Source organism: Eupeodes corollae, chromosome 1 (genome assembly GCF_945859685.1).
Source record: "Eupeodes corollae chromosome 1, idEupCoro1.1, whole genome shotgun sequence".
Classification (NCBI taxonomy): Eukaryota; Metazoa; Arthropoda; class Insecta; order Diptera; family Syrphidae; genus Eupeodes; species Eupeodes corollae.
In genome coordinates, this window is record NC_079147.1 from 73329118 (window position 1) to 73905833 (window position 576716).

General features: G+C 33.0%; 2 protein-coding genes and 2 pseudogenes across 7 annotated transcripts; all 4 read left to right on the forward strand.

Moving 5' to 3' along the window:
• Nucleotides 1–25801: 25801 nt before the first annotated feature.
• On the forward strand, nt 25802–456365 carry LOC129942950 (probable serine/threonine-protein kinase fhkB). 6 transcript variants are annotated; one of them, XM_056052143.1, is made up of 7 exons: nt 25802–25946; nt 116572–116705; nt 282872–282934; nt 288637–288666; nt 343281–343371; nt 448218–448677; nt 454834–456365. In XM_056052143.1, exons 2-7 carry the CDS (start codon nt 116606–116608, stop codon nt 454990–454992), a joined length of 903 nt encoding a protein of 300 aa, XP_055908118.1. In that variant the 5' UTR covers nt 25802–25946; nt 116572–116605; the 3' UTR covers nt 454993–456365. The 6 variants fall into 6 exon arrangements, with proteins under 6 accessions (XP_055908118.1, XP_055908135.1, XP_055908093.1 ...); XM_056052118.1 differs by lacking the exons at nt 25802–25946; nt 116572–116705 and adding exons at nt 243888–244619; nt 265669–266129; XM_056052138.1 differs by lacking the exons at nt 25802–25946; nt 116572–116705 and adding exons at nt 243888–244619; nt 265719–266129.
• Nucleotides 296355–296656, forward strand: LOC129942992 (40S ribosomal protein S14a-like; annotated as a pseudogene).
• Nucleotides 456366–470755: 14390 nt separating the features above from the next.
• On the forward strand, nt 470756–471852 carry LOC129941909 (adenylosuccinate lyase-like; annotated as a pseudogene).
• Nucleotides 471853–560998: 89146 nt separating this feature from the next.
• Nucleotides 560999–562358, forward strand: LOC129940459 (fork head domain-containing protein FD4-like). The gene has a single exon (XM_056048805.1). The coding sequence runs from the start codon at nt 561334–561336 to the stop codon at nt 562243–562245; it is 912 nt and encodes a 303-aa protein (XP_055904780.1). The 5' UTR covers nt 560999–561333; the 3' UTR covers nt 562246–562358.
• The last annotated feature ends 14358 nt before the right edge of the window (nt 562359–576716 follow it).

Consider the following 576716-nt stretch of genomic DNA (forward strand, 5'->3'; position numbering starts at 1 on the left):
TTGTTTGTTGACTTTTTAACAGCTGTTGAGCTGTCAGACAAAGCAAATGTTCAGCAAATTTGAACTAGAGCTTCCTATTTCCTTACGATTGTCAAATGAAACGTGAGATCAAGGCTTCATTGTTATAGCATGCATTGAATTCCTATGGATGAACTCGTATGTAAATGTCAGGCAAAGCTGAAGCGTGTTTGTGTTTCAGAGATAATGATTGCGGAATTGGTCCCAAAAGCTTCGAGTTATTTTTGGTATACCGATATTCTTAATGTCAATTTGACTACGTGTGCTACGTACTTCAAACTTTGAAAAGCTGCATAGCCATACTATCGGGGCTGCTTCTGTCAAATTATATGCCGTTTAATAAATCTTTTCTACGAAAGTTGGTTTGAGGAATGAATGACAAATCATGTACAGCTGTGAGGCTCAATTCTGAACGAGGGAATGAACCTCAAAAAGCAAAGTGATCTAATTGGGTATAATCAGAATAACACAAATTGAAAAGTATATAATATTAATTTTCATTCAAACTTTGACAAGCTGTGTAGCCATATAGCTAAGGCTTCATCTATCAAACTAGCTGTCTTTCGGATTTAAAATGCCAAACTGAGTGTTAGATGTTATTTATTCATATGATCAAAATTTTTTTCAAAATATGGTTTTCTGAATGTTAGGACAATAGTTTTTTTTGAAAAATTTTGTACAGCTTTAAGGCTCATTTCTGAATGAATGAATGAGTGTCAAAAAGCCAAATGATCGAATCGGGGGTAACCAGAACAACAAGAATTAAAAAGTATAAAGTATTAATTATAATTTACTCTTTTACCACGTAAACCAAAAAGAAGAACAAGATACAGAAACTCCGAAGTATAAAATGACCCACTCATCCACTGGCACTTCACCGTGTTATCTACGACTATATCTATACACCATCTTCTCACTATCTTTTACTAGACTACAAGTCGCCAATATAATTCTATTCGAGATACAAACTCGAATCTCCAACTCAGAGCTCTGAGAAGTCACATGGAATTCAGCATCAGCATCAGTAACAACTTCAGCGCATCGTCCATCATGACGACGATCAATCACTGACATTGACTGACGAGACTCAAGGAGAACTAGGATTACCTCTTCTTCACCTTGATTATCATCTCAGAAAATTGTCCGTGACAGTAACCAGATTCCTTGTTCCTTCCCGATCTGCCCCTTCTCGATTCTTGAATCTAGAATCTTGAATCTCTCTCTTGATATCGGTTAAAGGAATAAATAAGTGTAAGCGACAAATTATGTAAGCTCCCTTTCAGTGTATCCCCCATCTTCACGTCCACAAAACAAGAAGAACACCGAACAGAAGAATCCGCATGACCACAAAATTGTTCTCCTTGCGTTCTTTTTGTGTTACACGCTATCAATAAAATTATGCAGTTGTTGTTGGTTTGGTTGTTTTGCTTTGAAAATCCTGGGTTAACTATAATTTTAAAGAAATCATCTTAAAGTGACGTAACATCCCAGGGTTAATCGAGGTTATTCCCCTGAATTATGTATAGGTTCTGGCACTGGGTTTTGGTTTGCGATTGGGAAGCTCGCGCTCATCGCTGGTCGTTATCGTCTTCACCTTCGTCTTCGTCTTCGTTCTTGTTATTGCTATCTCTATTGCCATCAAATCAAACTTAATTATCCCAAACTCTGGAGATCCAAGAGTATATGCAGCGGTAAGAGAAATACCATCAGAATGCGAGACCTTAACATGGTGCACCACTTTCAAGCTGCTTCCTTGTTGCATTTCAATTGCATCAGAAAATGTTGGGTAGGGTTGGGTTCTAGTGGTTTGGTAGCACCGTGCCTAAGCCGGGCTAATGGACAAAAATTAGTGTAATCTAGACAATGAGCAAGGTGAACACGACATGAATATTAAATGATTTCGGACACAACCCTATGAAATTACCCGGTTTTTAATGGCGTACATATTTGGATATCAATCAGCCGGAGTCTTTTACTTTGTTGTTGTTCGGAATGGAGCTCTGATTTAATGCAAGATTTGCCAAAATTTATTGCAGATGCATTCCTGAATTTCAAGTTGGTATTTCTGATAATGTTGTGAGTTTGCTTGGAAAGAAGGATCGAGGAAGACAAAATTCTGAGTGCTTCGTCGCAGTCATCGTCGTCTGCGAAAGTACTGCAAGTTGTATTTCTTCTTCAGTTTTTATTCTTGATGCCACATCATGCGCGTTGATGCTTTGATCTCAAGACTTAACATTACCTTCATATTCGTAAAACACACAATTTTCTTTGTGTGGCGATGGCGTGAGAAAGTCCACGGAACATGGAAAAAAAAGTTTGATTGATGGTTCTGGGTTGTTTAAACTTATATAAGGCAGCGAATAAGGAAACCCGTGTAAGGACAATCCGTTGGGTGAAATTGGAGTGCTGTTGACTTTCCCTTGTTAACATACAAAAGTTTGTGGTTTTTAAACATAAACAATGTATGTTTTTGTTTTTAAGGAACGTAATACATATAAAGTTAACCTAATTAATAATTTGTCATCTGTGAATAAGATTTTCAAAAACATCAAACAACTTAACTTTAGAAACACTAAGTCATCTAAATGATGTTATCTTTCAGGCCTCAGAACCCTTAACAATATGTCAAACTCGAAACTGATATAACATTCCTTAGAAATTATTGTTAAAACAAACAGTACTTAATGGGGTTTTCCTAGGTAAATACAGATTTCCTTCAAAAATTTATTGTTTTTCGTGGCGCATGGAACACAATTGGAGTGTTTTTATTTCTGTCATTGTATTAGTTTTATTTCGTGAACATGTTAACGAGTTCGGTAGAACTGGCAAATTCCCAGCTAAACATTATTTACAAATTGTATCAGTATAAGTGCAAAGAGGGGTAAATCTGACGTGATCTTAAATACAAAATAAATCAATTTATTTTGACACATGGAGGGACAAAAATGGAGGAAGTTTGTGTTTTGGCAGATCAAGAAGAAATTGATTTATTTGCCCCTTGGAAATCCCCATAACTTTAAGACCGTTTCAAAACAATGGCAGATTTACAAGGATATGCATCTGCAAACAGGAAAAGTAAAGGAAGATATACGCCAAAAAATGTAAAATCCGAAAGATAATTGCAATAAAATGAACATGTGGACATTTACATCTGTCTTTTTGCATTTTAAAGTCTACTATCTCTATGCAAATAATATTTTGCATTATTTTTTTCAAAGCAGAGAACGATGTAAATTCACCATAATGCACAAAATGTCAATTTGTAAATATATGTAGTTTTAAGGCCTCTCTTCGGCCACATGTCAATAATAAGATGACTTTAAGTGACATTAACTGAAATTTACTGACATTTAGAAATTGCGTTTTCAAACGAAAAATAAAAATTTCGATCTTAAAATTAAGATAAACGTTTTTGTATATACAATCTATGTATGCTGTCCGTTGATATTTGACATTCGGATTTAAAAAGGTTTAAGTGTCTTTATATAAATTTAGTATATCGTAACAATTGTTCCATATTTTACATTTAAGTATGTCCAGTACTATTTCAATTACTGACTTTTACCGAAATTTGGTGTTGAAGTTTAAGACACAGTTGCACGTAGAAATAAATTGGAATGTCAAATAGCATCGATTTAACAATCAAACGAAATGTATATGGTGAAACGTAACTAAATTTCTTATCGATGATTTAAACTTAGGAGCTTATTTCAAAATGTTTATAATTTAGAAAATCAAATAGACCTTTTCGAATAAGAGGTTTCATTGAATAGCTTGCAATTTAAACAGCTGTCACTATATTGACATTTGAAAAGTAAAGTCAATATTTGACATTTGACAAGTAAAAATTACACCCTTTTTCAAAGTAAAACCACGCACGCATCAAAAAATCATATACCTTTTCTAAAATCACTAAATACAACAGCGAACATTTTGCAGTAAAAATTGACACAGCAATGAAAACGAAGTCCTCTCTCGAGCATCTAAAATTACCATTCATAAGACACTCATCATCCCGGTTCTCATTTATGGCGCTGAGGCCTGGACCCTGTCAAAGAAAGATGAGAGCGTCTTAGGATGCTTCGAGAGAAAAATGTTGGTCCCGTACGCATAGATGGAGAATAGAGGAGAAGATATAACGAAGAACTGTACGGGCTGAACAGCGACACTGACCTAGTTAGCAGAATTAAAGTCCAACGGCTTAGATGGCAATGTCATGTAGAGCGGATGGACATCAACGCTCCAGCCCGGAAGGTTTTCGAATCCAATCCCGAGGGACGGCGGCGCAGTAGAGGAAGACCGCGACTCAGGTGGCGCACCCAGGTGAGAGATGAGCTCAACCAACTTGGCGTGCGAAACTAGAGACAGCTAGCTATGGACCGAGCTGGCTGGAGACGCTTGTTGGTTGAGGCCCAGGTCCGCCCCGGACTGTAGCGCCACCTTAAGTAAGTAAGTAATGAAAACGAATAAATAAAATAGTTGAAAAATAAACAAATGCAAAATGATTTTGACATATAAGTTACAAAGACTGTGTGTACTGCAATGTTCTCAATGAGATCGCTGGAAGCAAAAAAATAAGGAAAAACCAAAGTAAATATACGAAACAAAAAGATTGTTGTTGATTTGATTTGAGTGTTGATGAACCTTCGGCTATCTATTCATCGATTTCAAGGCTGCGTATGTCAGTATCTGTCAAAGCTGTGTTCGTTTGTGTAGATTGACGGTGGAGTATGCATGCTGCTTTATCAAGGTCGGAATACATCTCACCGATGCTTTTGATGTAAAAAAAAAGGTTTAAGACAAGGCGATACGCTAATCATGCGACTTCTCTAACTTGGAATTGTGCAAATCTCAATCTTCAATAACTCGGACACGCCTTTGATATTGTCATAGAAGGAAGATCGAAGCGTTATGTCAGTGACCATTGGTTATTGAGCATTGCGATGGAAGCGGCGAGGATGGGCTTAGCAGTCAATGAGGGCAAGACTGCTTCTGGTGTTTTTTGGTCGGACTGCATTTATAGTTAAAAGGATAAAAGTCCAACTACTAAGATGGATGGGTCATGTAGAGCGAATGGACATCAATGCTTCTTTGCGAAAAGTCTTCGACTCAGATCATAGGTGGGAAAGGAATTGTAGACGGTTATATAGGGACCGAGCGGGCTAGAGATGCATGTTCGTTGATGCACAATTCCGTCCCGAACTGAAGCTATCTTAAGTAAGGAAGCAAGTTGATAAACCTAAAATATGTGGAATTAAAAGTTAGAAGGATTTGTTCAGCAACATCGAATCTAGTGTAAAGTGGTTGTCAAAGTTGCTGATTTAGATTCTATTGACTTCGTCAAACAAACTAACGTAAGAACTTAAGACTAATATTACATTAAGCAATTTGCAAAAATAAGAAGCTGAACTGAAGTATTGAACAATTTTACTTTAAATGTTATTCTTTTAAAATCACCGCTTACGGAATATACCAAAAAGTAATACTTGTTATAAACTGAAATCAATTGGTTGAGGGGACTGTGTTTACCATAGTTTGATTTGCTTGATATGGGACGTAAAGGAACTTATCTTCTAATACTTGTACGGCTATAAATAAAGTTTAATTGTTCCAAAGTTGATGGTGATATTGTTGAGCCATTAATTAATTTTATAATAAAGCACAGCTGAATGTACTCTCTGTATTTATAAAGCAATGGAAAATTTATGAGCGTGGGTCTATGATTGCACGGTGGAAGTTCGACGATATTGGACCATGGGAAGAAACGTAGGCAGAAGCGCATGAATATTCTTTGTACTACTTCTATTCTGTTTATATGGACTGAATTAAAGGGAGCCCATGTTATGCAGCTATATTCCAATATTGGTCTTACAAATGATATATATAAGGAAGTTTAAGAATATAAGGGTAGCGAAAATCATGTGAAAACCGTTTTATAAATCCGAGTGTTATTATTTGCTTTTTTAATAATATAATAATAAGAGTTAATTTTGAGTCAAGAATAATACCTACATAGGTCAGATAAAGTAGAGAGTTTAGTCAAATAAGAAGAGTCTAATTAATAACTGAACGTCAAAAACACATTGATTTACATTTATCTATGTTAAGTAAAAGCTTATTTATAAAACTCCATTCGCGAAAATTATTTAGATCATCTTGTGGGAGTAAACAGTCTTCAAGTGAGTCAATACGTTTGAAAATTGTAATGTCATTACAAGTCGTTCAATAAACAGTAAAGGTCCTAAGTGGCTACCTTGTGGTACGCCAGAGTTGGTATAAAAATATAATGACCGCTCATTCCTAAAAACTACGATGTACATATGATATATTATATAAGTACGACGAAACCCAACTAACGAATTTATCGTTAAAGCCTTGGGATTTAAGTTTGGAAATCAATGTTTTATGACACAATTTATCAAGGGCCTGTCAAGAGAGAGTCAACTTGTTTCCGTTTTTAAAACGAATCTAAACAAAAAGAACTGAAATGAAAGAGGTTTGTAACTGTTCACTTATTTGAACAACACCATGTTGACTCTCACAAATTATAGACTTACAATTAAACGATATGAATTTACAAATAATGGACTCAAATAACTTACGAAAACTTTCAAACTTTTAAGCTAGATAAATCGACAGACGGGATGGGAAGATATCAGTGTGGGTCGCATCCCAGCCTCTTTTTTATTTCATTTTTACTACCCTTTTTATGTATCTGTATTATGTACGAACTCTTCCAAATTTCAGGAAAAATTGAAGATTTGAGCGATTCATTAAAAAAAATATAAAGAGGATAGGATAAATAGGATGCGCCTTTTTTTAAAGTATAAGAAAATACACCATCTGGACGAGGGCAGACAAACGTCCAGTTCTGAATCTTTGCGAACGATTTCATCTTCAGAAATCCGAAGACTAATTGAATTCAAATGATGGAAATTTTGTGAGAGTCCCAAAAATGCAGGCGTTTGACAGGAGTTCGCTACTTCAAAAGCATCTTTGATAAAATTTGCAAACATATGTGAAATTTATTCAGAGCCGTGCAGTTTGGATACCCGTCAGTATTTCTCTTACTATTGACACAACTCCAAAAATTGTTTGGGTTGCTTTTTATGTCGGTTTCAGTATTTAAAATAAAGTCATTATAAAGAATATATGAATAGTCAATAAACATATTTCTTAGCTCATTGTATATTAACAGCTTTTGTTTTATTATATTTAATCCAGGCCTTGTTTCTTTTATTTTTTAAGTTGTTTTGGCATGAGTCAAACCGTGGATGAGATTTAGAAATATTGTGCGGTTTTCTCAATGGTGTGGTCTCATAAAATAAGTTAAAAAGAACACAGTAGAATCTAGAGCACATAGCATTAATGTCACAGTTCTCAAACAAATGATTCCAGTTAAAATTACATAACAGGTTGAAAAGTTCATTAAGTCTGCATTTTTTAAAGTTAAATTCAAGATTTTCTTTGAAGCAATTAGGAACATTTTATACATTTAAATTGAAAGATAGGTCTAACGCTGGGTGAGGCCGGTCTTTTTCGCCAAGTAGGGTATTGGCTTAATTCACAGCATTATCAGTATTGACACTCAATACTGATAATGCTGTGAATTAAGCCAAGAAAAACATAAGATCCAATAATTTTGCCTAAAAAACGAATGATGACATTAGATCTTAAATAAATTCATCTGTGATTTTTGTTTCAACTAAGAGATCTTATGTTTATTTCACATTTAATATATAAATGCTATAAATAACAATATTTAAAATTGAATTGTTTTTATGTTAAACAACAAAACTTTAACAATGAATCTTAGTTAAAAGCCATTTGAAGTGAAGAAGGTGAAGTGCCAATTAGGTGCTCTTTCCTTAGAAAGAGTTCAAATTATTGATATATAACCTCAAACATAAATTTACATTTAAGATAACAATACCAACAAAATCAAAATATTTCAAAAAGCCATTAAACGTCATTGGTTTTTTATTTATAATAAGTGAACTTCAAGTCATAGAGCAACATAAGCTACCAATTATGTTACATCAATGACCCCGACTGATAGTACTTACTTATTATGACTTGTGTTGTGTTATTATTATCATCAATGGTAAATTCCATGACTAAGCTTAAAGAGGTTACTGACTGCGCTAGCTTATTTTGCACTATTGGCCTTAAAGACCGATCAATCACACTGTTGTGTGTAGAAGACCCTGCTGAAAACAGATACAGAGAGCCAATATAAATGGTCAGACCAATGTGATTATAATGGCATAATTAATGGCACTATGGCACTATACAATATCCACCTGCATTCTTAACAGCGATTGAATTGACTCTATGGCCAAAGCAAAAGCATGTGATTAAAATTTGTAGTTTTAAAAACATTAAATATAAAGACGAAGATTGAAACCTAGGTAAATATGTAGCTTCCAAACAAACATACAAAATCGATTACTACTTTATAAAAAGCTTAACGCTTGGTTTTATTAAAACTGCAAGAAGAATATATAAATACTTTTGAAGATTTATTGATAATGTCAGGAATTTATAGTTATGTGAGTTCAAAGTAAAGTACTTTTTTCATACCATGATCGAAGCACTCTACAGCAGATGTGTCTTTCAACAACCACCAAAGAACGAAAAATTGAAATAATCATTATATTGATTAATTTTTCAATTGATCATAATATTTTTAATAAAAGTGATTAATAATACAATTGGTAACGACAATAAAATAGGCAAATAAATAATTAAGAAAATACAAGATTTGCTTATTCTAAATTTTGCACTTGATCATCGTTCTAAGCTGCAAAGCGGTTAAGACAAAATTTACATAAGCAATTTAAAAAAGAGGCTGGTATGTGACCTACACTGATAACTTCCCATCCCGTCTGTAGATTTGACTTGCTTTAAAGTTTAGTTTTTTTGATTTATAAAAAAATCGTTAATACAGAATTTTATAAGTATATACACCATATTACATAATATGAAATTTAATTCAAGTCGCTATTTTGAGTTAACAAAAATTGTTATGGAATAAGTCTAGCGGGGTCAAATCGCATGACCTTGGTGGCCAATTCACATCACCCCTGCGACAGATAACCTTAGACTTCAATGGTTTATGCCACATGCTGGAACCACATCTCGTCTAGATTCACATGGTTCGATTTGGGCATGAGAAATTTTTCATCATCGTTATGTAGCCCTCGCTGCTGACATGACGGCGGCCGCCAACCTAACGTCGTTTTCAAAAAGTACGGAAGAATTACACAGCCGCGCCGGCCTAAAATCCACATCTAACGGTAACTTTTTGAGGATGCACTATCACCTGGTGAAACTCGCGGTGGTTGGTGTCGTCCCATATACGGCAATTTTCTTGTAAACACAGACATTCATCCAAAAATGCGCCACTAAAGAAGCTTTTTCGGACAAAATTCGGGTCCTCTTCCAAACGATTCGAATCCCAGTCAGCGAACAAATGGCGTTGTCTATGGTTATAAACTGTGAGCTCCTGGGTCAGTTAGATCTTGTACGGGAGTAGGCCCAAGTCCCGACGCAAAATTCGACAAGTTTAAGTCTGCGAAAGTCCGAGTTCTTGTGCATGGCGAGGAATAGATTGACTTGGGTCTGCTGTACACTTTCACGGACGGCGGCAATGTTTTCGGTCGATCTTACGTTTCTTGAACGTACTGAATAATAAACAAAAGATTTGACAGATGTCACCAAAACAAAATAGCCGCCACGGTGAACCAAAATCTACCCGCTACCATTAAAGAACCCTGACAAAATTAATTTCAAGTTGCTATCGTTATTGATTCGTCAAATAATTTTAATTAACCAAAATTGTTATGGTAAAAAAGCACCTTCTCAATTTTTTGAAAGCTTATTTTGAATTATTCTGCATTATTATATGTATAAAAAAAAGAGGCCGGGATGCGACCCACACTGATAACTTCCCATCCCGTCTGTCGATTTGTCTTGCTTAAAAGTTTGTCCATATGTACTCGTATCAATTTTTACCAAATTTGCGTACTTTTGTAGATTTTATTTTTTATGAAAAAACGGACTGTTGGATTTTTATATAAAAATGACTGAATATCGAAGACAATATTTTCTGTGAAATAAAATAAGTTTGAAGCCAATGTTTCAAATTTTTGAAAAGATATTTGAGTCGAAAATCAATTTTTACCAACTTTTGTTGAATTTTGTTTAGGTTTTTAATTTTTTGTACACAAACTGTCAAATCGATATTTTTCAAAATTTTACTGAATGTTAACAACAATATTTTTTGAAAGATAAAAGTAGTTTAAAGCCAATATCTTCAATTTTTGAAAAGATATTTGAGTCGAAAATCAATTTTTATCTACTTTTATACATTTTTTTTTAGGTTTTTATTTTTTGTAAAAAAACTGTCAATTCGTTTTTTTTTGCCAAATTTTACTGAATGTTGACAACAATATTTTTTAAAAAAAGATAAAAGTTAATTAAAGCCAATATCTCAAAGTTTTGAAAAGATATTTGAGTCGAAAATCAATTTTTAACAACTTTTATTAATTTTTTATAAAAAAAACTGTCAATTCGATTTTTCTAAAAATTTTATCAGATTTCAAAAACATTATTCTCCGTTGCTCAAAATTGTTTTGGAGATGAAATCATATTTAAGTCGTTAAATTTTTTAGGTGACAATTTTTTTTTTTCCAGTTTTTTTGATTTATAAAAAAATCGTTAGATAGATTTTGTTCAAAAAATATACTTCTTTGAGATCACGTTACAGTTTATTATATAAAATTTAATTCAAGTCTCTAGCGTTTTTGGTTCGTAAGATATTTAGGGTTAACCAAAATGTTCACCTTTTTTTCAAACTGCTATGGTAAAAAAACCACCCACGCAATTTTCTTGAGAGCCCTTTCTCCATCTTTCTGCCTTATTATCTGTATATCAAAATTTATTTGAAATCGGTATCTCTTCTGGTTCTTGAGCTATGGACGACGAAAAAAACGTCGCGAACGTACGGACGTACACGCACGCACAGACATCTTTCTAAAAATCTTTTATTTCGACTCTATGGACCTTAAAACGTCGAGAAATGTCAAAATGTTCAATTGGACAGATCGGACCCATTACAATAACTTTCTATGGGAAGTTAAAAATCATTTAAAGTCGATATCTCTACTGGTTCTTGATAGAGTTTGGCACCAAGCTCTCTTATCGAAAATGCGTGCTTTTGGTTTTGATGAATCCCTTCTTCGTTGGGTTAGAAATTACCTTTCGGACCGTTCAATTCAAGTAGTATTGGACGGGTTCAAAACTGATGTTCACAAAATAAGCGCTGGTGTGCCCCAGGGCTCTGTTTTGTCTCCGAAGCTCTTCCTTATTTTTATAAATGATTTTTTGTATGAAACTTCTAACCCACTAAATTGTTTCGCGGATGACAGTACTCTCAGCCTTTCAAATTCGTTTTTAGATTCTCATCCTTGTCCTTCGGATGTGGAACCTCAACGGCAGTATATGATAAACTCATTAAATTCTGTTCTCGACAGCATTGTACAATGGGGAATCAAAAACCGTGTAGAATTTAATGCTTCGAAAACTCAATGCTGTCTCCTGTTGTTAAAGCGTAACCCACCCCCGATGCCGCTATCTATTAGCGGTACTTGCATCCAGGAAACTAATCAACTCAAGATCACTTCTTATGGAATGATCACATATTCTATATTGACAAAAATGCTGCTAAGTGCTTCGGATTTCTCGGACGGTGGAAGAAAATTTTCACCTCTTCTGATCTGGCTGTAATTTACAAAGCCTTCATTCGTCCAAAACTTGAATATAACTCGCATATTTGGGCAGGTGCCCTTGAAACAAGTTTAAGTATTGTGGACAGGATCCAAAAAAGAGCTTTGAAAATGATAGGTGATAGAACTTTAACCGAAACAATTACGTAACTTGAACACCGCCGCAATGTTTCATGCCTTTTGTTGTTCTACCGATATTTTTATAAATAGTATTCTGTTGAATTATCCAGTTGCATTCCCCCCTCAAACAATTCAGCCTTAATATTCATACTTCTAGGAATGTATATCAATTTAACTTCAATTTTTAACCACACATCGAGAATGTGGAATGCTTTACCCAGGTCTGTTTGTCCCTATCATTTTGATCTTCAAAACTTTAAAAACAATGTGCATCGGTATCTCCTCTTTAATCCTTCCCTATTTTCCTAAAGCTCGCACTGTGTTTAAACTTTAAACATGTTAAGGGTATTAATAACCCCTTGAGTGCCCGTTTATTTAAGGTTGGGGTCGTTACATCAAGTATACTATAGCTGCAGAAATTTTCCTAAATAATTTTACAATTTTTGGCTCATACACCCCAACGTGCCTATTAAAAAAATTGTCTAGTAGAAGGTTTGCAAGCGGGCGAAAGAAAAACTAAAGGGTGATTTGTTAGCTATTATTGTTTCTTGCTTTTATCTTTTTGGCAATACTAGTTTAAATAGCTGAAGCGGATATTCGGGCTATTGTGACTGAATTTCGCACCAAATGTACATTGTTGGACATTAAACCACCAATAGGCTTACGTAGAGTGAGAACTGAAGAAAATATCGCAGCTGTATCGGACAGTGTTAATGATAACCGTCAATTATCGATTCGTTGCCGTTTGTAGCAATTGGACCTCTGTAGCTCAACAACGTGGAAAATTTTGCGGAAGGACTTAGATGTGATGCCTTTCAAAACACAGTTGGTGCGAAAATTGAAGCCGAACGAGCTACTGCCACGTAAAGTTTTTGGTGAATGGGCTCTTGGAAAGTTGGCCGAAGATCCACTTTTTTACTGAACAGTGTTTTTTAGCGACGAAGCTCATTTTTGGCTCAATGGGTAGGCAAATAAGCAGAATTGTCGATTTTGGAGTGAATATCAGCCAGGAGTATTGCAAGAGCTACCGATGGAACCAGAAAGAGTCACAGTTTGGTGCAGTTTATGGGCTGGTGGCATCATTGGACCATACTTCTTCAAAGATGATGCGGATCGTAACGTAACTGTGAATGATGAGCGCTAACGTATAATATCCAACTTTCTTTTGCCCAAAATGCAAGAGCTTGAAGTGCATGACATGTGATTTCAACAAGACGGTGCCATATACCACACAGCACGCGTGAGTGAGTTTGGTCAACATTTTATTTCACGTTTGGGACCGTGCGGTTTAACGCCTTTAGACAATTTTGTGTTTTATGGCTATGTTAAAGCTCATATCTATACAGACAAGCCCGCATCAATTGACGCATTGGAAGACATCACTGAAGCATTTATTCGTGAGATACCGGCTGAAATGTTGGAAAGAGCATGCCAAAATTGTACTAAGCGGATGAACTAATTGGGCCGCAGTGAAGGTGAACAGTTTTCTGAAATAATCTTCAAACATTAAATTATATGGACCGTAAAATAAATATTTCATGCATTTTTCTGAATTTTATTTTTTTAATCTTTCCTATAGCTTTTAAAAAGCACCCTTTACCAAGTTTTAATAATGTTTTTTACGATATTAAGATAAAGATAAAACCAGTTATAAGTTGATATCCTAAATCTTTAAACAGATATTTGAGTCGAAATCCAAATTTTACCAATTTAGTAATTTTTTTTTTGTAAAAAGCTGTCAATTCGATTTTTCTTAAAAAATCATGTTTTGTTCGTAAAATATGCAAGGAGGCAATTATTTTTTTTGTTCATGTTTTTGATTTATAAAAAAACTGGTATCCGGATACCATTTCGTTCATGTTTTTGATTTATAAAAAAACTGGTATCCGGATACCATTTTGTTAGTGTTCTACGTGGAAAATAACAGCTGATCAAAAACAGCTGAGATGGCAAAAAAGGAATCCTAAGGTATCCAAGATTTTCTGGGGTATGTAGGTATCTGACAGAACAGCTGTTTCGACACATGGTTAAATTTCAAGAAACTTGAAAATTATTTTAAGCTTTTTGTATTTGTTGGTAAACAAAAAGATACAATATGTTATGTACATAATAGACGATAAAGAAGCTATTTGCCTCCGAATTTTAGAACGTAATTTTGATCTATTTTTTAAACTTCAAAATTGACGTATTTTGTTCTCGTTTTGTGCCAATTTGCTAGGTCTTGTCTTCAGTCTAGTGTCCAGCATCCTGAAGTTGAAGCACATCATCCTGTTTCAGAGGTTCAACAATATACAGGTAAATATGAATACGTATGTATATTAATCTTGTGGAAATAAATAAATCTAACTTTTTTGTTTTCATGTATAAAAGCCGACAGAGGCGGACAGCTTGTGGAGCTACAAGCAAATAAGGTCGCTGAAAGGTAAGTTATTCTTTCAGATGATTCAAACCCCCAAAGAAGAAAAAATATATTTCCTTTGTTTAAGGTTGGGAACATAAATCCATTCTGCTCGCCTTGGACGAGTGCAGAAAAAGAAAGAACGGAGCTGGTCCTGGACCCAAAAATCCGGCGAAGAACAATTTTTCAAGAAATTGCAAAAGTTCTTGAAGAACATGGGTCAATTTTTGATAAGAAGGAATTAGAACTAAAGTTTACAAAAAAATATGAACATTTCTCTGCTTTTTGTTTTTATTTTTTGACAGCTATCTCAATACAGCTATCCAACTCGTTCAACAAGGTATCTTAAAATCCACCTATCCAAGATACCAAATCCAACACGAGGTTTAACGCAGCCATTAAGATTCTATGAACATTAAAACGTCGATAAATGTCAAAATGTTTTATTCGATAAACGGGTCCGATTACAAAAACTTCCTATGGAGAGCTAAGGTAGATTGCTTAGAAGCGCAGGGATAGATAGAGTGGACCTAAAGAATTAAGACATTCTCCAAGAGTATATAGTTCTCGTCATGAAAAGTGCTTTCTCAAGTAAACCGTTTGGATTCTGCTTAAAACTGTAGGTCCCCACCTTCCCTGACAACATTACACGCCTCACCACCTAATTTATTTATATTTCCAAAGATGTTTCGCTGCGTCAGAATCCACTTTAAAAATAAATTCGTGGTCCACAAGCTTGCAAACAAAATTCTTTAAAATGTGGGCTTCTTGCTTATTAAATTGTTTCGTTGTTTTTTGATAAATATTAATTTACGTCATCATCCGGTGAACCCTCACTCAAACAAACCGTGAAAATGACTGACCTTTCCCATTACGCAGTTCCCAATTAGCATCACAGTAATTTAGAGTTTGTATTAAAAGTCATTTAAACATTCGCACTAAATTTACTCCAAACACGAAAAAATATCTCCTAGCTCCTTTAAGAATCCAATCAACATAAACAATTTCTTGGGAAAATTCCATTCATTATTTTACATTTTTAATGGCCTCTTTAAAATGTGCATCAACTACCTACCTCAAATAAGATATTTATACGTTAGAACCTATAAAACATTACACTTAAGAAGTACAAGGTCTGGAGCAAATAACTTTAACTATCTAGGCACATTCTTGTTACAGATAGAGACTCCGACTCCAGAAAGTTATCTTCCACTCAACTGAAGAATTGAATATACGATACGATAGATAGCTTCGAGAACACACCACGCCACAACACATTCGTCAAACCTATTTCCCGAGGCAATCACCCTCTCCTCTCCTCTCTCTCTCTCTCTCATCTAATGTTTTTAGTTAGTCAACATAAGATGCCACAGCGAACGAACCTCTTTCTACCCGCTAGATGGCATTAAATTGACTGCAACTCGCAAAATAACAAATACCTGTACCGCTGCCAACTTCAATTCAATAAAAATCTACATGTGTAGGTACAATGTTGTTAGAGTGTGTTGGAGTGTGTGTATACTTATGTTAATATTGTGCCAGATTTCAAAGATGTTTTATTTTTGTTTTTGTTTTTACTCGCAATTTTCAGTTCTTTTTCTCTTTTGTGCAAGGGCGGATGCAGTTTTTAAGTCGGAGGGGGTTTCGTATACAAAAAAATCGGCGTATTCTACATAAGCACCCACAAATTGTATTTAGCTGGAAGTTTTTGAAATATTATTTTTTATTAAAACTTGAAAAATAAACATATGCATAAAGCTTTTTGAAGCTACATATTTAAATTCACGAATATAGGCGTTGGATTTTTAGGAAGAAAAAAAGACAGAAATAATTATTTTTTGTTCTAAAAGAATTCAAAACCAAACAAAAAGCTGTAACTGTGTTAGTTTTTTGGCTGATAACGTTCACTGTGACGATGACCCAGAAAATTATTGTGAAGCCATGAACAGTGAAAATGCAAAAATATGGTCAGAAGCAGCAAAATATGAAGTTAATTCATTGGAAGAAAACAAGACAATATCTACCAGAGAAAAGAAAGACCAAGCGAGATGAAAGGTGAAATATAGAGATACAAGGCACGAGGATGTCGACAACGTAGTGGAGTGGATTATCAACGGATTTATTCACCAATTATTAGATACAACTCGATGCTTTAACTTTTATCATTAGCACTGCACAAAGACTTACATATTGATTACTTATAGCAGTAACAGCTTTTTTGGAAGGTGATCTTGAAGAGGATATTTATTTAAAAGCTCCAGAGGCTCTCGATATACCAGAAGGCAAAGTCTTAAGGCTTCACAAACCATATTACTGACTTAAACAATCGTCAAGAATGTGGAACAAGAAGTTAACTGAAGTATTGAAACTATTTGGATTCAAGCTGTTGAAAAAAGATCAATGTATTTATGTTTTTGACTACGGTTTTGCAGACTTTTTAATTTTGATGGTATAAATACGTAGATGACATTTTTTTACTTTGGAAAGATGAAGTTTTAAGAAATAAATTAGTACAACATCTTCAAGAAAATTTTAAACTGAAGGTGCTTGGACCAGCAAAGTCTTTTTCAGGACTACATTTAGAATATGATTTTAAGAAAAAAATATCAATAAATCAAAAACAATACATTTTCAAAATGCTTGAACGTTTAAGCATGCAATCATGTAATCCAGTTAGTACACCCTTAGATTCCAATGTGAAACTGGGCAAAGAACAAAGTCTATCAACAAAAGAAGAAGAAATGGCTAACATTCCCTACCAAGAGTTAATCGGAAGTTTGTTGTTTGCTGCACAGTTAACTCGTCCAGATATATGTTATGCAGTAAACCTATTCTGTCGTTTCAACAATAACCCCGGACATGAACATTGGAAGGCAGCTAAACGTGTGTTGCGATACCTAAAAGGAGCAATTGAGAACAAATTAAACTATTTCAAGTCAGAAGAATTTCATGTAAAAGGTTTCTGTGATATGCTGACTATTACAATGATCCAGATGAGAGAAAATCAATCACAGGTTACGTGTTTTTCAGTCAAAGTGAATCTAAAAAACAATCTACTACAGCATTATCGACCTGCAAATCTAAGTATATGGCTTTAGGATCCTCAATGCAAGAAGCGTTGTGGTTAAGAGGTCTTGAAGAAGAAAATTTTAATACAAACCACCATTTTTTGTGATAATCGAGGAGCGATTGATCTTGCTATGAATGAAGTTTATCGACAACGCACAAAACGCATTCAAGTTCGTCATCATTTTGTAAGAGAAACAATTATTATTAATAAGCAAATCACTTTAAGAACAATAGATACAAACAATATGATTGATTGCAGACATTTTTACTAAACCTTTACCTCTTGCAAAGAATATTAAATTTTCGAAATTAATGGGAATTAATTAGATTTTATCAAATAAAGCTTTAGTGAGAATGTTCCAAATGAAAAATACTTAATATAAAATCTACTGTTCTAATTATATATGTTGATTGATCACATATGTTTTCTGAAATATGTTCAACGTACAAAGAAGTTGTTTAATTTAAAAAAGGAAAACTCTATTCTATTCTTTAAGCAGTCGAACATTTCATCAATTTTGAAAAAAACTATTATGCAAGTGGCTGCTGCGGCTGGCACCGAATATTCTTATCCAAGGTGTCAATTTTTAGGGCTTATAGGTGTCGACAAGACTTCACATAACTCCACATTAAATAGTCCAGCGGTGTTAAATTTTGCACAATAAACATGCTTTTTATTGTTAAGAAATATAATTTATTTTACCTTAGTCTTAAGAACACCGATTTTTCAAGAGTCATGTTTCAAAATAATGATATAAGAGAAATATTATAAAAATATGAATTCAGAGACAGAACAAAAACTTATTTTGAAAGAATGAATGAAAGAATGAATGAAGAATATAAGCTTCAAAAGTTGATAAAAACTGAAGCTAGCACATTTTAATCAAAAAGAAGTCAACAAAACTTAGAAAATAATATTTTTTGATTTAATATCTTTTGAAATTTTAACAAAAACAAACTAAAGGTGAAAAAAATACCACAGAAGTGAAATTACTTGAGATATCCAAAATATGTAATATAAAATGGTTTTTGTAACAACTCTGACACATCCAAAGAAAATTCACTTTTAAATTAAATGGATTGATGGTTAGTGCGTTGGACTGTTCGGTATCTGGTTCGATCAGTATTTATATTTCGACAGACACATAAATGACGCTCTGACCAAGGCCAGAGGAGCCTTCGCTCTGACGAAACGGCTGTTTTTTAGCAGTCGGCTTTACCCCAGAGTGAAGGTAATTTGCTACATGGCCCTCATACGGCCGATGATCGTTTATGATTATCCTGTGTGGTTCAACGTTGCCCCTTCCCAGATGGGAAGTTTTGGGTGTTCGAGCGCAGTGTTTACGACGCTGTACCGGCTTATATCGAACAGTCGAATCTTCTTAGGTGCATTACTATTCCAACGAGGTCCTTTACAACGGGGCTCGAATCAACAGAATTGACAATTTCGTGATAAAACTCGTTCGAGGTCACATTGCAAGAGCTATGACTTTGACCAACAATTTAATTTTCGGGGCGTTTTTTCCGAACGACGAGTATTATGAAAGTGCACGCTTGGGCGGCTTCATTCCACCAGAGGCATTCCTCTTTTTAGATAAAACCGGTCTGATACAGGATTTATTGGCAGTTCCGCTAATCTACCACGTCAGACGACGAACCGTGGATAGGCGACTCCTGTACAATCGGGAAGTCATGGCACAAGGCGGAACAGAGCTCCTTCGGTTCAGTAGGGCTATGTCCGAACGGGACCGAACTGATAGGATGAACTTGATAGCAAGTAGTCGGGATGGGGTTTTAAGCCTTGGCTGGCTTACATACTTGTTTATAGTTTTATGGTTTAGTTTTAAGTAGAATAGGCATGGTGGCACAAAAAGAAATATAAAAAAATACAAAAAAAAAAAAATATAAAAAAAAGACAACAAAATATGAAAAACAAAAATGTTAGATATTTAGTTAGATTTGCTGCTATGGTTGTTCTAGTTTTAAGTAGTTTATAGGTAGTTTAAGTTAGCTTTAAATTTTATATTAAGGACCTTATTTTAAGTAGTTTTTAATTAAAAATTAAAAAAAATCTTGATATTAGTTTTTTTTTTTCAAATTTTCTAATAAATTCAAAATAAATACAATTTAAATTGAAGTAAAATAGATCTTAGGGCCGAAAGGCATTATTATTAAGTGTTATAGTGTAACTTAGAGTGTCCGTATGGGACCATTCAGTTAGTTGTAAGTTATGGTTATTTAGGCTAGTTTTATGAATTTTTGTCTAGCTTTAAGATAGGTCTAAGATTGAATTAATAAAAATGAATTAAAAAAAAGTGCGTTGGACTGTTATGCCAGAGGTCTTGGGTTCGATCCCTGCCTATGCCATCTAAAGACTTTTCACGGGTACTGCCTCTTGCGAGGAATTGACAAATTCTCCAAGAGTAACTCTTGTCATGAAAAAGTGCTTTCTCAAATTAGCCGTTTGGATTCGGCATATAAACTGTAGGTCCCCTCCATTCCTGACAATATTACTCGCACACAGGAATGGTTGAGAGTAGTAAGTCACTAGGCCATAGTTCTCAACGGACTGTTGCGCCACCCAATTTATTTATTTTTATTTAAACTTTTAGATTATGTTTGGGTATACGGAACTCAGTTTCTGAGGGATGAATAGAGAAGTTAAAACTGTCAGTGAAATAGAAGGTATTTCGTGTACCATGAGCTTAATTTTTCATAAAATATCTGACACAAATGTTTTATTAGCGTCCCATAGGATGCTATTGTAATCGGTCCGATTTATCACATTGACAATTTTGACATTTCTCGTTTCACCTTCAATATTTTACGAACAAAAATGAATTTATCTCAAAAATAATTTATGCAACGAAGAATAATGTTTTTGACATCTGGTAAATTGTTACAAAAATCGAATAAATAAAAAAATATACAACAAATTTTATTAAAACTTGATAAAAATTGATTTTTGACTCAAACATCTTTTTCATAATTTAAGATATTGGTTTCAATCTTCCAACAAATTTCATTTAAAAGAAATATTTTTTTTTGACATTCAGTAAAATTTTTATAAAAATCCAACAATCAGGTTTTTCAAACAAATTAAAATCTACAAAAATGATTACACACAAATTAATAAAAATTGATATTCGATTCTTGATCGTTAATAAATTAATGTATTGACTTCAAAATAATTTTATTCTGTGCTAAATTGTGTTGTTAACGTAAAATAAAGAAGACCTTTCTGATCTCCATAAGGGTAGAGCATACTGCTATGAAATGGAATACGTCCTCGCGAGCTTTAAGATTAAGTAAGGTGCAAAATAAAGAAAGATGATCTCTGTGCGGTTTAAAATTCAAATTCTTCAACTTTCCTCTAGCTTTAAGAATTATTGATATGTCGTAGATACAGTTTTCATCCCGCAAATAGTTGAGTTCACTTAAGTCATAGTTAAGTTTGCAGTAATATTGTCTGTAGAGTGATGATTGCGCTTTGTCTTTAAACTCATCTCTCGTTTTTTTTTTCCAGACTCCTTATGAAGATGTACAAAATATCTTTCCAATCTTCCATATTGTTGACCGAAACATTAAGTTGTTGATTGAATCTCCTTCGTATGTAAGGTCCCACATTTTTATAGAACAAACATTTTGAAGAGATATCATGTGTTACAATAAGTTTTGTTAAACGGTTTTCTGGTTTCAGGATGAGATGCAGCCGTAATAATATAATCGATATGAAGCTTCAAAGATGAAATAAATAGAGGAGACATTTGAGTCTCCAATAAAAGCATATAATTTCGAGTCATTCGCGTCTCCAATAAAAGCATATAATTTGGAGAACTAAACGGAAGTTTAAATACTCGTTTCAAAAAAAAAAATTAAATAGATTTTCAACTTCTTTATATTGCTGATAACCCCAAAGTTGAGCGGCATACAAAAAAATGATTAAGAAGTTGCCTCGAACAGCTTATAAAAAAATAAAATAAATAAATTAGGTGGCGCAACATTCCGTTGAGAACCAGGACCTAGTGACTTACAACTCTCAACCATTCTTGTGTGCAAGTAATTGCAGGGATAGAGGGGACCTACAGTTTATATGACGAATCCGAACGGCTCGAACAGCTTATACTTCGCACTAAAACTGAATTAATTTGTACCTACTCACATAGTGCTATTAAGTGCTGTTTTTGCTAATAGAAGCTTGTTTGAAAGAAATTCTATTAAAATTGGTAAGGATTGGTTTTCGACAAAAATCTCGTTTACAACAACAGATTTTAAAAACAAACTTATTTTATCGTATGCAAAATATTGTTGGCAATATTAAGTTAATTTTTTAGAAAATCTTCAAATCAACTGAAAACTTTTTTTTTACAAAACACGATAATCTTAAAAACTAATAAGAAATAGTTTTCAACTGTCAATATTGTAAAGAATATTTTGTTAAAGTTTAAATCAAGTCCAACCGACAGGTGGAATGGAAAGTTATGAGTATGGGTCGCATCCCAGCCTCTATTTTATTTGTTTCAAAATCCTTTTATTTAGCGATGAAGCTCACTTTTTTGGTACGTCAATAAATGAAACTTATTTATTTGTGGTGATGATAATCTTCAAGTGTGCCCGATTACAATAACCGCGTTTTGTTGGAAAATCTATCAATAGTATAGTAGGATTTTACACGAATAACAAAAACAATATCTGCAGTATACTACCGGTAAAAGTAAAAGTAGAATCTTAGTACGGATGGGTTTTTGACATTTATACGAGTCTCTAATGGATCTTATGTGATTTCGTTCTCAAATGTTGGTACGATTTATATTCCATTTTTATCTCGATTGCTGTGTTCGTTGAATAGATATGCATTTCGGATCATGTGTTTTCCATTGGGGAAAAAAGCAAACAGTACATCTTGATTATATTTAGTTTTGTTAATGAAAATGGACTTACTGAGCTTATTTCGCAAGAAAAACAATAGAAAAGACAATTAAATTCTGCTTTGTTGGCACCAAAGGTTTATCTCAGTTTAGATAAAATTAATCTTTTTGGTGTTTCCACAGCACAAGAAGATTCATAAATTATCTGTGAAACCAACTTATCCCCACATGCTTTTCTTTTATAATTTTGACTCGACTACGAATTTTTTATTTTATGTCAAATTGTTTGATCAAAGCTTTGAATCTCAATTTCCAGATGTTTTCTTATAATTTCTTTTTGAAAATTGCCCATTTTATTAATTTTAGTTTTTTTTCTGATGTTAATTTTAACTTTTGATTTTAACAAAACTTTCTTCTATTTGTGTTTTGTTTAAAATTATTATTCTGACATTTCTTCTTTCAGTTGTATCAATTTTTAAATATAAAAATATGGCTACTGCCGATGGGTTTTCTTGGGAAATTTCTACTATACTATTTATGGAATGCCAAAAACACTCGGGTAATAGATTTACTATGGGAAGTTAGTAAATCATTTGACAGCTGACAAAACGGTCACCAGTTATAAAGGTTAAAATAGTGTTGCCAACTTAAAAAGTTATATTGCCCCAAAAAAACACCTATTTATAACTAAAATCTATACATTTTATAACTCAGGTGGGTCATAGCCCTCACGTACCCCTCCCCTTGTATCCGCTATTGCTTTAATGTTGCATTGATCTTTCAACAAATAACAAAAAAAAAACATAACATGAAAGCCGGCGATAAATGTCGGCAGTTGGCATCAGTCAAGTCGGCGAGGCGGCGGCGTAAGGCAACTCAACTAGCTCTTCAACAAATTAACTCATAATCGTCCGAATGGGTATATTGACATCAGACACAACGTCTCTCCAACATTTGCCCAAGTCGAAGTCTGTGTCTCTCTGTCTGCGCTGTCATTTGACAATGACAAGATCAATACAAAATGACAAAATGAAAATCCAATAAAGAAGAGAAAAAACAACAACAACAAAAAGAAGAAAAAATGGTTTCACCACCCATTAGACATCTACACCTCAAAACACTGTTAAGTTTTTAGGTGACATTCTTATGTTTACGTTTCTTTTTTGGTGTTGTTGTTGTTGTCTTTCTGACAAACAAGTGTGGTGGGTTGGTGGGTGACGTTTGAAAAAAAAACTACAGTCAAGTCGACCAGTTTTCAACCACTTTACTAAACATATTCACTCAAAATCCCGCTCTCAGTTTAAAAACAGAAAATAAAACAAACAATCTCTTAGCTTTAACTAAACGACCGACTAAATTTTATAGCCACTCGCAACTTGCATGGCAAATCATTCGTTGGTTGCATTTTCACGAAACAAAGTATCAGCATACTGGACGGAACCGGGAGCTCAAAACCTACGCATCAACCAGCCAGCAGTAGCCAAAGCAGCCAGAGCCAATGTGCCTGAGCCTAACTAACTGCTTTAACTCAACTAAACTAAAACTACCTGACTTGCCTGCCTGACAACCTCCACTGCGACTTCCATAGCCAGCCAGAGCTACAGCCAGTGCCACAGCCAGTGCCACAGCCAGTGCCTCACTATAGCTACTATGAGAGTTGAGCTTGTTTGAATGAATTAAAATGAGTGTATCTTGTAGATACGTTTCGCTAAGCTATATCAGTGCTTGGTAAACCTTCACTCTGCATTGACATAAAAGTGAGAAAACAATCGTTCGGTTTCTTTATTTTTCATTTATTTTTTCTTCGATTAACAATTCGAATTTTCTTTTATGCTTTTTCCTTCGATTTCTCATATACTCATATTAAAAATATTAAAAGAAGCATTTTCCCTTTTCTCTCGGAATTTTTGTCGAATTCGAAACTCGATTGGAAATCACGTTATTTCGCATGGACGCCAACACCGCCGTTGAAGCATATGATAGTGATAGCAACTCACGATCACGATCACTCTCTCTCTGTTGATGTTTTCTTATTTCTTCTTTTGAAAGACTTGAAGTGTGTGTGCCCCCTTAAGGGATTTCACTGGTGAGTCGTCGTCGTTGTCGTTTTTATCACCGTAAATCGTTAAACTATTGACCTACGTCTCTATTGATTAAAATTTCTGTTTACACCACGCATCATAAGGAAATTTTTCTTTCCAATCGTGATAAAAAACAGTGATAACACCAGTGAGTAAGTAAGTGAGTGATCACTCAAAATATTATTCGCATTCGAATTCGCATTGTCTCAGGGTTACACAGCTGATCTCGATCACGATCTCTCTTCCTCTCACTCTCTCACGCGCGCGGTTTGCGGCAGCGGTAGCGGTAGCAGTTGTGTGCAGTGTGCGGTGTGCGATCGCATTCAATTGAGTTGAGTTTCGAGTGTTCTCTTGTGTGAAAATCAAGACACAGATTTAAAAAAAAAGTGAAGGTCTTATTCAGGCATTTTGATATGATCGTACCGTGAAACGTGTTCCTTGAAGATCACGCGATGCTTGTTACTGATCTTTCATTACTTAACGATCTTCCTTAAGTCCATATTGTCATCGTCTTTGTCATATTGTCTTGTCATTTCGTGTGTTGATCATTTTTATCTGTTTTTCAGATATTTGTACTTTCTTATTACAAAACCAAAAAAACAATAATTTCGAAAATTTTCGAGTTTACAAGTCTCACTCTCACGGTTTTGTTTTTCTGTGCGGATTACTACCTTTTAAAAAGTATCTTTCCTGCGGTCTATAGCCTGAATACGATCATCAATTTGAATGCCAACCTATTATACACTAATTGATCATAAGAGAAATTTTTGCGGTTCAATTTTGAATTAGTGGATACCAGTTTTAGTTTTAGTTTAAGTGTTCGTTTTTGTTGTTTTTGATAAATAAATAAATAAAGTAAAGTGGAAGTTGTGTAACTGACTGAAAAATAAATTGCATTCAATGATCTTTTAAGTGATCAAGTCTAAATTAATTGTTTTTGTTTACTTTATTTTTATAGGTATATTTTACGTGTGTCATTTTTAAAAAGTGAAATCTTGTCATTTGTTTTTTGAAAACAAAATTCTGCGTAAAGTATTGAAATATTCTCGAAGTTACACACGCATAAAAGTTATAAATTGTGTCAAAGAAATTTTTCTATAGTGCGTGCACTACTGATCCGGTGATCTTTTGTTGTTGATGTTGTTTCGCTATCAGTGAAAAATTTATTGTGGAAGAAATAAAATTGATGAAAGTTGCATTGATGCTTAAAGTGATAGATAGTGTAATTCACCGGTATTTCTAATTTTTGTGTATTTTTAATTCTTCTTAAAAAGTGTACATATGTATGTGTACATTTTTATTATTTAATTTTTAAATTTTTGGTGAATTTCCATACTTGATTTCTCAAAGTCAACAACAATACCAATTGGTGTTTATTTTTATCATCATCTACGAGCGACGACTTGAGGATACACAATTCAACACAAAAAAAAATCTCACCTAAACACAAAGATTGTATTTGGTGTTTTTTTTTTATTTTTCAAATAAATAATAGTTAATTTAATTTGTTACTGCTTTTGTTGCTGTTTTTGGAAATAATTAAATAACAAAAATCAATAAAAAAATAAATAAAATAATATATCACGACGAAACATCTAAGTAGGTGAGTTTGATTAGAGAGTAAAGTAACGTTAATTGGCTTTTAGCTTTAGTTAGGTATTTTTTGAAATGATTAGATAAATAATAATCTATCTATTATGGAGAGTTGTTAATTTATTTGAAACTTGTAAATAGAAAAAATCTCGGTTTATATTACAGATAGAAAAGAAAAGAAGAAAGCTATTTAGATAGTTGATATTTTTGTTGAAAATGTTTCCTATTTCGGACCTTAGTGTCAAAATTCATATATTGGTGAACAACAAAAATTACATTCCTAAACAATTTCTGACTTGATATTTTTGTTTGAAAATAAATAGCATTTTGTGTTTACACAGTTGAAACATGTACTATTTTCTAAAGAAAAATAAAAGCATGTCTAAGACCTTTTATTACCATAAGGTATCAAACCTATAATAAATATTGTTTTAAACTGACGCAATTTTAAATTTTAAACAACCTATTGTTAAAGGCTTAACAATTTACTTGTTAGGAATTTGCTAAATATTTAGAAATTTACTAAGAAAGTCCAACATTTTTAACCATTCCTTTCGTTTTGCTTACGAATAAATTAAGAATTGCTTTTTATTAACGAACAGGCATCCAAACATGTCCAAAAAGTGACAGTTCGTGAAAATAAACAAAGCAAATACGCTTAAACGGACATATTAATTGGAATTGTCAACTTTTGACTGAAACATTTCATCCATTGCTCTTAAAAAAATAATTGTACGGATGTCATGTTTAGAAAATTGCTTAAAGGAAAGGTGGCGATTCCATGTTTTAGTTAAAGCAAATTGTTAAAGATAGTGAGATTTTAAAATCGTTTAACATTACGTAAATCATATTTTAAGTTAAGTTAATTGTCAAAAATTGTTTTAACATTTTACTAAATCTTTTAAAATTTCGAAACCGAAATTTCTAATGGTTGTTTTTATTTCGATAACTAAAAATCGAAGAAATAAAATAAAAATCGAAGAAATAAAATAAAAAAATCAAAATAAAAATATTAAAAGTATTTTTTACTTTTCTATATTTTACCATAAGCCAGTCAAATCTTAGAAAATAAAGGATTTAATTGTAATTGAGTTTTTAAACTGTTGTATATGTCAGTAATACCCGGTCCGTATAAATGAAAGATCTCAATCAAGTTTGGGATCAGAACAGAACTGAACAGGTCATTCCTTTTGAAAGGGAACAGACTCAGTCGATTTTTGATCAATCTTTAACTTCAGAATCAATGAAGTTTGAAACTAAAAATTAGCAGATATTTGCTATTAATGTAAGTTAACGTAACAGGTTGTTAAAAATATTCAAAAATCGGCATATTTTTCAGTTCAGACTTGAGTATTTAGGTACTCGGTTAGTTTTTAAACATTTATATTATTAATCCTTTCGAATTTGATAGTTTCAAAAATATGCTAGCTTGAGGATTTCATCACATCTAATGATGTCTGTAGTACTGGATTCGAAATAATTTGTAGTTCCAGGACTTTTAGACCTCGGCGTTGAATGGAACTGAGTTTTTTTCCTATTTTTTGTAGCCCCTAGTTAATAATTTTGACATGAAATTCTGAAATTTTAAGAACAAAATTAAAATCTATCAGCTTTTGTTCGAGCGGTTTTTTTTTCGAAATACAAATTGTGTTTTTCGTGTTTTATTTGATTTCGTTTAAGATTTATGTTATTTAAAATTATTCTTTTTTAATAAATGTACACACAACTCATTTACACGTGTGCATGTTTTTTTTTTGTTGCAATAAATATTTTACTTATATAAAGATCAAAAGAATTTGGTTTCGAGTAATGCAAATAATAGAAAGTATTATATTGAATAGTTTCAAGGCATCGTGTGTTCAGTAGATTTTTAAAGATTATTCTCTAGATGAAATATGTAACAATATTGATAATATTTTAGTATTTTTAAATATTTCCTCAGATGCAAATAATGTTAAAACGGGCATCTTCACTATCTGTTCCTGTTGTAAAAGGGAATATTGATTATTTTACATTTGATGTTATTTCCCGATAGCCGTAATCTTTAAAAGCCCTAAAATGTATAACGTCCCCACCCTTTGAGATACAACATTTGTAAATAATTTTATGGGTTTAAACGCTCATGTAAATTTTAAACTATTAGTCATCTCATATTTACTTTTCATTTACTTATTTTCTAAAAATATTTTATTATTGCTCATACAAATCGTTTTGGTTAAAAATTGTATCCAAATTCGGAATTAATCTAAAAATTAGGCCTTTTGAAAAAGTAAAAACATTGCTTAACTGAGTTCGTATATCCCACATTCCCAAATTTGAGGGACTAATAAATAAAAGTTCTATCTTAAACTTAGATCAAAATCAAAAGAATTGAGTTAGAATTCAATCGAGTTCTAATTTATCAATAAACCGCGTTTAAGAGCCTAAAAATTTGTCAAGAAATTCTCCGTAAGCAATTATAATTATAGGAAAATAATGCCTTAGTATTGAAAACCTTATATACATTTCAAATGCATAAATTTTCCTGTCTGAAAACTTAATTGAAATATTAATATCTTAAACATCAATCAAAGTTTAATTTTTGTACGTCTTTTAATATGATTTGATTTTATTGATGAATTTTTTGTGTTACTGTTTCGGTGGCAGACATATCATCGGTCATGAAATTTTCTTATTTATAAAAGAAATAATTTTATCATAAAACGTAGAAAAACGTGTCTTCATAATTGTGAAAAGCTACATCATATACAGGGTTATGAATTTTGCGGTTTTGAAAGTAAACGTAAATAAAACACATATAAAATATTTTTTTCATGATATTTCTTTTTCGTTATAAAGTTTGAACGTTTTAATTATGTGTGAAATAGTACATCACTAAAATAGCCTCAACGCGAATTATTGCAACCATCGATACTATTAACGTAATTTTTTACCACTTTTTGACACTATTGGGTGGCATCTCAGTCATAACTTGACGAATGTTGGTTCTTAAGTGCTCAAGAGTTAAAGATTTATCCAGCGGTGTCGAATCGCATGATCTTGGTGGCAAGTTGATATCGCCACTAATGAGAAATTACGCAACTAAATCTTGCAATAAAGCCAAGAAATCTTTGTTCTAAAGGTTTTGTTTGGAAAGCTTCTTCTAAAAGTTTTTACTGTCTTGAAAAATATCATAAAGTCTAAATAAATAATGATTTATAGTAATTTTCAGACAAGATTCGCATTCTTCTCTTTGAAACACAAAAACAAATTGTTTTATTTATTTTTGTCTTCATATTAACTAATGCGGGAACAGTTAATGTGAGCTAGTCAAAGACTGGCTTAAATTATAAATAAATACCATATTTTGAGCCTATTTAACTACTTTGTTTTTAAGGTAGAATTTTAAGTTTTAAACCAATTTAAGGCTAATATAAAATACTTCCATGTTTTGAAGATTTGAATTTGCAGTCATAACCCTTTAATAAAAAATTATAACATTACCCTGTTTTGTTGGAAAATAGTATAGTAGGATTTTACACGAATAACAAAAACAATATCTATAGATTGAATAACACCCATAAAAGTTAAAGTAGAATCTTACTACGGATGTGTTGTGAGTCTCGAATGGATCTTATGTGATTTCGTTCTCAAATGTCCTCAAATGTTGGTATACGATTGATATTTCATTTGTATCTCGATGGCTGTGTTCGTTGAGTGTTTGTGCATATGGAATTATGTATGTGTTTTCTATTGTGGAAACAAATCAATCTGTTACTGTTGATATTATTTAGTTTTGTTAATGAAAATGGACTAACTGGGCTTATTTTGCAAGAGAAAACAATAGAAAAGATAATTAAGTTTTGTTATGTTTAAACCAAAGGTTTAGATTAAATAGCACTTCCTTAAATGCAAATGGTGTTTCGATGTTTCTTATAAAGTGCATGTGAGATAAATTGATTCGTGTTTAACAACGAAGAACTGATTAGTTCTGCACCATATAAGAATATGCGGCCTACTCCATGTCCATTTTTTTGTAATTTGATTAATACAAAACTATATTTTTTGTACACAAACATGAAAATAAACAAATTTTGACTCGACTCCGATCTCCAACGGATATAAAGAATTGAGGCGATCTTCAAGCTCGCTTCAGCATCACATGTTAATGTAGTAGTCTACGAACAAACCCCTCCTCGAAGCAATTGTTAATTTAACTTTTTTTGTATAGAATCTCAATTTCCAGATGTTTTCTTACCATCTCTTCTTGAAAATTGTCCATTTTATTAGTTTAAGTAAGTTTTTTTTTGCTAAGTTAATTCTAACATTTGATTTTCGCAAAACTTTTTTCTTTTTGTGTGTGTATTTTTTTAAAAACGATTTTCAGAGATCTTCTTTCTGTTGTAATTTTTAAATACAAAAATCTGGCTACCGCAGATCGTTTTGTTGGCAATTTCACACTGTACTATATATGACAAAAAAAAACGCGCTTATTGTATACTTTTCACAGTTTCTTAAAGCTTTCTGTGAAACAGAATTTTGCAATAGTTTTTTTTTGTATCCTTATTGAGATCTACCCGAGCAAAGATATTTTGACTTTTTGAATGATTTTCAACAACATTTCTGATTCGTCTTAATATAAAGTATTTGAATAGGTACTTAAAGTTTGTCAGAAATAATTGTATTTTGTAAGCCTTTTAAAGTTAAATTTATTTGAAAAAATTAGGAATTATTATGAAAAAATAAGTTTTTAGTCGTCTGTTGTATTAAAGAATTAAAAAGTCAGTTTGACGGAAAAAATAGAAAAATAGCATTTAAAAAAATATCTCTTAGAAAAAAATAAATGGTTTTCTAGTAAAACCGTAAATCTGTAAACAATACCTGAAATACTTTTATAAAAATCAACCAAGTAGGTAAAGAGTAAATAATTTCGAGATAATACATTTATGGATATTGTACTATCTATAATTTCTAAATTCCACCTACTTGAAACAAAAAAGTATCTTAAAACATTTTGTAAAAAATCACTTTTATTCCTGGATGGTACTTTAGTGATATCTTCGTCATGATGTCCACGGCGCAGGCGGCGTTGTCATAAGAAATATCATTTTTGAAGTCTGATACAATTTTTAGAAAACTCGAAGTGATAGTTAAGATAAATTAAAACTTAAATATAATACCACTTTAAGTTAGTAAAAACAGATTTCAGGTCGAATTTCATCGCAACAATAAAAGACATTGACTTCAAATTAATCTTATTTTATAAATAAACTGTAATTTTTGACCAATCCAATTGAAATTTTATTTTATAAAAAAAAATCGAAAAATTTGTAAAAACTGATTTTCGACCTAAATATTTTTTTTTAATATTATTAGTATGGGCAGCATCCAAGGCTCTTTAACTTCCCATTTGAAGTTATTATAATCGGTCTTATTTGTTGAATTAAAAATTTTGGCATTTCTCGACAATTCAAGGTCCCTAGAATCTGTGTGCGTGTGTACATAAGTTCGTACTTTCGTGAAACTTTTTTCGTCGTCCATATCGAGATATCGACTTTAATTAAATTACCCGTGTTTTTTTTTGCATTCTGCAGTAGCCAAATTTTTGTATTTAAAAACTGGTACAACTGAATAATAATGAAAAAAACGCAAATAGAATAAAGTTTAGTGGAGATCAAAAGATAAAATTGACTTCAGCAAAACAAAAACGCTAGTACCCGTAGCGTAATGGTTAGTGCTGTCATGCAAGGGGTCTTGGGTTCAATCCCTGCCTGTCCCACCTAACTGGCAAATCCTTCAAGAGTAATTCTTGTCATCCCCGACAACATTACTCGCACACAGGAATGGTTGAGAGTCGTAAGTCACTAGGCCCTGGTTCTTCATGGACTAATGCGCCACTTAATTTATTTATTTTTTAAAACAAAAAATAACTAAAACTAATAAGAAGAAGAAATGGTAAGAAGACATCTGGAAATTGAGATTCTATAAAAAAAAGGTCATTTAACAGCTACTTCAAGGAGACGGTTTGTTCATAGACTACATTAACATGTGGTGTTGAAGCAAGCTTGAAGCTCACCTCAGTTCTTCATATACCTGAATCGAGTTGAAATGAGCTTGATTTAACTTTATTCCGGTCGGGGATCGGAGTCGAGTCAAAATTTGTGAAGAAAAACCTGTGTGGAGGAGTTGGTTTTACTTGCACTTCATAAGAAAATTGAAACACCATTTGCATTCTAGAAAGTGCTGTCAAACTCAATCATTTTTAACTCTTCTTGTGCAGTGGAAGCATCAAAAAGTTTTATTTTATCTAAACTGATATAAACCTTTGGTGGAAACATAGCAAAAATGAATTGTCTTTTCTATAGTTTTCTCTTGCGAAATAAGCCCATTTAGTCCATTTCATTAACAAAACTAAATAAAATCAACCGTAATAGATTGATTTTTTCCCCAATGGAAAACATATGATTCCAAATGCATAACTTCTCAACGAACACAGCCATCGAGATATAAATGCAATATTAATCGTATACCAATATTTGATAACGAAATCACATAACATTTATTCGAGACTCGTATAAATGTCAAAAGTAAGATTCTACTTTAACTTTTACCGGTAGTATTCATAATGCGGATAATGTTTGCGTTATTCGTGTAAAATCCTACGATACTATTGATAGATTTTCCAACAAAACACGGGTATTTTGTTACACAGATAATAATGCAGAAAGAACTGCAGAAACAAATTGAGTGGGTGGTTTCCTTAACTTAGCAATTTTGAAAATTTTGGTTAAAATATCTCATGAACCAATAGTGAAGATATTGAGTTCAAAGTGATTACATTCTGTGCTTAATTTTCTTAGAAAAATCTAATCTGTCTTTGTAATTCAGCATACAACTTTTTTTTAAAAAAAAGAGGACAACCGATAAAAACTATTGAGAAATGCTTTTCGGCTCAAGTATACTAAATGAGTAAAAAGAGAGATATTAACTTACCTATAACTTTTTATATCATACACAAAATGTTGGTATTAGTATTTTGTTGAACTTTTAAAAATATCGACAAACGGCAACGAATGGAGAGTTATAAGTGTGGATCCAATCCTCTTTTTTAGTATCAATTTTGTCTTGCAACTTTGTAAAGTGCCTTATTACATGACATATGAAATTAAAAACCTTCTTAAAAAAAGACATATTTTTAACTACCTGCTCCCTATTCTTCTATTAAAAAGACACAGAAAACAAACATACTCCTTAATATATAAATAACTCCAAGAGACAGATCATCAAAATATGACAATAGCTGTGTAGAATGTCTAAATTGAAACGGAAATATTTTTTATTGAAACTTGTCATGAGAAGAGACACTGTACCATTTTTTCTAATTCTATAGATGATCAAAAATAATAATAAAAACACCGAAGTAAACAAAAATTCAGTTTAGCTAAAATCATTAGTTTGGCTCTATTTTGTCTAGTTGTACGAAAAACATTGAAAATGTGTGATAATTTTGTATTTAATTTGGTAATTCCTACAAGGGAAGACCCCTTGACACAAGAAGACATTCTTATAAAACAAGTTTTTAATTAATCAAAAAATCCATCACTAACCACTAAGGTCACCCTCGCCATTCATAAAAGAATAAATAAATTCCCATTAACTTTAAACCACCACAGCTTAAATGCCCAATAGCCTTTTTGTATTATCAAAGAATTAACAACAAGAAATCTTCACTTCTCCATAATTGTGACACGCCTTGTTCTTGGACCAAACAAAGAATCAAAACAAAACGAAACATTCTTTTATCTGTCATTCTGTCAATACCAAATCTAATTCACGCTTAAAAACCCACTTAAGTGCTAGAACCGAAAATACTGAATAAAGGCGCGTGACTATGAATATAACCTTACCAAAGAAAAAGAACTATTTCATAACCTTTTTCTATTATTTTATTCTCATCGTAAATTAAAAACTAAATGTCACACGATCTAGATAATTATCCCATAACTTTAATCTGATCCTATATAATTTTAAAAACGCGTTCAAAATATTATGCGGTGCACCGTTAGATACAGATAGCTCTGCGACTGGAATACCTAAGCATTGAGAAAGATACAAATTCATATAAATTGCTTTTAACAAATGTATCGATAAAGTACATATGCGTCTGAAAGTAGGGGGGTTTGGGCACCTACCCTAGATCAGGACTAAGCTTCTTATATTTTAATAAAATTAACTTTCATCTGAGGACTTTTTCACTTTTCTTTTGAATTTTGAACCTACCTTAAAATTTTTCTTGAAAGACTTTCCACTTAATTGTTTTAAAAATGTTTCCCCCTTGAAAACATTTTATGCGGACGTCTATGGCATCAATTGAAACAAGTTAAGAATACTTTGTTAAATTTTGTATTTCGTCTATAATCATCACTATGAGGAAGACTCAACTCATAGCCGTTTTGGAAGAACCACCATCACAAAACGAAGACGATTATGTAAATTGACATCTCGACGACGTCGACGACGAAACGAAGACGTTTAAACAAGTATTCAATATCAAAAACACTATTTTATTGGATTCTCTGTTTCTGGTCATTTGCGCTAAGATTTGTTTAGAAGACACTTAAATCTTTGTTTCTTTTATTTTTTCATTCTGTCAGCAGTCAGCACACAAATCGCAAACAAATAACCCGGCTTAAGAAGCATCAGAGAACAGAGAAGAAAAAGACTAAAGCCAAATTAATGAACGACTGACGCGACGACAAGACGAAGAAAAGACCTTTTTAAACCTCAAAGACTCAAAGAGGAAGCTTTTCTGACATTTCACCATTTAGAAATCCAGTTTTTCTATCCATTTTGTACAGATTTTATCATTTGTTCGGATCTATCTACGAATTAGTAAAGAGCTTAATTACCGTACCAAGTCGATAGACTAGACATTCTGGGAGAAGTTAAGGAGCCATAAGAAAAGTTAATTATGGAGGAATTAGTGCATCAGAATCCCACCTACTCAAATATTGGATGGTATTAAGGTATAAAGAAAGATTAAACACAAAAGTTATTACTTAAAGTAAGATTTTATTTAAACAAAAATATCACAACACAATTTCGACTTACTGCCTGAATACTTAATTGAGATTTAAAGGTTAAATTTATTTTGTTAGCTTCATTGTGGTGGGCGGTTTCAACTTGTGTTATTTTGATGGTTTTGGTCTTCTTCGAAGGTGAATTGTTTTTGTATGCAGCTGATGGGGAAGAATGTTTCGCTTGAAAAAGCTGCTGGCATACAAAGTTTCTATTTTCTAATATTTACCTATTATTGTTTATTAATATTAATTCAATATAAAAATGTTATAAGAAAAAACAAGATGAAGAGTGAAGGTAATTTAGCCCGCAGAAATATAAGTTCTGTTATGAAGAATTTCAATTATTAAACTCTATTTCCACCGTAAGACTTCTTAAGTCCAGAGAAAATTGTTCTACAAAATGTCATACAAATTAATATATTTTAATTGAAAAAAAAAAAAACAAATATGGGGAAACTTTTAAAATAAAAGGTTTCCTTTTGAATAAGCCGATATTTTGGTGGTTTTTCACTTTTGAAGAAAAATTTAAAACACTTTTTTAAAATGTACACAAAACTACAGAACTTTTTAGTCGGCTTTTCTCTTGCATCTTCTTGTCTGCCAAAAGTGAAAAGGTCGGACAAATTTAAGCTTTTGGGACAAGTTAGTGGTGTAAAGAATTAAAACCGTTTGAGACACTCAAAAATAACTTAGAATATTGCTGTTGCAGTCCTTAGTTGTGAATTAAAAGCAGGTTTTTTTTATTCATGGTTGATCTTTGCAATGAGGAAAACATTGGATCGTATTTTCAATATAGACTTAGGTTTAAAGAGTTTCAAAGTTTATTTAACACGTGTTGAATCGCCGAAGGAGTCCTTGAAAAGCAACACCATATTTTACTTACTTACTTTACTTAAGGTGGCGCTACAGTCCGGGGTGGACCTTGGCCTCAACCAACAACCGTCTCCAGCCAGCTCGGTCCCTAGCTAGCTGTCTCCAGTTTCGCACGCCAAGTTGGTTGAGGTCCTCTCCCACCTGGGTGCGCCACCTGAGTCGCGGTCTTCCTCTACTGCACCGTCTCTCGGGATTGGATTCGAGGACCTTCCGGGCTGGAGCGTTGATGTCCATCCGCTCTACATGACCTAGCCATCTAAGCCGTTGGACTTTATGCTAACTAGTTCAGTGTCGCTGTACAGCTCGTACAGTTCGTAGTTATATCCATTCTCCATCTATGCGTACGGGACCAAAAATCACCCGAAGAATTTTTCTCTCGAAGCATCCTAAGACGCTCTCATCTTTCTTTGACAGGGTCCAGGCCTCAGCGCCATAAATGAGAACCGGGATGATGAGTGTCTTATAGATGGTGATTTTAGATGCTTGAGAGAGGACTTTACTTCTCAATTGCCTTCTAAGTCCAAAGAAGCAGCGATTTGCAAGAGTTATTCTTCGTTTGATTTCAGCGCTGGTGTCGTTGTCGGTGTTTATAGCGGTGCCTTGGTAGACAAAGTCCTTAACTACCTCAAACTTATAGCTGTCCATGGTAACGTTTTGTCCAAGACGTCGTCGTTCAGTGTCCTTTTTTGATGACAGCATATACTTAGTCTTGCCCTCATTGACCACTAAACCCATCTTCTTCGCTTCCGTCACCATGCTCAAAAACACTCCACTGACATCACGCTTTGGTCTTCCAATTATGTCAATATCATCTGCGTATCTGAGTAATTAGATGGACCTTTGGAAGATTGTGCCTCTAGTGTTGACGGTTGAGTTTTGCACAATTTTTTCCAGAACGATGTTGAAGAAGTTGCATGACAGTGCATCGCCTTGTCTAAACCCTTTTTTGACATCAAATGCATCGGTAAAATCTTTTCCGACCTTGATAGAGCAGCGTGCATTCTCCATCGTCATTCTGCACAAACGGATACGGATAAGTTTGACAGGGATACCAAAACTAGACATTGCTCTGTAGAGCTCTTCCCCATAGACGCTGTCATACGCGGCTTTAAAATCGATCGATTGAAGCTCCTGGGCTTTTTCCAAGATATAAGATACACAATATTTTAGATTCCCATAAAATAGTCTTCTTCACTGTTTCATTTGGATTTTGGGGTGTCGGGCTCTGTGATTGGACCTGTTACGGTAGATGAATTGCCTAAAGATCTTTGATTTATGATGGTCGAAATTTAAAGATATTGATGTAGAGGTTGTTTATTTTCAACAAAATGGTCCTAAGTGCCACAAAAGTAGCTAAATAATTAAAATTTCGCAAAAAATTCACTAGCAGTGTGATGAACATAATTGGTCTCCCAAAACTTAGGATTGAGACCCAGAATTTTTTCTTTGGATCCACGGGAAAACATATGAAATTATTGAACAATAGATTGAAGATATCGAGAACGTACAACCGAAAATTTGTAATGTACCTTGGGTTCAAAGGTTGGGATAAGCTTCAGGATCTAACTAAAGAAGTTGAACAAAAACTTTAGTATAAAGGTCTTTTCTTTAAATAACTCTGATTTAACTTGATTCATAACTTTAAATAATATAATTTAATTTCTTTGGTACGGTTTTGGTGTTAACGTATTTGTTCAAGAGGGCTAGTCTTCAGATTCTTAGTCTCCTTGTTGATTCTCCTTCGATTGATGGCTTATCCCTTATGTCTCAGGCGCTTCGACTGCCCTATCAACGGTTATAAGCTTCTAAGTAGCTTATTAACACCTTTTAACAGGTTTATCAAAGGCTCCTAACTATCTTATCGACGGCTTTTAATTGAGTTATCAATTACTTCTAACCGGCTTATCAACGGCTTTTAACCAGCCTATCTAAAACTTTTATCATCGGGCCTTAAGCCGGCTTATCAACGGCTTTCAACCGCATTAACTGGAGCTTTTAACTTGCTTATCAACAGCTTTTAACTGGCTTATAAACGGCTCTTAACTTGAGAGTTGTTAATCACTAGGACCTGAATTTTTACGAGCTGTTGAACTACCTGAATATGTGCAAATTGAACGTGGAAATTTTCTGACAAGGCAGTTGTAATCGTAGCCCCTTTTTCTTCTTTACAATTTGGTTTTTCTTTACAAATTCCAACTCAATTCAATTTCCCTTAAAACTGAATTTTCCTTTTAAAGACACTTTTATATTTTTAGTGTTTAAATCAATCATTTAACAATTATGTGAAATTTCAAAGACCTTAAGGTTATTTTAAACAGGATCAACAACCGCAGTTACTTTCGCCAAAATTTATTTGAAAGACAATATAGTAAAAAATAAGGAAATATGAAGCGTTTTATTTTATGGAAGTCCTTTTAAGACTGGTATTTGCTCTGTTTAAAAAAGCCACAAATAGTTAGTACAATGATCCAATGGGTCTTAAAGCAGTTTAACCTCAATCCAATCCAAGTGTAAGCTTACATTTTAGTCTTATAATAGTCACAAATGTCTACCTTTTTATGGGTCTCAAATGTAATGGTGGATAGGTACTTTTACTGGTTTTTATGCAATTTTTATCGATCTCAATTATAATTCGTATTTAGGACTCGTGATGATGAAAAATTAAGAGATAATGTTTTATGTGTTACGAACTTCTATTGAAAATAATAATGAGTAGTTATTTATAACAAAACAAAATTTAACAAAGGTAACAAAACAACACAAAACAAAAACAATAATAAAAATATGCATATATTGTATGACAACAACAAAATAAATCAAGTAACATTTTTCAATTAGAGATTAAATTGTTTATTTAACTTTTGAATAACTGCTACTTGAAAGATTTTATTTGTAAATTATTTGGGTCAAGACAGTGTTGGATTTGGATGTTTAGGATTAGGAGTGTCTTATTTTCAGAGTTTGCTAAACTATACAAAAGTTATTCGTCGATCAACTGAAATTGTACCAACAATGAAATGGAGTATTATTTCTGTAGCTGGAGGTTTAGGCTTTCTTTTATTTGAAGCTTTATTTGGCACTAATTATATAAGTTTGTATAGTAACATGTTTTTTTGGAAATATTCAACAACATCTCAATGAAACAATCTAAATCATTATAAGAGAATTTGAGTGATACATTTGTTTGCACTTTTTACAAACAGTCTTAAAAATGTCATTGTTTTAATTTCTTAGACTTTTGCTTTTTATATAAAAATTGAAATAATATAAAAAAAAAAATTGGAATCCTTCTCTTAAACTTTAACTTTGTCTATTTTCACAAGAATCAGTTGCTTTTTGGTGACGCGAAGTTGCGATATTTAAATTAACACCAACTCAAAATTTAAAATTTCGTCAATTTTGTATAGAATGTTCTTTTCTAAATTATCGATCGTAGCGAAGACCAGAAATTTGACATAAACTACAAAAATGAGTCTATAGGTGTTAAATCATATGATCAATGGTAAGAATCTTAAGTTGATTCGGCCACCAAACGTTAGGTCAACAATGTGATGAAGGAACAATGATTTTTTTTAAATAAAATAAAATTAAGTTTTATGATGACTCCAAAAACAGTTCTGTTTGTTTTGGTACAAACTCCTTGAGTCAGAAATGACTCCCATCACTAATTATGACTTTTTAATAAACATTTCTATTCATTTGACGAACGATGGAAATACATTTTATAATCGTTATTCTGGTGTAAGTCTTTGAAGAGTAGGTTAGCAAAATCATACTGATAAACAAATCAAACACATTGCATTGTTTGACAGCTAACCTCTTTTATCTCTAGAAAAACACCCGAAAAAATCATGTGGTTATTAATTTCTGTATGCAAAATATACTGCTGCAGAATTGCTAACAACCTTAATGTTGTTATGTGCTGAGCATTTTACCAGATAGAAATTTTCTAGCAAATAGCTAGGTCAACTTTTTGGTAACAAGTATCAAATACTAATTCTTTTCTATTTCAATTGTTGCATCTGAGCAAGATGACAGTTTGTGAAATTAAAAAAAGAAAGCAAACAAACCTTAATGTTGGGAACGCACCCATAAATTTAAAACGTCAAAAACTCAGAAGACGTTTGGATTTAGCCAATTATTTATTAATTTAGTAAAATCTAGAGAGAATATAAGATGTAAAATGGCTTCAAAATGTCTTAGTAAGTTAGTTAGTTAGAGTTAGATTTATTAGATTTTTCACCACTTTGTTAAAGACATGTCAAAGCTAAGTTTTGTATAGACCGATTTTTAACTTTTGAACAGATCTGCAAAAACCCAATTGATTATCTATCAGCTATGAATAAAAATGATTGTCTATAAATAAATAATTTAGGTGGCACAACAGTCCGTTAACTATAGTGACTTATAACTCTGAACCATTCCTGTGTCCGAGTAGTGTTGTCAGGGATAGAGGAGACCTACAGTTTTTAGCCGATCGACTTATATGAAGAATCACTTTTTAGGACAAGAATTAATCTTAGAGGATTTGTAAATTCCTCGCAAGAGGCAGTAACCTTCAAAAAGGTCATCAGGCACGGGTTGAACCCAAGACCTCAGACATGATAGTCCAACGCACTAACCATCATGCCACGGGTACATATGATTTTCTACATTACGTAAAAAGTGAACTGTAAGTTAAAAAAAATTCCAATTTCCATTACGGTTTCAATATTTTTCAAATTAAAAGTCAATATTCGAGTTAAAATGAAACAAAAAATAATTCATAATCTTAACATAGGTTTTATCAATAATTTTTTTTGTGTACGAATATTATTATAATTCTGGGCGCGATAAAAGAAGAGAAATATTATTTTTTACCAATTTTAAGCCTAGATTTTTAGTAATGCTCAGTTCATCTCATCTCTTAGTCATATCTAACCTGTTTGCTACTCATTTTCAATTCGTTATACATCTTAATGATCAATTTAATTACTATGAACATTTGTTTGGAAATAGATTTTTTAAACCTTTCAACTTCTAGAATTGAAAAAGCCTTATTTGAAATTAAAGTTTACTTGGGGATGGAATCACTGATATTATCCTACAGAGATTTGATAGTGTAATTGCAGTTCCTTTGAAAAAAAATTGTTAGCGTTCACTTTTGAAAGAGATGATTAAAATGGAAACGTTTTTTGATAACACCAATTTATAGGCAGGAAGGTTTTAACTATCTCTCTATTTGTAAGATAACTACAGTTCCAAAAGTTTTTGAAAAGTTAATTTATAAAAGATGAACTTCTGATCATAAAAGCATTCTTTTTTCCCTACCAATATGGTTTTCTTGCTGGTGCATTCACTCGTACTAACACAAACCTTACAATGTTTCCTAATAATGTATTAAACGGAGTAAGAGTATCAATTTATTATATAAAGGGTAATTTTTTAAAAGCTATAGGAAAGGTTTTCAAAAAAAAAACACAAAATTCAGAAAAATTCATTAAATCTTTATTTAAATCGATTGTACGGTCCACATAGTGCCTGTTTACACGAGCGCAAAAAAGAATTAATTCACGAAAGAAAATAGATGATTTTTAGAAAGAAGGAAAGAGATAAAATAAAAATGCCAAGTTTCGTCTTTTTCCTCATTTTCAGATATGAGTTTTGCGTTAAAAATCATGTTTTTTTCTCAAAACGTTCTCCTTTTGTCAGACATTTTCATTTCTATTTGCCGGCGAAGTAGAATAAAAAAAAATAAATTGGGTGGCGCAACAGTCCGTTGAGAACAACTCTCAACCATTTATTTGTGGGAGTAATGCTGTCAGGAATGGAGGGGATCTACAGTTTATATGCCTTTTTCAAGACAAGAGTTACTCTTGGAGAATTTGTCAATTCCTCGCAAGAGGCAGTACCATACTCTTTCATTTCGGTCGGTATTTCACGAATAAATGCTTCAATGTTATCTTCCAATGCGTCAATTGAAGCGGGCTTGTCTGTATAGACATGAGCTTTAACATAGCCCTTAGGAAAAAAAATAGTCTAAATGCGTAAAATCGCACGATCTAGGCGGCCAATTGATCGGTCCCGAACGTGAAATAAAATGTTCACAGATCTGGCCTCTTAATAAGTCTATTGTTGCGGGTGTTGTGTTACATGTGACACCGTCTTGTTGGAACCACATGTCCATCAAGTCAAGCTCTTGCATTTTGGGCAAAAGTTTGGATATCATCTCACGGTAGCGCTTATCATAAACCGCACAAAACTGTGACTTTTTCTGGATGCATTGGTAGCTCTTGCAATGCTTCTGGCTAATATTTACTCCAAAAACGACAATTCTGCTTATTTATGTACCCAATGAGCGAAAAATGAGCTTCTTCCCTTGCTAAGCACGCGATGAACTTTCTTAGCAGAGCACTCATTTAAAAAAAAAATTGATTAATTTGCAAGCGTTGTTCGTTTGTAAGACGATTCATGGTCAGATTATACACCAAAGTGAAGATGTGTGACAGTGAAATATAACACGAAACGTGAGTCAGCTGTTTAAATCAGTGTTACCCTTTAGAATGGGCTTCCACTCTAACTTTTTAAACTAAATAGAAGCCCACATAAAGGATCGTATTCAATATGTTCGTATTAATAATATTCTCCCTTCACCTAGAACTTCTGCCTCGGGAGTGCCTTAGGGAAGCCATCTCGGTCCTCTTTTTTTTCGTATTATTTATGAATAACTTTCCCAACATATTTGAAAATTAAAAGAGCCGCATGTAAGCTAATGATTTGAAAGCCTTTTGTTGCATAAAAATAAAACAGGATTGCATTTAATTGCAAGAAAATCTTGAAAGGTTATCGAATTTGGTGTTTGATTAAATCCTTAGACCTTAAAGGCCCAACTTTAATAGGCATAAGCTAGCATATGCGCGCATAAGTAAACGTGCGAATACAAAAAATCTCAATACGAGTAAACATAATGGAGTCTAGCTTCGTTTCGTTCAATTTTTCTCAGTTTCGTTAACTTAAGCACACTTAAGCAAGAGCGATCCCAGTCGCTCGCCGCATAAGTAAAATCTGACATGTAGATACGTTAGCAAAATTGCATTATGGCTATGCAGAAATTTCGCAAACTTAAGTGAATTTTCGTTGGGTTTTTGACATAAGCTTATGTTTGCTTGTGCCTGTTAAAGTTGGGCCTTAATATTGGAAATTTTCAAAGTTTAACCTTTTCTCAAAATAAATATAAACCAGCATAAGTGTTCTTATATGCTATTCGCCCCGATCGATGTAATGGTTGGGGTCATCAGAAGAAGACCATTACACCTTGTCTTGATGCATATTATCTCGAATAAATCGAGATTCCATATAATCCGAGCTACATAGAGCTACTGTGAGTTGTGTAGTCTTTGAAATGTCTGTTTTAAACGTATGTTAGATTTACTCTTGAGTGTTGAGTTTAAAAATCCAAAAAAAATTTAATAGAGTATTATCGGAAAGGTATAATTAAAGTTTAGAATTATAGATATGCCTTCTATGGAACATATTACGTATTTTGAATCATGCCTTTCCACATTCGAAGAAAGCTCTCTGGTGTTCGTTCGTGGCTTATTGGCCAAACATGTTAATATTTTAGCTTTAAATAACTTCAATGTTCCTGCGCGGTTGCTTAGGACCTGTTTGGCTTTTAAGAATCCGTACCACAGAACAAATTATGTAGCCAAAAAATCATTGCCTAGGTGTAATAACGTGTCTAATAACGTTTGCGATTTGATTGATTTTAGTCTGAGTAGATTTTCCTTTGAAAATAATTTGTTTTTAATTTCAAGTAACCTTTATGGTGGCAATGATTAATATAATTTTAATTTTGATTTTAAATTATAACTAAACATAACTAAATTTTAACAAACAAATTCCATTGTTTGTTCAAATTTTTGATAACTTTGGTTTTCTTTCAATTTATTGGAATTTTTGACAATTTAGACAAATGTTTATAAGTTTTTATGTTCTTGGGCTCGTAGACACCTTTAAGAAACAATATGTTCCTTAATTAACAAATTCAAGTGTTATAATTTCTAATTCAAAATATGTACGTGCGAATCCATTATAGTATTTTTAAACATTTTAAAATGTTATAATATAAGAAATAAAAAATATTGTATAAGATTAGGATTTAAAATTTTGAAAGTTCTTATCAACAGTTATTGTTTTTAAGGTTAATGAGAGAAATAATACGAAATCAATGCACATACACTCGTATAAAAGTACTAAATTAAAATTTGCATTAAGGCATCATCATCATTATTTTGACCGGTTTATCAATTAAAAATTGTTTAAGAACAAATAAAAAACAAAATTCATTATAAAAGTAATAAAGAGGACATTGATACGAAATTTTAAATATTGATGGAAAAGGTGAAGGCTGAAAGGGGGCAGGGGAAGTTTATGTTTAAGAATACTTTGAACTGATAAGAGAAAAATATACTTATATAAGTTTCAATTACGTATAATAATGCTTTGTTTAGTGACGTCAATATAGATTTATATATATTGGACTCGAAAACTAGATTCCACATAATGTCATTTTTATAATATTATTCTTTAGCAATGGTTGACTTAGTGAACAATAAGTATGAGTAATTAATGTATAATTGCATTAATATTCAAGAAATCAATTCCCACTCTATTTTTATTTCTATTCATTCAACTTAGAATACGACCAAAAAGGCAGTCATCAGTCTGACGTTTTGGTTTTTATAATCGAAAAAATTATTATACTCAATTGGAAGAATCATTTAAAGACATTTTTAATATTTTTATATTTATTTATTTATTTATTTATAAAGCAAGTTAAGTAATAGTAGTAGCAAGTTACGAGTACATAACTTAAAAAATAAAAAAAAAATAAAAAGCTGGTGCGTTGGACTGTAGCGATCTGAAAGGTAGTCTAACGAAGGCAATTGAGTACAGCGACGATCTTATTGCGTACAGAACGGCCCGGAAGGTTGAGGTTATTAGAATTCTCTTGCAGCTGGATCTCGACAAGATTAAGCGATATTGCGACGACTGGAAACTGAAAATAAATGTCCAGAAGTCGGAGACAATTCTGTTTCGGACTGCGTTGGCTAGCGCCAAGAGGAATACGTGCAAGAATTGGCGCAAAATGGTCATCGTTGATCTTCACAGGCAGCCTTTAGCGAGCAAAAGTGTAGTGATGTACCTCGGTATCTGGTTAGATCAGTATTTATATTTCTACAGACATATAAATGCTGCTCTGACCAGGGCTAGAGGAGCCTTCGCTCTGATGAAACGGCTGTTTTTTAGCAGTTGGCTTGACCCCAGAGTGAAGGTAATTTGCTACATGGCCCACATACAGCCGATGATCGTTTATGGTTGTCCTGTGTGGTTGAACGTTCCCCTTCCCAGATGGAGGAGGTTCGGGTGTTCGAGCGGCAGTTTTTGCGATGCTATACCGGCTTATATCGAACAGCCGAATCTTCTTAATGTACATTACTATTTCAACGAGGTCCTATACAACGGGGCTCGAATCAACAGAATTGACAATTTCGTGATAAAACTCGTTCGAGGTCACATTGCAAGAGCTATGACTTTGACCAACAATTTAATTTTCGGGGCGTTCTATCCGAACGACGAGTATTTAGAGAGTGCACGCTTGAGCGGCTTCATTCCACCAGAGGCATTCCTCTTTTTAGATAGATGCGGTCTGATACAGGATAGATCGGCAGTTTTGCTAATCTACCACGTCAGACGACGAACCGTGGATAGGCGGCTCCTGTACAATCGGGACGTCATGGCACAAGGCGAAGCAGAGCTCCTTCGGTTCAGTAGGGCTGTGTCCGAGCGGGACCGAACTGATAGGGTGAAGCAGGAGAACCAGTTTTGGTGGCTTCAATCGGCACTTGATAGAGGGTAGTCGGGATGGGGTTTTAAGCCTTTGCCGGATTACACACTTGTTTTATAGTTATAGGGTTTAGTTTTAAGTAGAATAGGCATGGTGGCACAAAAAAACATGGTATATAAAAAAAAATTAGAAAAAGACAACAAAATATGAAAAACAAAAAATGTTAGATAGTTAGATTTGCTCCTGTGGTTGTTCTAGTTTCAAGTAGTTTATAGGTAGAAAAGGTTGTTTAAGTTAGCTTTAATTTGTATAGTAAGGAATTTATTTTAAGTATAAATAGAAAAGGAGATTGATATTATTTTTTTTTAATTATTTTATTATTTTCTAATTAATACAAAAATAAATAAAATTGAATTGAAGTAGAATAGATCTTAGGGCCGAAAGGCATAAGTATTAAGTGCTATAGGAGTGTCCGTATGGGACCAGTAAGTTAGTTGTAAGTTATGGTTAATTAGGCTAGTTTTATGAATTTTTGTCTAACTTCAAGATAGTTTTAATAAATATTAAATAAAAATTAATTTAAAAAAATAGAAAAAAGTGCGTTGGACTGTCATGGCGGAGGTCTTGGGTTCTATCCCTGCCTATGTCATCTAAAGTTTTTTTTTCACGGGTTCTGCCCCTTACGAGAAATTCACAAATTCTCCAAGAGTATTTCGTGTCATGAAAAGTGCTTCCTTAAATTACCTATTCGGATTCGGCTTAAAACTGTAGGTCCTCTCCATTCTTGACAACAGTACTGCACACAGGAATGGTTGATAGTTGTAAGTCACCAGACAATAGTTCTCAACTTACTGCTCCACCCAATTTTTTTTTTTGTAGACAGACCTTATATGACTTGGAAGATTATTCTACAGTCTGACAGCATGACCACAAAATAGACTGCGCGATATCAAACACGCAGACAAAGAAAATAATACAACACCAATACTTGAAGTAAACTTCCAGTTTATAGTTAAAAAGTTGACTAGCCTAAAAAGAGACATTATGAAATATACGCTGTTGAAAAACAAATCAAGCAGTTGCATTAAATGCTACCTTTAACTTCTGAGCCGAATGATAGTCAATACCTGAAAACAGATCATTAATAAACAACGAAAAAAGTAAAGGCCCAAGGATTGATCCTTGAGGAACACCAGTATGAACAGGAAGGAACGAAGACAGTTTACCATTACAAGATAGAGTTTGCATACGATTGGTCAAATATGAATAAATAATGTTTTTAGTTGAGTAAGAGAAGTTCAAATAAGAAGTCAGTTTATCACATAGAAAATTATAATTCACGCAATCAAATGCCTTCAAAAAGTCGAGTAGGGTTATCTCAGTAGTAAATTTGTGTAAAGTCTGACTTATATGTCATCAGGCACATTGGGAAAAGCTGAATCGCAACTATGTCCAGAATGGAATCTTGACTGCAGAAGAGTCAAGAGTTGTTTGTCTAATAAATTTTAAAATTGTTACTTATAACAGTTTCAAAAGCCTTAGATAAAAAAGAAGAAGAAGAAAATTTAGAGAAAAAAAGCAAATCATTTAAAGTGTTCATTCAATTTTTTTAAATTTATTGTCACTGAAGTAAACTTTGTGAAGTGAATTTGCAAAATGTGAAGGTGTTCATTTTTTAACATTTTTTGAATGCTTTATTAAAAATTGTTCAAAGGGACTTAAACTCAAACAAAAATTTTTGAGGTATTTAGTCAATCCCTGTTCTTAACTTTTAACCCTTGCATTTCAAACATCAAAATAAAAGAAAAAGTACCGAAGTGTTTTAAATTCTCTATTGATATCAAATAAATTCAGTCCTCTAACACCTTTTTTATTCCTTAAATTTAACAATAGCTTTACTTCAAATATCATAGCCTAAGCACTTATTCAAGCTATGTACCATCGTGATATTATTTAATACTGTTTATAAAATGCATACATCAATTTCTATTAAATTACAAAAACCATAAATTCCCATTAGCAGCACTTGAAAAAACAATAAAACAACAAAATACTTTATTAAAAGCAGGTGGTCTTTTGAGTTATACTTATATTGTATTTTTATAAATTCTTCATTTTATATTTAATTTTGATACCTGAACGGACACAATAGCCATAATAAACATTCATTAAAAGATATACCCGAGAGATACACAGTGCACAAAAAGTTAGATAGATAGAGAGAGAAAGAATTCTTGCATAAATAATTTATAACAAGCTAAAGTGATTAACAACAAAACAATAGAAGAACAAGTTAACAAGTTTAAATGACATTTATAGAAGAAAAATCGAACAACTGAAAAAATAACGAGCTATTGTATTACAAGGAAATAATTGCAATTTATTGAGATTATGTGATCTGATTTTTTTTTCAAATTTAATAAGACAACAAAAGAAAATCAAGAAGAATAAAATAATAAGTGAAGCTTTGAATGCAAGTGTAGAAAAAATCATTGAATCGTATCGGAAAATAATCGTTTTCTTTTGTTTTTCTTTATAGAAAGTGTTTCAAGTAAGATGAATGTTGGAGTAGAATTATTTTTCTGCCCCTAGAATATTTGAAAAAGTATTTCAAGCAGGGCACTTTTTGTATATAAAGGGCAGTATTTGATTTATTGGAGAAGAGTGAGTATTGTACACTTTGCATTCTCTACTTAAAATAACATCAACTTTTATATTCAAAAAGGGTGTTTTTGTGTTTAAACTAATAAGATAAGATTAAGATCACGAGCTAAGGTCTTGAACCTTAAAGCTTTCTTTCTAAAAACAAACATCACGATATATTAAATGAAGTAGTTGGATTCTCTACCCTATCTGATTTTTGTGAAAATGCAATAAATTTCCGAAATAGTTTCTTAACTTAATGCTTTTGACCAGTTACTGTAGTTTCAAACTCAACGAACGTAGTCTAATCTGGACTTAATGACTTTTTCGAACATATTATCCTCGAAATGTTCAATCGTTTCAAGCTTATCGGGGTAGACTAGAGACCTCCAATATCCTTATAGAAAATTGTCAAGCGGCGTTAAATCGTTTGATCATGGAGACCAATTTACGTGAAACAATGCGGTTTTAAATGTTTCCTCCAAAAAATCAATTGTTGCACTAGCTGTGATATATGGTGTTGAACAAAAAGGTCAGCGATGATGGCTCTATATAGCGGTGACTCTTGACTGTAAAGTTCTTGCCAGCATCGTTTTCAAAGAAGTACGGACCAATTAGGCTACTAGCCCATAAAGCACTAGTTTGACGGTTATTATCACTCTAAACACAGCAAGTTTCTGTATTGGTGTATGCGTATTCAACAACTTAAAGTTCGGTTTTGAACATTTCGAAGAAAACTATAAGAAAAATTTGCACAATTTGAGCGCATTTTTACTTCACATACTTTTAACAACGTGTCGAATTTTGTATCGTCTAACAGTCTAAGAAAGTTGTCTTAAAGATTGGCTAAACTTTAAAATATTTAAATGAATGTATAGGATCAACGATTTGGAAATTACTATAAAGTTTAACCAAATGTAGTGCCCGTAGCATGATGGTTAGTGCGATGGACTGTCATGCGAGAGGTCTTGGGTTCGATCCCTGCCTATGCCACCTAAATTTTGTTCACGGGTACTGCCTCTTGCGACGAATTGACGAATTTGACCCTGCTCAAGTGTGTCCTTTGTGGAAACCAAGGGCACCAGGCTAACTATAGTGGTTGCCCTAAGGTCCAAAAAATAAAACAAAAGCAGGCCAGTAAAAAGCCAAAAGAAGTCCAACAGTTCGACAGGCTCCAACACAAAAATATGTGGATCCCAAATTTTCCTACGCCCAAATGGTGTCAGGGAATGGGAACACGAGACAGGCTCCACCAACGGTTGCCCCAAAGGTCTCTGTGCCTAAGGCACCAGAGTTGCAGCCTGACATTGTAGCCTTGTTGTTGAGCATTCAAGGTCAACTAACAGGACTGCAAAGTCAGATAAAGGAGCAAGGCAAAAGGGTAAATCATCTCTACTCTTTGTTGCCTGGCCTGGCGCAATTTAGACCATAATGGGCGCGTTGCCGGAGACGCGCCTTAAAGTCTTAGCTGTGAATGTAAATTCACTGATTAGGATTGAACGAAGAGCCAATATGTTCCAATTGGTGAAAGACTACAGTCCCGATGTGTTTATGGCTACCGAAACTAAGCTAAACCACAAACACAAATTGACTCATAAAAATTACAATATCGAAAGAAGAGACCGGCCCGACACCACTCAAGGGGGCGGTGTCGCTCTCTTTATACGAAAAGGCATTAATTATAAAGTCATATACAACAATGAATTGCGAAAGCTCAAGACGCTAGAAGTTTGCGTTGTATGCATCTCTCTCTCTCAAGGGAAGCGGATGTACATGATTGCGGGTTATGCGGCTGGAGCTCCGCAGGTCACTTACTTTGCATCAGAAATCGAGATTGTTTTTAGGGAACTTAAACTGAGCTTGGAAGAAAACTATTTCATCTTGGCCAGTGATTTGAACGCAAAAAAAAGATTGGGGAAATCAACATAATAATCCCAGAGGTAACCATCTTTTTAATTTGATGAATCTTTACAGCGTTGAATATAGCGTCGATCTGCTGGCTACTGAAAGGCCATCGTATCCAAGAAGCGGCTCCTTTCTGGATCTTTTGCTGTACGACACCAGACTGACAATAACAAACAAAGTAGGTTATCACCCTCGAAACTGCTTACAGACAGTCGAGTACGACAGTGATCAGTGCGGACTGGCTGCTGTAATGCAGATTCCGAACGAACGCGTGGAGTTGGAGGAATACGCAACGCATTCTTACAATTACAGTAAGATGCGTTGGCCTCGTTGCACCAATGCCCTAGCGAGAGAACTTCGTTCGAGTGGCATAGCCCCACCAAACAACAGAAACCTGACAAATACAGAAATTGACCAACATTTTCAACAGATGGACGAAACAATAAAACGAACGATGGAACGGACAATCCCAAAGTACAAAGAACGGGACCAAATGGACGCTTACAGAAAAGCGACAATTGACGCACTACGTAGGCACAAGAGTGGCTTACTGACAAGACTCAAAAACTTGCACAGACGATTTACAGACCCACGCGATTTGGAGGTTAGGACACTGAAGTCGTCAATAAAAAATGTCAATCTGTTGATTAAGGAGAACTACAGGCTATCAATTAACAAGTACTGGGACCGCAAGATCCGGTCAGTTAATTCGAGTGACCCTAGTATGTTCCCTTAAATCAACAAGATATTCAGGAAAAAGAACGACAATGACCTTCCGAGTCTGAAACTCCAAAAAACAGAAGAGAACAGAGACGTACTCAGGACAACGCAAATAGATCCACAAAAAGCCATCTTCGACGATGACTTTTATATAATTAAAGATCCGAAGGAAAAAGTGGAGGAGGTGGGAGCTGCTTTCCAGCAAGTGTACAAGGTGAATGTTAGCATTCGCTCCAACCACGACTTGGAAAACTTTTACGTTTTGCTTCGCACCACTTGAATGGCGACCATCTTAGGGAGCCGGTGATCAGGCGATTGCATGATACGGAGAACATAGTCAACTTGTAGTTTGAGTGTTTTAATTAGTAACGGAGGCAATCATAAGCATATTGTTCGGTGCGTTGGGGGGGAGATAAAATGCTCGTTTCAGGTAGTACCTTAAAAGTTTCTCAACCGATTCATATTCTAAACCTCCCCATGCCTGTGCAGCATAAAAGATGATTAAAGAACCGATATTTCCTACTGTTCCTTATGTATTTGTTGTTGAAGCAATTTTTCCAAGTAGCGTTTATTGCATTTATTTTTCAAATGCGTATCCATTTTTATATTTTGTGTGAATATTACACCAAGATATTTGCATTCTTTTACAACCTCAACAGCATTCCTTTCGTAAAACCATTTCTCGTTTGCGCTAGTTCTGCGTCCTCCCTTTTGAATTACCATAACTTTGGACTTATCCGAATTAACCATAAGATTTCACAACTTACAGAATTTTTGGAGCTTATTTAACATTAACTGAAGAGTTTCAGGTGAGTTTGGCATCATCACTACATCATCTGCAAAAAGAAGGGCTTTAATTTGCAGTCCCACGAATTCTATGCCATCAGGTAGACAATAGACCAAGTCGTTTATAAAAAGTGCAAATAGATCGGGGCTAAGAGGACAGCCTTGTCTGACTCCTGTTTTGGTTGCAAACCACTCTGATCTATTAGCATCATTCCAAACTGACGATTTCGTATCTCGATAGATATTTTGAATGAGTTGATTAAATTTCTAGGACATTCCAAGCCCGTACAGCTTGTACATTAGGGCATCCCGGTCGACCGTGTCGAACGCTGCTTTAAAATCCACGAAGATGAAATACAACTTTTTACTTCTTGCAAGGTATGAATCAGCAATACTTTTGAACACGAAAATGTGATCAATAGTAGAGTAGCCCGATCTGAAGCAAGTCTGAAATTCACTTAAGAGATATATTAATGAAATCCACATTTTGAGCCGATTCTGAAGTACTGGGTTGAAAATTTTATAGAAGGCATTTAGAAAGGAAATACTTCTGTAGTTCGCAGGATTCATTGCACAACCTTTCTTGTAAATGGGGAGCACTAAAGCTTCCTTAAAGTGTTCATGTATTACACCATTTTAGCGTCTGAATGAGATTATTCGATCCGTACTTGTAAAATTCTACAGGTAACCTATCCGATCCAGCTGCTTTGCTATTATCGAGTCCATTGACGATAGAAGAAACCTCTTGCATAGTGATAGGTGAATCTAAAATAGACTCTTGAAAGTTAGGTGGGGCGTAGTGGTACTTGGATATCTCGTTTGATGTTGGGTTTAAAAGTTGCTGAAAATGTTTCCGCAAAACTTGCGGGCTTCAGCTGATGTCAATAATATATTTCAAAAAAAAAAAAATCAAATGGGGTGGCGCAACAGTCCGTTGTGAACCAGGGCCTAGTGACTTACAACTCTCAACCATTCCTGTGTGCGAGTACTGTTGTCAGGAATAGTAGGGACCTACAATTTAAGGCCGAATCCGAACGGCTAATTTGAGGAAGCACTTTTTCATGACAAGAATTACTCTTGAAGGAATTGTCAATTCCTCGCAAGAGGCAGTACCCGCGAAAATTAATTTTTTAAATTAAGGTGGCACAGGCAGGGATTGAACCCAAGACCCCTTGCATGACAGTCCAACGCACTAATCATCATGCCACGGGTACTACAATAATATATTTAGTACCATTTAAATTGCGAGCTAAGGTCCAAAATTCTGAAGAGTTCATAGCAAGAGTGAGTTTAAGCGCCTTAGATTCGAAAAACTGTTTCTTTTTTTCTTTACACATCTCTTGCTTTTTTACAGCTTTCATCAAACCAGCGCTCCTTGAATGCTATGCGTTTTTTCTTCAACCTGCTTAATGGATTTGCTTGCTTAATTATTTCCTCTAGATCGTTGAATTTCGCAACTTCATGATTTTGTAGGGCCTCATCTAAATTCGCTTTGTAGGAGTGTTCTTTGCTACTATGCCAAACTATCTTTGGGAGGAGTTCCATGTTTGTGTTTGTGACATTAGCAACCTCTGAATAGTTGAAGGAAACCACAATCGGCATGTGGTCTGAAAATGGCTCGTTCCATACCTCGAAATCGACAACATGATTATTCCATTCGCATCCTACAAAACAACAGTCAATGACGGAAGAACCTAGCCCTCCAACAAGCGTGAATTCTCCATTTTGATCACCTAGGCTAAATCCGTTTAGCAGTTTTAAATCAAAAGAGTTACAGAGCTCGATAAGCTAATAACCATTGGCGTTTCTAACATTATCCTTTGAGTTTCTCTCGATTCCAGCTAGATTGTTAACAGCACCTTCTTAATCACCCACTCTTGCATTGAAATCGCCTATAAGTAGTACATTTGAACTATCACCTCCACATGTCATCAATTCTTGTAGGTTCTCGAAATCATTTTGCAATGTGAACAATTAAATATGCTATGAAATAATTGGCTGCTATTAATGCTAATATTATTTCTAAAAAGTTAATGAAGGTTAGCTGAAGCGGAAATTTCTTTAATGAACATACCTAAAATAATATTGGCTTCCCCAAAAATATTTTTCTACACTAACCTCTGCTTTATATCTGAAAACTATTGTTTATATATATTTTCTTCTTTGTTGTGCATTTATAAAATGTAATCTATGGAAGTATTTATTATATTAAGAAAATAAAAATATATACGTAAAACTCATCAATTTTTTTCATTATTAGCAGCACTTTTATTAAACATACCCTTCAAACAATAATAAGTAAACTTGAACTTTGGTAACAAAACATTTTTAAGGAATGAATGAAAATTATATTTTGCGTTAAACTGTGGGAATTCACTAAACACAAACTTCTGTACGTCAATAATAAACATTAATGTCGATTACTTGATCTATTGAATGAGTTGTGCATGAATTCAAAACGATTTTAAGACTTTTTTTAATTATGTGATAAAAGTCAAAATTTTAATTTTATTTGCTGTGCATTTATTCAACAAGTTCGCTATAATCGTTCTGATTAGTTTTTTAAACATTGGTATTCCTTTGATGCATATTTTTTTTTTGATAGTAAATAAATGTATGCTTCCATTAATCAAGAATGTTATTTATAAGGTATTTTTCGATTATAACTTTTTTTTTTAATTTAATATTTATTAATCAAAATGGAATTGAAAAATAATTGCAAGCTTAAATCATTAAAAACAAACTATAAATATACTTGAATTAGTCAAATTGATATAGATTTTAATTACTTGGAAAATTTATTAGAATTCAATAAAAAAATTGCGCTCGCACCCTTAACTTGATGGTTCTTCGAACGCATCTTTGATACAATAATTCGAGGTTGATTAAGAAATTTAAAGAATTTCGTAGTGATTACTCTAAATTAGTGAATTAATTTTAATAAACTCATGTTGAACATGTTTTTTCCAAAACAAAAATGTACATTGGTTCGCTATTAACAAAATGACTGCAAAATTAAAGCTTAAAACTGACTTTTTCATCGAAAAAAGTTAAAAGAAAAACCTAAAAAAAAACTGTTTAACCTCCCCATTTTGTTTTTATTTTCCAAAGTGCAGTAGCCCACGGCATCATTTTTTTGTTTGTTTTCACATCTATTCATGGATTGATTGTCAAAATTACAAATACAACAAGGTAAACAAACGGGTTTTGGATAGTGAAACGTACGAAAGATTCCGATCTTGGTAAATGGAGGAAAGATAATACCCGATGGAGTGTGTGCAGAAATATTCGCTGAGTTGAGCCACCTAACTCAGCTTGTCAACGAGCCAACCCGAATATCGGACGTTGAAGGTCGAGCAGAAAACACTCTTGACTTGTTTCTTACCTCTGACCCTGATAAGTACACTGTTAGTGTTCTATCTCCTCTAGGCACATCTGACCATTGTGTTATATCAGCAAATTTCTCGTGTCAAAACTGTTCAGTTAAAGAAAGAGCTCCTAAGAGAACCGTTTGGCAATACGAGAAAGCCAACTGGGACGGCCTCAATAATTACTTCAGGATCTTTAACTGGTCACTATGCTTCCTCGATAGTGACGTTGACGCCAGCGCTGATATGATCACAAGTTTAATTCTCCTGGGAATGAGAACTTTAATACCAAACAGGGTTAAAAGTATCAGACCCAAGGAAAACGCTTGGTTTGATGCGAGCTGTAAAGAGGTTATTAGGGCCAAAGAGGTCAGTTTCCGTTGCTATAAATCCAACCGTACTGAGGAAAACCGGAAAAAGTTCAAAGAAGCCAGGAAGGCCTGCAACGCCCATATTGGATGGACCAAAATTTACGGCAAAAAATACTGCAATGACCCAAATGCAGTACAAATTTTTGGTCATTTGTAAAAAACATGAAGAATTCTTCCTCTTCTTCCGTTCCTACGCCCGTTGTCAATGGCACTCCTTTTGTTAGCTCTTTAGAGAAAGCTAATCTCTTTGCTAGGCAGTTCGAAGCCTATTCTACGCTGCCGGTGAGTGTTATGACTCCGCCTGTACCTGAGCAAGTTAGTGATTCTATGGGACCAATCTTTTTTCACACTCGTACTGTAGCGATAGTCCTAAAAGATCTTAACATACATAAATCTGCTGGTCCGGATGGTATCCCCGCTATATTTTTGAAGAGGTGTTCTTCATCACTGGCACAACCATCTATCATCCAGGTCTCGTTCCAAGCGGTGGAAAACGGCATTTGACCAGCCTATTCCCAAAAAAGGCGAATCTTCCTCACCCTCTAACTACCGACCGATTGCACTTACGACCCTTCTTTCCAAGATAATGGAAACGCTGATCAATTATCAGCTCAAGAAATATCTTGAAGATCGAAAGCTTCTTAATGACCGGCAATACGGCTTTCGTAGCTATAGGTCCACTGGTGATCTCATGGTTCATCTCACCGATGTAGAGAATAGTAATGACACGTTTGGGTTGAGGTTCGTTTGTTGACTGCTGGGCATTGATCAAACATAATATTATGCATCCACAGTGGGTTCACTGAAAGTTAGAAAGCTCGTGTGTATCTGATACGCCTGGAGAACCATTAGTAGGAATGGTTCCCAAGATGTAACTGAATACTGTTTTGGGGGTTTTATGTTAGTTTCCGGGTAATCTTTACATCGTTTTGGAGAAAGTAAGATTATTGCACTAGATATTTCAAAGGCATTTGATAGGGTTTGGCATCAGATTCTTTTATCGAAAATGAGTGCTTTCGGTTTTTATGCATTCATTGGATTAGTAATCACCTTTCGGATCGTTCAATACAAGTAGTATTGGATGGATTCAAGTCTGAGAACCATAAAATAAATGCTGGTGTGCCCCAGGGCTCCGTTTTATCTCCAACACTCTTTCTCATTTTTATTAATGATCTTCTGTCTGCAACATCTAATCCAATACATTGTTTCGCTGACGATAGTACTCTTAGCTTTTCATATTCGTTTCCAGACTCACATCCCTCTTCTTCGGATGTGGAACTGCAACGACAAAATATGATAAGCTCATTAAATTCCGATCTAAACAGCATTGTTCAATGGGGATTAAAAAACCGCGTGGAATTTAATGCTTCGAAAACCCAATGCTGTCTTGTATCGTTAAAGCGAGATATACCCCCATTGCCATTATCCATGGATGGCACTTGCATCAATGAGACTGAACACCTCGATGTTCTCGGTATGTGTGTCACCAACCACCTCTTGTGGAATGATCACATACGTGATGTCGCCAAAAATACCGCAAGGTGTTTGGGTTTCCTTAAGCGATGCAAGAAATATTTCACGCCTTCTGATCTGGCTGTTATCTACAAGACTTACATACGTCCAAAGCTTGAGTATAACTCCCATCTCTGGGCTGGTGCTCCTGCAACTTACTTAAGCCTCTTGGATAGTATTGAACGTAGACCATTTAAATTGATAGATGATAACATCATCATAAGTTCATTTACTTTGCTTTAACATCGTCGTAAGGTCTCTTGTCTGACCCTTTTTTACCGTTATTTTAACGGCTTATGTTCTAGTGAAATAGCCAGTTGCATTCCTCCCCTTAAACAGTACAACCGTAATACTCGCGCTTCTAGGAATGCTCATCAGTATACCCTCGAGACCAACTTCGGTCGTACTGTCAAATACAGAGATTCGTTCTTTAGCCGTACTACCCGAATGTGGAATGCCTTACCACACTCTGTCTTTCCTAGTCATTGCAATATTCAGGAATTCAAAACCAATGTGCACCGACATCTCCTTTTAAACGCTCTCTCCTCTTCCTAGTGCTCACACTGTGCCTCTGCATACTAAGGGTAGTAATATCCCCTTGAGTGTGTGTTTATTATATTTAAAAAAAAAAAAAATGAGACCTTGAGGCATTGTTCAAGAGAAGCAAGATAACCATCTCCTATATTTTATGTATCCAAAGGACTCAAATACTTTAACAGCTAAAATATAAGAATTGTACTCGAGTTTTGGACGTATCAAAGCTTTGTAAATTATAGCCAGATTAGAAGAATTAACAACCTTCTTGCATAGTGCTACGGAGAAACCCTAAACACTTATTTATAACTAGGATTTTCGGCGATGTCGAATATGTGATCTCTCCACAAAAAGTGGTTTAAGATGCACATACCTAGAACTTATAGGTGTTCATTATCCTCGATGGTAGTACCACCCATGGATAATGACATTTGTGGGGGGAGGGGGAACAGCTTTTGGAACAGTAGTCAAAAATTTGAAAACGAATATAAAAAGCTGAGGAAATTGGAAGTAGCGAAACAATTTAGTGGTTACTTACAAAAATAAAGAAGAGCGTGAGAGAAAAACGGAGCCCTGGGGCACACAAGCGTTTATTTTCAGGGACAAGCTGGATAAATGCTGTTTTCCATTCACTCGGAAAGATTCCTTTAGAGTAGGATAGATAGAAAAGATAGAAGAAAACCTCTTGAGAACAGTAGTGGGGATACTATCCGGGCAAACGGATTTGTTTGTGTCAAGATCTTTAAATACTCGAGCAATCGTATTATTGCGAAAGAATATTCGTCTCGGTCTGCTAAAAATGTTCGAAAATATTTGAGGATACTTTCAACATTATAAGAGCTATTTTGTGCAACACAGGTAACTGCATTTTATTTTCTCTCCTATATAATATACAATTTTCATTTTGTGTGCTTTTTGAATGCAAGTCACGTTGAACAAATAAAACAAAATAAAAAAAAAAACAACAATAATTTGAATTGGGTATTTAACTTAACAAATGGATGCAATATTTAAATTTCGTCTGATGAAAAATTTCTAAAGGCTTAAGAAATGAGTTCATTTATTATTCGTTAACCTAGGTTTGTTTTTTTTTTTTGTAAAATTCCACATAAAAGATAAAAGTGTTAAGTGCGTTTCATATCATTCACTACAAGACTACATTACATATAAGAGTGGGTATATCTAATTTGTCATAATAACTTCATGCGTTTGCTTGCGGAGGCGGCATGTAGAATTGTACTTCAGAATAGGAGGAAATATATAGGAGTACCTTTTAGAAGAACGACAAACGAACGAAAAGAATTTTTTAACTTTTCTTCAAAAATGTGATTGGAATTTTAATGTGGGAAACTTTTTAAAAAAAATATCATTCAAGCATATTTTATAATTTAAATGATAATGGGGATTGCCACGCGTGCATTATTGATGCGACGTGAAGAGTAGTGAAAAGGTGTGTTTTATGTAAAAATAGAAAACTTATTAAATCTAGGCTTTCAGAAAGAGGTTGTTCTATTTGCAATATCCGCTCTTATTTTGAAAAAAGTCTTAGAACCTACATAAATAGTTTGATTTGAATGATTCAGTCAACTGTTATAAAAGAATCCTCAACGTCAAAAATCCCTTCAAAGTCTCGCAATAAATTCCTAATACAAGCTAATACTTGTGCTAATGGCACGAAGTACTAATGTAAAGAAGTCAAGAACTTCGTGGGACTCTAGAAGCCTTTAAATTGATCCTTACTTACTTACTTAAGGCGGTGCTACAGTTCTGTGTGAACTAGGGCCTCACCCAACTAACTTCTCCATCTAGCTCGGTCCCTAGCTAGATGTCTCCAGTTTTGCGCTCCAAGTTGGGTGAGGTCACCATCCAATTGTGCGCGCTACCTAATCCGCGGTCTTCCTCTACTGCGCTGTCCTGTGGGAGCGGATTCGAAGAATTTCCAGGCCGGAGCATTGGTTTCCACGCACTCTACGTGACCCCCCCATCTAAGTCGTTGGCCTTTTACCCTTCTGGCTAAGTCTACGTCACTGTACAGCCTGTACAGCTAGTCGTTCCATCTTCTCCTCCACTCCCCTTCGATGCATGCGGGACCGTAGATCATACGAAGAACTTTTCTCTCGAAACGACCCAAGGTGCTTTCATCCGCTTTTGTCATAGTCCATGCTTCTGCACCGTATAGCAGGACGGGGATGATAAGGGTCCTATATAGCAACACTTTGGTCCCTCGAGAGAGGACTTTACCACTCAATTGCTTTCTTAGTCCAAAGAAACAGCGGTTAGCAAGAGTCATTCTGCGTTTGGTTTCAGCGCTGGTGTTTTTTTCGGTGTTTACAGCGGAGCCTATAGGTAGACGAAGTCCTTGACTACCTTAAAGTTACGTCTGTCGATTGTGACGTGTTGACCAAGACGTCGGTGTTGTATGTCCTTTCTTGATGACAGCATGTACTTTGTTTTGCCCTCATTAACCGTTAAACCCATTTTTGGCGCCTCTGCCTCAATACTCACAAAAGCCCTATTGACATCACGCTGAGTTCTTCCGATTATGTAAATGTCATTGCATATATTAGGAATTGGACGGACTTTTGAAAGATAGTGCCTCTAGTGTTGACGTGTGAGCTCTGCACTATTCTTTCAAGCACGATGTTAAAAAAATCGCATGACAGCTCATCACCTTGTCTAAAACCTTTTTTGACATCGAAAGGCTCTGTTAAGTTCTTTCCAACCTTTATGGAGCGATTTGGTGTTCTTGGGCTTTTCCAGGATCTACAGTAATGTGAATATTTGATCGACTGTAGCCTTTCTTGGTCTATGATAAGGACCTATTAGGTTGTTGACGATGGGCTTTAGACGTTCACATATTACGGCAGAGAAGATTTTATATGCGATGTTAAGTAGACTGATTCCTCTATAGTTGGTGCAGTTTAGAGGGTCTCCTTTTTTCAGGATCGGGCAAACAATACTGAGGTTCCATTCATCGGGCATGCTTTCTTCCGACCATATCTTACAGATAAGTTGGTGCATGCTTCTAACCAACTTATCTCCAGCCAACTTATAAAGAGCTCCGCATTCTAGCCCTTCGCTCCAGCGGCTTTATTAGACTTCAGCTTAGATATGGCAATCTTTACTTCGTCTAAGTCGGGAGGACGGGATTGTTGGCTTTCGTCGTCTATGTTGAATGGATCATCTTGCCTGACAGCGGAATTCAGTTCGTCGTCGCCTTTATACAGTCTGCAGAAGTGGTCCTTCCATATCCTCAGCATTGACTGCGGTTCCACTATGATATTTCCACTTTCGTCTTTGCAGCCTTCGGTTCTAGGTTTATGTACCTGTGAATTTCGTTTCACCTGTTCATAAAACTTTCGAACCTCATTCCTGTTTTTATACCTCTCAACATCTTCGACCGCTTCTCATGCCCTCTCTTTTTCCTTCTGAGAAGTCGGCGTTCCTCTCGCCTCTTCTGCTCATAGAGCTCATGAGCAGCTCTCGTCCTTTTATGCAGCGCCGCTTTGCGTGCCTCTTGTTTGGCTGCATTTGCCTGCCGACATTCCTCATAAAACCAGGGGTTCCTTGTTGGTGGCTGTTTGAAACCCAGCACATCAGAGGCGGCTTCTCTGATTGCATCTTGGCAATGTTGCCACTGGTTTTCGATACATTGTGTTGGTGGCAGAGAACTTCGAGAGAGGTTACTTGTAACTCGGTCGGAAAAGGATTTGGCGATCTCTGGCGATTGTAGCCGTTCGACGTTGTATCTTCTCCCAGCACCTCCCTGTTTTGCCTTGGGTCTGGAAATCCGAAGTGCTACCTTGGCTACAACGAGGTAGTGGTCCGAGTCGATGTTAGTTGCACGGAAAGTTCGTACATCCATAATGCGTCGATCGTAATATGTTCAATCTGGTTGACGGTAGATTGATCTGGAGAAGTCCAAGTTCCTTAGTGGATGTTGAGGTGTGGAACACGCGTACTGGCTACCATGACGTTTCGCCCTGCAGCACAATCGATGAGCTTGAATCTGTTATCGGAAGTTTTGTGGTGCTGTTTTTTCCGATTATTCCACCAAAGATGTCTTCCAGTCCTAGCTTGGCATTAAAATTGCCCAGGACTATTTTAATATCGTAGCTAGGGCACTGCTCATAATATTTTGTCTAGGAGCTCGAAGCACATATCTTTGGTGTTGTCGTCTTTCTCTTCTCTGGGAACGTGCGCGCATATCAGGCACCTATAGCTCAAGACTTCTTGCCTAAGTCTGGCTCCAATGACGAAGCCGCATCCAGATAAGCGCTGCTGGTTTTCGTGGTAGCAGTCACCATAGTAAGTATCGCAGTTTTTCATCCTCTTTTTGCCCGGCCCATCCCATCGTATTTCCTGGATGGCGGTGATATGTGCTTTATAGCTGTCTAGGGCCTCCGCTAATTCTTCGGCCGCATGTGGTCTGGTTGTTGTCCTTAATTCGTTTGAGTTGGTTGTCAACAGTAAATCCGTCCGTATCCGAGGCTTGTTGGTGCGTCGCAATTATGAAAGCTTTTACGTGGTCAGGAAGTCACCGAGACGGCACAACACCCAGCCTGGAGGGCCAGATCCTAAATATAACTCCAAGGATGGGGAGCCGGATAAAACCGATCCTTGTAGGCCTGGGCTCCGAATAAGTCGAAGAAGCCCTATAAGGTGTTCACTTTGTAGTTCAACCTTACTGGAATTGTAGACGCCAGCGTTGATTCCATCTCGGCAATTACTCCGCTGCCGTCTGGATAAGAAGAGGTGCCTTAGTGGAAACACATCTCTCGTTTTAAATTGATATTTATTTTTAAAATAATCCGAAAAGTGTGAAGAATTAAAAGTGAATGAAATTTCAAATAAAAGGTTTTTGTTTTTATTTGAGGAAAAAAACAAAATAAAGAAACAATTTATTAACAATCTCGATTTCGAGATCAAATTAACTTCCTCTGTTGAGATGATAGTTGGTATATTTATGATATTATTTATAGCGTGTTTGAAAAATAATCTTTCAATTTCTTAATTGCCATTGATCACGCATCTTGCTACTATATTAAACCAAAAAGAGAAAATGTCTTAATTTTTTAATGGAAGCATACATTTACACACGTTATAAATTAAACTTTTCCAAACTAAACCAGATCATAAACCATTTTTGTCCATTAGTAGTGATTTATTATTGTTTTACTATTTTTTCTTCACCTTTTAACAAATACTCGTAAAAGAAAATTGTTGTTAATTTGTTTCGATACGATTTGTAATTTCTTAAATATTTGATATTAAAAAAGAGGCAACAAAAATTTTATTTTATTCAACTCTAAATTTAATCATTGGAAGCAATTAAGCTATTAATCACAGAATTCTAAATCTCAATACAAATATTTCTTAAGCTTAAAGAATATAATCTTCTTCCTTGTTTGGGCCTCAGTCTATTTGTTTTGTCTTTGTTATTCGGTTTCACTTTTTTAAAGATTCAAAATTTAATTTTATTGGATTATAGGTGTACACTAAATTCGTAATAATTAGATAATTATTATTCTGATGATATACCAACAATTTTAATTCTATAATCAATAAATTATAGATGGTTATCGAAATATTCTTTTAAGAACACGCGCGCATTTAAAAAAAATATTTATCATTTTAAATGAGGCTTCAAGCTTAAATTGAATTGATTTTTAATAGTAATAGTTTAATATGTGCGTAAGAAAAAAAGTAATTTTTGAAAATTGACTTTACTGTTTTTAAATGTTAATTTTTCAAATTGGTATGATATAGATGTATTATAAAGTTAAGTAAAAGGTAAACATGTTGTTCTTTTGATGCTTTTGTGTATGAGTTTACGAAAAAATAATCTTCCTCATAATCCTAATTTTACATGAAGATTTTTTACGAAAATTTAAGCTTAAGAAATGTGAGATTCGGGTCCCTTAACATCTTAGCGGCATTATTCACTTTTGATTGAAAATAAGACTTTTTATGTGAATAATAACAGCAGCTTGATGCGTGACGATGCTGATGGCTTAATCATGATCTACAATATTTCGACGAAGTGCAGTGACAAGGCTCAAATGACAGCAAGCTTACAAACCATCAACGTCGATAATGCAGTGCAACCTATTGGGTTCATTTGTGTCGGTAGCTGTAGGAATTACAATGTTTAGTATCAAGGCCGTCTGCAAAATAATACTGGTAAAACAGTGCAAAATAACATAGTCTTAAAAAATTAATAATTACAAATTTTATCTTATAATGTGTCAGGTCTTTGTAATAAATCTCTGTATAATGACTTTTATAAATTCATCAATAATTATGACTTAATTTTTCTATGTGAAATTTTCATTACCGAGGATAACTTCGCAAGAAATAAGTTGCAGCAGACAATCAAAAGATCCTTGTTCTAACGCACAAGGAAATAAACTATTAGAGTTTTGTAATACGCTTGGTCTGCACACACTAAATGAAAGCAGTGCCGGTGACTCGTCATGGCATTTAACGTTTGTGGGCGGCCATGGGACATCAGTGGTCGATTATGCTATCATAGGAGAAGATTGGGAACCGTTCGTGAAAAATTTTAAGATTAGTGAAGTATCATATTCAGACACCACCTTCCTTCCTGTTGTTGTGACAATACAACTTCAAACTAAACATGATGAGGAAGTAACCTTTATGCGGCTCCTGCCCAAACTGAAATGGAAAGAGGCTAAGGCTCAGGAGTATCGACGATCACTAGACTTGCAACTTAATCACTTCAAACCGAGAACTTTTCCATCTTAGAACAGATTATGAACCTCATACCCACAAGAAGGACCCAACCAAAAGAAATAAAATACAAAAAAAGAACCCTGGTTTGACGAAGAATGTCTAAAAGCTCGTAAACCATCATTTGCGTGGTTGAGGATCGTCCGTAACTCCACCCAAGGATTATTTAAGGGTTTTTATATAGAGGCCAATAAGATCTTTGTAGGACTAAAAAAAGTTATACGCTGAAAAGCAAGCAGTCCAATTAGTATCTTGTAAAAATTCCGCTGATATTTGGAATCTGGCTAGGGAGCTGAATGGAAAACGTTTTACTATTTCCACAAAACTGTCTTCAAATGTAATGCTTTCCGATTTCAAGAATCTTTTAATTCCTGTAATAACGATGACAAAGTAGAAATTTGCAGCACCTGGCTTCGTAGTCGACTCTCTTGACTGTGCATTTACATTTAGTGGGTTGGATGAAACGCTGAAGATGCTTAAAGGTGGAAAAGCAGCCATTGCACACAGTAATGGTTGAGAGTTTTTAGTCACTAAGCCTTGGTTTTCTATTGAGTTTTGTGCCACGAAATTTATTATAGACCAATTACACCACCTGAAATCTCGAGCCCAAAAACTGCAGGAAATAGGTGGATGAAAATGCTTTTCAACAATATTTCTTGAATTTTGCCAGTTTTTTTGTAACAATTCTGTTTATCCGAGTATATGTAGCTTTCAAGTTCGATGAAAAAATCTAAAGGAAGTTGCTTGTAAATTCTTGTGTTTACTGAATTTTAAAAGCCTCAAGACCTAAGATTTTATTTAAAATACAGCATAATGTCGTTTGTGGGAATCCTAATTGCAAAGATCAACGAGAAATCCACAAAACATGGGGTTGCGTTAACCCTTTGGGCTACAGCACAACCATTATCAGTTGATCTTGTTAGAGGCACACTTGTGCCTATAGTTAACTTTAGTGTTACCATTGGCGGTAAAGAAGGTGCTTCACGACGAAGTGTTTTAATTTAATGAAATGTGATATGTCAAAAGTCAGAAGATGACCGCTTTAAAAGCGAAAACTGCTTAAATCAATTACGAAAAACTGATTAATTGCCTAAAATTTAAGCTAAGGGGTTTAGTGCTTGCTAAAAGTAATCCTTCCAATGCTAACGATATATTTATAAACATTTTTAAAGTCATATACAAAGAAATACAATAAATTCTAAAATCATTCAAGAAACATAAAAAATATAAAAATGGTTGAAGCAATAAATTTAAATAATAAGTTGAGCATTTTTCATTGCCCCACAAGTCAAGAAAATATATTTTAAAGAACTGACTCCTAGAAAAATCCATTGATCTGTTTTTTATTAATTCCTCTTAGTTTTTTGATTCTGGATCAAACTCGAAAGATTCTTGCCACTTCCTAAACTTCAGTACGAATAATGTCAAAAACTTCAACTGTTCGATATATTTTTTTCTTACTTACTTACTTACTTGGCGGCGCTACACTCCAGGCGGTTCTGGGCCTCAACCAACATGCGTCTCCAGCCGGCTCTATCGCTAGCTAGCTGTGTCCAGTTTCGCACAGCGAATTGGTTGAGGTCTTCACCCACCTGAGTCGCTGGGGCGTTGATGTCCATTCACTCTACATGACCTAGCCATCTAAGCCGTTGGACTTTAATTTTGCAAACTAGGTCAGTGTCGCTGTATAGCCCGTACAGTTCGTCGTTATATCTTCTCCTCCATTCTCCATCTATACGTACGGGACCAAAAATCACCCAAAGAATTTTTTTCTCGAAGCATCCTAAGACGTTCTCATCTTTCTTTGACAGGGTCCAGGCTTCAGCGCCATAAATGAGGACCGGGATGATCAGTGTCTTATAAGATGCTGATTTTAAATGTTGGAGAGAGGACTTGCCTTCTAATTCCAAAGAAGCATCAATTTGCAAGAGTTATTCTTCGTTTGATTTCAGCGCTGGTATCGTTGTCTGTGTTAATAGCGGTGTCTAGGTAGACAAAGTCCTTAACTACCTCGAAGTTGTAGCTGTACATGTTGATTGTTGACGTTTTGTCCAACACGTCGTTGTTCAATGTCCATTTTTGATGACAGCTTATACTTGGTCTTGCACTCATTGACCACTAAACCCATCTTCTTCGCATCCGTCAAAAACGCTTTACTGACATCAAGCTTTGATCTTCCAATTATGTCAATATCATCTGCGTATCCGAGTAATCGGATGGACCTTTGGAAGATTGTGCCTCTAGTGTTGACGGTTGAGTTTTGCACAATGCTTTCCAAAACGATATTGAAGAAGTCGTTTTGAAGCATATTTTCCCGAATAAATCAAGATTCCATATAATCCGAGCTACATAGAGGAACTGCGAATTATATAGTTGCTACAAGTCTTCAAAGAAAATAAATTGTATCCATTTTATTGCCTTGCTATGGGACTCTTTCAAAAAGAAATATTTGACTGTTAACAGTCAAAATGTTTTTCCTGAGCATTTTAAAATATAACAAATATAAGTGTTCATATATGCATTTCGCCCCGACGTAATGGTTGGGCTCATAAGAAGATGACCATTACACCTTGTCTTGACGCAAAGCAAGGCAATAAAATAGCTACAATTTATTTTCTTTGAAGACTTGTAGCAACTATATAATTCGCAGTTCCTCTATGTAGCTCGGATTATATGAAATCTCGATTTATTCGGAAAAATATGCGTCAAGACAAGGTGTAATGGTCATCTTCTGATGAGCCCAACCAATACATCGGGGCGAAATGCACATATGAACACATATGCTGGTTCATTTTAAATCATATTTACCAGCAGCTTTGTTTGACTTTAGTTTAGATATAGCTATCTTCACTTCGTCGAGGTCGAAATATTTTTAACAACGCGAGGACAATATAAGAATAAGTAAAGTTCCGAAGATATAAGAATCCAAAAATCAGATATCAATGGAGACACTTTTCGATATTGTAGAATTTTTGAATTTAACGCAAAATGTTATAATTATGAATTAAAAATATCGCAATACAGCCTGTGTTCACATATTTTGAATTTGTTTAACTAGAATGGCGGGTTTCAGTCTTTTATTTACTTCCTAAAAGAACCGACATAAAGTGAAGTGTTTTCTTTTTAAAGTTTATATTCATAGTATTTAATTTTCTGCAATGAAAACCTATTACACATTATTTAAAGCAATTTTAAATTTTTCGTCGAAGGAAATTAAATTTTCTTAAAGGACACCCTTTTGCCTTCAACTACGCCCCTTTTGAATGCGTCTGGAAAAAATCAATATTAGAATTTTGTGGGTTTTTGGATTTTTTGGTTCCAATATCTAAAATTTTATAGATTATTTGGGACTTCATTTAGTTTTATAATCAAAAATAATTTAACATCTTTATAGTAAATGACGTAATTGTCTAAACGTTACGCAAAACTTCAAACCAAACCAATTGAAATGTCACCTATACAAAAACTCCATTAATCAGAGGCTTCACCATTAACTCTCTTCTTAAGGAAATATTATGCATTATCTTAATTGAAAATATTTATTTGTTCGATCTAAATTGTTTTATTTTTGTACATTTAAATGTTTTGTATAACGAAGCATGTAACTTGTTGTTGCATAATACAAGACAAAAAAACTAACTACATAAACTTCACACCTATGACTTCCCCATTCACCAATATTCCCTATAAATCGATCTTTGGATGAAGTCACTATAACTCTTTTTTACATTCATGCAACAAAACCAATTGAAGTTACTTACAACTTCCACAATGTACGTATATACATAATGCTTCAACATGGCAAGCAATTACGCACAACGAAACGACGAACGACGAGGTACGAAGAGATTATGTCAGTACGGCGGAGCGGACGGGGCGGCCGGTACGGCGGCGATCAACTTCAACCGTGCTGCCGTTGTTACCGAGTTTAAAGGAAGCAAAACTTATGCAAATCTCATCCGTACCGCTACCGACTGAACTGACATACAGCGACTCACTGTACACACCAGATACAGTTCTGGCCGCACTGCCCTGCCATCACGCCATCCACCGAGCTGTCATTTGTTTATATTACATTTTTTAAGTTTATTTATATTTATTATTTGTTTTTGTTTTAAACATTCCACATCGTCCGTCTGTCGGTCGCTCGGTCGTTGCTGGTTGCATGAACGGACTTCCAATAAAAATAAATATAAGTATCTATAAAGGTTGATGTAGATATGTTCATATGTTCCGTTTTTTCATTTCCGGATGTGTAAGTCATGCGAAGTCTGTTCAGCCGTTCAGCCGTTCAAGCCCGGCTTTATGAAACCCCCAATGGGTAAGCAAGCATAAGCGGTTATCCTTGTGAAAGTTCATTGAAAACATCAATGCGCGCTAATAAAAAGGCATGACTCGTGCATGTTATTGTTCCAGAGATAGGTTCTTTATTCACTGCACTTGGACGAACATAACATAGGTACAAACGGGTATATCGGATTTAGGTTTATTCCTAGTACATGCGTGAAATTTAAAACCTTCATCGTTATATTAACACAAGTCGTGCCGAGCCGAGCCAGGGCCTGGCTCCAGGGTTGGGGCGTACTGAGTCAACTCAAGCCAGACCAGCGCACCAGGTATAGGTATACTAATCAGGCGGCTTGTGATGGAAGAAGTATCTGTATGTTTTTTTTTATGCAATGTGTCATATGGTCAGTGAATTGAATAGACGAACTGTGTTATCTACACTTCAGTAAAAGTATCTCAGCAGCAGCAGGGTTATAGACGTTAGATGTTCATGTTATTGAAGTGTCACCCATAACCACCAAGCACTAACCAGACCAGGTTACCAATGAAGTGTGACGCACTTCTGGGGATTGGCCTGTTGATGGTTGTCGAGGTCTTATGCAATTGGCTTTTACGCAAAAAGCAAAACAAAAATATTCACATTTTTCTCTGGCTAGCTACAGGTATATGGTTTTAATCGCTTACTACGCTCACGCTCACGCACTGTACTTGTAGCCTCATTGTATATTTACACAAAATAGTGATATTTTCTATATATTTCGTATCTACGAGTATCTCTATCATCGACGACTCATATAGTCGTTGTGGTTGTCGACAGATTTGAAAATGAGGTGAATTAAAAAAATAAAAATCAAAGATACAAATATCGATATCTATAAGTTTATAGATAGTTTTTGTTTTAAACCACACATTGCATCTAAATGTGGTGTCGAATGTCCATTGCTAAGTGGAGTAAGAAAATCAGGTCGATCTTTAGTTTTAAATGACACCGCGTTTTGTTGTCATAGTTTTGAGTTTTGTTTTATTATTTGTTTTCTTATACAGGGTGCGTCAAGAGTGACTTTTTTAATTTAAAACGATGATATATTTTATTAAATTTGGAACAGTTTTTCTTTTGCTCAAAAAAAAACTATGCTTCATTAAGGAATTTAGCTGTCTTTAAAGATATTAAAGAAAACACAAAAACGGTGTTTTTATAGGCTCAGGTAGGACACAACATAATTTTTTTATAATAAGTTGCTTTTATTTTTCATAAATCTAATTAGTTTTTTAATCTTTATTTGACTTTATTTGAAGTTTTGAGAAACCTTAAATTAAATGCTTTCATGGTTTTTTAAAATACGCTTGGGACTTGAAGTTTTGTGCCCATTTTGCATCCGAACTTAAATTGTAAGTGAAGGTTCTAATTTTATGTATTTATTTGTATATATGTTCAATATGCTTAAAGCTTCAATATGATTAAAACACTAAAAAGGCTGAGATGCGACCCACACTGATAAATTTCCATACCGTCTGATGATTTTTCTTGCTTATAAGTTTGCTGTTGAATAATTCTTAAAAAATTGTATAGTTTTAATAGTTTAGTTTCTTTAATAGATTTTTAGTCGAAAACAAATTTTTAATAATTTTAGTAGCATTTCTTAAATTTTTACAAATTTGATGAATGAAATTAATTTCAGAGAAATTTGCGTCCTTTTTTTGTGGATTTTATTTTTTGTACAGAAAAACGGTCTGTTGGATTTTTATAAAAAAATTACTGAATATCGAAAACAATTTTTTCTGTGAAATAAAAAAAGTTTAAAAACAATATTCTTAAATATTGAAAAGCTATTTAAATCGAATGTAAATTTTTGCCACGTTTTACTTTTGTTTTTCCTGAAGTTTTTATTTTTTGTTAAAAAACTCTCAATTAGAGTTTTGTCAAAATCTGGAATATGAATATTGACAACAATATTATTTAAAAGATTAAAGTAGTTTAAAGCCAATATCTATATCTATATGTGTCTAAAATCAGTTTTTACCAACTTTTGTTAAATTTTATTTTAAGTTCTTTTTATTCGATTTTTCTCAAAATTCTCAAATTTCTCAAAAAAAAAACGTCGCGAACGTACGGACGTACACAAGCAAACAAACATCTTTCTAAAAATCTTTTATTTCAACTCTAGCTACCTTGAAACGTCGAGAAATGTCAAAATTTTCAATTTGACAAATCGGACCCATTACAATAACTTCCTATGGGAAGTTAAAACACCTTCAAACTTCTTAGTCTTGTACTGTTAAAAAGCATCTTATGATGTGAAGAGTTTCTTTAAGACTTATGTAAAATGAATTTAGATAGCTTCAAAGAACCAAATACGTGAAAATGTATTTATTTTTTGTAAGTAGTTTCTGAAAACCTGAAGTGAGTGATTTTGAAGTAGGATTTGAATAAAAGTTATCGAAACTATTTCAAAAGTTTAATTCGGATTACCAGAAACAAAACCTTATTGTTCAGTGATTTTTATTTTAGAATGACAAAGTATGTTTAATGGATATTTATTGGGGAATGTATGGATGGTAATGAAGCCGATTTTCATGCTTAAAGAAAGGTCTCATTCTAGAGCGTTTCTTATAACACTTCGTCGGACATCTGTGCTCAGCACTTGTATTTCAGCCCAAATATTCTCTTTTAATTTGCAAGACAGTGATGGGTAAGTGAAAGGTTTATTAACGTACGCTTTAAGCTTTGAATAATCCTACAGAAAAAGATTTGGTTATGTCAAATCTGGAAAACGTTTAGGTCTGTATTCTTGTGAAAATTACTCAATCTTTGAAAACTTTCACTTTCCCTAGCTTTCCATTGTGTCCAAATCACAGGACTATCAATGAATTTCAATACCCGGGTTTTGTTGGAAAATCTATCCATCCAGCGATAAAAGTTAGAGAAGAATCTTACTAGGGATGGGTTTTTGACATTTTTACGAGTCTCGAATGGATCATATGTGATTTCGTTCTCAAATGTTGGTACGATTGATATTGCTTTGGTATATCGATGGCTGTGTTCGTTTAATAATCGTGCATTTGAAATCATGTGTTTTCCATTGGGGAAAATATCAATCTATTACTTTTGATATTATTTATTTTTTTTTTAATGAAAATGGACCAACTAGGCTTTTTTTCTAGGAATAGAAAAGATAATTAAGTTTTGCTATGTTTCCACTAAAGGTATATCTCAGTTAAGATGAAATAAATTTTGGTGTTTCCACCGCACAAGAAGATTTTTGTTCAACTTGACAGCACTTTCTAAAATGCAAATGGTGTTTCGATGTTTCTTATGAAGTGCAAGTGAGATAGTTTCATTCCCCCACCGGAATCGAATCAAATCAATCTCATTTCAACTCGATTCAGTTATATAAAAAATTGAGACGAGCTTTAAGCCCGCTTCCACACCACACGTTAATGTATTAGTCTACGAACAAACCTTCTTCTTGAAGTTTTTATTTTATGTCAAAGCTGCAATTGTTAAATAAACTTTTTTATACAATCTTAATTTCCAGATGTTTTCTTACCATTTTTTCTTGAAAATTGTCCATTTTATTAGGTTTAGTTAGTTTTTTTGCTAAGTTAATTTTAACTTTTGATTTTCACAAAACTTTCTCCTACTTGTGTGTTTTTGTTTTTATTATTATTCTGAAATATCTTCTTTCAGTTGTACCAATTTTTAAATACAAAAATCTGGCTATTGCGGATCGTTTTGTTTACAATTTCTCATTGTTCGATATATGGAATACCAAAAAAATGCAATTAATCAAAATCCAATTAATTTCAAAATATATGATTTCAATATTGTCGGCATAATCTTCAATAAGAAGAATTTTCCAAATCTTTGTTTAAAGCTACACCATACCAGACAGTGAACTTAAGTGTATGCAATTTCCGGTCATGAATCAATCTTGGGTTCTCAATACCCCAGCACCTTGCCATTTCTTGGAAATTAACTTCGTAAACAACATGTTTTTGAGGATTTCTTTGGCCAAATTGTATTTTGCATGGAAACTGCTGAATTTCGGTTCTTAGAACAATTCACCAACTGCGGAAAACACCATGTAGCCCACAGCGCCTTTTAGTCTTGATGTTTTTGGACTCTCAACAATGTTTTGAAGAATGTGCTACGCATATTTTTTAGTTTGGACAGGGCGAGGTTATTTAGCCAGCCTTCTTGTTGAGGAAATAGTGCCATCATGTGTGCATAGGGTGCCTAAAAAAGTAAGCAAATAAATAAAAATTAAAAACAAAAGAATTATATTTAAAAAAAAATCAGTATGAAACTTTTGATTCACCCTGTATAAATGTACTTACTCCTATGATTGTATATTTTTATAAACTACATAGGTACCGTATAAATCTACGCGAATATAAGTTTATTAACAAATCCGCAAATTACATCATATTAAAAAAAGAGAATCGAACGGATAGACTTACATTATGTATACAGTATAGAGCAATGCAAGTTTACAGTACTATGCTGTAGTCGTAGGTTTATGGTGTTTACGCATATAGCGCACATGTTACTCACAAAAGTGAGGTTTGTGGCCGTGCTGTGAGCTAAAACTGATGCGGTGTGTGTGTGAGATTATTGTCTGGTGGTGATGGTGATTGTGATCTGTAACAAGTTTCACTTTTATCGCAAAGTTTGTAGAGTTTTTCTTTTTTTTTTTAAATTAATTTCTTACCTATTTTTTCACCCGGTTTTACACTCAACTATTTATATTAAGGTTTATATGGAAGAGGTCAGCTATTGCTCTTCGAATTGAGAGTAAAAATGATCAAAATACGTAGATGTTTTCTTTTTATTTTTGATTCTTTTTCGTTTTCTCAGGGAAGCACTAAGATAGATTTTTCTATGTCAAACCGGAGCATATGATTACGTTTATAGCATGATAAAAAACCTTTTGAAATGTAGTAAGTGTAAATAGTAATTTATTTTACTTGAATCTAAGAATTCCGGAACTAATTTAAAACTTAACGTTATTCCGAATCAAATGAGGCCAAAATCAGCACGATCGGAGCTTCCTACATATTAATTGGGTATAAAGTCAGGATTGAAATTAAGTTTTATATCAAATTTAAGGCAGGAAATTCAACTTGCCGTTAATACAAGAGAAGTATTGGTTATCCCTCATTTTTAATAAACACAAGCAGCATTAAATAGCTATAGAACGAAATTATTTAAAAAAAAGAGGCTGAGTTTGCGACCTACGTTGACAACTTCTCATTCATGCCCATCTGTTTATATTTGTGTAAGATTTACAAAATATTAATACAAACATTTTTTACGATACAAACAAATTAAAGTCAATATGTATTTTTATTCGTTTTCAAGACACTTATTCGTTTTTACTTGTTTTTGTAGGGTTTTGTTTTTTGTTAAAAAAGTTGTCAATTAAAAACCATATTTTGCATATGATAAGAGATATTTAATTGATTGTATTGAAAATAGGCTCTTTTGGTCTTTTTGGTTTGGGAATGCAAATAAAAAAAAATTATATTTTTGCAGTATTTTATGTAGATTTTAATTTTTTTTATTAATGGTCGGAATGATTCAGAACGGAATCAGGTGTCAGACAAGGTTGTGCGATGAGCCTAGGTTAGGTTAGGTTAGGTTACCGTGGTTGCGGATTTAGAAGCCACACATTTAGGCCAAAAAAAAGGCCCATTGTGATACCACATGAATCTAGAAAAATACTTATTACTAGTCGAACCAATTTGAGCTTTTTATAAAGCGAAGAAGATATTTGATATCCTTTTTAGCTATTTCACTGGGAATATCAAAAGAGTAGTCTCCCAGATGAAGTTATTTGAGGCTACACCAAGTCGTATTGCGTGTCTGCCTATAAGACAGTGTACCAAAAGGACACCTATTACGAAGCTAATATAAAGTCTGCTTTGAGATAACAAGTCTTTAGAGCGCTTTAGGTCCAGTGAAGGCCATATGAGTTTTGTTGCTGCGCATGTTGGTAAATTGTGAAACCTAGAATTTGCTTTCGCAAAAGCTGTTTCTTTTAGCATGAGTTTACATGTAGCTATAGGTATACCTATTTCCTCCCTTTCAGGTGAAATAGGCAAGACGGTTCCATTTTTAGCGAGTTCATCGGCTCTACAGTTTCCCGTGATGTCTCTGCGGACCGGCACCCAACATAGGTGAATGTTAAATCGCTGCGCCATCTCCATAAGAGACGATCGACAATCGAGGGCCGTAAGAGATTTGGTTGAGACACCGTCAAGAGATTTAATATCAGCCTAACTGTCAGAGAAGATGGGGATATCAGAAGTTAATATCACGTTTTCTTTCAGCCAAGAGAGAACCTCTTTGATCGATTAAATTTCCGGTTGGAAGACGCTACAATGATTAGGGAGGCAGAATGAGATGCTTAGATTAAGCTTTTCTGAGTACACACCACTACCAACTCCCTCATTTGTCTTGGATCCATCTGTATAAAAATGAATACTTTTGTTATCCAGGAGTTTTTTGTCTTCCCATTCACAAATACCTGGAAGTTATTTCCAAATAGGGGTTTAGGAATAGTGTAGTCTATGTACTTTGGTATAGAACCAAAGAGGTTCAAAATGATGGAGTCCCCACATTGCTGTTATTCCATTGAGATGAGGCGTTGAGTCTTATCGCTATACTCGCTACCACTTGTTTACTGAAGATGTCGAGGGGTGTCAGATGGAGGAAAGTGTCTAACGTTGCTAAGGGTGTGGTTCTCAATGCTCCGCTTATGCAGAGACTTGCAGTGCGTTCGACTCTGCTGAGTTTGTCGTAGTATGTGACTTTCTCCAGTGCAGTCCAACATACTGCAACCCCATACAAAAGTATTGTTCGTATGACCAATGTTTAGCTTTTTTAACTCTTTCCTGAATATAAGATTTCCAACTTAATTTTTTGTCAAATATCAGACCAAGATATTTGGCTTCATTTATAAAAATTACTGGTACACCTTTTATTGAGGAAGGCGATGAGCCTAAGTCCATTGGCTTTCCTTATCGAACACTTAGTCGATTTCTAACCTGCTGGTATCGAACACGCTGGAGAATATGAAACCTAATAGTAAACATGGAAGTGTCCAAAATCATGATTTTCAAGAAGGGAGGAGGTAGAAACTGCCTTAATAAAAAATGGAAAAACAAACTATCCAAGAAAGGTCAGGAAGATATGCAGAATGGATGAAACTTGATAGGGAGTGTGATATGGACCTTAACACAGATTACTTTGATTTCAATCACTATAAAGAGTCACTGTTCCACCTAATTGCAAAAATAGATGTTATAGATAAAATGCCTTAAAGAATTAACTTTTTACAGAACAATTTACAGTAAACTCAATCACAATTTCGATGATAGTAAAGCTGCGTAATTTACGCGTATCTTCTTACTTCATTCCACATAGAAAGGATTTATCAATATTATGCTCCTTATGTAATCTATTCGTACAAGTGAGAGAAGATGTACAGTACATATTTCACTTCATGGGTAAATGGTCACTTCTTAAAACATCAGTGAAAATGTTCTTGCGAAGGGTTTTTTTTTTAATTAAAATTAAATTGTATTATTGTTGAATGAAGGCGTTAAGTGGACTTTAAAAAACTATGCATGTATTGCAAACTGGATTTAAATTATAGGAGTAGAATTATTATAAAGAGTTTCTGAATACAATATTTAATCTAAACAGTAAACTATTCAAAATATCTTTTTTATGTCATGTACCAAATTTGTTTATACATATGTAAATTATATTTCATAAAAAAAGTATGCAATTCATGTTCTGTCAATTTGGTAGACGGTAGAATGACATGATTCTTTTGATTTTTGTAAACAATATAAAATATTCACGATGAACTATACAAATCTTATCGATCTACATATCTATCTATTGCTTATTTCATCAAAAGAAGCATACATATCTTTTATAGACTACTTAAAATTCCTAAAAATCATCGAATACTTAAGTTCAGGTAGATAACGATTTTTCTTTACAACTGTTTTACTTAAGATCATATTAAATTCAAGAACGCAACATTATTTCCATAATTAACCTTGTAAAAAGGGATACAAAAAAGGCCATAAGAGCGAAAATCTCACACAGAAAAGTTTTGATTAAAAGCAAACAAGGACAATTGATTTTATAATTAATTTGATCTCTAACCAACATTGTTGCAAAATTAGATCGTCGAACCTCCAAATATTGGAATCCTAATAGTGAACATCTCGAGTTGTAAGAGGGTATATCGATGTTTCAACGTGAAGTTCTAATACCTATTCTAGTAAATAGTTTCTGGATTCTTTTAATTATAAACACACATATACTACAATATGGATTCCAAACGATACAACAATATTATAAAACTGATCTAAAATAGCTAAAATAGTGCGATCTCAATGTGAAATTATCAGTAAAGTCTTTTGAATTGCTTTAAATAAAACCATGCAACTCGCTTTGGCTATGATGTAGTAAAACTGCCCCAAGATCTTTATCCGTTGCTATTGTTAATAAAGTACCATTCATTTTGTAAACGAGCTGGATTTTCGGCTAAATGAGGAAGTTTGACATTTAGAAACATTAAGATGATGATAAAAATCAGTTACATAATCGGTACTAAATGGCTTTTTAGGGAAACACCAGAAGTAACAACAACGTGATTAGATTTAATGTTATTAATAGGAATATACTTAGTTTAACCTTTGAGATACGAACCAATACTTTTTTTAAATTTGAATGCAAATCTAAGTTTTCAAGTAAGGATAGAAGAATTGCGTGATTTACTCTATCGAACGCTGTTTCATTCACACTGAAAATCGTTCTCTAAAAAATTTATCACATAGTTACTAGAAACAGAATTTGTTAAAGTAGATATCCCAGAAATAAGGCCATGTTGCAGAGGGGAAATAATTTTCTTTCAAAGAAAAACTAATTAGTTATAAACTATTTTTTGAAAAAGTTTTTGAACTGCTGTTATTCTGCAAATAAGGAGGAAATTAGTTGCTCCAGAAAAAAATCTTTCCAATTTTCCAAGAAAACACCACTTGGACTGTAAGTTTTGTCAAGAAGAATATTTTGAGATGCACTCGTGAATGTCACAACAACTTTTTGCAGAGCATATATTTCACTTCTTATATCACAAACACGCTCACATAGTTCAGTAAATCGGTTATTTGAGTTGAAAAATTAAAAAAGAAAGCAACTGTTACATTTCCAGAAGAAAATTTTAGAATTATGACGATAGCTTCTTCACAGTCGGATCTAATAAGTGTTTATTTTAATTTTAATTTTAATTTAAATTTAGCACAAGTTTTAGATATTTTACCATTTTATTTGGAATTTATGCGTGAAAAATCAAACCGTTCTGTAAGAAAAATTATGTATGTCTTTTATCAGACAGACTTTCAAAATAAATAAATAAAGTATTGTATTGCTCCAGCAGAGTAACCCCGTAGAACCGTCATTTTGTCTTTAAATTTATCAGGAACTAATGAGCCGCTCTAATATTGTCTAAATAATATTTGATAATCGAAAATCTCTTATTCAAATGTAAAACGTATATTTTTAAGTAATTTATAACAGCATACAAAAAAATGCAAAATTTAATAGTTACAAAGTTGGTTTTAAAAAAGCTTTATCGAATTTTGAAAAAAATTATCTTTAAATAAATTATAAAATTTTTGAGACAACATTTTGTAGGTATATTTTTGTATCTCAAACTTTAGGTTTTAGTCTTTGTGATTTACAGTCGTGCATTGCATTTAATTTAGTGTTCATTTATTTAATTTCGAGATTTACTAACTACAAACTAAGAAACTTAATCTTGAAAAAAATATGCTTGCACGTAAATATGTATTTACATCAAAAATTTGAAAATTTATTTTCAAACTAGTTCAATTTAGTTTCTTTTAAAATCTCGTATTGTTTTGTCAAATATTTGTTAAAATTCTATTGCATTAAAATTTTGTGTCAGTAGTGATTTTGATTTTTATGTAGCTGCAACTCAGTTTTTTTCAAAAGCTATTACTAAAAATAAAACAAAGTTGAAGATGGATGAATCCTTAACCATTTCGAACTTTACATAGGAAGTTATTGTAATGGGTCCGATTTGTCAAATTGAAAATTTTACGTCTGTACGTTCGCGACGTTTTTTTCGTCGTCCATAGCTCAAGAACCAGAAGAGATATCGATTTCAAAAAAATGTTGTTATACAGATAATAAGGCAGAAAGATGCAGAAAGGGCTCTCAAGAAAATTGCGTAGGTGGTTTTTTTACCATAGCAGTTTGAAAAAAGTTGAAAATTTTGGTTAACCCTAAATATCTTACGAACCAAAACCTAGAGACTTGAATTAAATTTTATATAATATATTGTAACGTGATACCAAACAGGTATATTTTTTGAAACAAATCAATATAACGGTTTTTTTATAAACCAATAAAACAGAAAAAAAAAATTTGTCACTTCCAAAATTTTACGACTGAAACATGATTTCATCTCTAAAACATTTTTGTGCAACGAAGAATAATGTTTTTGACATCTGATAAAATTTTGAGAAAATTCGAATTGACAGTTTTTTTTATAAAAAATAAACTTCTAAAAAAAACATTACTCAAAGTTGGTAAAAATTGAATATCGATTCAAATATCTTTTCAAAAACTTGATAGGCTTCAAAATTATTTTATCTTATAAAAAATATTGTTTTCAACATTCTGAAAAATGTTGAGAAAAATTGAATAGATAGTTTTTTTTACAAAAATTTAAAAACCGAAAAAAAAATTAACAAAAGTTGGTAAAAAATGATTTTCGACTCAAATATCTTTTCAAAAATTTGACATAATAGCTTCTAACTAATTTTTTCTTATAGAAATATTGTTTTCAACATTAAGACAAATTTTGAGAAAAATAGAATTGACAGCTTTTTTACAAAAAATAAAAACCTAAACGAAATTTATAAAAGTTGGAAAAAATTGATTTTCGACTCAAATATCTTATCAAAAATTTGAAATATTGGCTTTAAACTAATTTTATTATTATAAGAAATATTGTTTTCAGCATTCGATAAAATTTTGAAAAAAATCGAATTGACAGTTTTTTTACAAAAAATAAAACTCTAAAAAAAAACGATACTAAAACTTGGTAAAAATTTACTTTCGACTCAAATTGCTTTTCAGAAATTAAAAATATTGGCTTCAAACTTATTTTATTTCACAGAAAATATTATTTGCGATATTCAGTAATTTTTATATAAAAATCCAACAGTCCGTTTTTTTCATAAAAAATAAAATCTACAAGAAATAGAACGCAAATTTGGTAAAAATTGATACTAGTACATATAGACAAACTTTTAAGCAAGACAAATCGACAGACGGGATTGGAAGTTATCAGTGTGGGTCGCATCCCATCCTCTTTTTTATTTAGACTTAAATCGTATTGAGAAATTTCAAAAATCAAAATGATGTGCAAAAATTATTTTTGCATGTACTATTTTACTTTTATAACTAATTCAAAAATGATACCAATCGGGAAATGGAAAGAATACAATAGAATAAAAAAGTTTATGATAGTATAAATGAAAACCATTTAATACGAATATTGCGCTGTAAAAGAAAATTAACAAAAAAACTCACAAATGACTACAATTAAATAATTGCGGGTTATAATCTTTTTCATTTAAAATTAATTATAGTGATTTCAGAATTATATGATTTACGCCAAAATTCAAAGTCGATCGGCAATAAACACCGTCATTTATTTATATTAAGGGATTCTTGATTGTTAGGTTCGTGCTTTAATATTTATTATAAAATAAATAAAATAACAAAACAATATTATTATTATTAATAAATTCTTTAAGGTGAATAAAAAATAATTTCTTTCATTCTATTTCAAAAAAAGTAATAATAAAGTTGTGACACTTTATAAGTCAAAGTGTATAAATAAGGTTAGACTTTTAGACCTTTTTCCTAATACTGTTTTTAGTTGAACAATAAAAATATCCCTTTTACACTATGGCGTATACGTACTTTTTGTTAAAATTCAATTTTAAAAGAAATTTAAGTTTAGTTTTGTGTTTAAATTAATTTTGCATACATTTGTCGTTATTACTAAAACACACATACAAAAACTAAACGTTACTTGAAATATGGGGTAAAACTTAAGATTTTCAAAAAAATAAACTCATTATTTCAAACGCATTTAAAATTTAAAAGTCCTTAACGTTTATTGTTCACTCTTCTCAAGTAAAGGATTAAAAGTTTAATTCTTTTGCAGCATTGGATTTTATTAACAGTAATTTAGCAACTTTTAGTCAGAAAGAAGTTTATTTTTCAAACTGACTTTTCAAAAATTACTTCAAGAAAAATAGTTTCGGCTATTTTAATTTTTTTTTAATAACAACTAATATTGATATAAAAGATCTTGAGGTTTAAAAGATGTTACAGTAGTACAAGAACCCAAGGGAGGGTTTTGGGATTAACAGAAGCATCACAGATGAACGCCAAAAATTACATTACATTTTTTCTTATTATAAGCTTTCAAATTTGTAAGGTCTTCACAAAGGTTGAGTAAATCTAAATTATAAGTTTTATTTTTATTATTCCCATAATAATTTATTTTGTCAAATTGATTTTACATTTCTCGATGTTTGAAGGTCCTTAGAATCTAAATCAAAAATTTTAAGGAAGCACTCTGCGTGTGCAAAATTTGAACATTCTGGCTGAATCCAAGTTTCTCATGAACCAAAAATGATATTGCATTCGAGAAAAATCCTAGCAACAATTTTCACACAAAAAATAAAAACCTGAAATAAAACACTATTGTAAGTCGGTACAAATAGTTTTTCGACTCGAATAACCTTTCAAAACCTAAATATGTGGCCTTCAAAACATTATTTTGTAAGTTTATTATTTTTTTTTAGAAAAAATATAACAGTTAGTTGTTTTGTAAAATTAAGAATCTACAAAAAAAATAATAATCAAATTGGTAAAAAATTATGTTCGATTGGAATATTTTACGATTAGATGAAAGTATTGATTTTAAAGAACATTTTGTTTCTTAACCAATTCTGATACATCAATTTTTGAAACAGCTTAATGTAAACTCACTCCAGATCAATATTTTTTTCTTTTTTAACTATATGCAATCAGTTCTGTTAAAATAAAAACTAAAAACTTAACAACTTCTTTTAGACTTTATGTCCAATTATGTCCAACAAAAAACCCAACATCGTCGACGACGCACGTCAAGGCAAATAAAGTAAAAAGATAAATGTGAATAATAATTCTTATTATCGTTTTGCAATCCCTAAGTATATAAGTTGTTGTTTACTCACTCGCACGCGAGAACCCATTTTTTAAAGTTTCTTATACTCCTTCATTAAACTAGATAAAATAAACTATAAGAAAATAAAACAAAAAACAAAAACTCTTTTGTTTATGTATTTTATTTAAATTTCCGAGGAGATTCCCCGAACGACAGCACTGCTTTTAAAGTCGAAGTCGTCGTCGTCTTAGTCGTAGTCGGGCGATTTAAATTAGTTGAACCAGTTTCTCGGGACATGCAGACTTGCATACATTATTATTCAATTTTTGTTTCACATTTTGTATTTTATATTTCTTATATTGGCTCGATCACAGATGGAAAAACTTTCAGAAATAAATCGAGTTAAATCCGCTAAAAACTGGATTTGTCAACTATACAATATCGCATGCGGCTTTTTGCGGCTGCGAGTCTTTAGTAGCATTGACATATAATTTAGTCAGCGGTAGTGCAGTGCAGCGCGGCAGCGCAGAATTGCTGCAGCAGCAGTCCAAAATGGGGATAATCTGAATTTCTTTTGCCTTGAGGTCCTGCTTATACTCATATGAATATCAATGTAGGCACGTTTATTTTTGTTTAATTGAATTTAATCTTCACCGTGCTGAAATAATTGATATCATAAATTGAATCATTTTATGTACATAAGTGCTTACCTACCTCAAGCTCGAGCCACAATAAGTATAAAACTATAAAAAAGATGAGAATATAGTGTCTTGAAAGGGTTCCTCATCAACTTAACAACAACAGCAACCTTATTTTTTTGAAGTACTTGATTTAAGATAAGGTATTGACATTTAAGTGGAACATATCTATATAAACTTTTCAAGAGCTAGGCAATACCCTTTTAATAAAGAAGGTATAGAAATCAACTAATCATAGAATAGATATTGGAGTATGTCTTTAAGTACAGATGGATAAGTCAAGCTACATCATTCATATGGATAAAGCCGGTTAATGGCATTTTGTTGATGATGTCTGAGACATCAGACAACAAAAGTGTTTACTTTTAGAAACACCTATTGAGGTTATTTGCTGAAGAAGTTGGCAATTAAGAACTAAAGAAAACGGGGTTTCACCATATCAGAAGAAGCTATACGGAAAGTAAAACTAGGTATACAATTTTTTTATGATTTTAAGATGGGTAATTTATGGTATGCTACCTTATCGAAACCAACCTCAATATACCTCAATTGAAGATAGTAACTATATAGTGTCTAGATACTTGAAGTTTGAGAACAATGTTGTCATGAAGTTTATGACGCCTTTTTGTGATCTATGATACTTCAATTTCGTGCTCCAAATTCATTGATAGAAAGTAATAAAGCATGTAGGTTGCTGGCCCTAGAGAGTTTTTCCTTAACCACTTGCTAAATGATTTGGAATTCCTTTGAACCGTTTGGAAGACTGTTAATGTGTTAATTACTTAGACCACTATGATAGTAGAAACAAAAGTTTCCTTTGATCTTTTTAAAAGTACGTATGATCTGAGGAAAGTGTTGCCACTGCCATTTCATACAAAATTCTTTACAATAAGTACAAATATTAAGTAAAATTAAAGGCCTACAAGTTAGACAATGCTCATAGTTAAGACACTTCTTTCTTTAACGGAAGCAGAACTTCTTTATTCAAAACATGTTCAAACACTGGTCCCTACTTTTTGCATAAGAGAAATATTCTAAAAGAGACATTAAACCTTGGCTGGCATTCAAAATATTGTTTTTGGAGATTTTGATAAGGCCAATACCTTAGTTATGTTATCTTCATTTGGCTTCAAGTTTTTCAGAAATATTTGTAGAATACCGGTTTTCACGTGAACGGCAGTCTGAAAATTCTTTGCAAAAAATTCCTCTGAACACTTTCAAGTTCTTCCAATTTCTCTATACTTCATCTTTTTATTTAAGCTGGATAAACGAAATTGTTATTGAAAAATTTAGGCCACACGCTTTTTAAAGTCACTTTCGCCGCTTCATCTTTTCTTTAACATGTGCATCTTTGACATATTGACTTGTTACGCTATTTGAAAACAAAGACTTTTGATTTTGAGCTGTTAATTTTAAGTAGTCCCACGAATTACAATATTATCGAAGCTTGTTTATTTGAAGCTGTAGAGTAAGTGAGTTGTCAGACAAGATAACTTAATCGTCTGCGTAAAGAAGAATTTTGACAATTGCATCACCGATCCTTATTACCCTGTGATGTGAATTTTAACATCATTTATACAAAGGGGGAAAAGCAAAGGATTTAAGACACAACCTTGAGGGAGGTTTGGCGTGTAAAGTTTCTTGATTTTGTTGGACCGTAATGAGTGGCTTAATACCCGATTACTAAAAGCTTTTCAAAAATTAATCTAAGCACTTTCCAGTTCTATTAATTTAGCGTTTATTGCTAAAGGAAAGGCAACTTTTTATTAAAGCGTTAAACACATTAAATTAAGAAGCTCTTTAACATGTGCTGTGCATGTACGCTCAGCTATTCATTAATAAACAACCAAGGTATTTGAATTCGTCAACTACTTCAATAGCATCGTCCCCAAGGTTCCAGTTACGACTATAACCTATTGAATTGTTATGCAATCTGAAAACCATTATTTTTGGTTAAGAGCTGTTTATTTTGTAGTAGACCCACGAACTACAATATTATTGAAGCTTCTTAATTTGAAGCTTTAGAGTAAGTGAGTTGTCAGACACTATACGTACACGTTTACGTAAAGGAGAATTTCGATACTTTCATCACCGATCCTTAGTCCTTCAGTGATGTCATTTTCGAAATCATTTATAAACAGGAAAAAAACAAAACACCTAAGACAGAACCTTGAGGAACTCCTGTTTGGCATTTAGAGTTTATTGATACCTCACCGATCAAATCATTTTGTTCTACCCAATTTATAAGACCTACGTAAACAATTTGGGGTAGATTACAAAAGGTCTTCAAAATAGGTTGCGAGACTATTTACATCCATAGTAATATTACTAGCATTATTCTGGCCATTTAAGAAGCGAACAGTATTCCAAAAAGGATTTCGAATCCTTAGATAGAATCAATTTCAAACGAAATGTGTTCTTTAAGTTATTTTTGTTTGGCACATTTGAAGCTTGTCTTACCGTAGTAAGTATCGTGATTAGGATTTCATCAGAGTTGGTCGTACCAACGAGTAGTAAACTCAGTACGTACGCAAGGTCTATCGAGCCTTGATGACTGATTTTTTGTTTAAAAAATAATAAGCTGATCATAAACGTAATTTGGTTCCACCAAGAAGGCAAATTTTACGTTCAGGTAAATTTATAAATAGCTGAAAGAATTAAGACCGCTTAACATTTAAATTACGTTGTTAGGATGAGGAAACGCATAAGAAAGTCCTGATATTTTCTACGAATTCTCCATTTCTTTCAATGCATTTCTGTTACTATTGTATCACAGTTCTGCTAAATTCCCATTGTAAGCATTGAGTGATTTAAATGCACGCCAATATCATGTTGCTATTTTTATTGAATTGAGAAAATCCAAGGAGAATTTGCAATGGGAAAAGGTTAAAAAGTCAAACACATGCTACATCTATTATCTTCCTATTAAGACGTATGTAGGTATAAATAATTAATGTGCCCTCATTTCCAACATGCTACACACTATAACTTTGATGAGCATACCTACAAACAATACCGTCTTTTTGTTTATAATCTTTCAATATTATGCTGCAAGTTATTTATTTTAATATCAAATATGGGTAAATATGTTTAACTTCCACCTACACACCTCTTTTCTTATAGGAAACCATAAATATTAAAGATAAATCATTTTAAATGAACATAAATATTATGACTCGGTTTTATGATTATGAACGTGTATCATGTATATTTTTATTGATCGGCGGTGTTTTTTAAATTATGCAAATTTTAATGTAAAAAACATTGTTATTCATTTCCGTGAGATGAGGTGCATCTCTTCATCGCTTCATAGAGAAGCAATAATTCCAAGACAGACCAACCCATTAGTTTAAGCTGGAAAAAGAAACATTAAACTTTAGTATAGCCATCAGACTAAGCTGGAGTTTTGATTGTTTAATCATAAGAGTTGAGTAAGGAAAGAATAAACGTTAACATTATTTTTAAATATTTATTGATTCATATGTTGTTTTATTGTTTGTGTTTTTATGATGTTAGACAATTTATATTAATGTTTAATTTGTTTTACTTTCTGTCCAGTTTGAAATTGAAAGTCTTACTATTAAATTAATTATTATTGAAATAAGACGATCTTTGTAAATAAAATATTCAAGTAGTAAAAAATTATGTTTATAAAACGATACTTTTGTAATAAAATTTTATTTTTCATACTTAAATAGTTTTTCAGTTACGAATATAAGGATTCTGAAAAAAAGTTTTTTAGATGTAAATGGTTTAATATGTTTCTTCGAGTTTTATTATTTTGATGAAATTTTGAAAAACGTCAACAATGACATTGTTGATTATCAAATATTATTGAGGCAGTACAAGCGCTTTTGCAGATAAAATCTTTGAAATCGGTTGATTAATTTTTGAGAAAACAAAATAACGGTTCTACAAAAAATCCACATCTGAAGACTCTTGTTATTTTTGGTCTTAAAAAACGATTAACGCGAATCAGTTCAAAACCATCATTTTCAAGTTTTACTCAATCATCCCAATTCTTCGGCCTGTAGGGTCATGGACAGGCAGACAGACGTACGAAATCGAGGGACCCACATATTTCGGTTTCTCTACTAACGTAATGTTGATTAAAATATCCAGTTCGAAATTTTTTGAAAAAATTCACATTACGACAGATCCTGGAAAAAACCCAAGAACACCAAATAGACACCCATCATCTTGTAATCGATTTCAAGGCCACTTTAAAAGGGACGAGCTGTATAGAGAAATGTCTAGTTTTGGCATCCCTACCAAACTCTTCTGTTTGTGCAGGATGACCATGCAGAAGTCACGCTGCTTCATATAGGTTGGAAATAACTTTAAAGAACCGATTTTTTAACATCGTACTTGAAAGAATAGTGCAGAGCTCACACGTTAACCCTAGAGGCACTATCTTTCAAAAGTCTGTCCAATTACTGGCATATGCTGATGACATTGACATAATCGGAAGAACTCAGCGTGATGTCAATGGGGCTTTTGTGAGTATTGAGGCAGAGGCGGAAAAATGGGTTTAACAGTTAATGAGGGCAAAACAAAGTACATGCTGTCGTCAGGAAAGGACCTACAACACCGACGTCTCGGTCAAAACGTCACCATCGACAGACGTAACTTTGAGGTAGTCAAGAATATCGTCTATCTAGGCTCCGCTGTAAATGCAGAAAACAACAGCAGCGCTGAGATCAAATGAAGAATAACTCTTGATAACCGCTGTTTCTTTGGACTAAGAAAGCAATTGAGTACCAAAGCCCTCTCTCGAGGGACCAAAATGTTGCTATATAACGGTGCAGAAGCGTGGACTATGACAAAAGCGGATGAAAGCACCTTGTATAGTTTTGAGAGAATAGTTCGTCGTGTGACCTATGGACCCGTATTCATCAAAGGGAAACGATTAAGATGGCTGGGTCACGTAGAGCGCGTTGAAACCAATGCTCCGGCCCGAAAAGTCTTCGAATCCACACCCATAGGACAGCGCAATAGAGGAAGACCGCGCACAAGTGAAAAATGACCTCACCAAACTTGGAGTGCTCAGTGCGAAACTGGAGACATCTAGCTAGGGCCCGAGCTAGATGGAGAAGTTTGTTCGGTGAGGCCCTAGTTCACACAGGACTGTAGTGCCACCTTAAGTAAGTAAGAAAGATTTTATTAAATTAAGACGGCAAAGTGATTAATATTTTTTGAATTAATTTTTCAAAATTCTTCATTTCAAAATTAAAAAAAAACTACTTGTCTACCCCCTTAAAACTTTCATCTGATATTTGTTTTTTTTTTTATAAACGAAATTAAACCAAATTATTATTTAAATAATTTCAAAAATTCTTTTTTAATTATTGAATTTTTAGCTCCCCGTCCTTGGAGTTAAACTAAGGATCTAGCACTACAGGTTTGGGGTTTTGCCACGGGGTGACTTCCCGACCATGTATAAATATCTTAGTTGCGAACAACAACCCACGGATTTACTGATGACGAACTAAGCAAACGAAGAACTTCGGATCTGTACATTAAATGTCAGGTCCATTAATAGGCCACGTGCAGCCAAACATTTAATAGAGGTTCTAAACAGCTGCAAGGCAGATATTACTGCTATCCAAGAAGTGCGATGGGATGGACTTCAATTTGATACTCACCATCTCTTTATCGATTTTAAAGCGGCGTATGAGAGCATCTATAGGGAAGAGCTCTACAGAGCAACGTCTAATTTTGGCATCCCTATCAAACTTATCCGTTTGTATAGAAAGGCGATGGAGAAGGCACGCTACTCTATCAAGTTCGGAAAAGATCTCACATATGCGTTTGATGTCAAAAAAGCTTTGAGACAAGGCGATGCACTGTCTATGCGTACGCATAGATGGAGAAATGAGGAGAAGATATAACGACGAACTGTACGGGCTGTACAGCGACACTGGCCTAGTTAGCAGAATTAAAGTCCAACGGCTTAGATAGCTAGGTCATGTAGAGCGAATGGACATCAACGCTCCAGTCCAAAAGGTCATCGAATCCAATCCCGTCTTACGGCGCAGGTGAAGCACCCAGGTGGGAGAAGACCTCAGCCAACTTGGAGTGCGAAACTGGAGACAGCTAGCTAGGTTCCGAGCTGGCTGGAGACGCATGTTGGTTGAGGTCCAAGTGTATCGCCATCTTAAACCTAGAAAGATAATGATATTTCATAGACCATGAGTGATAGGTACACATAATTTATACGTCAATTCAACGTAGGTTATCTTTCTAGGGTTAAGTGAGTAAGTAATTTTCAATTTGTATCGATATTTGATAACTCGTCATCCAGCCAATCTTTGTATTGAGTGTCTAAGTCATCTTCTTCTTCATCAAGATCAGTATTACTTTTCTCTGTAAAAACAAATAACGTAATAAAGAATCGAACAGCTATAAATTTATAAAAGAAATTTTAGAAAAATTGTCTAGCGATTCACTGACAAAAGCTTGTAATTGATCTCCATCGAACCAATTGTCTTCTAACTTCCATCCATTATTCTCAGGCCTGAAAATACCAAGCATCTTCATCTGGGCACTATTGCAGATGTTAGCGATGCAATATGCTCTCCGAAACTGCTGTTAAAGTTCCGTCTTAAACGGACTTAAGTTGCTCGCATCAAAGATTTTTTTTTTTTTTTTTTAAACTCTTCATTTACGTCGGAGGCAGTCTAAGTGTTGATAAACAATTCAAGTCTTGCAGCATCTATATCAATGACTCCGTCTACGTTACAAACATCACAAATACATTTCTAAATGGTATTGAAGGTTTTATAGGAGTAGTACAGTGGCTTTGACATAAAGAACCTCTTATGAGATTTAAACACCAAGCTGGGACGAGAACACACCATTTCCGACAGTGTATTCAGGCTTACCGATTTTGCCTTAGGCCGAAATGTTTTGGAAGCTGGGTATGGAAAGATTTTTTCTCAAATTGTATTACCACGATGACGAATCGAATCATACGTAATGGAGATAGAACCACTCACCTTATGCGACGCAAAACAACAATTCCGCCTACCTGACCTTTTTGTAAGAAACGTAAACAAATGTCCCTTACCCGTTTTTGTAAGATTAATAGAAAATTCAAATAATTATATTAATGAGGAAGTGCTGTTAATAATTTGTTTTTCTTCTTAAATTGTTTAGAACAATATATTACGTTTCAGCCGAATAATAATACTAAGTTGAAGCTATTAGTTAAAAACTACAATTGATATGTTTCACTCAGTTAGACTTGGTTTTTTTCAGGTTGAACCCTCATTTTATTTTGTTTGTAAAGTTTAGTTTTATGTGTCTCACAAAAATATTAAATTATTTTTGTTTTTTAATGACCAATATTTTGTACCCATCTTAAATTTACATAATAGTTACTTGAATATGAATTCTCATAAATTATACAAAATTGGCTTCCAAATATTTAATAAAGACTTTAATTTCAAGGGCAAATCTTTTACAAATCACTTTTTAACTATGCTAATTGTTTGAAGAAATCTTAAAGCAGACAAAAATAAATAGAGGTACGAGTTTGTGTTTATTTTTGCAAAGTTTTTTTTTTTTTTTTTTAAGAATAGTCATAATGTACCATATGGTATGCCTTCCGGTCTGAGATTCACAATTTACACTCCCAAGTCAAAGTCTCAGCTCTCAGCTTTCAGCTTTCAGCTCTGAACAGAAAAAAAACACTTATAATAATTATTTTTGAATCAGACATCTAATTTGGTAAATTGCTAACAATTTATTAGTATGATTGTTAATTTTTTGTTTTTTAGCTGTTATTGTTGTTGTTGTTGTTATAGAATTTGCAAAGTGAGACGTAATAAATTACTATTGGGGTTATTTTTTCAACCATACAGAGTCGAGGTGTGATTCGATTTATTTACGTTAATATGTTTTTAAAGTAATGCCGTTAAAAATTTGACGTCAAAAATATAATTTAAACAAATAAATTGCTTAATTTTTAATTTAAATAAATTAACCTACAAATATGCACACGACAGAAAAATAAATTGGTATTTTAAATCAAAATTTAAATTGATTGCTATATTAATTTATTTATTGAAGCAAAACAAAAATTAATGAATTTATATGAATTTAATTTATTTTGTGTTAGCAAAAATTTACTGTTAACTTTAAAAATATAAAATATGAATACATGTGTATATACGAGTGTCTATTGGCCTTGAAAGAAAATTAATTTGGTTTCGTTATTGGTTATTCAGAAGTAGTTTATCAAATAGAACATTTTAACATCTTTGTAAGTTAGTAGTATTTCTCCATATTTTTGTTAACATTTATTGTGATAAAGAGGTACAAATTTTAAGTCAACATTTTTTTAATCGAATTCATTTAACTTTGTTTTCGAAAATTGTTACTTACTTACGTCTTGTGTAAACTAGAGTTTTACCCAACAAACTTATCTATCTAGCTCGGTCCCTTACTAGATGTCTCCAGTTTCAAGCTCGAAGTTGGGTGAGGTCGCTTTCCACTTGTGCGCTCCACCTAATCTGCGGTATTCCTCTGCTGCGCTGTCCTGAGGGCATGATTTAGAAGACTTCCCGGGCCGAATTATTGGTTTCCATGCGCTCTACGTGACCCAGCCATCTTAATCGTTGAGCTTTAACATTTTGGCGAAATCTACGTCGCTGTACAACCCGAACAGCTAGTCGTTCCATCTTCTCCTCCACGCAAAACCACACTGATAAGGTTGTAGACGGTCTTAGACTTTAACATATTTAAGAAGAGAAGATTTTATTAGGAAACTGTTCCCTAAAAAGTTGGTGCAGTTTAGAGGGTCTTCTTTTTTTCAGGATCGGGAAAACACTACTGAGGTTCCATTCATCAGAAATGCTGATAATTATTTTACGGTTAGTGCTGCTGTTCATCGTTGCCGTTACACAGTCTGCAGAAGTGGGCCTTCTATATCCTTAGTATTGACTGCGGTTCCTTTATGATGTTTCCACTTGCGTCTTTGAAGCCTTCGGTGCGAGGTTTATGTACTTGTGAATTTCGTATCAACTGGTCATAAAACTTTCGAACTTCATTCCTGCTTTTAAACCTCTCAACATCTTCTACCGCTTGCTTTTCATGCTCTCTCTCTTTTTTCTTCTAAGAAATCGGTGTTCTTCTCTACTCTTCTGCTCAATAGCTCCTGAACACTTTTCGTCCTTCTATGCAACGCCACTTCGCGTGCCATTTGCTTGGCTTCATTTGTTGTTTTGTTGGTGCCTGTTTGGAAGCCAGCACGTCAGAACCGGCTTCTCTGACTGCACCTTGGCAATGTTCTCGGTACATTGTGTTGGCGGCAGAGAACTGCGAGGGATATTTCTTGTGACTTAGTAGGAGAAGGGTTTTGCGATCTCTTATGATTGTAGCCATTCGATCGTTGTATCTTCTCTCAGCATCCCCTTTTTTTTCCTTGGGTCTAAAGAAACCCCAAGTGCTACCTAGTCTACAACGAGGTAGTGGTCTGAGTTGATGTTAGCTTCTCGGTAAGTTCGGACATCCATTATGCTGGGAGCGTATCTATGTTGATGTCAATATAGTCAATCTGGTTGACGGTAGATTAAATTGGAGAACTGCAAGTTTCTTTGTGGAAAACGCGTACTGGCTACCATGACATTTCGCCCCGCAATAAAATCGATGAGCGTGAATTCATTGTCGAAATTTTTGTCGTGCAACCTGTTTTTTCCCCTTATTACACCAATATTGTTTTCCCTTCTAGCTTTCCATTAAAATCCCCTAGGAAAATTTAAATATCATAGCGAGGATACTGCTCATACGCATTGTCCAAGAGCTCTAAGAAAAAATACTTGGTGTTGTCAATGTCATCCTTCTCTTCTGTGGGTGCGTGTTCGCATATTTCCGAATTTAGCCTTGATGCGGATGGTCAATAGGCTCTCGTTGAGGCACCTAGAACTCAAGACTTGTTGTCTAAGTCTGGCTCTAATGATAAAGCCACATCCAGAAAAGCGCTGTTGATTTTCTCGGTAGCATTCGCCATTGGAAATAACGCAGTTTTTCATCCTCTTTTTGCCCTTCCCATCTCATCGCATTTCCCAGATGGCGGTGATATCTGCCTTATAGCAGTCTAGGGCCTCAGCTTATTGTTCGATTGCACTTGGTCTATTAAGGGACCTTACATTCAATGTGCTTGTTGGTCCTTCCAAGGCCAATAGCCGGCACAACCGCTCATCACAGGCTTGAGCTCCGAATATTTCGTAGCAGCCCTATAAGGTGTTCACTTAGAAGTTTAACCTAACTTGAGTTGTAGACGACACCGCTAATTCTATCTTGTTAATTCCTCCGCTGCCGTCTGGATGAAAGGAGAGGTGACTTAGTAAAAACACCTGTAATAAAATATATGTATTTTTAAAATCGACTGGATTTTTTTAGAGAATTTTTGAGTCAATTACTTGATCTTTGAGTAATATTTTTACAATTTTAACCATGTACAACTAAAATATTAAAATATCAAATTGTTTAGTTTAAATTTTGTTTGTTCAGTTTGTACCTTAAAAACTTTAAATAAATACGGAACTTATTTCTGCTCAATTTAAAACAAACAGATAACAATTTATAAGTCATTTATTTGATTATCGTACAGGTAAGTACATCTCAGGACTGTTGATTTTGTTATTTCGGGAATTATTTTAAGCACAGCTCTTTAAGAAATCACCTATTCCAATGTGAACTGTTTGTTGTTAATCAAATGTGCAAATAATTTTTAGAGTTTGTTCAAAAGTATTTAAGTATAATCAGCTGCATTTTTCATATTGTTGGTTTTTGAATCAGCTTGTCTGTTGCCAGAAATATTTTGGCTTTAAACATTTTTACAAATTCTATATTTTACATATTTAAAGTTTTGTCTTAATTTTTTCTCAAGTTATCCAAATTAAAAGAAAGACCTTCTGCAGTTTACTTCACGTGTGAGTTTAAAAACTTTATTGGTTTTGTTAGAAACAAATTTTAAACCAGTTGCTAATGAGACATTTAAATAAAAGAGTGCAACACAGAATTATAAATGTACAATCTTTTGCAAACATCATTAAAAGCAATTCATGGTTTTTTAAATTTACTTTTCATTTAAATAAAGCAACAATTGTTTTTGTTTTGTATACAAAAACAAGTCTTTGGATGACAAAACGTATAAAGTTGTTTCTAATACAATAGAATTTTCTTAAATTTGGGAGTTGATTGCAGCTTTATTGTTGAAACTTCATTTTCTAAATGGCGTTCATTGTTATTAAGTCTGTCTTTTTAAATCAACATGGAGAAATATAGCTTTTAAATGAAACCAAATTGTTTTTCTAGAAAGGGTTTTGTGTTCCATAAAAGTTAACGAATTTTTAATGAACACTTTATGCATCAACTTTCTATGCATCCAAAAAAGTCACTGTTTGATAAAATAAACGATGCACGTTGGCCGGAATATCGCCTTCAAGGGGGAAACCTTTTATTCAATATAGAAACCGACTACATTGGTAAACAACAGAACCAAACTAATTGCGACAAAGACCATTTCACATTGGAAACTCTTCTCTAGTACTTCGTGTTAAATTTACACTAATTTGTTGTTTATTCATCTATTTAAGTAATTTTGGTGTGAAATTAATTTACTTTACAACATTAATTGTATTTCATATTTTTATTGAAGCTTTAGATCTAAACACCCTATTGAAACATTGATTGTCTAATTATTTTGTCTGTTGTTTACCTCAATTAAATTAAACAATTGATATTATATTATTATCTTTTTTTTTGCAAATCACACGTTTGATTTAATCGCGAAAACATACCATATTGACATTTCAAACTTGGGTTGTGGTATTCAAATAGATCAATTAAGCCATGTTTAGAAGTATTTAAAACGAATTAATAGCTGAAAATGAAAACCTACAGTCATTCATATGAATAGATTAGTTCAAATTTTGTAGTTGAAGATGTTATCTGAAATATTTAAACAATAGATAAATTGTACATTAAACTTTAAAAAACTCATAAGAAACGTAATTAATAAATCGTTCAGGAAGTTATTTATGGAAAAAGAATTTAGAGGTTTCGAAGAGGATTTTAAAATTGTAGGGTTTAACATTTAAAACATTTAATATGCTGATTATACAAAGTGTAAATTGTATAATCCTTTCATCATAGTTATTTGATGAAAATCAGTTCCATCAAAAACTTTATTAAGGGGGCTTCTGAGAATTCTTTAACTTTAACCAAAAATCTTGAATAGTTTAATTTATGGCACTTGAACATTTGTTCGATATTCATGACCAAGCAGTTTTTATAAGAGTTATATACATATTTTTACGGTGCTGTGAAATTAAACTAAGTAAAAAAAGAGGCTGGGATGCGACCCACACTGATAACTTCCCATCCCGTCTGTCGATTTGTCTTGCTTGAAAGTTTGTCTATATGTACTCGTATCAATTTTTACCAAATTTGCGTACTATTTTTTGTAGATTTTATTTTTATATAAAACTACTGAATATCGAAAACAATATTTTTTGTGAAATAAAATAAGTTTGAAGCCAATATTTTAAATTTTTGAAAAGCTATTTGAGTCGAAAGTAAAATTTTACCAAGTTTTAGTATTGTTTTTTTTAGAGTTTTATTTTTTGTGAAAAAACTGTCAATTCGATTTTTTTGAAATTTTTTTCGAATGTTGAAAACATTTTTTCTCATAAGATAAAATTAGTAGGAAGCCAATATTTCAAATTTTTGAAAAGATATTTGAGTCGAAAATCAATTTTTACCAACTTTTATACATTTTTTTAGGTTTTTCTTTTTTGTAAAAAAAACTGTCAATTTGATTTTTCTGAAAATTTGTCCTAATTATGAAAACAATACTTCTTATAAGTAAAAATTAGTAAGAAGCTATTATCTCAAGTTTTTGAAAAGATATTTGATCAATTTTTACCAACTTGTATTAATTTATTTTTTAGGTTTTTATTTTTTGTAAGAAAAACTGTAATTTCGATTCTTCTCAACATTTTTCAAAATGTTGAAAACAATATTTCTTATAAGATAAAATAAGCTTGAAGCCTAAATTTCAAGTTTTTGAAAAGATATTTGAATCGATATTCAATTTTTACGAACTTTGAGTAATGTTTTTTTTTTTTATTTTTATTTTTTATAAAAAAAACTGTCAATTCGATTTTTTCTCAAAATTTTATCAGATGTCAAAAACGTTCTTCGTTGTAAAAAATTGTTCTGGAGATGAAATTATATTTTGGTCGTAAAATTTTGGAGGTGAAAAATTTTTTGTTCAGTTTTTTTTTGATTTATAAAAATAACCGTTAAACGGATTTTTTAAAAAAAAAATATACTTCTTTGATACCACGTTACAATATATTTTATAAAATTTAATTCAAGTCTCTAGCGTTTTTAGTTCGTAAGATATTTAGGGTTAACCAAAATTTTCACCTTTTTTTAAAACTGCTATGGTAAAAAAACCACCTACGCAATTTTCTTGAGAGCCCTTTCTGCATCTTTCTGCCTTATTATCTGTATAAAAAAATGTATTTTAAATCGATATCTCTTCTGGTTCTTGAGCTATGGACGACGACGAAAAAAACGTAGCGGATGTACGGACGTACGTATACACGCACGCACAGACATCTTTATAAAAATCTTTTATTTCGCTCTAGGGACCTTGAAACGTCGAGAAATGTCAAAATTTTCAATTTGACAAATCGGACCCATTACAATAACTTCCTATGGGAAGTTAATAAGACCAACTTACAAAATGTTGGCCTTATTGCACTTTACAAAAGTGAAATAAATGAAATATTCAGCAATGAGCCTTATCGCACTTTGATAAAGTGAAATAGGGCCAAATTTTTTGGAGAAATAACACACACTTATTTTTATATTGAGGCATATTGTCCACATTATAGGATTTAGAGTAGGTGCGACGTTGAGTGTGTGCAAATTTGTTAGTAAAGTGAAATTAAACATTTGAAAATTTTATATATATCTATTTAAAAATTTGGCCTTATTTCCCGGCACCAATTGTTAAAAACTACAAGAAAGGTTATAAGTATTATCCAAAAAATAACTAAAGGTATTTAAGTTACCACAGAAAAAGTAAAAGTCTTTCAACTACCAAATTGGCCTTTTTACTTCCCACATTCAATATAAATGTATCCCAATAAAATGTTGGCATGTTTTAAAGGCACTTAAAATATAAATAAAAAGATTTTAGAGAGATGTTCGTGTGTTCGTTGAGTACTTACACCTGAAATATTTGGAGACAAAAATTATATTATCTCCAGAATTCTTTTTGAAATTTTAAGAAAAAATCAAAGAAATACGTTTTTTTCAAATTATAAGATTCTAAAAAAAAATGATTTAGACTCAAATATAATATTAAGTTGTATCTTATAATAGTTAGTCATCTATTAGATAGAAATCAACAAAAAATTGGTTAAAACTGATGTTCAATTGGAATATCTTCAGAATAAATGAACTTCAAAATAATTTCATTCAATTCAAAATATTGTTTTGAAAACACGAAAACCTACAAAGGGAAAAAAATCTTAGATAAATATTTTTGTATCTTGTCTCAAATATTGTTAGAACAAAGGAAGATATGGACCTCAACCTTTTTTATCTCCCATTTTTCTGAAAATTTGTCAAAAGTTTTAAAAATCTTACCTTCTTGATTGAAATGGATAAAAGTGCACTTTTTCTCTCACAAAACTGAGGATACTTTTAAGAAATATTTAGGAACAGATAAAAAGAGTTTACTCCAAGACTTAACCTATTCGGATTTATTTTGAGTGAAGTTAATTTCAGACAATTTCAAATCTTACAGCTGCCAATGAACTAATAATAGCCAAAATCCTTTGTTTTATAAATTGTCACACGGTAGGATATATTACCAAAGTCTTATAATTTAATTGCTAAATCAATTATAAGCTAATTAAAACTTAAAGCAGCTCCGTTTTACATTCGATAAGTTTAATTTTTCACTGCTTTTTTTTCGGTTATTGGTTTCCAATTCTTGAAGAGTTTTTGTTTTTTTAGCACTTATTAATGCTGAATAAAAAAAATTAATGTTACAATAAATTGATGTGTAAGCGAGTTGTCGAACAATTTGTTTCTTCTTGTTGGAGCCAAATATTGTAGATGGCTCCTTCATTTTTACAAACAAAAATCTATCAGCATTCTTCTCCATTTCAAAAAAAATAGCATCTACTCGTAATCCGCATTAACGTATCAATTTTAATGGTTTAAAAGTGTTGTTGGGGCTTTAAGCGATTTTTGATAATACATTTGTGAACAGAAATGTAAGCATAGTTTAACATTTTCAACCAAAATTCTCATTTATCTGAAAAAACACCCTTTGCTTTTGACATCTTCTGATGTAATAGGTGAAAATGATCATTCTAGCAAAGTTTCTCTACTGTGAGTCCACATGATAGTAAGACATTTAAGCGAATTTTTTTAATACAGATCTGGAAACATTGCTAGATTATACAATCGTCAATACTTGACTTTAGGAAAATTTATATCTAACTACATTTAATTATTAACTCAAAAATTAAAATCCATTCAAAATAATATATTAGAAACAGTTTTCTATATTAAAACCACATTTTGACGATGATGTGACATAAGGCCCATGATTATCTGTCAAAATTTGATAAATAAATATTTTTGCTTAAAATATTGATTTATTGAACAATTTGTTCATTTAAATGCTTTGTTTTCTTACTCAAAATGGTATTCAACAGACAATAGAAGTAAGTACATTTATAGGTATGATCGCTCAACCCATTTTGTGTTATGTGTTATTTTATAAATACCATGTTTTATGTTATGCTTTTTGAATTTTATTTGTTATAAAGTAAATACGCATGTTTTATTCATACCTGCAACATTTGTTTGGACACTTTTAGTTGTTTTAAATCAGGTTACTGCATCGCAGCTTTGCCATACGAGTACAAGTACAGGGCACTACAAAAGTGTTTTCCTAATTTGAAAAAATCATAACTCAACAATTTTTTTTTAAACTTATCAAAAACTTGACAGATTTACTTAAATGAACCACTGCGGCTTTGAAGGATCAAACTTAATTGATGTTCGTGCTGAAATAATGGAGTTGAGCCCAGCTATTGTACGAAGTGTCATGAAAACCGCCCTAGAAAGAGCTTGTCTCTGTTAGCATGAAGCTTTCAATTTCAACTATGACATCTCCGTATAGCCCGAGAAGTACGATTTATAATAATTCATCAGGATTTTCCATACGATGTATTCGCTTTCACTGAAACATGGGTTTAGTGCCTTTTTGATCAAGATTTCTTAATATAGAAAATTCAGTAGGCGGTGGAGTCTTAATAGAAATCATTTTTGTATTAGTTCCATTACATTCCATTTTAACCATTGCAGTTAAAATATTTATTGTTTTAAATTTCTACATTTCTCCAAAACGCCAAGTCTCAGCTTTTCTTGAACTCTCTCTTGGACCATGTCATGAACATCGCTGGTTTGGATATTAATATTCTACTTTTGGGTGACTTTAACCTCCCTCTGGGTCACATCAGAAGACTGGTGATTGTTAGAAGCATCATTGTCATCAATTTTCTTGTGGTTTTTAGTATATAACAATTAAAAATGACGTTGACGTTGCAATTCCACACATTTATAATCTATCGGAATCCTGCAAAAAAAATTTCGTTCCCCTTAAAATATCCAAGTTTTATAATCCATGGTTTACGAAAGAGCTCAAAATGCTTCGCAATAATAGAAACAAGGCTTAGGAAAATCTTTAAAAAACCATGTCAGCTAAAAATTATAAAGTATCTGTTACACTTTTTGAAGCTTTTAAATTCCTCCAATTATTTATATGTCCTCTCCAATTATTATTATGTCAAATAACTTATAGATATGGAAAGTTCTCTTAATCTTGACCCCAAAAGATTTTAGAAATTTTGGTTAGTCAGTAAATTGTACTTATAATAAAGATAATAAAGATGAAATAGTGTACTCCGGAAATTTGTAACGCATTTGCTAACATCTTTTAGCAATCTTTTATTTACACTCCTGTAAAAATAGATGATAGTTTTTGTCTATACTTGCGAGGCTGTTCACAGACTACTCTTAATAATGTTCAAATGACATTGGACAAAATCTTGCAGTACTTGGCCTTACTTAAAGATGAATATTCCTCTGGTCTAGATATAATTCCTCTAATTGTCTTTAAAACAGTTAATTCCAAACCATATGGAAGAAGGCATTTTTTACACCAGTCTTTAAAAAGGTCAACAAGTCTGTAATTAGTAATTACAAACCAATCTTTAAGGTGTTATGTACACATAAACTTTTTGAAAAAGTTGTTTGTGATAATTTAAATGTTAACTGCAAGAATATTATTTGTAATCAACAACATGGTTTTATGGTAAAAAGTTTGATAATTACTAACCAACTTGCATTTTTGCACAATTGCTCAAATACCCTCAAACTCAGTAAAGAGCATAACTTTATTGATAATGATTATTTTAAAGCTTTTGACAAACATTCTCATGATGACATCATATTTAACTTAAGCCAATGGGGTTTCCTCCTTAGGAATTCAGGATTTAATCTTATCTTTAATTCAGGTTTTATTAAGTTAAATTTAGAAGTTCCTTTTCTAACCCTTCCATTTTCAGAAAGAATATATGGAGAGTGCCTCAGGGTAGTCATTTAAGACCTCTACTCTTTATCTTAGCTATAAATGATGTACCCTTTTGTACACGATAGAGTAACTTTTTAATAATTTTAAGGCAATGACTTTCTTTAAAAAAAACATACTTCTAGTTCGATTGATTATAAAATATCGCAGCACTCTATATATTACTTTGAAAGATCTTGGATCTTAATCCGTTCCTTAGTAACGCCAACCCTATGTTAGGATTTTAAATATTGGTTTAAAGAATTTCAGGATCCCTATGTTACTCTTGCTTTATACAACACTATGGTCCGCTCCCATCGCATGCGAAGTATAGACTTTTTCTTACAAGATTAACAAGCATAGAATAGAATCTGTTCAAAGCAACTTCATAAGTTTTGACTTTAGAGTGCTAACATATCTGATCCTTATAACTTCTCTTAAAGGAGGGTTAATAATGATATTGTCTTCATTCTTCAATTTTTAACTGGTGTTTTAGGTAACTACAATCTCCGTAGTTTTCAAATAATTCACGTTTCTTAACACCGCACTTATTACGGCACGTCTAAACTTTTAAATCAAAACTATTTGATTTCGGTATAAGTAAGAATGTTCTTAAAAATAGCTTGAACTAAGTCAAGATTTGATAATGTATAAAAATAATTAATTTTTGACCCACCCTGTATCTGTAAACATATGTTTTACATTACACTAATTTATTTAATTTTTGTTTTAACAAAGTTTATAAAACCGGAAAAATAACGATGTCAGCTGTAAGTTAATTTGGCATGTAATTAATTCGTACCTAATTGAAGTACGCTGATGATGAATACCGCGACGACCGACCGACGGGACATACCTAAATACATGCATTAAATTAAGTCTTGTCTTAAATGGAAAACAGAGTTCGAATTGGAATTTATTTTTTTGGCCACCTTCCATGACACTTGAGGTGACATTTTTAAATTCTCCTATTTGATATTTCACATGTATAAAACTTTAACGAAAAACCAAAACTATTGAGATTAAAGTCATGATTTTTAATGATGCATAACTATTTAAATGACATTGAAAAGAAAATGAAATTATTTGGATTTTTGTATCTTTTATTTTTTGAATAGTGAAAGCTTATTTTTTATTTTAAAATTTGTAAAACAAAATTATAAATTTATTTAATGACTCATATTATATTAATTGATATTCAACATGCGAAAAATCGCTAGCATATTTGGCAACTAAGGAATTAATTAATTGAAAAAATAAAATAATAAATTGTTCATGGGCGCGCATGGATTATAAACAATTAAAATAATTGATTCTTCTTTAGTTGGTTTGTTAAAAAACGGGTTGCCAAAGTTGTTTTTTGTTTCTGAGCATTTGTCAGAAATCACCTAGAAAATCAGCTTTAAGTGTTTTTTACTTTCACTTTTGAATCATACTTATGACAGATTGGCAGAATATCAAGTTCAAGAGAATACCCTATTGATAAATAAAAAGATAAGAAATGTTAATTGTAGTAATTTTATTGTTAATACTTGTTAAAAAACCGAAAATTGTTATATGTTAAAATAACAAGCTAAATAACCGGATGTTATTTATACGCTGTACTGAATAAAATGAATTTACACAATAAACTTTTTGTTTTTACATTTTGACCCGCAGATAGTACCTACCTAAGTGTGATGCCATGACAATACCTGAGTTTGAGCTTTTTATTTTTTATTTAATTTTAAACCGGCCAATGGCATTCCGCTGCGCTATAACCGGAACAGATGCAAGTTAATTTGTTGGTCTGATTATTTAAATGAAAAAATACAAAAAAATGTTAATTGTTGTTGATTTATTCAATGTATTATATTATAGTTGTAAATATATAGATCAAATAATGGAATGTATTTTGTTTTGTTGCTCAATGAGTTCGACTCACAAACCTCTGCTATGCATTCAAGATGATCAAGACAAGCTGTGATGCTTTGATTACACGAGGAATTAACATACCATTATGTGACCTCTAGAAAAAGGTTTCCTCTTGGGAGTTCCAGTGGAAAATTTTTCGTCTTGGAAAATTTTCCTATTAATAAATATTAACACGAGAACGAAGCTGTATTATATAACAGAAAAATAAACACTAAACAGGTTATGCGTTTCAGGTGCACTTTTTCACGAGGCAAAGGTTTCTTGAACTTTAGATGACATCTATATGAACTTAGAAAGAAAAGTTTTATGTCAAAAAGTAATTTGAATAAAATAATTAGGTTAGGTTATGTAAGGTTAATGGTCTGACGTTTAGTCTTGTTAGCGTTACACTAAGATCAATGTAGATCCATTGTAAAACTGTAGGTGAAAACCTATGATAAGAGTCAAATGACAAGGGCCGCTAAAGGCGGGGCTTTAGTTTCGCGAGGTGTAGTCCGAAATTTGTTGTCGATGCTAGTCGCCATATTCACTTAGGTGAGGAAAGATTATAGCACCAGTTATTGGGGTATGTTCCCCTACTCTACCTCCACAGGGTAGACCATTCGTAAACCCCCCCCCCCAGACTGGTAGGAGCAATGGCACCATGCAGTCTCTAGTGGGTCATTTTGGTAAGCCAGTGGTTTGTGTATGTACTAGTTAAGTTAATTCGCATTGGCTTATTTTAGGTAATGTAAAAAGCAAGGACGGCAACTAATGGTGTATGGGCATGGTATCTGTACTTTGGCTATCACTATCGCAGTGTAAAATTGATCAATCAGCCATTTGTCCGTACTATCAATGTCGTCCTGTACCATTATTTGATGTTTTAAGGGAGAGATTTCTTGCCTGTTGGTCGGCTGGATAGAAAGGTATTCAAAATTTATAAGCCACAGATTTGGTGAAGTGAACAAGTTTCTGCTTGGAATGAAAGAGAGCTCATTCAGGTCATCGAAGAAGTGTCATCCGAGAAAGATGTTTCTTAATTTTCTATTACCTGTTTTAGATTACACTGAACGTATGAATCTGACTGACTTAGGTCAAGTCTTGAACCTATTTTTTTTAAATTTATTACCTTTTTCTTGTGACCAGGAACCCAACAGAGCCCAAAGCGACAGCAAGTCACAAGATTTAATTTGATTTCGTTGCCAAAAATTGTTTTGATTGCCGTTTGGCGGCCAATGAAGAAGGTAGGATCAGTTTTTGGTATTGCCATCACAGCAATTTGTCTAGAAGTTTTCGTCACTGCTAAGATCTTTGGTTGGAAGACACTGCTGAAATAAGGACGTCTAAATGAGTTAGTTCGTGCAAACACCAGTAACATCTTTCAGCCGTGCGTCGGCGTATAATGCAACCATCGATTCACAGGTTTAAGTTTTCTTGTTTAATCAACCCTCTCTACTGGGAAACGAGGGGGCTACACCTTATTCAATTCTAATACCCTTATTATACATTAAACATGCTGTAAATAATAGGAAAGAGGGAGAGGTTTTGATTGGAGGTTGGAATGTAAATTCTTTTTTAATTCCTGAAAATTGAACTGACTGCAAAATACAGAGTGTGGTTCCACATTCGTATAGTACGGCTGAAGAAAAAATTTGTATACTTGACAGTATGTCTCAATCTGAACTACCGGGTATATTAATTGGCATTCTTAGAAGCACGAGTATTATAGTTGAACTGTATTAAATGTACCCCGTAAGAAATTAAGTAAAAGTGATTGGACTTAGATTTTTTTAAAATTAAATGTTTATTATTTAACGTACCGGTTTCTGCTTAAATATGCTTTTTTAATAAAAGTTACATAAGAAATAAATTTCTTTGATTTTCAGATTCTGGACAAATAGGAACTTTAGTGGAATCAACTAATTTCGGTTTTTATCGAATATGTACAATAAATTCAGCAGATCCCATAAAGATGTACTTTTGAGTCTTGATCTAACGTAACTCAACTGACAGGCCTTAGCTGAAGCTTGTTTCTTCAAACTAAGAAAGTATAGTTTTTATGTGGTTTTGTTTTTGAGGATATTACTACAAATTATCATTGTTATTTCTAATAAAGCTAATATAATGAAGGTCAAACGGATTCATAACAATGGTTAATATTTCTTTGGCATGGATCCTGTGCTCTATAGAAGCATGGTCTTGAGTAGGCTAACAAGTATTAAAATCTTTTGTGAATGCAATTAATTTATAGAATTGAACTAAAGAATTGCATTCATTAAAGTCACTTACCCCCAATTTCACAGTAGAAGTTTAAACTTCGGTTTTGGTTTAAACTTCAGTTCAACAATTTATTCGGTTTCACACTTTCGTTTAAACCTTGAACTGAGTTCATTCTGTAGTTTAAGTTAAACGCCAGTATTCTGCCGTTTAACCTCAGTTCAACGTTTAGACACTACAACAGTTGTCAGAATAGCTGCCATTTTCATATTTTCAGATTATTCAGATAAGAACAAGAAATTGTGTTGAACGCTCGTATGGAGTATGGAAAAGAAGGTTTCCTATATTATCAACAGGATTTTTTTCATTTTAACAAATAAAATTTATTGAAAAAAAAGGAAAAACAAAACACTGAACTTCATTATAAAAAAATAAATAAATAAATTTTCCCCGATTGTCAACAAAACACAAAATATCTGTTGCTGTTTCACGTGTTCCTCGCTTCAGAGCGAGAAAGAAAAAACGATGAACAGCTACATATTGCTTACATTACGTTACATGACTTACAATGCTACCAAATTCTTTTCATACAATTTAATTAAACTACGTTCAATTGAACTGAAGTTCAGAGCACACTGTGAAACTAGAGGAGTTGAACTTCAAATTTAAACTTAAGTTCAGGTTCACCTGATCTTAAGTTTAAACTTTCACTGTGAAATTGGGCATTAGAGATTGAGACTTCAAATATTGATAGCAATCATTTTTTCACAATCATTTGGCAGCAATCAATTGATTGTAATCATTTAAATGAAGTAGGCATTATTTTAAAGGCTTTGTATCTCCCTGTTTGAAATAACACTTTATGATTCACATCATCGCTAGAACATCAATGTCTGTTGTCTCATCCTTTAACTTTTATCTCTATGCTTAAGCCATTCAACTGTTGTATTCACACATCTGGGAGATCTTATCAGTATACCCTGAAGCTGAATTTTCGTAAAACTGTTTAGCGGAGAGATTCGTTCTTTAACCATGTAATACGAGTATAGAATACCTCTCGAAAATATTTCTGTTCTTGTTATTGCAATATTTAGGAACCCGAAATCAATATGCCTTAGCCTTCCTTTCGAAACCTCACTAATAATAAGATTAACAACATCCTTATGCACTTATAATAAAAAAATTGCGACATCCAATTAAAGCACGACTAACTAATTGCAAAAACAATCTTATCCGGCTTTTGACCCCTCTGAGATACAGTACTTCACAAATCAAAAAAAAATCTAACCGATTGATTGACCATCATCTTCAAAAGTTTGGAGACCTTCCCGGTATAGCAGAATGTTGAAATTTTTCCATAAAAGAAGTGATGCAAGGAAAGGAAGAAATCAAAAAATTGTGATTTTTAATTTAGAGGGCGTGGTTTCCACCCACAAAAATATACTAAACATTATTTTAAAAAAAACTTCTAAGTGTTGTAGAATAATGGAATTCAGTAAAATTTTCGGTGTGCATATTAAAGCACAAACATTTTGCACTCAGTAGGAGTTCGTTCATAAACCAATTATGAGTTGATATTAACACTTCTGAATGTTATAAAACAATTAAATTAGGCAGAGTGAAAAGAATTGATGTGTGCACGAAGAAAATAATCGAAAATGTGAGGTTATTCAATTATGAGGCGTGATATCCACCTATTTTTCTATTAATTGGTATCCTTTTTTTAGACGTATTTCTGATTCATGTAGAATGATGAAATTCAACAGAGTGCAAGTTGTTGATGACTTGTATTAGAAGGTGTAAAAAGAACATCTGAGAATATATCCTCAAGGGGTGTGGTATGTACCCATTTTTTACGCGACAGTTTTAAATACGAAGAAGAATTTTCTATGATGGCAGGATTAAAAAACAATAATTGTTATACAAATGGTGTGACTGTTTTGCTATGCAGAAATATTAATTGGAATCTAGGTTTGGTATGAATGTGTCTATGGGAATTGTTCAAAAAGTTTCGTGGGATGTAGATGGTAATAAAAGAGCCATTCAAAAGCAATTATATTTCATTTACAAAACGTTGCTTCAATATAACCTTTCAAAAATTTAATTAATATTAAACATTAGTGAATTAAGAACTAGGCGTATTTTTAACTTTCATTATCTTTCGCGGCAGACTCAAGATTTTTGTATACAGAAGATCTTGAGTCCTTTTTCAACACTTATGATTTTGTTGCAAGAGTTTTATCGTAAATATATGTACTTTGATATTTTCTGTAATTAAATTAATAAATAAATTGGGGGTCGCAACAGTTCGTTGAGAACTAGGGCGTAGTGACTTACAACTCTCAACGATTGCTGTGTGCGAGTAATGTTTTCAGGGATGGAGGGACCTACAGTTTTAAGCCGAATCCTTTTCTTGACAAGAATTACTCTTGCCAAATTTGTCAATTCCTCGCAAGAGGCTGTATCCGTGAAAAAACTTTAGATGGCATAGGCAGGCATCGAACCCAATACCTCGGGCATGATAGTCCAACGCACTAACCATCATGCCACGGGTACTTTATAATAAATAATCAATTTTAATTAAAAGTTTTGATCCTAAATGATCAGCAGTCAAATCCCCGAAAATTGTATAAAATAAAAAAATTTGCATTTAATTTCGGTATTTGAAATTTAAGTATGTTGGATTTTCTGTTTTCTAAGAGCAATACAAAAAAAATGAATTAAAATAAAACCAAAAAAATACATACAGAATATTTTTCAGCTCCAAAATTTGTATAAAAAGAAACAATATTAAATTCAAAACAATTTTTAAATCTGGCAAACATTTTAGAAAATTTTAAAGGAGAGTTTAATTTAAACAAAATAAAAATAAAGTACTAACAAAAATTAACAAAAATAGATTTTTGGGTCAAAATTGTATGAACTTGAGTTCAAATGATTTGAATGAACAAAAATCAGTATCAGTAAACAGTTAAGAGTTGTATAACTTGAAGAATGATACTAAAGTTGTTTAAATTCTCAAATATTTCGACAGAAAAAACTTTAACTTCAATTTTATGTTCGTTGAATCTTCAAAGTTATTTAAAAGATAAACGATTATTGCCAAAAAAATACAAAGCGCATCTTTTAATTGGCACCAATGCAATGGGGAGTCATAAGTATTGTTCACATAACAGCCCATTTCTGATAATATGATTCAATGCTCACTAATTCTTGCGTTTTCGATCCAGAACAGGGCATGTACAGAGAAGATGAAGAACTGTTTCCTCCTCTTCCTCGTCCATACAGCTTCTGCAAAAGTCATTTGAGAATACGCCTAGTTGCTTGGCGTGCCTTCCTATTAGACAGAGTCCGGTTATGACACCTATTATCGAGATTATATGCGATCTGCTTAGAGAAAGCAAGCACCTTGAATGTTTTAAATCTAGTGTTGGCCGGATGTTTTTTGTGACCTGACACGTGGTGATGTTGTTCCACCTGGTGTTTGTTTTCATTAGCAACAGTTTACAAGTAGCGAGTGGTATGCCGGCATGATCCAACGTGGTAGCATGAGCTGCACTGTACCGTCCCTGGCGAGTTCATCTGCCTTACAGCTACCTGGAATGTTTCTATGGCCCGGCACCCAGAAAAGGAGAATATTAAACTGTTGTGCCATCTCCATTAGAGATGATCGACAGTTATCGACTGTTATAGAGTTTGTAGAGAAAAGAGTTAGCATCAAATGTATTTATTAATTTTCGAATCATTAAATACAAACACATATATTAAATTGATTTGGGATGAATGACTTTTAAAAATTATGAAAGTTTCGCAATAACATTGTTAAAATTTTGATTTTCAAATATATCAAATAAAATTCACCATATTTTAACGCCTTCGCACTTCAGAAACGGATATCACATTACATAAGACAAACATTAAATTCATAAAGTAGCATAGAAATTTGGTAATAAACCATTAACTGTTTTCTACTACAAAAATGATGACTTATTACCATAATCCATAAGGCCAATTTGTATTACCAAAATATTCCCACATTTAAGGAGTTTTATTTGTTTGCTTTTTGATAATTTGATTAACTTTCTATTTCTTATTGATGTTTGCCAAAAATGTAGAAGATTGAAATTTGTATTTGTTTTGTCAAAATTATACAATCCTCTTATGACCACTTTGTTTTACAAATATGTACAAAGAAACAACATTTATTCGTGTTTCTATGATCATTTTAGAAATTGAATAAAAGTTTTTTGTTTTATGCATCAATGCATTCATCAAATTGTTGTTTTTATTGACACTTCATATAAGTTAAGTGTTAACTTTCTTTCTTGTAAATTTCTGTCACCTTTTTTATAAATATTTTAATATTGATTGACGACTCTATCTCAAAAGTATGAACGTTAATCTACTTGAATTTAGAGTAGTATCGTTAGGATTTAAAAAATATGGTAGTCATCTTAAAGTAGATAAGTACGTGAAGAACTCGTTTCAATATAATCTTATGAATAAATTTACGACCATAGATATAAAATCTATTGTGACAATTGTGACGCCAATGATCATTATTCTGGTTAAAATGAAAGTAAAAGTTTGATCGGGTGTGAAATGATGATGATTTTATTTTTCATAGGTATTTTTGTATATTTTCAAAAAATTTAAATAAATGAATATGAAATTTATGAAAAATAAAAGCACTGTCATAAGGCAAATTTATGAGGTTGAATATGACTGATCCGAAAGATGAATTAATTATTATTATTGAGTTTTTATGTTATTAAAATAATGTAGGGGAGACATGAGATTAAAGTTTTAATGAATCGATCGGAAATTGCATATTTTTCTTTATTGATGTGTGAATTTAAAATATAAATAAAATAAATGTAGATTTTTGTATCAACAAAAAACCCTTAAGAACAATTAAGCCCCCGGCAAGGTCTTTGAGAAATTAAATATATCATCAGTTTAATGAAAAAGCCGACTTTCAGTGCAAATTTTATGAGTTTTGAATATTGGAAAGTGAAATTTTGGGAAGTTAAAATTTGTTAGTGAACTTATAATAGTAGAAGTTGCATAATCTTTCAAGCTAAAAACTTACAGCCTTCACACAAAAACCTCTTTTCTGTGTCTTAAACGTTTCAGGTATATTTGTTCAATTATTTTTCAACAAAAACAAAAATAATAGTTATATTATGACAATTTAACATCATAAACAATTTCATAGTTCGTACCATCACTTATGTCGTTTTTGTTTTAACAAAAAAAAAAGAAGATACTTAAAACCTGTCACTCACATCGCAGCTCGCACTGACGCTGTGACCTTCGTTTTCTTTGTATTCCTCTCAACACATCATTTGCTCTAGATCTCGTTGAAAATCCATAAATCACCTTTATACCTTACTCTATATACCTGAGTCACTGTACAAATAATTTAAATAAAAAAAATAAACAAATAATTTACATTGCATCATTGCGGATGCTCTTATCTTAATTATTCAAACTACTATAAGGCTTGGCTTATTCGATTTCACAGCATCATATTCATCATCATCATCATCAGGGCATCATCTCAATCTCAATATTTGCAATATTCAGCAAACATTATTATTTTATAAGTAAATGACCGATCGGTAGCCCCTATAATGACATATGTAGATACCTACGTATGTATAAAGGTACTTAGTGATAGTACATCTTGAATAAATAAATTGTATTTTTTTGCTGTTGTTTAAAAGGCAAATTTTATGTATCTTTATAAAGATTCATTCGCATGTCAACACAAAATTTATAATTAACTTTTTAGTAGTCACACAGTTAATAATATTCCTATACAATTTATATTTTGTCTACAGTGGAGTAGTTTATAGTCCAAAAATTAACATTAAATTCCTGTATGTCAAAATTTTGAGTTTGCAAAAATAATCTTTAGGTAGGTAAGATACTTAACAACCAGCAAATAAGAAAGAATGAAATAAAAGTGGTGTAGCTGGGCGTAAACGTATTTTTATTATTTTATAAAAAATTGAATTCAATGCTTTCACACTAAAATTCATAAATTACCATCTTTGATGAAATTGTAACAAGAAAGCTAGCCTTGGAAAGGCAACTTTTAAAAAATGAAAAACTTTTTCCTAGAAAAAATTCCTACTCTAATTTTAGCAGTTTAATCTTATCGACTTCTACCAAAAGGTAAATGCATTTTTTAATAGAAAAAATAGAATCTATAGGTTTTGTCCCCAGAATGTCGTTTATATCTACAAATTAAACTCCATTTGTTAGCTCTCTTGAGAAAGCTAACCTCCTTTTTGCTGGGCAGTTCGCTTAGCAGTTCGTGGCGAGAGTCCTGGGGATGATATCCCTTCTATTGTTCTGAAGAGGCGTTTTCAACGCTGGCAAAACCACTCCGTAAGCTTTTTCATCTGTCCTACTCCTCAGGTCTCGTTCCGAGTGAATGGAAAACAGCATTTGCCTAACCTATTCCCAAAGAAGGCGAATCTTCCCCACCCTCTAATTACCGACCGATTGCACTTACGTCCCTTCTTTCCAAGTTAATGGAAACGCTGATAAATTATCAGCTCAAGAAATATCTCAAAGATCGAAAGCTTCTTAATGACCGGCAGTACGGTTTTCGTAGCAATAGGTCCACTGGTGATCTCATGGTTCATTTCACCGAAGAGTGGAGCAAATCGTTACATCGTTTTGGAAGAAGTAAGATTATTGCACTTGATATTTCAAAAGTATTTGATAGGGTTTGGCATCAGGCTATCTTATCGAAAGTGCGTGCTTTCGGTTTTCAGAAATCCCTGCTTCATTAGATTAGTAATTACCTTTCGCATCGTTCAATACAAGTAGTATTCATGAGTTCAAGCCTGAAAACCACAAAATAAATTCTGGTGTGCCCCAGGGCTCTGTTCTATCTCCAACACTCTTTCTCATTTTTATTAATGATCTCCTGTCTGCAACTTCTAATCCAATACATTGTTTCGCTGACGATAGTAATCTTAGCTTTTCAAATTCGTTTTCAGATTCACATTCCTCTTCTTCGGATGTGGAACTGCAAGGACAAAATATGATAAGCTCAATAAATTCCGACCTAAACAGCATTTTACAATCTGGAATAAAAAAGCGTGTGGAATTTAATGCTTCAAAAATCCAATGCTGGCTTGTATCGTTAAAGCGAGATATAGCCCCTTTGCCATTATCCATAGATGGCACTTGCATCGAGGAGACTGAACATCTCGATATCCTCGGTAAAATCTGTTGAAAAACTGCAAATATTTGATCTCTGTATTGAAGATAGGAATTATATTGATTTGTTTATTGTGCTCCTGGGCCTCAAGAAATAACTTTCGCCAGCTTACTCGATCTCTAGCTTGCTGCCTCCAGTTTCGAATAACAAGTTGACGTGCGTCGGCCTCAACTTGATCACTTGACCGAAGATAAGGCCTGACTCTGGTTCTTGTTTCCTCAGACTTGGCGTACAACACCTTACGGGCTGGAGCTTTGATGTTCAACATGCCCCAGCCATCTTAAGCGTTGGGCACGCAGTTTTTTGAACAGTGGCAAGTCGCTCGTATAACTCAGGATTATATCTTCTCCGCTAGATGTTACTTTGCCTGTCGACACATACCCTATCATAGATCGTTCCCTTCCACTCGAAGATACCAAGAGATCTTTCATCCATCCGGGAGAGAGTCCATGCTTCTGCACCATACAGCAAGACTGGGAAGATTAAGGTTTTGTACAGTGTCTCTTTGGTACTTTGCGATAGGGCCTTATTCCTCAACTCCTTACTTAGGCAAAATAAACAGCGATTAGGAAGGGTAATTCTACGTCTGATATCTACGCTGTAGTCATTTGCCGAACTAAAAGCAGTGCCCAGATATACAAATTCGTTTACCACCTCGAAGTTATACCAGTCAATTGTCACGTTTTGACCAAGTCTACGGTGTAAATCAATTCTATTTGACGACAGTAAATACTTTGTTTTGTCCTCTTTAATGTCAAGACCCATTTTTTTCCCCTAAGACTCGATATTAGAGCCTGCTCGTTTGGTTCTTCCCATAATGTCGATTTTATCAGTATGTTCAAGATAAAATGTCTCTTTCATTGGCGCACCACTATTTCAGGAACATTATTGAAGCAGCTACATGACAGCGCATCGCCTTGTCGAAGTCCTCTGGTGGTTTCGAAGTTTTCAGTTGAGTCTCTTCCAATTTTGAAGCAACAACGAGCATTTTCCAACGTCATCCTGATAAGTCATATCAGTTTGGCAGGGATGCCAAAATTCAACATGGCACAGTATAGTTCGTTACTGTCAACACTGTCATAAGCTGCTTTAAAATCAATGCAAAGATTGTGTGTTTCGATGCAATGTTCTTGGGTTTTTTTCCAGGATTTGGCGTAGAGTGAAAATTTGGTCGATGGTAGATTTTCCAGGCCTGAAGCCACACTGGAAGGGCCAATAAGTTCGTCAGTAAATGGCTTCAGGCGTTCAAATAATACGCTCGACAGGATATTGTATGCGATGTTTAAGGCTAATGCCTCTGTAGTTGGCACAGAGTAGGCGGTCACCTTTTGTATGGATCGGGCAGATGGTGCTTAAGTTCCACTTGCCGGGCATGCTTTCTTCCGACCAAGTTTTAGTAACAAGCCAGTGCTAGATCTGCTCCAGCGTACTTAAAAAGCTCCGCCTGCAGACCGTCATCACTGGCCACTTTGTTCGACTTCAGCCTGGTGATGGCTAGTTTGATCTCACTCTGGTTGGGTAGGTGGAACTCTAGATCGTCAACCAAATGGATTTGACGTGGCTGCTCGCTGGCGGAATCGTTGACTTCATCACCATTAAGCACCTGGTTCAAATGATTTCTCCAGATTTTAAGCATTGACTGCGTCTTGACTACAGTATTCCCCTCCTTAACTTTGCATGCTCCAGGATGGCTAGTGAATTCCGTTGCTTTTTGTACTCTTCTATAAAAGCCCCACACATGTTTCCTGTTAAAACATTGCTGGATCTCCTCGACTTCAAGCTGCTCATGGGCTTTTTTCTTTCTTCTGACGAAGCGGTTCTCATCCCTTCTCTTGTCGTCGTAGAGCTGGCGGGAAGATCGTGTCCTTCTTAGCTGGCACAATCTGTATGCCTCTGTTTTGGCTTTGTTTGCGTGAGCACATTCGTAGTCAAACCAAGGGTTCCTTGGTCGTGGCTGTAAGAAACCTTTCACCTCTTTTGCAGCATTCCTGATGGATTGTTTGCAGAGCTGTCGGTGGGTCTCTGGGCACATCTCGTCCATTGTAGGGTTTCTCTTAAGCTCTTGGGATATTCGGTTTGCAAATTCATTGGCGGTATCCTCCTGCAGCAGTCTTTCGACGATGAATCTTCTACTCGTGGTTGTAGTTCGCCTAAGAGCTTCCATGGATATTCGTACGGGCAGTGGTCGGAATATATGTACAAACATCAAGTATGCTAGAGGAGTGTCTTCCGTCAATAGCAACATGATCAATTTGGTTGAAGGTTCAATCATCGGGTGACCGCCAAGTAATTTTGTGGATATCTGAGCTAGGGAATCTGGTGCAACTCAACTGTTTTTCTCGGCTAGGAAGTCGTTTCCAGACGTGATATCGTTTAGACTATGTCTTCCGATTGACTTACGAAGGATGCTTTCCTTACCAACGCAGTTTTTGGGACGTTTCTTATAAGTTTTTGCGAGGAGCTCGTAGAATTCTTCTTTGGTATTATCATCTATCTCTTCCGTCGGGTTATGCGCGCTAATAAGACTCAGGTGGTGGAATTTGGCCTCAATGTGGATTGTCGTCACTCTTTCGCTTACTTCCGAAAGCTTAAAACTCTTTGCCTTAGTTTCCCTCTGACAGCAAAACCACATCCAAATAAGCGCTTCCTCCCATCCAGTAGACACTTCCCGTGGTAGAAATCACAACCTTCAATCTTCTTACTGCTTGTCCCATTCCATCGCATTTCCTGGAGAGCTGTCACTTCAGCTTTAATTTCAGCGAGTGCATCTGCAAGCTGCTCTGCTTTGCGTGGCCGGTTGAGTGAGCGCACATTCCATGTACATACACGTAGATCGTTGTCCGTTTTTCCCTGCACAAATTTCACTTTAATTGGAATATTAATTATTTACAAAATCTTTTAAGATTCAATTGGTAAAGAACGACAAAACCATTTTTATATTTAAACTACATTTGAAAAATAAAGGCTGTTTTGTAGAGGTGTAGAAATTTGAAATGTAGAATAAAGCAAAGATGTTTTTTTTTTTAAATTGACATTACTGTTTTTGTATGTCAAAGATAATCTTCTGGCAATATAATAAATACAGGAAATTTCTGGCATATCACGTTATCTTATAGGGGTCTTATTTCCAATGGCTATTTAACACTTCTGACACTATATCTGACCATTTATTCGCTTATGAAAATTGGGATCAACGTCAATCTTGTTTTGGGGTCATTCACTAGATCAACATCTTATTAGGTGAAATTGTGACCTCAATTTTTGAAATGCCAAACTAAACTAAAAATAAAATACTTGACAGCTGACAAAATGGCAGTTTGTTAGCACAATGCCTCCAACACCCGCTAAAAGCTTAAATTGAATACCTAGGGTGTTCCAGTAGCCCCTGTACATTTAGAATCATTTCCCAAGTAGATATCTATAATAGTTCAAAAAAAAACTTAAATTTTGATTTTCTATTGCAAATAAAACCCTTTTCAATTTTTTGATAGTTAACATCCCACTGTAAGACCGTAAGGAATATCAAAACTTGAAATCTCGTTGATAAGTCAAGGTCGTGTTTATGGTTGGGTAGGTTTGGTGCGGTGTGGACGTGGAACCAATAATTTTGATATCTCCCCCATCAATATCAGTATTATTACTGCAATAAGTCAAGACAGGAAAATCCTGCTTTGAGATCGCTTCAATCCGATACGAAAGTTCTCTCTCTAGACATAATACATAAATTTGCAATCACTTATCATAATAATAAACCAAAGGCAAACCAACAGATCGCGCATCTCTTTTGAAGTTTGATGTGATGCGGCGAATGACTATTCGCTATGCGATGGTGGTTTAAGTGAAGGTGCGCTGTTAGCACCTGCATTGCTTTTTTATTGTTGTTAGTGAATTTCTCTCCCAAAGGAGATTTTCTTAATTTAAAACCTCTTGTCAGCTTAATGGTTTTTCTGTAAGCCGGCGTTGTATTGCGGAGATAAATTAATTTCTACACAACCACCTGAGTATAGTTGTTGTCATACATTTTCTAATGTCATAAATCTGAAAGCTTGTTTGTTTACCTAGATAAAGCTGCTTCAGACGTTAACGTCAGAAGACAGGACTCAAAAAAGTAATCTAATGGCTAAACTAAGTTAGACATGGAGATATTTCATTTTCATTTTCGAAATTTCTCCATTTAACAAAACTGAAAACAAATATACTCATTTTCAACTTCAACGACATAAGTTCAGGGGCGCGGGCGGCAGGGATAAGTGTTTAACTTGAACCAGACTTAATTTTTTGTTTGCAAGTTCAGTTTAAGTTTCAATTTCGTGATTGCTATTACGATTTTCATCACAAAATTATCGCATTAACATTTTTAATTTATATTTTACGCAACCCATCTCCGTGTAGCAATTAAAGTTAGCACACGCCTGCGCAGCTCAGCTTAGCTTAGTTCAGCGCAGCACTATTCACAAAATTAAGATTGGCCACATCGCGCATGCGTGCAAGTTTAAGTTATAACGGTGCCTGTTAGTTATCGGGGCTAATGGCTATACTGGACTTGACTTTACATATACAAATTTTTATTTTTATTTTGTTATTAACTTTAAAGTTAAAAACTGGTTTCATTTTTTCGTATAGACTGACTGACTGACTGACTAGCAACTAATGGATACAATTATTTTGACAGTTTATTCCAGCAGCGTTATGCCGAGCCGAACTGAAACCCAAAAACGAACAACAAACAGCTCGGTTCGGCTCAGGTCACACTAAGAGCTTAACGAGTGTCATTTTACGGGCTGTGTGTCTTAAGTAATATCCCAGTAAACCCAAACCAGTAATGGCGTTTTAATGTACTTTTCGTTTATTTTTATTTTTGTAAATCTTTTTGGCGGGCAATGAATGAGACTTTTATTGTTTTCTTTTTTTTTAATTTTAATTTTTGTTTCTGGAAGAGAAATTTTATAATTTATTTGTGTTTTCTCTTTATTGTTGTCATTTGCAGGGAATCATAGCCAAGATTAGTAAAGTCTGGAAAAATGTTAAATTGCACCGATTTGGCATGTGTACTGCATCATCATCACTTCTATGCGCATTTACATCAGTTGAAACATCATTTGCAAGATGACGATAATAATGGTGAGTTTTGTTTTCTTTTATAATTTTTTTTTTTAATGTATTTTTATTTTTATTTTTGGTTTTATCTATGTATGTAGGTACATACGTCTACTGTACATGTTCGTAATAGTTTATATTGTTTATTTTTTTGTTTGTAATTTATTGTTTGCATATCTACTTATAGCTTATCGTGCGATTGTACTATTATTATTTGTTGTAGGATTTATTGCAAAATTGTTGCTTGGTTAGAGCTCAATTGGTGTTTTATGATTTAATCTGTTTGATCAAATGAGCTTTCTGCGTTTGGTGTGGTCGTTTATTTTGATTATAAAAGTGTTAGCCTAGGGTAAATTTGTTTATGTTTTTTACTTTTTTTTTTGAACAGAGATGAAAGTCCAACATCCAGCTTCAAACAGTTTGTTTTTATGTTTGATATTTTATTTAAACATAAGATATTTGAACATCTTAAAGCAACTATGAGTATTTAGATATAATTTTAACACCATACGTGGCTATCTAATAATAATATGACTTTTTTACATTCATCGATAGTAAATATTAAAATATAGAAAACAAAAAGCTGAACAAAATTGTAAATAAAATTAATTAACGGAAACCGAAATCTGCTACATTCGTATGTGTAGCGCTTCTAAAATATTTTGTCTATAAATCGATTATGTCAAGACAAGTACTTTTAATCAGGAGGAGTGTTAACCTTATATTTAAACATTTCAAGCGCTAGGTAACAACTTTAGTAATAATATTATTTTACAACGTTATTGTCCAGCAAGGTATGGTCTAACTTTTTAATTTGGAAACTCCCTACATATGTAAGCATTTCAACAGTTTTCTAAATATGCCATATTTAAGAGCTAAAACACAATAGTTTAGAGAGTTTTCGGTGCATTTCACGCAGGAATGTAATGTAATTGTTTTGACCCGTAGCCCTTTTTTTAAGAATGTATACTTTTTAACTTTCCATAGGAAGTTATTGTATAATGGTTCCGATTTGTCAAATTGAAAATTTTGTTATTTCTCGACGTTTCAAGGTCCCTAATAAAAGATTAAAAATAAAAGATTTTTAGAAAGATGTCTGTGCGTTCGAATGTACGTTCCCCATGTTTTTTCGTCTTCCATAGCTCAAGAACCAGTAGAGATATCGACTGCAAATAAAATTTGTTATACAGATAACAATGAAGAAAGATGCAGGTAGGGCTCTCAAAAAAATTTCGTGGGTGTTTTTTTTACCATAGCCTTAATAGACTTAAATAGACCTAAGAGACTTCAATTAAACTTTTTAATAATATATTGCAACGTGATACCACACAAGTATATTTTTTGAAAAAAAATCAATCAACTATTTTTTTTAAACTAAAAAAATGAATAGAAAAATTGTTCACGTCGAAAATTTTACCAAATTAAAAAATGATTTTATCTCCAAAACAATTTTTTTCAACAAAAACTAACGTTTTTAACAGTCGGTAACATTGTGAGAAAAATCGAATTGACAGTTTTCTTACAAAAAATAATTAACAAAAGTATGTACGTAAAAATTGATTTTCGACTTAAATATCATTTCAAAACTTTGAGATTTTGACTTACATCTAATCTTATCTTATAAGAAATATTGTTTTTAACACTCTGTAATTTTTAACAAAAAATAAAAACCTTAAAAAGAATTTCTAAAAGTTCGTGAAAATTGATTTTCGACTCAAATGTGTTTTCAAAAATTTTAAATTTTGGTTACAAACGTAAATAAAAATATTGTTTTTGACATTCAGTGAATTTTTGGTAAAAATGCAACAGTAAGTTTTTTTCATAAAAAATAGAATCTACAGTAACAGTACGAACATTTGGTAAAAATGATGTGTGGTTCTCGATATTACTTGAACAATAGAAGTAGAAGGTATTGACTTCAAATTAGTTTTATTCATCCAATTTGTATTTGTTTCTATAAGAAATAAATTTTTTTCAGAAATGCTACTAAAATAGGTAAAAAATGGTTAACGACTAAAAAATCTCGTTGCCGAAAATATATTTTGAAATCAAACTATTTCATCATATGAAAAATATTTTTATTAATTTTTAAATTTTTTAGAATAATTCAATTGACAACTTTTTTAGCAAAAAACGAAAACCTGTAAGCCTTTTAATCAAGAAAAATCAACAGACTGGTTGGAAAGATATCAGTGTGGGTCGCATCCCAGCCTCTTTTTTTGTTTCCATTTCTATTAATCCGAAGAACGCTACCAAAATTTAAAAAAAAAAAAAAAATGAGACAGAATCTGATTTGAAGAAAAAAATAATGTGATAGTTTTTATGTTTATTTAACTAAGATTCAAATTGTTAGACTCTGAAAGGGAACACAAATAAACAATTACAAAAAAAAGCATTTTTTGTCTTAGTTTTTTTCGAATTCAATTTTCGAGAATCAATAAGCGTATCAGTGTGCTTTCTCGTAGGTGCCAGAAAATATTTAGAACTTAAAGGATTCAACAAAACTTAAAACAAAAAAACTAAAAATTAAATAACAATAAATCAAGGTATACAAATAAGTTGGGAAGAAACTTTTGTGTGACACTAACAAATTATCCATCCAAAGCAAATTCACTTCAAAAAGTAGATTTATTTAATTTTTTAAGACCTTAAAAGTGTTTGTATTCAACAAAGAAATCAATTTTTAAAGAAATAAAATGCACGACTGAACTTACTAAAGCCTTCCAAAAGTCTGTTTAAAAATATTTGTTACATTTTAAAAAAGCTACGATTAATTTTTTTTTTTTGTCAAGATAGCGTGTTTTTTTAAATTGATTTTTAAATTTTTAAATTTTTATATTTACATTTTTACAAATTTTGTCTTACAATTATTTTTGGTATGCAGTTGTTTAGTGCTAATAATCATACATTTTACAAGGTTACCCCTTTCTGAGATATAGAATTTTGTAAACACAAATCAATATAACATAAAAAATCTAAAATTTAGATTTTTTTAAGAAGAAAATTGTATGGGGACTACTGTTTTTTTTTTATTAAAAAAATTAAAAAAAGGCTTACGCTAATCGGCGTATAACCTTAATTTCCCAGTTTGAAGTCAATTGACACAATGCTTTGAGATCGGTGTAGGGTCCAGGACAGACAGACGGACGGAATCGAAGGACCCACTTTTTTCGACTTTTTTACAATCATAATGTTATGTTTAATTAAAAGCTCGAGTTCGAAATTTTTTACGAATTACGAATTTTTTAGAGGCAATTGAAGGCAAGTTTCAGGAATTAAAAGACAACTGAATATCAATTTGACGATTAGAAACAAATTTTATGAAAACAATTTAAAGCATTACTAAAGTTTTTCCAAATTCTAAATTGTGTGAAACAAAAATTGTAGTTGCTTTTGACAGCATCCCGGTTTTTGGAATATGCCGTTAAATTACTAACTAATCTTTCGATGAAATTTGTTATTATACATACTACTTAACTGTATAAGCTTTAACGCTCATATAACCCCACTCCCCTGGATCTTCCATTGGTCAAAAGTTGATGAATTTGTGATGACTTGTTGAAAAAGTGCTGAATTTACGGTTTATATTATGTTCTTGGTCCAGTCCTCAGTTAAAAGTAGTACTTTCAACAAACAACGTTTAAGGATGTAAAATACAAATTATTTTTTCATAGTATCCAGTTACGAAATACGATAGTTTTGAATTTAACAGAGTTCCTAAGAAAATAAAAACAAAATTATCTTTCAGGGGGGATTCATGACACCTACACCTCTCCCCTTTCTGTCTACCATTGTGTCAACAATATCGTCACTTATACAGACAGATCTCAATATCCATAGACTTATTTAAAAAAAATTGTGCCAATGCCAAGGTCATGAAAACGCTGATTAGCTATCAGCTCAAGAAATATCTTAAGGAACTAAGGCTTTTAAATGATTGACAGTACGGCTTTGGAAGCACTGGCGATCTAATGGTTTATTTCACGGGATAATGAAAACAAATCTTTACATCGTTTCAGAGAAAGTAAAATTATTGATTTGTTTGTCTCTAGGCACTCTTATCGAAAATGTGTGCCTTCGGTTTTCATGAATCCCTCCTTAGAAATTACCTTTTGGACCGTTTATTTAGATGGTTTTAAGTCTGAGAAACACAAAATAAGTATTGGTGTACCCCAGGGTTCTGTTCTGACTCCGACACACTTTGTTATTTTATGAATGATCTGCTGGATGAAACTTCTATTGCACTTACATTCATTTCTGACAATACTACCTTCAGATTATCACATCTGTTTTTCGACTCACAATACTGCTCTTCAGATGTTGATCAACAATAGAAATGTATGGTAAGCTCATTAAATTCTGACCAAACAGCCTTCTTTAAATTAGGAATAAAAACTAAGAACAATTTAATGCGTCAAAAACATAATTTACCTTTGACGCTATTCATAGGTAGCACTTGTATCAAGAACACTGAAAGTCTCGAAACTTTTGGTATGGATCACACACATAATTTCGTCAAAACGTCGCATTCATTTAACTTACTGAGGTTTCTGGTATAGTATTGAACGTTAAGCTTTCAAATTGATTAGTAATAGTATCATCAAGTGTCTTGTCTCACCCTTTTTAATTTTTTTAACGGATTATGTTCTAAAGAAATATCCATGTGAGCTGCACTCGCGAATGAAGAAATGCTCATCACAATGCCCTCGAGTTCAACTTCTGTCATAATTTCAATTACAGAGATTTGTTCTTTAGCTGTACTACGTGAATTTAAAATGCTTTACCACACTTTGCCTTTCCCAGTCATTGCAATATTCAGGATTTCAAAACCAATGTGCATCGACATTTCCTTTCAAACCCTCCCTTCCTTATCTTATGTTCACATTATGTCTTGTCATATAATGGGTACTGAAAATCCCCTTGAGTGTGCCCTTAAGAAGTTGGGCGTTATTTAAATAGCAATATTTGGGATAAATCAAATCGCGCTTAACTCAAAGCTCAATTAGTATTTTTTCTTGGCATACAAAAAAGACATTTTTCGATGACCTTTGTATCCATAGACATTATAGGTATAATTTTTGGTTCCAGTCTAAACTATAGAGTTTTCCAACAAGGTCTTCCACTATGACTTTTGTATTTTTAAAAGAAATAAATGGACGCTTATTTAATTGTAAAGAGAAATGCATGCCCTCAACAATGTAAATAACCGCCACGGCTTCAGTACCATTTCCTTTTGATAAAATCAATTCGCACAATTGCAACTGTTTTATATCTATAACTTCACGAATTTTATTTTAAAAGTCTTGAACTTATTGTGAATCATTTTAATAGACCTTAGCTTTCACTTGGAAACAAATAAAAAAGTTTTGCGGTGAAATATTATGGTTAGGGAACTATTCCTATAAAATAACTATTGTTTCATTGCCTATAAATATAAACGTAAGTGCAATCAATTCGCAACGTAACACATACACTGGCCTTATTTTTTAAATGTGTTTTTGTTTGAAATTGACGTTTTAAAATGTGTATATAAAATCACGTTTATTTTTCCATTCGCTGTTCCTTGTTTAACTTTACTCTTTAAATCCGGCCATGTTCATTACATTCCGGAGAGTGCGAACAGATAGACTATATTTTTTAAGTGATGATCATGGTTCAATATTTTACTGATTTTCGTCTCAATATATATGAACATCATGTCTAGTGTAAACAGTTACAGTCATGGCTTAATATTCAGCAGAAAGTGAAATCTTTGTTATTCAATTTTCAAAGAATCACGTTATTGTAATAGCTTAATGGTACTTATCTCTTATCAATTTACGTCCTGACTTTTTGTATAAAAATAAAGTGTTTAGTGTCAAAAACGGTCTTACTTATTCACTTCTTTCTTTCTTGAGAAAAAACATGAATAAACATAAAACTAAAATCTATTTATTCGTATACTATAGAATAATAGCTAACAGCAAGTTTTGGGTGGGAAGGTTAACCTATTTTCCTAACAATTTAACTGTTTTTAAGGCTTACAATAACCCCTTTAATCTCTAAAAATTATTATAAAAATGACCCATTTTCTTGCAGTTTTAAAACAGTTTGTTTGTGAGTATCTTATGGCTGAATCACATACACGCTTCAGCTTCGGCTTCGCCTGACGTTTACGAGTTCAGCCATAGGAATTCAATGCATGCTATCACAATGTAGCTTCGACCTCACGTTTTGTTTGACAATCGTAAGGAAAAGAATGTAATGTAACGTAATGTGACTCCAAACGGAAGCTCTAGTTCAATTTTCTGAACATTTGCTTTGTCTGACAGCTCATCAGCAGGAAAAAAATGTCAACAAACAAAATATTTGCTCTTTGGAGGGATGAAATAATAGAAATGTCATTCAAAGCAACCTCGAAGCGGGCCTAACGTAACGGAGACGAAGCCGAAGCTGAAGCGTGTATGTGATTCAGCCATTATGTTCCTGGACTATTTGCTAAGGAATACAAATCAAAAATATCGATAAGATATTATATATATGTATGTGCAGATATGTATGTACTTAAAAAAAATAATCTTTCTCTTAGTTTTGCCAGAAAACAATTATTTAAAAACTATTCCATTAAGAAATCTTATTGACTTTACAAAATATTTTTCATTCGTGTATTTATTTACACCAAATCCTTTCAGTATGACTTGCAAAACAAAACCCTTATCTTTGACATCCACAAGGCTTCTTTAAAATTTTTCAATCCGTGTTTCATATTTAAGTGTTTTAACAAGGACAAAAGACTCTTTATAATCCTCCTTATAATCACTTGACTCCCATGCATTTTTTGATTTTACAGAAGAACCAAGTTTAACAAGGTACTTAATCGTGTCTTTAATCTTGTGAAGTGCATCTTGAACCTGTGTAAGATAATCACTTGGATCATTTTCATTCTATCTCTCTTAAAATCACCCACAGAAATATTCCAAACCATAAATCACTATAAATTGAGGTATGTGCGGCATATACGCATATATCAACACAGCAGTGACAGATTTACTGACGCAAACCTGAAACTGAAAACTATAATTATTGCACTCAATCATCAATATTTAAAATGCTCAATTTTGGTTTGAAATACTGGCTTTTATTTTATCTCACCTACCTTCCTATAACTATGTACTCGTACCTATGTATCTATCTTTACTCACTCTCGTATCTCAATAACTAGGGTAACTTTTAACTTTTTTACACGCACATTTTAATTAAGTCAAGGAGATCATGCAAGCTACATATAAAAACGAGTGGTTGTACTTTACTTTTTAACATCAATTTTATAAAAATATTTGTATTAATTTTTTTTTCAAAACTAGGCTTAGAAAAAGCTTAATTATTTTTCTTATTAATACAACAAAATCTTGGCATACCTACAGTCATAAAAAATACAAATCAGTAAACAACTTGAAACAGAATAAAAAATAAAAATATAAAAGTTAACCTCTGGCAGATTGAATTGAAAACTTAATTGACATCTTTGAACAATATTTTTTTTTAAATAATAATATAGTCAATATAATTTTATATTGACTATGATCACTATTGCACAGCAAATAGCACATAATATTTATTTATATGTTTCAGCTCCAGTTAGCTTGAAGTACAGTAATTTTATAATAATTGTTTTTGTTTTGTACTTAAAGACCCTGATGCGAGGGTCATATATCACAAAATATTCATATGGCATACCTATGCTCGTACTTATAACAAAAATTTTATTCATTTTTGATTTAAGTACTTCGGAGCCAAAACGTCAATAGCACGATATTTTATGTATAATTTTGTGTGTGATTTATTTTTGAATTATTCAACAGGTTGACCCATCCAAAGAGTACTTGACCAATGTGGGCACCTAACTAATGGCTCCACAGTTGACGTAGTCAATTTGTTGACTTACTCAGCTTGCAGCACTTTGGTAAAGCATTCGTGTCATCAAATTACTAAGTACTCTTTTTATGTTTTTTATTTTCATCATAAAGGCGAGTTATTGCCAATTGAATTATACAAAAACATACTCGTGAATATAGCTAATCAACAAATAAAAAATATTTATTTTGGAGTTTAACAATTAACTGTACGATTTTCAAGGACCAAGGCTAATAATAATGTTTTTATTGACGACTAGAGTCAATGACTTCGACATGCAGCTGTTTTAAAGTATGTCTCTTATGTTGAAGATATCGGAGGTCAGCTGCATATAAAACTGGTTTATGAGCAATCGGTTTATTAATCTCTACTAGCTTCAATAGTGTCTAAGGTATTTCTACAATGATGTAGTACTTCTTAAGTCTTAGAAGCTATCCAAAATTTACTTAAATACTCAATATGATTAACAACTTCTCGAGTGCTATTACATCAGTGTCTTGATGTTTTTTTTGTACAAAAATCAAGTATCAAGTATCAAGTATCAAGTATCAAGTATCAAGTATCAAGTTTCAAGTATCAAGTATCAAGTATCAAGTATCAAGTATCAAGCATCAAGTATCAAGTATCAAGTATCAAGTATCAAGTATCAAGTATCAAGTATCAAGTATCAAGTATCAAGTATCAAGTATCAAGTATCAAGTATCAAGTATCAAGTATCAAGTATCAAGTATCAAGTATCAAGTATCAAGTATCAAGTATCAAGTATCAAGTATCAAGTATCAAGTATCAAGTATCAAGTATCAAGTATCAAGTATCAAGTATCAAGTATCAAGTATCAAGTATCAAGTATCAAGTATCAAGTATCAAGTATCAAGTATCAAGTATCAAGTATCAAGTATCAAGTATCAAGTATCAAGTATCAAGTATCAAGTATCAAGTATCAAGTATCAAGTATCAAGTATCAAGTATCAAGTATCAAGTATCAAGTATCAAGTATCAAGTATCAAGTATCAAGTATCAAGTATCAAGTATCAAGTATCAAGTATCAAGTATCAAGTATCAAGTATCAAGTATCAAGTATCAAGTATCAAGTATCAAGTATCAAGTATCAAGTATCAAGTATCAAGTATCAAGTATCAAGTATCAAGTATCAAGTATCAAGTATCAAGTATCAAGTATCAAGTATCAAGTATCAAGTATCAAGTATCAAGTATCAAGTATCAAGTATCAAGTATCAAGTATCAAGTATCAAGTATCAAGTATCAAGTATCAAGTATCAAGTATCAAGTATCAAGTATCAAGTATCAAGTATCAAGTATCAAGTATCAAGTATCAAGTATCAAGTATCAAGTATCAAGTATCAAGTATCAAGTATCAAGTATCAAGTATCAAGTATCAAGTATCAAGTATCAAGTATCAAGTATCAAGTATCAAGTATCAAGTATCAAGTATCAAGTATCAAGTATCAAGTATCAAGTATCAAGTATCAAGTATCAAGTATCAAGTATCAAGTATCAAGTATCAAGTCAAGTGCTAACAAACTCTATCCGAAATACTTAAAATATAGTAGTTTTCGGAACTTACAAGCTGACCTGTAGAATCCCTTAGTGTACAAATTTTTTGATACGGTACTGTTGAATATTTTTTGAACTCGTACTTGAGAATGGTTATAAAGTGTGATTTTTTAAAAGCTATGAAAAAGTTGTTCAAAAAAATACACATACAATTCAGAAAAATGCATAAAATCTTTACTGAATCGATAGTAAGGTCTATATAATTTAATGTTTCAAAATTATATTATGCAAATGTTGACCTTGACTGCGCCTGAAATATTCCATCAGCTTAGTCCAACTTTGGCATACTCTTTCCAACATTTCGGCCGGCATCTCAAGAAAAAATGGTTCAATGCTGTTATCTAATTCGTCAACTGAAGCGGACTTGTCTGTATAGACATAGCTTTAATATAGCCCAATAAAAAATAGTCTAAAGGCGTTAAATCGCTTTTTTCAAGTACTTTCGATTTAATTTGTACTGTAAGGAATTAGTTGACCCTAGAATTTCCGAACTTGAAAAATTATGTCTCAAAAGATTATGACGGGAAAAAATCGGTTTTCGAGTTTAAGTTTTAGGAATTTTAAAATACTGTTTACGATTTTCTACTAGTCAAAATCTAAAACACTGTTATTTTAATACTACTTATTTTAAGTTGGTCAGACTCATAATTTCCAGAAATTTTTCAACCGATTGACTTCAAGTTTTAGAGTTTATCGTTCTTTTATTTTTCGTAGTCAATTTGTTGCATATACTTGTATTGAATTCACCGACGATTGTTAAGCAAAGTTTGTCGTATTATTGCTAACAATAATATAATATAAAAAGTCTATAAAATATGAAAATATAATCAAAACAACTTAAAGTGGAATTTTTTCAAACTCATAGACTTTCCAAGAGTGATAAGCTAAGACTTATGTCTTTAGTATTTTTCCATTTTAGATCAAGTGAAAAATTAATAGGTCACTCTAAAAACCTAAATATTTGTATTTACTTTATCTTTAATGTGTATTATGAAATTGTAGGCGATTTTATATAAAGTAATATATTTTTAACATATTTTATTATAAGATATCAGATTAATTATAAACCGAGTAAAAACATAGAAAAATGAGGCTAGATTTAATTGACACTGATATTGCCCTTAAAAATGTATACCTCACAATTTGGGAAGCGACCCACACTAATAACTTCACGTCCTGTCTGTCGATTTGTCTTGCTTAAAAGTTTGTAAGTTTTCGTGTTGGGTTAAAAAAGTTGTTAGTTGAATTATTGTTAAAAACTTAAAAATTACCAAATATATTTTGCATTTAATGAAATACTTTGATTTCGAAATCATTTTTCGTATAAAAGAGATTTTAAGTCAAAACCAATTCTTACGAATTTTAGTAGCATTTCCTAAAAATTTCTTTTGTAAACAAATAAAAACTGGATTAATGAAATTAATGTGAAGTTAATATCTTGTTCTATTGTTCATGAAATATGGAGAACCGATAAATTTTAATTTTTATGGATAAACTGAATGTTGGACTTTTATAAAAAAAAAATTACGGAATGTTGAAAAAAATATTTTCTGTGAGATAAAATTAGTTTCAATCCAATGTTAATAGTGTTTCAAAAGGTATTTGAGTCGAAAGTAAATTTCTACCAAGTTTTAATAATGGTTTTTTAAGTTTTTGTAAGAAAATTGTCAGATCGACTTTTCTTAAAACTTTACTTAATATTGACAACAACATTTTTAAAAAGATAAAAGTAGTTTAAAGCCAATATCTCAAAGTTTTCAAAAGATATTTGAGTTGAAAATCAATTTTTACCAACTTTTATTAAGTTTTTTCATTAAATTTTTATTTTTTGTAAAAAAAAACTGTCAATTTGATTTTTCTTAAAATTGTATTGAATGTTGACAACAATATATTTGAAAGATAAAAGTAGCTTCAAGCCAATATCTCAAGGTTTAGAAAAGTTATTTGAGGCGAAATTCAATTTTTACCAACTTTGAGTAGTTTTTTTTTATAAAAAAAAGCTGTGATTTAGATTTTTCTCCAAATTTTATCAGGTGTCAAAAACATTATTCTTTGTTGCACAAAATTATTTTGGAGATGGAATCATATTTTAGTCGTAAAATTTTCGAGGTGACAAATTTTTCTTTCAGTGTTTTTGATTTATATTTTTCCCCAAAAATAAAATTGTTTTGTTTTTATTTGAAGTCGATATCTCTTCTGGATCTTGAGCTATGGACGACGAAGAAAACGTCGCGAACGTACGGACGTACAAACGTACGTTACGTACCTACACACGCACGCACAGACATCTTTTTGAAAATCTTTTATTTCGACTCTAGGGACCTTGAAACGTCGAGAAATGTCAAAATTTTTTAATTTGACAAATCGGACGATCTTCCTATGGGATGTTAATAATACAATAAGTTCCGCACTTTTTAAATCAAAAGATTAAGAAAAAAGTAAATATATTTTTGTGAAAAACGTTTATGCATATTTTATTGTTAAATAAAATAGATTTTAAGCTTACTTATCACTTTCCTGAAGTAAAGGCATATCTCTGAAAACAATGAAAAAAAATTTAAAGAATGTATTGTTAGAGATTCGCGAAGCTGAAAACACCACAATCCAAAGTCTCAAAGCAGTATCATTGACTATATTACTGGTCTTAGGTCATACAACCAAATTTAAAATAGCGCCCAAAAATTGCTCTACCGCCCAAACAAAAATGTCAGAAGAGAGTGCTACAGAGCATAAAATCAATGTAGATAATATTGCCCAAATCAATTTGAAAATATCATAGCTCATGTGTTTCAACATTTGAGCATTCTTCCAGCATTGGGCACAATGACATTTTCAGTTTTAAATTTTATCGCCCAAAGACGAACATTAAACGAAAAAATGTCAGACCGCTCGAAAACTTGGAATGTCAAGAAAGCATAACAAATATTTTTGGCTTTGTTTCAATTTCAGAAAGCAAAATAAGGCCAATTTTCAAAGTGAAATAAATGAACAGTGCTAGCACCCAGTAGTATAGCGTATAAACAGTGAAATGTGTATGGGAGGACGTTCTACCACTCTGCATTTTGAGTCTCAAAACCCAATCACCCAAAATGTTCCCTAAATCAAAAATTATCGATTGGTGTTTTGACCCTACTTGGTTTAACAAAATGCTATCAAATCTTAAAAATAGGAAAAATAAAGCCTTTAAGAATTATAAAAAGGATAGAACTATTTTGTTTAATCTTCATAAGTATTTAACCCTACGAAAAGAGTTTGATGTGCTTAATAAGTTTTTATATAATAACTTTATCTTAAATGCTGAATCATAAATCAAGGTTGACTGTAAACATTTGTGGAAATTTATTAATACAAAGAAACAATCAACTGGATTACCAAATTCCATGCATTTCCAGTGATTTGTCAACCCTATGCAATCTTTTTGCTGATTATTTTGAGTCCGTATATTCTCTTGCATCACCTAATGTACTGCCACAGTTTTCACCACCTAATTTTGTCGATGTTGGTAGCATCAATTCAAGCATAATGGAAGTATCTGAAGCCTTGAGAGGTATTAATGAAAATAAAAGTGCTGGACCGGATGGTATTTCTCCTAAGATCATTAAAAAATGTGCAACCCTTTTGCTGTATTTTTAAAATTTCTCTTCGAACTGGGCAGTTCATAGATGAATGGAAAACATCTTTCATCTCTCCAATTTTCAAAGCGGGATCGAGACAAAAAGTATAGAACTACAGACCAATTTGTAAGCTATCTGTAATTCCAAAAATATTTGAAAATATATTTGTGATATACTTTATTTTTTTTTATTAAAAATGTAATTGCTGAATCTCAGCACGGTTGTGTCAGGCAGATCAACAATTTCTTATCTCACTGTTTTATGTAATTCCGTAGTAAAAGATTATGATAAAGGTTTTCAGACAGACATAGTTTTCACAGATGTTGCTAAGGCCGTTGACAGAGTAAATCATGAAATTCTTGTTCATAAGCTTTCTTTGCTGGGATTCCATTCTCATTTTTTAAAATGGATAAGCTCTTATTTGAGCAACCATACCCAATTCGTCAAAATAGATAAATTCAAATCTAAAACTATCAAAGTTACATCAGGTGTTCCACAGGGGAGTCATATTGGACCTTTGTTTTTTATACTTTTTATAAATGATATTCCTGATGCTGATGAATTTAAAATTTTTTAAACCATTAAATCTGTTGATGATTGCCTACTATTGCGAGAGGATCTAAATGAATTGGCATTGTAGTGTAATAGAAATTTACTCTTTCTGAATGTCTCTAAGTGTCAAAGTTTAACATGTTTTAGGAGAAAATCATACATTTTGTTTGATTACTCAATTAATGACATTGTTTTGGAAAAAGTTACTCAAAAAAACGACTTAGGAGTCATATTAGATCATAAACTTTCTTTTAATTTCCACATTGATTTTGTTGTAAATAAAGCTTATAATTTGCTCGGCTTTGTACGAAGGAACATAAAGGAATTCACTGATCCTTACGCACTCAAATGCCTGTACTCTTGAGTATTTTAGTGTTGTTTGGAATCCGTACTATAACACTCATTCCTTAAGAATAGAAAGAGTGCAGAAATCCTTCACTAGATATGCTTTTAATAAACTTAATTGGAGTATTGATAGACCTCCATATCCTGTAAGGTGTCAGCTCTTTGGTATGCAAACGCTTGAGTTAAGAAGGAGATATTTTTCAGTAATGATGGTAAAAGATATATTCAGTAACCACATAAATTATTCTTATTTGCTTGAATGTATTAATTTGTATTGTATATAGAAGTCTTCGTATGGTTTTCTACCTACGTGATGAATTTTTTTGAAGCAACTGCAGTAGGAATAAACCAATGTCCAACTAATCTGGACATTGCTAAATTTATCCTTCACCATATTGAACGTTGGTTCGATTGACATATTATTTGGAGTTTGTGAAGTTTCATTAGTGATATTTTTGACGATGTTTCTCTTTTTGAAGCTTATGTCGTTTTATGATTTGTGTTAAATATCGTTCGGTGATAAGAACTAAGAAACGATAAAAATCATAACCGTCGTAATAGCCAAAAATAAATATCACAAAGCCCAACCCCCTCATGAAACCCAAATTAAAAAGTAACAATGCTTTTGGGCAAAATGGTAACTAACAATTTGGGCGTATTTTTATTAAAAATTTGTTTGGGCGTTAAGACATTCGCTTTTTTTTGGGATTTGTTTTTTAACTTTTTGTTCCAATTATTGGCCGTATGCCATATTAGGTTTTGGGGTTTATGGTTTTGGGCGATAATAGGTAGGTAGGTAGAAATGGCGATCTCAAAGCAACCTATCCTGAGATAAAATTAGCGCTGTAGTGCGCCGTTTTGATACCAAAAACTCGTTTGACCTTTGATTGAAAGGGATAGATTGATAGAGAAGCTTCATAGCGATTATGTTAGAGCCATTTTGTCGCATTGAGAAAAAAGATTAGGTCTTTAATCTTTGTCTCAGATAGCTCATCGAGTTCTTGAAAGAATGCTTTTCCAAAGCATTTCATTCTGGTGTTTGCCAAAGCAGGACATTTGCAGAGGAAATAGATTATGGTTTCACTTTCTCTTTGGTCACTACAACTACGGCAAAAGGTGTTGTAAGAGATACCCAACTTCTCTGCATGAACTCCTATAGGCCAATGTCCGGTACAAACCGCAACAATCCTGGCTATGTCTTGCCTTGGCCTGCATAGAAGATCGCTTGTACGGGTTTTGTTATAGGTTAAATTGCTCCACCTTCGGTTTGATTCAGTTTGGTAGATAGAAAAGATTTTACTCTTCAAAGCAACAAGAGGAATGTTAACCATTTCCGCAAGTGAGCTATGAACGGCCGATCCTTGCCTGGCTAGCTCGTCAGCCCGTTCATTTCCCACGATACCACTATGGCCCGGAACCCAGATCAGGGTGACACCGAGGTTAATATTCAGGTTCGAAAGCTCATCGCAACATTGCTGTACCAATTTAGATGAGGATATGGCCGAGTTAATGGCTTTGACAGCTGCCTGTCTGTAAAGATAGCCACATTTCGGTTTTGGTTTGAGTTTTGTTTAAGTATCTTACATGCCTCCCTTATTGCCAGCAGTTCAGCCTGAAAAACGCTAGCAAAGTCAGGAAGCCTAAAGGATTTGGCTACATTTAGAGGCTCAGAAAAGATCCCAGAACCAACTCCGCACTCCATCTTTGAGCCGTCAGTGAAGATGGTTGTGTCGAAACCTATCGACACGATATCATCCTCCAATCTTCTCTCGATGGGAAAATAACCTTAAAACCCTTACTAAGGTTTAAAGTAGGAGTGCAGTAGTCAGTGTCTACCGAGATAATATCTGAGGGAATTAATTTCGTAAATTTAATAAAAAGGTCGATTGGTAGAAGATCCAAAATACCGTTTAAGGCGTCCGTTAGGCAAGTACGCATGGCCTCTGTGGTGCCCACGCAAGCTGTTCTCTGAACCTTCTTTAGCTTATTAATGTTATAGGCTTTGGTAGGAGCAGGCCACCACACAATCGAGCTGTGTACGTCCATAAAATCATCTTCGACTGAAGTCCCCACTTTTTGCCGAAAGTTTTGCTGCAGGCGTAGAAGGCAACACCGGCCTTCTTAAACCGTACTTCAATATTTAGTTTCCAGTTTAGTTTAGGGTCGAGTATAACTCCCAAATATTTTGCACTGGAAAACAATGATAGGATTTGACCGTTGAGTCGGGGTAACGTGAAGGGCGGTACTTTAGTTTTGGTGGTAAAGAGCAACAGTTCAGTTTTACTTTGGTTAACTCCTAGTCCACAACTCGTGGCCCAGTTGCTAACTTTCTTCAAAGTGGACTCCGTGATTTCACTAATAACAGAGGTGTACTTTCCTGACATCAATAGCACCAAATTATCCTCGTAGGCTACCGCCTTCACTCCACATCTCTTTAATTTAACGAGAATTGTATCCATGACCAGAAGCCATAGAAGAGGCGAAAGGGCACCACCCTGGGGTGTTCCCCTACTCACGTGTTTTCTTGCGATTGTATTGCCTAGAGAGGCTCGAATCTTCCTACCACTGAGCATGGAAATAATCCATTCTCGAATGAAGTCTTCTACACCGAATTTAACGAGCGATTCTTCTATGGATTCTGTAAGGACGTTGTTAAAAGCACCTTCTATGTCTAGGAAGGTGGCAAGAGTAAATTCTTTAAAATGGATTGTTTGTTCTACAGTACGCACTACCTCATGGAGGGCAGTCTCCGTAGATTTGCATTTAAGATAAGCATGCTGAGAGCTTTCGAGAGGACGTCCAACTAGGATTTCTCTAATATGGTAATCAAGAATGCGCTCCAAGGTTTTAAGCACAAAAGATGTTAAGCTTATTGGTTTGAAATTCTTCGCGGATTCATGACTTCACGTACCCACTTTCGGGATAAAATTTACTTTGACCTATCTCCTCGACATAGGCAAATGTTTGAGAAGGAGGCATCCTTTGAAAATTTGTTCCACCCATGGAGCTGCCACATCATGCAACTTTTGAAGCATAACTGGCAGTATGCCATCCATGCCTGGGGATTTATATGGAGAAAAAGTATTGATGGCCCACAAAATATTTTCTCTGGTTATAACGGAATTGACTTGCTCCATATGAGCTACGTTTAGCTCTGTGGTTTCAAGCGATCCAGGGTTATCACTCTCGCAACCCGGAAAGTGCGTCTTCATCAGTAGCTCAAGAGATTCGGCTGGAGAGGCTGTCCAGGTTCCATCAGGCTTTTTTGGAAATGAAGGATTACAATGTTCCTTCGATAAAACTTTGCTGAGCCTTGCGGAGTCCTTGATGACTTCGATTGATTGACAGTATTCTCTCCAGCCTTGTCTTTTGGCTGATGACAGGGCTTGTTTGTAAATTTTAAGAGAGTCTTTATAGGGTTGGTAAAACTTATGTTTGTGGCAGATATTGAAAATTGTCCTCGTTATTTTTCTAAGTCTCGACAGTTCTTCATTCCACCACGAAGGAAGGGTCTTACGGCTATATTTAACTGGGCAAGAGACTCTTAAAGCTTTACTTATAGAAGTTTCAAAGGTTTTCACCTTTGATTTCAAGGGCGATAATACTTAAAGCAATTTTTTCTACTGCGAAGTTCTATTGCAAAAAAGATTAAATTCATTAAGTTATTCCCTCAATAAAATATGTATATTAAAAAAGTTCAGTTATATATAAATAATTTTAAACAAACATTCCCAGAACATTGACGAACGACCTTAATCTATTCTTTTGTCGAAATTAAATCATTGAATTGAATTAAAAAAAATCAAAAATGGATTCACTTTCAAATGTTAATTTAGTCTACGCGCAAGCCGTTTTCTAATTAAAAAACAAACTGAATAAATGTAGACCAAATTTTTAACTAATAATTTTCTTATCTCTGCTTCAGTGCATCCCAAATTTCAAAGACTTTAGTGCCTTTCAGACAAACATAACTTTGCCTATATTTTTTGAATAGATTATACGTCAGTTTTTTCATAAAATGTTTTCTAAATGAATTTTTGCAAATGTTTTAATTACAAACACACATATATACGACATTTATTTACGTATATTATAGAAATCACCATTTAGTAGTAATTTCTATTTGAAATATCGTCACTTTTAATAATTTATTTCCATTTGGTGTTTAACAAAATTCCCAAGAAATACCCCATCAGTAAATGGTTATTCACTACCATTTAAACTATTTGACTATCTGAGACAGTTTGTCTTTTTAAGAAGCAGGGCTGTAGCCAAAATAAAACATTTCCTTAATAAAAAGGGGGCACATGTTTGAAGCAGTTTATTTTTGTATATATAAAATGACAAATATAAAAAAGAGGCTGGGATGCGACCCACACTGATAACTTCCCATCCCGTCTGTCGATTTGTCTTGCTTAAAAGTTTGTCTATATGTATTTTTACCAAATTTGTGCACTATTTTTTGTAGATTTTATTTTTTATGAAAAAAACGGACTGTTGGATTTTTATATAAAAATTACTGAATATTGAAAACAATATTTTCTCTGAAATAAAATAAGTGTGAAGCCAATATTTTTAATTTTTGAAAAGCTATTTGAGCCGAAAGTAAATTTTTACCAAGTTTTAGTATTGTTTTTTTTTTTTTAGAGTTTTATTTTTTGTAAAAAAACTGTCAATTCGAATTTTTTAAAAATTTTAACAAAACAATATTTCTTATAAGAAAAAATTAGTTAGAACCTATTATCTCAAAGTTTTTAAAAGATATTTGAGTCGAAAATAATTTTTTACGAACTTTTGTTAATTTTTTTTTCGGTTTTTAATTTTTTTTACAAAAACTGTCAAATTGATTTTTTTCAAACTTTAACTGAATGTTGTCAACAACAAAATGTTTTGAAAGATAAAAGTAAATTAAAGCCAATATCTCAAAGTTTTGAAAAGATATTTGAGTCGAAAATCAATTTTTACCAACTTTTATACATTTTTTTTTAGGTATTTATTTTTTGTAAAAAAACTGTCAATTAGATTTTTCTCAAAATTTTATCAGATGTCAAAAACATTATTCGTCGTTGCACAAAATTGTTTTAGAGATGAAATCATATCTCAGTCGTAAAATTTTGGAGGTGACAAAATTTTTTTTTCAGTTTTATTGATTTATAAAAAAAACCGTTACATTGATTTTTTTCAAAAAATATACCTGTTTGGTATCACGTTATAATATATTATATAAAATTTAATTCAAGTCTCTAGCGTTTTTGGTTCGTAAGATATTCAGGGTTAACCAAAATTTTCACCTTTTTTTCAAACTGCTATGGTAAAAAAACCACCCACGCAATTTTTTTGAGAGCCCTTTCTGCATCTTTCTGCCTTATTATCTGTATAACAAAATTTATTTGAAGTCGATATCTCTTCTGGTTCTTGAGCTATGGACGACGAAAAAAACGTCGCGAACGTACGGACGTACAAACGTACGTACACACGCACGCACAGACATCTTTCTAATAATCTTTTATTTTGACTCTGAGACCTTGAAACGTCGAGAAATGTCAAAATTTTCAATTTGACAAATCGGACCCATTACAATAACTTCCTATGGGAAGTTAATAAACTTCATGGTGTTAAAAATTGTATATTTTATAATATTTAATTTTAAAATCTTATTTTTTTGCTATATTTTGGAATATTGTTTTTAAAATAGAAGTATAATAATTGTTTATTTATTGTAAGACCAAAAACTCAATATAGCCAACAAAGAAAGAATAATTTCAAACAAAGTTCAACTATAATTATATTAAACATAATGCCTCACTAAGAAAATAATGTTTTTCAAAAGTTATAACTCATACCAGCGCAATATTTCTAGCCCTTATATTTTTGAAGATCTAAAAATCATATTTTCAAATCCGATTGTAAGTTATTAGGAATAATATATTAGATTTCAATGAAACATTTAAAAATTGGAAATCCATTTTCTTAAAAATTAATAAATTTTTTAATGTAACATTACTTTTTATCACTAAAAGGTTTTTGTTAAATGTTTAAAACAACTTACATTGGAAAATTAATTATAACTTTTAAACTGTAAAGTGTTTTGATTATAATTTTTCTAAATATAATATATTAACATTATTCCCCTCCTCATAAAGTTTTTGGAGTACTGACTTTTTTAAGAAAATACAAAAAAATATATCAAAACACACAAATAAATACGAAAGAGGTTGGCATTAATTAAACTTAATTTATATTACTAAAATACAATCTTTCCAAATTGGTTTGATGACCTTTAATTTGTTTTGAATTTTTAATTAATTTATGAAATAAAAAGAAATGGCGTAGTATACCAAGAGTGAAGATTGTGAAAAAGAAAACACAAAAAATACTGTCCGCATAATTGAAATACATTTTTTAATTCAATCTAAAATATGAATCATCTTTTTGTGGATGGTGAAACTTATTTACTACAAAAATGTATGTTTATGTTTTTCAATCAATCATTTTTTAAATAATAATTCCAATCAACTTGCACGAATTATTATAATTTGATTTTGTAATAATTGTTGGAAGTGGGTTTTTCAATCGGAAGGAGACTTATGCTTTTTTGAATTGAGGGAAATTTGCATACTCTTAGGCGGGAAAAGGAATTTCAAACTGAAAAGCTTACCTTTAATTCACCACAGACAACCGCCTCGAATTGTGGAGAAAATTTATAAAATAAATATCGATAAGTTCACAGGGCAATGCATATAGAGTTGCCGTGTGTTGTTTTTTAAGATTCGGTATCTATAAATTTTGTATTTAATTACACAATTATTTATCAAACAACATCAATTTAAATTGTGTTGAAATTAAACTAAAATACAAATGTTTTAAGAAAAAAGATAAACATAAAATATTAACCTTTCACAAACCAAAACCAACCACTTGATCTTGATAAGATTAGTTTTATTTATTTTATATTTTCTGTTTTATGCAATGTATGTTTATATTATTTATAATATTTCAATAGACTGGATTTAATATATTATCTCTTATCATTTTATCAAAAACAAAATAAATAAAAGAAAACTTCCTCTGACATTGACCCAGAAAGTAATAACTTTTAATCTGTTTGTGCATTTCATGTGATATTTTATTTGAGGAAAGAAAAAAATAAACAATTTGTGTCTGCTAACTATTTTATCTTTTTAATATGAACTAAAAAAAAAAACATTGATTTAATGTTTCTTTTATTTTTCTTTTGATTTTAATTTAATGTTGGAATTTTAATTAATAATAATAACAATAGTTTGGAACGCGATAGTAGTGGAAGATTGTAAATTGTATGGTCAAGTTGTCAAGACTTCAAGATTTTAAGCTTTTGTGGATAAGTTGTGGGAGTATTTATATTTTGATTTTGAAGACGTTTTGATTGACAGAAATGCTCTAAATTAGACCTTTTCCAATAAAATGAACTTTTTGACCTTTGATTTAGACTTGTATCGATGTTTGAAGAAAAAGTAGCTTTATTAAATATTGATATAAAATTTCGACAGATTTTTTGGAGAAAAAGCGTGGAGATATTATTTTTACAAAATTTAGGAAAAAAGAGACACATCCTAATATTTTTTTTAAAATTATATTGAATGAGTCCATATAAAATAGTTTATAAAAAAAAGTTGCTAATATCGACTTTCCTCGGTGAATGAGTGGTAAGGGTTTTAATTTTGTGTAGTGCTTCATATTTGTTTAGGTTCTAAGATCTCCAACCATTTATATTTAGAAAGTAAGGAAGTAAGTAAGGAAGTCACTTCAATCGATCCGATTTGTCGAATTTGTCGGTTCTTTCAGAGTTGTCTGTGTGTGCGTGTATAAGTACTTTCGAATATTTAATGTATCGAGGAAAAACGTTTTAGACTTCCAAAAATTGTCAATCCTTCTGACCTATTCTTAAAAATAAAGTAATTTGAAGCGAGCACAATTCTGAAATAATTTTTTAAGCAAAGAAAACGAAAAATAACATTTTTTTTTAATTTTTATTATATTTTTTTAAATTGATGTGAACTTTGTATTTTTTTTAAAAATAATTTTTGTTGTTTTTTTAGAACGTGTTTATTGTTTTTGCAAGTTTCTTCTAGATAATCAAACAATTTTTTCTTGTGGAAAACAAACCCGTATAAAGTTTTTAAATGGATTCTTTGGTAAAGTTTTGATGGCCAAGATAATTGGATTAAGTTTCCCAAGCTTAATATTTAGCCTGGAAAATTATGACAACATTGACCTTTTGTATGGAATTAATCAGGATACCCTTATTGTGACGGAATGAAGTAAACTACTTAAAACAAAATAGGGCCCACAAAGTTTTTTGGCATTTGTCGGAAAAAAATTAGTGTTCACAATTTTGTTTTTGGTTATTATGTTTCAGTTAAGTAAAAATTAATAGTCTACATACTTTTTTATAGGAAAATTTACAAAAAATAAAAAAAAACTTTACATAAATTAGTATTATTTGATATGATTTCGGGTAAATTTCTTTTGCCCAGCAGCAAGTAGGGCCTCCTTTATTTTGTATGCACTGTAAAAACCTATTTGGTACGCTTTCAAGCAGATGCCTTACATTTTGTTTGGGTATACGCTCCCAATTGGCTTTTAACTCGTTCATGAGGTTCTGTTGAGTGTTGATACTTCTTTTTAACTGGTCCCATAATATGTTCTCTAGGATTGAGGTCTGGGTTCTTTGATGACAATTTCAAAAGTGTAGAATTGGCGTCAGAAAGGGTAGCTTGCGCGTTACGGTTCATATGAGGGTGAGCATGGTCTTGAATAACAACAAACCCATTGTAAACTCTTTGTGAAACTGGGATCACAACAGGTCATATTACAATTTCAGTGTAACTGGCGGCGGTAACGGTGTCCTCATCAAGGATAATCAGCTCTGTTCTGCTTAGCTAACTTATTCCAGTTAGCTAAGTTCCCATGCTATAATACTGGGCCCCCAAATTGGTCACTTCCGTAAATTCACGGGTCGCTTAAACGTTCGCCTGGGTTTCTGAACACTCGTACTCGCTTATCATTACTTAAAAATTTGATTTTGCATTCTGTAAAAGAGTACAGACCTCCAGTTGTAAAAGCTCCAATTTAATTTCTTACAGGCGTACGGGAATACAGCACGCTGTGGAACGTTGGAAATCTTAGTGGAGTCGATTGCGAATGATTTGATCACTGACTTGGGTGCCAGTTGACTGCCGCAGTTGAGTTTGTAAGGCCCAGGTGGTTAGGGTACGCTTCCGACCGGCAGTTATTCGAATGTACTGATCTTCTTATTGAATGGCCCGAATTCTTTTTGATCCTGGTCTCTTTGCTACACCCAGTGTTTCATGGACGAGTTCCCACACGTTTCGGACAGCTCACCTTGACACATCGATTCGATTTGCAGCAGCCCTTTGAGATACTCTTTCCTTCAGCATATTTACCGCTCTAATTGGGTTTCTAGTATCCAAATGGCGCCCAAAACCGGACATTGTAATCGCGTTTAGTCACTAAGAAATAAAGAACAACAATTCAATAAAGAAACACTTACCAACAACGCTAGAATCGGACTAAGAAAACGTATGCAATAATTTTTGCATTGATTGTTTTTTCGACCGATCAGCTTTTTGTGCCTATTCACTTGGAGGTAACAGTAAAATTGTTATTCAAAGCATCGATATGGAATCATATATATGAAAATTTTTAATAAAATGCTGGGCTTCGACAATTTTCACCAACTTTTTATTATTTAGGCAAAATACAAAATAAATCTTGGGCCCTATTTTGTTTTGAGTAGTTTATAATCATTAATAAAAGAAAAGAATTGATGTCAGTTACATATTTTGCGGTTTCAATGCTTAATTAAAATAAAACACATATAAATTAAATAAATTTTGAACGTTGACATTAGTAGTGGGAAATACTACAACATTTAAATGACTACAACGCGAATTGTTGCAAACATCGATTCTTTTGAGGTAATTTTCGAGCACGTTTTGAAACATATTGGACGTTATCACAGCCATTACTTGGAAAATGTTGGTTTTAAGTGACTCAAGAGTTAATGGTTTATTTGAATAAATACGGTTTTTCGCGTAGCTCCATAGAATAAAGACCAGTGGTGTCAAATCGTATGATCTTGGTGCCCAGTTGATATCGCCTAGACTAGACTAAAAGTTGTGTGGCATGTGGTACCATTTTGTTGAAACCACTTACTCTCCAAAACACATTCTTCAATAGCAGGCAAAAAAATCGCTTAATCTAATTGACCGTAACGCTATAAATTGACGGTGACGGTCGTACCATCGTTTTCGAAGAAGTAGGAGGGTTTCAAAGTGATGGCCTATGCAGATGACTTTGATATTGCGGTTTCAGGAAAGCATCTTAACACCTTAAATGAACTCTGAAAAAATGCCTTAGACAGACTAGTACTTTGGGCTGATGGGTTATCTGGGTGTAATTCCACACAAAACCGAATAAGTCAAATTTTCGAGGAAATACAAGGAAACAAAATTAAGTTAACCTTTTCTATATTAATGAATTTCAATTAAAGTTCTCAGAAGGGTTTAGTACCTTGGTCTTATTTAAGAAAATAAAAACTAAATTGGAAACGCAATGTATCACGTATCACGCATTGAATATACACATCGGTAATCAGACAGATTTTAATGAACGGTGTAGCAATATGGTGGACTGCTTTAGAGAAAGCTTTATAAATCCATCGTTCAGCTTGCCTATACATAAACGGATCACTTCGCACCTTCTACTTAACACCTTTTGATATATTTAACAAAAAATTAGATGCAAGCTCTGCTATTCGCTTCAAAGCTTCGTCGCAGTCGATCAACAACCACTCCGTTTAATTCTCAATTATTTAGAATCAATTCCAAAGCACCTAGACTATACCATCGAATCACAACAATTTGACAGAAACTTCCAGATTACTATAGCTTCCAGATCTTTTGGGATGGATAATTTTATGATGATGGATCAAAAACAAATAAAAGGGTATGGTGAAGGTGTGTACTCTGAACGACCGAAATTAAGCCTCTCATTCCTCCTTCCCAATCATCGTAGCGTGTTAAAGGCGGAAATTTGGTCGATAAAATAAGTCTTGTCCTGGATTAAGGAAAGCGTGACAACATCTGATATCTATATTTTCTCAGATAGTCAGGCTGCCAAATCCCTGGACTTTGTCTATACAAACTCTATAACAGTTCCTAACTCTTCATCTGTAATGGAAATGGCACATCATTTTAATATTAACCTTCGCTGGGTGCCGAGTCATAGAGACATTCTAGGTAATTGTACTGTAGACGAACTCGCCAGGAATGGTACAGTATAATCTTTTCTACCACGTTTGGCAAATTCTGGCTTACCAATTACTATAAGTAAACTGTTGCTAATGCAAGACGATATGAAGAAGGTGGAATCACATCTGGCCTACACTAGATTTAAAGCGCTCGAAGTGCTTGCTATGATCATAACTGGGCAAAATGTATGTGGTATCACAATGGACCAACCCGTCATATTGCCAATAACGATTTTATATGTTTTGAACAAATAAATACTATGTAATCCCAAATTTAATGTATAATCGTACCATGTCCAATTTTGACGTCTTTATATTCATTTCAAATGTGTTACAATTTTATTTTGAAATCAACTCGGATCCAATTCACACGCTGCCTCAGGCTTTGCTATTTTTTTTTATTAAATCTGATTTGATGCGTGAACAATGTGATTTTAGGGAATTAACATTTAAGTTGAAGCAGGTTATCAAATTGTTTACTCACATCTGTAATTTGATTGTAATCCTTAATTATAAATGTGTAAGAATACAGGGTGTCCCTTAATTCATAAATGATATTTTAAGGCTTTATTTTCATTTGGTTTTAAGGTCTCTTGACTTGTAATGAATGTTAAAAAAATAGTTTATTCTTCTGAAATAACAAATTTAAATAATATTAAGATTGTACGGAAAAGCTCCTATCATCAATACATCTTTCCACTAAAATCTATAACAGGGATCTAGCTCACAAAATCATAAATGCTGTTTAAAGCTCTTGTAACAATTTTTAATTTCACACTCAAAATAAAAATTTACTAAATCCATGCCAAATCTAAGTCATTGTCAAAAAAATTGAAATCAAATAAATTAAACCCTTCTGGGAAAAAAATGAAACAGCCTTAAAACTAGATGCATGAAGACTGACAAAAAATATAAAATTTATTTTTAAAAAGGTGACCTTGTATTTCTTCTAAAAATAAAAGCCTAAATAATTTTATATCATAAGAACTTACAGTGCAATAATCTTTAACATCTTTCAAGGTACAAAGAAGAAAACCTTTTCTAAAATCTTTGTCGAATGTTTTCAAAATTGGAAAATTGTTCAACCATTTAATTTTCGCAAACATCAATTTTTTCATATTTTTTTTGACGAATCAACATACACCCTGTATATTGACATAAAATGTTTTTAAAGCTTCAAGCTTCGCTTCATCAATGTGAGGATACCCTACGAAAATTAAAGAACGAAAATAATTTTTGGTTGATGCGTAGTAATATTGAATGCTTATTGTTAAGTTAAAAAGGTAAACAATTATAATTGTGTTGATATACATTTTTCACTTATTACATAGATACCATAAAAAAGTTTATATTTCCTGTGAAGTGTTAAATTGAAGAAATATTCACAAACTCTAGGTTTAATATATTTATGTATACGTAAGTTAAGTCATATGAAGAATGAAATAAAAAATATAGTTTACAACAATTTTTCTATTAGGTAATTTTAATGTTTTGTTTATGTTACCAAAACAGGAGTAGCTACTTTCTCACTCCTTTTTCAAGTCATTCTGTAAAATTCTAAACAGCACACATTTAAAAAAGAAAAATCATTTAATTATTATTATCTTCTTAATTGCGTGTATATAATTTCATCACGAAATTCACATTAAGAGCAAATAAAACTAATGAAATGATCTTTTAAGACAATCGTAATCGTTAAATCTTTCTCGATACGTCATAACAAACAAAAAAACTAAAACAAACAAAATTGAAAAGAGTTATTAATAAAATACTTTTGTTTTTTAAAACGGGTGCGAGAATGTAATTAGGTGCATTATGACAATCGTCTTGTTACTGTTTTAAAATTAGCTTAGCTATTATCTTCAAAATTCTGCACTGGTTGACACAATAAGACTTAAAAATCATATTTGAACATCTGTTAACTTAAGTAAAGGGTGTTTTATTAGCAGAATGAGAAGTTTGTATGGTTCTTATCTATGGTTTGGTTCTTGAGAATATCAAACTGTTTTGATATTACGCCTCTGTTTCGAACGTTGTTCCGAAAAAATGAAGGAAATCACAAAAGTTGTAACAAATGTGATTCCAACGAATTTTCTGTCTTGTATTATTTTTTAACGTCCCCAAACTCTTTAAAAAACATCCACTATAAGAAAGGGTTTAATTTCGTATTCAAATTATTCATACTCAAGTTAGAAATTAAAACTTAAATTAAAGCTGTGATAAGATCCTATAATCAAACAAAGATGAAAAGATTGCATGTGGCAGGCAGATGGTTTGAGATGTTAATTTCGAGGTCTGCTTTTATCATTTGTAAACTTTTAAATAACCTTAAATTTGGTTTCATTATATATGAATGGTTAATATCTCTTTAATTTGAAGATGCGTCTATAAGAATTTCAAATCATATGCTCAAATACAAAAGAATACTGACTCCTTTTAAAAGACACAACAAATCAGGCTTGAGAGCTTTAAAAAGCACTCTCCCAAAGCTTATCGCGTGCCATCAAAATTTATTTGCCATAAGACAAACTAGAATATCTTTAATAAAAAAAATATTTAAATTTATAATTTATATGTTATTGTTATTTGAAACCAGATCTAAATAACCGTTAAATTTTGTTAAGCTTTACAAAACCTACAAAAACATAACCCAATATGTTTATATTAATTTTTATTTTTGTGTTAAATTTAAAATTATTTCATTTACATAAATTTTATTTTTGCTTAAACGAATATCCATTTTAATTTGAGTGAAAAAGTTTATTTAATTCAAATACGATACTAGTTAGTATAATTATAAATATACATCATGATCTTTCTGGCTGGTTTGTGCTTTTTATTTATTTTTTTTTGTTTAAATGGTCAAATGTCGATATTACCATAAAAAATCGGATTAATAAACTTTCATTCTGAATGAATTTTAAGGAAAAAAATAAGTTTAAACAAGTTTTATATATTTTTCAACTTCTGTTTATCTGAATATTTAATTAGTAAACAAAACCACAAAAAGAAGAAGAATTAACGAAACAAAATATTGTATTTTCTCCTCTGTTGTTTTTGAGTTAAACTTTAAGATCTTGAAAAAGAATCCTCTGTGTTTTGTTATGGTTTAAAGGTGTTTTCGTAAGGAAAATTGAGTGCTGAGTTTCATATAAACGATGATTTTTTAACACGCTTTTATTGTCTTGTTATTTTTTTTCAAAGAAATCAACTCAAACATTAAAATAATTCAACTCTGCTTAGAAAACACTCTTCAGCCTGTAACTTTTTTGGTACAAATTTTAGTCAAATTTTAAAAATACCATTTTCGGGAGGGTGTCTTCTACTACTCTCAATTCCAATTTTTCCCTTAAGATATGTTTGCTTAACTTTTGATTTCTAATTTATACTACTCATTGATAGTATAGTTAATAAACTTTTTCACTTAAAAAAAAATCCAACAGTTTTGAAACTTGGCACACTTACTAAGGGATGTCTGGGGATAACCTTTGGGTCATCCCCAAGAATCCGACGTAAGCTCTAGCGGCAGTAAAGAGAAACACTATGAGGGATAAAGTTACGTTTCAAGACTCGTGCTATAAAAAAAGCTTATAGCTACGATTAACAAATCATTATTGAAATAGTTTGTTTTTGATGGAATCTGGTTATTGAGGTACCTATAGCTATTCCTGGTTGTTGTTAGTGTTGTTCTGGAAAGATGTTGATTCTTTCGTCAATTTTAGCAGTAATATTGGAAAACATAAGAATCCATTCATTTTCATGAGACTCCATTAACTTTGAGTTAGTATCATGTAATTCCATTCCTTGAAAGTAGAGGCATTAGATTGAAGTAGGCTTATCATAAACTATCTGTGAAGAATGCTTTCACCTCGTTTCATCACTCTTATTATGTAGTCGTAGTAAAATTTGAAAATTGTCGTTAGCTATTCGGTGTCAAGTTTGGTAATTTAAATATGCGATTGAAGAAACGTTTTTGAAATGCTTCAAATTTCACGAAAGGCAAGTAACCAACAATCTGGCCCCATGGCACACGCATGTGTTGACAGTTGCCTGAAATATGAGGTATTTGGACACTAGGTCAATTTTTATATTTCCAAAAAACTTTGGCCACATCAAATTCAAAGCTATCTTCATTCAAAAAGTTTAAATTAAGCTATAGTAAGACTCCAAGATATTTACACTATTGCCTCAATACAGACATTTTTGAGAGACCAATTCTCTTTGACGTGCCTCAAAATTTATTATATTGGTTTTCTTTGTATTTACATGTAGGTTAGGTTAGGTTAGAGTGGCTGTCTAGATATCATTGACACACGTAGACCTCAAGGGTCCATTGTGATACCACTAATGAGGTTACTCATGGGAGTAATGAATTTAAACAAACCATTTTGTGCTTTTAATAAAGTTAGAGAGACGTTTTGTGTCAATATTTGCCAGTTCACTGGTATTATCGAAGAAGGGATTACCGAGAAAGTAATTCCTTCTAATGGAGAGTGCTGGACATGTACATAGAAGGTGTTGGACTGTTTCCTCTTCCTCCTCGTCCATGCAGCTTCTACAGAAGTCATTTGTGTAGACCCCTAGCCTCAGAGCATGTCTACCTATGAGGCAGTGTCCCGTTATTACTCCAATTGTAGAGCTTATACTTTGTCTGCTTAGTGATATCAAGCCTTTTGACCGTTTTAAGTCAATACTTGGACATATTTGCTTAGTTGCCAGGCAGGTGGTACTTTGTGACCATCTAGTATTTGTTGTTTCTAAAGCATATTGCTTGAGAAGATATTTGCATGTAGCAAGTGGTGTTCCTATGTTATGTTTTTGTCTAACATAAGGCAGAAGTGTTCCGTTTTTGGCGAGCTCATCGGCTTTGCAATTTCCCGGAATGTCTCTGTGGCCCGGCACCCAAATGAGGTGAATGTTAAACTGTTCCGTCATCTCCTTCAGAGATGATTGACAATCGTGGACTGTTCGAGAGTTTGTGGAGACAGACGCGAGAGATTTAAGAGCGGCTTGGCTGTCCGAGAAGATTCGTATATCCTTACAAGATATAACGTTTTCTTTGAGCCAGGATAGTGCTTCTTTTATCGCCATTACTTCTGCCTGGAATACACTACATTGATTGGGAAGTCTATAGGATAGACTGAGATTCAGTTGTTCTGAAAAGATACCACTTCCAACTCCGTGATCGGTCTTTGAACCGTCAGTGTAGAAGTGTACCGCATCGTCTTCCAGGGGTCCCTCTTCTTCCCAGGAGGATCTTGAAGGGATGGACACATGGAATCTTTTACCAAATACCATTTTTGGGGTGGTATAGTCTAAGCGATCTGGGATAGATCTGAAATTATCTAGAATGGTTGTATGTCCAGTATTGTTACTGGTCCATTGAGAGGTTGCTCTAAGCCTTACACATGAGTTGGCAGCCACCTTTTTAGAGAAGATGTCAAGTGGTGTTAGGTTTAAAAGCACTTCCAGTGCTGCGGTTGGTGTTGTGCGAAGTGCTCCTGTGATGCACATACCTGCTGACCGCTGGACTTTAATGAGTTTATTTAGATTTACCATCTTATCCAGTGCGGTCCACCATACGACGGCTCCATAAATGAGTATCGGCCTGATTACCGAAGTGTATAGCCAGTGGGTTATTTTTGGGGAGAAGCCCCATTTTGATCCTATGGCCTTTTTACAAGTAAAAAGCGCTACAGTAGCCTTTTTGACTCTTTCATCAATATTTGCCTTCCAATTTAGTTTTTTGTCTAAAATGAGGCCCAAATATTTAGCTTGGTCGGAAAAGCTTAATGGTATTCCTTTAATCTTTGGTGGGCTAATCTGAGGAATTTTATATCTTCTCGAGAAGAGTATTAATTCTGTTTTGTGTGGGTTGACGTCCAATCCACATTGATTAGCCCATTTAGTTGGCCTGTTTAGGGCATTTTGTAGGAGTTCCGAGAGAACTTAGGGGTGCTTCCCAGATACGGATATCGCAACGTCATCAGCGTAGGCAATCACCTTGAAACCTTCTGTTTCCAATGTTGTAAGTAAGTCGTTTACTACCATGTTCCATAAAAGAGGCGAAAGGACTCCACCTTGGGGAGTGCCTCGATTCACCGATCTGGTGGTAGTAAAACTTCTCATGTTAGAAATTATTGTCCTGCTTTTGAGCATGAGACTTATAAGATCTATGAGTGACTTCTCTAATTTCAGCTTATCCATTGCTGTTGTGATCGCCTGGTAACTGACGTTGTTGAAAGCTCCTTCAATATCTAGGAACGCTACCAGGTTATATTCTTTGTATTCGAGGGAATGTTCAATAGTACGTACCAGTGAGTGAAGTGATGATTCTACTGATTTTCCCTTAGAGTAAGCATGTTGAGCTGTGGAAATGAGACATGGTTTTAAATTATGTCTGATATAAATTTCAATCAATCTTTCCAAGGTTTTAAGAAGGAAGGATGATAGGCTGATTGGTCGTAGATCTTTAGGGTTAACGTGTGAGGGTTTCCCTGCTTTGGGAATGAAGACTACTTTTGCCATTCTCCAGGCTTTGGGAATATATCTCAACCTTACACAGCTTGTCAGAATGATTTCCAATGGTGGAATAATCATGTCTGAGCATTTTTGTAGTTCGGCCGGAATGATTCCATCTGGTCCTGGAGATTTATATGGATCAAAGCTGTCTATGGCCCATTGCAGTTTTTCCCGCGTTATTAGATCAACTAAATCGCTTGTAGAAGCTTGAGACTCTGATGTTAAGTCGTTGAGTATGTTAGAACTACCTGGAAAGTGGGTGTCTAATAACAGGTTAAGAGATTCTTCATCTGTGATAGTCCATGTGCCTGTTTCTGTCTTTAAAGCACTAGGTATTGTTGGACTTTTTGAGAGAATTTTCCTGAGTCTTGAGGCTTCTGAAGTATTTTCTATTTTACCACAAAAATTTCTCCAAGAAGACCTCTTACTCTTTCTTAATTCTTTTTTATATTGCTTTAGAGCTTGTTTGTATAAGTCCCAGTCAGAAGGAGATCTAGTGTACTTAGATCTATTGAACCATCTAGTATTTGTTGTTTCTAAAGCATATTGCTTGAGAAGATATTTGCATGTAGCAAGTGGTGTTCCACTTCTGGAGGAGGCTTCTGAAGTATTTTCTATTTTACCACAAAAATTTCTCCAAGAAGACCTCTTACTCTTTCTTAATTCTTTTTTATATTGCTTTAGAGCTTGTTTGTATAAGTCCCAGTCAGAAGGAGATCTAGTGTACTTAGATCTATTGAAGAGTTTACAACAGCTCTTTCTGAATGGTTCTAATTCTTTATGCCACCAATGAGGTTTCTTTTTACCCTTTAAAATGGTTACAGGGCATGAAGATCTCATTGATTCATTTAAGGCTTCGGTGAGATGATTTACAGAAAGGTCTAGTTCATCTTTACTGGAGGAGCTTTTAAGAAGGTTATGATTAAGCAGTTGTGCTAGTACCTCCCTATAACGCTCCCAGTTGGTATTCCGGTGATTTCGAAATCCCGTAGATATATTTGCTACATCTTTAAGCTCAAACTGAATGTATTTGTGGTCAGAGAAGGAATTCTCTTTTGAGACATGCCAGTTTGAAATCATATTGTGGATCGAGTCAGAGGTAAGTGTAATATCAAGTACCTCTTTCCTATTCTTGGTTACAAATGTGGGTTCATTACCAATATTACTTATGAGTAGGTTAGTGCTTAGTAAATAATCAAATAAGTACTCACCTCTCTCATTTATATCAGAGCTACCCCATACCGTGTGATGGGCGTTAGCGTCTGAACCAATTAGGAGACCAACTTTTTTCGATTGCGCGTCCGCAATTGCCTTCCTCAAGGTGTTTCCTGGAATTGGGCTGTCGTGGCCAAGGTAGGAGGATATGAGCCAGTAGGTGGCTTTATCTGTTGTTAGGACAGCGGTGGTGGTGTCCTTGTCGCTGTAATTGGGGAGTAAAAATATGTTTAAGTCATTTTTTACTAACATGCATGACCTTGGTTCACCTTTCTCCGATGCATATAATATTTTATAGCCAGGAGTCCTGAGACCTCTGATGATGGAGTTTGAGACCCACGGCTCCTGTATTAAGACGATGTCTTCCTTGTTCTTATGCAGTCGGAGTATCAGGTTGTTTGTGGCCATGATGGCGTGATGGAGATTAATCTGTACTAATCGCAGCATTGCTACTATTAGTCAGATCAACCTCCACCACTGTTTTGTCGGCGTTTTCCTCGTCTGAGGAGGACCTAAGCAGGTCTTCCTCACTCTGGGTGATGCCTAAGGTGGCGTCTTCAGTCTCCATGTCGGAGTTACTGTCGACTTTAGTTTTAGCCTCCACGTCGGATGGCTTATTTGGGGCAGTGGATGTCGATGGTTCCACTTTTGGTGTTGCATCGACCTCCATTTTCGTTGCCAATGAATCGCTTCCCTCCGCTGAAGAGGCTTCTGTGGGGGGCGTGTTTAGCGTATCTTCATCTTTTTTATAAATACGCATCATGATTTCATCGAAACCATACCTAATCACACCTTTGGTCGCGGCCAGTGGAGCCAGTGATTCCCTATTGATTAGCACGAGAGCCGATCTATAGTGACCCACTGTCTCCTTCTCAACCTTTGGTACTTTCCAGTCGTGAGTAGGCAGGTCCGGATTACTTGTTTTGATCAGTTTCATGATCATGTCTGGACAGTTGTGAAGAGCCGGGACCATTATACGTGCTCTTGGCCGGCAAGGAATATTCTCCCTTGCAACAACCTCGAGCTTGGCACCCGGCCAGACTTCTGGCAAGCCATTGACAGCAGCCCTGTATAGATCGAAAGATCTATGATCACCACAGGCGATGAGTTTGATGCGATTTTGGTACCATCCTGCATCGGCTGTGTCTGGGAGAGGCCCCGGATTTTCCTCGATAACAGATAAAAATCTGAAACCGAGGTGAGCCTTGACCTCTGCCCAATGATCATGAGAGATGTTACCATCCACATGACTCCTGTCAATGACCGCGGCAATGATCTTACCTTTGAGCGCGTCGCTGAAGGAGAGATCTTTGTTGACGGCTGATGTGCTGTTGGGAAGCACCTTCTGCCTTTTTGGTTCGGGCTTGTCACCCTCGAAAGACCTATCTCGCTTTGACGTTGAGTCGCCGCAGGTCGGTTTAGCTTTTTTGCTAAGAAAGCCACTAGCCCACTCGAGTTTACGCGTTTGCTCTGGGGTTCTTTCCGCCGCCGGTATGACACCGACTGCGGCTAGAATAGTTTCGGCGTTGCGTTGGTCTCGATTGGCCTGTGACTTCTTGGACTTCTTTTTGGCCGGCCCAGAACTATGTCCGTGTATCACAGATGTGGGTCCACCTCCAGATTTAATCGCTACCGATGCCAATCCGGGTGTGCCCTCACCCTTTGAGTCAATTCCACATGTCGCAGATTTTGTCTCTCCGGATGGGGTGTCCCTTTTTGGGGTCGCTTGCGACGTCCTAGCAAGAGTGGGGAAGAGGTGGGGTGTGGAATTTCCGCCATTGGGACTGCCGAGCGTCACAGCTGTTCCACTGACGGGTAATTCCTTTAAGTATATGTTGCGGCTAGTAGAGGGAGAAGGACTCTCGCCACTAGTTGCAACCACAGGGTTGACAACACGTTCACACACCTGATTTGGCTCGACAGCCTTTTCAGGTGATGTAACCGCATTGGCAGCCTTGGTGCGATTTTTTTGTTTAATAATTGTTTTGTTTGTTTGTTTATTTTTAAATTTTTTCATTGTATTCCCACGAGTAAAGCGGAAAGACGGTCAGCCCCGGCAGAGCCGCTTGCCGGGGTAAGGCAGAAATATGACGGACCTTGCCACAGCATCCGAAAGAGCTCGTTAACGGCTGGTTTATCCCCCAGCCTTTCATTCTTCGGCACGGTTTTCGTACTAGTACGCTCACACCACCACTGAAATTAGGAACCTTTAAACTATGATTAAATTGGGTTTCCGAACGTTGCACTATTGAGGAGTTACAACAATTCAGCGATCCAACTCAACCTTAGCTAATCACCATCCTGCCAAAAACGCACAGGACTACTGTGGTGATCATTGCCCGCCTGGCACCCACTTGGAGGGTTTGAATGAGGATTTTGCCGGGCGTATTTACATGTAAGGCCCATTTCTTACAAAAGGTATTTAATTTGTTGATTTGTAGCTGCAAGTGAACGGATTGTCAACTAGAAACAGTAAGTCGTCCACGTAAAGCTAAACTTTTACTTGACTATCGGCAAACAAAACAAACAAAACAAACATTATTAGACTTAAAATGCAGCCCTGGGGAACACCAGTTGTTGTTTCGAACCAGTCTAAAAATGTTGATCCTTCCCAAGCCGAGGCGCTAGATAACTCCAGAAATTGGAAATATATTAACAGTAATCTGTTAACCTTGTAAAAAAAGGCGCTTGGAAGTCTACAAAACAAGCGTATACTTATTTTTATCAATAGATTTACTGGCAATACAAGATAGTTAGTTATGTTCTCAATCCACTTAGTAAGCGTTAGTTACGGAATTAAAGTAAGAATCTTTCGTAAATTACTTTGAATAGAAATCCTTCTGTAGATTTGAATCATCTTTTTTGAAAACTGTAAAAAAGAATATTTCAGAAAAGTATGTGTTTGAGCTTCCTCCAGCTCTCCTCAATCTCGCCAATTCCTCCTCGACTGTTCTTCTCCACGTGCTTCTCGGTCTGCTAATTTTTTTTCCTTCATGAGAGATTAGATTTTTTGTTTGATATACTCGTACTTTTAGGGCAGTGGCAGCTAACCCGTGAGATGTTTAGTAGACACCTATTAATGAAGGTCTGCAGTTCCCTGGTAATCGATAGTATAAAAGTACTGAATTGACGTTTAAACGGAACAGTTGTAGTTTTGTAGTAAGGCTGAGGGAGTTGTTTTTCCAAACATTGGATTACATCCCGAACGCAGCCAGTTCGTTTTCCCAATACGTCTAGTAATACCTTATTCGGTTCCGCTGTAGACAAAGACCATACTTCCAAGATACTGAAAACTCTCTACTTTTTCAACTGGTTGCTGTGCTATGGGGATGAGTAGGAAGTTCCGACACTGAGCATCTTAGTTGTTCCCGTGTTAATTTTCAGCCCCACGATTTCTGCTTTTCTCCACAATTGTTGCTTTTTGATAGAGATCCATTATCATGGGGTGTGCTGCGTATTCGGGAAGAGTTGCATCAAAAATAAAAAACAACAAATAAAGTTGCTCTTGTTTGGACCGACACTGTATATACGTTTTACATTTAAATTTGGTTAAAGAAATGTTGCCCCTTTGAGAGGTATTACATATTTTAAGAATCCAACAAATGTAGGTATTAGATATTTTTTTGATTATCAAATATTGTAAATAAATAAATAAATTGGGTGCCGCAACAGTCCTTTGAAGCTAGGGCCAAGTGAATCACAACTCTCAACCATTCCTGTGTGCAAGTAATGTTGTCAGGAATGGAGGGGACCTACAGTTTATATGCCGAATCCTTACGACTAATTTGAGTAAGCACTTTTTCATAACAAGAGTTACTCTTGGAGAATTTGTCAATTCCTCGTAATAGGCAGTACCCGTGAAAAGACTTTAGATGGCATATGCAGGGATTGAACCCAAGACCTCTGGCAAGACAGTCCATCGCACTAACCATCATGCCACGGGTGCTCATAGGAAAAATTGTTTTCGAGAAATTAAAGTCTTATTTGAATCTACTTTAAGCTTGCATTTCTACGTTTGAACTTAATTGAATCAATGGTTAAGGTTGTTTGAGCAGTCAGTCAGACAATCGGACGGACGGAATAACCGGACCCCTTTTTGTGGCTAAAAATCAAGAGAGGCTTGACAATCATTGTAGAGTTTTCCAGGCGGAACCTGACTTAAAGAAAACGTGATATAAACATCTGTTATCCGTATTTTCTCAAATAGACAGGTCTCTATCAACTCCCTGGACTCTATCTCCACAAATTCTTTAAAATACCATAACTGTAGATTATCTGTAATGGAGATGACAGAACAGTTTAACCTTCGCCGGGTGCTAGGTCATAAAGACATTCCAAGAAATTATAAGACAGATGAACTCGCCAGGTACAGTACAACCCATTCTACCACGTTTGGCTAATGCTGGCCTACCAAATGCTACATGTTAAATATTATAGCTATTGGAAGACGCTATGAAAGAAGGTGGAATAATACACCACATGTCAGGTCACGAAAAATATCTAGCCTACACTGGATTTAAAGCATTCAAGGTGCTTGCTATCTCTAAGCAGATCGCATATAAGCTAGGCTCATTCTCAAATGACTTTTACAGTAGCTGTATAGATGAGGAAGAGGAGGAAATAGTTCTTCAAATCCTCTGTATATTTCCCGTTCTAGCTCAAAAACGTATGAATTACCTAGGAGAATTCTTCTATAACTATCTAAACGATCTCAATGACGTTTAAGGGACTTAAATTGATTTTATTGAGCTCAAAAGAAAGCCTAGAGATTTATGTGGTATATTACAATAGGATAACAAATATGGCCTAAGTGTGTCCTATTGTTACGGACAGCCACTGTAATCTAACCTAACATGACCTACCATTGTAATCTTGAGTGTGACATTTTAAAAATTTTTGTAAGCCGTTTCTGATGAATAGTTAATCCCATTTCTGTAATTTCGCTTGATTTTGTAGTAGTTCTTAAAAAAATCTTCAAAAGGAGCCTATTTTTTCGGCTTTGAAGGTGGCTCAAGACCATAAATAAAGCAAAATACAAAAACATCAGTAGTATGTTCCCATTTTTCTCAAGTGAGCTTATGATAATTTGGTAATGTGAGAGAAATTTTCAACTGAAAAGTCACCAAAAATGTCATGTGAAAACACTAACTATTTATTTATAAACATGTTAATGTTAAAGTGTTGTAAAAAAAATCAATATGATTCAGAAAAAGTTATGCAGAACAGACTCTGATTTTATAAAATCATTCCGAATCCGTTTACAATTTACAATAATTATTTATGTAAATGCACATTCTCATCTTCCTCCGGTTTTGTGGGCGGGCACGGGTCTGGGCCGAACCTTGGCAATGAAATTAAATTTCTTACTCATTTGATTAATGGAGTTTTTGCATCCTCATTTATTAATTTTCCCAAAAAGGTACGATCTGATTAAGATCGAATGAAAACAAAAAATTCCAACGTCACTTTAAATATAAAATGCGGAAAGAATAAAACCTTTTTTAATAGTTTGTCAACAAAAACATGCCGACAGGAATTCTGCGTCATTTTTGTTACATTTTTTTATTTTTTGGTTATATTCGAACAGATGGGTTATTGGATTTTTATTTTTTGGTAACTCAAACAAGGGTCAATACTTTTTAAATGTATTTTAAGAGTTCATCGAACGTTTTGGAGGCAGATGCAATCACTTTAAATAAAAGAACTTGAGACGAACATCAAATAAACTATTAAACTTTACACAACACAAAACACATTAATTTAATTAAATTGTAAATATAAATTCAATTGAACTATAAGTTAAGTTAAATAGTATGACAGTCAATAAAAGAATGCAGCTGCTGATGGAATTGTTCTGTAAATTCTGTTAAAGTTCTTTAAATTTATTTGTTTATTATTTTCTTCTTTTGAAATCATACAAAACCTGAATGAAAAAGTTATTTATTTCAATAAAAATTATAGCGATAACATTCGACGTAGTTTGGTTCTTTAATGTAAATAAACTAAACAATACTCTTTTTAAATTTCTTAGAAGCATAAATGAAATTCAAAGTAGTGGTCACATAAATTTATTAATTAGAATCAACAAAAGGCGATTAAATGATTGACATTTAGTCTGTGAAGCAATTAACGTGATTTGTTGTTCTTTCGATTATAAAGACATAATACAAACAATATAATTAACTTCCAAGTTATGGAAAATAAAATTCTTTACTTTACAAACAAACATTAATTCAGTTGTAAGGAACTAACATACCAAAGTGGTTACATATTGATTGTTGATACTTATCCACTTATCCATATGGAAAAAATTACTCTTCGAGTTTCATAAGATAAGACTTTTTTATTTAAAATTTTCATAAACATTATTTCATCATCGACAACTTCTATTTTAAAAAATTCTTGTAATTTTTAGAATAATTCTATAAATTGATTTTCCTTTAAATGTATACCATTCTGAACAAAATCTAAAATTAAACAAGTTTTTAATTTGTTGTAAGTGTTGTTTTTATAGTTTTTGAACCTCCTGTTTGAACTTTAAAAAATTAATTAATGAAAGTGTCTTATAAGTTATTTAGTTCAGTTTTTTGAAAATTCAAATTCTCTTGTAACATTGTTGGTAAGGTTATTACAATAACAAGCAAATGCTTTAAAAAACATGGGTCTAAAGCTATTCACTTCTACAAAAATATTCTAACAATACTGAGTTTAAGTTAAGGGCTTAGATTTTGTCAGTGTTACAAGTTCCATTTTGAGAAATCGGGGCACCTATTTTGCGCTCAGTTTTCTCATGTTCAAATTTTCAGTCAAAATAACATTTACAGCACTTTTTGAAATGCTTACCATGTCTACTAGCTCGCGCACTTTCGGTCACAATTTTTGGCGTGGTTATTTAATTTGCTGAACCACTACGATATGCGTCTTGGCAGCGAGTACGACCTCGTTTAAACTGGTGCAAACGAAAGAGCAGACGCCTTTAGAGTAGAATCTAGCTCCACTTTCATATTGGTTGCACTGAGGCCCTTCAAGTGCAAGTATTGTATCACATAACGATGACCAATACTAAACAACGTAGCGTCGTCAAACATAAACTTTAGCTTTATAAAGTTGGTACTCTCTAACATAGTCATTCTTTCAAATGACAACAGCCATCTATATACATTTTTGGGTCAAGTACTTTTGGGACTAATCTTGTATTTCATTGTATCATTATGTTTATAGAGTCATTTGTAATTCTTTTTTTACGGTTACCAAGTACATGATTAGTTTTCAAAAATTAAGTGATTTTTTCAAAATGCTGTATCAAAGTAAAAAAATTCATACAGAATTAAAAAAAAAAGCCATTTTCAAGTCTTGAAAAAGGCACAACAATTTTTGGAAAGGCATATTCCGTCCAATTTTAAAAACTTGAATTTCAAACAATTCATTTTCATTCCCACTCGTTCAGTTCCTAGAGTACTTAGAGTACAAAAATCCGCTTATATAGTATCCCCGCTATTGTTCTGTTACAGTTTTCTTCAACGGCTCTATTCCGTAGGTTTCTTTTCTAGGGAATGGAGAACAGCATTGTGCAGTCTTTCCCTAAAAAAACGAATCTTCATCATTTTTTTACTATCGTCCAATTGCAGCTACGTCCATTCTTTCCAAGTTCATAAAAACCCTTTCTTGGGTGTATTATAGTGATCTTATGGTTTATCCCGCCTAACTACTTACTTAAGGTGGCGCTAAAGTCCAGGGTGGACCTGGGCCTCAACCAACATGCGTCTCCAGCCACCTCGGCCCCTAGCTAGATGTCTCCAGTTTCGTACGCCAAGTTAGTTGAGGTCTTCACCCACCTGAGTCGCGGTCTTCCTCTACTGCGGCGTCCCTCGGGATTGAATTCGAAGACCTTCCAGGCTGGAGCTTTGATGTCCATTCGCTCTACATGACCCAGCCATCTAAGCCTTTGAACTTTTATTCTGCTAACTAGGTCAGTATCGCTATACAGCCCGTACAGTTCGTCGTTATATCTTCTCCTCCTTTTTCCATCTATGCATACGGGACCAAAAATCACCCGAAGAATTTTTCTCTCGAAGCATCCTAAGACGTTGTCATCTTTTGTTTAACAGGGTCCAGGCCTCAGCGGCATAAATGAGAACCGGGATGTGCCTTATAGATGGTGATTTTAGATGCTCGATAGCGGACTTTACTTCTCAATTGCCTGCTAAGTCCAAAGAAGCAGGGATTTGCAAGAGTTATTCTTCAATTGATTTCAGCGCTGGTGTCGTTGTCTGTGTTTGTAGCGGTGCCTAGGTAGACGAAGTCCTTAACTACCTCGAGGTTAAAGCTGTCCATGGTGGCGTTTTGTCCAAGACGTCGTTGTTCAATATCCTTTCTTGATGACAGAATATACTTAGTCTTGCCCTCATTGACCACTTGAGCCATCTTTTCGCTTCCGTAGCAATGCTCAAAAACGCTCCACTGACATCACGCTTTGATCTTCCAATTATGTCAATATCATCTGCGTATCTGAGTAATTGGATGGACCTTTGGAAGATTGTGCCTCTAGTGTTGACGGTTGAGTTTTGCACAATTCTTTCCAGAACGATGTTAAAGAAGTCACATGACAGTGCATCGCCTTATCTAGAACCTTTTTTGACATCAAATGCATAGATAAGACCTTTTCCGACCTTGATAAAGCAGCGTGCATTTTATATCGTCATTCTGCACAAACAGATAAGTTTGACAGGGATGCCAAAACTAGACATTGCTCTGTAGAGCTCTTCTCTATGCATTCTGTCATACGCGGCTTTAAAATCAATAAAGAGATGGTGGGTATCGATTTGAAGCTCCTGGTTTTTTTTTCAAGATCTGCCTCAGTGTGAATATTTGGTTGATAGTGAACTTTCCTGGTCTGAAGCCACACTGACAAGGACCTATCAGGTAGGATTCAGACGTGCACATAATACGGCAGAGAGGATCTTATACGCAATGTTAAGGAGACTAATGCCTCTGTAGTTGGCGCAGTTTAGAGGGTCTCCTTTCTTATGTATCGGGCAAGCTATGCTGAGATTCCACTCATCGGGCATGTTTTTTCTGACCATATTTTGCAGATGAGTTTGTGCATGCTCCCTACCAAGTCATCGCCTGCAGCTTTAAATATTTCGGCATCGATGCCGTCAGCTCCATCAGCTTTGTTTGACCTCAGTTTACATATAGCTATCTTCACTTCTTCTAGGTCGGGTAGGAGGAATTGTTGATCTGCGTCGCCGAGGTTGAGTGGTTATATCTCACTTACAGCAGAATTTGGTTCGTCATCGCCGTTATATAATTTGGAGAAGTGGTCTTTTCATATTCTCAACATAGACTGCGGTTCTACTACGATGTTCCCTTGATCGTCTTTACCGGGTTCGGTTCGTGTCTGGTACCCTTGGGAGGTTTTTTTTTACCTTTTGTTAAAATTTACGAACCTCATTCCGGTTGTGACATCCCTCTATCTCCTCGATCTTTATTTTTTCCATCTAAGAAGCCGGTGTTCCTCGCTCCTCTTCTGCTCGTAGAGCTCGCGAGTATCTCTGGTCCTTCTGTGCAGCGCCGTTTTGAATGTTTTATTCCTTATTTTTACATTTTTCGTAATTTTTATAAATGATCTTTTGTCTTAAACTTCTAACCAAAAATTAAATTGTTTCGCCGATGACAGTACCGTCAGATTTTCATATTCGTTTTTAGATTCTCTTCCCTGACTATAATTTCCAAATTCGAGTGTTATTATTATATTTGGAGTGGTGTTTAACAAACTTGAGAATTTTTTATGAAATTAAAAAGAGAGCTCTTAAAACGATAGCCGATAGGGAACGCTTTACCAGGTCAATATTTGCCATTCTTTACAATGTGCAGATGTTCAAAACCAAAGTGCATCCGTATTTCCTTTCCTAATTGCTCGCAATGTGTGTAATCATTATAAGGGTATTCATAGCTCCTTCAGTGAGCGAAAAATAAAAAAATACTTTACCAATCTTTGAATTTGGAAAAATAGTTTCCATCTAAGTATTAGTCTGATATCATTTCGATGATTTTGAGGGTTTAATTTGATAAATTAAAACGTTTCGTTGTTTACAACAATCCTAGTCTTAACCGAAAAAGAAAAAATCAAGTTGTTTGCTTTAAAAACTTGATTTGTGAAGAAAGAAAAACGCGTTTTTTTTATCTCCTGGATGCTTTTCTTCAAACTTTGATGGAACAATTTTACAAGTAAATTTAACATTTTATTTGTATTCCTGTTTCGAGAAAATGACTTTTGAAGCTTGAATTTCATTGTTTTCATACAAAAGTTTAAATTTAAAAAGAAAGTGATACTAGAATTTAGTTTTGATTTAATTTCGAACTTCATTATGAATATACAAATAAGTCAAGGTGATTTTAAAATTTATGGAAAAGCCGCCCAAAACTACTTTGTCATTCTCTTAGAGGTTATATAAAAGCAGTGAATTAAACATGGGCAAACAAAAAATGGTATTTCTTTTGAAGTGCGACCTTTTTAAGACTAATTTTTAGTTAGAAAAATTTGTTGCAAGTTTTTTTTGGTTCAAAGCAATTATTTAAATACTTTCTGAATTATCATTGATGTAAGTATTTATTTTTGCACATTTGTCTAAAATTAAATGTATCTCTTGTGATTTTTAGGGACTCCAATTAGTTAGTTAAAGAAACACATTCATATGTCAAAAGATACTAAATTTTATTAACATTAATAATAAAAAGTAATGAAAATAGAAATAGAAAATAGATTAGTAACAAAAACTTAATCACACTTGCAAACAATTCAATGGTATTAAAAAATAAAATAACATACAAATTAAAACAAATAAATTTAAAACTGTTTAAGCTCATAAAACGAACAAATACAAAATATAATACAATTTTGATGGAACTTATTTTTCAATCACTCTAAACGAATATAAATTATCTTCAATCGAAAAAAATAATTGCTCCTACATTCAAATAAATAATATAATAATAAAATAATAATAAACTATAATTTCTAGGTCTCAACCATGATGGTTTTATTTGAACTAGTTAATTTTTCAAATCGATTTGTTTTTAATTTTGTTTTTATTACCAACACGCAATATTTAAATGTATTAAATTATTCGAAACATTAAAACAATTCCATTAGGTTAACCTAAAATCAAAAGCACTAACAACAGAACACTGTTAAAAGCAATAAAAAAGTAAAATGTAACCAAAGTTCATTAATTAATCAATGAAAAATAAATATAAAATAAAAAACAATAAAACCAAATGAATGGAAAAATAACAATAAAAACAAAAACACAAATCCCAAACAACAAGAAATATACATAATAATAATAATCAACAAATAAAATTATATAGCATCACTCGTTATTATATTCAAACTCTCTGATAAACTGATTTAACAATTTATTGAATAACTTAGTTTTCTCTCACGCAAAATAATTATAAACAATAGCGAGGAAATATAGTCTGGTGTATGCCTCAAAACACACCCTCTGTGCTTCCCTTACTGTATTATATGCCACCTGCTTTAGGTACATTTGACGGATAAATACCTTCTGACCTTGATCAATAACACCGCACATAGGTACAACGGTAATTACAATTACAATGAATGATTTCACGTTATAAAACGCAATGTAATTATTATTGTTTTTTTTTTTTTGAAATAATAATTTGATCCAAAACTAAACAATCGCACAGCACAAGCTCAACACAAAAATAAGCAGTACCTACAGTTTAAAAAGTATCTACAATACGCGAAGGGAATCTAAATTTTTAACATGAGACTGATTCAAATGTATCTATACAAAAATAGCTGATACAGTGCAGTGCAGCAGTAGTAAGCAGTAGCAGTGGAGGGGTGCAGGGAAATAACGTCAACACTCTTACCGACTTACGTGATTGAAAAGTTTTATTCTTCAATTTGTATCTGAAACTATTGCAAATTAGTTATTTAACTTGTTTCGTTTCGAATAGGTTAGATACGAGTATAGGCACAGTTATAGCCAAAATATTAGGAACAAGACTTAAATTTAAGTATGTATTTTATTAATTTTTGTATTTTATGATTTTGTAATAAAAGGTCTTCCATTAAAGACTATTCGATTTTAAAATTGAATAGTTAGTATAGTATAAGAGATATCAATAAGGTTTTAAATTTATTAGAGAGCCTTATCAACAACATAACATTGTCTAAATGGTCGCAGCACTTTAGCTCAGTTTTCAACTGATCCCAAAATCCGATTAACAAACGCACGACTCTCTGTATGGTCGTTTGGTTTTATATTCTGGGTTAGTTGGGTTTTGTATAAAGCATGCCCACGACGCCATGTTGTGGTCAGTGACAAGTTCTTGTGAAGGACGCGGAATTGACTGCTTCAGATACTGATTCACACAATCACAAACTTTGGCGATGTTTTCGGTAGATCTTGCGTTTCCCTAAGGTGCGGGTATTAGGTTTGTTCACCAAACGTTGGATAGCTGACTAAGAAGGATGACCAGAGCATGTTCCCTAAAAAAACTGCGCAAAGTGCGTATTGTTTTCAAGTGTTTCTTAACGTTGTAACTTGCTATGATAATTGGTTTGTAGTGATTGATTAAACAAGCATATTTTGACAGAAAGTAAAAGAAACAATATCGACACCAAAATTGCCAAAATCAACCCCCCCTTTTTCGAAAACCTTTTATTTAATATTTAGTTGAAAAATCTTTACTTTAATTAATTGAAATTGTTTCTATTTTTCAAGAAACTCATCACATAACTCATCAAGTGTTTAGTGTTTGTCAAAAGACTTATAAAGGGTGATTTTTTTGAGGTTAGGATTTTCATGCATTAGTATTTGACAGATCACGCGGGATTTCAGACATGGTGTCAAAGAGAAAGATGCTCAGTATGCTTTGACATTTCATCATGAATAGACTTACTAACGAGCAACGCTTGCAAATCATTGAATTTTATTACCAAAATCAGTGTTCGGTTCGAAATGTGTTTCGCGCTTTACGTCCGATTTATGGTCTACATAATCGACCAAGTGAACAAACAATTAATGCGATTGTGACCAAGTTTCGCACTCAGTTTACTTTATTGGACATTAAACCAACCACACGAATGCGTACAGTGCGTACAGAAGAGAATATTGCGTCTGTTTCTGAGAGTGTTGCTGAAGACCGTGAAATGTCGATTCGTCGCCGTTCGCAGCAATTGGGTTTGTGTTATTCGACCACATGGAAGATTTTACGCAAAGATCTTGGTGTAAAACCGTATAAAATACAGCTCGTGCAAGAACTGAAGCCGAACGATCTGCCACAACGTCGAATTTTCAGTGAATGGGCCCTAGAAAAGTTGGCAGAAAATCCGCTTTTTTATCGACAAATTTTGTTCAGCGATGAGGCTCATTTCTGGTTGAATGGCTACGTAAATAAGCAAAATTGCCGCATTTGGAGTGAAGAGCAACCAGAAGCCGTTCAAGAACTGCCCATGCATCCCGAAAAATGCACTGTTTGGTGTGGTTTGTACGCTGGTGGAATCATTGGACCGTATTTTTTCAAAGATGCTGTTGGACGCAACGTTACGGCGAATGGCGATCGCTATCGTTCAATGCTAACAAACTTTTTGTTGCCAAAAATGGAAGAACTGAACTTGGTTGACATGTGGTTTCAACAAGATGGTGCTACATGCCACACAGCTCGCGATTCTATGGCCATTTTGAGGGAAAACTTCGGAGAACAATTCATCTCAAGGAAAGGACCGGTAAGTTGGCCACCAAGATCATGCGATTTGACGCCTTTAGACTATTTTTTGTGGGGCTACGTCAAGTCTTAAGTCTACACAAATAAGCCAGCAACTATTCCAGCTTTGGAAAACAACATTTCCGAAGAAATTCGGGCTATTCCGTCCGAAATGCTCGAAAAAGTTACCCAAAATTGGACTTTCCGAATGGACCACCTAAGACGCAGCCGCGGTCAACATTTAAATGAAATTAACTTCAAAAAGTAAATGTCATAGACCAATCTAAAGTTTCAAATAAAGAATCGATGAGATTTTGCAAATTGTATGCGTTTTTTTTTTTTTTAAAGTTCTCAAGCTCTTAAAAGATCACCGTTTAGCAACTCTCTTTATTATCTCGCTCAATGGAATGGTTCTCAATTAGTTTGATGTCAATGTAATGAATATACAAAAACATACATCTTTTTCTTTAAAATCAAAGTTTATATATATATTTGGATTCGTTATCCTGCTTAAAACGAAATCTAGGGGGGTGCCTATTTTTTAGCATGTCTAAATTTATGATTTTTTTTGAAATTTTTCCAGGCATTACGAAAATTAAACAAACATTCTGTTCACCCAACAGAAGTAACTCTTAAGTATATTATAATATAACTTAGCTCTTAAACCCTTCTCACATTGGGTTGGGAACAAATATTATATTTTAATCCAATTAAAAATACAATAATTTTAGGCTTTTTAAAAGTGCAATTTACGCCCCTTTTTTAGACATCATTGTTTGTATACTAAATTTTTACTTCAAAAAATGTTTTAGTCTAGTGCTTCGCGTCATTTATTGCTATGTTTCATGTTCAAAGAAATCTGTAAAGATTCAAAAATATGGATTTTTATTGTTATCAGAGATTTACAATTTATATCTACAGGTTTTTCAACAGGGGTGCTACAAAAGTAGAGCGACAGGGATAACCAACGACGCCATAGTTCTTGCCGTTCTTTTGACCTTACTCTTCAGTTTGACATTTCATAATAGAAAGATTAACGAGCCTACAACTATTCGAAATTATTAAAATTTACTACCGAAATTCAGAGTCAGTGGCCTCAATATTCAGCGCTACGTAAAATGTATGTTCATCATAAAAAGTGGAAAAATTTTAATACAAAGGCACAATGCAAAATGTCCTGTGACGTCGTTTTGGTGAATTTTGCGAACATATCTTGGCCAACATACTTAATAGATTAAATTGACACAAGAACTGAAGCCGCTTGAACACCAGAAGCGTCGTATTTTCGTGAGATGGGCTGAGCAACAACTAGAAAATGATTCGGATTTTCATTGAAAAATCATTTCAGTAATAAGACTCATTTCTGGCTGAATGGCTTCGTCAATAAACAAAATATGAGTTATTGGTAAGGGAGCAATCCCCACTTCATGAGTCATCATTGCATCCCAAAAAATAGGGTTTAGTGTGGTTTATGGGCTTGCGCGGCGGCGTCATTGGGCCATACTTCGTCCGTGATGATCAAGGCCGGCACGTTACTGTGAATGAGGATCGCTTCTGTTCAATGATAACCGAATATTTTTGGCCCCAATTGGATGGTATCGACTTGCAGGGCATGTGGTTTTAACAGGACCTCGCCACAGCGAATGTCACAACCAATTTATTGGAAAACAAGTTTGCAGAACGTGTTATCTCACGAAATTGTCCAGTCGCTTGGCCTCGGTTGTGCCAATTGACGCCATTAGAGCATTTCCTCTGTGCATTTAAGGTCTATGCCAACAAGCCAGTGACGATTGATGAACTTCGAAATCGAGTTCCATACATAATGGCATCGAAGTAACTTTCATAGGAATACAAAATTTCTTTGATATCCAAAACCGTTTTTGTTTTATTTAAAACAAAAACTTTCGAGTCCTTATATTGAAAAACCATATATAAAGTAAATGCGCATATCGTTTGTGTACTCATAAAATGCCTTATTAAATAAAACATACTTTTGAACTCAAAAGTTAGAAATGTGTCTTTTATTTTGCCCATAGCTGTAACTGTAACAACTTGTTGAATGATACAAAATTCAAGCTGATGTCGGTGTCGCTGCTGTTGTAAATTGTCAATGTACAGTGTGTGCCTTTTGCATCTGCCTTATCAGCGTCCTATTGGAAACGTTTTCAAAACTTAACTTTGTATATTTGTCTAATGATAGCTTCACTCTTTCTGCAGCCTTTGCTCCACCGTTGTTGGCTTCTGATTGCATGACTAAACGATCAGATTAAATTGATTGATTGGCACAAGTGTGTTTGCATGTCATTTTGGTTTTGGTTTAGGTTTTTGTATCGGTGCTACAGTCTCTCGAACCTAGGCCGGAGCCATAAAGCCATTGATTTAAGCACTATTATTTGTTGGATAGGCATCAGTTAGCGGATTTAAAATTATTTTTAAAATATATAGGTTAACGGTATAAAATCCTATGTACTTATTTGTGACGTGCTCTCAATTGCTTATGCTCACGAAATAATTCTTATTTAGTTTCTTAGGATGTGTTATTTGAACTTTGTCTTGTGAAATACATATGAGTCAAGATTCATTGAGGCTGGTGCTAGCTGATAACGCCGTCAATCAACAATATCACACTAAAAAGGATGATTTGCAAAATTTGTTTATTCGCTGAATGGATACAAAATTAGTTTTATGTAATAATTTAATACATACAATTTTGATGCTGTAAATTTTTGAAAACCCGGTCTCTTTTTAATGTCAAATGACTCTTGCGGGTTTGCGCATCTTTACAAGGGTTTTTATTGTGTACTCATTCAAAATGAAACTTAAAAGATGTTTTTTAATAATGCTCATAACTAAAATATGATTCCAATTTTTCGAACTATACACCTACCCAACAAAAATGCTAAAATTTGTAAACTATTACACTTGGGCGTATACGTATTTTTTCATTTAATAAATGCTCCCATTTTTGGAAACAAATTCTTAAAAATGGTGATTTGGAAATAAATACCATATCAGTTCTTTAATGTTCCTCAAGGTAGTCATTTAGGTCCACTCCTGTTTCTGTTAATATACAAATGTTCAAAGTTATAAAGAATTATTATGATAGAATTTAACTAAAGGTATGTGCAATCAACTTTAAGACATGATGCAACCAAAATGATTTTCTCTAAATCTGTCTTAGTGCTTTGTTTTTGTCGTTTATCAAGTCCAATTGGTTTTAACACTCTTAAGGAAATTATTTTATGTAAAACTTACATTTGAGTCACATGTTTCATACATTGTCTTTTAAGGTAGTTAGATGTTGGGTTTTTAAAAATTAATTCTGCTGATTAGATTCTGAAATCAATTTTATGCTAAATCGTTCTTGTTCTGTTGGAGTATTGTTCAAAAAAAAATCGATAGGGTTTAAAATATTCAACAGAAGATCTGCTTTGACACAGTTCTCAACAATTGGTAATACAATTCTGAATTATAATGGCAGATGTTTTTTTATTTTTAATAAGTGCACCCTCAAGGGGGATTTTACTAACCTTATAATGCAGGGACACAGTGTGAGCACTACAAAGAGGAGAAAGAATTTGAAAGGAGTTATCGATGCACATTTGTTTTAAATTTCTGAATATTGTAATGAATAGGAAAGACAGAGTGTGGTAAGGCATTCCACATTCACGTAGTACGGCTAAAGGTTGAATCTCTGTATTTTACGCTACGTCCGAAGTTAGACTCGAGGGTATACTGATGAGCATTCCTAAAAGCGTGAGTATTACGGTTGAACTGTTTAAGGGGAGGAATGCAGCTGGCTATTTAACTAGATGATAAACCATTAAAATAACGGTATAAAAGGGTCAGACAAGAAACCTTTCGTCGATGTTCAAGCGAAGTAAATGAACTTATGCTCATATTATCACCAATCCATGCTCTACGTTAAATAAAGTCCAAGAGGCTTAAGTAAGTTGCAGAAGCATCAGCACAGAGATGGGAGTTATATTTAAGCTTCGGACGTCTTACGGATAACAGCTAGATCAGAAACATTTCTTGCATCACCTTAGAAAACACAAACACAATATCGAGATGTTCATGTTCAGTCTCATTGATCCGAATGCCATCCATGGATAATGGTAATATCTCTCACTTTAATGATGCAAGACAGTATAAGATTATCGAAGCATTCAATTTCACCCGATTTCGTACTCCCCATTGTACAATGGAGTCGGAATTAATGAGCTTATCGTATTTTGTCGTTGCAGTTCCACATTCGAAGAAGAGAAATGTTAGCCTGAAAACTAATATGAAAAGTTGAGAGATGGCAAAAAAATGTATTAGATTAGAAGTTGCAGTCAGAAGATCATTAATGAAAATGAGAAAAAGTGTTGGAGATAGAACAGAGCCCTGGGGCACACCGGAATTTATTTTGTGGCTTCTAGACTTGAAACTATCCAATACTACTTATATTAACCGATCCGAAACGTAATTACTAATTCAATGAAGGAAGGATTTATGCTTTTTCTTTTATCCGTTTATGAAGAGCAATTGTTTTTTTTAACCTATAAATTGGTCAGACTACTTGAAATTAAATATCTTGGTATTATTTTTGATGTAAAATTTAGTCCCTAAATCTAGTTCCATATTAGTTTTTTTTGAAAATAAAATTCTTTTGATTTTAAGGACCCTTATACCTGAATCCTGCTACAAGGAAACTTATTGATTGGATTGAATATATTCAAAAGAATTTTCTTAGATCTCCTTTGAGACGGTTCTCAACAAATGGTAAGAATACAGACTCTTGAGACAAGACGAATAATGTACAGTGTTTAATTTGTTCGCGATATTCTGAGTGATAGCACTGTTTGTAAGTTTTTGCTTTTCTAAAATAGTATAAAAATGTTTATTTAGAGAAACTTAAAATACAGGAATTATGTTGGAGATATTACATATCCGTTTCTAAAAACAATGCTTACAAATTTGTGTGTGAATTAATTTTTGTTATAAATTAACCCGAATGTCAAAAAGATTGTAGTTCGTTCTATATTATCGAAAATATTAAAAATTGTAAACGATAGAAAAATATAGTTATTTTTTATTTTTAAAATAATATTCACTACAATGAAACCAGGAGGTCAAAGTTGTTAAAACATTAAACTAAAAGCCCCTATATTCATTTTTGGTCCAGAAACAATGTGCTGAAAAAGAAATAAATAATACTTTATATGATAATCACCTCTTTTTAAAGTGTTGTTGTTTTTATTTGTATTTATTAGTTGTACAATTTAAATATACCCTTAACCAATCCCTCGTATGCTTTTATTTAATTAAAATAAATATTCCACCCTGAAGATAGATAAACCTGCTGCCCTGAACTTGTCTTTATTAAAATACATTTTCTAATTTAATTTTTGAAAAATAGTCCTTTAGCTTATAAAGATAAAGGTAACTACAAAAATAATTTTAATTTTCTTCAATTTTTCTCAATGGAATGTTTGTATAAAAGATTTCGATTTTTTGTATACATCTTTTTCCTTCTTTCCCTCAAAACGTATGCAATGTTAAATAACTTAATTGTAATAATGACAACTGCTGAAAGATTTTATAAATAACCTTTCAAAACCAACTATTTCATCACATTTAAATTCTATCTAAAAACAACTGCAAAACATTATGGTTAACTTGGGCGTATACGTACTTTTTTATAAATAAATTAACTCAAGCAAAAAAATCAATTGAAAGATATTGGATTTTTTGACACTATTTATTTTAAAATAATTCTCAAAAATCTTTCACCAATTAAAGCACATTGCTCCTTATATTTGAAATCACCAACTGTTTTATTTGTCTTTTTCTTTTTTTTCAAGGTTGTTTGCATTTTACTCTACAAAAATGGCGACAACTTACAATCGGGGGATAGCCTCTTTAGACAAATTTAAACCCGTGTGTTAAGTCACTCGTGAACAGTAATGAAATCATAAATATTATTCCTAAGCAAACAAAAATTTATTAGAATTTAAAGACCTTAGAATTTCAACATACAAAAGCTCTATGTTTTTATATAATCATAAATTCAAGCATTATTTTTTCAATGTTTGAATTATTTGGTAAAAACCAATGTCAATTAACTAAAAACCAATAACCATACAATTTTTGTATTTACATTTTATTATACTTATTCAAAATTTCCGGAAACTTTTCCATAAAATTACCAGATATCCAATTTGCCAGGCCACCCAACCAAAATAAATTTTATTCAATTGTGAATTTCTGATGTTATTTGTTTTCAATACAAAAATTAACATGCGAAACGGCTTAGTTGGGAGAGTCAATATTTAGAATATGACTCTGTGGAGCTTACAAAAAATAAGTAAAAATAAGTAGAAGTGGGTAATATTTACTTAGTCGCGAAAACAAAACACACTCAAACACTCATGTAATAAAAGTCATTAACTCATTTCAAAACGCACACAAAACCACATCACACCTTGAGATACTCCCTTTCACTCAACATCCCTTAAATTATAGTAATTTTTAATTTGGAAAAACTAATGAATTAATATAAATTCTAATGTTCCAAATATAAAACACCATGTCCATAACATTAAAGCACAATCATATTTCATAGAGATACCCACTTAACTTACATTTTATTTGCGAGTCAGAGTGTCGGAGTATCTTTCCTTTGGAAGATAACATTCAAAAGCCCACCCGGCTTAACGAGACGAGCAGACTTGCCAAAGCTAAAGCTACAGCTAAAGTTAACCCAACAAGTTGTCTACCTGTTTGTTTTAAAAGCCCCTCGAGTGCTGGTGCTGGAGCACGATATATTGGCAAGACAGACCGTCAACAGAACCGAAATGACTGTCACTCTAGAACTCTAGAGTGTTGAGGTGTGTGTCGTCATCGTTTGTCGTCGTCGTCGTCGACGATTTTAGTTGAGTTGCGAGAATTTAACATCACAAAATCCAAAATAAAAATTATACTCAACTCCTCTACCTGAAAAATTCAGTTGGATGCTCTGCGCAGCACTTGGAGCACAATATTAGTTCGAGTTCTTATTGAGTTGTTGTTCAGTTGTTATTCAGAGATTCTCGTGTTGTCACGATTTATAGAATTTTAAGACAACAAAAGCTCGAACACGAAGTAGAAGGTCTTACGACTCGTTTTGTGCATTTTGTCGAGTTTTTGTATCAAACTAATGCGCTCCCAAGCTTCAAACCAAGTGTCGGTCGGTTGTTTTTAAATATCTACCCTCTTAGCCAGTACTCGTATCTCTTGTTCTTAATGCGTTTTTAATTTATTTAAACAAAATTAATTTAAATAAAATTATTTCAGCTTCAATTGATAGTTTTGTATTTGGTTCCGATTTTGATTCTGATTCTAATTTCGATTTCAAGTGTAGTCACGTGTGATTTTTGTTTCTACTGGAAATTGTTTAAGTCTTAATTTAAATATTTTTAAATAATAAATGTGTAAAGGTTAAAAATTATAATTATTTTAAATTAAGAAAAATCTTAAAAGTATCTTAAGTTAAATATTGAATAAATTGTGTTACACCAGTGGTTTTCTGCAACTTTTGATAAAAGTTGTAAAATTGTCAAAAAAAAGTTGCAAAAGTTAATAAATAAATTTGCAACCAACCGAGTTTAATATCTTTTTGTGAATTTGTGTTTAATTTTGGATAAATATTCTTCCCCATCAGGATCCCCTTTCCCCCTTTGGGGTGGAATTTACATCAATACTGGATCAGTATCATGTCCTGGAGAATAAAACGAGTACACTGGTGCCTCCAATTGGTGGGTTACTTGTTTTTAAACAATTTTTTGGGTTCTTTGTGTTAATATTTTGGCGGGCGGGTTTGCAATAAATTTTGATTATATTATATATATATATTTTTATAAGGTTTATATTACCAGTTTGTTGTTTCGTACTTGAATAAGGACCAGTTTTTAGGATGGGTTAAGACAAAGAAATAAAATTTGATGTTTTTTTGATTTTGCATTTTGAAACAGTTAAATTATTTATAGTTTTTTTTAAATGTTTAAAGAAGCATAAAAATTAGTTTTGTTTTTTCTGCAGTAGAGATAGGAAGAGTTGTAACCTTGAGGAAATGTTGACAATGTCATTAAAAAATATACTTTTTATATATGTAATATTATTATGTCTACTTCTTTATACTTTAAAGATACTTTATCTTTATCTAAAGTAAACAATTCATATCATAAACTTGTTTTGTTTTTTATAATTTTAAAGGTAGATACACCATAATACAATATAAATATATATAAATGTTTATATATATATAACAACACGTGTGAATAAAATTTTTGTTTTGTATTCTTCATCTCCACGTCTATATAATAATTAATTACCCATAAAAATGTGTTTTTTTTTTGGCATTCAATATTAAAAAATTACTTTTTAAATCTTGATTTTATAAAATAATTTTATATAATACAATTTTTATAGCAAGATATCATCTGAGTTTTTTTGTTCATTTGTAAAATTGAGAGAAGCTTTATTTATTTAATATTATATTCTGATTCACTATTTTATGATATTGTGCGGTTTTTGTTAGAAATTTTAAATTTGAATACATTTGTTTTTCTTCTTTTTTGTATAATTTGACAACGCAGTTGTTTGTTTTTGATAATTTTTGTTGATGTTAAAATGAAAGAAAACAGGGATGTTATACAACAAATGAATTTGGATTTATGTTGAGTTTATAATTGTAATTCTTTATTTTTTATTTTAAATATAATTATGAAAAGCTTTAAAAAAGGACATAAATCACTTTTTGAAACAATATTAAGTAGTTTTTTGTTACCAAATGATTTTTCCTTTGAAAATTAATTTTTTAAAAGCAAAATGGTTATCATCTAAGCAAAAAAACTTAATATAACTAAAATAACAAAAAAGGTCCCTAATGAAGTTTACTCTTTTAAATTTTGCTTTATTGAGTAAAAAAATATGTTTTAAAATAAGTTAAATTAGCTATAATTTGAGTTTTTGGACTTAACCGTTCCTGCATTTATTCTAAAAAAGCAAACAGCAGTGCAAAATTTCAAATAATTTTTTTAACAAAGTTAAGGGCGCCTAAGAAACTGTTTTATAAAATGTCTTTTTATAAATATTTAGCTTTAAGTCTCTATAAATACGGATGCAAAAATGAGTAAGCACCTTATATCTAACAATACTTCATTTGCTCATTTTGGTCTGACAGAATTGATCTCTGAATGTTTGTCAGTCATATTTACTTATTTTTTTGAAAATTTTATTGAACATTGACAAAAGTTCAAAGATTAGTTGTATTATGAAACTAAGTACTAAATGTTGCAGAAGAAAATATTTTCAGTGAAGAAAATTATGATCTTATTTTCCCACTTTGGTTTTTTTTACGTTTTTTAAATATTTTCATAAATTTTTTGGATATAGAAAAAGTGTTTTAAAACATATTTTAAATACTTTTGATCACAAACTCATGTGTCAATAAAAACCGTATCTTCTTTGCAAATTTTCTAAATTCTGGAGTGAGTTCAAAAGTCATTAAAATATAAACAAAATTTCAAAATAGAGGCTGGGATGCGAATATTTTGTGTTATTTAAATAATTTTAAGTCAATATCTTTTTTCGTTTTCCTAATATTTTAGTTAAAACCATTTTTTTAAATTTTAAGTTGAATTTTTCTTAACAAAAATTATTAACTTATTTACATGTGATCAAATAGATGAAATAGATACCTTGAAAATTGAACATCAAGTTATACCGAATTCGCATAATATTTTGTATGGATTTTATTTTGTATGGAAAAGCCGACTGTTGGATTTTTATAAATAATATACTTAATGTCAAAAACTATTTTTTTTCTAAATGAAATTAGTTTGAATGCAATGTTTTTAGGTTTTGGAGATATATTTGAGTCGAAAATTAATCTGTACCAAGTTTTAGTAGTATTTTTACCTTTTAAAAGGAAGGTATTGTAATGGGTCCGATTTGGTGAATTGAAAATTTTGACATTTCTCGACGTTTCAAGGTCCCTAGAGTCGAAATGGAAGATTTTTAGAAAAATGTCTGTGTATTAACGTCCGTACGTCCGTACGTTAAAGACGTTTTTTTCGTTGTCCATACCTCAAGACCTAAGAGATATCGACTTAAAAAAAAAATGCAGAAAGGACTCCCAAAAAAGTTGCGTATTTCTTTTTTTTACCATAGCAGTTTAAAAAAGTGAACATTTTGGTTAGCACTAAATCACGAATTAAATTGTATTTTGTATATTGTAACGTGATACCAAACGACTACGTTTTTGGAAAAAAAAAAATCCAATTAACGGTTTTTTTTAATAAATTAAAAATACTGAAAAAAAATTTGTTACCTCGAACATTTTACGAATAAACAACGATTTCATCTCCAAAACAATTTTGTGCAACGAAAAATAATGTTTTTAACATCTGATAAAGTTTTGAAATAAAAACCTAAAAAAAAATTTAATTTTGACTCAAATATCTTGAGATTATGGCTTCGAATTTTTTTATTTAATAACAAATATTGTTTTCAACATTCGGTAAAATTTTGAGAAAAATCGAATGAACACTTATTTTTACAAAAAATAAAAACTTAAAAGAAAATTTAACAAAATTTGGTAAATATTGAGTTTCGACACAAATTCTTTTCAAAAATTTGATATAATGGCTTCCAACTGATTTTCACTTATAACAAACATTGTTTTTAACATTCAGCGAAATTTTAACAAAAATCGAATTCACGGTTTACAAAAAACAAAAAAAATAATATAAGTTGGTAGAAATTGATTTTCTACTCAAATATGTTTTCAAAAAATTGGCACTAAAATATTCTCAACATTCGGTAAAATTTTGAAATAAAATCGAATTAATAGTTTTTTTTTTCAATTTAAAACCTAATAAAAATTAACAAAAGTTGGTAGAGGTTGATGTTAGACTTAAATATCTTTTCAAAAAATCAAATTGACAGTTTTTACAAAAAATAAAACAAAAAAAGGTTTTCTAAAAGTTCGTAAAAATTGATTTTCAACTATTTTTCCCAAAATGTAAGTTATTGAAATTTAAAATACTTTTATCTTTTAAAAAATATTGTTTTCAACATTCAGTAAAATTTCGAGAAAAATCAAATTGACAGTTTTTTACAATATCTCAATATCTCATGAAAAATAGAAGATATTGTCATCAAGTTACTTTCATTCATCAAATTTTTATTTGTTTATATTAGAAATAAAAACTAATATTGGTAAAAATATGTTTTCGACTAAGAATTAATTTAACAAAACTAGATTTTAAAACTAAACTATTTCATTATAATGAAAAATATTGTTGGTAATTTTGAAAACTTTAAGAATAATTCAACTAACAACTTTTTTTAAAAACTTTTAAGCAAGACAAATCGACAGTGTGGGTCGCATCCCAGCCCCTCTTTTTAAAATATATTAAAGTCGAAATCAATTTTTACCAACGTTAAGTAATTTGTTTTTATTTTTAGGTGTTTGGTTTTTTTTTGTTTTTAACTGCAAGTTTTTTTTTTTTTTTTCAAATTTTCTTTGATTTCAAAAACCGTAACTTGAATTTTTTCAAAATTATATCAGTTTTGTGTCACGTCTCATCACATAATTTAAAATTTAATGTCGATAGGTTCGAAAGATATTTTGGGTTAAGGAAAATTTTGCGAACTCAATTTTCTTGAGAGTCCTTTCTGCATTTTTTTTGAAGTTCGTATCTCAACTGGTTTTTGATTTATGGACGATGAAGAAAGCCTCCCGAACGTACGGACATATAGACGAAAAGTTCTTTTCTGTTTCACCTTTTTTATAGAAAAAATTAACACAAATTAAAAGTAATAACAATTTTTGAGGATTCTTCAGTTTTGAAAAAAAAATCGCGTAAAATTATCATATTCTGTATCGATTTTTTTGTTTACTAAAAGTCTTGAAGCAAATTATTTGTAACGTTCTACGAGATGTTTAACAAACTTTCATTAATTTTTCTTAAAGAATAACATTTTCACTGTAAGACATTTTAGCATAGATATTTGAGTAAAACATGAATTAATAAAAAACGATGTATTCTTTTTGTCTTATTCATAATCTTTTACATGTTTCACTTTATCAATAGGCTCTATTAAATAACTACCACTGGGTGGAATAAAATATTTAATTTAATTAAATTGTTGAGTGCTAGTTAGTTCGTAATTTGGGAATTAATTCCTTTGCGACTTATTTCATTATGAAATTATTCCCTAATTAGTTAAGACCCAACCTAAAAAAATAAAAATTATTTAATTTTTTCACCATTTGACTTCGTCACCTGTGTGACATAGTTCGTATTTATTTTCGTACTTAGTACATTTCATCTTAAAAATAAGAACAGAATAATAATAAAAGGAGAGGTTCTTTGGAAGCTGTCTTGTATAGCCTCTAAAATGTTAGGACATCTTAATTTTTTCAATTGTTTTCGTTTTGATAACTGTTAATTTTGTTTTATAAAAAATTGTTAAAAATGTAAATTAGTAAAAATGTAAAGGATACAAACTTATATCTATGTAGTGAACCTTTTAATTTGAAGTACCTGAAACTCAGAAAACATAATGTATATGGATTAAGCAATTTTATAAATTTAGAAAAATGTTAAAGAAAGAAGCTTAAATCCTCTAAAATTTGCAAAATCAATCTTCCAATTCGTAACTTAATAAAATGGATGTTATTAATATTTTGACCAAAGTTTTTTAACACATATGTAAGATTTCTCTTCATGGAAATTTTTTAATTTTAGGTTCTCCAGAAAAATTGTATTCAAAAGTCAGAAACAATAAGCACAAGCTAGCTCATGTATCCAAAGAGTCTATTTAAAATTATTTCATGTATTTTAAAAGTTGAAAATGTACCTGCAAAACAAGTTTGTTTTCAAAAATTTAAATGCCCTTTGATTTTTAAATAAAATCTTAATTTTTTAAATTTTGTATTTTAAATTTGACAGAGCTCTTTTTTCTTAAAATCAGTTTTTTTTAATTTAAATTTAAAAATATGTATGTACATATGTATGTTTATTATACAGACATTTAGAGCCTATTAATATATAATAATAAAATTATGACTAATTTTTGAGATATTGAACTTCGAAAAAATGTTGAATACATTTTTGAGGATCAAAAATAAAAACAATTGCGTTTTTGATCATTAAATATTATTGAGACAGCATAAGAGCTTGTGCACAAAAAAAAAACGATTGAACTCGGTGAATAAATTCTTGACAAAACTTAAAATCAAAATAAGGGTTCGGTGGGAGGTACTCTTCTGGAGAAATGCAAACATTTTTTTTATTGAATAAAATCTGTCGAATCATTTTTGTTAAAATTTGAATTTTAGATTTTTGACCAAAAATTTTGTCTATAAAATAAAAACACTTAAAGCGAAAGGTCCACAAGCCTTATTTTCAAATTGGAAGAGAATTGACCCAATGACTTATTGTGTAGGGGTCCTGTGCCCTATGTCAAGTCCCATAGAAAATATCCACCTATTTTTCGACATCTAACTCCAGTTTTCTTTTACTACCTTAACAATATAAATATTGAATTATACACCATGTGTTCAAAGGAAGTTCAATATTTTCTCTTCTTTTTATTTAGAATATTTAAGAATGTATGTAACATTTTTGTTGATTTAAAAAAATTATAAAATCATGCAATCTATATCTATTTATGGTTTATGTATGAATGTTGCTCAATTATTTGTCCTTGATTCTCTTCAATGTTTCACATCCACTTAGATCATCAAGGTCATATAGATATTTGAATGTATATACAAATTCATACCAAGACAATTTTATTTGGTTATAAAGAACAATTTAAAAGCATCCATTTATCAAAGGAAAAAAACGTCCTTTTCTCTGTGTATTTTAACAAGTTAATGATTTGACATAATAACCTAACGCACGCTTTTCAAGACCATTGACCTTCGTTCACCATCATACCAATGACATTACATCCAATTGAACTAATGACTATGTAGTTGATATACCTAAACACTTCCATATCTATACCTCCATCATTTATACCCTAAACAAAACGTTGACATAGTTTTTATAACTTTTATAAATACAAAAACACAAAAAAGCTTTCAGACTCCTCTCTACAATAAACATTTATTTAGTATTTGTATAGTAGATAGTAGTATATAGATACAGAATATATTATAAGGATAAGGAATCAATTATCCTTGTCCTTTTTTATTTATTCCTCTCAAATAGAGAATTTTACACTTCCCAAGGATGATCTAAAGCACTAAACAGAGTCACTATACCTACATACGTACATTTGAAGGTTGTTTAATATTCTTTGTATACTTTTTTGATATAATGCCAGACGTCTGTCTACCATAAGAGGTTCTACTATAGATTGGAAAAACATTTTCTTAAATAAAAAAAGAAAATAATATCAACAAAATAAAGATTATAATAAGTATGAAGTTGTTTTATTTCAAGGACATTGAAAATAAAATAAAACCACAACAAAATATAACCGATTTATCCAAAAGTTAAGATTTTGACTCATACTAAATTTCGACTGATTCGAAATCGATATGCGGAAGGACAAGATGCTACATTTTTTTGTTGTTCAACTTTGAGTCATAAGGAGGACGCTTTTGTATTCCATAATGGGCATTATGCCATTTTCCATAAAAATGACTCAGATATAAATTTGCCAAAAAGGAATAATCCTATAGAGAGCCAGATACCAAGATTCATTGTATAGGGTTTTCGATTTATATGAGGTCTAAGTGTGAGGGGTATTCCAACTGAATGATTGGGGGGTATACACTATGACATTCATTATAGTATAAACATTACTTCATAGCAAGTTGTTTAGGATAAAAAGTCTTATTGAGCTTTCGTGTATCCTTGGGTAAGGCCATGGTTTTTTTTAACAGATTAAAGCATAATTGTAACCAGTGATGCCAGATGCCATTTTTAAAAAAAACCCTAACATAAATGACTGCAGGAAAATATTCAATGAAATTCGTTTTTTTTTTTTAAACTACATTACATAAATTAAAAAGTTCTTTTCAATATTTTAATCATTATAATCATGATATTTAGACATTTACTGTATAGTTGATTATGCTGACTTCAAAAGTTAAAGATTAGAAGTCATTTTAGTGAGTTACAAAGTTAGTTATAAATAAGAATTTGATAATTTAAACAATTTTTAAAACAGAGGCTCAATCCTTGCCTTTGCCATCTAAAGTTTATTTCACGGATATTTGCGAGGAATTGACAAATCCTTCAATGTTATGAAAAGTGCTTTCTTAAATTAGCCGTTGGATTCGGCTTAAAATTGTAGGTCCCCTGCATCACTGACAACATTACTCGTACACAAGGATGGTTGAGAGTAAGTCACTAGGTCCTAGTTCTAATTAAATTTTATTTTAGGACCGTTTTAACTACAAATATCAGACGTTTAAGTGAGCTCAATTTTAGCTCATGGTTTTAATAAAATTGGAGGATTGAAGAGACCTTAAGTTTTAACCCGAATCAGAACCGCTGATTTGAGAAAGCACTTTTCATGGCAAGAATCACTCTTGGAGAATTTGTCAATTCCTCTCAAGAGGCAGCACCCGTAAAAAAAAACTTTAGATGGCATAGGAAGGGTTTGAAGCCAAGACCTCTTCCATGGCAGTACAACGCACTTACCATCATAGAACGGTCTTTACAGGACAGAACAAAATTATAAATGAACCACTGTTAATTGCCTAAGTCGATGTAATCTTACAACTTTTACAGCTTGTTGTGTCTTTTATGCAGAATTTGTCTGATATATGTCTGGTCTAAAAACTTCGAGGGTTTTGCTGTTTTATTGCCTTCTAAACCCGAAGATGCTGTGGATGGCATTTTTTGGATAGCCGAGCCTTGAAGTGGATAATACACTATGGTTTAAGTAAAGGGTCTAAAATGTCTCAAGATGACAGATATTTATGGCAATGGTGTTTTGAAAGCTTTGATGTTACTTGACATTAACATTTTTCACATCGGCAAAATAAAATAGCATTTCCAAGACTGTGTATCCAGTATTGTCGTATAGATTTTGCACGATACTTATTAGGACAACGTTAAAGAAATCGAACGGCCTTGTTAAAAACCTCTCTTAGAACTAAACGTATCGATAGAATTTTTCCTGACTTGAATGGCATTTTGAAAACTACGATGACGACATCGTTTAAAAGGACAACCAAGAACAAAGAACAAAGGACTGATCTAGAAGCTTATTAAAAAGAACTACAGAAATAGATCTGCGTTTGCTAATAGGGCTTTTGAAAGACTGAAGTTAACCCTAATTTCAGTCGAATAATAAGTAAGGAGTTCTGTTTTGATTTGACACAATCAAACTTTTCATGAAATCGACCAAACAACATTGAATCTTTTCATCTTTTATTGGCCTTAAGCTTATGATTCGATTTTGATAAGAGCGGCATGTGGTTTTAACAGAATGAATCGTAATCAAAGTCTATTTTTGATTTTGAAGAAGCGAAAAAGTTATAAATTAAAATCGGGACTATGTGATTTATGATCTCGTTAGACATACAAGTCGAAAAGCATGTCTTCCCATTAACCAGTGTTCTAAAGGACTTTTAAAGGGTGATTTCTTAGCTATTTTCTTTTTGGAAACACTGTTTTAATGTCAAACATCTTCAGTTTGGTCTATAATTTAGCCATGAATCGTCTTACAACCGAACAACGCAACGCTTGCAAATTATTGAATTTTATTATCAAAATGCGTGCTTTGTTAAGAAAGTTCATAGCGGGCTTCTTCTCTATGGGTACATAAATAAGCACAATGGGTACGTAAATAAGCGATTTTGGAGTGAATATCAGCCAGAATCATTAAAAAACCAACAAATCCATCCAGAAAAAGTCACAGTTTGGTGCGGTGGCATCATTGGACCGAGAGGGCTTCTTTGAGGATTAGAAGCTCTGCCTGAAACATACTTCAGTGATTAGGAAGACAAAAAGAGATTTATATTTAGTTTCACAACCCAAGGTTTTAGCCAAATTTGTTTAAAACAAATGTAGCTAAGACTTTAAGAACTTCTGTCAAGGGATTTGTCAAAGAATACCTACCTTTATTCCTTCTGTTGGTAGACTTAATTTTTTATAAACGACTCTACTCGGGTCGATTTGTTCACACCTTTGAACGATTTTCTCGCCACTTTGATACAGTTCCCGTTCAACTTTGGCTACAAATTGACCAAGAAATGTCTACAAGAAATGTTTGCATATGTCTTGATTTTTTTGTCGCTGGCTCTTAGGAGATTTATAGAATTTGTAAACTAAATTAACTAATGAATGTTTGAATATTTAAATAAACAAAAACAAAGCACAGAATAAAAATAAAATAATTACAATCAAAAATAAATCCAATTAATAAAATTTTATAGTTTCACCTACGTCAATTCATTTCTATTTCTGTATTTAAATAAAAATCTCTTGCATTGAATGTAAAATATTATGTTTTATTTTTCTTCAAATTTAACAACCAAGTAATAAGGAAAACAACATTGTTTTTTGTTTTTTTTTTGTTTTAATGTTTTTCCCAAAGTAAGTCTAGTTAATGCAAATAATGTTCATTTTTAATTATCAACTTCGTATATAAACATTAAACATAGGTATAAAATGTGGGTTAATGAGTGTCGTGTCAACATTTTATTATGATGGTGCTTATTGTATATATTCTCCATAATTATACGTTTATAGGACATTCATTTAACAGTTGTTAATATTTAAATGAGTGTGAATAATGACATATCATTAAATTTAAAAAAAATGTAGTAATTAAATTTTTAACACAATGGTGCACACGAATTTTCAAAAAGACTTCTAGATACAAAAACAAAATGTTAAAAAAATTTAAATAAATAATCTATCTATAGTATTTTTCTTGTGACACGAAATTTCATCATCAAATTTTTACTGACTTGAAGCTATCTGACCATCTTATGTTTATACACAAAATTTAAATAGGTTTAGACACATTCTTTCAGTACATTTGTAACTCCCGAGGGTACATATCAGCTCGCCTCCTATCCATCATAAATCATGAACAACTCTTTGGGATATTGTTTTTAACATAATCAATCATTTTATCATTGTTTGGATAACCACGAATAAAATTACAAAATATATAAAACAAACGAACCATGGTTGCGTGATAAGTTCACACACCCTAATTTTGTAAACACGGCATATTGACAGAAGTAAACACGTGCACTTCAAACACTTTTTTTTCCTGCACCGACTCAGGTCTCGGTTTAATAAATTCTTGAAATGTGTCACAATTTAGACTTTTAAGTCCTTTCGTTACATGAAATTTTCAGTTGTAACACTTTATGACTCATTTTACTTTCCAAATAATTCGAAAAAAAAAACAATCTACTTTTCTGTAGGTACATAATGTGATCTAAAATAGAAAGGAAAATATTCCACTAAAAAGCACATCAACATTATCATGTCCTTCGTTTAATCGCTTAAAGTATTATGAACTTGTTTCGTGACTTCCATCTAAATGACATAAGTTGTTTGGTCACGCAAATGGAACTTCCCTCAAGAATAGGTTTACGAATAATTCTTATCAAGGGAAAGTTTTTTAAGTAAGATGTTTGTTTTCAATAAGATAGAGAGCCTATGTTTTTATCTCCTTCAAATTAAAGGTCAACAAGAATTGTTGTCTTCTCAGGTCAAAAAGGTAACAGGACAGTTAAGTTATTACATAGGATGATTTTCTTAATGGAGGTGCAAAGGTCAAATTCAAGCAAACGTTTTGATGATAGAGATATTCGAATATCAAATGTACTATTATGTTTCAACATTAAAAGTATTATGTAATTTTTATTTAAGACATCCTTTCAATGAAATCATTTAAACAATTATTCGTCAAATTAAGCGACTCTTTATATCCTTAACAATTTGTCCATAACTGAATGTTAGAAATTGAAAAAATTGTTCTTTGGTAAACAAATTAGTACAATAAAGTTGTTTTCCTTTTTAAATTTTAATGAGCCAATTAAATCTCAAATTTGATTTAAGTAAGAAAATATTATGAGAGGTGTAGAAGTCACTTAACTGTAAAACATTACATACATAAAATAATGTATATTTTTTGAGAATTTTTTGAAAATTCATAAGGATATGTCAAAAGAAGTGATAAAGAATTTTATTTGGACAAAATTTTTAGACACAACACTAAAAATTTCTATCGACTTCGGCTATTACTACACCCAAATACTTGTAGTTGCTTACAAATTCAACATTTTGTAAATAAATCTTTTGTTTTGTCGTTTTAAACTGTGAACTTCTGATATGCATCATTTTTGTTTTTGATGCATTCATTGCAAAGCCGTAGTCGAATTCTTCTTGAATCATCTTTGTTGCCGTATCAAGAGACCTATGGCCAACTACAATAGCCGTATTATCAGCAAAAGCGAAGGGAATACTCTGTTTCAAGAGTCGTAGCAATTCGTTATTGTATAAGACAAATAAAATTGGACCCAGTTTAGATCCCTGCGGAACTCCATATCTCTTCACTTTTTTCTCACTCACAGCATCTTTGATTTTAACGCAAAATGTTGTGTTTTGCAGATATTCTGTCAACCAATCAGCCATAGAGCCATGAGTTCCAATTCTTCTTAGAACTTTAATGAGATTTAAGTGGTTTAATGTATCAAACGCAGTAGTGAAGTCCATGAAGATTACTCATACGTGATGTCTCTTATCTAAACTTTCCTGGACACAATTCGCAAACTCACCAAGTAACTTCCAAGTTGATTTTAAGTCGATATCTCTGTCGGTTCTTGAGATGTGGTCATTTTTTGTGTTTTCAGATATTTGCATTAAAAGTTTGTAATCAACATGCAAATTAATAGATTTTGGGAGTTTTAATTATTTATAATTTAAAAATGGTGCATCGAAGCTTAGAGAGTTTTAAAAAAAATATAAATTTTGTCATTTGCATTTGGGCAAAATGGACCTAAGGGGTTTTCATAGAACGACGACGATATGTAGTCGTGCCATAAGTTCCGTTACAAGCACAAAACACCATAAGAAAAGAATTATATAATATTTTGTCATAATATTAGTTACATTAAAATAAAATAGTTTTACCCAAAATGACGGTGCTAAGCTTTAATGCTATCCCTTAAATTTTGTGACGAGAGAACTTTATTTTCACGCTCTGTTTCTATTGATATTTTTGACATTGCTTCTATCTTTAGAGTTTAAAAAGAAGTCTTTCAGGCACGCTCTCCAATTTTAACCACAAAGAATTAACTTAGGATTAAAATATGGACTTTCCGAGATCCAATCTTTAGCTTCTTTGAAATCTACTATATTGTCTAGGCTTATAAAGGGTCCACCAAATAACTTTTGTTTTTAAAAATGCTATAAAAATATACTATTGAATATTTTTTAATTTTTTTTTAATTTGAAAGTACAATCCTTCCAATTTAATAATGGGACATAATTTGTTTCATTTAAATGGCTGCCTCGGCTGGCCATGCAGTAGCCTACACGATCGGTCCAATTTTTTAGAACTTTATCGATTCTGTGTAGGTGTAGCACCATTGGATTCACGAATATTGTCCTTTAAAGTGTCAATTGTCGGCGTAACACTTATTTTTTACGGCATCCCACAAATAATAGTCCAACGGTGTCAAATCGCAGCTCCGAAGTGATCAAACGATATCAGCTATGCGGCTGGTAATGCGATCTTCAAAACCCTTGCGCAAAACATCTATTGTAGCTTCGGCTGTGTGGCACGTACCGCCGCCGTCTTGTTGAAACCAAATGTTGTCAATATCCTCCTCTTCAATTTTCATGAAAAAAAATTTCGTTCAACATGGCCCGATAACGATTGCCATTGACATTTTTCGAAGAAAAATGGCCCAATTATGTCAAAACCGTACCAAACAGTGACTAGTTTTGGGTGTATCGGCTTTTCAATGTATGCGTGTGCGTTTTCTTGTGCCCCAGTTGATTTTTTTTGGCAAAATCGGCATCTTCTCTAAGTCGATCGCAGGCCCACTTAACGAAGCGAAAACGCATTTGATGGTCAGTTGGCTTCAACTCCTAAACCAATTGGACTTGTCTTTATGCAAATTCGTCTCAATGATGTCTCCAAAATGTTCAATTGTTGAGAACGAGGGTAAATTGATGTTGATGGCGCTTCATGCACGTTTTCTTTCACAGCAGCAATATTCTATACACTGTTCTTGGCCTTTCACGCTTTGTTTTATCAATCAGGATACCAGTTTCTTTCAATTCTTTCACAAGATAATGAACGTGCGGATCTGACAGTGCTTCTCTTCTTCCGTAAGTAAGTAATTTAATTCTGCAACATTACCATTATTTTCAAAGTAATGTAATAATATTTCAGCGGAAGGATAAAACTAATTATTCGTCAAATAAGGTATGTGCTAAGTGTTACCATTCACGAAATAACCACTTGTTGAAAAAAAAAAAGTTAATTGGCGGACCCTATAGAAGAATTCATCTGTCTGTATTGAAACGGGTATTTGCTAAACAATTTACCAAGCCTTCGATAAGTTCTCTAATGTACAACTTTGCTACCAAAACTTGCGTTATGTGACACTCTGGAGTGAGATTTTTACATCAAACCATTACAGAAGGGAGTTGGTGGTTAAGTTTGATCCTTAGAAAGGTAGTTTAAGTTTAATATGATAATGCTGCATAAATTGTAGCGTTTTATTTGTTTTAAACTTCTTCAACGTTTAAAATATTTGCATTCGAAAAAAAATTACTTCATTCTAATTCTTGCGTACCACAGTAAAGAAAAATTGACTCTTTCCACGATAACTTTTTGGAGTCAAGGTCTTGATCTCTTGATCGTCGATAGCCTTTTTTGAGTAGATTCTCCCTAATCAGCATTGAAATGGATCTGGTAAATATATCCAATTCTGTAAACATTGTCTTTCCCTTTCGATGGGGTTTTAGGGGTATTCGTTCTGGCCCTGATTCAATAAACGAAGAAATTTTAGCAACGCGTAGACAATTACTTTTTGAGTTAGTCATCTTCTCTTGAAGATATGGGAACGTGGAGAAGAACTTCAATTATTGCTACTCTATTATTTTTAACGTATCACTACATGGTAACAGAAGCAAAACTGAAACCAAATTAGAATTAATTCATTTCTTAATGTAAATATTTAGAAAAATAAGATAACCATTTTATATTAAATGAACGTTTTAAGCAATAAGTTCTTGGAGTTTTGTAACAGAATTATAGGCACGCCTGCTTAGGTATCTCAAACGTACGACCGGTTATCCATATGCACACACAAAAATCTCTACAAAAACTTTCGTTTTAGATTTAAGGGACCTTTAACCATTGAAAAATTTCAAAATGCTCAATTAGACAAATCGGACCGATTACAACAACTTCCTGTAAGGAGTTTCTAATTCATGAAAATGTTCGTTTTTGTACACGGCTTAGAACAAAATTTTGTTTACATTTTATTAACGTTTGACTTAAAGTAAAAAATTTTAATTTAAGTTGTTTTAGGAATATAGATACATATAATTAAAAAAGCGCTTAGAATTCAACTTTAAACTTATAAAATACTATTTTGCTTTTAAAAATATTTACAATTTAGAGTGAATATAATTATTTTTTTAAACACCTGACCTGACATTGGCAATTATTTTGAAAAATAATCCTCTTGAACAAAAGATTTTAATTTATAATAAAGTGAAATAAAAACCAAACATAGATTTTAATAAACAATAATGATTTTCATTCCTTAAAATCGAATTAATTTTATTTTTCTTTAAAATAGTTTTTAAAAAATCATCTCGTTTTGTAAAGCAAATCAACACCTGATCTAATGTCTATAGATACAACCCCTTTCCACCTTACTCCATTTTTTTTTAACATTAAATTTAAAATCAATTTTTAATGGAAATAAATTCCTAAGATAAGAATTGCTTTAACATTCTCTTGATAAAGTTTCGAAAGAATCAACTTATATTAAAGCGATTTTTCTAAATTTTCAAAACTCTAACAGAGAAAAGGAGAAAAACATAAAAGAGTTTGATTTTATGTTATTGTTTTTTATTGCTTTAATTTCGTTTAATGAAATGGTTTGGTTATGTTATAAAAGTTGTTTCCCGTTAAATTAAAAGCACAAAGCACAGGATTAAAGTATTGTGATACTGATGTACACCAATCCATACAAAGAATGCAAAAGCACATCCCATCCATACAAACGCAATGCGAACAAGGAAAAGGAAAAAGGTCATCAAACTATATAAACTCTCGCAGACTGATGGAGCCAAAAGATTCCTGCATCCTTTCACATGGCGGGATTATTGTACTGTTGTACGATATAGAAAAAGTTTACTCTGCTTAGAAGGACATTGCTCTCCTTTGTGTGGAAGAGCATAGTAAGTTGTAAAGGTTGTAGTATTTTTGATGTCATCATTTGTAGTAAAAATTAATCGTAATTTTTGAGTTAGCCGATTTTTGTAGACAAGTAGTGCAAGTCCCGTAGGGAATGGTAAAAATGCGTTAAGTATATTCAATTTTGTGTGACGATATTTTATGAAAGAACAAAGGAAGTGAATTATGATTTGATTTTTAAATACATAATAATTTAAAGGACCTTGCACTAAATGATGTATTTAAGTGTGAGTCTTAATATGGAGGAGGATTATGATATTAAAAATTAAGTTATTATGCATTTTAAAATAATGTTTCTGTGGTAACGTACTTAAAGTTTATTAAGGTGTGAAGTGAGCAAAGCAATATAAAAAGTGATCAAAAAAACAGTTGGTTTATTTGTCTATAATAATTTATTAGGGCCTTCTTCTCATTCATGTTTGTCTTATATGACATTATTTGAAATAAGAAGTATGACGTAATTTCTGAAAGCCATTTATTAACTTCCCATAGGAAGTTATTGTAATGGGTCCGATTTATCACATTAAAATTTTTCACGTTTCTTGACGTTTCAAAGTACCTCTAATCGACGAAACGTACGTTCGAACGTTTGCGACGTTTTTTCGTCGTTGATATCTCAAGGACCAGGAGAGATATCGACTTCAAATGAATTTATTTATACAGATAATAATGCAGAAAGATGCAGAAAGGGCTCTTAAGAAAATTAAGTGGGTGTTTTTGTTTACCATAGAAGTTTCATGGTGAACATTTTGGTTAACCCCAAATAGCTCACGAATCAAAAACGCTAGAGACTTGAATTAAATTGTATATAACATATTGTAACGTAATACCAAACAAATATAAACGAAAAATAGAATTTTTAACATTTGCTAAAATTGTGAGAAAAATCGGATTGACATTTTTTTTTACAAAAAATAAAAACTTAAAAGAAAATAGATAACGGCTTCCAACTAATTTAACTTATAAGAAATAATGTTTTCAACATTCGGACATTTTTGAGGAAATTGAATTGACAGTTTTTTTTAAATAAAAACCTGAAAAAAAACATCACTCAAAGTTGGTAAAAATTGAATTTCGACTCAAAAATCTTTTCAAAAATTTGAGATAATGGCTTCAATCTAATTTTATCTTATAAGAAATATTGTTTTCAACATTTAGTAAAATTTTGAGAAAAATTTAATCGCCAGTTTTTATTTTACAGAAAATATTGTTTTCGATATTCAATAGTTTTTTTTTTATTAAAATCCAACAGTCCGTTTTTACAATAAAAAAATAAATCTACAAAAAAATAGTACGCAAATTTAGTTAAAATTGATGTTCGGTTCTTGATTTCTCTCAAATTTATTTAATTCATCCAATTTGTAAAAAGTTAAGAAATGCTACTAAAATTGGTTAAATTTTTGTTTTCAACTAAAAATCTATTTAACAAAACTAGATTTCAATCTTTTTTTGCTCAACACGAAAATCTACAAACTTTCAAGCAAGCCAAACATACAAACGGGATGAGAAGTTATCAGTGAGGGATGCGTCCCAGCCTCTTTTTTGGAATTTATTATTATTATTATTATTATTATTTATTAATTTAACAATAAATGTACAAATTAATATAAAATCAGCAGTAGCTCCTTAGGCTTTAAGCTGGTGGAATTTATTTTTCGTCGTGAAATCACCAAAATTCAGAAGTGGCACTTGTATCGAGAAAACTTATCAGCTTTTAATTCTTGGTATGTGTATCACAGATTACGTTTTATCACAAATTACGTTTTATCACACGTACGTTTCAGCACGTGTTCAAAAATGCTGACAATTGTTTAGGATTTTTACTACGATTCAAGAAATTTTTCATCCCCACTGATGTCTTTTTTCGTTAAAAACTTGAATATAGCTCACATATTTTATCATGTGATCTTTTGACAATTTAAAGTCATTTGGATTTAAAAAAAAAGAGGCTGGGATGCGACGCACACTGATAACTTCCCATCCCGTCTGTCGATTTGTCTTGCTTAAAAGACCAATTTTTACCAAATTTGCGTACTATTTAAGTAGATTTTATTTTTTTATAAAATAAAGGACTGTTAGATTTTTATATACAAATTATTTAATATTGAAAACAATATTTTCTGTGAAATAAAATAAGTTTGAAGCTAATATTTTTAATTTTTGAAAAGCTATTTGAGCCGAAAGTAAATTTTTACCAAGTTTTAGTGTTGTTTTTTTAGAGTTTTATTTTTTGTAAAAAAACTATCAATTCGAATTTTTTAAAAATTTTACCAAATGTTGAAAACAATATTTCTTATAAGATAAAATTAGTTTGAAGCTATTATTTCAAAGTATTTAAAAGATATTTGAGTCGAAAATCATTTTTTACCAACTTTTGTTAATTTTTTGTTCGGTTTTTAATTTTTTGTAAAAAAATTGTCAAGTCGATTTTTTTCAAACTTCAACTGAATGTTGACAACAAGATTTTTTAAAAGATAAAATTAAATTAAAGCCAATATCTCAAAGTTTTGAAAAGATATTTGAGTCGAAAATCAATTTTTACCAACTTTTATACATTTTTTTTAGGTTTTTATTTTTTGTAGAAAAAACTGTCAATTCGATTTTTTTCAAAATATGTCCTAATGTTGAAAACAATATTTCTCACAAAAAAAAAATTAGTTCAAACCTATTATCTCAAATTTTTGAAAAGATATTTGAGTCGAAAATCATTTTTTACGAACTTTTGTTAATTTTTTTTTCGGTTTTTAATTTTTTGTACAAAAACTGTCAATTCGATTTTTTTCAAACTTTAACTGAATGTTGAAAACAAAATGTTTTGAAAGATAAAAGTAAATTAAAGCCAATTTCTCGAAGTTTTGAAAAGATATTTGAGTCGAAAAACAATTTTTACCAACTTTTATACATTTTTTTTAGATTTTTATTTTTTGTAAAAAAAACTGTCAATTAGATTTTTCTCAAAATTTTATCAGATGGCAAAAACATTATTCTTCGTTGCATGAAATTGTTTTGGAGATGAAATCATATTTCAGTCGTAAAATTTTGGAGGTGACAAATTTTTTTTTTCAGTTTTATTGATTTAAAAAAAAACGTTATATTGATTTTTTTCAAAAAATATACCTGTTTGGTATCACGTTAAAATATATTATATAAAATTTGTGTTCAAATTCAAGTCTCTAGCGTTTTTGGTTCGTAAGATATTTAGGGTTAACCAAAATGTTCACCTTTTTTCAAACTGCTATGGTAAAAAAACCACCCACGCAATTTTCTTGAGAGCCCTTTCTGCATCTTTCTGCCTTATTATCTGTATAACAAAATTTATTTGAAGTCGATATCTCTTCTGGTTCTTGAGCTATGGACGACAAAAAAAACGTCGCGAACGTACGGACGTACGGACGTACAAACGTACGTACACACGCACGCACAGACATCTTTCTAAAAATCTTTTATTTCGACTCTAGGGACCTTGAAACGTCGAGAAATGTCAAAATTTTCAATTTGACAAATCGGACCCATTACAATAACTTCCTATGGGAAGTTAATAAAACTTTAAATAGGCGGTAAAACTATAACATAAAATATTAACTTGTCCATCACCTGAACACCGACCGTATCTCTATATATCATGTGTTTTTTATTTTACCGTTGCATTCCATCCTAAATAATTCATATGTAATAAGCCCTTTCAGGAATGCCCACCAGTTTTTTTTTAAATTAAATTTCAGACTTTTAAGAGATTCCTCTTTTTAGCCACACATCAAGAAGGTGCAATACCATATCCAACTCTAATTCTGACCGCAATTTTTCTAAGTTGTAATCATTGCTCTAGCTTAACAATTTATCAACAAATCACAATTGTTAAAATAAAATTGAATTCTCACCACTAATTATAGGAAAATTATTGAACATTTAATATATCAGCTTTCTGATGAACTCCAAACTTGATTTCAATCAAAAATCAATATCGAAAAGCAACAAAAAATAACTTTCCGATTGGTAAATGTTGATTTGATAATTTTACACACTAATTTAGCACTTTTTGGAGTTGGAAACCCTAAATAATAGAACAATTTGACAATTGAGAGTTAAAGGTTAACTTAGGTTAACTTGGACTACCAACACTTAAATTAAAATACAAATTGCGGAAAATCTGAAAATTGCATTGATTTTCCTGAACTTTAAGACAAACGTCAATATTTAGTGTGATAAAACATAAAGTACATGTTTCAAAAATTTCACGAAAAATAATAAAACCCTTATCGTTATTTTTCATTACGACGTTAAACATTTTCCGGGCTGACCAAGAGATAGCGTAGGACTGCCATGCGAGAGGTCTCAGGTTCGATCCATGTCTGTGCCAATCAAAGTTTTTGTTAGGGTACTGCCTCTTGCAAGGAATTGACAAATTCTTCAAAAGTAATTCTTGTCATGAAAACGTGCTTTCTCAAATTAGCCGTTCGGACTCGGCGTATAAACTGTAGGTCCCCTCCATTCCTGAAAACGTTGGTAGCACTAGTTAGTCACTAGGCCCTGGTTCACTATAGACTGTTGTAGCTTATATGTATAGTTTCAGCCATATTACTGCAGCGATAGTTTACGTTTGAGAGCGCACTAAGCGAGGCGCCTCTGTTGCTTTTGGGAAAATGAAGAAAAATTGGAAAATCGTGCCATCATCAAATACTTCTATTTGAAGGGTATTACAGCAACTCAAACTAAAGTAGAGATTCAACAGCAGGACCCAACTCTCCACCATATTAAACTATTAAGCAGTTGATTTTTTAATTTAAAATATGTCGTGTGAGAACTTCTGACGCGCCACGCCCAGGATGGCCCGTTAACGTCACAGCTCCAGATATGGTCGAAACAACTCATAGAATAGTGTTGAAAGACAACAGGCTCAAAGTGCATGAGATAGCCAAGACCTTTGAGAAGTCAGCTTATATAGCAATATTTCATACAACCATTTCAGCACGAAAAGGCTGTGTGCAATAGCCAAGATTAACGAATTAAAGTTGGAATTTATGCCTCATCCTTCCTTTTCTCTAGATCTTACGCCTAGAGACTGTAATTTGTGTCCAAACCTCAAAGAAAACGGCTTGTCAGTATTATTTTTCTGAGAAGCTTTCTACGTTTCAAACTGGTATAACCAAATTAAAACACTTATATCAAAATTTATTAGTCTTAAGGGAGATTATGTTAAGAAATAAAACAAAACAAAAATTATAAACATCGTTTTTCTTTATGTCAGGTCGAGAACTTTTCACCCCACTCTCGAATTAGTAGTTCTTGTACAATAAAAGTAATTTCCTAAAGTTATTTTATAATTGTTATTTTATAGCTGAGCAAACATTTCAAGGTCCAATACATCAACTTAAACCAGCATTTAATTCGTAAAAAAAAACTTTTATTTTGTGCGTTTTGAAATTCCCAGCGTAGCCCAGGTACCTATTTTTTTCACGAATATAATGTCAAGCTTTCCTATAAAAACATAAAGTATTCATCACTTAAATCAAAAACTCTGATTGTTTTTTCATTTCCTCTATTTTGTTTCTGTACAAGTTTTTAGTTTCTTTACTCAATACCGCTAATTAAGCACAACATTCTCAGAATTAAACTTACTACTTATAGCTACATGAGAACTTTGTTAAGGAAATACGCCATCAACCGAATAGCAGTGCAAATAGCAATCAACACCTTTTGCAATTGGATAAGCTTCATTTTGTTGTCTTATTTTTGTTGTTGTTTTGTGTGTTCAATCGTGCGAATATAATATTATTTACTGTTTTGTTGTGGATGCCATTTAATATTCGCATATATTTCATAACTAATCACGTGTGAAGAACTCGCAAACAATTCGTGATGCTTCAATCAAAAATGTTTTGAACTTAAATTCAAAATACAAGTTAGTTTCTAATTACTTTATAATATGATGTATGAGGTAAGTACAAATGGAATGTACGTTAAGGTACCTTCCTTCCATTAGGCTTTATACAAATAAGTTTTCTTTCAAGTTTCAAATCTTCTTAAAACTTCTTTTATTCAATTTTGTTTTGTTTTGTTTTATCGATGTTACAAGTAGAAGACGAGTACGAGTTTGAGTACCTTGTTCGGGCACTCCCTCTTGACCAACTTACAAAAGAAGCTAAGTCAACCCATATACCTTCTTTCGAAGAAGATTAAGTTATGAGTGAGATAATTATAAAACTTGTCTTCAATTGACGTAGGTAATTCTTTGCTTCTGGCTAGATGAGGTGTGTTCTGAGGGATTTAATGAGATAGTAGTAAAAATATCTAATTTATGCGAATCAAAACCAATCAAACATAAGTAAACACAAATTCATGCTTCTCTTTCATTTTTGAAATTAATCTGTGTTGATTGATGTTCTTCTGTCTAAAACTTGATTGACTTTTATTCTAAGGAATTAAAATACCTTTTTTTCAATCTTTATAAATGACTTATAAGAAAAATAGTTTTTACTGACGATTTAAGTGAATTAACATTTTTATTATAAGCTTGTAAAAAATTCATAATTCTAATCACATTTAATGATGAAAAAATTGAGGTAGGTAAATGTCAATTTCATTGCTACATTATTTGTAGCAGTTTGTGTTAATATATGCATTTTTAAGTTACATTTATTTCAAAATTAATTGTTATGCATCTCTTAACGTTGGAAAAATTGACATTTTAAACAGCTTAATAAGAATTTTAAATGAGCATATGTATTTTTACATGTCGTATCTTTATTATAGGACAAATTGTTGACCAACAGGGATTTCCAAAATTTGACAGATGATTGCGGATCTGTCGACTATGCTTTCACTTGTTTTAGTGAGTTTCACTTAATCAGGATGAACAGTCATATTGTTGACGGTCAACTCGATTGTCATTCTAAGTGGATCATTTTCAACTTGTTGAATAGTTTTAAATTGACAGGTTCAGACGAAACCTTTTAAAAGTATCCAAGTTAGCAAATTTTAACTGATTGGATACCTCAGAATTGGCTGTAAGAAACAACGACTTTATTTCGTTAGCGAATGGGTGATTATTTTGATATTTTGTTTCTGGCAGCACAGGTTTTGACAGCTCAATCACTTTTGTATTCTTGTATGTCACTGTCAAACATCTTCAGTTTAGTTTGAAATTTAATGATAAAGCGTCTCACAGACGAACATTGCTTGAAATATTTTTAATTTTATTATCAATATGCGTGCAGTTTAATCGATGTACTAAAATAGTAATTCACACTATTGTGACAAAATTTGTGCACCAAGTTTACATTATTGGGCATAAAGCCCCAGTAACAGTTTAACGTTAAGTGCGTACTAAGAAAAATATCGGTGTTAGTGGTCACCGTATAAATTATCGATTCGGTACCGTTCGTATATGGACCTCTGCAGTCTGCGGTAGGATTTAGTTGTGAAGCCTTTAAAAAACACAACTGTCACAAGAATGGTTTCAGAACGACCTACCACAACGTTGAATTTTTGGTGGATGGACTATTGAAAAGATGGCCGGAGATCGGATTTTTTATCGAAAAAGTCTGTTAAACGACGAAGATCATTTCGTAAACAATCAAAGCTGCCGTATTTATAGTGAAGGTGCCACATTCCATACTAAAGACATTTCAAATGTGCTAAAAATATATAATTCTGTTCTAAGTTAGCAATTGAAAAAACTTTCATTATGAACTCCTTATTTTCATATTTGAATAGGAATTTTTAAAACAAATGTTTGACTGTTTTCTTTTTTCCTGGATTCGTATGGACAAAATTAAGATAAAGATAAGCTTGGTATTTGAGTTTAAGCCAGCAACTTTGTAATTAAGAAACCAATCAAGCTTTGAAGATAACAAATAATTCTTTAGGAACGTTAAGTCTATAGAACTCGAGCTACATATCATCAAGCAGTACAATTAAGCTGACTAAATTCTATAATAAGCTCATAGAGAGCTTCCTACTTAGACAGAAATTAAAGTCTCTGATAAAGTTCTACTTGATCTTGCCACATTGCTTGTGCGTGATAAATACAATATATTTGGCAAGTTGGGTGAATTGATTATTTTACTTTTAAGACTGGTCTACCTGGAATCCTAGCTATTTAACGCTTCTTGACAACTTTTTGTGGTGCAATGTTAGAGCTCACATCGATATTAATTCAATTGAAATTTTAAAAAAGACAAACACAAAATTCTACTAAACGGATGAGCCTTATGGCTGAAACACAAACACGCTTCAGCTTCGGCTTCGTCTTCGCTACGTTGGGCCTGCTTTGAGGTTGCTTTAAATGAAACTTCCAATATTTTTTCTTAAAATAAAAAAAAGAGGCTGGGATGCGACCCACACTGATAACTTCCCATCCCGTCTGTCGATTTGTCTTGCTTAAAAGTTTATCTTTATGTACTCGTATCAATTTTTACCAAATTTGAGTACTATTTTTTGCAGATTTTATTTTTTATAAAAAAACGGACTGTTGGATTTTTATATAAAAATTACTGAATATTATAAACAATATTTTCTGTGAAATAAAATAAGTTTGAAGCCAATACTTTAAATTTTTGAAAAGCTATTTGAGCCGAAAGTAAATTTTTACCAATTTTAAGTATTGTTTTTTTTTTAGGTTTTTATTTATTGTAAAAAAACTGTCAATTCGATTTTTCTCAAAATTTGTCCCAATGTTGAAAACAATATTTCTTATAAGAAAAAATTAGTAAGAAACTATTATCTCAAAGTTTTTAAAAGATATTTGAGTGGAAAATCATTTTATACCAAGTTTTGTTATTTTTTTTTCGGTTTTTAATTTTTTGTAAAAAAAACTGTCAATTCGATTTTTTTCAAACTTTAACTGAATGTTGACAACAAGATTTTTTGAAAGATAAAAGTAAATTAAAGCCAATATCTCAAAGTTTTGACAAGATATTTGAGTCGAAAATAAATTTTTACCAACTTTTATACATTTTTTTTTAGGTTTTTATTTTTTTGTAAAAAAACTGTCATTTGATTTTTCTTAAAATTTTTCAAAATGTTGAAAACAATATTTCTTACAAGATAAAATAAGCTTGAAGCCTTAATTTAAAGTTTTTGAAAAGATATTTGAATCGATATTCAATTTTTACGAACTTTGAGTAATTTTTTTTTTAGATTTTTATTTTTTATAAAAAAAACTGTCAATTATATTTTTCTCAAAATTTTACCAGATGCCAAAAACATTATTTTTCGTTGCACACAATTGTTTCGGAGATGAAATCATGTTTGAGTCATAAAATTTTTGATATGCCAAATTTTTTTTTCAGTTTTTTTGATTTATAAAAAAACCGTTATATTGATTTTTTTCAAAAAATATAAATGTTTGGTATCACGTTACAATATATTATATGAAATTTTATTCAAGTCTCTAGCGTTTTTGGTTCATAAGATATTTAGGGTTAACCAAAATTTTCACCTTTTTTCAAACTGCTATGGTAAAAAAACCATCCACGCAATTTTCTTGAGAGCCCTTTCTGCATCTTTCTGCCTTATTATCTGTATAACAAAATTTATTTGAAGTCGATATCTCTTCTGGTTCTTGAGCTATGTACGACGAAAAAAACGTTCGCGAATTTACGGACGTACGAACGTACGTACACACGCACGCACAGACATCTTTCTAAAAATCTTTTATTTCGACTCTAGGGACCTTGAAACGCCGAGAAATGTCAACATTTTTAATTTGACAAATCGGACCCATTACAATAACTTCCTATGGGAAGTTAATAATATACGTTTTGAGCAAATTTTTAGCCAATTTGAACTAGAGCACTACATACCATTACGTTCTTTTCCTAAAGATTGTCAAACGAAACGTGATGTCGAAGTTTCATTGTGATAACATGCATTAAATCCCTATGGCTGAACTCGTAAACGTCTGACGAAGCCTAAGCTTAACCGTGTTTGTGTTTCAGCCATTAGCCCCGTCAAACATTTGCATATGAAATAATCTTCAATCATTTAGTGTTATGCATATGAATTTTTTTTTAATTGTATGTGTTATTTTTAACTTCCAATAACTTTAAAAAAAAAACCTGTCCGAATTTAGAAGTTAATGGCTAAACCGCAACCACGAGTTAGTTCGGCCTTTCGACAGGAAAAAAAAACTGCTGCTACACCAGATTTTGAAATAAAACAAACAACAGACTGAGAATACAGTTGTCAGCTGTCAAAGCATCACCATAATAGAAAATAGATCTATTCGGGCGTTGAGGTCAGGCTTAAGCAAAAGCTTTGTTAACAGTTCGGGTTTCGTAAAATTTCATTGTTTCTATTCAATTTGTCAAAGTTGGCTTAACGGAACGTGTGGTTGTGGTTTAACTATAAGCGAGGAACTTTTCATGACAAGCAGATAACTGAAATTTTGTGGGATATCTTGTGACAAGTTGCAGTTTTTTTACGACTTGGAGCATCTTGAATTCGACGAGCAATCATTTTTTAGATACTATCATCTTTTTTGGCTACATTCATCTGGTGCTAAAAATGCAACAACGCTATTCTCTACATCGAGAAACCAATGCATCCACAGAGCGACAATTTGGTGGGGATTGTTGAGTATGGGGTCGTAATAGGTTATTTTTTCTTAGAATAACATTTTGGTCAGCAGTTGGAGGTAAAGAGATGTGTTAATCTTTTGTTTATGCAAGTTGGCGTGTCATTTAGCACACGAGAGATTCTTAAATCGTGTTATCAGCCGTCATGGCTGTAACAATTACCAGTCTCAGAGCCGCGCTGACTCCTATATGATTTCAGAACCAAAAAACACCAAAAACATAAAGAAACTCGTGAGCCAAAATCGGCCAATCAACTTGTATTTAACCCACTTCACTTCAAGAGATTGGATATTTTAAAAAAGACAGCCGTAAGTATCATCAGCAATGTCAAACGTTTTCGATAATAACCAATATCTGACGGTAAGGATACCTATGATATGTCTTTTCAACAGTATGTTTTTAACCACAAAAGTCGGTAGAACAAAACTCTTAAAAGGCTATCCATATAAACCGCTGACAATAAAGTTTGCCCAAAGAAAAGTTTAATATCAAAATTGATTAAAAAATCCTTGATAAAAAATATTTAATAACCTTTTTTAAGAATTAAAAAAAAACAAAATATTTGGTGCATGCCGTGTCGCAAGTAATTCCGAGAAAAGATTACGCCAAATTTTGAAAATCTGCTCCATCCTCGGTTACTTAAAAAAAAACAAGTCTAAAAGTTTATCTATGAGTACGAGAAACTCATTTCAATATCAGCCTCCTATTCCTATAGCTAGTAAAAATAATATTCAAACTCATAACTGTATTCCAAAAACGTAATTTCACTATTACGGAAGCAATTTCATAGCTTTAATGGCTAATGAAAGACACTTTCAATTCAACTACGAGTACTCATACTAACAACTTGCTTTAACGAAATGATGGCGATATTAATGCGAAATGTTCTCTACGTCAAACTTTCAATAGGCCAATAATAATAATAATTGGCAGGTGCTGAGAATTGTATAAATATTCGTTAGCGCACATCCAACAACCATCAGAAGATTGTTTTTTTTTTTTTATTTGAAGAACGACACAAAAATAAAATATCTACGAGATGGCAGAAGTTGTTAGGTGTACGTTTAAATGCATGCCATATTATTCTGACAATTAAACGGCTATTGATTTACGCTGAAAACCTGAAAGTTAAGCCTTGAAAGGAGATCGCATTTCAAATGGTAATCAAACTGTCAATATATGTACAATGTTTTGATATAGGATGATTGGTATATTCTTATAAATTTAATTGAATTTTGTTATTGAAGAAATAAAACACACAAAAGGTTTCAATATCAAAATCTTTGTTAGAAAAAGGAATGGACATTAAATCCCACAATTGGGCTTGGATTTGTGTTTCATCTAAATTTGGTTCCATTTAATGGGATGGGATGTTGATGTTGATGTTGGCTTAGGGGCTTACGTGACCAAGTTCATGCAACCATCAGTGTTTGATATTTTATCCTGCCACACCTGCTGACGGAGTATTAATTAGTGAAAACGCCATTGTGCCGGCCGGCAGGTCGGTTGGTTGGGTTGACTGATGATTTTGCAGATTTAATTTTATTTACGTGAGAAAGTTTACAAAGCAAATGCGCTCCCACAAGCGACCTGTCGTGGGAGTTGAGTTGGTTGTCTTGACAAGGAAATGTCGGTCATCATCATCGCAGTTACCACATTAAGGAAGCAAATGGGAGTTCTTATACGAACGGCCTTGGTTATTTTTATAGAATAAAAATACGATTGTATGTAATATTATTTTGGGAGCGGTTTGTTTTTCTATGAATAGAGGATGATAATGTGTTTTTAGTTTTTATGTTTGCGATATAAATTAACGACCCGTTCTTCTTATAAAGAATATACATATATAAAAGATAGGTTAGTTAATTTTAAGGGCTGGGTTATTTACGGCTCTATTGACATTTAATTCTTTTAAAATTTTGTCTAAAATAAACTTTATATCTCTAAAAAAGAGAATCGCAGGTATAAATTAATGGTCCTTAGGTTGAGGACAGGTTTTAGGCGAAGTCCTTATGAAAGGGCGTGTTCAGTTTGAATTATTTAATCACCAAAAATACTCCAAATTGAATCATTTAATAACTTATTCCTTTGTTCAATACAAACACAAAGTAATACCAGTAAAGAATTATAAGTCGACTAATTTTAAAATGTAGAATCATTTTTAAAATTAGAATAATATATTTTAGGAGTATTAAAATATGTGTTGAATGAGTCGTATTTTATAAAAAGAACTAAAGGCTTTACTTGTACGAAGTCTAATGTGAAAGGGTGTTTTTTAAAAATTGATTTGCCTTTTGCAATAAAATCATTTTAAACTGCTATGGTTAATGAACCACCCACTTAATTTTCTCGAAAGCCCTTTCAGCATCTTTCTGCGTTATTATCTGTATAATAATATTTATTTGAAGTCAGTATCTCTTGTGGTTCTTGAGCTATGGACGACGAAAATACGTTGTGAACGAACGTATGGACATACGCACTAATAATTTTTTATTTCGACTCTAGGGGCTTTGAAACGTCGAAAAATGTCAAAATTTTCAATTTGACATATTAGACCCATTACAATAACTTCCTATGAGAAGTGAAAAACACGAAAAAAAGTGAAAAAAAACTGAAAATAAATGGGATTCGTTTTAAGCAAGACAAATCGACAGACGGGAGGAAAAGTTCTCAGTGTTGGTCGCATCCAAGCCCCTCTTTTTGAGTTAATTTTCGTCTACTCTTTGACACATATTGTGCCGTATCTCAGCCATAATATGACGAATGTTGGTTTTTAGGTGCGCACGGTCTTTCGCGTAGCCCCACAAAAAAAATTCAGCGGTGACAATCGCCACCACGAGAAAATACGCGGCTAGTAAATGTGTCACGCAATACAGCCATATTAGCTTGAGTTTTGTCGCAAGTGGAACCGTATTGTAGAAATCACATATTCTCTAAGTCGTATTTTTCATTAGGAGGCAACAAAAGTCGGTTATCATGTGACCATAACGCTCCGAATTCACGGTGACCGTCGTTTTCGAAGAAGTAAGGTCCAATCACACCTCCAGACCAAAGAGTGCACTTAACAGTGACATTTGTGGGTGTAAGTGTGTTTTTTTTTAATTAAATGAGGGTTTTCAGAACCCCAAATACGACAATTTTGTTTGTTAACATATCCAACGGCACCGAGTGAGAAATGTGCTTTGTCGCTGAAAAAAATTTAGTTCGAAAAATCGCCTTCCATCGCCAGTTGCTCAAGCAGCCATTTTAAATATCTACGACACACGTTGTGAATGGTCTTTTGGCTTTGGTTTTTGTGTGAGCTGGACTCTATATGGATGTAGGTGTAGATCCAAATGCAAAGTACGCCATAATGTGCCGTAAGACAATTCTAATTCCTGAGAACGACGAGGAATGGACAAATTTGGGTCCTTGGCAACACTTTCACTTACAGCAGCGATATTTTTAGTGGTACGAGCGGAAAGATGATGGACAGGTGTTACAATATTTGTAACTATTCCAGTATCATCAAATTTCTTCACAATTTTGACAATTGCTTGCTTCAAGCATTATCTGCTCTTAAAGCGACACATGATGCAGGATCACAACTTTTGAAGCAATTTTTAATAATTTGTATGCGTTGTACGATAGTTAAGCGATGCATTTTCGTAAATGTTAGACTCTCAACTGAAAAAAAAGTTTAACAGATGTCGGATTGCGGCTCTATAATTTTAAAACCGCAAAATGGTAACCCGTGATTTAAAGTAACTCCCTATTTCTATTTGTTGTTAATGCTACTACTTACCGATAGACAGGCGTTTCTGTTATCACCTTAACTTAAACTTCCCATAACAATATCAACTGAATAATTATTTTATATTTAGAATGCTTTTAAAATTTCGAAAAACTGAATCTTGACTATAGCCCTAAAGTTCATAAAAAGTTTTCAGATCATTACAAATTTTTGTATGGCAAAATGTATAAACCTACAATTTTGTAATTATTAATAAACGACGTTTTTTACAATACTCCAAAAATATTTCAAAACAAAAATAATTTTCGGAATTAAAAATGTATTAATTTAAATTTTTAAAAGAAATGTATTTAAACATTTAAGTTTACTTATTATATTAAAACAAACCGTTTTTTAACCATTTGTCACAATCTAATGCTTCAGATGTTATTTCTTATTTAAGCTAATGAATTAATTATAATTTATTTTATATATTATTTTCTCTATCTTGTTAAGTTGCTCTTTATTAAATTCACCTTGAAAATTTTCTAGACAATAATAAGGTGTGCTACCAAAATATTAAAAGAGGTGTGCATTTAAAATATCCCTTGATGAGGATTACAAAATACCAATAGAAATATTTTATTTATAACAAAAACTATTAAAGAAATAAAATATTCCTTGTCACGAAACTTTAAATGTATGAAAGACACACCCATTGGTTTCTATCCATATTGTATGAATGTGAACAAAGGTTAAGGTTATACTCGTCTGAAAATTCAAAAAGGATTCTCTCATAAAAGTTGTCTTTCTGTTTTTGTCAATTTTGTTATAATGGTTTGTTTAGATAGGAGGAATTCATTGATTAATTTTGTTATTATTTTAATAATTACGAAAATACTTAAAATAAATAAGAGTTACATACGATGATTTAACTTCAATCCTGTACCAAACTTAAAAAAATAAATCGGTGAATGCCCATTAAATCCAAAAGCTTTGAATTTTTATTTCTTTACAAAAAGTTTAAATTTCCATTTTTTGAAAATTAGCAAAGAAATAATTTCACAAGATAATTGGTTCATGTTTCAAATTTGGTCTAACAAAATTGTTGACTTTCAAAGATAAAACTGTCTAAAAATATCATCTTCCATCATAATAATAAGTAAAGTAAATATTTAGTTTAGCTTTTAGGTGTGTGTGTCACGTGCTAATTTGTTTAATAATGACTTAAAGTCTGTCTGAAGGAAAACAGAAATAAATAAACTTATATACTACCTTTTCAACGAAGAATACTTTTTACTTTTTACTTTTTAACATAGAAAACAACGAGACTGCAAATAATTATTTTCCTAGCGAAATCAATAGAACAAATTAACTCTTAAGTCACTCTTTTTAACATATTATTAATTTGTTAATAATTCTTGTTGTATTATCAACTTTTTCAAATTGCACTTTGTATCCCGGAGGTAGTGGCTTTTGTTTTAAATAAAAATGAAAGACAGATGTTGTTTAGGATTGTTTGTTTGGAAAAGTTAGACTTTGTATACAAAATTTAACTTCCTTTGATTTTCAACTCAAATACGTCAATTTGTTCAGCAGTAGCATTCTTTTTTATGATCACTATTTACCAAGTTTTGAAGCTTTTCTCTCGAGAAATTTTAACAGTATACAGTTATCAGTTAATAAATATTTGTTTTTGGCTATTTTTGGGGTGGATAAACTTTGTACATGTGATAAAATACATACACAAAAATTATTACAATAAGTTATTGGAATATTGGAAAACAAAACTTCGTTTAAAATTAAGTCGAAAATAATTACAATTTAAAAATTCTTTGAAACTCTATACATAGATTGTTAATTTAAAATAAGATAAACATTAAAAAAACCATCAAAACTTGTTTCTATTGCTAAAGTTTGTAAGAAAAAGTTCCATTTTTCAAAAAAACTTTAAGCTCAATAGCTTATGGCTGTAGAAAATTTACGATAATTAAAATGTTAAATAAATGTGGCCTCTCTTCGACAACCGACCGCGACATGTTGAATATTCATATAAATTTAAAAAAATAATATTTATATTATTCATTTGAATTATGGAAGTTGCTAATTTAATAAATCACAATAATTTCTTGTTAATCAAAACGAAAAAAATCTGCGTAGAAAATGATAAATATCAACAAAAATATTCATGTAATTATCCAAGTGTCTACACTGACAAGATGTTGTTTCATTTAAAAGGTGTTTTCTTGGTGGTTTAGGGTTTGATTATTCAACTTAATATAGGCGGAAATAATTTGTGAATATGTTGATTAGTAAATATAGTTGACAAGTTACAAGGAATTAGTAAACATCAATGAAAAATCTTTGAATTTCAATGATTTATTTTATTAGTAAAATTTAGAGACAAAAATCTGTCAAACTTTAACTAGAAAAATCAATATGAAGAAAAGTCCCTGCATAATAATCACAAATACCAATACCTTTATTTTAAAATAAGTTCCCAAATGAGTTAAAAGGTAGGGCTGTGTGAACTAGGGCCTCACCCAACAAACTTCTCAATTTAGCTCGGTCCTTAGCTAGATGTCTTCAGTTTCACACTCCATGTTCGGTGAGGTCACTTTCCAATTGTGCGTGCCACCTGATCCGAGGTCATCCTCTACTGCGCTTTCTTGTGGTTGTGGATTAGAAGACTTTCCATTCCAGAGCATTAAAATCAACGTTCTCTACGTGACCCAGCCATCTCAATCGTTGGACTTTTCTCCTTGTGGCTAAGTCTACGTCGCTACAGCCCGTACAGTTCGGGTTTCCAACTTTTCATCCACTCACGTTCTGTGCATAAGGGACCGTAGATCACGCGAAGAACTTTTCTCTCGAAACGACCCAAGGTACTTTCATCAACTTTTGTCATAGCTCATGTTTCTGTACCGTATAGCAGGAAGGTCTTATATAGGGACACTTTTGTCCCTCGAGAGAGTCCTTTACTACTCAGTTGCTTTCTTAGCCCAAAGAAACAGCTATTAGCAAGAGTAACTCTTTATTTGATCTCAAAACTGGTGTTGTTTTCTGTGTTAATAGCAGATCCTAGGTAGACGAAGTATTTAACTACCTCAAAGCTACGTCTGTCGATGGTAACGTTTTGACCAAGACGTGGATGTTGTAGGTTGTTTCTTGATAACTCTGTTTTGGATTCATTAACCGCAAAACCCATTTTTGCCGTCTATACCTCAATACTCACAAAAGCCCCATTGACATCACGCTGAGTCTTTTAGACTATGGCAATCTCATCAGCATATTATGCTGGTAATTGGACAGACATAAAGGATAGTGTCTCTAGTGTTGACGTGTGAGCTCTGCACTATTCTTAAAAGGACTTTATCGCATGACAGCGCATCACTTTTTCTTAAGCCTTTCTTGACATCGAAATGTTCGTTTAAGTTATCTTTAGATGCTGTCATATGTGGCCTTGCAATCGATGAAAAGATGGTGGGTGTCGATTGGATGTTCTTGAATTTTTTCCAGAATCTACCATAATGTGAATATTTGATCGATTGTGGACTTCTCTGGTTTAAAACCGCACTGAAACGGACCTCTCATGTTGTTGACGATGTGCTTTAGACTTTCGCAAATGATTTTTTAAGCAATGTTAATGAGACTGATTCCTTTATAGTTGGTACAGTTTAGAGGGCCTTCTTTTTTAAGGGTTGCGCAAACAATACTGAGGTTCCATTAATCGGGCATGCTTTCTCTTGAGTCTTGACCCTATCCTAGAAATAAGTTGGTGCATTCTCATGACCAAATTATTTCCAGCTGCTTTGAAGAGCTCGCCATTCAAGCCATCTGTTACAGCGGATTTGTTAGACCTTAGCTAAACTAAGGCAATCTTTACTTCGTCTATGTCGTGAAAAGGGGTTGTTGGCTTTAGTCGTCTATATTGAATGGATCATCCTGCCGGATAGAGAAATTGGGTTTGTCGTCGTCGTTATACATATACAGAGGTTGCTTTAGCATAAAAGTAACACTCAACGATTTTTTGATAGTCCTTTCTGAAACTTTTAAATAAAGGGTTGGGCATAAAAACCTGACACATTTTAAGGGTCCCTAGCTCAGCTGCATCAAAACTATACGAGGTCGGGTTTGAAGCAAATAAAAGTTAACACTTGAAGGTTTTTAATCTTAATTTTTTAAAAATCAAACCGTTCAAATTATGACCATGTCGTTCAATACAATTTTCGAGTTGTTTTTCGCAATTTTTGAAAACTTTTTGCAAAATTGAAAGCGATATATTCCCGATTTCGGCCTCAATATTCGTCCTAAGTTGGTTAAAGGTGCGTGGTTTATTGATGTAGACACGTTGCTTTACCCCACAAAAAGTAGTCACAGACAGATATATCTGGCGAACGGATCGGCCACTGAAACTCGGTTCTGCGCTCTGTATCCACAGTTTCGGTGAGAAGTAGGGGCCAACTATCACCCACTCTGCAACTCCGCACCAGACGGTTATGCGTTCGGAATGTAGAGGTTTCGCGAAGATGTTCTGCGGATTTTCGTCAGCGTAATATCGACAGTTCTGTTTATAAACGGTTTCATTTAAATAAAAATGCGCCTCATCGCTAATCATTAGGAACTCACGTGGAATTTCTCTGTTGTCTAACTTCACTGTCATTTGCCTAGCAAACTGTAACCTCGCCGCATCTTGTATGGATGGAAATACATTGCTTTCAACGTCCAATTGAAAGTTTGGAGAGAAATTTTCAACGCTTGAGAATGTCTTACGGCCGAACGGAGAGGACTTTTCTGCAAAGGACTCCTAACTCGGTCAACATTTTCTGGTGTTCGCACCGTGATAGGACACCCGGTTTTTATCACCCCGGGCTGTTTCCCAAAAGTTTTTAACCCATAGCTTAACCGTATTCCGCTACGCAACTGGATCACAAGAATTTAATTCGTATTTTTTACGAAATTCAGGAATAACAGCAATGTAAGAATTTGTAATGAAAAATCGCTCGCAAACGAACGCACGCTGCAGAGCAGTGCACTTCTCCATGTTGGCACTGAACAACTAAAAAAAATAAACCTTTAACCGTCTACTTTCCGTTCTTGCAACCACGAATATCTCGGGTCTCAGTAGGGCGGAGCCAGGGGTCCTTAAAATGTGTCAGGTTTTTATGCCCAATCCTGTATATGGAAAATATATATATTTGAAAAAAAAATATTTAAAAATCGATATCTCAGCTAGTTTTTGAGATAAACATGGATTACAATATCAACTTGTGTGTTGCAATATTATTGAAATTACTAAAAATTAAAGGAACGTTGGCTGGTTAGTTCTAAAGTTCAAAAAGGTGCTCAAAAGTCGCTTAAGAACAAAATATTAAAAAAATATCTTATTTGATTTTTATTTCAGTAAAAATCCATAAATCAGCATTGTACACGGTAAAATATATTATTATTTACTAAAAATGGTTTTACCAATCAATAAATCAGCGAAGCAATAAAAAATAAACTTTGAAGATACAACAGAAACTAAAACTCGTATGATATGCATTACGTACACCTTGTGTATTCTTACAGACTAAAATAGAATTATTGTGGAAATTATTATACCTTAGCAAATTAGTATAAATTATATATAATATGTTGCATCTTAATGTGTTAATAATTTGATTAAGCACAATAGAAAGCTTTTCAAACCTTTTACTGCATTTCAACCCAGTAAGGAGGATATAATCCAAATTTAACACTTCATGCAGTGCAAAATAAAGAACAAATTTATCTATTTTAAAAATGTTTGCTTTAAGTTAATAATTAAATAAAAAAAGTGCTAAAATTCACACTTTACTAAATATAATATTTTATTTTTATCTTCTTATCTAATTTTATATTTTTTCTTGTTATTTATTTGCAGGTGAGTTTGTCACATTTTTAAATTATAGTCATTTGTAATTGTTATGATGACATACCCCACAACAGTAAGTTTTATTAACTATTTTTAAACCTAAGGTTTTTGTTATTTAAATTCAGTTTCAATGATTTAGGTTGATATAACAATTACAGTCTGTTTTTTGTAAGAATAGATTCTTTTGTCAACATTTTTGGCATTGCAACTAAAAGTACTATCAACTAATAAAACATGTTTTTGAAATCTTCAATTGCTTTTTCTGGCGTAAGGAATAGATATCCACCAACATTTTAAACTTAAATCAACTCTTTTTGACTTGCTGTTAAGATTTAGAAAAGCATCTGTCAGTTTCAAAATAAACTTCGATTTAAAAATGAACCATTTATTCTATATTTTTATCTGTATTTTTATTAACAGAGTTGACATCATTGGGCAGATTCAGACCACATAAGGGACTTATTTTGCAGTCAACTTCGTTTTTTGAAGGTCAAAAGTCCAAGGCAACTAGTCAGTTTTTCATGTGTCATGAATTTTAAATTTAGAACTTTATTTCACAAACCTCTACTTTAAGTTTATAGTACAAAAACTACCAAACACATTAATGTCTACAAAGCACTCTTCAGCTAGCACAAGTCCATCACGATTTGTATTTTGAGGAACTATTACTTATTTCTTTTGTAATTAAATAATGCAAACCGTTTACACAAAACTTTAAATGAAGAAATAAATCATAGAGTAATAAAGTTCAGCTTTAAGTTAAATGAAAAAAAAAACGTTATCACCTGTCATTTTAATAGAAGTAGACTTGACTTGATAGTTAGGGAGATTTTTCTTGACTTACTTTCCAGTCAGCTTTCCATTAAAATTTCCTTAGTTGAAAAGTTATTTGTTGGCATCTGGCCAATCATTTGCTTTACTCTCAAGTCCCTTTTGTTGTCCTAATATGAACTTTGTTTTGTTAGATCTGACATTTGCTGTGTTTACCTAAATACTCGTACGTAGCTGTCATTAGCTTTATGTCAGAAATGTTGGCGAATCCTAAAATCAGGCTTTCAAACTAAAAATTGGCATAAATCCTGATTTCAAGGGCTCAAAAGTTTAGCTCAATTTTGCTCAAAAATTGCATTCAACAAAAAAAGACCTTCATATTTACATGACATTTGTCAAATATATCAATTTATTGTTTAACATTTTTGGAAAGAAAAGCATCAATTGAATCGATAAACAACCATATGAAATAATGACAATCCACTTACCAATAAAGACAAATACAAAAAAACACCCTTTTATTATATAAAACGTATATTTTCCGGATAACTGTAGTAACCTCGCGTGCAGCAAGCACCTTTCAAAGGCCATCCAAAGCCAAACAGCTAAATCCAGTAACAATGCAACACACACTTCATTGTGACTGGTGACGCCGCCGATGCGATGGTCGGTTGCAATGGAAATCTTATATATATCATTCGTATAAAAAAGGTGCAGCACCGGCAGTGGCAGCAGCTGTCATGTGCGCTACATTGCTTGCTACCTTGAACTTGAGACAAGATAATCCGAATTCGGACTTAAAATACGAGTATGCTTAAGCTTTTTCCGTTCCGCACAAGCCACACAGCTCATAACATTTCTATCTGTCTGACTATCTGTCTGACTGTCTGCCTTGTCTGTTGGCCTGTCTAGGGTCTTGAGGAAAAACACAGCTCCCATCAGTGCTGCCACTTGTATTTTAGTTAAAACTAAAATGTCACTCTAGTCGTTTGAGGTGAATTTGCCGCCAGCAGTAGCTGAGCTGCTGTCATCAGACAACAATCGTGAACATGGTTTTCCCATTCCTAAAGTAAGACTCATTCACAATTGAACATTTTTATGTGCATCTCGTAAGCTTGACGGTTCAACAAATCACGTAGAATTTTCTCTAATGTCACTTACCTACTGTCAACGGTGAATGCAAATTACACTACAGTGAAAAAGTAATACCGGAAGCCGGATGGATGCGGCATATTAGTCTCTCACAAGGTGATATTTTATTTACAGCTGCTGCCGCTACAGTAATAATTATAATAGCCTGTAAGCCAAGTGTACAATGGTTGTCGACGGTTTCGTCCGTCGAGCGTCAGACGTTTGGTCATTGTTCACTTTTCTTTTAACAATGAGGTAATTCCATCGAGAGTGAACCTCACAAACCTCATGCTCATAGTGAAAGGGGCTACTAATGGTCTCTTTGATGTCTGCTGAATTGTTGGTATTCTAATAACATTCGGAGAAAGTCTTTTTCTGTCTGCGTCTATTTCTATTGTTTTATTTGTCACTTTTATGAGCTCAAAAGCCTGACCCTGAGGGCATGGTGCGGCGGCGGCGGCGGTTGGTGGTGGTAGTGGCGTTCATGGATTCAAAGTTTAATGGCGCTATTTTTAGGAGTGCTTGTCTATTTTGGTTTAGCATGAGGTTCGAAACAAAAGAGGTTCAAAACAATAGAGCTTCAAAACAATCATAATTCATAATTAATTTTCTGTAGACAAAGAGAGTAAAAGTGATGCCGAACTTGAATATGTAAGCGCCACTACACAAATCATAAAGGTACTGTTGCATATGTCATTTGTCATTCATCGAAGTTCCACAGTTCCACTAAAGTGACATGCTAAGCAGGTTTTCGATTTTATTGAATGAACACCATTATCATACTCTTACAACTTTATTATAGAGGAAATAATTATAGAAACGAGAAACAAAGAAAAATAAATATAAAATAATTAAATGTGTGTTGTCTTTTCGTCAATGCTCCCAAGTGACAAACGACTTTTCAATGTCACTGAACTTGGAAATTTATGATAGATTGTCAATCATTTTATAAGCTAGGTGTGTGTGTTTTCTTTTTTATTATTTTGTTTGAAAGACGCTTTATGACTTTTGAATATGATGGGAGGTGGAATATTATTAATAATAATTAAAATCCCGTTGTGAATTTATCTTATACACTCAATCGGCCATCAGTGGCATCAGAGATTGTTACGACACTTTTCATTATTTTCTTCTTCTTTTGTTAAAAAAGTTCAATGAACACTTTTTTAATGACTTTTTTGAAAATCAATTTAATATTTGGTATTGGTAGTTAAAATGTAATGTGAAGATGACTAACAAAGTTTCTAAATAATGTTTCTTTGGAACCCATAAGTAGTATAAATAAAATGGGATAAAGTTTTATTGGCTACTTTCAAACTTTAATCCTTATTCGAGGTTGATTTTATATCGTAAAAATAAAAATACAAGATTTTGTTGAATTATAATTACTTTACAATATCAGGGAACAGCAAGGGATCAATACTAAAATTAAAATTTGGTTATTAATGATACCGGAAGCTTTTTACAATTTAAAAAAAAATACAGTGGAAAAGATCAGCGACATTTTCCGAAAAATCATTACAAAATTCAATAGCAGAAGAAGATTTGGTACATCGAGAAAACTTTCTCTTGGGGCGTTTCTAAGTCCTATGATTTTTGTTAACCCTTGCTTTGTTTTCTTATGTAAGCCATTTCGATTTGACGGAAAATTGGTAGTTAGTCTTAATGTTTCACAATACAGAAAAATGTTTTGAAGCCATGATTGTAAGTCATACTATAAGTCACTGATACTTCATTACATGTCATGTAACAAATTGATAGTCAAAAAGTGTAGTTTGTGGTTAATCTAGACTAGGATTTGTATTATGAATGAAAAGAATATAAAACGCCTATGAGTTTTCCGTGAATTCAGAATAAATGTAAATTTGTAAAATATTAAATTAACAAGCACGTAGACATTTGTCAATGAGGTTTTTTGTGTTGACGAGTGGTAATTCCAGATGGAACCAGGATCTTGTCGTTTGTTTCCTGAATTAAATTTGTTTTAAATAAAATTGTATTTTAAAACAAACATAAAATTACAGTAATTGGGAATACCTTAAAAGAAGATCACGAAATTCTGCCTGCTTATCGGTAGCCTTAAATTTTTATACATTTTTTGGAAATTTGGTTTTTAAATTTAAAAAAAATATTAATAATCTTAAAAAATGTTAATGTCCATTTTGATAAGAACAAAGGTAATAATTATCCAAGACAAAAAAATCACAAAGGACTAATGTTTTACTCTTTTATTTTTTTCTTGTAAAGTACTAAATTTTAATTTTAAAGTACTTAAATTTTCAAAAAATGATGTTGAAGTCTTTTTAAGCATCCACTCTAATGGGAAAAATTTAAGAGACCAAATTTTTCAAAGAATCGTGAGCTAACAGCCTATTTTAGTGATCATAGTACTTCCACTAATGTACCAAATACAATAATATTAGTTTCGCAATCAAATGTCGAACAAACAGGATTAAATTTAGTAAATCTTAGTAAAGTAAAAAATTTGACTCAAAACGTAAAAACTAAAAAATATCCTGGTACGAACGGTATGGTTAGATTAGGTTAAAGTGGCTGTCCAGTCCATGATGGAAACGGACACACGTAGCCCAGTTTAATGGGCCATTGTGATACCACATCAATCTTGAGGCTTCCTCCTAAGCTCAATGGAACCAGTTTGAGTCCCTTACGAAACGTGAGAGGCTGGTTATGCTGATAAGCTTTAGATCGTTAAAGAAGAATTCACCTAGGTAATTCTTGCGTTTTTGAGCTTGAGCTAGAGCAGGGATGTACAGAGAAGATGAAGAACTTTTTCCTATTCTTCCACGTCCATACAGATTCTGCAAAAGTCATTTGTGAATACGCCTAGTCGCGTGGCATGATTTCCTATTAGACAGTGTCCGGTTGTGACACCTCTTATTAAGCTTATATGCGAACTGTTTAGAGATAGCAAGCACCTTGCACGTTTTAAATCTAGTTTTATTTATGGCTTGACACGTGGTGATACGAACGGTATAAACAACATACTTTTAAAATATGTGACTCTCTCAGATTTTTGAGATGGTCTGGCATTAATCCACAAGCTTGTTCAATTTAACTTTTCTATGGCAACAATAAAAATTATTAAAATCTTTTTAAGCTGGAGAAAATTTGTAGTTTAAGTCCAAAGCGATATGTCTTATACTTTCCGTAATATTTTATATTAACCAAGGCACCGTACTTGGTCCCACCTTCTTTAATATTTTTCTGATTTACAAAATCTTGGAAACAATGTAAGTGGATATTGCAATGTTTTATGAGGACAGAGCTATTTTTACATCTGGTACTTATTTTCTGGATGTCTATTATACATTTTCAATCTCTCTTCAATAGAAAAATACTTTTTTCAATGGAAGATTAAAATAAACCTTTTAAAAAAAACGATTTGGCGTCGAAAATCATGTTTTCTCCCAAACCATGTGCAACTTCAAATCGATTATCGAAACAATACAAAATGATTCTTTATCCTTCAAATTAATAAGAAAGATGCAGAAAGGGCTCTCATGAAAATTGCGGGGCGGTTTTTATTCCTATAGCAGTTTAAAAAAGGTAAACATTTTGGTTAATAGTTGTTACGGGCGATTTCAATGTACACATTTCTTCATGGCTTCATCATTCAGATGGAGTGTGTGCTTAAATCTTTGCTGAGTTGAACCACCTAACTCAGCTGGTCAACGATTCCACACGAATATCGGACGTGGATGTGCAGAAAACACTATTGACTTCACCAAATTTTCACACGACTAAAAATTACGGAAGAAAAATACTGCAATGTCTCAAAGGCATTCAAAATTTGTAGTCATTTGTAAAAAAACATGAGTAATTCTTCCTCTTAATCGGTTCCTACGCTCGTTGTCAATGACACTCCTTTTGTTTGCTCCTTAGAGAAAACTAATCTCTTTGTGAGGCAGTTTGCCGCCAATTCTACGCTACGCTGCCAGTGAGTGTTATGACTCCGCCTGTACTTAAGCGATAGTTTTTTGCACCCGTACTGTAGCAAGAGTCCTTAGAGATCTAAACACACATAAATCCACTGGTCCGGATGGTATCCCCGCTAATGTTCTGAAGAGGTGTTCTTCAACGCTGGCAAAACCACTGCTTTTTCATCTGTTCTAATCCTCCAGTCTCGTTCCATGCGGATGAAAAACCACATTTGTCCAGCCCATCCCTAAAAAAGGCAAATCTTCCTCACCGTCTAATTACCGACCGATTGCACTTACATCCCTTCTTTCCAACGTCATGGAAACGCTGATTAATTATCAGCTCAAGAAATATCTTGAAGATTGAACGCTTCTTAATGACCGTCAGTAAGGCTTTCGGGTACACTGGTGATTTCATGGTTCATCTCAACGAACTGTTTAGGAAATCTTTACATTGCTTTGGAGAAAGTAAGATTATTGCACTAGATATTTCAAAAGCATTTGATAGGGTTTGCCATCAGGCTCTCTTATCGAAAATGTGTGCATTCGGTTTTCATGAATCCCTGCTTCATTAGACTAGTAATTACCTCTTTGATCGTTCGATACAAGTAGTATTGGATGTATTCAAGTCTAGAGCTCATAAAATAAATACTGGTGTGCCCCAGGGCTCTGTTTTATCTCCAACGCTCTTTCTCATTTTTATTAATGATCTCCTGCCTGCAACTTCTAATCCAATACATTGTTTCGCTGACTCTTAGCTTTTCATATTCGTTTTCAGACTCACATCCCTCTTCTAAGAATGTGGAACAGAAATATCAAAATATGACAAGCTCATTAAATTCCGACTTAAACAGCATTGTACAATGGGGATAAAAAAAAACGGCTCATCATTATACCCTCGAGTCCAACTTCGACCGTTTTGTCAAATACAGTGATTCGTTCTTTAGCCGTACTACTCGAATGTGGAATACCTAATAATAAAAAATAAGAACCTAAAAAAGCCATTACTTTAAGTTGGTAAAAATTGAATTTCGACTCAAAACCTTGAGATTATGGATTCAAGCTTATTTTATATTATAAGATATATTGTTTTAAACATGCGGTAAAATTTTGAGAAAAATCTAATTGACAGTTTTTTTTACAAAAAAAAAAACTTTAAAGAAAATTTAACAAAACTTGGTGTAATTGATTTTTGACTCAAATATCTTTTCAAAAAAGTGAGATTATGGCTTGCAACTAATTTAAACTTGTAAAAAATATTGTTTTTAATAAAATTTGAGAAAAATCTAATGGACAGTTTCTTACAAACAGTAAAAACTTAAAAAAAAACAATACTAAAGCTTGTTAAAAATTTACTTTCGACTCAAATTGCTTTTCAAATATTAAAAATATTTTCTTCAAACTTTTTCATTTCACAGAAAATATTGTTTTTCATATTCAGTAGTTTTTTTATAGATATCCAACAGTCCGTTTTTTTAGTAAAAAATAAAATCTACAAAAAATAGTACGCAAATTTGGTAAAAATTTGATGTTCCGTTCTTGATATCTCTCAAATTCATTTCATTCATTCAATTTCTAAAAATTTAAGAAATACTACTCAAATTGGTAAAAATTGGTTTTCGGCTAAGAATCTGGTTAACAAAACTGCATAATGTAGATTTTCCAACTAAACTATTTCTTTATATGAACAATATTGTTGGTAATTAATTTTTTTTAAGAATAATTCAACTGACAACTGTTTTTAACCCAATAGGAAAACCTACAAACTTTTAAGCAAGACAAATCGACAGACGGAATGGGAAGTTATCAGAGTGGGTCGCATCTCAGCCTCTTCATTTTATTTATTTTAGGCAATAAAAATATTGATAACAAGAGTAATGTCAAGTTTTGATAATTTGTAAGTTTTTGCCACGTTTTCTTGGAAGAAATTTCTACAAGAGTGAAGAAATTTTAGAAATTTATAATGTTTAATTTTTTCATTTGAAGTATAGTTCTAGAAGATTTTTTTAATCTACTTAAGTTTAGTTAGACATCGTGAAGAAATTGTCTTGGAATCGTGGCTGGAGTATTTATTACCTTATTTCGAAGCTTGTATGATGAATATGGCAAATATAACATTCATAGCTACCAACTCTTTGAATGTTAATCAAAAGGACTTAACTCAGATGCTAGTCACCACAGACTAATGAACTGTAGACGGTGATTCCGAAACAAATATGTATTTTTCTGTCTTCTTGTCTAAAGCATAATTTAAACAATATTAAGCAGCTGTTCTAGATTCCTGTTGTTAATATTAAATGAAAAAGACAAAAACAAGTAGTTGCACCAAATCAAAACCCTTACGACAAAGAATTGTTGCATTCTATGTAAGTTTAAGAGCCTGAACGTCTTTAACAATTAATTTAAAGGCTTGTTCATATATGCTAATAGAATACTAATTTTTACTTAACGGGATGATACTCAGATATTTAATAAAACAACAGTAGATAGGTTGAAATTTAAAAAATCTAAAATTTATAAAAAGGCTTAAAAATTAGTATTCCAGAATTTAAGGGAAAAATGTGTTGTTTAATTAAATAATCGAAAAATAAAGAAGACTACCAGTAAACTTTGTAACACATTTATTTTACTGTCTTCATTATCATGAAATTCTGCAAACTTAAATAAATTAGTTCAACTATAGATTCCGTTTATAACAATAAGAGTTAATAATATGAATTAGTTATGCACGTGTATGCATAAATAATTATACCTATTTATTATAATTTTTAATAATTATATTAGTAGATGTAGATTGTAGGTACATACTTCAATTTTATTGCATACATATTTCTTGAAAAGGTAGTAGGTTTAGCAATTCTATGATCTGATCACGAATAAATATTTTGTTGTTATTCCTTTCACCCGATTTTAAACTGCACTTGTTCTTGATGCATGAATTAGATTAGAAAGGGATCTTTTGACAAAAAGATGCATATCTAAAATAAATATACCTATACATAGTCATCTGCACGATTTTTTCATAACATTGAGTCATATACTTAATCTTTTTCTGTATTCCTACTGAACGTCATGCCAATTTAAGACTCTAAAAAAGATGTTCGAAAACCAAATAAAGATTAAATAAATAAGATATCTGTCTTAAAAATTACATTCTAATTAAAAAGTTGATATTATTAAAGTTGAAAAAATAGGGGCTAAAATAAAGTGCATCTGATAAGTTTAATACAAGGGAACAATTAAATGCTTCGAAAGCTCTTCACCGAACTGCTTCTTAAGAAATTGTCCCAAAAATTAGGACAAGGCTTAAATTATGTGATATAAAGTGAAGATGTAAATTCACTGCTAAGAGTTTAAAATAATAAAACTTTAAGAATATGTCCTTTTTTCATTTCAACGATATTGCAAACTAATGAAAGTTCGTCGGCTTTACAACATTTTGGGACGTAGAGAAGGTTTCTATCATTTTTACATTACAAAAATTTAAGGAAAAGCTGAACTTAGCAAACGTAAGCTCTTCTTCTTTAAACTTGAGGAGGTGTTTATAGATCTCTAGGTCCAACATTTTTGCCTTGAGATACAAATTTAGACTGAAGCAATGTAGTCGAGTTTAATAATATCAAACTACAAAGTAGATCCACGTGATGATTGTGCATTCCATCAAAGGTCTTAATTTATGAATAATAAATTATTTCTTATCATATATTTAGATTTAAATTAAGTTTAAATTGCTTAAGAAATTTAATTTGAAAAGTGGTAAGCCTTCAAGGCATCTCCCAGCATCACAGATTTAGATTGCCATTAATTCTCCCACATCAACCTTGCACTCTAAAAAAGCTGCCAAGCTATACAAGTTACGCCGGCCGTACTCGAATCATATATCAACTTGATTAGAATTATTTCAAATTTAAAAATCCCCACCTATATAAACCGCCGCGCCGCGTCGTCCAACTTAACGAAATAAACTTGCAAAAATAAAGCAAACAAATCAAATTCGCTCCCAACAATAGGGGGCACAATATTATAAACCCAAACCACAATCGAAATTGCAATCACCCTAACCCCTTGTCCCCTCGTCAATCATCACTCAACTCTGCTGACTGAAGCTCAGATCGGCTGCTGCTCAATTCAGCTCACATGATTCCAATCCAAGTCAATTGTACTCCTTGAACCGCATTTCATGTATTGTGACAAACGATATTATGACATAAAGTTTACTCACATCAAGCCCCGATCTAGCTGTGATGCTGTGGTCAGATTGTCTGCGGCCGCGAGACACCAACTATACTCTGACACCGACACCGAATAATTATATAGCCTTCAGTATTTTAGCATACTTTTGGTCTTGGTTTTGGTTTCTAGAAAATGCTTTTCCCGTCCGTCGTCGTTGCGTCGCATCGGTGTAGCAGCGGTGGCGCAGCGCTGTAATCATTGAACGCGTGCACGCACTCCAAAAATAAAATGCATTGCGTCCCCAACTCTCCCAACTGCAATGCGTGAGCGGCGAGTTTCATTCTATGAAGATTCGAGTACAACTTTCCACCTAATTATTATGCGTATTGCGCACTGCGCTCCATTACCTCCATACCTACCCCAGCTAAAAACTGCTTCTGGCGGTTTTCGAACCCCACAGCCACAGCTGGGCTCTATGTCATCTGTCAAGTTGTATGGGCTGTGATTTAATTTGTATGATTACACTGCGCGGCCATAACATAGGTCATCGTGCGTCGTCGTGGACGTTGTCGTGGTCGTTATCTCGGCCGTTGTCGTTCGTTGGCGGAGCGGCGCGCCTGTGCTGGTATCGGTCTCGTTCTCGGTGTCGTTGTCGTTGTCGTCACAAAAAATACCAATTTGTGTAGATATAGTTGTATGTGACGCTTGCTGCCACTGCTACCAGTGTCAATTGATCATTTGACACAATAATTGAGTTTAAGCACGATGTCGACTTTAAAGATGTGCGATGTGTTTTTTGTGCACTACTCGTATGTACAAAACTTAACAAGCCGAATCGTTAATTTTAGACTTCAACTGACGGACCATTTAGGAATTGATGCTGATAGCTGACGACTATGATGATGATCATCATCATACTCTCGTGATGTGCAAATCTTCTCATCAAATCTTCATTGTTCGGAAATAGCAGAATTACTGGACACTGAGTAATTGCATACGAAAAAGAAACAAAGTAAGCATGACTTAGTCTTCAGGAGTGTGACCAACATAATGGTCTGAATTTGATTTAAAGTGACAACGATTTTTAAAAAGTCGAATACGTCAGAAAATTTAAAAATTGTATCTTATTTTTAAAAGGTCTATTAATAACATGTTGATAACAGTTTGATAGTGTTCCAATATTTTCCACGTCAGAGAGCTTTTTTTTCCAAAGCTGTTATGCCGAACATCTACAATTTCTAAAATTTCATGATATGTACGTAAAAGTAACTGAAGACTCATTGAGTATAGATCAACAATTTGTAAAAACTTCACAACGAACGGTGACGGACTTCAAAAAGTATTTGCTTAGTGGAAAGCTTATCTTGTCTTTGTATTGATCTTTTATTTTATTTTGAAGCGCCTCAGAATTTCCATCACATAAAGAGATTTTAATACCAAAGTAATTATGTTTGAGTCAGTCAAAAAAATTGAAAGATTTCTTCAGAAACGTTCACCTTAAAGTCAAAAGCTTCTTCAGACTTCTTCAGTTTTCTTAAATTATTCGTCATTGATTTTTTAAAACTTAAATTTACAATTGTTTTGAATTCTGTCGTAGTATTAAAACTTTCAGATATGCCAATAAGTTTGTCCTTCAGACGTTCTTTCATCTATGGAGATTCTTTTTGCAGCCACACATTAAGAATATGGAATGTTACACAATTCTTATAAACAAAACTGTGCATTTTTGATTTGATGGTGTGTTTTTCTACAGTCTTAAATAAAACAACATTTTAAATTTGAATACGGACTTGTAAGTAAATTGCGAAAAAAGTGTTACTAGCTAGTAACTATTTAATTTTAAATATTGTTTTAGTCGAAAGCTATCTCGGTTTTGTTTAAACTTATATCTTCCTTTAAATCAAAATTGTTAGAGCTGTTTTTGAGCTGTTTTTGACGTTCATACTTTTTGTTGAACTGTTATTTTTTAATCGAAAGTAAACGGAATTAAAACAAGTATAATATATTTTATTGAACTTTGATATTATGTGCGAAACATTTAAATGACCAACACGTACATTTTTGGAAGCATTGATTCTTTTGAGGTAATTTTCGACAATTTTTTGACACATATGAGACGTTAACTCAGATATAACTTGACAAATGTTGTTTTTTAAGTGCTCAAGAATTAAAGGTTTATCTGTATAAACACGGTCTTTCGTGTCCAGCCCAGCGGTGTCAAGTCGCATTATTTTGGTGCCAGTTGATATCGCCTAGAGGTGAAATTACGTTCATAAATATTTTCACCTAAAAAAACAACAGTTTTGAAACTTGAAACTCTGGTGGTGACCAAAAAAAAACCCAAGATTCGACGTGAGCCGTAGCAGCAGTTAAGAGAAACATGGAAATTGTTTCACTTTTTCACGTTTATCTCGAAAACTATTTGTCGTATCAATAAATAATCTCTTCCAAAATTAAAGCTTATTAAATTTCCTAAAGAAATATTATATTAATTTGTTTGTACTTGTTTTAGTTGTAAATCAACTGTGTAGACATTTAATAAGAACATATGTTAGCTTACACGTAAAGAAAGCTTACTCGTATATCATGAAGAACAAAACGCTAAGCTCGAGATAAAGTTTACCAACTTCTTTTTCGCATAAACAATGCCCAATCACACCTCATTTGGACCAAAAAGCGCACCAAACAGTGACTTTTTGTGGATGTAATGGCCTCTCTTCCATTTCTGGAGGTTTCTCAGAACCTCAAAATCGAAAATTTTGTTTATTACCATATTCACCGAGAACCGAATGAGAAATATGCTTCGTCGCTGAAGAAAATTTTGCTCGAAAAATCGGCATCCAACGCCTCGCCTGTTGTTCAAGCACCCATTTGCCGTATCTATTAAGTTGTGAATGGTCAGCTGGCTTCAGTTGTTGTGTGAGCTGGACTTTATATTAATGTAGGTGTAGACTAAAATGCAAAATACGACATAATGTGCCGTAAAATAGTCCTAATCCCTGAGGAATCGACACTTAGATTTCCCGATATTTTCAGTTGTAAGAGCGAAACGATGCACGGGCCTTACAATTTCTGTAACCAATCCAGTCTCTTTAAATTTATTTACAATTTTGGCAATTACTTCCTTAGGTTAACAATTATGTAAATAATATTCTCCTCTCAAAGCACAATATGAGGCTTGTGGTAGAACTACCATTTTTCGTAAATGTTGGACTTTCAACTGAAAAACAAATTGGTTAAAAAATTTAGGTTGAAAGATGTCGAACACTAGGCCTATACTTTTGAAAGCGCAAAATGGATAACCCGTTATAAATCATTTTTTCAATATAAACTCTCAATATTTTTTTTTTTGAGTTGTTTATATTTCTCAAAGGTATATGATATAAAACTTATACCTTCCGTTGAATTTTTTGCGAGTAGTTGGTAACACTAAACCGCTTTTGGCTGTGTTACAATTTAAGTCGCGAGACTATATCATTCTTGCTTACTTGTTTTTTATCTTATGAATATTAATATTTCTTATTTAAACTTATCTCGGTCATCAAATACACGTATTCGTATACCTCCATAAATATGTATAAATTAAAACATTTTTATTTTTTGTATAAGAAAGAAGTGTTGATCATTGCACTCACGAAGGTCAAACTTTTGCCAAGTTTATAAATTGTTGTTTTTGTACCTTTGGACTTTAACAAACTTACAAACATCTTTTTTTTTAACATCTTATTAAAATTATTACCAGTTCTAATACTCCAGTAGAACTGGTAGAAAATAAAATAAAGCTGAATTATTAAGTTTTTCTACATAAATATTTTAATCTATTGACATTTTAATGGTTTCAATTTAAGAATCAATTTTTAGATTTGACAAATTATTGATGCATGATAAATAAATTGAATTAAATAAAAGTGTTACCATTACAAAAGAGCATGATACACCTTTGATGTCTTGGAATCTTCGGGTAATGTTATGACTTTAAGTGAGGAAAACAAAGTTAAATTAAGAGCTTCTTTAATTTAAGGTAAAACATCTGAAGTCCACATTTATCACTTTACAGGAAAGAAATTAAGATGCAATACGAAGCTTTTCAAAAACTATTTTACTGAACCTCTCTTTAAGCTGATTTTTTTTTCAATTTTTGTTAATTTAATGTGAAAAATTAGTTTTCATATTTCCAAATGTTGGTTTTTCGAAAATCTTAAGGAGACATAATATCATTTAAGTTTGCTCACATTTCAGAATTTTTATGACTGTTCTCAATAATAATTTATTACCTCTTTTCACTATTGTTTTCAAAGTCCTTATTAAAAAAAAAACAATTTTTAACGAAATATTAAAAAAATGGCGGCTGTGCATCGTTTTGGTAACTGGTACTCAGAATGGAAAAAGTCATTAGGATGACTATTTTAGTAGTTGCATTGACTATTAAATATGTACATAGCTAGTCAATTTTGAGCCGATAACCGCGATAGGATTTTGGTTGTCAGTTTTGGTATCCGAAATGTTTTTACAAATTAATAGTCAAAATGACAACTGCGATAGTCAATACGAAAACTGCGGTAGTAAATATGACAACTGCTGTAATCAATACGACAACTATGGCAGTCAATAAGACAACTGCGGCAGCCAACCTTTTTTAAAACCGTAATCCAATTTCACTACCGGATAGTCAATACTATTCTTGATATTGAATATGACAACCAAATTGTCATAATTTGACTACCGAAGGTTTTCTATCGACTTTTTTTTGTTGTCATATTGATTTTCCAAAATTGACAATCGCAAATTGTTCTATTGGCTATTCAGAAGTCATTTAAAATAAGGTTGACACATTACCTATTTTGGTAGTCAATGCTAAAATTTGGCCAAAATTCAAGCTGTCTGTGTTTATCGTCTGAAGAGTCCACGGCTGAAGTCAGAGCACCTTTGTTTTTTTTTTTAATTGTAATGAACATTTTTTAAGGCACATAGGATTTTTTCAATAAAATAGTTTTTGACGGTATTACCCGAACTGTGATGGTTAGTGCGTACCACTGTCATGTTATAGATCTAGAGTTCAATACTGTGGCAACTAAAGTTTTTTTACGTGTACTACCTCTTGCGAAAAATTGACAACTCCCATAAACGTAATTTCTGCCATGAAAAGTACTTTCTCAAATAAGCCTTTCGGATGGGGCATATAAACTTAGATCCTCTTTGACCCTGACATTTCTGGTTACTGTCGCGGTTCTGTATGAGCTTTTGCGCAAACTGATTTTAATTAGTTTTTGACTTAATGACTCACTTCAAAAATGAAAAGTTAAAGATTTACCTTAAAAGTGTGCTTATATTTGTTAATAAGAAAAGAACATACAAATATATATTCGAAGCTATATTCAAAGTTTCAATTATGCCCTGACAATAATATTTGTGTACTAAAATTCTAAAACCGATTTTTTTGCTACGTAATACTTTGGGACAAAAACGATTGTTTTCAAAATTTTAAAATAAAATTCAATTGTGATCGATATCGTGGTTCGGGAGATATTTTGGCTTAACTAATTTTGTGATTTAATTTAAATTGGTTTATTTTAAAACTCTGTATCTTTGGTGAAATTTATTTTGCAAAGTAATTTCCAAAGAGGAAATTATCGAACAGAATAGTTTTCTACCTTGAAAAATAAGTTTCAAAAACATAAATTTGAAAATTTGCAAAGTCTTTTCTGAAATGTAAAAAGTTTTCCGAAATGCTTAGTATTTGTTCTTTTTGTTTCAGCAAATATTTAACTTTGCAAATTGTATTCAGAATTTTGAAAGGCTTGTCAGTAATACGCAAAGAGAAATTTTCATTTGCAAACAAAAATTTGTTTTGAAAAGTTGTCGAAAACTAATAAAAAATAAATAATCCATTTTACATTATTTACGATAGTTGAATACTGCCAAAGTATAATTTGCAATACATATTTGAAAACATTTACTTTGGAACTTTTCAAAGTGCGAATTTATTGCGAACTTTTATTTTAAATTATTGAAACACTTACTTTTCACTTTTTAATTAAAGTCTGAAAAATTGAAAAGTCAAAAGCTTTTTTTCAAAGTAAAAAGTGCTTGTGAAATAGGCTACTGGGTTTTGAGATGTTTCCAACGTAAAAAAGTACCTCACAAGAATCCGTTATTCTTAAAAACTTCTAGAACGCCGAAAAATTTCCTAAATTTCATTTCGAGAAGTCAGACTGATAACAAAAACATTATTCAAGAGTTGTACTTATAACGAAAAATAGTAATATATCAACCTCTATATTGAAACCATCATCATGAAATCTCACTTCGGTTTCACAAGGAAAGGAAAAACGATTGGATTAATTTTATTCGTGCTACGAGCAAATTTTGAGTCAAGAAAATTTAAATCGGTGCAGATTTCAACGCCATTGCTAATTCAAAGTTGTTTCAAATTTAAAACAAAATTAGATGAAAGTTTCATTTTTTTTCACCGCAGTGTTATTTTAATAGTATCTACCTAAAAAAACAAAATATTGTTTAAACAATACGAGATATTTACCTATACGAATGTATTTGCATTCTCAGAATTTGATTAATCTTTACTGTCAATTTTTTAAAATTTGGGTTTTAACCTGGAAGCCATATGACAAATTCAATTCCTTTGTATTGCAAAAAAATACTAAATTTTAAATATGAAGAATAATTTAAAATTTTTAATAACACCAAAAATTAAAATTTAGTAGGCTACAAACATATTTCATTTGAATTTGTTTATCAAAGGCATAAAACAAGAAAACACCCTTATATACCTCCACAAGGCCTGAAAACAAACCTTTAAATCACTGTCATATTTTGTATGTTTTGTTTAAATAATAAAAAAAAAGTAACAAAAATTAAATCAACAATTATTGTTTAAATATTCTACTTGAAAACACGCTAGGTTAGGTATATGTATCTCTGATGTGGGCCGTGTGAATTTGTTTAGTAAATATTATTATGAAAATTAATTCTATTTGTTGTTCTTAAAATAACGCGCTTGCAATAATAATAATAAATAATGGAAATAGAAATGGTGGTAGGATTGTGCTAATTTTATTTCATGATGGTGGTTACCTTAAACCTATAATATAAATGAATAAAATATTTTATGTACCTTAACTGATAATCTAAATTTTGTAAATATTATTAAGTATTTCAATTTTTCATTGTGAAAGGGTTAGATTCTTGAAATCAACAATTGTATTTATTTATTGTGAATTTGTTTGAGTTATTTATCTACTTTTGCGTTTGTTTTTTTTTCTTTTTCGTTTTTTTTTTTTATATAAATTTTTCGAAAATATCTAGAAACTCTTTGAAAATAATAAATTTGTTATCTTTTTCCGATGCCTTTGTGGCTTTGATTCAGCGGATTCAATAGGTATTGAATGACAAGGATTTAAAAAGCATTTAAGGATTTTAACCCGATTTATGAGAAGAGTCATAGTAAAGCCTCTTTCAATAAGAGATTTTATTTTGGCCCGATATTTGATCACTTTTACCTTTGAAGCTGTAACTTTTGACAGCTTCAATCTTATTTATTAATAACTTTTGTTATTAATAAAAATGCTACGAAATATGCTTCAAGATAGTAAAAAATAAGAGAAACACGGTTTTCAGAACTTAATCACTTTGTAGAAGTCGTAAAGAACCTTTTCGGTAAGCAGTTGTCAAAGTTTGAGCTGTTGGGTCGTTCATCAGCAACGTCTTTCAATCTCTAATTATTCCTGTCCCATTTTCAACAACCAATTTTTCGAAAAATGATTCTAGACCATGATATTTTTCCACATACTTCTATACATTGGAGACTTGTACATGGAACTTCATGGACTATAACTTTGCCGATATTGTTTCCATTGTTAATGACATACCTTCCAATGAAATAAACAACACAATTATTGAGGGAAAACCATGTTTATCAGCAATTCAAAAATTCCTGTTTCCAGCATTTCTTCGCTGAAATCTCTGAGTGTGAATTTCGGCAGTTAATCTGCAGTCTTTAACATTTCCTTTAAGAAATAAATCATAAAATCAAAGTAATGCTGACATGAATTTCTGTTATCACCTATCAACTCCAAAAACGAAAATACATTCCTACGCCAAAAAGCTGACTCATTGCCCATTGTTTATAATAGAATAAAATCAAGAAAATTTTGATTGCACTTAATTACTGTCGGTAACATATCAAAGTTAATATTATTAGTTTTATCATGCATTCTCATCAAATATTAAATACGTCGTACCTTTTGATAATTTTGAGATATTGTTTCGTTAATTGCGATAAATTCGCGATTAAATGTGAATTATAAACTTCCGGCTTCTGTTTGATGAATCCGCCAAAAATTAAATTTGAAAAGGTTTTTGGTTTTATCAATAAGAAAATCAAGTCCGTTATTTAAAATGTCCTATTATCATATTTATCATCAAAATCAACTTGACAATTTTAATTAATTTATTTAAACAAAAAATATCTATTCTTTTATCATTTTAAAGGCAAATTCTGGTGTTTTTTTGTTATTAAAAACAAAAGAATTTTTAAACCAACATTTCTTTTCATCTAAGCCGATTTTTAGATCTTATGATCCGGCTTAGATAACAAATTATTTATTGTTTATTAACATTGTTGGTTTATTTTTAATTAAATATATTATTTTTATTCAATGTTTTGACATTGACAGTTTGATCATTAATCTAAACATTGAGGTTGTGTTCTCTAGAAAAAAATTATATTTAAAAACTTGTCAACTATTTACAAGACCGATGAACAGAACATTTTGGAAATCGTCTAGGTCAAATGTTCATAGCGTTTAATACTAAAATAAAGACTGGTCGATAAGGCTAGCTGGGCTGCGAACAAATCACACTTTTTTGAAGAACCAAAAAGGTCTTAGTTTTAACATCGTTACTCTATTACGTTAGGCTTTTGTGATATCACCTTTAAAAGCTTAAAACAAATATAAATAACATAAAAAGACACAAAAGTTTAAAAAACATTTTTCGTTCTTCGTCTTCTTAATAAGATTATCACGTTATCAAGTTTTTGAAATATATTGAACAAGCTTAAAAACAATGCAATATTAAGAAAATCCATTTTAAAAATTTGAGATGGTAAATTGAGTTAAAGTTTGAGTTCGGAATCAGCACCTACAATTAACTTTTTATAACATTTCTCAAATTCATGAAAGCTTAAGATTCAAGGTTTCTTAAAAGCTAAAATAGAGTCTAGTTAAGGCTCATACGTTTCATAAGTAATGAAAATTTCGAGAAACTAATTGAAATACTAGAATACTTTTAAGTGCAGTTACATTTAATTGTTATTGCTTCTCTTGAAAAAAAGCTTTTAGTAATAAATGGGGCTTGCAAACTCGAATTACAAATCGGTTATCAGACCGATTTAAATATTGGTGGATTGCTTAAGAAAAAGCTACAATCCACGACAAACTTAATAAAGTTGAGCCGTCAGCTTGCCTATTTACAAGCGGATCCCGGGTACCCTACTGTACCTAATACATCTTGATATACTTAAGCAAACAAATAGCTTTAAGCTCTGCTATTCTCCTCAAAGCTTCATTTGCAGTGGTAACAACATTGGCCACTCCGTAATTTTTAATTGTTTAGAATCCATTCCAAAGCACAAAGAGTACACCAACCCCTAACTTCATTTCGACAGACACTTCCAGATTTCTATACGCTCCAGATTTTTTTGCTAGGGCATTTCTAAAAGACGAGTCAATACACTTTCCACCGATTGATCAAAAACTAATGAAGTGGTGTTCCAGGCGGAACTTTTGGCGATAAAAGACGTCTTGTCCTGACTTAAAGAAAACTTGATATCAACATCTGATATTCGTATTTTCTCAGATAGTCAGGCAGCTATCAAATCTCTGGATTCTGTCACTTACTTATTTACTTAAAGTGGCGCTACAGTCCGGGCGGACATGGGCCTCAACCAACATGCGTCTCCATCCACCTCGGGTTCTAGCTAGATGTCTTCAATTTCGCACACCAAGTTGGTTGAGGTCTTAACCCACCTGCGTGCGCCACCTGAGTAGCGGTCTTCCTCTTCTGCGCTGTCCCTCAGGATTGATTTCGAAGACCTTCCGGGCTGGAGCGTTGATGTCCATTAGCTCTACATGACCTAGCCATCTAAGTCGTTGGACTTTAATTCTGTTAACTAGGTCAGTGTCGCTGTACAACCCGTACAATTATTCGTTACATCTTCTCCTCCATTCTCCATCTATGAATATGGGACCAAAAATCACCCGAAGAATTTTTCTCCCGAACCATCCTAAGACGCTCTCATCTTTGTTTGACAGGGTCCAGGCCTCAGCGCCATTAATGAGAACCGGGATGATGAGTACTTAAGTAGACAAAGTCCTTAACCACCTCGAAGTTATAGCTATCCATGGTGACTTTTTGTCCAAGCCGTCGTTGTTCAATGTAATTTTTTGATGACAGCATATACTTGGTCTTGCCCTCATTGGCCACTTAACCCATCTTCTTCCCTTCCATCGCAGTGCTCAAAAACGCTCCACTGGCATCACGCTTTGATCTTCCAATTATGTCGATATCATCTGCATATCCAAGTAAATGGATTCTGTCTCTACAAACTCTAAAACAGTCCATAACTGTTGATCGTTTCTAATGGAGATGGCAAAACAGTTTAACATTTACCTTTACTGGGTGTCGGGCAATAATATATTCTAGAAATGGTAGGTACAGTACAACCTTTTCCACTACGTTTGGTTAATGGTGGCATACTAACCGCTACATGTAAACTATTGCTAATGCAAGACTCTATGAAGAAGGGAAACATCAAGTGAAATAAAATCACCACTTGTCAGGTCAAGAAAAACCTCTGACCTACATTAGATTTAAAGGGCTCAAGGTGTTATAATTGGGCCTTGTCTAATAGGAAAGCACGCCACGCGGCTAGGCGTATTTTCTAATGACTTATACAGAAGTAGTATGGCCCTGCTGTAGCTCAAAAACTCAAGAATTACCTAGGAGAATTTTTTATTTATAGATCTAAACGATCTAAATCATATCAGCATAATCAGCCTCTCTTGTTTCGTAAGGGACTCAAACTAGTACCATTGAGCTTAAGAGGAAGCCTAAAGATTCATGTGTTATCACAATGTGCTATTAAACTGGCCTAAGTGTGTCCTACTCCATCACGGATATCCACTTTAACCATACCTAATCTAAGCTACCTTAATTGTTTGAGAAGAGTAATCTCAAAAAATAAAAAGAAAGGCTTTACTTTTATTCGCTCATTATATTTTGCGAGATGATTGTATAAAGGTCACAGATAAAATACAATTAAAAGTTAGGGTCCAATGTGACAGCCCTGAGGAACTTCTGAAAAAGATATTGCGTCAAATCGTATTGAACTTGACTAAATCTTATCACTTTACTCGTAAATATATTAAAGTATTTTCTATACTGAAACCTTATTAATTTTGTCAGTTGTCAAAACAACACGATGATCTGTAAAATTTGTTTTTATCACTAAAATCTTAAAACCTGAGTTTGATAATTATCGAGTGGAAAATTCGAACTATCAGACGCAATTATGAGATGTAAACAAAACCTAATAACTAAATTGATAACATCTGATTTTATTTACAGAAAAAAATATTTGAGTCACTCTTTAATCAAACCCATTAAACTTTACACCAAGTAAATATAAGATGATCTAATACACTCTTAATCATTTTAAGATTTCGAATCAAATTACTTTTTTACTTAAAAATTAATTGATTTTTGGTTTATAAACGATAACAGTTTCTACCCTCATTTAACATTAAACGTTTTTGTTTGTTTTTTACATCAAAGGTCATTCTTGTGTCAGAGCTTACGCAAAAGTAGATATTATATTGTTGTTATAACTTTCTGATGATAAGATCAACACAACAGATATTTACCCTCAATTACTTCGATACACGCGTATGGAATTTTTAATTATGTACATCGAATAATCTTTACAAAGTAAATTCATTGATCGCAACCTAAAATTTAGGTGAATCAACAATAAGAACTTCATTGTAAATAAAAACGCGTTAGTAATATTAATTCAAAAACACATGAACATAAACAAAAACTAAATATGTAATTGTCATAAGAAGGACACGTTTTGTATCAATTTGAAACTATTTTGATGATATTAGTGTCATATTAAAAAGCGGAAACTTTTTATATTATATTTAACTGAAAGTCGCATTTGTGAGGAAATGACTTATCTCTTTATACATACGAATATGTCTACTGTTTTATATTCTAGACGTTTATAGGATTCAAACTACTAATGGGTTTTTCATCAAATTTTGACAGATGATTACGGCCATATTGTTAAATACGACATCTGTCAAATAGGCTTGAGTTCTTTTAACAACTTTATTTGAAAATCAACATGCAGGCTCTTGAAGTTTAGATGATTGGTTTCAAATTGTTTTGAATTCGTAAACTTTGATTAAACGGAATCAGGGACTAAATTTTGAAATTTCATCATTTGTGTCTGACTCGATTGATCTCTTTTTAATTCATATCAAAAGGAAGTACAAATAATTATAAGATATAAAAATGAGTCGCCTCGAAAGAGTCCAATGTGAATTCTGGGTTAAGAATCGAATTATTTTTATTAATGCTATAAAATTTTATAGTTTTTCAGATATTTTACCGGCGCTCCGATATTATAAAAAAATATTGCTGTAGTTATTTACAAAATGATATCAGCGTAAAAGTCAATAAAACGACAACAATTAAACGCCACGTGCATTTTAAATTTGTTCATGTCAAAAATAACCTATAGCAATTCTAAATCTTTTTCATTTTTAAGTTCTTTTATATATTTTGTATAGGCATTTAAGCAAATATTTATTGCGCAGTTTTAATTCACAATAAAACAATTAAATACTCTTTTCCAAATGCTTCAGTCTTAACTTAGGAAAATTAAAAATAAACTTAAAGAGGTTTTTGTAAATGAGATTTTTGTTTAAGCTTATAATAAAAGAATAACAATAAACTTAAACTAAGAAACGTGACTACAGTAGTTATGAATAGATAACTAATGTAATCTTATCTTTTTTATTACATGACCAGACTATAGTCTGGTCATTCGCATTATATGAGGATAATAAAGTTCTAATATTTTACAACTTACAGTGGAAAGTTACAAAATATTTTGAGCAGATTTTTTTGGTTTTAAATCGTATTCTCTTACCTAATTAAGGTGGCTCTACAGTTCTGTGTGAACTAGAGCAACAACAAACTTCTAGATCTAGCTGTAATCTTAGACTTTGATTTCAGGGCTGGTGTTGTTTTTTACGAGTTCATAGCGGAGCCTAAGGAGACAAAGTCCTTAACTAGTTACGTCTGTGTTTGGTGACGTTTTGACCGAGACGTCGTCTGTGTTGTAGGTCCTTTCTTGACGACAACACGTACTTTGTTCTGCCCTTATTAACCGTTGAACTCTTTTTTGGCGCCTCGGTCTCAATGTTCACAAAAGTCCCATTAACATCTTGCGGAGTATGTCAATTTAATCAGCATTATGCTAGCAATTGGATAGACTTTTGAAAGATAATGCCTATAGTGTTGACGTGTAAGCTCTGCACTATTCTTTCAAGTACGATGTTAAAAAAATCGCATGAGAGCGCATCACCTTTTCTAAAGCCTTTCTTAACATCGAAAGGTTCGGTAAGTTATTTTCAACCTTTAAGGAGCAAATCGAATTCTCGATGGTCATTCTACACAGACGGATAGGCATGGCTCTATACAGCTCATCCCTGTAGAAGCCTTCATATGCGACCCTAAAATTGACTTTGCCATAATGTGAATATTTGATCGACTGAAGACTTTCCTGGTCTAAAATCACACTAATAAGGACCTCTTAGATTGTTGACGATGGGCCTTAGACGTCCACATATTACGGCAGGGAAGATTTTGGAAGCGATGTTAAAGTAGGCTGATTCCTCTTAAGTTGGTGCAGCTTAGAAGGTCTCCATTTTCAGTATTGGGCAAACAATACTGAGGTTCCATTCATGGGGCATGCTTTCTTCCGACCATATCTTACAGATAAGTTTTTGCATGCTCCTAACCAAATTCTCTCCAGCTGCTTTGAAGACCTCAGCATTCAAGCCATCGGCGACTTTGTTAGACTTCAGCTTATATGTAGCAATCTTTCTTACGTCTAAGTCGTGAAGCGGAATTCGGTTTTTCATCGCCGTTATACAGTCTGCAGAAGTGGTCCATATCCTCAGCATTGACTGCGGTTCTATACTATGATGTTCAAGGTTTCTATTCCTGTGAATTTCGTTTCAATAGCTCTTAAAATTTTCGAACTTCATTTCATCTTCGACCGCACGCTTTTCTCTTCTCTTCTGCTCATCGAGCTAGTGAGCAGCTCGTCCTACAATGTTGGCTGCATTTCTCGCAGTTTTTTAGAAGAATTAAAAATGAAAAACCTTAAATTTTGAGAGAATTGTTTTAAACCATATTCTCTTTTCAAAAGGTGAGGTTTTTCGAATTAATTGTTATACTGTTAAACTTAGAATTTTTGGATTATCCAAGTCCCAAATTAGACAATTTTGGTTATTAACTAACGTATTCTCTGGGGTCAAAATAATTTACAACTTAATGGATTTTCGATGAAAATCCAGGTTTTGAAGAATTTGAAGAACTCAATCAGGCTAAGTTCATATTCTTACTGAATTTAAACGTCCTTAAGGCTTAAAGTCGTTAAGAAAAATACAGTGTAAAGTCTGTTATGTAGTGCCTTATTTCAAAAAACCATGAGGAATCGACTAACTCAGGTTTTCATCAACACTATACGACCTACAGAAGCAATGTTCTTACTTGTTTTTGAGCGGCGTTTACGGTTTTGAAGCTTCAATTCGCTAACTTGCTACAAAAACTAGAATTTCTTTACCAGTATCACAATTTGCGAAAGTGTTTATTTTTCGAACTATAGTGCTTGCAAAATATTCACCGACTATACTGGATTTTAACGATTAAGATGGGTTGCTGAAATGTGTAACGTTTTATTCTTTGTAATAGCGCAAACGTCAAAATATGACAGTTAAGTTAAGATATTCTCGATATGTGTATCACCAACGACCTCTTGTGGAACGATCACATTCGCAAAATCACCAAAAATGCCTCAAGATGTTAGGGTTTTCCAAGGCGATGCAAGAAATTTGTCTCCACGACTGATCTATTATCTACAAAGCTTGAGTATAATTCCCACCTCTGGGCTGGTGATCCTGCATCATATTTAAGCCTCTTGGAAAGTATTGAATGTAGAGCATTTAGATTGATGATTGATGATAAAACCATCATATTATCATTAACGGTTCTTGAACATCGTTGTAAAGTTCCTTGTAGCACCCTTTCTTAACGTTATTATAACGGTGGATTCTCTAGAAAAATAGTCGGCTGTATTCATCCCTTTAAACAATTCAACCGTTATTCTCGCGCTTCTAGGAATTTTCATCAGAGCCCAGCAAGACGCTGTGAGCAAGCAAAAACCAGGTAGAACAACATCACCACGAGTCAGGTCAAAAAAAACATCTGGCCAACACTGAATTTAAAACGTTCAAGGAGCTTGCTATCTCTAATCAGATTGCATGTAAGTTCGATAATAGGTGTCATAACCGGACACTGTCAAATAGGAAAGCACGCCATGCCACTAGGCGTATTCTCAAATGACTTTTGCAGAAGCTGTACGGACGAGGAAGAGGAGGTAACAATTCTTCAACTTCTCTGTACATGCCCTACTCCAGCTCAAAAGCACAAGAATTATCTAGGAGAATTCTTCTTTAACGATCTAAACGACCTAAAATATATCAGTATAATCAGCCTCTCACGTTTCGTAAGGGACTTAAACTGGTTCCATTGAGCTTAGGAGGAAGCCTCAAGATTCATGTGGTATCACAATGAGCCATTAAACTGGCCTAAGTGTGCCCGTTTCCATCTTGCACAGCCACTTCAACCTAACCCAACCTAACCCTCTACTCAACTCCGGTCTTACTATTAAGTATAGAGATTTGTTCTTTAGCAATACTACGCGAATGCGGAATTCCTAACCACACTTTTTCTATTCCAGTCGGAATTCAAAACCAATGTGTCTCCTTTTAACTTCAGTAAAATAAAATTGATCTTTTAAACATTTCCTAATATTGACAATTTCTTGACAAAAAAGAATGTAAGCAAACCTAAATCTGGTAAATGGACCTAATGACTTGAAATTTACCACAAGCTTAAGAGTCATATCAAATTTGGCGCCAATGAAACTTAGAATTTTATAAAATTTAATGTGATGTTCCTACTAAATCATACGAAAAAAGGTAGATATCTTTATAATATAGGTAAACATCCTACACTTTGAATAGCAAATAAATAAGACATAATGTTTAAATATAAATCACAAAAGCTTTGTTCTTGGCTATATACATATATGATACCATTTTATCTTATTGCAACAATTATACCTAATCTCAAAATTTGCTCCAAGTTAGATTGACTTAGATATTGTAGGATTTAACCACTTCGAAGCAAACGTAACTCAAACAAAACTTATGACATAAAACTACCATGTGGAAAGGTAGGTTTTATTTTTTTATTTCAAACTGTTTAAATATTTTGACGTATAAAATTAAACGATCAGGTAAATTTACATTTAAACTATATTCGATGTATACTTTAGCATGAAACTTATATTAATTGCAAAGTCACTTTCTGCTTTTAATTAACATTTAATAAATTTTCTTTTGTCGTCATCGCAACTAGAAGTCTCATATTTAATAAATAATAACAAATGATTACTCATTTTTTTAAATTTATTTTAACTTGCTACACAACAAGCAAGGAAATTTATGAAACTTTTATTCAAAACATCAATCAGAGTTATAATGTTGTTGACCGATCTACAGATCTGTTGACAAAATGACGCGCTCAATCAAAGTTCAAGTTCAAAGTTTTGAAAAGTTGTGTTTGTTCCAATAATAAAACTTACATTTAGTTATACTGATGATATTGTATATATTAATGTACATATATGTATATATAGATTCTATAAATTTATTTAGTCGTTGGATATTATTTGTTGTTGGTTCTGCTTTGTACAAATTATTTATGTCTACATAAATGCCAAACATCAATGTCATCCCTGTTTCATGTGAGTGACCATTGAATTTTTGAAATAAATAATTTAATTTAAATTCATCAAATGTTTGCCCTTTGATTGTTGTTTTTTGTTTAATTATAAATGTTTGTGTCAACGCATACACTGTGTTATATTTACGTAGGTATTTTTTAAAATCAACATCAATGAGAATGATCCTTTAGGTGTTTTTGTTTCAATGACACATCAGAATGATTTCATTTCTGAGGGTCGCGGAAGTACTTACCTACGAAATTGTGATTAAAGTTGACATTAAATTGAAATTATTCCATTGGAAATAGATAAATTGATTATTTTGTATAGGTTGGTATTCCAAAAAATTGACATAGTACATTGTGCAATTTAGTAGAAATATTTTGAATGTATAATTTTGTTTGTTATTTCAAAATTTCAATAACACCTACAAGCAAAGTGATTTACGTATGTTAAATGTTTCTTATCTTGCTAAACATTATGGGTCATTTCGCTGATTGATATAAGGGACTCCACAAAGAACCAAGTGCATTCTTTATTTTAATTTGTTTAAACCAGGTTACTTGAGATTGTTTTCAATATAACTTCAATGTCAAACATGGTTCTTGGCTTCACAAGTCGTTATTTTCAGTTGATATTGCAGCAATATAAAAAATGTATTTCACCAAAAAACACAAGCTGAAAAGTTCATATGCAAATTGGAATAGTTATAAAACTTATTTTCTTATTCGACAAGAAAAACTCTTACAAAAAACATATCATTAAAAAGAAGATGGGATGCGACCCACACTGATAACTTCAAATCCATCCGTCGATTTGTCTTGCTTGAAAGTTAGTAGGTTTTCGTGTTGGGTTAAAAAATTTGTAAGTTTAATTATTCTTAAAAAAATAATATTGCCAACAATATTTTTCATGTAAGGAAATAGGTTAGTTTGAAAATCTAGTTTTGTTAAATAGATTTTTAGTCGAAAACAAATTTTTACCAATTTAAGTAGCATTTCTTGAATTTTTACAAAATGGATGAATGAAAATAATTTGAGAGATATCAAGAACCGAACATCAATTTTTACTAAATTTGAGTACTAGGTTTTTTAGATTTTATTTTTTATTAAACAACGGACTGTTGGATTTTTATAAAAAAAAAATAACTGAATATCAAAAACAATATTTTCTGTGAAAAAAAAAAGATTTTTAAGGCAATATTTTTAATGTTTTAAAAGCTATTTGACTCCAAAGTAAAGTTTTAGTATTGTTTTTGTTTTCAGGTTTTTATTTTTTGTAAAAACTGTCAATTAGATTTTTCAAAAAATTTTACTAATTGTTGACAACAATATTTTTTAAAAGATGAAGTAGCTTTAAACCAATAACTTTTGAAAAGATATTTGAGTCGAAAATCTATTTAAACCAACTTTTATTAATTTTTTTGTTTAGGTTTTATTTTTTTTTTTTAAAACTGTATATTTTTAATTTTTCTCAAACTTTTTCAAAATGCTGACAACAATATTTTTTATGGGATAAAATTAGTTTAAAGCCAATATCTCAAAGTTTTGAAAGATATTTGAGTCGAAAATGAATCTTTACAAACTTTTGTTAAATTTTCTTTTAAGTTTTTATTTTTTGTAAGAAAAATGTCAATTGGTTTTTTATCAAAATTTGACTGAATGTTGACAACAATACTTTTTAAAAGATAAAAGTAGCTTAAAGCGAATATTTCAAAGTTTTGAATAGATATTTGAGTCGAAAATCAATTTTTTCCAACTTTGAGTAATGTTTTTTTTTTGATTTTTATTTTTTATAAAAAAAACTGTCAATTCGATTTTTCTCAAAATTTTATCAGATGTCAAGAACATTATTTTTCGTTGTTTTGGAGATGAAATCATATTTTAGTCGTAAAAATTTGGAGGTGACACATTTTTTTAGTTTTTTTCGTAATGGATTTTTTTCAAAAAATATACTTCTTTGATATCACTTTACAATATATTATATATAATTTAACTCAAGTCTCTAGCGTTTTTGGTTCGTAAGATATTTAGGGTTACCCAAAATGTTCACCTTTTTTTCAAACTGCTATGGTAAAAAAAAACAGCTACGCAATTTTCTTGAGAGCCCTTTCTGCCTTATTATCTGTGTAACAAAAATTATTTGAAGTCGACATCTCTTCTGGCTCTTGACCTATGGGCGACGAAAAAAACGTAGCGAACGTACGGACAATTTGACAAATCGGACCCATTATAATAACTTCCTATGGGATAATAAAAAACATGTTTTCTAATTTGACAAACCAACCTTTTATGAAAGATGAAATAGTTAAATAATTAGCAAACTTATGAAGTTCTAAATGTCAGAAGATTTTTTGACAAACGTACAAGTTTGTTGATTTTTAGGAAAATTTGTCTTGCTCTACTTTCTCTTATATTTTGTTGACTGCTATTACGAACTATAAATTTAAAGTACAGGCTTATCCATATTTTGACATTCTAAATCACTTAAATGACCACGCCATAATTTGACCGATTTTGGATTTTAATTGCACAAGAGTTAAAGGTGTATCTGCCTGAACACGGTCTTTTGCGTAGCCCCACAAAAAAAGTCCAGCGGTTTCAAATAGCATGGTCTTGGTGGCTATCGCCACGACGAAAAATTACGATGGCAGGAAATGTCTCTTGCAAAAAAGCCATATTCGCTCGAGTTGTGTGGCATCGTCTTGTTGAAACAACATATTTTCCAATTCGTTTTCTTCAATAGCAATACAAAAAAATTCGGTTTTCATAAGACCATAACCCTCCGATCGAAGAAGTAATGTCCAATCACACCCCCGAACCAAAGAGCGCACCGAACAGTGACTTTTTGTGGACGTAATGACCTCTCCTCAATTACTTGAGGATTCTCAGAACTTACAACACGACAATTTTGTTTATTAACATATTCACTGAGTGAGAAACAAAATTCTTTGCTCCTTTCCACCAAAGGGAAGGCTTTTGTTCAAGCACCCATTCGACGTATCTACGACGTTTTGAATGGTCAACTGGCTTTAGTTGTTGTTTGAGCTCGACTTTATATGGATGTAGGTGTAGATCCAAATGTTAAATACGCCATAATGTGCCGAAAAAAGTCCTAATTCCTGAGAACGATGAGGCAACAGTTTCACTTACAGCAGCGATATTTTCAGTGGTATGAGCAAAACGATAATGCACAACTCTTACAATATCTGTAACCAATCTAGTTTCTTCAAATTTCTTTACAAATTTGACTATTGTTTACATAGTTGGACGATTATACCTTAACCATAATCTCCTCTTAAAGCATGATATGTAGCTGTGGCAGAATCACCATTTTTGTAGTAGGTTTTAACAATTTTTATACGTTGTGCAATAGCTACGCGATCCATTTTCGTAAATTTCAGACTTTTAACTGACGAAAAAAAATTGTTTTAACAACTTACTTTGACAGATGTCATACTTTTGAAACCGCAAAATCGATAACCCATTATCTTATGTTTCTTTTTAATCTGTCAAAACAAGTGTCAACTAACTAAAATTAAAATCTTTGACCAATTAGAGTTATTTTTTTCTTTTCAATCTGAAACTATTTATTAATATGTCTTTCTTTCTCTCTAAATTTAGTGAGTTTTAAATAGTTAAAAATACTCAATACTCAAAACTGAAAAAATACAATTTTTGTGTTGATTAAAATTTATAAATAACAAATATTTTTTGCTGTAATAATAAAATAATGTTCTCTTAGAACTCTTAGAACTTCAAGATTTATTTACTTGACACTCAACAAATTGAAAACAAAAAAATAAAAAACAAATGGTTTATCATTCCTTATTTCAAAATATTGACAATACTTTCATTATTTTACTGTGGCGCTATAAAATTGTACCTATGCTTAGTTCGTTTTTTACACTTCAGAATTTCAGAAAGTAGTAAGCTTATAGCAAGCGTCAAACTACGATCAGAGGCTCATCATAAGTGCATGTGTTAGTTGTTAGTAAAAAATAATACAAATATAGCCTAACACACGCACAAAATACAAAACAAAATTAGCATTTAACTATTACAGAACAAAAAATTACGATAGTGGAGCACTGGTTCTAAACAATGATTTTAATCCCACCTTATTTAAATTTAAATCTATCGATGAACAGTTTAAGTTATATAAAATGCTCATTCGACTTAAAGCTTCATTCTTGCCATAGTTAGTTCTATGGAAGTCAATATGTATAAAATCAAACGTGCGCAGGTGATGAGTTCCGCCCCGGTAATTCAAATGTACACAAGATAGCAAATAAGGTGCATCAATTTCACCATTAATGAGTTGATGAAAAAATACTAAGTCATTATTAACACGCCTTTGATGGAGAGATTGCATTTGAAGAAGTAGAATACGATGTTCATAGGGAGGCAGATCATAGGGATCTTCCCAAGGAAGACCTTTTAGAGCAAAGCGAATGAAATTATGTTGAATTGATTCAATACGTTTTCTATGAATTTCGTAATAGGGAGTCCATACCTGCGAAGCATATTCAAGATGAGGACGAACATGGCAATTATACAAAGAAAGGGTAACATAGGGATCATTGAACTCCTTTGCCCAGCGTTTTATAAAACCAAGCATAGAACTTGCCTTATTAACAATAACATTAATGTGATGTGTAAACTCTAAGTTGGAACAGAAATGTACACCTAAATCTTTAAATGTGGAGACACGACAGAGTTTTTGCTGTGATATACAGTAGTCAAATGCGTTACTGATTAGTTTTTTAGTGAAAGTTATAGTCTGGCATTTTAAAGGGTTGAGTAAAAGGCTATTTTTCCCACACCAAAATGTGAAACTATCAATGTCGGCTTGTAAAAGAATACGATCATGGTTTGACTTTATTATTTTGAAAATCTTCATATCGTCAGCAAAAATAAGAAGTTCAGTTGTAGAGTTTGAGTTATCGCTTATTTAATTTGGTTAAGGGCGGAACCAAAGTTTTAATCAAACGGGGGGGAGGGTGGTTGTGGATCACACACTTAACATTAAAAAGTTTGTTGAGCACCTTTTAATGTTCTGACAAAATTTAAATAATATAATGTGTATTTCAACATTACATTGACATGTTTCAAGGGCTAAAGTGACAACTTTAGTTATAAGATTATTTAAGAACACTGTTGTCCAGCAAAATTTGATGTAATAATTTAATTTGGACGGCTTTAGACATATGTAAGCATTACAATATTCCAACAATTTACTATACATATATGACATTTTATGTTTTTGGATGCATTTCACGCAGAAATGTTAAAAACTCTGTTGAAACCTAGCTTTTTCATAAAATAATACATTCTGCTCTTATTGGCATTAACGAAGATCGCTAAAAAAATAAAAATGCAAAAATCCCGGAAAATGACAAGTTATCTAGAGAGATGTGATCTTCTTGTAGAAAAATAAAACAGAATCTGTTATGAAGAATTTTCTAGCTTTTTTCGACGTATTTTTTCGGACTCTATTTTTGGAAGTCTATTATTACGATCGTTATCAGTTTGCTTACTCGTAGATTGGAGTTAATGGTAGAAGACAAATTCTGAAGAAATATTTTTTTGAAAAACGATTCAACTAAACTTAACACTTGTAGAGAGAAAAATATTTGATTTTTAAATTTAAAAAAATAGGTTTTTTAAGCACGTAATTTATTTAAAAATTAAATAAGAACACCACGAAGGTAAATAGATAAGTTGCGAAGAACCTTGTGTGGCACTCACAAATTACACGCTGCAGAAACTTTTCTCTTCAGTTCTCGAGAAATTCAAAGCTCTCATATTAAATTAATTCATTGTTTTTCAATTATTCGCCATTGATTTTGCTGTTCAAAGAGTGGATTTCTCAAATTTTTTTCAAATCTTAAAAGTGTTTGTATTTAATAGAAAAAACATTTTAAAAGAAAAAAAAAATATTTTAAGAAAGTTTCAGGAATTTAAAGGCAAAACTATTCCAGGTTTCTTCTTAAGAACCTGAAATTTTGCTTTTTTGTTCCGAAAAAAATCTTGCATTACTGAAGTTTTTCTAAATTTTAATAGTTTCTTGACATCAAACCGAATTTTGGAGAATATCGTTAAATTACTAACAAATTTTTCGATAAAATCTTCACTTTTACATACATGTTGACTTATAAGCTTCAGCGCTCGTATGACTCCCCCTTAATAGTTAATTGGTTAAAAGTTAATGAATTTATGCTGAGCGATTGGAATAGGGCTGAATTTCGGATTCATTTTATGTTCCTTATTTTTAGCAATAAAGTTCAAAGCAGTAAAATACAAAATAAATAATTAAAAATATAAGTAGGTAATATCCATTACTGCAATGCGATAAGTTTATAAATCAAGGGAATTCCTACGAAATAAAAAAAATATCTCCCAGGCTGGAGGAAGTCATGACCCCTATCAGTACTAGTTGAAATATTCTTCAACAACACATTGAAATAAAATATATATTAAGAACAATACTTTAAAGTTGTCAAACATTTCGCATCAAAGAAAAAAAAAGTGTCATCCAAATTCAATTTTTTTTTAATTTGTTGTCGTTTTGACGTCAATAAAGTTACTAAAGGTTTTAATTATTTTTTGAAGGTTATAATATTTCTTTCGTCAACCTTATACATACTTTTAAACTTCCCATAGGAAGTTTTTGTAATGGGTCAGATTTGTCGAATTGAAAATTTTGACATTTTCCGACAATTCATGGTCCATAGAGTCGAAATAAAAGATTTTTGGAAAGATGTCTGTGCGTGCGTGTGTTCGCACGCTCGTTTGTCCGTACGTCCGTACGTTTGCGACGTTGTTATGTGCAAATTTTGGTTAACCCTAAATATCTCACGAACCAATAATGCTAGAGACTTGAGTTAAATTTTATATTATGTATTGTAACGTCATACCAAATAAATATATTTTTGGAAAAAAATCCAATTACAGTGTTTTTTATAAGACAACAAAAACTAAAACAAAAAAAATATTTGTCACCTTGAAAATATTGCGAATTAAAACCGATTTTATCTCCAAAACAATTTTGTGCAATGAAGAATAACGTTTTTAACATCTGGTCAAATTAAAAAAAATTAATTATTAGTTTTTTTACAAAATATAAACCTTAAAAAAAATTAATAAAAGTTAGTAAAAATTGATTTTCGACTTAAACAACTTTTCAAAACTTTAAGACATTCGCTTTAAGCTGATTTTATTTTTCAACCAAATATTGATAAAAATCGAATGGACAGTTTTTTTACGAAAACAAATAAAAAACCTAAGAAAAACTGTATAAAAGTTGATAAAAATTGATATTCGACTTAAATATCTTTTCAAAAATAAAAAAATATTCACTTAAAACTTATTTTATCTAATAAGAAATATTGTTCTTAATATTTGATAAAATTTTGAGAACAATCAAATTGACAGTTTTCCTAAAAAAAAAAACAATACTAAAACTTGGTAAAAAAAATTACTTTCGACTGAAATTTATTTTCAAAAATTAAAAATATCAACTTCAAACTTATTTTATCTCACAGCATAAATTGTTTTCAACATTTAGTAAGTTTTGTATAAAAATCCAACAATCAGTTTTTTCATAAAAAATAAAACTTAAACAAATACATATTACGCAAATTGGTACAAATTGATGTTCGGGCACTCGAACTTCAATAATATAAAACATTGACTTGAAATTAATTCCATGCATCCAATTTGTATTGGTTTATACAAGAAATAAAAACTTTAAAGAAATGCTACTAAAATTGGTAATAAACTGTTAACGACTAAAAATCTCGTTAACAAAAATTGATTTTTAAATCAAACTATTTCATCATATCCAAAATATTGTTGGTTATTGTTAAATTAAGAATAATTTAACTGATAACTTTTTTAACAAAACACGAAAACCCACAAACTTTTAAGCAAGATAAGTCTACAAACGGAATGGGAAGTTATAAGTATGGGTCGTATCCCAGCCTCTTTTTTAATTTTGTTTTAAATATATCTAAAAGCCAGCTGAAATTTTATTCGAGAAGTTTTCTGCATTAAAAAAAAAAACGCTTTTTCTTCTATTTCTTGAAATCTGGATGATTGATAAAAGCATTGAAAACGTAAGGGCATGTACATAGATTCAGACTCAAAGCATCCTGAAGCTTCGAAAAATATCAACGTGTTCAATATAAAGAACAAAAACTATTTATTAAAACTTCTACATTTTTGATTTTTAATATTTCCTATGTTCCTATCAATTGAAATAAGTTCTTAGTCAAAACTTAAATCCACCGGATCTGACGCAAATTCATTTTTCCATTCCGATTGCAAAATCACTATGAAAAAGTAAATTTTAACACACGTGTGACATGAGTGCTCACGATATAAAAATTTTATACTTAATAAAATAATTGTGTAGTTGAAGTGAAGTATTTATTAATCACCATCATCGAACACTAATAATCCACACTCTTTGTATTTAAAACCTTTTAAAGTATCGAAAAGTCCCTAATTTCCTTAGTAAAATAATGTTTTCAACTTCAGATACCTAGAATATACTTATACCTACAGAGAAAAAGTCCAATCCACTTAAATTAAATATTTAAAAAGAAAACTCTTCAAAATAAGCATGTGATAAAATTATATACAAAACCCTTAAAGAGGCTTTTATCAGTCGTTGGTTCATAATATTATTGTCTTGATTCACAATATTCTCAAATAAATACTTTTACCACTTAAAACAAGGTCTAACTAAATAAGAGCAAAAAGATCTAGTTTATACCTATACCTATCTTTATTTACCTACAAAAACTTTAAAGATAAACTCGTTTAGTCATATACTCGTAAGTTATGCACTTTATGTCTTTCTAAAGTTTAAAAAACAAAACAATTTTCAACCCCTATTCTGTTGGAGAGACTGAGTATCAGTATTTATTTCAGTCAGCTTAAAATATACTCAAAATCTTCCTAAGTAAAATATAAACAACCTGTTGAAGAGAATTTTTAAAAACAATAGAATAGAACAACAAACAAATTTTAAATAATTTTTAATATCGCAAATCTCTAATATTCTCTCTCTGTATCTCTGTCTTAATCTCTCTTTCCGTCTCTCACCCTCTCTTTGAAACTTTGCCACTCTCTTATTCTCTCTATCTTCAAAACCAAGTGTTAATTGAATAATTTTTTGCTAAAGCTTTTTATTCTGATTTGCGATGAAGGCTTTCTGTCCAATTAAGACGCCGGCTGTGACAATTAATCATGTGTCTCCTATATACCTATGTATCTGCTGCTGAATGTCAACCAGCTTAGCGGCTATAGAGAGCGAAGACCGAGTGAAAAGCCGTCAACTTTTAATTAACATCTACCCTCGTAGTAAGTGGAGTTACGCGTCTTTGCTCTACGATCGCAAAAATCCATACACACCGCCGCCGCTAACTGCGACACCCCGTCAACTCAACTCAACGATCGAAAAGCTTTTTTCTGTTGACAGCAGCGTGACATTAATACAAGTTGCTATACCGTCCCAACCTAACGATCGAGAATATATTCAGTTTCGTTCGATCTTATTCTCGGTTGCTTCAACGATAACGAAAATTTCGCACCCCGATCAAGTCGCTTTTTTGGACCAGATTTTCCTTGGACCTGTTTATTTCGCTTTAGCGAAATAACTTGTAGAGATCCGTCGCGTCTATGTCGGCGTCGCGTCATTTCCAAAGAGCACAAAAAAGCTCTCCTATCCTCACAATCAGTGCACAATCTTGTTTTTCGGAATTATTGTGATTGTCTGTCTACCCCCAACATCGTATCGTATCGTCGCGTTCGTCGTTGTCGTCAGAGCGCATCTTTATCGTATTGTTTTTTATTTTTACGACACTTAACAATAAGTGAGTGATAAAACCACTTTAACCCTCAAACACCGTTACGGAAGAGATAAAGTGAATAATCGTATGTGACTATTATTTGCATCTTTTTATCGCTGATCGCTGTTAAAGCCATATTCTCCTTAAAACGCACACGGCCCGGCCGGCCGTGAAAATATCCCAAACGGTTGTGTGGAAAATTTCCTTGCTTAATATCTCGTTCGTGCGTCTCCGTTGTTTTGTCGTTTTTAGCGTCCGTCGTTTTTTGATAAGGAAATCTTCCTATCTACTATCGTGATTGGTCCAGTTTTCATAATTATTATTGTGAATTATTGTTTATTTTTGCTAGAAGGAGCATCTTTTCCCTATCTCCCTATTAATAGACCGTTAAAGGAATGCCAACTGTAATTATAAAATTAAAAGAATATAATAATTGTTATCAGTTGGCATGTGATGCTGTTTGAAGTGTAAATAAAATAAATATTTTATTACAATCCACAATATTTTATATTAAAACGTGAATTTAAAAAAAAAATATGACAACCTGTGCTTGCAAGAGAAAATAAAAATGGTGTTTGTGTCGTGAAGCGTTGATGTTATCTTTTTATTTAAAAAAAAATAAGTTATTTAAACGAGGATCAAGGATCTTGTTTGTTTGCAAATATTTTTTTTTTATAATTAAACAAAAATAAAAGAAGAAGTTCATTCGGGAATTTAATCAACTTCAAGAAGTCAAGGGCTTGTAAATTGAAAGAAAAAAGATTACCTTGTGATTTTCAGATTCTTATTTGTATCTTTTTTGTTTGAGTATTTATTTATTTAAGAACAAAATATGCTCAGATAACCTTCAGATTTTTAAGTGTTTACGTACATATTTTTGAAGGGTTCGAACGGATCATAATAAACCGTTTATCGTTCGTTTAGGCTAACTCGGACTTTTGTAGACTTTTTTTGTATGTTTTATGGCATATGTTTATGTGTTTGAGATGAACAAAAATATTTAGAATTTAAAGAACGATTAATTTGCTAAATATTATGTATCTAGGTAAATGCGAGGTGATGTGAGCTTTTGCTTTTTATGAGAGTTTAATGATTGACGATTATTTGTTGTTTTGTTTTTCTTTGTGGTTCCTTGCTATAAGAAACTTTTACAATATGGTTTTATATAATTATGGGTTGACCAGAACCATAATTATGCTATAAACATGGCACGTGCGATTTTTGTTTTTCGGTTTTGTTGGTATTGTACTCGGTCCGATTTGTCGAATTGAAAATTTTGACGTTTCAAGGTCCATATAGACTTTGAATAAAACTTTTTTTACAAAGGTGTCTGTACGTTCGTACGTTTTCTACATTCAGTAAATTTTGTATAAAAATTCAACAGTCAGTTATTTCATAAAAATTAAAATCTACGAAAAATATAGCAAAATTAGTAAAAGTTAATATTCGATTCTCGATATCTCGTGAAGAAATGCAGGTATTGAATTCAAAATGATTTCATTATGTGCTAAATTTGACTCAAGTTTCCATTACCGCAGCACGAATTTTGACTCGTGTTTTTTTTATTTAATAGATATGTGCAAATAAATAATAACTATAGCAATTTTAGAGTGAGGAAAAATTTGTTTCTATTTTAAATAAATTTTCAAAGTTCTCTTTTTACATACAAAACATGGAAAAATGGTTGATTTTGACATTTCTTCCCTGTTTTTTGTTCAGTGTTGCCATACTTCCTTTTTTGGAATGGATTTCTTTGATTTAAGTGCTCAAATGACAGAAGTATTTTGCATATATCCAAACTCGCACCCACCCTAAATCCTATAGTGATCCCAAACAGGGGGGTTACACACCTAGCTGTTATAGTACGCCGGCCGACGCCGTGCTATCAATTCGAAAAAAAACTTATTTTAGGCTATAAAAATGAAATACAAAAAAAAGTAGGGTTAAGTCCGAAAAAGATATTTTCTTTTTTTCTATGACTTAAAGGTATTTCCTCTCCTTTTTATGTTCTATTGAGACCCCTACCTCACTGTAAGACGACAGAAGGAAATTCATGCTGCGTAAATGGAAAGACGCTCGATAAATTTTATTAGAAAAATCCAGTCTGTAATTTTTATTTAAGAAATAAAAACTTTCAAAAATGCTACAAAAATTGGTTTTTGACTAAGAACAAGCATAGAATTTGAAACCAAAATATTAGTATCATATGCAAAATGTAGTTTTAGTTATTTTTTTTAGAAAAATTCAACTGACAGCTTTTTTAACAAAACACGAAAACCCTCAAAAACAAAAAAAAAAACGGATAAGAAATGGTTTTCGACTTCATATTATTTATTCCACACAAATTTTTTCTATGAATATTTGGTTAAAGTTTTAAGCAAGACAAATCGAAAGACAGGGTTGGGAGTTATTAGTGTGGTTCGCATCCCAGCCCCTTTTTAACTTCCCATAGGAAGTTATTGTAGTGGGTCCGATTTGTCAAATTGAAAATTTTGACATTTCTCGACGTTTCAAGGTCCCTAGAGTCGAAATAAAAGATTTTTAGAAAGACGTCTGTGCGTGCATGTGTACATCTTGCCTCTTGATTGACAAATCCTCCAAGAGTAATTCTTGTCATAGAAAGTGCTTTCTCAAATTTTCCGTTTGGATTCGGTTTAAAAACTGTGGGTCCCCTTAGTCCCTGACAAGAATACTCACACACAAGAATGGTTGAGAGTTGTAAGTCACTAGGTCCTAGTTTTTAATGCACTGTTGCGCCACCCAATTGATTTATTTATTTGTACATACTAAATTTCCAATAATTAAAAACATGAAAGGTTAAGGTTAACAACTCCTAAATCTAAGGACATATTTTTAAAATACAAAATCATATCATATCATAAAGATGAGTTATTGACCAATTTGTAGTATACTTTTATTGTATGTATAATAATAATTTGTGCTTCCACTTATTTCGTCCCATATTTCAATAAAACACGACTGTCAAGTTAGCATACAATTTTTCGGAATGTAAAAAAACTGAATATTTAATCAATTGTAACTTTTTTGTTTTAAACTACTTTCGAAAAAAATGATTTAACTAAATGATTAAAAAAGTGATATGTAGGGCTAACTTGACACCAAGAGTCCAGGCATAAAACAAACATGTTCAAAAATGTAACAATGTAATTATTGAAATCAAAGAAAACAAATTTTTAGATTTTTTATTTTCTTTAAACAACTATTTTTAAACAAAAAAGCTACAATTAATTCCATCATTTCATTTTCAAATATACTTGTTTCATGCCTGGATTCACGGTGCCAAATTAGCAATACATACCCAAGCAAACACAACTAATTTACAGCAAACAATATTTAACTAATTGCATTATTATTTTCCCATAATCAAAACGTATATTGGTAAAAAAATATAAATTTCAAAAACCGTAGTGCTGTAGACAGTCCTCAATAAAACAGTCAAGTTGCATTTGTTAACTGAATTTATAAAAGAAAAACTACATATTTTTTCCATTTTTAAAGTTATTAAATACTTAATACTTAATTTGAATTTTTTTAATTAACTTCATTGTTTTTATCTTGAACAATGGAATTTATAGTTTTTATAATATGCATGATTGATTCTTATTAATTTGTTTAAAACACATTACAAAATGTATGAGAACAAATTTATTTTTCAAATACTTAGTGTGTGCTTTTTAAAAGCTTTTTCCTGAAAATGGCTTTTTTAAAACAATAAAAAAGTATACAAACATTAAACACAATTAATTTCAGTTTTTTAACAAAACTAATTTTTATGTTAACATTTAATTATTTTATTGAATGATTTTTTAAAATTTATTTTTAATAATCGTTATTTAAAAAACATGTTCTTTAAAAAGTGTAATAAAAACAAAAATATAAGGAGTTTACTTAGATTTTCAAAACCAAAAGTTTTTGAATTCTAACCTTTTTTAAAAACCTACTTATATTAATTTGTTTTAAAATATTTTTCTTATAAATATTTATTTATAAAATGAGTAATTCAAAGAATTCCATTAGAAAGCTAATTTGAGAATGGTAATGCTAGGTTTAAAAAAAATGATATTTTTTAAAAATATTCAGTGTTTTTTTCTTTCGCGATTGTGTTATGACACATTTTAGGCAGTCAATTCTCAAATTTTTTTCTTTTTTTAACTTTGAGTTAATTTTTAACAATTTTGACACACTTTTTAAAAACTGACTAATAAATGAGTAAAAAAATGTCATACCAAGATGACGTAAGGATTCAGCGTGTGCTTTTTATTCTATTTGCTTTATCTTCAATTGATTTGTTTAATAATTAGAATAAAACAATAATATACTCACTTGTAAAAATGATAAGGAAGTTCGATCATGAGACTTCTTTAGTATAAAAAGTTGTATAGGTATTGTATTCGTATATTGTATTGAATAAGAGTACAATTGGTATATAGCTGTTTGACAACAGTAAATTTGCTTTTATAGGTAATTGATCGATAAGATTTAATCGGTTAGCAATAAAAATAGGTACGCGACACGACGCAACTCACGAATGGTCAGTGATTGGCTTTGACCAGATATCTTTATCTTAATAATGCGATTTTGTAGGCTTATTGGACTTGATTGATTCTTGTTTAAGAAATAAGCAGGTATTTGAAGATAAGTACAAGGTAATTGAATCGCTTCACATATTTTTATTAGTGCGCTAATGAGCAGCAGGTAGGATTATGACGCTTAGATGCGACACGATTTAGCTATTCACATTAAACTTGTACTCAAGATTTTGATTGACTGCACTTATTGTTCATTAGTAAGGAAGAATGAAGAACCCTCCCAATAGTCAGGATACAAAATAACTTTAAAATGTATGTAGTTGTCTAGACTTAAAATTGGGTTCCGAACTCCCGTCTGGATGTCTATCTATTCGATTTAAGTTCTTGGGTTGAAATCATCCCCTTAGATAAACCATTTTAAAAACTAGGCAAGATATCACTTCAGAATATAAAGCTGCCCTATTTTTAAAAGGAAACGGAACTAAATTTTAATTAAAATGATAAATGTTTCAAATATTTTTTTTTAACATAAAGAAACTATTTTAAAAAAATGTAACGTAACTTTGAAGAAATTTGTTTTTATAAATTATTTTGCAGTTTTTGTAACGTTTATTTATGAGATATTTTTAATTGTTTTAATTTTTTGACTTTATTGAAATTGAAGTTCAATATACATTTTTATTCTCACATTTTAAAAATTATGTGGGTTTTTTTCGATAAACTACTTTTACTAACTGCAAGTTTGGTATGTTACGAATGTCTCGAAATTTTCTTCAAAATTTCCTTAAATTCTCAGTTTCGTATGAAGTAACAATAAAAGGAGTTTTTTAGCTCTTTGTTTAAGTTTTGATTTTTTTATTTTCAGCTATTTAGTTGGTTACTTGGGATATATTTCAAAACACAAATGACATTTTTTCAGATAACAATCATTTTTTTTTAAAGCAAACGTTTTTTTTTTTTTAATTGGTTTGCGTTTTGAAATATGTCAAAAAGTGCAGGTAACATGTCTGATGATTCTATATCAGGAAACAGAGACAAAATTTCACTAATCGTATATTTTAAGAAAATCTCCAAAATCTTCTGGCTATTGAAGCCAACTTTGTTCAGTTGACACTTTGATTACCCTGTAGATCCCCAGTGGAAACCTTATACCACTAAGGCAATGCCATTGAGTAGTTTTTCCAATACCGAAATAGAAGACAGACTCCCAAACATTAAATTGCAACCGAATTAAAAAAAAAAAACACACAAATCTCCTTTCGTCGATATTTAAGAAGTTGCATTAAAATTTGATCTTTTTAACGCTGTTCAGGAACTTGTTGATAAAACAAATTGTTTGGTGTTTTATTTAATCGTTTTAATCTTTGGTCATAGTTTTAATCTTTCGTCACAGTTAAACAGAAGACTTAAACCTCAGTTTGGAAAATGTTAAAAGGTTTTAAATCAAATCAATGTCTGTCAAAATTTTGAGTTCCAATAATTGAATATTCCCGATTTTTATAAATTTATTTAAACTACTTGAAAAAATTGTACTGAAAAAAGAAATTTTTAAAATTTCTACAGTTTAATAAATGCTGCAGTAAAAATGGCAGTACCGAGGTATAAGTTTTTCTGTTAAAACATTTTCCGATCCCAAGACTCAATGTCCACAGCTTCAATATGTTTCCTTTTTGTTTATTAAAATCTTTTTACGACCTTTTTCAGTGGTTTGACGTAGTTTGAAAAATAATTGAACATTTCGTAAAATGTGTTAGTCTCCTAATTTTGTCCAATTCTGTACAACGATATGTGTTTTCTTAAAACATATTAATTATTTTTGTTTGATATTTTCTTTTCTTTCTGTTTTATTTTTTGAAGATAAAAAAATAATTATAAAAGAAAAATTAAAATAAGTAAACTTCGATAGAAATTAAAAATAGAGAAAATATTCACTCATAGAAGAGTTATTTAAAAAATAACTTAGGTGGCGCAACAGTCCGTTGAGAACTAGGGTCTAGTGATTTACAACTCTCGACAATTCCTGTGTTTGAGTACTGTTGTCAAGGACAGAGGGGGCCTACAGTTTTAAGCCGAATCCGAACGCTAATTTGAGAAAGCACTTTTCAGGACAAGAATTACTCTTGGAGAATTTGTCAAGTGAAAAAACTTTAAATGGCATAGTCAGGGATCGAACCCAAGACCTCTGGCATGACAGTCCATCGGTACTGTTATTAGTTGTTTAATATTTTTTAAATTCAAAGCTTACAACAGGTACAATTATTTAACAGTAATATCAATAATTAATGGGAAGATCATAGCATCATTCAACCTAGGCTGTATGTTTTTAACTTTCACTTTAAGCAACATTACTTTTATTTTGTCAAATTTTAATTATTTATTCCAAAAATATTCAAAATCCCTTTCAATTCAAATTAAAGTCTAAATACAAAATTGAAAGAGAACAACAAAGTTCTGAAATTTAACAAACAACATTTTTTTTTAATTTAACATCACAGCTAGACATTAAAAAACTATCTCAATTGGATCTAATGTCGTCAAAGAACTTTACGCCTCTTAAGCCGAACGTCACACATTTCAAAAGTTGTATAGTTTTATTGACCCCAAATCATGACATACTAGAAATAAAAATATGCTAATTACAAAACAAAAATTCATTGATTAATTCGCATATGTATAAGAAACAAGATATACCTTTCCCTACACATAAATAAATGTATATATGTGGAAACACGCGTCAAAACATCCAACCGCAAAAACCAACCGCAAATTAATAAGTTCAATGTTTGATTTACAAATAAGAAAAAATAAATAAAAACAAACAGAAAATAAAAACAAAAGTATACAAATATTTCCTATATATCATTGTTCTTGTATTTCCTCTTTTCAATTACAATTTTAATTGAGATTAAATTGATTGCAAAAAAACACAACATTTATTCACCTTTTTTACCTTTTAATTGAACTTTCTTTTAAGAAAAAAAAAACAAACAACTTTGCAGTATTTCCAATAAATAGATGCATTTAAAAGATTAAAACAAGGTCAATTAAAATTAAAAAAATAAACTCAATACTTGTAATACTAGTTTCGTTTACATTATGCCTTATAAGGGTCTTATACAATACCAAAATCTAATTAAAATTGCAACTTTATACATTAATTATAACTTTACTAAAAGATTAGGTCTGACGTCTTAAGTTGCCGAGAATGAAAAAAAAAAACAAAATATTTGTCCCTAATTACTCCGATAAGGGCAAACTGGAATTGAATCCATGAACAAAATACAATAATTACAACCTCGATATGAAATAAATTAAATAATGTTTATCAATATTTGATGAATTGATTGACTGTTATACATCGTGTGATAAAATATTTTATTTTTAATGCAAAATATTTATTTTCTTTATCGTACAAACATTTGTTGCTTTTATTCGAAAACAAGTGTTTGGGGTAAACCCCAAAAAGCATTTATAGTTTTCTTACTATATTATTAATTGTAATTCTGTTTCTATTATTTGTTTAATAAATAACTTAACAGATCAGATCTACTTTGTGTTATTTACTTAAAATATTTATCAACAAATTCTTCATTAAGAAAAAATAACGCACGTGGAATTTCATACACGGTTAATCTCTTGCGATTATTTATGGGTTTGATGATTTATTTAGCTTCATAAGATTGATGAATAGGATGGTTTTTATTTTTACATTTGGTGTTTTTATATATTGTTTATATTGCGTTTGTTCCCACGCATTCACCTCGAAAAAGATCAAGTTTAAAAATATAAATAAAAATACCAAAAAGTTCATAGACGTAATATTATTAAAAAATAAATGAAATAACTGACGTAAAGAATAACATTCATAAAGTGATCAAATAAAATGGCTTCTAGATTGGGTTCGTCAATAAGAAGTTCCATTGTGAATAGTTCGCTATTTGTTCAGCTGTCATATTTTGTTATTTAACAGTTACAACTATGCCACTACTTAAAAAATAGAACGTAACACAATCCAACAACGCAATTAAATTGTTAAAATAATTCAATTTGAAAATTAAGACAATTTTGAAGTTCTTTTAAGAAAAATTCTTGGCAAGTGATATTTCTCAAAGTGGTTTCAACAATTAGCTAGCAAGATCCTGATGATTAAACACCTTTGAACTTTTTTTTACGCCATGTACAAAATAAGGATATGCCAATGCTTCATATAATATTAAAATTTAAGTTTGAGAAGTGAACGAAAACATACCGCCGTAATTCTGTGAATTGGCCACTTTAATGTCACTTAAAAGTCTTCTCATTCACGGACAGTATGTTTTATGAGAAATTGACAAAAATCCTTCAAGAGTAATTCTCGTCATACAAAAGTGCTTCTTAATTTATCTGTTCAGATTCGGCACAAAATCTGTAAGCCCCTTCCATTCCTGAAATTACCCGCAAACAGGAATATTTGTTAGTTGTTGGCTGTACGTCATTTTACACTGGTTTTCTATGAGCTGCAGCGCTACCAAACTTATCCAATAATATTTAAATTATAAGTGGAATTCAGATGTGTCTCTTTTTGTGTATCTAATATTTCAAAACGGTCCACTAAGTCCAATTTTCCATCCAAATAACCATTTTCAATCCATTAAATTTTTATCGTTGTTGCAGTGCTTTAGGTAAAATTAAATAATGTTAAACTAAAATTGTAACACATCTTGAGCGGACTTAAAATGTTTTCGTTTTTTTAAATAAATCTTTTTATTATATTAAAAAACACAATAACGCTGAAGCTTGTGGTTCTGCCAAAGTTGAAAAGTACCAAAACAGCAAACAGTGCTAAAATGCGAACTTGAAGCCGAATCTTGAGCGGAAGCTGAAGAGGAAGTTGGTTGAACTTAAAAGTTTTAATTTCATGCTGCGCAGATTTTTGACATTTGTATTTTTTGTATGGATAGTTAAGACATCAAGTTAAAAACTTTTAACTTTGATGCAGTGCAGGTTGCGCTTCACTATTGTGAATGTCCTTTGCTTCAAAATGAGCATTTTTAATGACAACTTTTGCTTTAAGTGTTTTTATAAGTTTCAAGCCTCAGCCATTGTGTTTAGGTGGTAATTGGTTTTAATGCGTTTCCCTTCTTTAGAGGAAAGCATTTTATCTTATGTATAATAATCAGGGTCCACATAAGATAATTTGCTTATTGGAATAAAAATAAAAACAGAGCAATAGAAGAATACCTAAACAAAAAAGAGACTGGGAAGCGACCCACACTGATAACTTCCCATCCCGTCTGTCGATTTGTCTTGCTTAAAAGTTTGCCTATATGTACTCGTATCAATTTTTACCAAATTTGCGTACTATTTTTTGTAGATTTTATTTTTTATGAAAAAACGGACTGTTGGATTTTTATATAAAAATTACTGAATTTCAAAAACAATATTTTCTTATAGTTTTAATTTTTGTAAAAAAAACTGTCAATCCGATTTTTTAAAAATTTTACCAAATGTTGAAAACAATATTTCTTATGAGATAAAATTACTTTGAAGCCAATATTTAAAATTTTTGAAAAGATATTTGAGTCGAAAATCAATTTTTACCAACTTTTATACATTTTTTTTAGGTTTTTATTTTTTGTAAAAAAACTGTCGATTCGAATTTTTTCAAACTTTAACTGAATGTTGACAACAAGATGTTTAGAAAGATAAAAGTAAATTAAAGCCAATATCTCAAAGTTTTGAAAAGATATTGGAGTCGAAAATCAATTTTTACCAACTTTTATACATTTTATTTAGGTTTTTATTTTTTGTAAAAAAACTGTCAATTCGATTTTTCTTAAAATTTTTCAAAATGTTGAAAACAATATTTCTTATAAGATAAAATAAGCTTGAAGCCTAAATTTCAAGTTTTTGAAAAGATATTTGAACCGATATTCAATTTTTACGAACTTTTAGTAATGTTTTTTTTTTAGATTTTTATTTTTATAAAAAAAACTGTCAATTATTTTTCTCAAAATTTTATCGGTGGTCAAAAACATTATTTTTCGTTGCACAAAATTGTTTAAAGATGAAATCATATTTCAGTCGTAAAATTTTGGAGGTGACAAAATTTTTTTTTTCAGTTTTATTGATTTAAAAAAAAAAACCGTTATATTGATTTTTTTCAAAAAATATACGTGTTTGGTATCACGTTACAATATATTATATAAAATTTAATTCAAGTCTCTAGCGTTTTTGGTTCGTAAGATATTTAGGGTTAACCAAAATTTTCACCTTTTTTTCAAACTGCTATGGTAAAAAAACCACCCACGCAATTTTCTTGACAGCCCTTTCTGCATCTTTCTGCTTTATTATCTGTATAACAAAATTTATTTGAAGTCGATATCTTTTCTGGTTCTTGAGCTATGGACGACGAAAAAAACGTCGCGAACGTACGGACGTGCGGACGTACGGACGTAAAAACGTACGTACACACGCGCGCACAGACATCTTTCTAATAATCTTTTATTTCGACTCTAGGGACCTTGAAACGTCGAGAAATGTCAAAATTTTCAATTCTACAAATCGGACCTATTACAATAAAAAACTCTTCTGAAAAACTACAAAACGTGACGTACGAGTATGTATGTTTCGTTTTATCGTCTAAATGGCTGCTTCAGCTTCGCAACCTGACGCGCATTCGAAAAGTCCAGTTTTCCATGACTTTGGCCCATAAATCAGGCTGAATTTGACTGATGGCAGCGATTATGTTGTCTTTGAGGATCGTGGAGAGTTACGGCTTGTTTGCAAAGAGTACTTAAAAAAGCACCATAAGAAAAAAAGGATTGTTGTGATCACAGCCGATCGGGGCGAGAAAATCATGCCAAGAAACCGCTCGCACAGAATATTGAATGTGTCTTGAGCTGTTTTAGAAGTAGCGCTTGAACCAGCGTATAAACCATTTATTTTCGGTGTCCAAATTATCTAACTCAGGTCACTCAGGATTTAAAGCGATATCCGTTGACGGTGATGGCCACAATTTTCGAAGAAGTATGGACGGATGATGCCTGCAGCTTAAAATCCACACCAAATACTTATTTTTTTTGTAATGCATTGGAACCTTGTGAATCTCGCGTCGATGGGTGTTCCCAAATGCGGAAATGTTGCTTATTCACGTACCCATTTTTCAAAAATAGGTCTCACCGTTAAAGATGATCTTTCAATCAAATTTAGGAGCAACTTCCAACTGCTCTAAAATAATCATAAGAGACTTCGTATGGTCGTTTGGTTTAAGTTCCTGGGTGAGTTGTGTTTCGTAGGGGTCCATTCTCTTTTCACGACGTGAAATTCACCAAGTTGTGGTCTGCGAAAGGCCAGGTTCTTGTAAATGACGCATAATTCATAACTACAGATTCTGCTGCACTCTGAAAGTTGAAATAAATTTGGCCACCAATGGTAAAATAGTCAACTTAGAAGTTGACTTAAAAGACAATTTCTCAAAGTTTTCCTTGAACTTTGTTTATTAGAATTTTATTTATTTATTTGTGTTCTCTGACAGGTGCTGTCAAGTCCAACTTACAAAACTTGGCCTTAATACACTTTGGCCTTAATACACTTACAAAGTGAAATACGGTCAAACTATTTTAAGAAATTTACGTTGAGATGTGTAAGGGGAACATGCAACCCCCTACTTCGGTACACTATAGCATTTGGGGTAGGTACGAAGTTGAGTGCTGACAAACCATGCCGTTGAAAGTGAAATAAAACCAATTTAGCTATGCTAAGCTTTGTTGGAAATTGGCTTTATTACACTTTAAAAAAGTGAAATATGGTCAATTCTTGAAATATGTTATCATTTCACTTGGCTTTATTTCACGGCATCCTCCTGACTTTCGAATTTTACGCCTCCTCTGTTTTATATTCTATACATTTTAAAATAAATTATTTAATTATTCGTGAAATTAAAAATTTTGTTCGGGTTCTTTTGCATAACTTAAACTCGTAAACTGTTTGTTGGAAATGGTTTAAGGAATTAGCTAAGGGTATAACATAACAAAATTTATAAACAATTTTTTCCCTCACATTAAATGTTATTTATTCAATTAACTCCATCACATCATCAGATTTCCACTGTTTTCAACAAATTAAATGATTATAAGGGCAATTATAATAAATTCTTTATAGCAAAGTAACGCAAAAGCAAGTCATTCTCAAGACAAGTTCGTGCGACCTGATACATCAGTGCATGCAAAAAAATAAAAAATAAAAAAACACAATTATTTTATCATGGTTCATGATCAGATCAGTAACTGAAGTAGTTTATAAGGGGGTTATATCAAGGGGTATCCATTTAAGATTATCATAACGAACAACGACAACGACTGGAGTAACTAGGTGATCTTCAAATGATAAGCGCATGGCGTGCGGATTTTAGACTTTGATTTTCTATGAAAAGGGTATCTTATGTGACTTTGGCTTTTTATACTCAAAACTTTTAAAAATATAAGACACATTGTATTAAGATAAGCGTTTTAGGAATTTTTCTTTTGACTTCATGTTATTTATAATTTCAATGAATTTCAAACTCTCATAAAATTTCAATGATACCATAAATAAATGCATCAAAAATGAATTCTTTTATCAATGTACACATAAATCTAATATTTTTAATAGAAAATTTAATTGAAATATAAATCAGTAAATGATATTTTTATGATGTCCCATGAGCAGCCTACTTGACAGAAATGACAATTAAAAGACCGTGCATATTTTGAACTATCCACTCATACTGATCTTTTGATTGAATCACAATAGCTTCCTGTAAACATTTTCCAAGTTCTATTTATCTAAATATTGATATTTTGATTTAAGTCACAATAGCGTACTGTCAAAATTTGACAAGTAACACTTTATTTACTCACAAGTGTCAAAAATGTTTGAATATCAGCTTTATAACATTAATAAAATATTTAAAAATGGTCTTTCTATAAAGCATGCAGTAGCTTTTAGCAGACCGATGAAGCTTCAACGATGTTCCCTTAATCATCCGTCAAAGTTAAAAAATCTTATAGGTAAAATCTTTTATTTAGTTGTATCTCCTTATAAAATGATTGTGACCGAACATGAGGCAAAAATTAGCCAGACCAAGGCATTTATATTTTATTTTTATGAAGGCTTTAAAATCAAGCACGTACTTGGTCTTATCATTAAAGGCAATTAAATGGCTATTAGCATTGAAGATGTAAGGTATATTCATTTATTAATATAAAATAAAATGGTATATAGATAAGAAAAATCATAAGTACTCGCGTATGAAAGAAATTGATTTTTTGTGAAATATTCATATAGGCAATGTACTTTGTTCTTAAAGAGCTTACGAAATTTAATTTAAAATTGATTGAGCCATTAACGTTTGATTAAAAAAAGTAAAATATATAAAAAGGAGCAGACAATAGGATATAATGTCATAGCGAAATTTGCAAGGAAATGTCATAATTTAATAATTAAAGCATTGATGTTTATGTTTGAAAGCACAAGAATAAAAATAGAAAAATTAAATATTTTATAGCATATTTTTCTTTGATAAATTAAAATAATTATTATCTGTTGACTCTATTAAATGCAAAAAATAGGAAACAATTTTAACTTGATTAAAAATATGCAAAATCTTAATCAATTTCGAAATTTTTAAGCGTAAAAGATGACTTTTCCAATTTTAAATGATTTTAGGATACATTTTTTACTTAAATTCTTACTACATCTAAAATGACGTCCATGTATTTTTATCCTTAAAAGGATTATAGAAGAAATAACTAAAACAAGCTTTGAGTTACTGAGAAGATGAAAATAATTGTTTGAGACTATAAATTGTTAGGGAATACTTTAAAGAAAAGAAAATAAATATTGATTTTAAATAAAAATCAAAGGATCCATTCGATGATAATAAACTCTTGAAGAATTGAATATTAAAATTATATTGACAAAAAAGGGTTTGAAAGATTATTTCATACATTTTGAAAAGCTGTTGAAGAAAGATTTTCTAAACTTGATATAACGTCCAAATTAAAGCTTCAAGATAAACTGATTGGCAATATTTGGCTCAGTTTGTTATATTTTTTCACGTATAGATTAAGTTTTGAAAACGATTCAACCGATTAAAAGTTTGGTGAGAGATAGAGATCCTGTTCAAGTCTTCTTACCACTAATTTGACAAAAATATTAGCTTTCGACTGCTATAGCTTAAAATGGTAGACAATTGTAGTGCCTGCAAGCTACAAGTTGTCTTACACAATTTTTGAAACAATACATTTCTCGAAAGTTACGAACAAAATTAAATACAAATCGTTTATTCCATTGATAGTAATATTTTCCTTTTTTTGTATATTTTAGTTAGAAATATTTTTTCAAACATAATGCAATTAAAATACAATCAAATTTAACTAATGTTTTTGGTACGAAAAATGTGTCTACATATTTGATATACACTAACGTAAGCTGCTATATGTTCCTACAAAAATCAAAAATTTTCGAATAATTTTGATAAAACTGCACTTCACCTCTCACCCCTCCTAACAAATTGGTTACCAATGTAAACTAAGTTTACTTTTAAATAAGTGTTAAAAACATTTAAACGAACAATTTTGTTCTGTTCAAATTTCAAAACTGTTCCTAGTTTTTAAAATAAAAATTTCTTGCCTTGTTTAAAAGTATTTATTTTCTTGTAGAACTTTCAAAACTGAATACACACATTACACATTTTTGTTAGTGTTTTTTGTGGCAATATTTAGATTTTTCAAAACTTATCTTGAATTTAAACTTTTTCTTTAAAATTATTTGATTTATATTTAATTCAAATTGGACTGAAATTGTGACAGCTACAATTTGTTTAGGAACTTTTGGTGACTAAATTTTGTTCACATGGTTAGTTTAGGTAAGATTAAAGTGGCTGTCCATCATTGATAAGGACACATTTAGGACAGTTTAATGGCCAATTGTGATACAACATGAATCTTAAGGCTTTCTTCTAAGCTCAATGAAACCAGTTACAGTCCCTTACGAAACGTGATATGCTGATTGTCATAACATGATTGAGATCGTTTAGATAGCCACAGAAGAAGACTCCTAGGTGCTTCCTGTGTTTTTGAGCTAGAGGAGGTCGTGTACATAAGAGATGAAGGACTGTTTTCTCCTCTTCCTCACCCATACAGCTTCAGCAAAAGTCAATTAAAGATACGCCTAGCCGTGAGGAGTGCATTCCTATTAGACAGCGTGCAGTTATGACACTTATCTTGTTATGACAATTATCGAGCTTATATGCAATCCATGTAGAGATTGATGTTTTTCGTGGCCTGACAAGAGGTCATTTTATTCCGCCTGATGTTTGCCTTCCTCACAGCGTCATGCACCAATAATTTACATGTAGCAATTTGTATGCCAAATGATCTACAATTATAGAGTGTTATAGAGTTGGTAAAGACAGAGTCCATATAGATTTGATAGTTACCTGACTATCTGAGAAAAAATGGATATTAGATAAAGATATAACGTTTTCATTAAACTAGGCCTAGACTTCTTTTATCTCCAAAAGTTTTTGTCATAACACGCCACAATGATTAGGAAGGTCAAATGACAGACTTACATATTAACTTTCCATAAGAAGTTATTGTAATGTATCCGATTTGTCGAATTAAAACATATTGACATTTCTCGACGTTTCAAGGTTCCTACAGTCGAATTAAAAGATTTTTAGAAAGATGTCTGTGCGTGCGTGTGTACGTACGTTTGTACGTCCGTACGTTCGCGACGTTTTTTTCGTCCCATAGCTCAAAAACCAATAGAGATGTCGACTTAAAATAAATTTTGTTATAAAGATAATAATGCAGAAAAATGCAGAAAGGGTTCTCAAGAAAATTGCGTGGGTGGTTTTTTTTACCACTTTTACGACAATTTTGGTAAACCCTAAATATCTCACGTACCAATTACGCTCGAGACTTGAATTGAATTTTATATCATATATTGTAACAAATTGCAAACCAGTATATTTTTGAAAAAAAAAAATCAAATTAATGTTTTTTTTTATAAATCAAATAAACTGAAACAAAAAATTTGTCACCTCGAATATGATTTCATCTCTAAAACAATTTTGTGCAACGAAAAAAAAAACGTTTTTAACGTCTGGTAAAATTTTGAGAACAATCAAATTGACAGCTTTTTTGATAAAAAATATAAACCTAAAAAAAACATTACTCAAAGTTGGGAAAAATTAATTTTCGACTCAAATATCTTTTAAAAACTTTGAGATATTGGCTCTAAACTATATTTATGTTTTGAAACATATTATTGTCAACATTCAGTAAAATTTTTTAAAAATCTACTTGACGGTTTTTAACAAAAAAAAAAAAACTTATAAGAAAGTTTAACAAAAGTTGGTAAAAATTGATTTTCGACTCAAATATCTTTTCAAAAATTTGAGAATATGGCTTGCAACTAATTTTTATTTATAAAATATATTGTTTTTAACACTCAATTAAATTTTCAGAAAAATCGAATTGACCGTTTTTTTTACAAAAAAATAAAAACCTAAACAAAAAAATTAATAAAAGTTGGTAAAATTGATTTTCGACTTTAATATCTTTTCAATCCTTTGAGACATTGGCTCTAAAGTTCTTTTATCTATTAAAACATTTTGTTGTAAACAATCAGTTGAATTTTAAGAAAAATCTAATTGACAGTTTTTTACAAAAAATTAAAACCTAACAAAAAAACAAAACTTGGTAAAAATTTTCCTACGACTGAATAAGTTTTTAAAAATAAAAATATTTTCACCCAACTCTTTTTGTTTTACAGAAATTATTGTTTTCGATATTCAGTAGTTTATTTTTATAAAAATCCAATAATCCGTTTTTTCATAAAAAAATATAATCTACAAGAAATAGTACGCAAATTTGGTAAAAATTTATGTTTGGTTCTTGATATCCTTCAAATTAATTTCATTCAACCAATTTGTAATAATTTAAGAAATGCTACTAAAATTGGTAAAAAATTGTTTTCGACTAAAAATCTATTTAACAAAACTAGATTTCCAAACTAAATTATATGTTTATATGAAAAATTGAAAAGTATTGTTGGTAATTTTAAATTTTAAAGAATAATTCAACTGACAACTTTTTTAACCCAACACAAAAACCTACAATCTTTTAAGCAAGACAAGATCGACAGACGGGATTTGAAGATATCAGTGTGGATCGCGTCTCAGCCTCTTTTTATTTATCCAAATTAGACAGAAATTGTAAAAGCTGCAATTAGTTTGGGATCGTTTGAAGACTGAATTTGGTGCACCAAGTTAGGTAAGGTTAAAGTGGCTGTTCGTGATTTATTAGAACACACTTAGGCCAGTTTAATGGCTCTTGGTAATGGCATATGAATCTTAAGGCTTTCTTCTAAGCTCAATAAAACCAGTTTGAATCCCTTATGAAACGTGAAAGACTTATTCTGTTAATGTGATTGAAATCGTTTAGATCCTTATAGAATAATTCTCCTAGATAAGTCTTGCGTTTGAGCTAGAGCAGTGCATTACAGAGGAAGTGAAGAACTATTTTCTCTTCTTCCTCATGCATTCAGCTTCTACAAAAGTCATTTGTGAGCTTTCCTGTTATACAGTGGCCGGATAGCGATTATCAAGCTTATATGCGATCTGCTATAAATCTATTGGAGGCCAGATATTTTTTCGTGACTTGACACGGGTTGATGTTATTCCACTTGATGTTTGCCTTCTTCATAAGGGGTTCCATTAGCTATAATAGTTTACATGTAGCGATTGGTGTGCCAGCATTAGCCAAACGTGGTAAAATGGGTTGTTCTGTATCATTATATCTGGCTAATTCATCTGCCTCACAATTTCCTGAATATTAAACTGTTGTGCTATCTCCATTACAGATGATCGACTGTTGTAGAGTTTGTGGAGACAGAGTCCAGACATTTGATAGCGGCCAAACTACCCACGGATATCAAGTGTTGATGTCACGTTTTCCTTCAGCTAGGACAAGACTTCTTTTATCGCCAAAAGTTCCGCCTGGAGCACGCTACAATGATTTGGAAGGCAGAATTAAAGACGTTAAGACCAACCTCTTTATTTGTTTTTGAACCATCTGTGTAAAAGTGCACTGGTTCATCTGTCAGGAATACCCTTTTCTCCCAGAATGATGTGGAAGCTATAGAAATATGAAAACTTCTATAGAGTTATAGTTGGGGAATGGTGTAAAACATCGTACGCGTAAAAGGACTTATAAAAGAAATAAAACACCTTCAACCTTAGGTCACTCATTCATTCATACGACTTGTATAGAGTCCATTTTTTCTTTTTTAAATAAATATTATCGAAAACCTTATACAAAGTATACGGCCAACAGCTGTGTTTCTAACCTGAGATTAGAATTATTGCAAACTTTCACTTAATCACCAATTTGATTGATTCAACATCATCGCTTCAAGTTTACTTACAATATATACAGTGGTATACCAGTATAATAACACAACTGTTTCACTTATTAATTTTTAAATATAAAATAGTGAATTATGTTTTATTAAATAAATATATACAGTTACACACTCAAACTTCTTTATAGAGAACCTTCAAGGAAACAAAAATGTGTTCGTTGTAAAGAAATTTTATAAAAATTTAATTTTTTTATCACTGGATGTGTTCTTTTATTTTCAAAAAAATATAATTGTGAAATGTAAATGGCATAATTATAACTTGGTAAGGTTCTGTTAAAGTTTCTTTTGTTCTCAATTATTAATGATCTTATCGTTGAAAATGGAACTGAGTTTTCATAGAACCAACTATGACAAGAACCAAACCCAGTTTTGTTAAAACAATTAAAAATCTCAGTTTTGAAAACTTACATTTTGTTATAAATAAACAACTTTGCTTTTGGACCCAAAACTTAGTTCCTTCTAAAGAGTATTTCGCTGTACAAAATCTCGTTGTAAGGAACCTAATTCGTACGGGATATTTCTTAAGGGAAAGGGGACCAAAATAAAATTCGCTATAGACTTAATTACTTTTTAAGAAAGATCGTTATAAAGAAGTTTGATTGTATATTAAAATGAAACGAAATGCGATACAAAGAATGTACTTTGAATTATAATTAATTTGTTATACTGGAACACTACTGTATTTTTTTTTTTTCAAGTACTCGTCATTAGAGATTTGTTTTTATTTGTGTGATAAGATAAATCATAAAAGCCGTAAAATCAGTCATTATTTTATATATACAGTAGCGAGCAAAAAAAATGCAAACAGTCACACCAAAATCAATTATTATTGCTTTATCTTTCGTAACGGTAAAATTTTGTTTTTCCGTTTCGGATATGTGTACTCATTGTGTAGGCATTCTGTTTATAATAGCAATATGTAATTGGTCTCTCTCTAGTGTTGTCAAATTTACATTTAGTTAGAAAAACATAATTTTACTGAGAGCAAAAAAAATGCAAATGGCAAATATGACTAGGAAGTTAGGTACATAAAATTTATTCTTTGGTTTCAATTAATTAGAATATGCAATTAATAGAAGCAACTATCGATTGGATGCAAAAAAGCAATAATTAACGCTGCTAACAACGGAAGATTGATGCAGGATATCGCTTTGGAGTTTTGTGTAGCAACATCAACAATATCGCGTATTATATCCCGATATCGGGAACAAGGGGACATCAATCGCAAAGTGGGAAGTGGCCGTCCACGCAAAACAACTTCCAGATTAGATCGTGAGATCATAAGGCAGGTTAAAGTTAATCCCTTTAAAACTGCAGTGGAAGTTACTCAGGACATGAATGAACATTTTGATGTTAACGTAGGGGATAACAGTTAGGCGACGATTAGTGGAGTCAAAACTGTATGCAAGACGACCAGCTAGAAAACCATACATCAGTTCCATCAATAGAAAGAAAAGGCTAGATTTTGCAAAGCGCCATATGCATTGGACAAGTGAGCAATGGACAAGAGTTTTATGGAGTGATGAGAGCAAGTTCAACTTGTTCTCGTCAGATGGCATTAGGTAAGTGCGAAGGCCCCCGGGACAAAGGTACAGCCCTAGATATCAAGTTCCGACAATTAAACATGGAGGAGGGTCAGTAATGGTGTGGGGTAAGCAATTTTAAATATTTATGAAATCAAATTTGTAGTTGGGCTTTTTCAAAGGCTCATTTTCTCGTCAAGGCGTGGGCCCGATTTGTCAAGTAAGCGGCCGGATGAATGCCCAAATGTATAAGGGCATTTTGGAAGACCATATGCTTCCACATTTGCTGACGAATATGCCTGAAAACAGCTTATTTCAACACGACAACAACCCAAAACACACCAGCCGTTTGGTAAGAAACTTCTTAGAAGAGAAGAGGGTTCATGTTTTGAACTGGCCAGCACAATCTCCCGACCTCAATCCCATAGAGAATTTATGGGATCGTGTAGATCGGGAGATAAGAAAGCGAAATCATTCAAATTGTACCGAGTTGATGGAACAAATAAGGACTGAATGGGAACAAATACCTGCGAGCTATTTGGTGTCGTTGATTGACTCAATGCCTAAAAGGTTACGCGCCGTTATTGCCAATAAAGGTTTCGCAACAAAATATTAAAATATTTAAGTACAAAATTTCTTCAAATAAGATGAATAAATCCGTTATTTTTAAAATTTTCCACGAATTTGCATTTTTTTTGCTTGGCTTAAGATCCAAGTTTAGGAACATTTTTTACAATAACTATTTTCATGGAGTAAGATTGGGTAAAATTCAAATCTGTTTAAGGAAAAAAATTAATTTGAACATTTTATGCTAAATTTCAAAGTATTATAATTTAAAATAACTTAGTTCTTGCTAAAGATTGTACCATACTTTTTCGGTTGCATTTTTTTTGCTCGGTACTGTATATACCTTTTGTCCTAGGGAAACCTATACGTAGTCTTAAATAAAACAATAATTTTTGTTTTACTATCTTATCCACAACTTACAGTTTTATAATGTGATTTGTTTTTGTTATATTGATTAAATGATCGACTATAGCTAGACGAACAAAAATCAAAAGTCGATAAATGATTGATAGATTGATTAAAAAAATACTGTCTCAACGGAACATGTCGTCACAGAGAGAGATAAATGCCATATTTTTTAACATCAAACAACCATTGTGAATTTTTGAGTATAATTTTTATTTTCTGTCGGTTTTAATTAAGTGAAAATATTTATATAAACCAAAAAATATAATCTACGTCAAAAATAATCCTGATTGTGATTCGCGAATTTATTTATCGATTTATTTTTTTTATTCGAAACAAAAAAATAAATTATAATTATTCAAAATGAAATTGAAAGCAGCTCTTGGAGAAGTTTTGGAAAAACTACACGTTGGAGAAAATAATTTCAATAATAACACATCAGCAACAATTACAAACAACGATATTGTTTATATCAGAGGTAAGACTAAATTAATTATTAAATTAAATCAAACTTGATTTTATCTTATATATCACAAGAATATACTTTATTTCAGAGTTTACATATTCTTATGGTCAATGCACTTGTTTCTTCATTCGTATTGTATAATTTTAAGATTTATTTTATCTGTACAGGGTTCTTCATCTAAATGATTATAATTGTAATTTGTTTTGACGGTGCACGAAACAAGTTCAAGTGAGAATAATTTGCCAATTATAAGAAACAAAACAATCATATTTAAAGGTGTCATTTATAAATTAGTTTTCTTTTTTCTGACCAACAAAACATCAATTAAAAAGTTACATTTTTTTTGTAATTCAATAACAAAAACAACAAGCAGTGATGCATAACTTTGATATTTGAATAAGAGATTGTCAATATTTAAGATAACAATTCAAATGAAAAAATAATAATAATAAATAAAATGTATACATAAGAATAATAGTTATAGGTACTTAATTTTATAGGTTAACTAATTAGCTTATAAGGTTGAATGAGAAAACAGCGTTAAGGAGAGTAATTTATATTTTATGGGAAAAGTGTTTTATAATAGTTGCTTTTTAATTTAAAAGTTTACCGTATTTTTTGTTTGAACATAATAAAAATTACCTTGCTTTTGAGAATATTTAATTTATTTAAAAATTAATTCTATGCAAAATTATTCTGAAGATAATTTCTTTTGAAAAATAATAAATGGAAGATAATTTTCATTAGTACGATTAATCGATTAAGTTTTTGACACATTAGCTAGAAAAGAGTTATTAATTATTGGCTATTTGTGAGGAACTCGAATATTTATCACCTGTTTCCGCAGTTAATTGTTCTGGTTTTTTCTATGGATAATATTGGCACAAAACTTTAAAGCCATTTTGTAGTAAATTACTAAATTTAAAATATGATTATTGAAATTTTTAAACGAATTTAGAAACATACTATCTTTTAACATTTACTTAAGTTGAAATCACAAAATAGGTACCTACTATAACCTTTTCTAATTAGTTAAACTCATATAACTTCTGAGTTATACGGCACTCAGACATGTTTATGTACAGTACACCATTTTAAATATGAACAATAAGTATTAAAAATTTAATTAAAATTTTTAATAGTAAGTAAATTGATTAGTCCTTGAACGAATGAGGGTATTAATGGGCTTTTGATGAACTTCGTTTTAGAGATCTGTTGTCAAAAGACTTTGTGGAAATACTCATACTTACAACTCTTACTAAATGACAAATATTGCATTCGTAAATATATTCCAATTCATTGCGTTAAGACTTTAAAAAAGTCGAAAGAAATGGGTTCCGTGATTTCGTCCCATTGTCTGTCTTAGGATCAACAACCTAAATTGGATTCAGTTCAAACTTGGAAATTAAAGTTTTGAATAGATCCGAGGTAGGAGTTTGACGTGATACCAAATTTGGAAAAGAGGCTAAGATTCTACTGACACTGACAACTTCCCACCCAAAAATATATACAAAATATTCGTAACAAGATTTTGTTGGAGATAAATAATTAAAAGTAATTTTTTGTTATGAGTTTCTTGTTGTTTTTGTAGGATTTCGTGTTTTGTGAAAAAAGTTTTCAGTCTAATTTTTTTAAAAAACTAATAAAAAACTAAAACTAAAAAATGTCCGACAATATTTTACATATTATTATAAATTGGTTGATTTCAAAATTCATTATTATTAACGAGATTTTTAGTCGAAAACGAATTTGTACCAATTTTAGTAGCATTTCTGAAATAGAAATTGGATTTTTTTGATAAAATTTATTACAGAATGGAATCATTTTGAAGCCAATCAATATCTTCTTTATTCACAAGATATTGACAATCTTGTCTCAACTTTTACCAATTTTGGGCACTATTTTATTTTAATTAATTTTAAAAAACTGTTGGATTCTTGAAAAAATTGTATTGACATTTATTAATAAATAATATTTAGCAAATTTACTTAGTGACTCCAATATTTCAAAACTTTCTTTTCATTTTGCTATCTAGTCAATTGCTAAGTCCCTTTTTTAAAAGACGATAGTCCAAACAGGGTCTAAAATGTGAAAGTTACCGTAAAATCAGGCAAAGCAAATACGCTTTAACGGACCTTCTAATTGGAATTACAACAGACTCGACCGTTCGATTCATTGCTCTTATAACAATAGTTGTACAGATGTCAAATAGTTTAGCAAATTGCTGAAAATTACAGTAGTCATTCTTTGGTTGTAACTTTAGCAAATATTTAACACACATTAATATTTAGGTACCTAAATCATCTTTTAAACTTAGTAAATTGCTAAAAAGTGGCTTTATTGTCAATATTTTTTTAATTTTTGAAAAGATATTTAAGTCGGAAATCAAGACGTTTTGCTTTAAGTAATGTTTTTTTTAAAGTTTTTATATTACGAACAAAAAATGTCAATTCGATTTTTATACAAATTTTACAAGATTTCAATTTCGTTGCAAACAATTACAAAACAAAAGAATTTAATAGAGTTTGGCACCAAGCTCTCTTATCGCAAATGCGTGCCTTTGGTATTGATGAATCTCTTCTTCGTTGGATTAGTAATTACATTTCTTACCGGTCAATTCAAGTTGTATTGGATGGTTTCAAGTCTAAAATGCTGGTGTCCCCCAGAGCTACGTTTTGTCTCTCCTTATTTTCATAAACGATCTTTTGTCATCCACTTCTAATCCATTAAACTGTTTTGCCGAGGACAGTACCCTCAACTTTTCGTATTTGTTTCTAGATTCACATCCTTGTCCTTAGGATGTGGAACTTCAACGGCAGCGTTTGATAAGCTTATTAAATTCTGATCTTGACAGCAATGGGGATCAAAAACCGTGAAGAATTAAATGCTGTCTCCTGTAGTTAAAGCGTAACATACTTCTGATGCTACTATCCATGAGTTTCACTTCCATTCAGTAGACTAATCAACTGTCAGTACTCGGTATGTACCTTTTATGGAATGATCACGTATTTGATATTGCCAAAAAAGCTGCAAGGTGCTTAGGATTTCTCTGACGGTGCAAGAAATTTTTTAACCCTTCTGATCTGGCGCTAATTTACAAAGCTTTCATATGTCCAAAAATTAATATAACTCGCATATTTGATCAGGAGCCCCGAAAACAAGTTTGATCCTCTTAAATAGGGTACAAAAAAGGGCTTAGGAAAAGATAGGCGATAGAACTATAACCGAAACGTTTCATGCCTTTCGTTGTTTTACAGATACTTTTACAAGCATTGTTCTGTCGAATTAGCCAGGTGCATTTTCCCTCTCAAACAATTCAGCCGTAATACTCGCACTTCCAGGAATGCTCATCAGTTTACCCTCGAGCTCAATTTCGGACGAACTGTTAAATATAGGGATTCTTTTTTTAACCACTAATCGAGAATTTGGAATGCTTGAATGAACGTATGCGTTCACACGCGCACACAGATATTTCTCTAAAAATCTTTGGTTAAGAATCAAAAGGACTTTGACATACCGAGAAATGTCAAATTTTTAATTCGACAAATTGGATTATAATATCTTCCTATTGAAAGTTAAAAATACTGAAAAATGCTGAAAAAATATTTGTTATCTGCTTAAACTAGATGCTAGCTTAAAAATACTTGTCTGCTTCGAAAAATAACTTTTTTCACAACTTGTTCAAATTTTAGAAAAATCGAAGTGGTAGTTTTCTCAAAAAGAATTAAAACCTTACAAAAACTAATAAGAGTCGTTAAAAATTGATTTCCACTCGAATACCTCGATAATGAATGCAGGTTTAATCCTAACCAAAAAAAGCAGATATTGGAACCAAACTTATTTAATCATATGAAAAATTTTGTTTTTCACTTCTATTTGTTTATTTTGAAAAATCGAATTTAAACCTTTCTTTGCAAAAAAACTTACAAAAAGAACTAAAAAAATTGTTTCAAGTATCCTGAACATAAAACAAAACTTAAGAAATATCAACAGACAGGTAGGAACGGGAAGCAATCAATGTGCCATCTAACCTTTTTTCCAACTAGTGCTTATTTCGTGAATGGTAACACTTAGCTCATGTCTGATTTCACAGATAATTAGTTTTATCCTTCCGCTGAACGAATATATTTGTGTATACGCTTGAATAACGCTTTGAGAAGATGCCGATTTTGCAAAAAAATCATCTTTTCAGATAAAGCTCATATGTAAACATGCAAAATTGTCGCATTTGAGGCACAGGAAACCCGCCCGCATACATTGAAAAGCCGATACACCCAAAACGATTCAGTGTTTGGTGCGGATTTTGGTCCAGAAGCATAATTGGATCATTTTTTCTCGAAAATGAGCAAGAAGTGGCCGATGTTTTCATAGCATTTTCAAAACAAAAGAAGTTATTTGGTGGACCCTATACAAACATTTTCAATTCCGAGGTTTAAATTTGATATTGAATTTTTGTACACTGGATGTTGTAAAATCAATGGATGTTTACAAGATTGTAAAGAGTGAATTATGCCATTAACAATGGAAAACCATATCAGCTGAATGGCCACTTCAACTTTGTCCAATTCACACCTTCGAGGTTGTATCTTGTATGTCCTGAATAGCTTTATGAACTTTATCTTTAAGGTCTTGAACGGAATGTGCACTATTGGCAAAGACCATATCTTTTATTTGACCCAAAAACAAAAGTCTGAAAGTTTTGATCACCCTTTTAAATAAAATGCTTTCAGTAAACAGCTTTTGACACCCGACACGTTTTCCAAGATCCAATCAGGTCATCAGTCCACAATTTGACAATTGAAAATCCGGATAGTTTTGATGAGTTTTAAGAGCCTAATCAGCGAAAATACATCGTTACTGCAGTTAACACTTAAGTCTTTAACAGTGTAATATCGTCGGGATGCGAAATCTGTTTTTTTTTTTCAGTGATATACGGGCTACAGCACCAATATTCTAAATTTTCTTTAGCCATGTTTACGGTTCCGATTCTTCATATCGCTAACATTTATAATCACGACTCACAGTGGTTTCGTTTGTGTAGGAAGGGCGGTCAAAACTCAAAAACTAATTTTAAATGATAGAAAATAAAACTAGCGATTTATTTAAAATATTATTTAATTTTATTAATGATTTTATAGTATCGTTTGTTTATTTTTTAGTATTAAAGCAATAAATTCAAAATATCCTGAGACAATGTCGACTTTTGTTTTTTTTTTAAATTTCTTTCGTTAAAAAGCAAAGGGTCTGACGTTAGAAGTAGTGTGTTCAATATTTAGTATTTTTCAACCGTAAGAATTGAACGTCTTTGTTTTTCGCCTCTGCTGCCTCTTCAGTAAATTGTCCTTTAGGCAATATAGCATGTTTCACAGTTTGTCCTCCGTGAATAAGGACTTTGTGTACCGAAGCTGGCAATGGGTACCAAGGATATAATTCTACAATTTCACGAGCTGTACTTTGCGCATATATTTGGAAGGATTCTACATTATTTGCAAAACAACTTGTCGAAGTTATCAAAATTAGAGCAAATCTTTTAAGTATAGTTGCTTAACGCTAGTTATCTGAGACGATAAAGAAGGGTATACAAAAAATCTACGAGCAGTTTGAATTTCCACCACCTTGTTTTGGTTTGTCAACTATCAATCCAATAGTTTTAAAGTCTGCTTGTATTCGTTTTTTTTGGCGTCCAAAAGAAGTTACTCATTATTCCTAGATGAATGAAGAATTCAAAGAATCTTATCCACACATGCAGTGGAGATTTGCCGAAATCTATAAATTCTTCGTTTATGATTCTTTGTAAAGAGTTTTGAATATCATTCATGTTACTGGGCTTTGCTTCGCTAATATAACAAACCTGTTGGGAAGAAGTATGTGACAAGGCATTGCATACTTTACCGTCAACCATTGTCAATTTGAGGATGTGTTTTACATTTATAGAGCGGTCAGTTACTGTAATCATTGTTCCAGTAAAGTTATTTTTCTGGTTCTGCATCTGCATGTATTCCTACTTAGTTCTGCTAAACTCTGCAGTTACTTTTTTCGGTCACAATGAAATTTTTGTCTTTACATCTTAATGTAAACTATATTAATCTACCTCCTGTGATTAGATTGAGACTAGAGACACTGTTAGAATTGAAACTGAATCTATATCGGCTGTAACAGACATAAGAAATTTTACCACAAACACCCAAAAGAAAAAGTAGACAAGTTTTACAATAAAACACAAAACCTGGTTAGTAAGATTTTTTAATTATTACCGTGACTAATATCCGAATTTTCAAAAATATCCCGTTGGGATTCTAAAATACGTTGGGCAGTATGGAAAATGTTGATTGTATCCAGCTCTGGGTAACATTATTGTTTCGCTTAAAGAACCTTGGCAGAGCTTGGAAAAATATCAACCTCAGTTTTTTGGTTTACCAAGTTCCTGATAACTCGGTATTGATGTTTTGACAATTTTGCTTCGACCAAAATTTTTAAAACATCATATGTATTGAGTTGTCTTACTTTGAGATTGTCATAGACTGGTAATGTTTCAAAGCACAAGCAATGTCTTCATCGACTTCAACTATTTTAGCTATTCGTTTCCTCTTAGTGTGAGAGGGGTTTCTAAAAATGTTATTATGTTGATTATATGGTGACTTTTGTTTCTGTTTTGTCCTTCTCCGAAGAACTAAAGTCTTCGATGAAGTCAAGCAAAATACTAGTTTTAGATAAAAACAAATTTTTTTTCGTTAACAATTCTTCCACCTTCTATAAAAAAGACTTATTTTTCTTCGGGTCTAAGCTTTCAATTTGATAAGTTTCTTTGAAAATGGACCATGTTTCATTTATTTTGGCATCACTGCGACCTTTATGTTAAAAGTATCAATGATCATATTGCTAGAATCTTACAAAAAGTGGAAAACAGTGTTTAACTTCGGGTCGAAATTTTAGGACCTGTGCAAATTTGAGCAAAAAAAATGATATTTATTCTAAAAGAAGAAAAATAACACAAAATTATTCTACAAGAACCATTGCAGGTTTTTATGGACATTTGATTTTTTAGCTCTTCAGAAAAAACACGAAATATAAAAATCAAATTGTGCACCACTTTCAGTAGGGGTCAAAACATTAACTACAGGCATATTATTTTTTAAGAAAATTATTAAAAAGCTATTATTATACATTATTCTTATATTCACATCACCTTTTTCAAAAATTTACTTTGAACAACAGACGAAAAATGGGTATATCGCAATGTCGTATTTTCAGACTAACGTTTTTTTTTATAAAACCACGAAAAACACTGATCTTTGTGCGCGACTGACTGCCAATAACTTATTTTAGAGAGAACCTTTACTGCAACATTATTTTCCCGTTTTCATAGATAATTATTGCATTAAAAAAATTAGTTTTGACTTTTGGCCTATGGGAGAAACCACTGTGCGATTGTGTGACTGCAAATTTGTTACCGCTTTTTGTAGTGAATTTAAAAAAAATTTAATGCACTGTTGAAACTTGTATATTTCGATTTTTAGTTATGAGTTGTCTCAAATGTCAATATCCCTTTGTTATGGATATTTATAATGAAACATCTTATTCATTTTCTCACGCGTTTTCTAGTGTTATAAGTTGTTGTTTGGAATCTTGGAAGTTTGCGCCTTTATGTTTTTATTGATGACAATGCGATGATATTTTTGAACCAAATGCGTTGTTGTTCACTATCACACCCAACAAAATTTGTAGAAGATAGAAAAAGAAGGGTTTTCAAATATTTCAAAAGTTTTATTATTTTCCTTAAATCAGAAAGTTTAATTTATTTATTTATTTAATAAATTGCAAACTTTTTTAAAAGCATATACCCACCCTAATGAAAGGTTAAATATATAAAAATTAATATAATGACACTTAAATTATTAATTTGATTAGTTAATTATTTGGTGTCACATTTTGTTTGTTTGCTTTATATTTTAAGATAGTTAATAAGTTTATTACCAAAACATCGTTGATGATGTTTTTACGTCAACGCTTTAATCATATGCCATTTAATACATTTTTAATTTAATATAATTTATGCTCGTATTCATAAATTAAAATGGCGCTCGTAAGCGATTATAGATATTTCTCTTTTTTTCCACTTTTAACTAGATTCATTTAATATACATTTGATTTGTTAATTACATATTGATTAACTAATATTTATGGTTTCTATTTATATACAGACAAGGGATTAAGTATCATATTTTAATAGAAGAATATAAACATAGGGAACATATTATTGTCTCAATCAAAAATCAATTAGATAAATTCTATGCATATGTATTTATTTTTCTTATAAATAATTTTTTGTTTTAAAACAAACTTATCATATATAAGAATTTATTGTGCAATTTTTATTTTCTTATCATTTTATACATATTTTTTTTTGAACAATGAAATATGTCACATGGTGAATGAAATATTAATTTGTGCTTGTCACTTGGCAATTACCTACGTTAACTTTATATAGGTTCAAAATTTGCTCGTTTTTAGATCTTTATTGTATTTCGAAACAGTAATCAGTAGATTTGCTATAGATTTGGAATGATAATAAGTAGGTTTTGTTATAAAATATTATCAATAGATGAATCGCAATGAAGATTGATCTTGTTTTTTTTTTGTTAAAATTATGTTTGAAGGTCGTCTCCTTTGATGATTATTATTTGCTTGTTTTTATTTTATATTATTCAGAAAAAAAATTACAATTAAATTTATGAATGAAACATGCTGAAGCGGAATAAATAACTTGAACTTTCGTTTGGATAAGGTTATCAATAAAAATTATAACAAATGTCCGTTTACTATTAAATGAAAACACCAATAAAACTGTTTTAGAATTTGACTTTTATTGATGTGAAATTTGATATAAAACGTCAATAAAACGCACCCTGAAATCTGATTGTATCGATAAGAGAACGTAGCGAGTTTTGTCTTATGTCATTTAAGTTGTTCAATCAAAAGGTTAAGGTTCATTTTCAATATTCGTAGGCACTCCGAAAAGCGAAAAAGGGGTTATTCATGAAAAGGTCTTGTTTGAAATGTTTTACAATACAAAAAAGACTTTGTTCAAAAATAAAAGACTTTACAAAATTACCACAGAAATAGTCCAAGCCTTTCTTTCCCATCTTGATGAAAAAACGTAGCTTGGTCTATAACATAAGAACTAATTGGCTTATAAACGTGAAAGTTGTTTTCAGTTCATTTTGTAGAAACAAACATCTTGAGAGTTGTTAAAGAAATTATTAATTTTTAATCATTTTTCAAAATTTTAATCATAAACTTGGTTTTCAAATGTTATACCCAAAAATATGAATTTATTAAATTTTTGACTAAATGGTGATTTTAATACTAAAAGTATGGATTTAAATAGAAGAAATATAAGGCTATATGCGCCGCCGCCTTTAAGATCTTCTTAATTTAACCTTAAATCTTCAACATTTTCTCGAAAATACTATAAGACGTGTTTTTGAATAATCCAGGTAGATTTATAACTGCTGCCTACATTTATCAATTTAAAATTCTAATTACAGAGAATTGACTTTAAAAGTGCTCACTTTAAAATCAGATTTATTACCATTGCATGCATGTAGCAAACAAATAATTAATTGCTTTTTAATACATTTTCGAAATTGAAAACTTTCCTTATAAGCAAATTAAAAGTACATACTCATGTTATTCAGGTCACCAAGGGCGAGCGTTGAGGCGTTTCTAGTTTACCATCACTAAAACTTACAAGACTATAAATTTGTCTAATATAGATTTAAGTATGTTAAGTGCTTCATTTGTACATTTAAAATAAAAGCAATTGTATATTTTCGATGACTGATGCTAGGTTTAATTTGTTTTAATTTAAATTGTGATTCATGGATACAAATTAGAATATTACAAAACCTATATGCATTGAATCGAACAAATAATAATTGTATAAATTATGAATCATACAATACAAAATGGTAATGAGTAATGTTGAACCATGCGCGACTTGATGTTCTTAATACTTGCATATAAATTTCGTATCATATTTGCTCAAGTACTTTGGAAGCATGGTTTTACGTAAGCTTTTTAGTAAAATAAATATCGATCTAATATAATAAACAAAAATTTTACTAATTAAAGAATGCTTTTAACTTAGCCTTAACTGCAAAATCAATTTAAGGAAACTTATTATCATCAGCAAAGGATTAGAGAATAATTTTACGTCTAATATTTGGCTTTTGTAGGAATGAATAAAGTGTGCTTTGGTGTTAAAAACTAATCAAAACTTAACTTCTTCAAAAATTGGAATTAACGGGTGGTTTTTTTCGCGTGCTTTTCAATCTAGAAAAATTTGTTTATTTTTGACAGCTGTCACTTGATTTATGCTCAATTTGGTTTGACATTTCGTGATGAATAAGGCCTGGGAGCGACCCCAGAAAAAAGAGGAGGCGAGATCATAATTCTTTTGAATCTTCCAAAACAACTAGACCAAAACGAGACTGTTATGCTAGACTGATACCGATACGAAACTAAAATTTTTCGACTTTAACTTAACCGATATGACACGAAACTAGCAAAAGTTTTGCGCCATAGCAAATAGACTTACTGAGCAATACTTCCTGAGCAATAATTCCCGTAAATTGAATACCAAAATAATATTTCAGTTCACGTGACGCGACGCAATGAAACAATCGATTTATTTAATTAAACTTTCAGTGAGCGCGGGTTATGTTAAGTTGCTTGTCTTTACAGATAATCCCGAGACCATTGACGCTTTGAAAGAAATATTCGGTGTGTTATTAATGGCAATTGGGATGCAATTGCTGATATACGGTCCCAATTGCTAAAAAAGTGGTAGAGGTTGGACCCTTATCTGGAATTTATCTGAACAATCTGTGGCTTTCACTAACTTAAAATAATTTTTGAAACATTATGGCAAACCCTTGAAACTCTATTCTTGGCCATAACGTTAAATTATAAAAAATCATGTGCCCTATACTTCTTTTGCTTCTTTAAGAAAACAGCTTCATTTTTATAGTATTTTTGGAATATATTAATCATCTTTCGTTATGCTTTAAGAGTGTAGTACAAGATAATTCTGAAATTAATGTTTTATTTTGTTTATAAAATATTGAAACCGGTTCAGTCCTACGAACATACATAAGTTCCTCAAAAAAATTTGACTTGCATATATTATCGTATATTCTTCCTGAATGAAAGATTTAACAAATTGTAAAAGTTTTTGGAGGTTTATAAATAATAGAAAATAACTATTAAATGGCATTCCCAACCGTATGCGCCATGACGACATTACATTATAGACAGTTGTCCTAATATACCTAAGCTATAAACATAAATTCTTCAAGTACTCTTATTAATATAGGCAGTTTAAGTTTTTCCTGTTTTGAAATTGACTTAGCGTTGTCTTAGCTTAAGGGTGATAAGCGAAGTGATATTAATGGAATTTCTCATTCATTTTGCATGGCCGTTTTTATCTACAAATCAGGTGGTAAACAAGATGTTTTAAACTATCGTCCAATTTGTAAAATTGCTAAGATTTCCAAATTTTTTGAAAAGTTAGTCTATGAAAAATTAACTCCTTCTCTTAAAGCAATGATTTCACCATACCAACATGGTTTTGTAGCTGGGAGATCCACTGCAACTAACTTCACTATTTTTAGTAATTTAGTCTTGAACGCACTTGAGCAAGGTTATCAGTATGATGTTGTCTATACTGACTTTTCTAAAGCTTTTGACAGAGTCAGTCATGATGCTTTACTAATGAAAATAAATAAAGTAGGTTTTCCCTCAAACTTTTTAAAATGACTAAATTCATACTTAAGGGATCGTATTCAGTACATTCGTATAGTAACATCATTTCTGCACCGGTATATGTTACGCCAGGTGTCCCTCAAGGAAGTCATCTTGGTCCTCTTCTTTTTTTTTATTGTTTATAGACGAAATTCCTGATATGTTTTCAAATTCAAAGTGCTTGATGTGCGCAGATGATGTAAAAGTATTTCGTTGTATAAGATGTGAACATGATTGTTTTCTTCTGCAACAAGATCTTGATCTTTTATCGGACTGGTTTTTAGCGAACTGTTTACATTTGAACATTTCTAAATGCCAAAGCCTAACGTTTTCTCAAAACCGTTGTCCAATTAATTTTAACTATAAAATCAACCAAATGTCATTGTCCGTTACAACCTTTAAAAAACAGCTTGGTGTAATTTTTGACAAAAAACTTGACTTTGTAAAGAATATAGATTTTTTAGTTGCTAAAGGTAGTTCAATGTTTCATTTCCACACACCTTAAAGTGTTTATATTTTGCGTTTGTAAGGTCTAAACTGAATATCCAAAAAAGATTTACGAGAGTTGTAATGAAAAGACTTCAATGAGACATAGATCTTACTACCTAAGAAACGAGGTGTAAATTTCTTTGTATTTTGCCTCTTAACATTCGTAGAAAATTCACAGAGGTTATGTTCATTCGTGACATAGTAGCAGATTATATTGATTGTTCACAAATTTTAGTTCTAATTAGGATTAAAGTTCGTGTGAGATTGCTTTGAAACCAATCGTTTTTTAATGTTCCACATCAAGGAAATGTGTATGCTTTCAATGAACCATTATCCAGGTGTTTGAGAGAAACAAATACTGTTTGAGACATGCTTGATTTCAATGTTAGTAGATATTTATTTAACTCAAAATTATTGTTGATTCTAAATAACTTTGCTGATGGTAATGTTTACAATTTTAAACTGTATTTATTATATTATCTATAGTAATCACTTTAGTACCTATTGTAACTTTGTTTGATGAATAAACTAAACTTAACTAAATACTTGTTTTAAAATTATACTCAAGTTTTTCAACAATATAAAAACAAATGTTTTGAATTCTTTATTTTGGAAATTTTATTTTTCATAATAATCACAAACATTTCAAATAACACACAGCAACCATAGTTACAAAACCCATAAAAAGTTCCTTATTTTAAAATTAAAATTTGTATTTCCTGTTAAAACACCATACAAGGATTAAAATAATTGTATCCCGAATATGGTAGAATCTAAATCTATTAAACCCAAAGAGAGCTCATGGTTTGATTCGAGTTGAAAAGTGGCTATTATAGGCTTCGGGATGTGTGTTTCCGTTGTTATCAAGGCAAACCCTCTGAGGAAAACCGGAATGAGTTCAAACAAGGTAGAATAACCTGCAACGTTCATATTCGACGAACCAAATTTTACATGACCAGAAATTTAGCGAAAAATACTACAATGTCCCAAAAGAAGTACATATTTTGTCCTTTTTGCAAGAAACGAATGAAACACCAAGTCATCCTCTGTTCAAAAACTCGTTCACAATGACACAGTCATTCCATACGTAAACTCGATTGATAAAGCTACTTTGCTTACAACACTTTTCGCTGTTAATTTGACGCTACCAAAGAGTGTCAAGAGTCCTCTTATACTTGAGACCGTAAATGATTTTATGGAATGATTTTAATGTCCTTGTTATTGTTCTGAAGAGGTTTTCTTCTACGCCAGCTAAACCATTGCGTCAGCTTTTCTATCTTCCCTACTCTTAAGGTCTCTTTTCGAGAAGATGGAAAACTGCATTTATCCAGCCTGTCCCTAAAACAGGTGTATCATCCTCCAGTTTTAACTAACGTCAGATTGAACTCACTTCCCTTCTTTCCAAGGGAAGACTGATTAATTATCAACTTAAGAAATATCTCAAAGAACGAAATTTTTTAATGATCAGCGGTATGACTTTCGTAGCAATAGATCCACCCCTGATTTGATGGTTTACCCAACCGAACAGTGAATCAAATCTCTACATGGGTATGAAGAAAGTAAGATTATTGCACTTAATATTTTAAAAGCATTGAATAGAGTTTGGCTCTCTTATTGAAAATGCATGATTTTTGTATTGACGAATCTTTGCTTAATAATCACTTCACTTCTTTATTTATTCGTCAATTTTTGGAAATTTATTGTTGAAAGTTTAAGACTTAAAAGTTTCCCATACTATAAGTTTTCTAAATAGTTTATTGCTTGGTTTAACACAAACATTTTAAATGTAAGAGTTTACATTTATGGTTTAAATTTTGTTTTGATAAATCTCTCTCTCTCAAACCATATCCAATATAGAAATATTGAAAAAGATTTCAGCAATTTCTTACTTCACGAGTGTTCAGTTTTTCCTATTAACTTTGTTTGAAAGATAATCTTCTGGTATTATAATTTTAATACGATCAACAAAAAAGGATTAACAGAAGGCACAATTTGCTGTAACTGTCTGGCCAGCATGGTTATTAAAGAAGTAAGAAATAATTCTTTCACCAAACCATAAATCCCACCAAAGAGTTAGTTTTTGTGGATGTCACGGTGGTATTTCAACATACTCTTGACAATGGCGGATCCAAAGGGGGGGTCGTATGGGTCATGACCCGCCCTTGGCGATAATTTGTTTGTATTTTTGTAGGAATTCCTTTCAATTCAAAACTAATTGTATTGAGTCAATAGATATGACCCCCATTATATTTTCAATTATTTACTTTTTGTAAAGAAAACTAAATTTATATTTTACTTTTGAACCTTTGTTGCAAAAAGTACCACTTTTAACTGAAGGCTGCACCATATCCATCAAATTTTGACCAATGCACGTCATATGAGCCACAAAGCTTATGCAGTTAAGTTGTGTAAGAAAACATTTGTTAGTAATTTAAAGGCATTTACGAAAAAGTGGTTTGTTGTCAAAAACATTTAAAGTTTTTATAACTTGAATGATGCTTTAAATTATTTTCATAAAATGTGTTTCCAAGAAAAAGAGCAAAGGTTAAGGTTTTTAAGAAGAAAGAGATCTTCAATTTTATATTAAATTCCCTTTAAATTCCTGAAACTAGCCTTCAATTCATGCGACACATATAGGAACTATTTATATGGCAAGTATTGTATTCGTAAACAATTTCGAATCCATCATCATATTACGATGTTAGAAAAGTAAAAAAAAAAGTGATTCCCCCATTCTATCCGTCTGTCGGCATAAACCACTGTGCCGATTGAAACTAAGCTTAAGCCGTTTTTTTCATGTTTTAATACTAAAAAAACAGCAGTCCCCATACAAATTTGTTTGGTGTAAATTCGAAAACTCGAATATTTTCACAAATAAACCGATAGATTTTTAGAACTTTCTCTAATTTTTTCTTAATTCGGCTTCGTTTTACAAGAAAAACATATTTTGGTATTGCTCCAGAAGGGTACCCCTCATAAAGAATATAAATGTCCCAAAAACAGCAAAAGTGACACTTTTGTTAAACTAATGGCTAATTTAAAAACACAATGCACGTTTCATATCTATAAATATAAAAGCTTTGAATCTCTTAAGAACTGAAGTGAAAAGAGATTCTGAAACGTGTAATTTGTGACTGCCACAGAAAAGTTTCTTCCCAGCTTCTTTGTTTACCTTAGTTTGTTTTTATTTTATATTCAGAGAAATTATGTACCACACAGACCCACAAATTTTTCTCTCTACAATTTTAAAGTTTTGTTGACTCCTTTAAGATGAAGCATCAGCTCCAATATACGAGTAAGCAGACTAGAAGCGATAATAATAATAGTCTCCCGAAAATTGTGTCCGAAAAAACTACGTAAAAAAAACAGAAAATTCTTGATATCAGATTCTTTCTCATTTTCTGGGTTTTTGAATTTTTGTAGCTTTTTTCGCATTATTATAAATGGCAAAAAAAAATATATTTATTTTTTGGAAGAAAGCAAAGTTTCAAAACAATTTCGTACATTTCTACATGAAAGCAATAAAAACCCTCTAAACTATTGTGTTTTACTTTTAAATATGGCATAACTGTTAGAATTAGAAAACTTGGAATGCTTTCATATGAACAAAGTCTACTAAATTAAATATTTAGACTATGCCTTGGTGGACAATAGCGTTCTAAAACAATTTAATAAATAAAGTTGTCATTTTATCCTATGAAATGTGTACATTTAAGGTTAATATTCACATTATTTTATTTAAATTTTGTAGGCCTTCTTTAAAGAACATTTCATTTTTAAGTGATAAGTAAAAACTCGTCTATACGTTAAGTGCGTGACCCCCCCCCCCCCCCCCTGATTAAAAATCTGGATCCACCCTTGACTCTTGAGGATTATTATCACTCCCAATACTAAATCTTTGTTTACCTTACTGACGTATCTATTCAAATTGGTACCAACTGCAATATTGTTTTGGACCAATTTGGAGGCGTCACTAAATTCATGCTGAAACTCCAAACTAAACTAAAAACAAATCGCTTGACAGAATGACAGCTGACAAAATGGCTGTCAGATAAAATAGCGTTGCCAACTTTAAGTTCTGTAACTTTGAAAAAATTGCCGAAAAATGATCTTGCTTTAATTCGTGGTTTGAAGTGAAAGCTTTAATGAAATCGTTTTTCTTACCATTTACTTATCATTAAAAACTCGTACTTTTGGGGAATATTAGCCCTTTGAATGAAATAAGATTTTTAAAGGTTCAAGTTCAATGTGCTATTTGTTTTAGGCTTACAAAACAAATTTAATGATTTAATAAAAGTATTTATATTGGAAAAGCATTTATTAATTGTAAATAGACTAAATCTCTTTTCATTTTGGAAATTTTCTATATCTTGTATAATATTTAATGAAATGCAAAGCTTCTTTTTTACTATTTACACTGAAATAAACAATTACTATTTTTATTTTTCTTTCCTTTGCAGCCGTTGGAGATGGGAGTGACGTAGACAACAATGACAACACCCAGGGAACAGTCAATGACACGGGTAAGTTTTCAACCTTTTTTTCTTACCTTTAAATAATTTATAAGTATTAGGCACTTTTATCTTTATTATTGTAAAAAATGGACGTTAATTGTAGTTTACAAATCCCTAATACATACATATTTGTCTGTAAGTGGTCGAAAGAAAAACAACAAACACAAATTTTGTAAAAATGATCAATAAATTATTTTAAAGCAATTCACGTCGCTTTTACGACGACAACTCAAAATGGATGCCCTTGTCATTTGCTACTATTACATTATTTGTAAAAATTCTCGTGAACACAATCATCTAAAAAAAAACTATCTATTGGATGTATCTTTCTTAACACACATGTATCTAAGATCTAAGGCAAAGCCTGCAAAAGTTTTTGTTTTGATAGTTTTTCTTTAAAGATCTTTTACGTAGTAAACTTTTATATATTCAGGGTTCTATGATATTTTCAGGAACTCAAAGTTGCGAATGTCACATATCACGTCGTCGGTTATTGCAAAAATAAAATAAAACAAAAATAATGCGTAGAAAAGATAAATATCTCAATTTTAAATTCAAAATCAACTTTGAATGAAATTTAGTTTTGTTTTCTTCTTCTTTTTCTATCTTCCTTAATTGAGGTGGATTAAGATGATAGGACCGCGACAGCACCACTTAAGAGCGTGATCTTCTAACTTGTCTTCAATTCAATTAAGCGCTATAACTGTATACTGAATACAATGTACATAATTCTGTACAACAGTACCTCAACTATATGTTGTACCTATACTCTGTAGAAGCTGTATGGCCGGCTTGCTCAGTAAACGAAAACGAGTGAGCTAAGAGTGACTTTTAAGCTTTGCTATAGATGATAGAGGATTGGTTGTGAGTCAAATTATGACTTTTAACGACTTATATTTAAAAAAATGAGTGGAATTCAAAGTCAGGAGAAGTTAAGAAAAAAAAAAAAACGAAAATTCATTATAATCTTTTTTAATTTGATATCTATGAGAAATTTTTATGAGTGAACTGTTGAAAGGAAAATTGTTGGCGATCATAGAAATTGGGCAATTATTGGAATTTAAGAGAAAGAAAATATTTTTTTTCAAACTAGTTTAGTACAAGTCTTAGTCTAAAAAGGGGTTAGCTAATTTCTTGAATGAAATTGAATGCCTTTAAATGAGAAATGGTATAATAGTTATTATACCTTGTTAATAAATTGTATCGTGCAGGTTGCAGGAAATTATGAAACACTCGTGACTAGTCTCAAGGGTATTTTTGTTATCAATCACACGATACTAGTTTTGTCGAAAGTTAACTCTTTCACATCAAGACAATATTTTAAAACGATTTTTAAAAGTTTCCGAAAAATTGGTTTTATTTTAAATGGACCGATATTGTCACTTTTAAATATGCCATCTGTTAAAATTCACAACTAAAATGGTGAAACCTTTGCAGTAAAAGTTCACAGTTAGTATAGTTTTTCAGGTTGCAATTTCTCGAAAAAGTGACTCCATTAGAAATCTTGTTATTAACTTGAATAATAGGGTCTATGCCAAGACCATAAAGGTTGAATTTGTGAAGTTATCAAAGACATATAGCTACAAATGTGTGAATTGGGCATGACAAATTTGAATGAAAAGAATATGGTTCTGTAATTGTACCCGTTACAACTTTTGGCTGATATCATTTTACATTTATCTTGGCATACCCTTAAGATAAAATAAACATCCATAGATTTTTATTAGTTAGTACCCGTGGCATGATGGTTAGTGCATTGGACTGTCATGCAAGGGGTCAGGGGTCTTGGGTGCAATCCCTGCATATGCCAAGATTTAATTTAAAAAAAAAATAATTTTCGCGGTTACTGGCTCTTGCGAGGAATTGACAAATCCTTCAAGAGTAATTCTTGTCATGAAAAAGTGCTTTCTCAAACTAGCCGTTCGGATTCGGCCTTAAATTGTAGGTTCCTTCCATTCTTGACAACAGTATTCGCACACAGGAATGGTTGAGAGTTGTAAGTCACTAGGCCCTGGTTCACAACGGACTGTTGCGCCACAACAACTTTTCAAATAATAATTCTTTTTTCGTAAAATAAACTGCCATTTACATATTTGATGGTTGCCAAAGTGTCACATGGTAAAAAACCCTCATTTTAAACATCACAACGTCTCATGACCATAATATAATTGTTGAAAAAAAACTATTTACATCCTTAAAATCTTTCTCTTTCTTCCGTTTTGCTTAAAATGGAAGATTAACTTTGACTTTTAAACTCTAGATGCACTTAAAGGTCAAAGGCACAGTTCAGAAATTCCTAAACATGTGATATTTCAGTTCCTCATCAAAAAGGAGACTTATGTATAGACATTTACCAGAAACCCAAATTAACACTTAGGTGACGGTATGGGATGTATAACTTACACTTAGCTGCTCAGCCTCCATTAATTTTAAAGCAGCCATTATAAAATATAGAAAATCATAAGATATGCACGAGTAATGTGTTATTAAATTAGGCTTGCCTAGCAGATGTCACCTTTTGAAAGTTGGAAAAGTTAAACTATTTTTCTTCAGTACCAATTTATATTTCATTATCACCATTCATTTTATTTTTCAATTTAAAATCTTGAAGAAGTCTTGACCGAAAAAATGCAGTAGAAATGTTTTATGCAACCGAACTTTCTATCTCTTAGAGATCCATCGACTTGGTGGCACTTAATAATTTCTGAATCAAGATAAAAATTAACTCATTAATGAATTCCATAAGATATACCCGTTTTTTTTCAAGTTTTCAAGTTTTCAAGTTTTCTTAAAGTATCGTTAAATTCTTGGAAATTAAGTACTAAATTATATTGTAGTTCTTTACCCAAGTAAGTAAAAAGTCTTAATTAAAAGGTCTTACCTAACTATTCAAAAGCTTCAAACTTTATTTTATAACTAGAATTTAATTTTTCAATATAATTTCTTTATATTCAACATGAATTTTTAAAATTTTAAAACAAAAATTAGTACTCACCACAATAGTTCCACTTTCCACAATCCACACAGCCTGGTGAATTTCAAAAAGCTTACTTAGTTAATCTTCGAACCAATTTAAATCTCTACAAAACTTTTGGTGAAATTACAAGTAAAAGAATTCAACTTAAACTTTTGTGTGTTGAAAAAGTACTAAAACACCACAATAGTCCGGTCGATGTAAATCCTATAGGTATACTTTAAAAATAAAAAGTTGCGTTCCAGTACATGTTTATTGAAGTATGTTCTTAGGGGCTATGTAAATTGATTTTATTAGAAGCAGTTAGGGGCCAGTTATTGGCTTTCATCATTGGACATTTTGTTTCGAAATTTAAAAGTGGTTAAGAAACTCAAGTCTACAATATTTGATTTCAAAATGAAGATAAATAATAGAATTTTTCTACTAATAAAAATACATTATTAAACCCATAACTTAGTTCATCTTTAATTTGTTTTCCACCTGTACATCTGTTTTTTTTTATTATCAACTTTAACCTCATATGCTTGATTTCAATCAGAAGGAAAGTAGTTAAGGACAGAATTTTTCAATGAAAACCAGGGCCGGATTAAGAGGTCAAGAGGCATCGGGGCAGTAAAGAAGCGGAGGCTCCTTCGCCCCCAAATTATTTTCAAAATAAAGTCAACCATTTTTTTTTCACTCGAGTTTTTCAATAAATTTTTTATTGCACAAAGACATATAAATATAAACGGGGAAAAGAATTATCTAAAATAAAATTTTGGGGTTAACGAACGGAACCTTTTGAGCTTTTTTCGCCGAAAAATCGTTGATGTTTTCGTTGAAATTCAGGTCTCGGGGAAAATCGCTTTCAATACTCAGGAGATAAAGCTTCGGTAGACGGTTTTGTCCCATCGTGCTTCGAAGCCTATTTTTTATAATATTCATTTTTAAAAATAGGAGTTCTCCAGTCCAATTTGTTACCATCAAAACCAAATACAGTCTCAATGCAATTTCGAGGTTTGGGAATGTAGCTCTGAAATTTTGATTTTGTAGAACTTGGTAGTAAAATAGTTCCCGCGATTGATTTGTTCCATAGTCCCTTTCCTTTTTGTATGAGTCAATCAAAGACACAAATTGAATCAACTCATTACCAAGACTAGGCTCTAAATCATCCGGATATACTTTCACCAATGCCTCTGTTGCAGCGTGCAAATTTTCAGCATCCATCTTCTCGATATGATTCAGGAATCCAAATCTCGAACGCACAGGTTCATAGGCATGCAATCTTTCAGTAATAGAAACGGATAGCTGGACAATCACTGAGATGAAGGCGGATTCAACTTCAAATTTCTCGTTCTGGTGTGGTTATTGTACATTTTCAACAGTATGGGATATTTTTCTATGCTTCCTCGTATTTATCAAAATCATTTCGTTTGGATTTCACGAATGATTTCAATGATTCATTTTCATCATTTTCGGGTCTTGCAACATCTTGTTTGTAGCGTTGAAACGCTCCAAGATATCGTTTCAAAATGTTGCAAACAAAGGAGTTTCAAGACCATTCATCTTCTGAAAATGGTGCATTGCTTCATTCCTTACGATGTCTTTTTGCCCTTAATTGAAAGATATGCTGGTAAGAGCTTCTTTGATTTCCGAATAGCCGTTGACTAAGGCTTTCGTAGCTTCGGCTCGACAAGACCAACAAGTGTCTCTGATTAAACAGTAAAAACTGCTGTTTTTCTTCTCCGATAATTTTCAATCACAATTTGGTGCCGCTTTGTACTTTCTGTGAAAAGGGTAGAATTTCTGCACGACATCAAAGAATTGAACAGCCGATAGACAAATTACTAAATTGAAGAACACCGATTCTTCATATACAGCAATTAATTTATATGTACATATATCTATAAGAAAAAAAGAACTGAAGACCTGAAAATGATAGCAAAGGTCATACTTTAAAGAGAAAAAGTTATTCAAGACACTGTTTGGAATAAGATATCGAAGTATTATATTATACGTAATATAAAATTAAAAATCATTAAAAGTTTTGTAAAGGTGTTTTTAGACGTTGGGTTTTCAATAATAAATAAAACGCCTTTAATTTTATGTTATGGCCCAAATTTTGGCCAATTTTTGTCATGTGTTGGACTTATTTGCCTAGACAAGTGACTTCAAATAACTCAAAAAAAATAGCCAAGCGTTTTTAAATCGCACGATCTTGGAGTTCACAGTACACGACCACATTGCAAGGTACTGCACTTACCAAAAGTTTCCTTAAATAGATGAATTGCTTTAACGTTGTTCAAGAGTAAGTTTATATTAATTATAAAATGGCAAACCAAACTGAACAAAACCAACCCCAAGAAAGCATTGCCGTATTGAAAACTACACGTCTAAAAAACACCAGTTGCAATAAATAAACTTTATCCTATTTTTAATAAGCTCCTTGTTACATTATGAATAGAGCTCACGTTAAATTGGTTATTGTATAATATTAAACTTTTCATCAAAAATAAAACTTTGTCTTTTGACTATTAGTTAGGCAAACAAAATTAACTTAAGATTTTTACATGGTCACACTTTTAAGTATTCAAACACTTTCAATTTTTGTTATTGAAGAATTTAAGAGAAATAAAATATTTTAAAGTGAAACGAACACTTTTATGTATAGAAAATATTGTTTTTTTTGTTTAATTAACTTTGATAAGTAAAATTATAAATATTTAATACGGATTTATAATTTTTTCAATATTTACAGATTCAGAACTTTCCTCGCTTTCACATGTTGGTAAGTTAACTGACATTTTGTTTTGATTTTTTTCAAAATTTATTTTGTATTTAAAACGAAAAAACGAATTCTTCATGAACATTATTTGTATACTAAACTGTAAGGTGATGGCTTTTAATTTGTTAACATACGAAAATTAATAATATGTAATTATCATTGTTTAGTTAAAACAACAAATTTTATTTTTAAGTATCAGTATTGTAACCGCTTTGGTATCTTTCTACTTTTAGTGTTTTAAAAAGCTTACTTACTAACTTAAGGTGGCGCTACAGTCTAACTAGCACTAGGGCCTCACCCAACAAACTTCTCCATCTAGCTCGGTCTCAGCAAGATGTCTCCAGTTTCGCGCTTCGAAGACTTTCCGCCATTCGATTTTTTTTTAAAGCTGCTATGTTTATTAATGCAAGCAATTCATCTACCCACAAATGAGCCTTAGTTGAAAAAATCAGCAATTTAAAATATTATGTAAATATTTTTCAAGTAAAACAATCATTATTAATGACCTATGTTATCTAAATAAATGAAATTACATGGATGCAATTGAAAAACAACTGTATTTCTTGAAAATAATGACCAATGAATTAGAAAACTTAAGGAAATTAATTGTAATATTAGTTTGATTTAATGTTACGTTCTTATAAATAAAATAAATGACGTATAGCAACAGCTCGTAGAGAACCATGGCGTAATGACTTACAACTCCCAACCTCAATCATTCCTCAACTATTCCCATATGTTTGCCAATTCTTCGCAAGATATACGTCCCATAAAAAAACGATGGCATAGTTACGGATTGCAAAGACTTTTGACCTGACAGTCCTACGACCTAACCATCACGCCACTGATATTAAGTACTACGATGTATGTTCTTCCATGCAAAAATAATTACATCTTTTTAAAATATTAGATGAAAATTCTGAAACCATACCAGTTTTTGTTTTCTATTTTAAGACCCTTCTTAAAACAGTTTTTTTGATTTTGGATCATTTATCTAAATCGCAATTTTAAGAACAAAGTAACGAATAAATTAATAATTTTAAATATCTAACATACAAACATTCTTTGAATTCCTTATTTATACGTAAATCAGATCATTACTAAAACCCCTTTTTGTGTTCTTAAACAATTTTGAACTTTTTTGGATGGGCATTCCTGGAAGACGAGTCAATCCATTTTTATATAGATATTTCAAAATAAAAGGAAGGTATTGGGGGAGGTGTGTTCTTTGTACGACTGAAATTAAGTATCTCATTCTGCCTTCCCAATCAATATAGCGTGTTTCAGGCGGAACTTTTGGCGATAAAAGAAATCTTGTCCTAGCTCAAATTAAACGTGATACTCGTATCAACATTTGATATCCGTATTTTTCGCTACTTGTAAGCTGTTGCTAATGCAAGAGGTAGGCAAACACCAGGTGGAACGTGTCAGGTCAGAAAAACATCTGGCCAACACTAGATTTAAAGCAATCAAGGTGCTTGCTATCTCTTAGCAGATCGCATATAAGCTCGAAAATAGGTGCCATAACCGTACAATGTCTAATAGGAAAGCACGCCACGTGGCTAGGCGTATTCTCAAATGACACTTGCAGAAGCTGTATGGACGAGGAAGAGGAGGAAACAGTTCTTCACCTGCTGCTCTAGCTCAAAAACGCAAGAATTACCGAGGAAAATTCTTTTTAACAATCTAAACGATCTAAATCATATCTACATCACACGTTTCGCAAGGGACTTAAACTGATTCTATTGAGCTTAGAAGAAAGATTCATATGGTATCACAATGTGTGTTGGATTCCATGATGGACAGCCACTTTACCCTAACCTAGGCTAACCAATTTGCATTTCTCTTAACGTTAACATAACTTGCTAGTTTGCTACGTCTGGATGAATTGTGAAATTTTGACTAGGACTAATTGTTCCTCACCAGAATTAAGTTATAACGTCATCCATTTAATGAAAACTCAGAAAAAAAGAATAAGTTGCTAAAAAATTTCATCATTTATTTTATTTTTTAAAATCTTGTCAATTATTTAAATATAAAATTTTATTTTAGATCCGAAATATGATTCAGTCCAGGTCCAATACAAATTAATAAATTAGATGATGTGAGATATCCAAAGGGTGTCAGTATTTTACTGCTCCTACTGTTGAAAGCTTAAATTTAAATAAAAAAGTTGTAACAGAAAATTAAGCTAAGAGAGCTAATTTTTTAATTTAGTTTATTGAAGCATAAACTAAGGAGCCACTTGATAGCCATTCAATAAAACAAAAATTGCATATTTTTGGGAACTACTGGCTTTAGTCTGCTATTGTTTGATTTGTTTAAAAACTATTTTGAATATTACTTTCTAATATTTACCTCGACAACTTTTCTTAAACATAAGCATACATCCATTAGTAATTCTTAATATTTATTTTTTAGAGATTTAATTGGAAATGTTGGAAATTGTTGTCATCAGTCATCTTTTTTGCATTTTTATTTTCACAATTTCTTATATTAAGGTCTATCATTTTTGCGTATTTGTTCTATTAAATTTTATTTCAAGATTTTTTTATATTTTTACTTCCCTTAATTTGAATTTTGGATTCCTCTGTTTTGTTTTTTTTTTTCAAGGACAAAAAGCAAATAAGACAACTTATGGAAATATTTTTTAATAGAACAAAACGTGATTGTGATTTTTTTCTTCGAATGGAAATTATTTGTAAACAAAAGTCAAAGAAAGTTCACATAGCTTTAAATAATATTTTGTTTGTTTTTATTTATTAAAATAATTGCGATAACTGGTATAGAAACGAATACATTTTCATTCAGTATACGAGTTTATAAACTCTGAGATTAACAATACAGTACCTTCCATTAGTTTTGAATATCAATAAAACAATTTCTTTATATATATTTAAAGTATATGTAAATTACACCCCCTTGTTAGAGCGATCTTTGTTTTGATAATTTAATCCCTAAAGTAATGAGATAGTATACTTCATGGTTTTTAGTTGTCAAGGCTAAAATTATTATTTAAAATTCGAATAGAAATTTCTATCTCTGCTTGCCAACAAAAAACAACATTCGACTTGATGATGATTAACTCATATATAGCATTTGAATAATCAAAATTAAATAAACACATCATATTAATTATGCCATCACGGGATACCCTTACACTTTAAGCTACTATAAGTCGGCGGCGGTGTCGACTATTGATTCAGTTTTTTTTTTCTTTAAAGAGTCCATGTGTCTGGCGAATGTTTTCAGAATATTCTGGTTAATGATTAGGATATTAATCATATCAACACATCAAGAAAACTGATGTTTACCGAATTTACATAGACATCAAATTATTTTTAGAACATCAAAAGACAAATAACATCAAAAAATATATTATTGCTATGGATGTTTCTAATAAATTAAAAATTAAATAAGGTTTCTATCTTATCTTCATTTCAAAAAAAAATAAATTCAGTGAATCAAACATTTATTTTTATAAAACATTGATTCGATGGAAAATTTTTACTTTGTTTATTTGAATTCTTAAATCATGCAAATTGAGATTGGTAGGCTTCTGAGAAATGTGTTCAATAGCTTGACGTAAAGAAATGAGTAGATAATGTTTTTTTGGTCTTGACACTTAATTTTTGAGAAAAAAAACATTAAAGCCAGCGAATGTTTATTTTTCTTCATATGAAATAAACTGCAATTAAAAAAGTGCGTATACGCCCAAGTGACCCCAACATGATATTCGAATATGCCTACGATTTTCATTAAAATGTCTTCATTAGAAGTTACTGAGCTGGAAACTAAGACAATTTTCTCATATTTGGGTGAAGCAAAATCTCTCATTCAAGACTTTTTTCAAGCCATACTTAAAATAAACATATTTTTGTTACCTGTTTATTGTATGAACAAAAGTAATTAGGAACCTTTACAATTTATACAAGTTTGAACTACTTTACTTCGTAATTTACTAATAACTAATAAATTAACACATTCTTTAAATGTGGCAGTACATTGTTTGTTTATTAGTAGAGAGTTGTTAGAAAAGAATAAATTAAATATTAAAATAAGATTGTGTAAATGTTTCTTTGTTATTTGTAATACATATTGTTTTTCGTCACGAACGTTATTTTTAAAGGTTCCCTTTAATCATTGGAGAAATGTAAGAAAGAAGTTATTGAAGCTTTGTTTCAATCTATGCTGTATTTACTTTGTTCTAATGCATTTTACTTTACTGTTTATAGCGTCTAGTCAAATGATAATTTTGCAACAATTTCACTGTCTCAAGTTCAAAAATCTCCTGAAATCTTTGTTAGATGCAATGAACTGTTTTAAATTTCTTAAATGATAAAAAAAAACCACAGGTAGTGGAATTGCTTTTTTATCTCCAAACAAATTCCCAAAATCTCGTTCTAGAAAATGATGAAGCTGGACAATCACCTTCCATCTTTCCAGCCATTATTTTATACCCATATACAATTTTGAATGCCTTTTCCTTCCTTCACCTATTCATGCATCAACAACTTATTATTCAAATCCGTAATGTATTTGAATTGAAGTTCCTTGCACTTGTTTTGTTATTTTTATAAAATTCATTCCACTTTATCCATTTTACTTGTACCTAAAGAAGAAGATGTTTACTTAAGAGAACATACGAGAAAAGGCAGGATGTACCCCAATTTTAAATTTATTTTTGTACTGAATTAAAATAAAATCAATCAGTTGCACTTCAACGGAATATTTTAATGAATGAATATAAAATATTTTTTTATATTTTTATCGAACATTCCAAGTGCAATGTTAGAGGAAATTGTTTAACATTTTAAGGTGTTTCAACAATTGTATTAACAGAAAGTCCAAACAAAAATAAATTAACAGAAACAAAAAGGACCTGTTGTTACAGGTGTTGTGTTCCAGTATTGTAAGAAGATTAATTTAATTACATTAACTAAAAAGATTATTTCAATTTATTTATGTTAGTGAGATATTTTATTAATTCGGGCAAAAAATGGTTAAGAAAGTCAATGCTTTAAAGGTTTTTTTGGAAATCACCTATGTGGTTTGTTTTCTGTTAACTTTACATTTTTATTTAAAACTTTAATTTGTGCTCTCCTTCATTTTCTATCTATCTTTAGGTTAGGTTAGGTAAATGTGGCTGCGGATTTAGAATCCACACACTTAGGCCAAAAGAAAAGGTTCATTGTTATCCCATATGAATCTAGAGAATTACTTCTTACTAGTCGAAGAAGGTATTTGATATCCTTTTTAGGTAGTTCACTGGGATTATCAAAAGAGTAGTCTCCCACATGAAGTTTTCGTCTTAGTGAAAGAGCAGGGAAAGTGCAGAGAAGGTGAGAGATTGATTCTTCTTTGTCCATACAGCTCCTGCAGAAGTCATTTGAGGCTACACCAAGTCATATTGCGTGTCTGCCTATAAGACAGTGTCCCGTAAGGACACATATTAGGGAGCTAATATGAAGTCTGCTTTGAGATAACGAGCGCTATAGGTCCAGTGAAGGCCATATGAGTTTTGTGACTGCGCATGTTGGTAAATTGTGACACCAAAAATTTGCTATCGCAAAAGCTGTTTCTTTTAGCATGAGTTTACATGTAGCTATCGGTGTACTATGACGGTTCCATTTTAAGCCAGTTCATCGGCTCTACACTTTCCCGTGATGTCTCTGTAGCCCGGCACACCGTCAAGGGATTTGATAGCAGCCTGACTGTCAGAGAAGATGTGGATATTAGAAGTTGATATCCCGTTTTCTCTTAGCCAGGGGAGAACCTCTCTGATCGCTAAAACTTCCGCTTGGAAGACGCTACAATGATTAGAAGGCGGAATTAGATGCTAAGATTAAGCTTTTCTGAGTACACACCACTACCAACTCCTTCATTTGGTTTGGATCCTTCTGTATAAAAATGAATTATTTTGCTATTCAGGAGTTTTTTGTCTTCCCATTCATCTTTGGATGGAATGGATACCTACATGTTTTTTCCAAATAGGGGTTTAGGAATAGTGTAGACTATGTACTTTGGTATAGAACCAAAGAGGTTCAAAACGATGGAGTGCCCAAGATTGTTGTTGGTCTTTTGAGGGGTATCAGATGGAGGAGATCTTTAGTTACTTTGAAAACCAAATGCATTAAATTGGTCATTTTTGAACTGATAATTTTGTGAATTGTTAAGATTACCCTAAGTTCACAGTTTTTTTTTAAAAACGAGTGTTGATAAAATTGAGAAAAAAATAAAGGTTGTGGTACCACTTTTATACAACTAGGTTTTAATCAATTTTAAAGAGTCTTATAGTTCTATTCTAACGAGCTTTCAAAAGGATAGATAGATAAGATAAGATTTTATTGCTATTTAGTATTTCATACATTGTTACCATATTTAAGTTTTTACAAATATTTAATGACATGGAAAAAGCTGGCTGCCAGATTGACAATTTTATGAAAACATACTTTATCATTAATTGTGCATTAGATGCCTATAGTTTATAACTTTAAAACATCTTATTAAATAATTAAAATAAATAGGATATAAAGTGTTTGTCTTAATTAAAATTCTTCTCTCAAAAATTTCGTTTCTATAACTTAGCGCAGCTTTTACAAATGTATACAAAGTCGTCCAATTTCTTCCATTGAGTATTTCAAGAACTTCACTTGGTATATATGTAAATGATTTTTCAAAGATATTGTTTTCTATGAGTATTGGGCAGTCTCCTGTGAAGTGCATTATATCTTCTCGGGTTTATATTACAAAGATTGCATTGACTGGAGACAGCATATAGTTCAATGTCAAAAGGTCTTCTCTTGTTTTAAAAATTGTTGATAATTGATCACCTCTGGCCGGTGCTTATATTGAAATAGCTTATCCTGCTTCAGTCATGTATTATTTTGAGTAATAATCTCTATAATAATAAATAATTCGTGTATATTTTCGTCGAGAATTTTGAAGATGTAAGCTTTATATGTATCTGTAGTACCCGTGGCATGATGGTTAGTGCGTTGGTTTGTCATGCGAGAGGTCTGGGGTTCGATCCCTGCCTGTTCAACCTTAGGTCTTTTCACAGGTACTGTCTCTTGCGAGGAATTGAGAAATTCTCCAAGAATAACTCTTGTCATGAAAATGTGCTTTCTCAAATTAGTCGTTCGGATTCGGCATATAAACAGTAGGCCCCTCCATCCCTGCAATTACTCGCACACAGGAATGGTTGAAAGTTGTAAGTCACTAGGCTCTGGTTCTCCACGGACTATTGCGCCACCTAATTCATTCATTCAAGCTTTATCTGCAGAGTATTTCCTGTTTCTAAACATAGAGGACATTCAGCTTTCTCAGCCAGCTTCTTTTACTGTTCAAAACTTGATAATTTTTTTTTCAATAGCGATTTTGCCACAATTCAAGGTAGACGTGTAACGTTGATATTAAGAACTTTAAGGATATAATCGAAGTATAGCTTCAAAGTCGTAGTGAACATTGATGTAGTCTTGTCGTCAAGATATGCTGTAAGGATTTTAAAAATAGTCATTCAATAATAGATTTTTTATCAAAACGAACTTATTTAAAAAATTAAACCCAAATATCTCAAGAACAAATAATGAAAAACTGTGTTTTTAACATTTTGGCGCCATACAAAATTGGAGTAAACTTAAAGATTAGTCAACTTTTAGTTTATATTTTTATTTAAGAAATCTGAATAAAATGTTCAATTTGATGGTTCAATACTACAGGTTTCCCCAGGACCCCAAGTGCGCGATGGTGAGCTCGTGTTTGGTGTTCCTCACATCTATGCCAGTTCCAACGATACCTTCGTCCATATTACTGATTTGGCTGGTCGTGAAACCATTGCCCGTGTCACCTTAAGAATGAAAATCAAAAGGCTGATCGTGATGAAGATTCCCCCTACGTGACTTCCATGAAGATTGGGAGCATTGAAGATGCGACTCCAACCCCATTAGATTCTACACGTTGGAAAGCAGGTCGTTGTAGTCGCCATTTGTAGATAGATAGATGTGATGGATTTGTTTTGTTCGACACTTTTTGAGATTAGACTATTTCACAAATATTGTGATAAAACTGATTTTTTATTGATATAAACAATACTAATATAAGTTAGTAAAAAATGATTTTTCACTTTAATATCTTTTAAACAAATTATGATATCGGCTTTAAACTTATTTCATCCTAAAAAAAATATTGTTTTCAATATTCAGTAAAATTTGTATACAAATCCAACAGTCAGTTTTTTCATAAAAAAAATTAAAATCTAAAAATAATAGTACGCACAATTGATGCACATTGATATTTGATTAACGATACTCTTGAATGAATGACGACATTAAATTCAAAATGATTTCATTCTATGCTAAATTTTGTTGTTAACGTAAAATATTGTACTTAGAAAAATCCAATGTGTATTTGTTTACATAGGAAGTACAAATTTTCAAGAAACGCTACTAAACTTGGTAAAAATTTGTTTTAACAACCACAAAAATAGACTTTGGGATCAAACTATTTTATTATATTCAAAATATTGTTGGTAATAAACTGATAAGAACCTATTAAATGTTTTCCAAAATTACTCCTGGTCTTCTACTTAACACTTCCAATGTGATTATGTCAATGTACCATTTTTAGAGTAAGTTAGACTCATAACCCAAGCAATTTTCATCCAGCTGATTTACAATTTTAAACATATCTTTGAAAATACATTGAGTTTTTTAATTTAATAGTTTTTTATTAACAAAAGCACTTTTCAATTTATAATAGCCTTATTTGAAAGAAGAACAATACATCGCGAAAAAACCGCACATTCATTCGTTAATAGCAGCGTCATCGCAAAAACGTTGCACCTGTGCCATTTTAAAATAAATAATTTTAAAGTTTTTACCTTTATACTTAATAATATTTGTATGTGTTAATTATTTGTATTTTTCATATGTTTATCTTTACTTAAAAGTATCTGTGCTTTAATATTTATAGCCTTAAATCTCTAATTGTTAGGTCTATTTTAATGTAAAACCCAGTGTTTATAATTTTTTTTATAATAATGTTGTTGATACTTCAAAACATTTATAATTCATCTAAAAAAAATAAACAAAAATCTCTTGTTCAAAAGTCAATAGTCCAAATACAATTCCAATTACAATAATTATTATTTATAACACTCTGTTTTAATTGTATTATAACCACCCTAAATTGTTTGATAAAATTTTATAATTTTAATCATTTTTTTATGTTAGCTATTTCAATAAAGTAAACAAACATACCACAAAAATTCCCTTTAATCTTTTCTACTCGTCAGTTAAGCTTTGAACAAATATAAATATTATTTATAGCATGTACGCACTTATGGTCAACTAAAATAACAATAATAAAACAAAAAATCACACATTAAAAGAAATTATTCTTAAAATAGAAAATTCTAGAAGAACAAACATAACATACGCACTAAGCAGGCCACTTGACTTAAAAACAACTATTTTTTCTATTTTTGTACTGAAATCTGAAGGACTAAGAATAATGCATCTTTTTTATTTATTTTTGAAATGTATTTGCATCTATAAAAATATTTGAAATCAATAACTCAATTGACGTCAAGTATTATAAGATTGTTCGTCAGTCGAGCCTCTTTTTTGTATATAATATACATTTCTTATTACCGCATTAACCGCATTCAAGTTGAAAATATTGTTGTTTATACTTTTTTCCTCTGATGAAAAATAATGACGAAAAGTAAATAACAATTTTGTGTCATAAAAATAACAAACAAAATATTAGACGGTTCATGATAAAAAATACATTTTTGTGGAAATACTGGAAGGTTTTCTTGGAATGTTATAACGTATTTATTTTAATTTGGCGGAAGTTACTTTATTTTGAAAAAAAAATATCTATCAAAAAATGTTTCCATTGCGCCATTGAAGTCATCAGAGATAAGCTCATCATGGCGTTTTTTATTTGATAAGAGTTTAGTTTTTTTTTTATTTTGTATTATGATTTATTGTGCGATCTTTGTTGGGTGATTAAAGATGAGATATGACGTAAGGGGATTCTTAAATAACATCATTCTTCTATTTGCTGAAAAGTATAGGTTTTTATTCTTAATACATAATAATTGAACATGAGTGTTTTTTTTTTTCACTATCATTTTCAGCACGTGATAACTTTTGAAATTATTCATGAATTTTTATACCATTATGTTGAGTGAAAAATATGCACGACTTGATCACATGAACTTAATCTTGCATTGAAACAAAATAATATACAAATATTTAAAGCTGTTGTTTAGTGGATTTTAATTGAATGTAATAGTACATATACTTACGACTTTTTATCTAAATGCGATTCATTTAGAATCTTTTAGACTTCAAAAAAATGATTGCAATCAATTGATTGCAGTAGAATGATTGATAGAAAAGTGATCGCAATCTTTTTAATACCAAATGAATGATCAATACAAACTCTTGAAACCCTACTCTGAAAATGAAGTCAATATGACTTTTCAATCTTAAATTGAAACAAAATTAATACTTTTATAGATTTTATTCAGAAAAAATAAACTTTTGTTATGCATTTTAGTATTTTATACGGATGTTCAATAAAATACAGGGTTATCCATAATGCGGTTTCAAAAGTAAACGTAAATAAAACTCCTAGTAAATATTAATTTGCATTGTATTTCCTTTTTATTATAAAGTTTGAACGCGAATTATTGCAAGCATCGATTCTTTTGAGGTAATTTTGGACTAATTTTTGACACATATTGGGCGGTATCTCAGCCATAACTTGACGAATATTGTTTTCTAAGTGCTCAAAAGTTAAAGGTTTATCTGCACACACACGGTCACGAGAAGCCTCACAAAAAATGTCAAAACAAGTCTCAACACTTATGATTTTGGTGACCAGTTGAAAAAATACGCCGTCAGGAAATGTCTCTTACAAAAAGCCATATTCGTTGGAGTTGTGTGGCATGTGACACCGTCTTGTTGAAACCACTTATATTCCAAGTCGTATTTTTCAATATCAGGCAAAACGAACTCAGTTATCATAGGACCATAACACTCCAAATTGAAGGGGACAAGCCTTCTATCGTCATTGTCGAAGAGGTAAGGTCCAATCATAGTGCACCAAACAGTGACTTTTTGTGGATGTAATTTCAATTACTTGAGGATTCTAAGAACCCCAAATAGGATAATTTTGTTTATTAACATAACCACCGTGAGTGTCAAAACTTGCTTGGCCGCTGAAGAAAAATTTGTTTAAAAAATCGCCGTCCACCTGTTATTCAACCACCTATGCGAAATTTTTACGACGTTGTGAATGGTTAGCTGGCTTCAGTTGTTGTGGTTACTCAACTTTGTATGGATGAAGGTGTAGATCAAAATACAAAATACGTTTTAATGTGCCTTAAGAGAGTCCCGATTCCTGAGAATGACGAGGAATCGACACATTCGGGTCTTCTGCAAAACTTTCATAGTCATATTTTCAGTGGTACGAGCAAAACGTTGATGCACATGCCTTACAATATCTGTAACCAATCCAGGTTCCTCAAATTTTTTCACAATTTTGCTAATTGCTTGAGTAGTTGGACGATTATTTAAACCATAATCTCCTCTTAAAGGACGATATGAGGCTGTGGCAGAATCACTTTTTTTGTAGTAGGTTTCAAGAATGTTTATGCGTTGAGCGAAAGTTACGCGATCCAATTTCGTAAATGTCAGTCTTTTAACTGACAAAAAAAATAGGTTTATCAAGTTAGTTAGACAGATGTCAAATTGCAGCCCTATAATTTTGCAACCGCAAAATGGATAACCCTTTATTTTCAGAATTGTTTACTCTCCCAAAACATCATAAATAAACCTATAAAAAGTAAATACGAACTCATGTGAAAAAAGATTAACTGAATTGAAGTTCGAAGATTAAGAAAATAAATACGGATATAATATTTCCTAAAACTCTTCACTTTATTTATTTAAGATAAGATGAAACTATTATTTTGACGCTACTACGAAAAACTAAGATAAAGAAAAAAGGCGCCATTTAGTGAACGCGTGCGATCGTTAAATTTCAAAGAAAAACAAGAACTCCTACGACGCAATTTTGTTTTTAAATTTAATTACCATATGTCTTGTCTATCCCCTATTTTTTAAATATAAACAAAAATCAATAAAACTAATGAAATATAATGAAAATCTAAAATACTATTATCACCCTTTTAAACTTGAAAGAAAAAAGAAAAGAAAAACACACTCCAGACTGTCTGAGTTTTTATAGGTAGACTTATAAAAGTTATGAAAATAAAATATACTACACGTGTGGCAAATTAACACATCATGAAAGTGCTTATTATTTTAAACTTTTAATATTTACTTTAATTTTTTTTTCACACACACTTGTTTTATGTCCAGATATATTTTTAATTGGAATTGATTAATTAAACTAAGAAAAAAATATATCGTTGAATAAAAGGTTTGTATATGAAAACACTTTTCATCTTTTAAATTAGATGTTTTCCAGAATAATTTGTTTTTGATTAACAAAAAGAAACTGATTCTGTTATTAATTTGAAAAAAAAAATATTAATAAATTAAAATTAAACAAATGAGGTACATTTTTTTTCAAGTTTCAATTTAGTTTCTTTTTTGTATTTTTTAGATTTTTCTTTAATTTATTAATTGTGTTTGTTTTTAAAGAACGCCTTAAATAATAAAATGTCATATTGTGTTCGTTCATGAACTGCATTTTATGAAAACGTCAAAAAATTCGAAATACAATGGAGAAAAGTTACAAAAAGCTCAATAGGAAATTAAAATAATAGGATATAATTAAATAAACTAATTTGGCTAAAATTTAAAAAGTTTCTGGAAGTTTAAAAAAACATCAACAAATAGTAAAAAATAATTTTCGACTTAAATATCTCGAATACAAATGAAAGTACTTACTTAAAGTGGCGCTACAGTCCGGGGCGGACCTGAGCCTCAACCCACATGCGTCTCCAGCCAGCTCGGTCCCTAGCTAACTGTCTCCAGTTTCGCACGCCAAGTTGGTTTAGATCTTCAATCACCTTCGTGCGCCACCTGAGTCTAAGAGTTATATTCAATTATCTTCAGGATGAGAGATATTGACTACTAAAAAATAATACAAACATACATTTTTACTAAAATATCTTTTAGTTGAACAGTGTTTCTTAGAAGTAATACCAATCATACTAATTCGTTTATTTAAGCTCTCAAATATATATAGAAAAAAAAAACAGCTTGAAATTAAATACACAATCCAATGGTGCAATTTTGGAAGGCCGTTGCATGTAAATTGAGTAACCCCTTGCGTGCTATAAGAATAAGACTTTTCATCTCTTTTGAATTTGAATCCAAAAAGTAGTTAGGGACCTCAGCGTAAAATAAAATAGGGTTCAAAAAGAAGTGCAAACAAAACACATCCCTGTTTGACACCTTTATTTGTTCAAAGAAATTTAGATCTATTTTTGCCATCCCAGGCAGCGGCTGTAGGGTCTTTGTGAATCGACTCTAGAATGTTTCTCATTTTTGCGGAGATACCAAGTGTAGTGAACTTGTAAAAAAGAGCGTTTCTGTTAAAGTCGTCTAATGCAGCTTTTAGATCTACAAAAAAGGCGCACAGTTTGTTCTTTTGCCTTAATTAGAGCTAGATAATTTAAGCTAAATTGTAGGTCTAGTGGACTCTTGAGTAGTTGTTACGATACGCAGCTTGATATTTCTTCGGAATGTTGTTTTCTTCAATCCAGGCTAAAAGTCTATTACAGTTATTGTATTGTGTCACATTTGTATTAATATAAACAAAAAATAGCTTAAATTTAAAAAATTCCATTAAATAGCTATAAGTTAAACTAATTTCTTTCAATTACTAATGACATTGATTTTAAATTTAGAGATCTTAAAGCGAGGGGAGGCCAAAATATTGCTAATGGTAAATCATTTCGCATAACACCACCAAACCGAGCAAATTCCTTAAGATTTAAATCGTTTGAATCATATCTAATGTCAACTTGATTAAAAACGTTTTATGACGAAATACATAAGAAACAAGAAATTTAATTTAAAAAACTTAAGGTAGGCAGGTTTATACAATCGCCAATACACCAAAAAACCAAAAGATTAACTTCTTTTTTTAAATTTAATTTGTTGGTTACAGTTGTTGGTTTTGTTCACCTTCTAATATATCGCAAAATAATAAATCAACACACCCACTACAACCAGATACAATATTTCCGCATTTGTTAACCGAAACAAAATTTTCTTTCACTTAAAAAACAAAAAAAACAAAATTACTTTTTTTTTGGACAATACAAATTACAACTCAATCGTAAAAAAAGAAAAATATTTCTTAAACATTACACAATTGTGTAACAACAAAATTAATCGTAAATCAAATTTACCCCAATGTCATCCCACGCGTAAATTAAACCAATATTTGTAGGCTCCTGGATATTTTTTGAATTTGAATAAATCCAGATGGCCCGAAAACCGTTTTATTGATGACTTTATGTAGGTATATTGGTTTGTAATAATTTATTATTAGGTAAATAAAGTCAGTTAGAGCTTTGGGATTTTATATTACCTTACTGAGATACTTGTATAATTTATTTTCAAACAAGACTCGTAAATGAAGCTATTTACATTTGGCAATAGTCTGGCAATCAAGGTTTCAAATTGAAAAGAAAAGAATTCAGATCAATGAAAGATAAAAAAGTTTTTAAAGAGTTACTTTTAACATTTTGAAAGTATATGTATATAAAGAGGACATCTTTGTTCTTTATTTTTAAGCTTAAGTTAAGGGTTTCTCAATTGGAGCGGGTAAATTTTGACGCCCCGTGGTAGCCATTTTGTTAAGGTGGCATCTGTCAAATCTTTTGTTTATTATTCAGTTGTTTATGCGAAATCATCATGGAAAGTGGCACGATTGAACAGCTCGTTCAAATGATAAAACTGTATTATCAAAACGAATGTTAGTTAACAGAAACGTTGAGCGCTTGCGCCCATTTTAAGGTATACACGTAGGTCTTCACAGTCGATTATTTAAACACCCCAAGCTGTCTATTCCTCGCCGTGCACAAGACTTCAACTTGGCGAATTATGCGTTCGGGCTCGGGCCTTCACCGGTACAAGATCCAACTGGCACATTAGATAAAAGACCATAGACAACGCTAACCGTTTGTTAGCTGGCTGGGCTTCAAACCGTTTGAAAGAGGACAACTATTTTGGTCGAAAAATCATCTTTATTGACTAGGCGCATTTTTGTGTGGATGGCTGTGTTCAAAAGCAAAAATTGACATATATGGGACGACACCAACCCACTCGAGGTTCGTCACGTAATAATACAACCTCAAAAAGTTAATAGTTAAAAAGTTAAATAAATTGGTCCGTAACTTTTTTGAAAACGGCGTTAGTGAGGTGGTCACCGTCAACAGCAAGCGCCAATGATCAATAATTTCTTATGGCACAAATTGAACGATATGGATCTAGACGACATGTGGTTCTAGCAGGACGGTGATTGACAATTTGCTCATTTATTCGTCGTTATTGAAAAACTCTTTTAAAATAAATAATTAAATTCCTTTGCATACCTTTAGAGTATCAAAACTTAAATACAACCCAAGTGCTCTTGAAAAATGTAGCCAATTATTTTGGTTCTTATAAATGTTATAATTTTTTTTCAGTTTGTACTTATTTTTCCAAAGTGTACCTAATACCAAGGAGTTGTATTTGTACACACAAAATGGACGTACTAAGGAATTTTGCTTTTCGTTCATATTAATGTTGTCAAATATTTTTTTTAAATATTCTATTAATTCAAAAACAAAAGTGGACTTAATTGCAAGGAATTGTACTTACACACAAAAAATTAAAGTACCAATTTTGAATTGTTCTTCAGTAAAAATGTAATTTATTCACAGTCACAATTTTATATTCTAATTAAGTCTCGTTAAGAAAAAATATGTGTACTAAATTGATGTACTTAAAATTAATTAAATATCAAAGTTATAACGCATACTTAACTTTTTTTTATAAAGTTAATTTGTCTAGTTCCTCAAAGAAGAAGAATGTTTTAAACTTCAAATTAAATTGAACTGAATTTAACAAATTATTATTGAACACCCATTTACAACGCTTTCACTCGTACTATATTCTGGAGCGTGTTTTGGTTGGGAAGGGTAAGCCTTATTGTTTATCGTTTGTTGTTGAAATAATTCACACTGCAGTGCAGTCATGGATTTGTGATTTTGATTATTATTGCTCTGCAGTACATCAGTACATCAACCTAGGTCATGGTCTATTTAAGTTTTTACACAAGAAACAATAAAATCAAAACAAATTGAATTTAAAAAAAACATAAATAAATAGTAAAAACAAAAACAACCTATATCTCCTCGACGCGTATCTACGCACAAAATAGCCTTGTTTACGTGATGCCGCTGCGGGCTATTACTCATTTATAATTGGACCATTTTCTTGGTCTGAATTTCAATATAAAAATGAGTTCCTCACATTTTACGCATCTGATGCATCATAAAATCATAATTGTTGTGACGGTTGATTTTTCCTTAAAATTTTTATTTTGTTTGTAAATTTGTTTTAATCGTGTTTAATTAATTTTCATATAATTCTTTTTGAAGTTCATTGTTAATGTTCTTAACCTACTTCTGTTTTTTTTTCGAATACAAATAATTTAATCTTTTTAAAGAAATGAAGAAAAAAGTCGCATATGAAATCAACACTTTGTTCTTATATAATTTTGGTCCAGATGATCAGATGATGAGGTGGACCGCACGAGTTGTGGAAAATTTTTTTAATTAATCATATTCTTTTTTTATTATAATTTATAGTTTTTTTAATCATATTTTTGCCTGGGGAACTAGACAATTTATTCTTATTTTCTAGTCATCGTTTTGATGATGAGAAAACGTGAGTAAGTGTGATCATGTTTATATTTATCAAGAATTGAGTTGAGTTTTGAATCATTTAGAGCAAACAAATTAAATGAAGAAAAACTGAAAACCTTTGCCGACCAAGTGTCTGGACTTGACTTGAATTCATTTTTTGCTTCTGTGTTTTTATAATCAAATCGTAAAATAATTTGTATTTCTTTGCTCGCAAGGGGGTGTAGATTTTTTATAGAATCCAACCGTGAAATCTTGCAAAAGTGAGCTAAATAAAAATACGTAAATTATTTTATATTATTTTAACAGAAAATCTACGTCATAGTCTTACATTGATTTCTGTAAGTGAGTGGGTGTAGAGTGGATTTATAAAAAGAACATTTCCTAAAGATTTTTTTCAACGCAAGTTTTGCCACGCACTACATCAATTTTTAAAGAAAAAGATTCTATTACGTATGCAACACTTAAACCATTCACCGAAAAGTGGAAGAAATTTGTTCATAGTTTCGGAGAAAGTAAGATTATTGCACTTGATATTTCAAAGGCATTTGGTAGAGTTTGGTATCAAGCTCTATAATCGAAAATTTGGTGTTGATGAATTTCTTCTTCGTATCTTTCTGACCGTTCAATTGATAACCACAAAATGAGAGTTGGTATGCCCCATGGTTCAGTTTTGTCTCCGACACTACTCTTTCTTTTAATCTTTTGTATGGAACTTCTTACTTACTTACTTAAGGTGGCGCTACAGTCCTGTGTGAACTAGGGCCTCACCCAACAAACTTCTCCAGTTTTGCGCTCCAAGTTGGGTGAGGTCACCTTCCACTTGTGCGCGCCACCTGATCCGCGGTCTTCCTCTACTGCGCTGTCCTGTGGGTGCGGATTCGAAGACTTTCCGGGACGGAGCATTGGTTTCCATGCGCTCTACGTGACCCAGCCATCTTAGTCGTTGGACTTTTACTCTTCTGGCTAAGTCTACGTCGCTGTACAGCCCGTACAGTTCGTCGTTCCATCTTCTCCTTCACTCCCCTTCGATGCATACGGGACCGTAGATCACACGAAGAACTTTTCTCTCGAAGCGACCCAAGGTGCTTTCATCCGCTTTTGACATGGTCCATGCTTCTGCACCGTACATCAGGACGGGGATGATAAGGGTCTCATATAGCAACACTTTGGTCCCTCGAGAGAGGACTTTACCACTCAATTGCTTTCTTAGTCCAAAGAAACAGGGGTTAGCAAGAGTTATTCTGCGTTTGATCTCAGCGCTGGTGTTGTTTTCTGCGTTTACAGCGGAGCCTAATTGGACAGACTTTTGAAAGATAGTGCCTCTAGTGTTGACGTGTGAGCTCTGCACTATTCTTTCAAGCACGTTGTTAAAAAAATCGCATGACAGCGCATCACCTTGTCTAAAGCCTTTTTTGACATCAAAAGGTTCTGTGAAACGGATGAGATTGGCATGATATGATATGGCTCTATACAGCTCGTCCCTGTAGATGCTGTCATATGCGGCCTTGAAATCGATGAAAAGATGGTGGGTGTCGATTTGGTGTTCTTGAGTTTTTTCCAGGATCTGCCGTAATGTGAATATTTGATCAACTGTGGACTTTCCTGGTCTAAAACCACACTGATAAGGACCTATCAGTTTGTTGACGATGGGCTTTAGACGTTCACATATTACGGCAGAGAAGATTTTATAGGCGATGTTCAGTAGACTTATTCCTCTATAGTTGGTGCAGTTTAGAGGGTCTCCTTTTTTCAGGATCGGGCAAACAATACTGAGGTTCCATTCATCGGGCATGTTTTCTTCCGACCATATCTTACAGATAAGTTGGTGCATGCTCCTAACCAGCTTATCCCCAGCTGCTTTAAAGAGCTCGGCATTCAAGCCATCTGCTCCAGCGGCTTTATTAGACTTCAACTTAGATATTGCAATCTTTACTTCGTCTAAGTCGGGAGGACGGGATTGTTGGCTTTCGTCGTCTATATCGAATGGGTCATCCTGCCTGACAGCAGAATTCAGTTCTTCATCGCCGTTATACAGTGTGCAGAAGTGGTCCTTCCATATCCTCAGCATTGACTGCGGTTCCACTATGATGTTTCCACTTTCATCTTTGCAGCCTTCAGGCAGGCATTAAAATCGCCCAGGACTATTTTAATATCGTAGCTAGGGCACTGCTCATATGTTTTGTCTAAGAGCTCGAAGAACATATCTTTGGTGTTGTCGTCTTTCTCTTCTGTGGGGGCGTGCGCGCATATCAGGCTAATGTTGCCGAATTTAGCCTTGATGCGTATGGTCATGAGGCGCTCATTGATGCACCTATAGCTCAAGACTTCTTGCCTTAGTCTGGCTCCGATGACGAATCCGCATCCAAATAAGCGCTGTTGGTTTTCGTGGTAGCAGTCACCATAGTAGATATCGCAGTTTTTCATCCTCTTTTTGCCCGGCCCATCCCATCGTATTTCCTGCATGGCGGGGATATCTGCTTTATAGCGGTTAGTTAGTTAACAGAAACGTTGAGCGCTTGCGCCCATTTTAAGGTATACACGTAGGTCTTCACAGTCGATTATTTAAACACCCCAAGCTGTCTATTCCTCGCCGTGCACAAGACTTCAACTTGGCGAATTATGCGTTCGGGCTCGGGCCTTCACCGGTACAAGATCCAACTGGCACATTAGATAAAAGACCATAGACAACGCTAACCGTTTGTTAGCTGGCTGGGCTTCAAACCGTTTGAAAGAGGACAACTATTTTGGTCGAAAAATCATCTTTATTGACTAGGCGCATTTTTGTGTGGATGGCTGTGTTCAAAAGCAAAAATTGACATATATGGGACGACACCAACCCACTCGAGGTTCGTCACGTAATAATACAACCTCAAAAAGTTAATAGTTAAAAAGTTAAATAAATTGGTCCGTAACTTTTTTGAAAACGGCGTTAGTGAGGTGGTCACCGTCAACAGCAAGCGCCAATGATCAATAATTTCTTATGGCACAAATTGAACGATATGGATCTAGACGACATGTGGTTCTAGCAGGACGGTGATTGACAATTTGCTCATTTATTCGTCGTTATTGAAAAACTCTTTTAAAATAAATAATTAAATTCCTTTGCATACCTTTAGAGTATCAAAACTTAAATACAACCCAAGTGCTCTTGAAAAATGTAGCCAATTATTTTGGTTCTTATAAATGTTATAATTTTTTTTCAGTTTGTACTTATTTTTCCAAAGTGTACCTAATACCAAGGAGTTGTATTTGTACACACAAAATGGACGTACTAAGGAATTTTGCTTTTCGTTCATATTAATGTTGTCAAATATTTTTTTTAAATATTCTATTAATTCAAAAACAAAAGTGGACTTAATTGCAAGGAATTGTACTTACACACAAAAAATTAAAGTACCAATTTTGAATTGTTCTTCAGTAAAAATGTAATTTATTCACAGTCACAATTTTATATTCTAATTAAGTCTCGTTAAGAAAAAATATGTGTACTAAATTGATGTACTTAAAATTAATTAAATATCAAAGTTATAACGCATACTTAACTTTTTTTTATAAAGTTAATTTGTCTAGTTCCTCAAAGAAGAAGAATGTTTTAAACTTCAAATTAAATTGAACTGAATTTAACAAATTATTATTGAACACCCATTTACAACGCTTTCACTCGTACTATATTCTGGAGCGTGTTTTGGTTGGGAAGGGTAAGCCTTATTGTTTATCGTTTGTTGTTGAAATAATTCACACTGCAGTGCAGTCATGGATTTGTGATTTTGATTATTATTGCTCTGCAGTACATCAGTACATCAACCTAGGTCATGGTCTATTTAAGTTTTTACACAAGAAACAATAAAATCAAAACAAATTGAATTTAAAAAAAACATAAATAAATAGTAAAAACAAAAACAACCTATATCTCCTCGACGCGTATCTACGCACAAAATAGCCTTGTTTACGTGATGCCGCTGCGGGCTATTACTCATTTATAATTGGACCATTTTCTTGGTCTGAATTTCAATATAAAAATGAGTTCCTCACATTTTACGCATCTGATGCATCATAAAATCATAATTGTTGTGACGGTTGATTTTTCCTTAAAATTTTTATTTTGTTTGTAAATTTGTTTTAATCGTGTTTAATTAATTTTCATATAATTCTTTTTGAAGTTCATTGTTAATGTTCTTAACCTACTTCTGTTTTTTTTTTCGAATACAAATAATTTAATCTTTTTCAAGAAATGAAGAAAAAAGTCGCATATGAAATCAACACTTTGTTCTTATATAATTTTGGTCCAGATGATCAGATGATGAGGTGGACCGCACGAGTTGTGGAAAATTTTTTTAATTAATCATATTCTTTTTTTATTATAATTTATAGTTTTTTTAATCATATTTTTGCCTGGGGAACTAGACAATTTATTCTTATTTTCTAGTCATCGTTTTGATGATGAGAAAACGTGAGTAAGTGTGATCATGTTTATATTTATCAAGAATTGAGTTGAGTTTTGAATCATTTAGAGCAAACAAATTAAATGAAGAAAAACTGAAAACCTTTGCCGACCAAGTGTCTGGACTTGACTTGAATTCATTTTTTGCTTCTGTGTTTTTATAATCAAATCGTAAAATAATTTGTATTTCTTTGCTCGCAAGGGGGTGTAGATTTTTTATAGAATCCAACCGTGAAATCTTGCAAAAGTGAGCTAAATAAAAATACGTAAATTATTTTATATTATTTTAACAGAAAATCTACGTCATAGTCTTACATTGATTTCTGTAAGTGAGTGGGTGTAGAGTGGATTTATAAAAAGAACATTTCCTAAAGATTTTTTTCAACGCAAGTTTTGCCACGCACTACATCAATTTTTAAAGAAAAAGATTCTATTACGTATGCAACACTTAAACCATTCACCGAAAAGTGGAAGAAATTTGTTCATAGTTTCGGAGAAAGTAAGATTATTGCACTTGATATTTCAAAGGCATTTGGTAGAGTTTGGTATCAAGCTCTATAATCGAAAATTTGGTGTTGATGAATTTCTTCTTCGTATCTTTCTGACCGTTCAATTGATAACCACAAAATGAGAGTTGGTATGCCCCATGGTTCAGTTTTGTCTCCGACACTACTCTTTCTTTTAATCTTTTGTATGGAACTTCTTACTTACTTACTTAAGGTGGCGCTACAGTCCTGTGTGAACTAGGGCCTCACCCAACAAACTTCTCCAGTTTCGCGCTCCAAGTTGGGTGAGGTCACCTTCCACTTGTGCGCGCCACCTGATCCGCGGTCTTCCTCTACTGCGCTGTCCTGTGGGTGCGGATTCGAAGACTTTCCGGGACGGAGCATTGGTTTCCATGCGCTCTACGTGACCCAGCCATCTTAGTCGTTGGACTTTTACTCTTCTGGCTAAGTCTACGTCGCTGTACAGCCCGTACAGTTCGTCGTTCCATCTTCTCCTTCACTCCCCTTCGATGCATACGGGACCGTAGATCACACGAAGAACTTTTCTCTCGAAGCGACCCAAGGTGCTTTCATCCGCTTTTGACATGGTCCATGCTTCTGCACCGTACATCAGGACGGGGATGATAAGGGTCTCATATAGCAACACTTTGGTCCCTCGAGAGAGGACTTTACCACTCAATTGCTTTCTTAGTCCAAAGAAACAGGGGTTAGCAAGAGTTATTCTGCGTTTGATCTCAGCGCTGGTGTTGTTTTCTGCGTTTACAGCGGAGCCTAATTGGACAGACTTTTGAAAGATAGTGCCTCTAGTGTTGACGTGTGAGCTCTGCACTATTCTTTCAAGCACGTTGTTAAAAAAATCGCATGACAGCGCATCACCTTGTCTAAAGCCTTTTTTGACATCAAAAGGTTCTGTGAAACGGATGAGATTGGCATGATATGATATGGCTCTATACAGCTCGTCCCTGTAGATGCTGTCATATGCGGCCTTGAAATCGATGAAAAGATGGTGGGTGTCGATTTGGTGTTCTTGAGTTTTTTCCAGGATCTGCCGTAATGTGAATATTTGATCAACTGTGGACTTTCCTGGTCTAAAACCACACTGATAAGGACCTATCAGTTTGTTGACGATGGGCTTTAGACGTTCACATATTACGGCAGAGAAGATTTTATAGGCGATGTTCAGTAGACTTATTCCTCTATAGTTGGTGCAGTTTAGAGGGTCTCCTTTTTTCAGGATCGGGCAAACAATACTGAGGTTCCATTCATCGGGCATGTTTTCTTCCGACCATATCTTACAGATAAGTTGGTGCATGCTCCTAACCAGCTTATCCCCAGCTGCTTTAAAGAGCTCGGCATTCAAGCCATCTGCTCCAGCGGCTTTATTAGACTTCAACTTAGATATTGCAATCTTTACTTCGTCTAAGTCGGGAGGACGGGATTGTTGGCTTTCGTCGTCTATATCGAATGGGTCATCCTGCCTGACAGCAGAATTCAGTTCTTCATCGCCGTTATACAGTGTGCAGAAGTGGTCCTTCCATATCCTCAGCATTGACTGCGGTTCCACTATGATGTTTCCACTTTCATCTTTGCAGCCTTCAGGCAGGCATTAAAATCGCCCAGGACTATTTTAATATCGTAGCTAGGGCACTGCTCATATGTTTTGTCTAAGAGCTCGAAGAACATATCTTTGGTGTTGTCGTCTTTCTCTTCTGTGGGGGCGTGCGCGCATATCAGGCTAATGTTGCCGAATTTAGCCTTGATGCGTATGGTCATGAGGCGCTCATTGATGCACCTATAGCTCAAGACTTCTTGCCTTAGTCTGGCTCCGATGACGAATCCGCATCCAAATAAGCGCTGTTGGTTTTCGTGGTAGCAGTCACCATAGTAGATATCGCAGTTTTTCATCCTCTTTTTGCCCGGCCCATCCCATCGTATTTCCTGCATGGCGGGGATATCTGCTTTATAGCGGTTTAATTTTTCGGCCGCACATGGTCTGTTAATGGACCTAACATTCCACGTGCATATCCGAAGTTCGTTGTCCTTTATTCGTTTGCGTTGGTTGTCAACAGTAAATCCGTCCGTATCCGAGGCTTGTTGGTGCTTCGCAACTATGAAAGCTTTTACGTGGCCAGGAAGTCACCCCGACGCACAACCTCCAACCTGGAGGGCCAGATCCTAAGTATAACTCCAAGGATGGGGAGCCGGATAAAACCGCTCCTTACAGGCCTGGGCTTCGAGTAAGTCGAAGAAGCCCTATAAGGTGTTCACTAAGTAGTTCAACCTTACTAGAACTGTAGACGCCACCGTTGATTCCATCTCGGGAATTCCTCCGCTGCTGTCTGGATAAGGAGAGGTGCCTTAGTGGAAACACCTCTCCCCACCTCTCTCGTTTGCTGCCCCCAACAACTTTCCACTGGGGTTGGAACCCAATCTCCAGTTGAGGTACTAGGCACCCGATGTTCACCACGTGGAGGTGAGAGTAGAAGTTGATAGACAGAGGATGGTTTTAAGAAAAACCTGTGGACGCTTGTGTCCTCTTGAATGCACATGTCTACCGTTTGAACATCTAACGTTGTTAATTGTTTCGTTGGTGATAGTACGCTCTGTTTTTCTTTGGTCACCGGAAGTGGCCCATCAACGTCAGCATATAATATGCTTATTAAATTTTGATCTTGACAGCATAGGCAAATGGGGAATACAAAAACGTGTAGAATTTATTGCTTCGAAAACTCAACGATGTCTTCAGAAATTAATCAATTTCAACTATTTGGAATTTGCATCAAAGATCACCTTTTTGTGGAATGATCACAAATTCAATGATTTCTTAAAGCTGATGTGGCTGTGATCTTCAGTTACTTTATTCTCTCAAAACTTGAGAATAATTCACTTATTGAGATTGGTGTCCCTAAGTAAACTTAAGTCTTTGGGCTAAATACAAAAAAAGTTTAATTGTATTAAATCGCTTGAACACCGCCCTTATGTATTATGTCATTAAAAAAAAGTTAATTGCTTTCTACCCTTAATTTAATTTTGGGTTGTATTTCAGATAAATAATGTCATGTACAGAAAGAGTCTCTCTTCAGAGGCACATCAACAATGTGGAATGCTTTACTTTTTTTCCACCCTGTTTTGATGGTTTTTAAGTTAAGGCAAATGTTCATCCGGTTACTTTTCAAAAATCCTTTCTCATTTTTCTAACGCTCGCATTGTGTCTTCACTCTTTTTGTCTGAAAATGTATGAAAAATATTGAACATAAAAAAGAGGATCATTATGTTCGTAAAACCCTTTCATCTGCTACTTTAAACAATTTGTTTATACCTATTTTTGTAGTACGTTTTATTATATTACTTAATTTAACTGCCCTGAAAAAAAAAATATGTTAAAGTCAAAAATGTAATCATTCCCTTTTTTCTTTGTTTAAAACATTTCATTTGTTGATTTTCGTTACAATTTATTTTTTGTTTGCAAATTCCTTAATTCCTTATCACTTATTCTGAAGAAATGTTTAAATTTTAGGAAATGTTTTTATTCTTTAAATCTTAGATTAACAATTTTTCAATGAAATTAAGGTGTTTTCCAAAGATTATAAAAGACAGAATCAAAATAACTTCCAATGAAGTTACATCTCCATGCAGATAGTGACTTAACTCGGATTCTTAGAAAATACACACCTTCTAGTTAAATCGAAGCTCACCCACCGCCTTCCCTTACTCACTCGAATAAATTACAATTTCATTCTGAATTCTTGTAATTATTATAATAGATAATACGACAAGTTGTGAAACGTAGATTTGTGTAGTTCACACTAATTAATATTATTATTGCATAAATTAAATTTACAAAGTGGTATTTATTTTATTTGCATTAGGGATAACCCTTACTCGAGTGCATTCGTCTGTGTCTAGAGATTATTGCAGCGTGATAAGTTTGTCAATATGATGATAAGATGAAAAATCATCTCATCCAAAATAGGAAAAAAGTACGTACCATTTCAGACATCATGCATTTGTAATATTTTTTGAATATGATGAAATAACCATGAGTTTATGCTTTGTGCACTTTTAAAATTAAATACCAAAATAAAGACAAGTTTTTGGCATCGAAAACTTTTATATAAGATGCAATTTTTGATAAATTTTGTATTTATTTTAATTATAACTACATTGATATTATAAAACTATATTAAAATATATTGTATACTCGTATCTTAAGTTTATAACTTTTTATTTTTGGCTAACCTTCAGTGGAAACTGAAAATCTCGTCATGTCCACATGGCAAACACATGTTTTTGGGGGGAAATGCTATCTTATGCCGAATTATGGTTTCACTTTGTAAGTGCAAATAAATGCAGCTGTTAAAATAATTTATGCACAATTGTCTACCATAGACAACACACATAAAAATCACTTTTAATGGTGCAATTAACATACTGAGCAAAATAGTAGAATGTATAATTTTTCTGTTGACAAAGTGTGACAATTTGTAAACTTTGTGTCAAAATTAGGAATCGAGCGTGAGAAAACGTTAAAATTTTATGCTTCATTCGACTTAAATTTTTCAGAAAATTGGACATAAATTTGATCTTTAACTGAAAAATGGAATTGAATTTTTGGGTACAACCTCCTCCATATTGATTTTAATAAGTTTTGGATTTTGGAACTGAATTCCACTTTTTTAAATTTCTATAGGAAGTTATTGTACTGGGTCCCATTTGTTGCAATTTTGACATTTCTTGACTTTTAAAAGTCCCTACAGTCAAAATAAAAGATTTTTAGAAAGATGTCTGTGCGTATATGTACGTTCGCGAAGATTTTTTCAATGTCCATAGCTTAAGAACCAGAAGATATATCGACTTCAAATAAATTTTGTTATACAGATAATAATGCAGAAAGGGTTCTCAAGAAAATTGCGTGATTTGTTTTCTTACCATAGCTTTTTAAAAAAAGGTGAACATTTTGGTTACCTAATCCTTAATATCTCACAGACCAATGACCCTAGAGACTTGAATCAAATTCATCCAATGTGTAAAAATAAAATAGGTAAACATTTGTTTTCGACCAAATATCTATTTAACAAAACTAAATTTTCAAACCAAACTATTTCTTTATAAGGAAAGTATTGTTGGTAATTTTAAAAGTTTTAAACACGAAAACCTACAAACTTTTAAGCAAGACAAATCAACAGACGGGATGGGAAGTTATCAGTGTGGGTCGCATCCCAGCTTCTTTTTAGAAAAGTTTTCATCTGGAAAAATCATTCAAAATATTTTGTTGACATTTTTGTCATACGATTAACCAATTACTTTAATTTTTGTACACAGAAGGTTTTAATACTTTTTTTTATATCTACTTTTAAATGGCTTTGTTTTTATATTTTTAAGTTTACAAGTCAGCTTTTTAAACAACTAATAAAACTGCTCAATGGTAAAATATTAAACATAAAGCTAAAGATTTTCTAAAAATCTGTACCATTAATATTTTTGTATTGTGAATCTAATTTTTATTTACTAAATGGAAGAATTTTAATGCGTACATTTTTTGTAACTAAGCAATTAAATTAAATGTTAAAATTTTTACAATTTAATTAAATATTAGAACAATAATTCTCAATTATTTTCCCAACATTGTAAATATTTGTGTTTGTTGTACAACTCTTAGTACCTACCTTATTTTTAATCGTTTTCTAGAATATTTATATTAAGATTTAGATTTAGATTTAGATTTAGATTTAGATTTAGATTTAGATTTAGATTTAGATTTAGATTTAAATTTAGATTTAGATTTAGATTTAGATTTAGATTTAGATTTAGATTTAGATTTAGATTTAGATTTAGATTTAGATTTAGATTTAGATTTAGATTTAGATTTAGATTTAGATTTAGATTTAGATTTAGATTTAGATTTAGATTTAGATTTAGATTTAGATTTAGATTTAGATTTAGATTTAGATTTAGATTTAGATTTAGATTTAGATTTAGATTTCGATTTAGATTTGGATTTAGATTTAGATTTAGATTTAGATTTAGATTTAGATTTAGATTTAGATTTAGATTTAGATTTAGATTTAGATTTAGATTTAGATTTAGATTTAGATTTAGATTTAGATTTAGATTTAGATTTAGATTTAGATTTAGATTTAGATTTAGATTTAGATTTAGATTTAGATTTAGATTTAGATTTAGATTTAGATTTAGATTTAGATTTAGATTTAGATTTAGATTTAGATTTAGATTTAGATTTAGATTTAGATTTAGATTTAGATTTAGATTTAGATTTAGATTTAGATTTAGATTTAGATTTAGATTTAGATTTAGATTTAGATTTAGATTTAGATTTAGATTTAGATTTAGATTTAGATTTAGATTTAGATTTAGATTTAGATTTAGATTTAGATTTAGATTTAGATTTAGATTTAGATTTAGATTTAGATTTAGATTTAGATTTAGATTTAGATTTAGATTTAGATTTAGATTTAGATTTAGATTTAGATTTAGATTTAGATTTAGATTTAGATTTAGATTTAGATTTAGATATAGATATAGATATAGATATAGATTTAGATTTAAATTTAGATTTCTATTTCTATTTCTATTTATTATTTTACTATGTCATTTTGTTATTTATTTGTTTTGTATTTGTTGCTGAATAACTTTTAAAGCTTGGGAATAAACGTTATCATTCGAGTGGTCCCAAAGATAATAAGCTAGCTTAGGTGAGGTAGAAGTGGCTCTTCGTGATGAAGTAGGATATACTTAGGCCAGTGGTTAACCCACTATGATACCACATGAATCTTAATTTCTTCTCGTACTCGTTTACAACGCCCTAATTTAAAATAAATATAATGTTGTATTTGAGATCGTTGAGCGGTTTATAAGAATTCTTCTCTTCTAAAAAGACTTTTCGTTTTTGAGCAAGGAATGAAAATAGGAAGTCAAGAAATCGTTCTTCCTCTTCCTCGTCCATGTAACTTCTGCAAAATCATTCGAGAATACGCACACCGCTTGGCATGCTTTCCTATTAGGCAGTGTCCGGTTCCGATTATCAAGCTTATATGTAATCTGCTTGAAGATATCAAACAGCTTAATCGTTTATTTTGTGTGGCCTTACAGGTGGTCATGATATTTGACGTGTTGTTGGTTTTTTGTATGGCGTCTTGTCATAGCAAACATTTTCATGTAGCGATTGTTATGCTAGCCAGAAAAAGTCTAAGAATCTTAAATTACAAGTTATCAAAAGTGAGACTTTAAAATTATTACTATTATTGTATTGAATGTCAACTATAAAAATGCATTACTTTTTATAATGTATTTTGTTCTTGTAAAATTTCTAATATGACAGCTTATAAACAAATGTGGGCATCTTAAAAAGAGATTGAATTAATGAAAGTTCTGTTGAAATGCCTAAGCACGCAGTTCTTAAAAGTTCTCAACATAAACTTGCCCATATAACACAAATGATACGCCTGATGTTATGCAAACAAAATAAAACAATCACATTTCACCACTCACTGCAACTTTGGTGCTTTTTGTGTAGCTTAACTATGTTATAACTTATAAGTACCTGCCACAATTCACAAATTGAAGCAGTACTCGTTTACAACGCCCCTTTCGTGTCATGAATTTTCCTTGAAAGTTCTTACTAAAACGGAACTGCAAAACTACCGCCACGCTCCACGAATTCAAATTAGCCTTTTTTTGTTCGGTTTATAAATAAACTAAAATACATGCAACAAAATAAACACACACATAGATATAAAAATCGTGTCACACACAAATCACAACTTCAAAAAACCTCTTATATTCCAAACTTAGATTTGTAATGATAAAATAATACGAAAAATAGACAAAAAAAAACATTTTTCCTCGCCCATATACTTAATTAATGTAGGCAGGCTTGAGGGTAGGTCTAGGTAGTGCGGTGGGTCTATATCAGCTACCATAGTACATAAACTTTTCCATGGAAACGATTCGGAAAGTTTCCACAACACTGAACAAAACCTCCAACTTTTTCTTCTTTTTTATTTTTGTATGATTTTCGTCTGACTCATTCCATACTCTACTCGTAATGGGTTTGGAAATGCTCCGCGAAAAAAATCCATTTTTGGGGGGGATAAACATTTCCATTTGGAAAAAAAGGTCATTATCAAAATATTTAAAGGTTGATATAGTTTACGAGTAGTTATGAAGAGGTAGATAATCATTAAATAATGTGAAGCCTCCAAAACAGAAAAAGTAGTGTGTCGTAAGTAAGTCGAGACAAATTATGACATAATAACTAAATGAACACACAAAATGAGGCCACAGTCAGAGATTCATTATGCGGGTATTTTTAAACATCCCCTCCCCTCATAAATTCTCATTAATTTGATAATTTTATTATATTTTTAAGAAGGTTTAAAAATAAATCAGGGCTAAAAATATGCACTAGAAGGGTAGGAAGGACTCATCCTTAATTATTTGCATCCATTCAAAGTTTGAGAGTGAAATTTACATTTTTAAATGCTTTTCAGTTTAAACGTATGTGAAAATTTTTAAAGCGCAAATAAATCTTCTGTAGCTTTTTGTTAAAGGTTAATTGAAAATCAATTGATTGATTGGACAACATAGAATATCATCAATCAAATTTTCAAATAATTCGCATCACAGTTTTTGTTTGAATTGACGTAATCAGATTCAAAAAATATTTAATTAAGTTTGAAGACAAAGGAATACTGAAGGTAATTAAACACTTACAAATAAGTTAATTTGATAGTCAAAAGGCTCTTGAAGAACTGGGGTCAATGCAAAATTTTCAAAAATATTATATTCACAGAATTAACAACAAGGTATTCCTGACAATTGTTGAACCTGATATACTTTAGGTCATGACCTGCAAATTCTTAAGACAGATGTATCAAATCAGCCTTTTTAATTAAAATGTGTGAATATGAGCCACTTTGTTCCGAATTGACCCATCTTTAAAAACTCTCATAGGTCATGAACTTAAGTAATATATACAGGTTCAACAAATGTCAAGTAATTTATGAATTATCATTGTATGTATTATATTCATTCTGAGTTCAAGAATTTGAGCCCTTGGGTCCTGGAGCGAAGTCAAATACCTCAGTTATTAATTTGGGGATCATTGGCACCTGTCCTGCTGTGCGAGAGAAATTTTTTGTTCTGGACTAAATCGTTGATTAATTGGCAAAAGCCAATTATCGGACCATTTTTGTAGTCTAGGAGAACATACTTAAAATGGGTTTAATTGGTGACAAATGCAGCGTTAAACTTGTTATAATTTCTATATTTCGCAGGTTAAAAAAGGTAAACTAAACTGAATGTTAATAAACAAGCTTCTCCTCTAAATTGCACAGACATTTTTTTTTGAAATGTGTTTTCTCAAAAGATAGCAAGGCTTGACTCTGAGCTTAAACCTTGATACTACAATTTTTAATTGAGATACATATTTATAAAAAAATTCAAAAAATGTTGTACCCATGTTTTTTCCGGAATTCTTAAAAGTAAATTGTACTTACGATGTAAATTATTTGATTAAGTAAATAGAAGTGAACCTGTGGCATGATGGTAAGTATGCATTGGACTGTCATCGCAGAGAGGTTCGATCCATGCCTATGCTATCTAAAGTTTTCACGGGTACTGTCTCTTGCGAGGAACTGACAAATTTTCCAAGAGTAATTCTTGTCATGAAAAGTGATTTCTCAAATAAGGCGTTTGGATTTAGCTGAAAACTGTAGGTCCCTTCCAGCCCTGACACCAGTACTCGCACACATGGAATGGTTGAGAGTTGTAAGTCCCTAGGCCCTAGTTCACAACGGACTGTTGTGGTACAGTTATTTTTAACAGAACAAGTTTAAAGTGTTTAAGAAAATTTAAAAGGAGCTTTCTGAAAAGGCCTTACCCGTAATATTTGAAGAAAATTTTAATGCCATTTTCGGTTTGAACAAACCCTAATTGAGGAGACAGATATTTTTGTTGATTATTCAACGGTTAGTGAAAGTTTAATAAATATTTGGAATATTATTGACTGTTTTTTGGAGGTTTTGTCAAGGTTTGGATGGCATTTTACCGAAACTGCAAGACATATCAGTAACATACCTGGAGACTATCTTCAAACGATGGCTTTATCTCAATCATGTACCGGAGAGACTTGGAGTCACGTGAAAGTAGTTTTTATCCCTAAAGTGAGTAGGTTTGGCCAATGAATTTCGACCAATTAGCTTGATCTTTTTTTGCACTTAAAGCATTTTTGACGAATGTTCTCTAGAAAAATCTCAGCACGCATATCTCAGGAGCAAGTCTGCTGAGACGGTCCTGCATGAGGCAGTTCCTCTGTCTTTATCCTCCAGTGTAAGATATTTAGGAGTCATTCAAACTAAACTGGAGAGTAAAAATTGTAGAATAGGTCAACAAGGCCGGCATTTCCTTCAACGCTTGTAGAAAAACTTTTAGTAAAAAATGAGGCCTTTGTAGATCCTATTTTGTCTTGTAAATCGATTATGTGGTGGCCTGCCCTTAACAAAAAATACAACATTTAGAAACTAAATAAAGTTCAAAGAATAGCTATAGTGTCGGCACTACATAGGCCCTTCGATCCTGCCCCATTGATGTAGACCTCAACACTTAATATACAGTATCGTGCAATGCGCTAAGGCTTAAAGACCCTAACACCAACGAACTGATTTCAGCACCGACTACTGGGCCCCTGCCTTGAACCTTAGTTAAGATTTTGAAGTCATCTTCCTGTAAAAAAGGATTAAGATAATGGCATGATTACGTAAGACTTCAATGCCACCAGCTTTACTTGCGGGTAAAAGAAGGAGTGTGGAATTGGGTGAGGAGTCTTCTTTGAGTCCTTAAATGGCTCTTATTCTTTTCGACCACAACATTCTCTATGACATGACGGTCCAACAATGTCAAGATGAACTATTCAGCCTCAACATCAATCTCCATATCTCTCCTCCATGGGTTCCAGATCATAGTGGCAGTAATAGAAATGAACGTGTTGATGAGTTGGCACGGCAAGGATCTGCTCTTCATAGCTCACTTGCCGAAATTGTAAATATTTCTCTTGGAGCTATGAATGTCGAAACTGTATCCATTGTACTGTTCCACCTGCGCTTGAATTCTGTCAGAAAAATTAAGACAGTTTCACCTGCGCTTGAGTTCTGTCAAAAAAACTGAGACAGTTTCGCCCTTAATAGCTCCAGTAGGAAAATTTACGAATTCCGCAAGTAAGCTATGAAGAGCTAATGCTTGCCGGGCCAATTCATCAGCCCGTTTCAGGAAGATGTTGCCTAGCTAAGAAAATACATCTATTGAACTTTCATGCAGACCCAGGGATGATATAGCTAGGGAAACTATTATTAACTTTCTCTCTAAATTTCATGCCCTTCTCATTTCTAGAATGTTTAGAAGGGCATACCTTAAAGAACTTGATGAACTTTCCGAGATGAAAATCAAAGACCAGATTTAATTCATGAACGCGAGGGAATGGCTTTAGTATCACTAACAATTTTTTCCAACAAGTTTATGCAAACAAAAATTAAAAAGTGAGTCTTATAAAAACTGGTCCCTTAAACGTTTTCATAATATAAACACTTTAAATAGTATCTTATGAAACAAATACGAATATTTTTGTGTAGATGTTTAAATATCGTAATTATATTATAACTTCTTGTAACATCTTGTTTACGTCTTTACACTTGTAAATAACGTCGAAATTGACACTACGTTATTGACACTGATTTAGATTCTGCACAGACCTAATTTACTTCAACTATTAAAACTATAATTACAAACTTTTCGTTCATAGAATTTTAAAAATTTTAACGTATAAATTTGGTCTGTAGGTATTATTTTAAAAGATATAATTTTACTTCGGTTATCTTGAAATATGACTGAAAATTATTCAATACAAACTACATATATGTACTTTTGAGAAATTTAGAGAAACATCAATAGATATAAGAAAATATAAACATTTAAAATAAATATTTTAAAAATGTCAAAAAATGATATTTTAATTTATCATTTAATAAAAAAACACTGAATTTTTCGAATCAAGTCAACACAGCTTTCCCACGCGACTTAAATATTTAACAAATAAAAACATAATATTGACAAATTTCAACACATTTTAAATATTTCCAAACAAAAGTCAATAATTACTCAGAAAAAAAAATACATTTTTATAAAATATCAATTGATTTCTTTCAAGATTTAAAACCGCCTCCTGAAAAGATTAAAATTACACAAGTGTTGAAGATTATAAAATTAATATAATTTCCAGATGCATTCTGCGTATTAAAACCCTGGTCGACATTGTTTGTGGTTCGTCTGTCTGTCTACTGCGTTTCGAGAGATCTTTATGACCATTGTTCGAGCAAAGTTCAAATTTCAAGAAAATCTCCCAATGGTCTCATTTTTAACTTTTGAATAGACTTCTATTTCAAGATAAGAAAACTACTTTATACAAAATCTCAAATGAAAACTGTTATCTTACTAGGCTATTTTCAAGGCTTCGACGACCGACGACGACGACGCGAAGTCGTCGTCTATGGCATCAAGTCATTATGCATACAAAATGATTACACCACCAAATGCAGAAATTTCCAGCTATGGTTTGATCAATTAAAGTAATCTTAATAAAATAAAACAACTTACTTTTCAAAGCAACACATATCTTCAGCTTTCGATCTTTTGTTTGTAATTTAAAATTAGAAACACATAATTTTATTATTTTCATCTCACTTATAAGAGAAAGTGTTTGGTCTTGAAAAATTTCAATAAAACTCCTCTCAGTAGATTTATAGACGATCAATATAATTCGCATTCAGCAACTTGAGAAATTGGGTACTTAACATCAAGAGGAGGTTACTTCAAGTCACATTATTTTGTTATAGTATATTTTTTGTTTTCATTTTTCAAAAAGCTAAAGTAGGTATACCCACTTTCGACTTTTGCTATAAGGCAATTGCGATGGCGATGGTGATGGTGATGGCGCATTGCCATATGATGTTGAGATTGTGACGAATTCAAAGTCTATACATCCAATGTCAAGATCAAAACCGTTTTTATAAAATTTCAATGTCAGTTAAGTTGAATATTGTGGCCGTTGAATGAAATGAACTTTTGATTTCTATACAAAAATAAATTATTAATCGGTCAGTGACTTTTGACGCCAGCGTAAATATTAAACTAAACAGTTCGAATAAAATCTCTATGTGGGAATTAATTTATTGTTAAATAAAATAAAATTCATGCAGTAAATATTGAAAATAAAAATTTAAGGACTTTTTAATTTTATTTTTTTAAACTTAGGTTTTTCTTTGTTATCTCACATTTTAAGTAAATTTGGTTTGTGTTGTTTACGATTGTGATTCGGTTAAAAATGTTTGATGGTTTTTTATCATTTTTCTTTTAGTCATAAAATAAAAAGTAAATAAATAAATAAAAGTCGAAACAATAAGTTATTATATTGACACTTCAATTCTTTGACAAATAAGGAAGAGATTAATATCTCTTTGTGGGTAATAAATTGGGACAATATAAACCTAAATTATAAAAACTAATTATATCTTATTGTTTACAAAATATGTAGTAATATTTAAGGTACTATAAATTGTTCAAAGCTATTTTAAATGAGAACTCATAACGAACCAATACCTAATAAATTCTATAATTAAAACGAAATAAAAATAAAAACAAAATAAAACAGAAAATTTGTTTTCGCACCTATAAAATCTTTTTATTGGTTTTCTTACATAAATCGATTATTGTTTTGCGAATTTTTCCGACTTATTCTAGATATATTGGTTTGAGGTTGTTCATTTTTAAATTTAGAATTTTTATTTTGGGAATTATCCAGGGGTTTTGTTTTTACCGAAAAATAAAAAAAGAAACAAAATTTGTTTGTGATAATTTTTTTTCGAATTCTGAGAATAAAAATGTACACATATGATTAAAAAGTTAACACTCTATCTTCTATCAGTGATTAAAATCAAATGATTCTGACATTTTTTAACAGCATTTGATAAACTTTTAATTCTTTGAAGTTAGGAAAAAATTACTTAACTCAGAAACTGGTCTTATAGACTTTATTAACTTGGGACGTTAATATCGATAGAAATACGAATTTGCCGGTCTTGTTGTCGAAAGACTAAATTGTTGCGATACTTTGCAGTTGTTTTAGACTCAAGTTGATGGTATTATACGAAAGAGACAAAAAAGGCCTTACACCAAATCAAGAACCTAATACGTAATTTTTTGACTTTAGACTTTTTAAACTAACGACAAAGATTTACAAAAATATTTATATGTAGAAGAAAGCAATCGGAAGGATGAACAGAATCCTTGTAATAGTGTTTTTCATCCCAGCTTTCATTTTTATCGGAATCTGCTCAGATAAGGACAATTTTTTTTTAGCTTGAAAGTTATTTTTAAAGAGTAAGTCCATCAGGGTTAAAAAAAGTAACGGAATCAACTTAAAATTTGACCAAATTGTCGCAATGTAACAACCTTATTTTAAAAAATTTACTACTTGATAGTCAATAATACAATTTTCAATTGTCAATTAGTCAATATGACAGTTGTCAAATTAAATTTCGGGTTTCAACAAAAATTGTCATATTGACTATCGCAGTTGTCATATTGACTACCGAAGTTGTCGTATTGACTACCACATTAGTCAATATGACAACCGTAGTTTCAATTTCCTTCAATCAAAGTTGTCATATTGACTACCAAATTGTAAGAAACTTTCGGATCAAAAAATTGACAACCGAAAATTGTTCTATTAACTATCGCGGTTATCGGCTGAAAATTGACTACCAAAATAGTCAATATGATGACTTTTTCGTTTGTGTAGTCTGTCAAAGATCATTAAATTCAGAAACCTAACCATGACTTCTACGCAGCTACTACTTTGGTGCTTTGTTAGAGGCATTGTGACCTTCTAGTTGCGTTGTTTCGGAAGTATGTCTTAGGATGACTTTTAAGGAGCAATTCTGGAGAAGTTAAAATCATGCACTGTTTACAATTTATTTCAAAGCAGACTAGGGATTGGTTTTGGTGAAAAAACTTATTAAATGAACCTGAAGTTTTTGTAAGTTTCCATGTTTTGTTAAAAGCATTTGGCAGTTGAATTTTTCTAAAAGATTAACTAAAAATTACAAACAAATTTTTGCGTGTTAACTTAAATTTTAATCGAAAACTAATTTAGCATTTCTTGAAAGTCCCGAACATACGGATGTACAAACATGCGTACATAAAACCAATTGCCCAAATAGACATCTCTCCTAAAATCTTTTATTCAGACTCTATAAGGACTTTGCAACGTCGAGAAATGTCAAACATTTTAATTCGACAAATCGGACCGATTTTTTTTTCTGAATATAAAATTGCATAGTTTTTGAAAAAAATATTGATTTTGCTAACAATATTTAGAAACACAATATATTTTATTTTGTATAAGGAAACTTTTGGAGTTTGTATATTCATCTACACTTTATTAAAATATTATAAATGCAAAAGTAACTCTGTCAGTTACTCAATCACGCCTAAACCACTGAACCAATTTGCATGAAATTTGGTATGAGGATATTTTAATACGCGTGGAAGGACATAGGCAACTTTTTACCTCGGAAAAATGACGCATTCCCATGGGAAAATTCAAGTGGGCCGATCGCTTTTACGCCTAAACTACTGAACAGATTTAAATGAAATTTGGTAAGGAGAAAGTTTGAGACTTAAGAAAGGACATGAGTTACTTTTAACTTCGTGAATCTGATCACTTTCACTCCTAAATTACCAAAGATTTGAATGATATTTGGATAAAATTGGTATTACGGGAAAACAACGCATTCCCAACCCTTATGAAATAAGTTGTGGAACTTGTTAAACTTATCATACTCATATATTAACGCCCTCAACATTAGACTAATGAGATAATTAGCCAGATAAACGAACAAATTACGTCGGACGTGGAGGCAGATATCGTCGAGTAGATATCAGTAGGCAACGTTATGGACACAGAGGAAGTAACATCATACCCCATAGAGTTTCTTAATTCTTTTGAATTATCAGGGGTGCCTTCTCATAAGTTGAGATTGAAGGTTGGTGTTACAGTCCTTTTAAAGAGAAATCTTGATGTACCAAAGTTATGTAATGGACACGGCTACAGATTATTTACCTAGGACGAAATATTGTAAAAGCTAAAGGAAAAAATTCCAATAATTCCAACCGATTTGCCGTTTCAGTTCAAAACATTGCAGTTTCCTCTGAAAGCAGCATTTGCAATATCAATAAATAAAGCTCAAGGCCAAACGCTTAAAGTTGCAGGTGTAAAAACTGTTTTTCCCATGGACAATTATATGTAGCGTGCTCACGAGTCTCAAACCCACAAAAATTTACTTTCTGGCCAAGGAAGAAACGACGTTTATAAAAATGTATTGCAGTAACGTATCTTCTCCTTAAAATGTATCAACCTAACCTTACCTAACCTATGACAATCACGCTTAGTATGGCCTCATCCCATCTCGGCACAATTCATACATACGTACAAAAGAGTACAGCTCAGGTTTCCAAAAAAAAAAATCATCTAATGCGGTCGAATTCGCTGGTAAAAGCTAGTATTTTATATTTTTGTATCTCAATAGAAATGTGCACATAATTTTAAAGTTCAAAATGGGAAAATTACTTAAGAACGAATTAAAGTTTACTTCGCTGAAAAAATACTGATTCTTGGCTTGACTCCATAAATTATATTAAACACTCAATATCTTACAGCAGCTTCTGTATTTGGTATTAATAAAATTGTAATTCACAAGGTTTTACCTTCTAAGCCTTTTTTACAAAGTCCCAGCCTAAAGGATCTACTCTATTTTAGTAAAGTGTATTTTCCTTCATATTTTGCAATAAGATTAAAATCTGTCAATTTTTTTAAAAAGTATTTAATTTCTCTAATTTAAATTAGTTGAAACATTTACGGCTAATTCCTTGACTAAGGTTTAGTACCTAAAAATTGGTTTATTGATAAATTAGAATTCAATTGAGTTCTAACTTATCAAGTTGTCAAGCGTAAGAACTCTGATTTAAATCTCAATTCGAGATAGAAATTCTATTTAATAGACCCTCAAACAATCAAACTCGGTTCTAATATCCTAGACCCGATGCTCTTACTTTTTCCAAAGAACTAATTTTAAGATTTATTCCGGTTTCGAGTTTTAATTAATTTTAGAACTACGTCAAGAAATTGTCCGTTCATGTTAACAAAATCTAGAATCAAACATTCAATACCAAACTAATATTTTTTAATTGTAGACCTTTCATACGATGCCTCCATTAAACAAAACGTAGTTTATGGCATCCTTAACAAGTTCATATCAATCTTCCTTTCAATAACCTTGATCTTAAATCGTAAAAAAAATATTTAAAAAAAATGTGTATTTAATTACAACATTTGGATTTGCAACCAGCAGCTCAAAGAGAGATTCGTTCCATTTGATCATTCAAATTAGTGATGAAGTGTACGAGTAGCTTTAAGACAGTCAAAGAACGTGAATTGCATTAATAGCAAACAATATGGTTCGCTAACATTAGGGCTAGCCATAAGACGCGACGATTTGCTTTAGTCTAGATCTCATCCTCTCATTAAAATCAAATAATATCATTCTCAATATTGATCTCGTTAGGTATTTTTTTTAATGATTATCGTCTTAGTCTCCAACCAGACTCGTCACGGTGTCGTCTCATCTCGCAATAGTTTTCTATATTTTGTATACAATAAAGTGCATTACTTTGAATGCAAAAAGAAAAGCTTATAAAGGCTTTTCCAATTAGAGATTTTTTTCAATAGCCTACTTTTTGGGGAGTTCTCGTTTTTGAAAGTGTCATTTTGTCAAGCGACAAAAAGAAAAAACTACACCATTTTTAAAAATGGAACGAAACAGGTTTCAACAACTTATTGAAGTTCTTAATCTCAAGCTACGAAATAAGCTCGTTATTGTGATAAAAGGTTCCTTTTTTCGAACAGTTGGCGACTAAGAACTTGTGATGTAATACTTTAGACTTTATTGTTTCGGGTCACGTAAGAGATAAGTTTTAAGCTAAGGTTTCACAATCGATGAAAAATCTTCGTAAATGGAAATGGCAATGGAAAATTTGATACAAAGGATTTAATGCTAGAACAGTAACCAGGTTGGCTTGCTAAAAACAATTTCCCAAAATATTTCGATTAAGACTATTTTAGCTTAAAAGCTAAGATCATGTAAATGCCTTCCACACGATTGTGGGGCCACCTATAATAAGAAAAAGTAATAGTTGGAATTGTGCCCTAAAACTGCTATTAACAAATTTAAATATTATCTAATTTAACAAAAACACCATTAGGTATTTTTTTCTCATTTATTTATCATACAGACAGGCATTAATTTTTGGTTTTATTTGCGTAATTTATTATAATTTATTAATTTTTCTACCCAAAATGCCAAATAAACTTTTAACATTTCACAATTAAAAAATGTACTTAATTATATACAAATGTTAATAAAATTGTTTTTATTTTTCTTTCCGTCGAAATTTGCAGATCATAAGAAAATATATTATCTTATGTGAAAATTTGTTGGTAGTGCATAAAATTTAATTTTAAGTTTGAAATTTATAAATGTATTGCTTTTAAGTGAAATGCTTGCCAAACGACGGACAATTTAATTGGTCTGGCATGTGTGGTGGCATCACAAATGTGCTACGCTGTCAAATTCGAATTAAAATCAGTAATATCCAGAAAACAAAATAGAAACAAATTATAATCTTCATCAGACATCATCCAGTAAGAGAACCGAGTACCGTGCGACTTTAATGAAACGAATTTGTTCATCATCATCAATTTAAACAGAAAACAAAATATTTATAAATACGTTTTTGATCTTTTTTTTCCAGAACAGCTCGATCGGTTTCGTTTGTGTTCTTGTTTTTTTGGATAAGGTCCAGAGCCAGACTGTTCGGCGACCATCAGAGCGTTTTTTTAAGTTTATTTTATTTTTCTGTTAAGTTTGTTTGATCAATCATAATTTTTTCACATTGATGACGATGATGTTCCATTTAATGTTTTTGAAATGATATTTGTAAAAAGATTTGTGTAAGTATCACACTTATAATTTACCAGCTTTACAATAACAACAACAACAATAAAAAGAGGAACAAACAACTTAATTTTTATTTACGTCGAATTTTTCAAAATTTTCTGAAGGCGTTTTGTTGGCTAAATTTATCCCAAAAGGTCTTTTTTGTAAAGTTTATTTTCAGAGATCATTGTTGTTGGTTGCGGAGGTGGCCTAAACGCCGCCGCCGCCATCCACTGCCGACTCGTGCGTCAGACTTGTTCTCAATAAAAAATTAGTGTTTTTGTATGAATAAATATAAATTTACGTGTGTTTTTGTTTCGAAATAAACGCACGCAGTCGAAATTAGTCTTGAGAATACAAAAAAAACAACATTTGCTGCACCAACTCTTACATACTGTGCTACTGCCGCAAGCAAGTTGCGTTGAAAAATCTATTTTCAGTCTATTTCTTCGAAAGTTAGAAACGCACCGACTTTGCATACGTATACGTAAGGTGTGTGTCTTATATACTTTGGTTTTATTGGAAATACAAAATAAAAAGATTTAAAATTAATTTAAAATGTCGAATGACGTCAAAGCTGACCGAGTAGCGATTTATACTTTATTTTCTTATATTTAAGTTTATTTTCAGGACAGTTTGAGGCTATACACTACACAGATTGGTTTTTGATTCTGATGATGTTTATTATTTGAGTGCTAACTACTTGTCCGCTTATTTCTAAACATAAAGATGTATAGAAGTTTCCATATAGTTAAGTCGATTTCACATATTAAAAAATCAACACTCTTGATGAAGCAATGTTTTGGCAAACAAAATTAATAAAAACCAAAAAATAAAAATTAAATTAATTTTCAAATTATTTTATGGGCACATTAAAAGTAACTTAATTGTGGAAGATGGCTGCCATATGATCTATTTTTACATCGAATCTTCCTCAAGTTCTTAGACAGACATCTTTTCATGGTTTTATTTCTTATAGATTTTATATATGTACGAGAAGATGGGATAAGACACACGTGTTGATGGACAGCATTTCTAAATTCAAAATGCATATGGTTGGCGCCATTAATAGCGGTATTAATGATGGAGAGTTTAATGAATTTTAAAGTTTATTTTGCTTCCTTTTTTTGAAATCCACCATAACAGTTGCTTTACAAATATCAGTTAATTGAATTGAAAAATGTTTTAATTTAATAGAAATGTATCTGCATCGGAAAAAATAACTCTGAAGCCGACAAATTTTGCAGAATTGGGTGACATTCACATTTAATCTTTCATAATATACTTTTTAGATCATAGACCATAATGGCAATGTGAATTTCGAAACATTGTATAAAATTAAATGATAAAAATTCAACAAGAAACATGGACATTTTATGTTGTAGACCTTTAAACTGTCAGCAGCTGTCAATAGTCTTTTTCATGGGGGTTGCTAACAAGCAACTCTTATCCTTAAAAAAATATAAAAAGTATTTTTTAACTGCTCCGCTACTATTCTAGACAGTTTCAGATCTAACCCAGATCGCTTAGACTATACCACCCCAAAAAGGCATTCATTAAAAGCTTCCATGTGTCCATCCCTTCAAATCCTCCTAGGAAGAAGAGAGACCCCTGGAGGCGATGCGGTACACTTCTATACTGACGGTTCAGAGAACGATCACGGAGTTGGAAGTGGTATCTATTCAGAACAACTGAATCTCAGTCTATCATAAAGACTTCCCAATCAATGTAGTGTATTCCAGGCAGAAGTAATGACGATTAAAGAAGCACTATCCTGGCTCAAAGAAAACGTTATATCTTGCAAGGATATACGAATCTTCTCGGACAGCCAAGCTGCTCATAAATCTCTCGCGTCTGTCTGCACAAACTCTCAAACAGTCCACAATTGTCGATCATTTTTGAATGAGATGACGGAACAGTTTAGCATTCAACTCATTTGGGTGCCGGTCCACAGAGACATTCCGGGAAATTGCAAAGCCGATGAGCTCGCCAAAAACGGAACACTTCTGCCTAATGTTAGACAAAACATAACATAGAAACACCACTTGCTACATGCACATATCTTCTTAAGCAATATGCTATAGAAACAACAAATACTAGATGGTCACAGAGTACCACCTGCCTAGCAACCAAACAAATATGGCCAAGCATAGACTAAAAACGGTCAAAAGGCTTGATATCCCTGAGCAGACAAAGTATAAGCTCTACAATTGGAGTAATAACAGGACACTGCCTAATAGGAAGACATGCTTTGAGGCCTGGGGGCTACACAAATGACTTTTGAAGAAGCTGCATGGACGACGAGGAAGAGGAAACAGTCCAACACCTTCTATGTACATGTCCAGCACTCTTTATTAGAAGGAATAACTTTATCGGTAATCCCTTCTTCGATAACACCAATGAACTGGCAACGATTGACACAAAACGTCTCTCTAACTTTATTAAAAGTACGAAATTGTTTGTTTAAGTTCATTACTCTCCCATGAGTAACCTCATTAGTGGTATCACAATGGACCCTTTAGGTCTTCGTGCGTCAATGACATCTGGGCAGCCACTCCAACCTTACCTAACCTAACTGCTCCAATCTATTTTTCAATAATCAATTTTAAGGTTCGTGGGTATAAATAATAATCATTTAATGTACGGCAACTTTGTTTTTTGATGACTTATTAAGAACACCTTTAAATTCCTAAAATTTTAAAGAGCCTACAGTTTAAAGAGACTTCTTTTAGTAACTCAGATAAAACTGTAGATAAATCTGATTTTTAGACTAAATTAGATCTTAAAAATAAAATTGGGTAGCGCAACAGTCCGTAGAGAACCAGGGTCTAGTGACTTACAACTCTCAACTATTCCTTCGTGCGAGTAATTGCAGGGATAGAGGGGACCTACAGTTTATATGCCGAATCCGGACGGCTTATTTGAGTAAGCACTTTTTCATGACAAGAATTACTCTTGGATAATTTGGCAGATCCTCGCAAGTGGCAGGTGACAAAGGCAGAGATCGAACCCAGGACCTCTGGCATGACAGCCCAACGCACCAACCATCATGCCACGGGAACTTCATTATAAGATCTTCGTCCATGTTTTTTTTCAAATTCAATTTGTATTTATTAATTTTTTTTATTAGGTACTATCTTAAAGTTAGACAATAATTATTAAAAATTAGGGTTTAGGTCCCTATCGGACACAGTTCTACTGAATCGAAGGCGCTCTGCACCGCCTTCTCGACTGTATTACAGTTTTATGGCTGACATGGTAGACAAGCAAAATCTCCTGTCTATCCTGTATCAGCCCTCGATTGTCCAAATAGAGAAAAGCATCGGGCGGGATTGTTCCACTTAATCGTTCACTTTCGTAGTATTCGTTATTGGGGTAATAAGCCCCAACAATTAATCTATTGGCCGGGGACATTGCTTTTGCAACGATCCCCCTATCAAGCTGTAGCAACGATTATTTATTATTTGTATGTTGGGTCTGTGATAAAGAACCTGGTTGTAATAGTAATGTTTGTACTCATATTCTATCAAACATTCGAATCTTTTAAATTTTAATTGAGTCAATGTTGAACCGTACCGGGCACCCATAGGCAACAGGATGAGGGCCCTGTAGCAACCTAAAAAATAATCGTTTCGTCAAGGCAAAAGCTCCTCTACCTTTAGGCAAAGAAGCACTCATATGTTTGATGAGTTCCTTACTACATTTTTATTCGCTATTGGCTGTGGATTTGGTGCCACGGTCACAAGATTTTTCTTGTTCTTTCTTGTAGTTTTTGAGGCTCAATGCAACGAAGTCCTGAATAGAATAGTTTCGCATTTTTGAAAGTAGATTTTTAACTTCCAGTCATCGCAGTATTGCTAAATTATGTCGAAGTCATGCTGCAAAAGTTGACCTCAATTTTTTGGTCCGCCTGAGTTAGACTACGTATCAGATCGCCGGTGTTAATGCTGAACAAAATCGATGAGTTAGCCGCTCTTTGCTGACGACTGTTTTTAATATCAAAGATCTTAAAAGAAGTTAAATTGCCACTTTTGAAAACAAACCAGCCATTAAGCATTTCATAAAGCATTTACAACAGTGGTTTACTTATGCTGCCCTCTATCCATACGGTGTCAAGTGCGTTCTCCAAGTCAACCAGACAAGCACCCGTATATTGTCTTTTAGATTTGTTTTACTGGATATATGAAACAATCTTAGACGCCGCATAAATAGTGTCATGTACCGCCCTAAAATCGAACTGATTATCTTGCGTGATTTTGCTGTCCTCAGCCCATTTCGACAGAGTTCTACTTATTTAACTTTCTCGAATAGCTAAGTGATACTGGGAAGAAGACTTTTAGACCGGAGATTCGCCAGTTTGGAGTTGTCTATTCCCTTTTTCGGAAAAAGATGTAACACAACTTTCTTCCAACTCACTGAATAATTTCATTATTCAGCGTGTTATTTAACAGTGTAGCATAAATATTCACAGCGTCCTGAGGTAAATGTCGTAGTACAATGTTGGATATACCATCGACATCGACACCTGCTGGCTTCTTTTTCTTTCGTGAATCGAAGATGAGACCTCCAGTCTACCCTTCTAGCCAACATGGAATTAGTGCCGTTTAGTTCGTTGATGATGACATTTGCCAAGTTATCGTCATTGAACCTGGTAAAACTTCAGTTCTCGGATCGCCATTGCGTTATGTAGTTACGCAGGTAGAAGTTTCGTAGCCGGGCTCTGTTCTCCAGGTAGTGATTTGGTCGAAAGCTAGAATTCACCTTCTACATTTTCTGGAAAGCAGCATCCACCTCATCCGTCTCCACCTTCTCCAAATCGGTTTCTTTTGGATCTATTCCAGATGTCAGAAACTCGTCTCTGTTGTCTTGAGCAGTTTCTTACAGTTTTTTTTATAGGAATATGTTCTAGTGAAATAGTCAGCTGAATTTTTACCTTTAAATTGTTTAACCGTAATACTCGAGCTTCTTAAAATGCCCTCGAGTTTAGCCTTAGGAAAAATACCCGTGTTTTGTTGTAAAACCTATCAATAGTATAGTAGGATTTTACACGAATAACAAAAACAATATCCGCAGTATGAATACTACCGATAAAAGTAAAAGTAGAATCTTACTACGGATGGGATTTTAGCATTTATACGAGTCTCGAATGGATCTTATGTGAATTCGTTCTCTCTGATATTGCATTTGTATCTCGATGGCAGTGTTCGTGAGTAGTTATGCATTTGGAATCATGTGTTTTCCATTGGCAAAAAAAAAACAAATTTGTTACTGTTTACATTACATATTTAGTTTTTTTTTATGAAAATGAACTAACTGGGCTTATTTTGCAAGACAAAACAATAGAAAAGATAATTAAGTTTAGCTATGTTTCCACCAAAGGTTTATCTCAGTTTAGATTAAGTAAATCTTGTTGTTGCTTTCACCGCAGAAGAAGATTTGAAAATGATATAGTTTTACAGCCCTTTTTTAAAATGCAAATGATGTTTCGATGTTTCTTATGAAGTGCAAGTGAGATAGTTTGATTCTTCTTAAACAATGAAGAACTGAATAGTGTAATATTTTTGTAATTAAAAAAAACTATATTTTTGTACACAAATATTGAAAAAAACAGACCATAATGCGTTATCTGTTAAACCAACTTCTCCACACATGTTTTGCTTCACAAATTTTGACTCCACTCTGATCCCCGACAGGAATCAAGTCGAATTAAGCTCATTTCAACCCGATTCAGGTATATAAAGAATTGAGGTGAGTTTTAAGCTTGCTCTTACACCACACGTTAATGTAGTATCCTATAAACAGACTCCCTTTTATTTTATGTCAAAGCTTCAATTGTTAATTGAACTTTTTTTTATAGAATCTCAACTTTCAGAAGTTTTCTTACCATGTTTTCTTGCAAATTGACCATTTTATAAGTTTAAGTTAGTTTTTTTTAGCTTAATTTAATTTTAACTTTTGATTTTCACAAAACTTTATTCTATTTGTGTTTTTTTATTATTATTATTCTGAAAGGTCTTCTCTAAGTTGTACAAATTTTAAAATTCAAAAATGTCGCTACTGCCGATGGGTTTTCTTGGGAATTGTCTACTATACTATTTATAGAATGCCAAAAAACACGGGTAATATCTGAAGAACAGACATACGTTCTTTAGCTGTACTATGCAAATGTGCCACCTTACGATAGTCCTTTTTCTACAGTCATGCAATGTTCAAGAATTCCAAACCAATAAGTTCCCACACATCTTTTCTTACTTAATCTTTTAATTTAATTTGTATCTGGCATATTGAAGGTACACAACAACTTATTAAGTATAAAAACTTAACAAAAGCTAAATTAAACCAAAATAAGTTTTTACTAAAATCTAAATTTCATAAGTTCTTAGCTTTAAAGTTATCTAATTTATTTGGAAACCAAACTTGACACAAAAATTAAATTTAATGATCTTTTAATCAATTTTGCTAACATTAAATGAATTAAAAAAAAGAATACTATTCATATAACAATAATTTCTCTGCATTTGGAAACTTTTCAAAATTCTAAGTAGGTTGGAAATATGTACTTATTTTATTTAGAAAATATGTCCTTGAAATAAAATAACAATAAACGCATATCTTTCAGCTTATCATAAAATCCTATTCTAAGATAAAAAGATATATCTATTTAGGTTAATGACTTTTTTAAATAAAAAATAAACTTCTGGTTTAAACAAATTCTTATTTACGACTTTTCCATAGGAAATGCCTTATTTTTTTAAAAATGCATTAAAATCTCATATGATAAAAGATTTTTTCTTTGAATATAGACGTGGTACAAGACTGTATTGTATCTAGGAGTGCCAAATTTACAACATTGATTGACTTGACATATCCCACAATATAAATTTGTATCTGATATAAAACGCATAATATTCTGTAAATATTAGACATAGTAAAACCAAAATAAAACAGTTTGTCCGTCTCCCAAGGAAAACATTGATTCATATGGAAATCACCTTGTTTAGGAAAGAAAAACAAAAACAAAAATCTAAATTTTAGGTAAACAAAATAAAAAGTCCATCTAAAATATACAACCAAATTAAAAACACGGAAGCAGAAATCTTAAACGCACACAAAAAACATAAATGTAGCCAAGTCAAGTCAAGTCAAGCCATGCCACCACCTACTAAATCGATTTATAATGTTTATCGAGAGTCTCAATTACTCTCGTTTGTGCAAAATTTTGTAGATATTTATTTCTCTAAGGTTATCAAAATTTGTGTTTGTTTTTTCTTTCCCATATTTCTACGTCTTAGAAACACAACAAAAACAAAATTTGCAATATCTTTTAAGACCGTTTCATCATCATCATGAATTCTTTTCTATGGGGAAGTACCTTATATATATTTACAATTTTATTACTGTTTTCTCAAGAACTCTATAAAATGCCATTAAAGAATTTATATATTTTGGAAATATTGTATGGCTATTTCAAAACAGATGTGGTTCTATGGAAGATATAAATTTATAGAGTAAACTTAGGAGGAAACTGATTCATCATCACATCATCATCTAAGAGTTGATGCATATAGAAGAAATCGAACAGGTCTAGTCTAGTGGCGCGACAGCTCTTCAAGATCGGAAGCCTAGTCATCTACCTCTTATGATATCCGTCTGTGTTTTAAAAGTGTAATCCTTACGACTAAGATGGTAGATTTTCACAGCGATATAAGGTACTCTGGAAGTGTTTGTACAAGAGAAATCCTTCTTCTATAAGTTTGGTGTCGAAACCACAAATAATTTCCATGGTATGAATAATAATATTTCCATTTACATTTCCCGTCAAACACTTCCTAAATGTTCAACCTGTTTAAAAATTCAGAGATCTAAAAATAAACTTTTTGATTTAAAATTAGATTTGGAAAACAAAAATTAATATTTCCAAAAGTAGCTCCACTCGAGTGCACTCTCGAAAACCAAATTTGTTATAAACTAATAGAATTCCTAATGTACTTACACTTCTTGAGAAATAACGTCATTCGTTAAATTGGACTAATTGAAAATTTAATTTGGCAAAAATTAGGCATTCATTCGAATAAGTTTTGTTATAGAAAATTTCAATTCGCCGCTACCGATAACGTGTGACCGTCTAGACCTATCTATGGTAGGTTGTAGAGGCTTGAGAGAGGATAGGCACAAAGTATACAGATAGAGGAACCAAAATAGATTTTGCTAATTTTCCGAAGTGTGCTTATATTTGTACTTTTGTCACACGCCCTCTCGATCGTTTTTATTTTTTCGTCGCCCGTGTTTTATTTTATTTTTTGATTTTCTAGACGCCACTATTTTGTCGTCGCGTCTTCGTCGTGGTCTTTGGTTGATTTTGGTTCCAAATCCGAAACACACACATCAGATAAAAAAAATTGACTTTTTGCCAAACAAAATAACATGACCTGATGATTATTTTTATGATTTCTGATTTCATGATTTTGAGAGAGAGAAAGAGATTTTGATTTTTGATTTTTGATTTTTGGTTTTTGGGCTTGGTTGGGATGTGGTTACTATTTTTAATGACGATGGAAAACAACCAAAGAAAAATATTATGACGCTATTGGTTTTTGCAATCGTCGCATGGCTTATTGTTGCGCAAACAAATTCAAATACGCATTTAGACAAAACTTATTTGTTCATGGTAATGATGTCTTAAAATTTCCCTAATTAATATTAAAAGAGTATTTTGGGGGGTTATGTAAAAAAGTGTATGATGATGATTTTTGAAAAATTTCCTCGCTCGTGATCTAAGTACTTATGTGATATTATTGTATACTATGTATTTTGTCACAAACGAAATTGGATAATAGCCAAAATATATATGTTTTTTTTTTTGAGTGCATTTTAGAAAAGGCATTGGGATTATTTTTGAATTATTATTTGCTTCTTTTCATATAATTTTTGATATTATATATTTTTTTGGTTGGTTTTAAAATTTGTTTGTCACCTTGAACTATCAGCTTTCGTCTGAGTGGACAAAGCTGTGTCTTTATAAGATAAATTATAAACAACATGTTTGTTTTTGCGACAAAAATTAAAAACAAAAAATTGAACTTGGAAATGTTTATGATTATAAAAGTTTATGTTATGATGATGAATTCTTGTCTGAATGTCATGAAGGTTGCGGTCATGTTATTATTTTTCTTTGAGGAAGTTAGTTTTTATTTTAAATTTCCTTAAATTAACATGGAAAAACGGCATAGTTTCCAAGTTTGTAATAAGCAACTACGTAATGTTTCAAATAAAAATAAATTTGATGAAAAATCAATAAATTATAAAAAAAAAACAAGTATACGCCCAAGTGTGCTAGTATCATTACTTCCCCTAGTGTTGACGAAACCAGAATCTTAAAACTTTAATTGTTTAATTTACACAAGAACTAAAGATGAACGCTTTTATTTCCTACTTAAACAGGGTTACAGCCTGGTTGGACCTGGGTCTCAGCCAACATGCTTCTCCAGCTAGATCGGTCCCTAGCTATCTGTCTCGAGTTTCATACGCCAAGTTGGTTGAGATAATCTCCCATCTGCGTGTGCCATCTAAGTCGCGGTCTTTCTCTACTGCACCTTTCCTTGGGATAGGATTCGCTCTATATGACCCAGCTATGTAAGTCGTTGGATTTGTAAAGGTATATTTCGGACCGTTCAATTCAAGAAGTTCAAAACTGAGGGCTCTGACGTTCTTCCTGTTTTTATAAATGATCTTTTGTCTGAAACTTCTAACCCACTTAATTGCTGCGCTGATGACAGTACCCTTAGATTTTCATACTCTCTTTTAGATTATCATCTTAATTCTTCGCATCCACTACGAACGGCAGCGTATGATAAACTTATTAAATTATGATCTTTATAGAATTGTCCAATACAGAATCAAAAACCGTATAGAATTTAATGCTACGGAAACTCAATACTGTCTACTGTCGCAAAAGCGTAACCCTTCCCCAATACAACTTTCCTTGAGTTGTACTTGTATTGAGGAGATTGAACAACTATCAGTCACTTGTTGTAGAGTGATCAGATAGTTGTCATCGCCAAAAATGCTGCTAAGTGTTTAGGTTTTCTTCGACGATGCAAGAAGTTTTTTACCCCTTCTGATCTGGCTATTATTTGCAAAGCTTTTATTCGTCCAAAGCTCGAGTAAATAACTAACTTGAGTCTTCTGGATAAAATTGAAAAAAAAAACTCTAAAAATGATAGGAGATCTTTTTCTTCCCGAGACATCTGCTTCTCTTGAACACCGTCGTGCCACCGCCGCAAGGTCCCATGCCTGGCATTGCTTTTTCGTTTATTTTCATAAACAATGTTCTAGTGAAATAGCCAGTTGCATTCCTCGACTAAAACAATTCAACCTTAGTACTCGTACTGCCCAATTTCGGACGTTCTGTTTAGTACAGGGATTCTTTATTTAGCCGAACTACACGAATGTGGAATGCTTTACCAGGCTCATTATTTCCGACTCATTACAACGTGAAGACATTCAAAAACAATGTGCATCGGATTCTCATTTCTTATCCTATCTACTTTATCTAATTGCTCGCACCGTGTCTAATAATTATAAGGGTATTTAAAACCCCTTAATTGTGCGCATAATATTCAAAAAAATATCCAGGTCAGTGTCGTTGAACAGCCTATATAAAACGTCGTTGTATATTCTTCCCCACTTTTCATCTTTGGAGTTTTAATTGTAAAAAATTCGAAATTATTTGTTTGTTAATTATTTGTAAATAAATTATCAATGAATATCGAATTCCAGTCTCTTCTGAAGCTTCTTTAAATCACTAGAAAATTTAGGTATAATTATGACAAGCTTCTACCCGCACTAGAGATTACTTAGATTCTGATATCAAAAGTTTTGAAGTACATCCAGCGAACTTTTCGAATCATTTACCTTATATTAGTCTCATGTGAGTTTTTTTCAGAAAAAAATTATAGAGAAGTTGAAGAACATCCAATTAGCATTAAATTAAGATGGGTAGAAAACAAGGCTTATACGCTATGCTGATGGTCTGTTATCAGAATGTATAGAATATGTTATAATTTTTATTTTTGAACTAATAAGACAATCAGTAAGGCACTGATTTCGACCTACAACAGTGATGCCAAAATTAAAGTGGTATGACAATGACTGTAAGAAATGTAGAAATGTAAATGTTACCATTATTGAAATGTTACCATCTCTAAGCAGAATGATAAATAACAAATCAGCGGGTTTGGATGGCATTCCTATCGAATTCTATAAGAATTAAATTCTTGAATTTCTCGAGTGTTGAGGTTATTAAACAAAATGTTTACAGAAGAGAAATTTCCGAGATACTTTCGTTTGGCTACAATATTTCCTATATTTAAAAAAGGTAATCCGAGATCACTAAAAAATTATAAAGGCATCTCAGCTCTGATTTCACTAAGAAAACTGTTTGCACAAATATTGTACGTTAGTCTTGTGAATTTGATTGAAATAAATAATTTAATAAATCGATATCAGGCTGGTTTTCGAGCGGGCCCTTCAACGATTGATCAAATGTTTGCTCTTACGAGCGTTTCCAGGTATTTTATCAATAAAAAAAGCCCCTTTACATTTTATTCGTCAACTTTAAAGCTGCTTTTGATACCAAAAACAGAAGGTCAATTTTATCAATCTACGAGTAGCAGTTATTGGTCTTTCAACCAAATTAATTCGGATTTATGAACAACTTTTATTAAACATGCCTGCAATGGTTTGTAATGGTATATCTATATAAAAATCCCTTAATACCGAAACAGGCGTTCCACAAGGCTGTATATTGAGTCCGCTGATGTTCGCTCTTCCTATCAATGATATTGTAAATAAATTACCGGGAGGTCTATGGTGATTTATCTTTGAAGATTTTGCTCTATGCTTATGACCTGGTGGTGTTCTCTGATAAGCCAGTGACATTGCAGATTCAGATAAATAAACTTAAACAATATTGCAATTCGTGGGATCTCAAAATCAACATTCCTAAATCTATAATTATGATTTTTAAACCTCAAAACCGTTCAGATAATAATGTACGAAATTGGACATTAGGTGGTACCATTATTGAAGTTTTCAGCGATTATTAATATCTTGGTTTAACTATCACTCATAATTTGAACATCAAAAATCATATTAAAGAGAAACTGGTACTAGCCAAATCAGCTATAAACTCACACGGTTTTTCAAGTCACATTTTTTTTCAAGAAGCTTCTTGGACCCTACATCGAAATTTAAGGTTTTTTACGCTACCGTGAACGGTTGCCTTTGTTATGGAAATCAAATGTATGGATACCGATTTCTAGAATATATGGAAGTTATTCAAAGATACTTTTTTAAAAGAATCAAATGCAAACAACAATAGAAATGGTACGCTATGCAAATAATTAGAGAAACTCTTCTTGAATCTATTTTGACGTATCTACTTAATCGTCTTTTTCGGTTTTAACTAAACTAAAAGTCTATATTCTCCGAAACCTTTCCACTTTTTCGCCATCTTCGATTTTTTAGTTTAAAAAAAAAATTAAACCTAAATATTTTGAACAATCATTTAAAGTACCTTATTGTTAATTGTTTTCTTTTTTCATAGTAACACATATTTATTGTTAACTATTATTTTTCTTCTTTAACTTACTTTGCCACTTTAACAAAACAACATTTAAAAAGTTGACACATTTTTGTAATATTAGTTATTTATGTTCTTAGTCTTATATTCTATAATTGTATACTCTTTTTTTCAATGAAAATATCTTGATAATAATCGGCAGAAGTTTTTTTCTATTGTAAATTATTATGTATCGTTTTTAATGAATAAATAATGATTAAAAAGATAATACACATCTTATCTAAATTCTGATATTTAAATAGGTCCTTTAAAGTTTGTTATCCTTTAAATAGTCCAAAACCTTGTATACCTGAATAAAATTAAGTGATGAAATACAATATCTTACTGCTATCTGATTCTTTCCATCATAGTTTTATTTTTTATAACACTAAGTTGTATTTAATCAAAATCAGATAAAGGTAATAAATTATTTTATATTTTATACAACACTTCAACCCGGAGATCATTAGTTGAACTTTAATTTTTCCCATCAGATAATCAAATCAAACTGCGCATTTTCTTCTTTTTAATTCGAACACACCTGAATTTGTTTTAAATCAGCAATTAAACAATCTGCAAACACTTTTAATAACATTTATCATTAATTTCGCAAACAACATCAAGAATCATTTATATTTTTACTTTAAACAATTTTTTAGCAAACAAATTGATTTTATACGCATTTAAATCAAAAACAGAAAAACATATGGAGGTATCATCAAAGGTCAATGTTATGTTTATATTGATTTGTTTGTGCAAAATTTTGGTAAACGAAATTAAGGCTTTAATCATAGTCATTAATCTACCATCTACAATTATTCAGTTAATAATGTGATGATTATATCATGATTTGTTTGAATAGTATGGTTTATTATCGTCATGTTCTGTTTTTTTTTTCAAAAAAATTGCTTTAAACTGGTTTTTAGCTAATTTAATGTTTAATTTAATTTTGATGGATCACTGGGCGTATGTGGAATATTTTTTGATATTTCTTATTTTACTCTATTTGCAGACGACCCTAACGATGTCATCATGGTATGTGGAGTTGTCATTGCCATGCTATTGGTTGGACTTATTATAGTATTAGTTGCTGTTACAATAAAGTAAGTATCTACTCTACTCATATAAATTCTAGAATAAGTATTTTCTTTAATAAAAATAAATAAGAATGTTTGAATTAAATGTTCTATTAACCTAGAATTCAGTTTTCTTATCGTGAGAAAAAGAACATAATGGTCATAATTCAGTTCAGTTCAGTTCAGTTCAGTTCAGACGCAATATACATATATTTTCATTTTATTCAACTTGTGCAATCAATTTAACACGCAAAATGTATTTGATATCGATTTTATATCCCTGATGAAGTTAGGTACAGGGTGGATCAGGTTTAATCACATAAATTATTACTAAATGTATAATGAAGTGATTCTTTTTGATTTCAAGTTTGGTCAGAATAAAAATGATACACATCTTGTTAACCCAGTTTAGACTTTTTTATGCAAACATTTCAATTAAAAAAATCCATTAAATTTGCATAAAATGTGTTAAAACTAATTAGAAAACACTTTAAAAACTAGAGGCGTCTGTTAAAGTTGAACTATAAATTTAAACAGTTGTTAGATATTTTTTGTTTCAAGACACTCAGTTAAGATTAGAAGCACCCTGCACTAATTTAAGAGGTATTTACTTCAGTTCAAGAGCGATTTATTAAAAGGGCTCGATTTATTACACGTCTATTACGTTCTAACAAATTATTATTATTATTAACCATTATTTTATCACAATGCGTCATAGATTTTTAGGATAGAGGTGCTTATATTATTTTATTATAAAATATATATTATTTATTGACAATTCAAACTAAATTGAAATTCTTTTTAGAATTATTTTGATAAAATAATCAAAGGCTGTGTATACATTTAAGGGTGTGAATTTGCTTAAAATAAACAGATACAAAATGTTTCATATAAAGAAAGTCAATAACAATATACAATATAGATATTAAGGTCAGGTAAGTGAAACGAAATGAAATGAACATGTTTTTGTTTTATAGAAAAGAAGCGCGTGAGTTTGATTATCTAATAAATATTCCCTAACCCCTAGATAAATAGAGCACACGAGCCCCTTTTTTTCTGTATCAGTTTAAGGTGATGCGATTGGTTTTAGAAATAATATTTACCAATAATAATAATTAATGATATTGGTATTAAATATTTAAACAGATGACGATGGAGTTTTTGATTAGATAAAAAGTTAGTTGTGGTAAACAAAATCAATCCAATTTGAAATGTCAAATTAGTTATGAATAAATTATAATCTAGGAATATAAATCATACTTGGGTTGATGGCTTGTCTTAAACTAATTTAACCTCATATTCTAGAATCTTAAATATATTTTGTTTTATTTATCACTAAAAATCTACTCGGTTTAAAATTTATGTTAAAATCTAATTCAAGTCCGCTCAAAATTAAACAATATTGAATCCAGAAATTTGACAGGTTAAAATAAAACACGCATAGATATTTTAAATACAATGAAACAACTATGAACTTTTTGTGAATGAATGTTTATAGATACAAAAATTCTAGTTCAATTTTCTTTAAATTTAATTATTACAAAAATATTAAAACATTTATTAAAATGCAATTTTACGAATTTCATTATCAAAATGCGTTCTCTGTTAAAAACGTTCATCGCGTTCAAATTTTGTTCAGCGACGGTACGTTAATTTTGAAGTGAATATAAGCCAGAACCATTCCAAGAGCTACCAATGCACCCAGAAAAAGTCACAGTTTGGTGCGGTTTATGGGCCGGTGGCATCATTTGACCTTACTGTGAATGGTCAGCGCTACCGTGAGATGATATCCAACTATATTTTTGCCCAAAATGCAAGAACTTTACTTGCATGACATGTGGTTTCAACAAGACGTTTCAAAAAGACGTGCCACACAACACGCACAAAAATTGACTTATTGAGACGTGAGTTTGGGACCGGTCAATTGGCCCCCTAGATCGTGAGATTTAATGACTTTAAACAATTTTGTGTGGGGCTATGTTAAAGCTCATGTCTATACAGACAAGCCTGCTTTATTTGACGCATTGAAAGACAACAATGTTGTCTTCGAAAGACCGAAATGTTGAGAACAGTATGCTAAAATTGAATTGAGTGGATGGACCATTTGAGGCGCAGTCAAGGTCAACATTTGCATAACATAATCTTCAAACATTAAATTATATGGACCGTATTATCGATTGAAATAAGCCACATATAGCTTTTGAATAATCACCCTTTATAACTTAAGATCCGTTTTTCTTTTTTTACTAGCTAAATCAATCCTTAGTTTAATTGAAGGTTTTGGATTCAATTGAAGGCAACATCTTCTTGCTTTGGGCAACTCTATTTTTTCCTCCCATTTTGATAATCAAATCTTTCAGACTAATCTTCAACAATATCTCCTCTTTTATGTTTGATTATTTTTCTAACACTCACACAGTATTTCAATGTAAACATAAAAAGGATACTAATAACCCCTTGAGTACCTGTAAAATATAAAACAGATAACCTACGACGATATGCAGACAACGGATTCTGTATGAAGCAGACACATAGTCGATTTTTGTGATAATTTATTTTAGAATTGCAGACCAAAGGAACCAGTACCACTGTTTCTTTAATTAAAAAAGATAAAACTATCGGATGCAGTGATCTTTATATTCACGAATTGAGGAATTAATTAAAATTCTTTCCCTTTGAGTTTGATCCTTTTTTCACATCATTTTACTAGACTATTATTTTACTAGACAAAGTAATGTTAAGTAGGATTTTAAGTTCAAGATAAAATTAAATCGATATTTGTCCTTCAAACTTTCGACGATAAATCCATTGCTGAAAGAAGCCTATTGCTAAAATTTAAAGGTTAAAATAAGTAAAAGTATTTCCTTTGCTTTCATTTGTGATCACTTATTTATTTAAAGAAAATAATCTTAACTAAATCGCATACAATTCATTCAATTTCTTTGTTAGTGAACAATGAATATTTGTTTATTAATATTACCGGACATTACTAACAACATTGCATTAAAGTTTGATAAAAATTCCATTTCCAATTACTTTCATTTATTAATTATTTATATCTTTCCAATTTACTTTCACAACACTTTCATAGGCTCAGTTGCAAGCCTAAACTATTAGATTCATGTGACAAAAAAGAAATTAAGTTAAATCCTCTCTAAAAGATTATCATAATTCATCATTGTATAATTTAGCCTTCTCTTCATTTATAATCTATCTAATAAAATAATTGCTACTTTTACCCATTTAAATCGTATGTACATCTAATGGAAAAGTATCTATATTATATTACTCGTATCTTGTATATCTTTCTCTCCATTTATTTATTAAAAAAATATCACAACAAACAATAATAATAATAATTAGAATTAAATTGCTTGGTCTAAATAAAAACCAACAACGCGTATCCACTTCATACTATTAGTATCTTATACGTATAACTTTAACTATAACTAACCATAACCGAAAGTACATTCGTGAGTTGGTTGGTTGAATGTGTCAAGGGAATAACAAATCGATTAAAGTAAATTGTGTCAATTAACCAGCATATTTTAACTTTTACGAAAGAGAAAGACGAAAAATTGTATTTTGTATTTTATTTTATTTTTTTTTAATTTAGAGACCTTGATAGCAATCGAAATTATTGACATTTTTCTCTCCATGTCGTTGACTGATTTTAAATGTATCTCAATAAAAAAATATCATCGTCTATTATCCCACAGTTTAATTATTATTGGTATTTAAAGATATTCTAAAATTAGACTGCATTTTTAAATTTAAAAATGACCACATTATATATCTTCCAAATCTAAGAGATATTATAAAAATAAATTCAAACGAAATCACATTCACAAGAAAGATAAAGCTTTTTTAGAAACTGCAGTAAAAAAATAAATTAATTAAATTTGATTGGGACTTTATCAACTACTGTTAAAAGTAAATTGTTATTAATTACCAAAAAAGTCTACTTGATTCATGCTTCTTATCAAAAGAGTTATTTTTTATCTAAGAGAGATAAGATCTCCCTAAAACTTCCCATCACTTTACTTCCACATGGCTTAACCGTCATAAAAGTTTCCATAACGCATAAAATTGATAAGACAGAGGATGGATACAGATGGTTCCGTTTATGTGCTTCATGATTTTGGACGAAAAGTTCGTAAAATTCTAAGTTTAGGTAAAACTATTCTGATCAATGATCGTTTTAGAATAACCGGGTCCTCCTGTATTTAACATACTCATAAACATAGGACAAAGTTATGGATATATATTAAATTTATAAATATGCTTCTTTTTATTTTCGTATTTTAAGTGGATATATTTTTAAAGCTATGATAAAAATGACGGAAGTTATTTTTCAAGCATGACGAAATAATGACTTCAAATCAATTATATCAGAAGAAATACGTTACTTGCGTTTTTGATTTTTGTAAACAATTTTCGATTTTTTTGTTTTTTTTTTGTTCAGAACAATGCAAATGTTTTCAAATATTGTTTTTCCTTTTTTTAATTTTGCAAAAATTCAGTTTTGTAAACAAAATACGAAAGCAATTTATCTGTCAAAATAAAATACTTACCTTTTTTATGGACATTCTTTCTATTTTAAGAAATTTTGTGTAGACAGAAAAAAGAAATAAAATTTCTTTCTCAAGGATCACTTAACAATATTTAATATTTTTAGCTAGGGAATTTTTTTTATTATTAATTATATTCAATCATATGTATGTATTTGTATGTAATTGTTTTATGTCAAAATTTAGTAGACGCTTTTTGTTTTAATTTGATGATTCTTTTTTTTTTCTAAATTATTAGTAAAATAGATTGAAATTTTTGGAATGTGTGTCTAGACATCATAAATCTTGTTTCGATGATGTTTAATCAATCAAAATTATAATTAAAAGCAAATGTTTAAAATTGAAAAAGTAATCCAAGATTTTGTATGATTTTAATTGATCGACGATTAAAATGTGATCGATCTACTTTTGACTGTAGGAATTTTGATGGGGAACCAAATTTTGTTTATCTTTAGGGATTCATTTGAACATTTTTGTATTTGTTTAAATATTTAAAAAGGTTTTATTAAAATATTCAAAATGTACTTAAGAAATGTCCCGACAATAAAAGGACATTTGCATTTGTTGTTAATTGTAAAATTTCTAACACTTACTGTAGAAAAAGCGCTAGATCTTTGAAAAGCTAACGACCATTTACAGTTCTTCTTGTTTGAAGAATAATTGGTGCGTTTTATCAAGTTTAAAACTTAAAATATAAAGAATTGATATGAATTTGGAATAATTAAGTATAAATCAAAGAACAACTAAACAAAATATTAATCAGCTCGAATATTTTAATAACAAAAAGTCAACACATTTAAAATACTTTTATACTACGAAGAATGATGTTCTTGACAGATCCTTTCAAAAATTTAACTGAATTCACGTGTATGTTTAAACTATTAATATTTTTTTTAAGTTTAAAAAGTTGTTTGAATGACAATTTCATTTATTTACTATTCTACTTAACTGAATTAGCAAAAACATTTAAAAATTTAAATTTTTTAATTGAAAAGTTGAATGAGATTTGAAGACCTTGGTACTTAGTTTAGTTTTTCTTCAAGTAAACAAATAATTATTTAAAGTTCAACAAGTTGTTTAAATATATTAATGATATGTTTGAAATAAGAAAAGAAATAACAAATCAATTAAAATAAGTCTGAATAATTTCAAATGCACTGCACAAAAATAGTGTCAATGAACTTTTGAGTATTATTTGACTTTTAACTTAAGACTCTTAATAGAGCATGTGACTGTCTAAAACATTTTTGGTCATGATTCATAAAGGAAATCGCTTTGAGCTTAAGTCCAATAACTTATTTCAATGACAAAATAACTAGCATAGCCTAAGGTATTGAAAATATGTTGTCTTTATGTGTAATAAAGTATGCAGATTAAAACTAGGTACCTACTTAAGTACCTTTTGCAATATTGAAAATATTGAATGAGTCAATATAACTTGTTCTGTTACAAATTTTACGTCATCAAAACATACAAACTTTTATTGCATTGAGTTTTAAGTGTCAAGACATTTATTATTAATTTGTATATGGACTTGCATAGTTGATAAATTTTATAAGAGTATGATATGTATGCTGAATTTTGAAAGTTGTTCAACTTAAGTAGGTCTTAGTTCTTTGTTAGTGTTTTGAAGCATGCGGAAATGTTGAGATCCATGAATGTATGAATTGGATAATTGAACACTTACAATTTATGTAAAAATCCTTTTAACTTATCTTCTAAAAGAAGTTCTTTGCCCTTAAGTGCTTAATTACTCATTCTTAAAATCATTTGGAAAAAAACCATACCCTGCCACCAGCACCAAACAGTCACACTTTTGGTGGTTCAGTGGTTTTTCGACAATTACTCTTGGATTATTATTCGCCTTAATGTGAAAATTCTGCTAATTGACGAATTCGCTGAGGTGAAAAAGATGATTTCCTTCAAAAATTGATCATTCACTGTTTTCATTTCTTGCCACCATTCGGAACATTGACGACACGACGTGCAGATACACGCTTAAAAGTTGCAATTGGCTCAAGAATTAAAGCCTCTTTTTACCTCTATTTATGCATAATTTTCATCCAGCACGAGCGTGAAAGGTACAATTGTTAAGCACGACGACGAGTTGAGATAGCCGGCTCTTCAGCCATACTTGCAATATTTTCTGCAGTAAGAGGTGTACGAGATTTCACTGGTATTTTCAAATCTGCTACAGATCCAGTTTATTCAAATTTTGGCATTATTTTTCCGATTGTACCAACATTTAAACGATTAAATTGACCGAAAAAACCACAAAGTGTACGATATGCATTATGATTTAAACGTCCATTTTTCTAATAAGCCTCAATGTCCTTAACATCTTGATCGATTGTGTTTCGTTTCATAATTCAAATTGATTTAATCTAAAATTAAGAAATCGCAAATGAAATGCAGAAACAAACTTGACGTTTTGGTGTGGTTTACATTCAACATTGGCCCTTAAAATTTAACAACCCTTTATTTATTGATTCGGTAGAGTATAGTCTGGTATTGAACTTTATGAGTGATGAAATCAATGATGTTCAACTCATGTTATGACAAAGTAACAAAAATTATAATGAAAATAATATCTACAAGGAAAGGGTGCACTATAAATCATTTGATAAAACGTCCAAGTTTACATAATAAAATACGAACAACGTTCAATGTTAATGACTTAAATAGATACTTTATTATCTACAACAATTTATCAATATTATCATGATGTAGGTTTATTTTTGTAGGTTGATGTTCTTTCTATGCAATTATTTTTGTTTTGAAGCTAAGTTCAATGTTTTGAAAATCAAAGGAGCTTTGAATATTTATAAACAAAAATTTAGTATTGACACAAAAAAAAGTGGTGTACAATTTAAAAAACATTGTTTTTGCTAAGAAGATTGAAGAGCTTATAATATATAAAACAATTTAATAAAATACTGAAGGCACTTTCATCAGAAAAATTGTAAGTAACAAATTAGAAATCTTTGATAAATACTAAAAAGAGAGTCGGGCACAAGATTTAACTCAGGGTTATTCGGGAATTAGTCATAACAAAATAAAACACTTAAGACCATCCAATGCAAATTGTGTAAAGAATATTTATCAATACGAATTGAATTCAGTTTTGAAATATGAAATGCTTTTAAACCATTATTATGTTACAATAGCCGTGGAGTAGGTAACATATTCTTATATTGTGCTGAACTATTCAGTTCTTCATTGTTTAACACGAATCAAACTATCTCACTTGCACTTTATAAGAAACATCGAAACAACATTTGTATTTTAAAAATTGCTGTTAAACTTAATCATTATTAAATGTTCTTGTGCGGTGGAAAAACCAAAAAGATTTATTTAATCTAAATTGAGATAAACCTTTGGTGAAAATAAAACAAAACTTAATTATCTTTTCTCTTGTTTTCTCTTTCAAAGTAAGCCCATGTTAGTCCATTTTCATTAACAAAACTAAATAATATCAAGAGCAACAGATTGATTTTTTCCCAATGGAAAACATATTATTCTAAATGCCCAACTACTCAACGAACACAGCCAACGAGATACAAACGCAATATCAATCGTACCAACATTTGAGAACGAAATAACCTACGATCCATTCGAGACTCGTAATAAATTTCAAAGACCTATCCGTTGTAAGATTTTACTTTAACTTTTATCTATAGTAATCTTACTGCGGATATTGTTTTTGTTATTCGTGTAAAATCCTGATTGATTTTCCAACAAAACACGGTTACTTTGTGCTTTCTTCCCTAAAAACATTTTTGAATAAAAATTAAGTCTTGGTTTTTATTTACTTTGACTTTAACGCTATAGGTTACATATTTTAACTGGTAAAGAAATATGTGTTTTTCTTCCTATAATGCACACAATTTTGTTCATTTAAACGTTTCTTAACTTTTGATTTAAAAGTTATAACAGAAAATTAGTAATTAACTTAATTCCTATGACTTCAAATTTTTAGTAATTCAGCTTAATAAGTCCGCTCCCCACATTAAGGTTTGCTTGCCTTGCTATTTTTCTGAACTGTCACTATTACGGAATATTCAGATGTAATTTTTTAAATAAAAAGAAAGTAGAACTACTATAGTTAACAAAGGATTGAAAAATAAGCAATCAAGACCAATCAAATCACACCTAGATGGATATGAAGGAGAGTCATTTTCCCATTTCTGATTACAAGACTTGTAAAAGCCTTTTTAACTCTTTCAATACGGGTTATCCCAATAGAAGAGGAAATACACCAGATAATTAATCAATATTCAAAGATAGGACGAACCAAAGACAAGTTAACCGGTTTTTAGGCATACGGGTTGGAGAACTCACTGAAGTGTCGCTCAATGAAATCAAGCATTGACTTTAGTCTAAAAAAAAACGAAAACGAAAACTTTGGATCAAAAATGACTCCTAGATTACGACTCTCAGATTTGCGATCAGGAATCTGGTTGGAATTTTTTTTAGTTATGTATCGTTAGAATTAGAGTCCAGGATCAAGATTTCTTTAACACCAAAAAGATACAATATTTAAATCATTTTGAAAATTTTGATAATCGATTCTGTTTTGTAAACATAGATATATTTTTAAGTCCTCAGAATACATCAAACATAAACCATTTTTAAGATGAAATGGGATGTCATTAATGAATATGTAAAAAAAGAAGTGGCCCAAGGTGACTTCCTTGAGGAACTCCGCAAATGTCTATTTATAATTTTGCGCCTTGCATTCATTAACTTTATAATAGCTATTTTAATAAAAATAAAAATCATTTAAATTTCAAAACCAATTTAATTCCCTTGATTATTCGAGGAATTATTTTTGTTTTGGGTATTTGATATGTATAAATAATATTGATTATGATAAAAAGTTGATAAGTTCAAGTGCACACAATAATTTATCCTGCAATTGACGTCATTCTTAAATTGAAAAGGCGTGACTTTAAGAGGTACATTAACGGATATATACTTATTTACATACAATACAACTTATCTGGTTCAACTTTTTAGATAAAAATATATATTTATAAACTAATGAATATTACTTTGTACGAAGTGGACTCTACAAAATGTTCCACCTTTGAAATTAAAAATAAGGCTTACGAAATTATTGTTTTGTTTTTAATTAAATATGTTTTTTTTAAGAGCAATCAAAATGTTTAATACCTTTATTTGCCTCAGTAAAAACTACTATTAAAAACTTTTTAAATATTTAGAAAGTATAAGGAAAGCTTGCAGTCGTATAATGTTTCATAGAAAAATGTTTTTGCTTATAAGGCAATAGTATAAAAAATAATGACATTTTTGCTAATTTCAAAACCATATGTTGCTTTCCTCGCTTGAGTCACAAACAAAAGTTTTTTTATGAGATCACTTTTCTAATCATATTAATTAGATCATCAGAACTAAAAATCAGAATCACAGGAATAAAACAAATGTGTCTTATTTTTTCAGGTGAAAATCACTTCCTTGTAAAATTTTAATGTGTATGAAATTTTTCAATTCCATTTAAATTTTCAGGTGACATGATTTATTCGATCAAAACATTGTTTATTATTAATAACATTTGTTTACAATTAAGCAATTTCTATAAATAGAAACACTTCAAAAACCGATATTAAAACTTTAAAACCAGATTACTACCAAATTCTTTTATATCTATCAATAATTTGAAATTTATTAATAGCGATGTTTTCATTTGTATTTTAAGCAATCAACTTATCTGAATTAAAATTAGATTCTTGTTTACATATTATAAAAGGAATTTCAAAATGCACGTTTTTGTCAAAATGAGTGACATAATCGATTAGAAAATGTTCAATCACTCGCTGATTGTCGATTTATAGATAACATAGAAATAACTTGTCAAATGTTCGTCATTTTTATCGTTTTGATTGAAGGGAATAAAATTGTATGTGAGACACTTTTATTTTTTTTATAACCATAATTGCAATTCCCTCAATCTAAGTTAGAGAAAATTTCGATTGTATTAAGATAACTTTAATAGTATTGTCGGTCGTCTAAAACACACTCCCCTTTAATTATAAATAATGTTTTAAGTGCACTTAAAGTTGGAGAAGTGTTCAAATACATTATTGCTTTATACTATCAAAATCGACATCAATCCAATAAAAAAGGACAAGTTCATTTTATTGTAATTATCATACATGTATCTATATACTTGTACTATTCTATTGTAGAACGTAGAATAGTATATTTAACCTTGACTTTGGCCTTTATGGTATATCCTGTAGTTAAAGTTGTTGAGATAGTTTTATTGGAAAAGGACATTTTATATGACTATCATCATCTACACACAAAGTAATCGTTTATCGATATTGTTTTCTTTTTCATTTTTGCATCATTACGAACCTTAATGGCAGGATTCTAAGATAGTTTTTCTTTTTGTGTTTATTGTCATGACATTGAAAAAGTTTATATGTACATAAGTTTGTATGCATAACATAATATTGATTGATTTATATGTGTATGTATTTATGGTATGTCGTTGATGTGGAAATAATTAATGTTTCAAATTATTGGATTGAGGTCTTTTTGTTTGTATAAAAAAGGCCCATTAGAGTATTTCAAATCAAATAAATATTTAATTGGATAATAATAGTTGTAGTTACAATTAAAAAGACCCAAAAGTAATTATTAATTTCGTATAGTGTTTTACTAACATTAATTTTTCTTGACTTAATAAGTTATTCTTACCTTACTGAACACAGTAATTCCTTTGATTGCTTATATAACTTTCATTTTAGAAGAGCTAATTTCACGCTGTTGTCTGGAGATTTTACCATTTCTATAATTGCTGATACTTTAGCATTTTCTAATTTTGACAAAGTAGTTTTAAATTTGTATAAGATCCTTAATAATTTTTTAAAAACAAATCCTCATTCAAAGAAATCAAGTATTACAAACTTTAGCCACCCTTGGTGTACGAAAGAATTGCGTTTACTGCGTAACAAAAGTAATAAGGCATGGAAAACTGATCTCAAAACTCTGCTCCAATCAACTTTTTTTTGTGTTGAACTCTTTAACGAATTTAGGTCTATTTATAATTTTGTATATTCTAGTAATGTTACTGATATGGACATCTCTTTTAAAGAGAATCCTAAACGATTTTGGAAATTTGGAAACTTCAAGAAAAAATCAGATGGCTTTCCACCTAATATCACTTACAAGAATCTTTCATTAAATAAAACTGTTGATGTCTGTAACTCTTTCGCAACAAATTTCCGTGAACCATTTGTTAATAGAACTGAAGTAGTTGATGAAGTACAAATATTTCATAATCTTCACTATTTTTTGCAAACTAACTATAGTCACATCCCTGTGCTTCAAAGTATGGTCCCTAATATTTTATCCATGTTGAATGATGATTTCTTACCCGGTCCCGATGGTATTCCTTCAATAGTGTAACGAAAGCGCAGTAATGCTTTAGTTGAATCCCCAGTATGTGGAAGAATTCATTTTTAACACCAATTTTCAAGAAATGTAGTAATTCGGATATAGCAAACCTCTCTTGTATTTCTAAATTGTTTGAACAAGTTGTTTTTGAAAGTGAAGAAATTTTTAGTAAGAATCTCATTTGATAAAAGCAACATGGTTTTGTAAAAAAAATCAACAGTTACAAATCTCCTCACATTCTCGAACACGTGTTCAAACGCTTTAAGAAATAGGTTATGAAGTTGACTGTGTATACACTGACTTTTCTAAAGCTTTTCACCAACTTAGCCATCGAATTATTTAAACACAAAGTTCTTGGCTCTGCACCATTTTTCTTATGACTTATTATAACTTGAAAACAGATCTTATGAGGTAAATTTTAGAAATTGTCATTCAAAACCTTTTATTGGTCAATCTGGTATTCCCAAAGGAAGCCATCTTGGCCCTTTTCTTTTCAAATTTTCTATAAAGGACGTAACGTCATTTTTGCGCTCAAGTGAAGTTCTCATTTGTGATGATGACATGAACATTTTTAAAATAATAAATTCATCTCATGATCGTATTCTTCAACAATCCGACACTTATGGTTTCACATTTTGGTGTCGCGAAAATATCCCTCAACCCTTTGAAATGCCAGATATTAACTTTTACTAAAAAACGAATCGTTAGTGTATTTGAATATTGTATATCACAATAAAATATTTATCCCGTCTTCACTTTTAAAGATTTATTTCTGTTCCAACTTAGAATTTATTTTATTGTCAATAAGACAAGTTTTATGCTTGATTATATAAAACGCTGGGCAAAGGAGTTCAATGATCCTTATGTTACTCTTTCTTTGTACAAAAATGCCATGTTCGTCCTCATCTTAAACATGATTCGCAAGTATTTACTCTTTAGGGTCCTCCTTGAGATGATCTGCCTCACTATAAACACGGTATTCAGTTTTTTTTTAAACCGTAATTTCTTCATCAAAAGGGCGTTAATACTGACGCTAAGCTAACTAATTTCTAAAAATTCTGTAAAAAATAGAAAAAAAAGAATATTCAGATAAAATCTGAATATGCATTTCAACACTTCCTTACGGTGACAAGTCCTAACAAACAAAACAAAAAATCTGTAATCTTCTTCAGAAACAGATTATTTGAGACAGGGTGCGGCAGAGCTGACTGACGAGTTTAATGAAGTCATTAGCCTGTGATAAGATAAGAGTAGGCCTTAAAAAGAGGTATATTTTGAATTGTACGGTAATGCCGTTTTTATTCGTAATCATGGTCTGGACAGGTGTACATCGTGGTTTGGTCGTGCGTGAGTATTACGAAAATAATCATTCTGTGATCGCTACACAAAGGGTTTTTCGTTTACACTTCGACATTCCACGTGCTGAATCTTTTCCTTCTGCAAACACTATCAAATTGTGGATACAGAATTTGGAAGAAACTGGAAGTACTCTAAGTAGATTTTACACGGAGCACCCAGAATGGTAAGAACCCCCGAAAATGTTCAGTTGGTTAGAGAGTCAATTGAGCAGTCACCAAGACGCTCAGCCCGGAATCACGCCGTAGTTTTGGGAATTTAAGGCTGTTCTTTGAGGAGAATTCTTCACAAAAATTTATCATTTCATCCCTATAAATTAATGCTTGTCGAAGAGATAAATGCTACTCACTACAACAACCGCAAAAATCGCTGTCAGCAAATTTTTCTGCAAATTCCTCCGATATCAACTTTTTCTGTAGCGATGTGACTTATTTTCATCTTTCTGGAAAATGAAAAAAATGAACAAAATTTTACATACTGGGCTACGAATAACCCACGGCAGCTCCATGAAAGACCACTTCACACTCCTAAAGTGACATTGTGGTGTGCTGTGTCCCGATTTGGGGTGATCGGTCCCTACTTTTTTGAGGACGACAACAGGACCGTCACTGTCATCTTCAGCAAAGGTTGGAGGAAATGGCTGAAGAACATGATTTGGGAGATGTATGGTTTCAGCACGACGGAGCTACAGCCCACACAGCTCGAATTTCACTTGCTGTCTTACGACCAATGTTCCCTGAGCGGTTAGTCTCTATGAGAGGACACATAGGCTGGTCAGATTTAAGAATGTTTGATTTTTTCATTTGGTTTTCAGTCATCGCCCACATACCATAGAAGAAATTGATCAGATATCGTCTATAACAGTGTGTCAATGCTGGCTGTTTTCTCTATCTTTTACTGTTCGTTATTTATAGCCCATCAAAACTAGTCAATCAGCTCTGCCGCACCCTGTACTTCGAAATCATTTGGGTTTTGAAAAAAAAAAGGAAAACATAGAACTGAATTTTAAAAACTGAAATGGCTTCAAAGTTTACTCCGGTATTAATTTCATAACGAATACAAAATTGGCAACTGTAAAATTAAATAGAAATTAAAGAAAATTTTAATCTTAAAAATGTGATTTTTAATACAAAACGAGAATGTTATAAGAATACATTTTGTGGCGCAACAGTCCCTCAAGAATTTGTGCTTAGTGACTTACAACTCTCAATCATTTTTATGTGCGATTATGAACTGTTGTCGGGGATGAAGGAGACCTACAGGTTTAAGCCGAATCCAAACAGCTAATTTGATAAAGCACTTTCCATGACAAGATTTACTCTTGTAGAATTTGTCCATTTCTCGCAAGAGGCAGTAGCCGTGAAAATAAACTTTAGGCAGGGATCGAACCCAAGACCTTTAGCATGACAGTCAAACGCACTAACAAGCGTACCACGGGTACTGCAAAAAACGAGAATATTTGTATACACTGATAAAAACTTGAAGAAATAGTAAAAATAACTTTATTTTCTGTTCTGAGTAAAACAAAACATTAAGAATCGTTTTGACAAAAGAAGAACCATAAAAGGCGACTCTAAATTATTTAATTTTGTGTTTTTAACTTTGGGCAGCTCGTTTTAACCTCACAATAGTCGAAGCATTCCATTTGTATGCCACGTCAAACTAGTCTGTGTTTAAACAAATATGTTCCAATGCGTTTACGTTACGCCGCGCCCTGCTGATGTTAAACATTATATTAAAAATTAACTAATCTAAAACTCTGGTTCTTATAAACCCAACTGGTTTGCAAAATTTTTTGTTTCAAAACAAACTGAAAAGATAGAAAAATTGGGATATTTCTCAAATGGTAAGTCAGTATTAAAAATTCGACACATCTTTTTCCAAACTCCACGTTCCTTCTGTATTTATGTCAAATATTAGCTTCGGTGTGCTGATGCAACGGTAGAGCGAACAAAATATTGTTAAAAAGAATTGAGTTCACCATTTTTAAAGCATTGTTTTATTTTTTAATTTTCCCTAAAAATTCGAGAGTCGTTAGTCCTGCTTATGTCTCATTGCTGTGCAGAAATGATTGTTGGTATTTAAACATAATCAGCTGTTTTTGACACTAACGTTCTTGACGTTTGCATATCAGACAAAGTATTGGTTGGCTGAATCCTTAAGTATCCTCTATATCGTCTTTGAATCTTCAAATAAAAGAAAATTTCACAAATCAAAAATTAGATTTAAGTTTTAAATTTAATAGGATAAAGTTCATATATATATTTCACTTAATTGCGTCCCAAATATTGTTAAGCTGCCATCACTTGCAAATCAATTGAAATTATTTCTTTCAAAATCGATATTTAAACCGAAAATCTTTATCCCACATTGTCATTTGATTAAACCGAGTTGTGTACTGCTTTGGCCTTCTCCTTCTAATACTCCTAAACCACTTTAAGATTCTTTTGCCACTGATACTCATTTATTTATTTTACTTCGTAGATAATACGAGTTAATTTCTATAAAACTGTAAGACTTTCGATTACAATAAAATTCAATTGGCCCCAAATTAAAATCTTGCGTTAATTTTAGAATTCTCCGTAAAGCTCCCAAAATATCCTTGAAGTTATTTTTACATTTATGTGGGATTGGCCAAACCTTGGCGCATTACCCTACGCCAACAGACGAACGAGACAGAACGGACAGACATGACAAAAGAGAACTAGCGTCCCTTCTATTTCTATCCCTTCCTTATTATAGTCAGCAGGAGAGAACAGAAGGAATCGTCATTCATTCGAAATCGATCCGCCAAGAGGACTAGACGTGTAAAAGTTTTGCTCTGTTGTTTGTAGTTTTATTAAATATAAATTAATATTTTATCTAAGTAAATAAAGAAACCCCTAGATAATAGGAGCTTGAACCCCACAGATTGGGAGCTCGACCGGGAAGTGCTAAGTGCTTCGTTAGTAAAGTTAAATTCCAAAAACGATCAAATACAAAAATTAACCACCAAAGCGCATCGGCGTGTGTGTCTGTGTGTATAGCGAAGAAGCCAATCTCGCTATATACTCCAGAAGGAGAAGCTAAACCGTAGCGAATTTTGATTCTACACAACAAAAAAGAAATAAATAAAGGGCATCGACAAAAAGCAAACCTGCTGCGACTTGTTTTACTGTCGTTTGCTCCAACGGTGTGCAACACGAAGAAAAGAAACGAAAGCGAAGAAGAGAAGCGGAATAAAAAGAAGAAGACCCTTGTTGTTGCTGGTAGCTGGTTGCAGCGTGTAGAAGAAAATTTTTATTGTAAGGGTGAGTGACGATTCTTTCTTTCTTTTTTTTATTCTCTTCTTGCTGACAGTTAACGTGGGGAAAATAGAAAATATATAAAAACAGTATAGTATTGAATTTGATCGTAAGGTATGGAAATGGAAAGGGTAGCTATTTTGGGACTGACAGTTAGTGAATTAAGGGGAAAGTTGGACGAATTGGGATTAGACAGGACAGGGGTAAAGGGGGTGCTACAGGAGCGGCTACTCCAGCATCTTGGCTTAATGCATGACGATGAAGAGGCGAACAATAGCTTCGAGTCCGCCCGTGTTTCAGAAAGCGTACAATACAGAGGGAGATGTTTTACTCTTCGCGATATCGAAGACTCCCTCTCGACATTTGATGGCGTTGGTTATCCAAAAGTGTCCGACTGGGTACGCGATTTTGAAGAAAACGCGACAACTGTAGGCTGGGACGAGGTCCAAAAATTTATATTCGCGAAGCAATTATTAAAAGGTGCCGCTAAGCTCTTTATACGTAGCGAAAAAAATATAAAGAATTGGGCAGCTCTAAGAAAAGCCTTGAAGGATGAGTTTGGTGAGAGTATTTGCTCTGCGGAAGTACACCGAATGTTACGAACGCGAAGGAAGAAGAGTTCGGAATCACTCAGGGAATATTTGTACAACCTCATCGAGATAGGTAAAAGCATCGAATTGGACGATGAAAGTCTGATCGATTATTTTGTCGAAGGAATCCCAGACACTAGGCAGAACAAAACAATCCTCTATCAAGCGTCAACGATAGCGCAACTGAAATCCCAGATGTCGATATACGAGAAGGTACGTGGTCCATCTAGTTCCAGAGGTCCGGTGGCATCGCCAAGCGCGGCCGTCAAGCAGGAGCAGCTTGAGAAGAAATGCTACAAGTGTTCAGAACCAACTCACGTAGCTAGAGATTGTCCTATGAAGAGAGATATAAGATGTTATAGGTGTGGTCAGGCAGGACATATGTCGAGAGAATGCAAGGAAAAGGGTCGCGGAGGACGACGGGATGAGCAAAAGGAAACCCGAGCACATACTGCATTAACAGTAGGCGCGGAGGAAGTCCCTGAAGTTCCAATTTTGTTGGCACTCGATTGCAACAGAATATTTAAAGATGTCGTGATGAATGGCCAGAGTTTGTCAACATTGTTTGATACGGGTAGTGACCTGAATTTGTTGCGGTATGACAGTTTGTTGTTATTAACTGGTGTTGAGTTAGCTACAAAGAAGAAGCGTTTAACTGGGCTGGGGCAGAAACAAATTATCACATTAGGTTGTTTCGAGGCGAAGGTGGTAGTAGATGAGTTGAGCTTGTCGTTAGTTTTCCATGTGGTGAGGGAAGGTGATATCCCGTATTCAGCGGTCATAGGTAATGAGGTGCTGAAGGAAGTAGATGTTCACATCATAGAAGGGGCGGCATTTTTCACTAAAAAAGGGTCGCAAAAATCGCGTAGCAATGAATCGATGCCGATTGTGGACGTTATGTCTGAAAACAAGGCGGTGGTAACAGTAGTTGCGAGTGTTGGCAGGGCAGCGTGTAGAGGCCGAACTAGAGGTGTAAAATGCAACAAGGACCGGGAGTACAGGACTGATGAGGGTGTTACATGCCAAGGGTCGGAGGTACAGGGTCAGAGTGGTTGTGGTCACGTCGTAGTAGATGGTGATGTAGATGATGATTCGTTAGCAATCAATGAATTGCTCTCGGAATTGGGAACTGTTTGCCTGTCAACTGGAGATAAAGATTTTGTTCGCGATGATGATGTAGTGGATGTGGGACATCTGGCGCACGAGGACGGAGAGCAATTGAAGAAGATGCTCGAGAGTTACGCACCTAAGAGGTGTAGGTCGTCACCAGTGGAGATGCGACTAACGCTAACGGATGATGTTCCGGTAAACATGAGACCGAGGAGGTTGCCGTACTGTGATCAACAATTTGTTGAGCAGCAAGTATCAGAATGGATGAGGGACGGGATTGTACAACCTAGTTCCTCTGAGTACGCAGCGCCAGTTGTGTTAGTCCAGAAGAAGGATGGAACCAAACGCCTCTGCTGTGACTATCGCAAGCTGAACGAGAAGATTGTGCGAGACAATTTTCCAATGCCGTTGATTGATGATGTCATTGATCAGTTACAAGGTGCTCACGTGTTCACGATATTGGACTTGAGCAACGGATTTTTTCACGTACCTGTTGAGAAGGATTCCAGGAAGTACACTTCGTTTGTAACCCATCATGGACAATTCGAGTTTAAGTACGTTCCCTTTGGTATTTCCAATTCTCCAGCCGTGTTCTGCCGATATGTCTCGGCAGTGTTGAGACCTCTCATTCGTGATAGGGTGGTAATCGTGTACATGGACGATATCATTATCCCTGCGGCGAACGAGAAAGAAGGCCTGGAGAAATTAGCAAAAGTTTTGGAGGTCACGTTCGTAAACGGTATGCAGATCCGATGGAAAAAATGTAAGTTCTTGAAGAAAAGGATTGAATTTTTGGGGTACATAATAGAGGGCAACAACTTACAGCCATCTGCGGAGAAAACGAAGGCAATCAGAGAATTTCCTATCCCACTCAACCAGAAGTCGCTCCAACGTTTCCTTGGTTTGACGTCATATTTTAGGAGATTTGTCAAGGAGTACGCTTTGATAGCTAAACCGTTGTCCGATATGATGAAGAAGAACCGTGAATTCAAGATGGATGTCGAGCAATTAGTTGCGTTCGAACAATTGAAGGAGGCATTGATTAGGTCGCCGGTATTGAAGCTCTTCAACCCCAAAGCAACAACAGAGATTCATACGGATGCTTGTATGTACGGGTACGGTGCAGTGTTGTTGCAACAAGACACAGAAGATCAAGAGTTCCATCCTACGCAGTACATGAGTCGGAAAACAACACCAACCGAGGAGAAGCTACACTCCTACGAACTGGAGGTGCTTGCCATAATTGAGGCTTTGAAAAAGTGGCGTGTTTACGTGTTGGGAATCAAGATTAAGATCGTGACGGATTGCAATGCCTTTGCAATGACGATGAAGAAAAATGATGTACCAGTGAGAGTCTCTCGTTGGGCGCTATTTTTGCAAGATTTCAACTATGTTATCGAGCATAGGTCTTCGACGAAGATGAAGCATGTCGATGCTTTAAGTAGAGTCTGGTGTATGTTGGTCGATGAGTCAATTAACCACCGTATCAAAGAAGCTCAGTCAGAGGATAGATGGATTCGAGCTATTAAGAAGATCTTGGAGACGAGTGATTATGAAGATTACTACATGAAGTCCGATGTAGTGTACAAAGACCCGACAAAGGAATTGATTGTTGTGCCGTCTTCAATGGAGCGGGAGATTATTAGCTTGGCTCACCAACAAGGCCATTTTGCCACGAGAAAAACTATGGATTTGGTAGAGCGAGACTTTTACGTACCTGGATTGGCAAAGAAAACAGGTGAGGTAGTAAGAAGTTGTGTAAAGTGCATCGTGATAGAGGCGAAAACGGGGAAGAAAGAGGGTTTATTGACACCAATCAATAAGGAACACTCTCCCTTAGGGACGTACCATGTGGATCATGTTGGCCCTATGGAAGCAACCCACAAGCAATACAATCATTTGCTTGTAGTCGTAGATGCGTTCTCGAAATTCACTTGGCTTTATCCAGTGAAAAGTACAGGTTCAGTTGAGGTGATTGATAGGCTACAGAAACAGTCAACAGTCTTCGGAAACCCAAGGAGAATAATCTCGGACAGAGGTACTGCTTTTACCTCAACAGCTTTCCAAGAGTATTGCACGAGTCAAGGTGTACAGCATTTACTAATAGCGACTGGAGTTCCGAGAGGTAATGGACAGGTGGAACGGGTCCATAAGATTGTCGTCTCGATGTTAGCCAAAGCATGTGTCGATAGTCCTAGCAATTGGTATAAACACGTTGATAAGGTACAACAAGTGTTGAACAATACACCGCCGAGAAGTACCAAAGTCAGTCCGTTTAGGATACTGACAGGCTTGGAAATGAGGATTCCGGACTATCCAATTTTAAGGACAATTTTAGAAGATGAGGTCATGATAGAGTTGGACACCGAGCGTGACGAAGTGAGGGAGACAGCGAGGCAAAACATAGAGGCTATTCAGAAGGAGAACCGGAGGTCATACGACAATAAACGAGTTGTTGCGCCTCAATATAAGTTAGGTGACTTAGTAGCCATCAAACGTACACAGTTTGGTACAAGCATGAAGCTAAGGCCGAAGTTTTTGGGACCATATAAGATCATGAAGTTGTTAAAACATGGACGTTATGATGTCGAGAAGGTCGGGAACCGAGAAGGGCCAATTAGGACAACTACAGTGGCGGAATTTATGAAGCGATGGAGTGGTTCATCCGGGGCGGATGAATAAGTCAGGACAGCCGGATGTGGGATTGGCCAAACCTTGGCGCATTACCCTACGCCAACAGACGAACGAGACAGAACGGACAGACATGACAAAAGAGAACTAGCGTCCCTTCTATTTCTATCCCTTCCTTATTATAGTCAGCAGGAGAGAACAGAAGGAATCGTCATTCATTCGAAATCGATCCGCCAAGAGGACTAGACGTGTAAAAGTTTTGCTCTGTTGTTTGTAGTTTTATTAAATATAAATTAATATTTTATCTAAGTAAATAAAGAAACCCCTAGATAATAGGAGCTTGAACCCCACATTTATAATACACCAAAAATAACCTTCAAAAAGAGAGGTTAATAAATAAAACAAAATAAACCAAATTCGGTAGAAATGACTCAGAAATCACATTCAAAATGATTAAGAAGTTCTTAACAAACCAAGTTTTACTTTTTACAATATAAGCGCAGGTAAAACCTTTAGTCTGGTCACGCGGCTTCTGAATGAAATTTTGTTTTTATTGTTAATACAATTTTCCCAAAAGATCATCATTAGGGTTTCACTCATGCGTCATGGCCTTTAGATTCATACGAAGGTGAGGTCAGTAATTTTACTTTTAAAAAATTATTAATTTCATGAACTTTCATCATTTTCACATGATTTTATGATGATTGTCACACCGTTTCAATAAAAGAAGTAATTTTTATTGTGAAAATTATTTTATAAAATTTATCATCTTCTGTACAGAATATGTTAATTATACTTTTATACAGGTTATGTCAGTGTGAAACTTATATTGGGGGGCTTTTGCGTATATGAATCATTAACTTGGGGTTTCTTGATGTCACACAAAATACATAGTAAAATAGAATTGAAGCTAATTGCATGGGAGCTTTGTTATTTTGACACGTTCAAGCTACATTTTTGTGTGCTTAAATTGTTTGGAAATTTCTAAAAATATTTAAGTTATTTAACTAGAAATGTAAATGAAAAGAAGAAAAATATTTGCTTTAGAATTATTGATATGAATCACTTCTCAATTAATTGAAATAAATATTAAAAAATTCATTAAGAAGGATATAATCATCCAATAAAAGAATTAATGTTGATACTGAAAAAACTGGTATCTTTTAAGGAAGATCAATGGATGATTATTTTATTTAAAAAAGCAAAGAATGTAATTAATAATTAAAAAAAAGATATCGGCCACATGACCAGTAAGGCTACTATGACAGAACCACATCCTTTTCATGAAATTGTCCAACAATCGCATGTCCTCAAAAACTTCATGAATTTTATCATACATTTCTTTAAGCAATTAGATTATCACATTGAATTTAACTCCTACGTGGCTGCTAAAAAAGTCTAAATTTGTTGAACAAAACGTCTCGATGGCAATTGTACTGATGCGTGAGTGACACGAAAAACTTTCTTGTTGATCATAAACGTTGTCCAGATCAATATTTTTTCCAATTCCAGTCATGAAAGTACATTATTTATATCGTGGAAGTGCAATCCATTCATCGTAACAGTTGCTCTAGGCTCATTTTAGAATAAGTATAGGTTCCGATCACACCGCCTCATCTCGAGGCTTTTCAAACAAAACTGGTCGACAAAATTACTTTTTTTCTGTTGAACAAACCAAATTAATACTTTTTTTAAGGATTAAGATGTCCTTAATTCAATTCTCGACTTTAATTTCTCTATCACATTACGTTTTTAAAGTATGGCCCTTTAAAAAATGCTGAAAACATCTAAAAATGGGGGTTTAAAGCTTAGGTTCCAACTCCAAAAGTCTCTTAACAATAAGTTGTATGATGGTTTCGAAAAGTTCAAATATTTATTTTTAAGATACAATTTAATATCTTTCTGATAATTCTCATTAGTTATGAGTCTTTATTTAAATTTATATTAATCATCAATAAAAAAAAAACTTGAAGTTGATACATTAATAGTTTTGTAAAATACGTTTTGGGTTTTATTTTTATTTCCTGAACTTTTAAAAATACCCGTTTTCAATATTATTTTCATATTTATTATACATATATTTGAAAAACTTGATAAATTAGAATTGTTTAGACAACAGATTCGGTATAAGAACAAAACTTATTTTCAAACCGTTTTTCCTTTTTCTGTTGAAAACTTTTTGCGCATAAATTGCTTAGCGTTTCTTTAAAATTTTTGTAAGATAGGTGACATCTAGCAAATTTTTAAGTTTTTTTCGAATATTACATGAAATATGAATATTGAATAAAAGCATTATAGATTTGGAAAATTATCACGGATTTTATTGAATAAAAACGCTTCTTTATAAACTTAAATAGCCTCAAAAAGCAATAAATACGTGTTTGTTTCGAAATTTAAAACGTGACGTGATACAAATATTTTGAAGTCGGATTTGAATTAAAGCCATGAAAACCCATTGGAATAGTTCAATTTTAATGCCAATAAAAAACGTTGACGACCAGTTCTCGACTTTTCTGAGCTCCAAATGTATCAATTCAGATTATTAACATACCCACTGAAGATGGCTTTTCTATGAAAATACAAATCATTTTTTATGTATTTCAAAAAACTAGTAAGCGAAGATGTGACACGTTGCTGCTGATAGTTCGACTTGATGTTTAAAAAGCTTAAAAAGACCCAACATTATGTTCAAAATATGGCGAAATCTCGTTTTGGGTAGTCTTTTTCCGAAAATAAGCGAAGAAGCGACAAAACTGGGGTTTCTTAAAGACTACAGGATACAGGAGCAATTTTTCAGATGTTCTTGACCGGCACACAGGCTTTCAATTCTTCACATCTTGTTATTGTTCCGATAGTTCAAATCTTTCCAACAATTTTAATATTACCACCTGAGAAGGTTATTGACGAAGATCTACAAGTGCTTTAGTTCGCTTAATTTGCCTAGAAAACGTTTTAAATTTTTGTAAAGCATTTTAAAAGCTTGAAGCGTGAATAGTTCTTGCTTTATAGAAAAAAGAAAAAAAGTGACAGCTGTACAAATATTTCAATCTATTTAAAATGAAACTCTTTATCGGAAAACAGTTAGAATATTTCTTTATCTTTTTGTTTAGTTTAACAGGAAGTAGTGTGATATTCAAAAGCATCTTGTCATTCATTTAAAAAATTAATAATCCAATAACAAGAAAACCCAAAACATTCATCACATCGCATTTTACGGATAATTAAATAATACATTCATCGTAATTATTATTAAATAAAACAAAACAAAAATATGATTTTTGTCTCTCAGTTACCTTTCACGTGTTAAAGATTAATTAATATTTAATCGCAATATAGAAAAAGTTGCATATACTTGTATGTTTGTATTTTGTTTCAAAAACAAAAAGAAAAAAAAACCATATGAAATAAACAAAACAATAATTTTCGAAAGTTATATTTCTCCAATTACGTTTTGGATTTTTTCACCTCACGTCTAAAATTAATGAGTTTCACGTAATTAACTCGTAGGAACTTCCACCATTTATTAATAAAGAGTCACATTTCACAGTTTTTATTTCCCAGACGCGCATTTAATGGAATATGATTTTCTGTTGTTTTTTGTTTAATTAATTTTATTTCCTAAAGTTTTTTATTTCATGAGAGTAAAAAAAATATAACAAAAAGTTTTAACGTGCTTTAGCTTCCTGTTTTTCTTTAGCGCCTCGAATATTATTTAGTAGATTAACATTGAAAATATAAAGATAGTATAATTGCAGCATTTTTCAAATAATAAGCATTATAGAGAGATTACATGTGCACATAGTTGAGATACTATACGAATAATTGAATCATCCTATACCTATGAGTATTGTTAATTTCAATATCAACTCAGTCTGATTTTGAAACACATTTCAGTTCAAAAACTCAAGATAACCAAAAAGGTCTAGACTTCTCCCTAGACTTGGTGATTTTGTTGCTTGATTTATGATACAACTCTGGGATTTTTTGATATCCTATTTTGAACAATTTAATCATTTTTTGGTAAAACAGCTCAATTCAATTAAATTTCTTGTTATGTGGCCTTTTGTCTTACAATGATTCAAAATATGAGGGTTGTTAACATCTAACAAAAACAACCACCACCATCTCTGTGGCACGTTTCGCCTCGACAACACGCTGCCGGCGGCTGCGGCTGTTTTACCGGTTTCTTTTCGCTTTTTCATAAGATACATCACACAAGTCTCAAAGCATCATATATTTGTATGTAGGTCTGATAGTTTTTAATTTTTTGGTTAGCAACAAGCCACAAATATATAAATATAAGTAAATCTTGGCAACAGAAAATAGATAAATTTATGGCGGCGCTTGATTTGGACGTAGGCGTGGATCTGGACATTGGAAAAAAAGAAACATAAATCAAACGTGCAAATGTAAACATCATCAAATCTAAAATAGTACAACTTTTATGATAGAAAGGTGATCTCAAGCCATCCATCGACAGAAAAGAAAAATAATTGTGGTACATAAATTTAAGAAATAGATCATGGAACAATCTACAGTGGTTTTTATTTTATGGAGCTACGTGAGCACGTATCCATACGCATTTCGAACACTTCAATATTATAATGTTTGAACGATTAGTCACTTTTTAAGCAAACCACGATTATGTGTTGAATGAGGTGTGGATGGTAAAAATACAAGAAAAAGGCATTCAATGAAAGACAACACTAATATTGGAGAAAAGATGTTATAATGCACGTACGCAAAAATTAATCACAAATCATCTTGAAGTAGTTAACTCCATTAGTTAGTTTGAAAAACAAATTACGTTGAAGGTTTTAATTTCAATTTTGTTCACTTTTCATCAGCAAATTAATATGCAGCCTTCAATATATTTGAAAACATGATAAAATGATGAAAGTTCCAGTTCTTAGTCCTTTTCACATGATCAATATTAACCGATTTTTTACCCTTCTGTAAGCTTAGTACTATTGAAAATAAAACCCTAAAATCCGCATTATTTGGTCACGAATTAAAAAACTGCAAATTATCTTTTTTATTAAGCATTTTCTGATATCGTAAAATCATTTCATTGCGCACAGCAATCATATTATTAGAACTGATTTTCACTTTGTAAAGCTGGTAATTTTTTTCTATTACAAATTCATAAAATTAAATTGAATATTAGAAACTGAAACCATTGTGAACATTTTCGTTCAGAAGTTTTCAAGTGCGATCTTTTTAAAAACTTTTCAGAATATTTAAAAGGATGTTGAAAAAAAAAACGGTTTTAATTGAGTTTGAATCATGCATGGACTCCGGAAAAATTTTGACAGCTTCAAAAAGACAAGGATGCTTTTATTGACTTAATGGCTGAATCACAAACACGCTTCAGCTTCGGCATCGCCTGACGTTGACGAGTTCAGCCATAGGAATTCAATGCATGCTATCACAATGAAGCTTCGACCTCACGTTTCGTTTGACAATCGTAAGGAAAAGAACGTAATGTAACGTAATGTGACTCCAAACGAAAGCTCTAGTTCAATTACCTGAACATTTGCTTTGTCTGACAGCTCATCAGCTGTAAAAAAATATCAACAAACAAAATATTTGGTCTTTGGAGGGATGAAATAATAGAAATGTCATTTAAAGCAACCTCGAAGCAGGCCTAACGTAACGCAGACGAAGCTGAAGCTTGTATGTGTTTCAGCAATAAGACTCTCAGGACTCTAATAACAAGAAAGTTGTACTGCTGATCCACAAAAGTATGGGAAAATCAAAATTTGCACAAGGCAGAAACAAGAAAATCACGTAAAATGTGTTTTATTCTGCGACTTGTCTTGCATTTCACTCTAACAGCGACTAAATTAAGGGCCAAAAGCTGAGTATCAGCCAGAATAATATCGGTTGAAAGGATAAGAATATAGAAAATAAACATTTTTTTAAGCAAGTACACAAGGAGCTTCTGATGAATTTTGCAAGAGAGCATGTAACCTGGAGCAGTGAATGGAAAAGCGGTGTTTTTTCTTGTGAAAAAAGTTTAACCTTGACAGGCCGTTGGTAACAACTATTCTCATGATTTGAGAAAGAATAAGCTTATTTTGCAAGGACATCATAACCGTACTCAGGTGTAAAGGTGTAGATTATCAGCTATAACCTGCTATGGTATAATCGACTTTTAGTTTTTGTCCACAATAGTGAACGGGCGTGATAGTTAGTGCGATGGACTTTTATGGCAAAGGTCTTGGGTTCCAACTCTGCCTGTGCCATCTAAAGTATTTTTCACGGGTTCTGTCTTTTGCGAGGAATTGACATATCTTCCCAGAGTAAATCTTGTCATGAAAAGTGCTTTCTTAAATTACCCGTTCGGATTTGGCTAAACTATAGGGTGCCGCCCACCCTGACTATATTACTAGAACACAGGAATGGTTGAGAGTTGTAAGTCACTAGGCTTTAGTTCTTAAAGGACTGTTTATTTATTTATTTAATGAACGTTAACATCTTTAAATGTGTGCTGGAACTGTCATTTCCAAAAATTAAAACCATATTTAGACTTTCTAAAAAGATGATTTCTGCTTTCACATTTCGAGGGTTATTAGAAGTTGAATTAAATCAGGAGATGTAAGACTTTTGACATGGCCAGTATATTCACCACAAATAAACAAATAATTAAAAAGGTTTGGTTTTAGTTTTTTCATAAAGTTTATGAAGTTGGTAGACAGTTTGAAGACGAACCTTAACCTTAATCAAAGCTTTTTATTATTTTTGGGTCCGAATTTCTTGTGATTATTAAAAATAATTGATTTTGTAATTTCTAATCGCGACCCGTTGCACAACCGTGGTGGGTATATCCAATGAGTTCAAAAACTATGTTGGATAATTTACAGCTTCGGTTGCATCATAAAATGTATCAATATAGATGTGTATGGCACCAAGTCTCCTGATAACAAATGTTGTATCTTGAGATTTAATTCATTGACATCCACATTTTTCACTCCTAAAATTGCTTCTTCTGCCAGACTCTTATAATTTCTATATATTGTTTGTGTACTTCAGGAAACATCTGGTCAATGAGAGCAACTCGTGAATTATTGATTCATTGATCGTGCAGAAATCGACCGATAATTCCATGCATCCAGTATTACCTATAGTATCTTTTCCGTTGCCTTTATCTAACAATTGTTTTGAGAATGTTTCAGCGGAGGGGTCTTGAAGCATTTGAACACGCATATTTACTTTCAGTTGTACTAAAAAAGAATCCAGCTTTCTTTGCCGAAACTGCGAGCATCATGATGTGGTAAAAAATCGTTCTACTGAAATGACTAAGTGGTAAGTTGGCAATGATAACAAAAAGATCCTCACTATCAATCAATACTATCGCTGGATCTTTGCACCGTGTACAATGTTGATGCAATTAAACAATAGCACTTAGGAATATAAAAACCTATTCTCACAACTACCGCATGTATGTTCAAATGTTCTTTGAAATTGGTTAAGCCGTTTTGGAGCCGTATGGCAACTAACACTGTGACAGGAAAATTTAATATATTAGATACGTGCAAAAATGTTTCAGAAAATGGATTAGAGATATAATGTGGAGTTTCGATGTCTGCTTATGAGAGGGACGTTATGTAGTAACAAAATATTAAGTCGTAGGACATTTCAAAATTATAAACAAATAAAATAAAAAATTGAGTCGCAATACACTTGACCAAATTCAAGCGAAAATTAAGCTTGTTTTAAAATTTTGTTTAAATAAAGTGTTTTCCAATAAGAGGTATCATTTTGATATTACGATATATTTGTATGGAAGTCAAAAATGAGTATTTTAATCAAAAAGAATTATTTTATGCATATTTAATTATAAAAAAAAGTATGCCATTTACTATGAATAACAATAACAGCCAAATCCAAACACAACTATAGCATTTTCATAAAACTTGTGTGACCAAATTGTACACTTCTTGATGCTTTATGTTTTAAAAAACATAACTATTTCCATCTTTAAGATCTTAAAGCTATTGATAGCTTGTAGTGCATGAGACGATCTTAATGGCCAATAATAACATCCTATTAGAAAAATAGCGAAAAAACTCTTCTTTCAAAAAAAAATGTTACTTGACAATTTGAAGCATGTAGAGTTTCACACTAGAGATGTCCAAAGACGAAAGCTTCAAAGTGAGAACTCTCCAAATACACTTTGTTTTTATTGTAAAGAAGTTTAAAATTGACAATTTAATAGCATTAAATTTAATTTTGTATTCACCAAACAAACATTTATAAAACTTTTCTGGCTTTGTAACTTTTGGACCCGAAGTTAGAGAACATTATAGAAATGAGGTTTCTCAAGATTCTACTTGACAAATTTAATCTATGCCAAAAGTACAGTTTCTTAGTTAGGTAAGATTAGGTTAACGTGGCTGCGGATTTAGAATCCACACACTTAGGCCAAAAGAAAAGGCTCATTGTTATCCCACATGAATCTAGAGAATTACTTCTTACTAGTCGAACCATTTTGAGCTTTTTATAAAGCGAAGAAGATATTTGATATCCTTTTAAGCTAGTTAACTTAGATTATCAAAAAGGTAGTCTCCCAGATGAAGTTTGCGTCTTAGTGAAAGAGCAGGGCAAGTCTAGAGAAGGTGAGAGATTGTTTCCTCTTCTTCTTCGTCCATACAGCTCCTGCAAAAGTCATTTGAGGCTATACCAAGTCGTATTGCGTGTCTGCCTATAAAACAGTGTCCCGTAAGGACACCTATTAGGGAGCAAATATGAAGTCTGCTTTGAGATAACAAGTCTTTAGAGCGCTTTAGGTCCAGTGAAGGCCATATGAGTTTTGTGGCTGCGCATGTTGGTAAATTGTGCCACCTAGAACTTGCTATCGCAAAAGTGGTTTCTTTTATCGTAAGTTTACATGTAGCTATTGGTATACCTATCTCCTCCCTTTCAGGTGAAATAGGCATTATGGTTTCATTTTTAGCGAGTTCATCGGCTTTACAATTTTCTGAGATGTCTCTCTGGCCCGGCACCCAACATAGGTGAATGTTAAATTGCTGCGCCATCCCCATAAGAGACGATCGACAATCGACGACCGTTTGAGATTTGGTTGAGACACCGTCAAGATATTTAAAAGCAGCCTGACTGTCAGAGAAGATGCGGATATCAGAAGTTGATATCACGTTTTCTCTTAGCCAAGAGAGAACCTCTTTGATCGATAAAATTTCCGCTTGGAAGATGCTACAATGATTAGGAAGGCGGAATGAAATGCTTAAATTAAGTTTTTCTGAGTACACACCACTACCAACTCCCTCATTTTTCTTGGATCCATTTGTATAAAAATGAATACTTTTGTTATCCAGATGTTTTTGTCTTCCCATTCATCTCTGGATAGAATGGATACCTGGAAGTTTTTTCTAACAAGGGTTTTAGAATAGTGTAGTCTATGTACTTTGGTATAGAACCAAAGAGGTTCAAAATGATGGAGTGCCCCAAATTGTTGTTGGTCCATCGAGATAAGGCGTTGAGTCTTATAGCTGTACTCGCTGCCACTTGTTTGTTGAAGATGTCAAGGGCTGTGAGATGGAGGAGAGTGTCTAACGCTGCTGAGGGTGTGGTTTTCAATTTACCGCTTAGCTTATGCAGAGGCATGCAGTGCGTTGGACTCTGCTGAGTTTGTCGTAGTAACTGGTAGCTCAGCTGGTACGATTTGATCTGGACCTGGAAATTTATAAGGTTTTAAACTATTTAGAGCCCATGTCAATTTGTCTTTTGTAACCAGACCTTGAGGAAAAATTAAGTTAATATCCGACCCAGGACTGTTTGTTGTATTAACGGATTGGGAGCTATCCGGGAAGTGGGTGTCTAGTAGCACAGTTTCTTAGTTAAAATAAGTTATATTAATCAAACAAAACTAAAAGCTAGATTCTTTTACTTATGTAAATCCATATTACAAATTTGTCTACCTATTATTTTTATTTTTATTTTGGTTAAATTTTTTCGAGGATATTTTTAAATATTGTTTTTTCTCATCACTTTCTTTATCAAAACAAATAAATATTCGTGTTTTTTTTAAGACCAAGATGTCTGGCAATTTTTAAAAATCATCCCATCACAATAGAACACACAAAAATATATGTATATTATTTTAAATATTTTGTTTTTATAACGTGAGCAGAGAAAGTTGATAAAAAATAAAATCTTAGTGCGCATTTAGGAGATTGTGTTGTTTTATTTTATTGTTGTCTTTTAATAGATTTTTGTATATAAGAATAAATGTTTTTCTTTTTTGGAAAATAAATTGTCTCAATCCGACTAGACGATATAATTTTTCCATCATTCAACCGCACCATTATTGAACGAATAAATCTTTCTTTTTTGAATTTTTCTACCAAGAAACAATTTTTAAAAAAATAATACGTATACGCCACAGTATGACTTTCCAACAATAACATAAAATAAACTCTGAAAAAGAAACAAAAATAAAACCTTTTACTTACAAAAATTTTAATGTATAGCTAGTGTAAATTTAATCCGGGAAATCATGCATGCAAATTATATGAATGCAAGAAGACCCTCGAGCTTCAATCAAAGCGCCGCGCGTGCTGCATGCCGCCTTTAAATATTGATATATTTATGTTTACACAAACACAAATCAATCATGTTGAAAAAATTATGACAGAACGTGAAATTATTCTTTGATTTATTTCATTTAAAAATCTATATTGTTGCTATTTTAAATTAATTGAAGTCAATCGATACAGGAAGCAAAATCGCATAATTCTTGTTCCCTTATTTAAAAAAAAAATAATACAAATTGTACAATGAAACCCTGGGCGTGTAATTTTTTTAAACATTACAACCACTCAAAACCACAACAACAACAAAAGAACAACAATAATAATAAATTAGTATTCACAGACGCCAGTGCGTATTTCAGCGAGTTCATTGATATGCCCGAAGCCCGCACAGTTAATAGAGCTATGCCTACTCGTACTTAAATTAAAATTGTATCCTTTACACGCGGCGTTAATAAAATTGTTCATCAAGGTAAAGAAACAAAGTATTAAAAATACAAAATAAAACAATAGGAGATAAAGAAGGTAGGAAGGAAGATATACAGCCCCACCTGGTGTGATTTTTTTGTATTGTAATTTATTATTATTCTGATTAAATTTAGATCGGAATAAAAATAAATCCGGAAGTACACAATTAGGCTGACGTTATAGATAAGTCTCAACACTTCTTGAATTTAAATATACAAAACAAAAAAACATAACAAAAAAACATAACAAAACAATTAAATGTTTTCGGAAGTAAAATAATGTTTTTTTAATTTTAAAGTTTGTTTGTTTTGTTTGATTATTGTTTTATTTTAAATGTTGTTTTTTACGTGGGTGTATTTTTAAAATACCGTAATTTTAAACCAAAATAAAATTAAAAAACACACGTTATCAAGGATAAACTTTTGTTTACATTTTATTTTTTTTTTAAGTTAAAAATAAAAACAATCGAATGACAATCCTCTTTTATATTAGGTTTTTTTTCTAAAGATAATGAAATTAATAAAAATAAATTAATTAGAAAGCTTTTTCAAATATGAAAATCAATGTTCCCTGACATTGGCAATGAATATCAAATAAATAATCTAAGGCACATAATAATTATTAAGTTTTTGTTTTCTGTCATAAATCGCTTGTCTTGGAAAAAATCCAATAAAAATATTTTTAAAAAATTGTGATAGAAAAAAGATTAAAATTTAATTAAAAGGATGATAAATTCTATTGTGACGTAGATGTGCTCAAAAACATCGTTGAAAATAGCTGAAAGTGAAACATATAGCAAACATTTTTAAGGGGTGTAAGATAATTGATTAACAAATGATTTTTGATACAATTTTTCAAAAGCAAAGAATTCAAATTGAGAATTTTTTTCTTGTCCTACAACTTCTATATGTTTTAAGTCTTCTACAGGGTTATCCTTTTTGCGGTTTCTTTTTTACTATAAAGTTTAAACGTTGAAATTATGCGTCATTTAAATGACCACTACGCAAGCATCGATTGTTTGAGCTAATTTTCAAAACACACTCTTTTAGCTTTTGAATAGAAGTGTTATTCATTTTATTCACCTTCAATTTCTAAACATTCTTTAAAACATATAACTTTATGACATAAAATACTTGACGAAGACATCAGGTAGCTTTCTGAGCTATTTGTGGCAGCAGTATCCAACACACATATTTTGCGGTATCTCAGCCATAATTTGATGAACGTTATATTTTAAGTGCTCAAGAGTTTAAGGCTTATCTGCATAAGCACGTTCTTTCGCTTAGCCTCACCTAAAAAAGGACTGCGGTGTCAAATCGCTTTATCTTAGTGGCCAGTTGATATCGCCACGACGAGAAATTACACAAGCCATATTCGCTTGACTTGTGTAGCATGTGGTATCGTCTTGTTGAAACCACATATTCTCCAAGTCACATTCTTCAATAACAGACAAAAAAAGTCGAATATCATGGAACCATAAGGCTCCAAATTGACGGTGAAAATCGTTCCATTGTCGTTTTTGAAGATTTAAGGTCCAATCACACGTCAGGACCGAAGAGCGCACCAACCAGTGATTTTTTGTGGATATTATTGCCTCTTGTCAATGACTTGAGGATTCTCAGAAATCCAAATACGATAATTTTGTTCATTAACATAAACACCGAGTGAGAAATGTGCTTCGTCGCTCAAGAAAATTTTGTTCGAAAAATCGCCGTCCACCGCCTGTTGTTCAAGCACCCATTCAACGTATGTACGACTTTCTAAATGATCAGCTGGCTTGTGTTGCTTTGTAAGCTGGACTTTATAGGGATGTAGGTGCAGATTCAAAAATAAGCCATCATGGCTTGGTTGAGAGTTGTAAGTCACTATTCCCTAGTTCTTAACGGACTGTTGCGCCATCCAATTTATTTTGTTTACTTCAAAGGATTTTATCACCTTACTCAACCATTTTTTAAAGCTAAAATCACAACATTTAAAAGATCAATTTGACATTAAGAAATAATTAGGTCCGTTTTCAAGTTAAGAGTTTTTTGTTTTATTTTTCCTATTCCCAAATTGTCACTATTTAGGCGTGTTAAGATTCACCGTGATTTAGAAAACGGAAAAAAGGATTATTATTTTCTTAAAGCTAATTAATAATTAATTGGTTAGATAGCTAATTCATTAAAAATACTTTATCAAATATCACTGATCGACAAGGTTTTCTTACTGGCATTGAAATTCCACGTTTCTTATGGGTTTTGATGTCCTCAAATCTGACTTTAAAATCTACCACGTCAGATTTTTGAAATATCACTTTTTAAAATAAAAAGAAACACGTATGTAAGGTTTTTGATGCTATCTAAATTTACGAATACACTTTTTTTAATAAAATTCGTGATGGCTTTCCAAATCTATTATCCTCTTTTTCAATATTAAATTGAAATATTTATTTTCTTTAGTGTAATGTCCAACAAATTTCAAAAGTTGTTACATTTCACATGTTTTACAAAAATCTTAAAGAAGTTATAAACCATTTATGCTAAAATAGTTTCCAACAGAAATTGGACCAACAACGGTTTGAAAGTAAGTTTAATGCTTGTAACAATTTTTTTGTTATCTAGTTTTTGAAATATATTAAAAAGTATAAAAACGATGTTTTAAAAGTTTTTTTTTATTTAAAATCACCACTAACCTATGAAAGTATCGAATTCCCGTTTTTTAAACTTTCATAAAGATTTAAATAAGGACTCAAAGCTTAGTAATAAGTAAGAAAATGATTCCAATTATGTCTAAGAGAAAAGGATTGGTGCAATTTATTGTTAGGAAACATTTTGAGTTTTAACTTAGTCTAAAAGAACTCGTTTTCAGCATTTTAAGAGAGGCATATTTTAAAAGTCTGATGTGAAAAAAATAGATTTAAGGTTTAAGGCAAGGTTTGAATGTAGGACATCTTAATCCTTTAAATAAGTATTGTTTTGCTTTTGGGCCTGCAGACCAGTGATATTTTGCACTTACAAACATTTTGTTTAGTTAATGTATTCGTATAAATGCTGGATGATTTGTAATTTTTACAATTAAAAGAAATAAAAAAAATAAAATTGTGTGCAACTTTTATTGAGAAATATTTTGGAGTGACCTACAGTTTAGGTTAACTTTCCAATGATAAAAATCAATGATTAGTTGACTTTCAAAATTAAATTGCATAAAGATTCAAAAGAAGCGCAATGCGCATGACATAACAATGCTTTCTTTTGCAAATTATAAATTGATTTGTAAGTTTAATCAAATGTTTATGTAGAGCACATTTCGCACGAAATGAAATGAAAGGTTTTACTTAACTTAATGCGCAATCATTTATGGTAAATAGGAACCTATAGTTGACTAGTTTTGCCATTTTATTAACCTATTAAAATTAAATGTCTTGGTATGATTATAGACTACTAACATATTGACCTAACTCTAAAATACTACTAGATTCTTATATTTAGATAACATTACCGCATTTTTAGATCTATTCTATTTTTAATTTATTAAATAACTAAAAAAAACAATGATACATTGGTTTTCTACCTACTTACTTATTGCTAGGCAAAATAGTATTTAAATATTTTAAATAATTGACGTAGCTTGGTCTAAAAAACAAGTTCTAGATTTAATTTATAAAAAAAAGAAATATATTCAAACTACATTCCTTAAGAATTTTGTCAAACAAAATAAAAATTCGTTAAAACTCATGAATAAAGATGGATAGTATTTTTGGGATTTTTTGCAAAATTTTGTGACGTACATTAACTAAAGATTTAAACTTAAATTTGTCAGTACAAAAAAAAACTTTTTGCGACTTATTTTTTAAACTCATTAATTCAAAATTCTTATTGATGGAATTTAGGTGTTAGTTAGATTTTTAAGCACACGTTCATCACTCATCTAATAATAATCATTCATCACAATTTTGTAAAAGACAAAGATGATCTCTGAAATCTTATAAACAAAACATTACTATTTGCAGTTCATCTTTCTTCTTAGTATATTTAAATCTAATAGTATTTAATTTTGCAATAAGAAAAAAAGAAATCAAAATATCAAGGTCTTCTTTTTGTGTGAGAAAATACCACAAATGTACACTTATACTCTTTGTCTAAAAATGTCCATTTATAAAATTAAAATGTATTACATGGCCCATAATACTCGTAGATTAGCTAAGAAAAATTAAATTCACACAAAACAATGTTTTAATTTTTATTTTTGGTCTTTTTTCAATCATCACAGTGAGGTGGTACATGACTTTAGTTGGTTGATAAAGAGATCTTATAGATTTGTTGAGGTTTTACAAAAAGTCGACTCAAGAGTTGAAGATTGTCTTGCATTACATTAGAATTTGTTTGGAAATAAAGCCTTTTAAAATACTGTTTTTCAGAGCTATGATTGATTTTCAAAAACTGCTTATTATTATTATTTGCAGAATATTGTCATTTTCCCAAATGAACATTTAGTTTTTAAAATAAAAACTAAACCTTATTGAAAAAACAGCAGTTTTTAAACTAATCAGTTTCATATTTAAAAAAAAAAAAAACTATTTTATTTGAATGTGTATGCATACGAGTATATAATTTTGTTTATATTTAATTTTATTTTATTTAAATAAATAAAGTAAATATGTTATTTTACATCATTTCTTTTTGTTGTTTTAATTTATTACATTTATTTCTAAATTTATTTAATTTATGGTACTTAATTTAATTTTAGTTTTGTATTTTATTTGATTTTATTTTATTTAAATGATTTTATTTTATTTTATATTATTTTATTTCATTCCTTGTATTTATATTTTACACCGTATATTATACTATTAAACTAAATTTAATTTAATTATTATTTATTTAGTTCAATCAAAGTTTTTCTTTAGATTGCATTTTATTTACGTTTTGGTGTGTTCTTTTTTTATTTAATTATATTAAATTTTGATTGCCACATTTTATTTTACTTTGCATTATTATAATTTATTCTTATGCATGTAATGTTTTTTAACTGTGTTTTAATTATCTTTTTTTTCTTTTTTACGTTATATTATTTTATTCAACTTTTATAACTTATTATGTAATATTTAATTCATTTATTTTAAAATATGTTTTAAACATGTTTTTTATTCCATCTTATTTACTTTATTATTGTTATTGTTTTATTTTATTTTACTATTTTTTATTTTATTATATTTTATGCTCTATTAACTTATTCATTTATTATGTATGTACTTCCTTAATTTCATTCATCTGTTTTATTTATCTTTATCTGTTAAGTGTTTTTTGTATTTATATTATTTTATTTAGTTTTATATTATTTTTTATTATTTATTTTTTTTTTTTTATGGTGTGTACCGTTTTTTATTTGATTAAACTTAATTCTATTTTATTTTTCTTGATCGTTTTTAGTTTTTGTTTTGTTTTATTTGTATTTGGTTTATAGTTTTTTTTTAAGTTTATTATATTGAATTTTGTGTCTCATGTATCTTTTCACTTTGAATTATTTTGATTTTGTTTTGTATTTAATATTTCTTTTCTGTTAATTTTATTTTAGTTTTTTTGTAAACTTATTTTATATCGTTGCAATATGTCAGTTTTGTTTTATTTAACCTCATTTCATTTCGTTCTATACTTTTATAATATATATTTTATTTTGTAACTTATTTTATTTTTAAGTTTTATCTTAATTTGTTTAACTTTATTTTATTGGTATTTCGTTTCATTTGTTTTATTATTTATTGGTTTTTAATTTATTGTTTCATCTTGTTTTATTTTATTTTATTGTATTTTATTCTACTTTAATTTATTTTATTTGTTTTACTTTATTTTGTTTTATTTGAGTTTATTTTATTTTGCTATATTTTATCTTAAAAAATTATGTTTGTTTCTTTTCATTAAATTTGTAATTAATTTATTTTATTGTGTTTATTTGTATATAACTTCGATTCAAGTTTCTCTATTGGATTTCTTATATCTCATTGTTATTAACTTTATGTTCTTTGTTTTATATGATCAAAGTGTTTTTTTTTATTATTTTAATTTTGTGCCATTTAACTTTGATAATTTATCAAATAATATTTTATTTTTTATTTTAAATAATTTAATATTATTTTATTTTATTTTTTTTATGTTATTTTATTCATAATTTGTTCCGCATTTTATTATGTTAGACATACTTTAATTTTATTTTATTTTAAACAAATTTATTGTAGTTTTTATTGAATTGCATTTTATTTAATTTACTTTGATTTATTTTATTTTATTTTAGTGTAATAAATTTATTTTATTGTATTTTGTTTTATTGTATTGTATTTTATATTATTATGTTTTATTTTACTTAGTTTAGTTTAGTTTAGTTTTATTTTATTGTATTTTATTCAATTTTTTTATTTAGTATTTCTCTATTAAATATAATTTTTCATTTTACTTCGATTGAAGTTTTTCCATTATGTGATTTTTTATTTTATTGTATTAAATGAATGTGTTATATTTTATTTCACTTTGAATTTTCTTACTTTTGTTTTATTGCATTTAATTTTCATTTTTATTTTATTGTATATATTATCTTAATTTATTTTCCATTATTTAAAATTATTTTGCTTTACGTTATTTAGATAACTTCGATAATTTATTGAGTAATATTTATTACTTTATTTGAATTTATTTGATTCTTTTTTATTTTATTTTGTTTTGTTTTATTTTATTTAATTTAATTTTATTTAATTTTATTTAATTTTATTTTATTTTATTTTATTTTATTTTATTTTTGTTTATTTTATTTTATTTTATTCTATGATTTGGCGTTTTATTCAATTTATTTTATTTAGGTTTTGTACCGTATTTTATTTAATTAAACTTAATTTAAATTTGTTTTGCTTTATTGTTTTTAGTTTTTATTTTATTGAATTTTATTTTATTTCCATTTATTTCATGTTTTTTTTAATTGTATTATATTAAAATGTTTGTGTCATGTATCATTTCACTTTTAATTATTTTGATTTATTTTATATTTACTGTTTTTAGTTAATTTTATTTTAATTTTTGTAAACATATTTTTCATCGTTGCAATATTTCAGTTTTGTTTTGTTTTACCTAAATTCGTTTTGTTCTTGTATTTAATTTTATTTAGTTTAAATTTTCTTTTCATTATTTTGTATGTTCTTTATTGTATTTTGCTTTATTCCATTTGTATTTCATTTTGTTTTTAATTATTTTATTGTTTTAATTTATTTATTTTATCTTATTTCATTTTTTATATTCTATTTTTTTTTAATTTAATTTATTTTATTTGTTTTATATTTATCTTAAAATTTTATAATTATTATGTTTTTTCTCTTTATTAAAATGGTATTTTTCTTTATTTTATTGTGTTTTATTTAATTTTATATTATTTATTTGTATTTAACTTCAAATCAAGGTTTTATATTGGATGCTTTATATCTCATATTTATTTATTATTTTATTCTATTTTTTAATTTTGTTTTTATATTTGACTTATTTTAATTAGTTTTATTAAATTTTTTTTTATTTTATTTTTTTAATTGATATTATCTTATTTTGTTTGTTCATTATTTTATATTGTTTCATTTAACTTTGACAATGTACCAAATAATATTTTATTTTATATTCTATTTTATTTTCCTTTATTTTATATTTCGTATTATTTTATTTATACGAGTACTTTGTACAGCATTTGATTAAATTAGACTTACTTCAATTTAATTTTATTTTAATTAAATCTATTGTAGTTGTTATTGAAATGAATATTATTTACTTTACTTGTTTCTGTTTTTTATAACTTACAATTTGTGAATTATGTTTTCTATCTCTTTGCATTATTTCGGTACTCGATTTACTTTGTTTGTTTATTTTATTTTAAATAAGTGTATTTTATTTTATTTGTTTATTATATTTTATGTCGAAATTTATGTTTTTGTATTTGTATTTTTTATGTTTTTGTATTTATTACCTTGCTTAATTTAATTTTTGTATTGTATTTTCTGTTTTATGTTATCTAATAAGTATTTAATTTCTTACATTATTTTGTTTTATATTTAAATGGTGTTACTTTGTAAAAGTTTGTATTATTTTATTTCTTAATAATTGATATAACTTTTTTTTCTATTTAATTGTACTCAATTTGTATTTTATTTCATTTTATTTTAATGTTTGATATTTATATTGTTGTTTTTTATTTTATTGTATTGTGTTTTGTTTTATTTTATTTTGTATAATTTTACTTAATTACTTTTTTATTTTATTATGTTAAGTTCTTTATAATATATTTTATTTTCCTTTGCATCAAACTGATGCTTTTTTAGTGTATTTAATGTTTCTTTTAAATTTTATTTTAATGGTCCATTATTTTATTATATTTTATTTTATTTTATCATATCATATTTTATTTTATATAATTTTTATAGTATTGTTTTTAATTTTATTTTATTTCACTTTCTTGTTTGTTATTTTATTGTGCTTATTTATATTTGTGTATTGCTTATCTAATTTTATTTTGCCCCACACTGTGATTTTTTGTCATCGGCGGCGGCGGCAGCTCGCGGCGCGTGACATTTTCTCAAATCTTTCCTTCACATGACCAACAAAAATGCTAAACTGAGTGTCAATGTTTTTGTTTGAATTGATTTTAAACAAATCAAAATAGGAGAACGCATGTTTTTTGAATTGCGTCGAAATTTTGTTTCAATTCAATAACAATTAGAGTATTACGACTTTTCTCCAAATTATTATCAAAGAAACTAAAAATAAAAACAAAGACGAATTAATTATCAAAAATGTCGCTGTTATTTTAACAGTCACATAACAGAAAGCTATAATTTTCGCCGCCGGCCGCCGCCGCGCCGCCGTACCGCAACCGTGTCGATGCAATACTTGTCGTAAAGTCGTCTCTATGTCTGTCATTTATTATGTAAAGCAAACAAATTTTGAAAACCACCCCATTTTCACACCCTAGAATAGCTAGTTCTGTGTTTTCTAAAATACTTATTTTTCTTTGTCAGGATTGAAAAATTGAAAAATTGCATTTTTGCATGTGCATTTAACAACGACCGCGACGGTATTCGAGGGTAGGTGTGGTACTTGGTTTTGGCTGGGCTGGGCCCCTGATGCAATTAAAATTATCTTCTTTTTGTTTTGGCGGGTATTCTTGGTTTTAAAATTAGACCTAGTCAATTGCGACTCACTGTTCGGTACTCGTTCTCGGTTTGGGGTTGCTATTTTTGGCGGAGACACAGGGTCGATTAAAATGAGTTCCGTGATAGCCCGCCGAAGGGGGCAAATCTCCTGAGGGTAATAAATCTCATAATACATATAAAAATATATACAAACTTTGATGAAGAATTGAATATTTTATATATGTACGTGTGCCTAGATATCAAAATTTTGTAAAAACTGTACTCAGACTGTCTGTGATGTCGAAGTCGATGTCGGGTCTTCTGTGCTTCTGTCGACGACGCGACGGTGGCGTTGTGGCAGAGGTAGTGGTGGCCTTAACACCTGTTTTGTTTGTCTATTTTTGGGGTTGATCGGGTTCGCTGGCAAGATCAATGAACACTGCGGCGGACTTACGGACACCCAGCGAGTTGTTTTGCGCGGTTCAATAGACGATAAATTGTAGCATTTTTTAAGGAAACGCCAACACTGTTGTTTTTTCTTACAAGGGGATAACATACATACTCGTATATAGCCGATAGCTGTTGTAGGTTGTACAATTAAATTTTAAAAAGAAAGAAAGAAGTCATGAGGGGATCGGAAGAAAATGGAGAAAAAATGAGGAAATTCATTTGATAGTAAGTTTTTATTTACCATGAATACGATAAAAAGATTGAAAGGTTGTGGCTTGGAACGAAATTGGTATTTATGGTATGAAGGTTTTAGTTTTCAAACGGAAGAGATATTTTAGCCAAATTAAGTGAGTTGGATGTGTAACTATGTATGAAGTGTTGGATTGCATCCAATATGAATTTTTGTTCAGTTTTATGCACCAATGCCGATTAATGAGTTAAGTTAAGGAATTGGCAAAAGTTAAAAGACATAACATTTTAGTGAGATCTCGAAGTGCTTATACCATGCCTTACCTGTGAGAGAAGCTTTTTGTATCATCAAAATACAAACAAAAGGAGGCTGGGTTGCCACCCACACTGATAGCTTCACATCCCGTCTGTCGATTTGTCTTGCTTAAAACTTTAACAAAATATTCATACAAATATTTTATGTGATATACTAAATTTGATGTCAGTATTAAGAGAATAGTTGAGTCAAAAACAATTTCTTGAAAGTTTATTGTTGTTTTTGCAGGTTTTCGTATTTTTTAAAAAAGCTATCAGTGACATTCTTCAAAAAAAAAAAATGACCCACAATATTTTAAATATGATGGAATGCTTTCATTTCAAAATTTATTTTTACCAACGTTTAGTAGTGATTCTTTCTCAAAATTTTACTAGACGTCAAAAACGTTATTTTTCATTGCATACAATTATTGTGAAGATTAATCATTTTCGTTCGTAAAGGATTTGAGAAGAGAGTTAGATATTTTGAGTTAACTAAAATGTTAGCTTTTTTTTAAATTGCTATTGTTAAGAACCCACCCACTCAATTTCTTTGAGAGTCCTTTTGGCATCTTTGGGCATTATTATTCGTATACCAAAAGTTATTTGAAGTTTATAATACGACTGGTTCTTGAGATATTGACGTCAAAAAAGCTTCCCACACTCTCAGAGGTATCTTTAAAAATGTTTTATTTAGACTCTAGGGACCTTAAAACGTCGAAAAACGTCAACAATTCGACAAATTACAATAACTTCCTATAGAAATTTAATAACGTTATTGAAAATTTGCATCTGAAAATTTAATACATGTGTCAATCACATTTAGATTGGTCTATATTAAGAAAAGAGGTCAAAAATGGTACAATTTGATTAGTTCGCTGTTTGGAAAGTTATGAAATTTAAAGGTGTCATCATTTGACAAATAAAAACTACTGCAAAAACAGTCTTCAAAAATGAATTTAAGTTCTAAGTTGGTTTTGTGAAAAATCGAACATCTTGACGAAAATTCAGATTTTAAGATTTCTCGCCGTACTCAAGCCTGAGGGTCGCCAGCCACGTCGTGTTTTCATTAATTCAATCCTTGAAATGCATCAAATTCATACGAGTTTTCATTGAAAATCATTTTTAGTTATTAATAAACATTTTTAGTTATTAAAAACAGAAAAATCCATGAATGATGTATGAAAATCCTCAACTTATCAATGTTTAAAGTTGTTTTGAGTTGGCGTTGTGATTTTAATTTATTTGCTCAAAAATAGGGCTGACTGGGTTGCGCCTCTGAGCTACTGAGTATGTTGACCGTTTTATTTCTCGAAGAGATGAATATCAAAAGTGGACCTAAGGTCACAAGACCTTAAGATTTTATTCTAAGAAAAAACGTGAAATATAAGTTCCATGCTTGAAAATCATTTCAAGATCTTCAAAAGATAGAATTCACGAACTGATCTTAACTTTTTTAAATGCATAATTTTTAAAGATCTACTCTTCGTTATGTTTTGACCACCTTTTCTTCGTCATTTATATTTTTAGAGCAAATAGATTTTAAGTCTTCAAATTAATTTTAATAATAATCAAAATTTGTAGGAAATTCATAGTGTTGACAAAAACAGCGGAAATCTTGATCAAGCCCAAACTTCTAACGAAAATGTTAATCTTTTGAGCTTATTTATTTTTTGTCGAAATTTACTATCTTCACAATAACTATGTACTAATAAATTGAAGCCTGCAAATTTGTATTTAACAACAACAACAATGTCTTAGCCTTTACTATTAAAATGTAAGATGGTTAAGGTCTAAAACGTCTGCTGTCTTTAATAGCTTTATAACCAATACCTTAACGAATGTAAAATAACCTACTTTTTGATCCAATGACATTTTTCAAGTTTATAAATGTCAAACGAAATACTTTAGCAAATCCTTTACTGAACATCTTCATGATCCTGATCCACACTATTTTAGTTATTTAGATGGTTGTACTCAAACCTCTCTTTCATCTTTTACAACAACTGAAGAAATGGCACTTGCCAAAATCGTAAGCCTGAAACAAAACGTTAGCCCTGGTCCTGATAGCGTCCTATCAGTTGTTCTAAAAAAATGTATGCATTTTCTGTCAAAGCCTTTAACTGCACTCTTTGAACTGTCTCTTTCCTATTTCCGATTCATAAAGAAGGCAATAAAACTGTAATAAACAATTACAGACCTATTCCAAAACTTTCATGCATTCCAAAACTTTTTAAAAGATTAGTTTAAGATTCCGTTTATTTCCATTGCAAGCCCTTATTCTCCCCCGGTCAACATGTTTTTCTTAAAGGTAGATCCACTACGACTAACTTAATTGAATTTCTATCCAAAGTTTTGTCAGCCCTCAATAATGGCAATGAAGTTGATCATGTATACACTGATTACAGCAAAGCCTTTGAGAAAATATCCCATAACATAATTTATCTCAAACTAAGAGCCCTAGGCTCTCCATCTATATTTATCAACTGGATAAGCTCCTATCTTGTGAATAGCACTTATAGAGTCGTCTTCGGTAACTCAGTCTACAGTCCCATACATGCAACTTCTGGAGTGCCACAAGGAAGTCACTTTGGCCCCCTTCTCTTCGTATTATCTTTTAACGATGCCTGTCTTAAATTAAAAAACTCAGACATCCTAATGTTTGCGGATGATAAGAACATTTTTAAAATTATCTCAACTCCATCTGATTCCTTAATTTTACAAAATGTGCTTAATATCTTTTTTGTTTGTTGCATAATTTCTTAGAGATTTCTTAGGTAAATGTAAACAAATGACCTTTTTGAGCAGATAAATCCCATCTCATAGAGTTTACTACTTCCTTAATGATGCTGGCGCTTTACATTTCCCTAGTCCGTCCTCGTGTTGAATATGCATGCCAAGTATGGTCTAACTTTTATGAATTGAAAATGTTCAAAGACGTTAAGTTAGGTTCGCAGCCCTTATATATAAGACGCAAAACAGCTGATATATTATTTGCTCACTAATTGTTAATGGGCAATTCATCTTAACACCAACCCTCGAAATCTGCGATCTGTCTCTTTTTTCTAAATCCCTTATCACCACCAGGCACTTTGAACCAATGTCCAGAATTCTTCATGACTGCAACGCTGCTATGGTAGACTTCGATTTTAACATTTTTAAATATCATCTAAAAGATACCCAATACTTTTTCACTTTTTGAGTCGGAATTTCTCGTCCCTTTCAATTTTAAGTCTAATAAAATCAAAATTGTTAGTTCTTGTACATTAAAGCTCTAAGGACCACATAAAAGTTAATGTTGAAAACTGATAAGAAGAACTTACAAAAAAATTGTTTAGTTAGTGTTAAGTTAATCTAAGTTATTTTAAGTTATAGCTTATATTAAGCTGAATAAATAAATAAATAAAACCTACCAAAAGCTATTTCAAAATTGTTCTGAACCAAAATGCCTGGGGATTCATCTCATTCTTGTTCGGTCTTCTATAACTTAATGGGATATAAAAGGATAAATCTTTAATTAAATTCTCTAACTGTTCAGAACAATTTGGCTCATTTTCAGCTATTAAATCAGAATTACAGTCACTTTTTCCTGCTTAGGTGTTAACCTTATGAATTTGTATCATGTTGCGACTATTTAATCTTTAAAATATGTTTTTCCTGCCTACTAATTTGTTTAAATTAGAAATGAGTGATTCATGTCTTCTTCTATATTCTTCTTGATTTGTGTTTAAATACTTTTAATCCAAAATAAATCACTTAAGGAAACATTAACTTAAAGCAATGAATCATAATAATGACGTAAAGAAGTCTAATTATTAAATTGAAAGATGCTCAAGAACTCAATTCCAAATGATGTTCATAAATCAAATCCATAAAATGAAAACATTTCTACCACCATCAAAAATTAACGAAGAATAAAGTTTAAAAAAATATACTCGAATGCTGTCTTATTAATTTTTCCCACACTTCATAAATAAATAGAATCGAGAATAATAAAAATTTGTTCAATCTTTTGTTTTTTAAAATCGCACAATATCAAATATCAATTTCGCGCTTTTGAACTATCTTTGGTGTATTACCTCACCTAAAAACTTTATCTTCTGAACTTTCCCTCATCGGAAGATAGACTTTTTCTTTAGACTTTATGTCTTTTTCAACTTGATGAAGATACACAAGACGACAACGAGAGGCGAAAACATCATTTTCGTCTTCAGAATAAAAAAGTATTTTTAGAAAAAGATTTCATTTGACCATTTGCAATTTCTTAGAAAGAGTTTTTGAAAATTGTAGGTTTGCAAATTTGTACAAAAATACATAAATTTAGATGTTTTGATTTTTCTTAATATTATTTTCTGTCTGTCTGGGAAAGAAAAACAAACCAATCAAATGGACTTTTTCTGGAAAATAAAAGAAAAATCATAATTTCAAAGTCGAACCACATTGTTTTGATAAATCATCTGAGTGGGTGTGATTTTCTTAAAATTAATTAATGTCTATAAAGACTACGACGCACTGTGGCTACCACTTGCTGGCCACCGCCGCCGTTAAGTCTTGATCAGGCCACTTTTCATAGCCATTGACGTACAGTGGATTCCTACTTTGTCAAAATCATAAATCTGAAACCTTCTTCTTGGAAAAACGTCCGTCGCGTCGTCAATCGTCATTTTTATTTCGTTTGTGAAGCAGGAAGAGAACTTTTTTGAAAATTCAACGTAGAGTTGCGTCTCTGAGTTGGCTGCCACCAGGAACCAGGAAGAAGCTGGCTTTTTATATATTTTTTCTTCTTTTCAAAAGCTTGTTGACGGTTGACGGGTGACGACACCTACCTCCTATAGACACAGTAAGTGGAACATGGAGTATCAATTTTAAGCGTGCGTCTGACTCAGTGCCACTGGCCTGGGACCTGGCTCTAAATAAATTGCAATAACAACCAACAAAAACAACAATAGTAAAAGATTGCAGTTTTGTGTTGTTCCTACTATAGGTTCGAGTACTATATCAACCAAGGTTCCGATGACCGCCAGACATAAGCGTGCAGTGGATCCAATGACCGCGCAGTTTTTTTCTGTCCAGTTTCTGTTTCACTATTGCGGATTCGAAGCCGGCTTGACTGTGAGCTGGTTAATGGATTCACAGTCCCACATGCATCGTATTTCACAAGGGTATGCTTAAAATTTGAACGGAGGTGCCGGCTATCGTATCCAATACGTCAGCGTCATTGTCTCTGTCTCTGCTGCTACTGTATTGTTGGCACTTAGCACCACCGATGCAACTAGCTAAAGCTATACTGTAAAGTTCATAAGCGTGTGGGGCATCAAATTGCTGGAAATTAAAGACAAGCCAGCCAGTAGCGTCACAAGTTGCATTTTGTTGATGGGTTTGCTTTTGCTCGCTTATAACTCCCCCACCTTCAGATCGGACTTATTTTTGCGGACCCCATCTAATAAAACATCATTTAAACAAAATTCAAAGAAACAAAACAAATTGCAATTAACTTCTTGGCCCAATATATTCGCTTATTTGTCATTTTTGTAACTGAAAAAGTGAATTCTGGAAAATTGAAGAAGGTTTTAAGAAACGAAGAAATAAATCAAAATGATTAAATGGACATTCATTGGGACGGGAGCTGGAACTTATGAAACTGCGCGATTGATTTCTTTTAATATGAGAATAAATTGGCAGAAAAGATGATGATGGGGAATTGTCATTGTCATTTTATTATGGATACTTGTTTTATTTATTTCGAGATTATGTACAACGATGGTTTAAGGTTATGTAAATTTAATTGGTAAGTTTTTTGAGCAGTCATAACAGTATTGCTTCACAAGCGGATTTAATTCCATGGGATTTTTGTTGGGATGAAACAAGAATTCTCAGAAATTAAAATTTTGGTAAATAAAATAATTAAGGAACTGTAGTCAAAGAGTTTTGGTGGTCAGTGGAGTTAAATTTCAAAAACCAATTAACACATGATTCATTTAACTTGAGAGAAATTAAAACTATAGTCATTATGAGTACAATTTTGTTTATTTGTTTAAATCAAAAATAATTTTTTGATTATTAAAGGAGAGTTGACATGGGTTATAATTTCATATAACCTTGTTGTATTATTTTTGTTTGATTTTGAACTCTAATAAGAAAATGTTTTACTCTAGTAAAATACCGATAACGAGTATTCAAAAATATGCATATAATGCTAAACCGGGCAACACTATGTTGAACTAATTTTAAACATTAATCAAATAGTCATGAACGTCTTCTAAAGAGTTCAACATAAATGAAAGAAAAAAAGAGCACAAAGATGCACCCACACCTGATATTTAATTTTTTTTAAAGTCAAATTTCCATTTAAAAAAATTGAAAGTGAACCAACAAAAATTGAAGTGTAAGTCATTTTTTATAAAAATATTTAAGATGAAAATATAATGTATTACAATTTTGAATTGTATTTTTAATTTTTTTTTGTCAATTTACAGTCATTTTTCAAAAAAAAATTCAGGAACAATGTTGTACTATAAATTAAATTAATTTGAAGTCAATATCCTTTCCTTTTATCACGACATTTAAGTTGAGTTGTTTCTCAAAATTACATATATGTATATAGTGTCAAAAACGTTCTTCTCCGTAGTAAGAAAGGATTGTAAATGTTGTTTCCTTTTAAAAATTCGTGTTGGAAATTATTAACTTCCCATAGGAAGTTATTGTATGGGGTCCAATTTGTCAAATTGAAAATGTTGACATTTCTCGATGTTTCAAGGTCCCTAGAGTCGAAGAGAGTGATGTCTGTGCATGCGTGTGTAGGTACGTTCTCTGTATTCCGCCGTCCATAGCTCAAGAACCGGTACAGATATCGACTTCAAATAAATTTTGATATACTATCTGTATAATAAATATAAAAATAATACAGATGAAATAAAAACATGAAGATGCAGAAAGGTCTCTAAAAAAAGGAGTGGGTGTTTTTTTACCATAACAATTTTAAAAAAAGGATGAACATTTTTGTTAATCGTAACTATTTCACTAATGACGCTAGAGACTTGAATAAAATTTTTTATTTTATATTGTAACACGATACCGAACAAACATATTTTTGGAAAAAATTCCGATTAACGGTTTTTTTATAAATCTAAAAAACTAAAAAAAATTATTTGTCACCTCGAACATTTTATGAATTTATCTTCAAATTAGTTTTGTAAAACCAAAAATGATTTAATCTCCAAATTAATTTTGTGCAACGCAGAGTAACGTTTTCAACGTCTAGTAAAATTTTGAGAAAAATCAAATTGATATTTATTTTTATAAGAAAATAAAAACCAAAAAATAACAATACTAAAGTTGGTAAAAATTGATTTTCGACTAAAATATCTTTTTAGAACTTTGAGATATGGACCTTGAACTAATTTTATCTTTTATAAAATATTGTTTTCAATATTGAGTAACATTTTGAGAAAAATCGGATAGACAGTTTTTTTTTAAAAACCTACAAAAAAAATTTAAAAATGGTAAAATTTTACATTCGACTTAAATATCTTTTTAAAACTTTGAGATATTGGCTTTAGTCTAATTTAGCTTTTTAAAATATTGTTGTCAACATTCAGTACAATTTTTAGAAAAATTGAATTGAGAGTTTTTTACAAAAAAATAATAAAAATCAATTTTCGACTAAAATACCTTTTCAAAAATTAAAAAATTTTGCTCCAAACTAATATTATCTCGCGGAAAATATGGTTTTCGATATTCAGTAATTTTTTTTTTATAAAAACCGACAGTCAGTTTTTTCATTAAAAGTAAAATCTACAAAAAATAGTACGAAAATTTGGTAAAAATTGAGTTTTCGATATCTCGTGAATAATAGAAGACATTGAATTCAAATTAATTTCATTCATCAAAAAGTATTTGTTTATATAATAAATGCAATTTTTATGAAATGCTACTAAAATTGGTAAAAACTGGTTTTCGAATAAAAACCTCATTCTCAACAATAGATTTTGAAATCAAGCTATTTCACTGTATGCAAAATATTTCGACTTAAGTATTAGAAGAACAAAGAAAGATATTGACTTAAGATTTTAAACGTTACAAAAAACTATTGTTACGAAAAATGTGTTTAAGTTTTAAGCAAGACAAATCGACAGACGGACAAGTTATCAGTGTGCCTTTTTTTAGAAATAAAATGTATCTCGAAAATGTTTATCATTGGCTTAAATTTCAATGCAAAAAAGAGGCTGGGATGTGACCCACACTGATAACTTCCTATCCCGTCTGTCGATTAGTCTTGCTTTAAAATTTGTCTATATGTACTCGTATCAATTTTTACCAAATTTGCGTAGTATTTTTTGTAGATTTTATTTTTTATGAAAAAACTTACTGTTGGATTTTTATACAAAAATTACTGAATATCGGAAACAACATTTTCTGTGAAATAAAAAAAGTTTAAAGCCAATATTTAAAATTTTTGAAGAGATATTTGAGTCGAAAATGAATTTTTACCAACTTTTATACATTTTTTTTAGGTTTTTATTTTTTGTAAAAAAAACTATCGATTCGATTTTTCTCAAAATTTGTCTTAATGTTGAAAACGAAAACAATATTTCTTATAAGAAAAAATTAGTAACAAGCTATTATCTCAAAGTTTTTTAAAGATATTTTAGTCGAAAATCAATTTTTACCAACTTTTATACATTTTTTTTTTTAGGTTTTTAATTTTTTGTAAAAAATACTGTCAATTCGATTTTTCTCAAAATTTTATCAGATGTCAAAAACATTATTCTTCGTTGCACAAAATTGTTTTAGAGATGAAATCATATTTCAGTAGTAAGATTTTAGAGGTGACAAATTTTTTCAAAAAATATACCTGTTTGGTATCACGTTACAGTATTTTATATAAAACTTAATTCAAGTCTCTAGCGTTTTTGGTTCGTAAGATATTTGAGGTTAACCAAAATTTTCAAACTGCTATGGTAAAAAAACCACCCACGCAATTTTGTTGAGAGCCCTTTCTGAATCATTCTGCCTTATTATCTGTATAACAAAATTTATTTGAAATCGATATCTCTTCTGGTTCTTGAGCTATGGAGGACGAAAAAAACGTCGCGAACGTACGGACGTATGGACGTACAAACGTACGTACACACGCACGCACAGACATCTTTCTAAAAATCTTTTATTTCGACTCTAGGGAGCTTGAAACGTCGAGAAATGTCAAAATTTTCAATTTGACAAATCGGACCCATTACAATAACTTCCTATGGGAAGTTAATAAATATGTAAACCTAGAAATATGTTTCAAAACTGTGCATTACAGAAAAGAAAGCTATCTTCGTTGGTTATCGACTCACAAAATGATTAAAATAATTAATCACAGCTTATTTTGTTTTAAAAACTAAATTTTAAACATGGTTCTTTCGAAAGTTGTTAACGGTAATGGCACATTTCTATTCGAAATCTTAGGCACAAAAATATTACACATTTTCAATATTAAAATTCCCCAAAAGTCGTATATGATGCAAAATTGTCCATGGAGCTTAAGTTTGCTCCAACTTTCAGTATTATATAAGATGTCAAAAAATAATACGTCATGACACAACTTTAATAATTGGCTCCGTAAAAGATAACATTGTTCTACTCTCAAAAGTGCACCAATCACCTCCCCTCTACCATCAGTAATCACACATTATATGATATTATATCTCCAATTAATTAATATTGAACTATAATAAACGACCAGACTATATTTTTTGTTCCTATGGACAAAAGCATAAGATCCATGACCAGATGTCCATTCAATTATTGTATGATTAAATCTAATTTTTATAAAATGTTTTTGCAAAATGTCCGTGGAAACTACCAAGGTCTATATTTTTACCATTTGATCGAAATAATAGTCAATCGAAATTTTACTCACGGTCTGTATGTAATTTCAGACAAAAATCTGACTCTTTAAGGTCCACCTCAAATAAAGGAAGATACCTTTGGAAGTAAAGAACGACATTGATTGTATGAAAAAAAAAACACCAATTTCTTGGACCTGTAAAATATCAATCATTTTTCCTTTTACCAGCAAATACCATACACAACCAATTAAAGATATTAACTCTGAATTTACTTATAATGTACAAATCAATAAATCATGGCTTATGTGATGCGATAAGAAAGTTAATGAATTATTTATTAACATTTTAACTACAGCCAAACATAATTCACATGTGTCAAACAAGACGCGAAAGATTTCATTATTTTCAGACACTTCGCTTGCCTACGGTTTATTATAGTCACACAATACGACAATTTTTGAAGGACAGCGCGAACATCTATCAGTCTTAACGATTTTTGGTACAATCGAAGAGATTCTAAATGGACTATCTTAAATATTGATGCTTTTTATTTGATAAATGTTGATATAATAACATTCAAATAAAAAACAAGCATTTCAAAAATCTTCAACATTTCATATTAACAAAATCCACTGTCGATATAAAAGAATAACCTCTCCTCAAGGCACACATAGTCCGTTGACATTTTCTGACGATTTCTTTAAAACAAAAGTCTATTTGGTTTGTTTTGTGTTGTTGCGCTTTTAATAATTATTTTATTTTGCTTTCAAGACAAAGGCGTTGACGTTGGTATTATCATCATAATCGTTTAACTTGTATACAATTTTTTGAGCAAAACAACAAAAATGTAATTGAAAAATAAAAATGTTTTCAGCTTGTTTCCACACTTAACTTCTTCTTAGCTGACTTGTTTTTTTAACTTAAAACACAAAAACAAAAAAACGAATGAAATTAAAAAATACCCATCTCGACTTAATTAAGCAATATTTTGATCGTGTTTATATTTGTTAATTTCTAACGTCACGAAAGTCAATTTTCTTATATTGCAAAAATGATTCTTCTTTTTTTATTTATATTCGCTTTATTTTGTTTAGTTTATTTTTTTCAATTTAAGTTCTTAATTCACGTGACAGAACTTCAGCAAAAATGATAGAAGACAAAAATTGACATTGAAAAAAAAAAGATAATCTTAAAAGTTAACAAAAAAAAGAAAAAACATAAAAAGAACAAAAACACAAGTGGTAGAGAAATAAAAAAGAATTATTAAAATAAAAGATGAATAGTTGTAGAAAAGATAAACCAATGGTATCATAGGTAATGTCTTCAAGATAATGATAGTACACCTCCAGTTGTTCCAGCACCCATTCGACGTATCTAAGATTTTCTGAATGGTCAGCTGGCTTCAGTTGTCTTGTGAGCTGAAAAATAAAAATACACGATAATGTGCCGTAAGACAGTCCTAATCCTTGAGAACGACTAGGAATCGACACATTCGGGCCTTTTCAGTGGAACGAGCGAAACGATAATGCACAAACCTTACAATATCTAACTAAATCAGTCTTTTTAAATTCTTTACAATTTTGTCAATCGCTTTCGTAGTAAGACGATATTGTAAACCACAATATCCTCTAAAAGGTGCTTTGACAGAATCACCATTTTTGTAGTAGGTTGTAATAATTTGTATGGGTTGTGCGATAGTTAAGCGATCCATTTTCGTAAATGTCAGGCTTTAAACTTGAAAAAAAGTTGGTTTAACAGTTTAGATTGACAGATGTCGAATTCCAGCATTTTACTTTTGAAACCGCAACATGGACCATCACTTACTTACTTGCTTAAGGTGGACCTGGGCTTCAACCAACATGCGTCTCCAGCCAGCTCAGTCCCTAAATAGCTGTCTCCAGTCTCGCACGCCAAGTTGGTGAAGGTCCTAACCCACATGCGTGCGCCACCTGAGTCACGGTCTTGATCTACTGCGCCCCGTCTCTCAGGATTGAATTCCAAGACCTTACTGAAGCGTTAATGTCTATCCGCTCTAATTCTGTTAACTAGGTCAGAGTCGCTGTATAGCCCGTCCAGTTCGTCGTTATACCTTCTCCATAATTCTCCATCTATGCACACGGGACCAAAAATCAATCGAAGAATTTTTCTCTTGAAACATCCTAAGACGCTCCCATCTTTCTTTGACAGGTTCAAACCTCAGCGCCATAAATGCGAACCGGGATGATGAGTGTCCTATAGATGGAGGTTTAAGATGCTCGAGAGAGGTCTTAACTTCTCAATTGCCTTCTAAGTCCAAAGAAGCAGCGATATACAAGAGTTATTCTTCGTTTGATTTCAGCGCATGCCTGGGTAGACAAAGTCCTTAACTACCTGGAAGTTATAGCTTTCCGTGGTGACGTTTTGTCTAAGACGTCGTTGTTCAATGTCCTTTATACTTATACATATACTTGGTCTTGCCCTCACGCTCTTGACATCACGCTTTGATCCTCCAATTATATCAATATCATATGCGTATCCGAGTAATTGGATGGACCTTTGGAAGATTGTGAATTTAGTGTTGACGGTTGAGTTTTGCACAATTCTTTTTAGAACGATATTGAAGAAGTCGCATGAAAGTGCATCGCCTTGTAAAAAACCGAGATCTTTTCCGACCTTGATAGAGTAGCGTTCATTCTCCTTCGTCATTCTGCACAAACGGGTAACCAGTTACTAAGTTTTTGTACCAACTTACCTCTCCTTAAGTTACTAGCGATCAAGTTGAAAAATACTAAAAGAACCCCCAGAATTTATATATTTACTAGGTTTTGAAAGGATTTTCGACGAGGTGAACTAATTTTAAAATTAAACGAAGTTTGAATGTAAGCTAAGCGAAAGAATATTTACTGAGGGAATATTCATTGATTGGATAATGTCACTTTCTTTGTTTTCATTGTTTTGGTTTGTTTGTTCGGTAACTTTCTGAATAAAAACCTTTTCCTAACAAGATAACTATGTTTAGCATAATGAACCCTTTATCAGTCAAGTATTAATTCTGTCAACTTTGAATTAACTGTGCGATGTTTTCTTTGTTTTTTGTTGTCAAATTATTCACTTTTAGTTAATAGTAAATTATCTTACAACTAAATTGTTGATCAGTAAATAATATTTCACTTAGTTTACTCTCATTTCCTACTGCACCTCAAATTTTGATTCTCAAAAACCTTATGAAACACAATTAACCAAATAAACATAAAGTTTTATGGAGGGATCTAATGATTCGGAGAAAATTTACAATGTCTATTGTTTTATTTTGTTTTGATTTAAATAAATCAACAAAACAAAAAAGTAAAACAAACCTTGTGCTTTTTATTTCAAAGAAAATGGTAACAATGAACTTAGTTTAATCCAACCCACCACCTCAAAAAAAAAAACACAAGGATTTTCATTCATATTCTATTTATAGAAATAAGTTGACATTTTTGAAAAGCTATGTACATAAAGTCTGTATAGGTATTCACCACACCCGGAAGTAAATTTGTATAGTTTTACAAATTTGTATTTACGTAATTTTAACTAATTTTGTTGTTGCTGTTGGCTTACAAAAAAAATATATGTATCTTAAAATAAACAAGCATTTAAATACTCGTTACACAATAATAGAACTTATACTATTCGTAACAACTTATCAATAATGCCTTTTAATTGTTTATACCTAACCGGCTTTAAATGCAATTGGTTGGGTATAGTCTGTTGCAATGTTCACGAGAACTTAATTCGTTTACAAATTTTGTTGTAAAAACATCGTGACTTTCAGTATAAACAGGTGGTCAGCATGCTTTTGAAGCATGCCAGCTAGCGTCTTAAAGTCTGTTAAATGAAAATACTATTTAAAGGTTTTTTTTTGTTCAATAAGGGTCTAATGGGAACAAATTGCACTGATTTCTGAACATGCGCTTTATATTGCAAAAAAGTTTTGAGAATTTAGCACAGTGATCTAGAAGATGTCTAAGGTTTTCCTTGAATCAAGAAACCTACACAGTTGAATGAGTAAAACACATTCTTGAAACATTGCATTGCAACAGTTTCTGCATTCATCATGTCCTGGTGAGAACCAGGACATGATGAATGTGGACTTATTATTAAAAGTCTCCTTTTTTTTAAATTACTTCAAAAAGGTGACCCTTTAGGAAATCTTTCAATGAATTAATAGTTCTAAGGTAATAGTAAAGCAAGCCAGTTGTATACCTTAATTAATCTCCTGTTTACTTCTGTGCGCCTCCCACTTTTATAAACCTTATGTGTCAGCCAATCCCATACATTTTTGGTGATACTAAAATCAAGATAATGGTGGACACTTAGTTGTATAAATCTGGTCTATATACCTCAGCGATAGAGAGATGTAAAGGTAGTTTCATTCCCAAGGCGGGCAAATGCTCTCATGCCAACCCAAAAGATCTAATATTTATTAGCCTATCATCATTCATTATCAAAACTCTGGAACGATTGATCGATATTCATATACGTAATAGCATTGATAAGAGACTATCGACGTCTCAGCAAGCTTACTGCAAAGGGAAATCGGTAGAAACAGCCTTGCAAACTCTGGTAAGAACTATCGAATACTCTCTAGGGCAAAAGGAATATACTATGGTGTCCTTACTGGATATTGAGGGCGCTTCCAACAACGTTGACACATCCGTTATCACTTTTGCTATGACGACACTAAACGTTGAAAACTCACTCTGTGAGTTGATTAATCTAATGCTAAAAAGAAGGATCATCAACTCTAAGATGAGGGATTTTTGTACGAAAAGGTCTGTCGGTAGAGGCATTCCGCAAGGAGTTGTTCTGTCCCCTCTCCTGTGGAACATGGTGGTTAACGAACTACTTATATTCCTTGAGAGGGAAGGCTACAGAGTGGTTGCATATGCCGATGATGTTGCTATCGCTGTAACAGGATAACATCCTAACACACTGAGAGACCTCCTCCAAAACGCACTCAAGATATCACTAGAAGGGTTGATCACTGCGGACTTAGCATTAATTCTCGTCCTTTTCACACGGAAATATCCCAGTAATTGTACCTCCTTCAATAAAAGGTATACCACTAATTTTTACAAATAAAGCCAAATATCTTGGGCTGATATTGGACAAAAAATTAAGTTTGAAATCTGATATTCAGGAAAGAGTTAAAAAAAGCTACAGTTGCTCTTTTCCTTTGCAAGAAAGCCATAGGAAGCAAATGGGGTGTTCAACCTCGCATAACCTACTGGCTATACACATCGATCATCCGACCATTACTTATGTACGGGGTTGCAGTATGGTGGCCTACACTAGAGAAAGTCACATACTACGACAAACTCAGAAGAGTCCAACGCACTGCATGCCTCTGCACCATCGGACACCCCTCGACATCTTCAACAAACAAGTGGTAGCGAGTACAGCTATAAGACTCAACGCCTCATCTTAATGGACCACCAATGTGGGGCACTCCATCATTTTGAACCTCTTTGGTTCTATACCAAAATACATAGACTACACTTTTCGTAAACCCCTATTTGGAAAAAAAAATTCCAGGTATTCATTCCATCCAGAGATAAATGGGAAGACAAAAACTCCTGGAAAACAAAAGTATTCATTTTTATACAGAAGGATCCAAGCCAAATGAGGGAGTTTGTACTGGTGTGTACTCAGAAAAGCTTAATCTAAGCATCTCATTTCGCCTCCCTAATAATTTTTCCAAAAGGAAGTTTTAGCGATCAAAGAGGTTCTCTCCTGGCTAAGACAAAATGTATACCAACTTCTGATATCCGCATCTTTTCTGTCAGTCAGGCTGCTATTAAATATCTTGACGGTGTCTCAACCAAATCGCAAACGGCCCTTGATTGTCGATCGCCTCTTATGGAGATGGCGCAGCAATTTAACATTCACCTATGTTGTGTGTCGGGCCACAGAGACATCACGGGAAATTGTTGAGCCAATGAACCCGCTAAAAATGGAACCGTCATTGTATACCGATAGCTACATGTAAACTAATGCTAAAAGAAACAGCTTTTGCGATAGCAAACTCTAGGTGCTACAATTTAATAACATGCGCAGCCACAAAACTCATATGGCCTTCACTGGACCTAAAGCGCTCTAAAGACTTGCTATCTCAAAGCAGACTACATATTACTTCCCTATAAGGTCTCCTTGTGCTTACGAGACACTGTCTTATAGGCAGACACGCAATACGACTTTGTGTAGCCTCAATTTACTTCTGCAGGCGCGCCCCGTGGGGCCATTTTGTTTGGGTCACATCTGTCAAATCTTTTGTTCAGTTGTTTATGCCAAATCTTCATCGCAAGTTAAACGATTGAACTCAGCCATTTGAAGACTTAAAGTTGGCGAATTTTCTGTCGGGACTTGGGATTACATCGATTCTAGATCTAACTGACCCAATAGCTCAAAGTTCATGACCATAGACAACGCCGTTTGTTAGCTGACTGGGCTACAAACCGTTTGAAAGAGGGCCCCAATTTTGGCCGAAAAATCATCCTTAGTGACGAGTCGCATTTTTCGATGAATGGCTGTCTTAACAAGCAAAATTAATGTATATGGGACGACACCAACCCACCCGAGGTTCATGAGGATCTATGTGGAAGAGTAATTGAAAATTGTCCACTTGGATCCGTGGCACCGTAAGCAGCCGAGGCGGTCATTTGAATCAAGTCTTATTCCGCACCTTTTTCAAATAGAAGAATACATTTCTTTTCCTCGAAACAGCATTCCACATTCTTGATGTCCGGTTGATAAACAAAGCTTTATACTTTACAATACAACAGAATTTGTTTGCCTTTAATCTTTTAAGCTACGGACAAATTGACGTATGTTTTCTTTCGAAGTTTATTTTTGTTTGTATAGAAAATAATTTAAAAACGAATTTTATGTATTCTCATTTTCTTCTAACAAAAGAACACCCTGTCTATTTGTTAGGCTTGTAGTTTTAGGCATCGAAAAAAAGGCAAAAACTTCAATCTGAATAAAAATCGTTGCAATCCGAGAGGGGAAGACAAAATTCCCTACCATCTTCACGTCTTAAAAAATTCGCCTTCCTATTGCACTTTTTTTTTTGTTGTCTAAGGTACACAATTAAGCTAAGTCTACACTCAAAAAAGCACATTCTCATATATGTTGAAAACCTACCTACCACCGTACCTCTGGATATTTCCATGAATGAGTAAAACATAATACCTTATTCCTATACATATCTAAAGGACTATAGTTAGAAACAAGGCACCTATGTACATATAGATATGCATATATTATTTGCAAATTTAATAAAAGGTCAATATCCTTTGAAAGAGGACCTTTTTGAGATATTTGATCTTCAGAATTAAAACCTTGAAAATAAATGCATACATAGAATTATATAGTATATGTGATTTTTTTCTTGCAGGTAGGTAGGTATAGGCAATGTCCTTTGAATTATGGCCCGCCATTGTATCGTCTATAACGCGAGACGACAACGACGGCTACGGCAGACACGCACAAAATTCTCAGTATCTAACCTACCTGGAACTGTGGAGATTTTATTTCACTTTTCGGTGTTCCAAATTCTCAACCACAGAAGACAAGGAACACCAGTTGCTAGCCAGACCAGATACCAGACCATAATCCAAGTCATATCAAAAAACCAAAGCCAGACCCTCTCTGTCCAGCCTTTTTTTTTTCTTTGATCCTTCTTTTATTTTCGTTGGTTCCTCTTCTCTGTTTCTTCAAAGAATTCTTCCATCGGTGTTTCTTTTCTTCCATCTAACATCAGACATAGTCTCAAAAAAAAGGGAAAATAATTAAGAGCTTTGTTTCTTTTGACCAAAATAAAATAAGTCGAAAAGAAAGGCGATGACCCCATTTTTGTTCGTTGAACGTGTCTGTCTAATTTTTTGACTTTTTGTTACTTTTTTTTCAAGAAATTAAATGCACATATCCGCCTTTACGTTTATTTGCAGTAAATCGAATCTCACTTCTTAGAGGAAGTTTATTTTAGAAACGTGCTTCTTTCGGCTTACTGGCTGACGTAGTTTTCTTTTTTCTCCTGATTTTGAATCAATAATTTCACGAGAGAGATGGAAATTAATTGATGCATGCTGCATCAATAAAATGATGGCTAATATGCGAGTCACGATAAATTGGAGCTAAATGCAGCCTTTACCTACGTCAGTGAGAATCATTTACGAGTATATCGTGGAATATTAATTTCCCAATAGTTCTACAGCAAAAAAGAAAAACCATTGACACTGGAACTGGGAGATTCCCACACATGATGCATCAATAACCAACGCCACGCCATTCCATCCCTGCCGTCTCAATCTCCATTGCATCAATTGATAGTTTACAACGAATTAACATCAATAAATTGTAATAGAAGAATTTTGTACTTTTTTTTGTCAATTAATTTACAATTTCAAACAATTTATCGTTTGATTGTTTTGCGTTGTTTTTCAGTTAATTTTTCATTTGTGTCTACGGATCTGATATTCTAGACGCAAATTCAGTCAGTCTTGGGAATCAGTTATTGTCCACGGTTTGTGTTACCAAGTGAAATATTTTTAAATTGGTCTGTGGACATTCATTCCAATCAAAGCTTACAATAGGCAGCGTACTCGTAAATGTATTTGTATCTTTTGACAACGAGTAAGCCATATGATAAATTTATAAGAATAAAACGCCACACCATACGCCATACGCCATCATCATCATCATAAGGAAGGCAATCAATTGAGGTCGCACTCTTTAAATTGAAAATATACGCTCTCACGAAACAAACTCACTGTCACTCTACTCGTATATGGATACAATATATTTAAGTCGACTTAGTATATTTTACTCGATATTATTGAAATCAATGAGAAAAAGATGCGAATCAATTTAATTCGACACGTTGTGTGCACATGCAAAAATAATTGAAAGGAGCGTGTGAATGACGCAATGTGTGTAGTGTACTCATATTGTCATTAAATTCTGTACAACTTTCCATGTGATTTGAAGTTAAAAAGGAAAATGGAATCTTTCCATAAAATACAAAAAGAAATCAATTTAGACAGACATTAGAAAGAGGGTGATTAAGTCTTTTGCCTTAAAAGGAAGAAGCTCTATTTTTTATATTGAGACAAATGGTTAGGGAAACGGATATTGAATGATATATGTATGTTACAGTTAGCAAACGAATGGAAAACAACCTAGAAGACAAACAGCAATTGGGGCCAATTAGTCGAAGCTGACCTTTCTCAAGAAGTTTCGCAATAGCTAGATTTTATTATGATGAAGATGATGATGATGTTTTAAAAATATATGCGTCTTATGCCTTTTTATTGATAGGGAACTATAAGATCTGTTCTATTTCTGTCTGGGGTTAGTTATGGAATTTTTATTTAGTTGATTTACATTAGTTATTTTGATACTCAAATGAACTCTAAATTTAATCACAAGAGACATTTTATTGCGTATCAAGCTCTTCTCTTTTTTTTTGTTTTGGCAGGAGGAAATCTTCAAAAGACACTTGGCAGTATTCGACACCAAGTTGTGTGGGACTCTTAACGATTAAAACCACCTCTTCATCAGGACCAACCTTGAAGGATCGACTTCCGATTTTTCTCTCTTAATTTTGTACAATCACTTTGGGGGAAGTTTAAACTTTTAATACTTTCCCATGTTTTTTTTTAGACCATAAGCTCATGAGGCTTGGTTCTTCTTTATCTCCTAAATTTTTTTTTTATATTCAAGACGGACACTATTTCAGAATTTGTATGACTTTGCATTCTCTGGTTGTACGATACAGCGTATTTTTTAACAACTTCTGTGACCATTTCTATTTGTAAGTCACGATGTATATCGGTATTTCTTATGTACCAAGATGCATTAATTATTCCAGCCCCATAATTGGATTCCATAGGTCCAAACAGGCTTTAGTACTTGATTATACAGCATGATTTTGTTTTGGATTGATAAATCAGAGTTGTTAACAAGCAACCAGTACATTTTTCTATATTTCAAGTTTAGTTCTTCTCTTTTCTTTTTGATGTGCTCTTTCTACTTAAGCTTTGCATCCAAAGTCATTCCAAGGTATTTGGCCGTATTAGCGTAAAGTACAGCTTGATTATTAATGATTATTGGAATATTGTTTATCTTTTTATTTGTAAAGTTTATATGTGAAGATTTTGTTTCATAGAGTTTGATACGCCATTTTTCGGTCCAAGCTCTCACTGTGTCGACGGCATTTTGTAGTTTTACTGCTGCCTTAGAGACACATTTGTCGGGTACCAAAATTGCGGTATCATCTGCAAAAGTAGCCATTATGGTGTGATTAACAACTGGAATATCCCTTGTGTATAGTAAATACAGGGTAGGACCTAGGACACTTCCTTGTGGTACACCGGCTTTTATTTTCTTCAATTTCATAGCGAAAAATCGGTTGAAGCATCAGTCGTTAAATTCGTTAGGAATGTACTGAGTGAATCATTTTTGAATTTGTAAATTTGTTTTTTAAGATTGTTGCTTACACGGTTAAACGTTATTTTATCATCTGGAAATCTAGTATTTTGCCATTTTCTTCTAGCTCTTCTTTTCTCTATTATCAACTCTCTTATCTCTTAAGGATATTTTATTTCATTTGGTCTTCTATTAGAAAATTTTGGAGCACTTTCTTCAGCGGCCTGTTGCACATCAGCAATAAATTGTTCCACTTCATGGTCAATTTTTTTAAGGCCTGCTTGGAAAAGTCTTTTGCCTTTTGTTGATATACATAAGTCTTGAACCCCAATGGATGTGTTTCGCATTGAAGTCGCCGCCAACAACAATGTTATGCCCAAGAAGATTAAATAGATCTGTATAGTCATCTTCTGTCGGGGAGCGCCTTGGTGGCTGTATATAGCTGCTATCTTAAACTCTTTCTTTTTCATACCAATACTAATAGTTATTACTTGCATATTTTCACTAGTAACCTTGGCTACTTCATAATGTTTTATATAGTTTTCTATTACATTATATAGACTTTGCCCATTGGAGAAATGAGTTTCGAACACCAGGCAAATATTGATATGTTCTAGATCTAAAAAGATTTTTAATTCGGATGAATGTTGTATAAGACCGTTTGCATTCCATGTAGCGATTTTAAGTGTTCTGTCCATTATTGTTTTTTAAGAGCGACTTTTTCGCTTGGCAGTTTGATATTCAAATCCTGTTTATCAATTCTTTTAAGAATAAGTTGTAGCATTTCTTTTATGGAAGTCTCTTCATTCTTCCGCACTTTTTTAACAATCTGAGAATAGGCTTTCTTTTCATGGCTTTTACTTTGATTTAGTTGAAAACACAAGAGAGCGATTCTACTGAACTGAAGGTGCAGTTGCATTAGCTGTCAAAATGTTTCTTATTTAATGCTTCATTCTGGTATCTATGATGACTCTATGCAAGATTTTATTTTGCATGGTCACCAAGGGCAGGCTCGTAGAAGTCCAGACGCTGAACCCAATTTTTGATGATTTTCAAGTACAACTCGGCCGATACTGCTTAAATTGAGCGGAAGCGATCTCTATTCACAGAAACGTGCCGGTCTTGATCATAGCGAAAGAAGTACGGCCCAATGACGCCACGGATGACTCATGGAGTGCGTGTGGATTGCTTCCTGATCAATACCGCATATTTTGTTTATTGACGAAGCCATTCCGACAGATATGGGCCTCATCGCTGAAGATGATTTATCGATGAAAATATGAATCATTTTCAAGTTGTTGCTCAGCCTAATCATAAACTAAACATCTTGGATGTAGGCCAAGATTTTTTTGCAAAATTCGCCACCACGACATCTCAGAGGTGCCCAACGCTTGGGAAAGACGTGTGAGAGACACATTTGGGATTTCAGCAACTGAAGCCTAAGCGGCAGAAATATTCTCGACACTACAGGCACTTCTTTGTCCACTGGAAACGTTTTGTACTGTGCCTGTGGGTTTAAATTTTTCGACGATTATGACGACTATAAATTGGACGAAGCGCCCTTAGCATTGGGGCCACTGACTTAGAATTTCGGTAGTAAATTTTTAATAATTTCGACTCTTTGTTGGTTCTATATCTTACCATCATGAAATAGCATACCTTACAGAGTGGAAATGTCAAAAGAACGGAGAGAAATATGGCGTCGTTTGCTGTCCCTGTTGCTCTAGATTTGTATCGACCCTGTTTGCAAAAACCCTGCATAAATGACTGCCAATTTGACAGATGTTAAGTTTGAAATGTCTATGTTATGAAGTCACTTAAGACTGCCAACAATATCTTTATTGTCAACTTTGGATAGGCAATATCTTTCAAAAGTCTGTCCAATTACTAGCAAATGCTGATGACATTTACATAATCGGAAGAACTCAGTGTGATGTCAATGGGGCTTTTGTGAGTATTGAAGCAGAGGCAGCAAAAATATGTTAAGCGGTTGAGCAAAGTACAAGGCGAAACTATAATATCAGCGTCTTTGTCAAAACATTACTATCGACAGTCCTACAGTCCTAAGTTTGAGGTAGTTAAGGATTTTGTCTACCTAGGTTCCGCTATAAACAACACCAAGGCTGAGATCAAACGAAGAATTATTTTTGCTAACCCTGTTTCAATGGGCTAGAAAAACAACTGAATACTCAAGCCCTCTTTCGAGCGACCAAAGTTTTAGTATATAAGAACCTCGTCATCCCCGTCCTGCATTACGAAGCAGAAGCATGGGCTATAACAAAAGCGGAGAAAGCATATAGGGTCGATTTTGACAGAAAAGTTCTTCGTGGTCCCAGAATAAAAGGTGAGTGGAGAAGAAGATAGAATGACAACATGTACCGGCTGAACAACAAAGTAGATTTACTCGGAAGGATAAAACTCTAACGACTGAGATGGCTGGGTCAGGTAGAGCGTCTTCGAATCCAAGCCCACAGAACAGCGTAGTAGAAAAAGATTGCGGAAATGCGGTGGAAATTGACCTCACTTAACATGGAGCTAGGCAATAAGATAGATGGAGAAGTTTGTTGGGTGAAACCTTAGTAAGCGCCACCTTAAGTAAGTAAGTCAACTCTGGTAACTTATTGTTCATTGTCACCCTTAAGACCCAAAGCGTGTTCTAAACTTTAACGAATTAAGTCATAACGAAAAACAAGCAAAAGTGTTTCTCTACATTCTGACTTTATTACCTGTAAAATAAAATATTTTTGAAGCCCATATCTTTACTTTTTCTTGAGATAAACAAACGAAAGTTTTTCTCTAAACGTCAAGAAATGTCAAAAAAGGTAATACAAAATTTACTATGACAGAAAATGTACTAAACTACAAGGTTTTGAAAGTAGAGTAGTAAGTTTTGCTCTAACATTAGCTTCTGGCTTTTAGCTAGTAAACTGTAGTACAATCCGATATTCAAAATCTGAGTTTCTAAATGAAATCACGTGGTTTCATAAAAGATTTAACAACATCTTAAAATTGTAATTCCACACTACACCTCGAACCTATAGGTTAATAATCTCAAAGTTCATAACTCAAAACAAAAAAACAATAAAACATGTTGCACTTTAACATCTTTCTTAAAGTTTCAAGGTTTTGTTTTGTCACTCTTGCAAATTAATAAAATAAAAAAAATAAAGGTAGGTAAGTTAAATTATCAATTAGCCAGGGTAAAACTTTAATGATACCTAGACCTACCTTACCTCTACGTCATTATATATGATTATACAGTATGTTGCGTTGAAAAAGTCATTGGCCGACCTTTTAAATTTCAATGCAATGCACAACATTGTCAAAATAAGTAGATATAGCATGATGCAGTGTTAAGATTCCTTAAAGACTAAGAAAGCTTGTACAAAGCACTTGCGAATTTGGATAAATGAATTTTTAGCCTTCGTATACTTCGTTTTGTTTTATATAATTAAAGTTTATATGCTGTACCATTATTGGAACCTTTATAGAATCTTAAAACAAAGAACAGGCAGGTATAGGAAATGATTAATAATATGGTTATAAGTGTTATATGGTTGCTTGACTCGTATCATTAATTCATTTCGAGCTCTGAATATACTTTTCCTACTTGTATTGTTATCATTTGTCTCAAGTGCTTGGTAAACAGTTAATTAAACACTCATAGTTGATATCGAAATATTGAAGGGTTTCAACGTCTTCCGGTCGTTTCTGAAATTAAAATTTGATTCTTAACTCTTTTTTAATGAATAAACTTTGACATTTGACAGATAATTGTAGCCAAATATACCTACTGCTTAAAACACCTACATCTGTCAAATTGGCTGTCATTCATATAATAAATGTTGTTCTCTGCAATAGTTTTGTCCTTGACAATGACACTTCTTTTTTTAACTTGACAGTTAAGTTTGAAATGAGCTTCGTCTTTAAGTGTGACGAAATAAAGATCGAATTTCCGAATTAAATTTCCACGATTGTGAAATGGAATTCTGGTGTAAATATTCCTAATTTCTAAATATGCTAAGGATGTTAAAGAGGCTGTTCGTGATGGAGTGGGACACAATTAAGTCAGTTCAATGGCCGATTTAGGCTTTCTTCCAAACTCAACTAAATCAGTTTGAGTCCCTTACTGATAATCAGTCACCTGCTGACTTTTTGTTTTCTATTGAGTTGAAGGTGAGCTCAACCTTCGTCACTAACAAAGGACTTGTTCCCGTTTACTCGGTGTTTATGGAATTTGCCAAGGAATCGTCATTGAACCGGATGAAACCGCAATTCTCAGATCGCCGTTGTGTCATATCATTTCGAAGGTAAAAGTGATTGAGTGGGGCTCTATTTTTCAGGTCGTGGTTGGGGCGAATGATAACTTTCGCCTTGTACACTTGCTGGAAACAGCTCCCACCACCTCCACCTCCACTTTTTCCTTCGAATCTTCAATTATATAAATATTCATCGTCGAAGATGCCTTCTTCTGGATCTATTTGCGCTGTCCTGAGTACTTCACTGTTCTCTTCAGTTCTTTGAAGTTTCATACACGGAAGGCCATTATCGTTTTTTTTTCCTGAATATCTTGTTGATTTTAGGAAACATACTAGAGTCACTGGAATTAACCTACCGGATCTTGCGGTCCCAGTACTTGTTAATTGATAACCTGCAATTCTCCTTAATCAATAGATTGACATTTTTTATTGACGTTTTCAGTGTCCAAACCTCCAAGTCGTGTGGGTCTGTAAAACGTCTGTACAAGTTTTTGAGTCTTGTCAGTAAGCCAATCTTGTGTCTACGTAGGGCGTCAATAGTCGAGTTTCTGTAAGCGTCCATTTGGTCCCGTTCTTTGTACTTTGGTATTGTCCGTTCCATCGTTAGTTTTATAGTTTCTTCCATCTGTTGTAAATGTTGGTCAATGTCTGTATTTGTCTGGTTTCTGTTGTTTGGTGGGGCTATGTCACTCGGATGAAGTTCTCTCGATAAGGCGTTGGTAAAACGAGGCTAGCGCATCTTACTGTAAGAGTGCGATGCAACGTATTGCTACAACTCCACGCATTTGTTCGGAGTCTTCATTATGGCAGCCAGTCTATACTGTCGTACTCGCCTGTCTGTAAGCAGTTTCAAGGGTGATTACCCACTTTGTCTGTAACTGTTTGTCTAGTGGAGTACAGCAAAATATCCAAAAAGGATCTGCGATTTGCTTCGTTAGCCAAACGTGGTTTAATAGGTTGTACTGTACTATTTCTGGCAAGTTCATCTGCCTTACATCCAGCAAAGATTAATTTTAAACTGTTGCGCCATCTCCATTAGAGATGATCGATAGTCATAGACTCTTATAAAGCTGGTAAAGGCAGAGTCCAGAGATTTAATAGTGGCCTGAGTAATTGAGAAAATACCGATAGCAGATGTTAAAATCACGTTTTCTACAAAGCCAGAACAAGACTTCTTTTATCGCCAAGAGGTCCGCCTGAAAAACGCTACAACGATTTACAATGATTGGAAAGGTGGAATTGGAGACTTAATTTCCGTTGTTTAGAGTTCACACCTCCACCAATCACTTCATTAGTTTTTCATCCATCTGTTTGAAAGTGAACTGATTCGTTTTCTGGGAATGTCATATCCCTCCATAAAGATTTGGAAGGTATAGAAATCTGGAAGTTTCTATCAAATTGCAGTTTAACGCTTAAGAATTATACGGAGTGTATAATTTTGTTGTAAGCCCACTGCGATGATGCTTTGAGGCAAATAGCAGAGCTTGACGTAATTTGTTTGCTAAGTATGTCAAGAGGTATAGTAGGTTATCCAAAGCCGTAGATAGGGTTGTGCGAAGCGATCCGCTTATGCTTAGGCACGGCAACTTGAACGTTGGACTTGGCTTATAGATTTTTTTAAGGCAATTCATCATACTGCCACTTAGTACATTAAAATCGGTCTAATTGCCGATGTGTATAACTAATGCAAAATTGACAGTTGTAAGCCCCGGCATTTAATACAAACACCTTTTGTGCAAGAAAAAAGAGCTGCAGTAGTTTTTTTTTGACTCTTTCTTGAAAATCAATTCCAAAAAAACAAAAATGATCAGCCTCAAAACCTGACCATCCTCTCAAATAAATATTTCCTCGCAACCGGTGGGAAAAGTGAAGAGCTTTCAATACCTTGGAAGACAAGACGTCATCTGCAGCATCGGAAAAGCAAAAGCGGAGTTCGGTATTTTGTCGAAAATTTGGAGGAATAACTTTATCAGCTTAAGAACAAAGCTACCACTGTGTTTCCTTATGGGTGCAGCACTTGGAAGTTTACTTCAGCAATTACAAGAAAGCTTTTTGAATAGATGTTTTCATAATATTCTAAGGATTTTCTGGCCAAACCGTATAGAAGGACAGGCCAGGAACATATAGACTCTATAATAGAAAGGCGTTAGTAGCAATGTATTGTACATGCGCTTCGAAAAAAAAGCAACTGTATTGCAGGCCAAGCAAAGCAGTGTAATCCGCTCACATAAGAAGGAAGAAGAGCTGGACGTCCGAGAAGCACATGGCACAAGACAGTCGATGCGGCGGAATAAGCGTCACTAGGCTTAGAGGGAGCTGAAGCACATCCCCGGAAACCGTAAAAGATAGTGCATAGACGTAGTAAAGTCTCTATGACCCTTAAGGGGTTCCCAACGCACCTAACAGGTCTGAGGACCTAAGTTAGTACGTAAGTTGTATATGAAGTTTTCAATTCAGTTTTTTGGCTTAAATAAGACCCATATACTTAGCCTTATCTGAGAACTTCAATTGGGCACCTCCAATTTTACTAATATTGAAAAGATTGCTTAGAAAAATGATGCCCAAAGAATTCAAGACATTTGTTTGTACCAGTTTCCTGCTCACTCAATTGTACTAATTTATTAAGAAAAACAATATAAATGCGGTTAGATAGATCACTTTTGTGTTTAAATGCATTAACCACTAACTTTGTTGTTTAGAGATTGTTTTTAAAGATATTTGTTTTCATAAAATTTAAATAAAAAAAACAAATCCACAACAAAACAAAATATGACGTAGTTTAAGTAAATAATCTTAAAGGAAGAAAAACAAAAAACAATAACAAAGTAAATAAAATCAAAACGCATTATTAAAAGTAAATAATATGTTTATGACATTTATCATAATTATATAGGGTATATAATGAAATTATGGTCTACCACGTTTGTCATTATAGTTAATTATGTAGATATTTATATAATTTTCTATATTGAATTTTAAACCATAATTATATGCAAATAATACACACAAACTGCAGTATTAGAATCAATATCTTAAAGCAAAAATATAGTTAAGCAAACCTAGTAAGTAGCTGAAACTAGTTTATGATGAAAAAAGTATATAAAAACCATAAGTCAACTGATTTATTAGATTCAAGCTTCAGTCTAGTTTGTTTTTTTATTTATTTAAATTTAAAAAAAAGAAACAAAAAACTGAAATGCGGTTTTTTCCTTACCATAAAATCCACAATAAAATACGCATTCCACTTTTATATCGCGAATATCTATGATCGAACTTATAAACAAAATTGATTTCCTTATTCTCAATTAGGCTCTGTAAAATAGGCATAGATTAGATTGTATCTTTTTATATCTATGGAGGTAAATAGTGGTGCACAAACTAGTAGATTTAAATTTTATTGACAACAATTTAATTTCCATTTGAGGAAATTGTTGTAACTGGACTGCATAGCTTTCTTCTTGAAATTGTTTTTGTATCTCAACTTGAACTTCAACGTTTACCTATCAACAAAAGTATCTATAAATTTAATTTGTTGACCATATAAAAAAGAAACTTGATTTATATCAAACAACCAGCCAGTATCTCCTTGTTGTAAATTTTAAACACATCATAGTTAATCAGATAGATAAAATATCTAAATCCTTTTCGTTGAGATACATTTATATTTTCTTTTCTTTAAGAGATAATAATGGCTTTTAAATCGATTACGTGATGATGATTATTGTTGAAAAGTAAAAAGCAATAATATTTTTCTTGTTTAATAACAATTTCGTGATTTTTCAATCAATCTAATCGAAGTCGACTTAATGGCCAGTCACTTAAAGTGAACACAAGTAGATAGATTCACATAGTATATCCAATTACCAGAGAGAAAGAAAGAAAAAAAGTATCTATAAGTATGAAAATCCCTAACCTTAGACAGGGAATTCGACTGCAAAATCGATGGATGACAGGGGGGATATCTAATGCTGCTTGACGTAATATTACACCACCATGACTTGTGCCATATACAACCGTGTTTATCTTTTTTTTTCTGTCTGTATGGCTGTCTGTCTTTAAGTTTTTTGTGTGCTTTCCTGTTTAAGATACATCGTCATCCATCACGTATCTTTATAAATTCCATTTGAATTTCGCTTAAATGATTTTTGTTTTTATTTTCTCACTGAGAAATATCTGATAGATACACCTATCTAAAACCTCATCTAAATCAGTTAGAGTATGTAATATGCTTTTTCATCAAAGCTAACTTTAAATACAGTATAACTATGTCGGCAGAGCGGTAACGATGACGACGTTCGTTACCTTTTCCAAAAGAGATTCATTCATTTTATATTACTGTGTGATTTTTGTTTTATTTATTTTGTTTAATCTTAAAAAAGTGTTATTTAAACAATATTCAAGCGATTTCAATCAACAATGTTCAGTTATAAATTGATCTTCTATTCGAAGAGTTGCTAGGTATATAAAACAAAAGTAAAACAATCTTAGTTATTTTGTTGGGGGGAGCTTATAAATAAACAAAGATATCAAATATATATAATTTATAAAGACAAAAGATACGAGTATCTTTGACAGTTAAAAATATTATGTACGATTGTTTGTATATAAAAATGTGAACGTGAAAATTTACTGACACGCGAAAATCCCCAAAAAATAAAAACGAAAACCAAAGAGATACCATAAGTCGCGTCGCACCACCGCCGCCGCCGCTGCCATCACCATCACATTTTATATCTACTTATGTTTTTGTAAATTAATTATTGTTATTTCTTAACTTAGTTAAGTTAGTACGAGTGTCAGTGCCGTCATTAGGTAAACGTAAAAGATACCGCCGCGCGTTTTGCTGATGGTGTAAAATATCTACAACTGCCTATACCTTCTATATCTTTTGTTATAAATTGTTTGTATCTTTTTGGTACCTTAATTGAAAATTGTGAAGTTTTTTGTGTTGTTTGCGAAATATTTCTGCAAAATAGTACGATTTTATGCCGACAAGGCTCAGGTAGAAACGAGTATCACGAACGGGTGGCAGTTGTTGTGGATAACAGTGATTGGTTTTTGAGTTTAAGTTTTATCGTTTTGCAGTGATTTGGATACAATACAACACTTTTTGTCGGTCTAAGGTGAATTTGTTGCAAACAAATTCCAAACCATTTAGACCAAACCCTCAAAGCTCAAAAGGATAAAGGAGTGGAAATTGTACCTGATTAAAAAAATGGAGGAAATGTTGGTGTTCTTGTTTATTGAACGGTAAATATTTATTTTGTTGAACTTTCATGACTTCTTATTTATGTATCTTTCGTTGAAAAAATTGTATCTTTTTGATTTCAAGTCTTTTGATTAAGGGAATTCCAATTCATTGAGAAACTTTCCAACAATTTTCAGTAAATATACAAAACGAGAAAAAATAAAGTAATTTAAGAATTTATGCAAGAATATGAGTGTAAAAGGCTTTGTAACAGAAAGTCGTAATGCAAGGCTAACTTATCTCGTATTTATTACAACAAAATAAAGGTACTCACAATCGGACCAATCTGCAAGTTGAGTATAGCCAAGCCACATATACCGACCCCATATAGCGTCAAGTAGGAACTATGTACAGATATCGTGCATAATTTGTATCTGAGAGCAGAAAACGACAAAATGCAATCCTTAAAACTTAATGAATTATTGTATTTTCTTCTTCAGCTTATGGTTCTTATGGTTGATGCGGTTTATTTCCATGAAATTTTGGTATTAACATAACTTTGTTGTTGAAAATGTGTTTTTTTTGTTTTTTTTGAAAGATTTAAAAATGACTAAGATATAAGATGTACTGAAGGTAGACCTCTTTTAAGCAAATGAAAAATAAGTGAAAACTTTTCCGCCTTTGTATCTTATTTTTTTTTTTTAGTTTTTGCATTGCAATTCAATTCAATTTTGGTGTTGTTGTTATTTTTGTTGAATGCTGTTAGGTTATATGTGTTTTTGCATTCGAGGTAAAAGAGATATAGAGGTTTAGGTATTTGTATAGTTACTCATTCTTTATCCAAAGAATTAGGTCAATATTACTGATTTTATTTTTAGTTTCAAATATATCTACAAAATGTATATAGCTAAGAGTCAAAGGGGTGACACAATTTCAAAGAAGAAAAAAAAGGGGGCCAATGAAATGTATACATACAACTTAGATACATGTCTTTATACAACTGAAAGAGGAAATGAAATTCAAATACAAATAAAAATAAAACAAAATTTATAAGCATAGTTACTGGTTTCATTTTATTTCATTTCAATTTCAATTCTTTTGTCTGATATCTGAGATAGTTTATTTTTTTTTGTTCTTCTTTAATTGAATTTATTGCGCTAACGAGAAAGAGTAGTCTTTGTTACAATGTATAGATATTTTATACAACTAAGAATTTTGCATTAAGCTTAATAAAGCTTAGATCAATTTACTATTTTATTCTTATTGCAAATGATGAATGGGGTATACATTGACAAAATTTGTATGCAAAATGTAAAGTTTTTGTTAAGCTTCTCCTTCCCTGTCAATGAAAAGATTAAATGGTCTTGCCACCCAATTTTTCTACTCTTAATAATCTCCGCACCATCAATCTGCCCAACGGTTAACAAATAAAACCATGGGTCTTATGGAACAAGAAGTTAAAGTAATTTCAGGCAAGTTTACATGTTCAAGGATCTCAGAAGTTTGTATTGAACTCTTATAAATCCACTTAAGTCAGTATAATCTCAAATACTTTGGTAATAGTTAAATTCCACTGTTATTTACAACTATATTAAAAATACATCACTTTTAAAACACTTGGCCAAAGAAGTTAAAAAGAAATTATCTCTAGGTTTTATTTTGAATTATTTCTTCTGTTTTATCTAAAATGTTTCTAAACTTGTTCCATTAAAACCGTTTGTATTCAATTTTATCAAGGACTCCTTTAAAAGTGTGAATAATGACTATAGCCCAGGTTCAGATGGAGTGACTCCAATGGTCTTAAAAATGTGTCCTGCAGTACTCTCTGAACCTCTTTCTTATATTTTCAATCTCTCCATTTCTTTCTGAATGAAGAAAATCTTTCATAATTCCTATTCATAAGGAAGGACCCAAACAGGAAATATCTTACTACCGTCCAATCTGCAAACTGTCCACTATTCCAAAACTTTTTGAAAAACTTGTATGTGATTAGTTTTTATTTTTGCTTGAAAGACAACTACTAACCTTTTAATTTTCACAAACTACGTTCTCAATAAAATTGAGGCAGGGTATCAGGTTGACGTCATCTATACTGACTTTGCAAAGGCATTTGATAGAGTCAGACAACCTATTCTACTGAACAAACTATCAAGAATTGGGTTTCATTCAAATTCGCATTCAATTTGTTTCCATTGGTTATGTTCTCTCTACTCCTGTAAATGTGTCATCAAGAGTCCCTCAAGGTAGTCACCTGGGACCCTTACTTTTTCTTATTTTTATTAGATATTTTTCATAATTCTTTAAGACTTTTATTTGCTGACGATGTTAAGTTTTATATATGCATAACACACTGATGATTGCCTTTGCTTGCAAGAAGACCTTAACATGCTTATTTGGTGCAAGAAAAATCAATTATTTTAAAACGTTTCAAAATTTCAATGTTTTTCATTCTATCGCTCTTGCTATCCTACTTTCTTCGAATATAAAATTTGGCAGTAGTGTTGTTGAAAAGGTTAAGAAAAGAAAGATCTTGGTGTTGTTGTTGATCTCAAACTCAATTTTATCAAACATGCTGAATACATTGCTGCCAAAGCTAACTCCATGCTCGGTTTTATTGAAAGAAATTCAACATACTTTTCAGACCCTTATACTTTTAAATCTCTTTTTCGAGCATACGTAAGATCTGTTTTAGAATATTGTGGTTTGGAACCCATGCTATAGAATTTATTCATTAAGAATTGAAAGAGTCTTGGAAACTTGGATGGAATATTGAAATTCTTTCACATGCTACGAGATGCAAACTTATCGATTAAGAGTCACTTGCGACTTAAAATCTTCTTGGTTTTATTTATTCTTGATATTCCGTCACATCATATCAACTGCCTATACCTTCTATCTTTACTACTACTATTGGGTGGCGCAACAGTCCGTTGTGAACCAGGGCCTAGTGACTTACAACTCTTAACCATTCCTTTGTGCGAGTAATGTTGTCAGGAATGGAGGGGACCTACAGTTTTTTGAGAAAGCACTTTTTTTGACAAGATTTACTCTTGAAGGATTTGTCAATTCCTCGCAAGAGGCAGTACCCGCGCATATTAATTTTTTTAAATTAAGGTGGCACAGGCAGGGATTGAACCCAAGACCCCTTGCATGACAGTCCAACGCACTAACCATCATGCCACGGGTACTACACTTCTATCTTTAATTCAGTTAAATACACCTTCTCGTCAACTTAGAAATTATGATTAATGAGCCTACAACTCGCTGTGTTAGTGAAACCAATTCTGTCTCTAATGTAATAGACTTCCATTTTAAAAGAGTCACCTTAAAAAATAAACTTGTATTCCATTTCCTAAATATTAATTGAAATTTATTTATTTATTTATTTATTATTTGCTTTCCTTAAATATTCATTTAATTTTAATTTTAAGAAGTCTGTAAGATAATCAATGTAATCTTTGTTTGATTAATAAACTAAACCAAACTAAAAAAAACAATACACACAAAATAGTTATCTTATTTTATTCTTTCAAAAACACTTTTTGGTTCTTAACAAACTTTACGTGCATCATATATACAAGGTTATCCATTTTACGGTTTCTCTTTTATAATAAAGTTTAAACGTTAACATCATGTGTAAAATTCTACATCATTTTAATGACCACCACGTGAAATTTTGCAAGCATCGATTCTTTTAAGGTGATGTTCGACTATTTAACATATTGGATATCTCAGCCAAAACTCGACAAATGTTGGGCTTAAAGTACTCAAGAGTTTGAGGTTTATTTGCATAAGCACGGTCACTCGTGTGGCCTTAAAAAAAAAAAGTCCAACAGTGTCAAATAGCGTGATCTTCTTGGCCACTTGATATCGCCATGACGAGAAATTACCAGGCCGGAAATGTATCTTGCAATAAAGTTATATTGCTCAAGCTCTTTGGCATGTGTCACCGTCTTGTTGAAACTACAATTTCTCAAAGTCGTATTCATTAATAGCAGACACAAAAAAAGTCGGATATAATAGAACCATAAGACTCCGAACTGACGGTGATAGTCGTTCCATCATCGTTTTCGAAGAAGTTCGATCCTATCACACTTCCTGAACAAAGAGCATATCAAATCATAATAGCTTCTCTTCCATTACTTGGGGATTCTCAGAACACCAAATACGACACTTTTACATACAGCAGCAATATCTTCAGTGAAACAATGATGTACAGGCCTTAGAATATCTGTAACCGTGATCTCCTCTTAAAGCAAGATATGTGGCTGTAGCAGAATCACCATTTTTGTAAAAGGTTTTAACAATTTGTATGAGTTGTGTGATAGTCAGATTGTCAACTCAAAAAAAAATTAGTTTAACAACTTAGTTTGACAGATGTTAAATTTTGAAACCGAAAATGTATAACCCGTGATATTTGTCTTATGTTCGATAGTTGACTTGAACAAATTGACGGAAAATAAGATGTTGTGAAACTAGGATTTAAGTGTTAAGTTCGTTTTTTAAGAAGATTTTTCAAGCTTGTAAGCTTTCATCAACGATGAAAATTCTTTTTCATTTTATCAACTCAGATTTAGCATAAGAACTGTATGTTCCTCTATCGCTGAAACTTGACCCACCTAGAAACAGTTTAGGGTTGTAAATGACTAGGCCCTTGATCCTCGCAGCACTACCAAATATATTTATTTTTATTAAAACCTTGCACCTATTGGATTTAAAACTAACTTCCCTCGAGTACAAATTTAAAAAATAGTTAAAATTATTCACAAAATATTAAAGCGCCTCTTTGAAACTTATTTTGAAATATTCATAGTAAAATTAGCTAAAATTGTTGTAAAATTAGTTAAAATTGTTTTTTTTTCTAAAGAACAACTTTCCCTAAGAAAATAATGACAAACATGAAACATCAACGTTAGTGATATAAACAAACATAATTGCTCTTTTAAGGTTATGCTCCTTTCCTTCTAGGGTCTGAGTCAAATATAATTTATTGAAAACCCATGCGGTTTGATATCAAATAACTTTATCAAATTTTTAACTACGCACAATAAAACAGTTTCTTATTAAAATTATTATATCACATATCTACCATAGAAAATCTTTATTTTCATAATGTCAGAGTAAATTTAAGTGTGTAAAACATGTGACTTAATCGTGCTTGAAAGTCAAGTCAAACATTTTTCTTTTTGCAATCTAAAATGTAAATTAAAAACATGAACAATTATGTATCACACAAAACGTGTTGATATTTTTATGTTTATAATAAAATTAATACATTTTTCTTATTCTCGATGAAATTTGTAAGTCTAGTTTTGAAAAAATACACTTTATAACTACAAATAACTTCGTTCTTTTTATATGAATAAATTATAAATCCATTTAAAATTTATTGGAAAATACAAAGAATTTAAAAAAAACTTATAAAATAAATGGATAGAATTTAAAATCAAGGTGCTACTAGGTTCAATGACTGAAGTTACATTTGTTTCTAAGTTATAGTTTATTTACATTGAGAAAAATCAGAGGTCTTTAGTACCTACATACAAAAACTACATAAGAACTAAAAACCTACGAAATAACATTAATTAATAACAAAGTCTACTGTGCATAAGCTCTAGAAATGCGTCATCATTATTCTAGTGCCATACCGCTTTATACCAGATCAATATACATTTATGTTTAATTCTATTCATAAAGATACTCGTGCGAACATATCTATGAAACTGATGGAATATGAATAACACTACTCTAAACTTAATTGACGTCAAAGTGAAGTGTCAGAGAAAAATATTAATTTTTAGTCACGGTCGCCGCCGCCGTCACTTGTCGCGTCGTTGTAGGGAATTTCTTACCTCAAAACTGGTTTTGTTTTTACGTTGGAAAAAATTAAATTTACCATGAACAAAAGATACCCCCAGATACATTTATAGTTGTTGTGATTAAGTATTTAATTTATTTCAAGATCGTCATCATAGTGCTCGTGATTTGTTTGAGAGTTAAGACGGAATTCCCATTTACATTATGGGTTTAGGGAAATACTGATAAATTAATGTTAAAGTTATTTCCCAACGAATTTTATGTCTCAGTATTGTTTAATAGATTATTATTTAATTGAAAAATAATCGAGAAGTTTTAATTAGCTCGAACCACTTCTTCCTCTAGTCGCCGCTTCTGTGATTCTGAATTCATCTTTAGGTTATATCGTATTTATTATTATATATTTGATGACTTTTACATTCATTAATGGATTGTCTTCCAACACCTGCTTAAAAGATAACTATTGTAGATCTGGTATGCAAATCATCAAGACATTTTACAATTTCCCCCTTCCGAATTACTTCGTCGGAAAATTTCATGATATCTCTCATAGTAAATAACAATATTGTAGACTGTTCTTCTGAATGAAAACAGATTTGCATTGTTTTTGAACCTTTGCACCCTGTCCAAGGATATCTTATAGTGTTGAATTAAGAACAATATTTACAGAATTTTTATTCCGCACAATTAGTACCATAAACAAATTGTATTCCCAATAAAAACGATAAAACAACATAATCGTGCACTTGGGCGTATACGTACTATTTTTTATTGAATATGAACTATTTACAATTCTGTAAACAATTACTTTGGTAAGATTATCAACGTACACAGGGAGAGCTATCAATTGTTAATAAGCAATTTATTTTTGACAAATAAGAGTTATGTCAAATATGATGATATGTAGTTAAGAAAAAAAAAACACTATACTGATAGATGGCGCTTAAATTCATATATCAATTTAATATAATAAATTTTGAATGATTTTAACATCTTTGTGCATCTCAACGTTTTACTGAAGTTAAAACAAATTGTAAACTATAAGACACCTGTGTTTCGAACACTTGGTGGGATGATATTGATAAATAAACGAGATTTTGTTTTTAAAAATCAAAATTTATATAATTATTCATTGTAGGGCAAATGGTATAGTTTTTTTTTGATAATTAGCGAACACTAAAAGGGTTTTGTACACCTTTAATATGCCAAAGAAACAGTGTGAGCATAAGGAAAAGAGGGAAGGGTTGGATAGGAGGTGTCGATGTACATTGATTTTGAATTTGTGAACATTTTAATGATAGGAAAAGATGGAGCAGCAGGGCATTCCACATTCGCGTAGTACGGCTAACAAATTAATCTCTGTACTTCATAGTACGGCGGAAGTTTTTCTCAAGGGTAAACTGATGGCCATTCCTAGAAGCGCGGGTATTACGGTTAAATTATTTAAGGGGACGAATGCAACTGGCTATTTCAATTGAGCATAGTCCTTTAAAAAATGGTAAAAAAGCGTGAGACAAGAAACTTTACGACGATGTTCGAATGATGTAATCGAGTTGATGATGTTAATTTTTCACCAATCAATTTAAAAGCTCTTCTTTGAATAGTGTCGAAGAGGCTTAAATAAGTTACCAGCACTAGCCCAATAACTAACTTAAGGTAACGCTATAATCTGGGACACCAAGTAGCTTGAAGTCCTCTTCCACCTCCATGCGCCACCTGAGTCGCGGCCTTCATCTACTGCACCATCCTTGAAGTTCGAATTTGAAGGATTTCAGGCCTGTAGCGTCGATGTCCATTCGATCTACATGAACTAGCCATCTAAGTCGTTGAACTTTTATTCTTTTAAAAAGGGCATTGTCATTGCACAGCCCGTTTGTACAGTTTGTCGTTGTATACTCTCGAATAACTTTTCTCTCAAAGCATCCTAAAACGCTGTCACTTTTCTTTGACAGAGTTTAGACATAAATGAGAACTGGGATGATGAGCGTTTTATAGAAAGTGATTTTAGATGCTCGAGAGAGGACTTTACTACTCAAAAAACGCTGGGCTCGTTATCTGAATTTATAGCATTGCCTAGGTAGACAAAATCGTTAACGTTATAACTGTCCATAGTGATGTTTTGTCCAAGACGTCCTCGTTTAATTTGATTTTTTGTTAAAGCATAAACTTGGGGTTACTCTCATTGAACTATAAACTTATCTTCTCGGCTTCATTCTCAATGCTCAAAAACTTTCCACTGACATCACAGTTTGATCTTCCAATTATGTCGATTTCATAGAAGTAATTGGATGAACCTTTAAAAGATTGTGCCTCTCGTATTAACGGTTGAGTTTTGCACAATTCTTTCCAGAACGATTTTAAAGAAGTCACATGACAGTGCATCCAATCTTTTTTGATGTTGTTATCCTTCAGAAACGGTCAAGTTTAAAAGGGATATAAAAACTTGACATTTTTGAGTCTGGAAAGTTCTTTCCTACATATGCCGTCATACGCGTCTTTAAAATCGATAAAGAGATGGTGGATATCGATTTAAAGTTCCAGGGTTTTCTCCAAGATCTAACGTAATATGAATATTTGGTTGTTGGTGGTCTTTCCTGGTATGAAGCCATAATGATAGGGACCTATCCGCTTGTTGCAACAGTCCGTAGAAAACCAGAGCCTTGTGACTAACAACGCTCAACCAATCTTTTTGTCCGAGTAATTGCAGGGATGGAGGAGACCTACAGTTTATATGCCGAATCTGAACGGTTAAATTGAGAAAGCATTTTTCATGACAAAAATTACTTTTGGAGAACTTGTCAATTCCTCGCATGAAAGAAGTACCCGTGAAAGAACTTTAGGTGGCATAGGCATGGATCGAACCCAAGGCTTCTGGCATGACAGTCCAACGCACTAACCATCATACCACGGGTACAACGTTCAAAAGCAATACCGTTGACAATATCAACCAAATGTACTGATTTAAAGAGTCCAATGACCAATTCGCACGTTTGCACTGCAAAATTCACTTCTTCGAGAAATAACACGATAATTAAACTTTTCTTTAAATACTGAGACTATTTTCTTACTTGTATGAAACGTAGCACCTTTCTTCTTGCACATGAATGTTGTCTACTCATTGATGTGGACGACTGGGTCCACAAAAAATTTTAGAAAGGTTTTTTATCAATCATTCTTAAATTTTCTTGAACCAGGTATGAGACTTTTCCCCATATTACCATAGCCTCAGAAGTAAAAATAGCCCTCATTACTGAGGATGATTTTCCTATGAAAATTGAAAGTTGTGCCATTTAAGTATATATGCAAAATACGGTGAAATGTAGTTTCTGAAATTAATAGATCAAAATATCTTAGAGAAATTGACAAACCAACACTATGGGTTGCAGCAACAGAATTATCAGTTAGCCTTCATCAATTCCAGGTCTGGTGAGTCAATGAGCCAAGAATATTTAGGCTTTTATTGTTAACGATTATTATTTTTAGAAACTGTCTCACCATAGCTTAACCTATCTGTCTTCTGCTACAAATGACATACATGAATACAATTAACTCTGAAATAATTAATAACAATAGTAATTTTTCTAAAATGACAGAGGCATATTTTCAACATAAATTTATAAGACACCGAAGTATTTTTAGCTCCAATTATTTGTAATTAGTCAAACATTCAATCAATCAAACCTAACAAAAACATTTATTAATTATTTTTCCACCATAATTTCTTACCTTATTTATTAAGTCTACCTATGCGTAGTATCTAAAAATAACTGTAAACAATAAGTGTAAACATTAGTATATGAATATTTTCTTACACTTTTGCATTTTTCCCAATCAAACTTCCTTCAATCAATTCTTCCGTCAATTTAATCGTGCATGACTTTGATTTAAATCAAAAACATATGACAGAATTTTTGAAATACAAAATTCTAATCTTTGAGCAACTGATTGCAAATTCATAATCCAATTATTTTTATTTCCTTTATATTCTGTTTGTATTTTCCCAAAATTTCGAATCATAAATCCAGTTAAACAGTAATCTTGATCTGACACCAAAACCAACTGTCGTCTATCGAAATCACTAACAAAAGATTATTATTAATTTTTTTATAATAGAATCGTTTATATCTCAGACAGGATTAAGTATGAGCTAAGCAATTAATCATTTTTGACAATTTTCGTTTATTTTAAAAACGGATTTTCATAGACGTTTTTATAAAACTTAACTTATCCTTATCTTTTTCGACCACAAGAAATTAACTGATTTTAAAGTTATAAATATTCAATCCACTTAAAATGTTTCACAACTTTTTATTTTTGATCATCTATGTTAGTCGTGTGCTTGTCATAAAATTATTATTATCAATAATTGTTTTTTTTTTTAAATACAAAAGGTAATGTTTAATTATTATCTCGGATTTGGCAAAAAAACCCAAGTTGATTAGAACGAGTTATCAAAGTTTTCTTCTTAAGACCCAAAATAGATACTTCTTCAATTAAATGATATCAAAAAGAACTATACAGGAAATTGATAAAGTGAAAATGTTTTCAAGTAACACAAGCGGACCGGAAATGCGGTGACAAATCATAATAATTCATAAACTTACTCATTTTGTCAATGAAATTGTTTAAAAATGAGCAATTTAATTTTCTCCATAAATACTCGAGCCATCCATCAATTGCTCCCATTCAAGTTGAGCATTTGATAAGAAAAGTCAACAACTATCTACACATTAATGTACATATTTCAATTAATGTGTAACTCATTTTGGAACTTTAAAATAATGAGTAATTCAATTATAATAACATATGATTGAAGTCAGATAGAGGTCTTTCCTCAAGGTTTTCCTAATGCACATTTGTTCATATTACAACTGGGCACAATATTTTATAGAGAAAAATAAAAACAATTATTACAACTCTAAACTTTATCAGTCTTATTTAATAGAATTCGCTAAACAGATGAATAGTTATACAGTGAATAAGGATTTATGTAGGCTCTATGTAACGTTGCAAAAATTCCTATTTATAAAAAAATCTGCTATAAATTTTAGTTATACAATGCTTATATCAAAAAAAGTACCAAAAGTACTATAAAATCTGCTAGTTGTCATAACAACTAAAATATAACAAAATAATTCCAATTATTTGTATGATATTCTCTTTCGAAAATCTATATTTTTTTTAGATTCTTCGTTTCTTCGGCTCACGAGCTAAACTCGAGAGGCATTATTGTTTTTATTTTAATTTCAAAAAGAGAGGAGAGAAATCAAAATGACATTTACGAAATAATAATAACAATAATTTCCTTATGTAGGCTCTATTCAACCTCAAAACGCGTTTAGCTTATTATGGGACTATGCAACCTTGTATAAGTTTTATAAATAGCATTTTTGCGTTTAGAGGCATTATAGAGATAACATAACTTTATGTAGGCTCTATACAGCGTTTTTAAATAAGACTGTATATCTATGAAATAAGTTTCTGTTTGTTATTGATAATTTTTAAATGGATTTCTATTTTTAGAATATTTTTTTTTAATTTAATTTAACTTAGATGTTGTCATGATTGATTGACTGTACTGTAACTTACATTCATTCTATAAGGGGAAATAAATAATAATTATTATTATTTTTATTCGATGAGTAGATATTTCTATGAAGTTCAGGGTTTTTATTGTTTTTATTTAAAAAATAGATTGGTAGTAGGTTTAAAATATTAACATTTATTGAGAGAGTGGTAGTTGATTTTAATTGGAAAAGGAATTAATTGAAGGTTTTTATAATTAACATTGGGAAAATTCAATTTGTCTTTTTTTTCGTTTTTATTTTTAATATGGTGACAAATATTAAAATTTCTAATTAAAATATGAATGTTATAGCTTTTTAAGGTCGCAAACTGTTTGTTTTTATTTTAAAGTACAAAATTAAGATAACAACTGTTGCTTTTAATTGTGCAATACGGGGACCGTGTGACTAACCCATTAGATCGAGAGCTGAGGACTAATTTTTAGCGTGAAAGAAAACCAATTGATATTAAAGTTATAGATAGTCTAAGTAAAGGTTATAACAGAAACATGCGTTTGGTGTTTTTTGACTTTTGAGAAAACCACTTAAAATAAATTAATCGCATTCGAAAGCCCTTAACTTCCCGAGTTCGAATACGTAACTTACAGATGTGTAGATGACTGCATTCTCCAGTCACACGCGATTAAAAATCGCGGGGTTATCGTTCAAATTTTTGAATAGTAGAATAAGAATAATTAAACTTCCAAAACTTTAGTTTGCAACCGACTTTTTTCAAAAAAGTTGTACTTTTGATAACTGAAACGCGGTCACTACGTGCCGCTAGACGAAAATTTGAGGTATCACCTTTACTAAGACTATCTACTATCTTTTATATCAACTGGTTTCCTTTCACGCCAAAAATTAGCCTTCAGTTTTAAGACTATATGTAATTTACAAAATTGTAATTTTTAAGGTTTCTAACTTATTTTTTGTTTATAAAAGAATAATGAAAGGGAGGCTGGGATGCGACAGACACTGATAATTTCCCATTCCGTCCGTCAATTTGTCTTGCTTTAAAGTTTGTAGGATTTCGTGTTGGGTTAAAAAAGTTGTCGGTTGAATTATTCTTAAAAATTTTAAAATTCAAATATTTTTCATATATAAAAAATAGTTTAGTTCGAAATTCTAGTTTTGTTAAATAGATTTTTAGCCGTTAACAAATTTTTGACCAATTTAAGTAACTTTTCTTATATTTTTACAAATTACAAATAAATTTGAGATATATCAAGAACTGAACACTATTTTTTACAAAATTTGCGTTCTATTTTTTGTATATTTTATTTTTTTTTATGAAAAAAAAGACTGTTAGATTTTTATAAAAAAAACAACTGAATGTTTGAAGCCAATATTTTTAATTTTCAAAAGCTGTTTGAGTCGTAAGTAAATTATAACCAAGTTTTAGTATTTTTTTATGTTAAGGTTCTTAGTTTTTATAAAAAAAATGTCAATTAGATTTTTCTCAAAACTTTACTAAATGTGAAACAATATTTATTATAAGTTAAAATTAGTTGAACTCCATAAATTTGAAATTTTTGAAAAGATATTTGAGTTGAAAATCAATTTTTACCAATTGTTGTTAATTTTGTTTTATGTTTTTAGTTTTTTGTAAAAAACAATCAATCCGATGTTTCTCAAAATTTTACCGAATGTTTAAAACAATATTTCTCATAAAATAAAATAATTTAAGAAAAAATCTCAAGTTTTTGAAAAGATATTTGAGTCGAAATTCAATTAAACCAATTTTGAGTATTGTTTTTTTTTTAGGTTTTTATTTTTATAAAAAAAACTGTCAATTAGATTTTTCTCAAAATTTCACCAGATGTTATAAACGTTATTTCTTGTCTCACAAAATTGTTATGGAGTTAAGATCATTTTTTATTCGGAAATTTTTCGTAGGGACACATTTTTTTCTTTGATTTATAAAAAAAATCGTTTATTGGATGTTTTCCCAAAAATATTCTTGTTTGGTTTCACGTAACAATATGTAATATAAAATTTAATTTAGGGTTAACAAAAATGTTCACTTTTTTTAAAAACTGCTATGGTAAAAAAAAACAACAAACCTGTTTTCTAGAGAGCCCTTTGTGCATCTTTCTGTCTTTTTATCTGTATAACAAAAATTATTTGAAGTCGATATATCTCCTGGTTCTTGAGCTATGGCCGTTAAAAAAAAAAAAAATTGCGACCGTACGGACGTACAGACGTACACACGCACCCACACACATCTTTCTAAATGGGGTGGCGCAACAGTCCATTGTGAACCAGGGCCTAGTGACTTACAACTCTCAACCATTCCTGTGTGCGAGTACTGTTGTCAGGAATGGAAGAGGCCTACAATTTAAGGCCGAATCTGAACAGCTAGTTTGAGAAAGCCCTTTTTCATGACAAGAATTACCCTTGAAGGATTTGTCAATTCCTCGCAAGAGGCAGTACCCGCGAAAATTATTTTTTTTTTGTCAATTAAGGTGGCACAGGCAGGGATTGAAACCAAGACCCCTTGCATGACAGTCCAACGCACTAAATATCATGCTACGGGTACTACTACAGACATCTTTCTAAAAATCTTTTATTTCGACTTTAAGGACCTTGAAACTTCGAGAAATGTCAAAAGTTTCAAATCGGATCCATTACATTAATAATGCTTCTTTTTCGATGAGGGTTATAATGATAATAACTTGAAGTATATCATACAAGATTCTAAACATCAGTTGAATCAATAGTTTTTGACATTTCGTTCTAAGGATTTTTGTGGCTTTGATACATTTCGAATAATTCTTGGAAGTTTTGAATAGATCGTGGATCATTTATATAGCAGTTTCACGCAAGAACTCTCTTATGTATTGGTTTTGGTAGTGGTGCTTAAGAGTGTAATGCGCCCGAGGTCTTATGTTCAACTGCTGCCTATGTCACTTAAATTTATTTCACGGATACTTTCCCTTGCGAGTAATTTACAAATCTTTTTTTTCTATTAACCGTTCTTCATAATAAGTGTGGGTCCCCTCTATGTCTATCATTATTCACATAACCTCCTCGGGTAATAACTCTTAAGTTTTTTTCTCTTTAAATTCTGTCTTGCAAACTGTGAATGCAAATCTGTCTCATTTTGTAACATATTTTTTGATATGTTTAACAATTTCAATGTGTTGTTTCTTTTTAAGTGTCAAAAAATTACAGAAACTCAAATATCAAGTAATAAAAAGAAATCCTGATACTGGAAGAACCTATTTTTGTTTTAATGCAAGTTTAACTTGCATAAGTTCAGCAACTTAAAAAATTGTAAAATCAAAGTGTTCTTTGGAAATGAATCAACAAATATTGTTTACCTTTTGCACATCAAACATGTCTTTTATTCAATTCTCAGTATTTTACGCATCAATTTCCAAATGATGATAGAAATAAAGGTAGCGAAGTGTGAAAGAATTTTAATTTATTGCATAGGCCAAGTATTGGTTTACAAAAAAAATTCAAACCTTAATAATATATTCTACCTACTCATGCCTGAGATTTATTGTAGTCTTAACATATATTTGTTTTTAAATTTTAATAGTGTCTTTATATACACTTATTACAAAATATGTTTTTGTAAACTTAAAGTAAAATGAACCTCAAAAAATATTCAAAAATTGCATTTCTAAAAACTGAACCAATTAAAAATCAAAAATATTTCTAACATTTTTAGACAATGTTTTGAATTTCCTCCATTTATTTTTTAAATTTTAATCGCATCTTTGTTTTCTTACCGTTTGCAATTTCAATACAATATTAATGAAAATAACGTTTTAAGTATGAATAGAATGTACCTCGAAGCAAAACAATATTCGTTTTCTTAAATCGTTGATTTGATTCATTTAAATAAAAACTAGAGCAAGTTCGTGTGACACATTTACATAGATAGAGGTACGCAACTCCAAAAAATAAATGTGCCAACATTCATTAAAAAATAGGAACATCCTTTTGTAGGCTTAAAGATATATGTATGTATTTGTTTTTATCTTCGAAGTGATGTTTTATGTATTTAAGAAAATTTTCCATTCCTATTATTGAAGAATACGAACCAAAACCAAAATATGCAAAAGGTACATTTTTAGGTGGCATAAATTAAAGGTAAACTATTTGTATACCTGGCAACAAAAAGACTATAACAAAACAAAAAGATGAGTACGTATAGATTTTGTTCAAGAAAAAAGGTTCTTTCTTAAATTCAAACCAAAAGAGAATAAGGGCAAAATATCTTCTTTTACCTGGATTTGTATGCAAAGTATAAATAATTTTATCCTCAGCTGATTTTGTATGGATATTGAATTTAGGAAATCAGGAACTCACAAGTCGTTAATTTTGTATTGTTGAAATGTTTGGAAAGTCATTAGAATAATGAAATATGCACTTTTGAAGTATTACTTGGAGACAGAACCGTTTACAAACATTGTGCATATTTTTAATGTTGTATTTTATAATACGAAAAATGATTGGCTTTTTTGCTTCCCTGTTAAAGAAGTTTTTGTAAGCGTTCAACATTTCAGTGTTACTCATTCCTGGTTTTTAGGAAGATGTGCAGTAGATTTTATTGTAGGTGTACTTCAGTTTGTTCGTTGTAGACACCTTAGTCCTTCACATCGCAAGAACTAAAAAACTAGCTGAGATATCTACTTTTATTTTGTTTTATAGATTAAAGACGTTTAGAAAGGACTTTCCAAACGATTAAGTTAAGCAATTTAAAAATGTTGGTTGTTCTCAAATATTTCACTAAGAAACAATTCCACTTATTACGCTTAAATATTTTATATATTTACGAGAAATGCATAAATTTAAAAATCTTACAAATCTGAAAAACAAGCCTTGCTTATTTCTTAAACAAAAATAGTTTAAAGTTTTAAGTCGTTAGATTTGGTTCGTGTTTCAAACATTTTAAATTTGTTTAAGATACAACTAACTTGCACACAAATTAAGTTTTAAATGATAAAACTTCTATTTTTAGTTTCATAAAAGCAATTGAGTTGTATAGCTACACCTTATTTGCTTTATCCGTTGGAAATCTTCAAAAGAAACGTTTAGTGTAGGACTCTTACCATATTAAAAACACCGGTTATTCAGCACCTACATATCTATGAAAGATCGACACATTAGTTTTTGTCTTAATTCGTAATTTACCTTAGGGAAAGTTTGTAGTTGTAATAGTGTCCCATTCCCTTTAGACTATCAGTTCATAAGTACATTTAAGACAGTCTTCATTTCGGATTTGGTATGACTTAATACATCATATTTTTAATCACTTCTGTAAACTTTCCACTTTGAAGATCACGATGTTAGGACATTAAATATTCCTTGAGGGACTTTATTTACGAATTTGTTGGATGGGTTCAACATTTGTTTTCTTTGAAAAGCTCCATATTTGAATAAATTATGTCCAATAATAGATAGGTCAGAGTTTTTTCTAATTTCTTACATTCTTCTGTGAACTTAAAGTTAAGCTCTCCACTTTGTTTTTATGTGATCTTTCCATTGGAGCTTTGCATCCAAAGTCAGTAGTACTGTAATGTTTTTAGAAATAAGAGCATTATTAATGTAGAAGGACACCGCAAGGTGGTGTTCTATATCTTCTCCTCTTTAACCTGTTGGAGGGTTTCAAAGTGAATTCCTACTGCCTTTATTGATTTCTTTGATAAAGCGGTCTCAAGAAAACATCATAACCCCCTAAAAGAACTCTTACAAAATTCCTTAGGCAAACTAATAATTTGGGCCGACCGGTGTGGACTGGGTCACATCTTACAGAATTAGTCATATTTTCGGGGAAAAAAAATATCCATATGTTTTATTAGGCTAAAGGAATCAAACAGCTGGTTGTCAAAACCTTATGGTCACAGCAACACAACGAAATTGGTTTCCTCAGATATTATCTCGGTAGACACAGACTACTGTACTCCTACTTTGAGCCTTAGTAAGGGTTTTAAGGTTATATCGGTTTCAACACAACCATCTTTGCTGACATCTCAAAGATGGAGTGCGGAGTTGGTTCTGGGATCTTTTCTAAATCCCTAAATGTAGCCAAATCCTTTAGGCTTCCTGACTTTGTTAGCGTTTTTCAGGCTGAACTGCTGGCAATAAGGGAGGCATGTAAGATACTTAAACAAAACCCAAACCAAAACCGTAATGTGGCTATCTTTACAGACAGTCAGGCAGCTGTCAAAGCCATTAACTCGGCCATATCCTCATCTTAATTGGTCCAGCAATGTCGCGATGAGCTTGCGAGCCTGAATATTAACCTCGGTGTCACCCTGATCTGGGTTCCGGGCCATAGTGGTATCGTGGGAAATAAGCGGGCTGACGAGCTAGCCAGGCAAGGATCGGCCCTTCATAGCTTACTTGCGGAAATAGTTAACATTCCTCTTGGTGCTATGAAGGTTAAAATCTTTTCTATCTACCAAACTGAGTGAAACCGAAGGTGGGGCAATTTACCCAACTGCATTATATCTAGAAAGATATGGCCCACCTATATTAAAACCCGTACAAACGATCTTCTATGCAGGCCAAGGCAAAACATAGCCTGGATTGTGGTTTGTACCGGACATTGGCCTATAGTAGTTCATGCAGAGAAGTTGGGTATCTCTTACAACACCTTTTGCCGTAGCTATAGTGACCAAAGAGAAAGTGAAACGATAATCCATTTCCTCTGCAAATGTCCTGCTTTGGCAAACACTTGAATGAAATACTTTGGAAAAGCATTCTTTCACGAACTTGATGAGCAATCTGAGAAAAAGATTAGATACCTAATCTTTTTTCTCAATGCGACAAAATGGCTCTAACATAATCGCTATGAAGCTTCTCTATAAATCTATAACTTTCAATCAAAGGTCAAACGAGTTTTGGTATCAAAACGGCGCACTACAGTGGAAATTGGATCTCGGCTTGGTTGCCTTGAGATCGCCATTTCTACCTTCTTACCATATTAAAGGAATCTAATTACACTTCTCAGGCGTGGCTAAGACAAAAAAGCTTCTGTAGTTCTCTTTTATTGCAAAAAAGCTTTTGGCAATAAATGAGGCTTCCAACTCCTAATTATGAATTGGTTATACACATCAGGCCGATTTTATTGTACGGTGTGGCAGTATAGTTAATTGCCTTACAAAATGCTAAAAAAACGCGACAAACTAAATGAAGTCCAACGTTCACCTTACCTATGTATAAGCGGTTCGCTTCGCACGACCCCATCTGTGGCACTTATCCTGGCTTAAAGAAATCGTAATATCAACATCTGATATCCGTATTTTCTCAGGCAGTAATGCTGATATGAAATCTCTAGACTCTGTCTTGAAAACAGTCCATAACCGTTGATCATCTGTAATAGAGATGGCACAACAGTTTAATTGTAACCTTTGCTGATTTTCAGGTCATAAAGATATTCCAGAAAAATTTAGGGAGATAAACTTGTCATTAATGGTACAGTACAACCCTTTCTAACACGTTTGGCTAATGCTGGTACACCAATCGTTACACATAAACTGTTTGTAAGGCAAGACCCTGTAAAGAAGGCGAACATCAAGTCGAATAAAATCAGCACGTGTCAAGTCACTTAAGCAGATTGCAAACAAACTCGATAATCGGTGTCATAACCGCACACTGTCTAATAGGAAATCACGCACTCCCACTGGGCCTATTTTCAAATGATTTTTACAGAAGCTGTATAATTGATGAAGAGGAGGAAACAGTTCCTCACTTCCTCTATAACAGCCCTGCCCTAGCTCAAAAACTCAAGGCATCCCTAGAAAAATCGTACTTAAACGATCTCAATCATATTGACATCATCAGTCTCTCACGTTTCGTAAGTGACTCAAACTGGTTTTATTTAGTTTAAAAGAAAGGCCTCAAGATTCATGTGAAATAACAATGACCGTAGTGTGCTACTCCATCACGGACAGCCACTTTAACTTAACATTACCTAATGTTTATGTCATTTAGTTGAAAACGCCATCTTGGCATCCAAATTTCTACTTTATCGACTGCATTTTGCAATTTCTTTGAAGCATTCGCAACGTATATATTTAGCACCGATGTTTAAGCATCATCAGCAAAAGTAGCCATGACAGGGTTAATATGTTAAGCGATTAACTGTGGTATACCGGCTTCAAATGTTCTTAGTACCAAGTTCTCTAATGAGTCTTCAATTATTAGGCTTAGCCTTTTAGTAGACGTTTTTCGAAAACCATTGGTATAAGCGATATTGGTCTTTAAGGTGTTACTTCTGCTGGTGGCTAACCTTCTTTAAGTTTTCAAGTACTTTTGCAATTTTCCAATGATGTGGTACATATCTTAATTTAAGGCATGTATTTATTATAAATTATGGTTTTTATAACCTGTTTTTTTTTTTCAAATTGTGAACTTTGCAAGTGAAGTACAAAATATTAGTTGGATTGAAAAACTTAAGTGGTTTTTAACTTAATGGATTTATAAAACGATTTTCAAATTTCCCAAAAACGTTATTTAATCAGAATTTTATAAACCTTACTTTATTTTTATGAGGATTGTTAACACTAATAATATTTAAAATGATAAGTACTTTAAAATACTATATCTAAGTTAAGTCTTCCTATCATAAAAAAATTTCATTATTTAAAACATCATTCCTAATTGCGTAGTCACTTTTTTTCTTATTTATCTTGCAAACCCTTGTATTGTGAAATTTTTGGTTAAGTTCGTTATCAATTTCAAAATTATATTCATTCATCATAGGCTGTTTTTTTGTGTGTTCTTTTTCGTTGCTAATGATACAATCTTTAAAAACTGTCACGCGTTCAAAACCTGATAAGACCATAAAACAATTTTTCCAAAGATTGGAATTCCCGCGAACCCTTTGTAAATTTATTTATTATCAAATCAATTTTAGTGATAAGAAAATTGCACTTAAAGAAAGAACTTGTCTCGAGAAGTGTGAGTTCCTTTTAAATATTTAACAACAACAAAAATGAAAATTTATTGCTTGAATTGCATAAAACAATTGAGACGGAATTTTAAGTCATAACGAATATGGTTGGGTGGGGGTGGTTGCGGTAGAGGAGAGGTGCAGCAATGCAATGTGGTGATTATAAAACTACACTTAATCAATTGAAGTGCAACCATTCATTAATATAGTTTTTATTTTCTGTTCAAATGTTTAATTGAACTGCGCTATATCTATCTCTATACAAATATTATAATCTTTATTAGGAAATTTCAAAAGCAACAATTTTATAGATACCTTTTTCTTCCATTACCATCACGTCATAAGTAAGAGCCCTTAGAAACAGCTCACGAAAAGAGTGCACAAAATAAAGTCTTTGAAGTGTTGCTATTTTTAAATAAGAATTTCATTGCATATTATGCAGGAAATGCAACCGTGTAAATTTTTCTATCTCTTTATTGAATGCTCATGCTCATCGTTCTGTGATATGGTTTTGAAATATAGGAATATTCAGATATATGAACATTAAATGTCATCATCACCGATTTTGATTTTTTTTCAATATTTATTTTTATCAATTGGAAATCTGAGGCAATGAACAAATGTGGTTTATTTACAGCCACGCGCTACTGAGTGGCAGGTAGCTGGATGGCGTGGCGTTAAGAAATCTTCTAAATATAGAAAACACATTGAAGTTTTTTCACTTTGAACTTTAGTTCTTCTATTTTGACTAAAAAGGTCAGGTGGACGTATTTAGATGACGCCTCTCAACAGTTTAACCTTTACTTAAAGTTCAGTTTTTAAGAATAGCTTTTTAATTAATGACACGATCTTACTAGGTAAGGTACATCACCTTACACAACTTTTCCTCAAAAATCGTCGTATTTGACTCAAAATTGTAGGTTATCTCCATTTTAGAACAATGTTCAAATAAATAATACTAAAATCGTAAATCATGAGAAAAAATCAGCAGATTTCCAAGTAATTTGAACTCTGCTGAATGTCACAAACTTTTGTCTAACCTCCAATGAACCTATGTTTTGATTTTTTTTCAAATTCATTGGAGTTCAAACGGAGGTCATTGGGGAAGGTAAATGACATTTGCGTTATGCCAATCAAGAACTAATATGTACAAAGTCATCTGGAATGTCGCCAAAAGAAAAACACACATCACTAAAAGTATCCATGAAAAAAGTGAAATGTTTTTTATGTTTCGATAAAAATAGTTTTTGAAAATCAATCGATCTTGTGAAGAAATCGTCTAGTACTGGAAATAGATGCTAACTTTAGATATATTCAAATTTTTTTGTCATATTGTTTTTACTATTAAAACTTTTAATTTCAGAAAACTGTTTAAATCTTAAATAGTTATGCGTATTTAAAGTCTTAAATCTATTGTGGATCATTAGCATAGACATCATGTTTCCCATGGCATCAAATAAAAATGTTTAAAAGTGTTAGAAAAGAAGATCTTTTTGGCCAATAGGGATCATCTCTTTTTATATAAGGTTGCTTTTCGTTTCGTTGCTTTTTTTAAAACGTACCGTGTTGAAAATTAATGTGTTTCAGTTCCCATTACGTGTTTAGAGAGAAGAGGTGTACTTCAACGCTGGTAAATACACTTCGGAAGCTTTAAGATCTGTCCTATTCTACAGGTCTAGTTATGAATGGATGGAAAATAGCATTTGCGTGTTCCTAAACAATGCGAATCCTATTCACCCCCCAACTACCATCCAATTGCACTTGTGATACTTCTTTCCAAGGTCATGGAAACGCTGATTAATTATCAGTCTAAGAAATACCTTGAAGAACCGAAGCTTCTTAATGACCGGCAGTATTGCTTTTGTAGCAATACGTTCACCGGTGATTTGATAGTTGATCTAACCGAACAGTTGAACAAATTTGTACATCGTTTCGGTAAATTAAAATTATGGTATTGACATTTCAAAAACATTTGATAGAGTTTGGCGTCAAGGTCTTCTATCAAAAATACATGCATTTGGTATTGATGAATCTCTTCTTTAATGAGAAAAAATGTACCTTTGGACTGTTTAATTCAAGTACTATTGGACGAGTTCAAATTTGATGCCCACAAAATAAATGCTGGTGTGCCGCAGGGCTTCGTTTTGTCTCCAACGCTCTTTTTTATTTTTCTAAATGATCTTTTCTCTGAAACTTTTGACCCACTAAATTGTTCCGCCGATGACATTACCCTCAGCTTTTCATATTTGTTTGTAGATTCTCATCCTTGTTTTTCGATTGCGGAACTTCAACAGCACCGTATGGTTAGCTCACTAAATTATGATCTTGACAGCATTATCCACTGGTGAATCAGAAACCATGTTGAATTAAATGATTCGAAAACTCAATGATGTCTACTGTTGCAACAGCGTACGCCAAGGTGACTTAACAACTTTTAGTTCTATGGATGTGCATCACAAAATATGTTTTGTGGATTGATCACATATTTGAACATATATACAAAAACGGTGCTAAGGGTTTAGTTTTTTTCCGTTGATGCAAGAAGTTTTTTACACCTTCAGACCTGGTTAAAATTTTATTCGTCTGAAATTCTAGTACAATATCCATATCTGGGCAAGTTCTTGAGTCTTTTAAATATAATTAAAAAAAAAATTTAAAAATGATGGTCGATCATTTCTTTAGTGAGACATTCTCTTCTCTTAAACACAGTCCGCCGCAAGATTTCATGCCTATCATTGTTTCATAGATATTTCACTAACAATGCTCTAATAATATAGCCAGTTGTATTCCTCCCCTCAAAACAATTTAACCGATTACCCGTACTTTTAGGAATACAGTTTACTCTTGAGCCTTATTTTGTATCTACTATTAAGTATTGTGCTTCTTTCTTCAGCCGCACCTCACGAATGTGGAACGCTTTAGGTACCAGGCTTAATATTTCCAACAACATTCTCCCTTCTAACCTATACTCCCTTCCTAATTGCTCGCGCAATTATCCCCTGGAATTGGAGCACAGTATACAAAAACGAATCCGGTGCTTTCAATAATAATTTTTGGATTTTCTGAGTAACAATTCAACGAAAGTATCATCCGGGATAAAAAGTTTCTTCAACTCTAAAGATCAAAATTCGAATTATTCTGATGCATTTCAAGGTTCTTGGTGCTCTACTGGTTTAAGTTTTTGTGTAAACTGAATTTCAAAAGCCTTAAGATTAAATCTTGTATGCGAAATTCCGTGTAATTTCGTTTGTGTAATGTCTAATTCCAAAGATCAGCCATGAATTGAAAAACTTGGGTTTTCGTTGAAACTATTTTCGTTAGAGCAGCAATATTACCAGTCATTCTTAAGCGATGCACAACACCTTGATTTTGCGAATCACTTACTTGTCTCAAAAGCTAAAATTCGTCTATCAGTGACTGCAAAATGTTTACAATTTTTAATATTTTAATATGTTGTTGAAGAACCATAATATTTTTAATAAAATCGTAATTCTTATCACATGTCAAAACATTTCAGCTTTTAAATAGATAGCTATCCAAATAGCGAGCTGTTTAAAATAAAACCTCTTTCATTTTTTATGTTTTGAAAAGTGTTTTAAAAAGCAATAACAAGCTTAAAATTTGTATTTAAATAGTTTGCTATATTTAACTTTATTTTTCAAATCAAAATAAAAAAGACTTTTTGAAACATCATCTTCTTTAACATGGCGGAAATATGACTGTGATGTGCAAAAAAGGTCCGTATTTTGATAATGTTTTTATTTATTAATTCTTCTTTAAAAGTTATAAGACGTGATATGATTTCCAACCTAGATATCCTTTCAATTTTATTTTATGACATCTCTAAAGAGAGTGACTTCAAAATTACTTCTTTTAATAATCATAATCCAGACTTTTCTAAAGACTTTTTAAAATAAATGTCAATGTAAAAATAAACAGTTTTCCATGTTATTTGTTGTTTTTGAACAAAGTCAAAGAGTGAAAAACCCACAATGAAATTACTTTTGAATATGTCAATTAAAATGTCATTTACTTTTACCAGTAGTCCTGAAAGTAGTAGAGAACAAATGATATGAGTCCCTTCTCCAAAAATACTTCATGTATATCAGTAATGTCAAGGTTTTTCCATATTCTTATTATTATTGCATTTTGCAATTAAACATTTTCCAAACCAATAAATTCCATCATTTTTTCCTTAAAAAATCAGTTTGCTTGTTAAAAAAAAATCAAAACTCATTTTTCGGAATACTGATCAATGAGATCAGCCACATTTGTTATTATTTATTTTTTTAAATTGAGAAATCCTTTCAACAAATGTTTTTTTTTTAAATATGTTTCAATAAATTTTGATCGCAATTAGAAGAATTAAAAAAAAAACAACAAGAGTGATAATTAATTCAAACTAAACAAATAATTATATAAAACAAAATAATAATACCTTTAATTTAATGTTGATTGAAATTTAACATTTGCAGCTTTCTAATTTATTGATTTAATTCAAAAAAAAATTGCAATCCAAATTATATAATAATTAATTATTGCATGTATTCAATAAGTTTGGTATTTGCAAAGATGGAAGAATAATACACCGAGAAAAAATCTTGATAAAAAACTAGAAAAACAATTGGACATTGAATCAAATTTTTATTAATCTTCGCTTGCATGTTTTATTTTAGAATTTGATTATGTTAACTTTTAGAATAATGTAATAAGTGAATTTTGAAACATAAATATACGCAGTCGCGAAATATTTAAAACTCTTAAAGAGGAACAATTTTGCCATACATTATAGTGGAAAGAATCCCCCAATTTTGAAATATTTTGTATTGTTGTTCCACTCAAATTAAGCTTAGCTTGATGTAATAGCATAAAGCCTTCCTCAATATATGGGATATCTAACACTGAACAAAAATTTCAAAATGCACCAATAGTTCCTGAAATTAGAGTATCCAAACACACAAACAAACATACAAACATGCAAGCAAACAAACTCTTCAGATTTACATTATTAGTACAAATTTGAAGCATTGACCAACTCGAGAAAGACATACTATTTCGAGTTTTTAGATTGCAAATAATACCTATTTAAATAAGTTTGACCAAATTTGAAATCTCAAGTCCAAGTAGAATTTTTTCTAAGTGTTTTGAAAGCAAACAAAAATCTAGGTGTTTTTTAATAGAAAATGAATCATTTAATGAAGCATATTCTTGCGTCAATCAAAGAACTGTATTAAACTTTTTAACGAATACTTAATTTGAAAAACAAACAATAATAATAATAATTATACAATATAGATTAATTTAACTTTTCTTAAAATACAGATTATCTAATTTGATGTGCGAAAAATCAATTTAAAAAACAAAATAAAACCAAATTTCTTCCATCGCTCTTGCTGTTTAAAAAAACTGATTAAAATTATAAACAAATCCCCAAGTGGGCTTTTAGATTATGAGTGTCCCCCCTGCAGAGATAGACTTTAATGATAAAATACTATAAATAAATAAACTTAGGAAAAAAAGAAACATCCAATTTCAAAATTTATGAATTTTTCCCCAAAAATAATTTTCTGATTCAGAAAGGTTAAAAATGAAAGAATTTAACTGTTTTATTTCACCAGAACTCCATGTATTAAAAATATAAGTACGTGATCAAAATTTAAAAAAAAAGAAGAATTATTAAAAAACAAGTTCCAACGGTTTAAAATTTTTGTTGTTGCTAATAAATAACTTTAATACAAAACATGCACAAAAATGACTTGAACGTTAAAGGAAAAGAAAACAAATCAAAAATTCCAATCGACCAAAAACCAAAGGAATGAATAAATTTAGAACAATATGGATTATAAATAAATTTAAATGAAAAGACAATTGGCGCCCGAGCGAATGCGCACCAAAACTCGTAACAAAATACGTCAGTAGGTGATGAGCCCAATCAAGTCCGAGATATCTCTTCTTAACTTTTGGTTTTTTATTTTATTTTTTTTTTCATAAAAATACAAACAAAAATTATATAAAATTTAAACGAAACAAGTTTTAATATTGGTCATCGCAACAAGTATAAGTTTTGTATAAATTTTTGTTTAATTTAATTTTTTTGATTTCAAAAAAAAAAATGATGAACTTGTTGGAATGTTTCTTTTTTACAACAAACGTTACAACTTTAAAAATAAGTTGTAAATTACTCACTTGTTAAAAATGTTATCGGTGGCGTATAAAGTTTTCATCATCACACTCGTATACTTTGTCAAGGATTTGAATCATTTTGATATGACCTGTTTTTTATAACTTGCCAAAAAAAACAGGTACAGGTGCCAGGTACTTGTGGTATTAAACAAAATATTGAGTTGAATTACCTTAAAGAGTAATATTTTGACCTTTATGAAGGAAAGGCGCATTTGATGGGTATAATGCTTTGATCTTTATCTAAAATATTTTGTTAAATCAAATCAAAAATTTACCAAAAGTTGAATTACAAACGGTTCAAATATTTTTATCATAAGTTAACATTCTTAACGCAAACTGAGATTGGGAAAACCCATATCGCTTATGAAAGTCAGTGACGTGGTTTTGCTTTTTCGACTGCCACTCAATTTGTATGCCATTCTGTATTGCGAAGTTCCATGTCTTGGCATTGTATATTGCAGTACGCTCCAGTTGAAATAAAGAGTTCTATTTACCAACACAAATTCTAAAGTCAAGTTTGGAGTAAGTTTTAAAGGTAATTAGGTTTTGCAATAGTTAAATTATAGCCTTTTCCAAGTACTTAGTAAAATACTTAGTTAAGATAGCGCTATACAGTCCTATTGGGCCTTACCCAACAAACTTCTTCATCTAGCTAGATCCCTAGTTACATTTATCTAGTTTCGCAATCCAAGTTAGCAGAGGTAACTTTCCACTTGTTCGCGCCACCTGATCCGCAGTATTCCCATGGCCGTGGATTCGAAGATTTTCCGGCCCGGAGCATTGGTTTCCATTCGCTCTAAATGACCCAACCACCCACTTTTATCCTTTTGGCAAAGTCTAAGTCGCTGTACAGCCCGTAAGGCTTGTCGTTCCATCTCACCTTTAGGTGCTTTCATCCGCTTTTCTCATAGTGCTTGTTTCTGAAACGTATAGAAGGACGTGGATGAAGAGGGTCTTATATAGCGACACTTTGGTCCTTCGAGAGAGAGCTTTGCTACTCAATTACTTTCTAAGCCCAAAGAAACAGTGGTTAGCAAGAGTTATTCTTCGTTTCATCTCAGCGCTGGTATTGTTTTCTGTGTTTCTAGCGGAGCTTAGGTAGACGAAGTGAATAACTACCTCAAAGTTACGCCTGTCGAGGGTGATGGTTTGAACGAGTCATGTCGTCGTCTTGATGACAGCATGTCCTTTTTTTCCCGCCTCTGCCTCAATACTTACAAATACCCCATTGACATCACTCTGAGTTCTTACGATTATATCAATACGATTAGCATATGTTAGTTATTGGGCAGACTTTTGAAAGATAGTGCCTCCAGTATTGAGGAGCCGTGCACTATTCTTTCAAGTACGATGTTAAGAAAAACCGCATAACAGCTCAGCACCTTGTCTAAACCCTTTTATGACATCTAAAGGTTCTATTAAGTTGTTTCTTACCTTTATGGAGCAGCTCGAATTCTCCATGGTCATCGTGCACAAACGGAAGAGTTTGGCAGTGATGCCTGAACAAGGCATATCTCTATACAGCTCGTCGCTGTAGAAGCTGTCACATGCGGACTTTGAATCGATGAAAAGATGGTGGTGGTGTCGATTTGATATATTTGTTTTTTTCCAGGATCTGCTATGATGTGAATATTTGATCGACTAAGGACTTTCCTGGTCTTAAACCATATAAATAAGGACTTGTGTTGAGGATTTGCTTTAGACGTTCACATATAACGATAGAGAAGATTTTGTAAGCGATGTTAAGTAAACTATAATGCCTCTATAGTTGGCGTCATCTTTTTTTATATGGTTTTGAACTAACTGGATTGGAACTAAACATAGCCTATAGCTATGCTTAACATTGCCTTCATGAGTAACACTACAACTAAGGCTAATGAAAACATTTGGCAATTTAAATCGGCATACCACAAGGATGTGTTCTAGGACCTATACTTTATTCTTGCATGTTTCTGAATGCGATAACAAATTTAAGACCTATGTAGTTCTCTTTTAATCGTTAATCAAAATATTCTGAATAAGGATTAATTACCAGAGAGTAGTAATAGACGGTTCCTAGGAAATAAGTAAAACTGGGAATTCGTTCTTAAAAGTTCCTCAAATCCAACCTTTACCATATTAGTCTTTACCATTTCATTCCATTTTATATTCATAATATTGTACTTCCTTATCTGATGCTAATAACCTTTGGCTATCATTTTTGTGGCATTAATCAAGAAATCTCAAGCAAATTTAAACAAAAAATAACCCAAAAATCCCCAAAAAGTTAAGAAATCAAATAAACACACACCCTTTTTCTGCAGAATGATTCATCAGATTTTCGTAATAGACAAACTTTCCGCCCATCATCCTATACTAAGATTGATGTACTTAAATTCAAAATCAAAACATCAAAAAAAAAATAAATTTAACAAAAATAAAAACGCTTCTGATAATATCTTCAACGCGCACTTAGTCATAGATACACGATACCATTAAACGAAACCTACAACAAACGAACGGCGCACTTCAAGTACCTAATCTATGTATGTTTATATTTCGTGTGTACGATAAAACAAAAATATATATATTCAACGCGCAATATAATAACACAAACGTCATATATTGACTTGTTAATTAAAAATCGAAAATCCCCTCAACCAAAATAATAATACTCCCCCTTTTTGTTCATCTTAGTAAAATTCTATAGAAAGTAAAATTGGTTTTTACTTCGATTTTCTGTTTTTTTTTTTTAATTTGTTTATAAACAAAAAATTTAAATACAAATCACCGCTTGAATAATTATTTATAAAAAAAATGTTTAATAAGAAAAAACCCCGGTTTTCCCCACAAGAAATAGGCACCTATCTTGGTTCTGTTGGATGCACCGCTTTTTCTTACAACTCAGATTTCTTTCTCAATAATAGCGAAACACCACAACCGTTTTATTGTTGTTGGTTTGATATACTGTAAAACATTTATATATTTGTTCAAAACTGCCAAAAAAACTGTTACAAAATCGAAAAGCATCTCAATCAACGGAAATTTGATAATTCCATGATTCATAAATGGCGCCCAACGCAAAACTTCAAGTGGAGTTACTGTTTGCTTTCAACTCAACTGTACAGCTGACTCAGATACATATATCGTGCTAACCCTGAGAATATTAAGAATACGGTCAAACAAACAAAGAAACACATAATTCTGACGCGACGCGCCATATCACGACACGCCGCCATTCTAAAATGTTATATACAAAGGTATTAGATGCATTTTCAAATGAAATCTTTTAACTACATAGGGATACAATTCGCAATAAGAGTAATAATTATTAGACACAGAATAAGAAGAAAAATAAAACCTATTTCTATTAGGTAAGCATACGAATACTCGAAGTAGGTTTTGTATCTATGTGAATTTGTCTTGATGGGAAATTCATAATACAAAACTCGCAAATCTATAGCTATACAAATAGATATGAGGAAAATGCATAAAGTTGTAAAGTAGGTAGGCAGAAAAACAGAGGTATAGAGTTAAAGAGGTAGGGTTCTCGTTTTGTCATTGCCACACGACATTTTATTTTAATGATGAATATACAGTCATTTGATATTTGTTGATATATATGTATGTATGTCGTATAAAATTCATTAATTTACGATATCTGCTGCTAGGCTGTTGCTGCCTCTGTTGGAAGCTACACCTACCAACTGCAAAAACCAAAACAAAGCGTGTATAAAAAATAATGAAATTCAAACAGAAAGAATATAATAAACTTATACTTTAGTGTATGTATGTCTCTCTATATCAACATATATTTTTTGAGTATATTTGTTTTACTGATGACGTCGTCAAAAAACGGTTCCATAATTTCCTCAATTCTGCTGCCACACCAAATAGTGAGATATCTATTTAGGAATCTACACGAGGGAATATAATTTCCACCAGCAACAGCAACAGCAGCAGAGTGTGTAACGTATATGTTTAAACAAAATAGTAAAATTTTATATGAGAAAACAAAAACAACAACAAAAAGAAACGATAGAACCTCGCTTTTCTAAAAAGATATCGTGTCTTTAAACACTAACACTCCCTTAACACCTCAATGCAGTGAGAAAATTAAACTTGTATACGTTCTGTCGATAACAGAGATACATTCACACAGATTCACTGTATAGAAAGATACTTCCTTCAATTAACTTCAACGCGATATCAGGCTTGCCAGATTAGGAGCTAACTTTTGCAAAAATTGCCAACACAAAGTTTAGTATGACAGCTCGAAAATAATAAAACTATGATTAGCCAAATCGTATTAAGTTGGGCATTCAACAAAAATTTGATAATTAGATAATTCATAAATGGCGCCCAACGCCAAATTTCACTTATTACACAATTTGATTTTATTTGATTGATTGAAGTAGTGTAAGATAGTAGAGTTACTATTAAATCAGATTTATAGTTACTCTCCTATTTTACACCCCTTCGAATTCTGCGTTTAAAGTTGTTAAACATATTTTCTTGATTTATAAATGGCGCCCAACGCCAAACTTTACTTTCTAAACAACTTCAATGATAGAGGTCGAAGGGGTGTAAATTAGTGGAGTTACTATTAAATCCTGTTTAAATAAAATAAATAAATTGGGTGGCGCAACAGTCCGTTGAAAACTAAGGCCTAGTGACTTACAACTCTCAACCATTCTTATGTGCGAGTAATGTTGTCAGGAATGGAGGGGACCTACAGTTAATATGCCGAATCTGAAAGGCTGATTTAAGAAAGCACTTTTTCATGACAAGAATAACTCTTGGAGAATTTGTCAATTCCTTGCAAGAGGCAGTATACGTGAAAAGACTTAAGATGGCATAGGCAGGGATCGAACTCAAGACCTCTGGCATGACAGTCCAACGCACTAACCATCATGAAACGGGTACTACTATTAAATCTAATTTATAGTAACTTTATTATTTTACACCCTTTGGACTCTGTATTTGAAGTTGTTAAACATATGTTCATAATTAATAAATGGCGCCCAACGTCATACTTTACTTTCTTAACAATCTCAAATGTAGAGGTCGCATTATAGTAAAATAGTACGGCTCTGACTTTCGACTAAAAATATTTTAAAATCTAGCTAAGGAGCTAAAGTACAGTACGTGGTAACCCTGCTTTGCTTATGGACTCACAACCGTAGCCATAGCACTTTATAGATACTTCAGTAGTTCACTATGTATGTGTGTGTGTATAGGGGCTTATTCTTCACACACACAAGACAAAATTTATAAAATCCAACAACTACTATAACGGAACATATGTTTAGATATTCAATCAATGACGTCACAATATCAAACCAAGCACCAAACACCACACAGAGAGAGATTATTACTCTACACACAGCCATTTTACACCCATACACACACAAAAAAGAGCAAAAAAAGCGAAAAACCAAAAACGAGAAACGAGAAAAAGTTTGTAAAAGAAAAATCGAATATTAATCGTGCTGAGCGAGCGGGGCTATATAAATGCTCGACACAACATCAGCCTGCTCTCATATTCTCTAGTTAAACGGAACAACGCGGTTCTTTGCAGAGAAGAGGAGCAGAGAAATTTGTTAAAATAAAAATAATTTGTTTTTTAATTTCAATTAAAAAGTATTTCAGTGAATCACACGCTTTCGTGCAAGTGAAATCTATAACAAATTCACAAAAAAAAAATTAAAAAGTATCTCAAAGATACATAAGAAAATAAAATCGCATTGTTTTTGGTTTTTCGCAAAATTTTTGTTTTGAATTCGAAAATATTAAAAAAAAATATATTTAAACAAAATCAATCTGTGACAAGAGAAAGTATCTATCTCTCTAGTGCTTGACAAACAAAACACAAAAAGTTTCAAAGTTTAAAATAAATGAGAACAGAAAAACGTGCAATCATTTGAGACATCAAACCAAGTTCAAACTATCAAAATAGGGCGAACAAAACTTATTAATCAAATGTACTACTTAGTGGCATACAGTTAACAATTTGTTTCTTATTCCAAGTGAATGCTTTAATTTTTCTCTTGTCGAAATTTCACATCTTCAAGAAAAAATTAGCTTCTCTTAAAAAAAAAAGAAAAAATATCAACTTATTGAGACCACCACCAAAATCCATATCAATTATTATTAAATATCATCAAAAAGTGCAGCAGCTAAAACACACACAAAATCGATATTTTCTAGTCAAAAAGAAATATAAAATATTTTATATAAAATTGTGGCTTTCAAAAAGCAGAAGCTAAAACATTTCTCAAAGTATATTTATATAGTTTTGAATAATTCAAAATCTATAAATCGATTTTTGAAAAAAAAACAAACAAATACAAAAAGAAAAAGATATTCACACTATATCTGCCCCGCCCCCCTGTAAACATCATATCAAACACTACAAAAAAAAACCCGCGTACTGAACTGAACTGTGATATATAGTTTCTCTTATTTTCTTTGTGATAAAGAATATATATTTTTTTAATTTTTTATTAAAAAAAAAAAAACTAGAAACATTCTTCTAAGCTATAAATTAAATTATTTAAATAAATTTAAAAAATATAAATATAATATGGTCGGAAGTACAGGAACTCTAATGACAATGCGTCTTGTTCGTAGCAAATTGCGCAAACGTGAAGAGACATCCTCAGCCAGTCCGGCAACAAACATTGAGGCTCAAACAACAACATTTGCGACAACGCCTGCAAATCAAAATCACCACCATCAGCACAACAATCACCAACATAACAATTATCATCATCAAAACAACAATCATCGAAACAGTACAAGCAGTCAATGCAGTAATAGTAGCAGTCAAAACAACCAGCAAATGTTTTCAACATCATCTTCGACAACTAGTTTTGAGGCAAATCATAATCAAAATAACGCCAATATGAACAACAACAACAACAATCTGCATCTTCAGTCGTCAATCAATTCGAATGGAAATTGCAACAGCAACAATAATGGCAGCAACGGTCAATCAGTGACATTTGTCCGTCAGAGTCCAGCGTCAAACGGTTGGGTCTTTCCGCCAAAAGCCCCAACACCAAACATCTATAATTGCAGTAATAATTTTGTAAGTACTCAATTCTTTTTTATGTTTTATTGTTTTAAAAATCATGTTTCATTTATCAAAAATCATATTATTTTGTTTCAAAAAACGAAATATCACTACATTCTCTTTTTTGAGTTTCACTGTTGTTGGGTGGCAGTGCAACACAACACAAAGCAACAAAAATACAAGAAAAAACATACAAAAAGAAGAAGGAGAAAAAGAAAAAGAAGAAGAGAAAAGCCAAAGATGCATAGAATTGCGGTCAAGTACAGTCATGCTTGAACTTTGAAATCAAATCAAATTCTCAATAAAAATGCACACAAAAATTATTATAATTACAAAAACTCACTATCCGAGAAACAAGCTTTAGGAATTACTAAACAAAAAAACTAATATCCATAAAATATTTGATATTAAAAGTTTGTTTGTGTTTTCTAAACGAACAATTTTGTACAGTTTCTCTGTTTTTCAAGATACAAAAGTATCTATACCTATGTACATAGATGAAATGTATCTACCAAATACCTTTTTTAACATTTGAACTTTAAAATAATGTTGAAAATTTATTAGAATGTTTATTTGGAAACAATTTTTGTGTTTACAATGGAAGTCATTCAACAAATCAATAAAATGTATGACTGAAGTTTTGTATCTTTTAAAAGAAACAGCGATTTATAAAAGCGTTTTCAAGTAAATTCAATTCAATGTTTCAATACAAATAAGAATTGGATAGAATATCACAGGAATTTAAAGACAAATCAATATTTTACAAACTTATCACAGAAATATTGACAGAAATTTGTACTTATGCATTAATTTTGTGAAATCTTTTTTTGTATTTGTATCTTAAAAGATATCACAGCTTCAAAACGAAATTTAAGTATTATTTATGTGATATTCCGTTGAAAATCAATATTACAAGATAATTCAAAAATGTTCAAGCTTATATTTTGTGTTACTGCAACCAACAATTTCTTCAACTTATTTGTCACATAAGACATCACGGAACTTATGTTATAATATCCTGAGTTATGTTAGATACTTATTTTCAACTCATAGATACTTTAATTTGGATCGTAGGATCCATAATTGTAGAGATTTATCGACTTTGGTGCTTGATTTGTGTTTTTTCTTCAATAAACTTAAGGACCATAAATATCACACAATTATTCAACTTTGATTGAAGGATTGGAGAAATTCTTTCTTTCGTCAACATCACAAACTCAATCAAAATATCACAGAGAGTTTTTAAGACTATATTTTATTATTTTGGATGCAATTTCATTTCGAACTGTTTCTTAGATACAAAAGTATCTTTTTTCATAAATTTTGTATTCTTACGATACGTCAGTATCATAGGAGACTTCTTAGGCCTAAAATGACTTAAATTTTGTTGAACAAAGATGCCAAATTGTAAAGGTAGTATCAATCAGGTACAAATGCAAAACATTCTTAGAATTTCCTTCGATCCAAATGCATACCACATGTTTCAGCACAATGTCCTTAATTTCACAGATTATAAAAACTGCAGATACAAAAAGGCATGAGTTCAAAGACTCATTTTGTTTTGTTGTATATACAAAAAGGAAGAAAAGAAAAAAATACTCAATTACACGGTTTTGTTTGTTGCCCTAGGTCTTGTCCAGCAGTTTTATAGTAAGACTAAGAGTGTGGTACAGAGAGCAGCAAGCAGAAGGAATTGCTAAACAAAAATGCAACTGCTCCTGCTGCTGCGTCTGCTGCACCAGCTGCCAGGATAAGAAGACAGATAGGTTAGTGCACCAAACTCGTGTATTCTTTCCCTTTTTGTTGGTTTTTACAATCCCTTTTGGGAATTGCTTAAAAATCAGCATGGGTGCTCTCAAGACTGTTCTATTGAGTCTTCTATAGGATTGGTTTTTTTTTCGAACTAAAAATAAATACCGACCATCAGCAGCTCGGCGTAACCAACAACCAGTCTTCTTATAATAATCCAGCGTATTATTTGTTGTTGTTGCTTTCGTTTTGTTACAAAACTGGGAATAAGGAACAATACGAAAAAAAAACGAATATAAGTTTAAACAAGAGAGAGAGAGGCAAAAATGGAACTTAACACTCAAGCATTTCCAGACATGAAGATTCTATATAAATGTAGGTAGGTAGGTACGTTTTTAAAAAGTTCATTGATCGATTTATACAGAAGAATGATTATAGGGCTGCCAACCCTACCTAACTATAACTAAGCGAAATCCTTTGTGTACCTTTAGACTAAGGAAACAAAAAAAGGAAAAAAGTCCTGTAGAGGCAAAGGAAGGGCATCGAAAGCAATTCCTGTTTCTCCCTCTCTTATTTCATTCGAATGGTGTTTTTATCCCTTTTTGCAGTAATAGCTATTATGTGGTGTCCTTCCCTTCTGCTGCACGCAAGGAGTCTAAGAAGCCTGAGAGTTCATTGGCCATCATAAGGCAAAAAAAAAACAGACAGACAATCCTTAAATTGTAAAAACTTTTGTCTACTCTTTTTTTTTAATTTGTTTGTTTATTTTGTTTTGTTTTATTAAAACTGGATATTACCAATAATTGAATTTAATGTACTGGATTAATTAAAACACAAAGAAATACAAATTAAAATCCAACCTATCTGGAAATACGGGTACAGTCTGATTGAAAAATTATTATTCACTTAACTTCAATGATCTTTTTATTTTCGATGACAACTTAACAACTTCAAAAAAAGGGGGGAAAATGCTTACTTATGGCATTTTTAAAACAAAACAAAATATCAGATATGAGGGAAGTAATGAGGAGTGTAAAGTGTATCTGTCTGGTGTAGCTATTGATTCGACTTTATTGTAGATCCATCTCCCTCTTCAGTCTTTAATTTTCGTTTAACCGGATACAAAAACAACATTTAAAAAAGTATCAGTAACAGTGATGCCATTGTATCTTGTATCAAATAGATACAATATTTCTCACAATCTTCTTTTTTTTTGATGACAAAATATTTGTATTTAATTAAAATTCATTTCTTTTGTTGTTTTTGTGTATAATTTGCAAACACAAAATACTTTATAAACTTGATATTTAAACAAATGTTCAGTAGTAGGTACAACATTGAAATGCGCAGGTTATCATCTTTTAATTATTTATTTTTTGTTATTTTTTATCAGGAATGAAGATTTCGTACGTCAATGGATTATGTTTCTTTGATTACAAAAGAGAACAGCTGTTAAGATAGTTATTGAAACAGTATTTTTGCTAATTAGATGATTTTGCAATTAATAAAAGAAAAACACTTAAATCTTATACAAGAGATTTTAAAATAATATCTCTCATTTCTTTTCTTTTTATTTTTGTCTAAATTTATGCAAATTGTAGATTATTCTTTTTTTCCTCTTCCTATGCCCCGTGACTTTTTTTGATTTTTGTTTGCAATTTTAGCAACACAAAAAAAATGTATATATATAAAATAAAAGACAGAAATAGTCAAGATCACCTTCTGAATTTTCTATAAAAATAAACTTGTTGCTGACTTGGCTTGGACGAGCGAGCTATATGGTCTTCTTTATTGTCTGGCTGTGTCTTGTTTTTTTTTTGTTTGTCAAAATACGACGACATTTGAACGAACTCTAGTTTATTTTTGAACACATTTTCGTTTAAAACATTATTTTTTTGCTACAGCTAGCTGAAAATTGCGGTTGTTAAAATGCCGGAAAATTTAAAAATACATTTTCAAACAAAAAAAAGTAGATACTTTTGTATCTTTTCTTCAATTTTACTTAGATGTTGTTTAGATTGAATTAGAATAGGAATAAAAACTAGAATTAAGGACTTGTCAGATATTTCTGTGATGTAAGAGTATTTTATGCATATGTTATACTGTCCTGAGTTATGTTAGATACTTTATTTATACTCAAAGATACTTTAATTTGGATCATAGGATCCATAATTCCAGATATTTGTCGACTTTGGTGCTTGATTTGTGTTTTTTCTTTATTAAACATACATTAGATACATTTTCCCAATTACGATACTTTTGTATCTTTTTGCAATTTGAAGCCTAAAATGTCACAAAATGCTTTTCAAGTGATTTTGAAAAGTGAAAATTTAAACTCAGAGAGTTTCACTTCATATTGAATAAAGTATCTTAAGTAATAAAAGATACTTTTACTTGAATTTCTCAACCAGACATTGAGTTGTTTTTTTTTTTGTTTGTTTGTTTGTATCTTTTACTCCAAAGATTCGTTTTTTTATTTCTTTAAATTGTATTCCAATTAAAAGTAACGCGAGGCTAATTGAAAACCACATTCATACATATAGAAAACTTCAAAACTGCTGCTGCTGCTGCTTCAATGCTTTTGCTTTGTTGGTCTTGTTTTTTTTTTTTAATTTGTGTTGTATTTTGATTTTCGAATGATTTTTTATTCCAACAGTTGTTGTAAAGTCAAGAGGTGAATTTCATTTCATTGAAAGTTAGAGAAGAAAAACCTCATTTTTTTTGAATACACACAGATATATCGCATATAGTTAGTTACTCGCTTCGCCATATGACTTGACTTGGCGCTTTTGTCTCTCTTATTTCAACGGTTCGGTTGGTTGGTTGGAACAAAAAAGAAAACAAGGTTTGGGATTAATAGGCCACAACAAAATGTATCTTTGTATTTGTGGATATTATGGCTCTGGTTTTTATTTTTTGTTTAAGATACACAGTATATATATACATTTGCTTCCATGAGCCGAACGGTGCTGTTTTGTATCTCTTATCAAGCTAAAAAGCAAAAACAAACTTAATAAAACAAACTTTCAGACTTCAAAAGACGAAGAAAGAAATGATTGGCAAATCCATAAAGCCACGACATAACCGACAATGATGATGATGATGACGATTTACAACAACACCACTTCAACATCAGTCACATTATATGCAGACCTTTAGTTTTGTGCCTTGCGTATAAATTTGCTGGGAATTTTGAGTTTTCCGTTGAAATTTAAATCGTTTCTTTTTGATTTTGGTTTTGCGGGAATCGTGCTTAGTAACATCTCTGTCAAGCGCGATCATTATGAGTTGGCTTATTTGTGTTTTTTTAACACAAATACAACGATAGATTATACACAGCTGATAGATATACCATTATAGTCCTCCTATATGGGTCGTTGTGTGGTTTTTAAATGGAAACGAGGCTTTGAGCTTCAATCCGGATATTTTATATTAATTTTGTTTTTGTTGTTATATTTTATATTTTCCACACTCAAGTTTTATCGCAATTCTTTCTTATATTAGTTTTGTTATATCTACCTTTAGTTGTATCTATGGTATAGTTGTTTTATAATGAAACTCATCAGCGTCGTTTATAGTCGTCATCATGTCGACGACTATACGACGCGACGTCAGTTATTTCCAACAGTGTTTTTCTTCGACCAGAAATGATATTACCAACCAAGTCAGATTGTAAATGTATCTATGAACCTATATAGCTAGATATTTTTCCTTCTGTCTTGGTTTTAATTTTATCCCTCTCTCTCTCTTACTCATTTTCTCTCTATATCTACATTTATATGCCTATATGTTCAAAACTTAGTTGGTTGGTAACACGAAGCTGGCGCATGATGTTGGTGCTTAGAGAGATTGTACAAATGAACGTTAAATTGACATTGAACGAGGGAAGAGGGTTGAGGTGAGACGAGAGGCTTCTGTGTCTGTGCTATGTGAAACTAGCTCAATAATGTTGTATTTTGTAAAACTGTTTTTTTTTGTCTTTCTATGACAATTTCCTCTTTTGCAATGGAATTTTGCAAAATGAGCAAAAACTTAAGTATCTTTGTTTAAATCACACACTATTTCATAATGTTTAAAGCTTCACAGAAAGTTTAAAGTAAAAGATATTCAAATTTATCTCAAAGATACAAAAGAATCTTATAGAAAAACACTCAATTTTGCTCTAAATTCAATCTCCGATGGTATACAAAAGCTAAAAAATGAAATTAATAGAGTGAAAACGAAGAAAATTAAACCCACGTTGGGCGCCAATTAAGAAAAACAAGCCATAACTTTTTAAATTGAAGGCATTTTTGTGTTATTTTTGTTGAATTATGTTGTGCTGCACCTTCTACATCATATTTAAAAATAATATAAACCTATAAAACAAAAAATATCAAAACATCATACTTATGGATCTTTTTCTTTTTTGTTTCATTTTAGGATGCAATAGTAAATGCCAATGATAAACATGGATTCAAAGGATTCCGAAAGCAATTCAGCGGAAGATTTAAGCGATTAGTCGCGAAAAAACCGGCCGAACCAGCACCAGCAATACCACCAGAGTTGAAACCTCAACTTAAAACAATCTTTGTCTACTAAATTATTATAATTCATATAATATAATAATTATTATTGAGATCAAGAAGAAAAAAAAAACAACAACAAAAGAGAAAAAGTTTAAGAAAAAAAAGAAAATAATTATGAGGCAAATATACTATTATTATTATTATAATTATTTAACAAATGCCCGCAGGATATGTATTAGAACTAAGATTTGAATATAAGAATAATAAATTAAAATTTAAATTATTTTATTATTTTTCCTCTCAAATCGAGTTCATCCCTATATTTAATTTAGATATGGGCTCAATTATTATTCCTATTATTTATATGGGATAGACAAAAGATAATTTTAGAAACAAAATAATCTGTATTAATTTTATGTTCTCAGCTTAAGCGCCAATAGAAAAGCAAAAAAAGAAAAAAAAATATCAAAAAACAATTAAAAAAACAGTCCATAATTATTAAGCAAAAAATTAAATATTAATTAATTTAATTTCAATTGTTGTTTAAAATTGATTGAAAAACAAAAAACTGAAAATTGTAAACTGTAAATCAAAATACTAAAAGTTCCAAAGAATGAGAACATAATAATTCAGATACACGATCATTAAACACTAAAAACAAAAGACATTTTCATCATCCTGCAGCTTTGTTTAAAGAAAAAGAAAAAAATATGTATAAACTCTCAAAAAACAGAAATCTTTTGCTAAACTCAATTACACCAAGATCACTTTCAAAAACAAAAAAAAACACACACCACAACCACACACAGAAGATGAAAGAGAAATTTTGTAAACACAAAGCAATTTACACAAAAAATTATTAATTATTTTTTGCTGCAAAATTGCTTTCGACAAGACTGAGATTTACCAGATTGTATATGTAGTTTTATTTAAAAATAATTAATTCTTAATGAATAAATACAAAAATCTAAAGAAAAAGAAATGCAAAATAAAACCATGTATTCATTTATGGAGGAGTTCAAAAATATCTGCATAGATACTTTTTAACGACGAACCTCAATTCATGAAGTACGTTAAATATCTCGATTATGCGGGGCTTCAAACCGACGGTTAGGTTGAGTTCTAACCCGGTTTGATAGCTTGCAGCAGAGAATATGCATTCATGAGGGACGATTATGCCCTCAAAAACACCAGGCCCAAAATGCTTCAATGCGGCAGACAAAGAAATTTATGCATTTTTGATGCCTCAGCATAAATATGTCATTTTTTCTACTTGTGATTATCTTCAAAATTTTAAGATTTCAATTTTTCAAAATCCCTTCACGGAATATTTCAGTAAAACTTAAACTCATACCAAAACAAAATACACTAAATTTTTCTCTGTTATTCTAAATAAATATTAAATTATTTAAATTTTTTGGCAAATTACAAAAAAAAAACAAAAACGCTATAAAATTCATGTAAAAATGCACAGTTTTACATTAATATTATTAATAATTTTAAATCTAAAGATATCAATTAGTTTGTAAATTAACTAAGAGTAGCTTTATGGAATTGATGATGATGATGATGAACGATGATGATGATAAAATGAAGAGGAAGAAAAATAAAAGAAAAAATGTAAAAACAAAAAAAGATATTCGCTCACATTGAGTGTAAAATTAATTTAAAAAATACGAAAAATTGTTAAATAAAAAATTCAATTTAAAGCAAAAATTCACTTCACAATTAGTAACATTTAAAATAAAATTCAAAGCTCGAAAAATTATTATTATTTTCTTAAATTCCGATTTCAAATAATTGCTTAACGAAACATTTGTTAATTTATCAACATTTTTTGTTTAATTGTTAATTTTGTGTACTTTTTTTTTAAATTTAAATCCAAAGTAAGAAAACTGTTGAATAATTTTTGTTACAATAGAAACTTTTTTTTTAAATATGAATTTTGTTAATTTTTGTTTTTTATTTTATTTTAAATGTAAATGTCAAAAATTTTGACATCAAGAAAGTAGGAGGAGATGCGATAAATTCCAATTATTTGAAAAGAATACAGTATTTTAATTTTTATTTTTATTTAGTCAATAGAGTATGAAAAAATGACTTGAATATAAAAGAAAAAAATCTAAATCAAACAAAAAAAAACTTTCTTTTAATTTTGAGTTTGGAAATTTTCAGCCTTCAATCTTTAAAACGGGTAAGCTTTTTCGTGCATGGCTTTGGATGCTTCCAGAATGATAATCAACGATAACTAAAATAAAATATTTGAAATGGGACTTTAATAGTTAGAGCATAGTTTTTTGAAAACTGCTAGAATGGAAATAAAGCTAGATTGTTTGTTTGTTGCTCAAAACCCATGAAAGACATGAAGTTCTTTAAAAATTTGTAAAACCAACTTGAAATTTGTAGGTAAATGTTTTGTTTGTTGACTCTAAATTAACAACACTTTTCAAGAAGTGCTAAAGACGTATAAAGAAAGTTTCAGCTTTCTCGTTTTTTTTTAAATGATTACCAATACGACTCCATAAGAGACAACCATTGGAAAAACATCAAAAAATTTTGTATAAGTGGCGACGATTTAGAAAAACCTAATTAATTTCAATCAACCCAAGTGTTGAATTAAATTAATGTCTGAACAATCCTTAAAATATAGGCTCATCATGCCTTGGACAGACATAGAATCCCTTATGTTGTGTTTTTAGTAAGTCTCTGTATCTCTTCATCTGAAGATTCTTTCTAGGTTCACGAGCGTTTATGGAAATGATATTTTTAGTTTATGCAAGCCAAGGGTGTTTTAACTTATATCGTTAAGGCCAATGATAGCAGAGACTCTGGCTAACTAGGAAACTAGGAGATTTTTTTTTATAATAAGCACACACTCTAGGAGATATTACTACCCTTATTATGCAGAGGCACAGTGTGAGCATTAGGAAGAGGAGAGAGGGTTTAAAAGGAGATGTCGGTGCGCGAAGGAAGCGCGAGGAATACGGTTAAACTGTTTGGGGAGGAATGCAACTGGCTATTTCACTTGAGCATAAGCCGTTAAAATAACGGTAAATAAGGGTCAGACAAGAAACCTTACGACGATGTTCAAGCGAATTAAATGAATTTATGATGACATTACCATCTATTAATTTAAATGCTCTATCCAAGAGGCTTAAATAAGTTGCAGGAGGACTAGCCGAGAGATGGGAGTTATACTCAAGCTTTGGACGTATATAAGTCTTGTAAATAACAGCCAGATCAGAGGGGGAAAAAAACTTCTTGCATTGCCTTAGAAAACCCAAACATCTTGCGGCACTTTTGGCGACATCGCGTGTGTGATCGTTCCACAAAAGGTGGTTTGTGATACACATACCGAAAATATCGAGATGCTCAGTTTCCTCTATGTACTTCGCTTTAACGATACATAAGACAGCATTGGGTTTTCGAAGCATTAAATTCCACGCCGTTTTTTAATCCCCATTGAACAATGGTGTTTATTTCGGAATTTAATAAGCTTATCATATTTTTTCGTTGCGGTTTCACATCCGAAGAGGGATGTGAGTCTGAAATCGAATATAAAAAGCTAAGAGTACTATTGTCAGCAAAACAATGTATTTGATTATATGTTGGAGACGGGAGATCATTAATAAAAATAAGAAAGAGTGTTGGAGATAAAACAGAGCCCTGGGGCACACCAGCATTTATTTTGTAGTTTTCAGACTTGAATCCATTCAATACATTTTGTGTTGAACAATTCGAAAGATAATTATTAATCCAATGAAGTAGGGATTCATGCAAACCGAAATCACGCATTTTAGATAAGAGGGCCTGATGCCAAACCCTATCAAATGCGTTTGAAATATCAAGTGCAATAATCTTACTTTCGCCAAAGCGATGTAAAGATTTGCTCCACTGTTCGGTGAGATGAACCATGAGAGCACCAGTGGACCTATTGCTTCGAAAGCCGTATTGTCGGTCATTAAGAAGCTTTCGATCTTTAAGATATTTTTTGAGTTGATAATTAATCAGCGTTTCCATGACCTTTTAAAGGAGGGACGTAAGTGCAATCAGTCTGTAATTAGAGGGTGAGGAAGATTCGCCTTTTTCGGGGATGGGCTGGACAAATGCAGTCCATCCTCTCGGAAAGAGACCAGAGGAGTAGGACAGATGAAAAACCTTACGCAGTGGTTTTGCCAGCGTTTAAGAACACCTCTTCAGAACAATAGCGGAGATACCATCCAGACCAGAAGATTTATGTGTGTTTAGATCTCTAAGGACTCTTGCCACAGTACGAGTGCGAAAAAATGATTGGTCCCATAGAATCACTAACTCGCTCAAGTACAGGTGGAGTCATTACACTCACTGGCACCGTAGAATTGGCAGCGAACTTCCTAGCAAAGAGATTAGCTTTCTCTAAAGAGCTAACAAAAGGAGTGTCATTGACAACGAGCGTAGGAACCGAAGAAGAGGAAGAATTCATGTTTTTACAAATGACCAAACATTTTTACTGCCTTACTTTTGGTCATGTAAAAATTTGGTCCGTAGAATATGGGCGTTGCAGGCCTTCCTGGCTTGTTTGAACTTTTTCCGGCTTTCCTCAGTACGGTTGGCTTTATAGCAATGGTAACTTACTTTTTTGGCCCTAATAACCTCTTTATAGCTCGCATCAAACCATTCGTTTTCCTTGGGTCTGATATTTTTAACCCTGTTCGGTATAAAAGTTCTCATTCCCAGGAGAATTAAACTTGTGATCATATCAGCGCTGGCGTCAACGTCACTATCGAGGAAGCATAGTGACCAGTTAAAGATCCTGAAGTAATTATTGAGACCGTCCCAGTTAGCTTTCTCGTATTGCCAAACGGTTCTCTTAGGAGCTCTTTCTTTAACTGAACAGTTTTGACACGAGAAATTTGCTGATATAACACAATGGTCAGATCTTCCTAGAAGATTAGAAGTCAAAAACAAGTCAAGAGTGTTTTCTGCTCGACCTTCAACGTCCGATATTCGGGTAGGCTCGTTGACCAGCTGAGTTAGGTGGTTCAACTCAGCGAAGATTTCTGCACACACTCCATCGGGTGTTGTCTGGCCTGAATGTTGAAACTGTAACAACGATTTCAGTGCGAGGATAGGACGAAACAATTCTTTGGATGGAATCAGACAAAGCTTCAAATTCACGACAAGTTGATACTCTGTCTAAATTTGGGCTTCTATAAAAGAAGCAGTAGTGAATGATTTGCTTATTTACGCAGAATTTAAACCACATATAATTAAAAAAAGAAAATGGTGCAGAGACCATTTTGTGGTAAGAGCTGATAAGCAACATTATTCCTAATGTATTTGGCGAGGCTATGGTGGGAAAAGAATAAAAACACGAAGCTATACCCATGAATACAAAATTTAGCAGGATCGGAATCCACACCTACTTGGGTTTCACTTAGTGCCAAAAGAGCTGGCCTTATAACAGCTATTCATCTCATTTCCTTTGACACTGTTATGTCAATTCTGTCTTACTGCTAGATTATGTGTAGCAGGAGCTATATCGATCTTACCTTCTATAAGAAAACATTAAAACCATTAGACCGTTTTTGTTTTAGAATGATATATATTTGTAATCTTCGAGGATTTTTGTTGGTTTTGCAATGACAAAGTTGCTTGTTAAGACTCAAATATCAAGTTGAATTTTAATGTTTGACTAGACTTTTTCTATGTGAATCCGATCAAATGATTATTTATTTTATTTGTTAACAATAATTGCAACTCCACACTCTATTTTTGTACCGTGCGTCAGTAAAGATAGTGGAATTGAAGTCTTTCGTAACTTTGCCATCCTACCAATCCCTTCTACCAGTAGTCGGTGTCCGTCCGACCGTGATCCGCTGGAATCGGTTCAGTGTTCAGTATTGCCATGCCCATAGGGTCTGGAAAACCAACAGCTTGATTCTTTAAGTCTTGTAGCGTGCTGCACGATATTAAATATTTAATGTGTACGTCTACTATTAGGAGGTGCAGATTTAAGGCATTTATAGGGCAGGATTGAAGAGCCCTTGTAGTGCAGATTATAGCTAATCTTTGAACCTTCCTTAGTTTTTCGGTATTGATCCATATGACAAAATAGGACGTAGGTACAACGGATCCACTATTTAATAAAAGTTTTTTACAGGCGTAAATGGGCTTCAAAACTAACTAGGTGATTTCGCTAATCACGGTGACGAACTTTTCCGAAACCAGTAACACCAAATCATAAGCTTTTTCATATATTTGGAAGAGATTTTGTTATCTAACGAAGCTTGAATTATTCTATCACTTAAGTAAGTTATTCCGGAATCGATTCAGCAAGAATGTTATTGATGATTGCACTTTCCAATACGTGAGGTTATACAAGACAAGACACAAGCTCATTGTATCGTCGTATCGGATCCAACATTATTCCGCAAGATTTTCCTCTCGGACACGCCTAAGAATTCGGTGTGTTTTTCTAGGGACGCAGTTCTCTCTCATCCTTAGCTTAGAAGTTCTTTTAAAGTTTCTGAATTTAAAAAACATTGAAAGAATGAATAAGGCTATGTAGGCTCTGAGCAACCATCTGTGTATTACTTCTTCTATATTGTTATCGGCTCCTACTAATTACATTATAATTTCATGTCCAAGTTGTTGTGCCACCTGCTCGATTTGGAATAGGGTACAGCTTTTTCGGTTATGGTGGCCGGCGGCGCGGCGGTGGTGTAGTCTGCCTAAGCCAGTATCTGATTGGACCTGGTTACGATAGTTCCTCCAACGCCAGCTTAAAAAAGAAGGCCAAACTATCCCATTTTCGGAATCTATCATAGATATTGATTGGTCTTCTAAATTCTAATGGAATATTAAATTCTAGACATAGAGTACAAGTCTGATGGGTTATTGGTTGGCCTGGGATGAAGTCACACTGATATTGTGCGATGATAATAATATCCAATTTTGTAGGATAGAGGAGATTTTTTATAAGTGGTATTCAACAACGTGATATCTCCTTTCTTGTGTATGACACAAATAATACCTATTCGCCAATCTTTTGGAACTTCCTCATTATTCCCATACCTGCACTATAATTTCATGTATTGCTAGATGTAATGCGGGTCAGCCATGATGAAGCAGTTCCTGGAGCTTTGGCGGTAGCATATGGGACTTGGTGGCGGTAGCATATGGGACCGTTTAGCAATTAATTTAAAAACACTTTCCATCGCTTCAGTATTACTGGAGGGTTGGTATTAGATTTCCCTTTTGCTTGAGGGGAGACTACGTCATGTTTCGGACGGATTGGTAGAACGTCCGCGCCTAATGTGGACCTAGCTCTTAGCTTGGTTTAGGTTCACACATCAGGTTCTTCTTTAAGCTGTATTTTTATACTTCTGAGCCCTTTGTGTTTCTCTTCTCTTCATTTCGTTATTACGTAAACTAATGAACAATGGATTATATTTGTATTATTGTTGTATTTGCAAAATATAGGCACAGTTGTAAGTAGTAAATTTTGCATGATTCACGGTCAAATTTTGCTCAGTGTAACTAAAAACCATAACAACTCTACATCACATAACTTTTTGTATACACTCAACAAACAAACAAAATTAAATGCAACAAATCACGGTCATTCAATGAAAAAGCAACACTTATTAATCATTTTTCCCAGAAATTATTTCAAAAATATTGACTTAAAGTTAAAAACTTTAATGTTTACTTAAATTAAATAAAAAAAAAAAAACTTACAAACAAATTTGCATACCAAGTGTAGAAGGTACCTACTTTCGGTGAAATTCGTACCTGCTACGAATATATATGTTATAATATAATATCCATAATTATCTTCTTCAAAGCTTGTATATAATAAGTGTTATTTGAATTCACAGTTAACACAAAATATTTTTATATTTTTATCACTTCCGCCAAGGAATGTCCCAACAAAATTATTATATGATTCATGTCTATCAAGCCCATAATTTATAAGCACTCAAAATTAAGTGTACTATAATTTGCATAAATTCTTCTTTTTTTGGAATAAAAGTTCCATAAAAGTTCCATAAAAAAGTGCAGATTTATTTATTATTTCAAGAAATAGACTTTGAACTTTTATCATTATGGTAAATTCATATCTAATTTTACATTATTTTTAAAACTACATATAATTTTGCATACTGTGTGGCCTCATCAACTGTGTACATATATTGAAGTTGATATTGATGAATTTGTGAAATGTGATATCAATAGCTCGTTTTTATAGCAGCAAACATAATAGTTGCCACAATAAAAGCGACAGACAAGTCAAGTCAGTGGAGCGCGTTTCCTTTTATATATATTTAGTTAACAAAAATGATGACTCTGACGGGAAGAGAAAACCATTGAAAGCGCAGCTCATTGCATAATCGATTAACTCTGCTATTGCTCACGTTTTTATTTACTTCGATAAGGAACATGTATTGTTTCGTAAAATTAATAAAATTGATTCTACGCACATTTAAAGGGGCTACGAAAACCCTTAAAATTTTAAAAGTTTAGATACGATTTAAGATTTAAGTAGAAATACAGGTACACTTTGTTCTTTGAGATTTTAATAACTACATTCTTAATGTGCGGCTGAGAAAAATTATGTACATATGTAGGTACTTGACAGTACGTCTGAAATTCAGCTCAAGATTATACTTCTTGGAAGTTTGAGCATTATGTCAGAATCGTTTGGGAGCCTGAAATGACAATGCCTATTTAGATGCTTCAGCCTGTTGAAGGCACACCATTCAAACTTTAGGATTACTGAAAGCTCAGTTTTTTAATCGAAGTAATGCTACTCATGGATTACTGCATTGACAATGGGTTAATTTCTAAAAATAGCTCAGTCTTTAACGGACACGTTATCTGTGTAAGCGAATCTCTGCACAGATGGACTCCCCTTTACTTCGAGTACTCGTGGAAAACTAATGTATAAACTTAAACAAAAACAAAACCGAAACCCAAAGCAAAAACGTCAAATCGGTACCGGTATTTCAGCTAAACCGGGTGGCAGTTCGGCGGCAATGTCGGATGTCATTGCACCTGTGCCAAATATCGGAGAAGGGTTTGTGCCAAGTCACTGCCCATCTTCTAGGTCGGCAGTGGATGTATCACTGACGAAATCGCTTTCTCAGGTCTAAAAAGAGTAAACTTCTCCAGAAAGTTCCTAGGAGATCTTATAAACAACGGCGCTATGCGATGAGGATTCTAAAATCCCCTGGTTCAACATTGTGAGATGGAAGTAATCCACGTCAAAGCGACAAAGGGCTTTGGAGGAGTCCACTACTATCCCTAAAAGCCCCCCAAAGTGCAGAACACCAGCACTCCCAACATGGCTAGAGTACCTCTCACTAAACCTTTTAGTGATGTACTTAAAGAGCTTAAAAAGATCATAGCCGTGGTCATTGATAGGATCAATATTGATGGCACGATTACCTCTGACCGTAGGCAGATGGTGAAATTGGGGCTCTCGGCTGGTTTTTTCAAAGTCACGAGAGAGCATCCGGGTCCACCACCTATAACAAGCGATTGTGGTTGGCATTAAGGTCATGTCAAACTCATCGCTTGTAACGATCAGAGGTCTCACGATCTCTATACGCTTGCTGTGGGCATGCTGGGCGGCAAAACTCGAGGTCGTTGCAAAGGAATATATTCCATGCAGGCCGAGAGCTGGCGATTGGATCCCGAAAGAACCAGATGACATTAGTGAATGATCAGGATCAGCAACCTGAACCTCCCTTTCCACAACTGCAAGGTCGCGAAACTGGAGGAACCAAAGGGTCTTTATCGAAGTGCGATTATCGTAATAAATAAAGACTCTGCGGCTTTTCTGGCGTGAGGTAAGGGCGTGATAAAATATGGTTTCGAGTCAGTCACGATAGGGGGTCCCAGTGATGCTATTACCCTCCCATCCTTGGATGTGGATGATGATGTACCTGGACCCTCTTCTGTCGCAGCACAGCCTTCTTCTGAAAACGTCAAAAGTTTATCCCTAATGGAGACCGATGACTCAAACGACAAAGCTCTTACAAGAGAGGAAGAATATGAACTATTAGGTTCTTCTGCGTCTGATCTGGATGAGCTGGATTTAACAGTGGTGGAGGTTAATCTACCTATTTGTAGCCAAAATGCTGCAAATACTACAAATTAATCTCCAACACTCTAAAACGGCTTCGGCCTCCCTTCTTCTCCGCCTGACAAAAACTGGAGAAGATATCGTTCTAATCCAAGAATCCTGGTTTGTGAAATACCTGGTTCGAGGATTGAGAACTCCTGGCTACTACGTGCTATATGTAACAGGAAAAGGTAACCTATAAGGTCCTGCATACTAAGTAAAACGTTATCTAAATGTATTTTTACTCCCTAATTTCATTGATAAAGACGTCACCACAGCCAGTTTGGTAATAGACATATAGACAACCATACCTACTGGCTGGTATCAGCGTATTTGGGCCACGACCACCAGGTCCCACTGGCTGGTACCATTCTGGAGAAGACGGCCACTGAGTAAGTAATGTAGGTAGTGAACCAACCTTTGTCACTAAAACTCGACAAGAAGTTTTAGATTTGACTCTTGTTTCGTTAAATCCCTTAAATAAAATATTGAATTGGAGAGTATCAAAGGAGAATTCGTTCTCCGATCATAAATACATCCAATTCACACTTATTGAAGGGACCCCAAAACCGATCAAATTCCGGAATTATAGGAAAACAGATTGACCAAAATATAGGGCGACTCTGAAAAATCTGACTAAACCAGAACTTTCTGATCAGCCCTTGTGCGCTCTTGAACTCGATCAAAAGGTCGATGAGATTACATCAGCCCTCAATAAAGCCATGGAAACTGCTTGCCCCCTCACTACAGTGCGGAGAAAGAAGAAACCATATTGGTGGGCTAGAAATATTTAGGAAGGGTTGTAGAAGACTTTTCAATCGAGCAAAAAAGACTAGACATCCCCAAGATTGGGACTCCTATAAAGAATCCCTCAAAAAGTATAAACTAGAATTGAGAATAGCCAAAAGATTCTCATGGAGATCCTTTTGTTACTTAATAGAAGAATCCTAAGAGGCATCAAGGATAAGCAAGATTCTGTCCACAAACACAACCATGCCTAGTTGTCTTAAAAACTCAGATGGTACATGGGCTAATTCTTGCGAAGAAACGCTAAACCTGCTACTAGACACCCACTTCACGGATAATTCCCAACCCGTTATTACAACAAATAGTCCTGGGTCAGGTATTAACTTAACTTTTCTTCAAAGTCTGGTTACAAAAGAAAAATTGACATGGGCTTATAAATCTCCAGGTCTAGATCAAATAGTATCTGCTGAGCTACAATATACCATTGATATAACTCTGCCCATCCTTGAGATGATCATCAAATTATTTATAAATCTGGTCTATATACCTCAGCAATGGAGAGATGTAAGGGTAGTTTTCATTCCCAAGGCGGGCAATAGCTCGCATTTTAACCCTACAGACCATATACGTAATAGCATTGATAAGAGACTATCAATGTCTCAGCATGCTTACAGCAAAGGGAAATCGGTAGAAACAGCCTTGCACACTCTGCTAAGAACTATCGAATACTCCCTACAGCAAAAGGAATGTACTAAGTTGGCCTTCCTGAATATTGAAAGCTCTTTCAACAACGTTGACACATCCGCTATTATTTCTGCTATGACGAACTTAAACGTCGAATATTCAATCTCTGAGTTGATTCATCTAATGCTAAAAAGCAGGATTATCAACTCTAAATTGTGGGATTTTTGCACAAAAAGGTCTGTCAGTAGAGGTACTCCGCTGATCGTCTTTACAGGCTTCGGTTCGTGGCTGGTAAACTTGGGAGGTTTCTTTTTAACTTTTGGTAAAATTTACGAAACTCATTCCTGTTGTGACATCCCTCTATCTCCTCGATCGCGCACTTCTCATGCTCTCTTTTTTCCATCTAAGAAGCCGGTGTTCATCTCTCCTCTTCTGCTCGTAGAGCTCGCGAGCAGCTCTAGTCCTTTTGTGCAGCGCCGTTTTGTATGCCTGCTGTTTCGCTGCGTGCGCTTGCCGGCATTAGTCGTCAAACCAAGGGTTTGGCTGTGGTGGCCGTGTGAAACCTAGCACTTCAAAGGTGGCATCTCTGATGGCTGCAAGGCAATATTGCCAATGGTTTTCAATGCTTAATGCAGGCAGCATAGGATTCTTTAAGAGGTAACTAGAGACTCGATTGGAAAATGACATGGCAGCTTATTGCTATTGCAGCCGTCTAACGTCGAAACTTCTCACAGTACTTCCTTATTTTGGCTTGGACTGGGGTATCCGCAGCCATACCTTGGCTACAGCGAGGTAATGGTCCGAGTCAATGTTGGCTCCTCGGAATGTTCGGATATCCTGTATACTGGAGAAGTGTCGTGCGTCGATCGCAATGGTTGACGGTTGATTGATCTGGAGATTTACATGTCCCCTTGTGGATATTGAGATGTGTGAACTGTGTACTAGCTACCAGAACGTCTCGCCCCGCAGCAATATCGATCAGCCTGAATCCGTTGTCTGAGGTGGTGTTGTGAAGGCCGTACCTCCCGATTGTGCCACCAAAGATGTCTTCTCTTCCTAGCTTGGCATTAAAATCTCCTAAGACAATTCTAATGTCATAGTCATTGCACTGCTCATATGTCTTGTCCAAGAGCTCTAAGAATATGTCTTTGGTGTCTTCATCTTTCTCCTCTGTTGGCGCATGCGCGCATTTGTTGGCGAATTTAGCCTTGATGCGGATTGTCGTGATAAGCTCGCTCACACTGTTGAAACTCAAGACTTTTTGCCTGATTCTAGTTGCAACAACACATCCACACCCAAATAGACGCTGTCTTTGTTCTCGGTAGCAGTCGCCATAGTATATATCACAGCCTTTTAGTTTGTGTTTTCCCAGTCTCTGTCATGCAGCAGTTTAGGGCCTCCTCTAATTGTTCGGCTGCACGTGGTCTGTTAAGGGACCTAACATTCCACGTACAGATCCGAAGTTCGTTGTCCTTATTTCGCTTGCGTCTGAGAATACGCTCTATTTAATTTTATGAAAGTGATATAACGCCAATTCTAAAAATTTGTCCTAATATCACTTGGCTTTATTTTAAAAGATCTAAGTATGTTTTAGTTATTTTCTAAATTTATTTATATTCTTAGTTTCTGCCATTTCAAAGTACAATATTAAGATTCTAAAAATATTTTAAATTTCATGTCAATATTGTCTACTAAACCAGTTTAACTCTCCCTAATCTGTCAATATAATTTGTTTCTTTATTCAGTGATGCCAACACTTATTCGCAAAAGTAGTAGAAAATTAAAGAAGTTCAATTTAAATTTTGTGCATTTCGTTTTTAAGCACATTTTTGTCCTCTATAAATTATTCCAGCAAGTATAAGCGACCCCAACAGTCTTATTTGTTCGTTCCATTGCATGGATTGGCGTCCAATTCGTTTTCTTTTTTGTAGATTTATATATCTTTTTAAATTGCATGCAAATCATATTTTGCCACGCGCTAAAGACTTACATTTAATGCTCCATTTTAATAATATAGCCCCAGATATATTGGAACAGAAAAGCTCATATTACTGAGACTGTTTTTCTTGTAAGCAAAAACTGTTCGAGTAGAAAACTTAATATCGCTGAAAAAAATAAAAATGAAACAGTACTCGAGTGGGCGTGATGTTGGAATAAAAGCCGATAAATCAACGCCAGTACGAAATTAAGAGGGAAGTATTGTTAAACTTTTGTCGTTTTTATAAACGCTGTATAGACAATGTGTAAAGTGAGAATTCGTCTAAATATGATTGACTGTAACCATTACAAGCTTAAAGCGTATAGATGTTGTTTTGGGCCTACGTACAAATTAAATAGATTTTTCTGAAACAAATGAATCGTAATTGGATTTGAAATATTTCTTTTTTAATATGGACTTACTTAAATATTTAAGAGATCTTTAAGCATATTCTAATCATGTTTATTTAAATGTATACAAAATATAAAGTAAAAGTAAGAAACATAAAACACATGTGTAAAGATAAAGTTCTTATGTGGATTAAAGTGTTTTTTTGTTGGCAATGACTTATTCGAAACACCAAAAACAATAAAGTGGTTGATTCTCTAAATTAATTCAGTTACAGTTGTCAAGTCACAGACCATATTTTACTGTCCAAAGTACATTGTAAAAGACCAGAGTCCAAAATTCTGTCACACTCAGATTTTACAGTGCTTTGAAATTATCAGTGGTTTCAGTATTTTTTTGATGTACAAAACTTTTTGAAAAATGAGAAAGTTGTTTTGCGCAAATTGAAATCTTTTAAATATTTACTTTTTATACATGGCTTAAAGCCTTTTGTAACAGTACTTTACAATATAAATTTGTTTAGTCACATTCAAAGCTGCTTTGTTTAAATTTGTACATAACCCAATTTATGTTTGAAAGGAAACTTAAAAACGCGCGGGAGTTTTTTTTGTTGAGCTATGCAAATATACGAAACTTTTCCACATTCTCAGACATGAATCTAGAAGATAAAATTAGACTTAAAAAATGTACCTGTCTCGTATTATGATACCAAAATGTGACATTGGTTCATCTTTCAGCATTTGAAACTAGAAAGGAAGAGAAGTATAAAACTGTTTTCCCCGAAAAAGTGAGAAACAATATTGTGCAATATCTGATTCCAAGATCAATAATGTAGTTCGAAATTTTAAGTTTCTTCGAACATTGTTTAAGTATTGTTTCCTCTTAATTTATTTAGCTTGTAAAAAAGCCTCGATAATTTGGAATATCATTTGAAGTAAATTTATTTTAAAGGGAAAAAAATTAATTTGGAAATTGATATCATCATTCGTAGACAAAGTCCTTAAACTACTTCAAAAATATAGCTGCCCATTGTGACGTTTTGTCTAAGACTTCGTCGTTAAATGACCTTTTTTTATGAAAGTATACACTTGGTCTGGTCCTCATCAATCACTAGACCCATCATTTCTGCTTTCGTCGCAATGATCAAGAAAGTACCACTGACATCACGCTTTGATCTTCCAATTGTGTCAATATCATCGGCACATCCGAGTTATTGGATGGACCTTTAGAAGGTGGTGTTTCTAGTGTTAACGGTTGAGTTTTGCACATTTCTTTCCAGAACGATGTTGGAGAATTTGCATGACTGTGCATCGCCTTGTCTAAAACCATTTTTGACATCAAATCGATGAGATTTATTCCGACCTTAATAAAGAAACGTGCATTCTCCATCATCATTTCTGCACAAACTGATAAGTTTGACAGGGATGTCAAAACTAGACATTTCTCTGTAAAGATTCTTCCCTATAGATGATGTCATATGAGATTTCCGGTTCCGTGCGTCGATTGCAATGTGGTCAATCTGGTTGAAATCAAAGATGTCTTCTCTTCGTAGCTTGGAGTTAAAATCTCCTAAGACAATTTTAATGTCATAGACAGGGCACTGCCCATATTTCTTGTCCAAAAGCTCAAAGAATATGTCTTTGGTGTATTCATCTTTCTCTTCTGTTTGGACATGAGGCTTATGTTAGTAAATTTAGCCTTTATGTGGATTGTCGTGATGCGCACCCTCACACTGTTAAAACTCAAGACGTTTTGCTGAGTCTAGTTTAAATAACAAATCCATGCCCAAATAGCGTTTTCCCGGTCTATTGCACTGCCTGGATTACCGTCATATCTGCTTGCAGTAGTTTAGGGCTTCCGCTAACTTTTCAACTGTACATGGTCTATTAAGGGACCTGACATTCCACGTACAGATCATCAGTAAATTCGTCCACATCCCAAGCTTATTGGTGCTTCGCAACTAAATTCATGGCACATGTATATGTTTTTTCTAAGCAATGTCCACTTGCTGCACCCATGATTTATTTGGGAGCCACCTCCTGTTAAGTGAGTGATAATACTGATTTAATTGTTCTGAGGAACTCAATCGACCTATTGCTTCCTCGGGTAGCTTCAGTTATCTTGTGTCTAAAGAACTTTGCTGAGTCACACAAGTTTCTGGGATTCACTCACCTCTAACCAGTGCAGCTGACAACTGTAGGAAAACTAGCAAATCTCTGGATTCACGATTTGCTCATGGATGAAAGGGCCTTGCGTCGATGCCGCTATTACTTGCGAGATCCGTGGAGTGAAGGGAACTACTGGAACACAAGCGTGTTTTATACAGCTTTTTAATGGTGACGGAGAAAAGATAAGGGCACTTCACTTCCTTGTTCCAAAGTTGGCTGGATTCGAGAAACAATACGCTGTCACTGGGCAAACCTACTCACGCAAGGTTGACGTTGAAATTCTTGGAGCATTATCCGGTTTTGGGAACATCAATTTGAAGGATGTACTCCGATTTGAGGATTCTCGCTTCACGGAAGGAAGTCGGTGAGCCATTCGATTCAACCAAAATTGGCTCATCGGCTATGGCTTACAAGAGAAACCCTATGCACTGCTGTGCCTTGGCCAGACATATGATCACAGTTTATTCCACCGCTGAGAACACACATGCCACTCAATGGCTAGGGAGAACACTCGACGACACGGCCAATCGTCTTCTGAGTTTGTCCAAATCGTTCCTGTAAGCTGCTGTAGCTCTGTTGACACTCCTCAACATCTCCCAAGAGCTTCCACTCATATCCAAAGAGAACAAAATCATGGCCAGGGTTAAGGCTGGTGTCGATCGTCAGATTTGTCATAAGGAAATTTGTGTGCTCTCTCTCTGGAGCGCAGTTTAAGCAACTAGGCAAGGATAACGATTTAGTTGAACGCGTCCACAACGATGCCAACAGTGCTCCAATTATCGAACAAGTGGAGACAATTTTAGATGAACAGAGTTTTTAACTGAAGAAGTTGAACCCGTCTTGAGTAATTACTAAGATACACTTAAGAATGTGGAAACTGTGACACTTACTATTTAGAGGTTTTATTGAAAAACAAACATTTTTACGTGGTTAGAAAGTTACCCCATCGGCACAACTTCCAACCTGGACTGCCAAATCGTCAGTATAACTCCAAGGACGAAAAGCTGGATATACCGCTCCTTAAAGGCATCCACTACGAATATGTCGTAGAAGCCAAAGTGTTCACTAAGCAACCTAGCTTGAACTGTAGACGCCACCGTTGATTCCATCTCGTGAATTCGTCAGCTGTTGTCTGGACAAGGAAAGGTGCCTTAGTGGAAACACCTCTGCAATACCTGAACTACTGAAATATTCAACAGAAAAAATAAAATGAAGTCTTAATGTTGTATACACCCCATAAATCATAAAGCACAGCTTCCCAATACCAGATCCAGTCTTAAGTTCAACCGCGATCACCTCGTTGATTTTAAATTTTCCAAGATTCTTGTCTTATTGGGTGCCTGCGGCATGCATGGCAGATCGGGTAGTTGGTGATTGCCTAAAACTTGGTTCAGGCCAGCAATGCAAATTTCTTGTCATGTCAAAGTTCTTGCTTTACCTCCTCGTGGTCTCCCCCAGGCAATGATTTGTGTATCCCTATATACATAAGTTAGCAAAAATTGCAAGGGCGAAGTCTCCTGACTCTTCAGGATAGGTTACGGAGATTAGCACTCTTCGTAACTGAACTATATTACGCCTCGGATAATTAATGATAACTCGTTGTCGACTTTAGGCTATTGTACCCAGACAAAGGTTGGTTTCTGAAATATGAGGACGCTTCTAGACGAGGGAAGTGCAGTTCCTCAAAAAACCAGATTCCTTCAAGTAGAGAGAGAATTTATGCGGTAAAGGATAGATATCACGATCCAGGAAACGCTCGAGAAGCTGGAGTTGGTTTACTCCTTACAAAAACGGCAAATGGAGCCTTATTTCGTGGGAGCGGTTTAGGGAAAGGCTTATCAAAGCTAGGTTTCAGAGTAGAGTACAACCTGGCACCATTATACAGTTTCACGCGTCGATGGAGCTCGCATCTGATGAAGAGAAAGAATGCTTTTATTGTCAACTGGGATCCGCCTACAACAACACTTAACGCAAGCGTCGGCCAACCAAACTGACCACTTCGCGAGTAGTCTACGCTTAAGAAGCAGCAGAAAAGATGTCCATAGTAGACTTGCCCGTGACCACCACTTAGCTTCCCTAAGATTGCGTACAGCTACAGTTCTAAGATCCAACGGAATAACACGAGCCCCAAATTCAACATCGCCCAGACTAAAGGATCTCACGACCCCTCAATAATTTTGGGACCACCTGTCACACGAAATGAGAAGGTTTACCGCAGTGTGCGCCGCAACAAGCGTAACTACATCAACGCATTGGCGCAAGAAGCAGAAGATGATGCAAATAGGTGCGACAGCAGGACCGTTGCCAGAATAACCAAGGAGCTGGCCGATACACACAGCTCAAAGCTACACATGCTGAAAGAAGTAGACGGTACTGTGATAAGTTCGGTGGATGAGCAAGTCAGAAGGTGGAAAGAACACTTTTCCTCGGTTTTAAACCGAGTGTTTGTAAACAACGTGCAGCCGAACTGCTTCATCCGCTCATAAAAGAAGCCTAGACCACCGAAAGCTTCCCCCATGAGTGGATTGTCAAGCTTCAAACAAAAACTGGAGGGAATGTGCGTTCTACCAGCCGTTTCAAAATAGTAGCAAAAGTTATACTGGAACGCATCAGAGAAAACCTTAAGGCCACACTCGATGCCAAACAAGCAGGATTCCTCCTCTGCGGATCATTATTGAACAATACGTTGAATATCGATCATATCAACACTCTGCGGATCATTATTGAACAATACGTTGAATATCGATCACCACTACACCTGCAGTTCATCAACTTTGAGAAGGCCTTTGATAGCGTTAACAGGGAGTTAGCCTTACGGAGGAGAGGCATCCCAGAAAAACGAATTGCTATTATGAAAGCAACATATGTATGATGGATCCAAGTGTCACATTCTGCACGATGGTAGGTTCTCAGATGATTTTGAAATCCGAAGCGGAGTCAGGCATTAATGTAATGTCACCAATATTGTTTTTGCTGGTGATAAGCGATGCACTGCGAGCAGCTTTGTCAGGTAGCGGAGGGATCCAATGGGCATTGACATCCTATTTAAAGCACTTGGATTACGTAGATGATGTTTGCTTACTCTCTCATAGGATCATGGATCAAAATCAAATGACAAAAAGTGTAGAGCGAGAAGCAGAAATTGTAGGGCTGAAAATTAATTCCGGCAAAAACACAAATGAACAACCTCGGAACCCGACCATGCTCTCAAATAAATATTTTCTCGCAAACGGTGGAAAAAGTGGAGAGTTTTAAATACCTCGGAAGTATCGTCTCTTTTGAAGGCGGGACCGAACAAGACGTCATATGCCCCATTAGCAAAGCAAAAGCGGCGTTCGATATGATTTCAAAAATTTGGAGAAATAACTCTATCAGAACAAATATCGAATCTGTTCTTTTTTATGGGTGCAGCACTTGGAAGTTACTTCAGCCATAACAAGAAAGCAGCAAACCTTCGTAAAAATATGTCTTCGTAACATCCTAAGGATTGTCTGGCCAAACCGCACTTCAAATGAGGTCCTTCATAGAAGGACAGGTCAGGAACCTAAATAATCTATAATACGAAGACGTTAGTGGTAATGGATTGGACACACGCTTCGAAAAGGTAACGACGGAATTCGCTCACACAAGAAGGACAGCACTGCAACATTATAACAACCCAAAAACATTCTTTCTAAGTTGAATTTACAAAAACAAATCTTTTTTTAAAGAAAATTCGGTACGATTATTTTACATGCTTTTAAAATGTAGTGCGCATTTAAATAAGGAAGCGGAACATACTTTTTAAAATTAATTCTAAACAAAAGACTTTAAATTTATTGCAATCTAATAAGATTTATTTGAATATAAATGGTACATCTTTCTTTTTATTTTACTTTATATTCAGTAGAAGATTTGATCAATTAAATTAAAATTCCAATCTTTTAAAATTCCTTAAAACAACTCATAAAGAAGTTGTTAGCTTTTAAACAACAAATAAACTTGATATGATTTTTTGTGTTGCTGAAAAACCATAAACAATAATTTGATTCTTTTTATTGCACTCTGAAGTCTTATCTTAGGTTAACCTAAGTCTTATCTTAATCTGTCTAAAAAGTCATTTGGTATATTTCAAAAATCAGGTTTAAATAATTGACTTATTAAAAGGCTGTCGCCTGGGTTAGAATCAAATTCTAACCTTAACTTGATATTTACTTGCGTGGAAAATTTTGAACTATCAAAGTTGTTTTAGAAGTTTCTGCAAAGCGTTTTATTCTCAATCAATTATGATGTTATCAAAGCTGTTTACTTGAAGGAATTATGTGAGTTCTAAGATGCAGCGTCCATTGCAAAACCATTTTCTTATTTGCTTTAACATCTAGGAAGTTAAGTTAAGGACGTAATATTAAATGGTAATCGGTAATTCTGAAATAATTTTGAAGAAAACTTTGTGATTCAGAAAATAAAAGTTTAATGCTAAAAGGATGAAGTCAAAATTAATTCTGTTTTTTAAGTTTTAACAACAAAAACAATTTTATAATATTAAAATCTTAAGGAAAGCTTTGATACAATGTTATTATATTAAAATCTCGTTAAATGATTCAATCCATTTTAACTTGGTAATCTAGTAACCTTGGGCCAGTTTCAACTATTTCCTTGATAATAATTAATACATTTCTTCAACTTAACTTCCCAAAATTTTTCTATTTCAACATTTTAATTGACTTTTGAAAACATACAATTGTTTTTCTTTCTCTTCTTCTGTAACAAAAACAAACAATTACCACAATTTCTAAATATTCCAGTCACGTTAAAGTATTTCATCATTCTTCGATGTTGGTGGTCTAAAAGCAACAATAAAAATGTATCTTATTTTGGTATTGTCATCTTATTATCACATGATATATAGGGAATCAATATGGTGCCTCATATCATTAATTTGTATTGACACTATTTGCTTACTAATTTAATATTTTAACAACCTTTATTATTTTGGAAGAAAAAATATACTCATCAAGTATTCATCTTTTTAATGTCGTGGCGCTAAAATTAGATTTAATTAATTAAAAAAAAGCTACAAAATCAAAAACAATAACAAATTTTCACGTGGCAAGGTGATGTATGTTATTGTCAAAAATTAAAGAAATATTATTTTATGCGTCAATATTTTTCAAAATTTTGTCAATATCAATTTTTATTGATTTGATACCAATAAAAGGAAATGGCACAAGTAATTCAATATAATAAGTGGAATTTAAGAATGAAAAACAATATACAACTATGTCAATATATTATTATAACAGTTTGTCTTCAGACAAAGCTGGGAGAAGTTATGCAAAAACCATTATTAGGGAGCAGATATTGACATTTTATTGATGCAATTTTGTTTCATTTGTTATTTATTTCCATGTTCTTTTGTTTTTCCAGGCGCAGCAGCCTCAAGTTTTTTGACGTTTTTGAAAATTTAATACAATTTTAAAAAAATCAATTGACATTTTTTATTAATGGCCTCCACAATTCACTACTAAAAATTCATACAAATTTTATAACCTATGATCTAGGCAAAGGCTAAGCATTTCACCAATTAGATATTATTCTCAATATTCAATAATAACAATTTAGAATCTTCTTAAGTCGTTGCATTTTAACACGTCTACAAAGAAACATTTTTTGTAAAAGCGCAGTTGCAAGAGCACTGAAAGACCTTATCCAATGCGCAAGCTTTTCCATATTTCTTACTCTACAGGTCTCATTCCGAGCGGATGGAAAACATCATTTGCCCAGCCTGTCCCTAAGTAATTCGAATCATTTTACCCCTCCAACTATCATTCACTAGTACTAAAGACCCTTCTTTTCAAGGTCATGAAAACGCTGATTATCAGCTTAAAAAATATCTTAAAAAGGACGAAAGCTTCTTAATGGCCGACCATATGACTTTCGCCGCAATGTGTCCACCGGTGATATAATGGTTTACCTAACCGAATAGTAACAAATCTTACATAGTTTTGGTTAAGATTTTTTTTTTTTATTTGACAGGAGGAAATCTTCAAAAGACACTTGGCAGTATTCGACACCAAGTAGTGTGGGACTTTTAACCACTAAAACCACCTCTTCATCAGGACCAATCTTAAAGGATCGACTTCCGATTTTTCTTTCTTAATTTTGTACAATCACTTTGGGGGAAGTTTAAACTTTTAATACTTTCCCATGTTTTTTTTAGACCATAAGCTCATGAGGCTTGGTTCTTCTTAATCTCCGAACATGGTTTCTTATATTCAAGACGGACTCCATTTCAGAATTAGTATGACTTTGCAGTCTCTGGTTGTGCGATACAGCGTATTTTTTAACAACTTCTGTAACCATTTCTATTTATAAGTCACGATGCAGATCACGATGTATTCCACGAAGAACTTTGTTTTGGAATTTTTGGATGATTTCGGTATTTGTTTTCTTTGTACAGCCCCATAATTGGATACCATAGGTCCAAACAGGCTTTAGTACTTGATTATACAGCATGATTTTGTTTTGGATTGATAAATCAGAGTTGTTACCAGTACATTTTTTATATTTCAAGTTTAGTTCTTCTCTTTTCTTTTTGATGTGCTCTTTACACTTAAGCTTTGCATCCAAAGTCATTCCAAGGTATTTGGGAGTATTGACGTAAGGTACAGCTTGATTATTAATGATTATTAGAATATTGTTTATCTTTTTATTTGTAAAGTATATTTGTGCAGATTTTGTTTCATTGAGTTTGATACGCCATTTTTCGGTCCAAGCTCTCACTGTGTCGACGGCATTTTGTAGTTTTACTGCTGCCTTAGAGACACATTTGCCGGGTACCAAAATTGCGGTATCATCTGCAAAAGTAGCCATTATGGTGTGATTACCAACTGGAATATCCCTTGTGTATAGTAAATACAGGGTAGGACCTAGGACACTTCCTTGTGGTACACCGGCTTCTATTTTCTTCAATTCCGAGTATTCTTCATCGTATCTTACTCTAAACAATCGGTCTGAGATGTACGATTTTAATATTTCAAAGTGCTGCCTGGGAAGATCCCTTTGCAGTTTGTACTCAAGTCCCTCATGCCAAACCTTGTCAAAAGCTTGAGCAACATCTAAGAATATAGCTAAACATACTTGTTTTTCTTCTAATGCTTTTTATATTACATTCGATATTATATGAACTTGGTCTATCGTGGAATGTTTATTTCTAAAGCCAAACTGATGGTTTGGGATTAACCTTATTTCTTCTATGATTTTGCTAAGTCTCTTCAGAAGCAGTTTTTCAAAAACTTTTGCCATAATTGGTATAAGCGATATTGGTCTGTAAGCCGTCACTTCAGTAGGTGGTTTACCTTGCTTTGGTATGACAATTTTCCAATGGTGCGGGACATACCGGTGCTTAAGGCATGCATTTATTTTATATTGGAGTTTTATAAAGGCTTTCAATGGCATTTCTTTCATAACCTGAGCAGTAATTAGATCATAACCTGGTGTTTTTTTATTTGGTGGTTGATGTAAATACATACTTTTTATTTCTTAAGTTTTACAATTGGTATTTCACGGTCATCTATCTTATCAACAAACTGTAAGTTATTTTCAGCCGCGTTGGATGAGTATGGCTTAAAATCATTCGCAAGATGTTCAGCGAAAAGGTTAGCTTTTTCTTTCAGGTTACCGATCCATTTCCCATCTTGAGATTTCAAGGGCGAGTTTTGTAACTGCGGTCTTTTCAGGCGCTTGGCTGCTTTCCATAGCGAAAAATCGGTTGAAGCATCAGTGGTTAAATTCCTTAGAATTGTACTGAGTGAATCATTTTTGAATTTGTAAATTTGTTTTTTTAAGATTGTTGCTTATACGGTTAAACGTTGTTTCATATTCTGGAAATCTAGTATTTTGCCATTTTCTTCGAGCTCTTCTTTCCTCTATTGTCAACTCTCTTGTCTCTAAAGGATATTTTATTTCATTTTGTCTTCTACTAGAAAATGTTGGAGTACTTTCCTCAGCGGCCTGTTGCACATCAGCATTAAATTGTTCGACTTCATGGTTAATTTGTTCGATTGTATCTATGGGAGATTAAATTAAATTTATAAAACTTAAAAGCCTTTCTCTTAAATCTGAGGACAGGTCATAATTACCTTCGACACTAATGTGATTTCGTTTGATTCCTTTAGCTATGAAAAAGTCAATAAGGTCTGATATTTTGTTAGTATCGGAATTCCAGTAAGTTGGCGACCTGGAGGAATAGAATGCGCAATTGTATTTACGGCCTGCTTGGAAAAGTCTTTTGCCTTTTGTTGATATAAGTCTTGAACCCCAATGGGTGTGTTTCACATTGAAGTCTCCGCCAACAAGAAAGTTATGCCCAAGAAGATTAAATAGATCTGTATAGTCATCTTCTGTCGGGGAGCGCCTTGGTGGGTTAAGATTTTGATATTGCAAAAGATTTAATAGAGTTTGGCACAAAATCTCTTATAGAAAAAGCGTGCTTTTGGTATTGATGTATTTCTTCTTCATTAGATAGTAACTACCTCTCAAACCGTTCAATACAATTTGTATTGGATGGTTTCAAATCTGAAATTCGTAAAATAAATGCTGGCTCCATTTTGTATACGACACTCTTTCTTATATTCATAAACGATCTCTTGTCTGCCACATCTAATAAATTAAACTGTTTCGCTGACAAACAGTATACTCAACTTTTCATATTCGTTTCAAGGTTAGGTAAGGTTAAGGTGGCTGTTTATGATGGAAATGGACACACTTAAAGTTTAATGGCCCATTGTTATACCACATGAGTCTTCAGGCTTCCTCCTAAGCTCTATGGAACCAGTTTTAGTCCCTTACGTGATAGGGTGATTATGCTGATATGATTTAGATCGTTAAGATCGTTAAGATCGTTAAAAAATAATTCTCCTGTATAATTCTTGCGTTTTTGATCTATAGCAGGGCATGTACAGAAAAGGTGAAGAACTGTTTCCTCCTCTTCCTTGTCCTTACAGCTTCTGCCCAAGTCATTTGAGAATACGCCTATAGCCGCGTGGGGTGCTTTTCTATTAGACAGTGCCCGGTTATGACACCTATTATCGAGCTTATATGCGATCTGCTTAGATATAGCAAGTGCCTTAATCGCTTTAAATCTAGTGTTGGCCAGATGTTTTTCGTGACCTGACTCGTGGTAATGTTGGTCCACCTGGTGTTTGTCTTCTTCATAGTGTCTTGCATTTGCAACAGTTTACAAGTAGCGATTAGGATGCCAGTACGTTTCAAACGTGGTAGGGTGGGCTGTACTGTACCGTTCCTGGCGAGTTCATCTGCCTTACAATAACCTAGAATGTATATATGGCCCGGCATCCAGCAAACGTGAATATTAAAATGTTGTGCCATCTCCATTAGAGATTTTGTAGAGACAGAGTCCAGAGATTTGATAGCGGCCTGGCTATCTGAGAAAATACGGATATCACACGCTACAATGATTGGAAAGGTGGAATGAGAGATTTAATTTCAGTCGTTAAGAGTAAACACCTCCACCAAACCCTTCTTTTGATTTTGACCCATCTGTGTAAAAATGGATTGACTCATCCTCCAAGAATATCCTATCCTCCCAAAAAGATCTGGGAGGTATAGAAATCTGGACATTTCTGTCGAATTGCAATTGGGTAATTGTGTAGTCTGTGTGCTTTGGAATACCTAAGAATTACGGAGTGGCCAATGTTGTTGTTAGTCCACTACCACGAAGCTTTGAGGCGGATAGCAGAGTTTGCAGCTATTTGTTTGCTAAATATATCAAGAGGTGTTAGGTAAAGTAAGGTGTCCAGTGCCGCAGATGGGGTCGTGCGAAGTGATCCGCTTGGACTTTATTTAGCTTATCCCTGTTTATACCTTTCTCTAAAGCAGTCCACCATACTGCCACACCGTACATTAAAATCGGTCTAATTACCGATGTTTATAGCCAATGCGTGATTCTGGGTTGTAAACCCCATTTGTAACCAAAAGTATTGGTCTGTCTAAGGCATTTTGTAAGAATTCTTTTAAGGTGTTCAGGTACTTTCCTGAAACTGCTATAGCAGCGTCGGCCGCATAGGCGATCACTCTGAAACCCCCCGCATCCAGACTGGTTAATATTTCATTCACCACTAGGTTCCAGAGGAGAGGGGATAGAACACCAGAAGAATTTCCCAGTTTTGAGTTAATTATTCTGCTTTTCAGCATTAAATGAATTAACTCCCCAAGCGAACTCTCTACATTTAGAGATGTTAGTGCAAATGTGATTGCCGATATGTCCACGTTGTTAAAAGCACCTTAGATGTCAAGGAAAGCAACCATATAGTGAACTCTTTATGATGGAGGGATTATTCGATGGTACGTCCTAAGGTGTGTTACGATGTTTCCACCGATTTACCTCAATAGTAGGCATGTTGAGACGAAGGCAGAAGTCTTGTATCAATACTTGCCCTAGGTTTCTATAGTTCTAGATTCACATCCTTTTTCTTCGTATGTTGAACTTCAATAGGAACGTATGTTAAGCACATTAAATTTCGATCTCAACTGCATTGTCCAATGAAGAATTATTAACCATGTAGAGTTTAATGTTTTAAAAACTTATTGTTTTCTTCTATTGTTAAGAAGTAACCTACCCCTGATACCACTATCCATGAGTGGCACTTGCATCCAGGAAACTAATCATTTTTCAGAACCCGGTATATGTATCACAGATCACCTCTTATGGAATGATCACATATTCAACAGTGCCAAAAATGCTGATAGATGCTTAAGATTCCTTCCACGACCCTTCAACCAACTCTTCACCTCTCCTGATCTGGCTGGAATTTACAAAGCCTTCATGTGTTCAAGTGGTACCCGTGGCATGATGGTTAGTGCGTTGGAATGTCATGCGAGAGGTCTTTGGTTTGATCTCTGCCTGTGTCAACTAAAGTTTTTTTTCACGGGTGCTGCCTCTTGCGAGGAGTTGACAAATTCTCCAAGAGTAATTCTTGCCAAGAAAAGTGCTTACTCAATTAGCTTAAAACCGTAGGTCCCCTTCATTCCTAGTAGCATTGCTTGCACACAGAAATGGTTGAGAGTTGTAAGTCACTAGGCCCTGTTTCTCTACGCACTGTTGCGTCACTTATTTTCTTTTTATCAAGCGTCCAAAGTTTGAATATAATATCTGGGCTGGAGCCCCAAAAACAAGCTTAAATCTGTTGGATAGAATCCAAGACAGGGCTTTGAAAATGATAAGCAACAGAACACTGCCAAAATGTTTCATGACTTTCGTTGTTCTACCGATATTTTTACAAGCATTTTCTGTCAAACAGTTGCATTCCATCCCTTAAACAATTCAGCTATAATACTCGGCACTTCTAGGTATGCTCATCAGTTTACCCTTGAGCTCAATTCCGGAAGTACTGTCAAGTATAGAAATTCTTTTTTAACCGAACATCGAGAATGTACAATGCTTTTCCCCTTCTATTTCGATATTCATAACTTTAAGACCCATCTGCACTAATATCTCTTTAATCCTTCCTTATTTTTCTAAAGCTAGCACTGTTTTTGAATATAAACGGTGTTAAAAACCCCTTGACCATTTTTTTGTGTTTCTGGCAACACTGAAATATTTAAAGTTGTAAGCAACTAAAGTTGTCTTGAATTGGTCAAAAGTGAACTAAGAGATCTCTTATTTTCGTTCATTTCGTTTTCTTCTTTTAAAAAATTAAAAGCGATTTAAGGAAATTTTGAGTTTAATAAAAATGTTTAACCATTCTTGGAGTGATTTGTATCTAATTCAGACAGAAAATATGTTTTTGTGTAAACCCCGATACAACCTTAGTTTGCGAAAATGGTTTAAGTACGGCTTTTTTAGACGATAAAACACGGCTGCATTTTTTTTGACAGACTTTATCATTTTGCTACATCTGTCAGTAAAAACAAAAATTCTTGAAGTTCTTTGAGCTTATTATAATGAGTGACATTGTTGCTGTCAGAAACGTCATTGCCAGCCATTTTAGAACAACGTTTGAAACTGTCGGATATTTTTGGTCATCTTCAAAACATTTTTTGAACATTTGTAAGTTAAATTAAGCTTTAATACTTGTTCTTTTTTCACTATAAGCCAATATTCACGGAAGATTAATTCAAATATTTTGGTGAATTAGACTAAAATCTGTATTAACGTAAAATTATATAATTATTAGTATTAACGTCAACCCAATATATCAAACCATCATAAAAACTACAAGCCGAAAGGTCATCTCTTTGAACTAACATCGAGTGAGGCCTGTTTAAGCTTTTTGTGTGTAGTTTAAAAACATACACCTTTTAATCCTTACTACGACTAAATCAACTGTTTTGAAATTTCGTTCTAAATGCTTTTGATTTCGTCTATATTTACACAAAACAATAAATCTAAACAGTTTCTTTTTATTTTTGGAATTAAGAAAATCATTTTTCAAATAAAAAGTTTGATGAAAGACGCGAAAAATCATTCAAACACTTTATAATCTATTTCCAAATAATGATTCATCGAGCCAAGCACCTTGCATAAACATAAACACCATAAAGGCGGCTCAAGTAGTAAAAATTGAGGGGTGGCATTGAAGAAGTATACAACTTTTGTTTTTGATTTATTTGCCACGCTTTTATCTAAACTTCGAGAAGAGGCGAAAACATAGTTTAAAGTAAACAAAAATCAATTTAAAATCATTTACGGCTAATAATTCAAAATTCGACTTCATCTTTTTTATATGATGCTATAAAGTGATTCCTATAAAATAATTCTTTTATTTAGTTTCCTTATTCTTTGGGAATAAATCAAAGCCTTGTTGATTAAAAGCCTCAAGTACAATTGAATTAACCGAAGAAGAGACAATATAACATTCAAAGGGGAAGTGGGTGGGCCAAAGAGAGGGGTTATGACTCGTATTTAAGTTTGCATAATTTATTATTTGCAAATTACTTTATCTTTTTTTTTTTTGAAAGAAAAAAAAAACGAACGTACAAATTATAGATACTATAAAAGTCGCGTGAACTTCAATATACAGACCAAATATTTAACTTGAACTTTGCACGCGGTTGTGGACACAATATATTGCGTTCATACGATACTTTAGAGGACGCGTTGTTTTTAATTTTTGCAACAACTTCCCAATCCCAAAGTGTATTTAGTAAAGATATCATGTATCGTCTTTAAAAACAATAAAAACAAAATAAAAGATACTACAGTCTGGCAGAGGTCTATGTTATTGTTTAATAAAATGTTTGTCTAGAATTCTGCCTTTTCTTTCAGGCTTTTGGGCTACAAAGTATTTTTTGATTCTCATCATTTCGACACTCAAAAATTAAATTATTTGAAGAGGTATCGATGGACATGATATATGAAGCTTTATTTAAGACTTTTGTTATGTTGTGTGGTGTTTACAAATCAAATGGATATTATTTTTGGAATTCTAAGAGCACTTTAAAATATAAGTTGGTAAGTTTTGGCAAACGGCTGGCATTTGTAAGTAGTAAGTTTGCCGGCAATTAAATAAAGTTTTAATATTCTAATTGCAAATAAAAACAACTAATTTTATTTGTTATTATTTGTTTCTTAGGGTTTAAGCATACAAAATTTATTAAAGCTTTTTTCCTGTGTATGTTTGATGAATAAAGATATAAAGCATTTTTTAATTAACTTTTCAGCAAATGAATTATGTATAGTACTGGAATGTACATATATAAAATGTATGTCTTACATTTCTCAACCATTTCTGTGTGCGAGTCATTTCCGTGACGGACTGAACCTACAGTCTTATACGAAATCCGAATGGCTTGCTTGGAAAAGGGTGTTTTCGTAGATGTGTGATTTTCAGTCTTACTTACTTACTTAAGGTAGGAATGCAGTCCTGCGTGCACTTGGGCCTAACCCAACAAACTTCTCCGTCCAGCTTAGCCCTTAGCTAGACGTTTTCAGTTGCGTACTTTAAGTTAGGTGAGGTCACTTTTTACTTGTGGGCGTGGTCGTTCTCTACTGCGCTATCCTGTGGTAATGGATTCGAAAACTTTCCGAGGAGAAGCATTGGTAACCATGCGTTCTACGTAACCATTAATATTAGTCGTAGGACTCTAATCCTTTTAGCTAAGCTAACATTACTGTACAGCTCGTAGAGCTAGCAGTTCAATCTTCTCCTCCACTGACCTTCTATAAATACGGAACCGTAGATCACACGAATAACTTTTCTCTCGAAGCGACCCAAGGTGCTTCCATCCGCTTTTGTCCATGCTTCTGCACCGTACAGCAGGACCGGGATGATGAGGGTCTTATATAGCAACACTTTGGTCCCTAGAGAGAGGGCTTTGCTATACTCAATTGCTTTCTTAGACCAAAGAAACAGCGGTTAGCTTCGTTTGATCTCAGCACTGGTGTTGTTTTCTGTCTTCATAGCGGATCCTAGGTAGACGATATAGTTAACTACCTTAAAGTTTCGTATGTCGATGATGACGTTTTGACCAAGACGTCGCGGTTGGTGTCGTGAGTCCTTTCTTGACGAAATCATGTACTTTTTTTTGTCCTCATTAACGACTAAACCCATTTTTGCTTTTGTTTCGATACTCACAAAAGCCCCATTGATATCGCGCTAGGTTCTTCAATTATGACAATATCATTAAAAGAAAGTGACTCTAGTGTTGACGAAGAAGCTCTCCACTATTTTTTTTAAGGACAATTTTAAGGACAATGTATGAGAGCGCAGCAGCTTGTCTAGCCTTTTTTGACAACGAAAGGTTTGGTTAAGATGTTTACAACCTTTATGGAGCAATGCAAATTCTCCATATACTCATCCTGTACAAACGGACGAGTTTGGCAGGAATTCTAAAAATTAACCTGACTATATACAGCTCATTTTTGAAGATATTGTCATTGTGGGTGTCGATTTGATGTTCTTCGTTTTCTTTTTTGTGGCCCGCAGTATGGCCTCTAAAAGTGTGCTGGACTATTTTTTGTGGGGTTATATAAAGTTCTACAGATAAGTCCTAGACAATTTACGGCTTATTTACTTACTTAAGGTAGCGCTACAGTCCGGGGCGGACCTGAGCCTCAAGCAACAAGCGTCTCCAGCCAGCTCGGTCCCTAGCTAACTGTCTCCAGTTTCGCACGCCAAGTTGGTTGAGGTCCTCTCCCACCTGCGTGCGCCACCTGAGTCGCGTTCTTCCTCTACTGCGCCGTCCCTCGGGATTGGATTCGAAGACCTTCCAGGCTGGAGCGTTGATGTCCATCCGCTCTACATGACCTAGCCTTCCAAGCCGTTGGACTTTAATTCTGCTAACCAGGTCAGTGTCATAGCCCGTACAGTTCGTCGTTATATCTTCTCCTCCATTCTCCATCTACGCGTACGGGACCAAAAATCACCCGAAGAATTTTTCTCTCGAAGCATCCTAAGACGCTCTCATCTTTCTTTGACAGGGTCCAGGCCTCAGCGCCATAAATGAGAACAGGGATGATGAGTGTCTTATAGATGGTGATTTTAGATGCTCGAGAGAGGGCTTTAATTCTCAATTGCCTTCTAAGTCCAAAGTAGCAGCGATTTGCAAGAGTTATTCTTCGTTTGATTTCAGCGCTGGTGTCGTTTTCTGTGTTAATAGTGTGCCTAGGTAGACAAAGTCCTTAACTACCTCAAAGTTATAGCTGTCCCTGGTGACGTTTTGTCCAAGACGTCGTAGTTCAGTGTCCATATACTTGGTCTTGCCCTCATTGACCACTAAACCCATCATCTTCGCTTCCGTCGCAATGCTCAAAAACGCTCCACTGACATCACGCTTTGATCTTCCAATTATGTCAATATCATCTGCGTATCCGAGTAAGTGGATGGATCTTTGGAATATTGTGCCTCTAGTGTTGACGGTTGAGTTTTGCACAATTCTTTCCAGAACGATGTTGAAGAAGTCGCATGACAGTGCATCGCCTTGTCTAAAACCTTTTTTGACATCAAATACATCGGTGAGATCTTTTCCGACCTTGATAGAGCAGCGTGCATTCTCCATCGTCATTCTGCACAAACGGATAAGTTTGACAGGGATGCCAAAACTAGACATTGCTCGGTTGATCTCTTTCCTATAGATGCTGTCATACGCGGCTTTAAAATCGATAAAGAGATGGTGGGTATCGATTTGAAGCTCCTGGGTTTTTTCCAAGATCTGCCGTAGTGTGAATATTTGGTCGATAGCGGACTTTCCTGGTCTGAAGCCACACTGATTAGGACCTATCAGGTTGTCAACGAACGGCTTCAGACGTTCACATAATAAGGCAAAGAGGACTGATGCCTCTGTAGTTGGCGCAATTAAGAGGGTCTCCTTTCTTGTGTATCGGGCACACTATGCTGAGATTCCACTCATGGGGCATGCTTTCTTCCGACCATATTTTGCAGATAGAGTTGGTGGAGTCCGTACCAAGTCATCGCCTGCTGCTTTGAATAGTTCGGCAACGATGCCGTCAGCTCCAGCAGCTTTATTTGACTTAAGTTTAGATATAGCTATCTTCACTTCGTGAAGGTCGGGTAGGTGGAATTGTTGATCTGCGTCGCCGAGGTTGAATGGTTCTATCTCCCTTACAGCGGAATTCGGTTCGTCATCGCCGTTATATTATTTGGAGAAGTGATCTTTCCGTATTCTCAGCATCGACTGCGGTTCTACTACGATGTTCCCCTGATCGTCTTTCAGGCTTCGGTTCGTGGCTGGTACCCTTGGGAGGTTTTTTTTACCTTTTGGTAAAATTTACGAACCTCATTCCTGTTGTGACATCAATCTATCTCCTCGATCGCGCGCTTCTCATGCTCTCTTTTTTTCCATCTAAGAAGCCAATTTACGGCTTGGAATAGAATATAAGAGAAGAGAATTCTAAGAGAAGCTCTGATAGTATACCCATTCTGTCTTTGTTGACCAAGTAACATTTATTATTCGTAACGTAAAAGATTATCAAAACGGCGCACTACAGCACTAATTAGATCTCAGGCTAGGTTGACTTGAGATCGCCTACCTAACGTAAAAGATCGCGAGACTGTTGAAAGGTTTTTACTTTTCTTTATTCCAATTAACAAACAAAGATCTCATTATTAAGCGGAAACCATAATCAATTTTTTGGTGAATCATGAAATTTTAATAACAGATTGCGGAGGACAAAGCTACAACAACGTGGCAAATATGTCAGCTTTCTGATCTGCAGACAAATATAAAAGAAAAATGTAAATTTGTCACTTTTTTACCAGTGCAGGGCACTCATTAAACTTATTAGGAGTGCATGCCATTTGGTGTGTTCTAGAAGCAACCAAGTTCTTTAACATTATTCCAAAATTGTTTAAATTTGTTTCGTTATCTTTTCATCGATAGAGCCCATTTAGGTAAAACAAATGAAAGAAGTCTTTCTCAAACAAAAAAATCGGTGCGAGCTGATGCAAGAAATTGAAGAAGAACAAGAACTTTACTTAAAAAACCCTGGATGCTGCAATAACTTGCTGAGCGCAATCGATGAGTTTAAATTTTTGATCAGGAACAATTTGCATTACTTTGATTGATCAACCAGACAAAAAAACACGGATTTCGAACATACGGACTTTTTTGCTAGGACGAAGTGTAGAAGTTGACGCCAGAATTTTTTGACGGGACTGAATCCGCAGTAATTCATAATTAAAACATTTCTTTCTATTGCGTCTACTCTCTACAACGATTGGGCCAGGTTTTGACTTTTTTTTCGATTACAAATCTGAATTCAGACTAAAAAGAACACTGCAAATCTTTCGCTAAATTTTAAACTGAAGATGTTAACGGAGATGAACTACATGCAGAATACTAATACGTGAAAATTAGTCAACACAAACATTTTAAAAATCGGCAACATTCTAGAACTTTATAATTCCTTCAAAAATGGTCCGACTTTGAATGTCATTTTCAGACATTGTCATTTGCTTCCAAAATCGAGGTTAATGGAGGACCTTCTTGAATGTGAGCACAATAAACTTCTTCAGCTGTTTTAGTCTGGATTTAACTTTGGTTAACTCTCCGAAGAACTAGAAACGACTCACCGAAAAATAGACCATCGTTATTATATAACAAGTCCGTTCTTTTGGAGTTATAACATAACTCTCTAATTTTATCTACCTAATCCCACTTCGTTATCTAAACCTTCAACTCCAATTGTAAACCACTATCTTCTAGGACTCAATATTCAACATAACCCATCCCTGCACAACAGTCTTCAAAGTTCGGGACTAGTTTGACTATAGGGCAATTTTTGTGATGTTATAATAGAAAAGATCTTTTTCTATAAAGAGCACAATACTGAATACTGCAATTTTTAACGTCTTCATTTCGTGTTCTTTCCTTGATGGAACGATTAAAATTGGAACGATTAATCTATAAAAGTGGATAACGAAGTCGTATGAAACCAATTTAAACTAACCTGAACAGAATAAGAGTTTTAAAACTGGTGTTTTCCCAAATATCTCTCAAATATATTCCAAAAACATACATTTCCTTCGATTATTGAACTGTATTTAACACTGTTTTAGTTTTACTCCTATCTTGTCAAAAATTATTTTTAGTTGGAGGACGAGCATTTATTTTTGATATCTAGATAATTCAAATAAAACAGCTTAAAAAAATTAAGTAAACTTATCGAATTTTTCATCGTTAAATCTAGTAACTGTTATACACAGCAGAACGAAATGGTTTGTGTCCAAGATATATTTTGAGCGCTAGGTGTCGCTTACATTTGATATGAGTGTTGTATTAACTATAAATGGAAAACTAATACGAATAGTTTTTTCTACTTACCACTAGATGACAACATTCGAAATATCGACGCCGGATATCCTCTCATATGTAGTATGGTTCTGTTATATTTACTGGAATTTAAAAATTCAGCATAAAATAATTATTGCAAGTCTCTTATTTATTTCAAATGCAAAAGTATAATCAAAATAAGGTTGCTCTTTTTTAAATTGGAATAGAAGAACGTTTGTTTTAGGGCTTAAGTGGTTTATAACCTGCTTTGGATGAACAAGTGGGAACTAAAGAACAATATTTAAGAAAAAGTAAACATTGTGTAATATACATGTCTCAGTTAATATTATTTGTCAGGAATTTGTTTAGGCCATTTCACTTAGCTTTTGGAGTTTTATAATGAGCTGCGTAAAGCATTTCTCTATATTTGAATGTTAGCTCGAAATTGAGGTTAAGGGTAGATTGACAAACAGTTTGAGTATTTTGGCAGAATTGCGACGAAGGTCAACTTCTGAAAAAACGTCGGTAATAGTTTTATATTGTTTAAAAGACCCGACAAGTCAGGTACCGCTGAAAAATATGAGTGTTGTAGGTATTAACTTCCCATAGGAACTTATTGTAATGGGTCCGATTTGTCAAATTGAAAATGTTGACATTTCTCGACGTTTCAAGGTCCCTAGAGTCGAAATAAAAGATTTTTAGAAAGATGTCAGTGCGTGCGTGTGTACGTACTTTTGTACGTCCGTACGTTCGCGACGTTTTTTTCGTCGTCCATAGCTCAAGAACCAGAAGAGATATCGACTTTAAATAAATTTTGTTATACAGATAATAAAGCAGAAAGATGCAAAAGGGCTCTCAAGAAAATTGCGTGGGTGTTTTTTTACCATAGCAGTTTGAAAAAAAGGTGAACATTTTGTTTAATCCAAAATATCTTACGAACCCAAAACGCTAGCGACTTGAATAAAATTTTATATAATAGTTTAAAACGTGATACCAAACAGGTATATTTTTTGAAAAAAATCAATATAACGTTTTTTTTTTTTAATCAATAAAACTGAAAAAAAAAATGTGTCTTCTCCAAAATTTTACAACTGAAATATGATTTCATCTCTAAAACAATTTTGTGCAACGAAGAATAATGTTTTTGACATCTGATAAAATGTTGAAAAAAATCGAATTGACAGCTTTTTTTACAAAAAAAAAAACCTAAAAAAAAAATTTATAAAAGTTGGAAAAATTGATTTTCGACTCGAATATCTTTTCAAAACTTTGAGATATTGGCTTTAATTTACTTTTATCTTTCAAAAAATCTTGTTGTCAACATACAATTAAAGTTTGAAAAAAAATCGAATTGACAGTTTTCTTAAAAAAAATAAAAACCTAAAAAAAAATTATAAAAGTTGGTAAATATTAATTTTCGACTCAAATATCTTTTCAAAACTTTGAGATATTGGCTTTAATTTACTTTTATCTTTCAAAAAATCTTGTTGCCAACATACAATTAAAGTTTGAAAAAAATCGAATTGATATTTTTTTTACAAAAAATAAAAACCTAAAAAAAAAATTAAAAAAGTTGGTAAAAATTGATTTTCGACTCAAATATCTCTTTAAAAATTTTAAATATTAGCTTCAAAGTAATTTTATCTCATAAGAAATATTGTTGGTAAAATTAAAAAAAAAAACAAATTGACAGTTTTTTTTACAAAAAATAAAACTCTAAAAAAAAAACAATGCTAAAACTTCGTAAAAATTTACTTTCGACTCAAATAGCTTTTCAAAACTTAAAAATATTGGCTTGAAGCTTATTTTATTTCACAGAAAATATTGTTTTCGATATTCAGTCATTTTTATATAAAAATCCAACAGTCCGTTTTTTCATAAAAAATAAAATCTACAAAAAGAGTACGCAAATTTGGTAAAAATTGATACGAGTACATATAGACAAACTTCTTAGCAAGACAAATCGACAGACGGGATGGGAAGTTATCAGTGTGGGTCGCATCCCAGCCTCTTTTTTTATTTTACAAATAAAGACTGTAAGAAATCATACACACCGAATTAATACACTCTCCGAAATATTGATACCACAATGAAACCACTGCGGTACTGTCTGTATTTATAAAAACTTACAATCTAGAACGAAAAGAGTTATCATGTTTACTATTTCGGTAGTCAGTATGACTATTTGGTAGTCAATTTTCAGCCGATAACCGCGATAGTCAATAGAACAATTTTCGGTTCTCAATTTCGGGATCCGAAATTTGTTTACAATTTGGTAGTCAATATGACAACTTTGGTTGAAAGAAATTGAAATTACGGTTGTCATATTGACTAAAGTGAAATATGACAATTTTTGTTGAAAACCGAATTTTAGTTTGACAACTGGGTAGTCAATACAACAATCATCGATAGTCAATATTAGTAGTCAATGGGATAAAAAAATTGTCATATTGACTACCGAAGTTGTTCTATTGACTACTTTTGTTGTCATATTGACTACCCAAAATTCACAATCGAAAATTGTTGTTTTGACTATCCAGTAGTCCATTTTTAAAAATAAGGTTGTTATATTGACTATTTTGGTAGTCAATATGACAATTTGACCAACTTTCAAGATGACTATCGAGGATTGTTAATATGACAACTTTTTTACAAACTTACAAAAATAAATTTATAAAATTATTTATATTGAAGACATCAGGGCGGCAAGACCATAGATGTCGTATTTAATTTGTTTTTTTTTTTTAAGTAAAAATTTTAATAATTTATGTAAAAAAATAACAAAAAAAAAATAACTAAGATTGAAGTTCAAATATCTTTAAATTTGTTGTGTAGGGTTGTTGTTGATTTTATGCGTTGATAAGAATTAATGTCAGATGGGTTTAGTATTTCACCCATCTGTTTCTGCTTGTCTTTCAATGAGATGGTATTTTTGATTAGGCGAAAAATCGGACATTCGGCAAAAATATGCCAGATTGAGAGAACTTCTTTACAACTTTCCAACTCCTCTGGGGGATTTTTTGTGAAATGGTGACTCGTAAACAAAGTTTTTCCAACTCTGATCCGAAATAGAGAAATACATTCTTCTCTGGTTAGGTTTTTGTTGTATGGAGTTCTGAGGTGTGTTGAGTAGTGTTTTCGAAAAAGTTCTCCTCTTTTAGCCAAGAGCTTTTGAGTTCTTCTTGCTCATTAGCCATGAACATTTTACGGATAAGCTGAGATATAGGTGGCAGTTCTTTTAAATACGGATGGTTAGTGGCGTCTTTTGCTGCAGTATCTGCTAGCTCATTTCCTCTTATACCAGCGTGGCCTGGTATCCAAGCTAGGGTTATGTTGGTTTTGTCAAATAGGAGGCTTCGGATGTAATTAAGAGTGGAGCTGTTATTAGTTGCACTTTTGATTCCGGAAAGGAATCTGCTATAGATAGCTGCCAGCCGCGTCTGGAAGGAGTCCTTGAAAAGTGATGATTTCTTCGTGGTTCGCTTTGAGCTCGATGACGGCGTATGTTGAGGTTTTATCCCAATAGGATCCATCTGTGTACAAAATTCTCACTGGTTTGATGTTTTGGATCAGCTCACGGTGAAGCATAAGGAAGTGTTCATTTGGAGTGTTTTCTTTCTTGTGACTAGAGAGGCTGGTGTCGATTGGCAGTAAGTGTCTTTTCCATGGAGGGGGAGACGAATAGTTGAGCTTCAAAGACGTTTCTAAAGGCATACTTCCATGAGCTCAAACAAGGCTTTATATTTTGCTAAGGGAAGATATTGAATTCTTCCCTTTTTGTTTTGGTATGTGTTGAACTTCTTTTGAAGCAGAATAAAGAGGGTGATTTATGTCTGTGAGTGCTTTACTTATTAAATTAATTGCCTATTATTTGTTTTATAACCAGCTTCTATTCTGAGAGCTTCAATTAGAGTTGTTTTAAGTGCTCCTGTAGCAGTTTGGTAGCACTCATTTATGGCTATATCGATGCTTTCCAGGTTTTTTTTAGTTGTCCACATAAAAATAGTGAGTCCATACTGGAGCGTTCCTTCAACTAAGGCTTTGGCTTTTTTTAGGGCCGTTTCTAGATGTGGACCTTTCCGGCGGGAACATATCATTCTCAGAGCATTGTTTCGTTTCTTAAAATAGTTGATGGTGTTTTTTATATGGAGATCCCATTTCAGATTACTATTGAAAGTAACGTCTAGGACTCTGAGTTCTTTTTTGATGTTGACTGTGGAGTTACGAATCGTAAGAGGATTAATTGAACATTTTTTTTTTCTGACAAAGGTGAAGCGCTTCTGTTTTGCTAGGTGCACCTTTCGCACTGGTTTCCTGTGTCCAAGCATAAATTATAGAATCTGCAGATTTCAAAATTTCGTTTACATTTGATGGATCACCAGAGGCTACCATGAAGATATTATCTACATATAGACCGACAAAATCTAGACCGTGTTTTGGTAGTGTAAGCTCTCTAATGAGTGCTTCAATATAGGCATTATATAGATACACAGATAAGGGAGATCCTTGTGGAGTTCCGTTTTCCAGTTTTAACTTTTTTGAAGTAAAGCCGTTGACATCAACACAAAAAGTTCTTCCGGATAAAAATGATATAATAACCTTTAACATTTGCTAAGGGACTCCCCATTTGTGTAATTGTTCGATGATAGGAAATGTGGTAACGCGGTCAAAAGCTTTCTCGAGGTCAGATGACATGACTACACTGTGCTGTATGAGAGGTTATCTGATAGTTTATGTTCCATAAGGTGGATTAAGGATTGAACTCCTCTGTTAGGTCTAAAAGCATGTTGTTCATTACTTACAGTTTCTTCCATAAACCAGCTCATTCTACGTCCAATAATTTTTTAAAAAATTTTTGAGAGAACAGGGAGAAGAGAAATCGGTCGATACCCTTCTATGTGGTGATAATTGTGGGAACTCTTGGGAAACGGTTTGAGCATAGCTTTCTTCCAATCGTGAGGAAAAAGATATTTGGATCGATATTCAATATTTACGAACTTTGAGTATAATCTTTTTTTTTAGATTTTTATTTTCTATAAAAAAACTGTCAATTAGATTTTTCTCAATATTTCATCAGATGTCAAAAACATTATTTTTCGTTGCACAAAATTGTTTTAGAGATGAAATCATATTTCAGTCGTAAAATTTCGGAGGTGACAAAATTTTTTTTTCAGTTTTATTGATTTATAAAAAAAACCGTTATACCTGTTTGGTATCACATTACAATATATTATGTAAAATTTAATTCAAGTCTCTAGCGTTTTTGATTCGTAAGATATTTATGGTTAACCAACATTTTCACCTTTTTTTCAAACTGCTATGGTAAAAAAACCACCCACGCAATTTTCTTGAGAGCCCTTCCTACATCTTTCTGCCTTATTGTCTGTATAACAAAATTTATTTGAAGTTGATATATCTTCTGGTTCTTGAGCTATGGAGGATGAAAAAAACGTCACGAACGAACGGACGTACGGACGTACGAACGTACGTACACACGCACGCACAGACATATTTCTAAAAATCTTTTATTTCGACTCTAGGGACCTTGAAACGTCGAGAAATGTCAAAATTTTCAATTTGACAAATCGGACCCATTACAATAACTTCCTATGGGAAGTTTAAAATATATAAAATGTTATTAGTTACTAGAATAAAACACGTCGTTATGAGTTTATAATTATAATGCCTCCTGAAAGCCATTTTGCGAAAAAGAGCGGGGCCTTGTTGCTAATTACCGAAAACCGAGAAATACACCTAGGCAAATCTGTGGCATACTTTCAAGAACTAAAGCTGTAAAAGACATTTTCTTAAAGCTGAGGTGAAATTATGGAATTAAGCCAAGTTTAGGTAAAAACATTAGCAAACACCTATAGAGAAATCAAACGCCTAACTGTTAATGAATCGATAAGCCCTGCTTGGAGACAAGTTTTGAAAGGTGGTAAAAAGATTGAATATTTTAAACGCGTACGTTGATGGTTTGGGTGGAAAAAGCTGCTGTTTCTACCAAAACAAATTCCCAAAAATACGCGTTGCAATATTTGCTGCGGAATGTATCTTTCACAAGAATAATACTGATATTTATATTTCAAAGATACAAACAAAATTTGTCAATAAGCAAAATATTAACTTATTGCACTGGCCTCCATGCAGTGCTTATTTGAACCCGATTGAAAACGTTTGGCAATTTTAATACAAAACTTTTTTTAAATAGACTTTCCTCGTAAGAAGTGATCTAAGATACACATATCGAGTAAGGATAGATGATTAGTTTCATAGATGCAAGTATCGCTCATAGAAAGCAGCATTAGAAGGTTTTTCACTTTGAGTTTTGAAAGAAGTTGACTTATCAACAATGGGACAATAGTGACGAATTGAGTTTATTATACGCTACCTTTCATGTTTTACAATTAAAGGCAAGGTAGTGAACTACAAAATGTTTTGATTTGTTTATTTTCGAAAATCCGGAGCTTGTACCTTTCAGCCATCCAGTTCGAGCAATTTCCAATTGGTATCCATGATATCTAGATCATCATACCGAAGGTTTAGTCTTTCTTAAGGTCTCAACGTGGGTGTTGCCATTCAAAGCGTCTCTTAGCTAGAGCGTTCTTATCTCTTCGCTCGATTTGGCTGATAAAATATAGTCGACTTGTTTCAACTTTTTGAACTACAGCAAAACAGAGAAAAGCAGATTTAAAGTTTCTGAAAAAAAACTATTTATTGAAATAAAGTTATAAAAGTAGTAGAGTCTGAACACTAAAAAAAACTGCATTGTGTTATACTACAAGTCTGGAATTACATACGTTTCACAGATGCCAACCGATCATCAGATTCCTTTACTTGTAAAATTTAAGTCTCAGTCTTCCGACTTTGTCAAAAACTAAATTTAAAAGTGCGTACAATATTTACATCCTCCTGATTCGCGGTCTTCTTCTACTGCGCTGTCCTGTGGGTATGGATTCGAAGACTTTCCGGGCCGGAGCATTGGTTTCCATGCGCTCTACGTGACCCAGACCATTTTAGTTTTTGGACTTTTACCCTTCTGACTAAGTCTACGTCAGCTTGTCATTCCATCTTCTCCTCCTTGACTACCTCAAAGTTACGTCTGTCAATGGTGACGTTTTGACCAAGACGTCGGTGTTGTAGGTCTTTTCTTGATGACAGCATGTACTTTGTTTTGCCCTCATTAACCGTTAAAAACATTTTTTCCACCTCTGCCTTAATACTCACAAAAGCCCCATTGACATCACGCTCAGTTCTTCCGATTATGTCAATGTCATCAACATCTAGTAATTGCAAAAAAATTTCCTTGTCTAAAACCACTCTGATCAGGTTGTTGACGATGAGCTTTAGACGTTCACACATTACGGCAGAAAAGATTTTTGGTGCAGTTGGTGCAGTTTAGAGAGTCTCCTTTTTTCAGGATCGGGCAAACAAAACTGAGGTTTCATTCATCGGGCATGCCTTCTTCCGACCATATCTCACAGTTGGTGCATGCTCCTAACCAACTTATCTCCAGCTGCTTTAAAGAGCTCGGCATTCAAGCTATCCGCTCCAGCGGCTTTATTAATAGCTATAACTGTCGTCGATTTAAACTTTACTCAATTTCAATGCTGGTATTTTCTTATCGTTTATATATGGAATTTTATTAATAAGAAAACTACATTGAAAAACGTCTTCATCCCTCATTGTAAAATGTATCCCACACAGGTCGAATTTACAATTACTTTAGCTACAAAATTTTGAAGCAACATTCTTGACTTCAAATCAAATTGATTTTGGAATTTTTATAAGTTGTGAAAGTGATTACACCAAAAATCAAAACCCTGAGACAGCAATAAAAGAAATAGGCAAAGCTCTAATGGGTTATTTTAAAAGCTATGTGTCATTAAACTTGAAGGGCTTATATAACAAATAACAAAACATACAGTAAGTTAATTGTAACTCGGACTAAACCCAGTTGACAGACATTTCACTATTCATAAATAAACGTTTTTATTGTAATATTAGAAATAAATGCATCTGCTTTGTAAACTATCAACTCGATTATTTTTCCTGACGCCTTTTTATAGCACTGACCGACAAATCTTTTCTTTGTATTTGAACATTCTTTCGACACCTTGTTAAGTTAAAACAACTCCAGCCCCGCTGTGAATCATCGTAAAATGCACTCTTTTGTCTAAAACACCTGACACAATGAAAAAATCAATCGCTTCAATCTTCTGTTTTCTCCTAATCAAAACCATCAATGCTCCAGATCCAGATATTACAGCTGTCGGAAATGCCACCTCGTTAATGATACAAATTGTCAGAATTTATCCAGCAGTGGACCAAATAGACTCAATCCTGCCAATCACCAAGAAGAAGCAGAAGAAGAAGCGTCTAATTTCAACCCTCTGAGTAACACATTATTAGCGGCTCTTACAATATACAAATATAAAAATAAAACTATCGCCACTTGACCCAAAACAATTCACACATGTCAGCCTTGAGCCACCATGTGCACGATGGAGCGGCCTAGCTATTTAAGATCACCAAATATCATTAATAACCGATCGATCTTCATTGACCGAAACAAAAGTCCGGTCATCCTGAGTAAACACCCTCGAACTTTTTCAAACAAAACAAAAAAATTTCCAGGGCCTATTGTCTACCCCTGTGGCGATCTAACACGACTCGAAGTGTTGTTTTAGGTTAGTTTAGCGCCTTTTGTTTCTTTGATCAGTGCGATCGGTGTCCACTTCAGAGTCTCGTCTCACCTAGTCAGCCAATCTAACAGGTGAGAAACACGGCATGGGATTAATAGGCTGCTTCGCACCCACGAAAAGTATGCATCATGGCACTTCGGTCAGCCAGGTATAGATTTTGCACTATTGTTTAGGGCTAATTATAGTCTTACTGGATTCCCGGTATCACTCTCAGTCCCTGGATTCTGGACACACACAGAACACAGTTTTTAATTTTTGCCTATTAGCAGAGCCCTAAACCGACAAAGGTCCTTCGATCGAGGTACGAAGATCCTTTGCGTTTCCTTGAGCCGGGATTAAATGCAATTTCGTAAATTTATTTTGACAAGCGAATCCGGTTAAGTACTCTTATTTTTGGATCGGATCGGATCACCCTCAATTGTATGTTTTTTGTTTTCTGTGCTCAGATGAAGATCCGATCGATGTAAATGAGGATCAATTTGATATGGTTGGGCTGGAGTGATATAGAAAAATGCTATCGTTGTTGTTTTGGTACCTCTAAGCCAACCTGAGCTCAATGCAATTCTAATTTAATTTCATTGCATCTCGTGCATCTAATCAAAGAAATGCCGATGCAAAAATTATGATTATGAAAGCACGGCATCAGCTGGAATAATTTTTGTTGAAGGTGTACTTTAAAGGTTTTGTCCGGAATACTCGTACAAGTAAATTTGTACGGTGAAATTATATCGCTCGGTAAAGCATACAGAAGATGGGCGTCATATTTTAATTAATAGTTGTATAGCGTGCTGACACGAATAAGTTGTACCTTTGATGAAGTACAGATATGAGCACCTACTCGTATATGTGGGATTGGTTTAATTAAATAAAAACTTAAAAAACAATTTAAAAGTAATAACCGAAGCCACATTAGTATAACCTCGATAATTAGGTTTCGATGCAAATTTGTGTGCTCTTTCCGTACAAAATGTTGCAATTTTAATTTTTAAAGCTTATTAACATGAATTCAAATATTTTTATTTACATTGTTGGTGTGCGGAAGTTGTAGTTTTTTTGTTCTTTCTTTTCTTTTTCATTTTAACTGCATTTGAAGATCGTTAGCAGAGATTTTGTAATTGTTTAATGTCAGGTTCGAGTTTTTGTTTCCATGAAATTTAAGCAACGGTGATGACTTTGATTTTACACTTCTGTCTTTTGTAATATGAATTATGTGGGCAGATTGAATCATGTCAATGTCAGTTTTACTAGATCCAAAAATCAACAACTTTATATATAGAAGAGATTCAGGGGGAACAAGATTTCATTGAATCTTTAGAACATGGGCATGTTATTTTTCTAAAGGATGGTAAACGATTTTAAATTCTTTATATCTCTTAAAATTTTCCTAAAGATAAAATCAAAAAATAGGTAGGTATGTTCACTTTTAGTAATTTTCTTATTCCAAGACTTATTAGAAACTGAATTTTTGACTGGTAAAAGTATTTTAAAGAAGGTTTCTAGGCATACATTGAAGGGCCTTGAATTTCTTTTTTTTCCGAGCTGTAAAGAGGTTATTATAGGATGAGAGATGTGAGTTTCCGTTGTTTTACGCTGATTCCACCTCGTCTGTCCTGCGCCATGTGCTTCTCGGTCGTCCAGTTCGTCTTTCTTCTTGTGTGAGCGGATTCCACTGCATTACTTGGCCTGCAACGCAGTCGTTACCTTTTCGAAGCGTATGTCCAATCCATTGCCACTTACGTCTTCGTATTATAGATTCTTGAGGTTCCTGACCTGTCCTTCTATGAAGTACCTCATTTGATAGGTATACAGTTTGCCAGAAAATCCTAAGGATATTATGAAGGCATCTACTTACGAAGGTTTACAGCTTTCTTGTTATGGCTGAAGTAACATTAACCCATAAAAAAAGCACAGATTTGACATTTGTGCGAAACAGTCTTAGCTTTGTTCTTAAGCTGATAGAGTTATTCCTCCAAATTTTTGACAACATACCGAACGCCGCTTTTGCCCTGCCGATGCGGCAGATGACATGACGTCTTGTTTAGTTCCGCCTTCGATGGAAGCGATAATTCCATGGTATTTAAAGCTCTCGACTTTTTCCACCGGTTTGCGAGGAAATATTTATTTGAGAGCATGGTCGCGTTCCGAATTAATTTTCAGCCCCACAACTTCTGCTTCTCTCTCCACATTTCTTGTCATTTGATGGATATCATCATCCTATTAGATCGTCCGCGTAATCCAAGTTCTTTAAATAGGATGTCAAAGCCAATTGGATTCCCCCGCTACCTGACAAAGCTGAGGGCAGTACATCGCTTATCACCAATAAAAACAATATTTGCGACAGAATACAGCCCTGCCTGACTCCGCTTCGGATTTTAAAACCATCTGACAACCTACCATCGTGCAGAACGTGACCCATGGATCTATCATATCCTGCTTTAATAATAGCAATTAGTTTTTCTGGGATGCCTCTCCAACGCAAAGCTAACCAGAACCAGGAGGAACCAGAGCGGAATCCTGCTTGTTCGGCATCGAGGGTGGCTTCAAGGTGTTCTTTGATGCGTTCCAGTATGACTTTTGCTGCTATTTTGGCAACGGCAGGTAGAACGCATTTTCTAAGATCTCCTTTTTGTGATAGCTTGACGATAATTAATTTCTTCCACTCATGGGGGAAGCTTTCGGTGATCCAGGCTTCTTTTATGAGCGGATGAAGCAGTTCGCTTGATGACGTTGGCGCAGCTTGTAAAAGTTCTGTGGGAATGCCATCAAGTCCTATCGCTTTGCTGTTCTTAAGTGCTTTAATTGTGGCAACGATCACATTTTTACTGGGAGGTGTGGTGTGGAATCGGGGATTAGTTTGCTCAGGCGCTTCAAAAGGTATGGCCTGCAAGTTGTTATTGCAAACACTCGGTTTAAAACCAAGGAAAACTGTTCTTTTTACCTTCTAACATGCTCATCCACCGAACTTATCACAGTACCGTCTACTTCTTTCACCAGGTGTTGCTTTGAGCTATGTGTACCTGTCAGCTCTTAGGTTATTCTGTAAACGGTCCTGCCGTTGCACCTGTTTGCAGCATCGTCTGCTTCTTGTGCCAATGCGTTGATGTAGTTGCACTTGTCGCGTCGCACACTGCGGTGAACCTCTCTCTTTTTCATGCGATTCGAGGACTCCAGCTTGTTTCTTTCTTACTCTTGCAGCGTCAGTTATTCCAGCCCTTAACTGTTTGCGTTCGTTGATCCTTGCCCAAGATTCTTCTGAAAGCAAAGTGTTGTTGCTTCCTTTTTTCCGACCGACTATTCTGTGAGCACCTGAAATGGAAAGACTTTGACTAACACAAATCCTCTGAGGATAGAATCCCCGGTTAATTGGCTACATTGCGAACAAATCTGCTAGATGCTTAGGTTGAAGATATTGTTCTTCCCTTCTGATCTGGTTGTAATTTACAAAGCCTTAATTCGTCCAAAGCTTGAATAAAGCTCGCATATCTAGGCTGGTTCCCCAAAAAAGCTTAAATGTCATGGATAGAATCCAAAAAAAGGAAGCGATAAAACGAAAAACGTCCACTCCCACCTGGGTGCGCCACCTGAGTCGCGGTCTTCCTCTACTGCACCGTCCCTCGGGATTGGATTCGAAGACCTTCCGGGCTGGAGCGTTGATGTCGATCCGCTCTACATGACCTAGCCATCTAAGCCGTTGGACTTTAATTCTGCTAACTAGTTCAGTGTCGCTGTACAGCCCGTACAGTTCGTCGTTATACCTTCTCCTCCATTCTCCATCTATGCGTACGGGACCAAAAATCACCCGAAGAATTTTTCTCTCGAAGCATCCTAAGACGCTCTCATCTTTCTTTGACAGGGTCCAGGCCTCAGCACCATAAATGAGAACCGGGATGATGAGTGTCTTATAGATGGTGATTTTACATGCTCGAGAGAGGACTTTACTTCTCAGTTGCCTTCTAAGTCCAAAGAAGCAGCGATTTGCAAGAGTTATTCTTCGTTTAATTTCAGCGCTGGTGTCGTTGTCTGCATTAAGGGCGGTGCCTAGGTAGATAAAGTCCTTAACTACCTCGAAGATATAGCTGTCCATGGTGACGTTTTGTCCAAGACGCCGTAGTTCAGTGTCCATATACTTGGTCTTTCCCTCATTGACCGCTAAACCCATCTTTTTCGCTTCCATCGCAATGCTCAAAAACGCTCCACTGACATCACGCTTTGATTTTCCAATTATTTCAATATCATCTGCGTATCCGAGTAATTGGATGGACCTTTGGAAGATTGTGCCTCTAGTGTTGACGGTTGAGTTTTGCGTAATTCTTTCCAGAACTATTTTGAAGAAGTCGCATGACTTTGCATCGCCTTGTCAAAAACATTTTTTGACATCAAATGCATCGGTGAGATCTTTTCCGAGGTTGATAGAGTAGCGTTCATTCTCTATCATCATTCTGCACAAACGGATAAGTTTGACAGGGATGCCAAAACTAGACATTGCTTTGTGGAGCTCCTCCCTATAGATGCTGTCATGCGCAGCTTTAAAATCGATAAAGAGATGGTGGGTATCGATTTGAAGCTCCTGGGTTTTTTCCAAGATCTGCCGTAGTGTGAATATTTGGTCGATAGTGTACTTTCCTGGTCTGAAACCACACTGACAAGGAGCAATCAGGTTGTCGACGAACGGCTTCAGACGTTCACATAATAGGGCAGAGAGAATCTTATACGCAATATTAAGGAGACCGATGCCTCTTGGCGCAATTTAGAGGGTCTCCTTTCTTATGTATCGGGCATACTATGCTGAGATTCCACTCATCAGGCATGCTTTCTTCCGACCATATTTTGCAGATGAGTTGGTGCATGCTCCGTACCAAGTCATCGCCTGCTGCTTTGAATAGTTCGGCAGCGATGCCGTCAGCTCCAGCAGCTTTATTTGACTTAAGTTTAGATATAGCTATCTTCACTTTGTCAAGGTCAGGTAGGCGGAATTGTTGATCTGCGTCGCCGAGGTTGAGTGGTTCTATCTCCCTTACAGCGGAATTCGGTTCGTCTTCGCCGTTATATAATTTTGAGAAGTGATCTTTTCATATTCTCAACATCGACTTTTCTTTTTTTCCGTTTAAGAAGCCGGCGATCCTCTCTCCTCTTTTGCTCGTAGAGCTCGCGAGTAGCTCTAGTCCTTTTGTGCAGCGCCGCGCCGCTTTGTAGATATGCCTCTTGTTTCGCTGCGTGCGCTTGCCGGCATTCGTCGTCAAACCAGTTGTTTTGCTGTGGTGGCCGTGTGAAACCTAGCACTTCAGAGCCGGCATCTCTGATGGCTGCAAGGCAATGTTGCCACTGGTTTTCAATGCTTAATGCAGGAAGCATAGGACTCCTTAAGAGGTTATTAGAGACTCGTGCGTTGATCGCAATGTGGTCAATCTGGTTGACGGTTGATTGATCAGGAGATTTCCATGTCCCCTTGTGTTTATTAAGATGCGATAACTGCGTTCTAGCTACCAGAACGTCCCGCCCAGCAGCGGAGGTAGCGTTGTGCAGGCTGTATCTCCCGATTATCCCACCAAAGATGTCTTCTCTTCCTAGCTTGGCATTTAAATCTCCTAAGACAATTTTAATGTCATAGCCAGGGCACTGCTCATATGTCTTGTCCAAGTGCTCGAAGAATATGTCTTTGGTGTCTTTATCTTTCTCCTCTGTTGGGGCATGCGCGCATATTAGGCTTATGTTGGCGAATTTAGCCTTGATGCGGATTGTCGTAATGCGCTCGCTCACACTGTTGAAACTCAAGACTTTTTGCCTGAGCCTAGTTCCAACAACAAATCCACACCCAAATAGACGCTGTCTTTGTTCTCGGTAGCAGTCGCCATAGTAGATATCGCAGTCTTTTAGTTTGCGTTTGCCCGGTCCATCCCATCGCACTTCTTGGATGGCGGTAATATCTGCCTTGCAGCAGTTTAGGGCCTCCTCTTATTGTTCGGCTGCACGTGGTCTGTTAAGGGACCTAACATTCTACGTACATATCCGAAGTTCGTTGTCCTTATTTCGTTTGCTTGGGTTGTCAACAGTGAACCCGTCCGTATCCGAGGCTTGTTGGTGCTTCGAAACTTAAGGTATTTTTTCGTGGCCAGGAAGTCACCCCGACAGCACAACCCCCAACCTGGAGGGCCAGATCCTTAGTATAACTCCAAGGGTGGGGAGCCGGATAAACCGCTCCTTACAGGCCTGGGCTTCGAATATGTCGAAGAAGTCATATAAGGTGTTCACTAAGTAGTTCAACCTTACTGGAACTGTAGACGACACCGTTGATTTCATCTCGAGAATTCGTCCGCTGCCGCCTGGATAAGGAGAGGTGCCTTAGTGGAAACACCTCTACCCCCCTCTCTCGTTTGCTGCCCCCAACAACTTTCCACTGGCTTTGGAACCCAATCTCCAGTTGAGGTACTAGGCACCCGATGTTCACCGCGGGGAGGTGAGAGTAGGAGTTGATAGACAGAGGTGGGTTTTGAGAAAAACCTGTGGACGCTTGTGCCCTCTTGAATGCACAAGTCTACCATTTGAACATCTCTTACTTGCTTAAAGTGCTATAATATCAGTTTTACTTATATAAAATGCCTTACTTCTTCTGCCAATTTATTTAAATAATTATATAGTATATAACTTCAAACAGTTATGAAGGTAGCTTTTTGGGGGCATTTGCATTTTGTCCGCATTATTCCATATAACCCATAATATTAAAATTTATCTAATTTATCACACAATCTGCTGACACAAAGAACAAGATTAAACAAATTAAATAATCATCGGGCTTCATATCACACTAATCCCCATCACATTAATTTATGTAAACCAAAATGTGAGTTCTGTTCACTGGAATTTCTATTATTATTATTTTTTTCTTTTATTCATCATCAAGATGCATCAAGGCTTTTGTTCTTTGTTCCAAAAGCCGACATCACAACCAACGACCACACATCGTGATTAGATATTATATCTTTTCATCGTTCGTTAAAAAGTCATAAAAATATTTTTCAATATTAAAAATCCCTGAATCAATATTACCTACAGACCTCGTAGAATTTATATGAAAATTATGAAAGTCTATAACACGCGCATGCCCCAAACGGCCCATATCGATCAGGATTGCCCAAAATGACCACCTTTGCTATATTACGCACTTTGTCAGATTAATGTCTATGGAATTTCAATTTATTTGTATTAGCATATAAAATGAGTATTATTTTCAAATCAAACGAGTTTTATTTTTAAGTAGTAGGTATATAACCTACCTGTAACCTAGCTGTTTTGTATGATTTTGAAAAGCGCTGCCTGGCTCAAATAATATATACCTACCTAACGTACAAAAAAGGGTTTAGCCGCCCCCAAGCTTGTAATTCTCATTTAACTTCTTTATTTTATTCTCTTATATTTTTCTTTTCTATTTGGAAGAATTTGATGAGAAGAATATTTGGCTTTTGTATGGAAATTTTATTGCAGTTCACTTTCAACGACCTCTATTTTCAAGTTGAAAAACCAACCAAGCATTCTTAAAATTAAACAACAATCGTTTGAAGATTAATTTCAAACAAATAACACAAATTTTTATTTGCCCAGTCTAAGTGGAATTTAAAAAATAAAATAGAAATAAAAATAAAATATTTACCTAACGAGAAAATTAAATAACAATTTTCAAAATGACATCGCGTGCTTAATCCTTAAATAATTGGACGCATCTCCATCATCATTTGAGAATACAACAGTAAACGAATCAAATCAAATGTCAGTCAAAGAGAAGAAAGAAAATGTCAAGGCCCCTCGTTTCAGCTCGTTGAACATGCAACTTAGATACTCCGCCCGCTCATGTTTGCATTTTACAACAAAATGTCCGTAATTACTTACTGGCAGTTATAAGTTCTTATGTATGTAAAATAAGACTTGTCATTTATTATATTGTGAATAAAGGACAAAGAAGATGCACTTGAAGTGCACAAAGTCTATTTTAAAAAATGAGACTTTTTGACAAGCGGTTTCTGCTTGCTCCAATTGTGGTCAATTTTAAATTAACACGTCAATCTTTTGGTAATCTAGCGCGGGTTAACTATGCCACAGGAAAACTTAAGCATGCTAAATTATATCATGCAAACTTCTACTTCCATAATAATGTGTGATGTATTCTTTGAGAATAGTAGTAGTAGTAGTAGTAGTAGTAGTAAGTGTGATTTTTATTTACATTTATAAGAAGTAATTACATAGTTTGGTAGATATACAAAAGAGCATTGGCATGTGCCGTCAGCCGAAAAGAGAGCAATAATATTTCTTAATACAAAGTATGAGTTAATTTAACGCAAAGTTTACATTAATAACAAATAGATAAACTAATACAATAAATATAAAAGTGAATTTTTTGATTATAAAATTTAAAGCAGGATCAAAAAGATTCGTTTATGATTTGATTTCGATATTTATAGGCAGTTTTTATGTAGCAGTAAAGAAGTGTCCAATTTTCGCCATTAAGAATACCCTGAATTTCATCTTCATTAAGAGTATTTTTTCTCCAGATTGATCTTCTGATTGAGTTTAAAATAGGACATATGCCAATGAAATGACATATGTCTTCTCTAGTTCTCATATTGCACAAGGTGCATTCCGTATTTTGCTCGCTTATGTAGGGTACGTAATTTAGTCTGAGGAGTTCGCCTCTCGCTTTAAAGATAGTACTTATAACATCTAGACTATTCTGGTCATTAAAGTAATTATTTTCTCCCAGGAAGTGGTTTAAAAGCTTATACGAGCTTCTTGTTTGACTTTGATGGCAATGTTCGATGAAAGCATTTCTAGCTGAGTCTTCAATTTTACTTAAAAGGGTTTGCAGGTTTATTCTTAAATAATCTTCATTTTCTAGTTGTAGTGGAACATCATGCTCTAGGCTCAGTCTTCTCCATTCCGAAAAAAATTGTTCATTTCTGTTTTTGAGATGCAAAGCGATTTTATTTGTGAGGCGATGGTTAGGGTGTTTCAAGGTCTTTATTATATATGAAAAGTGTAAATCAAGAGTGTACAAATACAGTGGAGGTAGACCAGTTTCGAGGTGCAACATGTACGTTGGTGAATTTTCTGGAAGTCTGAATATTCTTTTTAAGAAAAAACGTAAGAGTTTTTCTACTTCTTCAAACTCGAGAATACCCCAAACTTGTGCCGCATAACACATAATTGATCTGACTACTGCCTCAAAAATTCTATATTTTGCACTTGAAGCTATATTTCGATTGCAGAATACTGTTTTCCAATTACAGTTTATCGCGCGTTTGGATCCTTTAAGTTTTTCTTGTAAATGCTTTTTGAATGATAGCGTTTGAGTAATCCAAACACCGAGGTATTTATATTCCTTAACAGTTTCCAGTTTTTCATTTCCCCAAGTCCAACTTTCATTCCTTGCAAGACGACCCGCCCCGTTTCGAAACACCATTACTTTTGATTTAGCTGTATTTATTTTTAGGTTCCACAGTTTGCAGTAACAATACAGTTTATTTATCATGATCTGGAGCATGTTGGGAGATTCCGAGAGAACTACAATGTCATCAGCGTAGAGCAATATTTGTAAGGACATTCTATCAAAAGGAACTCCACCCGGAAGAACCGTAACTAGATCGTCTAAATAAATTGAGAAGAGGAGTGGACTCAAGAGACATCCCTGCTTTACACCAGTTGTTGGTTCGAACCAATTTGAAAGACTATTTCCATCCCAAACAGCCGACTTATTTTCTTCGTAGAGCTTTTGAAAGATTCTTAACATTTTTGTTGAAACTCCAAGGTTGCTTAGTTTGAGAAATAGAGATCTTCTGTCTATGCAATCGAAAGCTGCCTTGAAGTCTACGAAGAACGCATACATTTTTTTTCCTTTTTCCACATACATACGAGCAATACTTATTAGAGAGAAGATTTTATCTACTGTTGAGTACCCCTTGCGGAAGCCGGCTTGAAATTCGCTTAACCGGTCATTTTCGTTTATCCAGTCTGTTAAACGTTGAAGTAAGATACCTGTGAAGATTTTCATGACAGTGTTTAAAAACGATATACCTCTGTAGTTACTGGGATTTCTTGGATCTCCTTTCTTTAAAATCGGTAGTATTACACTTTTCTTAAAACTGTCAGGAACTTCTCCCGTGGACCAAATAAAATTGAATGTCGATGTTAGTTTTACTAAAAAATCTGTTGAAGCGTTCTTGAAGAACTCATACGATATGCGATCTTCACCAGGGGCTTTGTTCAATCCACATCGGTGTATGACACTTGTAACCTCTTCGAGCAGTATAGATCGGTCTAAGAAAATGTCCTGTTGATATGGGAGTGCATATTCCATGGGGTTTGGATTTGGTGGCGGATTTAGGAGTTTTTTGAAATGTGTAGCTAACTCTCCAGCTTCCACTTTGATATTTTGCGAGAACAGGGCTCCATTTAGCACTTTGGCAGTTTTCCAGAAGGAACGACTGTCTTTGATGTTAACCAGGGCTGAAGATAAATTTTGTGAATAACGCTTTTGTTTTTGAGCGCATAAAATTTTGTAGTTTTTGTTAGCCTCGCGATACATGATTTTAGCGTAATTAGAATTGCATCTTCTTAACAGGAGGAGAAAGGCAAAAGATTTTTTCCTTGCAGATTCGCATTCCCAATCATACCATGGTTGCTTGCCTATTTTAACTGTTTTTTTCTGCAAAGGCTTCGCTGATTCCATAATACATGAAGTAAGAATATCTGAGCCCCATATAGACTGAAGGTCAGTTTCGTTTATAAGGCTAACATTGAGGTTTAGATTCGCTGTATACTTCTCTAAATCTCTTTCATACAACCGTAGTTTAGGTAATAAATACTGCTGTTTAGGCTGAGAATCCTGCTGAAGCTTAATATCAACTTGAACAGATATGGGTAAATGGTCTGAGTAGGTAAGCTCATTCACTATGAAGTCAGCAATATATTTTAGCCATATTCCCTTTGCAAGACAATAATCTATCGTTGAGCAAGCAGTACCCCTGATAAATGTGAAATTACCATTTGTATCGCCGTTTGTTCGTCCATTTAGTAAGGTTAAGCCGATGGATTCACACATTTCAACTAGTTTCTTTCCATTGCCATCCAAAACTTCATCTGTTGCACTTCTTACATTTTTTATTGAATCAGGCAAAAATTCCGGCTCTTCATTCAGTATTTGTGAATTACCAACTCTCCCGTTAAAATCGCCAATGATCATTATAGGTCTTCTTTTTCGAATTCTAAGAGAAAATTGTATAAGCTGCTAAAGTCTTGCGCCCATTTGTTGCAGTTTATATAGACTGGTATTATATATATTTTCGTCTGTTCGACAGTTATTTCTATCAAATTCCTTGAGAATATATCATAGGAAAAATATTGTATGGGAAGAAATAACAGTTTGCAAGAAATTTGTATGTGTCATATAAAATATACATTTCTTAGAAATTTTATGCGATAACATTTTACAATGTATATTTGTTTTAGACTAAAGATTGGAATCATGTTGACATTTTTTTCTTTTATAACTTACAGGAGATGCCGCTGCACATTGGTCTTAAAGTTTCGAATATCAAAATGAAAGGGAAAAACAGATTTGGATAAAGCATTCGACATTCTCGATGTGCGGTTAAAAAAAGAATCTCTATACTTGACAGTACGTCAGAAATGTAGCTCAAGGTTAAACTGATGAATTCTCTTGGAAATGCGAGCGTTAAGATATGGAATGCAATCGGCTAATTCGACAGAACAATGTTTTTAAAAATATTGGTAACATAACGAAAGGCATGAAACATTGGGGCGGTTTTCTAGCGATGTAGATGTCTTATTATCAGTTATCATTTCCAATGCCCTTCTTTGAATTCTATCCAAGATATTTTAACTTGTTTTTGGGACACCAGCCTAGACTCATATTTGAGTTACATTCAAGCTTCATGTCTTATTATCAGTTATCATTTCCAAAGCCCTTCTTTGAATTCTATCACCAGGGGTGAACAATGTCTTGCTCCGTCGAAAAATTCTAAGCATCTATCAGCACTTTTGGCTATGTCGAATAAATGATCATTCCATAAGAAGATTTTTTTAATACACATACCAAGTATTGAAAGTTTATTAGTTTTCTGAATGCAAGTGCTACTAATGAATAGCGGCATCGGGGGTTGGCTACGCTTTAACGACAAGAGACAGCATGGAGTGTTTTTAAGCATTAAATTTTATAAGGTTAAATATTCCCTTTTTGCTGTCGAGACTAGAATTTAATGAGCTTAACATGATCTGTAATTGAAGTTCAACATCCGAAGACCAAGGATGTGAACCTAGAAACGAATATGAAAAGCTGAGAGTACTGTTGTCAACGAAACAGTTTAATGGATTAGAAGTTAAAGACAGAAGACCAATTTATGAATATAAAGAAAAGAGCCGAATATGAATGAATAAAAAGAAAAGATGGAGCCCTGGGAACACCAGCATTTATTTTATGAATCTCAGACTTGAAACCATCGACTATAACTTCTATTAAAAGGTTTGAAAGGTAGTTTCTAATCCAACGAATAAGAAATTCGTGAATACCAAAAGCACGCATTTTCGATAAGAGAGTTTGATGGCAAACTATATCAAATGACTTTGAAGTATCAATTACAATAGTCTTACTTTCTCCAAAATGTTGTAAAGATTCGTTCCACTGTTCGCTGAGATAAACTACCAAATATTTCTGATATTTTTGCTGATAATTATTCAGCTTTTCCGTGACCTTGGAAAGAAGGGACGTGAGTTCTATTGAACGATAGTTGGAGGGGAAGGAGGATTCGCTTTTATAGGGACAGGCTGGAAAAATACTGTTTTCCATCCACTCGGTAAAGATACCTGTAGAGTAGGAGAAAGATGGAAAAGCTTACGAAATGGTTTCAGATCAAAAATGGGGGAATACTACCTGGGTCAACGGATTTGTGTATGTGAAGTTCTTTCAGTACTCTTGCAATTGCACGAGTGCCAAAGATTTGTCCCTTAAAATGGATTACGCCCTCAAGAACAGGAGGACTCATGACACTCTCTTGTAGCGTCGAATTAACAGAAAACTGTGCTGCAAGCAAATTGGCTTTATCGATCGAGCTTACATAGAAGTTTCATTGCGAACGAGCGTTGGAAACAAGGATGATTTGGTATTTCGAACGTTTTATATAGACATGGTGGGGTCCGTCTTATCTTCTGTTTTACCCCGGTATATCTTTGCCAGGGCTGACCTCTTTTTTCCGACATACTCGTGGGACCAGTGCAACTCGAGGAACCAAGAAACAATCAGAAGGCGCTCTTCTCAGGAACCGCTTCAAAACGGCCTCTCACATTCTTGCCAAGATTGCCAAAAATGAAGAGACCGGAGTGATTCATGAGAGGGACGCCCAAGATAAAATAAAGTACCAGAAGGTTGTTGATGAATACAACAATCTTCTGGCCAGCCGAGAAAAGGCCGTTAAGCGAAACAGATCTCAGGTAGAGATCTGCACGTCTCAGAAAAAGAGCAAGCTTGACGACCGGACAAAGCCAGTGAAAGCACCATCTTCTGGAGCAGCGCAACTGCGTACTCTTAGTGAGGTAGTCAGGGATGACCTCCACGTAGCAGTTGTGGATGAGCTCCGCGGTCTTCAGAGGCAAAATCCGCTGGTCCCCATGCACGATTGGGCTTTAGTTAAAGCAGAAGACCAGCAGCGCCTCTTACCTTCTGAGGATTAGCGAAGAGAGTCTAGGGGCTCTCGAAAAGGCCGAACACAAACTCGGTTTTGGCATAAGGAATGCCAAAATTAAAATTCTGCAGAGTCAGGGAACAGACACCGACAAAGCTGATGACAACGTCGAGGTTGACGATGTTATAAGTGGAGGCGAGATCCCCAACGAGTTGCCGGGCCCCAGCTCTGCAGCTAAAAATAATTAAAAAACGCCCTGAAGGTCATCCAGATTAACCTGAAGCACTCTAAGTGCGCTTCAGATAATTTGAGAGTTTTCCTTAGGGAGGAAAATTTCGACATTGGCGTTATCCAAGAACCGTGGATAAACGGCCTCAAGGTGCGATTCCTCTAAGACAACCAATACAACCTCTTTTTTAAAACCGCAGATTAAGGCCAAGATAATCCCAGAACTTGTATTTTAAGCTAAGAAACATTTAAAAGGTTTTTTATGTCCAAATTTTAGCACTCCCGATCGGACAGTTGTGAGATTTGAAGATAAGAATACACAGGGTTTGCTGTTGTCCTCTTTTTACTCTGCCCATATTGCACCATCACCTCCGGAGGAGGTGTGCAAAATCATAACCGAAGCTAACATCAAAACCGTTTCCGACTGTTTTCAATTGGCTTCAATTTATGTGTGAGCTCGGCTATATATATGGATGTAGGTGTAATTAAAATCGCTGGCATTACTGGTACGTGATTTATTTTGAACTAACCAAAAGTTTGTCGAAAATCCTTTCTGCATCGTTCTGCATTATTATCTATTTAATAAAATTTATTTGGAGTCGATATTCCCACTGGTTCTTGAGATATGGACAACGAAAAAGATTGCCAAAAGTATGGACGTAAGTACGTGCGTGCACACTGCACACACACACATGCATCTCTCTCAAAATCATTTATTTAGACTCTAAGAAACTTAAAACGTCATGAAATGAAATGAAACATTTCCAATTCCACAAATCAAACCGAATATAAAGAGGTTGGAATGCGACCCACACTGATAACTTCCCATCCTGTCTGTCGATTTGTCCTGCTTAAAAGCTTTCAATTTTTCGTGTTGTGTTAAAAAAGTTGTCGTTTAAATTATTCTTAAAAATTTCAACATTACCAACAATGTTTTGCATATTCATATTTTTAAAATCAAGTTTTGTTAACGAGATTTTTAGTTGAAAACCAATTTTTTACAATTTTGGTAGCATTTCTTAAAAGTTTGTATTTCTTATATAAACAAATACATTGGATGTATGAAATTAATTTGAAGCCAATATCTTCTATTGTTCAGGCGATATCGAGAACCGAACATCAATTTAAACAATTTTGCATTACTATTTTTTGTGGATTTTATTTTTTTTATGAAAAAATGGACTGTTGGATTCTTATACAAAAATTATTTAATATTAAAAACATTATTTTCTGTGAGATATAAAAAGTTTCCAGCCAATATTTTTAATTTTTGGATCTTTGGATATTGATCGATTTCAAAGCCGCATATGACAGCATCTACAGGGACGAGCTGTAAAGAGCCATATCTAGTTTTGGCATCCCTGCCAAACTCGTCCGTTTGTACAGGATGACCATGGAGAATACGCACTGCTCTATTAAGGTTGGAAACAACTTAACAGAACCCTTTGATATCAAAAAAAGTTTTAGACAAGATTATGCGCTGTCATGCGATTTTTTTAACATCGTACTTGTAAGAATATTGCAGAGCTCCCCCGTCAACACTAGACCAATCTTTCAATAGTCTGTCCAATTACTTGCATATGCTGATGACATCGACATAATCGGAAGAACTCAGCGCGATGTCAATGGGACATTTGTAAGTATTGAGGCAGAGGCGGCAAAAATGGGTTTAACGGTTAAAGAGGGCAAAACAAAGTACATGCTGTCGTCAAGAAAGGACCTACAATACCGACGTCTTGGTCAAAACGTCACCATCAACAGAGTAATTTTGAAGTAGTCAAGAACTTCGTCTACCTAGGCTCCGCTGTAAACGCAAAAAACAACATCAGCGCTGAGATCAAACGCAGAATAACTCTTGCTAACCGCTGCTTCTTTGGACTAAGAAAGCAATTGAGTGGTAAAGTCCTCTCTCGAGGGACCAAAGTGTTGCTATATAAGACCCTTATCATTCCCGTCCTGCTATACGGTGAAGAAGCATGAACTATGACAAAAGCGGATGAAAACACCTTGGGTCGGTTCGAGAGAAAAGTTCTTCGTGTGATCTACGGTCCCGTATGCATTGATTGGTAATAGTCCAACGACTAAGATGGCTGGGTCACGTAGAGGGCATGGAAACCAATGCTCCGGCCCAAGAAGTCTTCCAATCCATACCCACATGACAGTGCAGTAGAGGAAGACCGCATATTAGGTGGTGCGCACAAGTGGAAAGTGACCTCACCCAACTTGAAGCGCGAAACTGGAGACATCTAGCTAGGGACCGAGCTAGATTTAAAAGTTTGTTGGGTGAGGCCCTAGTTCACACAGGACTGCAGCGCCACCTTAAGTAAGTAAGTATTTGAGTGGAAATGTCAAAATTTTCAATTCAACAAATCGGACCAATTGCAATAACTTCCTATGAGAGGTTAATAACGTCCTATGTGAAGTTAATAACTTAATGCGTGAAGTTAAAAAAAGGCACAAAGAAACATTTATGAAAGTGTTCACACTAAAAACAAATCAGAAACATTTTTTAGGAAACGTTTCTGAATTTCCCATTTTTGTATGTAATATTTCAGAAACTTTGCAGAAACATTTCAGAAATTTTTATAAATTGTTTTTCTGGTGTGAACGCCCTGAAAAATGTTCTTTATTTATTAATAACCTACAAAATCATATTCAGAACTTTAAAAGAAGCTCAAAATTAATGCTTTTTTATTATCAAAATATTCGATTTTTTCTGAATTTATTTTGTTTGAACTAATCTCTACATTCTCTATTTTCATCAACAATACATTATTTATCCAATATTTATCGATCCAGTCGTAATCGTAAAGAAAACAAAGATTCATATCAAACGTATCATTGTGTTCACATATCAATTTATTGATTGACTTTTATAGGAACACGTTAGTCCGTAACCTACTTTCATTCTTTATTACCCCTCTAGCTCATTAAAAATGGGATCTTTAAAAATCAATTGTTGTCGGTTTTTCACCTTCTAGAACTCGTATAATGATTTGTGATTTGATTCAATAGAAATTCCATTTACACTTCAATTGGATTACGAGTATACAAGATGACGGAAATCCTAAGTTATTACCAATTAATCTAACCAAGAAAACACACAACGTATACAAGTATCGAAGCCTCGGATGATGGAAGAAAAGAATAATGACATCAATAAAAAAATCTATCTTGCCCAGCTTAATGTGTCGTCTTCAAATAACTCAGCCTGGAACTCTGAATGCCATCATCATCGCCTTCGAATAAAATCCGGTATATCGATTTTATTATTATTTGTTTAACCATGAAGTTATGGTTTTGTTTTGTTAGACTTAAAGACTTCGAGCGAGCTCAAAGCTGATGATGATATAGAGGATAGTTTGTATGATTTTCTCCTATAATCCTCTTAGTTGTTCTATCTCCCACGTCGCCAAGCCGGCCACATCGGTCGCCATCACCTATAGTCGATGACTTTGATAGACGACTTTTATTTGCTAATAATATAAGTTTGAATAATTACATTCCCCAAAAAAGTCATTAAAATATTTTAATCGTTAAAAATGTGTTTTTGTAAAGTAGTTAACCTAATTTAAATTCTGATAAACAAAGGTGTCGTCACCACACGATCACGACCCTCCTGCCCTCCCACGCCAACACAACAAAAATACAAATTATGGGGTAAAATTATGACTACCAATGAAATTACCGCAAATATCCTATGTCCTGTTGATGGTCGGTGGGTCCCACATTAAACTCAACGACTATTATAAGTATCAAGATACCGAACTGATTAGACGACTTGATAAATAAATGACCATTCTTTTCATCTGCTCTAAATACAAAAGGCGGCCGGCTTAGCCACAAACGCGGCTCCATACAAGGACTCTATAATATTAACGCGTCAGCATGTCGTGCATCCTTGTCGTCCTTCGTTCGTTTGGTGGGTTTGATATATCGAGTAATAATTGGTTGGTGTCAATCCCACACTCAATGGTGACGTTATCAGGTGCATCTTTTGACTGCGGCATCATGGGTGAAATTATAGGTTATTACTATTTATGTGCGAGGACCTTTTGAGTGGTGGTTTTGTATCTCCTTGTATAGCAAGAGAGTGAATAGCACGGTTAATATATCCTTTTTGGAATGACATAGCGTCAATTTCACGATTCCGTGGGCCTTATTATTTCCGTTTGGTTTGGAATTGGGAGTTAATTTATGTAATTCAATTATGAATTGTTTTTGTTTTTCTTGTAGTGTCCCGAGCCCAGGACGAGTTACCGACGACGCGACGCTACGCGACGGATGTACAGGAATTGTGACTGGACAAAAAATAAGTACGTATTTAAATGGCGATTGGGATCGCGTGAGGAAATGGCTTTTTGACTTTTTGTTGTTGCCTTTTTGTGCTCTTATATCGTGCTTAACTCTGATGGTTAATGGTGTTGATGGAGTTTTTAATTTCAGTTTAAGTATCGTTTCGTTCATTTGAAATGGAATCAATTTGATATGGATAATGATGGATGAAAGTGAAATTTAGTAAAAATTAGTGTCTGATGGGTAATTTGTTTTAATTTTCTGCCAACTGGTACTTTTGGTTGTTTTTGGGGAAATTAAGGCGGTGAATGGAGCTTTTAGTTTGTAACTGAACATCTGCATAGTATCGCAGTTTGTGTAGATTTTAAGTGGCGACTTTTGAAGACAGGGGAAAATATGACTGTTATATTTACTACATGATAAGTAAGGAGACGAGGTCTGGATGAGAATTTTTGTGGGTATAAGACACAATATAAGATTGGTCCTGACAAAATCTTAACGTATTAAAAAAGTCCTAATTTTAACATGAAATTTAACTGAAATTAAATTTTCTACAACGATGCGACAGTTGATAAAATTCGACCTAACAAAATCTTAAGCTCAAGGTATTCTTAATGCATTAAGTTGATATAGGGAGTTATATGTTTGAAGCTGATTGCTTTATTTTTATTGTTTGGTGTTCAAATTTCGAAGTTTTGGTGTTCGATTTCCGAAGATTAATGCGAGAAGTAAGAAGGCCAGAGCTAAAGTATTAAGCATGGAAATATTTGTTTGTCTACTACGTTAAGAAACATTTTTGGCGGAAACAGTGCGAACTTAAAAACAAATCTTGTATTAAATTAGTTTGAGCAAAATATTCATCCATCTGGTTTCTAGTGGACATAACTTCACTAGACGAGAGTGGTAGCTGTGGCCTAAAGGGTTAGACTTAATCAACTAACCATCATCCATCGGTCTAAACAGCTCACTTATTGGCTTACAAGGTTCAATTCACGCATTACAAGAAAGAACATGACCTACATGTCAAGTGTATCTATTACTTAGGAGACTGACCTTAAAATGGTTCCTCGTCTTTGCAGGAAAATCAAAGAGACAACTTCGTACCAACTTTTAACAAATAAGACTGTGAATCACCAGAAGAACTCTCCAGTTTACAGGATACATAAGAAACTTAACATCAAACAACATTTTAAACATAATTTCTTCACAGAAATGGTTTTATAAATAATGCTTAAAAGCTCGGAAAAAATCTGTTGCTCTCTTGTGTACCCATGCTTACTTACTTACTTAAGGTGGCGCTACAGTTCGGGGCGGACATGGGCCTCAACCAACATGGGTCTCCAGTCAGCTCAGTCCGTAGCCAGCTGTCTCCAGTTTCGCACGCCAAGTTTGTTGAGGTCCTCTGAGTGCCCACCTGAGTCGCGGTCCATCTAAGCCGTTGGGCTTTAATTATGCTAACTGTCGCTGTACAGTTCGTCGTTATATCTTCTCCTCCATTCTATATCTATGCGTACGGGACCAAGAATCACCCGAAGAACTTTTCTCTCGAAGCATCCTAAGACGCTCTCATCTTTCTTTGACAGGGTCCAGTCCTCAGCTCCATAAATGAGAACCGGGATAATGAGTGTCTTATAGATGGAGATTTTACATGCTCGAGAGAGGACATAACTTCTCAATTGCTTTCTAAGTCCAAAGAAGCAGCGATTTGCAAGAGTTATTCTTCGTTTGATTTCAGCGCAGGTGTCGTTGTCTGCATTAATAGCGGTGCCTAGGTAGACAAAGTCCTTAACTACCTCGAAGATATAGCTGTCCATGGTGACGTTTTGTCCAAGACGTCTTAGTTCAGTGTCCATATACTTGGTCTTGCCCTCATTGACCACTAAACCCATCTTTTTCGCTTCCGTCGCAATGCTCAAAAACGCTCCACTGACATCACGCTTTGATCTTCCAATTATGTCAATATCATCTGCGTATCCGAGTAATTGGATGGACCTTTGGAAGATTGTGCCTCTAGTGTTGACGGTTGAGTTTTGCACAATTCTTTCCAGAACGATGTTGAAGAAGTCGCATGACAGTGCATCGTCTTGTCTAAAACCTTTTTTGACATCAATTGAATCGGTAAGATCTTTTCCGACCTTGATAGAGCAGCGTGCATTCTCCATCGTCATTCTGCATAAACTGATAAGTTTGACGGGAAAGCCAAAACAAGACATTGCTCTGTAGAGCAAAGACAGCTTTAGATGCTGTCATACGCGGCTTTAAAATCGATAAAGAGATGGTGGGTATCGATTTGAAGCTCCTGGGTTTTTTCCAAGATCTGCCGTAGTGTGAATATTTGGTCGATAGTGTACTTTCCTGGTCTGAAACCACACTGATAAGGAGCAATCAGGTTGTGGACGAACGGCTTCAGACGTTCACATAATAGAGCAGAGAGAATCTTATACGCAATGTTAAGGAGACCAATGCCTCTTGGCGCAATTTAGAGGGTCTCCTTTCTTATGTATCGGGCATACTATGCTGAGATTCCACTCATCGGGCATGCTTTCTTCCGACCATATTTTGCAGATAGAGTTGGTGCATGCTCCGTACCAAGTCATCGCCTGCTGCTTTGAATATTTCGGCAGCGATGCCGTCAGCTCCAGCAGCTTTGTTTGACTTAAGTTTAGATATAGCTATTTTCACGTCGTCAAGGTCGGGTAGGCGGAAGTGTTGATTTGCGTCTATCTCCCTTACAGAGGAATTCGGTTCGTCATCGCCGTTATACAATTTGGTGAAGTGGTCATTTAATATTCTCAACATCGACTGCGGTTCTACTAGGATGTTCTCCGACTCTTTACCAGCTTCAATGGCTGGTACCCTTGGGAGGTTTTTTTTACCTTTTGCTAAAATTTACGAACCCCATTCCTGTTGTGACCTCCCTCTATCTCCTCGACCGCGCACTTCTCATGCTCTCTTTTTTTCCATCTAAGAAGTCGGTGTTCCTCTCTCCTCTTCTGCTCGTAGAGCTCGCGAGCAGCTCTAGTCCTTTTGTGTAGCGCCGCTTTGTATGCCTCTTGTTTAGCTGCGTGCTCTTGCCGGCATTCGTCGTTAAACCAGGGGTTTCGCTGTGGTGGCCGTGTGAAACCTAGCACTTCAGAGGCAGCATCTCTGATGGCCGCAAGGCAAAGTTGCCACTGGTTTTCAATGCTTAATGCAGGCAGCATAAGACTCCTTAAGAGGTTATTAGAGACTCGATCGGAAAAGGACATGGCAGTCGGAATCTTCTCACAGTACTTCCATGTTTTGGCTTTGAAGATTGATGATGATATTAAGATGCGTGAACTGCGTACTAGCTACCAGAACGTCTCGACCCGCATCGAAATAGATCAGACTGAATTTGTTGTCGGAGGTGGTATCGTGCAGGTCCCGATTATTCCACCAAAGATGTCTTCTCTTCCTAGCTTGGCATTAAAATCTCCTAAGACAATTTAAATGTCATAGTCATTGCACTGCTCATATGTCTTGTCCAAGAGCTCGAAGAATATGTCTTTGGTGTCTTCATCTTTCTCCTCTGTTGGCGCATGCGCGCATATGTTGGCGAATCTAGCCTTGATGCGGATTGTCGTGATAAGCTTGCTCACACTGTTGAAACTCAAGGTTTTTGCCTGAGTCTAGTTCCAACAACAAATCCACACCCAATTAGACGCTGTCTTTGTTCTCGGTAACAGTCACCGTATTAGATATCGCAGTCTTTTAGGTTATTCCATCTCGAGAATTCGTCCGCTGCCGCCTGGGATAAGGAGAGGTGCCTTAGTGGAAACACCTCTCCCCCCTTGCTGCCCCCAACAACTTTCCACTGGGGTTGAAACCCAATCTCCAGTTGAGGTAGGTACTAGGCACCCGATGTCCACCGCGGGGAGGTGAGAGTAGGAGTTGATAGACAGAGGTGGGTTTTGAGAAAAACCTGTGGACATTTGAACATCCATGCGTGCTTTAAATAATCATCAAATAAGGATTTGGTACTTTGAAGCAAAGGCATATTACGGAAATCTATGTCAAACAAGAAGTCACAATATAATAAGGAAAAGACACTTATAATAGGGCCAACTAAAACTCAAAGAATTTCTGTAGGATAGTAAGAAAAATTAAAGGAATCAACTTTTAAATATCTATTCACTTCAAAGCACTTCCTTCAACGATTTAAAACTTTCATATATCTTTTTCGGAAGTACAAACTGTTATTGAAAAATCGAAATATGGAAAAGCCCCAGGAGAAGTCGCGTTCCCATATGAGTTTTTTTTTTGTTAAATACGACTCCTACGTTTATTAACCACTTAAAAATATTGTTCAATACATTTTTTTCGAATGCTGATATACCCTCTTCGTTCAAAAACTCTGTAGTATTTCCAATACAAAAAAACCCTTTAGGCGTTGCTGAAAATTACAGAGGGACTTCGTTTATGAATGTCATCGCCAAAGTACTGGTGTGAAACAAGGCTATCTCTTTAGTGCTTAGCTGTTTTCGTTGTTTATTAATGGAGGAATAAGAATCTCTAATTTGAGTGTAAATGCTTTGTTATATGCTGATGATATAGATATTCTCTCTGATCAATCTTAGAGAGCCAATAGTTCCCAAAGCTTACTGAATCTATCATGGAAAAATGTTTTCTCAAACAATTAGAAAATTCTTTCAACGAAATGTAAAATATTTGATTCGGTGGTAAAATCAACTCTGTGCTATGCTCCTCAGGTTTGGTCAATAGATGATCACGAGGATATTAAAAGGTTCCATAGGAATTTCTTGAAAAAAACTCTTCAATTTACCCCAAAACACACCTAGCTAGGCAATTTACCTAGAAACTGGACTACCAAAGATGTTTACAAAAACACTTAAGTCAAAAGCTGACTTCATACTTAAAATCTGCAGCAATTACGAAGAATCAAGTATTACAAAAAAATGCTCTTATACGAGTTGAGGAACAAGGACTGGTGGTATGCAAAGTAGCAACCTATTGGTGAACCTTGTGGAGAAACATTACATATTGACCTGAACAACTTAAACAATTTGAAGGAACAATTTTAGCGGATCAAACAAAAAAATGAGGACTCTACTCGAGATGCATTTATTGCAAAAGCTCGTGGTTCTGACAGCTAAGTTTTTTATAGCCAGCACAATTTTAACCTTAATAACATAAATTACTTTCATGATTCACTACGTTATTTTGAAATGTCTATGACCTTTAAAGCAAGATGCGAGCTCCTTGGCTTAAATGGAAATTTCTATAAAGGTAACTTCAATCAATTTTGCACGCTCTGCAACCTGAAATCGAAGGGCGATTTTTTTCATGTCATTTGTATATGTCCAATACTCAAGTCGCAAGGGCTTAATTTCTTCGGAAAACATTAAATAATTACGCAAGAGTCTTTCCAAATTCTTAATAAGTGCGACTGGAAAACGTTAAGTAATTTTTTGAAAGATGTTTACATGTATAGAATGCTTATAATGACAGAATTCATTAAATTGTTGTAATATTTATAATAGATTTTTATTAATTTGCTAACCAGGCTGAAGACTTAGCCTTAGCTATTAAATTCATTCAATATTTGTGCACCTTTTTTAACTAATGAATATAAATAAATAATTCATTTACTTACTTACTTAGGTATAAGCTGAACCGAACTATACATCTTTTTCCTGAATTTATTAAAACAACATAAAGTGGCCCACAGAAACCACACTTGTGTGCACACCGGTGTACTGACACCAGGTTTGGCATTTCGCCACACACGACACCCTAAACCGTTCAAACATTATTTGTGAAAGAGATCTCAAAGAGAAAAGATCAGAATAAGATGCGTTATATCTTGAAGCTTTTATTAAAACAACTTGCCACGCACCGCACTCAGTAACGATTCAGATCCAATTGAGTAGTAAATGTGCACGCACATCCCCATTCACAACACATTACACAAACCGAAACATCGACACAGAAAAATCAAAAACTTTTGATTTTCCCAACGTTGTCTGACATCGAAAATCGGTGTCTGCTCCTGCCGACATAGTTCTGAACGTATGTTTGGGGCAATTCAAAACCCAAATCGATAATTCTCTAGTTTAATGGGCTATAGGTCCAGGAAACTGAGCCTGAACCGATCATTCCGTTCGTCCGAAGGAATATAAGCCCTTTTTATGCCATACCCATTTCATGAACTGTCGAAACGGCTGAAGCCGAACTTTTATTCTCTAGTTTAATGCCATTGAACGAAATTCTTTCCAATTACTCAGTGGTTACATAAAGTCTAAAGAGTACCCCAGAGAAGCTTATATCATTCCTTAAACTCAGTTTATGACATGTTTTATGATCCACATAGCCGTAAAAGGAAATACCTGTGGCGTAACGGTTAGTGCGTAGAACATTTTGAGGAATTGGGTTTTTCTATTGAAATTGAAGACATGAATATTGATGACGTCTGGATCATGCAGGATTAAGGGCCAGTCATACAGCCCAAGCGACGATATACATATCTTTCGCACTAAATTTTTAAAACGTACTATCAGCCATTTTGTTCATTTCAAATTTGAATTTGTCCGAGATGCATTTGACCATTTTGGACTTTTTTTGGGAAACCGCGTATTGAAGGAAGGTTGTTAAGCCAACAATTCGTTTGCAAAATCTACAACCCGAAATCATTAACTATAGGGTCTTGAAAGATTGGAGCTGCAGAATTCTGAGTCAGAAAATTGTCGTTCTTTTTGCTTTGTATTGGGTCCATCCTCCTGAGGTACTAAATATTACTAAATATTATTCCAAAATTTAAGTGTTCTACAGTATACACTGTGAAACGCTTTTAAAAATTGCATTTTATAAAATGTCACTTTGTCTCGAAACTTTTGACATTTAAGTTTTCCAACGACGTATTTTCTCTTATTTTACAATTAATCGCACTTATGTATATATGACATATTTTGGCCCTTTTGGTAAATTATTCCTGATTATGTTCACAGTTATACATCAATAAGCTAAGTATAAAGCCTTAAGTAGATTGTTATTATTGGGCTGTGTTCACAAATTACACATTACACAAAACACTCTCAACCAATCTCTCCGACAAATAATCGTGTAAACTTAATGAAGCGTGTAAAATTAAGAAAATATATTTCACAACCCATTTGCTGCCTTGATCACTCATGATAATTCGCCTCAAACTTCTACATCATCGGAGGCACAGAGAGTACGTCTATAAATATGGGCCAGGCTGTATACAATACCGCATCAAATACATATATACAAAGCGTATTCATCCGTTGCATCGCCATCGTCAACGCCATTCGACCATATCATCAACGTCGTCCTCATCCTCATCAATGTATATGTTCGACGTCAACGTTGAACGATCATCGGTGAGCAGTAAGAGCGGCGCGGCGGTCAGAAAATTCATCATTCTCAGCGTTTACGGAATTTCTACGTCCGTCAGCTTTATGTATGGGAGCAACAAGAATGTTGTTTGTTGTAATATTCCTCACAGCTCACAGAGGAGTTGGTACTTATGATGGGGGAGAGAGATTGCATCTGATGCTTTCGTCCGTCCCCTACCCTTTCCATAGCTCTGTTGGAGTTGATGGTACCTTCCTATGGTGTATCATATATGGTGGCTTAACAAGACAAGCCAATGATCCACGGCACGAACTGATCACGTTTGGACGGTGTGTCTAATCAACGAGCATTATTTCGCCATTTCATGCTGAATTTTGATTCAAAACCGCCTCTATCGGTGGCGGCTTCGCATCCACGACTACGATATGGACACGTTACATTTTCCTCTCCAGCCGATCCAAGAGACTATCTACAGCATGCCTCTAGCTGTGGACTAATGTGAAGACGGCCGGCCGCAGCCGAGCTTAGCTCAAAAGATTTCTATACATAACCTTTACATTATTGCTAATTGTCTGCAAAGAGGATTAATACATTGTTTAAGCTTAGAGAGTAAATTTTTGTATTTGATCTGATTCGACTTTCTTACATATATGGGTGTCAATTTAAAAGGTCATGATGTTGTTTTTTGTATGCATATTAGATGATGTTCGGATAATGTCCAATTGTCGTTTGATATAAACTATTTTATAAAATATTGAAACTTTCAGAAACTTTAGTGACGTTATTTTTGTTCGGGGGGAGGGAGAGGGTTTTAGTATGAAGAGGTACAGCTGCAATTTTTGAATCGTGAAGCAATAAATTTTGATGAAGATAAAAACAAAATACTATTGCAAAGAAATACAAATATATAAAAATAAATTGCGTATACGCCCACATGTACTTTTATTTTTGTTTATAAATAATATCATTATACCCGTGGTGCGTGATGGTTAGTGTGTTGGACTGTCATGCCAGAGCTCTTGGGTTTAATCAATGCCTGTGCCATCTAAAGTTTTTTTTTCACGGATACTGCATCTAGCTAAGAATTGACAAATCCTCCAAGAGTAATTCTTGTCATGAAAAGTGCTTTCTCAAACAAGCCGTTATGATTCGGCTTAAAACTTCTGACAACATTGTTGGCACACAAGAATTTTTGAGAGTTGTAAGTCACTAGTTGTAAGTCACCACCTAATTTATTTATTTCATAAGGTCTAAATTGTGTAAGTCCTTTGTCGTTTCTTTTGTCAATTCTTTTTAATTTTTTCAATATCTTCTTGTGTCTTTCTACCTATTTGGAAAAGTTTATTTATGATCACATCTTAAATAAAATGATCATTCCAAATCAGCACATTTCTACAAAAGGGCATTCTACTGATACTCTTTTAATGGAACAAGTAGATGTGAATAGTATTTTCAATAACTTTAGTAATTCAATGGTGGTGTATCAAACAAAATTTAATCTTGAATTCCACAAGGTAGTCATTTAGGTCCTATTCTCTTAAGTTTATTAATTTCCCATGGGAAGTTATTGAAATCGGTCTGTCTGCGTGTTTGTGCGTGTGCGCCCGTAAGTCCGATCAGAATACCATTTTCAGTCATTCATAATTGTAGAACATTCTATAAATAGTAAAGAGAATTCCCAAGAAAACCCATAGTCAGTAGGCAGATTTTTACATTTAAAAATTGGTACAACTGAAAGAAGACCTATCAGAATAATAATTTTAAAAAAAACACAAATGGAAGAAAGTTTTGAGAAAATTAAAAGTTATAAGTAACTTCAACAAAAAAAAAACTAATAAAATGGACAATTTTGAAGAAGAAATGGTAAGAATACATCTGGAAACGAGCTTGATGCTCGCCTCAATTGTTTATACACATACCTGATTCGAGTTGAACGTTGGGTACCTAGTTCCTCAATTGGAGATTAGGTTCTAACCCCAGTGGATAGTTGTTGGGGCAGCAAAGGAGAAAGGGGGACAGGTGTTTTCACTAAGGCACCTCTCCTTATCCAGACAGCAGCAGACGAATTCCCGAGATGGAATCAACGGTGGCGTCTTCTTTGACTTATTCGGAGCTCAGGCCTGTAAGGAGCGGTTTATCCGGCTAACCGTCCTTGGAGTTATACTAAGGATCTGGTCCTCCAGGTTAAGGGGTTGTGCCGTTTGGGTGACTTCCTGGCCACGTAAAAAATACCTTATTTGCGAAACAAGAACAAGCCTAGGACACGGACGGATTCACTGTTGACAACCCACGCAAAAGAAATAAGGACAACGAACTTCGGATCTGTACGTGGAATTTTAGGTCCCTTAACAGACTACGTGCAGCCGAACAACTAGCGGAAGGACTTAACTGCTGCTATGACATTAAAATCGTCTTAGGAGATTTTAATGCCAAGCTAGGAAAAGAAGACATCTTTGGTAGCATGATCGGGGGATACAGCCTGCACGAAACCATCTCCGACAAAATATTCAGGCTGATCGATTTCGCTGCGGGGCGAGACGTTCTGGTAGCTAGCACGCAGTTAACACATCTCAATATCCACAAGGGGACATGGAAATCTCCTGATCAATCAGCAGTCAACCAGATTGACCACACTTCTGCAGTATACAGGATATCCGAACATACGGAGGGGCCAACATTGACTCGGACCACTACCTCGTTGTAGCTAAGGTACGGCTACGGATATCCCGGTCCAAGCCAAAACAAAGAAGTACTGTGAGAAGTTTCGACGTTAGACGGCTACAATCGCAAGAGACTGCCATGTACTTTTCTGACTGGGTCTCTAGTAACCTCTTAAGAAATCCTATGATGCCTGCATTAAGCATTGAAAACCAGTGTCAACATTGCCTTGCAGCCATGAGAGATGCCGCTTCTGAAGGGTACCAGCCACGAACCGAAGCCTGTAAAGACGATCAGGGGAATATCGTAGTAGAACCGCAGTCGATGCTGGGAATATGGAACGCAGATCAACAATTCCGCCTACCCGACCTCGACGAAGTGAAGATAGCTATATCTAAACTTAAGTCAAGCACAGCTGCTGGAGCTGACGACATCACTGCCGAACTATTCAAAGCAGCAGGCGATGACTTGTTACGGAGCATGCACCAACTCATCTGCAAAATATGGTCGGAACAAAGCATGCCCGATGAGCGAAATCTTAGGATAGTTTGCCCAATACATAAAAAAGGAGACCCTCTAAAATGCGCCAACTACAGAGGCATCCGTCTCTTTTACATTCCATACAAGATCCTCTCTGCCCTATTATGTGAACGTCTGAAGCCGTTTTTCAACAACCTGATTGATCCTTATCAGTGCGGCTTCAGACCAGAAAATTCCACTACCGACCAAATTTTGACAATACGGCAGATCTTGGAAAAAACCCAGGAGCTTCAAATCAAGACCCACCATCTCTTTATCGATTTTAAAGCCGCGTATGAACATCTATAGGGAAGAGCTGTACCGAGCAATATCTAGTTTTGATATCCCTGTCAAACTTATCCATTTGTGCAGAATGACGATGGAGAATGCACGCTGCTCTATCAAGGTCGGAAAAGATCTCATCGGTGGATTTGATGTCAAAAGAGGTTTTAAGCCACGCGATGCACTGTCATGCGACTTCTTCAATATCGTTCTGGAAAGAATTGTGCAAAACTCAACCGTCAACGCTGGAGGCACAATCTTACAAAGGTCCATTTAATTACGCAGATGATATTGACATAATTGGAAGATCAAAGCGTGATGTCCGTGGAGCGTGGGCAAGACCAAGTATATGCTGTCATCAAAAAAAAAACACTGAACAGCGACGGCTTGGACAAAACGTCACCATGGATAGCTATTACTTTGAGGTAGTTAAGGACTTTGTCTACCTAGGCACCGATATTAACACAGACAACGACACCAGCGCTTGAATCAAAGGAAGAATAAATCTTGCAAATATCTGCTTCCTTGGACTTAGAAGACAATGGAGAAGTAAAGTCCTATCTCGAGCATCTAAAATCACCATCTATAAGACACTCATCATCCTGGTTCTCATTTATGGCGCTGAGGCCTAACTCTGTCAAAAAAAGATGAGACCGTCTTTGGATGCTTCGAGAGAAAAATTCCTGTGTTTTTTGTTCCCGTATGCATAGATGGAGAATGGAAGAGAAAATATAACGACAAACTGTACAGCGACACTGACCTAGTTAGCAGAATAAAAGTCCAACGGCTTAGATGGTGGAAAGTCTTCGAATCCAATGCCGAGAGACGGCGCTGTAGAGGAAGACCGCGACTCAGGTGGCGCACTCAGGTGGTGAAGACCTCAACCATTTTGGCGTGTGAAACTGGAGACAGCTAGCTAGGGACCGAGTTGGCTGGAGACGCATGTTGGTTGAGGCCTAGGTCCGCCACGGACTGTAGCGCCACCTTAAGAAAGTAAGTAAGTAGGATTCGAGTTGAAATGTGCTTGATGCGACTCGATTCCGGTCGGGGATCGAATTGGAGTCAAAATTTGTGAGGATAAACTTGGTCTGTTTATTTCCATGTTTGAGTGCAAAAAACTTAATTAGCTTTTCTATTGTTTTCTCTTGCAAAATAAGCCCAATAAGCCCATTTTCATTAACGAAACTAAATATGTAATATCAACAGTAACAGATTGATTCCTTCGAGACGCAGTTAATGCTTAAGATCTGGAGAGATAATTTCAACCAGCTGCTTAGTGGTGATAAAGTCAAAGATTCCGCCAGCGAGCAGCCAAGTCAAATCCATTTGGTTCAAGATCTAGAGTTCACCAGGCTGAAGTCGAACAAAGCGACCAGTGATGACGATCTGCAGGCGGAGCTTTTTAAGTACGCTGGAGCAGATCTGGTAAGGAGCATGTATCAGCTAGTTACTAAAATTTGGTCGGAAGAAAGCATGCCCGACAAGTGGAACTTAAGCACCATCTGCCCGATCCATAAAAAAAGTGACCGCCTTCTGTGTATTATGTGAACGCCTGAAGCCATTTACTGACGAACTAATTAGCCCTAACTAGTGTGGCTTCAGGCCTCGAAAATCTACCATCGACCAAATTTTCACTCTACGCCAAATCATGGACCCTCTCCCAGGCGGATGAAGGATCTCTTGGTATCTTCGAGAGGAAGGTTCTGCGCACGATCTTTGGTCCGGTATGTGTCGACAGGCAAAGTAACATCTGGCGGAGAATATTTGATCAGGTGTTATACTACCTATACAGCGACTTGCCACTGGTCAAAAAACTGCGTGTACATGTACAACCCTTAAGATGGCTAGGGCATGTCAAGAGAATGAACATCAAAGCTGTAGCCCGTAAGGTATTGAACGGCAAGTTGAAGAAACAAGAAGCAGTCGAAGGTCTCATCTCTCAAGCTCAAAAACTCATATTTATGTTTAGAGGGGGGGGGGTCACACCAAGTTTTAAGAAAACCAATCAAATATTATTTAAGTTGAAATAAAAACAAATTACAGTAAATTTACCATCCACAATTAGCAGATGTCCAAAACAAAAAAATTAATAATTTGTGGAAAAGCCTGATCTAGAGATAAATTGTTTTGAGTCTGATGGATTTTATGGTCTAGACACTATGTTTATTATATAAGATAAGTTTGGTTTCACTCTACTTTATTGAACATTATTAGGTCTGAAAAATCGAAAAATTCATACTCCATCCTATAATTGCCTTATTTAATGATATTAGATTTGGAATATTTTTTTACAAACATAAAATAATTAAACATTTTGTTCTTTATAATTGTCTATTGAATGTTAAATATAAGTACCTAAGTATAAATTTTCAAAACATATAGTTAAGCCCCAGCATATTACTTAGAGCCATGTGTTAGAACTCTCACGCACTTTCGTTCCACATTAATAAAAAAACATAGAACCCCTTTTATAATTCTATGTTAGTACGTACCAAAAAACGTATTCATATAAATCTAATACTGTTGATTTTGTCTACATTTTGCCTCGAAATCAACCCCGCAGATATACCGTTTATTGCTTCCGAATACATTTAAGCACTTAACTATATCAAAAAGTCAAAACAACACTAAGATTTATGAGCTTGTCTGATTTGCGAACCAAACGCACTGAAACGTTCCATTTAACCATCCCTATCTAATGTGGGTATATAAAACCTAACCAACATACGCCTTACACGCAGTAATGTAGTAACAGTAACAAAACTCCCATCAAGTCACAACGCCATAATCCATAACGCCATCGTTCGTTTCACCATCTTTGTTAGACTCTACACGAGAAACGTTGTCGTCGTCATAGTCATAGTCTTTCGTAAACCTTTGTACAACTTCTATAAATTCAATCCACCACCAAACGAAAATTTAGTTTACAATATTTCATGTGGTGCGTCATAGTTTGACTGTTTTATGTTAGCAGCAAAAAGCCAACAAAAACAAAAACAACAACTACCATCATCATGCCACTAAAAACTGATCACTGATGGCTATAGTCAAGCTCATATAAACCTTTATCTCAATTAGACATGGAACACAGATTGTTCCAACTATGCTCCAACCATACCTGCCACCCATAGGATAATGTTCCTTTTAATGTACATCATCAGCAAAAAAGGATAAATATTTTGATTTGACAACAGGCAACTCACAGACTCCGAAATTGTTTCAAGATTCAAGAAAAATAATGTTGAGCAGGGGGATGGTTGTAATAGGGTGTTCTCTTGTACTTCTAAAAAATGTACAAAGTGATTCAAAATAAATTAAAACATATGTGGTCCTGGGACACTAACCTGCGGTACACCAATTCAGATATTATAATATCTAATATCTATCAGGACCCAATGATGCAGAGCATTAGCCATTTCAGTTAATAAGCTGAAAAACATGTTCTATAGAAAGCAAAAATAGACAAGGTCCTACGATACTTCTTTGTGGTATATCAATTTCAATTTTCAATTTTCATATGGCAATCAAGAACTTTGTGAAACTGTAAAGGTTCTTATTGGAAAACCTTTTATAATAACTCTTAAGAGTTGAACGGCAGGTGCTCTAAATCGTCTGAACTTTTGACATACGTTTAAATATCGTCAACTTCAAAACCTATTCGATACAAAATTACATCCCATTTGCCATTCAAAATTATGCGAATTTTCACTTAACACCCTGTTAAGATAGGATATACACTTACTTCATGTGGCTGACAGATCGGACTCCATGGAAACGCGACGCCATGACGAATTGGAAGCCTTGCAGTAGGTAATTGCAATTACTACCATAGGCTTTTCCGCGCATTCAAAATGGCATGATTAGCGTTCTACGAGGATAGAGAGTATAATGTCTGTGTATAGGTTAGGTTTAACTCTTGCTGTGCCGACCGTGCCGTGCAAAAAATGAGAGCCTTTTATGAGATCAGTAGACAAGGAGGCTGGAGTATGCGCAAGAAACTTTATACCCATATGCGATGGACGACAGTGCCGCCGCCATTTGCGGTAAAGCTACGTGCAATCTTTTATTGGGGTTGATTTATTGACATTTCTGAAAGCAATGACACGCTTCATCAAGCAATTTATGATGTTTTTTCCTCGTGATGCGGCCCGGCGGCAAGGCGGCCGGAGCAGCACGGACATCCTTACGTGCCGTGATATTCCATTTTATATAAATATATCCACATATAGAGAGGTGTGCGGTAAAAGCGCCTTGACGACGATGCACGCTCTTCTTCGCTTGGGCATCAATACGAGTACAATGTCGGCGCCGCCGATATCATGTCCATAGTTCAGGATAGATCAGGCAGCATTTAGTTTTTGTTTTTTTATTTTAAATTTGTTTTTAATGGAATCAGTCGATCAGTGCCGGCTGCTGTGCATCAGGCAAATTAGTTATAAGGCATTCCATTCCAAAATAGGTACACCGTAGAGAAAGAGAAGTTCCTATACCTTTCCTGATGATGCATTTATGGGAATTTGATGGAAATTACGGTGCGATGACATTCGACTGATTTGTTGCGGTCTTTTCTCGAAGATCCGCATGGAAATCGACAGGTATACAACAACACTCGGGCAGGGTCTTATGCATGAAGTATAAACATTAAATGCCAATGCAAATGTTTTCTCGGGAAAATTCGACATGGTCTAGAGGTGCGTTTGATGGGAAGGGAAAATTGTAAAATCAAACAGGAATGCACACATATGCACATCAAACAGTGTGAGGCTAGAGCTATGGACAGACGTGACTTTATTGAAATGAAAAGTTATGATTTCCTTAGTTTCTTTCATTTCTTTAGCTTGAGTACGAGTAGTTTTTTATATTAGGAAGATGAAATTTAATTTAGTTAGAGCGGCTTTTGCTTGAAATAGACTAACTTTTCATCAGCATCAACATCTCTGGGAAGTATGTTTATTAATTCCACCATGTAGGCTTTTGTACGCTCAAGGTCAAAAGTACATGTGTTGGTATTATTTTTACCTTATCACATAATCGCAATGCATTTTTTATGAAGATAACTTTAAAGGTGCCGCAATTTTAATAAAGATAATGCTTCTCTTCCTTATAGAGAAGTCTTTTTAGTTCTTCAGCCAGTAAGAGACCCTGTTGCATGAATGTTAATACTAAAATTCGTGGAACATGAAATTCTGTGGTACCAAAATATATCGTGCCTACCCAAGGGTGGATCCAGACTTTTGATCAGGAGGGAGAGGGGGGGGTGTTACTGTCACACACAATTAACATAAAGAAGAGTTTTTGAGCACTGCTTAAAAATGTTTTTTTTTTTTCTCTAAAGGAGGTTGACAATGCTTAAATTTACACATTTTAAGGGCTAAATTGACAACTTTAGTTATTAGATTATTTAAAAACACTGTTGTCCAGCAAGAGATGGGATAACTAATTAATTTGGATGACTCATTTAATATAAAGCTGTTATGCACCTATGATTATCTTACTATCGCTGAAGGCACTCTCTCTAGTCTAGTTTGTAATATCTATGTTCAAAATGTCAATTACCGATTAAGAAGAATTTTCGAGAAATTCGATAAAAATAAACCACAATGGTCCAGATGGGTTGAAAGGTTCGAAGGCGCAATGGAGATAGTTGCGGAACAGCCGAAGACAAAAAATACGGACTACAAAGGCCAAGAAACATCCGATGTTCTCTCCGACAAAATAGTGCTTACATTATCAAAACCTTTAGTCACTGCAAAAACTATGGAGCTATCATCACAAGGGGGAACAGAGATCCAACAACAAAGTGGGGAAAAGCTGTAAGCTAAATTCAACAAAAAAATAAGTCCAAGGGAAAACAAACTACAATTAATTTGGAAATATGGTTCCTATTCGAAGGCTGATGTGAAAACCGCTGAATAACATAAATTATGTAGATATAAATGATCAAGCTAGAGGAGAGTCAGTAGAAGAAATTTTTAATTTAGAATGACTTAATTTAAGAAATAAACTTTTTATTGAACTAAATGTAAATTCTTCTATCCTAGGTTTCGAAATTGACAGTGTTTCTCCGGTTACAATAATTAGCAGCGATGATAAACAAAAATATTTTCCAAGTGAGAAATTAAATACACCAGACACAAAACTGGTAAGTTATAATAATTAAAGTGTTGGGGTTCTTCTTTGTGCGTGTCCGTTCTGTTAAAGACATGTCAAGGTTTAACGTAAAGTCCGATGAAAACAGTTGTGAACTTAAGCTATACGTTGTCGAGTCGAACCGAAATCCGTTTTTAGGTCGCGAACGGTTACGTAGCATTAAATTGGATTGGAAGAAATTATTTTTTTGCGAAAAACCTCAAGAGGTTTCGTCTATTAATGACCCTATGTCTGTTCAAATCGAAAAGCTCAAACAAAAGTCTTTTTCAGTTTTTGAAAACTCAATTTTTGAAAACTAATGTTCAAGCTCGCATTCCTCTACGTGCTGATGCAAAACCCGTCTTTATGCAGTCGAAAAAGAATTGTACGAATTAGAAGAAAATGGCATAATTGAAAAGGTTGAAACATCAAGATGGGCTACACTCATTGTCCCCGTTCGGAAACAGGGTGGTAAAGTACGAATGTGCGGAGATTATAAAATCTCTTTAAATCCGCAAATTTTTTGTTCAAGAACACCCCTTGCCAACAATAGAAGAATTGTTTGCGTCCATGGCAGGCGGTAAAAAATGTTCCAAAATAGATCTTAGTAAGGCATACTTACAATTAAAAGGTCATCCCGATGATCGTGAGCCTCTTACGTTGAGTACTCACAGGGGTTTGTACAGGCCAACTAGATTTATGTATGGAGTCACGTCCGCAAAACATAATTCTGGAAATCCTCAAGGATCGAGGGCAATTCGGTTTTCATATATTTTTTTTTTTATATCCGATGGAAATCTTCAAAAGACACTCGGTAAGAATCGGTACCGAGTAGTGTGGGACTCTTACCGCACTAAAACCACCGGTTAATCAGGACCAATCTATGAAAGATCGACAAATGATTTTTATTTCTTAATATTTTAAAATCGCATTGGGGGAAGTTTAAGGTTATAACACTTTCCCGTAGCTTTTAGCCCATCAGCTCATGAGGCTTGGTTCTTCTTAATCTCCGAACATTGTCTCGTACATTTAATACGGTCTCCATTTCAGAGTTAGTATGACTTTGCAGTCGCTGATTGTGTGATACAGCGTGTTTCTTAACCACTTCTGTAACCATTTCAATTTGAAGGTAACGATGTAGATCGCTATTTCTTATATACCAAGGGGCATTTATTATTCCACGAAGGACCTTGCTTTGGAATTTTTGGATGGGTTCAGCATTTGTTTTCTTTGTACAGCCCCATAGTTGGATGCCAAATGTCCAAACGGGTTTCAATACTTGCTTATATAACATTAGGTACTTCTGTACTGTTTATCTGTTTATCGCATTCATTTTGCAATTTTTGTGTAGCCTTCGTAACGGATTTATCTGGCACCAATATTGCAGTATCATCAGCAAAGGTGGCCATGATAGCGTTGATGTCCACTGGAATATCCCTTGTATATAACAGATACAGGGTTGGTCCTAGGACACTTCCTTGTGGTACACCGGCTTCAATTTTCTTAAGTTCCGAGTAATTTTGGTCGTACCGTACTCTAAAGAGTCGGTTCGTAACGTAGGATTTCAGTATTTCGTAGTACTGCCTGGGGAAGTCCCTATGCAGTTTGTACTCAAGTCGCAAGTGCCAAAACTTGTCAAAAGCTTAAGCAACATCTAAGAATACAGACGAGCATACTTGTTTTTCTTCAAGTGCCTTTTCCACAACATCCGTAATTCGATGCACTTGGTCTATCGTGGAATGTTTATTTCTAAATCCAAACTGATGGCTCGGAATTAGTCTTCTTTCTTCAATTATTTTGTTAAGCCTTTTCAGTAGCAGTTTTTCAAAAACTTTTGCCATGATTGGTATAAGCGATATTGGTCTGTAAGATGTAACTTCTGTTGGTGGCTTACCTTGTTTAGGTATAACAATGACTTCCTCAATTTTCCAATGATGTGGCACATATCTTAGTTTAAGGCATGCGTTTATTATAAATTGGAGTTTCTTGAAGGCTATAAGAGGCATTTCTTTCAGAACCTGAGCAGTTATAAGATCGTACCCTGGTGATTTTTTGTTTGACAACTTATGTTGACACATGCTTCTTACTTCTTTGAGCGTGACAAAAGGTATTTCACATTCGTCGTTTCTGTCAACAAACTGTAAGGGATCTATAGCTGTGCTTGCTGGGAATGGCTTGAAAACATTCGCGAGATGTTCAGCAAAGAGATTAGCCTTTTGTTTCGGGTTTCCGATCCATTTACCATTTTGAGATTTTATCGGCGGGTTTTGTGTCTGAGGTCTTTTTAGGCGCTTAGTTGCTTTCCATAAGGAGTATTCTGTAGAAGCATCCATCGTCAGACTTTTCAGGAATCTACTTAGTGAATCATTTTTAAACTCACAGATTCTTTTTTTTAATTCGTTGTTAAGACGGTTAAAAACTACCTTATCATCTGGGAATCTCGTGGATTGCCATTTTCTTCTAGGTCTTCTTTTTTCCAATATCAACTCCTTTATTTCGATAGGATATTTTATTTCTTTTTCTCTTGCATTCGAAATAGTTTGAGTACTTTCTTGCTGCACATCAGCAATAAATTGTTCTACTTCATGATCAATTTGTTCAATTGTTTGCATAGGGGATCTTAGGTTTATAAAATTTTCAAGTTTGTCTCTGAATTCGTTCCAGTTTGTTCTGTTATTCACGAGCTTGGGATTACTTTTTTCTATTATTTCTGTTTCGCTCAGTGATAAAATTACTGGAGTATGATCTGATGATAAATCGTAATTACCTTCGACACTTATATGATTTCGTTTAATACCTTTAACTACGAAAAAGTCAATAAGGTCTGGTATTTTGTTAGTATCAGATGGCCAATATGTTGGCGAACCAGAAGAATAAAATTCGCAGTTGTATTTTCGGCCTGCTTGGTATAGCCGTTTACCTTTTGTTGTTATGAGCCTAGATCCCCATTGGGTGTGTTTAGCATTGAAGTCGCCACTAACAAGGAAGTTATGTCCTAACAAATGTAGGAGTTCTGCATAGTCTTCTTCAGTTGGAGAGCGCCTCGGAGGGCAGTATATAGCTGCTATTTTGAATTCTTTCTTTTTTATACCAATACTAATTGTTGTTACTTGTATGTTTTCTTTAGTAAACTTTGGTTCTTCAAAGTGTGTTAAGCACTTTTTTATAAGTATTGCTGATCCTCCCCTAGCTTTGTCAGCTGGGTGATATCAAGATAATTGCTCCAAACGATGTTATTCATCTTTAGCGTCTCAAAAAAGTCTTATCACGATTAAACGAGTAGAACATGAGAGTAAATTTTGAAAAATGGGAGTTCTTGACTAGCGAAATTGAGTATTGTGGATATGTATCCATAAAGTAAAGAAAAAGATCGATGCAATAACTGAAATGCCAAAGCCGAAAAAGAAAGATGAAGTTCGAGTATACATCGGTTTAGCAAATTATTATGGCAGATTTTTTGAAAACCTGACTACGATCTTGTATCCACTTAACAACTTACTGTAGAACAATATTCCATTTTCCTTGAAAAATAGCTGCGAAAAGGTTTTAAAACCGTAAAATTAAATTAAAATTTAAATGGAAACATATTTAGTTCATATAACGATCCAAGTCGAGTCTATTTGGTGTTGAGCCAAATTTTTCCTGATGCTAGTGAAAGACCAATACAATTTGCTTCTCGAACACGTTCGCCAATTCAACAACAGTAAACGCAGATAGATAGGGAAGTCTATGTGATCATTTTTGGCATTAGAAAATTCCACCAATATGTTTATACAAAAAAATTTATATTGTTTACAGACAATAAGCCTCTCACTCCAATTCTGGCATCTAGAAAAGGGTTGCCAACACTTTCAGCAACCAGGATGCAACACTAGGCAATTTTTGTACAGTGTTGAAAATTCAAACGCCGATGCTTTATCTCGACTACCGCTGCCTGAGCTCAACTCTAAAAAGGATGAAGTTTCACGAAATGAATGCTATCGAAACGTTGCCTGTGTCAGTAGCCGAGCTACAAGCTGCTACTTTAAAAGATGAAGAAGTAGGGGAATTAATTGAAGGTCTTAGGTTATTCCAAGATTCCAACAGGATTCTATATATGCCATATTTAACAGTTCATATATAATAGTTGAGAGGGCTTTTCGTGCATGTTGTGAAGAAATGTTAGAAATTGTATTGTAATTAATTAAGCATTTTCCAAAAATAATTTATTCCGTTGTTGTTCCATTTCTATAAATACGAAGAACGGTAAAGGAAATAGAAATGCAAAAATCCAGAAAATAAGAACATTATTATGAAGAATTGTCTGTCTTTTTTGACGTATTTATGTTCGGACTTTTTCGAAGTCTATTATTATCAGTCTGCTTATTCGTAGATTGGTGCTGATGTAAAAAGACAAATTCTTAAAATTTACTATTTAGTGGAACCTTTAGAAAATATTTTGATCTTAAAGGAGTTAACAAAACTTATAAAATGTGGAGATAAAAATTGTGAATTCTTGAATTTGAGGAAATAGGTTCATTTAAGTACATACAATTTCTCTTAAATTAAATCAAAACTAATTAAGATAAACAAATAAATTCGGGAGAAACTTTAGTGTGGCACCCACAAACTACACGTTGCAAAATATTTTTCCACTTCAGTTCTTGAGAGATTCAAAGATTTTATATTAAATAGAAAGATATGAAATTTTAATTGTTTTTCAATAAGCCATGAGTTTAATGGGAGTATCCCTTTTGATGTTTTTGGGAAAATTAAATTCTTGAAATTCGTGTTAAAATCTCAGTTCTAGAGAGCTTGTTATCAAAAAGTAGATTCTTTTTAATTTTGTACGGTCTAACAAATTTTTGAATATAACAGAAGTTCTATTTAAAAAAAATTACTTTAAGAGAGTCTTACACTATCTATATGCGTCAAAAAATAAAATAAAATAGATTTAAAGACGAGTTCCAGGAATTTAAAGGTTTCTTCTGAATGTTTGGTCTTTCTCATAGAAAATAAAAATATCTTTAAGCATAACTAAAGTGTTTATAAATTCTTAATTGTGTAAAAGCAAAGATTTTAGACTTTTAGTTGTTCTTGACAATAAACCGCTTTTTGGTAAATATCATTACATTACATTACATTACACACTACTCAGCACATAAATGTAAAGAGTAGAGAACACAGCACCTTGAGCGACTAGACTATGTAAAGTGATAACAACAAAAGACATTAATACAAAACAGTAGGACAAAAGATAAGGAACAGATAGAAAGAACATATGACAACAGCACGCGGTAGGTTTCGAGATGCTCCTCCATCTGTCTACTAACCACACTCACTGATGCTTGATTTCGGTGATCGATGGGAATCGAAGCTTTATCAGTGACTGGGCCGTTGCCGAATTGGTAAATACCGTTAAATTACTAACAAACCTTTAGATGAAATCTTTACTCATACAACTTAACTGCTTAAGCTCTATGGCTTATATGACCCCATTCCTAGGATTATGCATTGGTCAAAAGTTGATGAATTTGTGCAGCGCAATAGAACAGGGCTGGATTTTCGACTCATATTATCTTCTTGGTCAATAAGTCCTCAGTTAAAAGAAGTATTTTTAGCAACAAAGTTTAAAGCGAAAACGAATAAAAGGTGGGTCATACCCATTAACGCAATACAAAGAATTTTGAATTCAACGGAACACTTACGAAAATTTAAACAAATTATCTCCCAAAGGGGGTCATGACCAATACGACCCCCTCCCATTTGATCTGCCATTTACGTCATTTAACAAAACTGCCGTATTTGGAGTGATGACAATCCTCAAGGGTATGTTCAGACTACGTTACTTCTACAAAAATTGATAGTCACACAGCTTCTTACTTACTTACTTACTTAAGGTGGCGCTACATCCCGGGGTGGACCTGGGCCTCAACCAACATGCATCTCCAACCAGCTTGATCCCTAGCTATCTGTCTCCAGTTTCGCACGACAAGTTGGTTGAGGTCTTCACCCACCTGAGTTCGCCACCTGAGTCGTACTCTTCCTCTACAGCGCCGTGCCTCGGGATTGGATTCGAAGACCTTCCGGGCTAGAGCGTCGATGTCCATTCGCTCTACATGACCCAGCCATCTAAGCCATTGGACTTGCATTCTGCTGACTAGGCCAATGTCGCTGTACAGCCCGTACAGTTCGTCGTTATATCTTCTCCTCCATTCTCCATTTAGGCATACGGGACCAAAAATAACCCGATGCATTTTTTATCGAATCAAGAAAGACGCTCTCATCTTTCTTTGACAGGGTCCAGTCCTCAGCGCCATAAATGAGAACCGGGATGATGAGTGTCTTATAGATGGTGATTTTACATGCTCGAGAGAGGACTTTACTTCTCAATTGCCTTCTAAGTCCAAAGAAGCAGCGATTTGCAAGAGTTATTCTTCGTTTGATTTCAGCGCTGGTGTCGTTGTCTGCATTAATAGCGGTGCCTAGGTAGACAAAGTCCTTAACTACCTCAAAGTTATAACTGTCCATGGTGACGTTTTGTCCAAGACGTCGTTGTTCAGTGTCCATATACTTGGTCTTGCCCTCATTGACCACTAAACCCATCTTCCGTCGCAATGCTCAAAAATGCTCCACTGACATCACGCTTTGATCTTCCAATTATGTCAATATCATCTTCGTATCCGAGTAATTGGATGGACCTTTGGAGATGGTGGGTATAGATTTGAAGCTCCTGGTTTTTTCCAAGATCTGCCGTTTTGATAATGTAAAAAAGTAAGCCCTTTTTTCATATTATCAAAACGATTTTTATTTTTCAGCCCTATTTACTGCATTTTGAAAAACAGAATTTTGAAAAACAAAATGCTAAGATTCAGTATTTTGACCTCAACCCACATTTTAATTTCAAACTAAGAGTTTGTACATTTTATATACATTAATTTAAGTAAATCCAAAATAAAAAAAAAAATTTTAATCATTTGTAAAGCTAAAACTGTATTAACTTAAAATAAAAAGTTATTTAAATGGGTCTGTTTTGTCGAATTGAAAATGTTGACATTTTTCGACGTTTCAAGGTCAATAGAGTCGAAATAAAAGATTTTTAAAAAGGTGTCGAAACGTGCCTGTGTACGCACGTTCCTAGCAAAGTTTTTTTTCGTCGGCCAAAGCTCAAGAAACAGTAGAGATATCGACTTCAAGTAAATTTAGTTATACAGATAATAATGCAGAAAGATGCATCAGAAAGCACTCTCAAAAATTAAGTGCGTGGATTTTTCACCATAGCAATTTAAACAAAGATGAACATTTTGGGAAACCCTAAATATTTCACGAACCAATGACGCTAGAGACTTGAATTATTTTTATATACCAAACCAATATATTTTTGGAAAAAAATCCAATTAGAGGTTTTCCATATAAATTTAAAAAAACTGACAAAAAATTTATCACCTCGAAAATTTTACGAATGAAAACGATTTTGAAGACAAAACAATTTTGTGCAACGAAAAATAACATTTTTAACATCTGGTAAACTTTTGAGAAAAATCAAAGTGACAGTTTTTCTTACAAAACTATAAACTTAAAATAAATTTTAACAAAAGTTGGTAAAAATTGATTTTCGACTCAAATATCCTTTCCAAACTTTAAGATTATATTGTTGTCAACATTCAGTAAAATTTTGAGAAAAATCTAATTGAAAGTTTTTCCTCACACAAAAAAAAACATTTAAAAAAAAACATTACTAATACTTGGTAAAAATTTACATTCAAGTAAAACAGCTTTTCAAAAATTAAAAATATTGTCTCCAAACTTTTTTATTTCACAGAAAATATTGTTTTCGATATTCAGTAACTTTTTTTATGAAACAGTCGTTTTTTTTATAATAAAGAAAAATCTGCAAAAAATAGTACGCAAATATGGTAAAAATTGATATTCGGTTCGTGAAAACATTGATTTCAAATTATTTCACTCATTCAATTTGTATTTGTTTATATAAGAAATAAAAACTTTTAAGAAATGATATTAAAATTGGTAAAAATCGGTTAATGACTAAAAATCTCTATTTTGAAATCAAACTATTTCATTATAATGCAAAATATTATTGGTTATTTTTAATTTTTTTAGAATACTTTAATTGACAACTTTTTTAACCCAACACGATAACCTACACACTTTTAAGCAAGACAAATCGACAGGCGGAATGGGAAGTTATCAGTGTGCGTCGCATCTCAGCCTCTTTTTTTAATTTTACAGGCAAGGCATTAAAAGCCTAGGTATTAATAAAAATGATTTTGAAATATTTTGCAAAGAAGTGCTAATGAAAAATTCTTATAATACCTTTTTCTCAAAAACATTTTGTTTTAAAAAATCTCTTTTATAAAGTTCGGCCATAACCAGAATTCTTAAAGGCAGAATTTTGCCGTACAGAACTTTGTGATACATAATTTTTTAACATACAGTTTTAAGACCCCAATTCCTCGTCTATCTCTGTAAGTATAGCATTCAAGACATTTCATCGTATTTTGCATAAATGGTTTTAAAAGTTCAGTAAAAACAAGAAATCCAGTCGTTCAATTACCAGAAACTAAGTAATTTTATTGCATCAAAACAATTCAGATTTTCACCAAATTCAAAATCATCTTCAGTCCTGAGGCCTATTTTAACCTAGAAGAGTATGTTTAAAAACACTTATAAACATATTATTCGAATTTGTTGCTCAAAAAACCCAAAAAAAGCGGCCATTTGGCTAATATTCATTTCCATTTCTTAATAAAATCATATTTATTGATTTTTCTTTCAAGAAATACTAATTTTATTAATCAAAATAAAGCATCTTATTGGAAAAAGGGTGAAAGGACAAATTTCTTAAAAGTCACACGATCGTTGTCAATATTTATTCTAAATGTTTTACAAAAATTATTCAAACATAAAAAGGGTTCCACCATTTCCAATTTCGTTTCACTACAGTTTTTTAGTATCAATATAAAATCAATTTAAAATTCTCTCAAGAAAAAGAAATGAAACAAAACTTAAGAATTTCATATCCCTTTTTCTTCTTTGTCTTCATCTATCTCTCTCGCTTTATACGCCATGGAATGAAAATTCAATTTCACGCTTTAACGCCACCCAAATTGGACGATTAATTATTATTACAATCACGTTTCCAGCGACCGATCCCAGTATTTCGTTCAATTGTCAAAAAATATGAAACCCAAAAAAGAAAAACAATTCCAAAAACCAATTGGTTCCGCGCCTATGAACAAGAACATATCGAGGAAAACAATTTTAAATTAATATTGAATTAAAATTCAATTCAATTCAAAATTGCCCATGCCCATACCCATACCCATGCCCATTCCCAATTCCCATTATGCCTCTGTCACTGTCGGTCTATATATATTTAATAATAATAGCTGTTTATATTCGAGGGAAAACAAGAAGAAAAACCCTTTGTCGTTGTTATTACACAATAATTAATAATACAATATTTGTGCTCCCCCCTCGAGACACAAGACACAGGACACACATCACATATCCTTTTTCCTTCCCATAAAACTTATTCCATGTTATGTTGAATTGCCGCTATTCAATTTGACTTTACATTGTTGTCTTTGTATTTATGGGCCCAACTCATGATCCTTGCGATGTGTACAACAACCAGGATAACACGATAGAAACATATTCAAATAATTATTATTATTACTGTGAACATCCAGGATATACCCATAGATCCTCGTAGATAGCTGGATTGATAGAATAAGGATGGATAATATGTGAGGGGTTGATAGGGGTGAAGCGTGTCAAATGCGATTTAAGCGAATCTGTGTGTTGTTACACGTCCCGATTATTACGCTATTATTCAGATAAATGTCAAATTTTCAGGGTGTGGTTTTTCTGGAGGCATTCACTTTATGCCTTCAGTTCAGTATTCCAGAGCCCTCTTGTATATCGTGCCAAGGACAAATTGCTGCAGGATGGTTGGGCCAATGATGTCTTTTGGTTGGAGGGTATTTATATACATAAATGAACTAAAGGTACATATAGACAGAGAGACATAGCCATCAGCCATTAAGGGTAAATTTATGTTTTTGTTTGTTACGGTATGTTTAATTTTCCGGGTTCTTTTTTCAATTTGAAATAAAACGAAGAAAAAAGAGCAACGTTCATGTTTTCGTTTAGACTCGCGTAGACTCTTTTATTTTTCGTGTCCTTCTTTATATAGTGTCATATTTCATAATGTAATTCCAGGAGTTTCCGTAAGCGGAACGGAAGTGGATATTATGTTGTTGCTAAAATAAGATTTCGTTCCGCGAGTCAGATTTTTTCTTCCTTTATTTTGCTTTGCTTTGTTTTCATTTCATTCTTTGGTTGAGAAGATTTTGTTTACGTGAGGAGAAATTTAAATGGAAAAGGACAAACCTTCATTTTTACATTTAATGGTAATTGTTATAAGTCACTGACTTGAAAATATTATAATCAAAATGTTGGATTTGAGTATATTTAAATATTTGTTGATTGAACGATTTTTGGGTGCCTTTGATTGAAAAATGTAGACGTTTTTATTTACTGTTATTTAGTTCGAGATTGTCACAAGCTATCATATGCTGTTGAAACAAGTCCGTATATTTTGAATTACTTTTCATTTCTGGATTTCTTCTTCAAAATTAAATGAGACCAAAAATGAATACAAGTCTTTCCAAGAACAGGTTTAATTTTTATTTCATTGACAAGTAGTTAGATTTTAAGATAAATCAATGGATGCATATTTGATTATAGAAACTAAACTTAATGCTTCATAAGCTCAAAGCTGTCGTTGAAGCAGAATCCTTCCCTACGCTGTTATCTATGAGGGGCACTTGCATCCAGAAAACTTATCAAATTTTAGTAGATACTCGGTATGCTGTTAGGTGCTAACGATTTCTCCGACGGTTCCAGCATTATGGATGTACGAACTTTCCGAGGAGCTAACATCGACTAGGACCACTACCTCGTTGTAGCCAAGGTAGCACTTCGGATTTCCAGACCCAAGGCAAAACAGGGAGGTGCAGGGAGAAGATACAACGTCGAACGGCTATAATCGCCAGAGATCGCCGAATTCTTTTCCGACCGAGTTACAAGTAACCTCTCTCGAAGTTCTCAGCCGCCAACACAATATATCGAAAACCAGTGGCAACATTGCCAAGATGCAATCAGAGAGGCCTCTGATGTGCTGGGTTTCAAACAGCCACCAACAAGGAACCTCTGGTTTGATGAGGAATGTCGGCAGGCAAATGCAGCCAAACAACAGGCACGCAAAGCGTCGCTGCATAAAAATACGAGAGCTGCTTATGAGCTCTATGAGCAGAAGAGGCGAGAAGAACGCTGACTTCTCAGAAGGAAAAACAGAGGGCATGAGAAGCGTGAGGTCGAAGAAAACGAAATTCACAGGTACATAAACCTAGAACCGAAGGCTGCAAAGACGAAAGTGGAAACATCATAGCGGAACCGCAGTCAATGCTGAAGATATGGAAGGACCACTTCTGCAGACTGTATAACGGCGAAGACGAAATGAATTCCGTTGTCAGGCAGGATGATCCATTTAATATAGATGACGAAAGCCAACAATTTCGTCCTCCCGACTTAGACGAAGTAAAGATTGCCATATCTAACCCAAAGTCTAATAAAACCGCTGGAGCGGATGGCTTGAATGCCAAGTTCTTTAAAGCAGCTGGAGATAAGTTGGTTAGAAGCATGCACCAACTTATCTGTAAGATATGGTCGGAAGAAAGTATGCCCGATGAATGGAACCTCATGTTTGCCCGATCCTGAAAAAAGGAGACCCTCTAAACTGCACCAACTATAGAGGAATCAGTCTACTTAACATCGCCTATAAAATCTTCTCTGCCGTAATATGTGAAAGTATAAAGCCCATCGTCAACAACCTGATAGGTCCTTATCAGTGTGGTTTTAGGCCAGGAAAGTCCACAGATGATCAAATATCCACATTACGGCAGATCCTGGAAAAAAACCCAAGAACACCAAATCGACACCCAACATCTATTCATCGATTTCAAGGCCGCATATGACAGCATCTACAGGGACGGGCTGTATAGAGCCATGTCTAGTTTTGGCATCCCTGCCAAACTCGCCCGTTTGTGCAGGATGACCATATAGAATTCACGCTATTCCATAAAGGTTGGAAACAACTTAACAGAACCTTTCGATATCGAAAAAGGTTTTAGACAAGGTGATGCGCTGTCATGTGATTTTCTTAACATCGTGCTTGAAAGAGTAGTGTAGAGCTCACACGTCAACACTAGAGGCACTATCTTTCAAAAGTCTGTCCAATTACTGGCATATGCTAATGACATTGACATAATCGGAAGAACTCAGCGTGATGTCAATGGGGCTTTTGTGAGTATTGAGGCAGAGGCGGCAAAAATGGGTTTAACGGTTAATGAGGGCAAACCAAAGTACATGCTGTCGTCAAGAAAGGACATACAACAAAGACGTCTTGGTCAAAACGTCACATTCGACAGACGTAACTTTGAGGTAGTCAGGGAGTTCGTCTACCTAGGTTCCGCTGTAAACGCAGAAAACAACACCAGCGCTGAGATCAAACGCAAAATAACTCTCGCTAACCGCTGTTTCTTTGGACTTAGAAAGAAATTGAGTGGTAAAGTCCTCTATCGAGGGACCAAAGTGTTGCTAAATAAGACCCTTATCATCCCCGTCCTGCTATACGGTGCAGAAGCATGGACTATGACAAAAGCGGATGAAAGCACCTTGGGTCGCTTCAAGAGAAAAGTTCTTCGTGATGTGATCTACGGTCCCGTATGCATCGAAGGGGAGTGGAGGAGAATCCGCCGCGGTATTCTTCTGCTACGCTGTCCTGTGGGTGATGGATTCTTGACCCAGCCATCTTAGTCGTTGGACTGTTACCCTTCTGGTTTAGTCTACGTCGCTATACAGTCCGAACAGCTCGTGGTTCTATCTTCTCCTCCACTCACTTTTTATGCATATGGGACCGTAGATCAAGGGAAGAACTTGTCTCTCGAAACGACCCAAGGTGCTTTCATCCGCGTTTGTTATAGTCCATGCTTCTGCACCGTATAGCAGGACGGGGATGATAAGGGTCTTAAATAGCGACACTTTGGTCCCTCGAGAGAGGGATTTGCTACTCAATTGCTTTCTTAGCCCAAAGAAACAGCCGTTAGTCCTTAACTTTGTAAAAGTAACGTTTATCTATGGTGACTTTATGGCCGACACGGCGCTGTGGTTGCTCCTTTACTTGATAACAGCATGTACTTTGTTTTGCCCTTATCAACCGTTAAATCTATTTTTGCCGCATCTGCCTTAATACTCTATAGTGCCCGTCCCTGTAGATTCTGTCATATAAATCGATGAAGAGATAGTGGATGTTGATTTAATGCTATGTCAAGTATATAGAGATTCTTTTTTCAACCGCACATCGAGAATTCATTAGCCAACTTTAGTAGTTAACTATTTTCAACCTTTTTTGTGCTCAAGTCATTTCAGCGACCGGCTGCTTTTATTCTCTTCGCAAGAAGTAATACCCGTGAAAAAACTTTTAGGTGACATATACAGTAATTGAAATGGCCACCAGAAAACAGGCCATCCTTTTCATTGAATGTTAGGTTAAACATTTGAATATTTACGATTGTATGTGCTTGATAACATCCCAAACACAAGCGGCTTCAAAGAAAAAAGTTTAAAGGTGTGATAACTTATATCTGCAGAAAATTTCTTTAGAAGTGGCGATTGTTTTATTTCTTATGTGGCACGTTTTGGAACATTTTTTCCATCTTCCAATTTCGTTTACAAAAAATCATTAATCATGGTTCATGTTTTGCGAACAGGTGACTTCGAATTGTTCACCATTTTTGAAGTGAGTTTTTCAACTGTAATGCATTTCAAAAGTTTTTATCACTTAATTTTTAGTAACGACCGACGTAGTTTCTATTTGTCAAATGTAAAAAGATGACATCTTCAAAGTGTCAACTGCCAAAATAATTAGCTATTAAAAATTGAACCTCTTTTCGTAAAATCCTTTACCGTCTTAAATATTTAGACAAACTCAACTAAGCCAAATAAATTGCAGAAACAACACCAAAGATATCGAAAAATGAAAAGGTATTGAACAAAATAAAACATAAAACAGAAGTTAAGAAATGTCTTCGTGGTTAGATCTTAAAATTGGCTTTAATAAATGTTCATCATTCGATTTTAGACTTATGACTTTACAATTCGTTTATTTTTCTCCTTACCTTTGGTACTCATGGCCTTACATCTTTACATCTACATCTACTTCGAATTCCAAAGTTACTTATAGCCTCAAGAATTTGCTCAAGATACCGTGAAATGATTTCGCTTCCAACAATTGTCTGCGCTCAATATGATCACATCATGATGCTCTGTCATGCCTCACTACGGCGACGACCGAACGACGACATGCTGAAGCTGATGGTTTATCTTTTTGTGCCTTTCTATTTAAGTCCGTCTCTTCCACTCATAATATCTTACCTTACCTTATACACAAAATGAAGGGTATAATGGCAATCATCAATTCGCGGCGGTTTTGGATTCGGTTTCTGTTCTTATATATAATTCCTCCTCATATTGGACAATTTAAACAGACTTTATCTCATTACTTAATGGCAGCTTAGTGGTATTTTATTTACGTTACGAGATTTTAATCCTATCAACCATTTAGTCATCGGGATGTTGGTGCTGAGTTGTGGATCTTTGGTGAGATTCACAGCATCACAACAACAACCACAAAAGTAATGAATGAGGAATAACTATGCTTTTGGGACCGCAAGAAGTATGATGAGGATGGGGGATAAGAATATTCCATTCCATGAGCATCAAGGGTTAATATAATAAATTGTTGATTGAGATAAGTTATGAGATGACTTTAAGCCGATTGTTATTATAATGGAGACATGATTCGCATCTAGAGATTTTAATGTAGAAAAGTTTATTAATATATTTATTGGAACGTTACTTGCAATCAAAACAAGGAAAAGGACTACTTTAAGGTCCTAGGTTATTATGGTTTTCATTTGACAATATTTGTTTAATTTAATGAACTGATGACGAAATAATTTGTGGGAAGTAGATACATATGCTTACATCCATCGTGTTTTCAGTAATATTATACACAAATATTTTAAAGTATTCTTTGTTAAATGTATGGAAATTAAAAGAATTGGTTTTACGAGTTCATATAGAGAAACTTACTCACACTTAACATAAAATAAGGAGAACTTTTGTTATTATAATTAGCAGACCTTTAATATTCCAAATACACAGTTCGAGCATTAGGAAAAGAAGGAGATGCTGGGAAGAAGGTGTCGGTGCATACTTACTTACTACATTAGGTGGCGCTACAGTCTGGAAGGACCTGGGCCTCAACCAACATGCGTCTCCAGCCAGCTCGGTCCCTAGCTAGCTGTCTCCAGTTTCTCACGCCAAGTTGGTTGAGGTCCTCTCCCACCTGGGTGCGCCACCTGAGTCGAGGTCTTCCTCTACTGCGCCGTCCCTCGGGATTGGATTCGAAGACCTTTCGGGCTGGAGCGTTGATGTCCATCCGCTCTACATGACCTAGCTATCTAAGCCGTTGGACTTTAATTCTGCTAACTAGGTCAGTGTCGCTGTACAGTACAGCCCGTACAGTTCGTCGTTATATCTTCTCCTCCATTATCCATGTATGCGTACGGGACCAAAAATCACCCGAAGAATTTTTCTCTCGAAGCATCCTAAGACGCTCTCATCTTTCTTTGACAGGGTCCAGGCCTCAGCACCATAAATAAGAACCGGGATGATAAGTGTCTAATAGATGGTGAATTTACATGCTAGAGAGGGACTTTACTTCTCAATTGCCTTCTAAGTCCAAAGAAGCAGCGATTTGCAAGAGTTATTCTTCGTTTTATTTCAGAGCTGGTTTCGTTGTCTGCATTTATAGCGGTGTCTAGGTAGACAAAGTATTTAACTACCTCAAAGTTAAAGCTGTCCATGGTGACGATTTGTCCAAGACGTCGTCGTTCAGTGTCCTTTTTTGATGACAGCAAATACTTGGTCTTGCCCTCATTGACCACTAAACCCATCTTCTTCGCTTCCGTCGAAATGCTCAAAAACGCTCGACTGACATCACGCTTTGATCTTCCAATTATGTCAATATCATCTGCGTATCCGAGTTATTGGATGAACCTTTGGAAGATTGTGCCTCTAGTGTTGACGGTTGAGTTTTGCACAATTCTTTCCAGAACGATGTTGAAGAAGAAGTGCATCGCCTTGTCTAAAACCTTTTTTGACATCAAATGCATCGGTAAGATCTTTTCCGACCTTGATAGACCTGCGTGCATTCTCCATCGTCATTCTGCACAAACGGATAAGTTTGACAGGGATGCCAAAACTAGACATTGCTTTGTAGAGCTCTTCCCTATAGATGCTGTCATACGCGGCTTTAAAATCGATAAAGAGATGGTGGGTACCGATTTGAAGCTCCTGGGTTTTTTCCAAGATCTGCCGTAGTGTGAATATTTGGTCTATAGTGGGCTTTCCTGGTCTGAAGCCACACTGACAAGGACCAATCAGGTTGTTGGCGAACGGCTTCAGACCTTCACATAATATGGCAGAGAGGATCTTATATGCAATGTTAAGGAGACTGATGCCTCTTTAGTTGGCGCAATTTAGAGGGTCTCCTTTCTTATGTATCGGGCACACTATGCTGAGATTCCACTCATCGGGCATGCTTTCTCCCGACCATATTTTGCAGATGAGTTGGTGCATGCTCCGTACCAAGTCATCGCCTACTGCGTCGCTGAGGTTGAGTGTTTCTATCTCCCTTACAGCGGAATTCGGTTCGTCATTGCCGTTATATAATTTGTATAATTTGGAGAAGTGATCTTTCCATATTCTCAGCATCGACTGTGGTTCTACTACGATGTTCCCCTGATTGTCTTTACAGGCTTCGGTTTGTGGCTGGTACAATTGGGAGGTTTTTTTACATTTTTACTTCTCGTGCTCGTCAAACCAAGGGTTTCGCTGTTGTGATTGTGTGAAACCTAGCACTTCAGAGGCGGCATCACTGATGGCTGCAAGACAATGTTGCCACTGGTTTTCATTGCTTAATGCGGGCAGCATTGGACTTCGAGGTTACTTGAGATTCGATCGAAAAAGGATGTGTCAGTCTCTTGCGTTTGTAGCCGTCGAACGTCGAATTTTCTCACAGTGCTTCCTTTTTTTTTTGGCTTAGATCGAGATATCTGCAGTCGTACCTTGGCTACAACGAGGTAGTGGTCCGATTCAATATTGGCCCTTGGGAATGTTTAGACATCCTGTAAAGAGGAAAAGTGTCGTGCGTCAATCGCAATGAGGTCAATCTGGTTGAAAGTTGATTGATCTAGAGATTTCCATGCAGTGAAATCGATCAGCCTGAATCCGTTGTCGGATTTACCGTCGTGCATGCCGTACCTCCTGAATGTGCCACCAAAGATGTCTTCTCTTCTTAGCTTGGAGTTAAAATCTCCTAAGACAATTTAAATGGCATAGACAAGGCACTGCCTGTAGTTCTTGTCCAAAACCTCGAAGAATATGTCTTTTTTGTATTCATCTTTCTCTTCTCTTTGGGCATGAGGCCTATGTTGGCAAATTTAGCCTTTTTGTGGTTTTCCAAAATGTAACATTGATTCATCTTTCAGCATTTGAAACTAGAAAGGAAGAGAAGTATAAAATTGTTTTACCCCGAAAAAGTGAGAAACAATATTGTGTAATATCTGATTCCAAGATTAATGAGTATTACCACAAATAAAACTGTATTTCGTAATATTAAGTTTCTTCGAACATTGTTTAAGTATTGTTTCCCTTTGATTTATTTAGATTGTAAAAAAGCCTCGATAATTTTGAATATCATTTGAAGTAAATTTATTTTAAGGGAAAAAAATAATTTGGAAATTGATATCTTCACTCGTAGACAAAGTCCTTTAACTACTTCAAAGTTGTAGCTGTCCATGGTGACGTTTTGTCTAAGACGTCGTTGTTTAATGTCCTTTTTTGATGAGAGTATACACTTGGTCTGGTCCTCATCAATCACTAGACCCATCATTTCTGCTTTCGTCGCAATGATAAAGAAATTTCCACTGACATCACGCTTTGATCTTCCAATTGTGTCAATATCATCGGCACATCCGAGTTATTGGATGGACCCTTAGAAGGTGGTGTTTCTAGTGTTAACGGTTGAGTTTTGCACATTTCTTTCCAGAACGATGTTGAAGAAGTCGCATGACTGTGCATCGCCTTGTCTAAAACCTTTTTTGAAATCAAATGCATCGGTAAGATCTTTTCCGACCTTGATAGAGCAGAGTGCATTCTCCATCGTCATTCTGCACAAACGGATAAGTTTGACAGTGATGCCAAAACTAGACATTGCTCGGTAGATCTCATCCCTTTAGATGCTGTTATGCGCGGCTTTAAAATCAATAAAGAGATGGTGGGTATCGATTTGAAGTTAATTTTTTTTCCACTATCTGCCGTAGTGTGAAAATTTGGTCGATAGTGGACTTTCCTGGTCTGAATCCACATTGATAAGGACCTATCAGGTTGTTGACGACCGGCTTTAGACGTTTACATAATGCCTCTGTAGTTGGCGCAATTTAGAGGGTCTCCTTTTTTATTTATTCGCAAACTATGCAAACATACACTCATCGGACATGGTTTCTTCCGACCATATTTTGCAGATGTGTTGGTGCATGAACCCTACCAAGTCATTGCCTGCTGCTTTGAATAGTTCGGCAGCGATGCCGTTAGCTCCAGCAGCTTTGTTTGACTTCGGTTTAGATATTATAGCGATCTTCACTTCGTCGAGGTCGAGCAGGCGGAATTGTTGATCAGCGTGCGTTGCCTAGGTTGAGTAGTTCTATCTCCCTTACAGCGGAATTCGGTGCGTCATCTCGGTTATATAATTTGAAGAAGTGGTCTTTCCATATTCTCAACACAGACTGCGGTTCTACTACGATGTTCCTCTGATCGTCTTTACAGGCTTCGGTTCGTGGCTGGTACCCTTGGGAGGTGTTTTTTACCTTTGTCGGTGCATATTGGTTTTAAATTTTTGACATTGGAATGACAAGGAAAGATAGACAGTGGCAGATAATTCCACATTCGTGTAGTACGGCTAAAATACGAATCTCTGTACTAAATAGTACGATCAAAATTGTAATCTAGGGTAAACTGATGGGCATACCTAGATGGGCGACCATTAAGGTTAAGTTGTTTAGGAGAAGTAATGCAAATGGCTATTTCATTAGAGTACGTCAATTAAAATAAAGGTGGAAAAGGGTAAGGCAAGATGTTTAAGTAAGTTCTTGGACCACCAACCTAGAGAAGGGAATAAGACTCTAGTTTTGGACGTATATAAGTCTTGCAAATCATATATCCAGATCAAAAGGAGTGACATTTATATTGTATAGAACGGTTTGAACTAAAAAATCTAATCCAATGAAGAATGCAGTCGTTGATACGCAAAGTACGTATCTTTGGTAAGAAAAAAAGATGCAAAGCGTTATGAAATGTCTTTTAAAGTATTGAGTGCAATAATCTTATTTCTACAAAACGATTTGTTCTACTATTTTCAGTGGGAATAACCATGAGATCTATACAGTGGACATAATGCCCCACTGTAGATTATTAAGAAGTTTTCGTTACTTAAGATATGCCTTAAGCTGATAACTAATCAGCGTTTTCATGACCTTGAACAAAAGGGACGTTAATGAGATCGTCGACAATTCGAGAAAGAAAAAGATTCAGGGTTATGGGGATTAATGATGTTTTCCAGCTAGATCGAAGCATGGAAAAACATCTCTTCAGAACAAAAGCGTTGTTGAGATCCTTTATCGTTAATGGCATTTTCAGTAAAATTAAAGAATATATTTTTGAAATTGACGAATTAAGTCATTAAAACTATATAGTTATAATTACTACAGTTACTGATGGGCTAATGGTAAGCTTAAGATTTGTTTTTACAATACAAATTTACGACTGTCAAGTTAGCCCTAGCAAGTGTTGTTCGTTAGTAAGACGATTCATGGTTAAATTATAGAGCAAAAAAAAAATGTTTGGTAGTCAAACAGAACAAGAGACGTGCTGTATAAATCAGTGTTGCCAAAAAGATAATAACTAAAAATATCACCTATTATTAAAGTGACTACCAGGCTTGACACAGAAAATTTTAAATCATTTACTGACGAAACTTTGGGGTCATTTTGTACATATTTAAAAGTATGCATGAATTTTTGTAGACGATTTAAATCTAATTGAAAAGGGATATTAAGACAAACGTATGTGCTAGCTCCTAGTAGAATGGTCCGACACGGAGCAGCAGAAACCCTCGTCTTTTTGAGACACATAATTTATGTGTGGATCTTAACAATCAATGATTTTAGCATTTACAAAAAAAAACTGGTTTTTATCCCCTATGCCTTAAATGTTCCAAATATAATTATGGTTAACAAATAACATAGTTTAATTACCTTTAATTAAAAAAAAAATTGCAAAAATTGTTGGAATCTAATAGACTTTCACACCAAGTCCAAAACCCGGTTTTAGGGAAATTATCGGTTTTGGGCGAAAACCTACAATGAAAACTCAAGTTTTCTCATACATTTTTGGTAAACTACAAGTTTTCGTAAACCACAAGTTTTATATAAAACCTCTAGAAAACTAGTAGCAATTCAAAGTTGAACTAAACAAACAAACCTTTCGAAACATTCAGCGCTTAAATTAATGTAAATAAAACAGCTGATGGCTGCTGTCAAAACAAATACTTCATTTTGAAATAAATTTGGTGGTGGTAAGTTAATTGTTTATACAATTTCCTTATACAATAAGAATTAATGCTGTTTTTGTATTTACAGAATATGGAAGAGAAAAAAAGAAAACTTTGGGGGAGCTGCGTAGCAACAAAAAAAGTCGAGAATAAAAGTTCATTTATGATCCTCCAGAGTTTCAAACGCTCTTTGTTAAGCGAGGAACAGGAATTCACTATGGCTACTGGCGTGACGACCACAAGGATGAGGAAGACTTGCAATAGTTCGTAATAACGTTTCCAAAGGATGCGTCTTGGAACTCGTCACCACAAATATGTTCAACGCTTTCGCTTACTACCTGGAGAAAGACTTTCCGGTAACTCCGTTTAATTACGAGGGTTTGGATGATATGAGAAAGGCGATTAGTTCATTTGTGCAGAAGAATAAGTATGAAAGAAAATCTCTTGTGGAGGCTATAATGTAGCGGGCTAGGAAAATTTGCCCCAAAACATTCCACAATGTGGGAATCGTTCTTCCAGTAAAGAAAACCACAACAGTGGGCTATCGGCAGTCGGCACTTGATGGACAGCGATGCCAACATCAAGAAGATTGGTGTCAGGAAAGTACACCTCTGTGATTAGTAAAATCAGCTTTGAAGAAAGTTAGCAGCTGGGCCACGAGTTGTGGACTAGGAGTTAACCAAAGTAAAACTGAACTGTTGCTCTTTACCACCCAAACTAAAGTACCGCCCTTCACGCTACCGCGACTCAACGGTCAAATCCTATCATTGTCTTCCAGTGCAAAATATCTGGGAGTTATACTCGACCCTAAACTAAACTGGAAACTAAATATTGAAGTACGGGTTAAGAAGGCCTGTGTTGCCTTCTACGCCTGCAGCAAAACTTTCGGCAAAAAGTGGGGACTTCAGTCGAAGATGATTTTATGGACGTACACAGCCGTAGTACCTCCAATCTTAACATATGGGTCGATTGTGTGGTGGCCTGTTCCTTGCAAAGCCTATAATATGGATAAGCTAAAGAAGGTTCACAGAATAGGGGCCATGGGTACTAGCCCAACGGACGCCTTACACGTTATTTTGGATCTTCTGCCAATCGGCCTTTTTATTAAATACATAGTTTCCTGCAGCGCTATTAGGCTGAAGGAATCAAACAGCTGGTTGTCAAAACCTTATGGTCACAGCAACACAACGAAATCGATTCCCTCAGATATAATCTCGGTAGACACTGACTACTGCACTCCTACTTTGAGCCTTAGTAAGAGTTTTAAGGTTATTTTCCCATCGAGAGAAGATTGGGAGGATGACATCGTGTCGATAGGTTTCGACACAACCATCTTTACTGACGGCTCAAAGATGGAGTGCGGAGTTGGTTCTGGGATCTTTCCCGAGTCTCTAAATGTAGCCAAATCCTTTAGGCTTCCTGAATTTGCTAGCGTTTTTCAGGCTAAACTGCTGGCTGGAAGGGAGGCATGTAAGATACTTAAAAAAACCCAAACCAAAACCGAAATGCGGCTATCTTTACAGACAGTCATGGATCGGCCATTCATAGCTCACTTGCCGAAATGGTTAAGATTCCTCTTGGTGCTACGAAGGGTAAAATCATTTCTATCTACCAAACTGAATCAAACCGAAGGTGGAGCAATTTACCCAACTGCATTATATTTAGGAAGATATGGCCCACCTATAATAAAACCCGTACAAACGATCTTCTATGCAGGCCAAGGGAAGACATAGCCAGGATTGTTGCAGTTTGTACCGGACATTGACCTATAGGAGTTCATTCAGAATTCTTCATATCATAAAAAATAAATAAAATGGGTGACGCAACAGTCCGTTGAGAACTAGGGCCTAGTGACTTACAATTCTAAACCATTTATGTGTGCGAGTAATGTTGTCAGGAATGGAGGGGACCTACAGAGAAAGCACTTTTTCATGACAAGAGTTAATCTTGGACAATTTGTCAATTCCTCGCAAGAGGCTGCACCCGTGTAAAGACTTTTAGATGGCATAGGCAGGGATCAAAGCCAAGACCTCTGGCATGACTGTCCAACACACTAACCATCAAAAAAATGTAGGTAAGCACTCGTCTTTATGTTAAGTGTGTGATCTCCCCTGATTAAAAGTCTGAAACCGCCCTTGGGATTCATGTATTTTATTCAAAAACAAAGTTCATATATACATTTAGAGAGCTTCAAAGAGTCTATATACACGTGTGTTTTCCCCAGTTTTAAATATTACACAAGTCTTACGAGATGTATTTAAATCAAAACCCATTTAGAAACTTTCATTTTATTGCCAGAAAGAAAACCTTAGATGAAATAATGACCACTGTAATTTACTAAGTACGATAACTCAGGCGACAAGATATTCATAAAATCATCTAGTCTTCAGTTTTTGATTAAAAACAAATAAGATCTATGAATTCTAAGAAAAACATTAGTAGATAATCGTAAAGATTTGAAAAATTACACTTTACAATTTATTTTTAAAACTATGCATAGTTTTGACTTGATTTAAAAAAAAGCTAATAAACAAAAATACTGGCTTTACAAAAATGTATAAAACTTAGTTGTAAGTATGTATTATTAATATTTTTTAATTATTTTTTTTTTCCATTTAACATAGGTACATATTTTTTTAAATTGACCCAACAGCCTAAACGCGGGGAGATAGACCCCCTCCCATAAAAAAAATATGTTCCGGAAGTTTTTCATAAGTCAATTATTTTTCCGCTTCACAAAAAAGGTAGCTACGAGGACCCAGCAAACTACAGAGGGATTTCCTTTCTTAACACCTGCGCTAAGCTATTTGCTGGACTTATTCACAACAGACTGTCGAAGTGGGTGGAGGACAAGAACATTCTATTGGAATTCCAGGCTGGTTTCAGGAAAAGTTATTCAACCATAGACCATATTTTCTCACTGCTGAACATTGCTGATCTTTATAAAAGGAAGAAGAAAAAATTATACGCTTTCTTTATAGACTTCCGTGCAGCTTTTGACTCTGTCGACCGTCAAGCTCTCTTTTACAAGCTATCAGGTGTGTCAAGTAAAGTTATAAACGTGCTAAGAGCGATGTACGACAACAACTTAGCTTACGTTTGGGATGGCGAGTCTATATCCGAGGAGTTTGCAACAGTAACTGGTCTTAAGCAAGGCTGTATTCTTAGCGCCCTCCTATTTATAATTTTCATAAATGATATTACTGATGAAGTGGGAGGTGGAATCACTGTAGAAGGATTGACTGTTCCAGCCCTTATGTATGCAGATGACATCGTGCTATTCTCCGAAACAGTAGATGGCATGCAGCTGATGATAAACAGGCTTGCGATAGGTATATTGCAATCGATGGAATCTGGAAGTTAATTTGCAAAAATCGAAGATGATGATTTTCAGAGGTGGGGGTGGCAGATATTCAAGAAATGAGCAGTGGAAATATAACGGACAGACAATCGACATTGTGCGCGAGTACAAATACCTAGGAGTTTTGGTTACCTCAACCCTGAATATGAGACAACATCTGGAGGGAAAATTGGCGGAGGCCAAGCGCGCAATTTCTTCGTTATGGGAAAGGTGCTTCAAAAACAGGTATGTTGAACACAGTGCTAAGCAAAAGTTGTTCCGCTCTACAGCCCTGTTAATCCTGCTCTACTGAACGCAAGTTTGGGGATATTCCGCCTTTGAATCTGTGGAAAAATTCCTAAGATATTTTTTGAAAAGAATACTTTGTCTACCAAAAACTACCCCAAACTACATGGTTTACCTAGAAACAGGTACACCACTTTTGATTATGGACACCCTCGCAATACAATTCAACTATATTGTAAAGGTATTTGAAATGGATGGTAATCGCATACCAAAAAAAGTTCTAAGAGCAGCTATCCAAGGAAAAGGATCAATGTTCGAAGAATGGACTAACCTCGCCGAAACATGTGGTACAACCATGAACATATCTTCAAGGGAACAACCGTCAATGCTAAGGAGAAAGTTCAATGAGATCCTCGAAAAGTTTGGAAGCATCTTGTTTGAGAGATATGCATCGGAAGCCAGTTCTTCTCTGTCTAGATGCTACTATAATCGTCTTAACTATAACCTTCAACAGAACTCGTACCTTCTAAATAAGAACTCATTAAATAAAATAAATATCATTTTCAAAGCAAGAGGAGAATTGCTCAGTCTCAACTTTGTACCCCACCGACCAGATCTGCCTTTACTGTGTAGTCTATGTAACTTGAAAGCGCGTGAAGATACATTTCATTTTATTGCAATATGTCCTGTTCTGATTGAAATTCGGTTGAGATACTTCAACAAACGCAACTTGGAAGAAGGAGAAATGCTCAGCATTCTCAACGGCGACCAGGGATGGGATGGACTTTACAACTATGTTATCACAGCACTGCGTTATAGAAAAGCTATTATTGTAGAAGATTTTTAATTATATAAAATAGTAAACAAAACAAATTTTAACAATTTCTGTATTTTTTCAATGAATTCATATTATAATATGTAACTCTGGTAGACGGCCAAATAGGCCATACCAATTAGGCTTTAGAAATGAATATTATGTAATGTTATTATTCTAAGAAATAAAGAAGTCAATTAAACTTACTTAAACTAGTAAAAAATGCTTGTTTTTAACTGTTCTATACAAATCCGTCATTAAACTTCGTCGCCTGAGTTATCGTACTCTCCCCTCTTACTTTGACACTATAAAGTACTGTAAGACTTCGAATCTCCTTGTCTCAATATACACTAAGGTTCATTAATAATGATTTATCTATATATTTACTTATAAGAACAAAAAACAGTTTAGCTTGAGAAAAAAGCAACGCACGTGTAGATCCCAAACAAATCTCATCAACATTTTCAATTATTTGCACGAATGTAAACTCATCCTTAACTTAATACACAAATGTTGCCTACCCAAAGATTAACATCAAAACAACAAGCTTCCCTACTTAACAAATGTATGCATTCGAAAAAATTGTCTAAATCATGCTCAATTAATTGTTTTCCCAAAACAATCAACATAAACACAAAAAAAAAGAGAAAAAAAGACAAACTTAATACACGTCTTATCCGAAATATCAAAGATACTCTCAAAAAATCAAATTGCATTTTAGATATTTCAATACTTCCAACGACAACGTTAAAAGCAATTTCAATAGAAAATTTGTTAAGTTTGCTTTGTTGTTTCTTATTATTCCTCTTTTAAGCTATAACTGCATTGTGCATGTTATAATTCAATAACCGCATGTTCTATTATTTACCAGGTAAGTACACATCCGCCTCTTCTCTTCGGATAAATTCCCCTCAGAAAATAATGTTAACAATCCATCATTAAAAGTACCTATTGCTATAGATAGATAGATAGAAAAGAAACAAGCACAAGAGAGACAACAACATAATATCTTCTCCCTAGTCTTTGTTGTGTTTTCAAATAAAAATAAACTTAAAAAATTAACAAAACAAAATAAAAAAGAACAACTCCGGAAAACAACGAAAAACCATGTTATTACAGTTTTCATCAAATATTTAGAAACAACTTTTCAAACAAAGTGCTGACGCTGACGCTGAGTGAGAGTCAATATTACACACACTCCCTTGCATTATTTTCCTTCTCTATTTCTCATTCACTCTCACTGCAATGGACTTCCATTTTTAATGAGATTCACAGCCAATTGGAAGCCACCAATAACCGAAAAGTAACACCCATCTGTTGTGTAGTGATTTCGCTGGGAGAATTAAAAAATGGAGAACAAGCCAACGGGTTGGTGGACATTTTGTTTTTCCACCGTTACAAACAAGTGTTAGTGATGGGCGTGTCTTGTGGCGTTGTTCGGTATCGGTATTGGTATAGTGAAAACGTTGCCTCAAATTGATTGCTAACAAGCCCCTAACAAGCCGGTTTGGGATTGTTTACTGCTGCTTACACTCCCCCGGAGTGAAATTACTCAACGCCGCTGCTGCTGCTGTTGCACTGCAACTGACACTGACAGCGACAGAAACAAAACAAAAACACGGTGAACGAAGAACAAAGCCAATCAGTCGTGTGTCCAAACAAACTGGCTTTTGAGCAAAGTGTTGGTTTGGTTACTGTTGTTTGGTGTTTGCGAACAGGGAACATCGAACACACAAAGTTTTATGACGACGACGACGGCGACGCGGCGTGGCGTGGTGTGGCGTGGTGAGGCGTCGTGATTTTCTTATTTGTTATTTCGCGCCTCATCAGGGGGAGGTTGTTGTTTATATTCTTCTTCCATCCCTGTGCACACAGTTTGATTAGCGAGCGCGAAGCTTGCACACACAGATGGCACCGCAAATCGTCGCCGACGGTAAAAAGTAAAAAAGAAGACAAAACAAAACAAACGCGGACCTTGTTTGGAGCCCTGTGTGGGGGGACCTTTTTTTGTGTGTTTGGTTTTGTTCAGTTCGGGAGAAAGAGAGAGCACCTATCTCATCGTTTAGGGGACCCTAACGAGGTATAAAGGCTCCGATACGGACACCGACACCGACACCGACATCGAAAATCATCAGCGATCAGTAATTTTATATTTCAACACCTTCTTGCGCGATAGTTGGGTTCAAAAAAGAGTACGGAACGTGTGGTTTTCGGTAGTTAATTTGTTTTTTGGTTTTTCTTTATAAAATATTTGTTGGTGGAATGGTGAAATGGACGGATGTTGACTCTCGATGAAAAATAGACGAACACAGTCACAATATGGCGACAATGGTGATGGTGATGATGATGAGTGCTGGGGTAGCACCTCTTTGTGTCCTGTGTCCGTTGTTCGCTGGTTAGTGTTGTTTACACGGTCGCACTTGGAAAACCAGTCTTTTGGGCGGTTGACAATACGGCGGCAAAATCACGCGGTTGTCGTTTTCAATATCGTTTCTTATCACATCGTCTAGTAGATACCAATATAGAAATCCACTAAATTTGTGACATTAAAGTGACAGTGACCATCGCAGTGAAAAAAGAAAATTAAAAATATGCCGCGACCATCACGCGAATCTTACGGAGATCAAAAGCCGCCATATTCGTATATATCGCTTACCGCTATGGCAATCTGGAGCTCGCCGGAAAAAATGCTCCCGCTGAGTGACATTTATAAATTTATCACAGACCGATTTCCGTACTACAGAAAAAATACCCAACGATGGCAGAATTCACTGCGTCATAATTTAAGCTTTAACGACTGTTTTATCAAAGTTCCTCGTCGACCCGATCGACCGGGCAAGGGTGCCTATTGGGCCTTGCATCCCCAAGCCTTCGACATGTTTGAGAATGGAAGTCTTTTACGGCGGCGGAAGCGTTTTAAGCTGCACAAGAATGATAAAGATTTGCTCAATGAGGAGTTGGCAGCACTGGCGAACTTGAATCGCTTCTTTTTTACCACCAATAATGCACCGGCTCCGATGTGCCCGCCACCCATGGCTGCCGATCCAACCATGTACATGCAACGCCTGCCGCCAATGGTAAATTCCTCGCCTGTTCGACCGATGTCACCGTTACAAACAACAACGCTGATTCATGATCGACCAAAAAGGTCGTTCACCATTGAGAGCCTCATCACACCCGACAAGGATTCTGTAATATCGGTGGATGACATTTCGGTGGACGATCGACCCGAGGAAGATGAGCGGTTTTCCCAACGACACGTGCCCCTGCCACCGTTGCACACGATAAACGCTGGCAATATACCGTTCCTGCATTATCCCACACCAAACCCTGCTACCCTGGGTTATGACCTGCCAATGCATCCCCTGCTCATGATAACAAGCCCATTGGGTGGATTTAATCCAGCGGCAGCGGCGGCCTATTATCCCACTAACATCGGAATGCAATCACACCATGCAGCTGAGCTCAATCATCGAATAAATGCTGGCTTGAGAACCGTGTAGGATAAACGAGGTTATAATTATTATAAATTACTTAATTGAGCATATATGTAAATATATTTAGGTATTTAATTTTAACTTTAAACCAATAAAATTGTATTAAGATTTAAAAACTATGTATTTAGGTATCATATAGGAAAACGCTTTTGAAAGATGATGTAGATTCCTTAGTTTGTTGTACGTAGGTGTAGATAGAACGACTTTGACCACGATTACAATTATTACGACGAGACAAGACGCTACGAGACGATTGAGAAACATTTAAAAATGCTGTGGGTTTGGAGTGGGTGGCTTTCGCGTTTGATAAATTATGGTTTGTTTATTGAAATAAGAATTGATTTCAGCACAAATATTAGTTTTATATTTGCATATTAATGCCGCAGGAATATTTATGAAACTTAATTGGCAGAGATTTGAGATTTAACTGGTTTTAAACTGTGTCATTATTTTTCCCTGAGATAAATTATTTTCGAAACAAGCTTACATTTAAGGCTTCTTTGTTTAAAGCTTCTTTTTGGACTTTAAAAACTTCTCACTGTGAATGTCACAACAAACCATAAACGATAATTCCAATTCTGATAGCTGACAACTTTAATCCGAAACTCTTTGATTGAGATGTCGTTAGCTTTGACATTAATATCAACGAGTGTGTAGGTTGAAAATTCAATCATTGATGTTTTTTTAAATTGTAAAGTAATTCGCTGACGCAACTCCTATGACTAAAATTATCATACGAGGATGAATCGGCTATAAGGTGATTGTTAATAAATGACAGTCAAAATAATCTACAATGATCTATGTAAAAAAAAGCTGTCACCACAAAAATGTGATAGTCATTTCCCAGAAAAAGGTCGTTTTTGAACCAGACATACAAACGAATAGACGATTTTCTTATTACCTTTTTTCGTTAAAAAAAAACCATTCGTGTGAAAAGTTCACGACATTCAAGAAAACACATGAAAGTAAGAATCTTATTACAACACAACCAATTTGTTCTTTACATAGCAACAATAAATTGTGACAATTACAAACTGAAACTGTTGAATAGAAATTGAATTGAATTGAGTTGAATCAATTTAAACAGACGCAGGGCTCGAAGATAGTCAATTTAACTTTTCAAAAATGTGATTGTCATTTATCATTTTTGCCGATTATATCCCAGATTTTATTTTTTAAATGAACAAAGTTCTCAAGAAAAGAAAAAGATTAGTTTTTAAGGCTATTTGTTAGTTTAGAATGAAATACAAAATGTTTTTGAGTGGTAACCAACACAAAATTCTAAAATTATGAAGTCTAACAAACGTGTCTAGGAATTTCAAAAGACAGTGCGTACCTACTCAAAACATCAAAGAACTTTCTCCCAACATAAGTTCATCACTTCTGATTAATTTTTAAAGATTGTTTATTGGACTTTTAAAAGACGTAATCTATCGAAAAGTTTGATGAATGTAACTATTTGGCATTACCGTTTGCGGATCGTCTAGTCTATTGTCTATTAATAAGACTTTAGCTATTGCTAATAAATTCATTGATTACTTTGCCAATGTTTCAGTTTCCTTGCAATCTTCTTTTTGTCCCACCTGTGCAATCTGTAGCTCATCCAGTATTTGTGGTGATCCTTTGAACCAAAACACATTTTTTTTCGAACCTATAACTGCATTTGAACTTTTGAGAAGTATTGGTTCGCTCAAAAATTCGAAGACTTGTGGAGCTGATGGTATCTCAAACAATATGCTTAAAACTATAGCTTGTTACTTAGTTGATGTTTTGGCTTATTTATTTAACTTCTTTAGTTCCCTGCAATTTGGGTTTCAGAAAGGTAAATGCACGGAAGACGCTCTTCTAAAATTTTGCTCCGAGATTTTCTTTAACTAGATAGTAAAAAGTGTTCAGCTGGCTTGTTTGTCGATATCACTAAAGCTTTTGACATGGTTGATCATGATATCATGTTGTCTAAATTGGAAAATGCTGGTATTCGAAGCTTTATGAGAGATTGGTTTGGATCCTACCTTGTTAATAGATCATTACGAGTAAAAATTAACAATACTAGAAGTGGCTTCAAATTTCTTAATATTGGAGTACCACAAGGAGTACCACAAGGCTCTTTTCATTCATTAACTCTTTATTTAAATTACCATTCAAGTCGAAAATTACCGCTCTTGCAGATGATGTTGGTTGTGCCTATGGTGCTGATAGTCCCCTTGATCTTGTTGCAGATATAAATTGGGATTTGAATCTTTTTAGGTCGTGGTTTGCTGAACATAAATTATTAATAAGCTCTTAGACGAAAATTATGTTCTTCAGCCTTTCTTCTCAGAATGTTTTCGAACCGGAAATCTTTTTTCATGTGCCTGAGTGCAAAACGTTTAAACTACATAGTTGCTCTTGCTCTTCTGAAACAAAAACCGATCACTTACTGTGACCACCTATTTTGTAGTGATCTTTGTTTTCAAATTGAAAAAGTGGATGTTTTTCAATATCTAGGACTGCTAATCGACTCAAAGATGACCTTTAGTAATCAAACTGAGAATTTGCAAAAATATTTTCGTACTACACTCAGGCACTTCTTCTTTCTCCAAAAAGCTTGCTCACCCGACCTTCTTAAAAAAATTTATTATGGGATTTTCCACTCTAAACTACAATATGGAATTGCCTGTTGGGGCGGAACGCTCTTTTCCAAAGTTAAACCAATTCTTACTCTCCAAAAGTATGTTATTAGAATAATAAGCAGAAAACGGCGACTGCATCACAGTTTTCCATTATTTGTGAGACTAAAAATTCTTCCAATTCGTCACCTCTATTGTTTCAAAGTCCTAAACACTTTTTTTTTGCGCTCAGGAAATCTTAATTTTAGAATTTTAGACAGTCATAACCTACGAAACAACTTGCAATTGCAATATCTTGTATCTATTCCTAACTTCCGGACTACTACTTTTCGAAATTTTTATACTGTTGCTTCTTCTAGATTATTTAATAAACTACCTTGTATGTTAAGGTCACTTATTTTACCAAATCTTTTCATGAAACATCTTAAGAGTTGGTTGTTTGAATCTGATTTCGGTGATTTGGAAAAAATTATGTTTTCACAAACTTAATGTTTTTTGTATTTTCCTTTTAATTTCTGGTGAATTTTTGGGAATTGGTTTTCTAATTTGTTGAAATTTTTGTATCTGGTCGCGTTCTTTTTGTAATTCCTTAATTAAGATTTTCTGGACTCTGCTTTATTATTTTTTTAATTGTGATTCTCTTTGATTTATTTTCCAATTGTACATATTTATATTTATACTTGAAGTTTAAAATTAAGGGTCACCCCCCCCCCAATTTATTTATTTGATTTTTTGTTAATTACCGAAGTGGCATTTAATACTGTTTTATTTTCTAACAATAATGCCACTACTTATTTCAAAATTTTTTATTTACATTTTAGTCTTATTGAACTTGATGTATCGAAACTTATTATAAGAAATAAATGAATTTTTAAACCTAAACCTAAACCTAAAACCTAGTTCGCATTCGCAAAAAAAAATATAACAGCGAATTGAAAATTAAAAGACCTGACATCATTCAAAAAAAAAAATCCAAGGATAATATTAGGATGATTTTGAACGATTATTCCAATATTTGTTTGAATATTTCTGTATGAAACCTTTATCTTTTAAATAAAACTAAATTCTTAGCCATAATTTGGTCAAACCGACAAACTTTGACTAAAGTGTCAACGCAAAGGGTCAAAGCAAGCTAATCTAAAGGTTCTTTTTTGTCATGTGACAAAAAAGTATTTTTCATCAAATTTAAAACAATCTTGACAGCACTTCCTTTCTTTTTCTGCAACAGCTTAAATTGAAACAAAATATTCCCCCTGTTCTAGATAGAGCCATTCACCTCAACTCATCGTTGTGCCCAACAATTGCACCTCTCACGCTCGTCGTTGATGAACATTATGCATTAGGACTTGCATTTACACGCTTATACAAAGTGCAATTGACTCAAGAACTAAAGTCTCTGTACCATTTCAATCGTCGTCAATTGCCAAAATTGTGGCATAAGAAATGGCAGCAGCTGATGATCAATGTTGAAAAAAAAGGTGAGGCACATTTTCACCTCAGTGAATTCGTCAATGCCGCATTTGTACACGTGATAACCCAAGAGTGATTGTCGAAAAACCAACGAACCCTTAAAGCGAGACTATTTGATGATTTGATGCGATGCATAGGCTGCAAGCAATATCGGGCCATTGAAAATTTGAAACATCTGATGGAGGTGTGCCGCCGAGTTCTTGGGCCCCATTTGGCCGATATTTTATTCCATATATAATTGAACGATAACAGTATTGTCATACAAAAAGAAATGTTAATAATTTTCTACACGATTCGTATTTTATTCAAATTAAACATCACCCCTTAAAATTTAACCACCCTTTATGTTTCTCAATTTACCTCATTTTCTCCATGAAAATGACGTTAGAAGTAGTGATTTTATAACAAATGCTTTCATATACATTTTGTAAACAAATTGCAAATTATGTTTTACACATTAAAATAGAAAAACATTCGTCTTAAGTAAGTTTTTTGTTTATTCAAATTTAAGAAAGCTTCTAAATGCATAACTTCAAGATTTGCACTGGATCTCTCTTACAAACGAACAAATGAAGAATATTGAACTTATAACAAAATTTACAACTTCAACCTAGTTTAACAAAACATTAGCTAGTTAAAGTTGCTCTAACTTATTTTAACTGTAATTGAAAACCTAATATATTGAATTGATCGAACAACGGAAAATAGTCCCCTGTGGATAATAACACAAAAGAAACCAAAACTTGACCATTTTAATTGCTTAAATGTTCAGTCTTTATTTATTTAAAAGTTTTTCAAACTTTCATATAGTTAATATGCCCGTTATTGTCTTGAAATTTATGTTTCCTTCGATGTTCCTCAAGGAAGCCACTTGGGGCCGCATTTGTTTTTATTTTTATAATTAATGTTTTTTTACTCCTTGTCCGGTTTTAAATATTGAATTGCTGTTAGTTGTTAACTTTTATTATATTCTTAGATTTTGAAGTTGTTGAATTATGGTGCAGGAACAATCTCCATAAAATATACGCTTTCAATGGTTCTGATTTTTAAAATATATCACATTTTATACAAAAATTCGGTTTCTCTGAGTTTTTGACATATTGCGGTCGGTTCTCGAGGTTGTGAAATTGGATTATAAATAGTATTAACAACAAAAATAAACACCACCGGGTTTTATAAAAGGTATTCTTATTAAAATGACAAAGTTCAATCCAGATTTTTGCTTTGTTCTTAACTAAAACAAAAACTTCGGTCTTACTTTTATTTCATATTTTTCGAATTTTATCACATAAATAATGCATCAAAATTCAATATTAATTGTTGTGATTTTAAGTTGTTAATAAGTCTACAATTATGCACAATGAATTATAACAACCGCCCGTCCTAAAATATATATCAGAGAGAATCTCCTTTATTCGTCCCTTTTCTCAGGCTTAGCATCATCAGCCTTACCTTCATAAACTATACCGCCCTCCTTTTTGTATATATTATAAAACATATAAGTTCTGGAATAGATGAGGATATAAAAGCTCTTGCTAAGTGGCCAGAGGACACAGTTTATTTTTACATATTAAGTGAAAAAGTGATACAGATACAGAACATAAGTGCCGCCACCAACAAAAAGCAGCATCTGGATCTGTTTTAATTTAAATTAAAATGATGCTGACAAGTCCGAATGCAAAATATGTATTATGTGGAAAAAAAACACTTGAAGTCAAAGCACCCAGAAGAGTTTGTTTTATTTGAGAGCGCCAACAATGAACAAAACAAAAATATGACTACATGTCTTTTACTTCTGATATTTGGACAGATCCCAGCTCAAGTGTTTCCTAGCTTGCTAAGCTTAACTTGCCACGGAGTATTAGAAAACTTTGAACGAATATCAATCGTATTAAGATGCGAGACGTTTGAGGATCGCCATACAGGTGACATCATTGCAGACAAATTTAACACAATGCTTACCGAATGGGTAGTACCCGTGGCATAATGGTTAGTGCGTTGGACTGTCATGCAAGGGGTCTTGGGTTCAATCCCTGCCTGTGCCACCTTATTTAAAAAAAAAAAATAATTTTAGCGGGTACTGCCTCTTGCGAGGAATTGACAAATCCTTCAAGAGTAATTCTTGTCATGAAAAAGTGCTTTCTCAAAACTAGCCGTTCGGGTTCGGCCTAAAATTGTAGGTCCCTTCCATTCCTGACAACAGTACTCGCACACAGGAATGGTTGAGAGTTGTAAGTCACTAGGCCCTGGTTCACAACGGACTGTTGCGCCACCCCATTTGATTTTTGCTTACCGAATGGAATATTTTGAAGGAAAAAGTGCACTGTATTATACGAGATGAGGGCTCCAATATGAAAAGAGGTATGAAACTAGCATCATTGACTGATTAAGATTGCACTGTTCACAAGATGCAAATTGTAATTCGACATGGCTCACAATCGCAAGAAAATATAGAAGACATTACGCAAAAATTAAAGAAAATTTCCACCCATTTCAACCATTCAACTATTGTTCAAAAACAGCTGGAAAAAATTCAGGACAGTCTTAATCAACCACATCTTTAAGTTCTCCAGGATTGTGTGACACGCTGGAATAGCACATTCTACATGTTAAAGCATTTTTCCAAAATAAAAGATGCGTTAAGTCTTTATGCCAATGACAACAATATTGATCCAATTTTGCCACAAGAGTGGAAAATAATTGAAAGCTGCCTGGAACTACTCAAACCTTTTGAAGAAGCTATTCGTGAAATGAGCATTTTTTCATTTATATCATCTTTGATTCCTATAATTCAAATGCTTGGGAAAAACTTGATGAATACTTATCAAACCCATCGGACACTGATGCCATTCGGCTGGCAACTCATTTTTCAACAAAATTTTCATCTTTGCAAGACAACGATTTGTGTGCGATTTCAACATACTAAGTCCCTCGCTATAAGTATAAATATTTCAAACCCATCACCAAGGAAAGAATAAAAGATGTAATTCTAAAGATGATAAATGTTCCATTAAGCACCAGTTCTCCTACGTTGTCAAATGGATAGATTTACATTCGGAACCAGGAACGTTCGGTTTAAGTTACAAGGCTTGCTTCAGAAGCGATATGGCAATGATGCTAGATTCATCAACTTAAGACGAAGGTGAAGGAGAATCTGATAACGCTAGTCCCGAAGCACTTCTCCGAAGGGAGTTAGCACGTTACCGAAATAAAAAAAGACTAGAATTGGATAACAATCCACTTTAAAAGGCTCTCCAAAAATGTACTGACGTATTTATCACCTCCACCAACCAGTGTTTCCAGCGAACTACTATTTAGCGGAGCTGGATTAATATACGATCCACTAAGAAACAGATTACAGTCTGAGAAGGCTGCAATCTTGCTTTTTATTAAATATAACTCACCCACTTTTAAATTTAATTATTAAACGCAAAGGTAATCAATACAATTTTCCTTTATTACGGGACTTAAAATTGTTTTTATGTAATACATTCTAAAATCCGCATCCGCATCCTCATCCGCGGATATGAGCCTCAAAAAATCCGCATCCGCCTCCGCGGATGTCAAAATTTGTACATCCGCAACAACCCTTCTGCACATCAGTATTTTCTCCGATTCCAAAAATTCATCAATACTGACTTGTCATAGTTTGTTTTACTAAGGTATTTACATTTTTCAAAATATTAAGCAGACACTTTACCTAATTTTAATTTACAAATTATTACAATTATTTCGCTTCTAACAGTTGGTAGTTTGGTTTTAAAAAGCGAATATCACACTTTGGCTTTAATAATACTACGGCCTTTAATTGACATGAAATTTCATTCACGTCATTTCTCGACACAGAAAATGCTTAACTTCTGTCATAAACCGTCAACAATATGGACTCTTTTCCAATATATTCGATGAGGGAAAAAGTTATGCTATTGATTGATAGAGGAGGACAATTTTTAATAAAAAAAATACAAATAAAGTACAAACAAAATTGTTCTTTATTTTCGAACGAAAAGTTATAAGTATAATAGGCCTTTGTAAGCAAGTATTTGCTGAAGCATTTTGTCCACCTTACACTATCAGACCAAAACAGTTAATACCCTATTTTGTCCTGATATGCATTGTCTCCTCTTGAGCTCATTTTAAAAAGAACACAAATATTGAAAACAATTTGACATGAGAATTATATAAGGATTACTTTTTTTTTAATACTTCTATACTATAATATTATAAATGCGAAAGTAACTCTGTCTGTCCGTCTGTTACTCAATCACGCCTAAACTACTACTATATTTTACTTTTTACCTCGGGAAAGTGACGCATTCCCATGTGAAAATTCAGGTGAGCCGATTTTTTTTACGCCTAAACTACTAAACAGATTTAAATGAAATTAGGTTAGGATATAGTTTGAGACTGAAGAAAGGCCATGAGTTACTTTTGACCTCGGTAAAATAACGCATGCTCATGGGAAAAATTACTTTCCTAGGAATCTGATCGCTTTCACTCCTAAATTACCAAAGATTTGGACAATATTTGGATAAAATTGGTATTACGGGTAAACAACGCATTCTCCGCCTTTATGAAATAAGTTTTCGAACATGTAAAACTTATCATACACGTATATTAATGCTAACTTCACACGTTATGGACATGGAGCAAGTAACATCATACCCCATAGAGTTTCTTAATTCTTTGGAATTATCAGGGGTGCCTTCTCATAAGTTGAGATTGAAGGTTGGTGTTCCAGTCCTGTTAATGAGAAATCTTGACGCACCAAAGTTATGAATTGGTACACAGCTACAGTTTATACACTTTAGAACAAAATATCGTAAAAGCTATAATCATGACTGGAATAGAAAAAAAAAACATTTTTTTTAATTCCCCGCATTCCGATAATTCCAACCGATTTGCAGTGACGGATTTAGGCTGCCGCCCTAGGCCCCGTTCGATGCGCCGCCTTTTTGATAAATTGAATTTCATTAATTTTGATCCAATATTTTTATTTTAAAATAACTTTATTCATCGAAATATAAATAATAAACATGACAGATAAATAAGTTATAAACTTAAAACAGAGAAATCAATAAATATTTTGTTTAATATTAATTAATTTTAATATTTCTTTTTCCTGGCTTTGGTCCGCGCAAAAACGTTGATTATATCGTCATAATTAATTTCTTTTACTAGTTGAGCTTCAATTGACAGTAATGCAAGAGCATTAAGTCTATCTTGGCCCATGCTTGGGCGTAAATAGGTTTTTACACGTTTTAGAGTGGAAAAAGATCTTTCTCCTGAACAATTTCTAGCCGGAATACTCAAAAAAATACGGAGAGCAATGTCCACATTCAGATAAACATCTCGAAGACTCCATGAAAGCATTACATTGCATATTTTGTGTGCAGAGCGTACATCTTCCGTATTTGCTGAGGAATCTTTCAGTTGAAAATATGAATGAATACATTCATTGCCTAACACCTCTTCCAAATCGTCAGGGTACTTACTGACTTATTTATTGGCAAGATTTTTTAATTCGTTTGTATCTATTTAGGATAAATCATCAATAAAATTACAATTTTCGTAGAGCTTTTCATATGCACTTTTACGCCCGGCCAATTAGACACTCAGAGTGTCTAGAATTTTCTTGTCCAGAAAAAGGTGTTCTATCATATACCCGTGACTCATCTGTCTGAATTCTTCTTGTTTTTTTTGCGATGAGTATCATAACGATAATAATCATGAACTCCAGATAGTGTTTTGGTTTTTTCTTCATAATTAAAAAATTGTCTGTCTCTCATGTCTTAAGGAAATAGCGCCAGAGAGTTATAGATCTGAACAACGGATGATAAATCAGCTTGAGATTCTTAAAGGTTCTTACTAGCAGCATTAAAACGATTTAAAATTATATTCCAAACAATGACTGACTAGATTGCTGTTTCTAAATTCTGTAATTTCCGCTGCAATCCTGTAGCTCCAGCTCGCGTAGTCGGTTTCTCATCCCTGCTTTCGACAATAAATTCCAGTGCATCAATTATTGCAGACCACTCTTTTTCGTATGCGTAACATGCATCATGGCGAGGAGACCAACGAGTTTGAGAAAGACTCTTAACTCTCAAATTTGTACGCTGCACTAAAATCTCCCAACGATGTGTAGATACAGTAAAGAAATTGTATAGTTCTTGCAAAGTAGAAAAGAAGTCGACTGCTTCTGTTACCGATTCAACTGCACATGAACTGATCCTACCAAATTTAAAGAATGAGCTGCACAAGGAACGTTTTCTGCTAAAGGATTAATTGTTTTGATTTGTGTCTGAAGGCCTGAATATATACTTGACATATTTCTGGCATTATTGTTTTTCGACTCTAAAATTTTGGCATTTCAAAAGTGTTGCCACCCCTCAAATTATGCCGCCTTAGGCCCGGGCCTCACGGACCTAGGCGTTAATCCATCACTGCCGTTTTGCCGTTTCAGTTTAAAATAGAGCAGCTCCTCTGAAAGCAGCATTTGCAATAACAATAAATAAAGCTCAGGACCAAACGCTGAAAGTTGCAGGTGTAATATAAAAATATATTGCAGTAACCTATCTTCTTCTTAAAATGTATTAACCTAACCTAACCTATAACCTTGACAATCACACTTCGTGTAGCCTCTTCCCATCTCGGCATAATGCAAACATACGTTCATCAAAGTACAGCTTAAGTTTTTTCATACTACTATCCAAAAAAAATATCTAATGCGGACAAAGTTGCGGGTACAATCTAATATAATACTTATAACTCAAACTTTCTTTCACCTAAATCTCATTTAAAGGACTCCTCTGCATTTTTAAAGAGCCTTTTACATAAGCACCGAGAATCCATCTTCAATGATTTAGAATTTTTTAATTAGAATCAGTTTGGTGCTGTATTTTCTATTTTTTGAAAAGTCAACAAATTCAATAAACACTTAAAATCAGACAAAATTAATTATCTAGAAAATTTAAAATTATTCGCAATTCGCAAATAGTTTCTGATGTTCAGGAAACATAAGGGTTTAAGGGTTTAAAGGATAATCAGAATTTTATTTCACCAAATGAAATAAATCGTTCCTTTTTCCAACGTTTTGGCAAGTAAATACAAGAAGAAAAAAAAAACAAATCATAAACTTCGACTTATTGGTATTTTTTCCTCAAAATATATTAAATGCAGCCTCAGCACAACCTTATTCTAAGTTTGAAACCAATGCAAATACGTGACAATGGCGGATTTAGGGGGGGATTGGATGAGTCATGACCCCCCCCCTGGGAGATAATTTATTTGCTTTTTGTAGGAATTCCCTTCAATTCAAAACTATTGTGTAAATGGATATGACCTCCATTATATTTTGACTTATTTATTTTTTTTTTATATGAAATGCTTCCTTAAACTTCGTTGCAAAAAGTACTACTTTTAACTGAGGACTGGACCAAGAACAAAATATGAATCGAAAATTCAGCATAATTCATCAACTGACCAGGGGGGTCATATGAGCCATAAAGCTTATACAGTTAAGTTGTATGAGTAAAGATTATCTCTATAGATTTGTTAGTAATTTAACGACATTCACCAAAAAGTGGTTTGCTTTCCAAAACAAATAACATTTTTGTTTTCAAAATTTCAGGTGAATTTGCTTTGGATGCTCTGGAACTAATATTTAAACACGAGTTTCAATAATATAAATGTCCCAAAAATAGCAAAAGTTACACTTTTGTTAAACTAATGGCTAATTCAAAATAATAAACGGGTCATATCTATTGATATACAAGCTTTGAATTTCTTGAGATTTGAAGTGAAAAGAGATTCTGATTCTGAAACGTGTAATTTGTGATTTAATTTAATTTAATTTTTTTGGGAGAAATTATGTACTTAAAAGCACCTATTTTCTTAAATTCAAGAACTCTAAAATTTATAAGATTTCTTGAATTCTTTAAGATCCACGTGTAAGCGATAGAAATTATAGACTCCTGAAAATTGAGTTCGAAAAAACTTCATCAAAAAAGACCGAAATTTCTTCATATCAGATCCTCTCTCATTTTCTGGATTTTTTAATTTTTTTAGCGTTCTTAGCATAAATAGAAATGGATACAAGAAATGCATATTTTATTTTTGGAAAGAAGCTACTTTTTAAAACAATTTCTTACATTTCTGCGTGAATTGCAGCAAAACCCTCTAAACTATTGTCTTTTAGCTCTTAAATATGACATATTAAGAAAACTTTCGGAATCTAGGAATGTAAAAGTTAGGTTAATACACATTAAGATTATTGTTTATCAGGGAAGAACGTAGGTAGGGGTTTTGAGGGTCATTCAAAACAGAAAATGTCCTTATTGTACTTGTTGTAGAATATTTTAAAACAAAAACAGCAACCCTGTTTACCTTTGTCGCGTTATTCCCAATTTTTCAAGAAGAAGAATCATGAAACTTACGTTAGTGTCTCCTAAATTCAATATTTCTGCGTTTATGAATTAAAACATACCTTAATTTAAGACACAAAACAATTTGGGGCATATTCATAGTCATATTTTATACCCGAGTCTATTTGAACTGTAGTCTAAATTTAACATAAGTATGTTAGACACAGCTACTATTCATAAAGAATTTGAGTACTCTGTTTAGTAAGAAACAGATTTAAGGCATATTCAACTTCTACTAACCTATACAAAATGGCTTGTAAAGGGTACAAAAATAAATTTCCTTAGCTGGAGAGCCAAAATCTTTGAAATTAGTTGAGAAATTTTATAAAGTCGGGCTGTTGGTTTTAGGACTTGGAAGATATTAGCAAACGTTTCATTAAATTACGTTTTTAATATTTAGAAGGTCAATCATAAACTTGACAGTTTTTTTTCCCGAATCGATGCCTTTCTTAACAAAAATCTTCATCTATTTCAAAGGGGTCCGGTCCAACCGGGTTAAGTAGAGCTTTCGTTTTATGTTAGTTGGTTGCATTCCAACATCCAGCAAAATATAAAAATATTGATATATTCTTAAGTCTTTTGTCATTTAAATTTTTGATTTTAAATTTTCAAATTAAATGTCCCGGAACTTAATTTACTCAATCAGTTTGTTTATTTTTAACGTTTTATAGATTTCGAAACAGCTGAAACATAGGTTCCATAGTGTTTATTTTTGGACTCCAGATTATCGTTTTAAAATGGGCTTAAATTGTCAATAGATAACATAAACTGAAGTTTAATTTAGCAAAGACAAAATCAGAAATGTCTTCGGTCTGAAGGTTGGGAAGTCAATTTTTCTAGTATGTATTTTCAGGGTGAGTTTTAGAAAATCGTGTTTGACAATTTCAAAATTCAATCTAGCAATCACCAGTAAATAAATAGAAAAATCTCATCTCAATCAATAGCATACAATTTAAAATAGCTTCATAGAAGGTTTAAAGCGCGATACTATACCTATCAGTTTTCTAGCTTAAAATCTCTTAACTAAAACCATTATTTCAAATACTTTGTCTTCTATTACAATAGATCATCAATAAATTGAACTTATAGTAGAAAAAATATAATTTTGTGTTGGCGTTGTTTGAAATACTACAAATCAAATCAACCTTTTTCTCGTTTCTCAATATTATGAAACTTTCCTTAAATTACTCGATACATACTTTTAATAATTTATTTTTGCTCATTAAAAATCAAATGTTGTCCTAACGCTTTTGATTTTATTAAAGATAATTTTGTTTTTTAAAAAAAAAAATCTTCCTTCACTCATGCAAATGATTTTATTTTAACAAAAATGTGTAAGTTACAATTTTCTTTTAAAGTATTTTGCAAATAATTTTTGTACCTTTATTTCTTACTAGCGACTAGTCCCGGCTTCGCACGGGTAGACATAAGAAGATACAGATATTTAAGTTATAAGCATGCTAATTAAAACTACCATGAATTACTAAATTAGAAAAAAAGTGTATGCTTATCTTAAAGCCTCCCTGTAGACTACGTTGGCTGTGATATTTGTAGGTGGCAAAAAAAGTATTGATTTTCAGGAGATCCTACTCGGGAAAGTGCCATATACCATTGCCCGTGAGAAAAGCACTCTTTCCTTAAGTCGATACCAACTATGTAAGAAGTTTGTCCCTGGGATTTATTTATTGTTGGGGCAAATTATATTTTTAAAGGGAATTGTAAGCTTTTAAAAGATTTGGACAAATCAATTGGTATCATCGGGATCCAACGAACATGCGCCATCTGACCGGCCGTGGGACCCGTAGAGATAGTTGCTACAATCACAATATCTCTTAATTCTCTGATCAATAGTTACATACAAAAATACAAATCTTTCCTCTTTATAATATTAGTGTAGATTTTGTAGAACATTTGTTTGTCCTATCATTAATACTCTTTGCAGCGTATGCGACGAAAGCTTTTTTATTGCTATATT

Bases quoted from the DNA above. Each gene is read 5' to 3' on its own strand.
- LOC129942950 (XM_056052118.1), top strand. From the start codon at position 266,015: ATGAAATTGAAAGCAGCTCTTGGAGAAGTTTTGGAAAAACTACACGTT. The intron at 266,130-282,871 runs GTAAGACTAAAT...TTTCCTTTGCAG, and splicing joins CGATATTGTTTATATCAGAG to CCGTTGGAGATGGGAGTGAC. The intron at 448,678-454,833 runs GTAAGTACTCAA...GTTTCATTTTAG, and splicing joins ATAATTGCAGTAATAATTTT to GATGCAATAGTAAATGCCAA.
- LOC129940459 (XM_056048805.1), top strand. From the start codon at position 561,334: ATGCCGCGACCATCACGCGAATCTTACGGAGATCAAAAGCCGCCATAT.